At 40.1% G+C, this 540,619-nt stretch overlaps 1 protein-coding gene, 2 long non-coding RNA genes, 1 other non-coding gene and 1 pseudogene across 11 annotated transcripts; 4 read left to right on the forward strand and 1 right to left on the reverse strand.

The window, feature by feature from the left end:
- Window positions 1–15,803: 15,803 nt before the first annotated feature.
- Window positions 15,804–50,747, forward strand: LOC129049767 (uncharacterized). The gene is made up of 5 exons (XR_010136976.1): window positions 15,804–16,761; window positions 17,129–17,186; window positions 28,901–29,019; window positions 30,584–30,751; window positions 33,560–50,747. It is a non-coding gene; the product is annotated as an uncharacterized LOC129049767 (long non-coding RNA).
- A 120,705-nt stretch (window positions 50,748–171,452) lies between these two features.
- LOC100438538 (protein SET-like) lies at window positions 171,453–172,440 on the forward strand (annotated as a pseudogene).
- A 12,744-nt stretch (window positions 172,441–185,184) lies between these two features.
- LOC134760082 (uncharacterized) lies at window positions 185,185–388,079 on the reverse strand. 3 transcript variants are annotated; one of them, XR_010136978.1, is made up of 4 exons: window positions 379,277–388,079; window positions 374,467–374,909; window positions 190,294–190,494; window positions 185,185–185,499 (listed from the first exon to the last, which is right to left on the reverse strand). It is a non-coding gene; the product is annotated as an uncharacterized LOC134760082 (long non-coding RNA). The 3 variants fall into 3 exon arrangements; XR_010136977.1 differs by having other exon boundaries at window positions 185,185–190,494; XR_010136979.1 differs by lacking the exons at window positions 185,185–185,499; window positions 190,294–190,494 and adding an exon at window positions 211,929–212,026.
- Window positions 388,080–388,150: 71 nt separating this feature from the next.
- FRMD6 (FERM domain containing 6) lies at window positions 388,151–467,683 on the forward strand. 6 transcript variants are annotated; one of them, XM_002824737.5, is made up of 14 exons: window positions 388,151–388,304; window positions 426,207–426,451; window positions 434,740–434,830; window positions 437,667–437,770; window positions 439,516–439,592; window positions 441,751–441,937; window positions 445,056–445,211; window positions 448,643–448,708; window positions 449,597–449,665; window positions 452,419–452,593; window positions 457,144–457,479; window positions 458,879–459,010; window positions 462,734–462,825; window positions 464,709–467,683. In XM_002824737.5, the coding sequence occupies exons 2-14, from the start codon at window positions 426,353–426,355 to the stop codon at window positions 464,991–464,993; spliced, it is 1,869 nt and encodes a 622-aa protein (XP_002824783.3). In that variant the 5' UTR covers window positions 388,151–388,304; window positions 426,207–426,352; the 3' UTR covers window positions 464,994–467,683. The 6 variants fall into 6 exon arrangements, with proteins under 6 accessions (XP_002824783.3, XP_002824785.3, XP_063571646.1 ...); XM_002824739.5 differs by having other exon boundaries at window positions 437,667–437,746; XM_063715576.1 differs by having other exon boundaries at window positions 388,177–388,525.
- On the forward strand, window positions 461,043–461,148 carry LOC112128989 (U6 spliceosomal RNA). The gene has a single exon (XR_002911418.3). It is a non-coding gene; the product is annotated as a U6 spliceosomal RNA (small nuclear RNA).
- Window positions 467,684–540,619: the final 72,936 nt, after the last annotated feature.

Consider the following 540,619-nt stretch of genomic DNA (forward strand, 5'->3'; position numbering starts at 1 on the left):
TACACAAAAAAAGGCATAGTTCTGGGCTTAATTGTGATATAATTAAAATTATTGAGTGAACATTTTGGCTCATATTTTATGACATTGTAGTTCATCCCCATGGTCAATTTAAGGTAGAGTTCTTACAATATATTACTTTCAATATAGGTATTTTATTAATAAGAATTTATTTCAGTTGGACTTTAAATGAGTGGTTTTACTGAGTGATTGTATGATTCTATAAATAAAATTTTAATTGAACATCATTGGAGATTTAGATGTGTTGGTACTGCTTATCTAGCAACTTTTGTATTTGTGAAACCATTAAAACTAGAGTAACAATTTAAGTTGGAATTTTGGTAATATGTAAGTAGCAAGGTCAGATTATATATTTGAACCGGTATAACATATCCCCTTTTTTCTTATTTATTTATTTGTATTTTTGAGATGGAGTCTTGCTCTGTTTCCCAGGCTGGAGTGCAGTGGCATGATCTCGGCTCACTGCAACCTCCGCCTCCCGAGTTCACGCCATTCTCCTGCCTCAGCCTCCCGAGTAGCTGGGACTACAGGCACAGGGGCACACCACCGTGCTTGGCTAATTTTTTGTATTTTTACTGGAGATGGGGTTTCACCGTGTTAGCCAGGATGGTCCCGATCTCCTGACCTTGTGATCCACCCGCCTCGGCCTCCTAAAGTGCTGGGATTACAGGTGTGAGGCACTGCGCCCGGCCTTTCTCATTTATTTTTAATTGACAGGAAATAATTGGTTATATTTATAGGATACAATTTGATGTTTTCATCTGTGTATATGTAGAAAGATTTGACCAAGCTAATATATCCATCACTTCACCAGTTTACCATTTTTTTTGTGGAGAAAATGTTAAAAATCTAAGTTAGCTATTTTGAAATATACATTATTATTAACTGTGGTCACCATGCCATGCAATAGATCACTAAAATGTATTCCTGTGGTCTAACTGAAACTCAGCACTGTTTGATCAACATCTTCCCTTTCCCCATTCCTCCCTTACTTCCCAGCCTCTTGTAACCACCTTTCTATTGTTTCTGTGAGATTAACTTTTTTAGGTTCTACATATAAGTGAGATCATACAGTATTTCTTTCTCTTCCTGGCTTATTTCACTTAGCATAATGTCCTTCAATTCTGTCTATGTTACTGCAAGTGACAGAATTTCCTTCCTTTTTTTTTAAGGCTGTATAGTATTCCAGCATGTATACTACATTTTCTTTACCCATTCATTCATTGACAGAAACTTAAGTTACTTCCCTATCTTGGTTACTGTGAATAATGCTGAAATGAACATGGGAGTGCAAATATCTCTTCAACATCTGATTTCAGTTCCTTGGATACATATCCAGAATTGGGATTGCCGGGATACAGGGTAATTCTGTTTTTTTTAGTTCTTTGAGGAAACTTCATACTATTTTCCAAAATGGCTGTACTAATTTACATTCCTACCAAGAGTGTACAAGGGTTCCCTTTTCTCAAAATTCTCACTAATACTTATTTGTCTTTTTGATCATAACCATTGTTAACAGGTAATCTCTGATTGGGTTTTAATATGTGTTTCCTTGATAATTAGAGATGTTGAGCATTTCTTATATCTGTTAGCTATTTGTGTGTTTTGAGAAATATCTATCTTTTGCCCATTTAAAAAAGTTATTTTTCTTAATAAATGGAATTGATTTATTAATAAATCATTAGAAATTATTAGACATTAATAAGAAATTATTTTTAAATAAATAGAGTTTAGTTCCTTATATGTTTTAGATATTGGCTCTTTATCCGTTATATAGTTTGCAAATGTTTTCTCCCAATATATGGATTATGTCTTTTCCTGTGCAGGAGCTTTTCAGTTTGATGCAACCCCATTTGTCTGGTTTTGCTTTTGTTGCCTGTGCTTCTGGAGTTCTGTTCAAAAAATCATTGCCCAGATGAATGTTGCAGAGCTTCCAGTAACTTTATAGTTACAGGTCTTAGGTTTAAGTCTTTCATCCATTTTGAGTTGATTATGGTGTGAGATAAGAACTCCATTTCATTCCTCTGCATGTTGGTAAAAGCACTTATTCCAAACACCATTTGTTGAAGAAACTCTTTCCAATTGTGTGTTCTTGGCATCCTCTTTGGAAACCAATTGACTATAAATACTTGCGTTTATTTCTGTGCTATCTATCCTATTCCATTGGTTGATGTGACTGTTTTTATGCCATTACCATACTGTTTTGCCTTTTTGCTTTACATTTTCATGGAATATCTTTTTTCATACCTTCACTTTCAGTCTATTTATGTCCTTAGAAGTGAAGTCAGTCTCTTTTAGGCAGTATGTAGTTGGGTCTTTTTTTCTTTTTTTTTTTTTAAATCCATTCATCTGCTCTGCTTTTTGATTGGAGTGTTTAATCCATTTATATTTAAAGTAACTATTGATAGGTAAGAACTTAATATTGTCATTTTGTTAATTGTTTTCTGGTCAATATTGTGGATCAGTTGTTCCTTTCTTCTTCTATTGCTGTCTTCCTTTGTGGTTCCTTGACTTTTTATAGTGGTGTGCTTTAATGTTTACTTTTTATTTTTTGTATATCTACTAAGGATCTTTGCTTTGTGGTTACCATAAGGCTTGCATAAAACATCTTATACTAATAACGGGCTATTTTAAGCTGATTAACACCTTAATTTTGATCACTTGCACAAATTACACTTTTACTTCGTATTAGTGTTTTTGTCGACATGTTTTGTATATTTTATAGTTTGTGTTCCTTAACAAATTATTCTAGCTATAGTTGTTTTTAATAGTTTTGTCTTTTAGCCTTTGTACTAGATATGTAATTGTTTTTTATACCACCATCAGAGTATGAGTGTTCTGAATTTGATTGTATACTTTTACCGGTGAGTTTTCTATCTTGATATATTTTCATGTTGCTACTTAGCGGTATTTTTTGAAGAGTGCTTTTGGGATTTCTTGTAAGGCAGGTCTAGCGGTGATAAATCATTAGCTTTTGTTTTTCAGGTAAAGTTTTTGGAAGACAGGATTGCTGGGTATAGATAGTATCTTGGTTGGTAAGGTTTTTTCCTTTCAGCTTTTTAAATATGTCATCCTATTTCCTTCTGGTTGGCAGGGTTTCTGTTGAAAAACCCAGTGGTAGTCTTATGGGGCAGCCCCTTTGAATGTAGCGAGTCACTTTTTCCTTGCAGCTTTCAATATCTTCTCTTTGTCTTTAACTTCTGAACAGTTTGATTATAATATGTTTTGGTGTTGGTCTCTGGATTCATCCTGTTACATCATTGAACTTCCTGCACCTGGCTTTCTATTTCCTTCTCCAGACTTTGGAAATTTTCTGCCATTATTTGTTTGAATGTTTTGTCCCTTTCTCTCTTTTCCTGGCACACTGATAATGCATAAATTCTGCTTGATGATGTCCTGTATGTCCCTTAGGCTGTCTTCACTCTTTCTTATCCTTTTTTTTTTCCTCTCTTCAGATTGAATGATTTTCCAATGACCTGTCTTCAAATTTACTAATCCTTCTGCTTGATCTAATCTGTTGTTGAACCATTCTGTTTATGAGTTTTTTAGTTTAGTTATTGTATTTTTCAGCTTGATGATTTCTCTTTGGTACTTGTTAATATTTTCTATCTTCTTATTGAATTTCTCTCTTTAAGAATGGCTCTCCTTACCTTGGTGAGCATCTTCATGACTGTCCTTTTGAATTTTCTGTCAGGCAAATGACATATCTCCATTTCATTAGGGTTGGCTTCTGGAGATTTATCTTTTTTTTTTTTTTTTAACTTGGAATACATTTCCCTTTTTCTTCATTGTCCTTGATTTTTGTGTTAGTTTTTGCTCATTAGATAAAAGAATCCCCCTCCAAGTCTTGGTAGACTGGCCTCATGTACATGTTCTTCCTCAGTCAGCCCCATCAGAGATTCTAAGTGCCTCTAAACTCTTTGTGCTTGTCCAAAGAATCTTCGTTCTTAGTGGGCCCCAAGAAGTTAGAGAGCATCAAGTCATACTGTTGCCTTGTGAGAGGCAGGATAGAAGGCAGTCCTTTGGAATGCAGCTGCAGAGGTTGGAGTGTGAGATATGATTCAGTTCTTTCCTTGCAGAGAAGCTGAGAGCCAGAGTTTATCTCTGACTCTTTCTGTCTTACATCAAGGACAGGTCAGAAGCAGATCCTTAAAGTCTTGTTCAGGTTGTGCGCTTTGAACCTGGGGAGATAGCTGCTGAACGTGTACAAGTTTAAAAGTCATCTATTTGTTCTCTATGGTCCAGAAGACTCAGGAATACAGAGCTCTGTCAATTTCCAGAACTAGGTGATGTAGGTGCCAGTAAAGGCTTGAGTGAAGGCTTTACACGTTGGGGTGCTAGATGCATGTGGAAACTTTCCACAGAGTTTGCAGGTTGGATCTGTTGCTGGAACAAGCCAGAGAAGATGATGTTGGGAGTGCTCACTCTCCTGTTAGAGCAAACAGAAGTTTCACAACCTCCTAGCAGGGGGAGACTTTTCTGGAGTTGCCACTGAAGTAAGCCAGGAAGGAAGGCAGGGAGTGTCTGCTTTCCGTTTTATACATAGAGAGGTACCCCTTGCTGGTCAAGAAGGTGCAGGGGATGCTATCGCTCCCATTATTGCTGGCAGAGGTCTCCAACCTCTTTCCCTGGAGAGCTATAGCAAGTTAAGGAAGGTGACATAGGGAGTGCCATGCTTCCCGTTTAGACTTGAAGAGATTTATTTATTTATTTATTTATTTGTTTATTTATTTATATATTTTTTGAGACAGGGCCTCACTGTTGCCCAAGCTGGAGTATAGTGGCATGATCATGGTTCACTTCAGCCTCAACGTCCTTGGGCTCAGGTGATCCTCCACCTCAGCCTCCCAAGTAGCTGGGGCTACAGGTGCATGCCACCATGCCCAGCTAAATTTTTGGGGTTTTTTTTAGAGATGAGGTCTGAACTATGTTGCCTAGGCTGGTCTTGAACTCCTGGGCTCAAGCAGTCCTGCCTTGGCCTTCCAAAGTGCTGAGATTATAAGTGTGAACCACCACACCTAGCCTTATATATATATTTTTTTTTTTAGAGACAGGGTCCTGCTCTGTCACCCAGGCTTTAATGCGGTCGCAGCTTCATAACTTACTGCAGCCTCAAACTCCTGGGCTCAAGTGATCCTTCTGCCTCAGCCTCCCAAGTAGCTAGGATTACAGGCACACACCACCACGCCCAGCTAATTTTAAAATTTTAGGTAGAAACAGCGTCTTGCTATGTCGCCCAGGTTAGTCTTGAACTCCTGGTTTCATCCTCCTGCCTCAGCCTCCCAAAGTGAGGTTTATTCTTTATTTTGCTATGTAGGTTACCAGGTACAGGTTTGTTAGAAGCCAGAAACTCAGGGAGCTGCTGGAAAAGTGTGTGTTCAAACCCTTTCAGGAACAAGTTGGGAGCTGAGCTGATCCTGGGGACTGCAGCAACTGGGAGTGTTTGTTTGGTTCAAAAGCCCCCTTTGTTTTTTGTGCTTGAGGGAAATCCGATGCCATGCCCTCCTGTTTCCCAAGCAAAGTAATTTTAAGTGTCAGACTTTAAGGCAGGGACTGTAAATGTTGAGCACATGTGGTGTAAGTCCCTCACCCATCAGGAAGAAGCTAGGAGTTGGAGTTTCCTTTCTGTTTTTAAGGTGCCATGCTCACGGTAGGGTTAGTGTGCTGGTGTATCTCCACTTTTCCTACCTGTTTTGATGTAGATATTTTCTCAGTCATACGGTGTGTAGGTGTTTTTCATCTGGATTCTGGCTTTCTCTTGAGAGCTGATCCGTGTGTAGGTGTTTACTCAGTGTGTCTGTGGGATGAAGGACAGTCAGGAGCCTTCTATTCTGCCCTGTTGCTGACATCATTCCCCTCCCTCTCATTTAAAGTAATTGTTTATTTTGATTCATTAATTACAAATGGTGATAATATCAGTATTTTTGCCTGGTAATGAAATCAGCTTGTATCTTCTACCCATTTGGGTGTGACATTAATTTTAAGCCTATTTTCCTAGTGGTATTATAACTCCGACTGGTTGTGTCCAGAACATGAGAAATGAAAACACCAGAAGTAAATTGGCCAAATAGAGGTTTGACTTATCTGAAACTTCTTTTAAATGTAAATATAATTAAGAGAGTCATCGTTTTAAGTTCAGTGGAAACATACTTAATTTTTAAGAGTAACTTAAGCAATGTATTTTTTTCAAGCCTTCCTATTTTCAATGTTTTTAATAAAGCAGGTCAGAAATAAGGTTACCTAGTGGATTAGAATATATCAGTTCAAGTCCTTAGGATGATTCGGCATATTGCTACCTGGGCTTTTATTTATTTATTTATTTTTTTGAGACAGTCTTACTCTGTAGTCCAGGCTGGGGTGCAGTGGCGCAATCTCATCTCACTGCAACCTCTGCCTCTTGGGTTCAAGCGATTTTCCTGCCTCAGCCTCCTGTGTAGCTGGGACCACAGGCGTGTACCACCACACCTGGCTAATTTTTTTTTTTTTTTTTTTTTTTTTTTTGAGATAGCAGGGCATTCTTAAGAAATGTTCTCTAAACTTCAGATATCTCCTGTCTTCCACAGAATCAAATATACATTTCTTGGTTGGAAATTTTAAATGTTCTTAACTATCTGCGTACCATCCACCTCAATTAATATTCTTGAGACCACTTTAACAAATCAGCTGTTCAGTGAATGTTCCTAACATTGTCTGTTGGTTCATAAGTCAGCTGAAATCCGTTTAAAGTCCTTTCCGGCCCACAAGGGTAGGTTTTGTCATCCTCTGGCAGTTAAGCCACATTTTGTGTTGTAATGTTTCTTCTCTTGCATTTATTATACCAATTAGCTAAGTGACATTGAGCAAAGACCATACATCTCTTGTCCTCAATTTATGTGTAAAATGATTACTGAAGTTTCTTCTCTACCTTTAAGAAGACAATTATTAGATTCATACTTGCCTCCAAAACCTGATTGTCAGCTCCTTGAGGCCTGAAACTTGTTAGTTTGAAACAAACTGTAGTGACGTAGTGGGAGACTTGCGAGCATTGATGTTCACATTTGTAAAATGAAACAGGTCACTAGGAAATAATCACACCCTGAGTCTGCTTAGATGGGAGAGCCAGAAATGAAAAAGGCTGCCCTGCCCTTTACTCTCATAGACAATACTGTTGTGTTGTGTCACTGTACTAGCATCATCCCATCGTTCACTGCAAAAGTCAGATTTTAAGTCCTCCATCTGTGTCTCCCCTGCATTCATATGCTTCAGGGGCAGTTGACTCCGTCTTTGCCTGCTAGGATTGAGTTTAGATTATGAACACACATGCTAATCCAATCCAGCAATTGACATGGTCAATGGATATGTGCTCCAAATAGAGCCATTGAGATGTTGCGGTCTTCTGGCAAGGCCTCTTAAAAATGAGACTCAGAAAAGAGATAGTTCTCTCTCTTCTGGAGTTTGGCATTATCTGAATGTGATGCACAGAATTTTGAGGTCATCTCACAGCCTGAGGATGAAGCCAATAAACAGGATGGCAGAGCCAAGAGTAATACCCCTTACCTCTGGATATCTTACTTGAGATAATTTTTCTTACTACCTAACCATTTTGAGTAAGACTTTTCAGTTGAAATTATGAGCATGGCTGTTACCTCTCTGGACTTTGTGAACAATGGTATCTTGATTTAACTTAACCCAGTTCATTCCATATGTATTTCATTATCTGAGAATGCTCATTTCAAGCCTATGGTTTACTTCTCTCACTGTGACATTCCAAGGTTAGGGGGAACAAAGAGTACATGTATGTGGTCGAAAGTAATTCCTGGGCCAAATCAGACACAACAAACACTGGGTAATGAAAGGTGAAATGAGTATAGTTTTCCTTTCAGGGATCTATTTTTTATTATAGCTCATAATTCATTACACTAATGTTATGCTCTGTAAGCATTAGAGATGAAATCCTGGAAGCTAAAAATAGTGTGTATTGGGTTCAAATATAGCTGTTTAGTGTGAAAGCAGGCTTTGAACCTAAAAGAGCCTTGCTTGGCTTGTTTAATAGAGCTTTTATATTTGGATTTTATGTTTAGTGAGCAAATTCTTGTAAATCGTTTTGGACAGTTACTTTAGTTGTCTACTGAGAATGGGAACAATATAAGTTTGAAGGTGGTAGAGAGGCATTATTTTGCTATTTTGTTTCCTTTGAGGAGGAGGAAGGAAAGGATGAGAAATGTTTATGTTCTCACGAATGTTTCTTAGTCTAATGTTTATAAAGGTGGATTCCAGTTGAATAAGACTACTGCTTAATAGTCTGTAACTTGCACTATAACTGGAACCATTTTTTAAAGTATTATTTTGCAAACCTGTTAAGAATGTGATTCTTTTTTTTTTTTTTTTTTTTTTTTTGGTGTGATTTGCAAGCTCCTTGTCAGTGCATGCTTTGACACCTTATTGCTGGAGAAGCCAAACTGCTTGATAACTTTTAGTAATATATTGCATATAAACATTTTTAGTTACATTCAATGTTAACATGTAAATTCAGATTGTTAAATGGTCCCAGTTTTCAGGCTGATTTTTAGCTGAGTACATGCCAACTGCATAAAATCATCTGTTACTTATTCTCATCTTAGATATGAGTTTCCAAAGAAATAGCCCACAAAAATAGGGCATTGTGGTATATTTTTATTAATCCTTCGGGCAGTCCTTTATTCTAAGATGATTTCTTTCTACTTAGTGTTTCTAAAATGAAAAATGATAGTAATTTTTAAAAATGACCTTAGTAAAGTTAGAAGTTGACAGTTTCTTGTATCTAATATTTGGAGGAGAATGTTACTGGGCTATAACATTTTGAAGTCTGGGAACAATACGTCTAGTGGGAGATGAATAAACTGAAGTTTCCTCATTGAAGCTCATTTAAAGGCAGATAGATAGAAAGCAAGTATTAGAATCTCCTCCCAATCAGTAGATTTCTTCATCCTTCACAGAGTTTTGTTTGAGTGGAATTACTGGAAGCCATGCTATGTGATACAATTGTAAAGTTAAATGCTCTAGTCACATGGTTAAATAGAACTCATTTTTGATCAAAAATGGCTATTGACTTGAGAGATCTATCAGGTGACAGTTTGTATTATTGTGACACCCATGCCTGTAGTAATTTCATTACCCTTTGTATCTGTGTTAAGAAAAGATAGACTCACAAGGTGAGTGATTATCTTGGCATTTTAGTTACATCAGTGACACTTCCTCCTGTACATATGGGGAGATCAGATTTAATCTGATGCTTGGCACTCACTAAGGAACAAAAAGATCAGTTGGGTTACTGAGGGTTTTTGTTTTGTTTTGTTTTAGAAGCGTCATTATAAAATTTATCATAGCAAGGAGAAGTGTCCAAATTCAAATGGAATCATATTAGTGTCTTGGCACTGTCATCTTATATAAATTCTTGCTGAATATATTTTTTCATTCGGCCATTTACCACTAATCTTGAGTTAAGCCACCAAAGAAGGCCCCAATTGTGCTAGTTATCCAACTTTGCAAAAAACAACTTTTTTTTGAGACGGAGTCTCACTCTGTCACCCAGGCTGGAGTGCAGTGGCCCGATCTCGGCTCACTGCAAGCTCCGCCTCCTGGGTTCACGCCATTCTCCTGCCTCAGCCTCCCGAGTAGCTGGGACTGCAGGCGCCGGCCACCACGCCCAGCTAATTTTTTTTATTTTTAGTACAGATGGGGTTTCACCGTGTTAGCCAGGATGGTCTCCATCTCCTGACCGCGTGATCCACCCGCCTCGGCCTCCTAAAGCGCTGGGATTACAGGTAAGAGCCACTGTGTCCTGCTGCAAAAAACAACTTTTAATAGAATATTTTCCATTTTATTTCACCAATAATACTGTCTCATGATTCCCATGGATTTCCCTTATCTCTAATGTAGATATTGTAAAAACCTTTTGTTCACCGCACACACCTGTAATCCCAGCACTTTGGGAGGGTGAGGCAGGCGGATCGCTTGAGGTCAGGAGTTTGAGACTAGCGTGGCCCACGTGGTGAAACCTCTTCTCTACCAAAAATACAAAAATGAGCCGGGCATGGTGGTGTGTACCGGGCATGGTGGTGTGTCCCAGCTACTCAGGAGGTTGAGGCAGGAGAATCGCTTGAAGCCAGGAGGTGGAGGTTACAGTGAGCCAAGACCAGACAACTGTACTCCAGCCTGGGCAGCAGAGCGAAACTCCGTCTCTAAAACAAAACAAAAAAAAACCATTTTATTCATGTGTATGTTGCTTTAGAGTTTACAAAGGGCTTTCATGTTCTTTATCTCATGTGATTCTAACAACCTTTATTAGTAGACAGAGCACATATTTGTTATTATTATGAATATTACTTTACAGATAAGGAAACTGAGAGGCTAAAAGACTTGGGTGAGGTTACACCATAAGTAAGTGTTGGAATGAAGACTTGAACCTAGGATCATTGACTTTAGTAGAGTTCAATGTTTCTCAAGATATTTTCTGTAGAACACTAATCCCACAAGATATTTATGAGGACGATGCTCGTGGTCAAATGAGTTTGACATGTATGTCAATACAGTATGTTCCAGTTGGATGTTTACAGTACCTATTGCCAATAAGACCAGTTTACCTTTGTTCAACCTGGTATTAATCAAGTTTGTTTGAATGTAGAATCCCTTTTGAAAGCAACAACTTTAAATATCCTAAGAGATCAGTATTTCTTAAAGTACACTTTGGGAGAATGTTACTGTAGTAACTTCTCCTATGCAATGCTACCCTAATCTTCCATGGGACTTTTCTGTATGGCACCTTGTACTTTAAACTTCCTACTCTATTGTAAAATCCTGTCTTCCTGAAGTACACCAAAATAATCCTATTGATCACTACATTGACAGCATCTTGGTAATGTCTTAGAGGGAGAGCAAAGGCAGGATATTTTGGGTTCCTTGGGGCTCTGGCTTATGGTGGGTCTTTTCATTTGGGGGCTTATGCTTGGACAAATTTGTGGATAGGATTTGAAAGTGAATCTTGGCCAGGCACAGTAGCTCACGCCTGTAATCCCAGTGCTTTGGGAGGCCAAGGCAGGTGGATCACTTGTGGTCAGGAGTTCGAGACCAGCCTGGCCAACATGGTGAAACCCCGTCTCTACTAAAAATACAAAAATTAGCTAGATGTGATGGCACACGCCTGTAGTCCTAACTACTTGGGAGGCTAAAGGCCGGAGAATCGCTTGAACCCAAGAGGCAGAAGTTGCAGTGAGCCGAGATCGCACCACTGCACTCCAGCCTGGGCAACAAGAGTGAACTCCATCTCAAAGGTAAAATAAAATTAAGTGAATCTTGAGAAATAGACATTCAATGCTATATTCTGAGAAAGGAGTATATACTTCGATGAGGTTAAGTTCAGTAGTTTAGTGTTCAGATAAATGATTATGATATGTTCAGTAGTTGAGTGTTCAGATAAATGATTATGACTATGTCTTGAAATGAAAAAATAAAATTATTTGCAAATTTACCTTCCTGGGTAAATTTCCTGGAATATTAATGCTATGTGAATGAAGACAGTTGTTGATATTGACGGTAAACTGTGTGGGTGCAGATGGTTTTAGCTTTTAGTGTATCCCCTTGTAACGTAATGTGAAATATATATTTGGTCTTTACCCCCCAGTTCCTGACACAGAGTTCCTAAAACTCTTGCAATTTCCTTAGTGATGGGGTGATAGGAGTATCTTATTTAATCTTATTCCTTGTTCTTGACACAAGAGCTTCTCAGAAACTTGAGATGTCCGGAGTGAATGGTGAGTGTCTTTTTATATTTTCATGAAAAGACTGGTGCTAAAAGCCCCTAAATATTATAGCTTCAGGATAGGGACTGGTTACCAGAGGAATCAACCTTGTGATTAGAAGACTGAAACTTCGAACCTTTCTCCCGACCAATGATTGAATTAATCATACCTATGTAATGGAACCTCCTTAAAAACCCTTAATAAAGGGGTTCTAGGAGTTTCTGGGTTGGTGAACACATGAAGGTGCAGGGAGGGTGGTATCCTTAGAGAGCACATGGAAACTTATATCCCTTCCTACATACCTTGCTGCCCTATACCTCTCTTCTCTGGCCATTCCTGAGTTGTATCCTTTATAATAAGCCAGAAATAATAAGCATTTCCTGAGTTCAGTGAACCATTCTAGTAAGTTATTGAACCTTAGGAGGGGTTCATAGGAACCGCTGATTTATAGATGTCAGAAATATGGGCGGCTTGGACTTTTGATTGGCATTTGAAGTGGGGAAAGGGGGGCAGTCTTGTGGGAATGAGCCCTTAACCTGTGGGGTCTACACTGTCTCTATAGTCAGTGTCAGAATTAAATTGTAGGACACCTGTTGGTATCCACAGAGAACTGGAGAATTGCTTGGTGTGGAAAGCTCCCATACATTTGATGTCAGAAGTATGAATATAGAGGAAACAGTTTTTCCTTTTCACCCCCCTATTGCCATTCTTTGGCCTCAGCTGATGGATTCACTACTGGGGATGTGATCAGTCTAGATCTTCTCTGCTATATATAGTCTCTAGATCATGTATCATTTCCCAGATGGTTGTTTCAACATTCAAGTGTTAGGTTTTTCTGTTCTTTTTGTTGGATGATCATTTGTTTAATCATGTGGTAAGACAGCAGTTGGACAGCAGCATTTAAAACTTGAGCACACACCATCTGAGCCCCTGTAACTAAAATATACCAAGAGAAGGATTATGATCAGTTTGTTGTCTTCCTCTAAGCCGTGAATCAAGAGTGTCCAAATTAAGCTAGAAGAACAGATTTTATCTCCTATATAATGAGATGCAGTAATAATAATATGGGATTATTAGTCAAATCATAAAGTTAATTAATTTTATGATTTTTTGGTTAGCTTACCAGATCTTTTTAGTATTGTTAAAGATGCCAGAGACATCTGTAGGGCTATAAGGACACCATTTCTACCTAAAACAGCATGTTTTCTCTCAAGACACCAATATTACAACTAATGGGCTCTTTTTGAGTTCCATTTTCTGAACCTCTTGGGCAAAGAGTTCTATAGTTGTGGTAGCATTGTTTATTATAGTTTTCCTGCTTTTCTCTGAACCATCGCATGCCGGAGCCTCTCTACCTCTAGGCCTCTTATAAAGTGAAGAAGCTTGAAGACAGCAGAAAGCAATCCAGAATTTGAGTGATTAGGGTTTCGATTCTCAAACCAAGACCCACTTTTTCTCCTTTCATGAAGCTATCTCTTTTTCTAAGAGGGTAAATTGATGAATCAAAACAGATCTTGGATGATAACAGGGACTATCCTGAGGTTAGTTAGGAGTTTACCAAAGTAACAAGCCTCTGTCCGATTTGCAGGTAGTAGCCAGTAGGTTTTTGTGTTACAAATCCACTCACTAGTGGCCACTCAGTCGTCTGTTTTTGGTCAAAATACTCCTGTGGGTATTGTCAAATCCTTTTGCTATGCTTTGGGGCCACTTATGAAGAGTGGTCTGGCTCCAGGCAGTGAAATTTATGGTGTCAAGACTATTAATTAGGTTGTTCTAAAGTGAAAGAGAAGTAGTGTGTTTTACTTGTCAGATTGGGAAAAGTGAGATAGTCTCCAAATACGCATAATCTGTTCCCTAGTTCTCTTTCAAGCTTTCTGTCTGTGAAAGTTTGTGTACAAAAGCTAGCTCCCACAAAAGGTCCCAGAGGTCTCAAGCATAGTTTTGGTGGAGACAGGAACATTTTTTTGTTTTTTTGTTTTGTTTTGTTTTTTGATAAGCTATTTATCCTTGTATTTTACCCAGAAAATCATTTGATCTCATTACAAGGAAATGGAAACAACGGAAGCTGGGTGGCTCCTCCAAAAGGAAAATATATATAATCCCCACTCTCAGTTTGATTGTATGCTTTATTTAGCTAATTCATGAGTAAATTGTTTCTTTCAGAAGACCAAGTCTTTGGGTTTCAGGTTGTATGAAGTTTGTTTGGGAGGATTTGGGGGAAAGGCTGCTCATACCTATTGATAAGACTGGATGTTTAGCATGAGTTACTTGTAATATTTGGTCCTGTCTGCTTGCCAGTTGTGTGTGGAGTCTAGAATCAGATATAATATTCCTAGATGCCTGGGCAGGCCTGTATTTACTCATAAAGCAAGAGTTGATAGACCCCAGTGGACTCATTAAAGTTATGGGAATATCTTAGACCGTAGAACTTTGAGCGTCTCTGGGAACTTTGCAAAATTGAGATTCAGGGTTTTATTTATTCTTTACCTTTCTTGGATATTGGGGCAATATAGATAGGGAACTTTCTGATTAAGTGGAGGGGCTTTGCAAAGCTCTTTCATAATAACCCTAGAAAAATTGGGGCCCCTGCCACTAGATAGATGTTTGAATTCCACAGGTTGGCAATATGACATCAGATAATATTTTTTCTACTGTAGAGCCATAGCTCCCTAGCAAGGAAAGGCTTAGTCTATCCTGAGGATAAGCGAACAATGGACAGGACATATTAAAAACTCACTGCAGGATGCACTTGTATGAATCCATTTGGAGGTGCACAAAGAGGACCTTTGTGGTTTTGGGGTTTCATGGGTGCTAGGATCTTAGCAAAAGATGCCTGTCTTCCATAGTGACCAGCCAGAACACCTTGTTTAGTATTTGTGTTATCCCTTTTTGGGATGAGTTTCAACCTTGATAATAACAACCACCTTAGGAAGTATTAGAGCACTTAAAAGTTCTTTTAATCTGCCAATCTTAATTGGATTTCCTGCTGAGGTCAAAATCCTGTATTGTAGCCAAAAGCATTCTAAAATCATGGACTACCTGCAAAAGCATATCTGCTATAAGTGTATATATTAAGCTCCTTTATTGCTAAATAACCAACAAGCTAAGCAACAGGATTTCATAGGAGGTAAGCCCACTTGTGAGAAATGTGTGTTTCCAGCAAGCAACAAAGGTTGTATAGCATGAGACACCTTCAAGACTACCATCAGAACTGTAGACTTGGTTTTAGGGACACCGTTAAACTTGATGATGCCTCATACTATACAACTTGCAGGCTTTATACGGGCAGCAGGTTTTACCAGTAGTAAAGAGAAAGATTGTAGTAAGCCATTGGCATCTAGAAATTCATATGGGCTTGAGTCAGAACATTAAAAGCTTGTTCAGATCTTTCTTGTACAAATAGGCACAATGAATAGGCACAATGATTTATGATGAGAAAACCCAGAATATGATGTTGGTGAAGAGCACAACTTGGCTGTTTTATCACAGAAATAGCCATGACAGTATGTAAATGAATGAGTGTTGCTATATTACAATAACACTTTATTTACAAAACAGGTGGCTAGACATGGGCCTTACAATGAAATGTATTTTCTCTTCTGAAGAATTTAGTCCTTTAACATTTATTGTGGTTACTGATACATTTGCAGTCATTTCTACCGTCTTACGTTGTGCTTTGTAATTGTCCTATTATTTATATACATATTTTTTCTCTTGAATTGATGGAGAATTTTTTTTCCAATTTTTTAATTAAAACTTTTTTTAGAATTCCATTTTCCCCCTTATTGAAAATGATGCCATTTTAATTTTTTCATGGATCTCTTAAAGTTCTAACAAGCATATTAATCACTGTTTTTGCCTACCTCCTAATTTACATGCTATTGTTTTTATTTTAATTCTCTCTCTATATATAAAATATATATTTGTTTAAAATATATATTTAAATTATATATTATAATTTGTCTATATGTATTTAAATATATATATATGTACACATTTGTTTTGGTTTTGTTTTGAGATGGAGTCTTGCTCTGTCACCCAGGCTGGGGTGCAGTGGCGTGATCTTAGCTCACTGCAACCTCCGCCTCCTGGGTTCAAGTGATCCTCCTGCCTCAGCCTCCCAAGTAGCTGGGATTACAGGTGCCCAATACCACACCTGGCTAATTTTTGTGTGTGTGTATATATATATATATATATTTTTTTGGAGACAGAGTTTCACTCTTGTTGCCCAGGCTGGAGTGCTGTGTTGCTATCTCGGCTCACTGCAACCTCCACCTCCTGGGTTCAAGCGATTCTCCCACCTCAGCCTCCTGAGTAGCTGGGATTGCAGGCACCTGCCATCTCACCCCACTAAATTTTGTATTTTTAGTAGAGATGGGGTTTCACCATGTTGGCCAGGCTGGTCTCAAACTGCTGACCTCAGGTGATCCTGCTGTCTCGGCCTCCCAAAGTGCTGGGATTACAGGCATATATTTTCAGTAGAGACGGGGTATCACCATGTTGCTCAGCTGGTTCTCAAACTCCTAATGTCAAGTGATCCTCCTGCCTCAGCCTCCCAAGTGCTGGGATTACAGGCGTGAGCCACCACACCTGAGCCTAATTCTCTATATTTTAACCCTACAATTTAGGTATTACTATTGTTGGTGCCTTATGCAGTCAATATTAGTCTAGATTTCCCTACATATTTTGCATTTATTATGCTCATCATTGGTTCTTGCATCATGGACCTTCTTTTTGGGCTCATTTTACTTCTTTCTGGAGCAGACCCTCTGAAGTTTTGAAGCCATTCATTAAACTTTTTTATATGTGGTCTGTCTTTTGTTGTTCTGTAGTGTCTAGGTGTAATTTTTTTATTCGATCTTTTTAGGATTCATCAGGATTCTTGAATCTGAAGATTTTTGGCTTTCAACAGTTTTGGAAATTTTTCCACTATTATGTCTTTGAATATTGCCTCATTCCTGTATTCTCTACTAATTTCTTATTAGAGGTATGTTAAACATTCTCCCTCTGTCCCCAATATTGATTAATTTTTCTTTTATATTTTTCATCTCTTTATTACTCTTTATCCTAAACAATTTCTTTAGAACTGTCTTCAAGTTTATTATTTCTTCAACCGTGCCTAATCTTTCATCTCTTTATTGAGTTTCTAAATTCAATGATATATTTTAAATTTCTAGATGCTTTATATATGAAATCAGCCTCTTCATACTTAAAGTACTATCTTTTTATATTTAAATATATTCAATGAAATTATATTCTTTATTTCTGTATATATAGTCACGGTGAGTCTGATAGGGTTGTTGGTGTTCTACTGAGTGTCAGTCATGTTAATTTGTCTCCTCTTGTGTGTACAGGTTTTTGAGCTTATCTTGGTATGTCATCTGTATAAATTTTTGGAGACCAGACTTCAAGGTATGTTCCTCTAGGATTTGTACTTATTTCTACCAGTCACTTGGAGGTGTTTTAAATTCTCACCTTGGGGTTTTTCACACCTAAGGGTTATACAAATTTTGCCTTGGTGTGCAGGGCCAGTTTGTGGATAGAAACTCATGGAGGAAATTTTTTCTCTTTCTTTTCCAGAGCCAAGGCAAAATAGGCAGGTTTTTTTTTTTTTTTTTTTTTTTTTTTTTTTTTTTTTGCTATCTCCGTCTCTGGGGGCTATTTCCTGGTTCCAATGAGGGAGTTGCTGGTGGGTCTCATCTGACCTCTCTCTTGCTAGGCTTTTCCTCCAGTGCCTCTGTTTGTATAAAGACCAATGAACTAAAAGACCCAGTCCATCAGTGACCAGCAGAAACTCCGGGTAGCTGTTAGCTCTTAGACCTGGCTACTTCACTGGATTCAAGTTTTTGCTTCATTTTTAGCTTTGAGGAGATTCTTAAATGCCCAGCTGTGAATTTAAGGAGATTTAAAAATTTTTTATCCAGAACTTTTAGGCATCTGTCCTAGGAGTTTTTCTCAAATTATTCACTCCACTAAATTGCCTGAAACAGAAGTACTCCTCTGTTTTTTTTTTTTTTTTTTTTTTTTGAGACCGCTTCTCACTCTGTCACCCAGGCTGCAGTGGTGTAATCTTGCCTCACTGAAACCTCCGCCCCCCAGGCTCAAGCGATCCTCCCATCTCATACGAGTAGCTGGGATCTCAGGCACGCACCATCACACCTGGCTATTTTTTTGTATTTTTAGTAGAGACGGTGTCTCACTACATTTCCCAGGCTAGTCTCAAACCCCCGAGCTCAAGCGATCCATCCGCCTCGGCCTCCCAATGTGCTGGGATTACAGGCATGAGCCACTGTGTTGGGCCTACTCCTCTGTTCTTTTTGTATTGTTGGTTTATACTGCAAAAAATCTTTTCACTATGACTTTAGCGGTGTTTTGGAAAATTAAAGATTAACAAAAAGTTTTTATTATTGAAGGTCGTTCAAATATTGGGGCCCTCTTTATACTGAAGCACAGGGATGATGATGTCACAAACACAATGGAGTTTAAGGTTATAGCTGCATCCAGAAATTAAGTGTGATGCTTTTTTCCTCCCTTTTACTATCGATTATTGAGTTACTTGGGTTTGGCATCTCAGTCTGTGTGTGTTAGGGTGTGTTCTTATATCATTTCACTCATTTAAGCTATTATAACCAATAGCTTCAATTGATACATTTTACTCACTTTAGTAAAAATTTAAAACGCTATAAAATAAATATTGCAAAGTTATAAATGTTGGAACTTCTGGATATGCTTTCCATAATGTTAGTCTTAAAAGGCAAGAAGAGAGTGATCTTTTTATGGGGCAGAAGATAAATTGCAGAGAAAATGCTTGAAAGCTATCCTCTGAAGATCTTATTTAGATAAAAGTGTAAGTTGTGCAGCAGAGGACAATATAGTTTATTAAGCTGGTAAAAATAAAATTTCTTTTACCTTGAAAAGGGCACATTTGTAACGAGTTTTATACCTAATTTAGGACTGACTCAGCAACAAATTCTCAATCAGTATGGTAAAGTACAAACCTTATTTATTTGGGTTGAACAATAGAGTAGGGAGTTCTGAACCTGTGATCTGGGCTTCATAGGACCTAAGATCCCTGAAATTATGTGAAGTTTTGCAAATATATTTATATTCATGCATTTTCCTGGGACCAACCCTCCTTGGCCCTCACTCCTCCTTTGGCCGGGTACACTTGTGCATTGTTTGAATTATATGGTGCTCCTGGCCTTACTGAAGTGGGGTTTACTATTTGAGAAAACATTTTAGAAAATGTTAAGCTTGTATCTCATAGTTTGAGAAACTATAAAAGATAAATGGAAACAACATGATTTGACATATTGAGGAAAAATGCCTTATGGGTTTGGAACTTAGAAATGCAAGTCATCCTTATCAGGTGCATTAAATATGGAGGTGAAGAAAGTGAACTCATCTGAGTCAAACAGTGTTTTTATCCTTTTCATTTACACTAAAATCCTTTGTGTGTGTGTTTACCATACTTTGGAGGGGCCATTCACTCCAGGAGAAGAAGCCCTTTTGTCCAATTATTACTGGTTGAGGGTGTCCCAGTTCTTGGTATTTTGAACAAAGAATTGGACAAAATGCACAAAGCAAGGAAAGAATGAAGCAACAAAGGCAGAGATTTACTGAAAATGATACCACACTCCACAGGTTGGGAGCAGGCCTGAGCAAGCGGCTCAAGGGCCCAGTTACAGAATTTTCTGGGATTTAAATACCCTCTAGATTCTTCCATTGGTTACTTGATGTATGCCCTATGTAAATGAATAGGCTAAAGTGAAGTTACAAAGTTATTTACTCTGTGTATGCCCTATGTAAATGAAGAGGATATTTCCTGTCTTAGGTGGAGTGTTTCCATTTGATTTAGTTCTAGGAAGTCCTTAGGTTCTCTGCCTCCAGGCTCTATTCTCCTGCCTCACAATTATCCTCAAAACCTTGCCTGATTCCTTGAAGCAGATTTAAGACATATGCTTAGTGGTTGACTATTTCCAGCTGATTTTTCAGAGTAGCAAGGAACTTGGAAACTGGCTATCTGTAGTCTTACTTCATAATTCCTATTTTTTTTCCTTAAGTAGCTAATAGATTTTTTTTAAAAAAGAACAAACATCATAAAGCAAACCTGGGGAGAAAAAAAGCAACAAAAAGTTTTGTGTGCAAATTATAAAATAATGTGATTGCAATTGGTTTAAGTTGTTAGGCAGTTGTTTTGTCAAAAATTAGCAATAGGGCTGAATTTATTTTTGTTAACAAATTAGAGTTTTGCTTTGATTGTGTTTCTTTTAGGCTTCTCTGCTTTTTTGTTCCTCGCATAAATGAACCAAATATTTTCTCTCTGATATTCCACAAGATAAATCTCTCACTTAAAAAAATATATTGTAGGACTTGTCTTTCATACAAAAAAAATCTGAAATACATCTTTTTCTGTTCCAGGTCAAAATGATTTCATTTTTCATCTTTGTTGTTGACTAATGATGGACTTCTTTAGGAGCTTATATGCATAAGAAGTTTTTGAGCAGTGCTCATGAAGTCTTTTGTTAGCCTTTTTTTCCATGTGGTATAAAGTAAACCCAACCTGATTTGGTTCCTGAGCTCTCTTCATGGGCAAAGAATGCCATCTTTGCTTGTTCTATCTGGAATGATTGGCCTGTATCTGGTATAGATGGTTCACTGCATAGAATTCTCATTTGGAGACATTTTTATGAGTATTTTGTGAATTTAGTAAATTACTCCCACTGATTGGTATCTGTTCCATATTTGTCTTTGACAAGTTTGTCCTGAAACTTGTCCTTAAGGGCAAGCTTGTATCTTTTTCTTGACTTGAGTCTCTATCATCCTCTTCCCACTTCCTACAACCCCCTACCGTCCTCCAAAGCAGAACAAGTTTGCACAACTTGTGGCCTGCCGGCACCATGAGGCCCAGGGCAGCTTTGAATGTGGCCCAACACAAATTCCTAAACTTTCTTAAAACATTATGAGATTTTTAAAAATTTATTTTTATTTTTTAGCTTATCAGCTATCAGTAGTGTTAGTGTATTTTATGTGTGGCCCAAGACAATTCTTCCAAGTGGCCCAGGGAAGCCAAAAGATTGGACATCCCCTGGTCTAGAACAAAGGCTGATGAGCAAGAAGTTTACTTGGTAGTGATCCCATTGTGCTAAAGTGAGGGATCAGGGGAATTGAACAGGAGATGGCAGTGGTGGTGGGTAGGATATACTGTGATGTATTATTGAGTTGTTAAATTGGATGACTGATACTCAATCTTTATGGAATCTTCTTTTAAATGTGTCTCAGAACTGTTTGCCTGGGGAACAAAAGGAAGAAACATGTATCTATTGACATCTGTCTGCTATTGCTTAAGTCTGTCCAGGCAAGCATTAACTCCAAGGAGTGAGACCAAAAGGATTTGCACCTCTCATTTGTGGTACTTAAGAGATGTCCAATAAAATTTTGTGGACTTATTAGGACCAAGCTCAAATCTATGTGCATTCAGTGACTACTTTACTGACTTGAAAGTTATAGCTCTGAAAATAGAAAAAGCACAAGTAGTACATTATTATTTCTATTTTTCCCAAATCTGCTAAACAAATAGGTTATATTTTATGATGTTTTAAGCAAAATATTGTTCTGATTTCTTTTCTAGTGTCCAACAGTCTTCCTCCATAATTTATACATTAATATCTGTAGAACTTCAGTAACAGTAAGGTCTTACACATGGCCACTCCTTTCAGAAATGTACCACATGGCAATGTTTTCACCTTATGGAACCCCTTTTTTTTTTTTTTTTTTTGAGATGGAGTCTCACTCTGTCCCCCAGGCTGGAGTGCAGTGGCACGATCTCGGCTCACTGCAACCTCTGCCTCCCAGGTTCAAGTGATTCTCCTGCCTTAGCCTTCTGAGTAGCTGGGATTACAGGTGTGTGCCACCACGCCCAGCTAATTTTTGTATTTTTAGTAGAGATGGGGTTTCACCATGTTGGTCAAGCTGGTTTCGACCTCCTGACGTCATGATCTGCCTGCCTCAGCCTCCTAAAGTGCTGGGATTACAGGTGTGAGCTACCATGCCCGGCTGAAACCACTTTTTTTCCTTAGCTTTAAAAAAACTTTTATTTGGAAATATGTATAGACTTACAGAAAAGACTTCTAAAAATAAGGAAATTAACATTGACATCATAAACTAATCTGCAAACAATTCAAATTCTAACAATTTCCTTACTAATGTCCTTCTTCTGGTCTGGGATCTAACCAGAATTCCACTGTACATTTAGTTGTCATGTCTCTGTAGTCTCTGTAATCAGTCTTTGTCCTTCATGACCTTGAAACTTTTGGAGAGTGCTGGTCAGTTATTTTGTAGACCGTCCCTCTGTTGGGGTTTGTTTGTTGTTTCCTCATGATTAGAGTGAGATTATGCATTTTTTGCAATAATGCCACAGAAATGATGGTATGCCCTTCTCAGGGCATGATGTCAGGCGGTACATGATTTCAAATGTCTTATTACTGGTGATGTTTACTTTTTTTTGAGACAGAGTCTCACTCTGTTACCCAGGCTGGAGTGCAGTGGCAGGATCTCAGCTCACTGCAACCTCCACCTCCTGGGTTCAAGCAATTCTCTTGCCTCAGCCACCAGAAGTACAGATGTGTGCCACCATATCCAGCTAATTTTTTTTTATTTTTAGTAGAGACGGGGTTTCACCATGTTGGCCAGGCTGGTCTCGAACTCCTGATCTCAAGTGATCTGCCCACCTCAGCCTCCCAAAGTGCTGGGATTACAGGCGTGAGCCACTGTGCCCGGCTTGGGTGATGTTTACTTTGATCACTTTACTTAGATAGTGTTTGTCAGGTTTCTGCACTATAAGGTGACTATTTTTCCCTTTGTAATTAATAAGTACCTTTTAGGGAGATACTTTGACACTATGGAAATATCCTGTTTCTCATACCTTTGTCCACTAATTTTAGCATCCATCGATGGTTCCCTGCAACAGTTATTAGCTATGATATTTGCTTAGTAGTGATGATTTATTTCCATCATTTCTTCCACATTTATTAATTTGAAATGCTAATTTATTTTTTATCAATTTGGACTTATGGGCATAATCTATTACTATCATCATGTATATTATTGCTCAAAGTGTTTCCACCTTAGCCATTAAGAGCTCCCTCTAGTTAGCTCCTATATCCTTTTTTAGCTACCCCTGTCATTTTTTGAGCACTCCTTTTTGGCATCAGAAGCTGTTCCAGGCTCATCTATATTTTATGTTCTAAGCCTGAAATCAACTGTTTCTCCAAGGAGCTTTGGTTCCTTATATTATAGACTGGTATTTAGAAACCAAGATCGTAGAGCTAGGTGTGCTCACTGCTTCTCAGAAGACATTGGAAATGTATGTATGTGTATTAACCCATGTATACACACATACATAGTTCTTTTGGTTTTTCTTTTTATAATAGTCAAAATACTTATGATAGCTCTTCTATCTCACCCTCTTCATTTGTCATGTTATTCATCTGCAGTACAATTAAGTTCACTGGTTACTGTTTATTCCATTTTGGGTTGTCCCTCTCACATCCTGGTTTATTTTAATCGTTTATTTATTTTGGGGGTATGTAAAACATTATATGATTTTAAGAGTCAGAATTATTTTAAAAGGTATACTTAGAAAGATTTTACTCCTCCTTTATGACTATTACCCTGTTTCTTTTTCCTATTCCCTTCTGCCCTGTTCCCACTTACTCTTAACCAGTCTCATTAATTTATGGTTTATTCTTTTTTTTCTTTTTTTTTTTTGAGATGGAGTCTCACTGTTGTTGCCCAGGCTGAAGTGGAATGGCATGATCTTGGCTCACTGAAACCTCCGCCTCCCAGGTTCAAGTGATTCTCCTGCCTCAGCCTCCCAAGTAGCTGGAATTACAGGCACCTGCCACCATGCCTGGCTAATTTTTTGTATTTTTAAAACACAAAACATTTTTAGTGGAGATGGGGTTTCACTGTGTTGGCCAGGCTGGTCTTGAACTCCTGACCTCATGATCCGCCTGCCTCAGCCTCCCAAAGTGCTGGGATTACAGGCGTGAGCCACCGCACCTGGCCAGTTTATTCTTTTGTACAAATGAATATACATATGAAAGAAAAATATATATATATTTAGATTCCCTTCTGTTTTGCATGAAAGGTAGCATACTATAGATACTCTTTCACATTTTGCATTTTAAATTTAATGTGTCCTGGAAATCACTCAATATAAGTTCATAGGGATCTTCATTCTTCTTTATAGCTGTATATATCCCATTGTGTTGGATGCATTGTAGTTTATTCAACCACTCTTCTATGTATGAACCTTGAGCATCTAGGTCGCTTCCAATATTTTGTAATTATAATGCTGTAGTGGATAACCTTGTGCATATTAATTTTGTATTGCTGGAGGTTTAACTTCAGAGTAGATTCCTAGAAGTAGAATTGCCAGGACAAAAGCTAAATGCATCCATAATTTTACTAAGGGTTGTTAAATTACCTTCCAGGAGGGTTCTACCAATCTTCATTCTCACCAGCAATGTTCAAGAATATTCTCCCACAGCCTTGATAACAGAATATATTGTCATACTTTTTAATTTTTGCCAATCTGGTAAAGAAGAAATGGTATCTCAGTGTTGTTTTAATGTCCATTTTTCTTTTTTTTTTAATTTTTGTGACAGAGTGTTATTCTGTTGCCCAGGCTGGAGTGCAGTGGCATGATGCAGCTGTGAACTCCTGGACTCACGTGATCCCCATCTCAGCCTCCCAAATAGCGGGGACTACAGATGTGCACCACCACACTCTGCCAATTTTTAAAATTTTTTCTGTAAACGTAGGGTCTTGCTATGTTGCCCAGGCTGGTCTCAAACTCCTGGGCTCATGCAATCCTCCTCCCTCAGCCTCCCAAAAGACTGTGATTACAGGTGTGAGCTACCATGCCTGGCTGCATTTTTGTAACGATAACTTTTTTTCATGTATTTAAGGGCCATTTTGTATATTTCATTTTTGGTTCAGTTGTCTGTTGATACTGGGTTTTTGGTCCTTTCTCCCTTGATATTCAAAAGCTGTTTACATATTAGGGGTATGTCTGTTGCAAATATTTTCTCCTAGTTTGTCAGTTGTCTTTTGACTTTGTTTATGGTGATGATGGTGTTGCTGTTTTACCGTGTGTTATATTTAATTTTTGTGTGGTCAAATTATCTTTTATTGCCTCTATTTTAAGTCTTAGTCTCTGCACTGAGATCAGAGAGTAATTTACTCATGGTTTCTTCTAGTAATTGTATAATTTTATTTTTTGTACTTAGGTCTCTGGTACATTTGGAGTTTATTCTTTTGTATGGCATGAAATGCAGATCTAATTTTATTTTATTTTTTCCATCTGGCTACCCAGTTGTCCTGACACCATTTATTAAAAAGTACATCTTTGCCGCAGTGGCTTGAGATGCCACTTTCATCACATGCTAAATTGGACGGAATCACCTGTAAAGTTCCCTTTTTGCTATTTTTACTTTGTCATGGTGTGATGTGTCTTTTGCTATCTGTTCGTTGCCTGTGGTGACAAATGTTTGTTCTTCTGAAAGAATAGTTAATTATTGCAGCACTAATCTTGAAAGCTGAAGCAATTTACCGTCTGGCTGTGTGTTTATAAAACACTGTTACCCAAATTGAACCCGCAGCTCTGAGATATTACTCCTTCTGTTTTAAATGTTATCAGTGTCTGTTCTATTGTAAAATCATTAGGCTGAAATGAAGCTTTTTAAAATTAGTCTCAGTTCTACTTTGGAACCGTTGTACTGAAACCTTAGAGAATTGGCTTTATTCATGTTTATTGTCTTTGACTCCTGGACTTGTTTCCTTCATTCAGCTGCTGGATCTAGGTAGACAAATTGTACCAGACTATTGTCAGAATAGATTCATTAGAATAATAAGGTAATTTAACTTTCATGTGCACCTATATCCAGAGTACAAAGTTGCCTGGCAACAATGATGTCCTCATTAAAATTCAGAAAACCTCAAACAAAGTCCAGCCATTATTCTTCTAGAATGAGTTTACATGTGAAGGAACACCATCTTACAGAATCCTCCTGTTTTCAGAATAAATAATTAGCTCTTTAGAGAAATAGATTAATAAAAGCAATGCAATATTGTACCGTTCCTCCATCTTATAAGGCCAGTCTTAAGTATTTGATTAGTGCCATAGAGCTGACTTTGCTTGCAGAGCACCCCCATTTCTTGGGCTTCAAATGTCAGAGTATGTGGAAAGTGCCAGAGGAATTTTAATTCATTGCCTTTATTTTGTCTCTCTTTTAAAATACTTATTTCAAAGTGATGAAGAAAGGTGCAGGTAAAAATGAAGCCATGGCTTCTATTACGATTTTTTTCTTTATAGTCATGTTATTCATACCTTTGCCCTCTAGAGGGAGCAAGAAGGTTATAGTTGTTAAGTAGTCATAATTCCTGAAAAAACTCAAATCTTACCTCCGTTACCTCCCCAACCCAGATGGAAATTTGTTTCAGTAGGTGGGGCTATTTCCTTGGAAATAGTATTATTTATTTCACTCCTCAAGCTCCCCACTGTGGTCCTTTTCCTCCATTAAGGTAGAGAGACCTGTGAGTTCTTTTCTCCCGATTCCTACCAGCAACAAAAATGTTAGAGAACATGGCCAAAAAGTAAACCATAGTTTAATTTGACTAGTTAGAGAACCAACCCTCCAGGTGGCTTCTGGGCTGAAAAGTTAATGTATCCCAAGATCCTTCGTTGATAGAAAAGTCCAAGCTATTAGAAAATGCTCTTTCTCATTGGTCTCCTTCACAGGAAGCTTTCTCCATGACGACTGGTCCCGAATAAATACTTAAAACTTTCTCTGAAACAAAAGCCTGGACAATAATGATGACCTAATTTCAACGTATACATTTTCTCTCTTGTGATTATTGCTAAATTCAAGATGGGTTTGTGGCGCCTGATTCTGGATCTTAAATGTTATGCTGAATCTGAGAGCTTGGCTTGAGGGAAGTTTGGGAGTGGTTGGGTTTTTTCTTCTTTGGCCTGACATGGGCTGGCCTATGGAGGATTTCAGCCCCGGTGCCTTCCATGCACAGAATAGACCTTTCTTCATACTGTACAGTGGGCTTGACGTACCATCTGTATGCTGCTGATTCCCAAATTTTTATCCTCATCTCTGACCTCTCATCAGAGTGGCCTGTTTCATATTACTTGGATATCTCATTGGAATTTCAAATTTAATAGGTTCAAAACGGAATCCTTGACTTTTCCCACTGCACGCCAGTTTCTTCCCCAGGATTCCCCATTTCTGTAAAAAATGGACGACCAACTGTCTATTACTGACTTATGAGTTCCTCAGCTTTCTTCACCCCTACCATCTAATCCATCAGCCAATTCTGTTAGTTCTACCTCCAAAATAGTTCCTCATCTTGCCTTCTTTTACTTATCTCTCCTACTCTCTACTCCACTTCCAACAGGTATCAAGCTATGGTTATTTCTCACCCAGAACATTAGGATAGCTTCTTAGCAGATGTAATGATGGCCATGGTTTGGAACAATTTCATATGCTTTTCTCTTTTTCCTGAATATGTCTGCTTCTGAGATGAGATAGATGAATGCAAACTGAAAGGAAGAGTTAAGATTTGGCTTCTGACTTTCAAAAATGGGGTTCTGCAGAAAGACAGTAGGCTTAAAAACTAGTCTGTGTAGGGAGAGAAAAGATTTTTAAATGTTTTTATTTTTTATTTTCGTAGCAAGGAGTAGGCCTGGAAAATTAGACTGTAAATTTCTACAATAACATATATTAATAGAATGTTTATTCTATTCACCATTGATGCTCAGTAATGAGGCTGCAGTTCAGAAGATGAGGGCTATGATAATGAAGGCTGCACTTCAGCCTGAATAGATTTTTGGAGGAAGAAGACAGAGAGAAGGGGGTCAGAAAAGGTAGATGGTGAGTTCAGCACTCTGATCTTCCTTCTGGTCTCAGCCCTGGAGAGTGGGAAGTCTGTTAAATTCCTAAAGGGAAATGAGGCAGAGAGGTTCCTTCCTTGCTTCCAGCCTGGGACACTGGGAAGAGATCACCTGGAAGCTCTTTGAGGGACCTTCTTGGCAAACCTGGAGGGTGACCACATGAAATCAATTCAGAGATGTGGTCAGGGAGAGTGATGGTCTGATTTGCATCCCCAATACTTCCTCTGTTCTCCCAAGACATGAATGCAGACTTGAGAGCTGACAAGGCCTAAACAGGCCTGTTAAGATAGGGGATTTACAGAGACTTAGAGGGGTTTGTAATGCCCGTGAGAGCTGAAATGAATGAGGCTGTCATACAAGGAGTCATTGGGTCCAACTGAGCTGAGAGGGAGCATAGACCAAGATGCCTGCCAGCTGCAGCCTCAGCCATAGCCCCTAATGACACCATTGAGGGCTAATCACAGGGGAATAAGGCACATTGCTGGGGAGCCGAAAGACCCTGCATGGTTTTGAGGACTTTTACCCCCAAATCTGTAAGGTCATGTACACTTCTTTGCCCAGCACTGTCCTGGGGGCCAGGGATGTTGCTGAAATCTAGAGACTAAGTACGTTTAACCAAAGCGGCTGAGTTTTACCTAAAAGAAAGATTTAAATTATTGTATTGATCTAAATGTTATCCCCTGCTTTTTTGTTTTTCTATAGTGCATAGGAGCTAGCGAGCAAGAATAGATCAGATCTAGGCAAAGCAGAAGTGTAATTTCTCTGCACATGTGAGTTCTGGGGTGAGTGCTGCACTGATTGCTTCCTGCCTCCACCCTTACCACTACTATAGTACACACACAGCAGGCAAAGTGGTCTTTAAAAGTGAGATCTGGTTCTATGTCTTATCCCAACCTTCTAAAAAACTTCCTGTTGGGCACAGAATTAAATACCAGCACCTCACTATGGCATAAAAGGCCCCATATGATCTGGGTCCTGTCTTCTGTCTGTCACATCCTATACCTTGTCTAAGAAGCTCCAGCACAGTGGCCCCTCTACTCCTTGAACAGGCTGTGCTATTTCACATTGCAAGCTTTTGCATTTGGTGTTTATGCTGATGCCTTCCATTTGCCCTTCTAGACCTAATCTTCAGTCTTTCTCATCTTGTTCTGTGTGCCAGTAGGCTGATGGTGTGAATTGCATCGATGAACACTCTTGCTTCCTGACTTCCTGTTGGAATTGGCCAATGGGAAGCACTTGAGGAGATCAGAGAGAGTGAGGAGGAGATATTTATTCTGGGTATGTACCACCCCACCCCTGCTCCTTCCTTGCTGGCTAGTCACCTGAGGATGGTTGCATCCCTTTACCAAAGGCCACAGCTCCTATCAGGGGTCCTCTCCATCTTTTGGTAGCCACTCCTTCCTTTGTCCCTGCAGGCCAGGGGTGCACATGGTCCCCCCAACTTTTGGTAGCCCTGGGTAGCTAGTTTCATTAAGCTCTGCCTGCGCTTTTGCACATAGTCCCTTTTGAGTGTCTTCTGCTTCCTATTAGGCCTCAGCTGTCACATTGCTCCTTCTATAGACTCTGCATGCTGGTTCGTTCTTTTCCTTGAGCTCAGCTCAGATGTTACCTTCTGAGGCAGGAGTAAAGGGAGGGAAGAAAGGGCCCCCCGACTCCTCCTCATCTCCCTGCCCACTCCCATGTCCTGCTTTATGCTCTTCACTTATTTATTTATTTTATTTAACATCTTTTTCATTGTGGTAGGAATACTTAATGTGAAACCTACCCTCTTGCCAAGTTTTTAACGGTGCAATACAGCATTGTTTATAATAGGCATAATACTGTACCACAGATCTCCAGAACCTTCTTATCTCACATAACTGAAACTTTATACCTGTTGAATAGACACTCCCTATCCCATCCTTCCTTCCCCGCAGCTCCCGGGAACCACCATTCTACTCTCTGCTTCTATGTGTTTGACTATTCTAGATACCTTATATAAATAGTGGTATTACGCAGTGTTTGTCTTTCTGTGACTCTGGCCTTCATCTTTTTTTTTTTTTTTTTTTTTTTTCCCCAAGATGGAGTCTTCCTCTGTCTCCCAGGCTGGAGTGCAGTGGCATGATCTTGGCTTGCTGCAACCTCCGCCTTCCAGGTTCAAGCGATTATCCTGCCTCAGCCTCCCGAGTAGCTGGGACTACAGGTGCGTGCCACCATGCCTGGCTAATTTTTTTTTTGTATTTTTAGTAGAGACGAGGTTTCACCATATTGGCCAGGCTGGTCTCAAAATCCTGACCTTGTGATCTGCCCACCTTGGCCTCCCAAAGTGCTGGGATTACAGGCATGAGCCACCGCGCCCAGCCCCTTCACTCTTTTTAACAACATATTTTTAATTTCTTGCATTGAAATCATGAAAATTTGACACTATTTTTTGTTGTTGTTTTTTACTTGTCTCTTTTAACTGGACTGTAAGCCAACAATAGAAGGAACCTTGTGTGTTTCACTCACTACTGTGTCCCCAGTGCCTAGAACAGGGCTTGTACATAGGAAGCACGAAATAAACTTTTTTAAAAAAGAAATGAATGGGGAGCTGATTTTTCATGCCCTTGAGAAGCCAAGATCTCGAGGCAGGCATATGTGGGGGTGTGAGGAGCAGGTCAGGAGGTCGTCTCATTTCCTTGTACTTTCATTGCATCAAGGTGCCAACACTGCCTCTCAGGTACCATTTGTTAACTGAACCAACAATGCTTAGGAAGTAGAAAGGAAGAAATGAAATAATTATGTTTCAGATTGAGCCCTTTTCCTGGAAACTTGGAAGAGTGTTCCATACCATCCGTCTTTCTGTCACTTTTACCTATTTCAGGTGTGTCCAGTCTCAGCTGGGACCGGAAGATGCTTTGCATATCTTTAAAATCTTCAGGCCATAGAGTTGGGGATAGTGCAGAAAGAATACCACAGAACTTTTATGCCAGAAAATGGCAGGTGCTCCGAGGGCTATGTTGGAATGCTTGGAGTGCATAAAAATACCAAGGTGAGTGCCTAGCAGAGGGTTCTCAATATTAGACCTAAGTCATAAACTCCAAGGGTTGTTTTCAGGAATCTGTACTTTTAAAAGTTCTGAAGATGCATCTGGGGCCAGGATGAGGGCCACTGGTCTGACATAAAGAGGATGGGCTCTGCTTAGTTCCATAAATTCAGGGAGCTAATTATGTTGTTTTCAATTTCTTGAACCATTAGCACAGGGCTGATGAGCCAAACACCTTTTATATTTGAATCAATAGATGTTTCTTCCCATGTCTTTGGGAATATTTCTCAGTAGCAGTTGGGGTCTTGAAAAGTTGGCATTTGAAGGCTAGTGTTATTTTTTGTTTATAAAATAATAAATTGATCTTTGGAAAGCAATTTAGCAATCTTATTTGGCCACGGTGGCATTGAGACTACTCTCTTTCTCCCTTTAAGCCTCATTATAACTCGAGTCCATTGCATAAAGCTCTTTTTATTGTAAAATGAGACCCCCATCAGGATCCTATAGACAGTTTTATTTCCTCTTGTTGCTTTCAGTACTCCCATACCGTATTTCTGTAAAGGGCAACCTTACATTGAGTTTGGCATTGCTGGGTAGGCATTGCTGTCTTCAGGAGCCTTCTTCAGCTCATTTCTTTTTTGTTTGTTGCTCATAAGATAGCAGGCGTCTGTGTACCAAGCTGATGTATTCATTGGTCCATGTACCTTTTAGTCCTTGTATGCACATTTAGGTTGTACAGACTTACAGTAATATTACTGCTAGAATTCTATTATATATCTCTTCCATTTATATTATGCCATGAATTTTTTTTGGAGACAGGGTCTTACTTTGTTACCTAGACTAGAATGCAGTGGCATGATGATGGCTCACTGCAGCCTTGACCCTCCCAGCTCAAGCAATCCTCCCACCCCAGCCCCCCAAGTAAGCTGGAAGTACAGGTGTGTGCCACCACGCCCAGCTAATTTTTAAAAATTTTTGTAGAAACAGGGTCTCACTGTGTTGCCCAGGCTGGTATTGAACTTCTGGTCTGAAGCAGTCCTCTTATTTCATCCTCCCAAAGCGCTAGGGTTACAGGTGTGAGCCACTGCTCCTAGCCCGAGTATTTTTCAGATCAACTTTATTGAGTATAATTTACGTATAATATTAATAAACTAGTACAAATGATTGTACAAGTGGTTGAGGTTTTACTAATGTATTCGTCTTGTAACTACTACCAAAATCAAGATACCAAATACTTTTATTACCCCAGAAAGTTCCCTCGTACCCTACTATGGTTAATCTCTCCTTCCATTCTTGGCACTAGGCAACCATTGATGTGCTTTCTGTCACTACAGATTAGTTTGCATTTTCTAGAATGTCCCACAAATGACATCAGACATAGTTATGATTTTGTGTCTCAGTTTTTTTGCTCAGCATAATATTTTCACATGTAAATATTTTTCATTTTGCTCATCTTTTTTCCATACCTAATCTTTCTACCATTATCACCACTACTGCTTTTTTTTCTCTTTTTTTTTTTTTGAGACAGAGTCTTGCTCTGTCACCTAGGCTGGAGTGCAGTGACATGATCTAAGCTCACTGCAACCTCCGCTCCCCAGGTTCAAGTGATTCTCCTGCCTCAGCCTCCTGAGTAGCTGGGATTACAGGCACGTGCCAGCATTCCCAGCTGATTTTTTTGTATTTTTAGTAGAGACGAGGTTTTGCCATGTTGGCCAGGCTGGTCTTGAACTCCTGACCTCAGGCCTCCCAAAGTGCTGGGATTACACTTTGTTGCTCATAAAATAGCAACAAACGGTGCCCAGCAACCACTACTGCTTTCTTAAATCAGATAACTTAAGCTTGGTATGTATATTTCCAGCCCTCTATCAATATTCCTACAAACATATACGCACACAAGGGAGCCTAGGTGATTTGGTCTGTAAAGGTCATCCTTACAAGATACAAAATAAGATGGCAAAGGGAGGGCAGAGAAGGGATTTGAAGGGGCAAAGGGAAAATAATCAACAGAGGTAGGTAGGTATTTCTGTTTAACAGATGAGAAAACTGGGAAACTCAGAAGGATCCTACAGTTAGTCAATGGCAAACCCAGCATTCCAACACAACTCAGTTCTGACTCCAAATCTCATCTCTTATTTTCCTCCAAGAGGGCTTTTTGCTCCATAAATTTTTGAAGGCCCTGAGGGCAAAGAAATGTAGGACCTGGAGAAAAGATAATGTTAGTGAAAGATAATGTTAGTGATGAGGATAATGATAATGATGACAATGGTGCTGATGGAGGTAATGATGATGATAGTGATGATGAAGATGGTGATGATGGCAGTGATTATGATGGTGATTGTGATGGTGGTACTTTAAAGCAGCGATCCCCAACCTTTTTGGTACTAGGGACCAGTTTTGTAGAAGACAGTTTTTCCATGAACCAGAGGTGGGGATGGTTTTGGGGTGATTCAAGTGCATTACATTTATTGTGTACTTTATTTCTATTATTATTGCGTTGTAATATGTATGATCAAATAATTATACACCTCACCGTAATGTAGAATCAGTGGGAGCTCTGAGCTTGTTTCCTACCACTAGATGGTCCCATCTGGGAATGATGGGAGATAGTGACACCAAAAGTGTGTTGCTTATGTCCAGTCTACTCCATAATCTCGTTTGGGTTGCTGTCACTGCAGAAAACCCTGCTTCACAATGATAGAAAGTTGGAAATGGAAGCAGGATTTTCAGTGCTTTTATGGCAATCTCAGGACATTCCAACTTGACTTTAATCCAAAACATACGGAGATTTCAAGTTGTCTCAAATGTGCTTTTAAGGCCACCAGATGCAGTTGTACAACTGAAGGACATCAACTCACTTGCCGCTATGAAGTCTGCCACCAGATGTACTTAATTGTCACTTGCCACTCACTGATTTGGTAGGAGTCTGCAAGCAATTGATTTATTATGGTCTCTGTGCAGTCGAACGTCTCTGCCAATGTTAATCTGTATTTGCAGCCACTACACAGCGCTAGCATCACCACCTTAGGTTATCAGGCATTTGATTCTTCTAAGGAGCGTGCAACCTGGATCCCTCACATGCACAGTTGACAATAGGGTTCATGCTTCAATGAGAATCTAATATTACAGCTGATCTGACAGGAGATGGAGCTCAGGTGGTAATATGAGCAATGGAGAGTGGCTGTAAATACAGATGAAGCTTTACTGGCTTGCCCCTCATTTCCTGCTGTGTGGCCTGGTTTCCAACAGACCATGGACCAGTACTGGTCCGTGGCCTGGGAGTTGGGGACCCCTGCTTTAAAGAACACCCAGATCCAGGGAAAGCTGAACGTAACAGAAAATAAAACCTCCCTTTCCACAGTGCTTTCACCTGTTTTTTTCTCATTTCATCCTTACTACAATCCTGTGCGATGTGTATTATGATCATTCCCATTTTAGAGAACTTGAATCCAAAGCAATTTTTCAACAATCAGCAAGAGGAGCAGGTGATAAACATTTATTCTGCTTTTTATATTCCTAGTATTTGTAAAAATCAGTTCCAAGTCTTTTAATGCATGTTAGGCTTCAATAAATTTGGTAAAAATCACCAATTTTTCATGCTTAAAAGCAAATTTTGTTCATGTCAAGTTACTGCTAAACTGTTGAGAAGGAATGAATTGAAGTATATTAACTTAGGGGGATTTCAGTTTTATTGTCACTATTATCCTTAGATGGGGAGATGAAGATGCAGATAAAGGTGTATTAGTAGGTCCCATTTTGATTAAATATATGTTAAACATTCCTTCTTAAGCTATGGTGACCAGCAGGTAGGGAGAGAGAAAGAAGTCAGGGGGTTTCTTCCCCCACCTCTGCCCCCTTCCCTCCTTGCTTGGCTGGGGTTTAAGCAGATGGCCACAGATCCTGCTGGGCAGCCCCTCTCCTACAGCCATGTCCCTAATGGCCCTGACAAGCTTCCCGTAACATCATCCCTTTTTCTTGCTCCTTAGACTTAGGGGCAATAATTGCTTCCTGCTGTTCCTGGTTGCTGATTGTTTTACCATTCCCTTTACCTTGCCCATTACTAAGCTAATATTGCTTAGCTCCTCACCACCCTTTTTTATGCCCTGCTTTTTGGTACTGGGCTGTGATGTTCCAAAAGACATCCCTCTTTGTCAGCAGCTCTCTGTCAGTTCTGCCAATACAGGGTGCTGTGGGGAGCCTGCAAGACTGGAGGGAGGAGCAGGGACTTGTTCCTCCTTTTGCTTGCGCTTCCTCTTAGAGTCTCCTCAGCAGCCATCCTTCCCACAGCAGCCATCCTTCCCACAGCAGCCATCCTTCCCACAGCAGCCATCCTTCCCACAGCAGCCTTGGGATGCAGCCTCCCGTGTTTTTCTGGCACTCTCAGGGCCGTCCTTGTGCTTGCTCGCAAGGACCTGTGATAACCAGGCAGCCCCTCTTCAGAGGCCTCAGACCCACATTTGCCACCCTGCTCTGAGCTTCTGGGTGACAACACTAAGCTCTTCCCTTTGTTTCCTGGCCCGAGCGGTGCTAGCCTGTCCTTCACAGTTGCTTTTCTATGTTACTTTTATGATTCCTTTCACATATTCAGATCTCCAACCGCTTTCTTTTTTTCTTTTTATTGTGAAAAACACATAAAATTTACCATCTTAACCTTTTTAAGTGCACAGTTCAGTGGTGTTAAGTAGCTTCACATTGTTGTGCATCTAATCTCCAGAACTTTTTCATCTTACAAAACTGAAACTCTCTACCCTTGAAACAGCTCCCCATTTCCTGTCCACCAGCCCCTGATGACCACCATTCTACTCTCTGTCTCTACGAATTGACTACTTTAGATACTTCATATAAAGATCTCCAGTCCTTTCTTTATATTTAATTTACCTTATTAAAATAATTGGCACAGTTTTTGTTTTCCTGATTGGACTCTGACTGATCCATCTCTGTAAACAGTCCCTTCTTTAAACAATTTTCAATTAAACTCTTTGAATGGCTGTCTGATCCCTGCTGGGACCGCAGCTGATACACTATGGAATTACTAGGGAGGTCAGATGAAGATTAGGTTAAAATAATAATAAAGGTAAAATCCTTTTAACTAAAAAGCACTATATATTATAATTCATAGTAGTAATAATTTACGTGAGGCCACATCTGAGCTTCCCCTGCAGGGCCTTGAAACACTGACATCCAGAGAAGAAGAATAATAAGAAACAAGAAAGTGGCTGCAATGCCAGAGTTTCAACAGATCCTTTGTGGCTCTAGAACTGGAACTCTGTCTCCTTTTCTAAGAGAGGATGTGGGGAATCTGAGAAAAAGCTTCATATTTGTATTCACAAGTTAATGTGGGAAAGAAACCAGGATTTCTGTGTCCTTAAGTGATACGGAGACTCTGGCTCCACCAAGACAAGGCTCCGATCCCAGATGTCAGTCCCCAGCGATTCAGAGACACTTCAACATCCTGACTTCAAATGAAAAATCAGGTTGCTTTTCGAGAGTTGTAAAAGACTGGAAACTCCCTGACCGCTCGCCAACTCACAAATGCCAGAAACTCTGCAGCCATAGCCCTGGCCAGAGATTTTTCTGGCAGAGTGGGGTCCCCTGACCTCTTTAAGAGGAGCACTCCTTTCTGAGGGCTCAGAAGGCAATCTGAGGCTCCAGCGTCTTGGCCAGGGGCTGTGAAGAGAAGAGTGGAGCACAGGGTGGGGTATGCAGGGAGCAGGGGGTATCATGGGCGGGCCCCTCAGGGAGGGCCGTGGATTATTCAAAAGTGCCCTGGCCTTCTGTGCATTCTGGAGGATATTAACCATCAACCCTGCCAGGAAAGAAGGCCTCACAAAACACCAGGTCTGAAGGAAGGATCAAGGAATTTCTTTGACAGATGTTAATCAAGAAAACCTGAACACCAAGGGAGGCTATTGCTTCCTCCTGAAACTATTTGACTGGCTTGGTCTCTTTGTACTTGGGTGGGACTAACCATGAGAAAAAGCTCATCTGTCTGAGTTTCGTGGCTCAGTGTTATGGGGTACAGACGTGAGCTACTCCTCTAATGTCCAGGAGCTGTATCAATCCCAAGAAATGATTTGCAATATCCTGCATGTGTGTGTGTGTTGTCAGGGAGGGATCTGGAACAATTTTCTGGGGCCTGTAAATGTAAGCTGATTCACAAGATGAAGTGCCCCCTCCCTGCCTCTTCCCCCATCCTGGAATTGAGAACAGCTCTAGATTATCAGGCAGAGGAGGCTGGGGCAATGACTCTCCTCCCGGAATACCCAACAGTACCCTGCCTGGCAAGCTTTGTGTACTGTCTTTATAGGAGTGCTTACTAAATTGAACATATAGAAGCAAACTTCAACTTTTAGGAATCCACAATACTTTCCTCCCATCCAGAAGGTTAGCTTGTGATGAGAGATTCTTTTGGGGATCTCATTAACAGTTTCTTCTGTTTGTGGGATGGCTCTTCCCAAAGGGGTCTTAAAATCAGAGAACAGGCCGGGCGCGGTGGCTCATGCCTGTAATCCCCAGCACTTTGGGAGGCCGAGGTGGGCGGATCACGAGGTCAGGAGATCGAGACCATCCTGGCTAATGCAGTGAAACCCTGTCTCTACTAAAAATGCAAAAAAAGTTAGCCAGGCGTGGTGGCGGGTGCCTGTAGTCCCAGCTACTCGGGAGGCTGAGGCAGGAGAATGCCATGAACCTGGGAGGCGGAGCTTACAGTGAGCCTAGACTGTGCCACTGCACTCCAGCCTGGGTGACAGAGTGAGACTCCTTCTCAAAAAAAAAAAACAACAGAGAACAAGATACACAAGTTTGGGAGGCTAAGTGCTAGTATTGGTTTTCCTACCAACTCTTTCTTGTCCCAGTTACATCATCCACAAATTCATAGTCTCTCCCCCTCTCTACTACTCAATAAAGTTATTATGGGGAATTATGATTAAAAAATGAGAGGAAGGAAATTTATAAACTCAAAGTTGTGGTATTAGTATAGCTAGATGAAATAGGAGTTAGTTCCCCTTCCAGGTTATTAGAGGAGAAAAAGAGACAGATTGAGGGAGGAAAAAGAGATGTAGCAGGATATTGTCATTAAGATCATAGCAAACTAACATGACATACTGTTGGTGAGTAGGTAAGAAAGATAGCTCTGAGTCCTTCACTTTAAGACATGTAATGGAAAGGAGTCAGAACATTGCAGGAAGTGAAAGGACTATTCGTTTCATCATTATCCTATTCTTAGTTGGAATTCTTTTCCTTTTCATTTTAGTTATAACCACGGGTCGGCCAGAACATTAAGACAAGAGCACAGGGTTACAGTGTGGGAGCCCTATTTAATTGATTCTAGAATGCACATCTGCCACATCCCGACATCTCTGGGGATCAGCTGATGGTGTTGGTCATGCTCTGTGGAGATACAGTTGTTAATAATGCCATAGCAGTTCACACGGTCATCATGTCAATTGAATTAGATGCATTGTTGATGGTATAGGTGTTGAATTTAATTGCCATTTAGAAGATCCTCAAAAAATTATACTATGATTTGACATTAAAATGAAAAATTACCTTGTGTGCAAAAAGGTATGGAAACAGAGCAGCAGGACTTTAATTTGATATTAGTGAAGCAGATACTCATGGTTGGAGGAATGAACACAATAGTGCATAATTTTTGAAAAGTAACAACCGAACTGCTTTCTGGAGCCTAAGAGAGGAAGAGCCATCCCTCAAGTAGAAGAAACTGTTAATGAGTTTCACAGAAGGATTGGCCATCACAAGCCCAGTCGAGTGACAGCAGAAACTGCTGGCACATCTTGGATGTATGAAAGAAACGTGAAAGCAATCAGAGGCTTTCATGACTGTGGATAACTATAGTTAAAGCAGTGCATCATGTCGTCTAAAGGATGGTGTTTCTCCTGGTGACTTATAAGGTGTGTCTTAGGATCAATGGAAAATGGTACAAATGTAAGCTTATAACATTCAGGGAGCCACTACCATTTTTAAAGGAAAAGGCCAACAGGCCTAGTGCCTCTTGCTGGTGTGCTTAGTCTTTTGAGAATCAGTAGAGAGGTCGGCACATGGCTGATCAGGGACTGTGTGCCTGTGGTGCTACTTGCCCTAATGACTCAGAACAAACAGGAGATAGGTCAGGTCTCAAGAGTGTGGAGGAATAGAGCAAGTGTCCAGGACCTGTTCTCCTTCTAGACATGTGAATGTGAGATGGACAACGGATTTTTTTTTAAAGAGTACAGTTCTTTATTTAAAGAAAGAATTTGCAGTTTTGGAATGCTTCTTATACACCAGCAAAAACTAACCCTAGATTTTAAAAAAGCCTAGCAGTTTCAACACCCTACAACAAATATAAAACGTTTTAAAGTAAATTCAACTAATAAATATTTAATCATCTCCAAGATTATACCTTTAAATTTGCCAAGCATGATTATTTTATGAGTATATTAAATTCTGTATGATGAATTTTTAATGTCCCTAAAATAACAAAATTACTTCAGATTAATAAAAGCACCAGAAACAAATATTGCATATATCTATTTTATTTCTGCCAGATTTCTATTAACAATTAAGACATGAGTAAAAAGAATATTTGCAAGCTTGTGTCCTCATCCATCCCATCCCATCCCTACCTTGAATTTCCTCAGGTGTGGATAAACCGTTCTAGACATTTCAGGTTTTTAATTCTTCAACATATTTATGATCGTTCTTAGTCTGGGCCCCATTGCCAGCGTTCCATGGATAGGCTACAGGGAACACATGTACCCTTGAAATTATATAAACAATCCTGAACACTGTGTGCATTTTGGTGGTAGTGGGGAGAGGTATTCTGGTTGTTACATATTTCCTAAAAGTGCCTATATTTTAAAGAATGAAAGCATCCATTAACCACTGTTGAGCATTTTGGATTTGTTGTGACTTGGCCTTGGCCCCTCCTAGACGTAAAATGGGAACTTTAGTGAGTAAGTATTCTGCCTTAACAGGAGGCTGCGTCTAGACCCAGCAACAAGGGACAGGGAAATTCTTGAGCAACAAGACACCCGGGAAATGGCTTTGTGATTCCGTCTTGGTTTTGGGATTTGGCTGCCAATGTGTCCCTGCTCTTCCTCAAAATAAACAAAGAAAAGCCCCTGCATTCCTGTGCCACCCAGGTTCAATCTGGAACTTTGAACTTTGTTGTTTTTTTTTTTTTTTTTTTTTTTAAGTGACAGAAACCAGGTCCCAATCCTTGAGTTTTCCTCTCCCTCTGACAGAGTCAGAGATCTCCAGACTGTGATATGGATAAGATTGCGGGAGGCTGCAGGGGCAGCTATCCAGGCCATTTGCCCCTGGTGGTGACTGTTATACTCTAATTTAAAAATGCAAAAAAAAAAAAAAGGTCAGGTTGAATGGAGTCTGATTGAGTTCCACGGAATTCCTCTACCTCATGGGCCTGGCATGGCCTAAACTGATGGTCAGCCTCTGAACATCATAGGCTGGGCCGTGACTTGAGAGTCAAGACGTTTCAGAGTAGCAGGTATCAGCGTTGGAGATTAAAAAATCTCCAATCCTTGTTAAAAACAAGCATTTGTTTTTGGTGGAGAGCTCGTTAAAAACACAGATTCCTCAGATCACCCCCAGAGATTCTGATTCAGTAGGTCTAGGGTGGAATCCTGGAATTGGCATCTTTAAACCAACATCTCCAGGTGATTGTGAGAAATGGGCTGGAAAAGGTTTCAGTATTCCACGTGTTGAGAGCCTGGATGAAGAGAAGGACATCTGGGCCCTCAAACGTTCTGTGTTTCCTGTGTTAATTCTGTTGGGTCTGAGTCCTCTCCTTATCTTCTGTGAATGGCTTAAGAGGGGAGCCCTGCCCTCCTGAAAGGGCACTGCGTGCAAGATGAAACATCTCAGCTAAAACCGTGACCGAGAATTGTCTGTCGGGGCTGTGCTTTTCCAAGCCCCCGACCCCAGTAAGGCTGTGCTTTGATCTGAAGTAGAGAATGTCCAAAGATAGAAGTTTCTGTGGGCTTCAATCTTAGGGGAGGCAGAGTGATATGGTGGAAGAGCACTAACCTGGGAGTCCTAAGTCATTCATTCATTCACTCAAATACTTGGTTGCTTACCATGTGCTAAGTACTGTGTTAGGTACTGGGATTCAAGGGTGAACAAGACATAGTGCGTGCTTTCATGGAACCTTCACACTAATCAGAGTGAAAGACTTTAAAAAATGGTTCTAAAGTTCCTACAGGAGAGGGGATTGGGACTTCAGTCTGGTTTTGAGACAGAAAGGGAATGGCAAAGAGACTTGACTTCAAGGTGATCTTATATTGCAAAATGACTTGTCTCCTCTCACGTTAACTGTTTATTTGGAGTGGATGATGATGAGGAAGAGCCGATGGAGATTGTTGAGCAGTCAAAGATGCTCCCTCACTGCCGCCTCCTGCAGTCCTGCCACACACAGCGTAACACCAAGCTACCCCTTGGTGCCACCATCAGAATAGACAAATCGTTATTTAATTCATGTAATCAATCAATTGATTAGTTAATGACAGTTGAAAGTGCTAAGAGGTACACAGCATAGTGGAAGCTCATCAAAGGACACCCAGTCCAGGGCAGGGCATGAGGCAGAGATTTCTTAAACAAGTAACTTTTAAACAGAGACCAGACATAACTAATAAGAATGCGCATGGAAGGTGGTGAGAGTGTCAAGGCCTGGCCAGGGCAACATAAAGGTGAATGTCACAGTAAGTTTAGAGAGAAGCAGCATAAGATCCTACAGGGTCTTAGGGATTTTTTTCTTCCCATTTGCTGCTTTGTGATCTTGAGGAAGTTTCCTAATTCCCTCATCTGTAAAATGAGGGAGAGGGCCAGCTCAACAAGGTAGCAGCATGGATTAAAGCTGCTTTGTAGAATGTAGCTGTACAGAAACCGAATTACTGTGAGTGCTCAGTGTCTGCTAGCTCATATTTAATTCACCTGAAAATGATAGAATGATTTTGGCAGAAGCCCAGTCGAGATCCGTCTTGGCTTTTCAAAAAACCTCATGGTAAAGGGGAGGGAGGTGAGTCTGTCCTGGTCCTGATGGCTTTGCCTGTTCAGCATCTTCTCTGGGCTTAGTCAGAGGGGGCATTTCCTCCAGCAGGCTGTCCCACTTCTGGAAGGAAGCTGTTTTTTTCATTTTCTGGGTGTGCTATTTCTTTCATTTTCTTTTGTGATTTCTCTGAGTCAATGAATTCTAGCTCCTCCCCCTAGGCTTTTTTTTTTTTTTAAAGTAAGTTTGAGAATAGCAACCTTTGGTTAGACAAACATGCATTTTTTTTGTAACTCAGTAAATCTATATTAACAGAATATGCAGAGATTGATGCATCAACATGACATTTGGTGGTGTCACAGATGAGGAATTTTACCTAACATTTATTTAAATTTTATATATCAAATTCCAAGTGGTTCACAAATGGCCAGTGGAGATTCTTTGATGAAATGAAGATCTGTCTGCTCTTCACCCTCACCTCTCTTCATTGTCTCCCTTTTAAAAGTTTGGCAAACACACACATGCAGCATTTCTAAACTGAACCTGGTTATCTGCCCTAGAGATATTATTTCCAGCACTACAAGAGTTTATATAACACCTCTCTTCCCATGCACAGATGCATTCTCACATTAGCACTTCTCCTTGATTCCATATGTGTTTATAGAAATTTTTTTGAAAGATTTATCTGACTTAATGAATAAAAGAGGCATAGGAAAAATCTCTGGGGCCCTGGGACCTAACGTTGGCTTAGCCACTTGCTAGCTGTGTGACATTATGTGGGATGAATTTGGCTTCAAGTAACAGAAAACTTGACAAGTGGAGTCTTCCATAAAGAGAGATTTATTTATGTATATTCCATAACAAGAAGGCTGAAAGTAGGAAATTGCTGGCTTGATTCAGCCTCAGCTGAACGGCGTCCTCCAGGACCAGGTTCCCTGTGTCTTTCCCTTCTACAACCCTCAGCATGTAGCTGTTTTAGCCTTACTCTTGTGGCTTTATTGCCACAAGATGCCCACCTCAGCTCCAGAGCAGTGTTTCCTTTAAGACAGGACAAACAGGGAAGGTTGATGTCTCCATGCATGCCCCTCTTTACTGAGAAAGCAGATTTTTTTTTTTTTTTTTTTTTTTGGAGATGAAGTTTCACTTTTTTACCTAGGCTGGAGTGCAATGGCACGATCTTGGCTCACTGCATCCTCTGCCTCGCAGTTTCAAGTGGTTCTCCTGCCTCAGCCTCCCAAGAAAGCAGAAGATTTTTAAGAAACCCACTCAGCAGATGCCACTGGTCAGAACTGTCATGTAACCACTCCTAGCTGCAAGGGAGACTGGGAGGATATTTAGCTTTTCCATCTTGTGAAGTGAAAACTAGCATGAGAGGAGAGGTTGGAGCCTATAGGATTAGTCAATAGGCAGCATCTGCCACAGTGTCCTTGGACAATTTACATAGTGTTGGATGTCAGTGTCCTGATAAATTGGGGTGGCTTGATCAGAATCTAGATGACCTCTAGGGTTCCTTTATTTCTAAAGCAGGACTTCTTGGGCCTTAACACATGTACAGATCACCTGGAGATCTTGTTACAATGCAGATTCTGGTGGTAAGGGGTACAGAACATGCATTTCTAATAGGCTCCCAGGTGTTGGTGATGCTGCTGGACCATACTCTGATTTGCGAGGTTCTGAAGGTCTTACAAGTTGTTAGATATCTTTCTGCTTTTCTCATTAGACAAGCCAGCTTAAGACAATGCCAAACAAAGCCCTCGAATTTCCCAGTAAGACTTAGAATTCACAGAAATTTTCTGTCCATCAGCACATGTACACATTCCTATTTTTCATCATCTGAGCTATTTCTTCATCATCTGAGCCTTTGTGTTAAGGAGATTATAAGTAGTTAGGAAGTAGGGAATAGGGAATTACTTCTCTAATTCTCATAACAACCCTAGATTACTCTCATCTTACCAATAAGGAATTTGAGAATCAGAAACTCAGGGGAGTTGTTACTTTCTTAAGGTCATATAGCTGGAAGATGACAGGGTTTGGATGATAATAACTGAGGTCTCTGATTTCAAAGTCCATGTGTTTTTTCCACTTAATCATGCTGACTCTTGCAGAGGCCTGCACGTGAGACACCACAGAATGAATACAAGATAGGTCCCAACGGAGTGATGATTCTTACAAACCTGTCCATGCGAATGTAGCTTGCTACAAACCTGTCCATGCTAGCTAATGTCCCTTCACCCCTCCATATCCATTCCCCACCCTTTTCTGTGTCTCTGGGTAGGTGGGGAGGGGACTGACCTCTCCCTGGGCTCTGGCCTCCAGTTGGGTCTGGCTAATAGGAATTGCCTACAAAAGACTGTGAAGCATGGAAGAGATAGAGGCTGGGGTATTCATTCACCACTTTCCAAATGGTTTGGCAGTAGTGGTGTTTCTCTATGTCAAGTCCGCAACTTAGGAGGCCTCTCTGATGGCTCTCATTGGTGTCTAGTAGTAGGGAGTAGTTACTCCCTCTCTTTATCCCTTTAAGCCTGGGTGATAACTGCTTCCCCTGTTGCTAGTCCCTGGGTGACCCGCCATCTCTTTTTGGTTCTCTCAACCCTGCCCACTCCTGTATTAATAGTCTTTGATTATCATTTTTAGGTGCTGCCTGTTTCCTAATGAGGCCATGACTCACTCACTCATTTCCTAAAAAATGTTCAGGTAGAGGTAGATACTGTTAAACTCTATAGAAGGAGGAGGTTGGGAGGCCCCAACAGTCGGAATATGGAGAGAAGTTAGGGCTTCAGCTTGACCTTGACACGTGGGGAGGATTTGCAGAAACAACAGAAAGAGAACATGCCAGAAAAACATCAAGCAGAGCAAAAATTAAAGGGATGTGGGGATCTAACTCCACTTTGGGATCAATAATAGGTTGCCTGCAGTGAAACCAAGTAAGGGTGGGTTATAGGAATAATAATGCTAATGTTATTAAGTGCTTGAGTTAGTGTGTGCTAAGTGCTTTACTTGAACTAACTTATTCCATTTTCAACAGTCCTGTGATCTTGTTTTTGAAGAGGAGAAGGGAAGGAAGCTGAGGTAGAGAGAGGTTAAGAACTAGTCCCAGGTTACCCAGCTCTTAAGTGGCCAGGATTTGACCCTTTGTAGTATGGCTGTGAGCCTGCCCTTTGACCCACCATACTGTGCTGAAGCATAGACCTCCAGAACCCATTGACTGTTTTGGAGCAGGGATAAACTCTGAAGAAAGTGATATTTAGGAGAGGGGAGCCTGGATGTGCTGGATAGAAGGCATGCGGGGAAAAGCTGGGGGAATCTGCGGCTCTCTCTGCAGGGCATTCAGTTAGCATGCTTCACCTCCCACGAAATGCAGGGGAAAAGAGGCTCTCAGCCACATATCAATCAGATGGGATTGTCAGCTGCAGAATGATGAGGTTTATACATTTGGAAAGGAGAGCTTTATTTCTCATAAAGGGTTGCAGCCTGCAGGTGGCTATTCTGACAGGCTGGAAAACACAGCCTTTGGCTAGAAGCCAGAAACAGATACTTCAAGGGAGGGGCAAAGGGAACAGAAATTTGTGCTGAGTGGGGTGGCTGAAATACATACTTAATAAGCTGTAGGAGGAGTTATAAATATGAAAGGAAAAACATACACATGCACAATTGAACTTCATGCCTCTCCATGGGTCGTATGTTCAACAAATGGCTGTGTTAGCGTGATCTGAGCGTAGAATTTTCAGCCCTCTGGCATCAAAGGTGAAGCATTGGACGCAAAAATCCTCAGTGCACATCCTCTGTAGACTGGCCAGAACCACTCTGTGGTCAGAAGGAATGCTGGTCAGTTGTGTCAAAGGCACTAAAAGGGAGGGGCAGTCATGGGGTTGGTTGAAATCAGTGGTGGAGCAAGCCTTTCCCAAGGACTAGTTTCTGTTTAACCCTTAGGAAAGAAAAGCAAGAGAGGAGGTGTAACTAGGCCTGTCCAAACTCCCATCCAATCATGGCTTGGAACTCAGTTTTCAAGGTTTCTCTGTGGACCCCTTGGCCAAGAGGGGGCCTGTTCAGTCAGCTGCAGGGCTTAGGATTTTATTTTTATTTCTCAGGTTCATCTGCCCTCTTCTGGGTGTGACCGTGGAAGAGCTGTCTTTCCTTTTCATATGCCCTGCGTCAGAATTCATGTTCCTTTATCTGAGTGGCAGGGAAATGGAAAGGACCAGAGTCAGGATGGCTGGGAGTGACAGCTATTGCCAGGTCCAATTAACAAAAGGGCCTGGAGGAAGTGGCTGCCCCAATCCTGGCAGAGCCCATGTGTCTGCAGGGTCTGTGTTGTCCCTGGATTTTGAGATAGGCCCTTAAGTATCAACATAATTGTTTTTGTTTTTAATTGCTCCGAAATGAATTTCTTTAGCAGCCAAGTAGCTCCATTTAGCCAGTTTGTTCTCTTTCTATTTTCCATGTAGAAATGTAGGTTAGGCTGGGCACAGTGGCTCACACCGATAATCCCAGCACTTTGGGAGGCCGTGGCAGGTGGATCACCTGAGGTCAGGAGTGCGAGACCAGCCTGACCAATATGGTGAAACCTCATCTCTACTAAAAATACAAAAATTAGCTGGGTGTGGTAGCATGTGCCTGTAGTCCCAGATACATAGGAGGCTGAGACAGGAGAATTGCTTGAACCCTGGAGGTGGAGGTTGCAGTGAGCCAAGATCGCACCACTACACTCCAGCCTGGGCGACAGAGTGAGACTCTGTCTCAAAACAAACAAACAAAAATGGAAATGTAGGCTAACCTGAGTTTCCTTTTCCTCATCTCCATAGCATTGGTTGTAACCCCTATCAGACTATACTATGTGCCTTCATGTGCATTCCTGTCATGGAGATCACCCAAAATAGGTATTCACAAATACTAGTGGGAATTGCTCCCTCCTATTAATCTATCTTCCTTCCATTTAAAGTCATTATGAAATGATAAGGGTGTTGGACAGAGTCCGTCCTCCCCTCCCCTCCTTCCCCTCCCCTCCCTCCCTCCGTCCCTCCCTCCCTCCCTTCCTTCCTCCCTTCCTTCCTTCCTTCTCACTGTGAAAAATTCCAAACAGACATAAAAGTAAGATAGTGAAATATACCATCATCATCATCAAGACTTATCAATGCTCAGCAGCTTGCTGTATTTCATTTATTTTATTTTTGCTAAAATATTATAAAGCAATCCCACATATCATACATTTTATATCAAATACTTCAGTGTGCGTATCTAGAAGATAATGTTTTCTTGGCTGGGTGTGATGGCTCATGCCTGTAATCCTAGTGCTTTGGGAGGCCAAGATGGGAGGATCACTGGAACCCTGGAGTGCAGACCAGCCTGGGCAACATAGTGAGACCGTGTTTCTAAAAATAATTAAAAAATTAGCTGAGTGTGGTGGCACACTGATACGGTTTGGCTGTGTCCCCACCCAAATCTCATAAATCTCATGAATTGTAGCTCCCATAATTCCCTCATGTTGTGGGAGGGACCCAGTGGGAGATAATTGAATCATGGGGGTGGCAGTTTCCCCCATACTGTTGTCGTGGTAGTGAATAAGACTCATGAGATCTGGTGGCTTTATAAGGGGAAACCCCTTTCACTTGGCTCTGATTCTCTTCTCTCATCTGCTGCCATGGTGAGGCATCTGCAGTCACGTGGAACTGTGAGTCCATTAAACCTCTGTCTTTTGCAAATTGCCCAGTCTAGGGTACGTCTTCATCAGCAGCTTGAGAACAGACTAATACACACTTCTAGTCCTAATTACTTGGAAGACTGAGATGGGAGGATTGCTTGAGCCCAGGAGTCTGAGGATGCAGTGAGCTGTGATTATGTCACTGCACTCCAGCCTGATCAAGACCCTGTCTCCAAAAAGAAAAAAAAAAAAAAAAAAAGAAAATAATATTTTCGTAGCATAATGTCATTAATACACCTAAAAAAATTAACAGTAATTCCTTAATAGTAAGTAATACCGAGACCATAGTCACATGTATTCAATTGCCAGCACAGTCTTTTTATAGTTGATTTGTTCAAATCAAGATCTAAGCATGGTAAGTAGCATAAGAGAGAACAGCTAGCCCCGTTTACAGGGGCCCCGTTTACAGTTCTTAAGAGTGGAGTGCAGGAATTTCTTTGCCTAGTGCACAGTGAGTCAGTTTTACTGATAAAGTGCACCCTGACATTTGTGGTTTTGACTGTCTGGAAACAACTTCAAATGTACATGGCATTTAGCAGTGTCTGCTGAGGCACAAAAGTGAATCCTAGGGACTCCTGAGGCTGTGTCTGGGAGGGAGTGTTTCAGCTAGAGAGTAAACCTAGCTGAGAGCTGGCACTTGGCTCCTCAATGATGCTTTGTTCTTCTCTTTTCTTATTCTTCCCTGATTTGGGATTTCACAGATTTGAACAATTAAAAAGTAGAGTTTTACATAGAATTATTAATCTTTTATTTTGCTAAGTAAGGATATTAGAAAAAAAATCTTGGCTGGGTGCGATGGCTCACACCTGTAATCCCAGCACTTTGGGAGGCCGAGGCTGGTGGATCATCTGAGGTCAGGAGTTTGAGACCAGCCTGGCCAACTTGGTGAAACCCCGTCTCTACTAAACATACCAAAATTAGCCAGGTGTGGTGGTGCATGCCTGTAATGCCAGCTGCTTGGGAGGCTGAGGCAGGAGAATCACTTGAACCCAGGAGGCAGAGGTTTCAGTGAGCTGAGACTGCACCACTGAACTCTAGCCTGGGCGACAGAGCAAGATTCTATCTCAAAAAAAAAAAAAAAATCTATCACCATTATTTCTTAAAAGAAAGGATATTTTAATACTAAAAGGGTAGAACTGACATGATTTCAGAATAATGGAGCATCTGTCCCAGGAAGTGATTGTTGGCCACCTTATCTTGACATTATGTATGTTCTGTTGTTCTAGTTTTGTTATTTTGTCATGGATTGGTGAACAACATTTTGTCACAGTTTGGTATTTGGGAAGCATTCCTCTACCCAAGGTTGCTTAGATAGTAAAACTTGTGCTGTGATAAAAATGTCATTCTCTTTTGAAAAATAGTCGAGTGGGAGAGGAAACTTGTAGTAAAAGTTGAAAATGAAGTTAACTTGTGATGTAGAGATAGGCACAGAGATGCTACTGTTTTGATCTGTGATTTAGGGGCATAATGGGAGCAGGTACAAACATTTCCATATTCTCATATAGATCTGCGATTAGATCAAGGGATGTCAAGAATTATTCTCTTAAACTTATTAGGCTTCTGATCCAACTTCCTCTTGGCTCCCAAGAACTTTCATTGTTCTTGCTCACATTTCCAAGCCCACATCTTCGCCTTGTCCTGTACTCACAGCCTAATACCAGCATTAAGCGGATGACCCCCACATTTGCATCTTTTGCCCACTCTGCTCTGCTGAGCTTCAGACCAATGTATCCAATTGCATTCAATAACAGCTGCATTCAACAACAGGGAACCCTTACTCTGCTTCCTCATTCTGGCTCTTCCTCCTCTCTTCCCTATTGTGCAGAATGGAGACTTGCTCATGCCAGAAACCAGGAGCTCTCCCATCCATACTCACCTCTCTAAGCTTTTACTTCCAAATATATTTCAGTCTGTTTACTTCATGCCATTACTATCCCTACCACTCCAGTCTAGGTCACTGCTATCTCTTGCCTGGGCTTCTACAACAGTTCTTCTTACTCCACCATCTCTACACTAACCCTACCAGTCCATTCTTCATACAGCCAGAGTGACTTTCTTAAAATGGAAATTGTGTCACACTTTATCCCCTGTTTAAAGCTCTGAGGGCATTTGAGATAAAATGAAAAAGAAATTAAGAGAGAGTCCAAGGCCCATGTGGCCTGCCCATTACCCAACTTCAGTCTCATCTCAAGCAACTTTCCTTTTCATCTACCTTGCTTGATTGATACATGCTGGACTTTGATTTTCTTGAATACTCAAAACTCTTTTCTGATTCAGAGTAGGGAAGACATGGTGTTTCTTCTACTAGAAAGTCATTCTCCCTACCCTCTCCACTGTCTGTCTCTTCCCCCTCTGCATTGTAAGCTCCCTGAGGACAGACCCTAGACTATTGTGCTCATTAATGAATAACCAATATGTATTCATAATAGCACAGTCCTTGGCAGAGAGTAGGTGCTTGCTGAATGAGTGAATGACTATTCCAATACCAAACTTCCTTCATCCCTATAGAAGGACAGAAAGGAGAGGCTGAATATATTTTAAAAAGAAATAAGGCCGTATTTTTGCTAGGTCAGCCAAACTGATATTGGGTATTCAGGCGAATATTTATCTGTGTAGTTGTAATAACGGACCTTTCTGTGAAACAAAGTCAATCATATTTAAGTGGGTGCTATGATCAGCCCCATCTGTCTGCATTACAATAATTGCCAAGGTTTCTATAAAACTCCTGGAAAGGGTGACCCCTCTGTCTTGATAAAGTGCTAAATCTGTCCATTATAGACAAAGATCTATAATATGTCCATTAAAAAAACACTAAGTAAGTACCTTATTAGAAAAGACTAAAATCAAATACATGGAAAATGGCCCCATAACTTAAGCCCACACTTTTATTACAGTTTTTAAAGAGAAGAGTCAACATATTTGTAGAACCATTTCCTATAATACTTTTCACTAAATTATATAATTTGCACTTTTGCTTAGCAGAAATGAAATGTGTTCTGAGAATTGTAAGCCCACGTTGAGCTCCCCTTTTACTAATTCCCTTTTAATGCATCATCTCAGTGACTCACATTTAGCACCACATCTTATTGGCTAATTATCTCTACTTTTCAGTTTAGCATCCTACTTCATGCTAACTGAGTGCTTACTTGTATTTTGCGGGTATGATTTATCCCAACTATACTGTAAGCTTCTTGTAAAGAGGAGTTCATGTATTTTTCTACTTCTGCATTGTAGTTACCCTGTGTAACAATAGGCAAAGTCATAGAACAGTGAAAAAAAAAAAAAAAAAACAACATCTCAGGGGCTTTGTTTCTTACTCAACCTGCATGTCCAATATGGGTCCTCAGGGGAACTCTGACATATCCATCACCCTCATATTCACCCTACTAAGAGTTGTGTTCTCCCAGGGACCCAGGCTAATGAAGGCTTTGTCTTGACACTTCTTTCCCTGATCAAAACAACACTGAGGAGGAAACATGACAAACCCTATAGCTGGATTTTATAGCTCCTGCCAGTGTGTAATACGTATCATTCCACATGCATGTCATTGGCTAACACAAGTCACACGGCCATGCCTAACCTCAAAAGTGGTGGGCAAATGCAGCCCTATTGTGTACCAGGAAAGAAGAGAGTCAAGAATACTGGCAGCTCTGCACTCATGATTCACACTCAGTGCTGCTCAGTTCCAGCTCATGATGGGATTTCTATCATAACTTGTTTCATTGAAGTTTGGAAATGCCTGAAGGAATATATGTGGGCTCAAGGTAAAGAGAAGACAGTTACTGGTTGAAAAGAAGAAAGTGTGGCCACTGTGTGTTTGTACTCTTTCTTGTTTCAACTTCCTTTCTAAAATCTGGAAGGGAAAGCCCTAAAGAATATTTCAAAATAAAGGACCCACATGAATACCTGCCTTTATGTAGCAAATAGGTGTGCACTGACTAATCATCTGGTATTCCACTTGACCAATTCTGCCAATGATTTGCATGATTGCAACATTTCTGCCAATGATTTGCATGATTGCAGATGTTTCTGCCGTGATTTGCATTTCTGCCAACATTTCGCCAATGATTTGCATGATTGCAGATGTTGACATGCAGAAAACATTTGCATACTACATGAACCTGGAACCAAATTACTGGAATGAATAATTTGAGTGATAGAATTATGATCCAAAGCTGGGATCATGGGCTGGAATAATGGGTTCAATGTAAAGGATAAATGTGTGATATTTGGGTCTAAAGACCAATTCAATTACAAAACTACAAGATGGCAGAGGTTTGAATAATAGCATATGTAAAAAATCTTCATGATTTTATGTTGACATGAATTGTATTCTTATCTGATGGTGGGATATTGTGGACAAATGAATTAAAGGAATGTCTGTCTGCATGGGAACATGACACCCAGGCCCATGAAAGAGGGGCTCATGAAATCTGCTTAGGCATTGTGCAGAGCCTTGAGCTAAGTTTGGCCTGTCAGTGCTTGAGGAACCTTGACAGATGAGCCTGCCCAGAGGAGAGTAGTGAGGTTACCAATGGAATGAGAACACTCAAGGAGCAGATGAAGGGGCTAGGCCAGCTTATCCTAGAGAATAGAGAGGCTGGATTGGGGAAATGTGGGATGGGAAGGGCAGTCTTCACATACTCATAGAGCTACCAGGTAGAAGAGAGAATAAACTTTGTCTTGCTGTGGAAGGCAGAGCAAGGATAGATCATAGCACTGATTTTGACACAAAGGAGAATAGAACTCTGTGAAGTCCATGTCTGTGTTATTCTGTGTTCTAACAACTCTGTGAAGTCCATGTCTGTGTTATTCTGTGTTCTAACAGAACTCTGTGAAGTCTCAGTTAAGTTTCTTGTATGTTATGTCACAGAGAAGATTCATGAATCCAAAGAGTAGAGTGACCAACTTCGTTTACCCAAGACTCAGAGATTTTTCTAAGACTTAGAATCTTCAGTGCTAAAACCAGAAAAATCTCAGGCAAACCTGGAAGAATTCGTCACCCTACCAAAGAAGATTGCTTTTAATGTTATCTAATGTCTCTGCCCCCTCAGAGATTCTATGATTTCTAGGATAGATATGTTGATTTTCTCAGAAAAATTTCAGGTAAAAGCAATGATTCTTATACAGTACTTTTGGTTCTCAGTCCTATGCTAATTTAATCACGAAAGACTTTTACATGTATTTTGAACAATTATTCCACATTTGTGTTTAAGATTTGATCATTGCCAATAGATTCATGCCCTACAATTGTATCAAATAATCAGGTGAATATTTCCCTGCAAGTCCAAAGTCATTAATTACATAAGTGAACATTTTAGAAATACAGAACTGCACCTTTCTTAAGAAACCATAGTAGATAATTTGATTGTTTGAATTGCTGTTATCCTTAGATGAAGCTTTATGAAGGTGAACAGCAGAACAGGCTGTTCCATCGGAATGAAATTTCACTAGGCTTATACACAATGAAAGAGCTATTTGTGTTCAAGACATCCTAGTAGAAACTTTGTTCCTTTGTTTTAATCATTTATTGTATATGGGATTCTGGAATAAATTTATTAAATCAATCTGCAATCTTGAAGATTTGTTCATTCTTTGGGGTTCAATGTTTGTGTATTTAGGAATAAGACCTTCACAGAGAGGTTTTGTAGTTTTCCCTTGGCATTCTTCTTGGTAATATGCCACCTGGCCATTCTAACTGTTCAACTTCAATACAACCATGCAATGGTTTATTGAGGTCTGCCAACTTCCCTAAGCCATTTCCCTTATAGCACACTTGACAAAACCATGTTAATAGAGTCCTACGAGATGAGAAGAGTAACTGGTGAATGGGCTCTATTTTTTAATCTAGTTGGTGATTTATGGAGAAGAGAAAGAGACTCTTCAAGTTTCTGCCTTTCCATCTCATTTCAAGAATAGAAATACATCGAGGTAAGAGAATCATGGCAAGGCTACTGATGTGGCTTAAGGGTAGTGGCAATAAAAAGAGTTTTGACTGAGAGGAAAATAGTGGGAAACAGCTGCTCACTCAAGCCCACTCCACCACATGCTCCCTCCTACTTTGGTTTGGCTTCATGCCTTCTGGGAATTTTCCTTGGATTGTGCATCTGACTCTTCTCTCTGCTGTCACACAGAATAACTCTATTCTTGGATCTGTGTTGTTCACTGTAGTTGTTGATGATAGACTTACTATAAGGCCGGGAAAAAAAACCTTGTTGTTCATGATGAATAAAGCCCAAAATGGGTATAGTCTTGGACATTCTACTGCTTAAATTATCAACCATGCAAGAGAGGTATACAATTGTCTTAGCTTCCTGGCTGTATCCCTCTGTGTACTGTGGCTATGGTAGCTTCAGAAACTAATTGGAAACAGAAGCAGTGCAGTGTAGGATAGTGACACATCCCTGAGAAGGTCTTATGTGAAGAAGAGATGCATTTGTTACTAGAATCTGCAACCCCCTCACAATCTCATCTATCTGTTTTCACAAGTAACACTCTGGAATCTCAAACTGAGTGTGGAATTGTATACTTACCTTGTATGGCCTTTCACATTGATTTGAAAAGGAAGTCAGGACTGAGTATTTTTAGTGAAAACTGCAATTTTGATCCAGAATATCTTAACTTTTTATGAATCATTGCAATGGTAAATATTGGAAATCCATTGTTCAAGTTCAGAAAAAGGCTCACCAAAGGTAAATAGCATGTGTGCTCATCAATGATAATTGGCTTGCTTTTATTTAGCTATATTCCAGCCATGTTTAACACCTATGGGAACATGACTGCCCTTTTCTGGGATTGCATCTGAAGTTATCTACATGGATAAAGGTGGATTTCCCCCCCTTCCTTCTTGGTACTCAGTTTTCCTGGATTTGATCCTTTTCTCACACTATCCACACTGAGGAAAGGTGAATATCTCCTCAGCATTTCCCATGATTAGGATGAAGATGATACTTGATTGTAGAACAGAAACCTACCCTCAAGAGAGAAATTGGGAAAGAGGTTTTGAGAAATAATTTGCCTGTGCAGGAACAAGAACATGGAGAGACTTATGAATGTTGAGTCAGAAAACTCACTGTGATGAGAATGAAGTGTATAAAGTAACTTAGCAATGTCAGTGATGCAGGAGAAGCTGTAGAGTGGGCCAGTGGTGTTGCTCCCGGGATAGACCTTTTCATGGACCTGTCATGCTGGACTGGCACTGTGCACACTGCTGCTCTTGCTGTGCTATCCTACGCTGGATACATTGCGGTCTCAGATTTACTGTGACTGCATTTTTCAAAAAATAGTGTTTGAAATTTATGAAAATATGAAAATCTGAATGTTACTAATTGGATTTATACTGCTCATCAAGAGATTCTTCTTCACATATACTCAGGGCATTGCTGAACTGAGGTATCACCATCTTTCTGCCCAGTCACTTTCCACATTTGCTAGGTTCTCCTGTAGGCTGCCCTGTCAATATGACGCTTATTGCCCATGGCCTATGTGCCACCCTTCCTGTCACCTTCAGTTTATCCCATGCTTGAATTGCACTATCGTGTTATAAATCCATCAGAGAGTTCTTGTTTTATTCAAACTGGTATCAAAACAAAATTATCTACAGGCAGCCAAGCCAAGTTTTTCCTTTACTTGCTTTTGAAAGACTTTATAAAATAATAATGTACAGAATTTAGTTATAAATTTAATTATGCTAGGAGAAATAATCACCAAGTTACTGTTTGGTGTATAACATTTTCCCTCACGACATCAATCAGGTGCCCAAAATAAACAGCTAACAGCAGCCCACCTTTTTTTTCTTTTTTCTTTTCTTTTTTTTTTTTTTTTTGAGACAGAGTCTTGCTTTGTTGCCCAGGCTGGAGTGCAGTGGCATGATCTCAGCTCATGGCAACCTCTGCCTCCTGGGTTCAAGTGATTCTCGTGTATCAGCCTCCTGAGTAGCTGGGATTACAGGCATCTGCCACCATGCCCAGCTAATTTTGTATTTTTAATAGAGATGGGGTTTCACCATGTTGGCCAGGCTGGTCTTGAACTCCTGATCTCAGGTAATCTGCCCACCTCGGCCTCCCAAAGTGCTGGGATTACAGGCGTGAGCCACTGCGCCCGGCCTCAGCTCACCTTTTTTATTTCTTGTATGAGTTTTGTCTGTCTTTCCTATAGAATTTTCAAGCTCTTAAAACAAGTGCATGCTTCATGTGACCTTTTCATTGAGCCCACAAAAATCACTGCAAGTGCTGTTTTCTCTTAGGCTCTAAAACGTAAAATAGGGAAATGAATCTGAGGCAGTCAACACAACTGGGATGCTTCCTTTAAAAAAAAATTCTTACAGACTGCAAAAGATAGGCATCTCATCTCAGTTGTATTTAACATCATATATGATATGCATAGATATATAGATATAACTTACACAAAGATAATTCAATATACATGCTTTGAATAATCCTACCGATAGGTTGCCTTCTTGCTTAAGTAGTCACTGCAGAGACAGTAAGGTTTGCTTAACCTGCCTCTTTGGCTGTGGATGTGTGTGTGTGTGTGTGTGTACATAAAGAGAAAATACAGCTTTGGGAAGAGACCAGTTTTTCACTATAATTGTTTGGAAGGTAATGGGCTGGTATATTCCTTAACATAAAGCCGCCACTATGATGTGCTATTCTTTACCACGTCCTAAGATGGTTGTGTTGTGAACTGGGGTTATGGTATACTGACTTCATTCCTTATAGCTAAATCATTAAGGATAATAATTAGCATTCTTTCCATATGTGTGTAGATTACAAATTTAACCTGGGATGTGTTTCCCCTTCAGACAAATTGCTTTTGGGTCCACAAAAGAATTTCTTCGTTATTTATTTTTAAAAATTATCCTGCCTTTTCTTTTTAACAAGCAAATGTTTATCAGACACCTTATTTGTAAAGTCTATAATAAACAGTGGGAGAGAGGGAATCTCTCTCTTTAAGGAACTTATTATTTAGTGGAAGAACCTAAAACCCATTGGTTGTGGTGTGCTCATTAAGTTTCCACATGGGACAAAAATATACATTGCTGATTAATATGCTAAGGTGGTATATATTTAGTTAGGTTTAGGTCATATGAAAAGTTTGGTTATACATCCCCATTGGCATATACACACATACACATTTATTTAGATCAGTGGCTTTCAAGCATGTTTTCTCTCCTAAAGTGGCAGAGACTCTAGCCTAAGTGAGGGAGAGGCAGGATTCTTACTGTTGGCTCCCTTTATTCCACCTCCTCTCTTCATGCAATAGCCTTGAGCATGACCTGCAAATTCCTGAGTCAGATTGTTTGATATGCAACAGTGTGTCTTAGAACATTAATTATTACAACTGTAGTCAATTTCTACAAATATAACTCAATATACATGCTTTGAGTAATCCTACTGGTTGGTTGCCATGTTAAGTAGCCTTGTTTCTAATGGTTTTGCAGTTTTTTTCTTAATTCAGGCCTTTCACATCATTCACCCTCTTAGTCAACCATATGCAGTTTATAGCTTCACTATAGACATTTTCTATAACCAATTTGTCTCTTTGGCAATACGCATCTTATTGATTTTCTTAATAAATATCTGGGCCTTGTCACTTAGGATCTCATCACTTTTCATCTGAATTATTAGGAGAACCTCTACACTAGTTTTCTGCCTTTGTTCTTTAAATTGATAGTGAATTTATTCCCTTCCACTTTGTTACCAGAGGGGTATTCCTGAATCATGAGTCATTTTTTGTTCTTCCCTGTTTAAATTTTATTGATTTGCGTGGTCCTGGAGATAAAGTTCAAACCTCCTAACGTGGCATACCAATTTCGTCCAGTTCAGCTTATTGAATCTCTGATGAGATCCCCCAGTAATTCAGGAACCAGGTTAGAGATGGGAGTCCTTCTTCCAACCTTGTCCTCTGCCTCGTCCCTTTATGTGTGTTGAGCTGTTTTCTATTATAGCACCTCAGCACCTCATTGCCTTGGTACAAGCTGTATGTAGCCTCTGCCTGGGCACAGCCTTCTGCAAGCTTCAGTAATTCCTCTTTTTTTTTTTCCCCAAAATTCAGCTTAAGTTTCACTTATTTTAGAAACATTTCATGATTGTTTCCAGACTAAGATCTCTTCCTCTGTGTTCCCTCTCTCCACTCAAGCTATATCCCAGCATATACTTTTGTTAGAATTCTCTTGCACTGATTTGTAACAATTTTCTGTCTCCTCTCATAAGAATGTGTTTATTTGATGGCCAGGACTGCATCCTGTTCATGGTTGTATTCTCTGTATTATATCATCTATCAAGGCAACTTGCCTAAATATTTTATTTTAAAAAATGTGAATTTGAGCCCCTCTTAATATTGATCCCCTCTGTTATGGACTGAATGTTTGTGTCCCCACAATTCATACGTTGAATCCCTAACCCTCAATGTGATGATACTTGGAGATGAGGCTTTATGGAGGTAATTAGGGGTAGATGAGGTCATGAGGATAGAGTCTTCATGATGGGATTAGTACTCTTACAAGAAGAGACACCAGAACACTCTCTCCCTCTCTTTCTCTGCACATACACTGAGAAAAGGCCATGTGAGGACACAATGAGAAGGTGGCTGTCTGTAAGAAGCCAGGAAGGGAGCTCCCACAAACACCCAACCATGTTGGCACCTGATCTCAGACTTCTAGCCTCCAGCATTATGAGAAAATGAATTTCTGTTGCTTAAGCCACCCAGTCTATGGTATTTTGTTATGGCAGCCCCAGCAGAATTATAAACCTTCAGGGGAAGAACTGCTTGTTTATCATTTTGTTTACTATCTTTATGTTAGATTTCAAGCTCTGGAAAGTATTCCCTTTAGTTCTATGGTAATTCAACATTTAACAGCAGGTTTTTTAAGTTAAAAAAAGTAGTACATGCTTGATATACAAGATTTGAGATGCACACACACACACACACACACACACACACACACCTCACAATGAAAACATCACCCATAACCCAACAGAATCACTGTTAATATTTGTGTTTGTCTTCTAGTATATATAATACAGTATGTATTACACACACACACACACACACACACACACGTATTCCACAAAAATAAGATCATACTATACTCCAAAGCAGTAAATATAGTTTACATTTATATACTTATATGGATGTTTATTTTGTTTAGCGTCACAAGGTGCACATTTTGCTATGACAGTAATTACTCTTTTGCAACATTATTTTGGGTATACAATTTTCCATCCAATGAATATATAACTCTACTGTAGATGTAATTTTTGGTCTGTATTCTTCTGAGATATTTAAACATTTATTAGTTTACTGGTTCCTCCAATCCAAGTGTTTATTACTCCCTCAAAGTTTACTTAGTTTCTTATAGTTCAAATATGGCAAGTTTTCACAAGAGTATCGCAAAGAATCTTAAAAATCATTTATTCATTCATTGATTGATAAATATTTAGTAAGTACCCACTGGGTAGTAGGAACTGTGTTTGTATTTCTGGGGAAATTCATTAATATATAGCAAGAATCCAGAAAATATATGTGGTGTTTGTTCCAGTTATTGTGCTTTTAGAAATTTATTGCTAGGAAGTAATTGTATATGCACAAACAGACCTGTGTACTCAGATGTTCATTGCAGCATATAGAGCAAAGGAATGGCCATAACCTACATTTCCAACAGTGAGGAAATATCTGAAATAATTGTGGCCCATCCATATGGTAGAATGTTTTTCAGCCATTAAAAATACCCTTCTCAGAGAGTATTTAAGAATGTGGGAATTGCTTAAAATAGAATGTTAAGTGAAAAAAAAAAAAAGGTTACAAAATTATGTGTACAACATGTGATCCCTGTTTTATACAAAACAAAACAGAACAAAAACTATTTATAGAAAATAAAATACCAAAATATGATTTGTTTTCTCTAATAGCTGGATTCCTGCCTTTGTGACTAAAAAATGTTTTGGGCAATTAAACATGTTTGAGATGGTTTATTAATTTGAGAGATATGGAGCACCTTTTATTAGAATTGTTTCATTTTGGTAAAGTGAAATGCTTCAAACATCGGTTGAATTCTCACCTTCATAGTGACACCAGGAATGTTTCTGGAGTGTTTTTGATGAAAGGAAGCCCATCAAGGAAGCAGGGGAGGCATCACCAATATACCCTCAACACTTGTTCTTTAAGACTCAGCCTAGCAGTCAACTCTCCTGGGAAGTTTTCTCTGCATCTTATCCTAGCACCACAAATGCAAATCCAGTATACTGCGTTACTATTACACAGTGTTGCTATTGTTTGTTTCTTTTCTCTCCTGGATTGTGCTGGAGCCTACCAATGTACTTGGTTTATAGCATTCAGTAAAATGTTGAATGCATGAATGAGAAGTGAATGACTAATCCAATGCCAACATTGCTCAATTACCCCTGAAATCCCTATACTTGAGCAAACCAAAGCCGGTATGTTGGACTTGATGGAGTGATATCAGCCTTGCTTAATAGAGAAGCAGCTCAAGTCAGGATATAGGATGGATTGTGTCAGTACAACCTCGGTGAATGTTTTTCATGCACTCCCCTGACATTGTTCTCCCTGGCTGGCTCTTGTATGATTATATTAGCTCTCACATATCTGAGGTGAGAATTGTTAAGCAGCAAGGAGGCTGCCTGCTATGTGGTTCAGCATCCGACATTATTTGGTCCTAAGCTCTGTGATGGAGCTGATCTGTTTCTGTATACTGAACTGTCTTTTTGGGGTGGGTTGGAGGAGGCTGCTGAGTTCTCAGACCTCAAAAGCCTAATAAAAGAACAACCATACAGTAAAAGATATCAGGGAAAGAGGGCATTGTTTCTTATGTGGCAGCACAAAAAATGGGCTCTGGGCTAGAAGGAGGGGCCCTGCTAATAAAGAGCTAGCCCTGTGAGGGCTCTGGTGCTCTTCTTGTCGTATAAAAAAACTGGAATCCCTGAGCAGATGGCTGGAGCACCGGACTCTTTCTGTTAACTTCAAATTCCATTCGTATGGTGTAGGACTCATTCATAGGAGATAGGTCACATTCTGGCTCACAATGTCATGCCCATAATTCCTGCTGGAATCAGTGGGAGCCATGGGTCCACAAGCTGAAGGCAGTCTGGTTTCCTTTGATAAGGAGTGTACAGTGTGTGTGTGTGAGTGTGAGTCTGTATGTGATAGAGAAACTGTACACGTGTCAGGGGAGAGAGAGGGAATGAGAAATATTGAGAATTGGCCTTTTCCAAGAGAAAGGATTAAAGACATCCCTTTCTGTTCTGGGATGGCCCTTTCTTTACTGTTATGAATAGTTCTACTAATAGAAAGAATTAACAAGTACTCCATCTGTCATAAATCCCGTTTAATATTCATGCCCGAAATAAACTGAGTTCTTGCCCTAATCTGGCTTGCTGACTGTTCCTTCTCAGCCCCAGGGAAAGGATTATTCCAATGGGATCACTTCCAAATATTTGGAGAGAAAGGGGTGGAGGTAGAGAAAATGAAAAGGCTGATTCTGCCTTCCAAGGAGTTTAATTAATGCCACTGCCTTCTAGCCGTGAATTGTCTTGTGGCAAATGGCTCATCGAGTTATCTGAAGCATACCACCTCCTGTTAACAAAGGCCATTTAAGGTCACCATGGCTGGCTTCATTTCTGAAGTGTCTCTTCCTACCATGCCTGGGCAAATCTCAACTTCTATTTTGTTTCCTGATAAGGCTGCCTTTTCTGCATAGGATTTGGAAAGACTCTTCTATTTAATATGCAGTTTTACAGACCATTACCAAGAAGCTATTTAAATTGTCCAGACACATAACTGTACATATTTTCTGTTTTATATAGGGGCTCTTCCATGAAAGGTAGCAGAGAATTCAGTATTATGGTTTGGCAAAACCTAGTTGATGCAGATGTGTTGCCAGTACCCTTGGGCAATGCGGGACCCATAAAACTGTGTCCCAGGTGGGGCACCCCACTCCCACCTCAAGGTGAACCTTAGTGCCAAGAACTCACTCTCTTAATTGGTATAACTTTATAGCAAATATTGATATATTATAGGGCAAAAGGCTGCACCTCGTTCTTCTTTAAAATTATTTCAGATATCCTTGTTCCTTTGCTTTTTCATATTAATTTTAGAATCATACTATCAAATTTTAATCAAAATTATTTTGGGTTGGATTGCATTTACTGAATTTATAGATTAATTTGGAGAGTTGGAGTTGTCCTTTATAGAGTCTTGAGTCTTCCCATACATGGCATCTCTCTCCATTTATTTGATCTTATTTCATATCTTTCCATAAAGTTTAATAATTTTTCCCATGAATGTCCTGGACATATTATTCTAGTGCATAACTCAGTGCCTGCTATATAGTAGATAACCAATAAATTTTTACTGAATAAATATGTTTTGTTGCTAGTGTGAATGGAATAAGAGTTCAACAAATGTTTGTGTATTGATTTTTTTATCTAGGAACCTTTCTGAAGCATGTTTTTCTATTCTTTTTTTTTTTTTTTCTTTCTGAGACAGAGTTTCACCCTTGTCACCCAGGCTGGAGTGCAGTGGTGCAATCTCAGCTCACTGCAACCTCTGCCTCCCGGGTTTGAGCGACTCTTCTGCCTCAGCCTCCCTACTTGGGAGGCTGGGACTACAGGCAGGCACTGCTACGCCAGGCTAATTTTGTATTTTTAGTAGAGACTAGGTTTCACCATGTTGGCCAGGCTAGTCTCGAAATCCTGACCTCGGGTGATCAGCTCACCTCGGCCTCCCAGAGTGCTGGGATTACAGGTGTGAGCCACTGTGCCCAGCCCACATTTTTCTATTCTAATAATATGGTACATTTTCTTGGATTTTCTGTGTATATAATAATTTGCTTTGAAAAATCAGAGGTTTGTTTTTTCTTTCTAATCTTTATGCATTTAATTTTCTTTATTGGCTTATTTTATTTGATATAATCTCCAGTACAATGTTGAATAGAAATGATGATAGAAGTATCCATTTATTTTCCTGAATTTAATGGGAAATTGAAATCTCACTATAATATGTCTGCTTTCAATAGATGCCTGTTATCAAATTAAGGAAGTTCCCTTGTATTCTAAGTGTTTTCATATCTTAAAATCATGGATAGGTTTCAAATTTGATTAAATGCTTTTTAAAAATATGCTTGATTAGATGTGCTAACATTTTATTTAGTTTTTTGGCATCTGTGTTCACTTGATATTCATTCTTTGGTCATAGATGCAAATATTGGTGGAAATATAGCATAGTGGTTAATAGCACATGCTCTGAAGTGAGACTGTTCAAAGTTTGAATTCTTGTTCTATCACTTCTGACTACTAACTTGAGTAAATTATGGACATTCTTTATGACTCAGTTTCCTTATCTCCAAATGGAGTTAATAATAACACCAACCACGTAGTTTTTTTTTTTTTTTGAAGAAATTAAATGAAATAATCCAAATAAGGCTGGGCACGATGGCTCATACCTGTAATTCCAGCACTTTGGGAGGCCGAGGCAGGTGGATCACTTGAGGTCAGAAGTTCAAGACCAGCCTGGGCAACATGGTGAAACCCTGTCTCTGCTAAAAATACAAAAATTAGCCAGGCGTGATGGTGCACAACTGTAATCCCAGCTACTTAGGAGGCTGAAGCAGGAGAATCACTTGAAGCCAGGAGGCAGAGGTTTCAGTGAGCCGAGATTGCGCCACTGCACTCCAGCCTGAGTGATACAGTGAGACTTAGTCTCAAAAAAAAAAAAAAAAAAAAAAGAAAGGAATAATCCAAGTAAAACTCTAAAACAGTTCTCAGTGTCTTGTTGAACATTTAATGTATGTCAACTCCATTTTCTTCTTCCTATTATTTCTCAGACTCCCCTTGTTTAGTTTTGGTGCCAAGGTTATAATGGTACCTAAAGGAAGATTGAGAGATTTCTATTTTACTTTTCAATATAGCTTATATAAAATTAAGATTTTATGTTTATTGAAGCTTCGGTAATACTCATTAGTAGAAATCATCTGGCTTTAGGAATTTATATGGATAAAATTTGGGGATAGTCTTTAAAATTATAGACTTACTCATATTTTTATTTCTTTTTGAGTCAATATTGGCAAATTTATCGAAAAATTATACATTTATTTCTCAAAATGTAGGTTCATAGTGTTCACTTAAGATTAGTTTTGAATCCCTAGTTCATCTAAAATGCTGTTCTCTTTTCTACTGCTACCATTGTCTAACTTGTACAATCTCCTTTCCTTGATCCATCTTACCAGAAAAACATCTATTTAATTTTCCATTTCAGAAAAAGAACTTGGTTTTATTGTTCTCTTCTGTCATTTCTACCCTTGTGTTTATTATTATTATTATTATTTTGAGACAGGGTCTCGCTTTGTCATCCAGACTGGAGTGTAGTGGTACCATCTCGGCTTACTGCAACCAACCTCCACCTTCTGGGCTCAAGTGCTTGATCCTCCCACCTTAGCCTCCTGAGTAGCTGGGACCATAGGTGCATGCCACCATGCTCAACTAATTTTTTATGTTTTTGATAGAGATGGGGTTTCACCATGTTGCCCAGGCTGGTCTCGAACTCCCGAGCTCAAGCGATCTACCTGCCTCAGCCTCCCAAAGTGCCCTTATGTTTATTATATGCATCCATCTACTTTCTTCAAGTTCCATCTTTCTCTTTCTAACTTCTTGAATTGAATGCTTAGTTCACCTTATTTCTAGTTCATTGTGATACATATATATATGTATGTACTTTTTACTTTTAATGCTGCTTTAGGCGTATCATACAAGTTTTGACATGTCATGCTAATAATTTCTATCATGAGTTGTTAGCTCACAAGTTATTTGGAAATATGTTTTCTTTGTGTGGCATCGTGGAAATATGTTTGATCTTTGTCCTTGGTTTTTGACAGAGCTCCTAAATCTCTTATAATTCTCTCAGTGATGGGGTGATAGGAGCATATACATATTTTTTTTTCTTTTTTTTTTTTTTGAGATGGAGTTTCGCTGTTGTTGCCCAGGCTGGAGTGCAATGGTGTGATCTTGGCTCACTGCAACCTCCACCTTCCAGGTTCAAGCAATTCTCCTGCCTCAGCCTCCTGAGTAGCTGGGATTACAGGCATGTGCCACCACACCTGGCTAATTTTGTATTTTTAGTAGGGACGGGATTTCTCCATGTTGGTCAGGCTGGTCTCGAAATCCCGACCTCAGGTGATCTGCCTGCCTCGGCCTCCCAAAGTGCTGGGATTACAGGCATGAGCCACCACGCCAGGCTGATAGGAGCATATTTTGTTCTAATGAAGTGACTCTTGGTTGGGCCTTTAGATCACTTCAGGATGGGGACTGGTCACCAACCAGAAAACTTGATTAGAAGCCTGAAACTTTCAGCCCCACCCCTCAACCTCCAGGTAGGAAGAAGGGGCTGGAGATTGAGTTAATAATTGATCACTCCTTTGTGATTTAACTTCCATAAAAATTCCTAAACAATGGGTTTGGAGAGCTTCTGGGTTGGTGAATGCATCCATACACTGGGAGGGTGCCACATCCCAACTCCACAGGACAGAGGCTCCTGAGCTTGGGACACATCTGGACTTCACTCTACGTACCTGCTCATTTGGCTCATTTGTACCCTGTATAATAAACTAGTAAGTGCAAGTAAGGTGCTTTCCTGAATTCTGTGAGCTATTCACAACCTGAAGGAGGGGGTTATGGGATTCCACAACCTTGTAGCTAAGTCAGATGGAGGCGTCAGTAATCTGGGAACCTCATACTTGTGACTGATTCGTGGTGCTGAGTCCTTAAACCTTTGGTGTCTGATACTAACTCTGATTAGTTAGTGTCAGAATTGAACTGAATTGTAGAATACCCAGTTGGTGCCAAGGAATTGTAGAATTGGTTGTGGGTGTGGAAAATCCCCTACGCATTTGGTGTCAGAATCTGTTGATGTCAGGCGGAAAAAACACCTTTCATTTGGCATGGGTGTTCCATTATTTGAAAGTTATGTTTTTCTGCTTCATCTCAGAATCCTAAATGTCATATAGGTCAATATTGATTATTATAATTATTTGAATCTTGTATGTCTTACCAATTTTTGGTCTAGGTGACATCACTTTCTGACAAAGATGTGTTAAAATCTACCTCTGTGATTTTTTCATTTTTTCCCCTTATAATCTTGCAGCTTTTTGCTTTATATATTTTGAGACCATGTTGTTTAGCACAACAGTCAAGGTCAGTGTCTCTTCCTGAAAAAAATTTCCCTTCTCATTTAGTGTGTTTAATACTAATAACTCTGCCTTAAATTCCATTTTGTCTGATTACAATAAGGCTCTCCTAGCTTTCTTGCGCTTACTATTTGCCTGGCATATCTTTTTTCATCTGTACCTTGTAAATATCATACAGTTCAAATTTCAAAAATTCCAGTCTGAGACTATAACCAGTGGTTTTAATTTTTTTACATTTATTATTAGTATATTTGGATCTATTTCTTCCATCTAATTTTCTGTTTTTGCGTCATTCTCCTTTCTTTTTGCCCTTTGGTCCATTTGAGTTTTTTTTTTCCTCTTCTTCTTTTTCTAGTTTGGGAGTTATACTTTTTATTTCTATTGTGATAATCTTTAAATTCTAAATTTAAATTATAGTGATAATCTTTAAATTCTTGTGATTAATACTTGACTAAGTTTAAAGTTAATGTTTCCCAAGTAATGTGAGGACTTCTACTTGTCTGTTCAGCTTTATTGAGTTACACCTGACAAACAAAAATTGTATATGTTTAAGGTGTCCAATGCAGTGATTCGACATACATATCCATTGTGAAACCGTCACCAGATTCAAGTGAATTAACACAATTCGTCACCTCACAGAGTTACTTTTTTGTGTGCTGAGAACACTAAAGATCTTTTCTCTTAGCAAATTTTAAGTATACCATACAGTATTATTAACTATAATCACCATGCTGTGCATTAGATTCCCAGAACTTATCCATCCTATAATTGAAAGTTCGTACCCTTTATTTTACCATCTTCCCATTCCCTGCCCATCCAGCCCCTGGAAATCACCATCTACTGTGTGCTTCTATGAGTTCAACTTTTTAAAGATTCCACGTCTAAGTGAGGTCATATTGAGGTCATGAGTGAGTGTTTTTCTTTCTGTGTCTGGCTTATTTCACTTAGAATAATGTCCTTTGGGTTCATCCATATTGTTACAAATGGCAAAATTTCCTTCTCTTTTTATATTCGTGTGTGTGTGTATATATATATCTAAAATATTATGTATACATACATGTATATAATGATGCTATATATATGAAATTTATGTGGAATAATTTAGATATACCATTATATATATGGAATTTATATATATATGTAATTTGGTGGATTATTTCAAATTTTCTTTATTCATTCATCTGAGCTCACTTTTTAAACTCAGCTCCTTTTCCATTTCCATGTTATTAGTGACTACTATTGTCTTCTATCTAGTTCTAACTTCCTCATTAGTTGTCTGAATTATTATTATGCTTTGTTTACAGTCAATTCTGTTTCTATTTATCATCATATGTACTGATATTTGTGTTCATCATTGCATCTTGCTTTTTACTTCTTTGTTCTGGACTAAATTTCCTTAATGAAGTGTATTTTTAGTAGGTATTTCAGTGATGAATGGCAAATTCTCCTTTCCTTTTTCCATAAACATCTTTACTCTCCTCTCTCGGAGTTTTGTTGAGTTAGGTGTTGTATTCTAGGTTGACAGTTGTTTTCAAACAATAGCATGAAAATACAATGTGATTTTCCTGTGGGATATTCTGTTGCTAATGGGAAGTCTACTGGGGATCCAGCTGTCATTTTTTTGTTGGCAATTTGTTTCTTCTCTTTGTTTGCTTTGGAGATTTTCTGCTGTTTTTGCTATTCTGCAATTTTACCACAATGTGTCTAGTAGCAGATTCATTTTCATTTAGCCTCTTCAGCATTTGGGTACTTTTTCATTTTGAGGAATTACAATTCAGTTCTAGAAAAATCTTAACCATTGTCTTTTCAAATATTACCTCACCCTCATTCTCTCTTTTTTCTCTTTTTGGAGATTTATTTTGGACTTTCATACCCTAGCCTTTATATCTCTTAACTGCTTTCATATTTCCTATCTTTTTATTATTCTCAGCTGTATTCTACATAATTTCTTTAGATCTAGTTCCCATTTATGTAATATTCTCTTCAACTCTGTTTAATCTGCCACATACTTTGAGCTTCTAATTTTATTTTTTTATTATTATTATTTTTGAGACAAGGTCTCATTGTGTCACCCAGGCTGGAGTGCAGTGACATGATCTCGGCTCACTGGAACTTCAGCCTCCTGGTTCAAGTGATTCTTATGCCTCAGCCTCCCAAGTAGCTGGGATTGCAGGCATGCACCACTACGCCCAGCTAATTTTTGTATTTTTAATAGAGATAGGGTTTTGCCATGTTGGCCAGGCTGTTCTTGAATTCATAGCCTCAAGTGATACACCCACTTTGGCCTCCCAAAGTGCTGGAATTACAGGTGTGAGCCACCATGCCTGGCCTTGAGCTTCTAATTTTAAGCACTATATTTTTCATTCCTACAAATTCTGCTTTTTAAAAATCTGTCCTTTTTCATACGTTTATTATTATTTTTTAACAAAGATTTAATAATTTTAAATATACATACTTTTTAGTCTGTTTAAGTTCTCTTCTCTCCCAGTATTTGGAATGATAATTCTCTCATGTATTAATTACATCTGCTGGCATTCCATTCCCTCTTGGTCCTTTATTCTTGTGTGTGTGTGTGTGTGTGTGTGTATTGTAATACTTTATTTTTAAATAGAGTTCATTATCAGCAAGTTTTTTTTTTTTTCCTTGTGGCATTTCTGTGTTCTCAGTTGGTTTAAGTGTCCCTCCAAGAAATAGCTTACACACGGTTTCTGGAAAGTTCAATATTTCTTGCTATTGGTTACAACAAAGAGGATAGAGCTAGCAGCCACTGAGAGACAAATCCCAAGTGAGCAAGGACAAAATGAATGGAGCAAGGACCAAATGAATGGAGCAAGGACCTAGAGAAAGTGAGAAGCTAAAGGATAAGGAGCCCAGGTATAGTATAGCTTTATAAAAAGGAAGAAGAATATGTCTTTCTTTTCAATAGGAGGGAAGGTAAAACTGTGATGAAAAACACAGAAAATTTTGAGTAAACAACTTGAGAGAAGCCCCAAGAAATGATTTATTCTTCTTAGAATGGCAAGAGATGAGTTGTCTTTGCAGGTAAGGCAGTCAGATAGTTATGTGTCTGAGGAGACTAATGCTGTTAGAAGTGCTGAAGGGCAACAGGAAAAGTTAACAGAAAGGATTGTCAAGAAGGAGGGAGGGCCCAGCCAGGATTTAGAGAAAATAGACTTGTGGGATACAATCTATGTGCTTTGGTGATTTTTCCCACACTACTTGGCAGCTATGGATAGAGGGAAGATAAGTATGGGTTTGCCAGATTCGATGATTGACAATCCAGCCATAGGAGGCAGTTTGGGAGTGAGCAATTCTAAGATTCCTGCAAAAGCCCTATTTAAATCATTTCTAATGGATTCCAGGCTGGGTAAGGGGCAAAAGAAGCCAGAAAGACTCTGATGAATGAGGAGACAAGAGAAGAATCTAGAAAATGGAGACTCAGTGAAGGTGAGGACAGATCAGCAGGGATGAGAGGGCTGTGGGGTAAGAAGTATAGGAAGTGAGGTCAGGAAAGGGGATTTTCCAGCTTGAGGTCTTGGCCGTGGAATAGTTCTCAGGGCCGAGCATACCAGTAATTATCTGTGGCTCGATTATTTCCTAGATCCTTGCTATCTGGAGGAAAAGTTAGTGGCTCTGAGTTGCAGCATGGGGTCTCTCAGCTCCAACTTTCTATTGTAAAAAGTGAGAATGTCAGCCTTGCAGAACTGTTATCCTACTTAAAAAAAAGATACATATTAGGTGCTCAGCAATTTACAGCATCTTTGGGGATTGTGTCTAAAATTATCATATTCTAAAGCCGTGAGGGGGTCTATCAAGGCAAATATTTTAACATCACTTGAGGACTGTGAGCCCTATTTCTTCAAATGCTTGCCCATGATTTCTGGAACCTTTGCTTTCTGGTTGAAGTATTGGTTTAGCATGCGCAGCAAATAAAACAGAACACAGCCACTCCCTCAGAGCATCCCCACCTCCCCTCTCCTCTCCTGTGACTTACGTTTTCCTCAGTGAGCTGGCTGCCACCTCTGCAGCTGCCCTTTGAAGCATTTCTCCAGAGTGGTGACTGTCATTAGCTGTACTGCGGCTTGGCTGTTCTCCCTGCCAACTGTGGTTGTGTCTGCCCTCCCTTTCCATAGGACGTGTTGGCAGGCTTGGTGCTTTACCAAATCACAGCGGCCTTTGTGGGTCTCTGTCAGCATTTCTTTCCTTTTGCTTTCTTTGTCTATGTTGTTTCTAGAAGGGAGCAGAACTTGGTTGCTGAGTCATCACGACTGTGATGTGGGTAGTCAGAACAGTTCTTTACCTTTTGGTTATTTGTGATCTCCTCCCTCTAGAATGCTGAGAGTGTTTTGAAGGAGAAGATTCATAGGAAGAAACAAATTTAACCAGGATAATAGGTTGGGATGGGACACACTTCCAGTCCAATCTTGCTGTCCACTTGGTGGTAGGGAGGGGTCAATTCACTGTGCTGTTTCATTGGGACTTAGTTTGGCATCCTCATACTGAGTTAAGTGTAGAGAATGCAGTGATGGGATTGCATTAGCCTTCAAAAAGATGCTTACTTGTGACTGGCCTACTTAGAAAAATGGAGTGGAAAAAAAAAAGAAATGTTTTGATGCAGAAAGAAAAATAAGGTAGTAGAAGGTAGAAATAGAGAACCGCAGTGAAGGACCAAGCAGATGGGCTGTATCAGTTCTAAAATGTCCCTGGACTGTGTTCTTCCTGGCCATGTCCTGGATTTTCCATTCTTGCTGACATTTCCAAGTCATAAATCAAGGAGGAATACTCGAAGATCCTTACAATTTTGTTGAAATATGAGCAGCCAGGACATCCTCTGGGTGGAGTAGGACTTGCAGGTGCTGGAGGTGGGCGGGCAGGACATGAGTTGAACAGCAGGCAGGGATATTGGGCAGGGTGGCCATTGCCCATGGAGTCCAAAATTTCATCTTTTTATAAGAAACTTTGGGATTTTGGCCTATGAAGGACAGCCCAGTGAGTCATTTCTCCTGGGCTGGGATGGGAAATTACTAGTTTTTGGTCTTATGATTCTGAAAGTCTGCAGATGTGCAACCATAAGTCTTTTTTATTCTCCTTTACTCTGCCTTTTAAAAGTTTACAGTTAACAAAACCTTCCCTATTCTGCCCCAGGTGGATCAAATCCTTTTTCTCTCATCTGACTCCATTATAGTCTTGAGAACTAGCTAGGCACTTTTCAGATTAAGAAGCTATGTCTTGCCCAAATTCCTGTCCTCGTGATAAGTTTTCCCCAAATCTAGGACCAATTCCTGATCAACTGCTTTACATATTCAGATCAGTGATGGCTTCAGTTCTGTGCATATTCTAACACTTGACATGTACATCTATGTTAAGGGCTTTCTGGAGTCCTTTAAGGACTATTCTTTTTTTTTTTTTTGAGACTGTGTCTTCCTCTGTGGCCCAGGCTGGAGTGCAATGGCATGATCTTGGCTCACTGCAACCTCTGCCTCCCAGGTTCAAGCGATTCTCCTGTCTCAGCCTCCTGAGTAGCTGGAATTACAGGCCCCTACCACCATGCCTGGCTAATTTTTGTATTTTTAGTAGAGATGGGGTTTCACCACGTTGGTCAGGCTGGTCTCGAACTTCTGACCTCGTGATCTGCCCGCCTCGGCCTCCCAAAGTGCTGGGATTACAGGTGTGAGCCATTGCGCCTGGCCCTTTGAGGACTATTCTTAATTGCTTGATGCCGTAGGCTGTGGGTTGTGACTGTGAGATAGGTACTGTGCTAATCTTTAGACATACATGATTTTGTTTACATTTTACGCCCCTGTGAAGTAGATATTATTATTCTCATTTTATGGCATAATAAAATGAGGTTCAAAAGAGTTACATAAAGTGACAAGAAGTTGGTAGTGAGCTAGGATTTGAACCCAGATCTATCCTACCTCAAAGCCTAAGTGCCTAACCAGTCTGCTGGAGACTCAGTCTGGAGTCCATGCCCCTGTCACCCCCTAGATTCTATGTGACCTTTTGTACATGTGTTTTTCTGGGAAGAGGGGTCCTGGTCTATATCAGATTTTCAAAGGGCTACGATCCCGCAAAGCTAAGAACACTGTACTCAACTATTAGAGTTGGTGGATCAGTTAGGATGCTCTTGATTGCAAACAAAGCGGAACTGAACTCAAACTGGCTGTGTCAGTGTTCACGCACAGTTTAATCAGGATTCCTGCTCTGTTTCTCTGTAACAGTCCTGGCTTCATCCTCCTCCATGTGTAGGCTTTGTCCTCAGGCTTCCCTTATTGATAGCAAAATGCCTGCAACAGTTCCAGGTCCAATGTCTGCAAACACAGGTCCAAAAGAAGAGCCAAAAGAAGGTCCAAAAGAAGAGCATTTCTCTTCTGTCTACTGTCCAACAAAACTTGTGGGCTTCATTCTTGGCCATGGGGCCGAGTAAGATCCTGTGCCCCTGTCTTGAGCAGTCACGGGAACTGGGGGACGCCAGGCAAGGGTTGGCTGCAGCCTGTGTTCCTTGCGCATTCCTGAATCCATCACAGTCTTAACGAGGATAAGATTACATTGAGTGCCTTAGGCCACTGCAGCGGGGAGTAGGGTCATTTTTACCCCATTGACATGGCTGATTCCTAATGGTCAGGGGAGAGGTGAAGTGGATGATGGGCAGGCATCCAACAATACCCAAAATAGTTGGTATTCTTCCCCTGGCATCTCAAAGATTTTGCAACAATCTCCATATCTTAATGGGACAAGACGAAAGCAAATTCAGCTTCTAGGAGGAAGCTTTTTGGCATTTCATTGTTCTCTTTGATTTGAAGAGTTTAATATGCTGCCTTTTCCCCATCCCCAATCAGACTCTATTTAGTGAGGCAAGATGTCCCTACCAACGAAGAGATATTTCCTTTAGATACAGTTCTAATTAGAACTGCTGCTTCTGAGAAACATTTTCATGGCCTGAATTATAAACTCCTTTGGAATATTTTCCTCTTGTTTAAGAATGTATAGTCTCAGAATCCAAGGGTGGGTGGGAAGAGGAAAAGCAATTGAAAATGAGAATATGAAAGAAGACAGAAGTCTTTTTTATGAGAACTTAAGCAGAGTGATGACTGCATGTGTCTGAAAATATAATTATCCTCTTTTGTTTGCTTGATAGAGTTTTGATAGATAGAATCTTGACAGCTCTGTTATGAAATGTTAAAATGTAATTTAGATTAAAAATCTTAATTATCTTAAATTATAGTCTGAAGTCATGCTCTAGACTTTGATCCTTTTATCATGTGTGACACAGCAGAGGCTGCAGGTGCAGCTAATCCAGCTGCTGTGTTTGCATAAAAGTGAAAAAAGTGTTTGATTGGCTCACTGGACACCCCTGGAGGGGATATATGTGTGCATAGAAGGAAACCAGTGGGATTTGCTTTCTGCCCGGCAATCCCTAGATGATGCTCTTAACTTTAGATCAGAGGAGCACTGTGGATACTTAAATTCATTAGAGAATAAAGCCCGAGCTCCTTAGTGCAACATTCAGGCCCTTAAGGACATAGTCGTAAACTACCCTTTCAGGCTCAGGGAGATATATGTGCAGTGAAGAGGGTGTGGGCTTCAGAGTCAGACACTAGACTCCTACCTCCCCGCACTGACTTGCTAAGCAAACCAGGATTTGTTATTTAAGATCTCTAAGCTTCAGTTTCTTCCGTTTACCATATACACAAAGAAGACATACTGATCTTCCTTGTGGAGTTGAATCACCGCACTCCTCTGTACTCTCCAAGATATCTGCTTCCTCTCTCTTCCTCTCTCCCTTTCTTACATTGTTATTTTTCCTTCATGTGGCCTCTCTCTCTCTTTCTCTCTCTCCCCCGCCAATCAAGGAAATGGAATGTTCATTAGGGACATGGACTACATGTCCTCCCCTCCCTTTATCCCCTAGTCTTAGTACAGAGATTGGTCACATGATTAAGTGCTAGATACAACCTTGCTAAAATGAGTGCTCAACAACATCCTTCATCATCCATTTGACCTTCTTAGCAAATGTCAATTAAAAAATGAAATACCAAAGTGAGTCAGAAGGAGAGAGGGCTGGTTGAGATGAGACATAGCTTTGTATAGTGGGTGCTGGAGTTTGACCCAATGGGTTTAAGTTCTGACTAAATGATGACCTTGGGCAAGTTACCATTCTGTGCTCAGTTTCCTCTGTAAGATGGGGATGATAATAGACCCTCTTTAGAGGGTTGCTATGAGAAAAAAATGAGATAATAAAAAATATACTTAGAAGAATGAGTACTTAATTAACATGACCTATTATTTTTCCCCCAGAAGGTTAGTTCTGCCAGGTAAGAACTCGACTGTACACTCATGAAATTTGAGGCAAGTCTTATTCTTTCATGAGATGAAAACTGAGCAAGAGCAGAGAAATCCTTTTATGTCCTTCTCCTCACTTTGTCCAAGGTGGGGAACAAGATATGTAGGACTATAGGATGTTTCCTGTAGACAACCTGAGCATTACTGAGGGAGAGAGGGAGTGTGTGAATCTTGTGCCCTGGCCTGACCACACGGCTGCCTATTTCACCATGTCAGGGGGCTGCCAGCCTCTGAGGCATTGTTCCTTTTGACATCTTCAGAAGCCACCCATCATGAAGACTAAATTCTACATCTATCTTCTCTAGAAAACAGAGTCAAAAATCAACATATTTAGGCACTTATTGCATACCTATTATGACATAGACAATCTCATTTAATTCTCACAATAATCTCCTAAATTAGTTGCTATCATTATCTCAACCTCACAGAGGAGGAGACTGAAGAACAAAGCAGTCAAGTACACTGCCCAGGGTGTACTGGTTAGAAGTGGTAAAGGCAGAATTCACATCCACCCCTGGCCCTTCTGTCTCCTCTGCTCATGATATCTGTGCCCCAGGGTTCCAGATGGGACCATGCATCCACGACACCCACAAGGCTGTCCATTCCTACATGGTGCTCTTCTCTTCTGACCTCCTAGTGAATGGTGATAAAGGTTAATGACTATTTGGACTTTAATGTCTGTGGCTATTGTTTCAAAGGGAGAATCATGATTTAAAAGAGGCTTAGGAAGGCTTCATGAATTTAGTTGTCAGAAATATGACTCTCCCAAGGCTTGGGGTGAGTTGAAAGAGAACTCAACACAAGCCCATCAGCTTGATGCAATGTCCTGCTTAGGGCTTGCAAGAGTCCAGTGTAAAGGCAAATGAAAGACCCAGGTGCAAAAATGGGTGGGCAAGCGCTTCCTTTCTTCCATCAGATGGGGCATCCTTACTCCCAGTCTTTCCAGATGTTCTTCCCACTCTTCAACTGCTCCTGGCTCAGAAACCCTGCACACCTGGAAGAAAGTGAGAACCAGTTTTTCAATAAACACATTGCACAGACTTATTGTGAACCCCGGGTGGAATCAAGCATTGGAGGGAGAAGAGAACGTGGTAAGTTTTATTACTCTACAGAGCACTTGAACTCTGCCTTCTTAGAAGAAACACCAGTGGTGTTCTGGGGTATCTCTTGTGCCCAGGAAGCTCATAGGAGCATTCATTGCCTCAGTTAGGGGAAATCTCCAGAGAATATTTCTCTCATTTGAAGTAGAGATTCTAACTCATGCTTAGAGGGTCATTTATACAAGATTCTTTTGGGAGCCTGGTTGTTTAACATCTGCTTTGGGGCAGGAGTATTTTTCTAAAAAAATACTTTATTTCTTTCTTATTAACAGTTGTACCCTACAAAGTTCCCATGTGCAAACAGGATGGGTGTTAATAAGGCTGCAAAAGTTATTGTGGAAATCCATTTGGCCTCAGGCCTCTGTATATGGCATGCTAAGACACAGAGAAGAATTACTCAGCCTGGGTGCCAGCTGAGATTGTCTACCCAGCTCTGCCCTGCCTTTTTGGAAGCTTTCTCTGTTTCCTTACTTTTGACGTGTGGGGTTGTAAATTTGAGAGCTTCCTGAGATGTCAGCCATGAGAAGCCAGATCTGTGTAATGCTACCTATGTAGTCTTCCAGACTTGAAAATAATCAGACGTATAAGTATTTGAAAGGCCAAACAAGGAAAACTATGAGCCAAAGAAAGACTGAAACAAGATGTGACAAGTCTCATGTAAATTATTCATAATTCTGTTCTGATTCATAGTGGAGTTAAAATAACCTGTAAACCCAACACTGCAGCTGGTTAACAGAGCACTGGGTGTGTGTTTCCTCCAGTGAGGGTAGGCCAAGTGGAGGCCTGTGGGCGGGAGATCCCTGCAGATAAAAATGACTCTTCAAGGCCAAATGGCCTGTTGGCTGAGGGTCTCAAAGATTTGGTAATCAGAGTTGGAGTATAACCAAGGAAGAGGCTGAGGAAAATCTGGATAGACCTTTCTGGGGGTGGTGGCCCCTTCTGTGCCTTTGCCCCACCCATTGCAGATTGTCTCTGGGAAATCAAGTTCCCACAGCCCCGTTTTCTCTTCAGAGTGGGATTGACAAACTATCTACTTTAAGATTACCTAGACCACTTATTAAAATGCACACTTCAGGCCCTATTCCACGAAATCAGGAACTTTGTCCGTGCAGCTGAGAAATCTACTCTTCTAGAAAATACCCCAGATGATTCTTGGTATTAAAAGTTTGAAAACCACTGCTAAAGTCTAATAGGCAAATACTTTCTTGGACTCCAGTGTAATCTAAGTTTTTCTTTAATTCAGGGAGAGAAGGATCTGTTATGATCGAGATTGGACATAGATGGGCAAGAATTTGATGCATCCCAGTGTACTTACTCAGTGGTTCAAAAAATGAATTAGCAAGTGTTTAAGCACTTTTGTCATAGGAGAGGAGCTCAGTAATGTTTGTATTGCTTGTTAATTTGTTGTAATGTCACCAGGGAGAGACACTCAGGCCATGTGGCAGGTTCTTGCCCTCAAAGAACTTCCGCTCTGTAAAATCCTGTGAAGTAACATATAATTAAGTACTAAATTACCTGGTAGGAAAGTTAAATGTTAGGTAAAAACCAAAGCCTGGCATAATCAGGAGAAGCTTCATGGAGGAGAAGGGACGTAAGCTGGATTGTGAAGAATTGGTAGGTGTGGGGACCTTGAGAAAGAGGAGAGGAAGTTGTGGGCAAGAGGAAAATGATGTCCAGAGGCCTCAGGTGGGAGTGGGCTTGGGAGCTGGTGCTGCACCGGGAAGAGCAAGGTGGCTAGTGTAGAGGGATGATGGGAAGTGGGAAAGGTAGGCTTGATTGCAAAGGACTTTAGAAACCAGGCAGAGAAATTCAGGCAAGAAAAGGGAGCTACTGAAGCTATTGAAGGCCATGGAGTAGCAAGGATCCCATTGTTCCACAGTCCCCTCGGGGCCAGAGGAGTGCCCAATGCTGAGTGCCACTCGCTGCTAGTAGGGAAAGTGCTGAGACATCAGACACATCTGGGGAGATTCAGTGTTGGAGACGGGTGGCCAGAGACAGATGGGGCAACAGAGGGCAGGCAATTCTGGGGCTGCTGGGCCCTGGCTGGCAGGGGAAAGGGGCAGCAAGTCAGCCCGGGGTGGCTGGAGTCAGATACAGAGTTGAGTCAAGGTCACGGGCTGTGGAATCTACAGTGGAGAGGGCCAGAGCTTCATAAGCAGGGCAGGAGGCCAAAGCAGACACTGAAGCTAGCAAGTAAGGAAAGACTTGGCACTGAGGAGTCTGAGGAATTAGTCTGATTATCCGTGGTGAAACGAGGCTCATGGGATATGCTCTTTGGAAATTCCAATAAAAAATCTGTGCTGGGCATTAAAGGACCATCTCCCATTGCATGGACAAGGAGCTGTGGGTTATACTCAGGATTGATTTCCCCACATGGCAGGCTAGCCTGGCCATTCCACAGTCTGCCCAGAGCTGCAGTGTAAAGAGGCATTAGACGGTACATGTTGTTGATTTCCAGGAAGTTACACTGCCCTACTTTAAGGTGATGCTCATTAGTCTGCAAACCTGGATGCTGAAGAAATCCATGTCATGGAAGAACAGAAATCTTGTATCCTGTGCCAACTCTGATTGTTTGGTGGTGATTGCCTGGAGTGCTGGGGCTAGTCTGGGTTCTGTAGGAAATAAGGTACTGATTGGTTAATGATATGTGCCATGGATGTGTGTGTGCGTGGAGTGGGAGGAGGTAAGTGAATGAATGAATGATGGCACCAGTATCACCCATTTACTAAGTCTGATTTGATCCCAACCTCCTGATCTCACAGGTGAGGAAACGGAAGCCCATAGATATTAAAAGTGTTACAGTGGCCACAGGACTCGGGTAGATCTGGGAGAGAGGCTGAGACTCCTGGTCTAGTGTTTTTCTTCCTTTGGATCACAAAGGCTTCCAACCCTTCCACTCACCATGGGGCTGTCACACTGACTTCATTTTCCCAGTCCCACCCTTGGCTTCTGCTAGACTTTGCATTAGGAACTTGGCCACAGAACTAATTTGCACAATGGCTAAACTTGTTTCACATGTGATCAGGATTCTTGAGGGAAGGATTCTAGGAAAAGAAATTGCAGATTGACTCAGAATTCCTGAGAGCTGGAAAATGCCATTAGGTAAGGGGATGGCAAGAGTTGACTGAGAGAGAGAGGGAGGAAGATTACTGTGGAAAGGTATCATGAGGGAAGCAGCAGTAGATTGTCACTACTTTTACAGAATTGAAGATGCACAAATTGAAGCTGGAGATTGTGGCTGCACAAAGTGCAGAGTGGGCACATTGTGGGGAGGAGAGAGCCTGATGTTTATTGAACAGTGTTGGGAGAGGTAACGTGCGGTTTTGGAAGGCATATGGACAGTGGGGTCACCCAAAGCCCGGCTCTGCTGAAACAAAGTAGGCCCATAATAAATGTTAGCCAAAAAAGCCAGCTGTGATTTCAGCATTTCATCCTCCCAACTCCACCTTGAGAGTGGATATGATTAGTCCAATCTTTACCAAAATAGGAAGTGACAGGGGTCTCAGAATGGCTAACGAACTCATCCAGGTATGCAAGTGGCTGAGCACATTACAGATTCCAAATCCCATTCTCTTTTCCCTGGTAGTGAGAATGTCTCCTGAGTGTACCTACTATTTAAGAGAATGAAAAGAGTTTTCTCTTTCTGCTTATTACCTTGCTCTTGGGTGGAAAACAACCAACTTCTAGTCTATGGAACAGGAATCTAACTTTATTCTGAATTCCTAGAGTAGAAATTAGCTCTGTTTGTTGTTCTTGAGTTGTATGCATGTTTTATTGAGGAATTAACTTCATAACAAAAGAGTATGATTGAAACTTTTATAATTGCACCTGTTACTTCTGTTATTGAACTTCCCTCCCTCCTCTGTTTTATTGCTAAAAGAATCAGTGATAAATTATTTGTTTGGAGAAATGTGCAGCCTGCTGAGTCCAGACTGCCCTCATATGCTTTTGGTATCTGACACATAAAATGTTGTTATTTGAATCTGTTTAAAGGAACTTCCAGCACATGCCCAGGCATGGCCTCAGGGTGGGCAGAGCTCAGGTGGACTGCTGTCTCCAGCAGGCTAATCACAGGGCAATGTGGCTCCCATCTTACTACCAGCTTCAGAAATTAAACCTACACTTCTGGGGCCTGGTTGAAAACCACTGACTCTTCTGCCAAGCAGGAGCTGTGCCCTCAGGGATCATCTGCAGAGATAGTGTGGCCAATTATGGGCATTCAAAGCAAGCCAACTGGTTTAAACCATCTTTCGCTGCCAGTGTTGGCTGCTGGCAACAAAGCCAGAATCTGGAGGATGCTGGAGGAAGAGTCATCCCTGAGGCCTGTCTTCAGTCTCACAACTGTACTGTCTCTAATTTAATGTAGTCTGAGAGTCTCACAACCACACTATGAGCCATGGAGCATCCGTCGATCTCATTGAATACATGAGGAAACCAGGACCCAGACCTATTATGTGACCTGTCCAAGGTCTCCTTGATCCTTAACAACGAAATGGAAACCCAGCTTTTACATTTCTTTAGAAATAATTATTTAAATGAAAAATATTACGTTATTTTAATTATGGTGCTTCTTTCCGAAGAGAAGTCATTATAACACAAGTGAAAAAAAAAGAAATTTTTAATACTTCTCTGCTTCCTTTTTTGGAGGGGAAGACAGCAAAATTATGACAACCAAAAAAACTTAACTACATGACATTTCAACAGTTCCTACTGTCTTGCCTAAAAGACTTTGCAAGTGTTACATATTTTTTCTTTTAAAACACTGAATCTAAAAGTCTTTGTTGTTATGATTTTTAAAATTTTTATGTACATATTTATTGGGAAATAAGCTCATAGTAAAGAGCTTAGAAACTGCTATAAAAGTAGAAAACAAATGCCATCCTAAAGTAAAAATTCAGAAATAACTATTTACTTTCCTACACTTCTTCAGGTTTTTCTTTTCTATGCCTACATATGTTTCTTTAAACAAAATTAAGATTTTGCTGCATACAGTTTGGAGTCCTAATTTTTTTTTCCACTGGAGATTATATCATCCTATTTTTGTAATATTAAGATTCAAATGTATTATTAATTTTTTAAATTGCAAACAAAAATTGTATATATATAGTATATAACATGATGTTTAGATAGATATATATTATGGAATAATTAAATCAGATTAACATATCCATCACCTCACATACTTATTATTTTTGTGTGGTGAAAACACTTGAAATCTACTCTCTTAGCAACTTTCAGTTATACAATGCATTATTATTAATTATAGTCACTATGCTGTATCAAATACATTATTTTTAATGGCTGTGTAATATTTTCCCATTCCCTTCTTGAAACATTTTCTTCTTGGCTGCTGGGGCATTTCTCTCTTGGTTCTCCTCCTCAGAATCTTCTAAGTCTCTTTTGTAGAACCTCTTCATCTCTTCCCAGTCTCTAATAGCAGGAGGTGTCCCAGAACTCAGTCCTGAGGCCTCAGACCTCTCCTGTTCCTTCTCCATCTGCATTCACTTGCCAGGAGTGCCCATCAAGTACCATGGCCTCAAATACCGTCCACCCATCCCCAACAACTCCCAGATTCTATCTCCAGCCTCAGCTTTCCCCCGAATACTGCCTATTTGACATCTCCACTGAGATGATTAATGACATACTAAACTTACTGTGTCTTAAGCTAAACTTCTAATGAACCTGCACTCCAGGTTCCCCTTCTCAGCAAATGGCAACTTCATCCTTGACCTCAAACCTCCAGGCCTCAAACCTCGTCTAGGTCTTCTCTGACTCTTTTCTCTTACATCACACATCCAGTCCTTCACAAAACCTGCTAGTCTCACCTTTTGAATAGTTCCAGAATCAGATACGATTCCCATCTCACCTCACCTTCCCTGCAGCTGCACTGGCCCAAGCCATCTTCATCTCTTGGTTGGATGATTTCAGGAGCCCCCTGAGGGGTCTTCACCTGGATTCCATCCTGGTCCCATAACAGTTTATATTCAACAAAGTAACCAGATAATGTTATGGATCTGCTCAAACCCTCAAAGGCATTGCAATGTCACTGCCAGTAAGTGTCTCTATCTCCCACCGCTGCCTCTATCCCACACCCCTCTGGCCCTTATCCACTCTGCTCCGGCCACACAGGTGTCCAGCTTCCTCTCCCTTTGGAACTTTGCTTTGCTGTGTCCTGACCTGATATGTTCTGTCCCCAGATGCCTGCCTATCTTGTTCCCTCCTTGCTTAAGGTTCCTGTTCAAATACCATCTTACCTGTGAAACTCTCTACATAGTCTTTATAAAGGGCAATCTCTCTACCCAATACTTCTTTCCCTGCAATCTTACCTATTTTAATTTTTCTGCATCTTGCTTTTTCTGTGTGGCATGTATATTCATTTCCTAGGGCTGCCATAACCAAGTACCACAAACTGGGTGGCCTCAAACAACAGAAATTTATTCTCACCTTGTTCTGGAGGTCAGAAGTCCGGAATCAAAATGTCGGGCAGTGTTGGTTCCTTCTGAGGGTTCAGAGGGAGAATGTGTTCCACGCCTGTCTCCTAGCTTCTTATAAATGGCTGGCAAACCTTGGCATTCCATAGCTTGTGGATGTATCACTCCAGTCTCTGCTTCCATCTTCACGTGGCCATCTTCCCCCGTGTCTCCCTCTTCTTATAAGAACAGCAGCCATATTGAAGCAAGAGCCTATTCTACTCTATTATGACCAATTTAATGTAACTATTTACATCTGCAATGATCTTATTTCCAAATAAGTTTACATTCGGAGATCCTGGGGGTTGGACTTCAACACATCATTTTTGGAGGACCCAAACCCGTAACAGCATACAAAGTATTTACTGGTTGATTTCTTTAGTACCTGTCTTTACCCACAAAAACATAAGCTATTTCTGTTCACTGATGTATCCTCCATGACTAAAATACTTGGTACAGAGTAAGCATTCAGTAAATACTTTTTAAATGAATGAATAACTATGGAAATCCCATTTTCTAATCTTTTCTAAACACCTTGCTAATGTAAATACTGGTATAGTGAAAGTTTTTATGCATAATTATTCACCTACATCTTGGATTGTTTCTTTGGGATATGTTCCCAGAGATAGATTCAACTCAATCTACTACCCCTTATCCTAGTGCTGGCCTGTGCTGCATGAATAGGGAAATCCTATTCATTCAGATGTTGCTCAAATGGAATTTGTGGTGACTTGAAGGAAAGGGTGACCTGGTTCATCTTTGCTGTTTGTTAAGCAAATTAAGGGTGGAGTCAAAGTTTTAGTGGGCAGTAACTCAAATCCTAAAGATTATATGTGGTTATATAACCTTTTTTCCTATTTAAGAATTGGTTTGCCTTTTCCCCAAGATTTTGCGTAACTTCATAGTTATATTTAATGGCCAGTATTAGAAAATCTTATTTCATCATCTGTTATTATTGGGCATTTAGTTTCTTTCTGATTTGGGGGTATTATAAATAATGTTGTAACGTCTGTTTTCAAACATATATTTTTCCCCTCACATCAGTATTTTCTCTTTAGTGTAAATTCTTAAGAATCAAAGACTCTCAAAATGTCCAAGCGATTAAATATCTTTATGGTGTTTGATATATTTACTTCCTTCATTTGAATCACATGGGCTGAAGGGTATATCCATACATTTTTTAAAAGACATTTTACTTACACATTCATCTTTTAAGAAAAATGGCCCAACTCTTTTTGCCAGTATTGTTATAATCATTAGTTGGTTCATGTTCATTCTTTCTTAGGGAGTGGAGCTTCCTGTTAATTGGGTACCACCTGCAGGACCTGGGCCAGGCTCAAAGCTGAAGGCAACTCTGTGTGGGCTGGCTATAAGGAGCCAATCACCCTTGGGAGGTTGGCAGAGACTGTGCCCATTAAATCCCTCCATACCATGCAGCGCTAAATGGCCCAATCAAATCCTCTAATTAGAAGAATATATATCAGATGATTAAAGAGAAAGCTGATGACTCAGCTTTAGGCTGTTGTTTTTTCTGGAGCAATAGTAAGCAAATATCACTATTTGCTTTAGTCCGTATTCAGGGTGGAGTGTAAGAGAGTGTGTTTAAATCTCAGTTTTGCTACTTATTAGATGTACAACCATGGCAAATTACTTAACCCCTCTGAGTCTGTTACCTTTATGGTAAAATAGGAATAAAAATAATACCTATTTTAGGATGATGAAGAGGGAATGAAATGGTACACGTGAGTCACTTAGCGTGGTACCTGACACATAGTAACTTCTCAATACATGTTTTTCATTGTCATCAGAGGTTGGACATTTTAAATTCCATAATCTTAAATGTTTTTTTCATTATTTTTTTCCACGTTGCTCATGTTTTGAAGATTTTCATTTATCATATTACCTGATTTTATTTATTAAGTAATCATTCATTTTCATTTCCCCATCTATTTTTTTTCTTTTCTTTTCTTTTTTTGAGATGGAATCTCGCCTTGTCACCCAGGCTGGAGTGCAGTGGCGCAATCTTGGCTCCTGAGTATCTGAGAATACAGGCACATACCACCATGCCCAGATAAATTTTTTGTATTTTTTTAGTAGAGACAGGGTTTCACCATGTTACCCGGGCTGGTCTCGAACTCTTGACCTCAAGTGATCTGCCTGCCTTGGCCTCCCAAAGTGCTGGGATTACAGGCGTGAGCCACTACACCCAGCCCTCCCCATCTATTTCTAATTCATGACCTACATACAGCTTCTGATTAGCTTGGGGTATTCTTAATAGATTAACTATAATTAATGTAGTTTGGCTAAAAGCAGACATTTAGTGTTATAGTTAGTAGAATTTCCTTTAACTTTTGAAATATAAGAAATGAATTGTTGAACTTTGCCAGACTACCATTTGGAACCACAGTATTAGCTGATTGATGGTAAATAGGCATTGGGTGACTTTCTACAGCTAAGCAAGGCAATCATGATTTGCCTTTATATGCCAGCATATTTGCTCAGGTATTGCTGGATGGGTGAGAATGGCTGAAAAGAAAATTGTTAGTTCAAGTGAAGGAAGGAAGTGCCCAGAAAGAAAAAGAAGATAAAATATTAACATTATTTAGGTACTTAATGGCTGGGAATTAACTTATGAATCACAAAAGTTTTAGGAATTGTTGTGCAATGTCAGCATTTAAATTATGGTAAAATGAATAAATACTCTTCATTTATGTTGTGTTTATATTAAAATGCTCTTATTTTGTAATTTATTTTGTGTATAATAAAATAAGAGCATTTTAATCTAAAATTATAATATTTGAAGTATGATTGCTACTCTTTCATTAGTGCTTTATTTCCTCTTTGAATATTATCTACAATACTGCATTATGTTGTATTATTAATATCAAGGCCTAATGTATTCAGTTTCTAGATGAACACTTTTCAAGTTGATTACAGACTTGATAGGGAATTATATTTATTTAATAGAAGTCTCTTTTGTACAATCTTAGCTAAAATTCTGAGAAACAAGAAAAAGCTATGTTACAAGAAACCAGTTCATCTGCTGTAAAAGTACATTGACATTTTAAAGTGCAAAAAACCAAAATACAGCTTAAGAAGTATGTCTGAAAAGTTAATGTTAAATAAATTAGATTTTCCAGGTTATACTCTGTATACGCCCTGAAAAAGTTCTGCAATACAACACATAGAAAACATACACATAGGAAACATACACATACTCACACAACAGACACATAATACATTAAACACCCACAGTGCACACATGCAAAACACACAAATGGCAACCCCTATAAGCATATTAAGGTCTCTGAGAAGTCCTACAATAGAGACCTACTGAGTTTTGTTTAATCATGTGCTTCTCCAGTTGATCTCAGAATCCTTCCCCCACCATCACAGGTAACCCTGATTCCTGATGACTTTGTGTTCCTTGGAACACACTTTATGAATGACAGCTCTATGAGATTTTTCCCAAGGAAAACTGTTACATAGGAGAAGTATAAGATGCCCTCAACATTTATGGGTAAAAAACAGATAACCCATATATCAGAAACATTACCTCCAAATTATGTAAAGAACATTGAGAATTCTTGCAGGGACTGAAAATCTTTATTTCCTTCTAGAATCCAGGTTCTTGCTTTTGGTGTTATGTACAGATAAAGCCAGGTCTATCTGCAGGTGATCACTGTGCTGCTATTCTCTGTTCACATTGGTAGAGAGATGTCGTTGGGCAGTAAAAGATGGTCATCTTCCTGCAAAATAAGTCAGTAGCCCAAGGGTGAAAGCTGTGTCTCCCCCACAAGTTCTATCAGCATCCTTTGACTTGACAGCACAATTGGGAGCCTTATCCTTTCTGCATTCCTGACACAGAGGACCAAAGGCCACTCCTCAACAACTTGTACCGCTCTCTCTGTTTATTCAATAAAGAATGAAAAAGGAATATATTTCCACAGTTTAAGACTATATGGTGGGGCATTTGGAGGGTGCTTACTCTGATAATTAAAAGGATTTTATCTTCATAAGGAAACCAACATTTGCTGTCAGGATGCCAGACCACAATTCTATAGAAGCTTTTCTCTTTTTTTATGATTGATATGGTTTGGCTGTGTGTCTCCACCCAAATCTCATGTCAAATTGTAATCCCCATATGTGAGGGGATGCTCCTGGTGGGAGGTAATTGGATCATGGGGGTGGATTTCCTCCTTGCTGTTTTTGTGATAGTGAGTGAGTTCTCATGAGATCTGATGGTTTAAAAGTGTGTGACACTTTCCCCTTCACTCTCTCTGTCTCTCCTGCTCTGCCATGGTTAAGATGTGCTTGCTTCCTCTTCATCTTCCACCATGATTGTAAGTTTCCTGAGGCCTTCCAACCATGCTTCCTGTCCAGCATGTTTCGAGTCAAACCTCTTTTCTTCATAAATTGCCCAGTCTCAGGTAGTTCTTTATAGCAATGTGAGAACGGACTAATACAGAAAATTTGTATCAGGGAAGTGGGGCATTGCTTTAGAGATACCTGAAAATGTGGAAGCAACTTTGGAATTGGGTAACAGGCAGAGGTTGGAGTAGTTTGGAGGGTTCGGAAGAAGACAGGAAGATGTGGGAAAGCTTGGAACATCCTAGAGACTTGTTGAATGGTTTTGACCAAAATGCTGATAGTAATATAGATAATAACATCCAGTCTGAGATGGTCTCAGATGGAGATGAGGAACTTATTGGGAACTGGAGTAAAGGTCACTGTTATGCTTTAGCAAAGAGACTGGCAGCATTTTGCCCCTGCCCTAGAGATTTGTGGAACTTTGAACTAGAGGGAAATGATTTAGGGTATCTGGCAGGAGAAATTTCTAAGCAGCAAAGCATTCAAGATGTGACCTGGCTGTTTCTGCAAGTGCATGCTCATATGTGTGAACAAAGAGATTATCTGAAACTGGAACTTATATTTAAAAGGGAAACAGAGCATAGCAGTTTGGAAAATTTGCACCCTGGCTACATGGTAGAAAAGAAAGACCCAGGCTGGGCGTGGTGGCTCACACCTGTAATCTCAGTACTTTGGGAGGCTGAGGTGGGTGGATCACCTGAGGGTTGGCGTTTGAGACCGGCCTGACCAACTTGGAGAAACCCCGTCTCTACTAAAAATACAAAATTAGCCGGGTGTGGTGGCGCATACCTATAATCCCAGCTACTCGGGGGGCTGAGGCAGGAGAATTACTTGAATCCAGAAGGCAGAGGTTGCAATGAGCCAAGATCATGCCATTCTACTCCAGCCTGGGCAACAAGAGTGAAACTCCATCTCAAAAAAAAAAGAAAGAAAGAAAAAAAAGACCAATTTTCTGGGAAAGCCTTGTTGCAAAAATTTGCATAAGTAAAGAGGAGCTGAATGCTAATAATAGCCAAGGCAATGGGGAAAATGTCTTCAGGGGATTTCAGAGACCTTCAAGGCAGCCCTTCCCATTGCAGGCCTGGTAGCCTAGGAGGAAAAAATGGATTAATGGACCAGGCCCAGGACCCTGCTGCTCTGTGCAGCCTTGGGACATGGCATCCCGTTTCCCAGCTGCTCCAGCTCCAGCTGTGGCTAAAAGGGGCCAAGATGCAACTCAGGCTTTTGCTTCAGAGAGTGCAAGCCCCAAGTTTTGGCAGGTTCCACATGGTGTTGGGCCTGCAGATGTGCAGAAGGCAAGAGTTTGGGAGCCTCTACCTAAATTTCAGAGGATGTAAGGAAACACTTGGATGTCCAGGCAGAAGTCTGCTGCAGGGAAAGAGCCCTCATGGAGAACTCTACTAGAGCAGTGTGGAGGAGAAATGTGGGGTTGGAGCCCCAACAGAATCCCCACTGGGGCACTCCCTAGTGGTGCTGTGAGAAGGCAACCATCCTCCAGACCCCAAAATGGTAGATCCACTGACAGCTTGCACTATGCACCTGGAAAAGCTGCAGGCACTCAATGCCAAGCCGTAAAAGCAGCCTCAGGGGTTATACCCCAGAGCCACAGAAGTGGAGCTTCCCAAGGCCTTGGGAGCTCACTCCTTGCATCGGCATGCCCTGGATATGAGACATGGAGTCAAATGAGATTATTTTGGAATGTTAAGATTTAGTAACCACCCTGCTGGGTTTCGTACTTGCGTGGGGCTTGTAGCCCCTTTGTTTTGGCCAATTTCTCCCTTTTGGAATGGGAACATTTACCCAAGCCTGTACCCCCATTGTATCTTGGAAGTAACTAACTTGTTTTTGATTTTACAGACTCTTAGGTGGAAGGGACTTGCCTGGTCTCAGATAAGACTTTGGACTTGGACTTTTGAGTTAATGCTGGAATGAAATAAGACTTTGAGGGACTGTTGGGAAGGCATTATTGGTTTTGAAATGTGGGAAGGATATGAGATTTGGGAGGGGCCAGGGGTGAAATGATATGGTTTGGCTCTGTGTCCCCACTCAAATCTCATAGCGAATTATAATCCCCACATGTCAGGGAAAGGGCCTAGTGGGAGGTGATTGGATCATGGGAGCAGATTTCCCCCTTGCTGTTTGACATGCCTGCTTCCCCTTCACCTTCCATCATGATTTTTGTAAGTTTCCTGAGGCCTCCATCCATGCTTCCTGTACAGCTTGTGGAACTGTGAGTCAATTAAACCTCTTTCATTCATAAATTACCCAGTCTCAGGTAGTTCTTTATAGCAATGTGAGAACAGACCAATACAATGATTATCTGTTTATTATCTAAAAGATGCAGTCCTAATTAAACTTTCTGTTTATATTAACCCTAATATTTTGATCTTCATTTTTTTAACTTTGTAAACAGTAGAGTTTTATCCAAATGTGAAGTTTTATACCTTCACAGCTATCACTCCAATAAAGATATTTATTCTATTAAACATTTTAAAATGTTTTAACATACACAAATATATTTACAACATAATCTGCCAACTAAGACTCCAACAAAGTTTAAAGTACCTAAAACAGAATACAGATGCCTACAATAGTTTGCAGACTGATTTAGTTCACAGTTAAATCTATTGCTTTAAGAAATACCATTAATACAAATGCATGCTTTACAGTATTCCCATTACAGCAAGAAAAAATAGATTTATAAAGTAAGGTGTCCTTTAGGCATTTATTATGCCAAGTATGCCAAGTATTTACTTTTTTTTCTTTTTTTTGAGACAGGGTCTTGCTCTGTCCCCTAGGCTGGAGTGCAGTGGTGCAGTCTCAATTATGCCAGGTACTTAAATGATTATTTTCATTATGACATAAGAATAATGGTCTTTTAGTGATGAAAGATAAATTGTATTAGCTCAAAGACCACTGAAGAGCTTCCAGGAAGTTCCAAAGTAAAATCTGGCTATTCTTTATGTGAAATAAATAGAATAGCAGCAATCTCAGTGTATTCCTTAAACATAAACCAATGTGATTCCATTTGTGTTCATTGGGCCTTAAGTAAATGACTTGTTACAAATAAAAATCAAATTTTAGAAAATAGTTAACACCACTGGTCTAAGTTTGTTTTTTTGAGTTTTTTTTTTTTTTGATACAGAGTCTTGCTCTGTCACCCATGCTGGAGTGCAGTGGCCCGATCTCAGCTCACTGCAAGCTCATGCCGTTCTCCTGCCTCAGACTCCCAAGCAGCTGTGACTACAGGTGCCCACCACTATGCCTGGCTAATTTTTTCTATTTTTAGTAGAGGCAGTGTTTCACCATGTTAGCCAGGATGGTCTCAATTTTCCTGACCTTGTGATAGCCAGGATGGTCTTGATCTCCTGACCTCGTGATCCGCCCACCTTGGCCTCCCAAAGTGCTGGGATTACAGGCATGAGCCACTGTGCCGGGCCATAAGTTTGGTATTTAAGTGCTTACATATGTCTAAGACATTTTACCATGAAGTACATGTTAAAAATTAACAATTATTTCTAACTTATACATAAGCCAAAATGCTCACTCTTTTTTTGTAGGAAAGTTAGAGATTGTATATTATTGAAAAAGTTCATTTTCCAGGACTTCAAAATGACCAGGGGAGTCAAGAGACACTATCATGGATCAAACAATGAATTTTTGTATTAACCTATGTGTACATTGACTATTTCACATTGACTAAGTTGCCTTAGCTAGAAAAACAAGGTTCTGTCATTTCTTTCCTGATCTTTTCCTTTCCTTCCTTATTCACCAAGGAGGATGGCCCAGCAGCAGCTCAGCCTATGCTTTTTAAGTCACCTTTTCTATACCCTCTACCCGATGTCCACATCAACCAAGGATCCCTGAAGGATTCTTTAACAGCACCAATGTACTGACCATTACTCTACATTTTTCTAGATGGCTTTGAGGTCCAAGTAAAAGATAATATTTGCAACCAACTCACTGGAGTTGACTGTCAAATCTCTTCCAGGTAAGGTCTCCTTCATTATCTGAGGCAGAAATTTTTTATTGCTTTCTTTCTATTCCAATTGAATTAAGATATGACAATCTTCCCATGTACATCAAAGATGGCTTATAGAATTTCTTGGTGGGCTATATTGATATAATGTCCGTCACCAACTAAGATTTGGCCCCTGAATTCCCCCTCTGAAAACCTTGCGACTGACCCTCAGGACCCAACTGTCTCTGCCTCTTGAATAACATGCTAGGCTCCCTTACATAGAGCTGAGTCTGAGCCACTAGGCATTTTTCTCTCCAGCTAAAATTACACGGGACTCACTCCTAACTTTGCACAATTTAAGAATCGATTCCGAATTTAACTAGTGAGCATGTCTGAGTTCCAATATCATACAAAGTTAATTCATTAATACTTTAAGATTCAAACAGCATTTTCCTGTTCTTGCCCTTTTCAACTCACATAGAGATGACCCTGTTCTATTATAGTGCCATTTTATACAATTTTGGTCCATTTCTGCGCATGCTTTCCACTACACCCAATGCTGGAGAGAAGACCTATAAAACACTAACCCATGGGGTCACTTGTGTAAATACCGTAATCTATGTACATGATGCAGCTGTGAATGTTGGTAATAGTCATAATTATAATGCTCATATTTACTGAGTGCTCACTATGTGCCAGGCATTACTTTGTAGGTACTAAACCCTTTAATGCTCACACCAATCTTAAATGAGGTAGGTGCTATGATTATCCCCATTTTATAGATGATGAAATTGAGCCACACCCTCAATGGCACCATAAATAGTAGATGACCCCTGAGATTGTTCAGCTGCACTGACTGGCAGCCATTCCTGATGCTCTGCTGCTGGCCTTGGGAATTTCTCCTTCTGCTTCTATCCACAAGGGCACACAGCATGGCAATACCCTAATCCTGCCTTTGAGGATGCTACCCTGAGAAGCAGAGCCCGTGGCTCTTTGTTTCCCACCAGGGAGCAAAGCTCTTCAGTCTTAGATTTTTTTCTGGCTGATCCTCTTTTCTCAGGATGCTGCAGCTTCTGTTCTAGTGTCTAATTTGTCATCATTCCTTTTTTTCCTGCTCACCCCAACATGTGGCCCCTACTTGTTTTTGTGTTATGTTTCTGTGCCCTGTCCTTTCTCCGGAGGGTCTCAGGAAATATCCTGGTGGGCTCAGCATGCTGGGGGATGCTCTTCACCTTCTCAGCTCCTTTTTGATGTAAACTGTACTGCAAGACTGAGGGCTTTGGATAGTTGAGGCTTTTTTTTAATCCATACAAAAAATACACTGACTGACCTCTCCTGACTTGTACATAAGATTATCTTGATTCTCTTCACATATCTTTTTCCTTAACCAAAGTCCAATACTGCTCATTTCATTTAAGTATGACTTCAATGAACTTCTTAATTTGAAGAGTTGTAAGTTCTCAGTGATTCTGGTGAAATGTTTTCTTAACTTTGAGAGGACTGTCTTCTCTTCCTGTAAGTCACTGAAGAAATCTTCCTAAAGTGAAACAAGGCTTTCTGCATGTCTCTCTTCGGAGCAGACTTCAACTGGCCCTTTAACATGCCCCTCGTTTGAGCAGAGGCACACTTCTTCTCTGTGTGTCTTTGTATCCCCTTATACACCAGGAATCCATGGAGCCCATCATACCAGGTGCCCATAGCATGGTAACTAGGAAGTAGCATAAAAAATATTACCCTACAAAAAAGGAGAGCTTTTACAACCCAATTCATTAATTCCTGCTAGAATTGAAGGGTTAGGTCCTGCTAGACCTGGGTAGACGGGGCTGTCACTGTCGGGAGGCAGGTACAGGCAGGAAGGAGCTGACAGAGTAGGTCTGAGACTTCAGAGCAGAGCCCTACAGTCAGAAACAGAGGTAGTGGCTCCTGGTGGCCTCTGGCACAGACACTGAGGAAATAATGGCCAGGTTGGAACCAGGAGAGGGACGGGGGACAGAGGTAGAGAGCCAAGGGAAAAGCTGGATGTGGGTTCAAGCACAGGCTACAAGACACAGAATTATGAGGCTCAGGGACATCTACGCTGATACTTTCTCAGAGAGCAATGGCTTTTCTGAAGTGACAGGTTGACCCCCATTCTCTGAGGATTAAAGGGTCTCATTGTCCTGGAGCCAGCATGGGGGGCTCTTCATATCATAAGTGCTAGTGCTGACAGCACATTTATATTATTTTCTTTAGCAGGAGTTTAGGTGTTCCCAGAACACTGAATTGAACTAAGAGTGAGAGAAAGAGAAAGAGAGAAGTGAGTGAGATGCTGTTGAGTTGAGGTTACCTATCTGTGAAATACATATTTTAAAATGTAGCCATTTGTATAGCTGATTGTCTCCTTAACATTCCATTTAGGAAAGGAAGGGGGATCTGTCTTATGAGTCAGATATTTCAGTTTAGCCATCTCATTTGCTATTCCTCTCACAGTAGAGGAAAGCCAAGTGAGTTGCGTAAATGGAATAATTACATTTCCTATTCCTGGGCGACACATTTGCCAATTCTTTCTTAATAGCATTAGAGCCAGGCATGGTGGCTCAGGCCTGTAATCCAAGCAGTTAGGGAGGCTGAGGTGGGAGGGCTTGAGCTCAGGAATTCGAAACCAGCCTGGGCAACATGGTGAGACCTTGTCTCTACTAAAAAAATAGCTGTGCTCAGTGGCACACGCTTGTGGCCCTAGCTACTTGGGGGGCTGAGACGGAAGGACTGCTTGGGCCTGGAAGGTTGAGGCTGCAGGAGCTGTGATTGGGTCACTGCACTCCAGACTGCACGGCAGAGCGAGACCCTGCCTCAAAAAAAAAAAAAAAAAAAAAAAAAAAAAAGGCATTAGAATAGATAGATTCAGTGAAAACCCCCTGTGTATATGCAAAAGGTAGTAGTTGTTAGTATAACTTAAAGCATAGATCTCTGGACATAATGAAAAAGAAGCCACACTGGTCCACAGATTAGAAAGATATATATGTAGAGAAAATGATTTTTGAGCCTCCTTTAAAGATATTATTCCAACTTAATTCATAAACATAATGATAGCATTCCTCACTTACTTTACAGCTACTTCATCATTTTGTCCCATCTAGAGAAGACTCATCTCTGATAGGATAACTCTATCTCCTGTGTGGCTGGGACTCCCACCCATAAACCTGCATAATTAGAGGCCTACAGGAGATTCATATTCCTTCTCTTGGTTTGTCTTTTAAAAACTCTCATTTGTTCAGTTTCCCTGGCACATCATACATGTTCTTGCCTTCCTCTCCTTCTTCTCAGGCCCCCAGGGCACTACGGCACATTTTCTAGAACTTTCCTGAGATATAATGCCTTTATCCAAACACTCTGTGGCCTGAGTTCTGGTAAATAATGACAGGCATGTGTGGACTTGTGGGCAGAAGTAGGTTTTGCCTCTGTGCTTTTTCTCAGTGGGAAGCCCAGGAGGCTGGCCCTGTTTCAACCTCCAGATCTTTCTTTTTATGAAGATAATGATGATCACAGAGTCATATTATTGGCCTCCCTGCGGGCACTCAGAGGCAGCCAGCCCAACGCTCTCACGTTCCTTTGCCTTTCATTTGAAAACAACATGTAGGGGCACATAGACAGGGTCAAGATAATTTTAAAAGAAACATTTTTGAATTTAATTAGATAATACTTCGTAATAACATACTTGGTTCATTTCCACAGGGTATGGCAGCATGCAAAGGACTTCCACATGTATGATGCTATATAGTACTTGAAACATTGGGCCTGTTTTTTTAATGATTATACAAGTGTTAAAGCAAATGTCTCCCTCTGTTTCTGTTAAAAAAGTGACAGAAATGGAATATTTGCCGTGATCTCTTTTGCAGATACCATCGTATTTTCTTGCTTTTCAACACAGACTAAATTCTTCCTCAATCCAGTGCTCCTCCAAAGCCCCTTGTACTTCTTTTATATCCTAGCATTTAAGCTAAAATTAGTATTCATGGCCATATGCTTGTTAATTCCCTTTGCATGAAGGTGCGTTGTTGGCAATCTGTGCAGATCATTCTTTAGTTTGGACTTGCAGCTAGCAAACTCTTGGAGCGAGAGCCAAGCTCAGGTGGGCTGGCCTAGAGGACATTGCTTCCTCTTCTTTTCAGCAACAGTTTGCATCTCAAATAGTCCCCCAAGAGGACTATTTGATGAAGTTTTGGCATGTGTAAAATATAAATACACTTTGCAAAGTGGTATGGACAAGCAGAGATTTTTCTGAACTAATATATAATGAGAAAATAACATTGAAATGGGAGCTGAATCCCTAAACCTCCATTGAAGAATGGCTTTATTTTTTCCCTAAGCCTTCAAAATACTGAGGTGGGTTGCATGCCAGTAGCCCTCAGTGGGCTATGCTGAGGGAGACTAGGCTAGCAAAGTAAGAAACAAAATGTATCATTTTAACAAAAAAAAAAATCCCCTTTTATTGACTATGACATACATACAAAAATATATGTTATGCATAAGAGTTGTGGGAGCACGCACGTGTGTGTGTGTGTGTGTGTATTTCCTAGCTCTGTTCACTGAAAAGGTTTAGAAACCACGACCGACCCAGTAGCAATGGGCATCCCTCTTGCCCAGATGTGGCTTTGAAACACCATTTTCCACAACGGAAACTAGAGAAAGTGCTATTTCTAGGTTTGGGATGGGCAATGTACAAGATGTGTCTGGAACACCTTGCCATACCAGATAATGAAGAAGCTCTTGAAGACCACCAGGATCATGTTGAAAACACTCAGGGGTCACCTCGAAGAGGCTTCCACTGGCTGATGAGGGGGAAATTTGAGCTTCAAAAAGGATAATAAATGTAATCATTATGAAACCCATCAAATAAATTGAAATCCATGACTTCATAATGATACCTTAAAAATTGATCTCCTTCAGAGGATAATAGGGAAATAATCAATTTTTTTGTGAAAATTAGTAAATGAAAAGAAAGAATCAAACATTTATTCTACTTCTGCTAAGTGAACGTGCCACTGAGTAATCAAATAGTAGATGAGGGAAAGTATATTTTTAGAAATGTGTTCCAGTGACGAATTAATAAATGGAAAAGAAATGATAGAACTAGAATGTTACCATTTTGCAACCCCCTTTGAATGAATAGATCTTGGCATCAAGCATCAACAGCTGCTATTATCACAACAAGAGAGACAACCAGACACTGCATGTCTCATGATGAAAGAACAAATCACCACCTAGAATCTTGCCAAAAGTTCAAACCTGAGGCTGACCAAGTCTCCGGATCCAGCTCCCATTTGCAGGAAATATAGAAGACAGAGGACAATCAGTATACAATCAGCAAAGGCCAAATGATGGGAGGTCTACCAGTCAAGTACCCAGGCAAGTCGGAAAAAAAGAAAGGGATGGAGGAGAGACCCTGTAGAAATATAAGAGAATTAAAAGACACGTCAAATTTACAAATGGGTAAAGCTACACTATAGTGTTTAGGAATGCACACCTAGGTAATAAAACTACAAGAAACACAAGGAATGGTTACTTAACACTTCAGGGCAGTGGTTAGCTTTGTGAGAATGAAGCCATATTGAGCAGGATGAGACACACAAGGGACTTTGGGGGTGCCATGCAAAGTTCCATTTCTTAACCTGGACAGTGGTTTCTAAGGTGTTCACCTTTTAACAATGAATTGAGCTATGAATTCACTTTGTGTGCTTTTCTTAATCTGTGTTTTATTTTATAATGGAAAGGGTTAAGAGAGTAGAAGAAAAGAAGAAGAGCAGTTTTTAAATTTACATTTTATGAATGCCATAAAGGGCTTAACTAGTGAAGAGCAGTTGTGTCAAGACATTATCATGGAATGGTAATGAGCATGAGCTCTGAGCCACCCTGGTGGGGTCTGAATCGCAGCTTTGCCACTTACCAGCTGTGTAACCCTGGGAAAATCACTCACCCTCTCTGTTTCAGTTTTCTTATCTGTAAAGTGGATGTCATAATAGTTCCCACTTCATAGTGTCATTATAAGATTTACATGAGATGATAACATGAACATTGAGAATACTGCCAGGCATATAGTAAGGGCTCAATACAGCTATGTTGTTCCTTTTTACTTCTTGCCTTTCTCTCCCATTCATTTTCCTCAAACACTGTAGCATTATCTCTTTCTTAAAATCCTGTGGAGCAGGGTGAGGAATCCTCCACTAGTCCTAGCCTGTGTCTCCCTTGTCCTTCTGTCCTCTGCTCCTCATTCTGTATTTAAGTATCCCCAGGGAGAAATCTGAAAAGACAGGGAAGGAAAGATCCCAGCTGGGCACTCAGAATCTATTTAGAGATGAGAGAGAGAGAAAGGGACTTTTCTTGAATCCACAGCACCTAGAACAGTGCCTGATCCAGAGCAAGCATGTAGCAGACATTTGCTGAAAGGATGAATAAAAGAACCTGTAGAACGTGATTTTAAAAGCACTGCTCATGGATATCTCTTTTGGATGAAGAGTTTGAAGCAGTCCATGGCTTTATTTTTGCCTTGTCCTGCCTAGCTATTTTCTTCCCTGCTGCCCCATTTTGGTGTTCATATCTTGGTATGAGTCAAATAGTCTAAATGTAGTGTCTGTTGGCAAAACATACATATTGTGCTTGTTCTTTATTCAGAAAGCCACATGTGGACTCCAGCCCCATGCCTACCAACCATCTTGTCACTGTCACTCGGAGCTCCTTCCTGCCTAGCAGATGTGTCCACCCTCTCCTTCTTCCTCTAATGTTCTTCCTGTCATTGTTCCCATACCTGACTCCCTCCCATCCTGTGTTCCAGAAGCCTTTGTGTGCCAGCCTCTCATAGGTAAATTTCCCCATCCACTGCTTGTTTCCCTCATGTTTCCTTCAAAGCACTTACCATGTATCTACCCATGGATGAATATTTGTGGAGGAGTCCATGGCCTTGACAACAAATGACCAAACACACACTACAAGAATGGAAGCATGAATGCGAGTTGACTTGTTTCTTGTCTCCTCCATAGCTTCCATGAAGGTACTATGACTGTCGAGTTTACTAGTTTCTGGTTTTTAGTGGGTGCTCGATATATACTTTGTGAATGAATGAATAAACAAATAGATAAAATGTGAAACTTCAGGCTTGGGGTTGGGGAGGGTGGTTCTACAAGATGACCTATCAGAGTCTCATTGTGAGGTGGAGCAAGGAGATGGGGATTCCAGGACAAGGAAGTAACATTCACAACCTTGAGGAAATAGGCAGTTTTCCCTGAAAGATCTGCCTATAATGAGGGAGACCACCCCATACCTTTATTCAGAGATGGGCTGGAAGGCAGGACTCAGGAACAGGAACTGAGCCTACAGCCAAGGACAAGGGCCTACAATGGTGAGCAGGATTGCTGGGCCTATTGTGCCCAGTGGACAGTCCTTAAGATGCTGATTCCCATGGGCATTTCGAGGTTTCTGAGAGTGAATGATGACTGAGTTCCATCAGGGGACTCAGCGTGGCCTGTCACTGACAGGGTGCTTTAGGATTTGGAGTGGTCCGTAACTATAGACAGAGTACAGCTAAAAAAGCCTTGAATTTGAACCTTAGTTTTGTCACTTACTGTGTTATCCTGAGCAAGTTTTTGACTTCTCAGTGACTTGGATTCATTGTTTCTAAGATGAAGATCAAAGTATGTACTTTCTGTGGTTGTCATGACAATGAAATAAGATCTTTTCTCAGGTAAACTGCCCCATCCAGTCTTGCTCAAATCTGGTTGTGCATTAGAATGGTCCATGGAGAACTTAAACACTGCACACACACCTGGGCACAACTGCAGCAGATTCAGACTCAGTAATTCTGGGGTGGCCTCCAATCATCTGTGGTTTAAGAAAGCTTAAAGGTGACCATGCAGCTCAGGCAGAGTTGAGCAAGGTCGGATTGGTGTATATAAGGCAACAAAAGATGGAAGCTTTTCCAGCTACCTCCTCTTCTGCTGCCACTGCCTCATCTTCTTCTTTCTGATCCTTTTCTCCTTTTCTTCTTCTTTGTTATTGGGTGTGAGCATAAGTGGACAAAGTCACATGGTACCTGGAGAAACAGTGGCATTAAAAACAATTAAAGACTGATAATGTCCACATATGACATTGATTCCAGCAAATGACTAGATGAAGTCTGTGAGAATTGAGGTCTTGATGCTAATTAGTCAGTTTTGAATATCTGGAACAGTAATTGCAAAGGTGTGAAAGATGGTACTGCCAGTACTTCATTTGCATAGAATGACTCTTACACATGCCTTTCTGCTTTTCCTATATTTAAAAAAATCGGCCGGGCGCTGTGGCTCACACCTGTAATTCCAGCATTTGGGAGGCCAAGGTGGGCGGATCACAAGTCAGGAGATCGAGATCATTCTGGCTAATATGATGAAACCCTGTCTCTACTAAAAATACAAAAAATTAGGCGTGGTGGCAGGCGCCTGTAGTCCCAGCTACTTGGGAGGCTGAGGCAGGAGAATGGCATGAACCCGGGAGGCAGAGCTTGCTGTGAGCCAAGATCGCACCACTGCACTCTAGCCTGGGTGACAGAGCGAGACTCTGTCTCAAAAAAAAAAAAAGTAATTTCTACTAGACAGTTTCTGATATTCTCAAACAAAACATAACCTTTTTAAAATAAAGGTTGTAAAGTGGTTTAATTTTCTTGCATAATGAAAATTTATTGAGTACTTTCTGAGTACATAGCATTGGGCTAAGGACTATTGACGTATGATTTCATTCATTCATTTATTCAACATGTGTTTATTGAGTGCTACTGTAGGTGTTAGAATATAGTAGTGGAAAAAAAAACAGATAAAAATCCCTATGCTATTGGAGCTTACATTCTAAGGGGAAGAGACAGGCCATAAAAAAGTAAACATAGTAAGAAGTAAATCATAAAGTGTTAGAATGTGATAAAATGTTACTTAAAACTATTTTAAGTAAGATGGTTAAGGAGACTCATCGAGCAAGTGCTTGAAGAATGAGCTGGAGTTTTACTATGTGGATACTGGGAGCAAGAGCATCTTGTATGCCTCACATACAGGCAGAAGGACCAGCCAGTGCAAAGGCCCTGAAGTATACAAGATGTGTCTGAGGAACAGCAATGAGGCCAGAGTGGTCTCAGCGAAGTGAAGTTGAGGACTAGGGAATGAGGTCGAAGAGAAAATGACCTTGTAGGTCATTTTGGGACTCTGGCTTTTACATTGAGTGAGATGGAAAGCTACTGGGGTGTCAGGGGCAGAGGAGGTATAGGATTTGTATTATAACAAGATCACTCCGGCTGCAGCATTGAGAATAGATCATAGGAGGGCAAGGGTGCAAGGGAGGAGGATGCAAGAGAAGAGGCTCTAGTGGGAATCCAGGGAGAGCCCCAGTGGCTTGAACGAAGATGGTGGCAGTGGATGTGGTGACATGTGAATATATTTTAGAGAAAAATTCAGTAGGATTTCCTGATGTGTTGACATGAGGTATAAGAGAAAGTGTGGAATTAGTGACTCTAAGGCTTTTGTTGTTATTGTTTGGTTTGGTTTGGGGTTTTTGTTTGCTTTTTCATTTTTTCCTGAGCAACTGAAAGGATAGAGTTGTTTTCCAGATGGGAAGATTGTGGGTGGAAACTGTTCAGGGAGGAATATTAAAGTTTGCTTTCGGTGACTTGAGTTTGACCCCCAAGCGAAGACATCCAGGAGGCATTGGACCTGAGCATTTGGAGTTGGGAGAGTATCTGGGCTGGGGGGACATACGAGGGACCATTGGGGTACAGATGGTGTTAAAAGCCAGAGACTACATTAAATGGGTGAAGGCGGGGTGCAGATGGAGAAGTGAAAAAGTGCAAGGACCAAGCTCTACGGCACCCCAAGAGGTCTGGGGGACAAGGAGGGATCAGCAAAGGAGAGTGATGAGGAACTACAGGTGAGGTGAAAGGAAAATCAGGGCGATGTGGTGTCCTGGCAGCAAGTGTGGTGAAGAAGGTGAGGAAGAGGGCAAGGAGGCCAGTACCAAATGCTGCTAGGGGTCAAGTTAAAGGAGGACTGAGAAGTGACCATTGGATTTAGTAATGGGGAGGCCATTTGTTACCCTGACAAGAGCAGAGGGGTTAAAGCCCACTTAGATGGGTTAACAGAGAAGGAAGGGAGGAATTGGAGACAGAAGAGAGGAACAGGAAGTAGTTCATAGGAAACTGGGTCAAGAGGGTTTTTTTTGTTTTTCATTTTTTAAGTGAGAGTGATAATAGCATTTTTGTGTGAAGATGAGAATAATACAATGAGAAGAGGGATTGTTGATGCCAGAGAGATAGGAGAGCTGCTGGAGCAATGCCCTAGAGTAGGTGGGATGAGATGGGATCTATACACAGGTGGGAGGTTGGCATTAATTGGACGCACAGACAGGCCAGCTATTGTATCAGGCGGGAGGCGGCACATGTGGGTGCTGATGCTGGCAGGGGTAAGGAATGGTATGAGTCTAATGATTTTCCTGATGGCTTCAATTTTCCCTGTGAAATAGGAAACTAAGAACTGGAGAGAAGATATCAGAGGCTTAAGGAGAGTGGATAAGGTATTATGTGGATGTCTAGGCGAGTGGGAGAGTCCATAGACCAGGGAAATGAACACAGTTGCCTGGCCACACCAAGCACTCATGATATTCACTATCACAGACATAAAGTGGGATTGGTGCATGTAGTTATGTGTTTTTCGCTAGCCATGTTTGGCTGTTCGGGTGCAGACACAGTTTGCTAGATTTAAACAGGGTTGAGGTGTTGCCAAGTGAGAAAGCTACAGAGAGACAAAGAAATAGAGATTAGATGCAAGGGGGCCATCATGATAATTGCCCAGGTAATGAAAGGAAGCGGAAAAGGGAAGATAGTGAGGGTCAGCAAAAGGTGGTGGGATCAGTGGATGGGCACTCCCAGTAGGTTGAAGGTGGTGGGAGCAGTGATGGTGCTCCCAGTGAGTTGAAGGTGATGGGAGCAATGATGGCACTCCCAGTGAGTTGAAGGTGGTGGGAGAAGAGAATGGGCGTTCCCAGTGGGTTGAAGGCTTGTTGGAGTTGGGACACTGGGTGGTATGAACTGGAGAGTCAGGAGGTAAGTGATCAGATGCTGGGATGGATGAAAATGAGAATATGGATGGCAAGGTGGTTGTTCACCCCCAAACATGGCTGGAATACATTTTTTTGTTCCTTTTTGCAGTTAGATATGGCCAATGCTTAGTTCTGGCAAAGGAAATGTGGATGGAGATGATGTGCCCAGTTTCTAGGCCTGGCCCATAAAAAAATCATCTCATGCAATTCTATACCCTTTCTCTTTTCTGTCTGCCACTGAATGCAGAGAATCCAGCCAGGACTGTGAAGCCCCAGGGAATGGCTGCACTTCAAGTCAGAAGGAGCCTGGGTCCCTGAATCATCATGTGGAAGGCTCTCCACCCAACTCAATGGTGCAATGGACCACAAGCAAGAACTTAATTTAGAATGTGCTTATTTTGTTAGATTTTGTAATTAAAAAATTGATCCCACTCTGACTGAATCAGAGATGTTGAAGTCATTAATCTGGGAGGGTATGTTCCTGGGAGTGGGTGGCTGAGGTGAGATTTCAAACAAGGTTGTTGAGGAAGAGGAGTTCAAGTGACTGAGAGGACATATTGTTGGATGAATTGTGTGTGTGTGTGTGTTGAAATCACCAAGAATAGGGAAAGAAGTGTATAAGAGAGTGTGGCAGTGAGCCCAGAGCTAAAAGAAATCATGAGCAGGGAGTAATTCACGAGCAGAGAGTAGCAGCAACGAGAGGCAGTTAGTGAGAGAAGCAGCTGAGGGATTTTAGCGAGGGAGGGGGGGAGGATGGTATGGCAGCAGTATCTGGGGGCCAAGAGGACACCGCCCCATCTCCGAGCCCAGTGGTCAGGAGAATGAGGGGAAAATGTCAGCGCAGGAGAGGCTACGAGGGAGGAGGAGCAGCATCGGCAGGAGGAGCCCCAGGTGAGAGGGACATTCAGGGAAGAGGCTGCAGATTACAGGGATTTTTCTAAAGAGGGTTTCTGAATCCAGATGCACATTGGAAGGCTCTTGAGATGCGGGGGTCTTGCGATGGGAAGATGGAGACAGAATGAAGGATGTGTGGAGCCCTATGGGGAGCAGAGAATAAAGAAGTGGGGTGACCTGAGAGCCTGGGATTCTTGTGACCATGGACACAGGTATCAAAGGCATGATGCAGTTAGTCCTGGGGAACCTGAGGCAGGTGGTGGTGATGAGGGGCAGTGAGCAGTGGTGTCTGGGACTCAGTCTTGGCTCCTGTCGCTGGAGGCAGTGAGGCCTGGGACAAATGGGATTAGTCCCACTTTAAGACCCTTCTCTGAGCCCATAGGCTTCTTCTTAACCCCTGTGCATGGAAGGAAAAAGGTAGGAGTTGAGGTTGATAGATGTGATTAAGATGTGGATTCTTAATCACATCTACTAGCTTCAGCTGTCCTACTCTTGGGAGGCTCACTTTTATACATAGAGAAAATATGTGCCATTATAACTGTGCTCCAGTGGGCAAAGTAGAGCAGACTTCATTTAAAAGGCTGCTCCATGTTCATTACAGAAAACAAAGTCAATGTGCTGTTGACATTATTGCACATGACTGCACAGCTGCGCACAAGCTCCACCCACCAGGTGAGTCTTACCTCTTTCCCTAAGTCCTGGTGCCTTGCTTCTCACAGAGTGGTCCATGGGCCAGCAGCATTGGCATCACCTGGATGCTTGTTAGAAGTGCAGGATCTCAGCAAGACCCAGACATACTGCATCTGCATCTGCATTTTAACCAGATCCCCAGGTGATCCTTAGGCACGTTAAGCCTGAGGCAACACTGTGATGCATTTCTTGTTATTAGTAGGAACAAAGCAGGTGCCTCCAAGAAGAAAAAGGCAAATGAAAGAAGCAGCTCCAGGAAAGATGACATGTTACTCATCAGCCTTAAAATTCCAAGTTCAGTGCATTTTTCCCCCCCAGTCCTGGCAGTGTATTGGATTCATGTGAACTTCATTAAAAATTAAAACAAACAAGTTCTAACTTGCATGACTCCAAAAACATTTCATTGTTTCTTTAGGGAGAAATAGATGAGAACAGACAAAGTTGATTACACAGAATAAGGACAAAACAACTCTGAACTTTTAACCTGCATGAGTTGTCAGTGGAATCTCAGAATGATAGAATTCCAGAGTTTAGAGCAGTTGGCTCAACACTGGCTACACATCAGAGTCACCTGGGGAACTTTCCAAAAAGTACAAAATACTAGTGCTGAGCCCCAATCCCAGATATTCTGTCTGAGGAAAGAAACGGGCATCAGGTATTTTTCAAAAGGTCTCTGGGTGATTCTTACGTGCAGCAAGGATTGAGATTCACTGGTAGAAATAAGATGCAAGACACATATGTGATTTAAAATTATCTAGGAGCCAAATTAAGTGGGTAGAAACAAATGCAATTAATTTCAATAATGTATCTTAACCCAATATGTCCAAAATATTGTCATTTGAAATGTAATTAATATAAAAACCTAATAATGATTTTTTTCTCAGTAAGACTTTAATATCCAGTGTGTATTTTTACACATGTAGAACATCTCAATTCAGTTTAGCCACATTTCAAGGGTTCAATAGCCACATGTGGCTAATGACTGTCATAGTGGACAGTGTAGTTCCAAGTAATAACAGTAATGCTAGTCTATGAAAGATAGGTTTCCACCTCTGGAAAACAAAATGATTGCCTATTTAAAGTAGAAGAGCCAGTTCAGAAGATAATGAGATGTAATTCAGTATTATTTCTTGCTTGCAAACAGCCTCTTAAAATCATTGTGGAAGTTCAATGAAGATGTAAGATTTAGAAAGTTTGCAAAATTTCTTCCAAAAAGGGAAATGTCTGGGATTTACATGACGGAGGCAAACCCTTACCTGATACTATGTTAAGGCATGTAAATGAATACTGTGCTGAGTTTCTCAGCAACCTATGGTGTTGGGAAGGGCTGATCTTGTGATTTTGATCTAGGAAAAGATAGGAATATAGTCATTGGCTACATTTTCTTTTTCTCTCTTGGAATCAACCATTATAAAGAGCAGGCATCTTTGGGGATTTTGGTGTCTGCGCAGCTGAATCAGCATCAGAATCAGGAATGTGCGAGGATAACATTCTGCGGTTTGGCATTCCTGTCTCAATTCCTCCACTTCTTAGAAAAGAAGCGTCACTCACTGATATTCTCCCAAACCAGCTGTTGAGTATAATAAAGACCTTCCTCTTAGTATTAACATTAGATTGTATTCTTAGGATCTAATTTTTACCATGGGATTTTTCCCTAAAGAAATTAGAGAAATCACTTAGCCATTGGCATGTGTTAAACTGTAACCAGGTCATGTAGCTCTTCTGAGCCTGAGGCAAATAAACAGAAAATCTTAGTGACATGTGCTGAGAACTAGGTTAAACAAATTTCTCAGGATGGGTTGCAGAATAGTTTGCTGGTGCTGGCGATGAAGTGTAGAGGCACTTAGGAGGGATGGTTTCTCTCGCTTTTTACCAAAATGTCTTTGCTTCCCTCATAAGCCACTTTCTTCCGAAAGCCGACCATGTTTTTGTTTGTTTGTTTGTTTTTTGAGACGGAGTTTCGCTCTTGTTGCCCAGGCTGGAGTGCAACAGGGCAATCTCGGCTCACCGCAACCTCCGCCTCCCGGGTTCAAGCAATTCTACTGCCTCAGCCTCCCGAGTTACAGGCGCGCGCCACCACACCCGGCTAATTTTTTTTTTTTTTTTTTTTTTAATTTTTAGTAGAGACGGGGTTTCGTCATGTTAGCCAGGCTGCTCTCAAACTTCTGACCTCAGGCGATCCGCCCGCCTCAGCCTCCCAAAGTACTGGGATTACAAGCGTGAGCCACCGCGCCCGGCCCCGACCATGGTTTTATAAAGACAAAACATTGAAAACATAATTGGTCTTTGGTCTATCTAGTTTCTCCATTTTGTACCCTTCTTTCACCTTTGCCAGTAATACTCTTTTCTCTCGGAAGGCCCTGGAATGTTTCTCTAGTGTCAAAATTCATCCCAGCAAAGACTTGTGAACTTAACACCAAGGAGTAACCTGCTTATATCACAGTGCAAATTACACAGAACTATCACTCTTCCAGTGCTTTTGTGATAAAGAAATAAAGCACTATCAGAAGAATATCATGCATCCGCTAGGTAGTGAAGATTTTTAAAAAGTGGGCACAAAATTAGAACAAATGGAACCCTGAAACCGCACTACATAGGCAAATAGCTGAGTACAGATTGAAGTTAGAGAACCCTCGAGGGGTTAGGTATGAGTCTGCAATTATGATAGGAGGCCATCAGGGGGCACTTCAGCGCCTTGGTTGTGTGGCCAAAGGATCAGGTTTACCATAATCAGAGAATAAGGTAATTTTTACTTATTTAAAATAGAGTAGTTTAAATAAAATTATCAATTAGGGTTTAAAGATGATTCATATGAGCAAGTTCTTAAACCAAAGCCAAGGAAAAAGTGCGCTACCTGCCTCACTATGCGGTTTTCATAATTCAGGGTAGCCTTGCTTATGGCCCTAAGATGTAATAATCATGTTCCTTCTCACTCTGATTTCTTATTTGGGAACCGTATTCTTTTATTGGGTTAAGGGAGAACTTTTTTTTTTTTTTTTTTTTTTTTTTTTTTTTTTTTTTTTTTTGAGACGGAGTCTCACTCTGTTGCCAGGCTGGAGTGCTGTGGCATGATCTCAGCTCACCGCAACCTCCAACTCCCTGGTTCAAGAGATTCTCCTGCCTCAGCCTCCTAAGGGAGAACTTTTAAAGGGGATTTTCACAATTTCAATAGCCCAGCAGTATCCTCTCACTCTCTTTTCCTTTTCCACTGCTACATGGTATGGAAGGAGCTGCTCACTGTGTTAAAATGTGGAGATTATTTTGTAAATTTGAATACGAAGAATAAGTGTCTTAAGCCATTCTCTCATTTTTATAAAGAAATAACCTGAGACTGAGTAATTTATAAAGAAAAAGTTTTAATTGGCTCTCGGTTCTGCAGGCTGTACAGGAAGCATAGTGACATCTGGCCCCAAGAAGCTTACAATCATTGTGGAAGGCAAAGTGGGAGAAGGTACATCACATGGCAAAAGCAGGAACAAGAGAGTGAAGGGGGAGGTGCCACACACTTTTAATTGACCAGACCTCCCAAGAACTCACTCATTAGCTCGAGGACAGTCCCAAGGGGATGGCACTAAACCATTCATGAGCAATCCACCCCCATGATCCAGTCACCTCCCATCAGGCCCCACCTCCAACACTGGGGATTACATTTCAATGTGAGATTTGGGCAGGGACCACATCCAAGCTATAACAAATAGTTACTTTAAAAGAAATGAAGTAGTCTTAGCTGATATCTGCAAGATATTATAAGGACTTTTCAGGTCAAATTACTCTGAGTTTCTCAAGAGAGAAGTCTGACACATATAAGATAAAATGTGTGAGGTTTAATCCATCTGAAACTCTACAGTGCTCCCCTTTGCTTAAAGATTAGATATAGATTATTCTGTCTAATATGAATGAGTGTAGGACTCACATAGTGGATTAAGTTAATGCTGAGTGGTAAGGTAAAGACATAAAAATAAATCTTAACGTTTGACTCAGCAGATTGCATTTAATTTGGCAGCTAGTAGGAAACCATTGAATGTTTTTGAGTAAGAGGGGTGGCATTCATGGAGTAGTGCTTTAGTGTCAGGGGAAATAGAAAGGACAGAAAAGCTCAAAAGCTTGGTGGAAGTGGAATCCATAAAACTGGGGAGCAGATCAAATGTAGAGACTAAAGAAGAAAGATGAGTTAAAGATGACTCCGATGATGAGTAGGAGGGTGATAGTGTCCTGAAAGAATAGGGAGGCCAAAAGTTAGAAAGAAATATAAACTTGACCTTCAACATGCAGAGTTGAGAATCAGATAAAAATGTGTATGTGAAGTGCTTTGGAAGGTGCACAGGATCATTGTCATGTAATAATACCATTTAGTAAACACAAGGCAAGTATTTTATGTGTACGATCTCAGATACAGGCTGTGCCCTCATTGTCAGGAAAATGACCCATAAGTACAGGAGAAAGAACTTCAGGGCAGAGGAAGACTATGTCCTAAGCTTTTTTTTGTTTTTTTTTTTTTAATCAGTTGGGGCAATGAAAAGAGGCAATGAGAAAGTAGCAAAGAGAACATAACAAGTGAAACAACAGGCGGTCACTCTAAGTAGCCCAACGACTTGGAGATGACAAGCTTCAATGTGGTAGAAAAGACAATGGGCTTCAAGTAGGACTGGCTGAGTTCAAATTCAGACTCCACAAGTTAACTAGCTGGCTTATCGTGGGCAACTTCACCTCTGCGTGCTTCAATTTCTCTATCTATAAAATTAGGCTATTTAAAGTATCTGCTCATAGAGTTATTGTGAGGATTAAGGGAGATCATACTTGAAAGTGCTAAAAGTAGTGCCTGGAACACTGCCACAACTCAAAAACTGTTAGCTGTCAGCAGTAGTATCATGGAAGTTAAATCAGAGAAAAAAAAATTTAACTATTATTTTAGGTTCGGGGTACATGTGCAGGTTTGTTACACAGGTAAAGTTGTGTCACAGGGTTTGTTGTACAGATTATTTCATCACCCAGGTACTAAGCCTAGTACCAAATACCTATTTTTTTCCAATCTTCTCCCTCCTCCCACCCTCCATGCTCCAATAGGCCCTAGTGTCTGTTGCTCCCCTCTTTGTGTCTACGAGTTCTTATCATTTAGCTCCTACTTACAAGTGAAAACATGTAGTACTTGGTTTTCTGTTCCTGCATTAGTTTGCTAGGGATGATGGCCTCCAGCTCCATCCATGTTCCTGGAAAAGATGTGATCTCATTCTTGTTTATGGCTGCATAGGATTCCATGGTATATATGTACCACATTTTCTTTATCCAATCTACCACTGGTGGGCATTTAGATTGATTCCTTGTCTTGGCTATTGTGAGTAGTGCTGCAATTAGCATATGTGTGCATGTGTCTTTATGGTAGAAAGATTTATATTCCTTTGTATATATACCCAGTAATGGAATTGCTGGGTTGAATGGTAGTTCTACTTTAAGTTTTTTGAGGAATTGCCACACTGCTTTGCACAATGGTTGAACTAATTTATACTCCCACCAGCAGGGTATAAGCATTCTCTTTTCAAATCAGAGAAAATTTCAAGGAGGTGGTCGATGATGCCAAACTTTTCTTAGAGTGGTGATGGTGGAGGGCAAAATTTGTCTTTAAAATACGAAATTTCAATTAGAAGATTAGGGTGATTGCAATAGCAGTAACAACAGAAACAATAACTCACATTTATTTCCTTCAATGTGGCCTTCTGATTGAATTTGTTATACGTTGGGGAAATTATTTTCAGTCTTCCTCATGCACAAGAAAAAAGTCTGACAAAAAGTAACAATATGTAAAAGAGTAGGTGTTTAATATTTATAACACTAGGTAGCATGTTTGCTTTCTCTCAGAAGAAAATTTAACAGTATAATTTGCCAAGAGGAGGTAATCTAATTATCATGTCCACCCTGAATAGCATACTGCCATGCCTAGGAACTGTGCAGGTGAACATTTAAAAATATTTTCTCAATGCACATCTTCTAAACACTGTGTACCCTGCTATAATATACCCTACTATAACACTTTCCATAGGATTTACAGTAGGTATAGGTCAGTGATTTGATTACATTTTTTAAATGGATGCTATTTTTAGGATCCTCCTGAGCCTTTAAATTCTAGTTGACTATATATTGTTTAATACCGTATTAGTCGGTTCTCATGCTGCTCTAAGGATGTACACCAGACTGGATAATTTATAAAGGAAAGAAGTTTAATTGACTCACTGTTCCACGGGGCTGGGGAGGCCTCAGGAAACTTACAATCATGGTAGAAGGGGAAGCAAACATGTCCTTCTTCAAAAGGTAGCGGGAAAGAGAAGAATGAGCAAAGGGGAGAAAAGCCCCTTACAAAACCCTCATATCTCATGAGAACTCATGCACTGTCACAAGAACAGCATGAGGGTAACCGCCCCCATGATTCGATTGTCTCCCACCACGTCCCTCCCACAACACATGGGGATTCAAGATACAATTCAAGATAAGATTTGGGTGGGGACATAGCAAAATCATATCACCCACCCCTAAAACCCCTGTTTTCTTCTAGACCTATAACTATAGACTCAGGTCCCAGCAGGCCCTTAGAGGTGAGGTTCAGAGTGTGACCCATGAGGAGGTGCACTATGCTCCAGAAGAACTGCTTGAGTTTTCTAATTTATGTAAGCAGAAATCTGGAGAACAGGAATGGGAATGGATATTAATGGCGTGGGGTAATGGTGGAAGGAACATAAAGTTGGATCAGGCTGAATTTAATGATTTGGGCCCACTAAGCAGGGATTCTGCATTTAATGTTGCAGCTTGGGGAGTTAAAAAAGGTTCTAATAGTTTATTTGCTTGGTTAGCTGAAATATGGATGAAAAGATGGCCCACTATAAGTGACCTAGAAATGCCTCATCTCCCTTGGTTTAATGTAGAGGAAGGGATCCAAAGGCTTAGGGATATGGGAATACTAGAGTGGTTTAGTCACATTACACCTGCTCATCCCAGCTGGGAGAGTCCAGAAGACATATCCTTCACTAATACCTTGTAAAACAAATTTGTGAAGGAGGCATCTCCTTCCTTGAAGAGCTCTGTGATTGTTCTCTATATGCCAGATCTTACAGTGGGAACCGCCATCACAAGTACAAAACTTAAATACAATGGGAATAATTGAATCCCAAGGTAGCTGGGGCCAAGTGGCAGCACTCAACCTTCAAAGGCAAGGTGGATGTAGCTACCGTAATGGACAGCAAAGGCAAAGCAGACATCAGAATAGTCTGACTCATGTAGAGCTCTGGCATTGGCTAATTAATCATGATGTTCCTAGAAGTGAAATTGATAGGAAGCCTACTGCATTCTTACTTAATCTATATAAGCAGAAAACTTCCAGGTTGAGTGGACAAAGACTAATTTGAATTATAAAATCAGAGAATCATGGCCCCTCAATGAATTTCAAGACTTGAATCAGTTTACAGACCCAGAACCCCTTGAATGAAGGGGAGTCGGATCCCCTTGAGGAAGGACCCCACTACACCACTGATAATTTATGCTCTTAATCTTTCTCCCGTCCTTCCCAAGAGACCTCTGGCCTTTTACCAGAGTATCTGTGCACTGGGGAAAGGGGAATGATCAGACCTTTTGGGAACCACTGGGCACTGGCTCTGAGTTGATGCTGATTCCAGGGTACACAAAACGTCACTATGGTCCTCCAGTTAAAGTAAGGGCTTATTGAGGTCAGGTAATTAATGGAGTTTTAGCTCAGGTCTGACTTACAGTGGGTCCAGTGTGTCCCCAGTCCCATCCTGGGGTCATTTCTCCAGTGCCAGAATGCATAATGGGCATAGACAGTCTGTCATGCTTAGCAGCTCACAGAACCCCCACATTGGCTCCCTGACTGGTAAGGTGAGGGCTATTATGGTGGGAAAGGTCAATTGGAAGCCATTAGAGCTGCCTCTACCTAGAAAAATAGTAAATCAAAACCAGTATCGCATCCCTGGAGGGACTGCAGAGATTAGCACCACCATCAAGGACTTAAAAGATGCAGGGGTGGTGATTCTCACCACATCTCCATTCAACTCTTTTATTTGGCCTATGCAGAAGATAGATGGATCTTAGAGAATGAAAGTGTATTATTCTAAGCTTAACTAAGTGGTGACTCCAATTACAGCTGCTGTATCAGATGTGGTTTCATTTCTTGAGCAAATTCACATATCTTCTTGTACTTGGTGGGCAGCCGTTAATTTGGCAAATGCCTTTTCTCCATTCCTGTCCATAAGGCCCACCGGAAGCAATATGCCTTCAGCTGGCAAGACCAGCAATATACCTTCACTGTCCTCCCTCAAGGGTATATCAACTCTGGCTTTATGTCATAATCTTGTCTGGAGAGATCTTGATCGCTTTTCCCTTCCACAAGATATCACATTGGTCCATTACATTGATGGCATTATGGTGATTGGACCCAGTGAGCAAGAAGTAGCAAACACACTGGACTTATTGGTGAGATATTTGTGTGCCAGAGGATGAGAAATAAATCTGACTAAAATTCAGGGACCCTCTACCTCAGTAAAATTTTTAGGGGCCCAGTGATGTGCGACCTGTTGAGATATTACTTCTAAGGTGAAGGACAAGTTGTTGCATTTGGCCCCTCCTACAACCAAGAAAGAGGCACAACGAGGCCTCTTTGTGGGCCTGTTTGGATTTTGTAGGCAACATTTTCCTCATTTGGGTGTGTTACTCTGGCTTATTTATTGAGTGACCTGAAAGGCTGCCAGTTTTGAGTGGGGTCCAGAACAGGAGAAGGCTCTGCAACAGGTCCAGGCTGCTGTGCAAGTTGCTCTGCCACTTGAGCCATATGACCCACCAGATCCAATGGTGCTTGAGGTGTCAGTGGCAGATAGGGATGCTGTTTGGAGCCTTTGGTAGGCTCCCATAGGTGAATCACAGCAGAGGCCTCTAGGATTTTGGAGCCAGGCCCTGTCATCTTCTGCAGATAACTACTCTCCTTTTGAGAGACAGCTCTTGGCCTGTTTACTGGGCTTTGGTGGAAATTGAATGTTTGACTATGGATTATCAAGTCACCATGCAACCTGAACTGCCTATATGAACTGGGTGCTTTCTGACCCATCTAGCCATAAAGTGGGTCATTTACAGCAGCATTCCATCATCAAATGGAAGTGGTATATACATGATCAGACTCAAGCAGGCCCTGAAGGCACAAGTAAGTTACATGAGGAAGTGACTCAAATGCCCACGGTCTTCACTCCTGCCACTCTGCCTTCTTTCCCCCAGCTTGCACCAGTGGCCTCATGGGGAGGTCCCGATAAGCATTTGACAGAGGAAAAGAAGACTAGGGTCTCGTGCACAGATGGCTCTGCACGATATGCAGGCACCACCCGAAAGTGGACAGCTGTAGCACTATGGCCCCTTTCTAGGACATCCCTGAAGGACAGTGGCAAAGGGAAATCTTCCCAGTGAGCAGAACTTCGAGCAGTGGACCTGGTTGTACATTTGAGTCAGTGGACTGGGAGAGGCAGACCCACCCTCAATCTTGGTAGGCACCATCTAACCACCTTCCAGTGCAGCTAGAATAAAGCAGGCAGGAGAAGATAGAAGAGCAGACTAGCTGCGTCTTCAGGCCTTCGTCTTTCTCCTGTGCTGGATGCTGTCTGCCCTTGAATATTGAACTCCAAATTCTTCAGCTTTTGGACTCTTGGACTTACACCAGTGGTTTGCCAGGGGTTCTCAGGCCTTTGGCCACAGACTGAAGGCTGTGCTCTTGGCTTCCCTACTTTTGAGGTTTTGGGACTTGGACTGATCCTCCACTGGCTTCCTTGTTATTAAACTTGCAGATGGCCTATTTTGGGACTTTACCTTGTAATCGCGTGAGTCAATTCTCCTTAATAAACCCCCGTTCATATATACATCTATCCTATTATAATAGTGGGTCCCTCTAGAGAACCCTGACTAATACAGTGGGTGGTGAGGAGAATCAGCATTGCCTTGTCTGGCAACTGCCTCAGGGGAGGCCATCACTGTTGCCTCAGGCAGCTCAGGGTTTATCTCCTCAGATAAAGGTGGAAAGGCTGATGGCAGCCTGGGTGGAAGAAGGGAGGTTGCCACCACTGGGGGTGGGTAGGCTGTTTTCTCTGGCAAAAAAAGGCTCATCAGAGTTTACAAGCTCAGTGTCCCCAGCCTCATCATGGTCCTCTCACACATCCCCATTCCAAGTTGCAGGGTCCCATTCTTTTCCAGTCAATACCCTCACTTTGACAGCAGACACCTGGTGAGACAGAGTGCACCTTTCAGTGCAGGTCAGCCACTTGCATGATAAGAGCTTGTGTCTGATTTTCCACATTTTCAGTCCTTTGTCTACAGGAGATAAGACTCTCACTCAGGGCAATTCTACGATAAGCTGTCTGCAAGCTGAGGAGCAAGGAAGCCCGTGGTGGATCAGTCCAAGTTCTAAAACCTCAAAAATAGGGAAGCCTACAGTGCAGCCTTCACTGTGGCCAAAGGCCTGAGAGCCCCTGGCAAACCAATAATGTAAGTCCAAGAGTCCAAAAGCTGAAGAACTTAGAGTCTGATATTCAAGGGCAGGAAGCATCCAGCATGAGAGAAAGATGAAGGCCAGAAGACTCCGCAGGTCTGCTTTTCTGTCTTCTGCCTGCTTTATTCTAGCTGCACTGGCAGTTGATTAGATGGTGCCCACCCAGATCGAGGGTGGGTCTGCCTCTCCCAGTCCGCTGACTCAAATGTTCATCTCTTTTGGCAACACCCTCACAGACACGACCAGGAACAGTACTTTGCATCCTTCAATCCAATCAAGTTGACATTCAATATTAACCATAACAGATAACAAAATCTGGTTTCTTGGAGTATGAACATTTACTGTTACAGTTTGCTAGACTTGCTTCATTTAGAAAATGTAAAACTAGGCTGGTCATGGTGGCTCATGCCTGTGATCCCAACACTTTGGGAGGCTGAGGCAGGAGGATCACTTGAGGCCAGGAGTTTGAGACAAGCCTGAGCAACATAACCAGACCTTTATAAAAAATTGCCAGGCATGGTGGTGCCTGCCTGCCATCCTAGCTACTCAGGAGGCTGAAGCCAGAGGATCGATGGAGCCCAGGATTTCAAGTTTGCAGTGAGTTATGATTGTTTGCACCATTGCACTCCAGCATGAGTATCAGAGTGAGACTCTATCTCTTAAAAAAAAGGAATTATACTATTACCATGGAATAAATCACTGTAAGCAATTTGATATATTTTTTTCAGACTTGTTTCCATATATTTCTTTTTATATAGTTGTAATCATTCCACACATGTAATATTGGTGCTGTTCTTTAATATGAAATTATTAATAACTTTTATTTTACTACATGGTCTTCAGAACCATGGCTTTAATTATTATATAATAATTCATTATTTTGATATATATATTATATATCATATATATATCTATGATATAGATATATTATGATTTACCTCTTTATACCCTTCTAACTGGACATTAGTTTCTTACTTACTTTTTTACTATTAAAATGGCAGTATTTAGCATATTTAAGTATGTAGCTTTTTCATATTTAATATTTTTCCTTACACTTAGAAGTTTAGCTGAGGATTAAAGGGCACAGGCATTTTTATAACATTTGGTAAACAACGCCAAATTATTTCCCAAATGGACACACACACACACACACAGACACACACACACACACACACACACACGTATGTGTTTATGTGAGTGTATAATTTTGCTAAGAGAAAAAAATGCCTTGTTTTATTTTGTATTTCTCTGGTTTCTTGTAGGTTTGAATACTTTCCTAATTGCATCTCTCTGATGTTGTTCGCTTGTTCAGCTCTTTTGTGTTGGTCTGTTTCTAGGAAAATGATTCTTTTGTTTAAAGTTAGTTTAAGATGGTTACACTAAAGTTAGATTATTTATTACTTTCTGATACTCCTCTGTCCCCACCAAAATATGGACTTCAGTCTAAACATATGCTTTTGAAATGCAACATTTTATCAATGAGCTTTAAAAGGGCTTAATAATGTTTGTACTCAAACAGAATAAACCACCTGAAATACTTCCTTAAGAAAATCCCCAGAGGTCCTTAAGAAGAGAGAGATCTTCAAGAAGTAAAGCTTGAGATAATATATGAGTAGCTCAAACTACTTACAAAAAATAGTGGGGCAATTTGACAGCATTTATTTAAAATAATTTGGTATAGATAGACATGAAAATCTAAATGCAAGATTCCTTAGCATCTCATACTTACCAGTTTCTTTTCCTTCCATGAAAACTGCACTTTCTTTCAAATGAAAGCACAGAGGGAGAAAATGGAAAGTCTGGGGGAACAGCCAATGACCCGTGAGTGTGTTGAAAGTTCTAGGATTTGCTGCCTCCTGTGTTTGACTCATCCGTTACATACCTCTTGCCCTGGTGTATTAATCTGTCTGCAAGGAGCAGATACCAATTCTAGCAAAAAAGCAGGGAAAAGAGAGAAAGGAGAAGATGTGTTGGTTGAGTATGGAGTTATCTCAGGACTCCAAGTTGAGGATGAAGCTGGGCCCCAGGGGGACAGTCAGGGATGGGGGTCCTCAGGAATGCCTCTTTTCTCTCAGTCTCTGTCTCCACTCCCCTCCCAATGCCAACTTTATTCTTTTGCTTAAGATCTTTCAGTCATGGATCCAAAATTCCTAGGAAAGGAGCTAATTGGCCTAGCTTAGCAGAGGAAGCTACCCACATCCCAGTCGACTACAGCTGTGAGGTCAGGAATTCCACAGTATGGAGACATGGTATTTCCTACTACACTTATTTGGGTGGTGTGTGAGTAGGTAGAGGCAGTTTCTACAAAAAGGATGCTGAACAAAAAATTAAGCAGCATGCTTACTATGCTTGCTACCCTATTCTCCTTTGTACCAGCTACCTGCAACCTTAGCTCTGCTGGACCTCTTAAGGTGCTCTAACTTGTCCATTCCTCCAATAAGCTACATATTTGCACTTCAAAAAATATGCACATGATATGCAATCTTCTTTTTGTGTGTTTATATTCATGTACAAACAACGTATTGTAAATGCCTATGTGTTTATCGTATATGTGTATAGAGAGAAAGAAGTATTTCTTCAATTATGTTTATGAGAAGTTTCTAGGGAAAAAAGTAATGTTCTCTGGTCAGATAAGTTCTAGAAGCACTGAGCTAAACAAAGATATACAATTTCTTTATAGCATGACTTCTCAGGTTTAGTGGGCTAATGAGTACTATATATTCATGAGAGAGAGACCATTAGATTTTCCCTAAACTTATTTGAATATATGTATATATGTGAGTGTATGTATATATTTTTTTAATTTTAGGAATATTTGTAAATATATTGGTTATTATGTAGAATGCAGTTTGGGAAATGTTGGCTTGGGTTTGAAGATAAGCATAAATTTCCCTTTGAAAAAGTAAGAGACAAGTAGATTGTATGCAAAAAGAGATGAAAATGTGTTAGTATAAAAGCTCAGAGGGAGAGGCAAGAGGAAGAAATAAGCAACTTTGGAAAAAAAATTAGCCAGAGGAAGACATGGGTTTTAGCCCTTCCATCTCCCACTGACTTTTCAAGGCCTCCAGTAAGCGATGGACTCTGCTTCCTCTAGTGTAAAATGTAAGATTAAAACATTTTCTTTTTGGAACACCAACAGTATTTTTCATGGTGTTTGTATTGATTTATGAAATACTGTGCCTCAGAATTTAGCACTCTTTGCAGTATGTTTTATATAAGTTTAAGATCCAAATCTAGTTCAGAAACAGCAATAGGTCTAGTCGCTCTCTTTAACTAAAATTATTGTATCATTATAACTGGTAACTAGATTGTCAACATTTTAATTTCTCTTTTCTTTTTTTCCCTGTACCAGATTCTTCCTTCTAAATCAAAAGCAGTGTTTTTTGTTTTTTTTTTAATTAAAGCTAACATTCCATGAGGCCAGCTGACAATGATGTCTAGAACTTTTGGATATCTGTTTGTTTGTTTTTGAGACAAGAGTCTCGCTCTGTCATCCAGGCTGGAGTGCAGTGGCGCGATCTTGGCTCACTGCAAGCTCTGCCTCTCAAGTTCATGCCATTCTCCTGCCTCAGCCTCCCGAGTAGCTGGGACTACAGGTGCCCACCACCATGCCTGGCTAATTTTTTTTTGTATTTTTAGTAGAGAGGGGGTTTCACTCTGTTAGCCGGGATGGTCTCGATCTCCTGACCTTGTGATCTGCCCACCTCGGCCTCCCAAAGTGCTGAGATTACAGGTGTGAGCCACGCGCCCAGCCAGAACTTTTAGATATCTTTATCATCCCTTAAAAGAGTTTGACTAAGATTGTTTGGTGAGGACAAAACAATCATCCATCCAACCACCATTTATCATGCCCTTTCTATGAGCCTGGCTCTATTTTAGATACTCAGGCTGTGACAGTGAACAAGACAAAGCCAAGCCCTGCCCCATGGGGCTTCCATTTGAGTGTGTGTGCGTGCACATGTGAGTGTCTACGCATGCGTGTGCATGTGCATGTGCGTATGTGGACTGAGTACAATAAATATATAACATAATGTCAAATAGATAAGTGCTAAGAAGAAAAATAAAGCAGGCTAAAGGGATAAAGAGTGATTGAAGGTGCTGTGTTAGAGAGGGTGGTCAGGGAAGGTCTCTCTGTTCAGATATCTCAGCAGACACTTGGACTAAGGGAGTGCGTCATGAGGCTCTGTAAAGGAAGAGAGTTCCATCTGGAAAGGCAAGTGCTAATGCCCTGGGGTGCTCATGTGCTGGGTGTGTTGCAGGAGCAACAGGGAGGCCATAGTGGCTGGTGTCCAGTGATGAAAGGGAAGGGAGAGATGGGAGAGGAGTCAGAGCTGTAGTGGGGGTGAGAGTGTGTGTGCGTGTGTGTGAGTGTGTGTGTGTGTACACGGAGGGGGAAGGGGACCAGACAACAAAAGGCCTTGTTGGCTATAGGAATAATTTTTTATTTTATTCTAAGTGTGATGGGATAAAATAACCAGAATACAAAACAGCAGGAACAACATCATCTACGTTCTTTTATTACTCTTTCATCTCAATCATTGTAGCCAAAAAATTCTTACGTGAAAGGAAACGAACATTTGCACTATCTGGCAATGACTTTGAGAGAAGGGACACAAGGAAATAGCAGTACTGCGTGTGGGAGAGCCATGATGAATAGGCCCTTTTTAATGGGAAGGGCACCACTGCTGCTTTGGGGTTCATTTGTTGTCTATAAATATCACTGTTAATACAACCCATTAACTTGGTGACTGGGTGAAGAAAGGCAAGTAGCACCAGGTTGGAACTGCCTGCTGGTGAGTCAGAATGCTCTGTTCCTACTTGTATGCCTTAGGTGAATGGAAAGCTATTTGTAGGTAGAGGCATGCTGGCACAAGCTGGGAAGACGCATAAATCAAGTGACACTCAAGGCTTACTTGTGTCAGAAGCAGAGAGAGCTTTTACTGTACCCTCAGAAATCCACTTAAGATATAAAGAGATTAGGTCAGAGGAAGTAAACAGTCCTCTATCTTCCTTGTAATACACCTATTAGGTGGATTTCAAGCAGGTTGCTCTGGCCTGACTCCTGGGAACATCTTTTTTAATGGCATTTAGAAATGTAACAGATTTCAGGTGCCAGGGCCTGAAAAAGTGGCTCCCCAGTTGCTCTGAACTTGGTAGCTTTAAATTCTAAGTCTGGCTTTATCCCCTGAGGACTCTACGTATGAGTGAGACCTATTATTTCCTCTCTTCTTTTTCACCATCTCAGGTGTTGGAACCGGAATAAACTTGCGTTCCAGTTCTAGCTCCAGAACTTGGTTGCCATGTGTCCTAATTAGCAAGTACATGATCTTTCCGTGCCTCAGTTTCCTCATTTATAAAATAGGGACAATAACACATAGCTGTTGGGTGAGGATGTAAAGTGCCAGCGAAGAACCTGGCACTCAGAAAGCGCTTGAGAAATGCAATAGATCTTGGAGTGCAATCAAAAGGGATCTGAGCCTCCTGGAGCTATCACTTGATGATCGGTTGACTTGAGGGTCATTTTTACACATTGTTGGCATTCAAAAAATTGAAATTCAGCTATAAAATATATGTGGTCCCTATTTACGCTTCATCTAGATACTCTTCCACTCTTCCCTTTCCTACAATCCTGCCCAGTCACAGAAAGGGAGAGGAAGCAAGACTTAGTAACCACCTACTGCAGACAAGGCGTTTTACATTATCTTGTCTCACTCGATCCTCATAACATTTTTAAAACGTAAGTGTGTATTATTATCTTCACTTAATGATTAAGAAAATAGAGCTCCGAAAAGCAGAATTAAGAACCTAGCAACTGACAAAGTGGCAGAGATGGAGTATCAACCTACGTCTGCTTGAATCCCAAACCTGAATTCCTTCCAGGACCCTGGGTGATCTACTGAGAGCACACTACCATCAGCAAATAGAGTGCTGCACCAGAAGAATCTCCTGAACACAAAATAACAAGGGAAACTGGAGCCAGGTAAATGTTACCCTTCTGGCCTAGTCTCTGCATCTCACTGGACTATGTGAATAATTAATGTCCCCGAAATGGGGCCGGTCCTTTTGTGAATAGTTGAGTATAAATCTATCCTTAGGCAACATGAAGCAAAGATACTTCTGGCCTATTTTTAAAAATCAGCTCCCCTGCTTGACAACCAGTCCTAGGGTTTTATAGCCCTTATAGATGTCCTCATTTTAAGCCTCAGTCCCCATCACGGGGGGCCACCATCACTCTTATAATAGCTCTACCCAGATGTGAAGACAGATCTTCAATCCCACCATAGGCTTCTCTTTTATGGAATGACTAACCTTTAGGTTTCTCATATGGCCTATTTCCTTGGCCTTTTAATACTTTTCACAACTGTTTTCTGGACACTTTCCAAACTTTCTACTACTTGCCAAAGTTACTGAGTCAAAAAAGAGACATGAATTCTAATAGAGCTCTGAGAAAAGCTGAATTTAAAGGACTTCCCCCCGCCCCCATCTCACATGCTTGCCTCCCGCTTCCACACCCCCAGGGTGTGCTCAGTGTCTATGCTGCAGCACTAAAGGATCAAGTCATTTTCCCGTGGTGAAGAAATGCCAACTTTGAAAAAAAAAGCAAAAAACGAAAAACAATAAATTAGAAAGCCAGGGCTTCTGACAGTATCTGATAGAGCTACTGTTGCTACTATTGTAATGAACAATCCTAATATATACTCTTTTTAGTTCTAAGAAGGAACATACATAAAAATGAGTATGTTTTCCACTAGCATCAAGAGCTCACAAAGGATACCAAGGAAATGGATCAATTAAATGCCCCTTATTAATATTCTTGGCCTAAGAAAAGGAAAATCCTTAGTTAATAAACAACTGGGAAGGTACTCACATCAGGCAAGCAGATAAGATTTAAAAAAATCTTTACAGCACAAACTGTTTCAAAGTTTTAAGTACCAAGATTTGGTCTGTCTTTATAACTTTTGGGGAATTTAAAAGGAATTACTTGGAATAAAGAAAGAAGTAGCTATTGCTTTTAAAAATACTTGCTCACATATATCTAGCCACAGGAAAACATGTTCATAATTTGACATTTGAAGTTTCAGTATTTGATTTGGTTAATTATTTTGAGAGTTATCATTTCATTAAACATGTGTTTCAATTCAGTTTGAGGATTAGAAGAGCTTTCAGAATTCTTACATGTGATGTCTTTGTTGCATCTTTGATCAGTATTTTTTTTCCCTTGAAAATATATTTTCTGGTTTTAAAGAGTTAATGAAAAAAATGAATGATTCAGTTTGCAGAAATTTTGTATCTAACAAATCGATCAAAACAAACAGACAAATCTGGCTACAAATCCTGTCTCCCACACTGGCAAACAATGGTATATTGAGAAAGTGATTTAACTCTCTGTGCCTTAAGTTTCTGTGATGATTAATATATATGCAGGTCTTAATATGGGCTTGGAATGTGGTCACAGCTTAGAAAACATTTGTGTCCTACAACTTCTATTTGTTCAGTTAATTTGAATTCTAGTCCAGTCCTTCAAATTATTAGTTATCTCGCCATTTTAACAATCTCATCATTGATAAAAGCATTTAAAATGTCATTTAAATTAACAAACTTTTGAAAGTCCAACTGAAATGCTGCTTATAAAAGCAAATTATTTTCTGGGTTTTGTTTTTCTGATTTTACCTGGAAAAAGTCTTTATTATTTCTTCGTGAACCTTATTAGCTTGTAACATTTCCACTCCTTGTAACATTTAGGTGTGCCATATGTCTATGTTTTTTGTCACCCAGCATGCCATAATTTTCATCTGTGACATAAGCATTCCCCTATCACATGTGCACCCCTTGCTGCCCTGTGATTCCAGGATAGTTACAGTTGTTTTTGATAAGAACTTCTATTTTCCTGACTTTATTTACCCATAACATTTTTTTCCTCTCATAGAGCTTTTTTTCCTCCCTACAATTTTCTTTCTTTCTTTCTTTCTTTTTTTTGAGACGGAGTCTCGCTATGTCGCCCAGGCTGGAGTGCAGTGGCGTGATCTCGGCTCACTGCAAGCTCCGCCTCCCGGGTTCATGCCATTCTCCTGCCTCAGCCTCCCAAGTACCTGGGACTACAGGCGCCCGCCACCACACCCGGCTAATTTTTTTTGTATTTTTAGTAGAGACGGGGTCTCACTGTGTTAGCCAGGATGGTCTCGATCTCCTGACCTCATGATCCGCCCACCTCGTCCTCCCAAAGTGCTGGGATTACAGGCGTGAGCCACCGCGCCAGGCCCCAATTTTCTTAAGCCAACTTAAAAATTAGGAAACATTGGTATTAAGTTTCTGACTTAAAAAGTTGGGGGAGTGGGCAAATAATACCAGTTTTCAATTTTTCTCTACTAATGGGGAGAGACAAAAGTTACCACACTCTGTGGTAAACTCTTAGTTTGGTGACCCCCAATGAACCACAGCTGTTGGAGTTCTTACCCTTGTGTAGTCCCCTCCCACATGGACTCTGGGCTTGATCATGGAGCCATCTTTGGCCAATGGGACATTTAGCAAGTATGATGCAAGGGGAGGCTTGATAAGTGATTTCATATTGTGGCTTGTTTTCTTGGAATATTTGCTCTTGGGAACTTGCGGCCATCTTGTCAGAAAACCCAGACAGCCACATAGATGGATCTATGTGGAGGAGGAGAGAGGTCTCTGGCCAACAGTCCTAGTTGAGGTCCGGCTGGCAATACAAGCTTGCCAGTCTTGCAAGGAAATAATCTTGAAAGTGCATCCTCCATCCTCAGTTGAGCTGCCTCAGCTGATACTATATGGAACAGAGACAAAGTGTCCCCGCTGAACCTTGACCAAACTGCAGAACTGTGAGCAAATAAACGATTGTTGTTATTTTAAGCCACTATGTTTGAGGATGGTTTGTATGTGGCTGTAGACAATGGAAGCACAAAATCACTCTCATTCCTGACCTTAAGTGCACAATCAAGAGAAACTGGCAGCAAATTGACAGTGCTATGTTGATGCCAGATCAATATAATTCTCCCCCACCTAAGGCATAATTAGGTTGAGAACAAGGAGGGGTCTGAAGCTCAGATGAGCATCAAATGGCAATTTTCTAGTAGGAAAAGTTTTAATTATTTCATTCTTCCTTTTCTTCTTCCTCCTCCTCCTTCTCTCCCTTCTCTTTCTTCCTTTTTGACACATACTCATCAGGCACTTGCGTCAAGAAGACAAACGCTAGCTCTGACAGAGCTTGTTTATCTTCCTACCATTGTTATTCTTTACCAGATGTCATAATCTGTGATAGATTGAAGTGTGACTTCCTCTCTTGTCCATTACACAATGCTAAATTGTTGAAAAATGACCAAAAGATGGTTAGCCAAGTAAGAGGAACAACTGGGACATTAGCTCATCTTCAAAGAATGACTGATACAGATGAAAGAAAAGATGAGATTATATGTGCTACATTCATACTTACCTGGTTAATTCTTCCCAACACATATTATCTAAGAGCTCTAGAAGAGCTCTGCACCCTTTTTTTTCTTTAGTGGGTGGTATGTCTCTCAACAGGTGTCAAAACTCCAGACTTTCCTGTGGAATGTTTCCTGGCTCCCCCTTGCTGGAGGGCATGGTTCTTTTCAGCACTCATCAGATTTATGAAGCCTCCGCATGTGCTGTATCCTCCTCACTGTGTGAAAGAGACCGTAGATTTTAGAAACTGGGGCTAAGTCTGTTTCTCCCTGCTAAGGAAAAAATCAAATGGGCAGTAGGCTTCTGGTTCCTCTTATGCTGAGCAGCTGACAAGAAGACAGGTTTCAGAAATCCTGCAAAGGAAGGAAAAAGTGGAGGAGATTTGTTGTAATATACTTTGTTTACTCCAAAGCAGAGGAATCACTGGTCATTTCATCAGGCAATTGAAGATGAGATGTTTTCCTTTTTAATCTGTAGAGAGATAGTGCAATGTAATAGTTGTAAGAATAGGCACTGGGGTCAGACTGCTTTGGTTCTTAGTGATCTTCTGCATTTACTAATCCAATGACCTTAGTCAAGTTGTTTAATATCACTCAATTGTCCAGATTTATAAAATGAAGAAAATAATAGGAACCACCTTAGGAATTGTTGGAAAGAGCAAGTGTGCATAATAAATGCACAATAAATATTAACTATTAGTTTTAGCTAGTCTGTCTTCAGAAACTTAGCATTTTCCTTCCACTCATTGAATGTATTCTTAATTCTGCAAAACAGGAAGGATTATTTTAACTATTCTATGGAGAAGCTGTTTTGGGTGTATTCTATTTTAGTTTTCTCACAAGAAATGTAGCTGCAAATTTGAAACCTCTAGCTTCAGAAAAACTTTATTTAATCTAAAAATATTATAAAGCTCTATCTCATGAGCCTTTTCATTTGTAAGCATTTAAATAATCTGTGTAGATTTTAAAGTAATACATATCCCTCACAACTCATTACAGTATATAATGTAATACTGTATACAGTATATAAGTAAGATTTGTGAAGTAGCTTTAAGTCATCTCTGCCTGTGGAAAGTTTTTGATCATGTATTCTTTTTGAAAAAGACCATTCACTATGGAGAACTAGGACCACTATTATATGTTCAATCTTCAAAGAAGTTCTGTGTTAGGATTTTTATTGTCAGGTCAGCCAAGTTCATCCATATGCACACGCTTTTATTCAATAGAACTTAACAAATACTACATTTCCTTTTTCTTTCTTTTTTTTCTTGTAGTGAGAACATTGAACATGAGATCTAGCCTCCTAGCAAAGTTGTAAGTCTACAATACAGTACTGTTAACTAAAGGCACAATGTTGTACAGCAGCTCTCTAGAACATACTCATCTTGCATCACTGAAACCTTATACCCATTGAATAGCAACTCCCCATTTTCTCCTCCCTCCAATCCCTGGCAACCAACATTCTACCCTCTGCTTTTGTCAGTTTGTTTATTGTCTTAGTTCATTTTCTGTTACTTAGAATACCTGAAACTGGGTAATTCATAAAGGAAAGGAAGGTATTTCTTATAGTTATGCAGGCCAAGAAGTCCAAGGTCAAGGGGCTACATCTGGTGAGGGCCTTCTTGCTGGCAGGGACTCTTCTGCAGTGGTAGTGCAGGGTATCACATGGTGAGGGGTTGAGTGTGCTAGCTCAGGCCTCTCTTCTTATAAAGCCACCAGTCCCACCCCCATGATAACCTATTAATACATGAATGAATTAATCCATTCATAAGAGCAGGGCCCTCATGACTCAATCACCTCTTAAGGAATCAATCTCTCAATACTGCCGTATTGGGGATTAAGTTTCAACATGAGTTTTGAAGGGAACAAATATTCAGACCATAGCAGTTCTTTTAAATATCAAATATAAGTTAAATTATACAGTATTTCACTTAGCATAATGTTTCTCTAGGTTCATCTACGTTGTTGCATATTGCAGGAGTTCATTCTTTTTAAAGGCTGAATAATATTCCATTTTATATATATATATATATATATACCACATTTTCTTTATCCATTCATCTATCAATGGACACCTGTGTTGCTTCCACCTTTTGGTTACTGTAAATAATGCTGCAAGGAATGTGGAAGTACAAATATCTCTTTGAGATCCTACTTTCAATTCTTTTGGGTGTATACCCAGAGGTGGGATTGCTAAAACATATGGTAGTTTTATTTTCAATTTTTTAAGGACCCTTCTTTCTGCTTTCCATAGTGGTTGTACCATTTTACACTCCTACCAACAATGCACAAGAATTCTAGTTTCTTTACATTCTCACCAGCGTGTGTTATCTTCTTTTCTCCAATAGACATCCTAACACTGTAATGAGGTGATATCTCATTGTGGTTTTGATTTCCATATCCCTCATGATTAACGATATTGAGCATCTTTTGTTTGCTTGTCTGTTTTTTGAGACGGAGTCTTGCTTTTGTTGCCCAGGCTGGAGTGTAGTGGCACGATCTTGGCTCACTGCAACCTCCGCCTCCCAGATTCTAGTGATTCTCTTGCCTCAGCCTCCCGAGTAAATGGGACTACAGATGTCTGCCACCATGCCCGGCTAATTTTTGTATTTTTAGTAGAGATGGGGTTTCACCATGTTGGCCAGCCTGGTCTTGAACTCCTGACCTCAGGTGATCCACCCGCCTCGGCCTCCCAAAGTGCTGAGATTACAGGCGTGAGCCACTGTGCCCGGTCAAGCATCTTTTTATGTAACTGTTGACCATTTGCATGTCTTCTTTGGAGAATGTCTATTCAAGTCATTTGCCCATTTTTAGTAGGGTTATTTGTTATTATTTTATTTTATTTTTGCTATTCAATTGTAGAAATTCCTTATACACTTTGCATATTACAGTAATCCCTTATCAGATATATGGTTTGTAAATATTTTCTCCTATTCTGTAGTTTGCCTTTTCACTCTGTTTCATTTGCTATGTGAAAGCTTTCCTTGCCTTTCCTTTCCTATTCCCTCTCTTCCTTCCTTTTCTCCTTTTCCTCCTCCTCCTTTTCACTCTTTCTTTCACTATTTCTCTCTCTCTCATTGAGACTTGCATCATTTTCCTCCTGATACACTTGAGACTGCTGAGTTGGGTTTTGTGTGTGTGACCTAGAACAAGTGGCAATGAGAGACATCTAGGTGATCTATAAACTTTACCTTGTGAAATGGGAACTTGTCCCCTTCTACTCTCCATTCAAACCATGTTGTAAGGGCTGGGGTGGAACTTTCTGAGTGTCTTCCATCCCCCTTTCTTTTGGTAATTGATGTTATGGCCCATCATTGATCTGGTTTACTTGGTTAACTTAGTCGATCATAAAACTGTTTGGAAGGCCTCATGCCCATTAGAATGGCTAGCCTAAAAACATAAAATAACAAGTGTTGCCAAGGATGTGAAAAAATTGGAACCCTTGTGCACCGTTTATTGGTAGGATTGTAAAATGATGTAGCTGCTATGGAAAACACTATGGTGAGTCCTCAAAAAATTAAAGGTAGAAATACTATATGATCCACCAATTCACCTTTTGGGTATATACCCAAAAGAATTGAAAGCAGGGTCTCAAAGAGATGTTTGTACACCCATATTCATAGCAGCATTTTTTACAGTAGCCAAAACGTGGATGCAACCCAAGTGTCCATTGACAGATGAGTGAGTAAACAATATGTGGCATCTACATACAATGAAATATTATTCACCCTCAAAACGAAGGTAATTCTGACATGTGCTACAACATGGATGAAGCTTGAAGACATTATGCTTAGCAAAATAAGCCAGCCACAAAAGAACACATATTATATGATTCTCTTTATATGAAATATCGGGAGTAGTGAAATTTATAAAGACAGAAAATAGAATGGTGGTTTCCAGGGCCTGGGGAAAGACGGGACTGGGGAGTTATTGTTTAATGGAGGCAGAATTTCAGTTTGGGAAGATGAAAAGATTCTGGAGATGGATGGTAGTAGTGGCCATATAACAATAGGAATGTACTTAATACCACTGAACTGTAGGCCTAAAAATGGTTAAGATGGTAAATTTTATGCTATGTGTATTTTACCCCAATACAATTTTTAAAAAGATAAAAAATAATAAAACTGTTTGAAAGTCTAGTTTTGTTTCTTGCTGGTTGGAAAAATCCTTGTGATAATCCTAGCACACAAGTTTTGCAATATTGTTTTAGGCCCAGCTATCGAAATTGGTTTTCTTGAGCATTTTTAAGAGAGAATTAAGGTAAGGATTAGACCCACTTAATTTTATTCAAATAAGGAAGTGGAAGAGACACAGGTATCTACTTCTGGATACCAATAAAACTTTAGAATAAGTTGGCCGTAAGTACAGCTTTGTTGTGTCTCTGTCTTGGAGATATTAAAAATGAATCTAGAAAAACAAATGACACCAGATGTTGCTCTCAAATTGGTTGGTATCAAACACCATAGGTTTACCTCAGAATGTGGACTCATTCTGAGAGCTGAGAGCTAAATGTGAAGCACCTTAGGTATACATGCACACACATACACGAACACACACACGCACACACATGCATGCATGCACACACACACACACACACGAGACCCACACACTATGTAATTAGAAAACTGTGTTCCATTTTATAACCATAACCAGTCTTCATCAGTTATTTCCACATCTGAACCCACTCAGTGGAGATTTGCCTGTTCGGTGCCTGATCTTGATGTTTTCTAGTCCTAATATTTCCAGCAATGGGCCAAGTGTAGGTGCCAGATAACAGCAGAATCAGAACTTCAAATACTTGTTTTGACCAGAGATACCTAAAAGGCACAAATCCTTCTGTTTCTTCATAGGTCTGCTCAGAGGGCTGTGCCTAAGCAGTCAATGACGGTCCTGGATGTTTCTGGACGCCTCTCATGTATGTTTCCCATACATGAGAGGCGTCCTGATACTAGCAATGAACCGGAGTCCTAGAGTCTGGAAAAGCACTTTATATCCTCAGTGATCAGGTGAGAAATGGCCTCTCCCAGGCTCCGAGGCCGAGGGCCTGCTCTTTGTTGCAAGGGGAGGCAGCTGTGGTACTGGAAGGTGAAGATGTTTAATTATTTCCATGACAGTTTATATCAATATTTAACAGAAATATGCCATGGCTCATTTGATGTGAAGTACGTGGTAAAATGATGGATTGTTTTTCTTTTTGACTATCTAATGGTCTATGAACTTCCCCCCAGGAAAGAACTGTCCGGCCTAGCACTTAGCACTTAGCACAGTGTCTTGGCAGCAAGTAAGCACAAAGCTGATTGCTTGAAGGAATGCATGCTCGGTCCAAAGCCTCATCAATTATCACCTAATAAATGTAATAATTTTTCTGATGAAGACTCTTAAGTTCTGATGTTGGCAGAGAATACATTTCTAGAGTAAATCTCAGGATATTCCTTCAGAGTAAAGTGAGGTCCAACCCATCTATGCTTTTCTGCTCTCCTGGGATCCAGTGAGATATTCCCCTGGGGTGTGGAAATGTAGGTTTCCTGGATATGGGAAGGTTTGGAGGGGATGCTCCAAGGAAGATCATTGGAGAAGGGTGGACAGGGCCACTCCAGGGGCCTGAGATCATGGCTAAGGGTGGTCCTGGAAAATGCTCCTCTTATCAATCATGGTAGCTATTACAGGGATGGATATTTGGTGGAAGAAAAAGAAAGCAAGTGAAGAAACTTGTGTTTACCTCTTCTATGTGACTCAGAAGTTGATCCATAATTGACATCTGTGAAAAAGAGAAGCAAAGCACCTCCTCCTTTCAGGACCACCTTGAGAAAAAAAAAAGAGGTGTTTTTAGCTTCCTCTTTGCCTTTTGTCTTTTGTATATAGTCTAGCCTTTTCATTGTATAGATGAGGAAACTGAGGATCAGGACGGCAAAGTGACTTCCCAAAATTATCTAATCAGTGCAGGGCTGGAGCTAAAATCCAGGGCTCCCAACTCTGTAGACCACCATTGTTTTTATTACTTTCCCCTCTGTCTTCTACCTAGTCCTCTTTTCTCAGAGCCCCCTCTCCTAGCCCCTCACTATTATCATAACTACAATTTATGGAGTGCTCACTATGTCTTAGGCACTGTACACTTTCCATGTATTTTATTTAATCCTAGCAGCTTTATAAGGTCAATATTATGATAATCCCCACATCATGGATGAGCCTGTTGAGGTTTAGTAGCTTACTTGGGGTTCCATCGCTGGTGGTGATTCATGGATGAGCCTGTTGAGGTTTAGTAGCTTACTTGGGGTTCCATCACTGGTGGTGATTCCAAAGCCCATGGCCCAGCATTCCCACAGAAGACCTGATTTGTTTGTAGTCTCTATTCCTCAAGACTAGGAAAGTTACAGGGCTCATTTTTTTTTCCTACTATCAATAATTCATGTTCAAGTGTAAATAGCCTGTGAATTACTTTGCTAGGGCTGCCATAACAAGGTACCACAGACTGGGCAGCTTAAATAACAGAAATTTATTTTCTAATAATCCTGGAGGCTAGAAGTCTAAGATCAAGGAGTCCCCAGGATTGTTCTCCTCCAAGCCTCCTGTCCTTGCCTTATGGATGGCTGTCTTCTTCCAGTGTCTTCACACGGTCTTCCCTGTGAACAGGTCTGTATCCCAATTTCCTCTTATAAGGAGACCCATCGTATTGGATTAGGGCCCATCCCAGTGACCTCATTTTAACCTAATTACCTTTATAAAGACCCTGTCTCCAGATACAGTCACATTCGGAGCTACTGGGGGTTAGGACTTCCATGAATTTTAGGGGGACACAATTCAGTCTACAACAGCCTGATACGTTGCCCCTGGCAAGAGTATTTTTATTTTGAAAGAAGTTTCTTAGGTACAAAAACGAGTAAGTCCAAAGGAATAACCTACAGTAGGTGTTCCAAACACCAGACTAATGTAGTACGTACTATGTTAAAGGGAGGTGGGAAGAATACAGGTTTTACCTTCACTTTCTACAATGTTGGCCAATCCTGACTCTCAGATCATATGTGTGCATTCTCAGGTCATTTTCAGAGGCTTGGATTATAGGAAGAAAACAAACTGGTGGTGCCTATTCATCAAACCTCTGTTGACACCTCACATTTCTAATGGTCATCCCTTTTGGAAAAATCTGTAATTCTCACGATTTAATGTAATTAACAGCTATTTTCAAATTTCAGAGGTGCTTTGGGTGAATTCCCAGGCTCAATGAATGACACAGCCCCAGAGCCATTTACTGTTAGCTTGGGAGCTATTTGCTTGGCGTGCAAATAATTCCCTGGCTCCTGACTGAAGAGAGGCCAATTCCTCTTTCTCAGGAAGGCCCTCAAGTTCTGTTTATAAATCCTCTTTTGTCATAAAATCCAGACACAGAGAGCCTGCTGTTGCACTCTGGCTACTTCCTGTAGTGAAGTAAAAGCAGGGATAGGATGCAGGGACAGTTGATGCAACTGGACGTCTAAGCCCTGCCCACCTGGGACCCCCAGAATCAGGAGTCAATGAGGAAATGAGGAAGAGGTGCTGCAGGCTGCAGAGGATGGGACCTCCTGGGATCCTCCTTTCCTGAGGGATGTGGGGCTTACACAAGGGCTCTATTGTTCATAAAAGGATGAGGTGCCAGACTCCTGTCCTGAGAAAGAGGAGAAGCTTCTCCCCCTCCCTTGCTTCCTGTACTCTCCCTCTTCTCTAGTCACCTTGGCATTTGAACTTGTCGTTCAGGTCAAGCAAGTTGGTGCAGATGGCAGATTATTTTATCTGACATGTCCAACCTGTGTCAAAAAGGTGTCTGTTTGGTCACATAAATGCTGCCTGATGTTGCCCTTCCCCTCATCCCCACCTCCTACTTTTCCGAAAGCCCTGGCTTTATTTTGTCTTGAAGAATAGCTGGGTCAAAGTTATTACCTCTGATTTAAACCCATCCATAGGATGGCAAAACACTAAAATGAAATCCTCATCCTTGGTATGGAATCCTAACTCTTCTGCTAATTTGGCATGACCTGTGTGAGTAGTCTTACCTCGCTAAGCCTTAATATTCTTCCCTTTGTAAAATCATCTCCGAGTTCCCTTCTAACTCTCTATGACTCTAATAAGAAAGGAACAAAAACGTGTCACTACCGACCACCAAGCTGAAGGGCTTGTGAGAGCGAGCCACACTGTCTTTGACTCTGAGGGACACTGCTGGGCTGCTTCCTTCTACCTCTTAGGGTGGGTGAGGAGGCAGAGGCACTGCATGCCATGTGCTCCCAGCCTCCCTCCCAGAGAATCCCCTGTGGGACAAGTCTGGGCTTCACCCTGAGTGCTCCTGAAAGCAGGTCAGAGCCTGAGAGTGCAGGCGGGTGTGAGGGAGGGGAGGCTCCACACATTTGTTTTTGATCCTCAGAACACGCCAGATGGACTTAGGATAACTTGGGATCTGTAAGTGAACATTCTTGTCAGGAGGCCAAAAAGGACAGCGCCAGGCCCTTCTGGGCTAGATTGTGCCTAAGGGTGACTCTCCTTCTCCCAGGCTCCAAGGCCGAGGGCCTGCTCTTTGTTGCGAGGGGAGGCAGCTGTGGTGCAGAAAGCTACAGTGTTTGTATTTCCTACTTTTGTTTCTAGCTCTTAGGCACCTTGGCTAGCAAATAATCCATCCAATATCCCCTTCCTTCTTTCCCTTCCTTCCTGCCTTTTCTCTTTCTCTCTTCCAAAAAGGCATGTATTTTCTCTTTTCAAAACCATAACAAAAAGGGATTTATTTTCTCTTTTCAAAGCCGTAACAAAAATGTTTATTGTTGTTTCTAAATAAAAGGGTGAAACCACAGTGAAAAAATGTAGTTCCTGCTTCACATAACATCCTTTCTCCAAAACAGTGATCTGTCTCACACTCCAAGACCCAGTAACTTTTGTTAGGTCATCAACAACTGTTTAATACACATTATTCAGAAAGCCTGGGAAGATAAAGATTTTCATGTTATAGATTTTCCCGTATACTTGAGAAATACATTCCACGGCCTAGAAATTTGTTAGGCATGTATGTGCAGTCACAAATGTACTACTAGTTTGTAAATAACACGAATATTTGTTCATGGAGGTTGAAGGGATATTTCACATGATTCATAACCATCTGGTTATAGAGCAGGAAATGGAGGTGTTTGGCAAATATTCTGGGGTTTTTTTTGCCAGCGAATTATTTTTTTCCCCAGAGAAGTTAAACATGTGCTCCATGGCCTACGACCTGCAAGAGGTCTTGTACTGTTTATCGTGATAATCTGTGGGCTCCTGGTGCCTGTGCTGCTACGGAGGTGTACAGCCACGGAACACAGCTCTCTGAAGTTAATGATTCAGGAGTCACCATCTGTTCTGAGTTCTGTCTCTTTGGCACATACCACACAGACACGTCCAGAGGTGAAGGCAGTACTTACACTCACAGGTTAACATTCCTGCTCATCAGAACAACTTTCCAAGGAGAAGGCCCAGTTTTCTGAATATTAAAACTTTAGGTGAGTCATTAGAATCTCATGTTTGGGGAGTCTGTAGGCCAAATTAGTCAGCCAGACAGTGTGACAAGTTGGACACAAATATATGTAACTGGACGAGTACAGGGGCCTTACTAATCAGTTAGCCAAAACAACCTCCTTTTTTATATGTGGATCCAATTTTCCAGTTCAGTTGTGCAGAAGGGGCTATTCTGTATCCCCGTGGTTAAGGCTAAGTGTTAAGGCACACCATGCGAGGGGCAGGGATTTATCCCTTGCTATAAGTGTTCTTAACTTACCCTGTGTGAATTGTCTCCTAGAAGCGGGTAGGTTGGGGTCCTGGAGACCTGGGCAGGGAAGACCTGTTCCTCGAGTTTGGTCAGTGAGGAGCAGAGAAGGATCTCAGAGGTGGTATCTGATCTGCAAGAGGAGACTGGAACACAGATCCACGCTGCCTACCCAGTGAGCTGTCATCATAGAAGACTTGGGCAGAGAGGCTGAGTCTATATATATACATCAGGAAGGAAACTGAGGCAGAGCATTCCAAACAGAGGCCAGGACGCATGCCCAGTCTGGAGGGAGTTCTCCTTCACAGGGCACAGCTGCAAGCCCTTTACATGAGGTATTTGTGGCTTCTGCCATAGGTGGAGAAGAAAAGGTTACGATCAATAAGTTTGCTCAGACACCTTCCCTTTGACACCACAATATGGTGGGCAGGTACATACCTAGAGCTTGAGACAAGAGATGTGAAGTTTTCAGAAATTTGGAAACACTTGCAAAGTATATGTGTATGTGAGTAGCAAAGATGATTTGTGGGAGAGAAAAACAACTTTTACCTACTAATCTTTTTTGCTTTTCTTCAAAAGTTAGGGGCATAAGTGTGTTGTACTTTGTACTTGCTTTGTTAATAAATTGGTTGTGTTTGATACAAAGGTTGAACACCTCTAATCCCAAACTCCAAAATCTAAAATCCTCCAAAATCTGAATGTTTTGAGCACTAACATGGGCGCCACAAGTAGAAAATTCCACACCTCACCTCGTGTGAGGAGTTGCAGTCAAAACACAGTCAAAACTTTGTTTCGTACTTAAGATTATTTAAAATATTGTATAAAATTATCTTTAGGCAATGTTTATAAGGTGTATATGAAACATAAATGAATTTTTTGTTTAGACTTGGGTCCCATCCCTGATATATCTCAGTATATACAGTCAAATATTCGAAAACCCAAAAGTATCCAAAATCTGAAACACTTCTGGTCCCAAGCATTTCAGATAAGGGATATTCAACCTGAATTTAAAAGTGTGAAGTCCTAGAAAAAAAGTTTAGAAACATAGACAACATTTTTTTTGTCTCTAGAACCAAAAGGGGGAAATGTCTTAGGAGAAAGTTGTTATACGTATTTACTTGGATATACAAAAAAATTACAAAAGTGAAGATTTTCCCCTCAGCATTAGAGCTGGTTAAGTGCATATTTTGAAACTAGTCATTTAATGCTTTGGTCTATTTCCTTGCTTCTGACATAGAGATATTGGTACTTAGGTTTAAATTACAGGGGCCATTCTGAGAATCACTGCGCCTCCCCACCCACGATCCCCTCCCATGAACACATAGAGGAGGCTGTATTCATTTCGGTGCACATATTCCCAAGGTAGAAGTCATGGTCTTCAGACAAGGCAAAGTCAATTTTCTTTAGTTCTATTCTTGGTGGTAAAATGCTCTTAGCAATTTACTCAAGAACAATATATATGCAATTTTTCAAAGAACTTTCTCTCATCATCTATATAAGAAAAATATGTCAATGTCACAATGTTAATTAAATAGCCAATATTTATAAGCTGAGCAAATTGTGTTTTTGTGTTTTGCGTATTTCACCATCTCACTACAGATTCTTAGATTATGAAAAGTACACTAAAAAGAAATCTCTAACAACCAGGCTTCTGGAACAAAGAAATAATGATAAACCTAATTTCCTACTTTCATTCAAAAAATTACACCCTGATATGCTAATAATCCTCTCTGAAGACAGCAGGTAAACTAGAAAATTGGGAAAAAGAGTCTCAACCAGGGACAATAGATTACATAATTTTTTCACTGGTCTCCAGGTTTTCCCGACTCCAAATTATCCCATCGACCGTCACCAAAGAGAGTGCCCCAAACCTAGATCTGCTCACTCCTTGGCTCAAAACATGTCAGCAGATCACCAGTGTGTACAGAATAAAGCCCAACCTCCCTGGAATGGCCTCTAAGTTTCTCCAGGATCCGGCCCCAGCCTGATGCTCCAGTTCTGTTTCCCACACACTTACTGTCCCCACCCCACATCGGCACACCCTAAACTCAGCAAACTGCTCACTGCTCCTAGCCAAGCCCTTTTCCTATGTGTCTACCGTTGCTCATGAGCTTTCTTCTGTTGATACCCTGGCCCCAGCTCTGCTCTTGGAAACCTTACCCTTTCTTCATTCCCTGAGTCAGAATTTACCACTCCCTCTTCTGCCTTCCTTAAACATTACATTCAGCAGGTCTTCCTTCTCCTCTCCGTCTATCTTTATGCATGTCTCACACTCATCTGCCAGGCTACTGCATTAAGGGACTATTTGTAGTTAATGGTTCACCCATCACAGTTACTTGAAAATATTAAGGGCTCAATAAATATTAAGTCTACTACTTTCCTCTCTAGTAGATATTAGCCACCATCTGAATGTGCCCCATTTTTCGGTAGATACATGAGTGCCTAGTAAAACCTCAGTAATCTAGATTAAATTTGGGATATAGTCTGAGTTAGAAAAATATCTGATTATTAGAATATTGTTTCCAATATATATTACTTTTGAGTGCCTGCAGTTATGAGAATTAGGCTGAAAAGTGTTGTTCTTCATTGAATTGATCCTGAGAAGGATTTGAAATTATTATATCACAATATAATATCACACCTCCTCTGTGCTTCAAATTTACTTAAATTATTGATACATAAGTGGGTGCTTCCAAAGTGTTTCTCTATCTAAGAGAGCTGTGTTCTCAGTATTTTTATTCTGGTTATGTTTATATTATTGATTGACTGTCATAGAATAAACTTTAGACCAGCACTTGTCAAAAGTAGTGAAATCATTGAACTGACTTAAGTAGAAATAAGAAGTTTTGCTAGATAAGGCAAAATACAGGTGAATAAGAAAGTGAGAATTTTTGAATTTATTTTTTCTTTTATGCTTCAATGTGCAGAGAATGTTGTTTTTTTTTTTAGTTAGCAAATATTCCTTTTTTAAAAAAAGTTTTATTTTTAATTGGCAAAAAATAATTGTATATATTTATGGGCACAATATAATGTTTCAATACATGCATACATTGTGGAATGATCAAATCAGGCTGATAAACACAGTCATCATCTCAAATATCTATCATTTCTTTGTGGTAAGAACATTTAAAGTCCTCTCTTTTAGCTATTTTGAAATGTAAAATGTATCATTATTAACTTTAGTCACCATGCCATGCAATAAGTCACCAGAACGTATTCCTTCTGTTTCTGTCTAAGTGAAACTGGTGCCCTTTGACCAATGTCTTTCCTTCCCCATCTACCCCTCTACTCCCAGCCTCTGGGAACCGTTCTGCTCTCTACTTCTACTTTTTTTAGATTTCACATGCAAGTGAGGTCACATGGTAACTGTTTCTCCATGCCTGGCTTATTTCACTTGGCATAATGTCCTCTAGGTTCACTCATGTTCATACAAACGACAGAGTCTCCTGCATCATTACTATTTTTCTCCCCTAATATTTTACTCTTGTCCATTATCACCTAATTAATCAGTATTTTTATTTTTTGGCAACTCAACTTTATCCAGTCTTTCTAAAAATTTCAATCTAGTTTTTGGAGAAATAAAAATCTCTCTTTTGTAATTCCATTGGTGTATATACTATTTAATAAAATTATATAATTACAATAAAAAACCATAACAGCATAAACAGGTTTGGGAACAAACACACCTGATTCTTGGTGGGCATACAACTCAACTACTGGGAATAAACATGTGTGGGTTAATGAAAGACAGCCTACAGGCTGTGAGCACTCAGCATGCTGGGGCATTAGACAAAAGTTTATTATGTAAAGAATGGAGAGTTATGGCTAATCCAGAGGGCTATTTAGGTTTTAAAGAGCCCTTCTACTACACAGTAATTTATTTAGCCAATTTCCTAGGTTGAACATCTTAACAGTTTTTCTCCCACTCACTGTTAAAAGTAATGAAGCATTAAATATCTATGCAGATAATTCTTCAGCCACTTCCATAATTATTCCTAGAATTGGAACTACTGGGTAAAATTATATACATTTTGAAGACTTTAAATAGGCACTTTCAAATTTTTCTTCAGAAAGGTTTTCCTTAATTTTTAAGTATTTTAAAACACAATTTAAAATAATGAGAGACCTTTTAATAGGCAGTCTAATTAAGCAACCAACTCCATTTTTCTGCATGTGGTAGGAATTTAAGTCTGATCCCTTTATCCTAAAACAATGACTTCACCTCTTCCAAGACATGGCAGAAAAACACCTTCCTTTTGTTTTCTGTGGCAATAGCAACAGTTCCATGGATGGAATTTATTTTTCATCCAGTAATTCAACCCATTTTGTTTTAGGATGTGGCTAGGAAAAACTGAGCCAAATATGCAAGATTAAGGCAACTTGATTTTTACGCTGTGTGTACAGTTCTGCTTTGGGTTTGGCGGACACAAACAGTTTCCATGGTGTGGGAGTTTTTGTTGTAGCAACAAGTTCCTTGGGCAGCAGTCTGAAATGCAAGGTCCCTCTGCAAGGAACATTTTGAACTCTGAGAGTAAAAGGATCAGATCAGGTGATATCTTGGATGGGTTCTCTGGAATGCCCATCCTAACCCAAGCTCAGGCCAAAAGTAAAACAGTCTTCAATTTCTCTGAAGACTTTTTCCGTTGTTTGGAACTTCCCCGTAGGAGTATTCAACTTGCTAATGTCAACAGGGCTCGAATGGGATGCTGACAGAGGCACGTGACTGAGACTAATATGAAATCACTGTACTGTGATGAATTTAAAGAAACTGCTCTTCCCTGACCTCCTCCCCATGTATTTAGGAAGAATAGGGGGTGCCCAAGAGAGCCAGACTTGTTCATCCCAAGAGTGTCTGTCAGGGGAGATCATGGCACATGAGAATTGAGAATAGATATTGGAAAACAGGCCGTGGAGGGAGTGCTGAAGATGAAGTTGAAACACTTGGCCCAGCCAGGCCTCCTGTCACAAGAGCTGGACAAACAGCCAGAGCCAAGGAACTGGGCCAAAACGAGGGAATCTGAGTAACCAGGAAAGCTGGTAGGCCAGTAATATGAGGTCTGGGCAAATTCAGTGGAGACTAGATAACACTGTCCCTGGGGTTTTTGATATACTATTGGCAGATATCTGTGTGGATAAATTCTGTTCATATAAAAAGGCTAGGATAAAAAGAATCATTATGGCCTTGAAGAGAATGCCTGCAAATGGCAGTAGGAAGGTTGGGGAGTTTATTTGAACTCCAGGTTTTAAAAGAGATGTGAGAGAACAAGAAGGTCAGAGAGACTATCTCTGGCCAGGCAGCTATTTCGCAAACCTATATTATATGGTTTGGCTCTGTGTCCCCACCCAAATCTCATTCCCACGTGTTGTAGAGAGACCCAGTGGGAGATGATTGAATCATGGGGGAGGGTCTTTCCCTTGCTGTTCTCATGATAGTGAATGGGCCTCACAAGATCTGATGGTTTTAAAAACGGGAGTTTCCCCGCAAAAGCCCTCTCTTTGCCTGCTGCCATCCACGTAAGATGTAACTTGCTCCTCCTTGCCTTCTGCTATGATTGTGAGGCCTTCCCAGCCGCGTGGAACTGTAAGTCCATTAAACCTCTTTCTTTTGTAAATTGCCCAGTCTCGGGTATATCTTTTTTTCTTTTCTTTTTTTTTTTTTTTTTGAGACGGAGTCTCGCTCTGTCACCCAGGCTGGAGTGCGGTGGCACAATCTCGGCTCACTGCAAGCTCCGCCTCCTGGGTTCACGCCATTCTCCAGCCTCAGCCTCCTGAGTAGCTGGGACTACAGGTGCCCACCACTATGCCCAGCTAATTTTTTGTATTTTTAGTAGAGATGGGGTTTCACCCGTTAGCCAGGATGGTCTCGATCTCCTAACCTCATGATCCGCCCACCTCGTCCTCCCAAAGTGCTGGGATTACAGGCGTGAGCCACCACGCCCAGCTAGGGTATATCTTTATCAGCAGTGTGAATACAGACTAATACACCATAGGTAGGGGAGGCAGGAAGTTTCCCCGAATCCCTCTTCAATCTCTCTCCCAAATGCTTATAAAGGCTTGAAATTCTTCGGTAGAAATTCACTGTTTTGGAAAGTATATGATGCTTGATGGTATTTTCAAAATAAAAGATAAAAAGTAGATATATAAACATGTGTAAGATAAAACAAATAAAAATACCATCTACCTGGTTTAAGAAAAATAGTTCATCTTTTAAGTCCTCTGTAGGACTCTGTGGGCTCTTCCTCTTTCAGAGAAAATTGTTATCCTGATTTTTGTGTCAATCATTGCCTTGCCTTTCTTTAAGATTTTACCTTTTACATTTATTGACCTATAAAACATATTATTTAGTTTTACCTATATTTGAACTTTATACAAATAGAATCAGACTATATTCTGCAACTTTTATTTTATTTTATTTTATTTTATTTGAGACAGGGTCTCACTCTTTTACCTAGGCTGGAGTGCAGTGGCACGATCATGGCTCACTGCAGCCTCTACCTCCCTGGCTCAGGTGATCTTCCCACTTCAGCCTCCCTGGTAGCTAGAACTACATGCATGCACCACTGTGCACAGCTAATTTTTTGTATTTTTTGTAGAGACGAGATCTTGCTATGTTGCCCAGGCTGGTCTTGAACTCCTGGGCTCATGCAGTCTGCTCATCTCAGCCTCCCAAAGTGCTTGGATTACAGGCATGAGCCACCGTGCCCAGCCTTGCAACTTTTTAAAATCAATATTATGTATTAAGTTTCATATGTGTTTTTACAAGTACCTGTAGTTCTCATTTTATTGTTATATAAAATTGTATTGAATGAATATGCCACAAACTTAAACTCCACAATTGATGGACATTTGGATTTTTTTCAAGATTTTTGCTATAACTGAACAGTGCAGGTACAAATATTCTTGCGTGGGTCTTCTGGTACAAGTATTTCCATAGGAGATACTTGTGTGTATCTCCTACACAAGGATATGTAGGAGATTGTGAATGTGTAAATTCACAAAGATGTGAAATTATGGGACTTGTGAATCTCCAAATTTATTAGAAAGTGTCAAATTATTTTCCAAAGTGGCTGCACCCATTGGAACTTCTACCAGTGGTGTCTAAGTGTTATGTACCACATGTACATGTTATACATGTCATCACTGATTCTTGTTATTTTTAGAATTTTTAATTTTTGCTTTTCTGGTAGGCTTGAAATACTATTGCATTGTAGTTTTAATCTGCATTTTCCTTAATACTAATAAAATGGATCTTTTTACATTTATTGATGTATTTTCTCTTTTGGAATATGTTCAAGCTTTGACCATTTTTCTTTCTTGTATTTGCTGAATTTATTTTTATATATTCTGAATATTAAGCGTATGTCAGTTGTATTTGTTGCAAATATTTTCTCCCAGTTGGTGACTTGTCTTTTTACTATATTTATGATGTCTTTCAATTTGTAGTACTTAATTTTAATATAGTTAAAATTTGCCAAATTTCTCAAATTTCTGTTTTATGGGTTGAGATTTTAAGTTTCGTTTTAAAATGTTTTCCTACCTAACAGTCATAAAGATATTCTTCTATTTTTTCTCTAAAAATGTTAGTGTTGTTGGCATTCTCCCTCACGTCTTTGATTCACCTAAGAATTAATTTTTATATAAGTCATAATGTGGAAATTCAACCTGATTTGTTTTCCTTATGGATAACCAATTGTTCCAGTACCATGTTTTAAAAGTCCATCCCTTCTTTAGTATTCTGCAATGCTTTCTCTGCCACAAGCCACATGTATGCTCTCTATTCTGTTCTACCACTGACTCACACTCCATTGTTTTAGTTGATATACTATATTAATAACTCTTTTTTAAAAATTTTATTTTAGGTTTGGAAGTACATGCAGGTTTGTTATGTAGGTAAACTCGTGTCACCAGGGTATGTTGTATAGATTATTTAATCACCCGGGTATTAAGCCTAGTATCCATTAGTTATTTTTTCTGCTCCTCTCCCTCCTTCCACCCTCTCCCAACATGTAGGCCCCAGTGTCTGTTGTTCTCTTCTTTGTGTCTATGAGTTCTCATCATTTAGCTCCCACTTACAAGTGAGAACATGTGGTATTCGGTTTTCTGTCCCTGCCTTCATTTGCTAAGGATAATAGCTTCCAGCTTCATCCATGTTTCCGCAAAAGACATGATCTCATTCTTTTTTATGGTGGTATAGTATTCCATGGTATATATGTACCACATTTTCTTTATTCAATCTGTCATTGATGGGCATGTAGGTTGATTCCATATCTTTGCTATTGTGAATAGTGCTGCAATGAACACTTGTGCGCATGTGTCTTTATGGTAGAATGATTTATATTCCTCTGGGTATATTCCAAGAAATGGGATTTCTGGGTCTAATGGTAGTTTTGTTTTTCGCCCTTTGAGGAATTGCCATGCTACTTTCCACAATGGTTGAACTAATTTATACTTTCATCAACAGTGTATAAGTGTTCCCTTTTCTCTGTAAGCTCATCAGCGTCTGCTATTTTCTGACTTTTAATGATAGCCATTTTGACTGGTGTGAGATGGTATCTCACTGTGATTTTGATTTGCGTTTCTCTAATGATCAGTGACTTGAGTTTTTTTTTTCAAATGCTTGTTGACCACATGTATGTCTTCTTTTGAAATGTGTCTGTTCATGTCCTTTGCCCGCTTTTTAATAGGGTTATTTGTTTTCTCTTGTATATTTCTTTAAATTCCTTATAGATGCTGGATGTTAGACCTTTTCTAGATGCATGGTTTGCCAATATTTTCTCCCATTCTGTAGGTTGTCTGTTTACTCTGTTGATCGTTTCTTTTGCTGTGCAGAAGCTCTTTAGTTTAATTAGATCCCTCTTGTCAATTCTTGCTTTTGTTGTGATTATTTTTGGTGTCTTTGTCATAAAATCTCTGCCTGTTCCTATGACCAGGATGGTATTGCCTAGGTTGTCTTCCAGGGTTTTTATAGTTTTGGGTTTTACATTTAAGTCTTTAATCTATCTTGAGTTGCTTTTGTATATGGTGTAAGGAAGGGGGCTGGTTTCAATCTTCTGCATATGGCTAGTCAGTTATCCCAGCATCATTTATTGAATAGGGAATCCTTTCCCCATTGCTTGTTTTTGTCAAGTTTGTCAAAGAGATGGTCATAGGTGTGCAGTCTTATTTTTAGGCTATTCTGTTCCACTGGTCTATATCCCTGTTTTTGTACCAGTACCATGATGTTTTGGTTACTGTAGCCCTGTAGTATAGTTTGATGTTGGGTAATATGATACCTTCAGCTTTGTTCTTTTTGCTTAGGATTACCTTGGCTATTCATGCTCTTTTTTGGTTCCTTAAGAATTTTTAAATAGTTTTTTTTCTAGTTCTGTGAAGAATGTTATTGGTAATGATAAAAATAACATTGAACCTGTAAATTGCTTTGGGCAGTATGGCCATTTTAATGATATTGATTCTTCCTAGCCATGAGCATGGGATGTTTTTCTATTTGTTTATGTGTTTTCTGATTTCTTTGAACAGTATTTTGTAATTCTCATTGTAGAGGTTTTTCACCTCCCTGGTTAGCTGTATTCCTAGGTATTTTAGTCATTTTGTGGCATTTGTGAATGGGATTGCCATCCTGATTTGGCTCTCAGCTTGACTGTTGTTGGTATATAAAAATGCTAGTGATTTTTGTACATTGATTGTTATACCATATAATAATTCTTGAAATCTAATTAGATCCTCCACCCCAGCCTAATTATTCTTCAAGATTATCCTCACTACTTCCATATGCATTTGTAAACCAAGCTTGACCAAATATATACATAACCACACGCATACAAAAGGCAGTCTTTTAAATAATGCTTTGTCATTTTCTCTGTGAAGGCCTTGTGCATCTTGTTAGATATATTGCTTTATATTTTTAATGCTATTGTAAATAATATTGTTTAAAATCTCAATTTAGAACACCTTGTTGTTGGTGTTAAAAAATGCAAGTGATATTTTCATATAGATTTTTGTATCAGACAAACTTGATAAACTGTTACTAGTTCTAATTATTTATTCGAGCGTTCATTGAAACTTTCCACATGGATAGTTATATTAACTGCAATTCATGTGAATTTTTTTCTAAGTTTCCACATTTCCTAGGACTGACTAGAACCTCTGATAATAAGGAAAATGTATAATATAATTTACCACGTTGTATTAATTGATTTTTAAAAAATGTTAAACTAATTGTGATTGTAACATCCATTTTATTTATTATTGTATTTGATTAGCTCATATTTTGTTTGTATTTTGCAACTATGTTCAACAGTAAGATTGGCGTGTAATATCCTTTTTTCATATTGTCCTTGCAAAGTTGGATATGAAGGTAATGCTAACCTCATAAAATGAGATGGAAGGTATTCCTCTTTTTCAATATTCTGGAATAGTTTGTGTAATTAGAATTATTTTTTCTTGAGTGTTTGGTAACTTTTGTTAGTGAAGCCATCCAAATATTGGCTTCACTAACAAATATTACCAAACATCCAAAATTGGTGAAAAATAAAATTTCACCAGTTTTATTTGTGAAATTTAATTTTTTTTCATGGGTATAGAATCATTCAATTTTTCTGTTTCTTCTTGGGTCCATTTTGGTAATATACATTTAAAAAGGAATTTGTTGATTTTTTCTTTTCTCATATGAATATTTATTACTGCTTTCTATATATTGGCAAGTAGACTTAAAAAATTCCGTTTAAAATATTTTTCTAGTTTTCATTTTGATTTCTTCTTTGACCTAGAAGTAATTTAGAAGTGTTTCTTAATTTCCAAACATGAGGATGTCGTCTCATTATGATTGTATTGTTGATTTCTAACTTAATTGCCTCATTATCAGAGAACATGAGATGTGCTTTATGGTTCATTTAATTTGGGTAATTATCATAAATGCTTTATATGTGCTTTGGCAGTTTGTGTATTTCAGTGAATTTTTCTACTTTATCTAAGTTCTCAAATTTATGGGCATAAAGTCTATAGCATTCCTTTATTGTTCTTTAGATAGAAGACTATGGCTGCTTTTAATACTTTGTTTTTAATCTTTAGTGTTCTGGAATTTGACTAGGATGTCTTAATCTATGGACATTTTAAAACTTATTTTAACTGGGGTTTATAGAGCATTCTGAGTCTTCACGTTGCTGTCTTTTATTAGTATTGGAAAATTCTCAGCTATTCTTTTTTTTTTTTTTACAAATATTATATCACTCTGTTGCCCAGGCTGGAGTGCAGTGGTACAGTCATGGCCCACTGCAGCCTCTACCTCCTCCTAAGCTCAGGTGATCCTCTCACCTCAGCCCCCCAGTAGCTGGGACTACAGACATGCGCCACCACACCTGGCTAATTTTGTTAGTTCTTTAATATTGTTTTCTCCTCATTTTCTCTCAACTCCTTACTGTCCTTCAGGAATATTGCTTGAATTTATGTTAACATATACCATAGTCTATATTACATAACTCTTAACTTCTCTTTTGAAATTTCTGTGTATTTATTTCTATATGTTGTATTCTGGATAATTTCTTCTGATCTCTCTTCCAGTTTCCTAACGCTCTTTTCAGCTCTGTCAAATCAACTTTTCAGATAGGCTTAGTCATTTTTGTGGTCTCTTGCCTTTTACTCATATTGCAATCCCTTTATAGCCTCTTCTTCATAATCCTTTTAGAGTCTCCTGCTCATATTTTTAAGGTTATCTTTTATTTCTTTAAACATGTAAAGTATTTTCTATTGTGTGTCCAATAATTTTAATATCTATATATTGTATGTAAATTGCTTTGGGCAGTATGGCCATTTTAATTTTCAGTTCTTTATTTTTCTGCTTCCTTTAATGGAAGCTTGTTTTCTGGCATTTGGGGAGTTTTTAATATGAGCTCCTATTTTGAAAACTTTATCTTTGGCAATTGTTGCACAAGGATCCAAATGGTTTTCATCAGAGAGGATTTCCTCAGGTTCCTGGGCTACTACAAACTTCGAACACTTTAAAGTAAAAATTCACCTTGAGGATTTTTGGATATCCTAGGTAGCATGAAGGTATACAAAATCTATAATAGCTTTTGGCTAAGAATACTCAACAGGGAATTTTTCTCCTTCTCACCATCCCACAGTTTGAGAGAGACAGTTTTTCTCACATTTCACAGGGATGGGGGCAGGTTTATTTTTAGTCTACTCCTTAACTGAGCATGAACCTCTTGTAAGCATTCATGGGGGTCTCTTATTAGCCTTCTGACTCTCTGTGTGCAGATCTGTGCTTCTTCTTCCTCCAATCCTTTGTGATAGGAAAACTAATGCTCAGTTTCACCTGAGTTGACAAATCCCTCAGAGCAAAAGCCAGCCTAAGTGCTTGACTTACCCTTCTGGATTCTTGTTTTAAATTAAGTTTTTTGCTTTTTTTTTTGCCTCAGAGAATGTCTTGTTTTCTGGATAGCTCATCAACTATTCTAAAAAGATGCTGAAAGGTCTTTCATTCAGGATTTTTAGTTGTTTCCAGCAGTAGAATTGGTCAAGGTCTCTAGCCCACCATTGAGGAGTGGATATCATCTTTACTCCTCTAACTTCAGGCTTTAATTCTTGTTAAAATGCAAATGCCCATGCTTAAAAGCATGTTAAGGCAGTATTTCTTTTCTTTCCTTATTTATTATTATTATTTTTTGACACAGCGTGTCACTCTATCATCCAGGCTGGAGTGCAGTGGTGCAATTTTGGATCACTGTAGCCTCAACCTCCCAGACTCAATTGATCCTGCCACCTCAGTATCCTGAGTAGCTGGGACCACAGGTACACACCATCATGCCCTGCTCATTTTTGTATTTTTCTTAGAAATAGGGCTTTGCCATGTTGCCCAGGACTCCTTGGCTCAAGTGATCCATGCACACCAGGCTTCCAAAGTGCTGGGATTACAGGTGTGAGCTACCACGCCCGGCCCAAGGCAGTATGTTTCACAGTGCCATCTTAGACCATCTCCTTGAAAATCATCTGGCATGCTTGCTAAAATGCTGATCACAGGACATATCTCAATCTTCTTGAATATAAATCTTGGGATGGAAGAAGAGAGAATTATTACTCAGTGTTCCAATAGATAACTACTTTGTTATGTTGCTATCTGTCTTATGCTTTTGTACAAATTAGTTTCAGACCTTTCTCTGAAACAAATTGTCACAACAAAAAAGCTTAGGAATATTTGGTATTTGGAGGAAAAAGTCTTCCCAAAATTGGCATTAAGAAAATGGCTTTTCTCTGTAAAGAATCTAGCATTTGCTGGTGCCGTGTCCCTGACCACTACAATGTGAGTACTGCCTCATGTTTTCACCTGTATCTATAGGTTATTTAGTCTCAAAGCCAGGAGTCAACTTGTTTTACTGAATTTTCTTCAGATTGCCCAAGGAATTGTAAAGGAGGCTCCTTTTTCTGTCATACCTATAGAGACACAATGGATCCTCAAAAAATGCTTGCTTCTAGAAGGAAAAATAAACCTTTAAACTTTCATGTAAAAGTATGTTTGAACATAACTCCAATTATTCTCTTAGGAGAAGTTCTTTGAAATGGATTTACTAAGTCAAAAGCCATGCATATTTTAAGACTCCCTGTCCCTTAATAAAAATAGCTTTATTATCCTGATTATTTAAAAAAGCAGCGCATGTTCAAGGTCAGATATGTGAAAATACTTTAGAAAGATTTTAGGATAAATTAAAATTACCCCAAATCTACCACCCAAAGAAAACTATGGTCAAACATGTTCATACATTATGTGTCTTGTCAGGCCTTTTTCTCATGCATAAATATTTTTTTATGTTCCAAAAAACAGAATTATTTTGTACATGCTCTTTTGTAGTCTGATTTGTTATTAACATTCATATTGTGGCTCTTTCTATATCTGTGTGTAATGTAGTGTCTATGTGTAAATGTGAATTTTAGAAAACTGAACAGTATTTTGTTGGTGGTATACACTGTGTGCTCAGCATCTAGCAGAACATCTGATACTATTAATAGTAGGTTCTTTGTTTATTCATTTAACACATATTTCTGACCCCTCCTGCTGTGCCTGTAACTCCCCGCAGTTAGTTAACCCCTGTCTTTGTAGAAACGGCAGGCATTAGGCGTTTATGTTTTATACCATGTGTTCCCTCCTATCCTCAGTCATTGTCTGTTGGATGAAGGGTAAGAAGAGGCCTCAAAGCAGCCACTCCACAGGCTGACTAATGACCTAGTGAGTGGTCTCATAAGCAAAGGCTGAGCTAGCTAATACAATTCAATTTCTTAAGAATTTGAATTCAGAAATGCTTAAGAGGCTGTTGGCAGCAAGAGCAGAACTGAAAAGTCATGTAACAATGCAAGACCAGAGAGGTCATAAAGAACCAAATTTAGGGGAATATTCACCAAAAAAGCAGAAACTGGGAAGTAAGGACAAGACATGGAGGGGGAAGGAGATAACTGGTCGGGTGCAGAAAGAGGCAGTCGGTGGAGGGGAGCTGAGTCAGTTCATGCTTGAGCACTAGGCAAAATCCACACTCTCAGGCTGCTGGTCTCTCCCTTGGGGAACCTCCCCCTTACATTGGGGGCAGTCTACTTGTAACCATTGCTTTATTGTTAGATTTCTGCTATATTCCATTTCCCTAATACTCCACCTGTCATTACAATTGCATGCATCAATCTATGCACCCATGGTTTGATAGTTTGAATGAGTCTCTGTTCTCTGAAACCTAAAGAATATAAATAGCACAATTGTTTTGATTTAGACCCAGGAGTTACTTAAGAGGGTGGATTTTTGGTTTTAAGTTTATAATTGGCTTGTGTGCATGTGTGTGTATATATGGAAATTTTTTGTTTAAATATCTTATTTCTAATTTCATTATAATATGATTAGGAAGGGTAACCTGTACAATTTGTGCTTTTTGGAATAAGAGGTTTCCTTTGTGGCTGAGAATAGTATGCATTTTTACACATGCTAAAAGGAAAGCATGCTCAATTTGAAGGTATAACATTTTAAATTAACTTTATTAAATATGTCATTGAAATACTATAAATCTTTATTTTTGGCTTCTTAATTTCTCAGGATCTAAAAAGTAGTCTGTTAAAGCCTTCACTATTGTACTGTCTCTATCTTATTTCCTTTGCTTCCAGTTGGCACGTTATGTATTTTGATGTAATTTATTCCTTAAGTCTTTTTTCTACTTAACATCTATTGCTTTCACACTTTTGTCGGATGCTAACATGGCCACTCTGCTTTCTTTTTAAGTATATATTTTTGATATATCTTTAGTCATCCTTGTATTTTTAACTGTTCTGCATTACATTTTTTGTTCAAGTGTGTCTCTTGGTGAAAGTATAGCGATTCTGTTGATATTTTTGTTTGGATTGTCATTCAAGAAAAATGACGTGATGAATCTCATTTTAGAAGATTTATTTGCCACAAAGTTAAGGATGCGCCCAGGAGACAGGTCTATGCCTTTCTCTGAAGATGATTTTGAGAGCTCCAAATATAAAGGGGAAAGGGTGGGATATTGAGAAGTACACAATTTTCATGTAAGAGAGGGGTAGGGAAAAATAGTCATTCATGCTTTTGTCTGGCTCAGCGAATCTGCATTTTTTTACATAAGATAACATAGACAGGCCGGGCACGGTGGCTCACGCCTGTAATCCCAGCACTTTGGGAGGCCGAGGCGGGTGGATCACGAGGTCAGGAGATCAAGACCATCCTGGCTAACATGGTGCAACCCCGTCTCTAATAAAAATACAAAAAAATTAGCCAGGTGTGGTGGTGGGCATCTGTGGTCCCAGCTACTGGGGAGGCTGAGGCAGGAGAATGACATGAACCTGGGAGGTGCAGTTTGCAGTGAGCTGAGATCGCACCACTGCACTCCAGCCTGGGCGACTGAGCAAGACTCTGTCTCAAAAAAAAAAAAGATAACATAGACAAAAATGGGACAGAGTAACAATCAGATATGCATTTGTGTCTGGTGGGCTAGGGTGACTGCACCTGTAAAGATAAGCTATCGATTTACATTGCCATAGTTAATTTTTTTTTTTTTTGAGACGGAGTCTCTCTCTGTCGCCAGGCTGGAGTGCAGTGGCGTGATCTCAGCTCACTGCAACCTCTGCCTCCTGGGTTCAAGCAATTCTTCTGCCTCAGCCTCCCGAGTAGCTGGGACTACAGGCACACGCTGCCACACCCAGCTAATTTTTGTATTTTTTTATACACTTTTAAGTTCTAGGGTACATGTGCACAACGTGCAGGTTTGTTACATAGGTATACATGTGCCATGTTGGTTTGCTGCACTCATCAACTTGTCATTTACATTAGGTATTTCTCGTAATGCTATCTCTCCCCCTGCTCCCAAACCCACGACAGGCCCAAGGGTGTGATGTTCCCCACCCTGTGTCCAAGTGTTCTCATTGTTCAGTTCCCACCTATGAGTGAGAACATGCAGTGTTTGGTTTTCTGTCCTTGTGATAGTTTGCTCAGAATGATGGTTTCCAGCTTCATCTGTGTCCCTGCAAAGGACATGAACTCATCCTTTTTTATGGCTGCATAGTATTCCGTGGTATATATGTGCCACATTTTCTTAATCCAGTCTATCACTGATGGACATTTGGGTTGGTTCCAAGTCTTTGCTATGTGAATAGTGCTTCAATAAACATACGTGTGCATGTGTCTTTATAGTAGCATGATTTATAATCCTTTGTGTACATACCCAGTAATGGGATTGCTGGGTCAAATGGTACTTCTAGTTCTAGATCCTTGAGGAATCGCCACACTGTCTTCCACAATGGTTGAACTAGTTTACACTCCTACCAACAGTGTAAAAACATTCCTATTTCTCCACATCCTCTCCAGCATCTGTTGTATACCCTGACTTTTTAATGATGGCCATTCTAACTGGTGTGAGATGGTATCTCATTGTGGTTTTGATTTGCATTTCTCTGATGACCAGTAATGATGAGCATTTTTTCATGTATCTGTTGGATGCATAAATGTCTTCTTTTGAGAAGTGTCTGTTCATATCCTTTGCCCACTTTTTGATGGTTTTTGTTTTCTGGTAAATTTGTTTAAGTTCTTTGTAGATTCTGGATATTTGTCCTTTGTCAGATGGGTAGAATGCAAAAATTTTCTCCCATTCTGTAGGTTGCCTGTTCACTCTGATGGTAGTTTCTTTTGCCATGCAGAAGCTCTTTAGTTTAATTAGATCCCATCTGTCTATTTTGGCTTTTGTTGCCATTGCTTTTGGTGTTTCAGACATGAAGTCCTTGCCTATGCCTATGTCCTGAATGGTATTGCCTAGGTTTTCTTCTGGGATTTTTATGATTTTAGGTCTAACATTTAAGTCTTTAATCCGTCTTGAATTAATTTTTGTATAAGGTGTAAGGAAGGGATCCAGTTTCAGCTTTCTACATATGGCTAGCCAGTTTTCCCAGCACCATTTATTAAATAGGGAATCCTTTTCCCATTTCTTGTTTTTGTCAGGTTTGTCAAAGATCAGATGGTTGTAGATGTGTGGTGTTATTTCTGAGGCCTCTGTTCTGTTCCATTGGTCTATATCTCTGTTTTGGTACCAGTACCATGCTGTTTTGGTTACTGTAGCCTTGTAGTATAGTTTGAAGTCAGGTAGCATGATGCCTCCAACTTTGTTCTTTTTGCTTAGGATTGTCTTGGCGATGCAGGCTCTTTTTTGGTTCCATATGAACTTTAAAGTAGTTTTTTTCCAATTCTATGAAGAAAGTCATTGGTAGCTTGATGGGGATGGCATTGAATCTATAAATTACCTTGGGCAGTATGGCCAGTTTCACGATATTGATTCTTCCTATCCATGAGCATGGAATGTTCTTCCATTTGTTTGTGTCCTCTTTTATTTCGTTGAGCAGTGGTTTGTAGTTCTCCTTGAAGAGGTCCTTCACATCCCTTGTAAGTTGGATTCCTAGGTATTTTATTCTCTTTGTAGCAATTGTGAATGGGAGTTCACTCATGATTTGGCTCTCTGTCTGTTATTGGTGTGTAGGAATGCTTGTGATTTCTGCACTCTGATTTTGTATCTTGAGATTTTGCTGAAGTTGCTTATCAGCTTAAGGAGATTTTGGGCTGAGACGATGGGGTTTTCTAAATATACAATCATGTCATCTGCAAACAGGGACAATTTGACTTCCTCTTTTCCTACTTGAGTACCCTTTATTTCTTTCTCTTGCCTGATTGCCCTGACCAGAACTTCCAACACTATGTTGAATAGGAGTGGTGAGAGAGGGTATCCCTGTCTTGTGCCAGTTTTCAAAGGGAATGCTTCCAGTTTTTGCCCATTCAGTATGATATTGGCTGTGGGTTTGTAATAAATAGCTCTTATTATTTTGAGATAGGTTCCATCAATACCTATTTTATTGAGAATTTTTAGCATGAAGGCTGTTGAATTGTGTCAAAGGCCTTTTCTGCATCTATTGAGATAATTGTGGTTTTTGTCATTGGTTCTGTTTATATGATGGATTATGTTTATTGATTTGCATATGTTGAACCAGCCTTGCATCCCAGGGATGAAGCCGACTTGATTGTGGTAGATAAGCTTTTTGATGTGCTGCTAGATTCAGTTTGCCAGTACTTTATTGAGGATTTTCGCATCGATGTTCATCAGGGATATTGGTCTAAAATTCTCTTTTTTTGTTGTGTCTCTGCCAGGCTTTGGTATCAGGATGATGCTGGCCTCATAAAATGAGTTAGGGAGGATTCCCTCTTTTTCTATTGATTGGGATAGTTTCAGAAGGAACGGTACCAGCTCCTCTTTGTACCTCTGGTGGAATTCGGCTGTGAATCCATCTGGTCCTGGACATTTTTTGGTTGGTAGGCTATTAATTATTGCCTCAATTTCAGCTCCTGTTATTGGTCTATTCAGAGATTCAACTTCTTCCTGGTTTAGTCTTGGGAGAGTGTACGTGTCCAGGAATTTATCCATTTCTTCTAGATTTTCCAGTTTATTTGCATAGAGGTGTTATAGTATTCTCTGATGGTAGTTTGTATTTCTGTGGGATTGATGGTGATATCCCCTTTATCATTTTTTATTGCATCTATTTGATTCTTCTCTCTTTTCTTCTTTACTAGTCTTGCTAGTGATCTATCAATTTTGCTGATCTTTTCAAAAACCCAGCTCCTGGATTCATTGATTTTTCGAAGGGTTTTTTGTGTCTCTATCTCCTTCAGTTCTGCTCTGATCTTAGTTATTTCTTGCCTTCTGCTAGCTTTTGAATTTGTTTGCTCTTGCTTCTCTAGTTCTTTTAATTGTGATGTTAGGGTGTTAATTTTAGATCTTTCCTGCTTTCTTTTGTGGGCATTTAGTGCTATAAATTTCCCTCTACACACTGCTTTAAATGTGTCCCAGAGATTCTGGTATGTTGTGTCTTTGCTCTCATTGGTTTCAAAGAACATCTTTATTTCTGCCTTCATTTCGTTATTTACCCAGTAGTCATTTGGGAGCAGGTTGTTCAGTTTCCATGTAGTTGTGCGGTTTTGAGTGAGTTTCTTAATCCTGAGTTCTAGTTTGATTGCACTGTGGTCTGAGAGAGAGTTTATTGTGATTCCTGTTCTTTTACATTTGCTAAGGAGTGCTTTACTTCCAACTATGTGGTCAATTTTGGAATAAGTGCGATGTGGTGCTGAGAAGAATGTATATTCTGTTGATTTGGGGTGGAGATTTCTGTAGATGTCTATTAGGTCTGCTTGGTGCAGAGCTGAGTTCAAGTAATGGATATCCTTGTTAACCTTCTGTCTCGTTGATCTGTCTAATACTGACAGTGGGGTGTTAAAGTCTCCCGTGATTATTGTGTGGGAGTCTAAGTCTCTTTGTAGGTCTCTAAGGACTTGCTTTATGAATCTGGGTGCTCCTGTATTAGGTGCATATATATTTAGGATAGTTAGCTCTTCTTGTAGAATTGATCCCTTTACTATTATGTAATGGCCTTGTCTCTTTTGATCTTTGTTGGTTTAAAGTCTGTTTTATCAGAGACAAGGATTGCAACCCCTGCTTTTTTTCTGTTTTCCATTTGCCTGGTAGATCTTCCTCCATCCCTTCATTTTGAGCCTATGTGTGTCTCTGCATGTGAGATGGGTCTCCTGAATACAGCACACTGATAGGTCTTGACTGTACCCAATTTGCCAGTCTGTGTCTTTTAATTGAGGCATTTAGCCCATTTACATTTAAGGTTAATATGGTTATGTGTGAATATGATCCTGTCATTATGATGTTAGCTGGTTATTTTGCCCGTTAGTTGATGCAATTTCTTCCTAGCATCAATGGTCTTTACAATTTGGCATGTTTTTTCAGTGGCTGGTACCGGTTGTTCCTTTCCATGTTTAGTGCTTCCTCAGGAGCTCTTGTAAGACAGGCCTGGTGGTGACAAAATCTCTCATCGTTTGCTTGTCTGTAAAGGATTTTATTTCTCTTTCACTTATGAAGCTTAGTTTGGCTGGATATGAAATTCTGGGTTGAAAATTCTTTTCTTTAAGAATGTTGAATATGGGCCCCCACTCTCTTCTGGCTTGTAGAGTTTCTGCTGAGAGATCCGCTGTTAATCTGATGGGCTTCCCTTTGTGGGTAACCCGACCTTTCTCTCTGGCTGCCCTTAACATTTTTTCCTTCATTTCAACCTTGGTGAATCTGACCATTATGTGTCTTGGGGTTGTTCTTCTTGAGGAGTATCTTTGTGGTGTTCTCTGTATTTCCTGAATTAGAATGTTGGCCTGCCTTGCTAGGTAGGGAAAGTTCTCCTGCATAATATCCTGCGGAGTGTTTTCCAACTTGGTTCCATTCTCCCTGTCGCTTTCAGGTAAACCAATGAAACCTAGATTTGGTCTTTTCACATAGTCCCACATTTCTTGGAGGCTTTGTTCATTTTTTTTACTCTTTTTTCTCTAACCTTGTCTTCTCACCTTATTTCATTAATTTGATCTTCAATCACTGATACCCTTTCTTCCACTTGATCAAATCAGCTGTTGAAGCTTGTGCATGTGTCACATAGTTCTTGTGCCTTGGTTTTCAGCTCCATCAGATCATTTAAGTTTTTCTCTACACTGTTTATTCTAGTTAGCCATTCGTCTAATCTTTTTTCAAGGTTTTTAGCTTCCTTGTGATGGGTTCAAACATCCTCCTTTAGCTCGGAGAAGTTTGTTATTACCAACCTTCTGACGCCTACTCCTGTCAGCTCGTCAAAATCATTCTCCATCCAGCTTTGTTCCATTGCTGGTGAGGAGCTGCAATCCTTTGGAAGAGAAGAGGCTCTCTGGTTTTTAGAATTTTCAGCTTTTCTGCTCTGGTTTCTCCCCATCTTTGTGGTTTTATCTACCTTTGGTCTTTGATGTTGGTGACCATCATCATGGGGTTTTCATGTGGATGTCCTTTTTGCTGATGTTGATGCTGTTCCTTTCTGTTTGTTAGTTTTCCTTCTAACACTCAGGTCCCTCAGCTGCAGGTCTGTTGGAGTTTCCTGGAGGTCCACTCCAGACCCTGTTTGCCTGGGTATCACCAGTGGAGGCTGCAGAACAGCAAATATTGCAGAACAGCAAGTATTGCTGCCCGATCCTTCCTCTGGAAGCTTCATCCCAGAGGGGCACCTGCCTGTATGAGGTGTCAGTCGGCCCCTACTGGGAGGTCTCTCCCAGTTAGGCTACACAGGGATCATGGACCCACTTGAGGAGGCAGTCTGTCCATTCTCTGAGCTCAAACACCATGCTGGGAGAACCACTGCTCTCTTCAGAGCTGTCAGACAGGGACGTTTAAGACTGGAGAAGTTTCTGCTGCCTTTTGTTCAGCTATGCCCTGCTCCCTGAGGCAGAGACTACAGAGGCAGCTGGCCTTGCTGAGCTGTGGTGGGGTCCACGCAGTTTGAGCTTCCATGGCCACTTTGTTTACCTACTTAAGCCTCAGCAATGGCAGATGCCACTCCCCCTGCCAGGCTGCTGCCTTGCAGGTTGATCTCAGACTGCTGCGCTAGAAGTAAGCAAGGCTCTGTGGGCTTGGGAACCGCCAAGCCAGGCACGGGATATAATCTCCTGGTGTGCTGTTCACTAAAACCATTGGAAAAGCACAGTATTTGGGTGGGAGTGTCCTGTTTTTCCAGGTACCATCTGTCATGGCTTCCCTTGGCTAGGAAAGGGAGATGCCCCAACGCCTTACGCTTCCCGGGTGAGGTGATGCCCCGCCCTGCTTTGGATCACCCTCCGTGGGCTGCACCCACTGTCCAACCAGTCCCCATGAGATGAACCAGGTACCTCAGTTGGAAATGCACAAATCACCAGTCTTCTGCGTCAGTCACGCTGGGAGCTGCAGACCGGAGCTGTTCCTATTTGGCCATCTTGGACTAATTTTTGTATTTTTAGTAGAGATGGGGTTTCACCATCTTGGCCAGGATGGTCTCAATTTCTTGACCTCGTGATCTGCCTGCCTGTAATTCCAAAGTGCTGGGATTACAGGCATTAGCCACCATGCTCAGCTGCCACGGTCAAATTTTAACAGAAACACCTTAAGAGATCTTACAGCTCACTAGGAATTTCCTTGTGGGCAAAATATGGGGGAGGCATGTAGTTTTTCATCTTGTAACAATCTTCTTTAGGAACCAAATGAGGGAGGCAGGTTTGTGTGACCCAGTTGCCAGCTTGACTTTTCCATTTGGCTTAATGAGTTTGGGGTCCCAAGATTTAATTTCCTTTCAGAAGACCTATCTGAAAGTCTCTGAAATTAGTAGAATGAGTTCAGACACTGTCTAGCAATCTCCAAGCTTATCTGATTTTCTTTCAGAGAAAACCCACAAAGGTCTACAATCTGTTGTGTTGTTAGGTGTGGCCATGTGATTTCCTTCTCTTGTTAGGTGTAGTCATGTGACTTCCTTCCCTCCTTTGGTGTAGTCACGTGACTTCCTGCCCTTGGTAGGTATAGTCATGTGACTTCCTGCCCTTGTTAGGTAGTTATGTGACTTCCTGCTCTTGTTAGGTGTGACTGAGTTCTGGCTAATAAAATATGGTGAAAGTGAAGTACATTCACTTCCCAGGCATGTGCTCTTTGGTCTGCATGTCAAGGCCCAAGGCAAACTTTTCACAGGTAAAGTAACAGATCCTTTATCTCTCTGAGTCCCTGAATAACTGCATGGAACAAAGACTGTATATGAGAGAGAAATATACTTCTATTATGTAAAGCCACTCAACTGCTATTGTCACAGCAGCTAGTATGAACTAATGCAAGACATGGTTAAAAAATTTGGGCACTATAACAACAAAAACTAAAACATACAGTACTGTCTTCATAGTTGGAGAGCAGGCAGCCAGAAAACTGATATTGAGGGTTAGAGGGATGGAGACTTATGACTAGTAATGGCAAAACATTTGGGAAAATGTCAGTGATAACTTTTAAGTTAGACAAAATGCTTATTGGGCTTATAGTTCTAAGGAAAGAAATGGAATAAAAGAATGTTAGTACACTTGGCCCTCCATATCTGTGGGTTCCTCATCCATGGATTTAACCAACCACATATCAAAAATACTTGGAAAAAAATGGATGATTGCATTTGTACTGAACATGAACAGACTTTTTTCTTATCATTCCCTAAACAATACAGCGAAACAGCTATTTACGTAGCATTTACATTGTATTAGGTATCATAGTAATCTAGATATGATTTAAAGTATAAAGGGTGATGTGTGTAGGTTATATGCAAATACGGTACCATTTTATTTTATTTTATTATTGTTTTGAATGGAGTCTCGCTGTGTCACCCAGACTGGAGTGCAGTGGCACAATCTCCACTCACTGCAGCCTCCACCTCCTGGTTCAAGTGATTCTTCTGCCTCAGCCTCCCGATTAGCTTTGACTACAGGTGTGCCCCACCACACCTAGCTAATTTTTTTTTTGTATTTTTAGTAGAGACGGGTTTCACCATGTTGGCCAGGCTGGTCTTGAACTCCTGAGCTCAAGTGATCCACCCACTGAGCCTCCCAAAGTAATGGGATTACAGATGTGAGCCACTGTGCCGGCTGTTTTTATATTCAAGACTTGAGCATCCATAGATTTTGGCATCCATGACAGTCTTGGAATCAATCCCCTGCAGATACTGAGGGACAACTGTACTGTATAGGTGTTGACAGCAGCTACATTTTGCAAGGCTTTAGGAGAAAGCACTTAAGCAAAAACTGACCAGCTCAAAAGCAGAAATGAAAGAAAACAGGGTTCAGGAATCTGAGGATTGAGAAGTAGGAAAAGCTGACTACCACTGGATTGAAAGCAGCAGGAAAATAAGTTGAAAAAAGATATTGAGAAGTTAAAGCCCTTCAAGACTCAGTCCTAAGGCCAAGACTTCATTAAGGGTGTGGTGTTCTGTCCCAAGCCTCTGCAAATCACCACCATTGAGTTGAAAAAGAGTGGAAAAGAGTTGAGTGAGAACAAAATAAATTAGGCTTGAGAATTATGTCTAGGAAAGAAATCTGGGTGTGGTTCTGGATATAAGGAACTTCCTGGAGGCAAACCAATTAGAAGCTATTAAGAATTGTACAGCGAAAGAACCCTAAGAGCCTGAGTGCTATAGGGAACCTCCTCTCTGATCTTAAAATAGAGCACTATAATTGAAGTGACACATCTGTGTCATGATAGAGTAACCTGGGCAGAATGGCCAAAGACTAGGGCCATGGTGAACCCCAGCTGGCCTATTTCCAGGCAGTCTCTGCCCTGAGTTTGGTAAAGCTGCTGCACAAGAGACCAGGTTTTAAACATCGTTGGCCCACACATCAGGAAGAGTCCCACAGCATGAGGAAGGCAGCCCAGGCCTGCAGACTTTCCCCTTGCTCTGGTGGCACTTGGCCCCACACCATCTGTGTAAGCTTCTGGGTCATGCTGCTGATCTGCCATAGGAAGTAGGGTTCAGGGGAGCTAGCCTCATCCATCTCACAGCTGTTTCTCACCTCCAGCCCTTGGCCCTCCAAACTTGGGAGAGTTACTAAGGTTCCCTGAGGCTCACTTCCCTTTTTTATTTCTTTTCTTAAAACCTTTTTTTATAACAGCTTTATTGAGATGTAATTTATATACCATAATACAATTCACCCATTTAAAATATATATCATCATCATAAAGCTGAAATTGTTCCCTGAATTAATTCAGGGTGTATTGACATAGTTCCGATTGTTATTTCACAAAATGGCCTTTGAAAAGACTTTCCCCCTTACTTATCATTATCATCATCATCAACAGTAGCAACAGTAATGCTTTATTGAGCCCTTATTATGTAATGGGCCAAGAATGGCAAATGGTATTTAGGAAATGATATTTATGTATTTTAAGTTTTCTTTGCTATAATTAGGACAAAAATTAAACTAATATAATTAATTGAAAATTCCTTAATAAACAAGTACATGACTGATAAACAAACCAATAAATCAATACATTATTGAGTACAAATTGAATGATTACAAATTAAAAATTATATGAAGGAAATTAACAGGGTAAAGTAAAAGAGGACAAGAGGGAGAAAACTACTTAATTAAAAAGATCTGGGAATAATTATACAAGGAGAAATTTCCATTTAATCATTTATTGCAATAAAATTGATTAGTAAGGTTTTAAAAAAATTTATATTGAACTCTTTTCATATTTTGGAAACATTTCAATGATGACCTGAAGTCAAGGAGGCAAATCAATTTTCAATCCATTTGCATTCCTGGAGAAAAGACTTTTTTATGGTGAACAGGTGGGTCAACACCCTCTGGGTAAGGAGGTTGTGCCCTGGGATAGGATGAAGTTGTTAGTGCTGTTCACAAATATTGCCCTCTAGAAACATGGTAGGATTGTACTTCACTGCCCTTTCGAAGTTAGGGATGGTCACATGGCTTGCGTTGACCAATGAGATGTGAGCAGAAGTGACGTGTGTTGCTCTGGGAGGAAGCTTCAAGAGCCAGTATGCTATTCGCATCTTTCCTTTTCCACCACCACATGAATATGGAATTCTTCCCCAGCCTGGCTTCCTAAGTGGTACAGCAAGCTGACTTCTGCCAGCCTGCTTTGGACTGTAGTGTGAATGAGCTAGAAACCTTTGTTGTGCTAGGCCACTGAGATTCTGTAGTTGTGTAGCTTATTCTGTCTGTTTCAGCACGTAAGTCTCAGGATATGGTCACTTTGTAAGATCAAAATAAACCAGTCCTTTCCAGGATTCATTTCCTTCCCCACATCTCACAAGTCTCCAAGCTTCTAGTTCTCACAGCAGAGCCTCCCTGGCCATTTCCTTACATGGGGGCACCCGGCTGTCACTGTCTGAAGGATCCATGCACTGCAGCCTTCCAGGCCTGAAAGTCCGCTTGTCTTGGAAAGGGGCTTCTTCTCACCTTGTGTGTAGCTACTTTTTCATGTAGACTCTAAGTCTTAGGCTTTTTTGGATGGTGATGTTACTATGACCAGTAGCATTTGCCTCGGGACAGAAACTGAGCTCCTGAGATGGCTCACCCCTTCTTTTTTCACTGTAGAGCAACTTTCTGTCTTCTCCTTCTCACCCTTTAATGGAAACTGTCCCAGGTGGTTAAACTCCCCTGTCCCACACTCTTCTAGACAAGCTGTCCTGCTCCCATGTGCCAGGACTCTCTGGAAGGTTCTGCAGCTTGTCCCTGTCATCTCACTGAACCAGAGCGTGATTCTGACCACACTCCTATTTCTTTTGTATCAGCAGAATTTTACCAATTTCATCTATTTATCTGACATTTTTGTCCCCCCTTTTCATTCTTACTCCACACTTCTTAGGGCTTTAGTAATAAGGTTCCTTAATAATAAATTTCCTTACATCTGGAGAGCTGGGCTGTTACTGTAAGTGGATATGTATCTAGCAGTCTCCTGGGGCTTGATATAGGAAAATTTAGGAAGTAAAATGTATAATTCTTGAATACAAAATGTCTACAACCTTGAGAAAGAACTTGTGTATGTGAAATAATGTGTGAATGAAAGAGTATTGCATTTGAGCATTGTATATATAACAGTAAATTGTATGTCATATGGTTTAGGCAACTGAAAAATTGGGCAGTAATTGATTAGGCTCAAACTGCGTAGTGATCATTTTATTAGCAAGGTACATAAGCCTTGATGAGGTGTTGAAGAAAAAGACTGCTGCATTCTCTTTCTCATCCTCTCGGGTGTGAAAGAACAATAGTTAAAGGGGAAGTAGAAGGTAAAAGCCACTGATGAGATCAGCAGAAATGTGGAAATGGGACACTTTTGCTTCATTGGATGACAGAACCTGTACTGAGATGACCGCCCAAGTTCACAAGTGGATACAGACAAACCAAGCATTTACTGAAACTGTTTTCTTGAGATTCTACAAGAATTATCAAGAGCACAAGTGAAAATCATGGCAAAATCAAATCCTTTAAATTCATATCCTTGATCTTCATTGTGAAGGTAGAGAGTGCCTTTTAAAGCTACAGAGACTACAGAAATTAAAGGCTGTGAATCAGGACGCTTCCGCTGAAAGGCAAATACAACCATTTTTGTTAGCCTCCTGTGGATACCCAAATATATCCCAGAAAATGTCCTCTCCTCTAAGGAGATGTGGCTTTTGGTACATCCCCCTCTTCAGGGAGTCCCACAGCATCACTGCAGCTAAACTCCTCCCTGTGGCTTTGTTGTTGTCTGAAACAGCGTTCCAAAGAGGAATTTCTGTCTCTCATTCTTGCAGATGTAAAAAAGTTGGTGTGTATTGTATTGCTATTTAGCAACAATCAACACAGCTTATGGGAAAAGAAAAGGTCTCCAAGAAAGGGAAAGAAGTGTGATAAAAAGCAGCTGTTATCACACTTTTATCTTTTCTGAGCCATTAGTTTAGTTGTAGATTTCTCCAGATCACCTCCCTTCTCTAACTCTGCTCTAGTCACTCACAAGAGGACAAAAGGTCAGCAGTTCCTGTGAACACATGGTGCATTTTGACTCGGGCAGTACTAGCTTTCATACAGCTGAGACAGGGAATTCCGGGTCATGGTTCTTTACCACCAGGGCCATTGCATCCACTTCAGCTCGGGCAGCCTTTGCCCCCAGCCCTTTCCTCCTTTTGTCTCCCAAGGCTCCATCCTCTGCCCTCGCTGGCACCAAGCAATGCTGCCCATGCTGTTGTGCAATGGATGGGACTTTGGCTGGGCTGGATGCTGCCACCCAATCTCATTCCCTGCCCTGGTCTTGGCTCCCTCCCTGATTATCCTTGTCCTTGAGCCCCTGAAGGGCTCTTTATTCTCCACCCCTTGGTTCACAAGCTGGACCTGTGACCCCCTAAGGATTCCCAGGACTGACCCTGCACGCCCCAGGATTCTGTTTGTGTGTCCATATATCCTGTGTCTTGTGTGTCCATACATCTTCCATCCCTCTCCTTGGCAATCCCTGCCAAATGACCACCTCCATGCAGGTGATCCTCTCTTCTGAGCTTGTCAGCAACTGCTTGATATCTTCTTCTGGGCGCCCACTGGCTCCTCATCTGTAATGTGTCTCAAACTCACCTTCTCTTTTCCAGTTCTCATATTCCCTTCTATCACTTCCCCCTGTTCAGGTCTCAGGGTCTTTTCCACACAGCCTCTTCTTCCTAAAATGTGTCCGCTCTCCCTGTCTCAGCCACATTCTGTGTATGACTGCAGCCTCCTCATCCCTCTAGGATCAGCAGAATGTTGCCTGCACAGATAGCCTACCCCAGACCACCATCTCTGAGTAGGTCCCTCCTCTTGTCCCCTCCTGTCACTCTGTGAACTTCCATCATGACACTTCCAACTACATTTGTAACTGTTTCATCTTTTCTTGTCTCTAGTCTGATTTCCTGACTATCCTCTATGCTCCGCCCGGCAGGGATGAAGTCTGTTTTTTCAGCACTGAATACTCTGAGTGTGATGCCTGGCACATAGCAAAAGCATAGTGATTACGTGCTGAATGAGTGGATGGATCTTCCTGGCCACCCTGCCCTGAACTTTATGTATCTTTTTTTTTCTCTTTCATGCTCTCCAAATCCAGTCTCATAATTGTTAACAATCTTGTTCAACATAGGCTCTCATTTTTGGATTCTTGTAATGGTTTCCTAACAAGTGTCCCATTTTATTGATTCCCCCTGTTGTGTCTGTCACCATTACTGCTTGGTGACTTTTTCTTGAAGTGTTTGTCATAATCGTTAGTTATATTCAAAAACCTTCTACTTCTCTTGGAACTTAGTCTGGCAATCAAGATTTCCTGATTGTGTTTTCCATTCCATCCCCTCCAGATCCTCCACCTAGTCACGCTGTGTCTCAGCTTCACCATTTGCACTCTCTGGCTGTGCCTGCATCTGTGTGTCCTTCCCATCCACCTGCAAGCCCCACTCCCCACTAGAATTAGACCCTGCTCTCTCAGAAGTCTCTACTTTTGTCTATGTTCACTTACAATACATGACTTCTACCTTGTACTATGGTTTTTTTTTTTTTTTTTTTTTACATACCCTCTATTTTCCTAAGGGGTTGGCAAACTTCTCAACAGAGAAGACTATATATATTTCTGCACTTTATTTACTCAATGCCTAGAAAATTTGGACTTAATAAATATTTGCTGAATGAATACACAAATAATATATAACCTCGAATGCAGATAAGCTACACTAAGTAGGATAAGAGATGCCAGGTACCATGAGATGGGGGGAGTGGAACAGAGAGTCCAGAGTTTAAGACCCTTCTCGTTCTCTTCTCAGAGAGGGCTCACCTAGTGTGGAGAACTTTCTTTTGAACTCCAGGCTTCTCTGTTACCTTCCTTATTAGACCTTGAAGTGGCAGTGAGGACCCTGGCTCACAGGCTGTTGTCAGGAATGGGATGGGGTCTGACCCCTGGCTTCGCCTCCTGTTGTTTCACCCCACTGCATTAGCTTATAGCTGACAAAACAGAATTTGCCTGAGCCTAAACTGACCACAAGAAAATAGATCTGGATTGGAATTAGCCTACTGGAGAATGGAACAGTTACCAATTTTTCTTTAACTTTCTTTTCTCCCCTCCTTATCAGATATGAGAGTCTAAGTCCTATTCAAATGGTAAAGTTAAAATAATTGCTTTCTGAGACCTAGTTGGTATATTATTTTTTTTCCTTGAGGCTCAGGATCTTTTATTAGCAGAACTTATAGCAAGGTGGAAAATCGGTTTATCTCATGGGCTAGTTCCAATTGTGGGGAAGTTCCCTAGAGCACCTTTTCCTCAAATTATTTATCCTCTTGTATACAAGTGTCATGACCTGTTACTGTTGTCTGCCATGCATGCAGGAGGAGGGAGTGGAGCACATACGTTATTTTATTTGGCATATGCCAGCCACTTTGCTGATCACTGGGCATATGGGTCCAAAAGAAAGAGGAACAATTTGGCTTCACGTAGCTCAGGCATTTGAGGAAGGCAGACAATTAAATTATGAATGTATGAAGAACCTCATGGGAGGAGAAGCACATAGAACTGGGAATATGTGATTGAAAAGAAATGGCAAAACTTAACCCCTGAAGTAGTACTAGCATTGTCATCCCCATTTTACTTATGCAAACATTGAGACTTAGAAAGAAAACAAATTTGTCATGGGTCACATGTTGGCTATAAGTTGCAGAATTAGGATTTTTACCTAAGATAGACTTACTTCAAAGATGCTGTTCCTGTATTTTTCACTTCGTATAGAGATGTGAACATAAGCGAGCATACAGTGGTATACTTGTTAGCTTGTGCTGTCTTATGAAAGGTAATTGTACCTTTTCAGGAATTTTGCAAGCTTTCGGATGTTGTGCTGAACTTGAAAGCAGCCATGTTGGGAGTATCTACACCGTAGAAATTGACACCCGCTATCCATCAAAGATTTTTCTTCCCCAAAGACCTGGTTGTTGAACATCGACCAGCAAACAATGGATGTACAATACTACCACATTCTTTAAAAATTCACAAAATATAACTAAATTTTTACAAATAAGTAAATTCAGTGGATGTGAACTTTTTGTGGCATGGGAATCATTTTGGGAGGTGGGGGCTTGTTAAAAGGAGTTTGGGTTCAGTAAGTCTGGGCTGTGGGAAGAATCTACATTTTAGAAAAGATTCAAAGTGAAATGAGAACACACTTTAGGACATACTCAAACCTTTCAAGTGAGTATTTTCCTTTTTTTTTTTTAAAACAATAAAGGTGCCAGGTGAACTTCCTAGGTCAGTGATTCCAACCCTGACTATGCATTAGAATCACCTGGGGAGCCAATACAAACTATCAGTGCCCAGGCTGCCCCCCCCAGACCCAATTAAATCAGGGCTTGAATTAAGGAATTGGTGTCATGTGACCAACTATTTCAGAATTGCCATGTACAAGTGACTTCTGGGATTCCCGTTGTGCCCCTCCCACTTTTGAACTTGAGTGTCTACTGCAATGATCTCAGTGTGGTCATTACATGCTGGGCATATGGGGAAGACAACTCCAGTCTCCAGGTTACAAGTCTTCAGATGAAGAGGAACTGTATTTAAAGAAACATACCCGATAGCTTCATATGCACCAAGACATGATTTAGAAGGTGAGATCCTGGACCTCCAGTCTGAGCCTGTTGCTGTAATGAGATGAGAATCTTGGGGGTTGTGGGAGAGGGTGAGTGAACTTTGAATGTGGGGGGAATATAAATAATTAGTGGCTAGAGGATGGGCTACAGCAGATTAAAGATGGCTACAAATTCTTTGATACCTCTCCCACTAGGAGGTAGGATTTATTTTCAATCCTTGTGGGTCTGGGCTGCCTGACTGCTTTTGCCAATAGAGAACGGCAGAAGTAACACTAAGCCTGGTCTTTAAAAAGAATGCTAGTTTCTATCAGTTTCTTGAGCCCCAAGCTATCTTTGCCATATATGAAGACTATGAAGATATTCCCTGAGGCTACATGGAGAGAGAGGGGGAGAGAGAGAGAAGGGGAGAGACAGAGTGGGAGAGAGAGGGTGAGAGAGAGAGAGGGGAAAGAGGGAGAGAGAGAGGGGAAAGAGGGGGAGAGAGAGAGGGGAGAGAGGGGGAGAGAGGGGGAGAGAGAGAGGGGAGAGAGGGGGAGAGAGAGAGGGGAGAGAAGGGGAGAGAGAGAGGGGAAAGGGGGAGAGAGAGAGGGGAGAGAGGGGGAGAGAGAGAGGGGAAAGGGGGAGAGAGAGAGGGGAAAGGGGGAGAGAGAGAGGGGAGAGGGGGAGAGAGGGGAGAGAGGGGGAGAGAGAGAGGGGAGAGGGGGAGAGAGGGGGAGAGAGAGAGGGGGAGAGAGAGAGGGGAGAGAGGGGGAGAGAGAGAGAAAAGAGAAGAGGAGGAGAGGAGAGAGAAGAGAGAAGAGAAAAGAGAGAGAAGAGAACAGGTGAGCCCAGATTCCCATTTGTTCCTATCAAGGCACCAAGCATGTGAATAAAGCATGTGAGTGAAGTCATCTTTGATTCTCCAAACCAGTTCAGCTGCCAGCTAAATGCCACCGAGTAATCCCAATTGACACCACAAGGAGCAGAAGAATCACCTGGTTAAGACTTGCTCCAATTCCTGTTCCTCAAAATTGTGAGCTCTCATGAAATGGTTGTTGTTTTCAACTACTAAATTTTGTTGTTGTTTGTTATGCAGCAGTAGATAATCAGAGCTCTCCCCCAGGTGATTGTAATGTGCAGCCTAGCCATTCAAAAACAGTTTCACCTGGGTAGTCATGAAGATTTTTTTCTTGTTTGTTTGTTTGTTTGTTTCCCTCTAGCCGTTTATCCACACATTACCAAACCATTTTCTTCTCTAATTCTGCAATTCCCTCTTTGAACTTTGTCGAGCACAGGTATGATGGCTCCCTAAGTAAACTACTTTTATGTGGCTAAGGACATCTCATGCGTTTGGAGAGAATGATCCGTTTCCCCCATTTAACATTCAATTAAGTGTCGTGGGCTTTCAAAAGAGACCAAGCACTGGACAGGAGTGAGGGAAACTTGACAAAGTCCCAGCTTTGACATTACAACCTCTATGACCTTGGGCAAGTCATGTATCTTTTCCCCATCTTATTTTTAACATTTATAAAATGAGCAAGTTACATTACTTGTCTCTCAGTTCCCTTTCACTTGTGGGACTTTGAGATGTTGTAAGGATGTTGAATAGTAACTATCAATGGGGAGAAATTCTTTTCACAGAAAACACACCACTCATCAATTTCCTCTTGATTGCCCTGACTCGGTCAAGATTTATACCCACCACCTTGGGGTGAAAAGTTGTGTCTACATCACTAGTAACATCCTCAGGCACTTAACTTCCTGAGGATGTACACCCATTTTAAATGCATGAAACTCAAGAAGAAAGAAAAAGAAATAAAATTGAATTCAACATCCATTCCTTCATTCCATAAGATTCAGTAGAGGCTTTGTGTTCCATGTGATTATGCCAGGCAAAAGATGTTCAATGCCATGGGCTGTTCCGGGCAATGAGAGATAGAGTAATGAAATTCATGACATGTAAGTTTGGATTTACAAGTCAACAACAAATCCCTCTGTGAGTTTTCAGAATTTATCCACCTCAATGTTAAAAGCCGAAAGAAAGAGTTCTTTGTGTGGAAAGTGAAACCATACTCCATTCTCAGTCTTTAAATATAGTTGCTCACTTCCTTCAGCTCCAGTTAAGCACTGCTGACCTTTCCCAAAGTATTCTTTTCTGGCCTCCACTAATAGCAGAATATCTAACGCACTGCTGTTAACAATACACATTACAGGATTTTGAAAGCTGAAAGTAGTAGCTCCATGCAAATTGGAGTTGTTTCTTTAATTCCTTTATTTTAAAAGTTTAGGCATAATCTGGGGTAGAAGTTCATGTGTTCCTGGTAGTTAAAAAGTCAAGGTCAAACTCTACATGCCACAGGGAATCATAAAAAACAAACAAACAAACAAAAACCTCTGTTCTCTCCACATAAATCAGAACCAAAGAATTCTCCAGTGAGAACATATCTCTCATCTTTCACTCAGAACAAAAAGCAGCAGTACAAAACATGAACTGCATGGTGTTTGCTACCCTTGGGTGGCAGCTGCTGGCATGAGCATTGCCATTTGTATTCAAGAGATCTTTTATTCCCAGTTGCATGAGCCAAGCCACAGGGCTTGCAAGAATGCTTGGGATGCTTCTTGTGGACTTAGGACACAAAGAATCTGTGGTGTGGCTCTGAAATGGGAACCACTAAAGACAGAAGAACTGAAAGGGATGTTTATTATGTTAGTAAGGACATTGCTATTCATGTATGGAGTATGTATGTATGCAGAAGACTGTGTGTGTGTGTTTATGAGGATATGTATATGCTGACTTTTAAAGTCTCTCTCTTTTCTTAGACAATTGAGGTATTGTTTTCTATATATAACCCAGAAGAGTGTGAAAATGGCTTAATGGGCAGTGAGCCATCATACCTGTGGTTGGCCAAGTTCAACAAGGGAATTGCAGAATTAGAGAAGGGGCCTGTGTTTTTCTTATTAATGGTTAAGTCATTGCCCCAATAAGAGATTTTCAAAGTTTGCAAATAGGAAACTGGTCACCCAAGCTGGAAGTCCTTCCAAAATAGACTCCCTATTTCCGTCAGTATTGAGCAATTTTAGTATGCCAGTGGCTCTAACAGAAATTGTTTTCCATAAAACATGCAAATTGATATGTTTTCAACTCATTCTATCTCTCCTAAAAAGTCTGCAGAAAAGTCACCCACAGTACTACCTGATACAGAAAGGGAAAAGTTTGAAACATTTTTGTTTACATCAAAGTCAGGGAAACCATTTCATACTCTGAATGTTCTTGAGATGATTAATGCCTGCGTTGATAACACCTCTTTCTTAACCAAGGTTGCAGTGAAAGTGAACTTGAGTTTATAGTTCGTGGTCCATAACTGAAACATCATAGATTTAGGTATACAGAAATAGAGCTGGTAATACAAACAAGACCTTGAATTTTACCTGAAGTCGGTGATAGACTCCCCTTAGCTATTTTCCCCTTATTTATTTTTTCCAAATTATAGATGAACTTATGAGCAGTTTAGGGTAAAGGGGACCCTAAGGATAGATCAATTTTCCTTAATCCCATGTAACTAACAGATAAAGGTCATATGCAAGTAGAATAGCTTTTAGGTGTCAGGCTAAAAGAGTTCTTGATGAGATTGCTCATGTGGAAAGAAAGTATCCCTTTTAAAGTCACCCACTTTGCAAAGGTACCACTGAGCTGTGTGAGCTAAATAAGGCTTGTACAGTTACTGCGTTACTTCCCTTCCAGCCCTGGAGACTACAGGCAAAGGAAGATACTTCCTTATTTAATTTGATAATGGTGCTAAATGAAACAAATAACACATAATGACAAGCTCTTTCGAGTTAGAGAATCAAAAGACAAGATGTATTAATAGCAGAAAACATTGAATTAAGATACAGTAATGACTCTGTTGTTCAAATTGATCCAGTTCTTTATTTACAGTATTGAAAAGATAGAGAGTAGCGGAAATGCTGCCTTTGGTGACAGTTCAACCTCAGTGGATCAAATCCAGCTTCGTTTCTGGCCTAACCATATACACAGAAGTTATGCCTAATGTAAGGCTCTCCTGGCAGTACTTGTAATTTACAAGATTGATTTTTTTTTTGTCTGAAGAGCTGTTAAATGTGATTAATTCAACTGAAACTCAGGAAAATTCCCTTTTTCTTTTGCAAACAGAGGTAGAGGAATTCACAATGATCTGGAACACAGAATCATCAGTCATAAGGTCAGTCCGCTGCTTTGACCTTTGCCAAATGGTGAGTGGATTGACTTTTCCCAGTACGAAACATGAGGACCAATGCCTGAGACTCAAATGTGAAGATACCCAGGGCCCATGTTAATTGTTAACTTCGTGATTTCTACACCAAACACAGGGCTTACTTTTAAGCATCCGCAGAAAATGTTTTTTATTGTCACAGGAAACCTAAAAATAACCATAACCTTGAATACTCAGATCGTTGAGCTTGATTAAGACACCAACCAAACTGCGGTACTGAGGTCATGGACCGCCTCTGGGAGGAATAGAATTCTGTCTGCCCTGGGTGCTGGGTGTATGAATAGGGCTGAGAAAGCAGGCAAGTCTAAGGTCTCCATGGAGCTCAATCCAGGGGGCAGGGCCTATCCTGGGAGCCAGATGTGAAAGTTTCCTGTCCATTTCTGTTGCTGGCTTTGCTTTCATGAGCAGACAATTCACAACAAATGAAATAGAAATGGCCCTTAAACATGAAACTTGTTCACACTCACTCATAATTAGAGGAATACAATTAAAACAACACTGAGATACCATTTCTTGCCTGTCAGGCTGGCAAAAATTAATAAATTTTACAACACATTCTGTTACATGCAGTGCTGGTAGGATGTCAAGCTGGTACAACCTTTTAAAAGTGAAATTTGGCATTACTTTACAAAGCTACATGTGCGTTTACTGTTTGACTCAGAAATCTCATTTTAGAAATCTAGCCCAAAATTCACTTCCAATGATATGACAGTACATACATACAGGATTGTTCATTGAAGCATCATTTGTAATTGCAAAATATTGGAATCAATCTAAATGCCTACAGATAGAAGAGTGATTGAATAAAACCATGGTTCATTTATACATGGAGTACTATATATCTGTAAAAAAAATGAGGAAAGTCTCTCTGAAATAATAGGTAGTGATTTTCCAGGACATACTTTTAAGTGAAAAAAGTAAAATGCAAAGAATATGTATAGTATACTATGCTTGATATAAGGAAAAATGGAATACTAAAAGCACATACACTTATCTGCTCATTTGTGCCTAAGTATGGCATGCCTATTTACATACAGCTTCACTAACGGAATGTGTTGTAAAATTTATTAATTTTTGCTAACCCGACAGGGAATAATGTACAGAAAAAATAAGCCAGAGGTAATGAGATTGGTTACCTACAGAGGGTAGATGGAAACAGGGTGGAAAGAATGGGAAATGAGAACAGAGTGATAGGAGCAAGGTATGAGCAGCACTTTTCTGAATATGCCTTTACTATATAGCTCTGACTCTTAGAACTATGGAAATGTCCGCCTCTCCCATTATAATTAATTAAATTCAACCCAGATGCTGGGGGAACCCCAAATAGAACACAACAGTAAGAAAAGTAGCATTGGAAATAGTGTTTTGACTATATGCTATAGCACCAAAGACTACTGTACGCAAGTATTATAAAATGAACGGTATGCAAATATCTTAATCTATTTGGTAAATACTCATGGGGATATGCTTTAGCAATTCTGAAGCTACATCTCTACTAGGATTGAACAAATAAATAAAAACATTGTGAATAATGAGAGCCCCATTTCTCAAGTAGAAGAAATAAGTTAAAAATAAGGAAGGGGGAGGAAGCTAGAATAAACCCTATAGTGTTAGAATAGGAGGTATCAGCATAAACTCAGGATTTTTATTATGTACACGGATGGCATAAAGAAGTAAATATAGATGTATATATACATATGTAATATACAGACACATATTTCGTATACCTCATGACATCCCAGTAGCAAGGAGCACGTCTACCACCTATATTTTGGTTGTGAAATGCCATTCTTCAATAAAAGGAACCAGGGTTCCTTGTAGAATTGGTTGACTCCAGGATGGAGCCAGTGAAATGATAAGATTAGTCTGGAACATCCTGTGATGCCAGAAGGTAAGGAAGTACTCAAAAACTGATGGGGACATGCTGAAAGAATGTAAGAAACTTGAAGGGGTTCCTTTTGTAGTAAAAATTGGGACAATTTGAGCAACAACAATTAAAAAATTGTAATAATGGATTATACTCAAAATAAGCATCTATGGCTCTAAATTGATATAAGTAATTGAATGAATAATTAAGAGGCTGGGAAAGGACAATTCTTTCTTACAGTAGGATTCTGATTAATAAATGTAGAGGAAATTATTTAAATAAAAATTATTCTTAGGCAAATAGCAATAACTGTTCAGATAAGAACCATCACTGGGCACTAAAATTAATGAGCAAAAGTATAAGAAATAAGACTATTTGCATAGTCTTAAATTTTCTCTCCTAATTATTACAAAGGGAAAAAAATGTCTTTTTGGTAGAAAAACCTGGCATGCATCACCTTACCCAAGTCATCAAAGTTAATATCACCTAATATTGTGTATTTCTTGATATGGGACACTGAGAAGGGCCCAACATCTCCTCTATGTTATTCTTGCAAAAAAGTATAATTATGAGAAATTATCAGATCAAAATCTAGAGAGATTTTTCAAAATAACTGGCTAGTAGGCTTCAAAAGTGTCACTGTTGTGGGAGAGGGAGACAAAAAAGACTAAAGTCCTGTCACAAATTAGAGAACACTTAGGACACATGACAACCGAATACAACGTGGAATCCTGGATCATACCAGTAAAAAAGACATTAGTGGAAAAACTGGCAACATTATTTCAATAGGGTCTACAGATTAGTTAGTGGTATTGTATCAATGTTAATTTCCTGGTTTTGATCATCTTACTAAGACTATATAAGATGTGGTCAAGAAAACTGGGTAAAGGATATCAGGGATCTCTGAACTTTGCAGCTTTTCTTTAAGTCCAAAATTATTTCAAAATTTAAAAATTAGGCTGGGCATAGTGGCTCATGCCTATAATCCTAGCACTTTGGAAGGCTGATGTGGGAGGATCACTTGAGCCCAAGAGTTCGAGACCAGCCTGGGCAACATGGTGAAACCCTATCGCTATTAAAAAAAAAAAAAAAAAGAAACAAAGTGTAAACATTAAAAAGAAATAACTGGTAAAGAGGAACAAAGGGAAGTACAAGTAAACATTTGCTTTTTATTAGAAACCTTAAGAGTCCAAGTCTTGAATTTTTACTACTGAAAACAGTACAAACTACAGATGATCATGGTTACTTGAACTTAAATCATATTCAAAACTATTACTAAATAGTGCTAACTAGAACCTGGGAAGGGTAGAGGGAAAGGGAGATAAGGAAAGGTTTTTTTAACCAATACGAAATTATAGCTAGATAAGAGGAGTAAGTTCTATTGTTCTATAGCACTGTGGGGTGACTATAGTTATTATTTATTTGATATTTTAAAATGGCTACAAGAGAGAATTTTGAATGTTCTCAACACAATAATGTTTGAAGTGACACTAATTACCTTGATTTGATCATTATGCATTGTATACAGGTATTGAAATATCACACTTCATAAATATGTACAATTATAAAGTGTCAACTAAAAAAATTATTCATATTAAGAAAATGCTCTTAAAAAATGACCCTGAGTTTTTTGCCTGCTTCCTGATGAGCAAGGAGACCCGTGGTCTGCTTCTTGGACTTCCTTAGCCACATGGCCCCCAAACACCTGTCTCCACTCCTACCTCAAATGAAGAAACCAAGACCACCTCCTGTCCTAAGACCAGAGGAGACACTGACCTCTGCAGGCTTACTGAAGAAGGGAGAAGAAGAAGAGCAAGAAGCAATTGAACACATTGATAAAGTACAAAATGGAATAGACAGACTTAATGAACAAGCCAGTGAGGAGATTTTGAAAGTAGAACAGAAATATAACAAACTCCGTAAATAATTTTCTCAGAAGAAGTCAGAATTGATTGCCAAAATCCCAGATTTTTGGGTAACAACATTTGTCAACCATCCAAAGTGTCTGCACTGCTTGGGGAGGAGGATGAAGAGGCAGTGCATTATTTGACCAAAGTTGAAGTGATGGAATTTGATGACATTAAATCAAATTGCTGAATAGATTTTTATTTTGATGAAAATCCTTACTTTGGAAATAAAATTCTCTCCAAAGAATTTCATCTGAATGAGAGAGGTGATCCATCTTCAAAGTCCACTGAAATCAAATGGAAATCTGGAAAGGATTTGACAAAACATTCAAGTTAAACACAGAATAAAGCCAGCAAGAAGCAGCAGCATGTGGAACTAGAGAGCTTTTTTACCTGGTTTACTGACCATTCTGATGTAGGGGCTAATGAGTTAGGAGAGGTCATCAAAGATGGTATTTGGCCAAACCTACTACAGTACTACTTGGTTTCCAATATGGATGATGAAGAAGGAGAAGGAGAAGATGATGATGAAGAAGAGGAGGAAGGATTAGAAGGTATTGATGAAGAAGGGGATGAGGATGAAGGTGAAGAAGATGAAGATGATGATGAAGGGGAGGGAGAGGAGGATGAAGGAGAAGATGACTAATACAACACTAATGGATTCCAACCTTCTTTTTTTAATTATTATACTTTAAGTTCTAGGGTACACAACCTTCTTTTTTTAATTATTATACTTTAAGTTCTAGGGTACATGTGCTCAACGTGCAGGTTTGTTACATATGCATACATGTGCCATGTTGGTTTGCTGCACCCATCAACTCATCATTTACATTAGGTATTTCTCCTAATGCTATCCCTCCCCCTGCCCCCCACCCCCGACAGGCCCCGGTGTGTGATGTTCCCCGCCCTGTGTCCGTGTGTCCTCATTGTTCAACTCCCACCTATGAGTGAGAACATGCGGTGTTTGGTTATCTGTCCTTGTGATAGTTTGCTGAGAATGAGGGTTTCCAGCTTCATCCATATCCCTGGAAACACTCTGTCTCCTTTTGAGATGGAGTCTCACTCTGTCGCCCAGGCTGGAGTGCAGTGGCTCGATCTCGGTTCACTGCAGCCTCCGCCTCCCGGATTCAAGCGATTCTCCTGCCTCAGCCTCCCAAGTAGCTGGGACTACAGGCAAGCGCCACCACACCTGGCTAATTTTTTGTATTTTTAGTAGAGACGGGGTTTCACTGTGTTAACCAGGATGGTCTCAATCTCCTGAACTTGTGATCCGCCCGCCTTGGCCTCTCAAAGTGCTGGAATTACAGGCGTGAGCCACCACGCCCAGCCCCAACTTTCTTTTTAAAAAACTTTTCTCCAATCTCTGGGAGCAAGTTGCAGTCTTCCTTTTTCCCTTTTTTTTCCTCTTGCGCTCAGTCAGTCGCCCTGTTCTTGAGGTCCCTTTTCTCTACACCATGGTTCTCAACTTATTTTGGGAGAAATACCTTGAGCAGAATACAATGGAAAAACTGTCTTTACCCCTTTCTGTTCAAAATTCATTTTCATCCTTTCCTGTCTGAACAAAAACTGAACAGAATCAACACCATCGATCTCTGTGGGAAAAAAAGAAAAACCTGTTCCCTTTGCTCTGCTGGAAGCTGGAAGTTGCCAGGCCTCTGTGTAGCAGTGCACAGAATTCTAGCTTCTTTTCTCCTTTCTCTGTACATTGGGCTCAGAGAGTACACCATGTCTCTCTGTGAATATGCACAGTTAGCATTTCCCAACATGCATCTGTCTACTTTCTCTTGTTTAAAAAAAGACAAAAAAACTTTAAAAAATGGAGTTATAGAAGGTGCAAAGGGTGGGTTGGAGATGTTTGGGTGGGTTAAGTGGGCATTTTGACAGCATGGCTTCTCCTTTGGCATGTTCAGTTGTGATATTTGACAGACATCCTTACAGTTTAAGATGACACTTTTAAAATAAATTCTCTCCTAATGATGACTTGAGCCCTGACACTCAATGGGAGAATCAGCAGAACCTGTAGGATCTTATTTGGAATTGACATTCTCTATTGTAATTTTGTTCCTGTTTATTTTTAAATTTTCTTTTTGTTTCACTGGAAAGGAAAGATGATGCTCAGTTTTAAAGGTTAAAAGTGTACAAGTTGCTTTGTTACAATAAAACTAAATGTGTACACAAAGGATTTGATGCTTTTCTCTCAGCATAGATATGCTTACTATGACCTTACAAGTTTGACTTGTATAACATTGCTGTCAAACTTTGTCACCCTAACTTCATGTTTTTTGATACACACTTTACAGGAAAACCTCAGGGCTATGTGGATTTAGTAATGGGATTTGAATCAATCTATTACTATCTCCCCAGCTGGGAAACATGGGTACAATTCACAGTTGGTTTCTGATCATATTCACATCATTTGGGATACCAGAATGCTCAATCCTCAGTTCTCAGAACGTTGTGCCCTTGATTTTTAATCTCCAGGTGGCAGTTTTTAAAATTCGCCTTTTATCAGGATATAAAGTAATAGTGTCTGCCACCACCATCAAATAGACCTGGTGCTTTAATGCCAAGTTATATATGGGACAGTTGCTGGCATGTCTTCATTGGCTATGTAAAATGTGGCCAAGAAGATGGGCTCTCAGAGTAAGAAGTCTGTGTTAATTAGGAGTAACTGTCCCAGCTCTCTGGTATAAAGTTGTCAAATATGACTATATAAATCTGGGTGGGGTAATGGACTCAGCTGTGTCTGCTCAATGCCATTTTGCGAGAAGAAGCGTAATGCGGAAGCTTTTTAATGTTGTTAAAGTATAATAGCTGAAATTAAATGCCACTTTTTCAGAGGAGAATTAATGGACAATCTGGTGAAATTCAAAGCTTTTTGATGTATAAAACTTGATAAATGGAACTATCCCACCAACAGGCAAAAGTGTAACAACCTATCTAGATGGATAGTACGTAATTTCTGTACAGGTCTCTGTTTAGTAAATACATCACTGTATAGGGATCAGGAATCTTGCTCCAGTAAAAGAACATAAAGATTTTTGGGGGGAAAGAATGACTCTAAGAGATTGGCTCATTTTTCCTCACCTGGTGAAGCACAGCTAGAAATAAGAGATAAGCCAAAGAGATATTTTATGCATATGTCTCAAACTCTATGCACGCAAGGCTCTTTGCTTTATTCCAAGTAGGTACGTCAGTCTTTATTCAGAGCCTTTTCTTTCTTAATTCATGTAAGACTCTGTCAAGGTTGACTTTGGCTTTTTAGTTCAGAAGAGAGTAATACTGCATCAGACTATTATGAAGGCAGGTCCACAGTAAGTGACCCACTAATGTGTTCACCAGGTCACGTGGTTTTGTAAAATTTCCAAAGGTAAGATATCTTAACCACAATTGGTTCAGACTGCCTGCTGCCACTCTGACTTGCCCTCCAGCACACATCACCTCATGTCAGATGGCATTGAAGAGGCTGTAGGCATTTTTTGAGCTCTAGCTAAGTAGAAGTCAATTAGGGTTTGTTGGAATATATATGTATATTTTATAGTTACTTCTGTGTATTATTAAATTATTGCTAGCGTAACCAGAGTAGGAATGTCTTCCAGGAATATGCCCACTGTCCAATTTGTTATCTAATTTTGTATCTTTTTTTTTTTTTTTTTTAAGAGTCCCTCCTCCCAACAACCAACAATTGTCTGAGCTTCAGTTCCCTAAAATTTCGGATCCACCCTTGGCATTATGCTAATGTTTGAAGGAACAGCCAGTTAGAAATGTTAAAACAAGGAATCCAGCAGGAAAACAAACCCTTGTTAATTAGTGTAAACAAAAGATAAGAAAGCACAGTGCCCTTGATCTATTTAGCATGTGGATAAAGAGCTAACAAACTTCGGCAGATCCTGAGGCCGTCACTGTGGTAAAGCATGTGTAATAATTGATGTTAGTAGTAATGATCTTGAGTCATGAAGGAAAGCTTAAACTATTGAATATACTCGTTAAAAATACAGAAAAATATATAATTCACCTTAGGAATATTTTCTACTAATGTTTAAAATAGAAATGTTGGTGTTTACACATTCAAATTTTCAATGATCCAGAAACATACCAAGAACAATTAATTATCCAAGGGTTTAGCTGACCTGGGTTTTATTCTGGTTTGGTTATGTAAAGCTGGAATGGGGGGTTATGATCTTTATTCCAAGAATCAGAGTAGTGTGCTGGACCAATCAGTTGAATCCAACTTCCCTTGTCCTAACTGTACACGTTTAGCACATTTCTCAAAGAATCATCACCAGTGAGGTAGGCCACTCTTAGAAAGTGCTGGAGAACTGAGAATTTTGCTAAAGGTGTTTGTGAAGGCAGAATAGTGTCAAGGATGGGCTATAGGCCATAGAGCCAAGCAAATGTACTTATACTTGCTTAAAGAGAGAGACAGAAAGGGGGGGAGAGAGAGAGAAGCTATAGTTGCCAACATTTATTGAATACTTACAACGTGTCAAGCACTGTGCAAAATATTGCTTCATATAAATCATGTATCTGAATTAATCAGCTTAACGACTGTATCAAGAAGCTATTTATTAGTCCTATTCTTCAGAGGAGGACATTAAGGCTAAGAAAAGTTAAGAAATTTGTCCAAGATCAGAGAGCTTCCTAACCCTGGCACTATTAAGATTTGGGGCTGTATAATCCAAGGGAAAGTTCTGCAACTTTTAGATGTTTAGAACATCTTTGGCCTCTATGCCTTTACCCACTTGATACCTGTTGTGGCAAATAAAAATATCTTCAGATATTGCCAAATGCCTCCTTGGGATGTGGAATCATCTTTGGCTGAGAACTATGTTTACCAGCAGGCGTGGAGTCACTGCTACAAACCCAGCCTCCACTGGTGCTCCTTCTGCAGCCGGAGGGCCAGACCTCCTCTCTGTTATGTGGACACACTGTATGCTAAGTATCAGGCAGCCTTGCCAAATGCTCCACAACCTGGAACTGGACACAGGGAGGCTTTTGGGCCCTGCCCACATTTCCAGGCCCTGACACTTCCATCAAGCAATTGCTGGGCCACCCCTTTTGGAGAACTCCATATCCTTCCAGAAATCTATAGAGGCTTGTGGCTATTCTTATGCCTTTGCTCAGTTAGGTCCCACTTTCACTATGCTTAGCATTCAGTCCTCAGAAACTGAGGTTAAGAGTTGTGGCTGTGTCCTACTTTGACTAAAGAAGGTGGGATTGTAAATTTTTTTAATTTTCCATTCTTTTAAACTTTTGTATGCCTTTTGGGAAGGGAATTGAACCAAAATACTTCTATTCTGTGATCCTTACTAGGAGCCTTGGTCCAGTTTTAGTTCCTGTGTCTCAAATCTGTGAGAGAGAGGGAGAGACAGATGGACAGAGAGAATGCAGGTGTCTAAATGTAAACCCATGCGTGTAGAGTTTTAACATTGGCTGCGCTTCTTCCTAAATTGATGTTGGGATGAAGCTCTAAGAAGGTACATAGAGCTCTTCTTAGAACTATAGAATTTCAGAAAAACATTTAAAAAATCTTGTTGTGGGAATAATATAATGATGCAAAATTCCTTTGAAAATTACTGTAAATATGCAGTGACATTAAATATGCTTGAAAATTATATACTACTTAATGACATAATTAATCTTTTATATCTGTTAACCAAGATGAATACAAAAATATGCTGTTTTCTTTATTCAAACACCTGAAAAGTCAAGTTTCTTGACAAGCCTTACAGGCTTGTTATCATCTGTGTGTGTGCTCAAAACTTCATACCATCAGACAGCCCAGGGGAGTGCCAGCAGTTGTAGTGTAAGGACCATTTTCATTTAGCTTATTCTGTGAAGCACATTAAATGTTTCTCATATATTTCAAAATCTTAAAAGCATTTGTGGATAACGGTGACTTTAACAATTCTGAGAGTAGAAAGTGCTCAGTGGTTTTGAGCATTGGAGGATTCGATCTAGGTTAGGGATCCCTTCTCCCCGCTCCTCCGCTCTCTCTTGTCCTTTCTTTTCCTCCCTAATCTTCCCTCCTCCTTTCTCTTTCTCTTCTCTCCTTTCCTTTCTCTTCTCTCATTCTCTTTCTCTCTCTTTCTCTCACATATACACATGTACTCCCACCCCTCTTTTTTCAAAGGTTTTAAATTCCATCCCTTGATGAATAATTTTAGTAATTGCCCAATGATAGTGCTAATTAAATTAGACCTCCAGAGGGAAGGCTACTCTTGAGTCTAAATGGCCTTGTGAGTTTTCCTATCTCTAATTTTATTCTAGCAAACTTCTAGAAAGCCTCTGCCTTGCTTGTCTTTAGTTTTACTATCTTCTGCTTATTAAGTATTTATCTCTTACCCTCCTCCTCACATATTATAAGCTCCTCAGGGCGGAAACTCTGCCTTTTAAATGGATGCTATTCTAGTGACTACTCAGGAAATGTTTGTTGACATATTTGACATGTTGAGTCTCCCAGGTCTATGGCTGCTAATGAGACATTGCTGGTCACTTCTTCCTCCTCTTGGGAAGCCCCCTTTAGGGTAACTATATGCCAGACCTCTTTAGTATAACCATTTTGGTATAAAACATGTTGAAGCTTTATGTTCCATTCCACCTCAGAAGAACAGCAAGAAAACCAACAGAGTGATGTACCATTTTCTCAAGAAACCGTAGAGTGCAAAATAGCAGAAATCACCAGTGCCTGGCCTTATGCCTGGATGCTTTCTGAGCTTGGATTCCTGGTGCATAAATCACTGCATGACTCTGGCTTCCCCATACTTGAGGTTGTGAAGGCACCAGGATGGGGAAAAACCCTGTAGGATTTTAATCTTACGTGCATCATCCATAGGCTTCTCCCCCTTCTTGCCACTACTGGCTCAGGACACACACATAGTTCTATGAAATAAAACATATTTGTTCCCTATCTTTCAAACAGTCTTTTCCAATCTAACGTATCAAAGACATTCAAAAGTTTGAGCAAAGGCTGTTCTTTCTCTGACTTTGTTTCATCATGGGCAAGACTGCTAAGGAAAACAGCACATGCTAGCCAGAAGAACTTGAAAAAGTCCAAGATGTATAGATTTCTCATTTCTGTCCCCAAAATCTTTCTATTTATATTCTCTGAGTGTCAAAATGGATATGACTCAGCTGTGACACACCAAAAGATGAGGCAGCATGTTAATTCAACCCTCACTCTCTCTCTCAGCATATGGCAACGTTTATGGCTGCCAAAAAAATGCACAGGCTGTTGCCCCCAAATACGAATGAACAAAAAACCCTGTGCTTTATGATACCAAAGGCTGCATCTCCATCAGCTTGCACTGGATATGCAGTCTTTCTGGGCCTGACCAGGCTGAAGGTACAAATGATGCACAGGATGAGGAGCTGGTCTTTCCCATGCGGGGTTTGTGCCATACTCTTCTCTCTGAAAGCCTGCCTCGCTGCAGCCTCCATCCCCATCTTCCAAGAGAAATCGTACAAAAGATCTCTCTCCCCAAGTCCTTCTGAAGTAATCTCTCCTTTAAAAAACAACCAGGACATTGTTTCCTGAGCATTTGCCAGGAATGCCAGAACAAGGCTTAGCTCCACCAATAGAGAAATAACAAACATGATTCCTTTTCAGAAAACATTGCATGTATACATGCATATTTGGGGTGAAGGTAGGGAGAATGAATTATCCCTTTCAAGCAAGTTGTAAGTTTTTTTTTTTTTTTTTCTCTCATTGTCCAGGCTGGAGTGCAATGGTGCAATCTTGGCTCACTGCAAATTCCACCTCCCAGGTTCAAGCGATTCTTCCGCCTCAGCCTCCCAAGTAGCTGAGATTACAGGCACCTGCCACCAAGCCCAGCTAATTTTTGTATTTTTAGTTGAGACAAGGTTTTGCCATGTTGACCAGGCTGGTCTCGAATTCCTGACCTTAGGTGATCCACCCACCTTGGCCTCCCAAAGTGCTGGGATTACAGGCGTGAGCCACCACGCCCAGTAGTGGGTTTTTATCTAACAGAGTAAGTTTTTCCTGGTGAGTGCTGGCCCCACTGGCAAGAGGCTTAATGGTAATTTTGTTGCCGTCAGATGCTGAGATTAGTTCCTGAGCTTTGTCTCTTGAGGACTACCTGGGTCTGGGAGGTGAAGATGGGAACTGGCATATGGTTGCACTGAGAGTTGTTTGTACAGGGTTGCCATGATATGAAACTGGGGTTACACTGCAATTCAGTTTTTTCTCTCCTGTTTTCCCTGGACAGTCTGTAACGAATCCATTGTTAGCAATATGTGTGTTCAGTCGTTTAGTAAAATTCCAGCCTATTCTTGTGGTGCTGATGAAAACTGAGAGAGAGCAAGGGAATTTGGACTCCTGACTCATCTCTGTTAAGCACTTTGAAGGCTCTGTCTGCCTTGAATGGTGATGGCAGGTGAGGTCGAGAGCCAGCTTCCTCTTGGCTCTGGCAAGAAGTCACGGAGCCCTATAGCCTTAGAGTTTTATTCTTCGGATGTCTAAATTGTTTTTCTAAGTTGCTTTAGCGAGAAACCCTGTGCAACTGATAGGGGGCGGAGGCATCTGTGTGCTTGAGAGCTCCTTGTTGTCGATGTTGTTGTCTAGAGAACCCACATCCCAGTCCATTCCCATCTGGCCTGAGATGAAGCAGCTCCTCAGAGCTGTTCCTTTTAAGTTCTTCCCCCACCTCCTACCTAATGCACTGTACTTGAAAACTTATTCAATGATATAATACTATAATGATCATTGAAATGCCTCAGGAGCCTGGAAAAGGCTCAACTTTGATCAACTATTAATTTTTTTATTTGTTCCATGGACCCAGGAAGAAAGAGAGGGTCTGCTGCCATCCAGTTGACCACCAAAACCTCAGTGAATCTTGGCACAGATTTGCTCCCTGCCAAGAGAAGCTGGACTATTGCCTGAAGCAGCAAGAGATGAATGGTTCCTTCTGTAGATCCTGGCATGAAAACATCTCATTATTGTATCCTGGTCTGTAGGGGCTGCAGCTGGGCCCCCCTCAGAGACCTCAAGCACACCAGCCTCCAGGAGAGTCACCTGCCAACTTCCCAAGTCTGAAGAGAACATTCCTCCCTCTTTCCTGATGTCATCAAAGCCAGTGGTTGGGTCTGGTTGAGGAGTCTCGGTTTTTCCTCTTTTGTGACCTCAAAAATAAGTCCCCATGTTTCCTAGTCCATGAGAAGAAGCGTGGAAGAAAAACCCCTGAAACAGAAGTGCAATTTTTTTTTCACAAACAATCAAATCTCCATGATCATAAAGTTATACAATGTTAAAGCTAGATGATCAAGTAGCCAAACCGCCTGGCTTTGCAGTTGAGGAAACTGAGGTCCAAAAGGATTAGGAGACATGCTTAAAAATTTGATACCTGCTAACACCTCATCAGAGACACCTTACGATATCAAATGTAATAGGGAAAAAGTGAGAAAAGAATACCTTCCTAAGTGACATCATCTCCCAAGTGCTGCTCATCTTTGTGCCCTCAGCAGTTAGCACAGAGAAGGCTCTGTAAATGCTTTCAATGAGTATGAAAAAGTGAGTACCTAGCACAAGATTGTCTTATGTTGTAATTTTGCATTTACCCATAATTAGCTCAATAAATATGTATTAAATTAGTATGACAGCTAATGCTTCTTGCATATACTACATAGCATGTTACATACCAGGTATTTTGCATGTATTTTCTCAACCCTCTCAGAAGCCCTGTGTGGTAGATAACATCACTATCTCCATTTCACAAATAAGGAGGCAGAAGCATTGAGAGGTTTGGTACTTGCCACTGTCACAGAGCTGACAGTGACGGAGTTAAGATTCAAGCTCAGGGTGACTGGCTGCAGAGCCCATTCTTAGCTTCTACACTGTCTTGCAGAAATTAGTTGTATGCCTAGCACTGTGCTAGGAGTTGTAGAAGATAGTCAGTTTTCTTAAGAAGTTTACATTTTCTGGGAAAAACATGATCTACATCACAGCAGAGCTTTGAGCTGGGGCAGTGGTAGAAGGAACCAGAGGAGGGACTGCGATGGTTTTACCTGTGCTCTGGCTTCTCCTTTTCATCTTTGGGAAAATTTACCCTATGAATGCTGAGAAAGTAGAGATAAACTTGAAGATTCATAGGAGACTGCTGCTGCCCAGGAGTATATGAGGGAGCAAAGAAGGAAAATACATTGGCCCCAGAGGAGGGTAGTCCTTCTCTCTTGTGTACACACACACACACACACACACACACACACACACACACACAGAAGTTGAGGTTGCCTGTATTGGGTTCTGGATTTCATAGTTTTCTAAGTCAGTCACACGTCCAAAGAAAGATGAGTTGGATGATTTGGAAATCAGACAATATGGTTGTCGTTTTACTTATTCTTTCAGAAGTAATTTAGTGAATGTCCATCATGTAGCCACTAGTACTCCAGACCTTGTGAATAGTGGCAATGATCAACAAGAAATGGTCTTTGCCCTCAAGGTACTCTTGTGCATCACTAGTGAAGTTTACAGTGCAGTGAAATAAAACCTGTGATTGGGGTGAGTGCAGGTACTTTGCCAAATCCTGACCATATTAAAATGATTAGGATGCAGTCCTTTAAGGGAAAGACTGAAGCTCTTTTCCTTGGAGAAGACAGACATAGGAAGAAATGAGAGTTGACATCTTGGAGAGAAGATCCATCATGATGATCTAGGCTGTGAGCCTCTAGGTCCTGGTAGAGCTTTGGCAGGAGGGGGATGGGCTTTGGTCACAGATGTTGTACAGGAAGTTCCACACTGGCTGTGAGGAAGTACTGAATGACCTCAAAGGTTCTTGGAGACTTCAATACTTTATAATACTCTGTCCTGAATGAGTGGGCAAATGCAGGCAGAGATGTAGGACTCACAAGGAATCCTTTACAGCTCCTAACTCCTTGCATTTCCATGGCATGGAGTAGAAAAGCGTAAATGAGCAGAGGGCCTGCAGGGGTGCGGGGAGCAACAGCAAGGCCACTCTGGGGTGTGGGGAGATGTGGAGGGGCTTGTAAAATGGTGCTTGACCTTCTCAGGCTTAGAATTCTACTAGGTCCCTGATGCCCTTGGAAAACACATTGATTGTATTCTGGAAGAGCTTTATCAGCCTTGAAGCTCCCATTTAGCTTACCTGTGTGCTGCCTGCTCCACTCATGGGAATCAGTGTTCTTCTATACAGTCCAGTGCACAAGTCTGAACACGAGGAAGACGTCGTACTTATGGGATGCAGCTATCAGAGGCATTCTATTGCCTGAACATACCGTAGTATGTCCATATGGGCTTCTAGGCCTTTGCTCAGACTGCACCATCTGGAGCACCTCCCCTCAGGGCAGCAGATACAAATGTGCAGACTGTGCCTTATGTAAGGCCACCAAGCTGAAGAGTCTGGAAGAATTGGCATCTCACCTACAGCCTACACTCTGGGCACCTTGAGTGGAACTGTGCTGGATTTGAGGTAGAGCCTTTTCCTCATTTAAACAAGGGATCCTATCACTGGCTGCAGTCCTGTCTCCTCACTCCCCAGCTGTCTCAATCCTACTCACACCTGTTCCATTCCCCACCCCTCAACACCAGCATCCACGCATGATTAATTCTCCTCCCTTAGCTTTCTCAAAGCACCTTACTTATAACTTTAAATCCCTATCATGGCCAAAATTATTTTATTATTACTTTGAGGTCATATGATTCTAGCTTGGCAGTTATGTACTGTCTTGAAGATACTACTCCCCTGTCTTTTCTGGCTTAATGCTATCACAGAGAAGCTTGCATTGTTCTAATTGCTATTCCTTTGTAGGAAATGTGTCTTTTCTCTTTGGATACTTTTAAGATAGTCTCTTTGTCTTTGGTGTTCACAGTCTCACCATGATGAATTGTTTGCAAATTTCCTTGTACTTAATATATTTGGGATGTTTTGGAATTCCTAATGTTTGAGAAATCCTCAGTTATTATCTCTTTGAATATCATTTCTTGATCATTCTACCATCTCCTTCTAGATTTCCAATTATATAGATAGCAGACATTCTTACTGTATTCTCCATATGTCTTTAACCATTATAGCAAATATTGCCATTGCTTTATCTGTCTGGGTTACATTCTGGATAATTTATTTGCATTCATGTTCCAGTCCACTAACCTATATTTAGGTGTGCATGTGTCTAATTCCATACATTAAAGTTGTAAGCTCCTTACCGTGAGGGACTGCATCTATTTCATCTGGTTTCATGACTAGTACACAGCTAGTGATAAACAGTGTTTGCTGAAATGAATTTGTTGGCATGTCTGAGAAGCAATTGTTAAGCTGATCTTCCTGTGTAATCCAAGGTAGAAATATATGCTGAAATATAAGTTAGTTACCCATTGGCAAGGAAACAGGGACCATGGTCATTTAGTGCTTAGAGTAATGGCATATGGAACTGGTTGGCTTGTACTGCTCTGTCCGTAGTTCAAGGGCAGGTTAGGTCAGGCAGAAGCATGTGACACGTGTGTTCAAAAACCATGGCCAAGCCAGGGTCTCTCTTCTTCAAATGAAACTCCTAAATACCATCCCACTTATGCAATAAAACTTGGGGCAGGAAATGAAACTTTTGAATTGGTTACCTCCCCCAGCTTGTTGTGGGTATAATCTTGATATTCTCTCTCATTTAAAAATGCATGAAGGAAGGTTACCACCAAGGAAAAGGAGTTTGGTAAGCCTCAAAAAGCTTGTTCAGACTAGTTGTGGTACCTCATCTCAGGCACCAGGTAAATGGGACAAGGGTAGGCAAACAATGCCTGCAGTCTGCCTTTAGAAAAACCTGATGCTGCTTGTAATCATGCAGCCCATCATGTTTCATTAAAATAAAGATTCATCTCTGCTGTTATTACAGAGCAGATGTCTGCCCCTCAGTTGCTGTACCCAGCTGCTGGTGGCCACAGTCATGCACAGGCAGGGTCACAGTCCAGAAAAGATATGCATGACTTCAGAGGGAGTTTCCTGGAGTGTTTTTGGCAAGAGGGAAAGGGATAGTGGGAAGGCCAAGCTCTCCCTGTGGCAGTCAGTGTCTGGCATTTAGCCATTCTTCAGTGGGAGGTTCTTGGGGAAAAACATGAAAATCAGTCTTCAGGGTAGTTCAACAAAAGAGCATGTGGTGATTTTGAGATCCACCCAATGAGAAAGGAATCTCAGTGCACAGTGGATTTTCCCATCACAGCTTATGGGATTATCAGGCTAATCTGCACCTTTTCTTGTCTGTCAGTGCTGCTGCAGAACAGTTCCAAAGCCACAAAGAAGGAGCTGGCCCACTGTTCCAGAGAAGGCCATCTGAAACAGCAGGAGGCCCTGAAGTCCCTCTTTGGCAATTCTGAATTGAGTATGTTGGGTGGTATCTGTAGTGATCCCAAAGAGTGTCACCAAATTCTCTCAATTAAATTAATTTTAATTAACTTTATTATTAATAAAAAAATTATCAAAAAGCATATAGTAGCAGTATCTGATAGAGCCAAACATTCAAGAGTGACTGTGGAAGCCTGGAAGTCAGGAACCTTGGCTGAATTAAATCCAATAAAACACAAACCCACAGCTGATGGTTCCTGGGTCCCACAGGAACCCCCCAGCTCTTGGGTCCACATAAGGGAACAGATGGCAGCACCAGTAGGTCATACTCTGATTTCCTCTGCCTGGAAATCTGCTCCTTTATCACAGCTGGGGATTTCAGCTATTCCTGATGGCAGCGATTTCCATCTGGGCCTGTGGTGAAAAATAAACTTTTCCTGAACCATTAAAATTCATAAAGCTGTTAACAGTTAAGATGTAAAAAGCTCTTGAGACGTCTTTGTGCATGTGATTGTTGTCTGTTTACTGTGAAAACAATCATACCTGTGGCGAAAATTCAATATACTTATAAAATTGAATCTCTCATATCAAGACCCTGTGACTTACTGCCACAGAGGTAAGAATAAAATGAGATAGCAGTGAGGAAAGTGCTAGTTTGAAGATGATAATATCACTACCATCTTTTCTTAGAGCTCTTCAGGGAAGATGTCTGAAAGAAAATTTAAGATAAAATTCTTTGAGTTTCAAAAATTGAGGATAGGAATTACAGCATGAAAATTTAGATATTAGATAGAAATCTAGACGGAAAACCAGACCAGAATTTTTTGGTCAGTGTGGGTTTCTTGTTTACCCTAAACATTCTGGGACAACCAAGTTGGTCTCTAAACCATCAGTTCACTATTTCAGGATGAGCAAATGCCTAGAAGCTCCTCCAAATGAAGCTCAATCAAAAGATTCTGCCAGCAGCTCCCCGCCAGGGTCCAGGAGAGATGTAGGCTCTGAATGAGATGTGGGCTAAGATGTTAACAGGTGCTCTCTCATGAGGTCAGCTACCACACAAAATAGGAACCTAACATTTCCAGATATTTAGATTTCTCAAGAGATTCCAGAATTTGGGATTTTTGTATGAGATCTCATGATTTTTAAACATTGATATATAAAAAAATAAAAAACCATCATGTGGGCCAAAGAAACCATGACTATGGGCTGGATTTGACCTGCTGGCCACTAGCTTGCACCTCAAATAGATAGATAAATTCCACAAATGTTTGTTGAGGTGTATTTTATGCCAGGCATTGTCCTAGATGCTATGGACACAGAGGCAAGGAGAATGCTGTGTTTACTCCTATGAATTTGGCAGCCCAGAGGAAAAACTGACCTGTAAGGAGACCATCTGAGTGCACTGTGGAGGGTGATCTGGGTAACAGCTAACCCACCTGCAGAGTGGGCATGTCATGGAAGACCTCCTGCAGGTAATGACATGGAGGAGTTGAGTCTTGAACCTCAGTTGAATCTTGAGGAATTCACCAGGTGACAAAGGGAGATGAGGTAGAGATAGGACATGCCAGGAAAAGGTCACAGCAAGAGCTGAGGATAAGCAGTCTGGCCTGTGTAGATACCTACATAAAGTTCAATGCATGACACAGGTGAGGCCAGGGATAGGTGGACCATTGATATAGTTTGATTTTTGTTCCTCCAAATCTCATGTTGAAATTTGAGCCTCAGTGTTGGAGGTGAGGCCTAGTGGGAGGTATGTGGGTCGTGGGGACAGATATCTCATGAAGGGCTTTGTGCTATCCCAGCAGCAATGACTGAATTCTCACTCTATACATATATGTATATATGTATGATAGAGTCTTGGTCTGTTACCCAGGCTGGAGTGCAGTGGTGTGAAGTCAGCTCACTGCAACCTACATCTCTTGGGTTCAACTGATTCTCCTGCCTCAACCTCCCAAGCAGCTGAGATTTCAGACGTGTGCCACCATGCCCGGGTAATTTTTTTGTATATTTTTTAGTAGAGACAGGATTTCGCCATGTTGGCCAGGCTGGTCTTTAACTTCTGACCTCAAGTGATCTGCCAACCTCAGCCTCCCAAAGTGCTGGAGTTACAGGCGTGAGCCACCACACTTGGCCTCTCACTCTATTTAGTTCGCACAAGAGCTAATTGTTTAAAAGAGCTTGGCACCTCCCCCACTTCCTCTCTTGCCATGTGATGCCAGCTCCACTTTTCCTTTTGCCGTGACTGGGATCTTCCTGAGGTCTTAACCAGAAGCAGATGCTTGTGCCATTCTTCCTGTACAACCTGCAGAATGGTGAGTTAAATAAATCTCTTTTCTTTATAAACTGCCCAGCTTTGGGTATTCCTTTATAGCAATGCAAAACAGATTAAGACACCCATGGAGGACTTTGACATATCAACTTGTTTGGGCTTTATCCCAAGCAATGGGATGCCCATGGAATGCTTTAAGCAGGGCAGAGATGGGGGGAGATTGGTGTTTTAAAACTATTCTTTCAGCAGTTGAATACAGCATACATCGAAAAAAGATGAAAACGGACAGTGGAGAGAATACTCAGCAGGCTAGGGTAGCAAAACTGGCAAGAGATGATCAGGGCATGAGCGAGGGTTGGAAAGAAAAATGGGAATTTAATAACTATTTAGGAAATTAAATTAGCAGGACAGGCAGATGGAAGAAGAGGATGAAGAGGGCCGAGTCAAAGGTGACTTTAAGGTTCTAGGCCCAATGATGAGTGGATGGTGATTAGAGAGACCATCTCCATTTGCCTGGATTGTGCCAGTTTTAAGACTGAGAGTCCCACATCCTCAGAAGCCCTTCAGTCCTGGGAAAATAGGGATGGTTGGTCACTCTAGTGATGGTTTTCAAACTAACATGAGGAATAGTAGAAGAAGCTGTAAGTTTGGAATGTTGAGGAGATAATAAGTTTGATTTGGAGCATATTGACTGAGGTGCCAGTGGGCAACTAAGTTAGGATATCAAGAAGGAACTTGGAATGAGTCTATAGCTCAAGAACAGGAGGACTTTGACTTGGAAAGAGTATATTTGGGAGCCATCAGCATAAACAGAAGTGGGTTAAGTCACCCAAGTAGTAGCATAAAAAGGGAAGTGAATCAAGAATAAAACGCTGGAGAATGAAACATTGGAAACTTCCATGTTTAAGGAGCATATCTAGAAAGAAGGGCCAATGGAACAGGTTGAGACGGAACAGTCAGAGTGTAAGAAGGAAAGGCTGAAGACAGGGTGTTAGAAGGCATATGAGTAGAGTGTCTCGAAGCATGAGCGGTCATTAGGGTCAATGACAAGGAAGATGTCCAGTACTTTGAGGAGGGAAGACGATGTCTCATCATCAGTAATCTTTGCAGAAACCCTCTCAGTGGTTTGATTATGGGAGCCAGGTTGTTTCCAGGGAGAACAGAATGTGACTTGAGAAAATGGAGACAGTGAGTTCAGTCTAATCATCTGAGTAGCTTGAGGAAAAGGGAACAAGAGAGATAAAGCAACAACCAGATGACCATGTAAAGTTAAGGTGCAGTAATTTAAGATGAGTGAGAACTGAACAAGCTTATAAACTGACAGGAAAAGCTGGTTTAAAAAAAAAAAAAAAGAGAATTAAAGATGTGGTGCCCAAGAGAGGTGATTAATGCATCAGGGACCCTGGGGAGATAAAATGATATGAGATGGATTCAAAACCAGAGAGGAGGATGTTGGCTTTGAGTCGGGGGCTGGCAGGGAGGACCCAACATACTCTGAGACTGTGGGAGGGAGGACAGATTAGGGTGAGGTAGGGGAAGGAGCAATAACAGCCTGAAATGGGAAGCTGTGAAGCAAAGAGCTGTGGTTAATGTCAGGCAGAGAAGACTGAGAAATGAGGAGGTATTGATGGAAATGATGGACATGAAGACACCCTCAGCCGCTACTTTTAAGAAGAATGATAATAGTCCAAGATTCAGAGTACTTTAAGGTACAGTGGATATACAGTTTTTGGAAAACTTTAGTAAATAGATATTGTAGAAGTGACTGAATGCATGCTCTTTGATTGAGGGGATTATCAAATTATTCTCGTTAGAATTGAAGGACCTAAGTGATTAGCTTTGTCTCACACATGCATGCACACATACATACGCACATATGTGTGCACACACACACACCCCTTATATGTAAACAAGGTACAATCTGCTCAGACTCTAAAATAGGCATTAAAATACTAAAAGTATTGCTTTCAGACACAGTCACACATGCATGCACACATACATACACACACATACGTGTGCACACACACAGACACACTCACCCCTTATATGTAAACAAGGTACAACCTGCTCAGACTCCAAAATAGGCATTAAAATACTAAAAGTATTGCTTTTAGACACGGTTAGGCTTGTTTTTAGACACAGTTAGTTTTTGCTAGGTGGGAGGCTGGTGTATAAATACAGAAAGGCAACGTCAAGCAATTTTTTTCCAATTAAAGTTGTATACTCAGTTAGGTTGAGTTTAGAAATCACGGAGGAGCCATTCAAAGCCCACTGGAGACACATGCTTTAAGAGGAAATTACCAGAGGTGATGAAGCAGGGCTGTGCTCCATGCCAGTCAGTGGGTGAAGCCACAGCAGCACAATGCCTACCAGAGAGAGCCGGTGCCCCGCCAGCAGCCACCAGGGAGGCCTCTATACGCTACCTCCGTGAGTCATTCATTGATCACAGCCTAATGCCTCCCTTGGCACAGGGAAATGCCATGGCATTTCATTAGCTCTGCTTATTTTGGTCAACGACTAGGAGCGGAGCCACACACACGATGCTTTTCAGGGTATGTACTTTACCTTCTGGCTTTTAAAATTTTTTTAAACATAACTTTGCTCTGGCATAAAAGCAAAGCATGTCCTTTGTAGACATTTTGGTCAATGCAGAAAAAATAGAACAAAAACCAAATTACCACTTCAGTGTCAACCACAGTTAACATTTTGGTGCATTTCCTTCTTGCCTTTCCTATGATGGGTTTCAGGATGAAGAGGACTGAGCTCTTCCCTTCTGAGAAGAGCAGATAATTCCAGGACAGGAAAAATTTCCTGGCAGATGAGCCAAAATATCTGAGTTTGAATCCCAGCCCCACCACTGCTTAGCCTATGGGTTTGGCAGCTGCCAACCTTCCTGAGGCTGCTTCCTTGTTTATGAGATGTTGGAATCTGTTGCCAACCTCTAGTGCCTCTTCCAGCACTCTGGTGTCATAGGCCTGTAATATTCTGCCTCCTCAGAAAGATGTGCTTTTGTTCACGAATTCTTCTTGAGCAGTTACAGCTCTTAATCCAAAACCCAGAGTCTTTGGAGCTGTGACTACAGGACTGCAAAGGAAGAGTCTTGGAATGATGTGATTACTCTCCATTCCTTTTGTTAGGTCCTATAATTAAAAAAAAAAAAATGAATGCACTGAATGAGGATGCATTTCAATGAAGAGCATATGTCAGAGGATCTAATGGCACAGGATTTATGATCATCCCATGAATTGAGTAAAGACAGTAGTTTGGTTCATTCTAGCTAATAATTAAATTTAAAGAATCAGGAGTTTTAAAAAAACCTGTTAAATAAACCTGGTTCAGAATTTCCCAAACTGTGTTCTCAGGACAAATAGGTAGTCTGTTGAGAGAGAGAGAGAGAGCGAGCGAGCCAGTGAGCAGTAGTCAAGTAAATTTAGAAAAGATTAGGTTAAATCAAGTGTAACAAGTTTCTTTACTATAGGACTTCTTAGGACATTAAATATACTTAAATGCACTGGGAATCCCAAGGGGGATATAGAGTATGCCTCCTAAGCTAACCTGATTATGAAACTATTTTGTCAAGGCATACTAATTCACATCCCAAGAATTTAATTTTCCATAGAACACAGTTTGAGCAATACTGTTCTAGCTCCTTCTAGCAGTTTCCAAGGAAGTGATTTTCTTAAGGCACCATTATGGATCTTTCAATAATTATTGCTGACTGCTCTTGTCATTGTGGTGATATCTTGAGCTGAGTTTTTAAAGCCTATAAACTTCTTGACCTTGGATACTATATTTATGGGTTTTGTAAATTCTTGCATTTGTCGGGCAGTTTTTATTTCCTCAAATATATACTTGTCAGTGTTAACCTGTCCCGGACACTGTAGCAGCATTTTTAGCTCTGAGTTTTGCCATTATCAATCTGTGTGATCTTGGGTGAGTCGCTTAACTTCTTTTGGTAGAGTCAGGTGACCTGGGCTAGGGTCCAGGAGCAGGAGAACACTGGGCAGAGAACAGCTTCAAACTCAGGGTTAATAGTCATAGGATTTAGGAAATTTGGAGGAAAAGCAAACGTCTGGGAATGAGAGGAGACAGCATAGAATTCTGGTATAGGGAGGAGGTAGTAAAGGGAGAGGTAAGGGAATTGGAACTCTCCATTGCCGAGGGCAGGCCTCCCTCGAAAAGCCAGATAGATGCAAAGATGGGGGAAGGTGAAGTTCAAGGTCAGCAGAGGCCTAGTATTCAGGGGGAAGATTAAGGATTAAAATTTAGGAGAAGGTCTTGGACCTGTGCCTGATCTCCCTGTTATTTTCAGGCAGTGGGTGGGCAGAGCCTGCAGGATTGAAGGAGAGGAGCGGTTGGTTCCTTGCATCTGGACACAGATAAAGTCTTAGGAAGCACTGGGCTTGAGGGGGGCTCTGGGTGGGTGTTTGTTTCTGGCTGAATCATCATCCTGTGGGAATATTTCTTTTTCTCTTTTTTCTTTTAAATTTTTTTTATTATACTTTAAGTTCTGGGATACATTCTGCAGAACTTGCAACATTGTTACATAGGTATAGGCGTGCCATGGTGGTTTGTTGCACTCATCAACCCATCACCTACATTAGGTATTTCTCCTAATGCTATCCTTCCCCTAGCCCCTCGCCCCCTGACAGGCCCCAGTGTGTGATGTTCCCCTCCCTGTGTCCATGTGTTCTCGTTGTTCAACTCCCACTTATGAGTGAGAACATATGGTGTTTGGTTTTCTGTTCTTGTGTTAGTTTGCTGAGAATGATGGTTTCTAGCTTCATCCATGTCCCTGCAAAGGACATGAACTCATCCTTTTTTACAGCTGCATAGTATTCCATGATGTATATATGCCATATTTTCTTTATCCAGTCTATCATTGATGGGCATTTCTCTAATGACCAGTGATGATGAACTTTTTTTTCATTTGCTTGTTGGCTGCATAAATGTCTTGAGAAGTGTCTGTTCATATCCAGCAATGCTCCAAAACTGAAATCAGTATATTGTTGAGAGATCTCCACTCCTGCATTTATGCAGCACTACTCACAATAGCCAAGACATGGAATCAACTTAAGTGTCCATCAATGGAAAGTGGATAAAGAAAATGTGGCGTATATACACAATGGAGTACTACTGAGCCAGAAAAAGGATGAAATTCTGTTCTTTGCAGAAACATGGATGACCCTGGAGGACATTAAGTAAAATAAGCCAGGCATCAAAAGATAAATACTGCATGTTCACAGTGATATATGGAATCTAAAAAAGTTGATCTCATGCAAGTAGAATGGTGGTTACTAGAGGCTAGGGAGAGCAAGAGAGAGGAAAATGAGGAAAGATTGGCCGATGGGCAAAAAGTTACAGTTAGACAGGAGGAATATATTCTAGTGCACAGCAGTTAATAATATTGTATTGTGTATTTCAAAATAGCCAGAAGAGAGAATTTAGAATTTTCTCCCCACAAAGAAATAATAAATGTATGAGATGATGAATATGTTAAATCCCCTAATTTGATTATTACACAACGTAAACATGTATCAAAGCATCACAGTGTATCCCATCCGCATGTACAATTACTGAGTCAGTTAAAAACAAAATTAAAAAGAGAATTGAAAACATAGAGAGGCAATAACAAAAGCTGGAAATCATCAAGTATATGATGACTAGAAAAAAAACAACAAAACAAAAAGAAAAACGAACCAATGACAGAAGGGTAGGCGCTGTGGTTGATGAAACATTTTTATAAAAAGCAGATATGGGAAGCTACGAGTACCTGTGATTTCAGGTCCTTGCTTTGTAATCTTATTTTCCATTTGAAGCTAATGATGTGGCAAACGGTTAGAGAAATGTCCCCCATTTTTCCTGCAGATGATCCTCCTGAACATCCACCATTCCTAAATATGACACCTGAGCTGTGCTTTCTAAGATGCCCCAGTTATACAAGTGTTAGGTGTAGGCTCCAGGTATTAGAAACTGAGCAGGTCACATGGTAGCACTTTGCTATAATTGGGTGAAGGGTCTAATCAATAGGTCAAAGAATATTATTTATGGGAACTTTCAATAGTGCAAAATGATTGGCTTATAAAAAGCACATTGCATGGAGCATCTTGAGAGAGTATGTGTTAGGAGGCTGTGACGGTGTGTTTTCATCTTTGCATTCCTAGCACCTACTGCATGAATGCCTTAACATAGAATGGATGTTTACTAATGGGGAACACATGGACCAAATCATTAATATTTAGTCAATCCTGGCAGTAGAAGAGGATCTTGAGAACTCAACCTGTGCCTGCTCTGAGATCAGCTTGGGTTCTGACATGATTGTTTGTTTATTAACCTTTTTAAGGTGCCTTGGAATGTGGGCCAGATAAAGGAGGTAAAGAGCAGACTTGCATTCCATATGAATAACTTGATTCCTTTGTTTCCAAAATTCAGTGGTTCACTCTTTGACCTATCTGGCTTTGCATGTTGTCATTTTTCATGATTTTTGAAGAGTAGAAGAGAGTTGTGTTGATATGATATGAGAGATCAATACCAGTTATTAACTGTTCCTTTTTCTTGCATGGCCCCTTTCCCATCTCCTCTCACCCCTACCCCAATCTCTTATCAGTCCAGGGAAATGTTTGCCCAATGACTGATTAGATTTTCACAGTAAATTGCATTTTTGGGAGATGATCCTGATAGCATGTTCACAGCTTCCATGGAAGGTTTTGAGATTATGTATCTTATCTTCAAGCTGTTCAGTGTCTTTATGCAGCATTTTATCTCCAAGGGTTTTTGTTGTGTTTTAAATGGGTTAAGTCCTTTGAAGTTTGATAGACAGTCCTTTCTGGGTCTTCCTAAATTCAGTGAATTCCTCAATACTATCTCTACAGACCATTAGTGATGCAGTTCCAGAACCAATTGGCTGTTTGATTATTTATAACTAGGAAAACTAGAAGATAAGCAAAGTGAAAATGAAGAATTGAAAGCCACCTGGACTGTGTTCTAGTCTGCATCCTGATTATTTTGGTTGGACTGGTGTTGGGGTGAGCAAAGGGTGAATCATGGTGTCCAGTCATTTCCAGTATGACCAACTGTGGATTTTGCTTCACAAGCCATGATGTACTCTAGGTCTTAGTGATGAGATGTCTGCAGCTGCTTAAGCTGTGTAGAGGGCTGGTGATGGAAATGAAGGAGGGTACTTACTAAAACGCTCAAGCTCACTGGTACAGGAAGCAAGGCTGTGACTTAGTGGCTTGGGCTGCCAGAAAGAATGAGAGAGCTTCCTCGAATTGGCAGGGATGGCAGAGGTTGTCTGGACTAACAACCCATCCCTCCTCCATCGTATCTGTCAGAAGGGTACGGAGCACCAGAGATGCACACGGCAATGTAGTGAAGTGCTGAACGGTGCTAGCAGCTAGTTAAATAGTTCCCCCCTTATATTGACCCTTAGATCTATTTACCTATAACTGAAATCCATTGGTTTTGCTTCTGTTCTCTGTAGCAACAAAGAGCAAAAATCACTTTCTCTGACAAGGCATCATGCTCTTCAGCCATTTGCTATTTTTTCTAATTCTTCTAATCTCTCAAAGATGACCATTGGTGTCTCTGAAATTCTTGTAGGCCCTGGAATCCAATTCACATGGGCCTGGATTCTTGAGGCCACTTGAAATGACTAGGCCCTCTCTCACTAACCTCTTGCCTGTCTGGCACTGAAATTTCCTCTTTACGTGGTTTGTTCAAAACCCTCTTTAGGTTAAGCACCAGATTTTCTGTTGCTAGCACAGAGGTAAAACAGTCACTGGGGATTTCTGCTTTCTCTCTTCCCTTTCCCAAGCAATACTCTTTGCTTTTCTCCTTGTTTCAATTATACCTTAAAAAGCTAACGCTGGCTCACGCCTGTAATCCCAGCACTTTGGGAGGCCGAGGTGGGCGGATCACAAAGTCAGGAGATCGAGACCATCCTGGCTAACATGGTGAAATCCCGTCTCCACTAAAAATACAAAAAATTAGCCGGGCGTGGTGGCAGGCACCTGTAGTCCCAGCTACTCGGGAGGCTGAGGCAGGAGAATGGCGTGAACCCGGGAGGCGGAATTTGCAGTGAGCCGAGATCGTGCCACTGCACTCCAGCCTGGGTGACAGAGCAAGACTCCGTTTCAAAAAAAAAAAAAAGCTGACGTTTATAGCTGACTTAAAATTACTGACTCTCATTTTTTTTTTATTTTACAAGCTTCGGCTATGGCTAATCTTTTAGCCTTCCTGACACTATTCTGATAAGTTCTTGCTAAACAAGGTAAAACGGTACTCTTTATTTAATTACTGTTTCCGTTAATATAATCTTGCATCCCAGTTTTGTCACTTGATATCATATCATGAAATCTTTCCAAGTCATTAGAATTTATTCATATATAATGTGTTTATTCATTCAACAGATATTTATTGAACAGCTGCTATATGCCAGAAATTATAACACGTGTTGGGAATATGTTGGAGAAAACAATTAGAAACAGGGCCTTGTATTAGAAATACATTAAATAATTACACAGATGTTTATTTAGTCAAGGAAACACACATGAACCATGAGAGGGAACTGTTGGGGGAACTTGACCTTGTCTGGTATGTAAGAAAGAGGAGCTTCCCTGAGAAGCATGGAACATAATTTGCTCTACATTCTTCCCATTCAGGGATTTTGCATTGTTTCTAGTCTTTGGTTATTTTCAATAAACCTACAATTAACACTTCTGTGCATGCGTGCTTTTATTTCCATAAAGCAGATTCCTAAAAGCTTAATTACTGACTCCCTCTGTGCATAAGTAATGTTTCCTTAAGGTAGTTTCCTAAAAATATAATTACAGGGTCAAAGATGTGAACGTTTTATGGCTCTTGATACATATTTTTTAAAGCCTTCTAAAAAATCAGCAGAGTTTTAAAGCTGGAAAAGGGTCTTGGACCACCACATCTCAAACCACCTTCATAGAAACATCAGGTTGATTTCAAGAAATCGGTTAAATTATTAGTAAAAGCAAGTGATATGTTTCCTGTAAATGTTCTCAACTGGAACTAATCGAGGTGTAGTCCTCTGGAGTAGATCCTGGAGATGTTGATTAGTGGTCTGTGAAAAGTACAAAGATTGAGAACTAAATATTTTAAAACTGTGGTAATAAGATAAAGTGATTTTATGTTAAAAAATCTGGATATGTGTATTGCATGTTCCTTTTTCATTTTTCTTTCAGTAATTTATTTTTGTAAACATTAGAAGTATTGGCTTACGATGGAGTGAGAGGGAAAAACAAGTCCTTCCCTACATATAGTTTATATAAAAGGTAGTGGAAACCCTTTGGTCAGATTTGCTTTTATAGATCCAAAGAGCCACAAAGGGAAACCAATGGAATTAGCAGATTTTGACTACAGACATGTGTACTTGAGTTAAGCCACACAAGAGCTGTGTATACCTTTCCCAGAAAGATAAAGCACACCTATTACAACAAATGAGACATGTGCTATATAAAGAATTTCCGTGAGAAATTTCTCAGTCCAGGAATTACAGTTGCCCGCAGTTTTATTTTTGCTCTTAGACTACAGCAAGGTACTTGACCATTGAACTTACCTATGATCAGACAAGAAAATGATGATTAGATGCTACCACTGCCAGTTATTTCTTCCAGAGGAAGTAATAAAAGGTGCCAAAAAATTTCCACCTCTGAAACCTTCCATCAATTGTGTCCATAAAGTTTAGCTATAAGTTAAAGGCTACTTCCTTTCTGTTCCTATTCCCAATAACAGAGATCAGAACTGTTCAGACATTTGATAGGAAGAGGAAATCTCACCAGTCAAATGCTGAAACCACTATGAATAATACCTGAATGTCATTTAGCACTATACTGAATAGAAAATACAAGGAGTTACTGGTCTTTTGATGTCCTTAAAAAATAAAAAACTTAGCTCAGAGAAAGGCCTCATCCATAATATCGGTGAGGGCCCCAACAGGTGAGAACCATGTTTTCCTAAAAACTCTGCCTACCACCAATTTGCTGGTCAATGTAAGAATCAAGCAATTTTCTTTTCTCACTTTGAATAGAGATGGAAGGTAGTGATGAATTGGAGAGAGTAGATTCTGAGGTCAGACTGCCTGGGTTTAAATCCTAGAGTCTACATGTTACTAGCCAACTGGTGGGTGTTACTTCTCTCTCAGTATCTCAGTTTTCTCACCCACATATTGGAGATAACAGTAAAGAGAAAATCCATGCAAGGTGCTTAGCACACAGCAGGCACTCAATAAATGTTAGCTGTTCTTATTCTTGTAATAAAACTTATCAGAAGAAATTCCTTAGGAAGGGAGAAAGGGGAGAGGGAGAGGGAGCAGACTGGAAGGAAGGAGGAAGAGAGGAAGGAAGGAAAGAAAGAAGGAAGGAAAGAAGGAAGAAAGGAAAGAAAGAAGGAAGGAAAGAGAAGAAACATCTTTTAAAAAGCAGTGGGACTAATTCTTCCTGTGAGATGTTGGAGAAGAGTGTGGGATTGGATCCAGTGGACTCTGGCTCTGGTCCTGGCTTTGCCATTTACTAAGTGTGTGATCCAGTCATGTGACATTTCTGAGGCTGAAATCCTCTTCTCTTTTGTAAATGGGATGATGTCAATAATACCTGCCTTGGGGGGTTGTGAATACAAATGAGTTGATGTATGGGGAGATGCTGTGTACGTGGTAAGAAATTATATGGGTGTGGTTCACCTGCTCCCAACTCTTCCTTTGGTGAGACTGTGCTTCCCGCTTGTGCCTGCTTGAACTGGCTCCTGGTGTAGGCAGGCCCTTCCTGAGTTTAGGACTCGGGCTTTCCCCTTCTTCTGGGCTTCTGTGCAGCAATTATTCATTGAGACCAAATGGGTAGACCCCACCTTTCTGGTTCCTGGTAATCAAGAGGTGAGGGTTCCTGCTGGATATTAGTGTATGTGTCTCCAGAATTGCTCCATCAGAATCCTGTACCTGTAGATAAGGAAAGGCTTGGTCTTGGGCCATTCTGCATTTGTTCATAAGATTAAGCTTCTTTGGAAGTTGAATTTTGAAGATCCATAAGATCAAGTGTCAAAATAAAATAAAGAGAAGGGAGGAAGAAAATAAGGGAGGAAGAGAGAGAGAGTGAGAGAGAGAGAGAGATAAAGGAAGAGAGAGAAAGGGAGAAGGGTGACTCACAGATGAAGAAATGAACTAAAAACCCAGAGGCTGAGAGTTCTAATCCTCTCTGTGCCACAACTTGTTATGTGACATTAAGCAAGTAACTGAATCACTTGGTGGCTTCATTTCCTTGTCCGTACAATGTGGTATGACAGTACTAACCACCCTTGCTAGATTGTTATAAAAATAAAATAAGCATTTGCCATGTATAGCTATTCCAGCTGTATACTCCTTCCTTGACTCTGTGGTTTGAGGAAGGTTGAAAACATGAAAAGGACAACCTTCCCTATGGCATTCAACCAGATTCACTAGAAAAGAATATTTTGCTCTTCTTGTCATGAATTTTCACAATTTCATTCAGGTAGCCATTCACTAAGTAGCATTAATCTACTGACTGAAAGTATTTGCTTTTTCTGGCCCTAAAGGACATGCTGTTTTCAAATCAAGAATTGGTCAAGTCTGTGATATAAAGTGGCATAGTATTTGCATATTACCTATGCACATACTCCCATATGCTTTAAATCATCTCTAGATTACTTATAATACCTGTACATCACTTAATTTGTATGGATTCAGTGTAGTACTTGGTGCACAGCAAATTCAAGTTTTGCTTTTTGGAACTTTGTGGAATTTTTCCCTCAGAAAATTTTCGATTTGCAGTTGGTTAAATCCATGGATTCAGAACCCATGAATATGGAGGGCCAATTGTAAATGCCCAGAACATATCCACAGGAAAGGCCCTGGGAAGCTCTAGAGAGCACAGAACAGGAAGTAGAATTGGCAAGGCCAGAACCTCTTAGGAACTGTCTTAAAACAGGTATCAGTGAAGAGTTCCAGTGAGCACACTACATGCAGACAGGCTCCAGTGCCTCTGATACCTGGCACTCTACCAGACACATTGTAGGCCTTCATGGAAGATGTATGGAGTCCTTACCCACAACAGTTTTTTGCATGTCAATATTAAAAAACAGTTATAAATGTTTTCCTGAGTTTTTCTTTTCTGTTTTTGGGGGTGATGGAGGGGACAGGGTCTTACTCCATTGCTCAGGCTGGAGTGCAATGGCATGATCACGACTCCCTGCAGCCTTAGCCTCCTGGGCTCAGATAATTCTCCCACCTCAGTCTCTCTGGTAGGTAGGACTACAGGTGTGCACTACCATGTGTGGCTAGTTCGTTGTAGAGACGGGGTTTCGCTATGTTGCCCAGGCTGGTTTCCGATTGCTAGGCTCAAGCTATCCTCCTACCTTGGCCGCCCAAAGTGCTGGGATTACAGGTGTGAGCCACTGCACTGGTCTGAGGTTTTAAAGAGTGCAGTTATACTCATATTTATCTCTGCTCCAACCTAAAACTCAACTCTAAAGATAGTGAAGGAATAAAATATTCCAGCACAATGAGAACAGCAAAAGAAACAGCAGAGGAGGTGGTGTGGGGAGACAGATCATCAGGAAGAAGAGCTAATGGGTGCTGGGCTTAATATCTAGGTGACGGGATGATTTGTGCAGCAAACCACCATGGCACACATTTACCTATGTAAGAAACCCGCACATCCTGCACATGTACCCCTGAACTTAAAAGTTGAAGGAAAAAAAAAATAAAAAATCAGAGGAGAGGTAATAAATTTCTGGAAGACAGAAAACAAATGAAGTGGTCCCTAACTTAGAACAGAGAGAGCAGAATGTACGCTAAAGCCAACTAACTCGTGCAGGAGAACTCTCCAGTTATTTCTCCAGGCATTTCTGAAGGCAGGGATGGGATAGAGCTGAGAACAGGAGAACTGGGTTAGCAAAAACTACCCCCACTCCTGCCCTGTTACTCTGGGCAACAAGAAAACTGGCCTTCTCCATAATAGTGAAAGACGGATACCCACCACAGGAGGTGTTGTCCGAGGTGCTCAGTTCTGGGACTTCCAGACAGAATGTAGAGTAGTAGTGAGGTCAGGGGTCTGTAAATGGGAAGGAAGAGCTGCATACTCAATGGTGAGGTCTGTTACCCATCTTGGCCCCCAGAATGCTGCCAGCGAGGTATATATGCCAGAAGCAGGGGGCTGGAGGGTTGCTCTGTAGGGGAACAGACAAGCCCAAGAGAAATTGCATGCAGAAACTGAAATTTAGGAGCCCTCCAGCATTAAAAACTAGATATCTGCTAGATCAACAATTTATGAAATCATTCAAGGGAATTATGAAGCTCATTCCCTGCCACATATACAGGCTTCCAATCAGCCAAGAACCACCAGAAATTAAAAGAATGGCTCTTAATATCAAAAAAGGAACCAAAATAACAAAGAAAAGGAAAAACAGGTAATGCAAGGGACAGGTAGAAAATAGAAAGAAAAATGTAATGAACATTCTTAGAAAATTAACACAGATATTGTGTCATGAGACAAAAAATGATAATGCTATTTTTAGGTTTACTAGAATGATTGTTTCTGTTTGTGTTTAGTTTTACTAAAAGTTTACTGAAAATAATTTTATTGAGCCATAACTCATGAACAATAAACTGCATATATTTAAAATGTACCATTAGATGAGTTTTGACATTTGTATGCATGCAAGCAACCATCATAACAATCAAGGAAATGTACATTTCTATCAGTCTCAAAAGAGCCCTTCCAACCCTTCACAGCCCCTCCAACCTTCCCTCCCCCCTGCCATCTCTAGGTAACCATAGTTTGTTTTCTGCAACTACAAATTGATTTGCAATTTATAGAATTCTAAATAAGTAGAATTTAAATAAGCGTACTCATCATGCTCAGTAAAAGAAGCCAGACAAAAAAAGAGTTTTTATTATATAATTCCACTGAGCATCATCCATGGTGTTGCATGTATCAAGAGTTTGTTCCTTTTTGTTGCTGGGTAGTATTCTATTGCATGGATATACCACTATTTGTTTGTGCAGTCACATGATGATGGACATTTAGGTTGTTTCTCATTTTGGGCAAATATAAAATAAAGTTGCAATGAACATGTACAAGTCTTTGTGCAAACATGTTTTCCTTTTTTTTTTATTGGCAAATACTGTATCTAAGAATGGAATGGCTAGTTGGTCAGTAGGTGTATATTTAACTTTTCAAGAAATAATCAAACTGCTCTCCAAAGTGGTTGTACCATTTAGTCTTCTACCAGCAGTACATGAGAGTTCCAATTGCTCCATATCCTCACCAGAATTAATATAATCAGTCTTTTAAATTTTAGTTATTCTAATGGCTGTATAAAATTTCATTGTCGTTTTAATATTCATTGTCCTGATGAATAACAATCTTGAGCATCTTTCTACATGTTTATTGGGCACTTGTACATTTCATGAAGTGTTCAAATATTTTACCCAGTAAAAATGGGTCACTTTATTGCTCTATAGGAATGATTTATATATTCTGGATACAAGTCTTTTATATAGATTGCAAATATTTTCTTGCATTTGCATTTATTAATTGCATCTTTTAAAGAGCAAAAACTTAATTTTGGAAAAGTTGAGTTCATCCATTTGTTTCTTTTGTAATTTATGCTTTTTGAGTCCTGAGAATCCTTTGCATCCTCCAAGATCACAAAAGTTTTCTCCTATATATTCTTTGAAAGTTTAATAGTTTAGGTTTACCTTTAGCTTTATGATCCAGTATTTTAAGTTAGCATTTATGTATTATGTGAGATGAAAATTGATATTCATTTTTTTCTGTATGAATACCTAGTTGATCCAGTACCATTTGTTGAAAAGCCGTTTCTTTCCCCCATTGAATCATTTTGGCACTTTGTCATAAATTAATTGGTTATATATGTAAAGGTTTATTTCTGAATTCTCTATTCTATTTATTGATGTATGTATCTTTTTACCAGTACAAAATTGTTGTTAATATTACTGTAGCTTTATAAATTTTAAAAGAAAGCTAAGTACTCCAACTTTGTCCTTCTCTTCTAAAACTGCCTTATTCTAGATTCTTTGCAATTTTATGTAAATTTTATATGAAGCTTATCAATTTCTATAAAACAACTTGCTGGGATGTTGATAAGGATTGCATAGACTCTAAAAATCAATTTGGGGATAATTGCTATCATAACCATGTTGAGTCTTCCAATCCATTAATGTGGTATATCTTTCTATTTAGGCCTCCTTTAATTTTTGTTAGCCATGATTTGTAGTTTTTAGTGTAAAAGTCTCAAAAATATTCTGGCAGATTTATTCCTATTTTATATTTTTATTTGGTGCTACTAAAACTTTTTCTAAATTTATTTTAAAATTTTTGCTACTTGTATATAAAAATGTAAGTGTTGTATTTGTGTACTGTATCCTGTGACTTTGCTAAATTCACTTATTTTTTCTAATAAGCATTTTCTAGATTCATGGGAATTTTCTATGAAAATTAAAAATAAGAACAGTTTTACTTCTTTTATAATTTTCCTTTTTCTTAAAAAGTTTGACATCGTTTTTAGAACCTCCAATACAATGTTGAATAGAAGAGAAGGGAAGTATTCTTGCTTTGTTCCCAAACCCGGGGGTGGGCAGGGGGACAATTCAGTCTTTTGTCATTAAGCATGATGTTAGCTGTAGATTTTTTTGTCAATGATCTTTATCAGTTTGAGGAAATTCTCTGCTACTCTCAATTTACTCGATCTTCTTTTCACTTGCTTTCGTTTCCTTCCTTCCTTTCTTATGAATAGGTGATAAATTTTGCGAATGCTTTTTCTACATCTATTGAAACAGTCATATGGGTTTTCTTCTTTATTCTGTTAATGTGGTGAATTACGTTTGGGTTTTGTTTGTTTGTTTGTTTGTTTGAGACGGAGTTTCGCTCTGTTGCCCAGACTGGAGTGCAGTGGCGCTATCTCGGCTCACTGCAAGCTCCGCCTCCCGGGTTCACGCCATTCTCCTGCCTCAGCCTCCCAAGTAGCTGGGACTACAGGCCCCCGCCACCATGCCCGGCTAATTTTTTGTATTTTTAGTAGAGACGGGGTTTCACCGTGTTAACCAGGATGGTCTCGATTTCCTGACTTTGTGATCCACCCGCCTCGGCCTCCCAAAGTGCTGGGATTACAGGCGTGAGCCACTGCGCCCGGCCTACATTTTTTTTTTTTTTTTTTTTTTTACTGTTAAACCAATCTTGCATTTCTGGAATAAAATGTACTTTGTCATGGCTGGGCCTGGTGGCTCATGCCTGCAATCCCAGCACTTTGGGAGGCCGAGGCGGGCGGATCACGAGGTCAGCAGATCGAGACAATCCTGGCTAACACGGTGAAACCCCGTCTCTACTAAAAATACAAAAAATTAGCCGGGCGTGGTGGCGGGAGCCTGTAGTCCCAGCTACTCCGGAGGCTGAGGCAGGAGAATGGCGTGAACTCGGGAAGCGGAGCTTGCAGTGAGCCAAGATAGCGCCACTGCACTCCAGCCTGGGCGACAGAGCGAGACTCCATCTCAAAAAAAAAAAAAAAGAAAAAAAAAAAAACTACTTTGCCATGATATGTTATTTTAATATTTCTGGATTTAATTTGCCAACATTTTATTAAGAATCTTTGTCTATCATGAGAAATACTTTAATTTTTTTTCTGTGATGTCTTTGTCAGATTTTGGTATTAGGGTTATAAAATTAGTTGCACCGTGTCCTGTATTCTTTTTATATTCTGAAAATGTTTGTGTAAGATTGCTGTTATTTCTTTTATGAATGTTTGATTGACCTTTCTATGGAAATCATTTGCACCTAGAGTTTTATTTGGGGGAAGGTTTTGGATAACAAATTGACAGAGCCAGATTCTGTCTCAAAAAAAAAAGTTAATACTTACATAGACACAGGGCTATTCAGATGTTCCGTTTCTTCTTGTATCAATTAAGTTGTATTTTCCAAGAATTTTTATTTAGTCTAAAAACTTTGTTAACACAAAGTTTTTCATTTTTTAAAAATTTAAAATGCTCGTAGAATCTATAATGATAGCCCCCTTTTCATTCCTCAGTGATTTGTGTTTCTCTCTCTTTCTCTCTGTATTTCAATTAATCTAGCTAGGGGTTTGTCAATTTTTTAAATCTTTTTTAAAACTTCAGCTTTCGGGCGGGGCATGGTGGCTCACGCCTCTAATCCCAGCACTTTGCGAGGCCAAGGTGGGCAGATCACAAGGTCAAGAGTTCGAAACAAGGCTGGCCAATATGGTGAAACCCTGCCTCTACTAAAAATACAAAAATTAGCTGGGTGCAGTGGCAGCCACTTGGGAGGCTGAGGGAGGATAATTGCTTGAACCCGGGAGGCGGAGGTTGCAGTGAGCCGAGATCGTGCCACTGCAGTGCAATCTGGGCGACAGAGCAAGACTCTGTCTCAAAAAAAAACAAACAAAACAACAACAACAACAAAAAAAACAGCTTTTGGTTTTGGTAATTTTCTCTTTTATCTATCTATTGTCTGTCTATTTTGGTTATTTCTGCTCTTATCTTTATATTTTTTGCTCTTATTTTTATCATTCTCTGATTTTTAATTTTTCTATTTTTATCTTATATGCATTTTAAAGCTATTTTAGCTGAATTCCACAAATTTTGGTACATTGTATTTTCATTCAGTTCAAAACATTTCTTAGTTTCCCTTGTGATTTTTGTCTCTGATTTATGAATTAAGATGGTGTTGTTTAATTCCTAGATATTTATGGGTTTTCTAGATGCCATATTGTTATTGATTTCTCATTTAATTCCACTGTGGCCAGAAAATACACTCTGTATATTTCAATTCATTAAAATTTATTGATTTATTGACCAGCATATGGCCTATTTTTAAAAATGTATTATGTGAACTTGAATAGAATACATATTCTGCAGTTGCTGGATGTTTGTTCCATAAATGCCAGTTAGAGAGTGATCAATAATATTGCGCATACCTTCAGTATTTATGTAGATGTTTTTTCTGGTTTTTCTATGAATTGCTTACTAATGGGGTTCTACAATCACCTGATATAATTGTGGAATCTATTTGTCCCCTTAATTCTGTGAATTTTTGCTTCATGTATTTTTGGGAACTGTTATTAGATGCATATGCATTTATAATATTTATATCTTCCTGGCCAGGTACGGTGGCTCACACTTATAATCCCAGCACTTTGGGAGGCAGAGGCAGAGGCGGGTGGATCTCAAGGTCAGGAGATCGAGACCATCCTGGCTAACACAGTGAAACCCCATCTCTACTAAAAATACAAAAAAAAAAAAAAATTAGCCAGGCGTGTTGGCGGGCGCCTGTAGTCCCAGCTACTTGGGAGGCTGAGGCAGGAGAATGGCGTGAACCCGGGAGGCGGAGCTTGCAGTGAGCCGAGATAGCGCCACTGCACTCTAGCCTGGGTGACAGAGCCAGACTCTGTCTCAAAAAAAAAAAAATTTATGTCTTCCTGATGAATTATTCTTTTTATCATTATAAAATTCCCAGTGCTGTTTTTAAAGAAACATTTGGCACTCTTGGAAAATGAAGAGATGGTAACTAAAATTTAAAAATATGTACATTCAGATAAGGTTCAGATAATATAGTTGAAGAAATCTCACAGCAAATGGAACAATAACAACGAAGTAAACAATAATGATAGAAAATGGTAGATAAATGACAAGAGTCCAGGAGGATTGCTCTAGGAAGTCCAGCATTTAAGTAATAAGAGGGTTTAAAAAAAGAAGAAGAAAGAAAGAAAACAAAAAATAGGAAAAAGGAAAACAAGAGGAGAAAATTACCCAAGAAGTGATATAAGAATATTTTCCCATTTTATGCCCTTATAAAGGGTGAGAGGAGGGAATTTGTTCCGTTTGCCCTTCTGCCTCTGCCATGTGAGGACACACTGTCCATCTTTCCAGAAGACGCAGCATTCAAGGTGCCATCTTAGGGGCAGACACCAGACCCTATGAGGCAACTGGACCTGGTAATGCCTGATCTTGAACTTTCCAGCCTGTAGAACTGTTAGAAATAAATTTCTTTTCTGTATAAATTAAGAATATGCATATATTTCCCCTAAGTGAAGGACACAGTTTACCAGCTTCAAAAGACCTACATAGGACCCAGCACAATGAAGGTTAAAGAGCTACACCAAGACTCAAAAGACTCATCATTGTGAAATTTCAGAATGCTGGGTGTTCTAGGGACTTCTTTCTCTGGCTCATTTGCCAAAGGAATTATTATTATTATAATTATTATTTTTTGAGATGGAGTCTCGCTCTGTCGCCCAGGCTGGAGTGCAGTGGCGTGATCTCAGCTCACTGCAAGCTCCGTCTCCCAGGTTCACACCATTCTCCTGCTTCAGCCTCCCGAGTAGCTGGGACTACAGGCACCTGCCACCACGCCCGGCTAATTTTTTGTATTTTTAGTAGAGACAGAGTTTCACCGTGCTAGCCAGGATGGCCTCAATCTCCTGACCTCATGATCTGCCCACCTCAGCCTCTCAAAGTGCTGGGATTACAGGCGTGAGCCACTGCACCTGGCCTGCTGAAGGAATGATTTTAACTGTGAGAGAAAGACTTATTCAAGGAGAACAAACAGGGACCCTCCTTTTCAGTTCCTGAGTCTTAGCCTCAGCTCACCTGAACTTAGCCTCACAGCTGAAGCACCCTGTCAAAAATTCCAAGCAGCCCTATTCCCCTCACCCAGGTTTCTGGTTCATGTGAATCTTTGAAATGCTCCTAGTACTCAAGCACTGAGGCGCCAGGAATCTGTTTAGCCACCTTACCAAGTTAATCCCCAAGGCTGTGCTTTAAGTCTGTTACCGGATTTAATTGAGGATAATGTAGTGTATCTTTCCTTAGGAGAATATTTGTCCCTACATGTGATAAGACCTAATGGTTACCCCTTGAACACTTATTAGTTGATACCCTTGAGCAGTTTGGGAAATAATTTTCAAATGAGGTATAATGAGCTCAAGTCTTTTGGAAGTCATCCAAATGAGGGTGCCCAGGCCAACAGGAAAAGCACTGGGAACAAAGTGAGAGCTGAGATCCTGCCCCTGCGGGTCCTGCAGCTTGTGCTTCCCAAGTCAGGATAATGATTTACAGCTGGAGTTTTCTAGGGCTGTACTAGCCTTGGAGACAATCAGGATTTGGCTTTAAATTATATGTGTATGTGGTCTCAGCTACCTCCCAGTTTTGTGTTGGTTCTAATTCATGGCCTATCTTATTTTAAAAGGCCAGTAAAGGCTGATCTTGACCCAGCCACTTGTCGGTCTCTGTTGGAGTTTCTAACTAACCCCGTGTGGCCACCATCACTACAGCTCCTCTGCTGCCTCAGCTGACTCTGAACCTGGCAGACAGTGTTTCTCCAGAGGTCACAGCTTCTGACCAACCTAAAATGGCCTGGCCAGTAAGTGAGCACGACTCTGTATGCTTCCAGAAGTAGGCCGGTTCTTCCTGTTCTACACACCCTCCGTTGAGGAAATTTGAACAGGTTGAAACTAGTACACCTTTCATATGAAGGTATTACCTGGATTCTCACCAAAAACCTCTCTTGCTGATTCTGGACCTGTGCCCCAGGTTAGGGCATAGGCTTCTGGCTCTATCTCAGGGAGTTTCTGCCTTTTGAGAGCAGTACTTTCTCCGCCTACCCCTTTCTCTTATTCCCAGCCACACCCTTGAGGCAGGAGCATCTTTATCTCCCACTTATTACTAAGGACTTGTAGTCCTGGTCTTGGAGCTGATTTCGATGCTTTCTTTACTTTTTCTTTTTTTTTTTTTTTTTTAAATTCCAAGATGTATTAAAATCCTATGCAATTTCCCCTGACCTAGAGCTATCCCAGCATTCTCAAAGCTGCACGACTCAAAGGAAGACATCCCCTGGAGCTCTTCTTACTAATCATAGTTAACATTTATTGAGCACGTATCACATTATCTCATTTATCATCACAAAAACCCTATGAAATCTATATGTTACAGTTGAGAACACTTGGCTTAGAGAATCTATGTCACTTGCCCTAAGTTTATAGATAAAAATAGCTAAGCAGGGGTTTGAATCCAGATCTCTCTGTATCCAGAGCCCATGGTTTTAATCACAGCATCACTTCTAGGTCTGGATTTGAACAGTGTGGACAGATTTCCATTTCATTTCAAGTTAGGAAAATGCTGGGGTGCTTATTTGTCATCATTGCTGTGATTAGCAAAGTGAGACTAGAACCAGGAGTTAGAAATTTCCCTGCCCTTAGAACTCTGAAAGACAAAGCCGTTAAACACTACATCACAAAAGTTCATTATGCTTAGATAACAGAGAAGAGGGTGGAGTTGTAGCAAAGTCAACAGGAATTTACAATGGCAGTTTGGGACTGGCAGGAAAGATTTAGGCCTCAGAATCCCAGGCAGCGCATCTGAAATGCAGAAATCAGTGGGGCCGGTGGGGTTGGAGGAGTTTTCAGAGGGCAGAGTGGTCTTGAATTTGCCTTTGAACTAGTGAGATTTGGGTTTGTAGAAAGGAAGAGGGAGAATTCTCCCAGGTAGAAGACAGCTGGAACCACGGGAGAGAGGAGAGACTGAGTGTGGGTATTTGGGATGGCATCGGAGCGGGCCAGCCCACGCTGGGGAATGATGCAGGATAAGTTTGAGAAGGATCTTGAGAGATAGATTCAAAAGCTTGGAATTGAATGTGAAGGCAATGGGGAACCACAGAAGGCCTTTGGACGTGGGAAAGGTGGGCGAACAAAAATGATACAGAATGTTTTGTTCACAGCGTGACTCATTTTGCCCTATCAAACAGCTGTAACTGGAGTCAAGCTATTAACACTGCACTAAAGATTTAGGTTCTATTATCTGTTCAGCCATAGAGCCATGTTCTTTCTGCAGAGATATTTTTCTAAACTGAGGGAAAGCCTTAGGTGAAAAGTGAGGGTTTGCTCACTGGCTCAGGGAAAAGTGAGCTAGACAGTCTGAGTAATAGAGTCATCAGTTATGATAATCCCCACTTCCAATGCAGAGATGTACCTGCCAAGAGAGTGACAATGCTTGTTTCAGCTAGCCGAGACATGCTCTCTCTCTTAGATGGTGTCAGAATACACAAATTTGTATTCTCTGGTCCCCCTTTTCCTAGATTCCAAGCCAATTGTATTTTTCATTATTTCCTTATCCAGGAGACTATGCCATTTATTTGGGTACAAATTGATTTACATTAACAGCATTGGAACCTGAGGATATATGTGGGTCACCTAGCTCCTGATTAGATTTAAGAAATGCCTTGTTTTTCATGGTTCAATGAAGTAAACAAACTGTCCTCTTTGCCGTAGAGTTAGGAAGCACTATAATGTCAGGAGTAACTTTTGCTACGAGCTGATTTCACCCATTCCAAATTGATAATACACTCAACTTCAGAGAGTGTTCTTAGCCCCAAGTTCTAGGAGGGCTGTGGCCACCTTAGATCTTACGGCTTTCTTTTCCTCTCTACATACAGCATGAGCCATTGTGATGCTATTAGCATATTTCATGGTTTGTCTATTTGTTGAATCTATGAGCGCCATGAGGAAATCTCTATTTTCCCCCTTGTGTTGGATTCAAAACCTAACATAGATATGCTATTATGGTTTACCTGTATATTCTAGCTAGCAACATTTAAAATTCTCATTTATAAACTTTCTAGATCATCAAAGGATGAAACAGGTAATAACTGAGATGCCTTTTCCCAAACTTTTTGCCAAAGTGCTCATGAAATTACATGAAAAGCGTGAAAAAGGGAGGACAATAAGCTGTAAATTTAAGACAGAGAAAAGCCATATGCTGAGGTCCACAGAGAATGTCTACTAACGTAATTGTCAATGGAATGGATTGAGAAGCATGTAAGCATGTGCTTACATGCTGAACCAGAGAAGCCCAGCTGGTACTGAAACATAATAGAAAACAAATGTACCTTGCCCTCATCACTTGCCCCCAGCTATTTTAGGACCATGGGGCTGCCCTGGCCAGAAAAGTAAATGTTTCAACTAGGAACCATTCAACTATCTTCTGCACCAACAAAAGTCAAATCCAGAGTCATGCCTTCCACTCAAACTATCAATTTCTCTCTTTCCACATCCATTAGGAGACTATGGCTCCCAGACCACAGCTGGGCATAGAGACAAGCAGAGGTGTGTTGCATCCTAGAATGGATGCTGTGTAATAAAAAGGACTGTAACAGGAAGAGAGATGAGAAGGCAGGTGCCAATGCATGCTGGGAAGGAATGTGGTCTTTTATGTGCTGGTGTCTGAAACAGGACCGTAGATTGCCTTCCAGTCTTTCTTTTACCAGTCAGAAATCGCAGCAGTTGGAGCAGGAGAGACCCCAACCTAACGCTCAGACACCTGAACAAGCTAAATCTCTGTGGACTTTGAAAACAGATAGGAACTATCTTCACCAGTTTACCCTTTATACCTGCTTTACTTGCACTCAAGAGGAGAGTGAGGGAGTATGAAGACCCTTCACAAACACTCTGCTGGCAAGTGCCGGGCGTGAACATAGTGTTCTCTTTTCCAGTATGAATAGGTGGAGAAATGCCCAAAGGGGACCTATAAAAAGAATACTGCAAGATAAGGGAAAAGAAGCTTTTCCATTAAAACTTGAAGCAAGACTACATATCCGAAAATAAATTTCTCTAGGAAAGAGACTTTTTCAGTAGACATATTTTTGGTATCTTTAAGAAAACTGAGAAGGCATAGCCCCTATGAGATGGGAGTCAGGGGCCATCAGGAGAAAACAGATTGGGATGCAGGCAGATTTGCAAAGGTTGAAATAAGAAATGAGGGCAAATATACCAAAACTATAATAGCAGAATTAAAACTTCTATTGAAGAGAGTAACTATAGGGAAGACTGCAGAAATCAAACCAGTAAAGCAGAACACAAATTAAGGAGTGAAAGGATTAAGATGAATGTGTTCAGCGAGAAGACAGAAAACACAGATCTAATCCGGAGTTACATTTGTTCCCAATGAAGAAATTGAACAAAATACTAGAAACAATGTTCAAACATATGGCAGAGCTGTTGGGTACACCTCCCAGACGGGGTGGCCGGGCAGAGGCGCTCCTCACCTCCCAGACAGGGCGGCCGGGCAGAGGCGCTCCTCACTTCCCAGACGATGGGCGGCCGGGCAGAGGCGCTCCTCACTTCCCAGACAGGGCGGCAGGGCAGAGGCGCTCCTCACCTCCCAGACGATGGGCGGCCGGGCAGAGGCGCTCCTCACCTCCCAGACGGGGCGGCCGGGCAGAGGCGCTCCTCACCTCCCAGACGCGGCGGCCGGGCAGAGGTGCTCCTCACTTCCTCCCAGACGGGGCGGCCGGACAGAGGTGCTCCTCATCTCCCAGACGGGGCGGCCGGGCAGAGGCGCTCCTCACTTCCCAGACGGGGCGGCCGGGCAGAGGCGCTCCTCACCTCCCAGACGGGGCGGCCGGGCAGAGGCGCTCCTCACCTCCCAGACCGGGTGGCTGGGCCTAGGCGCTCCTCACATCCCAGACGGGGCGGTCGGGCAGAGACGCTCCTCATTTCCTAGACGGGGTGGCGGCAGGGCAGAGGCTGTAATCTTAGCACTTTAGGAGGCCAAGGCAGGCGGCTGGGAGGTGGAGGTTGTAGCGAGCGGAGATCACGCCACTGCACTCCAGCCTGGGCAACATTGAGCACTGAGTGAGCGAGACTCCGTCTGCAATCCCAGCACCTCGGGAGGCCGAGGCGGGCAGATCACTCCAGGCCAGGAGCTGGAGACCAGCCCGGTCAACAGGGCGAAACCCCATCTCCACCAAAAACACAAAAACCAGTCAGGTGTGGCGGCGCGCGCCTGCAATCCCAGGCACTCGGCAGGCCCAGGCAGGAGAATCACAGGAGCCGGAGGCAGGGAGGCTGCAGCGAGCTGAGATCACAGCAGTACAGTCCAGCCTCGGCAACAGAGGGAGACCGAAGAAAGAAGGAGAGGGAGACCGAAGAAGGGAGAGGGAGAGGGAGAGGGGAGAGGGAGAGGGAGACCGAAGAGGGAGAGGGGAGGTGGGAGAGGGGAGAGGGGAGAGGGGGGAGAGGGAGACCGGAGAGGGAGAAGGAGAGGGAGACCGGAGAGGGAGAGGGAGGGGGAGGGGGAGAGGGAGACCGGAGAGGGAGAGGGAGACCGGAGAGGGAGAGGGAGAGGGAGACCGGAGAGGGAGACCGGAGAGGGAGAGGGAGAGGGAGACCGGAGAGGGAGAGGGAGAGGGAGACCGGAGAGGGAGACCGGAGAGGGAGAGGGAGAGGGAGACCGGAAAGGGAGAGGGAGAGGGAGACCGGAGAGGGAGAGGGAGAGGGAGACTGGAGAGGGAGAGGGAGAGGGAGACCGGAGAGGGAGAGGGAGAGGGAGACCGGAGAGGGAGAGGGAGAGGGAGACCGGAGAGGGAGAGGGAGAGGGAGACCGGAGAGGGAGAGGGAGAGGGAGACCGGAGAGGGAGAGGGAGAGGGAGAGGGAGACCGGAGAGGGAGACCGGAGAGGGAGAGGGAGAGGGAGACCGGAGAGGGAGAGGGAGAGGGAGACCGGAGAGGGAGAGGGAGAGGGAGAGGGTCTTAATTTTCTACACACTGGGCATACAGATTCATTAAAGAAATAAGCTAAAAGAACATTGGAGAGGACACTCCTCTCTTCATATTCTTTCCCAATTCATTTGTTCTCTGCCTGGCTATAAACTGTGATCCCCGTAAATCTCAGATTTTCAGTGACTTCATCAATTATTCAGCCTGAATTGTTCAGTAAATACATATGTATGTGTATCCTGTGTTAGGCTCAGAAAATGTGGCACTAGATCCCAAAATGCAACTGTGCTGTTTTTCATTGCTCTGCTGTTTTTCCCAGGGCCTGCTGGTTCTTCCTTCTTAGCACCTTGGCTCCATCTCTTACTCTTCACTCTGCAAGCCAAGCCCTGATTATAGCTCAACTGTGATGTTGCAACTGCCTTCTCTTGGGGCCTCGCTGACTTCAGTGATCCACTCCTTCCAAACATCCTGCATCCTGCTACCAGACTTTTTTCACTGAAGTATAGACAATTAATTGCTTATAATATCAAAATCCAAACTCCTTTGCCTGACTTGTGAAGCCTTCATGATCACACCCCACCCTCTCTATTCAATTTTCTTTCCCACAAAGTCAATACACACTCACTGAGTCACTGTGAGCTTAACTGAAGAGGCAGCAACCCACATGCCTCTACAACTGCTATTTTTCTCACCTTGGATGACCTCCCAATCACTCAGGTATCCCGCTCTGTAAATTTTACCCATTGCTCAAAAGCCCAGCTCAAGTCTTAGTTCTATTATTAAACTTTCCCTACTGTTGCAGCAGCCAGCTTTCACTTCTTCCTCTTACCTCCTATTAAAAGTTAGTAATTATTTACATGACAGTAATGATGAGTGAACTTCTATTGAGCACTTACTATATACCATATCCTGTTGGGATAAATAGTTTTATTATTCCTGTTTTGCAGATGAAGAAACACAGGCACAGAAAAGAAGACAATTCTGGTTAACACCTGATTGTTTGCTAATCATTTTGTGTGAACTCTCTAACTAGCTTTCCATTTCCTTGAGAGCAGAGACTAAGCTCATATTTATCCTGTGTCTCCTACACAGCTAGCAGAGTGCTGGGTGCAGTATATGTGATTAGTTAGTATAGTTGGGTGGTCATCTATGCATGTCAATGTTACGCATCTCTACCCTACAACAGTGACCATGGAGGGTAAAATTTCTATCCTATAAGAGTTACCATGTTTGTACAATGTGTGCATAAATGTGAAACCAACACTTTAGTGCACAATGATGAATAGTTTGGGGGAGTTTATGGTCTAAAAATGGCCCTATGTGATTTTTTTTCTAAGTTACTCTCACTACATCCATCTTCTCATTCACTTGAAACATTAAAGATGGGCAATAACAGATGGGCTGTAGGTAATTAATGACATAATTAACTAGCATTTTTGGAGGGCTACGAGGTAGGGGAGGTTGTTAATTATGCCCTGGCCAAAACCTGGGTCTTCTGATTTTATTAAAAATCAGGTGGCAGCAAAATTTTCCCAAGGAACCAAATATTTGTACCACAATATTATAGGTTTTCTCCAAATTTCTTCTGGCACATTTTTTTTTCTTTTGACAACTATAGTGTGTACAGACCTAAATTCATCAAAGATAAATATTACAGTATAACTGTCAGTGTAAAGGAGGCAAAGACTATGATTTAGACTAAAGATTGCATCCCAATCTGTTTTCTCCTCATGGCCCCTGACTTCTATCTCATAGGGACTATGCCTTCTTAGTTTTCTTAAGGATACCAAAATATGTCTACTAAAATATTCTCTTTCCTGCAATAGTATTTTTTAAAGGCATAATTATTTATTCCATTCTTCATAGGCATACTTTCCAGTTTCTCTTTCCCACACCCATTCTTTGAGGAACACCACATGGAAGAACTCACGAGATTCCTCCTCCCTCCCACTTCAGATCAATGCTTTAACAAAGGCCAACACCATAGAGAAACATTTTATTTCAAAATTCTTACATTGGCTCAATTGGAATTCATGAATTCCTGAGTGAATTCTTATAAGCAATAAAATAGATACTTTTTAACCAAAACATCAAATTAGAAAACTTATCTTACCAAAGTCATTCTACTTTACTTTTCCACTGACTACTATTCATTCTCACTGATGCCAGTGCTTTTCTTCACTTGGAAAAAAAATCCATCGAGAAGGAGAAAAAATGTATATAACATATCTTGTATCTTTCTGCAGTTTCTTAAAGCCTCAACTTATTAGGATTTCCTCATTGCCAATTGAAGCCAGATACACGACCCATGTGATCCTATAATAATTTCAGTTTTACAGACATGCTGGCTTGAAAAGCATGCTGTTGGAGAAGTAATTTTCAACTAAAATCACTCAGTTACAGAAAACATTATCTCATTTTTTTTTAATTAGGGGGAAAGATATAACATGTCATATAACATGCTATAGAAAGAAACAATCCTGGCGCAGTGGCTCACACCTGAAATCCTAGCACTTTGGGAGGCCAAGGCAGGTGGATCACCTGAGGGCAGGAGTTGGAGACAAGCCTGGCCAACATGGCAAAACCCTGTCTCTACTGAAAATACAAAATTAGCCGGCATAGTGGCATGTGCCTATAATCCCAGCTACTTGGGAGGCTCAGGCACAAGAATCACTTGAACCCCAGAGACGGAGGTTGCAGTGAGCTGAGATCGTGCCATAATGTTCTCTCATTATGGAGAACATGAAATATACTGCTCTTTTCCCATTTATCAATTTTTGCTCACCCAATTTAAAGTTTATAATACTTAAATTTTTTTTGAACAGCACCTGTCAGCTTTTGCATACAGTTTTATCATCATATTCAAGGCAATTATTTATTTTATATTTTAATAGTCTCCAACACTCACTGCAAGTCATCTTCTACTTGTTTCCCCCCTTGTATCCTCATGCCAATTCACCTATTAATCAATTGGGCTGCAAATGAAAAATTTTTTTTCAAGAAGGGACTGTGTGGTATGTATTTTCTGTCTTCTTGTAAATATGAAAATGAATTCCTACAGCCTTTGCACATAAACATCACGTTGGGTGAACATGGAATTCTTGAGATACCACCTTGTCTCCTAAAATGGTGTTTTAGCCTTCAGGGTTGAGAAGTCTGATCCCATCCTAATGTTCATTTCCTTGTTAGTAACCTGTTTATTTCTCTTAATCCCTGATTCTTTCTTTAACCTGGAAAATCAAAACATATTACAAGATATGTCTCCATGTGAGTCTGGTAATTTTAATTCATCTCAGATCTCTTCTGCAGGCAGGAGCGGGCCATGAGGACGATGGCAGTTTTGTTGAAGAGAAAGGGGGAAAGTGTGGGGAAAGGAAGGAGAGATCAGATTGTTGCTGTGTCTGTGTAGAAAGAGGTGGGCATAGGAGACTCCATTTTGTTCTGACTAGGAGAAATTCTTCTGCCTTGGGATGCTGTTGATCTATGGCCTTTCCCCCAGCCCCGCGCTCTCTGAAACATGTGCTGTGTCAGCGCAGGGTTAAATGGATTAAGGGCGGTGCAAGATGTGCTTTGTTAAACAGATGCTTGAAGGCAGCATGCTCTTTAAGAGTCATCACCACTCCCTAATCTCAAGTTCCCAGGGACACAAACACTGCAGAAGGCCACAGGGACCTCTGCCTAGGAAAACCAGAGACCTTTGTTCATGTGTTTATCTCCTGACCTTCTCTCCACTATTATCCTATGACCCTGCCATATCCCCCTCTCCGAGAAACTCCCAAGAATCATCAATAAATACTTAATAAAAAAAAAAAAAAAAAGAAAACTAGTAAAGAGGAAAAGGTCCAATATTTGGAAAAACAGCAGGTTTAGAGGAAGTACATAGAATCTAAGAACAAATGATGTTTATTTTGTTAGACTCGCATGTAATTATTTTGTACTTCTCTGATTTTGTTTTATCTTTGTTAATGCTATAATTAAAAACACATTTGGGTAAAAAAATAAATAAAATAAATAAATAAAAAAAATTAAGACCTAAAACATTGTTTTAAAACATTGGTTTTAAAATTCCAGGACTGGGATTATCTATTTGCCTAAATGTATCCTCTATGCATCTCTGTGGTTCTTGAGGGTAAGAAGGCATCATGTTTATATACGATGACTACATTGATTAGGGAAGCCTTATGTCCTATCTACGTTCATATCCTGACACTGTACATCTAGCTGATGTCTCTGAGTGAGTTCCTGAGCCTCTCTATACTTTAGTTTCCTCTTGGGTAAAATGAAATAGTAATAGTATCTACCTCACAATGATATTGTGAGGCTTAAGTGAGCTACTACATGCTAGGTGCTTAGAGCAGTGCCTGGCAAATATTAGATGTTACCTAAGAGAAACCATAATAGTAGCTGTGGCAGTGGTGGCGTGTCAGGGTGTGATGGTGAGGGTAATAGCTCACTTTACCTCAGTGAACGCAAACATTGTAACCCGTTGTTCAATAAATGCTCCTCCAAAAGATATGCTGAAAGCTTAATTGTCAAAGGTAATTCCTGTGAAACCACATATAAAATACTAAGAGTAAAGAGCACATATTTGGGGGCTATCTATTAAGACCAAAATTCTAGGTTTCAGGGAGTATCACCCTTACCCATCATTCATGCAAAGATCATTTCATGAAAACAATGTGATGCAGGTTTCATACTTATAGATACAAAACTTAAAGGTAGGAGTGAAAATATGAGGTATGTATTCGTCCGTTTTCATGCCGCTGATAAAGATATACCCGAGACTGGATAATTTATTTAAAAGAAAAAAGAGGTTTAATGGACTCACAGTTCTACATGGCCGGGGAGGCCTCACAATCATGGCAGAAAGTGAAAAGCACGTCTTACATGGGGGCAGACAAAAGAGGATGAGAGCCAACTGAAAGGGGAAACCCCTTATAAAATCATCAAATCTCATGAGACTTATTCACTATCATGAGAACAACATGGGGGAACCGCCCCCATGATTCAATTATCCCCCACTGGGTCCCTTTCACAACACATGGGAATTATGGGAGCTACAGTTCAAGATGAGAGTTAGATAGAGACACAGCCAAGCCATATCAAGGTGCCTACTATTTGCAAAAGTATATGGTGTAAAGGATACAGATACCTCACCTAAGTGAATATCACTTGGGTTCCAGGTTTCCTTCAATCACCCAAGCTGGCTATTATTATCGTTCTTACACTGCAAGCAACTTATATCCCAGGCCCTGAAAAGGGGCCAGCTTGGTTGAAATATCAAGTGTGGACTGTCATAGGAATACTCTGTCACTTGACTGAAAATTAGAAAGCATGAAAGTGCTTTCTGGCACACGGGCCCCTCCAAATACTTCCTGGAGTGGCTATTTTGCCAGTAGATCAGTAACAGAGATTAGGGCATATGCAGAGCAGGCCCTGTTGTTTTTCCAGGAACTAGCCCTAATTCGTATTATGTTTTATTTTGTTTGTTCAAATTGCATTTTATAATTTATAATTATATTTCCCCCTGGGTATAGCAGAAGGCAAGCAGTATGGTTATGGAAACCTCAGCGCTTATTGTTTTTAAAAAATATTGGAAGTTTCAGGGACTGAAGAATGGGGATCATTTCATTATAGAAAAGAAAAAGATGCCTAGCAAAGGGTAACAGTCTCAACTTGATTAGTGTTTTCCATAACATAAAAGTGGTGCTGCCTCCAATATAATTATCTGGCTTTACCTGACTTTGGACTGGACTTCAGATATTCCCTAAAGCTATTTGCTGACCACCTGAAATGTTAAGACTGGGGCTTATGTCATGGCACACAAGCAGAGTGCAGGGCTTCCTGGAGCCAGCCCTCGCACATGGTGTCATGGAGACTGCAGAACCCCACTCCCGCTTTGGCTGAAGGCCCCACACAGTCTCCAGGGCCAACAAAGAGGCTTCTCAATTCATGTTTCCAGAACAAAGCTCAACCTGCAGTGGAGGAGTCTGGAAGAAGTGCTCCATGGGTGTTTCTGTAACCTGTCTTTACCAGGGAATCAGCATTGTGCCTTTTACCCCCTCTATCTCTGCTCGGAGAGAATCACTGGGAATAGTGAAATTCAGGAATGCCGCAAAAGTTCTTACAAAGTGGGAGAATCTGTCCAAGGAACAGAAGTAAGCATAATACAACTATATCTAAGAAAGAGAGAGGTGCAATTGGAGAAGGAACTTTGCAAGAACTGTATGTGTGTGTGTGTTTGGTTGTTTTGTTTGTTTGTTTTTGAGATGGAGTCTCGCACTGTCGCCTGGACTGGAGTAAAATGGCACAATCCCAGCTCATTGCAACCACCGCCTCCTGGGTTCACTCAATTCTCCTGCCTCAGCCTCCTGAGTAGCTGGGATTATAGGCGCACACCACCACACCTGGTGAATTTTTTGTATTTTTAGTAGAGATGGGGGGTTTCACTATGTTGGCCAGACTGGTCTTCATCTCCTGACCTCGTGATCTACCCGCCTCAGCCTCCCAAAGTGCTGGGATTACAAGCGTGAGCCACCACGCCCAGCCTTGGTTGGTTTTTAATGCATCCAGTGATGTTTTGTCCTGTTCCAGTTCTTAAAATTTTTTTGAAAGCTAGATATATTTTTTGCTTAGTTGTGTACTGGAATACCTCTAGTGATACCAGTAACAGTTCAATTTTATGAAGTGTTTTTCTTTAAACCATTATCTTCAGAGATTTTTGATTGAAGAATTCATTCATTCAGTAAATACGTATTGCATATCTTTTATCCAACGGGTACCTTTCTGAAAACTGGAGATGCAGTAACGAACAAGAGAGTTGAGGTCTCTCCTCAAATGATGCAAGTACTTACATTCTATCTGGGGAGACCAGCAGTACACACATATACAAGAAAGCACCAGGTGGTAACACATGTCATAGAAGATTAAAGCAGGAAGCATATGTTCGAAAATGAATGGGGGATGGTGATGGGGCATTTGTAGGGAGCCTTGCATGAACAGAAGCAGGCATGAGAAGCCCTGGAGGAAGGGCATTCCAGGCATGGGGAACAGTCAGGGCAAAGTCTCTAAGACTGGCACGAGCTTGGCAATGTGCAGGAACAAAAATGGTACCCATGGCTGAAATGTTTTACAGGAGAATTTGGAGAGTATGATGGAGGCTGGTGAAGGCCTTATAGGCTAAAGTAAGGAGTTTGAATTTTAGTCTAGGTGCCACAGAAAGCCATCGTAGGGTTTTAATCAGGGAAGCGATAAAGTTTCATTTGGAAACAATAAACCAATATTCAGTACTATTGAATATTGCTCAAACTATTTATTTAAAGTCAATATTTCATTTTTACATGTTTCAAGGAAAATGAAAGGTAATGAACACAGAGCATCTTTTATGTAGAATGTATTGTTTGTTTCATGTAACTTTTAGAACAACCCTAGAGGTAATTATTCATCATATCTATATTCATCCAGATGATAAAACTGAGGCTTGCAGAGGTTAAGTAACTCACCCAAGGCCACATAGCTGGGGCAGAGTGAGAGTTCGCTTCTTTATGAAGAGTGTGTGCTGTTTCCATTACACCATGTTGTCTTAGCATTTGAGGTCTAGAAAAGCACCTTGAACATAGATGTTCAATAAATCTGTTAAATGTATAAAAAGTAAGCTTTTCCACTAAAAAAATCTATTTTAAGTCATAAGTCAAAGAATATCTTTACAGGGAATTGAGCATGTTCAAAATTGTTGGAAAGGCTTGGGTTGGGGGATGTGAGGCTGGGATTCCAGATGATTTCAGAATGAATCGCTGATCTGACCTGCCAGGGAAGCCACCTCTGTTTCCTTCTTCTATAGCCTGGAACAGATTGTGAATCAGGAGGCCACTGATGATACTGTTAACTCCAAGAACAAATCACCTTAGCTGCACCATAACCATCAAGAAAACTTGACTACCACCACCAGAATAGCCACTCAGCAGTCACGCAGTGGAGACAGGGCCCTGGAAACTGTTAACTCCAAAAACAAATCTCCTTAGCTGCAACATAACCAACAAGAAAACTTCACTACCACCACCAGAATAGCCACTCAGCAGTCACCCAGTGGAGACAGGGCCCTGGAACCCTGCTGTAGAGAAGCTCCTGCCTCCACAAACCTGTTTGCAAATAGCAACAGGAGAAGCAGCAGGAAAGATAGTCCCTCCCTCACTTCCATCTTCCAAATCTCCCATGTGCAACTAATTTGGAGGACTGAATTGTAAATCAAACACCGGCTGGAAGACAGCCTGGGAAATGCAGTTTTTAGCTTTCCAGTCTCTGAACCATGGAGGGAAAGTGAAGTGGATGATGAGTGCCAGTTTCTCATATTCACATCTCCCCCTTCCTACCCAACTGCAATGTCCACCACTTGACAAAGCAATTTGAAACTTTGAAAGGCAGTCAATGGGGTAGAGGTTTTGGTTGACATTAGTTGAACACAGCTACTCTCTGAGTGTCAAAGGGCTGCACTAGTAGCTTCTTGGGTGAGGAGCTTCCTGGGCCTGCACTTGGCCTATGATGCTTCTGCCTCAGAGACAAATGAGCTGAGGATTAGTTTATACCCTGTGAGGTCCTCAGAAGAACACAGCGTAATTGAAGTTAAGGTGCTTTCTTCACAAGCATTTAACCAAGCTCAAAAGTATCTGTGGAAAGTTGGCTTTTAAGGCATCTGAGAACACGGTTACAGAGGGCCTCTCACCAACCACCAGCTTCTAGAGAAGCCCATGTGGGATGGGGATGCCTCCATGGCCTTTCCTGTGCTTCGCAGCTCACCTACACAAGTCTCATGTCAAGTCAACTCTGCTGGTCACGTGGGTTTCTTCCCTGTCTCTCTGTTTTTCTTCTCGTCTTAGAAGGACACTTGTCATTGGATTTAAGGCCTACCCTAATCCAATAGGACCTCATTTTTAACTAATTACATCTGCAAGACCCTATTTGCAAATATGACCACGTTCTGAGGTTCCAAGTGGACATGACCTTTGAGGGAACACTATTCAACCCACTATAGTGACCCTTTTAATGGTGCACTGTGCGGAAGATTTGTGTTTTCTTGCTAAGACAAACCCTAGATCCAGTACACCATTCCTGTTTGAGGAACAGTACCTGTGACCATCTCTTCATCCCATCTCACTCCCTAACACAATCCTGTTCAAGATTATTTGTTCCTATATTGGCTCTCTTATTCATCAATCACCTAAACATAAATTCTGGTGTGCGCTTGGATTCATCCCCTATCCTCACCCTTGATCTTCCCAATTTCCTAATGCAACCAGCCATCAATGCCTATGCATCCTCTCTCCTAAATCTGTGTTTCTTTTGTTCTTAGAAGAACATCAGTCATTGGATTTAGGGCCTATCCTAATGCAATAGGACCTCATTTTAACAAATTACATCTGCAAGACCCTATTTATAAATAAGATCACATTCTGAGGTTCGGGTAGACATGACTTTTGAGGGGACACTATTCAACCCAGTACAGTGACCCTTTCAACTGTGCATTGTGCAGGAAGATTTATGTTTTCGTGATAAGACAAGCCCTAGATCCAGTACACCATACCTGTTTGGCTAACAGTGACCTCAAACACGACCTCCCCCAGTTTCCTAATGCAACCAGTCATCAATGCCCACGCATCCTTTCTCCTAATCTAAGTTGAATCTATCCCCATCTCTTGGTCCCCACAGCCGATGTCAGCCACCAGCACTGCTCCCTTAGACACCGTGACAGCCTCAGACTTAGGGTCCCTGGCTCTGGTCTTGTTTTCCTGTTCCCAGTCTCCATGCTGCCTCCAGGATGTTCTTATAAATGAAAAGCTGGTCAGTGACTAAATCTAGTGTCTCAGCAGACTTCCACATACATGCTTCACTACTGTCACAATAAACACCTTGCAATTTCCTGAGCTTGCCATGCCTCTCCTCACCTCCATACCTTTGAATATATTGCTTACACTTTCTGGTACAATGTGCTTCACGGAGCCTGCCTGGTTCACATCTGTTCATTTTTTTCTGACTTATCACAAGCCTCATTTTTATTTTTGAAGCCATCTCTGATGCCCCACAAGCTGGGCTTGGTAAGCCCTTCATCAGTACACATCTTATTCAATTTATCTGTGCACACAGGTGGCATAATCCTAGATTTTCTTGTTTGTCTCTCATACTAGATTCCTTCACAGTATGTACCTGTCTTTTCCACATTTCATATAGCTGTATCACAGATATCAAACACAATACCAGGCAAATAGAAGGTTTATTAAATACTTGTGTAGTGAGTGAAATTAGGTCTTCTGGATGGAGTTTAAAACCAGTAATTAGCTAAATCAGCGCCAATGTGTGGCTCCTTCTTACACAAAATGTAGCTCTTAAAGATTTCTAATTTCTGCATTTGAAATTTCTGCATTTCTGTTCAATATGTGATCCTCTAGGGTATACTGTAGTCACGCCATCCTTTGTTTGGTGGTGATCACATGTGTGGTTACAGAATCATGGGCATGGCTCGGTTGAAGATTATATATGCTGGATATATGTCTTCATATTTTATTTATATGGCTGTATTTTTCTACCTAAGGGAAAAACCTTTTCAACAGGTTAACTTTCCCGAGGTGAGGAAGTCCAAGCCCAGAGCATTTTAACAACAGGTGACATTTAGCAGGCACACTGCAGTCAAGCTGAGGGATGGCCAGGGAACTGCCTCAGAATCCCAGACCTGATTCTTGCCAGACTTCCCCTTGAAGTTCCAACCATGCTTGCAAGTTTGCAAGTTAGATCACTTTCTTTTTTTTTTTTTTTTTAAATTGTTTCGAGATGGAGTCTCGCACTGTCACCCAGGCTGGAGTGCAGTGGCACGATCTTGGCTCACTGCAAGCTCCGCCTCCCAGGTTCACGTCATTCTCCTGCCTCAGCCTCCAGAGTAGCTGGGACTACAGGCGCCCGCCACCATGACCGGCTAATTTTTTGTATTTTTAGTAGAGACAGGGTTTCACCGTGTTAGCCAGGATGGTCTCCATCTACTGACCTCGTGATCCGCCTGTCTCGGCCTCCCAAAGTGCTGGGATTACAGGCGTGAGCCACCGCACCCGGCCTGCAAGTTGGATCACTTTCTTTGTGGGAGTCTGATGGACTGAGGAGGGCTATCTAACTATGAAGCACTAGCAGTATGCAGTATGGTGCAGCAGTTCTGTATCAATAATTCCTGTGTAGAGTTGTTATGTGCATTCAATGCATTGATGGTTTCATTTACTGACTTTGCAGGCATTTATGAAGTTCTTACTGTATACCTGTTATCATAACTGGCACTGAAAACATAGAAAAAATAAAAGACCAGAATAGTTCCCAAAGGAATCAAATTTCATACTTTTATCTTCATGGACACTGATACAATGCTAATCTCTTTCCTGGTCAGTCCAGAGCTTTGCTGATCTATAGACTCAATCACAAGATGCCTATTTCAAGTTGAAAGTGGATGATTCTGGTTGTGGGTATGCTTGTCCTTATGTGGAAGATGCCAGTCATTCTCCTTTTCGTCATTCAACACATGTTGTCATATCCCTAACGATCTCTGACCTTGCAGCCCTTAAAAAGAATGATGCAATGCTATATATGCTAGGCATGGAAAGATGTCCTAGATACAATATTCAGTGAAAAAAGCAAGTTTCAGGATAGTATATAGGGTATAAAACCATTTTTTTTGTTTTTGAAATACTGGAGAAATGTTGTTCTGGGACCAGCAGCATCAGCATTACCTGGGAACTTGTTGGAAATGCAAATGCTTAGGCCTCACCCCAGACCTACTGCATCAGAAACTCTGAGTATGGGTTTGGGAATCATGAACATGACCCCCAGGTGGTCCCAATGAATGCTCAAGTTGAAGACCTGCTGCTCTAGTGTGTACAGTGTCCCAGTATTGTTTGTTACTGTATATCGTATCCTAAGGTCTAGTGTGGGTTTGTCACAGCTTTATAATTGGCTTATAGTTATAGTCCCTGTAAATGAATTGCTTGCTATAAAGAATTCTGATTACATTATTTCTGGTTAATTGTATTTGTATATACATTTCCTTTACAAAATCAGTAAAATACAAAATCAACAAATTATAGGTACAAAAAAAATGCTGGTGACTATATGAAAAAAATCTCTAGATGGCTGTACATTAAGCCAGTGCTTTTCAGACTCTGATTTACATATAGATCACTTGGGGGATCTTGTGAAAATGCAAGACTGGATTAAGGCCTGAGGTCCTGCATTTCTAACCAGTTCCAGGTCAATGCTGCTGTTCCATGGGTCACATTTTGAATAGCAAGCCACTAAAATGTTATCCATAGTTATTGGTGGAAGATCAAATGATGGGGGGTTATGCTTTGTACGTTTCACCTTTGCACATTATTTTTTAAAAATATTTTTTACAAATAACTATATTCAGAGAAAGGATGAAAGAGTTTTAAAGTCTTTCACCAGAATTTGCCTTACTTTGAGATCTCTCTGCTATGCAGGCTTAGCCTTGAAACACATTTCCAAGGGTGAAGCAAAAGGAAACTCACTTATTGGCCCTAGAAATCCCCCCACTGATATTGTAGATACGAATGTTAAAAAGCAGTGGTGATAGGTATAGAGGGAAGTAGGAAGAAATTCATATTAGCTGGAATTTTTTTAGTGCAAGTATTAGAAATCTAATTGAAATGGGCTTAAGGAGATAAAGGACATTTTTAAGAAATCCGAGGGAAATGCTTGCTATAGTCATGGCTGAATGAAGTGTTTAAACGATATAGTAACAAGATCTGCTTTCTTCTGCAGTGGCTTTATCTTCAAGCAGTTCCTCTTTCCCCAGGGTGGCCACCAGCAGCCCTAGGCTCTGCTTCTATGATTAGAAACCACAGCAGAATGAGAACCTCCCTTCCCAGCAAAAATTCCAGGGACGACTCCCATTGGCAGGAGCCCATCTCTGAAACTTTTGCAGTAACTTTGATTGGCTAGACTTGGCCACAGGCCCACTTCTGAAGAAGTCTGGGGGTGGTATCAACAACATCCACGACGGCTGAGAGGAAGGGGTGATTCCCCAAAGGAAAATCAAAGTTTTGATACAAGAACAAGATGGAATAGATGTAAAAGTGAGAGATGGTGTTCTGTTATTGTGCCAGTCTTCCAGCCTAATCCTTTCATTTTACTTGTTTGGAAATCAGGTTAAGGGATTTATTCAAGGTCAACAGCAGAGCAAGACTTACCAACTTCTGCCCTATTTCTATATCCTCTCTACTGTAGTACTGCCACCTTCTTGGAAACTAGGAATGAATCAAACATGGAGCTTCTCTAATGCTTGCCTTATCTTTGAAATGTCTTCTTAAATACTGTATTTCATGGTATTGAACTTAAAGGAACTCTAATTGCACATCTATCATCTTTGTCTCTCCTACATTGACTGCCTGGAGTAAGAAAGCCACATTCTTTCTGTGATAGTAATCCCTGCTACTCCTTTCCTCTTTGGGGAAACAAGTCAAAGCTTGACAAAGTGTAGCTGCTGATCCATTTGAACGAAGTTCGATCCCTAACCAGTGATCCCATGAATGAGGTGGATGCCCTATGGATGGAGAAGCTCACACCGGCCTCTGCTTTTTTTGTGGTATATTTTATCCCGAGAGCTTGATTAATAATCTAGACTGGGTCCTCCCTTTGGGTGGGTATGTTGCCCTCCCAATTTTCCCAGGCACAGCAATATCTCTGCAGACAGGTATGGGCATGCCTCAGAAATCTGGAGGCTTGCCCAAAAAGTTATGTCTGCTGTTTGTGAAGGGGCGATGTAGCAATTACATGAGTAATGCAGTGGCAGATCTTCCATGAGAAATTAAAACTGGAGAAAGAGGGCTTTCCTCCTTGAAGGAAGGGTGTTGGGTGAACTAACACTGTTTTCTCCTGCCCTTTCCCCCAGTCTCAATCCCTTTCTCTCCAAACATTCTTGCTTGAGCACCCCACTGTGGCACTCAAAAAGCCATGGGGATGGGAAAGAAGTGGCTGGAAGTAAACAGCCTGCTTACTCACAGCAACTGAAAATTTTGTTTCGACGATTCTGGTTCCAGGGGCAGGAGCTGAAGATTAATGCCTGCAGACTGCCCCATTCTGAGAGCAGCAGTCTGGCTCCTGGTGGCTCCAGCAGCAGGTAGGAAAAAAATGTTTGTTCTTACCCTTTTTTATGAAATATAATCTGAAGACAAATTTAATGTTAAATTCCTGTACAATGGGCACAGTAGAATCATCAAAGTAAAGGTTTAAATAATTTGATTTGTCTGCAAACCAGCCCAAACTGCTGAGGGAGTTGGTTCTGCTGCTGAAGCTGATCTGTCTTATGATTTATTCTTTAGGGAAGGGGGTACCTTGGGTTGTCCAATGTAACAGCCACTGCTGTCAGGGCTAGAAAGAAACTCACATCTTCATGACTTAACAGTACCTGTGCTTTCTGTACTTTTGCTTATAGTGTGTGTGTTTATGTATGTGTCCTGTACTCCAGACACACACTTGCCTTTGTTAAGAGCACTCTCAAAAACACAGATGATAACCTGACCAGAAGACTGGTCCTTTTGGTGCACTGTTTTATTCTAAATGTTTCAAGAGCCCAACAATGACTTCTTGTAAGACACCATCATAAGTTTTTAAAAAGGAAGTTATTAAGAGTCTGGGAAACATTAAGTAGGTGTCAGTTACATTAGTATCAGTTACATGCTTACCCTCTGGGTTGGAAAAGGAGACATTTACATATTTGGGGTTCCTGCACTTCTTTTATGAGGGGTATAACTTAGCAAAACTAGACAAGAAACTGTAAAATGAATACAACGAGCTATTACAGAGTTTGTCATAACCAGATCCCAAGTGTTGTAAAAGTAAAATATGATGCATGTGTGATAGAAGGAAGTGATAAAGGGAATATGGAAAAGAACAAAGTGGAGTTTTGTGAGAATTTCTAGGTCTACTTTTTAAAAGCAAACTAAGTTTGTGAGTCAGCGACTAGGCAATCAGTTCTCAGAGAAGCTACTTATGAACTGTGTCATTACATTACTTTTAAGGTGACCAAATATTGAGGCTATCTGTTGTTTGCCATTGTGAGTGTGTGCCTGTGTTTCTGCATGTGTATTTATGACAGAGAGAGAGAGACAGACTATGAGGGAGGGAGAGAGGAGAAACTCTTACATATCGGCTTACAGACAAATGCTGGGTCATTTTAAAATGCATCTCTGTAACCACTTGTTCTGGAAGCATTCATCACCACCTTCTGTGTTTTGGGCACCGTGCTGGGTCCTGGCTGTATACGTGTATATAGTGTGTGGGGCGCAGTGCTAGGTCCTGGACTATATATGTGTGTATTGTGTGTGTGTGTGTGTGTGTATAAAATGCGAAATTTCTTCTTTAGTAACCTTTACCTACCTCTCATTAGTGTTGCCAACAAAAAGACAACCGCAGAGTTTTAGTGCAGTTACTGTAGCAGAATTCCTAAGGTGGCCCAGTTACTGAAACCGCTTGTGTACTGACCTGCTATAAAAATATATATTGTCTATACGTACTTGGGAATGACACCCTGTTGAAAATAAGTACTGTGTTCCTCTCAGTATTGGGCTCAATCTTCCTTAAAATCCAGTTCTCCAAGGCCAAGAATAGTGAGAGCACTGCTATTAGATTTGGACCCTGTTTGTGATCCCCGAGTTCCCTGGGCAAGGGCCCTGGTTCTTGACTAAGGGCAGGCTCTAAGGCAGGGACCAAATACATTCTCTGCCCTGCCCTTTCCCCAAAACCCTGGGAATGAAGTTGAATGGGGAGTGGGGTGGGTGGAGCCCCTTCTCCTTTGGAAGACACTTCCCTGGGTGTCTCCAAGGGAAACTTCTTTTCTCTTTTGCATCGATCTGAATGCCCTAGGCCCTCAACAAACATTCTTGAACTTCCTTGCATGTTAGCACGGGGCCCTCACCTGCCCTAAGAGGCTAACTCCTTAGCTGGACTGAGGCAGGCCCACAGGCAAGGTTGATAGATGTAAAGGTCACCTCATTACCAGTGCATGCGCTTCCTTTTCACTGCTTCCTTACAGCTGCTTCTTCTCTTGGTTGCTATAAATAACATCCTTCCCCACTCTGGAAAATGTCTGAGTTTGTCATTGATGGTCCCCTAGCTCCTCACATCTCCTAGTTCTGGTGAGAAATGCTACCATGGGGGAAATGACAAAGCAGAGGAAGAAATCAGCAGCAATAGCAGTAACAGCACCCAGCATTTGCTGAGCGCCAGCTATGTGCCAGGCACTGTGCTAAAGGCTTTACATACCTGATCTAATTTATTCTTTACAACAACCCTATGAGGTAAGGGCTACTGGTATCCTCATTTTACAGAAACAAACAAACAAACAAAAAAACAAAACAATGAAACAAAAATGGACGCTTAGCCTTTTCTCTGCTGCTGGGGGATTCAAATCTAAGTGCCTGACTCCAAAGCATTCGACCACAGCCTGTGATGAGAGTGAAAATCAAATTGATCTTGAAAGTTGGCCAGGAGAAGACAGGACAGCCCTGTGAGATGGGCACTTAGGCAGAATCCCTTCTGGCCCTCTTAGCTCCCCTGCTCTTCCATGGAGCCTCTGGAAAGGTCTCCTGGAGACCACCAGGGAGACCAAAGGACTTCCTCTGCTGCCTGTGAGTTCTCTCTCCAAGTGGCCTGTCGTGCCTCCCTTTGAGGTCTGGCAGCTGACATTTATCTTGGTCTTTGTTTACAAACAAGGGCTGTGCATCCTGTTCTTTCCTTGCTGTTCAGGGCTGACTTTAACTCTGCAGGAGCATATGTTTGACTTCCACTATGCTGCTGTTTCCGGAGACAGAGTCCTGCTTTAAGAGGAGTCAGGAAGTGTCCACCCTTGTTCTTTTCCTTTCCTTGACTTTCAGCTAATGTATTCCCCAGAACCTACCTAGAACCAAGAGTTCTCCTTTTGGGATGGACTCCTAGTACCTGTTTGAAACTACTCTCAGGTAGAGTTTGGGAAAGCTCTAACCTGTTTGCCTGCGGCCCCACAATTAACCAGTCTTGTGATAGCTCATTCCCGAGCTGTCACAACTGTCACAACTCTAACCTGTTCCTGTGTGTATCTATAGGCAAATCTTCTGTAATGTGGATCTTGTCTCACAAGAGTAGGGATGCCAGAGGAGGGCCAAGGTCAGCCTCCTTAGCACCAAGACCATTGGATGACTCTGGTTAACTTGAGCAGCACACTGAGACCTATCCTCTTAAACGTCTTAGAAACTATTTTTATTGTATAACTTGGTAATGAATCAGTCAAGTATCACCTTCTTTGACGTTTGGTCTTAAGTTGCTTATTTTCATTTTCAAAGAGTTTCTCTCATTTTGAATTTTTAAAAAAAGAGAATGAAAAAAATTGCAGATTTGAAACAACAAAAAGGAAGAAGACTAATGTTAATTGAACAGGTACTGTGTACCCAGTGTTTTACTATCCTCTTTACATGTGATACACCATTTAATCGTGACAGAGCCTGGCAAAGTAGAAAGACCCATTTTACAGTTGAAGACATTAAGGTTTAGTAAAAGTTCAGTACTAGGTGTAATGGAGGCGGCATGTAAATGGGGGTTGTAATTTGAAGCTCAAGTTGTTTCCCTTATTCCATGCTGCATCCACCATGGCGCCTGGATTATAAACTCCTTCCCAGTGGACAGGTTGTGCTCAGATGGTTCTTCTCATTTAATCTTCACAATCCTGGGATATAGGTACATGACACTGATTCAGCAGATGGGGAAACCGAGACTCAGAAGGTGCTGCTGGGTTTATTTAAAACCACTTCCTATTATGGCTTTAAAAATTTCCTCCTCATCTCAAAGACAGCTGACTTCCTGGGAAAATGGTGTTTACATGAAAAAATTTAATCTTCCAGATCCTAATCAACAATCATCTATTTGTATCACTTTAGATTTTTCAAAACCTTGATCTTAGCAATATGTGTTTACTACTTTGTTCTACTTTATTTCTAACATAATTTTATTTCATAGACACAGGCTGATGTGGTTTGGCGTGTCCCCACCCAAATCTTGAATTGTAGCTCCCATAATTCCCATAATACATGTCGTGGGAGGGACTCAGTGGGAGGTAATCGAATCATGAGGGTGGGTCTTTCCTGTGCTGTTCTTGTGATAGTGAATAAGTCTCATGAGATCTGATGGTTTTATAAAGGGGAGTTCCCCTGCACATGCTCTCTCTCTTCCCTGCTGCCATGCAAGATGTGATTTTGCTCTTTCTTTGCCTTCCACCATGATTGTTAGGCGTCCCCAGCCCTGCGGAACTGTGAGTCAATTAAACCTGTTTCCTTTATAAATTACCCAGTCTCAGCTACGTCTTTATTAGCAGTGTGAGAACGAATACACAAGGAAATGTCAATGAAATGACATACTTGTCATTTACTATATGAATATAGTTTTCTATCTTATTACTCAGGCCAATTCCTTATTATTGAGCATTTGAGATGGTCCAGTGAATGCAACTTTTTCACTTTTTCCTTTGGGTTTTTCTTTCAGACCTGTCAGTCTGTTCAGGCTGCTATAACAAAATACCATAAATTTGGGTGGCTTATGAACAATAGAAATTTATTTCTTACAGTTCTAGAGGCTGGAAAGTCCAAGAACAAGGTGCCAGCTGATGTGGTGTCTGGTGAGGGTCTGCTTCCTGATAGATAATCATTGTCTTACTCTAACTGGTGGAAGGTGCTAGCTAGTGGGGGTTCTTTTTAAATAAGGGCACTAATCCCAATTATGTGGATTCATAAGGATTTCAACCTATGAATTCTTGGGGTACACAAACATGCAGACAATATCATTCTGTCCCAGTCCCCCAAAATTCATGTTCTTCTTTCATGCAAAATACATTCATTGCATCCCAATAGCGCCAAGAGTCTTAACTTATTTCAGCATCAACTCAAAAGTCTAGAGTCCAAGGTCTCATCTAAATAGCCTCTAAATTAGATATGGATGAGATTTAAGATATGATTCATTCTGAGGCAAATTGCTCTCTAGCTATGAATCTATGAAACCAAACATGTTATGTGCTTCTATGATACAGTGGTAGGATAGGCATAGAATGGACATTGCCAATCCAAAAAGGAAAAATAGGGAAGAAGAAAGGAGTAACTGGTTCTGAGCAAGTCCAAAACCTTAAAACTCAAAAATAGTCTTTGGCTTGATACTGTGCCCTCCAGGCACACTGGGGCAGAGACTCTGCCTTCTGGATTCACTGGAGTGGCAGTTCTACCCTCGCAGATTTGTTGGGCAAAGCCCATGCCACAGCTGTCATGGTTTGGAGTTGTGTGCTTGTGGTTCTTTGGGGCTGAAATGCACACCTGTGGCAACATCTATCTAGGGTCATGGGGGCAGCCTCACCCCCATGGCTGCACTCTGCATTGATTTTGGTGCCCTAATGCTAGTCTTTGATAACCCTGTGCTTGATGGGGCTTTTGCACTCTGGGCCCATGATGAAGGTGGCAGCCCTAATATTTTCTGAATTTCCTTCAGAGCCATTCTTCCATTGTCTTGGACAATAGGTCCTGGTTTCTGTTTAGATAGTTGACTAATTTCCTTGTCAACTATCATTGTCATTTGGCCACACTCTTGATGTTTTCTCCCAAATATACTTTCTCATTCTTTACAATACGGATAAGGTGAGAATTTTCTAAATCTTTCAGCTCTGCTTCCATCTGGGTTAACAATTTCATCTTTACATTATTTCTCTCTTCTCACATTTTAGTATAGTCAGCCAGGAGAAGCCAAACCATACCTTCAACACTTGACTTAGAATTTTCCTCAGCCAAATATCCAATTTCACTGCTCACAAGTTTCTCCTTCCACAAAACACTAAGACAAAGACACAATTCAACTAAGTTATTTGCCACTTTGTGACAAGGATCACCTTTCTTCCATTGTTTAATAACATGTTTCTTGTTTCCCTCTGAGATCTCATCAGAATGGCCTTTCATATCCATATTTCACCAATATTCTGTTCACAACAACCACTTATATGTTTTCTAAGAATATTAAGGCATTCTCTACAGCTCTTCTCTTTTCTTTCTGAGTCCTCACCAGAATCACTTTTAAGGGTCCATTTTAGGAGGACACAAAAGTTCAGACCATAGCAAGGGAGTATGGCCTCCAAAGAAGAAATCACTGAGTCAAATAGAATGACAAATTTTATAGCTCTTCTGGCAAATTGCCAGATTGATTTCCTCAGAAACCAGCAACAAATACAAGCATTGTTTCCCTACAGTCCTAGGCTGCCCTGTTCTTTATTAAGTTGAATTCATTTATAGTTTTCCTCTCCAAAAGCCTTGGGTGCACTGATATTAGAGTATCTTTCTCCCTATCACTGAGCCTTCTAACTGAGGACTGACACTGAGCCAGCTAACAGCAGCAGTTCCTCCAGTCAGGGTAAGAAGACATTAAATGCCATGTTCCATGGCCTAAAGGAATTGGAGAGGTAGAGGAAATGCATGGGACAAATTGAGAAGGAGAGAAAACTAGGTGAAGAAGCCATGATAAACAGAGGTGTAATGGATGATAGGGGAAAATTAATCCTTTGGGGTTCTTGAAATAAAGACCAAGATGTGAACTATATTTATTTATTGGTTTAGGTGGTCACCAGCCTCCAAGATAGCCCCTAATGATGACTGCCTCCCGGTATTAGTACCCTGTGTTGTCCTTACCCACATTCTATAAGCGTTGGTCTGTGTGGCTGGACTACAAGAGAAGTGATGATATGTTACTTCTGTATTAGAATGTGGAAGATGTAGCAGCTTCCATCTTGGCCACTCATTCTCTCTCACACTCTTGGATCACTCGCTCTGGGGGAATCCAGCTGCAAGTTGAAAGTAGCACTGTGGAGAGGCCCACGTCATGAAGAGCATGGTGGTGACAGTGTTCCAACTGCAGCAGAATCCCAAACCACATCTTCACAAGAAAACCTGTACCATCTGCTCAACTAGCTCCTTGTTTAACTGAATAGATTGTATCAGTTATCTATTGCTGTGGAACAAAACACCCCAAAATATAGTGGCTGAAAACAACAATGACTTCTTGTTTCTCACACTTCTTTGGGTTAATTAAGTAGCTCTCATGCTGTCTTCTTCCTAGAATTACTCGTGTGACTGCAGTTAGCTACAGATTTAAGAGGGTGTCACTCCCATGTCTGGGGCCTCAGATAGGGATGGTTGGAATAGCTGGGACTCTAACTCCTGTGATTTTCTTATAGGCTTTAGCACAGTGCAATGTTCTCAGGGTACCAAGAGGATAACAGTAAAACCTGCGAAGCCTCTTCAGATCTGGGCTTGGAAGTTGCACAGCATTACTTCTGCCACATTCTATTGGGTAAAACAAGTAAAAAATGTTAGCTTAGATTAAGAAATGTGGGAATAAACTCTACCTCTTAATGAGAAGGTTTGCAAATAATTTTTGGTCACTTATAATCCACAAGTCTACCATCTGGAAATAATTATTTGCATTCTTCCCATATGCAAAATATACTCATCCCTCCAAGACACTTAAAGTCTCATCTAATGATTGTGTCTCATTTGAAGTCCATGATTTTTTGATCTGCCATCTTGTCCAGACATAAAATTTCTCACACGTAGTTTCTCTTCATCCAGAAATGAGATTTGCCTTCCACCATAGCATATCCTGGCCCCTGTTCGTTTCCTCTAAATTATACTTACAAGTTAAACCATACCCCCACCATACAATGTTGAAACAGGGACATGGTAACCTTAATATCCTCATTCAAAAAGGAGGGTAATGGAGGCAATAGCAGTAATTGGTCCATAGTAATTCTGACATATGTATCTGGGCACATATTTTCAGATTCCTCCACCCAAGCAGGCAGAATTCCTTGATTAGAATCTGGCTCTACTCCTGACTCAACCCTCTGGGTTCTTGATTCCATCTTCTGAAATAACTTTTTTTTTTTTTAAAGAAACGACCTATGTTTGCAGCCAAGTATCTTTCTCAGCCTGTTGCTTGCTTGTAGAAAGTTGGGGGCCCAGAGGTCTCTTATCATCTAAACTGTTATTTATATAAAACTGTTCTTCAATCTGATACAACTCCTTTAAAAACTTTATGGGTTTTCCATGTATCACATTATTATTCCCTCTATTAGACAAAATCTATACCCATAATTCTTTCTGGGACAGGACTCTCTCTACTAATGCTCTCTCCACACTAATGTTACAATAGAAATATAATGCAAGTCACATGTGTGAGTCATATATGTGTTTTTTTGAAATAAAATTGTAATATTTTATTAGATGCAGTGTATCTAAAATATTATCATTTCAACATGTAATCTGTATAAAAATTATTAAGATGTTTTAAACTTTTCCATACTACATGTTTGAAACCCAGCATGTATTTTACACTTACAATACATCTCAATTTGGACTAGCCATATTTCAAGTGCCCAGTAGCTACACATCACTAGTGGTTACCATCCTGGGCAGCCCAGCTCTATATTACCCAGAGATATTTTGGGATGAGGCTTCTACAAATCTTAGAAGCCCTTTCATCCAGTTGAGAGTCTACTCAGAACTTCCTAAAGTCCTTTAGAGGCCTTAATACAGGATTTCATAGCCACACTCTAGATTAATCTTTACCCTGAAACCATTTCTTACTTTGAGAATCCTTTGCCAGCTGGAGAAAATGGAAATGAGGAACAGTCTTACATTCTAATCCAGCAAGTCCTGGGACCTGCTCATTTCCTCTATGTTCTGCTTGCAAACTAAATGATTCCTTCTTTAATTCATCCATGTTTCTTCTATACCTTATCAGGCAGTGTTTAAAAACAAAAACAAAAACAAAACTCTATTTTAGCATTTTGTGTAGAAATAGCATTAGCCAGACCCATAAGTTTATGAGGTATGATTTTTGCCTTACAAGTTACCACAGGAAATTATTTTGCTGATTGTTTCAAAAACATGGGTTGCCCTTTTTCCAGACTCCAAAAATAATTTCTTCTCTGCTCTTCCAGCCTCTACCCACCATGTGGTCCCAAAGCCAATGCCACATATTTTAATTTTTGTTTTGTGGCAGCACTCCACTCACCAATTTATGTTTTTGTTATTCATTGCAGAGTAACAAATGATTCTGACACTTAGTGACTTAAAACAATAATTTGTTATTTCTCATGATTCCATGGGTTGCTTCTCTAGCTTAATTACTACTGGTATTACCTGGGCTTATGCATGTGGCTGCCTTCAGCTGGAAGATCAACTGGGGCCTGGGCTCAGCTGGGACAGCTGGGCCTCTCTCTGTCCATCTGATCTTTCATCCTTCAGGAGGCTAGACTTTCTCATGTGGTGGTGGCAGTGTTCTGAGAGTACAGTACAAGCTTCAACAGGCAAGCATTTATCGAGCTTCTAACCATGATCACATCTACTCATTCCATCCACGTGACCAAACCCAGCATCGCATGGGAGGAAACTACACAAGGGCATGAATCCTGGGAGGCATGGTGAGTTGGGGAATAATTAATGTAAAATCTACCACTCGATCTCATAGGTATTTTATGTATTACATAAGATATTTGTATCTAAAGCACTTTTTAGCACTGTCCTACTGCTCTGCAATTTGCCCAAGGTCCCACAAAGAATGACTGAATTCGGTTCCAATGTTGCTTTTACTTTACATTTGGAAAGATTCCACCCATGCTTGCTCAATCTAACAAGAAACAGAGTTGAGCAGATGGGACAGGTTTCCTGGCAGAGGTGTGACTTGGAATTCCACTGCAGTTTTCAATACAGTTAGTTCTCACACAGAGAGACCTCACAGGATCCCTTGCAATAGATAATGTTCAATAAACACGTGTTTCTTGATGCTCCTTTTGTTCCAGAGAGGAACCTTGCCCTCCGTTAGCAGAGATGTTGACTCTCAGCAATGACAGCTGAGCCTGTAGTTTTTCTCTGTTCACAGTTGTCACCTGGCCTCTCATTAATATACAAGAGAAAGCAGAGAAAGAGTAATTGAGGTATGAATGGCCCAATTTTCTTTTCTATATTTCATACTAAAACTTCTGTGGTTTTGATAGATTTCCAATTTAAAGGAAATTGGCTAACACTTATTCAGAACTTTTGTGTTAAGTGTGAGACATTGTATAAAAGCTTCAACTCTATTAACTTATTTAATCCTTAAAGCAGCCTGTTTTACAGAAGAGGAAATAAAGCACAGAGAAACTAGGTAACAGCCCAAGGTCACACAGCAAATAAGATGTGGAGTAGGGGCCTGACCCCAGGCAGCCCAGCTCCAAGGTCCATATTTCTAATCACTGTCCCACAGCTGTCTACATACAGGGAAAGCAAAGAGACCATGAAATCAGAGAAAAGCAAAGTGTGGGGTATAGCAGAAATCAGAGCAACAGTCTGATGCTACATATATTCTTTTCAGGTATTTGGTCCTTGGGTGATCTGTATAAACTCTTTTAGGACCCTAATTTTTTTTGGTCACTTGGTTTCCCAATTCGGCACACGGGTTGGGAGGTTTTTTTTTTTCTTAATTTGTCTCATTTGATTCTCATATCTGAACTGAGCTTGTTAAATTGAAAATATTCTCATGTGTTATGGAAATAATGGCTTGATGGCCCTGAACCCTGGCTAGAGAGTGTGCCATGTCTTGGAAGACCTCAGCAGGGCTCCTGCTAACGTGGTGGAGAACACATAGTTTAGCTCCTGCTACATCAAGACTTACGATATTGCGAAGGTGCCAAGTTCACGTGCAGGGTAACAAAAAGAAGCAGCTCACATTCACAACTGAGTCTTTTAAAATCTGCCCAAATGTTGCCGGAGCTGCATTTTAAAGCGTTTTGGCAGTTACATATTTTGGGAGATGATGGGGGAAATGTTAGAGATGTAAACGAATGTGGAAGTAGTGTAAAGATAGTGTGTATGTAGGCCGGGCGTGGTGGCTCACACCTGTAATCCCAGCACTTTGAGGGGCCAAGGCGGGCGGATCATGAGGTCGGGAGTTTGAGACCAGCTTGACCTACATGGTGAAACCCTGTCTCTACTAAAAATACACAAATTATCCAGGCGTGGTGGCACGCGTCTGTAATCCCAGCTACTCAGGAGGCTGAGGCAGGAGAATCGCTTGAACCCTGGAAGCAGAGGTGGCAGTGAGCCAAGATCATGCTCCAGCCTGGGCGACACTGCACTCCAGCCTGGGCGACAGAGCGAGACTCTGTCTCAAAAAAAAAGATAGAAAAAGATAGTGTGTATGTAAAGAGAAAGTTTTGAATGAAGCAAGATCTGTGCTACTCACTCATTTTTAGATTAGTTTTTGTATGTGTGGACACAGAAAGACCTGAATCATTAATGTGTCTTCAGTTAACAGAAAAAGATTTAGGAAGTTAAAGAACCCTGAAGGCCATAGAAGATTTTATATATATACATATATATGTGTGTGTGTGTGTGTGTGTGTGTGTATACACACATACATATAATGGGTGTGAGTCACATGTAGCTTAAGTATCTTGAGTTGGAAGGCCATACGGTGAGCAGTACAGTGAGTTGCTTCTAAATTAATTTCTATGGCAATTGCCAATGATCTCAAAAATGTTGGCCTAAATTAGGAAGCAGTTTTGATCTTTGATACTGCAGGGATTTTGCCATGAATAGTTATGGGAAACTTACCAGCTTATCAGGGTGGATTGGCATTAAGAAAGCTGGTGCTCAGACAGCTTCCCTGTTCCTCCTTCCTAGCATAAATCATTTCCTCTACTCCAAAACTCTAACAATTGGGCTTAGAATTATACTATGTACTGAATAAGAAATTGGAAACAGAAGTTCAGAATCTCTCCATGCCCTGTTTCCTCCTGCCTTGCTGCCTCGTTTGGGGTGTTACGTCATTTTCTTTTTTCTTCAACTTTTATTTTAAGTTCAGAGGTACTTGTGCAGAATGTGCAGGTTTGTTGCATAGGTATGTGTGCCATGGTGGTTTGCTCCACAGATCATCCCGTCACCTAGGTATTAAGCCCAGCATCCGTGAGCTATTCATCCTGATGCTCTCCCTCCCTCAACCACCCCCTCCCAACAGGCCCCAGTGTGTGTTATTCCCCCACCATGTGCCCATGCATTCTCATTATTCAGCTCCCACTTGTAAGTGAGAACATGCAGTGTTTGGTTATCTATTTCTGTGTTAGTTTGCTGAGGATAATGGCTTTCAGCTGCATCCAGGTCCCTGCAAAGGACATGATTCTGTTCCTTTTTATGGCTCCATAGTATTCCATGGTGTATATGTACCACATTTTCTTTATCCAGTCTATAACTGATGGGCATTTAGGTTGATTCCATGCCTTTGCTACTGTGAATAGTGCCACAGTGAACGAACCAACGCATGCATGTTTCTTTATAATAAAACTATATATATATATATATGCTTTTGGATATATACCCAGTAATGGGATTGCTGGGTCAAATGGTATTTCTGCCTCTAGGTCTTTGAGGAATCACAACACTGTCTTCCACAATGGTTGAACTAATTTCCACTTCTACCAACCGTGTAAAAGTGTTCCTTTTTATCTGCAATCTTGCCAGCATCTGTTGTTTTTTGACTGTTTAATAATAGCTGTTCTGACTGGCATGAGATGGTATTTTATTGTGGTTCTGATTTGCATTTCTCAAATGCTCAGTGATGTTGAGCTTCTATTCATATACTTGTTGGCCACATGTATGTCTTCTTTTCAGAAGTGTCTGTTCATGTCCTTTGCCCACTCTTTAATAGGGTTTTTTCTTGTAACTTTAAGTTTCTTAAAATAGCTGGATATTAGACCTTCAAAATTTTTTCCCATTCTGTAGATTGTGTGTTCACTCTGATTGTAGTTTATTTTGCTGTACAGAAGCTCTTTAGATTGATTAGATTCTATTTGTCAATTTTTGCTGCGGTTGCAATTGCTTTTGGCATTTTCGTCATGAAATCTTTGCCTGTGTCTATGTCCTGAATGGTATTGCCTAGATTTTCTTCTAGAGCTTTTATAGTTTTGGGTTTTACGTTTAAGTCTTTATTCCATCTTGAGTTAATTTTTGTATATGGTGTAAGGAAGGAGTCCAGTTTCAATTTTCTGCATATGGCTAGCCAGCTCTCCCAGCACCATTCATTAAATAGGGAGTCTTTTCCCCATTGTTTGTTTCTGTTAGGTTTGTTGAAGATCATATGATTATAGGTGTGTGGTTTTTGTTTCTGAGTTCTCTATTCTGTTCCATTGGTCTGTGTGTCTGCTCTTGTAAAAGTACCATGCTGTTTTGGTTACTGTAGTCTTGTAGTATAGTTTGAAGTTGGGTAACATGATGACTCCAGCTTTGTTCTTTTTGCTTATGATTGTCTTGGGTATTCAGGCTCTTTTTTGGTTCCATATGATTTTTAAATAGATTTTTCCAATTATGTGAAGAACGTCAATGGTAGCTTAATGGGAATAGCATTGATTATATAAATTACTTTGGGCAGTATGGCCATTTTCACAATATCGATTCTTCTATCTATGAGCATGGAATGTTTTTCCATTTGTTTGTGTCCTCTCTGATTTCTTTGAGCAGTGGTTTTAGTTCTCCTTGAAGAGGTCCTTCACATCCCTTGTTAGCTGTATTCCTAGGTATTTTATTCTCTTTGTAGCAGTTGTGAATGGGAGTTCATTCATGATTTGGCTCTCTGCTCACCTATTATTGGTATATAGGAATGCTAGTGATTTTTGCACATTGATTTTGTATCCTGAGACTTTGCTGAAGTTGCTTATCAGCTAAAGAAGCTTTTGGGCTGAGACAATGGGATTTTCTAGATATAGAATCATATCATCTACAAACAAAGATAATTTGGCTTCCTCTCTTCCTATGTGAATACTCTTTATTTCCTTTTCTTGCCTGATTGCCCTGGCCAGAACTTCCAATACTATGTTGAATAGGAGTGGTGAGAGAGGGCATTTTTGTCTTGTACTGGTTTTCAAGGGGAATGCTTCTAGCTTTTGCCCATTCAGTATGATATTGACTGTGGGTTTGTAATATATGGCTCTTATTATTTTGAGGTATGTTCCTTCAATACCTAGTTTATTGAGAGTTTTTAACATGAAGGGATGTTGAATTTTATCAAATGCCTTTTCTATTAGGTGCTTATTCTAAATAGGCATCTACTGAGATAATCATGTGCTTTTGTCTTTAGATCTGTTTATGTAACTAATCACATTTATCGATTTGCACATGTTGAACCAACCTTGCATCCCAGGGATGAAGCCAACTTGATTGTAGTGGATAAGCTTTTTAACATGCTGCTGGACTCGGTTTGCCAGTATTTTATTGAGGATTTTTGCGTTGATGTTCATCAAGGATATTGGGCTGAAGTATTTTTTATTTTGTATCTCTGCTGGGTTTTATTATCAGGATGATGCTGGCCTTATAGAATGAATTAAGGAGGAGTTTCTCCTCTTCAGTTTGTTAGAATAGTTTCAGTAGAAATGGTACCAGCTCTTCTTTGTACCTTTGGTAGGATTCAGCTGTAAATCTGTTTGGTTTTGGGCTTTTTTTGGGGGGGGTGTTGATAAGCTATTTATTACTACCTCAATTTCAGAAACCATTATTGGTCTATTCAGGGATTCAATTTCTTCCTGGTTCAATCTTGGGGGGATGTATGTGTCCAGGAATGTATCCACTTCTTCTAGATTTTCTAGTTCATGTCACAGAGGTGTTTATAGTATCTTCTAATGGTTGTTTGTATTTCTGTGGGGTCAGTGGTGATATCCCCCTTACCATTTCTGATTGTGTTTATTTTATTCTTCTTTATTAGTCTAGCTAGGTTTCCAGCTTTCTGTTTGTTATTCTTTTAACAGTCAGGCTACTTTACCATAGGGCTGCTGTAGTTTGCTGGGGTCAGCTCCAGACCCTAGTTGCCTTGGTTTTTACCATACCTGGAGATGTCACCAGTGAAGGCTGTGAAACAGCAAAGATGGTAGCCAGCCAGCTCCTTCCTCTGGAAGCTCTGTCCTGGGGCGTACTGACCTGTTTCCAGCCTGAACGTACCTGTAGGAGGTGGCTAGAGACCCCTGTTGGGAGGTCTCACCCAGTCAGGAGAAACGGGGTCAGGCATCTGCTTGAAGAAGCAGTCTGGTTGCTTTTTGGTAGAGCAGGTGTGTACTTTTTTTGTGCTTGCTGGAGATGTGAGCAAGGGACAGCTCTCAGCTTCATTTTTCAGTTGCTGACACAGCAGCTCATCTCCAGACCAGGAAATCCTTATTCCGGCCTGATTAGAAATTGCTCCTTTTCTTTTAACCCTGTCTACTTTTCTCACTGGACCTCTTCAGATCCTCTTTCTCTAGTGGGTTAAATCAGATCCTGCTACTGCTACCTGGTAACACAGCTCTGTCTGGGTGCAGAGAATCAAATGGGTACTATCAACCACACAGGCTGCTCCAGAACAACTGCATTCCATGTTGTGGCACAGCAGGCTTGAGTCTGTGATGGAGGCATCACACTCACCCAAAGAACAGAGTGGGCTACAGTTACTCAAGTTTATTTTACAGTGTTTCTGTTTAAATTTAGACAGCAGCTGCCTGTCCTTTCAGTTGAGCTCTTCCCATCATAGCAGAGAAGCCAGCCAGCCAACAGCATGGCACAGCTCCACGTTCCTATTCCTCCTCAGGTCCTAGGCTTACATCTGGCCCTTGGGAAAGGCCTCAGGTGAAGAGCTATCTTAAGGCTCACTGTCCAGTTAGGAATTGTTCCTTGGGTGGCTTACACATCTCCAATGGGGAAGCAGAATCCTCTACCCAGAGGTAGGGTTGGATGGTGCATTGTTGGTAGGATTTGAGAGAACTTAGAAAGGCTTTCTGTCCCCCGAATATTCCCCCAGAAACTTGTCACACTATTAAGGAATCATTTATTTGTGTTAACAAATACTCTTTATTTATTTTTAAACTTTTTTAGAGACAGGGTCTCCTTATGTTGCCTAGGTTGGTCTCAAACTCCTGACCTCAAGCAATCTCTCACCTCAGCCTCCCAACAAATACCCTTTTAGAAATGTTTATTATTTATATCTGAAAATAGACTGCTTGTTTATTGAATTTTTACATGGATTGTAAAACAAACTGGGTACTTCCTAGAGAAGGGAAAGTGGCTCACCTGTCAGGGACAAGGACAAAGGGGTTGTCTAGAATAACAAGGTATCATGCTTGGATGGAGGGGTGGTGGGGTAGGGGAAGAGCTTTTGGCAATCAGTATGTGGATTCTGAGTACCAGTGACTCCTACATCTGTATTCACAGTCCCAGATTCTCTCCAGAGTCCAAAATCCATATTTACAATTTCCCTTTCAATAGATCCATCTAAAGTCCAATGGGCACCTTAAATGCAGCATGTTTCTAAACCTAAATCCATCCTTTCTTCTTTTTTGCCCGTACTCACACCTTTTCTCTACTCCAAGCCTTTTTGGAATTTCCCCCCCCGACTTGATCACCCTTTCCAAAGGTTTTATCTCATACATTTCTCTGCTCTGACCCCGCACTGCAAATAGCTTCTTTCTGGCTCTCAGTTTCTTCACACAGCCAATTGCAAATGGCCTTTTTGTTGGTCTTCCTCCCTTCATCTCCCTCTTCCTACTTTATTTTCTCTTCCATATTACTGCCAAAATTAACCATCTGAACACAAATCTGATCACCATTCTCTTCCAAAAAAGGTTCCTGTAACAATCTGCCATAGCTACAGAATAAAGTCTAAACTCTGTAGTACACTAGACAGAGCCTGTCTCCAACTAGCCACTCCCTGATGTCCACCACTGGAACACAGGCTTTGGTGACATTGCTTATGCTCTTTCCTCTGCATGAAATGGCCTTTTCCTATTCTACTCCTTTCTTCACCATTCCATCAGATCTAGCCTTCTCTGCAAAGCTCTCACCATTCCATCAGATCTAGCATAAATATTGCCTACTCTGCAAAGCTCTCTTTAGCTTCCCCAGGCTTCCCTCTCAGCTCCCAGAACATTTTATACAGTACAGCTCCTATAGTTGGAGCACTAATGTTTGGCAAGTGTCTGCACACAGGAAGTGCCCAATTAATGTTTACTATTAAATGAAGAGGATACTGGTGAAAAGAGGCTCCAAGAGATTACAGAAGGTGCCAGAGGGAGAAGAGAAAACAGTCAACAAGTTAAAACAGCAAATGAGCTATGCCACACACAATCATCAGACTGGAAGAGATTAAAAAGACTCATAGTGCCCAGTGTTGAAGGTGAAGAAGGAAAATGGGTGTTTTCATTTGCTGCTGGATGCTTGGTATCCTGATTGAGACTGTGTAGGGAAATTTTGACAACATGCCCTTAAAGAAGATGACAGGATTTGACCCAGCACTTCCATTTTAAAGAATTCCCCTTAAGGGAATGATCTGAGCAGCATTTAGTGATAATTATATAAAGATCCCTGTTTGTATCAACAATAACCTAGTGACAGCTGAAACATCTAACTACAGGCAATTGACTAAATAAACCACAGCACATTTTTACCTTAGACTATTAAACAGCCATTAAAAGTGATAATATGGATCTATAATTATTAACATGGAAGGATAACCTTTGTGATGTAGAAGGAAAAAAGCTGGTTATAAAAATATGCATATGCTACGATCTCACTTAAAAATATTAGCATTAAATGATCATGAGGAATGTGTATTATAACGTTAATTGTGCTTGTTCCCAGTTGGTGGTTTCTTTACCCCGTTCTATATTTTCTGAATTTTTGAAATGATTAGAATTGGTTGTGTAGACACACACACACACACACACACACACACACTGCAATAAGGCTATTTCCACTAGGAGAAAGAGCAGGGAAAGCAGCCTTAGCTACGGTTGGCTAACCCTGACTTCTGGTTCCCATTTTCATAGCAGCTGCAGGGCATCCTGGCTGGTGTGGACACTGAAAGCAGCAGAGTCCTCACAACCCAGGGGGAGCCCAGTTGAGGACAGGCTGAGCATTGCAGTGGTGACAATGCTAAGTGAAGATCCAGCAGTGTGACAGCAACATGTGCTTCCAGATCATTCCCCAAAAGGCATGAGTCCCATGCCTTTTCTGTTAATATCCAAGCTAGCTCAGAATTCACTGGAGGATATCTGGAAGACACTAGGAGCTAAATTAGGTAGAGACCCTGAATAATTCATGGCCACAGACCTTTTCAAAATTCTACTATAGGGGAAAATCATCTTTAAAAGTCTCTGTATCAGGAATTCCAGCCTGGCTGAGCTAAATAAAACCTAGTGGGGAAGCTGGCAGTAGCTTCTGAAGCAGAGGACCTCCTCCTCTTTCCCCTCTCCCTTCTGCACCAATGTGTTTTAGTCCATAGAGTGCCTGCTGATTTCCAATTCCTTTAGAAGTACTCCAGAGTGAGTGTTTGTTGAAAACACAACCCAGGGGAGCTGAAAAGGCTTGGCTGGGCATTGCAGTGGTGACAAAGCTAAGTGAGGATTCAGCAAATGTGGCAGCAACAATTGCCTCCTGAGCATTCCCCAAACCCACAGGATGGCTTGATCACACCTCTGGGCCAGGCAGGAAGTCAGGAGACCCTATTTTCTTGGTGCTGGAGAACAGGGACACTCTGCCTTCCAAAATGCTCCGGGCGGCTTGAAATGGCATGATCCCTTACCTGAGCATGGGAGCCCCCTCATCCTTTGCTGTGCCTCCCCCTGCTACTGAGTGTGCCCACTCAGGCTCCATCGCAGACCCTGCAGCCAGCTACTCCCCTCTTCAGCCCCTCAGTCCTCCCTGCAGCTGCTAAAGTGGCCTTGGCCCGGGCAATGAGCACCCCCCAGCCTGTCCCGTGCTTGCAGCCACCTCTCCCGCTGGGTGACCCCATCCGGCCCTGCCTGTTGCTACTCTCCATGTCCTTCCCCTACCCCCGGAGTGCTCCCTCCTCTCAGCTGCCCATACTCATAAATCTAGAGGGCCCCAGAGGCCGGCACTGGCAGCAATTTAGCCAGAGTCTGTCCCCAGAGCAAATTGTCTGGGAGCTCTGCCAGCTTCTGAAGAAAATCTGCTTTGTGAACAGGGGAAGAAGCCTCTTTTATACTTTCTGCTAATCACGTTATTCACATAAGAGAGCCCCGTGTGTTTCCTTCCTTTCCCACAAGTCCTCACACTCAAGCCCCTGCTTGTCCTGGAGCCTTGAGGAGACAAGAGCAAGACGTGAACAAGTGGTCGACTATTCAAAATATGGAGGAAACGTAAAATACATGTCCTGAAAACTCGTTCAGTTTCTCAAAAGGCTAAGGCATTTTATTAAACACATTTTCTTAGTAAGGAGAAAAATAAGGCTGTAGCCCAGCTGGAAAATGTACTGCGGCCCATTCTGAGCACTCCCCTCTCTTCACAAAACAAATAGTCATATGAATTGTGTCTTAAAAAGCAAACTACAATTACAGTCTCTCGCGTATAAGCTTGATTTCTCTGTGATGTTTCTAAGCTAATTTGATGTTCTCTGCCTTGACTTGTCCTTTCACTTGTGGCCTTTCACTCTCTTCCCACCCTTTTCTTCAAACGCTGGTCTTTTCCTGTCTCTTTCCTTCCCAGACTCCCTACCTCAAAAGCCAATGGAGTCCAACAGATCAAGAATGACTATGAACGACTGAAGCTTATATGTTTTAAAAAACATGGTGAAAAAGTCAAGCTTAGGTGAGGGATATCCTTCAAGTCATGAGTTCAAGAAGTTATGCCTTAACATCACTGCTCACCATCATTCAAAATATTTATACAAGGCCTCACTTGGAATTGCCCTGAGGGGTGGTTTACAAGACACACAAGAAAAATCAATCTTGATACTTTAATTTTGTCCCCACTTGGTTACATTTCTTCTTCATCAGACTTGGCTCTAAATGACAAATCCTAAATGAAAACGAAAGTCATAGCCAGGTGCAGTGGCTCACGCCTGTAATCCCAGCACTTTGGGAGGCCAAGGCTGGCGGATCATGAGGTCAGGTGATCCAGACCATCCTGTCTAACACGGTGAAACCCCGTCTCTACTAAAAAAATACAAAAAAATTTAGCCAGGCGTAGTGGCAGATGCCTGTAGTCCCAGCTACTCGGGAGGCTGAGGCAGGAGAATGGCGTGAACCCGGGAGGCGGAGCTTGCAGTGAGCAGAGATCGCGCCACTGCACTCCAGCCTGGGCGACAGTGCGAGACTCCGTCTCAAAAAAAAAAAGAAAAGAAAACAAAAGTCACTCTAGCAGGACAAAGCTTTGCCACCAGTAACAATGCACATATATGTATATACTTTATTTATGTATTTATTTTGAGACGGAGTCTCACTCTGTCGCCCAGGCTGGAGTGCAGTGGTGCGATTTCGGCTCACTACAACCTCCACCTCCTGGGTTCAAGCGATTCTCCTGCCTCAGCCTCTTGGGTAGCTGGGATTACAGGCACCTGCCACCACGCCGGGCTCATTTTTGTATTTTTGGTAGAGATGGGGTTTTGCCATGTTGGCCAAGCTGCTGTGGAACTCCTGGCCTCAGGTGATCCACCCGCCTTGGCCTACCAAAGTGCTGGGATTTCAGGCATGAGCCACCGCCCTGCGTGTATGTGTGTATACTTTAAATAAGCCCTGAGGACAATCCCAATGGAGGCGGTCCAAGATTATTTTGTGAAAACAGTGCAATCTTCCCGTCAGGCGTAGCACCCTAGGGCAGCCATTTTGGAGGAAAACATTTCAGTTGGATGTCTAAATTCAGAAAAGTTGTATGTTGTTTATTTTTCATCCATCTTGTTGCCATGGAGGGAGGCAGTAGTGGCATGTGATGTGCACTAATATTTATGGAGTGTCTCCTACAATGAGCCCAGCTCTGAGCTGAGCATTTGGTGTGCAATAACTCATTTATTCTCCCAGCAACTCTGTGAGAAAGCAGAGGCTTTGAGAGGCAGATAACTTGAGCAAGGTTACACAAGGAGAGAGTAGCAGACCCAGGAATTAGATCCATTTTGCTGACTCTAAGGCCCTGTTTACCAACTTATCCACCTGAGTTCACCTGTTCATGCCTTCCTTGTGTGGTTCTTTCTTTTTAACTTTCAATATCCCCGTGACTTTTTTTTCTTCAGGAACTTGGTTCCCTATTTTTCCTGGATTGTTATTAATAATTTCTAAAAGAATCCAATATATTTTATTACTACAGATTTTTGTTCTAACCCATGACTTCACTTGTAGATGTTTCTCAGTTACCTCGTGAAGGAGAGCTCTGTAGAAATATTTATCATTGGTGTACCACAAGCAGTTTGTGTTATTTTCTTTGTAAACCTGATGTGAAATCTGAATAGATAAACTTATTATATCATGCGTTCACCAGAGCCATAAAAAATGCCTGGTAATTGGTCTCCACATCCAGAGCTTGGAAATCTACCTGTCCCTGGGGAATTATACCTCCAAGGCTAACACCTGAAGGGTCCATCTCTACCACCTTCTTTAGTTTTCTTTTCCCATAGGCCTTTGCAGCAACAATGTGTGTGATGTAGTTTTATCCACTTAATTGTTTCTTTCTATTATCTTCCAACTTTTGGGATGCATGCCGTGCTCTGTCTTTCTTCCTTTCCTCTCTGCTCAGGGTCCACTTGAGGCAGTGTCTGGCTCTTCTTTCTTTCGCTTCCCGCCCCCGCCAAGAGGCCTATAACCCAGAGTGAAGCTTGTAGGGCTGCTTGGTAAAGCCATTTCATTCACCTACAGCCCTGCCCCAAGTCTCTCTAAGTGGTCCCACTGCTTTCTAACCTACTCCCCAGTGGCTATTACCAGATAAAACTCACTAAATGAAAAACAGATATTCCCCACACAGAAGAGAGACAGAGACAGATTTTTAATCACTAATAATTTTTGGTCTTAACTACAGTTATTTACTTGTAACCTTGGCGGCAGTTTTTGTACCACTTTCCAAAAAAAGAAAGATGGTGACTGATTCAGATAAGATAGTATCATAGAGGCCAGTGGCCATGAACTGAAATGAAGAGGAAAGAAATTCTGATAATATGAATAACAGCTTTGATCATGAAAATTCTTCAGGGCAAAGTGATATATTAGGATAACCCGTTTCAAATTGTGGGGGTTTGCTGTAGTAACTGGGAAATACAAATACTTGTAGTTGTAGAACACATTGGTTTACAAGCCATCAATGCTCACAACAAAGGAATGTAAGACGTTGGGGAGCTCTATTATGTCACCATTTTATAGAGGGAAAAATTGAAACGAAAAGAAGTTAGGTATCTTGGAAGGGAAAAGATTGATTAAGAACATGAGAACAGAAAACCAAACATCATATGTTCTCACTCACAAGTGGGAGTTGAATAATGAGAACATATGGACGTAGGGAGGGGAATATCACACACCGGGGCCAGTTGGGGTGGTGGACTAGGGGAGGGATAGCATTAAGAGAAATACCTAATGTAGGTGATGGGTTGATGGGTGCAGCAAACCACCATGGCACGTGTATACCTATGTAACAAACCTGCATGTCCTGCACGTGTATCCCAGAACTTAAAGTATAATAATAATAATAATAAAGAAATAACAATAAAATTAAAATAAACAAGAAACAAAAGAGCTAGGGTTAATATAATAGTTATAATAATTAAATGACAAGTTCAATGGACATTTTCTCTTTTGGTAATAATACTTCATGGTGTAGGTATGCATAGGAATCATATGATTTTTTTCAATCACTTTAGACCTATTCAGTCCAGAACTAGAAATGAAGAGTGCTAACTTTTGGGTCTTGCCTCTGTGATGAGCTCAGTCACTGAAGTCTAGCCAGGCTATCCTTCAACTTCTTTATCTTTAAAGGGTTGGCATGCATCTGGGAGTGGTGGATGGATAATAGTTATGCATATGAAGGTGTTGTGGTGGTTTAATTAATATTTATAAAATACTTGAAGATCCTCAGATGAAAGTGATCAACCAAAGAAAAATTATCATAGGATCCCTCCCTGCTCCTGCTTCAGATTTTTGGGCCAAAGTAAAAGGAGTTAACCTAGTCTGGAAAATTCTGCCACTAGAATTATGATGAAGGGTGTAGATGTTAAGCTTGTCACCCTAGTGCAAAGTGATGGTTTATTTTGGGTTGCTGAAATGCTGCTGCAAATCATTGTATCCCCAGGGACAACGTCCTGTCATCCACCAAGGCTGCCACTGGGGAATTTTCTGCCTCAGCAACTCCTTGCCCTTAAAGCTAGCCCATGCAAGGAAGTCACAACCTCCTTCTGATAGCTGATGTAATGTTTCTTTCTCTTTTTTTCTTTGAGATGGATAAAAAGAACTAAAGTCTGGGACACAGCACAAATCGGTGGGTTCTAGCAGCTGTGGAGGAGAGATGGTAAGAGGAGTAGTCTGTATGTACCGGATTCTTTCCCCCAGGCTGGAACCAACTCAACTCTGGTCATGTGATCAGAATAGAGGAAAAGCAAGAATTGGGGTCTCAGTGGTGAGGCAACTGTAGAGATCTTGACGTGGAAGGGGCTCTTGTCCTCACTGCCTGGATGTTTCCTGAGATTGGCCATGGCAGCACTGAACACTGAGGCACCTCAAGGGCCTCCTCCCCAGCAGTGAAAAGTGCCTCAAGGTCACTCCTTCGCAGAAGTGGAAAGTGGTGTGCCTGGGCAAAAGTAGCCATTCAGAGGAGACAGAGAGGCTTTCCATCCGCACTCTCTCAAAATTAGGAGGCTGTAGTCTGCTTGAGCCCTGACAATAGTAGGAAGAGAGTCTCTATGCCAGACTTTCCCAGAGTGCCCCACCCCCAGGGCCATCTACATCAGAATCACCGGAGTGGCCTTCTGAACCTGGGCCTAGGACTCTGCATTCCACAAGCTCCCAGGTTTCTCTGAACTGGTACAGTCCCCTACCTCACTCCTTGTTGATCCAAGTCCTAACTGAAAAGTTGGTCCCAATGACCAAAACAGGCTGCATTTCCTGATCTCTCAAGAAGAGAGGAACCATCCCCGCAGCTGGCACATTGGGTGGCTGTTGCCTCTTTTGAGGACATATCTTATAAATTTCTAATCAGAGAATGCTGAGGAACAGATTCCTTTGCCATTCCTCTCAGCCACAGCCCACAATTCAGCCACGCCATTGACAGCTACTAAGTAAGAATACCCCGGGCCAGGCCTTTCTTCACAGTGGTTATTTTGTCTTTACAATTCAAAGTCTGGATGGCAGAGACTCAAGGCAAATGCTCTTATGCTCCCAGAGAAAATGGTACACATTTGATCAACATTCTTGGATGCTTCCTGAATCTCTACATTTTGTTTTTTAACTAAAGGAGGATTTCTGTGTTATTTAGAGCTTCTCTAATGACCTGAAGTGAGGTCTGGGTGCCAACAAGTTAAGACAGCTTAGTCTTTGACCTGAGCTCAAGCCTCTCTGAAATTCTATATGTCTCCCTGTATCTGTCCCATGCCTTCCTTGTCTCTTCATGACTGAGCCCTGGCATCTCCCCAGCTAAGGTCTATCTCTCCTCTCCAATCCCAACTAGAGGCAAGAGGCATTTAAGCTTCCCCAGCTCCCATGCCTGGGGAGCTTAGACTGATGGAGCATTGACCAACCATGGGATATCAGGGAATTACAAACATCTGTAAGCCTTGGTAACGTTATTTGTGAACATGAGAAGAATAATTCTTACCTTGCCAGGATTAAATCAGGTTATGTATGTTAAGTGTCTACACTTGTGCCTGGCACATGGAAGATGCTCAATAAGTGGTGTAATGTCACTCTTATCACCTCTGGGATCTTGTAATCTCTCCCCCACATGACTCTTCCTGCCCATTTGACCCTGGTTACAGCTAAATTGACCAACGGACTCTCAGGCAGGAGGTCGCTGGGTAGAGAGAAAGGGATAGTTCTCAAAGTTCTCTCCTACCCCAGCACATTCTTCAAAAGTGATTCTTCTCAATAATTTTTAAGATAAAATGTTAATGAAAACAAATGACACAGGGAGGGGAACATCACACACTGGGGCCTGTTGGGGGGTAGGGGGCAAGGGGAGGGAGAGCATTAGGACAAATACCTAATGCATGTGGAGCTTAAAACCTAGATGATGGGTTGATAGGTGCGGTAAACCACCATGGCACACGTATACCTATGTAACAAACCTGCATGTTCTGCACATGTATCCCAGAACTTAAAGTAAAATAAATAAATTAAAAAAGATAAAATGTTAGTAAGATCAGTTAAGACTACAATTGGGCCGGGTGCCGTGGCTCGTGCCTGTAATCCCAGCACTTTAGGAGGCCGAGGCAGGCAGATCACTTGATGTCAGGAGTTCTAGACCAGCCTGGTCAATATGGTGAAACCCCGTCTCTACTAAAAACACAAAAATTAGCTGGGCATGGTGGCGCATACCTGTAATCCCAGCTACTCGGGTGGCTGAGGCAGGAGAATTCTTTGAACCCAGCAGGTAGAGGCTGCAGTGAGCCAAAATTGCACCACTGCACTCCAGCCTGGGCAACAGAGTGAGACTCTGCCTCAAAAACAAACAAACAAACAAAAAAACTATGATGACAAGAAGAGAGAGGAAGCAATATGAGATGCAAAATAGATTGAGAAGGTGGTTGTTGGTATTGCTTTTTGTGTGTGTTTTAAACTTGTTTTCTCTTTCATCAACCAGTAGCAGAGTTTTCACATACATCCCAAGTCCCTACCCTCTTGTTCAACCATGATGGTGTCCCCACCCCCATCCTAGCACCTTGTTATGCCTCTTTTCCTAGATTGTGCTACAGGATGGAAGTAGAACCACATCACACATTCCCCTCTCATTCAGCCCTTTTCTTAAATGGTTCAGTTCTGCTAATGGACCTCCTGCTTCTTGGTTCTAAATACCAAGGCAGCTTGCCCCACTCCAGTTCCCATTATCAAGATCATAGTTCTGCCTTCATCCCTGTGTCTGAATGCTAACTCCAGGACATAACTCAGTCCCCTTCTACCACTCAGACCTGACTATCTCTAACTAGTCCCTTTGCCCAATGGCAGGACCTCTATTCTCTATCCATCACCTTTTGATGCCTACTGGCTGCCTCCCTGAACTTCAGTATATCTGCTGCTTCAATTCCCCATGGCTGGACTCTGTGTATATATTAGGCCCCCACTTCTAGTGCAACTGGTGCCCCCATTTGTTGGAATCCCATATGGAACTATCTACGCTCCCTGGACACAGTATCTTGGTGTGGCAGAAACTCCATGTCACCTGGGCCTACCTCCTACCACCTGTCTTGCCCCTTGACGATAGGTTTCCTCTTCCTGCTACATGGTCTTTATAGTGACCAGCAGTAGCCAGGACACCAATTTCTGGGAATAAACAGCTAATAGAGCTGAAAGAACATCTTCAGGAGACAGGATAACAGAGCTGCTACTGATATTTCCAAGGAGACCCATACGTTGGACTTGAATAGCTGTGTCAGGGAGAATCATTGAGGAGGTTGAGTTTTTATCATTAAATCGGAGTACAATCTTTACCTAGAGCCAAGCCAAAGAAGTTTGAATCCAAGGAAAAGCCAGCTTCCAATACAAATAGAATGTGAGACGTTTTAGAAAAGCAGGGCTTTAAGGGAGCTGAGACACTGCAAAGTAGTTACTATTGTAATGCAAAGGGGTTGAAGGCCAGAAGGAGGCACTTTCTAACATTCTGGGTGTTCTGAACCCCTGAACATCAGGGCAGTTTGGCTGCTGTGCATCTTAACTTCATCTCCAAATTCTGTGGGGAGAGGGGAAAGTGCTTACATGGTGTATGGGGGAAGCTGGAAGTTTCTCCTCCTGCCAAAGAGCTGCCCACTGGTGAACCCCTTGCCTTGAATTCTCTCTTCTAAGGACTAAACACAGCTATTATGCATCCCAAGACACACTCACAAAAAAACAAAATGTGTTCCACCTGAGTTGATAAATTCTCCATTTACAGGGACTGGTTTTTAGGTTAGCTTTTTGCTATCTAGGTAATTAGACATAAGGCGGGTCCATCCGATTAGAGACGAGTAGGAGGAAAGAGTGCAGTGATGCATTGATTAAAGCATCCACTTGGGAATATGACTCTGGAGTAGAAGACATCAGACTCAAACAGTTAGCCAGGGCAGAGAGAAGCCAACACAAACAAAATGGCATCTCCACATAACTTCAGAAAGGACCAGAGTGAGGGGGTATATGTGTGTGCACATGTGTGTATCTTTCAGAGTGAAATAGATGAAGTGAATTTCTAGCTGCCATTTGTCTATATTCACAACCCTTTAGAGCCCTGTCATCTTGAGTATGTAAAAAAATAAGTGCTTGTGCTTCCCTGAAAACAGGCAAATTCTACTGATTCTTAGTCTCAAATAAACATAAAAAGCTGTGGGCTTAAAACTCAGCTTATTTATTTATTTTGACGGCACTTAGAATAAAATGTTCCAAATTGAACGTTTAAAAGGGAACAAACAAAGTAACCCATTATGCAAATGGTATTATGGGATGTCGAGTCCCTGGGCAAAGGAAGATAAATGTATTTATAATTGTGTTTTAATCTTCCCTGCTGGAAACAGTTCCTTGCCTCTTTTAATCTGATGCCAATCTTTGAGTCAAGAAATGGTGACTTTAATCTAGAACTTCGTCAAAATGGCTGTCAATTGCCTTGGTTATAAACAGTCTTATAATTTTGCCTCCAAATTGTAATGTCATTTTCAATTCCCTTTATCATTACAAATAGATGTTCTGTTATAAAAAATTGAATGATGAGCTTTGTTGTATACTTTAAGTGTTATTTTTATGAAAAATGCCAAAAATTTGGAACTGGGAAATAATAGAAATGATTAAGGAAACAATCTGTAATTGTCATACTCCTCCCTCTAAATTACATTTTCCAATGGTTTATTTATAAAAGTTGACCAATCCGGTTTGGTTATTTCCATACATACGAGTCTGTATCTCTCCCCTGAGGAGTTTGCTGGCAGACACGCTAGGAGCAGTAATGAGTTTTCCAATCCAGACCAGCTGGAATCAAGGCTCCAAGTACTTTATTCTGTGCAAAGAATGCATCACTTGTCACATAGATATAAAAATCCTTAGTGAAGCATTAATAAAGAGAGCTGTTTACCCTTTGTGTAGCTATTATAGAAACCAATAAGAATCTAGAAATGTAGGTGTTTGAGTAAGATAAATTTAATTGCGTTTTTCTCAGTCATAACTTTCCACTGTTGGTGGGGAAGAATAGAATCTCAAGTTCTGTTAAATTACCTAGCTCTGATCCTGAAAAAAATCAGTTTTCCTTCCTTAAGACCCAATTACAAAGCCTATAATTATACCATTGTCATCCAGGCAGAGGCAAATACACTTCGTCTTCTGCAAAGCAATGGGCTGAAATGTAATTCTTCTACAAGACTAACAACAAGCCACAGTTATTTCAGAGTCATGGCCATGCTTGAAATTGAAGGCCATTCTCCAAATACAAGCTGGCTGTCTAGTATGGCCTGATGTGCTAACTCACAGATAGTACTACTAGGAAGCTTGAACGGGGGTGATGAGTAGCTCTTCAGTCCTCCCTCCCAAGTTCCTGTCTACAGCTGACAAGCCTCATTGTCCCTCCAAGCATGACCCAGCCAATGAAATTTTTGAGTAGTCTAAGCAAAGGAGTTCCTCTTGGACAAGTATAACATACAAACAATTAAGGAAATTTTGTCTAAGAGAAAAAAATTATCTTAGCATGTTCCAGTTAACTTATTTTAAATAGCGTTTGCAGAGAAAAAGGAATTTGAGCCTTCACATGGAGTCATGCTTCCAAGGCACCTATCCCCGTGGAATTGGTGAAGTATTATATCAAAACTTAATCAAAATTTGAGATTTATTTAATATGAATCAAAGTGTACCATGAAGGATATACTGTAGTAAAGACAATTTATCTCATCTCATGGCACAACAAAGGAATATTATTTAGAAATCAAAGACACAAAAGAAATGTACATTTAGATGTAGACCACCATCCATGACACCCTGTAAGCAAGGGAATTTTTCTCTAAGGGCAGCAAAAAGAATGCTGGAGTCCCAGCTAGTCCACTTTGCCGAGCTGTGAAATCTTGAGCAAGACATTTATATTCTCAGAAGCGCATTTCCAGCTCTATGTAATGGGGATAAGTGTACTAATGTTCCCTGTAACTTTCTCCCAGGGGTGTTGTAAGGAGTCAGTGAGAAAACGCATATGACACTATTTATAAACTGTACTAAATACTATTATAATGGTGGTCAGTCTTCTTTTTATTATTAATTTAACCTCTGATATAATCTAAAGAGGAAGTATTTTCCTTGTGACCTTTCTCATTTCTGAGGTCCAGTGCATTTTCTCTCATTTTGGAAAATTTTAACCACTAAAAGTCAAAATGATACAAGCCTTACTCCAAGTGTTAACTGACTTCCCACCTGGGATATTGCTGGGAGATTTGGATTATCTTGTTGCCACCATAGCATTGTTTTACCCTGAGTGACTGTGGCTATTTGATTATAGCTGTCTTATTATAGCAAATTATGCATGTAATTCTGAATAAAACAGCCAACAGCTTCAGAATTACTCAAGCAAGCCAAGCCTTTGACACTTCATTCATGCATGCATACAGTCATTAACTAAATTTAATACATAACGATTTGTCAGCACTGAGTGCAGTAGGAAATGAACAAGATAGTCTTGTCCTCAAGATGCTCACTGTTTCACTAACAATAAACTAAATGATTTAATACATGGTACCCTAGATATTTCTTGCATTTCTAACACAGTGCTTGGGATGTTGTACATTTTCCCAAATCTTTTATTTTTTCTTCCCACCCCCACCCCCTGCCACCCCAACGGAGTCTCACTCTGTCGCCCAGGCTGGAGTGCAGTGGCACAATCTTGGCTTGCTGTAACCACCTCCTCCGGGGTTCAAGTGATTTTCCTGTCTCAGCCTCCCAAGTAGCTGGGACTACAGGCAGGTGCCACCATACCCAGCTAATTTTGATGGGTTTTCACCGTGTTAGCTAGGCTGATCTCGAACTTCTAACCTCAGGTGGCCCACCCACCTCGGCCTCCCAAAGTGCTGGGATTACAGGTGTGAGCCACCATGCCTGGCCCACATTTTAGCAAATATTTTCTGAAAGAAATGAATAAGATATAGTTCATCAGTGTTCTGAGAGTTATTTTTCCTAGCAGAAAGGACAAACTCATTCAGTTCCAATTTTGAGAGCCTGGAAGAAGCTTGAGTTTTTTAACTTAGAGATTCCTATTCTTCCTGAAATCCAGAACAAACCCAACTTTTCAATTACTTGCTCCACTACAACAAGGAGGTCATGGTGACCCTTACACTGTAATGAAATAGTGTCTGTACTCATTGCTGACTCACTTTGTGCAGTGAAGAAGACTTTCTATGGAAGAGTATTGGAGAGATAAGAAAGGAATGAGGCAGAGACTCCTGGTAGCACAAAATTTGGGGGCCCTATCACCAGTAGGTCTTGTGCTAGATAAGCCCAGGGACTCTTTGCCACAGATACATTTCAGTCACTATAAAATGGGCAATACGATTTGATTTAGCACTGAATTTTAAGAGACATTCGCTCTGCTCATTAGCAAACCTTGTTTGTATATGGATGTACCCATTGTGCCCTAAGGAATGGTATTTCAAAAACTGCTCTGTGAAAGGCACCATTAAGAAAATGAAAAGGCAAACAACAAAATGGGAAAAAAATATTCACAATACATATATATGACAAAAAATTTGTGCCAGGTGTATATAAAGAACGTTTACGACTAAGTAATACAAAGACAAACAACCTAATTTAAAAATGGGCAAAAGACTTCAACAAATACTTTGCCAAAGAAGATATATGAGTGGCCAAAAAACACATGAGAAGATGTTCAACCTCATTAGTCATCGAGGAAACACAAATTATATACCACAATGAAATATCATTATACACCCACTGGAATGGCTAAAATTAGAAAAGGTGCAGAGCAACTTGCATTCTCACACACTGCTGATAGGAATGTAAAATGGTGCTACCATTCTGGAAAAGAGGGGAAGTTTCTTATCAAGTTAATCAGTATTATTCTATGATACAACAATTCCTCTCCTAGATATTTCATTCCATCTAAGTAAAAATATATGTCTATACAAAATTTGTACACAAATGTTTATAACAGCTTTATCCTTAATAGTCAAATACTAGAAACACCCAAATGTCCATCAGGAGGTGATGAATATACAAAGTGTGATATATCCATACCATGAAATTAAAAATCAGCATTTAAAACAAGTAAACTGGCGAGTGCGGTGGCTCACCTCTTCCAGCACTCTAGAAGGCTGAGGCAGGTGGATCACTTGAGCCCAGGAGTTTGAGACCAGCCTAGGCAACATGGCAAAACTCCATTTCTACAAAAAATACAAAAATTAGCCAAGCATGGTGGCACATGTTTGTGGTCCCAGCTACTAGGGAGGCTGAGGTGGGAGGATCACCTGAGCCCGAGGAGGTCGAGGCTGCAGTGAGCCATGATCATGCCCCTGCCCTCCAGCCTGGGCAATAGAGTGAGACCCTGTCTCAAAAATACGTAAATAAAAAAAATAAAATGAATGAACTATTCATCTATGAAACAACATGGATAAATCTCAGAGATATTATGCTGATCATTAAGAAAACATAGATGCAAAAGAATGTACATTTTATGATGCTGAAAAAGACAAATCTAATCTATAGTAATAGAAAGCAGATCACCAATTATCTGGGGCTGGGGGAAGTGATTATGGTATTATATAGTGATTCAAGAGAGCTTTATTGAGGTAACGAAAATGTTCTGTATCTTGACTGTGGAGATGGTCACACAGATGTATACATTTGGTGAAACTGTCCAGTAGTATAGGTGTATTTTATTATATGTAAGTTGTATTTCTGTAAGGTTAATTTTAAAAGCTGATATGAAAGAACATATATAAATACACTAAAGTAAAACTCAACATCAAAACATTTATGTTATGTACAAATTGTATTAAAGTATTTTTATTTTACTGGAATATAAATAGCTAAAATGAGATTGGAGAATATAAATTGAAAGGAGGATTACCCATATATTCTTTTAACAGTCATATAGTGATATGTCTCAGAGAATATGCAGCACAGTGTACTTAAATCTCCAGAAAACATTTACATATTTATGTCTTTTGTCTTTCAGTAGAGAACAGTAAAGAATGTATAGCTCTAAAAAAAAAAAAAGACTGGTGTCATTTTTATTTAAATTCATGGAAGAGAAGCATGCATTTTTTTGTTGATAGATGCGGGCAGGTTAAGAAACTTAAATGCAAAAACCCTATGCAAGAAGTAGGTCTTAATCCCAACCAAAAGAAGAAGGAAGGCAGGAAAAAAAAAGGCTAGCAGGGCTATATTGGGATTATAAATTTTCATGCAGGAGGCTTAATACATATTGTGGAATTCAGCTCTTATTTCATCCCTAAAATTTTGTTTCTCTTCTTTAACTCACCAAGATAAATTTGTGATGAGCAGAAGTGATATTTATGTGCCATAAATTCCTAGCTTTGAACAAATCATATTTGTGGTCACATCTGGTTTCAGGCTACATATTTATGTAACCCTTTCTTAGAGCATTGCAGAGAGCTTACTTAAAACGTAATTGAAAATGTGGATATAGAATGAATTACTTTTAAGTGTAGTAATCATTTAAAATGTACCAGGATTAAAGGTCATTTAAATGACTCATCTCTGGAAACATAAAGTGAAAAGATAGAATTCTTAATTTAGCTGTTCCTTAGATTTGTTTTTTAGCAGAATTTTAAAAGCGCCTTAAACATACCTCATACTGATTTATTCAAGACCACGCATCAAACCATAAGTGAATTCTTATATAAAATGTCTTATTTCTAAATACCAGAAAGTAATCTGGTCTTAACCTCAAAATTTTTAGGTTATGAATGACATGTAAACAATATCATTTTTAGCTGTGTATCTTACATGTGGTTATTTACATATGATGACATAAATCTGAAGAACAGAGGCACGAGCAAAATAACAAAATGATGGTCAATTTAAACTTAACCTTTGCAAATAGGCTTTCTGTTTTTCAATTAGCTTTGTTGTTTAGGTTTCTGTCTACCATATTGCTATTATAAAACCCTGTAGCACCATGTTTTGGTAGGGGCAGCAGCATAATGAAAATGCCTGTTTTCCCTTCCACTTATAAAAGAAAGTGCTCTAGGAAATGGAGCATGAATTTAAAATTCAGTCATGTGTATCTGCACCTCAGCATCATAAAAATATCATGGATTTGACAAATTTGCACAAGTATCCCTTTTTGGGGATTTGAAAAGGGAATGTTGCATTTTCTTTTGGATTGAAAATTCTTCCTATGTTGGAAATGTCTTCAGCAACTACAGCAAATTAGATTTGGCCTAGAGGAGTCAGACCTAAAAGAAATCCTACTTTGGACAAAGTTAAAATATAATACACATTGAAAATGTAACACATAATATAAACTTTTATGTACAGCACTTACTTCAGCAGCCTGTGTACTCAATTGGAACAATATGGGGAGATTAGCATGGTACCTGTGTAAAGATGGCATGCAAATTCTTTTATGCTTCACATTTTACAAAAATGTAAGTTATAGACATGATCTGCATGGGATTAAAAACTGTATGGAAATACAACAAAATGGAAACACTAATCATCTCTGGGAATTAGAACTATTATTTTTTAACCTCTCTGTAGTTTTAAATTTTCAACAATAGGGGTGTACAAATTCATAATCAGGAAAAAAAGCATTTAACCATAAAATGATGTATTTATACAAGCTGACTATTTGATTATCTGAAGATGAAAGCAGAATTTACAAAAGTGAATGAAAAATAATGTTTTTCTTTAAGTCTCAGTGCCTTGGGGAAATAGCTTCTAAGCTCTTCTGAACAGAATGATTTTGTGAAAATAAAATGTTATGCTAACTCCCAGCATGAAAAACAGGCAGAAAAAAAAGCTGCCTTGGTGGGGGCAGGATAAGAGCCGATGACCAGATGAGCCTTCCCCTCAGCCTCTGTGGTCCTGGAAGGCACGTATGCAGAACTGGGGCAATGCTGAATAGAGCTGGAAAGCAACTGTGGCCGAGGATAATGAACTCAGCTATGAACTCGAAGACAGAAACCCACACAAGTGATGCCTTGCCATCTAACCCAGTGCTCATGACATGGTTGCTCCTGTAAATGTATGTTGCTTGGCTGTCTGGCCATCTTATTTTCATGGCCCTCTGGTCTTTGTGATGTAGAGTAGGATGGTGACAAGTTCAGGGTCCTTCCCACATTGTTTGCTCTGGAACTACCCTAACACATGAAAATTCATGCATGGGTCAAGGAGGCCTCTAGCACCTAAGTCTTGCTTGTGAAATGAGCTACTGAACACATGAACATCTGCAATTTAGGGCCAATTTAAATTTCAAAGCAGATTTATTAAAGTATTCTGTATTCAGTGTTACATGTTTGGAAGTGTGCTCTATAACAATGTTGTTGACCAAATTGTGCATAGTAAAATGCCTATGGCGGAAAGCATATGGTTATTACAAATATGATTTAAATGTGTTTTGCAGATGATTTTGTGCTAGCAATATCAGGGATAAAGCCTCCAGAACAATGCAGGGATGCAGGGTATGGGAAATGGCCCAGCTGCTTAGACCATGCATGCAGTTTGCTCTTTTATAGTTGATCATTTTTGTACATACATATACAATATCTCGTATCTTATGTACAAAAATAGACAAATAGATGCATGTGATTTGCAGTTAAGAATCTGGACCCTGAATCCAGGCTTTCTAAGTTCAAATCTTTCCTCTCCCCTTTACTAGGCATGTCCTTTGGGCAAGTGGGTTTATTTTTCTGTGCCCCACCTCCTTCCTCTGTAAATTGGAGGTCAAAAGGTAACTTATAAAGATTTTAAAATAGAATATATATAAAGATCTTAGCATAGTGCCAAAACATAGTAGTTGCTCAATAAATATTATGTAATATCATTTTATCATTATATTTATTTTCTAGAAGGAATTATACATAACCTTAGTAGGTGTTTTGCGGGGAGAGGGACCTCTGCAGGCAAGGAGAGGTCCTTTCCATTCTGTACTATTCTCTACCATTGGATTTGCTGTTCTTTCATATACATTACTTTTTTATGTTTATGATAGGAGGGGTTTCTTTGTTGTTTAAAGAAAAACTTTAGACAAATTAAATGTAACAGAGTTTAACTGAACAAAGAATGATTTGCAAATTGGGCAGCCCCCTAAACAAGAATAGGTTTAGAGACTCTGGTGCTGCCACATGGTTGGAAATTTAGGGATAGAAAAGGGAAAGTGATGACATATAGAAAATGGAAGTGAGTTACAGAAACAACTGGGTTGGTTATAGCTCAGCGTTCTCCTTATTTGAACAGTTGGCCACTTGTGATTGGCCAAAACTCAGTGATTGGTGCAAGAGTAGGTTGCAGTCTATTTGTTTATCCAATTAGGTACAGTTCACTATGTTCAGAAAAGCCTTTAGGCCAAATTTACAAGGATGCAGCTTTAAGCTAAACTTAATTTAACTTTGTGCAGAAAGATTTTTACTTCTTTTTCTTTTTGTATCTCTCTATTGAAAAACACACAATCCAGGATTGTGTGTTGGGTGGGTGGGTGGATGGATGGAGAGAAAGAGAGAGAGAGACAGACAAATAGAATAGATAGATGATAGATAGATAGAGACAGATGATAGGTGGGTGGATGGATGAATGGATGGATGGATGGATTGATGGATAAAGGTTTTTAAGTACAAACAGAAGGGAAAATGAAGCTCAGACTTGTTTTTTAAAGGTCCTCATTTATTTATTTATTTATTATTTATTTATTTATTTTTATTTATTTATTTTTTTGAGTCAGAGTTTTGCTCTTGTCACCCAGGCTGGAGTGCAGTGGCGAGGTCTCTGCTTACTGCAACCTCCGCCTCCCAGGTTCAAGCGATTCCCCTGCCTCAGCCTCCCGAGTAGCTGGGACTACATGTATGCACCACCAAGCCCAGCTAATTTTTTGTATTTTAGTAGAGATGGGGTTTCACCATGTTGGCCAGGCTGGTCTTGATCTGCTGACCTTGTGATCCGCCTGCCTCAGCCTCCCAAAGTGCTGGGATTACAGGTGTGAGCCACTACACCCGGCATTTTTAAAGACTCTTCTTTCTTTACAAGATGTTATACTTTTCACTGCTTAATTTTAATCCCTAGTAAATATTCTGGTGGAACTCCCTTTCTCCTGCCTCCTCATTTTGTGCTAATTGCATCACCATAACCCCTGACCTTACTACTTTCAACTCATCTTCCATTTCTTCTGGAACACACACTTTTTTACAACTGGAAAGTTGTAAAATAGAAAAGATTCATTATTTTTACTCTTTTAAAAGAAGGTCACATGAGTCACTTGAGGGGGTCCACTGTTAGGCACAGACTCTGCCCTCAGGAAGTTGACAGTCCTTTGAAGAAGATGAATGAGTAACCACACAAGTGCAAGATGTTAAAACCACCATCAAAGGGGTGAGCTCAGAGTCCTGGCAGGGCACGGGAGGCATCCGGAAGGAGGCTAAGGAGTGACATCTATTCTGGGACACCGGAGAACAATACCAGCGAGCTGTGTCTCGTACAAGTCTGAGTAGTAAGCCATAAATTGATCTTTGCTTCTTAACCAGTCCTCGCCCAGGGCTGCCCTGCTCTTGATAGGGACTATGCTCTATAGCCTGAACTCTGAAGTTAAACAGCTGCCTAGAAACCAGAGCTGAAGGGATGCAAGAGAGAACAAAGTACTTGGCATTCACTCAATGATTTCCTTTAAAGGTGGAGCAGGTACTGTCCCCAGATCATGTCTCCTCACACTGATCACCTCGGTGTACAGGAGCTGCACCTGCCACCACCTCTTTGTTTGAAGGCTTTCTCTGGTCTCTGGAACCCACTTTGATACCCACTTGACGAGAGAGAAATACCAGGAAATTAATATTCTCAGGAGAATCCCCCAATCAATAACTGACAGGAGTTAGAATATAAACATCCCAACTCCCTTGCCCCTTGGGTGGGATGACTATGAAGTTTGTGTTTCCCCAGAAATGAGCTCCCATTGACCACAGTGATAGGTCCCTGTCCTTCCCTTTGCTGTCTCACTTTTCCTAGTCCCCTAATAATGCTCTTTTCACCTTCCAGATAAGCCTCTTACACTAAATTCTTGTCTGAGGCAACCCAACTTAAGAACCATGAGCAAACCCATTTGCAAACAAACACAACAACCTCTTTTCATATTATCCTACGTTCCCCACCACTCTCATCAGATACTGTCTCTGTTTCCACTCACGGACCTGTCACAGTGCTCAGCACACCACAGGCTTGCTGCTCTGCCTCTCTCATTGAATTGTAAGGGCTTTGAGAACATGGACTCTGTCTCTCATCTTTCTATCTTCAGCACCTCGATAAAGGCTTCCTAAATGAATTTCCTGTGGGTTCCGCAATCTTCCTCAGGGAGAATGCCTCAGTTCAAGATGTATGACCAAATACCTGGCAAGAAGGACAAGGTAGGTGAGTATGGGAATGATGTCTTAGAAGGAAGAGAGGAGAGAAGTAGCCCTGATAATGTATCCACAATCAAATGTAACCCCTGCCCATGGGTAAAGTACACACATTACTGTGCTTCAACGTCTCTGTCTCTAAAGTGGAGATTAAATAACACTTGCCATAATTTAGTGTAGGGAAAGTGCTTTGAAACTTCAGAAAGACTCTATATGATTAAAGTAGTAGCCACTGTTCCATTATTTAAATAATCTCATTGGCAAAGACCATGCATTAGTCGTCACAGCAGAGTTTTTTATATTCACTGAACATCTTTCATCTGAGGCCATCACCATGGTTTATAAACATTAACTCAACATATTCCTCAGGACAACATCCAGACCGGTCCTTTACATGAATGAATAAACTGAGGATGGGAATGGCTAAACAGCTTGTCCCCAAACATCCATAGTTGGGGCCAGGCAACAGGTTACCATTAGGCAAGTTAGTAATCAAGAGGTAGCCTCATATAAATATTTGGGTAGATGAGACAAATAAGTCAGATACGCAGACCCATAAGGAAAATAGTACTCTCTCCTCCTTTCCCTGCTTCTCACAGAAACAACATTCCCAATGGGGTCTCTAGAAAAACCTCCACCGAATAACAGGTTTCATGAATTATGAAAACCCCTGCAAAAATATGTCAGAGTTGCTTTGTGCTCAGCAGCTTCTCTCTGCATCCCATAGGAGCCCATCGAAGTGGCCCTAGATTTTTCATGCTTCTGACAATAAAACTAACTGTACCTTTCAGCCAGATAAAGAGAGAAGGCTGCTGTACCTTCATGAGAGACAGATGGGTGAGGCATACATTAACACGGCTTCCACTGCATTCAAGTATGATCCCTCTGTTTCAGCATCTGGTCGGCAAACACAGAAGGACTCCTTCAGTGAGGCTCAGTGGGGCCAGGCTGAGGTGGGAGGATCACTTAAGCCCAGGAGTTTGAGAGCAACCTGGGCAACATAGTGAGACCCCCATCTCTACAAAAACTAGAAAAATTAGCTGAGCATGGTGGCTCATGCCTGTGGTCCTAGCTACTCCAGAGGCTGAGTCCAGAGGATCATTTGAGCCCCAGAGGTGGAGGTTGCAGTGAGCTAAGATCATGCCACTGCACTCCAGCCTGGGTGACAGAGCAAGACACAGTCTCAAAAAAAAAAAAAAAAAGAACAAGAAGAAAGAAAGCAGACTCAGCTCAGTGGCAAACCCCACTGGTGGTTAGGAATTGCCGCCAATTTCCACTTTGGCCAGTGGATCATCCAGCTGAGGGGTACAGCAACTTTGATCTCTCCCCAGCTGGCACCAAAATCAGTAATACTACAATGTGAAGCACAAAGCACTAGGAGCACTAGGAACAGGCAGATTTTCCATCTGGTTGTGCCTGCTGTTGTGGCCTTGGAAAAATCACTTTTCCTTCCTGCTTTTTGGGCTCCCACAACTATAAGGTGAAGAATTTTAGCTATATCTCTAATCTTCCGTATGTATCATTAAACCCTTGCATTCCAGAATTTTGGGGAGCCCATTAGAAGGTCCCCAAAGGTAAAACACCAAGATCCCCAAACCAGCTACAACCAATGGTTTTACTTTTATCTCTGTCTTTTATATATTGGGCTTCCATGTGAGATTGCATTGGGGAAAGAGGGTAGGCTTGTGTTTGCTCAAAAAAAAAAAAAAAGTTTGAAAATCACTGGTCTCAATACCTGCTTTTTCTGACTTTGAATACAAAGAGGAAATCATTTGATAGTTCTGATATCCTATGGTTCTTTTATATCAGAGCAGAATGGAATTGAACCATGTCCATGCAGAGAAATCTTCCAGCAAAACTAGCCAGTGCATCAAAGAGCTCCCAGGAAGCTTCCTAGAATCAATAACCTCTCACCCCTTAACATCCCCCAGTTTCATCCTGCCATTAAGGCTCAGTAGAGCTTTCCCATCAAAGGGTGCTAATCGCTCTTCTTCTGTTAACCTAACTGGAAAGCATCCTCCAGTCTATGAGCCCCATATCTCCTCTCACAGGGCAGACACTTACTATAACTATCATAAGTCACGCTTTCCAAGGCATGCAAGATGAATAGTTGGTCCTGTGGGACATGCTGACAGAACAGCCCTGCAGACCTAGAAACATGGTGTTTTGTGTTTTCAGTTCATGCCTTTCCTCTAAATGGGGAAGAAAACACTTTATAGTGTCTGAAAGCATATATTATGGTGCTAGACTTCTTGGGCTTAAATCCTAGTTGTACTTCTTACTAACTTTTTGGACTTGGGCAAGTTTCTTAACTTTTCTGTGCCTATGTTGACACATCTATAAAAAGAGAATAATAATAATCATGAAAATGCCTATCTACTTTTCAGGATTGCTGTGATAATTAAATGAGCTCATACATGTGAATGCATGTAAAGTGGTTGCCGTTTAATAAGCACTACAGAAGTGTTTGCTAATTAAAAATACATACACACATATTTATCATCATACACAGAGAGAGAGAGAGAGAGAGCACAACTACTATTGTTCAGGCACTGTGCTGGCCAGGCATTTTATCAATATTGCTTTTATCTGTGTATTTCTTTTATATCCAGTAGCAATCATTTCACCCTAGTGGATCAGGAAAAAGAACTGAAATTTCTACATAAGCAAGTAGTAAATATAAAATTGGGAATTTTGTTCCCTAGTCCCAGCATCTTGCCATAGACCACCCTACCTTGAGAGACACATGTCTTAAACATCTCACCTGGCAAAAGCACCTGAGGTGATATCTCATAACAGAGAACCCACACAGCCATTTTTACCCTTTCTTCCAGTTAAAGTGAACATTTCCTGTGACTGGAAATCAGTTAGCTATGGATGAAAGAATGGCACAAACCAACAAAAGCACGTTCTGAGTATCAGTTAGTTTGTATGGCTTGTGACAAGAATCTAAGAGAGGGTTTAGTTCTCATTCCCAGCTTTGTGATAAGATGCCCTTGGTGGCCATCTGGCTACAGGCAATAATGCCTGCAATTGTGAGCTGGAGCCAGCTCCTACAAGCTCATGAGAGACAGCTGTTAAATCTCAGGATGTTTTGAGGATGTTGTTAAACACAGCCACTGTTAAAAATTATATTATGTAAATGTTCATTACATTCTAAAGAAAGGTAGTAAATACTCAGTTAATCATTTCTTAATTATTTTACTGCATTTTGCTATCACCTGTGTTCTTGAAGTTGCTCACATGGATTCTGTGTGTATGGTGGACATACTACATAGTGACGGGTTACTGTAGCTCTCTTCCCAGCTCCACTCTCCGTGGCGTCACACTGGAAGCTGAAATGGGGCCACGTTTGGAGTATTTATGCCACAGAAACTTGCAAATGCCACAAATCAGAGTTAGGTTTATTGTTTTGTTGATTATATAGTCTTAAGAAAGTAATAGGTAGCTATTAATAAGGTAGATTAAATGTAAAAGTGTGTTGCATCTACCTCAATATATTTATTTATTTGTGAGTTACTATTATTATTATTTTAATTTGAGACAGGGTCTTACTCTGTCACCCAGGCTGGAGTGCAGTGGCACAATCTTGGCTCACTGCAACCTCTGCTTCTGGGGCTCAACTGATCCTCCTGCCTCAGCCTTCCGAGTAGCTGGGACCACAGGCATGCACCACCACATCCAGCTATTTCTTTTTTTTTTTTAAATTTTAGTAGTCATGAGGTCTCACCATGTTGCCTAGGCTGGTCTTGAACTCCTGAGCTCAAGTGATTCACCTGCTTCAGCCTCCCAACGTGCTGGGATTATAGGCATGAACCACCATACCCAGCTGCAAGATATTTATTAATTAGAATAGGACGAACAGTAACTTTACAGTTCAGCGTTCTGGCAGATACCACCTTAACAAAGAGATTGTCTTGGTCCATTCTCTGCTGCTGTAACAAAATACCTGAGACTGGGTAATTTATAATGAACACAAATTTATTGGCTCATGGTTCTGGAAGCTGGTAAGTCCAATGCGCCAGCATCTGGCGAGGGTTTTCTTCCTGCGTCTTCTCATGGCGGAAGGGCAAAGAGGGTGAGGGAGAGCAAAAGAGTAAACTAGTGGCCTCAAGCCCTTTCATAACAGGCATTAATCTGTTTATAATGGTAGAGCCTTCATGACCTCACCACCTTCCTTTAGGCCCTACCTCCCAACACTGTTGCATTGGAGATTAAGTTTCCAACACATGCTTGTTAGGGGATGCATTTAAATCATAGCAGTGATTAAGGTTATCACCAGTAATAAGATATATCAACATCATGTACCCCTTGATAATGATGTGCTTAGAAAGGCACATTACTTCTGAAATATTCTTGCATAAAATGAATAACTTTAACATAATCATGAGAAAATGTCAAACAAACTAAAATTAAGGGATAGGCAACAAGATAACTGACCATTATTTTCAAAAGTATCAAGGTCCTGAAAGACTAGGACATACTGAGGTATTATTATCACAGCCACAAGGAGAAATGACAACTAAATGCAATGTGGGACCCTGATAATTTGAATAAAGTCTGCAATTTGGTTAATAGTACGGTGCCAATGTTTAATAGTTTTGATCGTTATCACTTAACTGTGGGTCTAACATATTTCAAAAGAAAAATGTGTTGTATCTACAGCCATTGCATAATGAATAGCACAAAAAATGGAGGAAATATTCTTCCCATACTCAACAACTATTATCAAGTTCAGTTTGACAAAAAATTTTCTCATGTTATTGTTGAACAGGTGAAGTTCTTTCATGGTCTTTGTTGTTTTACTTTTGCTTTACTCATTAACATAAACGAAAATACCAATCAATATTCATATCAGAAATACATTCATTTGTCAATTGCAGCCATAAGTTGGCTATGGATATGAGACTGGCAAAAATCAACAAAAGCACTCTCTGAGTATCAGTTAATTTTTATTGCTTGTATTAGCATTTGTATATGTGCTATCCATCTATTGTATCAGTAAAATTTATAATAAACATATACTTCTTTTTCAGGGAGTCAGTTGTTAAACATTTACCACCACATCACTGAATATCTGTCAAAATTATTTATCTTTTCTTCTCTGGGGCTTTTTAAAAGAAATTATTGGGGCCAGGTGCGGTGGCTCACGCCTATAATCCCAGTACTTTGGGAGGCCGAGGTGGGCTGATCACGAGGTCAGGAGATCGAGACCATCCTGGCTAACATGGTGAAAGCCCATCTCTACTAAAAATACAAAAAAATTAGCCTGGCGTGGTGGCAGGCACCTGTAGTCCCAGCTACTTGGGAGGATGAGCCAGGAGAATGGCGTGAACCCAGGAGGTGGAGCTTGCAGTGAGCTGAGATAGCGCCACTGCACTATAGCCTGGGTGACAGAGCGAGACTCCATCTCAAAAAAAAAAAAAAAGAAAGAAATTATTAAATATGCATTTTTCGTATTCTGGTCTGATCTATTGGTGATTGTGTCTAGGAATCTTCTTGTGATTTTGCTGACAACAATTATATTCATTCAGATTGAAAAAAATGAATAAAATATATTGTGCCCACACCAGGGTCCATGGCAGTTACATGTCTTTGAGCCAATTTTCCAACCAGGTGGAAGTGTTGACACAAAACATGATTTAAATTAGTAAAAATTTTGTTTTGTGTGCTTATTTCATAATTTCCTGAGTCTGAAGATGTCCTTCCTATATAAACAACCACCTACATTGACTGAAACTCTTGAGGACAGAGTTTGTACTTAGTTCTGTCATTATTTTCAGAATCATTTTTCTCTTTTTGCGTTACAAGCTTCAAATCTGGCCCACAAACTGACCTTCTCAACAGTAATAGTAGTAAGGAGACAGAGCTCAGTCCTAAGTTATCCTAAAGCTCATTCAACCCCATTTTGTAAATCTTTATCAACCCAGGGCTCAGCACATGGCCTGGCACTTAGTGGAACATCAGTGAATGTTGTCAATGTCATCCAGCCCTTTGAGGGCTGCAATACTACTATTAGCTCACTCTAAATAATGTGTCTTTAGAACAGTCCAGAAAATGTTATGTCCTACAACAAATAACAGTCTCTGCCTCCTCCATGTCTTGCCAAGTGCTTGGGTCACATACCTTTTGCAGCTCTCTTGATTTTACCTAAGTGTAGCCCAATAACAAAGAGAGGACCATTCAGAGGAATTATAATGCCAGATGAACAAAGCCAAGACCTACCTAGGTTTTTGCTGGGCTTTGAGAAGAGTCTGGGTTTTTTTCTGGGGTGGGGCAGGTTGATGGTAGGGAACTGCTCTGCTAGAGAGGCTTTGGCAATTACTCAGAGATGTTTACAAGGATTTATTTCTTAGAGTGGTTTGATTTCCAGAAAAATTGCCTTTAAAAAAAGCTGGATAAAACAGGTTCCACATTACACTTGTATGAGCTGTCCTGAATGGCATAAATTATTTTTCCTGAGGCTATTAGCTCAGAGTCTGAGCAACACACTGGTGTTTTTACAGGAGTCTAATGCATAGAGATTACGGCTGACTCTCCGTTTTGTATGATTCCTGACCTAGTACTGAGTCTCACCAAATGTTGATGATCTTCAACTCACTCAGCAACTGGGAAATAATCACAATCAGACATTTCTACCTGGCTTGTCACAGCTACTAATGCCATCCTTTAAAAAAGAAATACGCTTCTGAACCCTATCAATAAATGTCATGGTCTCAAGATGACATTGCCAGGCCCTTAGACCCAGGTTTCCTGTTTCCTCCTAGGATGCCACCCCCGTTCCACTTTCAGAGGGCATCTGTGGGTCTTGGTTGAGGTTGTGCCTAGTGAGTTCTTGTCACTGCACACTGACAATAACTCCCTTCACTTGCAGTTTTCCTGGTGGGCTACTTTCTTCAATGTGGATCCTTTTATCTCTTTCAATTATAGTAAGACCAATAGGAGGAAAGTCTTTTGGGGAACAGCAGAATTGCAGCTTCTAGGTGGGTGGGGAAAGGACCTAATTCACAGCCTTGGGTTGACTGGTTGTTGCGTGTGCCTGGGCAGCTCTGCCAGCGCCTTGCACAACCAAGGAGGCAAGTCTATGGAGGGTGGGGGTACACAGGGAACTCACCCTGCTCCTATCTGCCTGTAGGGACTTGTCCACATAGTTCAAACGGCTGTAGATCTCAATTCATTCTAAAGTCTACTAACTGGTTATGTTTTCCTGAACCAGATGCTTAAACCAACTTCTTCCACATAAGCAGCTTTTACCCATATGATATCATTATTACAGGAAGGAAGGATTTTGTCACTCTACCCACAGTACTGTGTGATGTAGTCACCAATCCTCAAAGCTTAATTACAACGGTGCTGCATGATTGGAGAGTGAGTTGTTTCTTATGATGGTTGATTTTTTTATTGGACAAGGGCTTAGAGCCTAGCTACAGGAAGTTGTTTCTTTTGGATACAATCCTAGAAGTTTTCCTTTTAAAACATTCTTTCTACCTTTCCTATTTTCAATACCTATCAGTTCTATGTAAATATCACCGTCTCTCTCTTCTTTGCCCAGACAGCTGTCACACTATTTAGCTTTTCCTTCTATAACATTCTACTTAAAGAGGTTGCCAGTGTCACTTTCCCTCCTCTAAAACTGGGGATTAAAATTCCCAGCCTTCCAGAACAGGTAAATAATTGCTTTGTCATGAGAAAAATCAATATCTGCTACCACAGGAAGTGGGGCAGGAAGCAGTTGGACAAAGGCCTGCACTTCAGCTGCGCAGCAGAGTCATTTGTGTGACCCCAAAGGTTATGCTTTCCTGCTTGTTTTACAAAAAGCTGATGAGCCAGGCAGAGGAACCAGAGTCCAGATAGGACTAGAAGTGTGTGCCAGGTACTCTCCAGTGGAGAACGCAGGGCCCCGGGGCAGCCGCTCAGTTAGATGTATTGTTGACCCAAGGTGAGATTCAAGAGGAGATAAAGACTTTCAGGGAAAGGGAAGAGCAGTGAGCAGTTCACCCACATTCCCCACCAAAAGTGAACTACTCAGATATTTTGGAGTTTTCTCTTCTAATGCTCAGGGAGCTACAAGGACATTTTGAGCCCGTTCAGTCATCTTTTGATTGAAATCAGGGAAACTCAGTACTCTCATGGCGTCCAGGGTCTTCAAACCTTTCTAGCCCCACTTAAAAAAAATAGCTTATTGAAATATAATTTACACACATAAAATTTGTCCCTTTAAAGTATATAATATAGTGGTTTTTAAAATACATTCACAGTATGTACAACCATCACACATTCAATTTTAGAACACCTTACCACCTCAAAAAGAAACCCTGTATTGTTTACCAGTCATAATCCTATTCTCCCATCACCCCATCCCTAAACAACCAATAATCTATTTTCTGCTCCATAGATTTGCCTATTCTGGACATTTCTACTTTCTATCTCCATAGATTTGCCTATTTTGGACATGGAATATGTATAGTCTTTTGAGACTGGCTTCTTTCACTTAGCAAAATGTTTTCAAGGATTATCCATGTTGTGGCATACATTAGCACTGCGTTCCTTTTTATGGCCAAATAATATTCCATGATGTGGATATACCACATTTTGTTGATCCATTCACCAGGTGATGCACATTTGGGTTGTTTCCATTGTTTGGTTACTATGAGTAATGTTGCTATAAACATTCATGCACATATCTTTGTGTGGATATATGTTTTTAATTCTCTTAGAGTGAAATTGCTGGGTCATATGTTTTGAAACACTGACAAACTTTCCCAAAGTGGCTGCTCCACCTAACAATCCCGCCAGCAAGGTATGAGGGTTCCAATTTATCCACATCCTTGTCTACACTTATTATTGTCTGATTTTTTTATTTTAAGCTTTCCTGGTGGATGTGAAGTGGGTCTGATTTGTGTTTCTTTTGTGAATAATGATGTTGATCATCTTATCGTGTTTATTGACCTTATCACTAAACACATCTTGTCATCTGTTTATTCTCCTATGGTAAAATGTCTTTTCAAATCCTTGCCCATATATATTATATTATATTGTATTATATTATATTATATTATATTATATTATATTATATTATATTATATATTTTATATATATATATATAGAGAGAGAGAGAGAGAAAGAGACAGGGTCTCACCCTGTTTTCCAAGCTAGGGTGTGTTAGTGTAATCATGAATCACTGCAGCCTCAGTCTCCTTGGCTCAAGTGATCCTCCCACCTCAGCCTCCTGAGTAGCTGGGACTACATGCCCATGCTGCCATGCCTAGCTAATTAAAAAAAAATTGTAGACACAGGGTCTCACTATGTTACCCCGGCTAGTCTTGAACTCCTGGCCCCAAATGATCATCCTGCCTCAGCCTCCCAAATTGCCAGGATCATAGGCATGAGCCACTGCAGCTGGCCTCTTGCCCATATTTTTTATTTATTTATTTATTTATTTATTTTTTTAGAGGAAGTCTCGCTCTTGTTCCCCAGGCTGGAGTGCAATGGCATGATCTTGGCTCACTGCAACCTCTGCCTCCTGGGTTCAAGCGATTCTCCTTCCTCAGCCTCCCCAGTAGCTGGGATTACAGGCGCCTGCCACCATGCCTGGCTAATTTTCATATTTTTAGTAGAGGTGGGATTTCACCATGTTGGCCAGGCTGGTCTCGAACTCCTGACCTCAAGTGATCTGCCCGCCTCGGCCTCCCAAACTGCTGGGATTACGGGCATGAGCCACTGTGCCCGGCCTCTTGCCCATATTTTTAAAAGTTTTTAGAAAACATCTTACTTTCTAGTTATAATCATTCATAAACCAGCTGAGCAGTTTTAGGGAGAACACTTTACATGGTGGAGTGATATGGATAATGGAGTTTGTTTAATATATTTGGGTGGGTTTCTTTTCAATTGGCTTTTTAAAAAGCAGCTTTAGGTTCACAGGAAAATGGAGAGGAAGGTACAGAGATATCCTGACTACCCCCTGCCTCCCCCGCCCACAGCCTCCCCAACTATCAACATTCCCCACCAGGGTGGTACATTGGTTAAGACTGATAAATCTACATGGATACATTATCATCAAAGTCCATAGTTTATATTAGAGTTCACTCTTTATGTAGTATATTTTATGGGTTTTGACAAATGTACAATGATGTGTGTCCATCATTGTAGTATCATACAGAATAGTTTTACTTTCCTCAAAACCTTTTAGTGCTTTGCCTATTCATCCTTTCTCTCAGACGTTGATCTCTCTGTACTTTTGCATTTTATAGAATGCCATCTAGTTGTAATCATACAGCATCTAACCTTTCCAGAATGGCTTCCCTCACTTAGTAATATACATTGAAGCTTCCCCCATGTCTTTTCGTGGTTCAATAGCTCATTTGCTTTTAGTGAAGAATATTTCATTGTATTGGACAGACCACAGTTTTTATTTATCCATTCACGTACTGAAGGCTACCTCGGCTGCTTCTAAGTTTTGGCAGTTATGAATAAAGCTACATAAACATCTATGTGCAGAATTTTATGTAGACTTAAGTTTTCAGTTCATTTGGGTCAATCCCATGGAGTGTGATTTCTGGATCATATGATAAGAGTGTTGTAAGTTAGTTTTGTAAGAAACAGCCAAACTGTCTTCCAAAGTGGCCATCCTATTTTGCATTCTCTGTAGCAATGAATGAGAGTTCCTGTTGCTCCACAACTTTACCAGCATTTGGTTTTGTGTTTTGGATTTTGGCCATTCTAATAGGTGTGTAATAGTACCTCACTGTTGTTTAAACTTGCAATTCCCTAATAACGTAGGATTTTGAACATCTTTTCATATGCTCACTTGTCATCTATACATCTTCTTTGGTGAGGTGTCTCTTCATCTGCTCATTTTTTCACTTGGGATGTTCGTTTTTTATTGTTGACTTTTAAGATTTCCTTATGTATTTTGAATAACAGTTCTTTATCAGATATGTCTTTTGCAAATATTTTCTCCCAGTCTGTGGCTTGTCTTTTTGTTCTCTTGACAGTATCTTTCACAGAGCAGAAGTTTTAATTTTAATGAAGTCTAGCTTATCAATTATTTCTTTCCTGGACCATGGCTTTGATCTTATATCTAAAAAGTCATCACCACACCCAAGGTCATCTAGATTTTCTCTTGTGTTTTCTTCCAGGAGTTTTATATTTTTGCATTTTACATTCAGATTTATGATCCATCTTGAGTTAATTTTTGTGAAAGTTACAAAGTCTGTGTCTGGATTCGTATTTTTGTATGTGTTAACTTTGTACATTTTAAAATTGGGTTGTCTTTTTTATTGTTTAGTTTTAAGAATGTATATTCTAGTTATAAGTCCCTCACTTGACTTATCTATGATATGAGAATATTTTGTCCCATTCTGTGGGTTTTTTACTTTTTCGATGGTGTACTTTGAAGCACAAAAGTTTTTAATTTTAATGAAGTTCTATTTGTCAATTCTTTTCTTTTGTCACATGTGAATTTGGTGTCATAGCTAAGAAATCATTGCCTTATCCAAGAACAGGAAGATTTACTCCTATGTTTTCTTCTGAAAGCTTTATAGTTTTAATGCTTGTATTTAGGTCAATTATATGTTTTGAATTAATCTTTGTATTTGGTGTGAGATATTGGTATAACATCGTTCTTTTGAATACAGATATTCAGTTGTTCTGGCACAATTTATTACAAAACTATTCTTTCCCCATAATTTTCCTAGCACCCTTGTCAAAAATCAACTAGCCACCTAAGGTAATAGGGTTTATTTCTGGACTCTTGGTGCTATCCCATTGATCTGCGTGTCTATCTTCACAGAAGTACCACAATGTCTTGATTACTACAGCTTTGTGGTAAGGTTTGAAATTGGGAAATATGTCCTCTGCTTTTTCATTTTCAAAATTGTTTTGTCTATTCTGAGTACCTTGAATTCCCATATGAATTTTAGGATCATCTTGTCTATTTCTGCAAAGGAATAATCTGGGATATTGATGGGGATTGTGTTGAATCTGTACATCAATTTGGGGAGTTTTGCATTCTTGGATGGTTCATTGCTAGTGTCTAGAAATACAATGGACTTTTATATATTGATCTTGTATGGCAAAACCTGGTTGGACTCATGTATTGGTTTTAATGGGCTTTTTCTATTTTTCATAGGTCCTGCTTCCACTTTGCACTACTCTCCTCATTTCTGAATTCCACCATTTTTAATTTTTTTTCAATTTCTCTAACACACTAAGCTCCCCCTTGTCACAGGGCCTTTGCACATGCTGTTTTCTGTCTGGATGTCACCCTTCTGAATTCTTCCACCTGGTTAACTATTTTTCACCTCTCCCTCCCTGAGCTGCCCCCACCTCAGTCCATGTCTGATCCCTTTTGGGAAGCTATCACAGTACTGTGTTTCTTCTCAACATTTACCTTAGGTTACGAGCTCATTTGTGTTATATTTTGACCAATGTCTATTTCCGCAGCAGACAATAAGCCTCTGTTTTTCACATTATTATATTTTTCAACATCTACATAGTACCTGGCACATGGTGGATGCTTAACAAGCATTTTTTGAAAGAAAAAAATGAATACATAGTTAGCATTGGGAACATGCACCTATCACAAAGAACTTTGGGCAGGTTTGTAGGGGGAGCAAATTTAAAGTTGGGCATACCATCTCTGTAACCAATTCTGGCTTCCTTCTGGGCAATTACATTCCAGAATGGAATGTGATTGTCTGGGAGAGCAGAGGCATTGGTGTGTAGCCAGTAACATGGTTCCCCCAACCCCCACCTTTCTCTCTCTACTAAAGTTTCTTGCCTTGTGGTGGGAAACCCAGAAAGAAAAATCCAGCCATCTGAGTCATTTGCAGATGACTTCTTTGTCTGCTTCTTACCTTTCCTGAGGTACAGCTGACTTATGAGGGTGGGGTGAGTAGAGGAAGGTGGGGAGTTGAAAAGATTCATTGACTTTCCTTACCAAATTAATTCACTGTAACAAAAATAGGGAAATCCCCAACCAGCTGTTCCAGTGACTAGCAAGAAAAATATTCTCTTGGAACACTCCAACAAAAGACACACTTTGTGTGCTGGTTGTCTTAAAAAGAATGCTTTAGAGCCTTCCAACTATTGCCCACCCTGAATGCTTTATAAATTTCAGTGGCAATAGTTAAAACGTGTTTTTTTTCTTAATTGAAATTCTGGTGCTTTGGTGATGGCACAGATCCCCGGAATCAGGAGAAACGTTGAGGGTGGTAGAGAACCAAGAGAAGACTAGCTCAGGGGCCAAAAAAATGGAGCCAAGATATGGTGGGGCTGCCACTTGTTGGTGTGTGACAAGCTTTCTGCCCTATTCTTGGAATCCATGTTCCAGTTGTCAGGCCGGACAGAAGGAAGATGTTTGCATACAGAGAGAGAAGGTTGGGAAGTAGATATTTTTCACTTTGATGTATATTTTAGATGTTCCTTATGCATCTGAAATGGGGTTTTGCTTCAGGTGTTTTGAGACCTTTTACCCATGGTGAAGCATTGTATTGTGAAACTGCAAGACCATCATGATAGGGGCCGCTCTGTTTTGTCTTTGGGTCTTCATTGCCTACCACAATGCCTGGCTTAGAGTAGAAGCTCAATGAAAATTGGACAGAATGTCTTAAATAAGATGATGCATGGCAAACTTACTTTGCAAAGTAAATTTTACAAGTTTATCCCGAGGCTCATCCTTTTTATCTTCTGTGCCACAAGATACAAATATTTATAGTACTTAATTTTTAGTTGTTTAGAGTAGATAATTTATTATAAATAAATTCCGTAAGCAAATAAATGAAATAATTGTTTTGCTGTCAATAAAATTTAAAGGAAAATGATTCAAAAGTGAAAAATATAGCTTACTAGTCATGGTTTTTCAATGCTTTGTCATAAGAAATTTTAAAATACTAGGAATTTATATTGAAACAAGAATGGAAAAGGAAGTTTATGAAAGCACGATACTCAAATCCATTTACTTTCTTAGACTAATATATTAAGGTAAACACCATGCAAGAACTACCCTCTCTTCTCTTTCCTCCTATTTCAGAATGCTTCTCTATTAAAAGAACAAAATTACAATTTGAGTCCCTTCTTCTGAACTCTGCAATCCCTATCAGTTATGTTGATGTGGGGTGTCTTAGAGCAGAGGTTTCTGAGTACTCATAGGCAAGTTTCCAGTTGCTTCCTAGCAATATTGCCTGGGACAAAATAGAGACAGACTTCTAAGTCGGGGTGACTTTACTTGAGTTTAAAAATTTGCAAATTGTTACAACCTAAATGGGTCAAAATCATTGAACTTGGGTTTCCTTAGATTTCCTCTACTCCCAAAGCTTTGCTTATCATGTACATGCTATTTTGGTTCCATAAATATTCATTGAGCATTGACTGAAGTACTCATCTAGATTCTGGGAAAAGGGCAATGAATAACACACAAAGCTCCTCTTCTCATGGAGTTTATATCCTGGTAGAGCTTATTATTTTCCCCATAGTAAAATGAAATAAAAACAGCATAAATCTCACAGCGCTGCTCTTAGGATTCAATGATGGGGTAGGGTAAGGAGGTGGAAGACAAAAACTGAGAGACGAAACATCCACTGGCTTTTCAAGGATCTTGGCTGTGTATGGATGTAAGAAAAGGTTAAGGGAGACCCATTGTTAGGATGCAGACATGTAGGCATGGTTTTTAGCTGGAAGGGAGGAAGCACTAGAAACAAAAATTGCTGAAAACATGAGAGAAAAGAAAAGAATGAGATCAAGAGTATAGGAGAGATTAACCTTGATCAGGGAACAGAATTGTGACTCCAGATGTCACAGGAAGAGTTCTGAGTGGAGAGACTGAAGGTGTTTTTATATAACTAGGCCCTGGAGACGTGTCATTTAAAGTTGTGAATGGTTTCCCATATTAAGAGGTAGGAACTTTGAAGGTTAATGAGTGATGTCCCTGAGGCATTTTCCTGGCTAGATTATATGGTATGAGGTTTTTATCATGGAAGTAATTTAAATATCCCTAGAAACAGTACACCAATGTTTCTCAGAGTTTGTTCCCAATACCACCTGCATCAAGTTACTGTGGTACTTATTAAAACTACACGCTCCTAGGCCCCATACCAGGTGCTTCAAAATAGAATCTCTGGAAGCTGAACTTTCAAAGTTTCATTTATTATTTTGGTAAAATACACACAACAAAATTTCCCATTTTAAAGTATAAATTCAACAATAGTATATTCACAGTGTTGTGCAACCTTAATCACAATCTGCTTTCAAAAACATTTTATCACTCCAAAAGGAAATCCTATACCCATTAAGCAGTCACTCCTCATTCTCTCCTACCCTCAGTCTGACAACTACCAATCTGCTTTCAGTATCCATGGATTTGCTCATTCTGGATATTTTCTATAAATAGAATCATATAATGTGTGACCTTGTGTGTCTGGCTGCTTTCGCTTATCGTAATGTTTTCAAGATTCATCCATTTGTATCCTAATCCAGTGCTTTCTTCCTTTTTATGGCTGAATAATATTCCATAGTATGATATACCACATTTTCCTTATTCAGTAATTTGGCAATAGACATTTGGGTGTCTCATTCTTTTGTCTATTGTGAATAGTGCTTCTATGAACATTTGTGTACAAGTTTCTGTTTTAACACTTGTTTTTCATGAGTAAATACCTAGAATTGCTGGGTAACATGGTAATTCTATGTTTACCTTATTAAAGAAATGGCAAACTGTTGTATACAGTGGTTGTACCACTTTACGTTTCCACCAGCAGCAATGTGGTTCCAATTTCTCCGTGTCTTCACCAACACTTATTATACTCCGTGTTTAAAATTATGGCCATTCTGAGTGAGTGTGAAGTCGTATATGACTATAGTTTTAACCTGCATTTTCCTAATGACTAGTGACATTGAGCATCTTTCCATATACTTCTCGGCCATTTGTATATCTTCTTTGGAGAAAATTCTATCCAGGCCCCGTGCACATTTTTTAACTGCATTGTTTGACTTTTTGTTGTTGGGGTATAGGAGTTCTTTATATAATTTGCAAATATTTTCTCCCATTCTATGAATTGTCTTTTCACTCTGTTGATAGTATCCTTTGATGAACAAAAGTTTTTACTTTTGATGAAGTCTAATTTATCTGTTTTTTATTGCTTGCAGAAAGGCACCCAAGTTGATTATGATTTTTATGACCATGATTATAGCACTAAAACAACTAATCTTGCACTGACAGTATTACCAAGATCCTATCTGTTGAGGATAGTATATTTCTGATAGCTAGATTTGCTTTAGGTGTATATATGTAAGAGTATCAAAAATTATGCCCATTTTATTTACCTGTGTCTTTTTCAATTAAAAGATACTTTTTATTAGCATGAGTATTTCACCTTTAATTTTGATTATAAATAAATTTCATGCCTTATTTAGAAGGGTTAAAGAAAAATAAAAAACAAAACTGCTAAGTAAAAATTGTTTAGCTATCATGAGTTACCTGTTATAGTTTCATTGGTCTAAACATTTACTTTTATATAATCTGTTTGTATTTCACATTTATTTTGCTCATCAAAAATTTATTGAGCATCTACCACATACTTGATAATATGCCAAGCACCAAAGATAGGAAGATGAAAAGACCTGATCTCTCTACTCATGGTTTTCACCATCTTGCAGGACACAAGAACATAGATGCTGAAAAGATTATACTACACAGGACATTTCTATAGGAGAATGAGACTAAAGTGCCGTGAGATCACAAAAGAAAGAATTGCAAACTGTATTCTTTTGGTGATAGGAACTCAAAAGAATTATTTTGGGCAAGGGAGTTCCATGAACTCATTTAATTTTTTTGAAATGTAATTCTGGCAGCAGTATAAGGGTGGACTGGACTAGAATAGACCAAAATCAGACAGTGAAGTCAGTAAGAATGGGTACTTTGGCAATGAATTCGCACCATACTCTTGTTCAGCCCTTAGAATGGTTCTAAAATGTTTCAGATATTGCTGTGACGTAGGTTTCTTGAACTTTTATTAGGGAAAGTTTCAAACATATAAAAAATTCTTTCATGTACCATCGGCACAGCTTCAACAGTTATCAAAAACATGCCCAGTCCCATTTCACTGATTGCCCCCCATTGCCCCCTTCCCAGGTATTTTGAAGCAGATCTCAGACATTATATTATTTCATCTGTGAAGATTTTTATGTAACTCCAACAGATAAGAACTCTTAAAAATATATCTCAATACTATTATCCTACCTAAATAAAGTTAATAATACTTTATTAATGGTATGAGGTTTTTAAAACTCAAGGATTTATGTAAATATTCACATATAAAATTCTATATTATTTCTTATGGAGAATTTTTTCCTTAATACCTTTGGTAAGGGATGCGGGAGTGATTGAGTTTCTTAAAAACTAAAATCATTCTTCTTCAAATACGTACAAAATATACAGTTCTCAGAGCCACATCAGTTATTAGCTCTTTTATTACATGTATATAGCAGGGAAGTTTCTACTTTGTTATACACTCATAGTTTGAAAACAATATGTATAAGTTGAGCTGTTGAGGAATTTTCCTTTGAGATTTTTTTTTTACTCAATAATAATTCCTCACGTTTGTGTCATGCCTCGAATTTTCCAAAGTGCTTTCATGTCTATTATCTAGTGAACTCTGAGAGTTCTGCTGTGCAAAGATGTCTATTATCTACTGTTTACAGTTTTTTTAATCAATTTTACTTTGTTGCGGCTTTTGGGCTTGGAATGAAATAATAAACAATATATGCAAAATCATCTACTTGCGAGCCAAGAGAGACTTTGTAGTCAAGCCTGCATGAGGATGAAAGGAAATTAGTGTAACATCTCATCAGTTATAATTTACTTAATTTTCTGTAGTATGGGAACATTTGGCATTTATACACACACACACTACACACACATGTGTATAAGGATTTTAAATCCATAATTACAACTCAGTATTTTCCATGGGCTCAAAACCCACCTATAAATTTCCCGAACCATTTGGAAAGTGTTGTATTAATAGTAAGATCAAGAAACATGGCAACACATGAATTAGGAAGGGTTTGGGGTTGAAACATTCCAAGCGATCACTCATAATTGATGCTCCATCCTTTTTATCATTCTTTAATTTTTGTTAACATGCCCAGACATGCACTAGACACAGTTATCTTCAAAACATTCTGTAGCAGAATAGCTTGGTGTCTGTTAACCAAAGACATGGTACAAGTATCATATTTAATATAGATTTTTGCTGTTCACCCATAAAATACAGAACATTGAAGCACCCTTTTAAACACAGCAAAAATCTGCCCCATGATTAAAAAGGAGGACAGAGGTTGATACTCCACTGTGTACTCCAGAGGTGTGCTCTGGAGTAGTACAAACGGTTTACAAACTGCTAGAGTTAAGGAAGCTGCATGGTCTGTCTTCCAATTTAGTTTCCTCCAGTGGTGGACTGGAGTCTATTTTACCTGATCCAAAGAGCTGATTGTTAAATATGCAAGAATTTTGCAAACTAGTATTTAAACTGTCAGTTGCTTGAAATCAGCCAGGGTGGGACTATTTACACCACAGAAATGAGTCAACTGTCCATCTGGCTTCGCTCCTCATCCCCCAGAGCCATTTTACCAGCACACCACTGCCTCCCGGGTAAATTTAAGGATAAAATGAGTTAGTTTATGTAAAGCGCTTTTCATAGAGCTCACCATAGACAAAGCGTTCAGTAAATGCTAGCTACCATTATTGTTATTATTATTTGCCATTGAAAATAAATGCAGCCAACTCTCAACTGTTTATCAAATTGATAAATCATCTATGTCCTATGTTTGTTTTTGTCCCTATTTGACAATTTTACTAGCAGTATACAAGGGAATATGTTCAGGCATAGGAAAAAAAGCAGTGAAATCCTAATCAACCCATGGTAGTGCTTATTATTAAAGCATCGTGATCTCGACAAAATATTTGCTGAGAAAGAAAGAATTAAAGTTGAAAAAAATGAAAATGGGATTATATCTAAATTTAAAATATTCACTCTATTTTTGTCTTCCTCAAAACAGCTCATCGAAATTCCATTATAAATAGAAAATGATAAAATAATAATTTTGAACACTTGTAGAAAAATATGACAAGTCTGGATTTCCGTAATAAATCATAGAATTCCTGACACACATTATCTTAGGCCAAAAAGGGAATTATTGGTTCTTGTAAATCTCAAAGGTAAAAATCAAGGGATAGGTCTGTGTTTGAACACAACTTGATTCAGGATCGCACCAGGCCATGGGTGCTCGGTTTCTCTGGTTTCTATTAGATTATTGCTGTTTCCAGTCTCCACGTGGCAGCCTCAGCAACTCCAAACTCTGCCTTTAAAGTGGAATGCTCTTCCCAAAATCATGTCTCTCAGGAAAGAGGAACTCTTTTTTTTTTTTTTTAAATAGTTCCTGTAAAATTCCTGAAGTTTATTTTGATTGATCTGGCTTTGGCCACACATCTGATGCCTTTTTGGGAGAATATCTAATGGGGTAAAGGTAATTTATTAAAAAAAAAAAAAAAAAACTGTAAGAGTATATCTAACAGGGTAAAGGTAATTTGTTCCCCCTCCCTGTCAAAAAAAAAAACCTGTGGTGTTATTACACTAAGATAAAATGGATGTCATGCAACCAAAATACAATTGTCTACTCCAAATCATCTTCGTTGTAATTGAATTCATGTTGATGGCAACTCATGTATACACATAGAGCTAGCACACTGCTTTCTCTTGGAACACAGTTCTGATAATAACTTTCTCAGATCAAGTTTCAGCCCAGGGCACTTTTGAAGCCATTAAAGACCCTAGTCATAAAGAAGCAAAAATAGAGATAGTATCACTACAGGAACTAATTTGAGAAACCCGGGTAAAAGAGTGTTTTAAAAAGCAAATGCTAGCCAAAAAATAATGTATAACACCTCCTGCCAGGCAAAGTTCAAGTTTCAGCTAATAGGAGAATATTCCTGGTATGATTTCGGTGCCTTCCTTAACCAAAAATTAGAGCCCCATGGTACAATGACCTTAGAAATTTTGAAAGCAGTAGCACCAGGAAAAGTGAGAGGTCAAAACTCTGTGTGTTCTGTAATGGACACAAACCTGTTGGCATTTAGAAATTCCACAGTGTTTTGCTGTCAAATTTGTTTTAGAATTTCATTTTAGGAAAGTAAGTTCTAACTCTAATGTTATGGAGAAGTTTAAATATTTATACCAGAAAAAATAAAAAGCACAAAACTCTCTACCCCAGAGTCTCAACCATTGACAAGTTACATAATTCTAAAGAGTGTAAAGTATCAAGCTCTGTACATCTTGCTCTCTGCTGGGAAGATGATGCTTCTGTTTCTCTTGGCTGTAAGTTTGTTTGGCCTGAGCTGGATGTCAGCCCGATTCCTAACCCTCCTCATGGAGTCACAGGCTGTAATGCATGAGTCACAGAGGTTAAAATGCAGCCTTTTCTGGTTTATATTGTATGTGGATTCTGTAATAGTCTTGGAATAGTGTTCCATGATTCATATCCTAGTCTGGTACGCCTTAGCCAAATGCATCTCCTGGTCTGGTGATGTATATTGAGAGCCCTACGATGCTTATTGAGTATGGAGTGATTTAAGGAAACCGTTTTTTCTATCCCCTGGGAACTTTCTTTCTTATAATATCCCACCCAAATGTGATTTGTTTAAAACATTGTGTTGCTCACCTTTATCTTCACCATTAAATATGTCATACTAAATAATCTTGTGGCCATACCAAGGAAACACCAAATATAAGAAGAGCATTTATTTTACAAAAAAGAGGAGTCACATCTGTAAGTATTTTGGAGGGTGAGCATATTTCCCAAAGATCTTAAGATTGGATGTTGGCACCCTGTGTGGCCCTGAAAAGAAAAAAAAAAACTATCTTGGGTCTTTTGTAATTGAACTAGAAACTGTACCAACCCAGAGTTTATAAACAGTATCATATAACATTAATTTCGAAATATACAGAAATGTTAATGAGGTGATGGCTGTGAAATCATCTTTTACTAAGAAATACAATGTGTACCCGCATCAAACAGTGGGAATAATTACCAATTTATTTTCTCCTATGAAAAAATGATACTCAAACATTAGTGGGATCTTAGAAAGGGATCCGCGTTATTTGTGGAAGTGTCATTAAGGCTAAACAACTGTGGCACCAAAGGACAGGCAGCATAATTTTCTAAAACATAGAAAAATTTAAAAGAGGCATTGCCAAAAAATAAATGAGAATGTTCATTCTCGCTAAGCTCTATGAGTAATGTAAACATATCTGGCATTTGTCCCCATTTTCTTCCTGGGACCTTTTAAATGAAAGTTTAGTAATTTATTCTTAATCACCCACAAGCTGTTAGGTACCCCGTGGCTTGTAGCCATCAGAATTAATTGCAGGTGGCTTTGCGGGTCTGCAGCATGCAGTAAACATGATCATGATGGATTCCTAACACAACTTGGCTGGCTTAGTGTAATTAGCTCTGGATCCCTTCTTCTTGTTCTGAAGTATGTTTAATTCTCAGTGGATTTCTGAAGCAATATTTTGCCTTTCTTGAAAGAAAATTGAAGAAAGTCTGTGAAATAGAAAAATAATTGGACTAAACTCTCAATTTTTGGAAGGGGAAATGTGGGGGAAATGGGGAGATAAGTTAAAGGCTGAAGCACTTCTGTGAAACTGTTTCTCTAAAGCAGAAAAAGAAGAGTGGATTTGGTGATGGTATATTTACCCTGGAATTTAAGAAGAATAACTCTTTCTGGTGTTCAGAAGTCCAGACTTACTGATGTACTATAAAACCTTGCCCTTCTAAGTGTGGTCCTGGGACCAGCAACATCAGCATCACCTGGGAGCTAATTAGAAATGGAAATCTTGGCCACTCCAGACCTGAATCAGAATCTGCATTTTAACCTGGACCCAGGCGATTGGCATTCTTATCAACATTTGAGAACCACTGATGTAATCCATGCTTAGAATATTTAATTTATTTGGAGAGCTTATCCTTCTGTCTAGAAGGCATTTATATTCCAGTTATGATTGCCAGAAAGTCCCAGAAAGAAGTAGGTGCAATGCTGTTCCCTGGGAGACCACGCTGTGAAGGCGGCAGCCATGCCTCTCTGGTCTTTGGATTCCCAGCACCTAGCTCACTGTATGAAACGTTAAGGTGGATGAATGGATAGGTGAATCGATGGATAGATGGATGGAGGGATGGATGGATGAATGAGTGGATGAAAAGCATGGTAAACCCCTAAAAAAAACGAAAGATGAAGTGAATATTTTTTAAAAGTCAATTACAAGCAGATTTTTTGTGTTATTCCATAGTATAGGCTTGCTTAATATCACAATCACAGTAGATTACATGGCAGGCTAACAAAATCTTATTTTGAAAACTGGACAGTTCTAGGCCTCCAACAGCCTATGGAGCGAGGTTTGGTTTGTGGAAGGGTGTTATTCCAGCAGAGAAGAATACCTTCCCTTCCCGGAACTCATCTGCTGCTGCATTAGTGCCCTCTATTGCTATGTTCCTTTTTTCTAGCTAGGCCCTATTTCCACAGCTGGAGTATGAACCTTTTTTTTTTTTTTTTTGAGACGGAGTCTCGCTGTCGCCCAGGCTGGAGTGCAGTGGCGCGATCTCAGCTCACTGCGGGCTCCGCCCCCCGGGTTCACGCCATTCTCCTGCCTCAGCCTCCCGAGTAGCTGGGACTACAGGCGCCCGCCACCTCGCCTGGCTAATTTTTTGTATTTTTAGTAGAGACGGGGTTTCACCGTGTTAGCCAGGATGGTCTCGATCTCCTGACCTCGTGATCCACCCGCCTCGGCCTCCCAAAGTGCTGGGATTACAGGCGTGAGCCACCGCGCCCAGGCCAGCTGGAGTATTAACCTTTTAAAGGCAGGGCTCTGCCTGCAACATTGACTCCCCTGCCCCCAGCACATGTCCGCTGACCTAAACCAATGCCTTTTTAATTTTTGCATATTTTTAAATAGTGCCTCTCCTTTGGTGCCACAGTTGTATAGCCTTAATGATACTTCTGCAAATAATGGAGATCCCTTTCTTTCTAAGATCCCGGTAATGCTGCTCATGCCACATTGGCTGATGCTGAGAGCTTATGAGAACATGAAGAAATTCACTCCAGGGAGTAACAATCTGTGTCCTCTTTTCTCATCCCTAAATCCATTTCTTTTGGAAATAGGAATGATGTATTTTTATTTTTTTAATTTTTTGTTTAAACAATTACTGGTTCTGTTGTCCAGGCTGGAGTACTTGGGTGCAATCATGGCTCACTGCAGCCTTGGCCTCCCTGGGCTCAAGTGATTCTCCCACCTCAGCCTCCTGAGTGCCTTTTTATCATTGGCTCATTTTATTGCATTTAATGAATTGTTGGAAATTAGAGCCAGCCAAAAATTGTATAAATATTGGGCTGCCTCTGCTTCTCTGACACTAGATGAAGATGACATTTGTGTCTGTGTGTCTGTGGGGTCCTCAGGAAGCTCTTCTCCTTGAGAGGCCTTGCCAGTGCCAGCCTCATCAGAGGGCAGCTTGGGAGGAGACCCCCCACCATGCTTAAAGCTTGAATGGATTCCTGAGATGATGTTTCATGGTGTAGAGGCAGAAGAAGGGTGGGATAGTGAGTGGAAGAAGCATTGGCTATGAAATCAGAAAACCTTGATTTGAACTGTAACTCTCCTACTCACTACTTGTGTGATCTTGGCAATTTTCATCATGTCTGTGAAATACATTGTACAGTGCGTGACAGGGAGTCAGCATTCACCATTTGCTAGTTTCCCTTGCCTCTCTGAGCCTGTTTCCTCATTATGATGCATAAAAATATCACATACTTTAGCACTTGTCACATAAAACGTGCATAATGAATGCTTTTAATTCCCTCCCAGTTTGCTGGTCCCGGGTACCACCCACACTGTTTGGCACTCCCTATTTCTCTGTGTTGGATCTTCTTAAAGTGTTCTATTGGATGACCTTCACTTGTCCCTTGATGCCATGGTCAGAAATCATGGTCTATCTGCCAAGTGGACTTTCTTCCAGCACCTTCAGTAGTTTCTGTCCATCCCTGACCACCCACTAGATCCTTCATTTACCCAGCACATGTTTCAAGATCCAGGATCTCCCACTACTAAGTAAAAAAACTTGTGCTATTTGCCACTGGAAACTGACTTGAAAACACCAGAATCCAGAAGGTTTATTCTTGGGGCACTTCCTCTTCAAATTCCAGTACTTTTGGCATTTTTGACGCAAATACAAATTTTATAAATTATTTCTTTAAAAATAAAGTATATAGGGTCATCGTAGAAGAAAAATTGACTTAAATATAGATAATAAAAAGGAAGAAAAAGAAGTCCAGTTGTAATCCTATTATACCCAGAGAACAATTATTTGTCACCTTGGTGGATAGCCTTTTAATTTTTATGTATCACCCAGCACAGTGGCTCAGGCCTGTAATCTTAGTACTGTGGGAAACCAAGGTGGTCAGATTGCTTGAGCTTAGGAGTTCGAGACCAGCCTGAGCAACATAGTGAAACCCTATCATCACAAAAAAATACAAAAAATTTATCCAGGCCTGATGGTTTGTGCATGAAGTCCCAGCTACTTGGGGGGCTGAGGTGGAAGGATGGCTTGAGCCCAGGAGGTCAAGGCTGCAGTGAGCAGAGATCAGGCCACTGCACTCTAGCCTGGGTGACAAAATGAGACCTCTTTAAAAAAAAAAACCTTTATATAAATGAATATATAATATATATAAATACATTTTATATAAATATACAAATAAATGCATATAATATAAAATGCATTAACATCTATTATGTAAATATATGTTAAAATATTTTTAGTATATAGGTATGTATTTGATCCATTGGCCTCTAACTATTCCATGTTTTCAGAAACACACACACAGTCTTAATGTTCTTAGAGTTTTTTGGCTTATATTTTTTCCACTTGATTATCCCCTGTGCTACTGAATATAAATTATTGTTTAAACAAATCAATGCCTAGAACATTGCTTAGCCTATAGTAGTGTACAATGAATAAATATTTTGAGAATAAATGAGAAAACATATCCTAATGTAATTTTTGTGTAAATTTTGAGCCTTCAATGTTGGATTTTCTTTTAAATGGGGTAAATCTGTTGATAAATTGTTATGAAAAGTTCACATGGAAGAAAAGCCTCATTTAAAGGGAGATTAAGATAGATCTTTACTAACATCTGTTGGTGAACCTGTCTGTCATAACTTTTCATTTTAGAACTGCACAGTGATTTAGCATTGAATCCTATTTGGACCAATTTAACCCTGCAAATCTGAAAACAACCTTTCCTTTAAAATTTGAGGGCTTTAAGTGCAATGTTTTTAGGGATTGGACAAACAGTTACAAGAGGGATGAGTGCCTTTGAATTCCCTGCCAGTAGGTACAAACCCCGATGCCCCTAGGGGCTGGCAATGATTTCACAGGTTAAGTGGTGCAGATGGGAACCCACTACAGTCACTCTGCAAAACTGGAGTGCGATGCATGACGGAGAGTCAGCATTCACCCCGTGCTAGTTTCCAAAGGGTAGCCACTACTGAGCTTTCATGTGGCAAGGTGGGGTCCAATGGCACCAGCCTGTTTTCTTTCTTCAGGAGAAGTAAAAAACTTGAAAAATTATGTGAAATTCTTGATTCTGAAATAATGGCAGCTCATTTAATTTAAAATATGAAACTATGCAAGCAAAACAAAATCCACCTGAGAACAATGAGCCTCTGGGTTAAGCTGAGGAACTGTTTAAATTGCCTAAAAGACCCCAGTTACTCAAATGCGAGGTGGAAGACTGCTTCAGAAGACTGGCTGGGTCTGCCTTCTTCAAGGGTGCGACACGTTGCTCTTGTGAGCCAGATCTAGGTTCTCAGTGGCTCCTGCAGGAAGTCATAAGTGGATGCAAGAAGTCCCAAGCTGGCAGTCTGCCAGGTGATTCCACTAGGTAATGTCAGTTCAAAGAGAGGAGACTGCCAATACCTGTGACCTGGCACAGTGAATTGGCAAGCGGATCAGAAAGAGATCTTAATACATTGTGAAGAAGTCCTGATTTCTAGAGAGATCTCCAGGGCTGAATTATTAAAACCCTCACATTTACCTTCTCTTGGAGCTCTATTGGAGTTAAAAGTCTCTACTGAATCTTAAAAAGGACGCAAATGTCAAAAAGACAAATCCCAGCCAAGTGATGGGAAATGTCATTTCAGGATAATAGCATCTGCACATTGGTCATTAAAATACATTATTTCCAATGAATGCCCTTAACTCTGCAGGATGGGAACATAGCTTTAATCAGACAGGTTCCCAGATCAGAGTACATCAAGACACGAGCAGCAGATTCTGTGCTGCCTGATCAACAGAGGAAAGAAATCCAGAACATTTTCTTTTACATTTAAAATGCTTTATGAGGGAAATGGGTAGTTATATTTATTATTGAGCATTTATAAGAATACTTGCTTATTGTTTTATTTCCTTATTATTTATTTTGAGCTGAGTTTCTGGTTATTAAGAAAGGGTCCTCTTTCTTAAAGGGTAGATACCTGATTTTGCAGCTAAAAGGAGCTAAAGGTGCATCAGAACTGAAACACCTGCCTAGAGGTAGGAAAGGGATCAGATTTTCTCTAGGGATACCTACTGATCAAGTTCCTGAAGGACTTCGTTTTTCTGGTGGCTTTTTCTAATGCTGCTTTGGTCCTGAAGGAGTTGCCGATAATGAATAGCTAAGAGAAGACGGTGGAGTTTACCGAGCGGATGAGGGGCAGGCTGTGAATTTAGTAGGAAAAGAGGAATGGGTCTGTGAAAATCTCTAGGAAGATGAGAACAAACTTGTACCTGAACATCAAAATAGCACCCTAATATCTTATTAGCAACAAGCATACCTGGTGCCCAGATGTTGATTTCCAAGACCATTCTCTAATAAAGAGAACCAGGGATTCTTGGAGACATGAATGATTCTAGGGCTGGAGCAAAAAAATATACAAGAAGAACCTGGGGCACCCTGTAGAGCCAGAAAATAAGCAAGTTCTAAAACAAAACAAAGGCCAAAACTTACAATGATGAGAGAATATTCGAAGGAACACAGGAGCCAACTGAAAGAGCCCCCAACGGCCAAAGCTGGAACAATTTGACAAATAAAATAAATAAATATTTGGATTATAATTCAAAATACAAAATAAATATCCATAAGTCCATGTTATAAATAAATGATTGAATAAATAAATAGTATAAAAGAGACAAATCTCCCAAGCAGAAAAATTCCATATTTTATGGAGATACTCTGGCCTCAAGGAGATGGAATATAACTCCCAATTCCTTAATTGAGGCTGTGTATAGTAACTTCTTTCCAAAGAGTATAGTCTGGGAAGAAGCAAAAGAGTAACTTTACAGTGGGGAAACCTTACAAACAGTACCTCAACCGGGTGCTCAAGATCACCAGCACAGTGACAAGTCATGTTGATGCTATGTTATCCTTGATATGACGTGATGAAAATGGCATCTGTGGAATCTGTGACTTTCTCTCCAAAATCCATAACCACAGTCTAGTCATGAGAAAAACATCAGACAAATCCCAATAAAGGGACATTCTACAAAATATCTGACTGGTACTCCCCAAATTGACTGTTCAGGTCATTGAAAGCAAGGAAAGCCTGATAAACTGCCACGGCCACGAGGAGTCTAAGGACACATCCAATTTCCATTTGCATCCAAAATGGAATCTGAGACAGAAAGAGGACCTTAGGTGAGAACTAAGGAAATGGGAACAAAAGTATGGACTGTAGTTAGTGACACTGCATCAATTTTGGTTCTTTAGTGCTAATAAGTATACCGCAATAATGTAAGATGTTAATAATAGGAGAACCTGGGCACATGGTAAATGGGAACTCTGTGCTATTTTCACAATTTTTCTGTAAATCTAAACTGTTCTGAGACATAAAGTTGGTTTTTAAAAGAGCCATCCTGGCCTGCACTAGGAAATACTTACCCCATACATTGTGGACCCTTCCTCCAATACAAGATGTCTCAAGTAGCTTTCTTAGTTAAAAGGGCAGTGATGGAAAAACAGGCATCATTTTACCAAAGGGCCACCAGATGGCTGTCATCTGGCAGAAGTCTACTTCCTGGGCTTTCTAGATGCATACATGACTATCACCGGGAGCATTCAACCTCCAAAGAAGAGTTCTACTAATTATGTTTGTCTAAATAATGTGATAAATTTAAGTTTCAAGTGATAGCAGTTAGTTCACATTGTAAATATACAACTCAGTTTGTCTGTACCACATTTAAAACAAATTGCCTACTGTGTCCCAGGAAATATTTCAGCCAGGTACCTTTGATTTTCACAATTGGGCTATGTAGAAATTGCTTTTGGAGCCAATTAATTGGAAGCACTTATAAGTTTGTAGCTTTAATTACATACTGGTGTAGTCTGCTCCTGGTTAAAAAGGCACCTGATAAGCTGGGCTTGGTAGCTCACGCCTGTAATCCCAGCACTTTGGGAGGCTGAGTCGGGCAGATCACCTGAGGTTGGGAGTTCGAGACCAGCCTGACCAATATGGAGAAAGTTCATCTCTACTAAAAACACAAAATTAGCCGAGCGTGGTGGCATATGTCTGTAATCCCAGCTACTAGGGAGGCTGAGGCAGGAGAATCGCTTGAACTCGGGAGGCAGAGATTGCGGTGAGCAGATTTTGCGCGATTGCACTCCAGCCCGGGCAACAAGAGCGAAACTGTCTCAAAAAAAAAAGGGCACCTGATAAATAGTAGTGATATGTTAAAGAAAAAAATACTACTGTTGAAGGTGCTGTTAATTACATGTTGGGTACTGCTTACTTCCTATGTAAGGTCCAAATTCTTTGGATGATTTGTTCAAAAGTTGGAAAAACAGATATGCAGAGGCACTTTATAATCACCTCTTGCCTTCTGAGGTAGTCATTTGTACCTACCTCAGCTACTCATAAGCTCCTTCAAAACTAGGGCTAAGTATTGATGGCCTTTGTATTTCCCATGCAACTGCCAAAGGGCCTTGCATCAACACATTTTGGTGAATTAGTTTAACAAGGTACACCTCTGCTGTTCCTATGACTTAACTGGAGGCTTAGACTGGAATCACAGAATAGTCAGAATGTGCCATCTTGATTACTGCTTCCTTTCTACCCACAGACATCAATGGTAAAATCAGACACTTTTGTTCTCTCAGATTTCTGTATTTTAATGCACTATATATTATGTATTTTAATGCACTGTATTCATTTTTCATATCAATCACTGATTAGAAGGTATTTCTTCTTAACAAGTGTCAAAACATTTCATAGCCCCAGTTTACTTTGTAGAATTTTACATTGTGAGTAGGTGAGAGCCTTAATCATCAGAGTAAAACCTTAAGTGCTAAATTCCACTCTGTGGTGACACTTACTTAATTGCTTTACAAGACTGAGGCTCAGTCAAGTTTGTCTTCCTCAGCAACTCTTCTTTTTTATCTAATTATGCATTTAGATGGAGTCCCTGGTGGTGGCAGGGGAGGGGACAGGGGTATTGGCATTAGACAAAGTTTCTGTTCCAAAGGAGATTTAGTCCGTTATTATGTCTAAACTTTCCAATTTGTAGTCCATTCTAGTTTTTAGGAGGATTAATGTACATCCTATCTGCAATATAGTAATATTAGCCTTATCCATCATTGAAGAGTGAGCTCACCACCTAGTTCTTTCCTGAGCTGCCCCTGTCTCCTTCTCTACCCCTTCCACCATACTCCATAGCTTCAACCAAAACTTCTATTCAAGTGGCTTCCAAATCCAGATCTAAATCTCTGACCTTTATTCTAAACCCAAGATGCCTGCTTTTCCAGACTCACAAATTTTACTTTCTGAGGAACCATATTATTTTTTCCTGACACTTCTCATGATGCTTTGCAGGCTATAAGAAAGTAATAAACCGGGCATGGTGGCATGTGCCTATAATCCCAGCTACTCTGAGGCTGAGCGGGGAGGATTGCTTGAGCCCTAGAATGTGAGTTTAGCCTGGGCAACATAGTGAGACCCTGCCTGAAAAGAGGAAAAGAAGAAGGAAGAAAGGAAGGAAGGAAATGAGCAAATGAAGCATTATTCACAATAGCCAAGATGTGTAATCAACCTAGGTGTCCATCAATGGATGAGAAAATGTGATATATATATATACATATATATATATATACACACATATATACACATATATACATATATACACATATATATACATATATACATATATATACACACATATATATACACACACATATATATATATATATACACACACACATACGTACATTGGAATATTATTCAGCCTTTAAAAAGGAGAAGGAAATCCTGTCACTTTCAATTACATGGATGAACCTGGAAGACATTATGCTAAGTGGTATAAGCCAGGCACAGAAAGCCAAATACGGCATGATCTCACCTCTTTGTAGAATCTAAAACAGTCAAACTCAACTAGTGGGATAGTGGTTATCAGGGGCTAGGGCAAGGCTAGGGCGGGGTGATGGTGGGCGGAGCCAGGGAGAGGGATTGGAAAATGTTCTTCAAATGATACAAAATTTCAGTTAGACAGGAAACATAAATTCAGGACATCTGTACAACATGGTTACTAGAGTTAGTAACAATGTATTGTATACTTGAAAATTGCTAAGAGAATAGATTTTAAATGTTCTCATCACAAAACAAAATAAATATGTGAGGTAATAGATATGTTAATTAGTTTGATTTAGCCATTCCCCAGTATATTCATATATCAAAATACCATGTGGGGACACAAAGAAGGGAACAACAGACACCAGGACCTACTTGAAGGTCAAGAGAGGGAGAAGGGTGAGGTTGGAAAAACTACCTTTTGGGTACTAGGCTTACTACCTAGGTGACAAAATAATTTGTACACCAAACCCCTGTGACACACAACTTACCTACATAACAAACCTGCATGTGTGTACCCCTGAACTGAAATAAAAGTTAAAAAAAAAAGACAATCGGTAAGGAAAGTACAATTATTATTTGAGGCCTTCATGAAGATACCGAAAGATATAAAGATGATTTTTTGTTAATAATTTGTTTACAATTGTATAGTTGTCTCTTATTCTCAATAAATTATTGAATTCCTTAAAAAATGTTGTAAACCATTAATATATATAAAATTTTCATTTTTTAGTAAATACCTTTTTAAAAATTAAATGAGGCCGGGCACGGTGGCTCACGCCTGTAATCCTAGCACTTTGGGAGACTAAGGTGGCAGATCACCTGAGGTCAGGAGTTTGAGACCAGCCTGGCCAACGTGGCGAAACCCTGTCTCTACTAAAAATACAAAAATTAGCCAGGCATAGTGGTGCATGCCTGTAATCCTAGCTACTCAGGAGGCTGAGGCAGGAGAATCACTTGAACCTGGGTGGTGGAGGTTGCAGTGAGCCGAGATTGCACCACTGCACTCCAGCCCAGGCGACAGAGCAAGACTCTATCTTAAAAAAAAAAAAAAAATTAAATGAGTAAATGAATAACTGAGTATATAATATGGAAAACAAAAGCCAACTCTCTTACGAGCTAAAAATTTTAGCCATTTTAAATGAGAAGTCTCCAAAAATGTCATAATATAATTATATAATTACATGCCTTCCCCAACAAAATCTACTAAATATAATTTAATCTTTTTTCTTTTTACTTAGAGACCACCCTTATGAATATCAGTTACTATATAACATGTGGTAACATAGTAGCCCTTAGGTGTTTTAACCATTTGAGAAAATTTTCCCTCCTCTAAAGGAGTTGTCTGCTTTTCATATTCTTCACTGTCAGGATGCCAGCTGTCATTTCTTGCTATCACTGGTGTCTCTACCTCCAGCATCAGCCCCACCCTTGTTCCCTGATTGTACCACTCCTTGCCAAATTTTATGACTTAACTGCTATGAGTTAGGAAACCCTATAGCTTTGTTTTTAGACATTTCTAAACAAAAAGTAAGCTCTAAGCAAGGCCTTGAGGAGCTATTTTATGAGTACAGTGTGTGGATTGGTTTCAGTCCATTTTATCCACACTGAAACATTTTGTTGCCACATTTCTTAGTTTAACTGTCCTAGATAAATGAAGTTGCTAGATGAGAGAAAGTTGCATATCAACATACCCTGGCAAATAGGCCTTCATTTGATTTGGTACCTATTCTCTGATTCTAGAGAATATACTAACTCGCACTCAGAAAAGAAATAAGATCTGTAAATGTAAATTCAATAGGAAAATATTATTTATTCCATCCATCTCCCTACTTAAAGGTCATAATTTTTGCCTTCTGCAAGACTTCAACCATCATTGTTTTCAGTGTTTCTCGAAGTGTGGTCCTTAGACCAACTGCATGAGAAACACTCAGATTGCATGTTAACAAGCAGATTCTTTGGTCCTACCCTTGGTCAATCCAATCATAATCCTCCAGTGGTGATGGTATATTCCAGGTTTCTTTTTTTTTTTTTTAAGCAAGCCCTCCTTGTGATAAATTCTCAGGCATATGAGAGTTTACATTACCAAGCTAGAATGACTCCTCTGGCATTCTTCACAATTCCCTTCCACCAACCCTTCCTCGTATCTCTATGCTTTCTTTTCCAGTTTCATACATTCTGCTTATCCAATTTTTCTTGAATTTTTCTCTTCTCCAGACCTCCAAATTCAGAACCTTCCTTTGAATATTTTATGACCATCAGTCTTTCCCTAATCAAGAACAAATAAGGTAATCATTTTTTTCCTGAACATGAAATTTCTGCAATATGCCTATCCCCTTCCCTGAGCCTGCAAGATTGATAGATGGGTTATACAAAGTGATGGAAACACTTTTTCTGGAAGTTTTTCAGAAGTGAGTATAAGCACAGTCATGTTCATAGGTAGAAAGAGAACTAGATGACTTATAAAGCCATTTCCAGGCCTGCCTAGAGTCTTTACATTGTAAATACTAACTTAATTTATTAATTTTCTGTCCTTTCCTTTTTAAGACATTTCTGCTAGTCTTTTGTCTTTATATCTTGAAGCTTTTCTATCCTGGGACTATGCTTTATAATCATGTTGTATCTCTTATAGTAGTAGACACTAGCAATCTGCAATACATTTATGGACATGAAATAAATCCATATTGATCTATACTTTGCATCCTTGTTTTCTGTATCACAATTGAGGTGTGAGAAGGCAGAGTCTCACCTAATACAATGAAATAAACATCACCCAACACAAAATTGAATTAAGTTTTATGCTTATTTAAATTTTCTCCGATGAGAAATTCTTAAAATAAAAGGTTTTATATCAGTGTCATATATTTATGTACCAAATTACACTCTGAATGGAGTAGTAATAGTAATATTCATGTAGGCCGGCAACAGTGTTTAAGAAGCTGCATGGGAGACAGACAAGCTTGGTGTAACAGCCAAGTGGGCAGGTGATCTCTGTTGACATCCCACTCCTTTGCATTGATCCTACTTTGTTTGTTTTTTGAGACCAAGTTTCACTCTTGTTGCCCAGGCTGGTGTGCAATACCGTGATCTCAGTTCACTGCAATCTCTGCCTCCTGGGTTCCAGTGATTCTCTTGCCTCAGCCTCCCAAGCGGCTGGGATTACAGGCATGTGCCACCATGCCTGGCTAATTTTTGTATTTTAGTAGAGACAGGGTTTCACCATGTTCATCAGTCTGGTCTCAAACACCTGACCTCAGGTGATCCACCTGCCTCAGACTCCCAAAGTGCTGGGATTACAGGCGTGAGTCACCACACCTGGCTGATCCCACCTTTTTTAGGTACCCAGAGTCCTCTCAAAGGTGCCCTTCCTACATCCTACCATGAACAGTTCACCCAGAACTTTCTCGAAACTCCAAAATTACTCTTGGTCTCTCTTTAATAAAAGTTTTGGTAGTAGGGAGAAAGTAATCTGATGTTTGCATTTTATTTAAAAAGTTTATTGAATAAAATTAATGTTGGATTATTGACATCGATGTGGTCCACATTCTTAAGCCCCGTTTCCTGCTGTCAGAAGACTATGAGTTAGTAACTTGCCATCCCACTTGAAAATATCTTGGTTTGGGGAAGACAGAGCTAAATTGTGAGTACAGAATATTTGCCCTTTGAATCTAGGTAACTTAAGATGAAGTCTTTCTGTAAGAGGCAGTTACACCAGCTGCCTTTCAAGGATGAATCAGGATTCAGATGAATTCAGCCTCACATGATTTCTTTATATCAATGACAACATTGATTTCTCAGACTATCAATATGGTCTTTCTCTTGTGGCCTCTAACCCTAACCCTGTAACAAAGAAGGCATTTTTAATCACTGAGGGCTAAAATATAGAATTGAATGAAGGCAAGCAATTCCATTTGGAATGTCCCATCAGCATTGGAAGGGACCTCCTTCGTACTGCAGCCTGCTGTGGCTAAGCCCTAAGAATGTATTGTGAACTACCAGTGCTCAGGGAGCAGCTGGGGAAGTATCTTCTCTAGACAACAGAGGCTGAAGCTGTGAATCACACATTTAAGTAACAGAGTTGTAGTCAAATAGCAATAGACTTGTAAGCAAAGATTATATTGAATTTGACAACAGGCTTGGGTGGTTTATTTATTTATTTATTTATTTTGATGACTTCAACCTGACATTGACCTGATGAGCTCAGAAAAATAGTCTTGAGCTGAAGAGCACTCACTTCCCAGCAGAGATTTCCATGTTAATGGATATGTCAACCTTATTCAGTGAAAAAGAAGGTCAAGGGCATCTGAATAATACATATAATCCTTTCAGGCTATTTTAATTGAGTTTTTCAGTATCATAATTCACTAAGAAGAAAAAGGGAAGAAATCATCACAGATTCATTTTGATTGTTATCCCAAATGAAAAAAAATATATGTTTAGTTTATCTTTGCTAGAAAATCTGATCTTGTAGAACAATCCTGGTGTTAAACCATTTTCTAAAACTACATTTCCAGAATTAGCCAATTCAGTTTCTTTTTCTATTCTGTAGAATTTGGCCAGAATCAAAGATTCCCACCCTGGCTTTGTTATCTGCCTTTTAGGGCCCAAGTCTGGCATCAATTGCTCCTTCAACTCCAAGATGAGTTGGGCGATGAGTATTTGAGGAAGAGCACTGCAAAGTAAATTTCCATCTTTCACCCCCACATTTCTATCCCACCCATCCCTGCATCTGCAGGCTCCATGATCAAAAATAAATATCTTGCTTTCTTAATCAGAATTTAGGTATCAACCAAAGATTGCCTGCATCCAGGGACTAATGGGAGTAGGTCACAGGAGATTAGATCTAGATCTTACCCAGGCTGACAATCTCTATCTAGGAGGTCATGCATGGTACCATTTATCAGGAAGCAGAAGATAGCATGCATATTGCTCAGGCCACATGGCACCCTGGGATCTTCAAGCTGGCCCAGGTGTATATACTGTGGAAACACAGTTTTCTAAAAACTCTGATGCCAAAGTAGTTCAGAATGAGTACGAGTGGGAAGTCAATCATGCATGGGGACTGCATGAGCCCCCTGAAGTGTTAGTCTAGATAAAGCTTCTCCAGTTTATTGCTTGGCGAAGAGCATTCCCTCACTCCAACCCAAGGGCGATTTCTATACAGTGGCTAAATATCTAAACAGGTTATCATAATGGGTTGGGAAAATATATTACCAAAAAGATTTGAATCAGTACAGCTTTCTTGCAGCATAAGACTTGATAACCTGAATTAAATTAAACATGATGGGTTGATTAAGAAACACAATTTGCATGGTAGTAATTATTAATGGCTCCAGTTACTATTGCTGCACAGGAAACCACCCCAAAACTGAGTGGCACAAAATAGACATTTATGATACTCTTGGATATAGAATTCTCTGCTGGTCAAGAATTCAGATGGGACATAGTAAGGATAGTTTGTCTCTTTGCACAACGTCTGGGACCTCAGCTAGGGAGACTCATGACCTGGGGGTGATTTGATGACTCAGGGCTGAACCCGATTTTGAGGTTTCTTTCTGCCATGTCTGGCAGTTGATGTTGACTGTAGGCAGAGAGCACAGTAGGCTGCTGACCGATGTGTAGCATCGCCAGCATGGCAGCCTCAGAAGAGCCAGACTTCTTCCATGGTGACTAGCTCCTCCCGGAGTGAGTATCCCAAGAGAACCAGGAGGAAGCTTTATGGCCTTTTCTGACCTAGCCCCATACAGCATCATTTCCATAGTAAAAGAATTATCGCTTACAAGTCCAGATTCAAGGGGCAGAGTGAAAGACCCCATCTCTCAATGTGTCAGAGAATTTTTATATAAGATTTAAATATGTTTTCAAATTGCCTCATTCAAATAAGGCATGCCATCAAGAGCTAGAGCCATGGTAGAAAAAAGCTACTGTGGCCAGGCGTGGTGGCTCATGCTTGTAATCCCAGCACTTTGGGTGGCTGAAGAGGGTGGATCACTTGAAGTCAGGAGTTTGAGACCATCCTGGCCAACATGGCATAACCCCATCTCTACTAAAAATCCAAAAATTAACTGGGCATGGTGGTGGGGGCCTGTAATCCCAGCTACTCTGGAGGCTGAGGCATGAGAATCACTTGAACCTGGGTGGCAGAGGTTGCAGTGAGCTGAGATCGTGCCACTGCACTCCAGCCTAGGCAATACAGAGAGACTCAGTCTCAAAAAAAAAAAGAATGAAGAAAAAAGCTTCTGTGGTTGCAATACAACTTTGATGTAATGCATAGCTCAGTAACAACTCAGAAGTGAAGAAAGTATACAGAAGGTCTATGATCATACTAATGGGTATGAAAAATGCTTAATATAATCAAACTTGGAAAGTCCATTTTTATTCACTGATAGTAAAGTTTCTAACTGTACACTTAGAGATATTTAGAAACAATTTTATTTTCAGAATTCCCACAAGATTAATAACTTTGCGATCGCAAGTCATAAACTTTCAAGTTCTAACCGCTTTTACCTTTTGAAAACAATTGTTTTATTACCATTTCTAAAGTTTTGTTACGGAAAATTTCTTTTTGGGTATGCAGCTAGGTACTGATTTCATTTATTACAGCTCTGGTCACTATTTCTCCTACTCCTTGTTCAATATTACTTCACACCCCCACAGATTGGCCCGATTTCCTCCATGAGCCTCCCTTGGTCATGTTCAAGTTTCACACTGCATTTGATTGAGCCTCTCTTTACACAGTACTTATATTTGTCGTTACTTTTAAACATGTAAATTCCTAAGCTTGGAGAATCTTCTTATTAGGACCAGGGAAAATGCATTCGTGTTGCTGTCTTTGATCTCTGAGGCGGTATGTGATTTAAGTTTGCCTCAGATCCTCAGTTTCCTGTCTACAATAATGAATTTGGGCAGAAACCTGTATGATCTAGTTTTAGACCAAAATCTCTTTTTTAAAGGTTTTAAATGAGATGAAAAAGAAACTGGCCTCTTTGAGAAGAGAGGAAGTAAAAATGGAGCGACCTGAAGGGACCCAGGGAGATTAAGCGGCCTCCATTTTGAGCAGGCAGCTCTGGGGTCTGAGAGAGCTAACCAAGGGCGGCTTTAACAGAGGGAGATTATGGACAACAGCAGATCAGAATAATAGGTGGTTTAAAGGATATAATTAACAATCCTCTTCTGAAAAGCAGCACAACAGCCTTAGAAAGAGAGGTCAAGGCCCCTTTTGGAAAGGCCTCAGGGCAACAACCTCTTCTAAGCAAATGTTTAAATAAGCAGTTCTCATAACAGTTAAAGGGTGACTTCACTTACATGTAGGAGCTTGTATTTGCTAAAATCAGGTACCATGTCACTCACAGAAAGTTTATCAACATGTGGGATATTTTCCTAATTAAAAATATAGGAAAAGAAATGTGTGTGCATTTTCTATGTGTATATATTTAAAGAGAATCAAAAACACAGGGACGTGATTTTTCACGACAGTAATAATGGCAGACCTGTTCATAATGTTTAACTTGCCACGGTCTATTGTCCAGCTTGCATTCATTTCTGTTTATAAAACCCATAAAAGTCTTGAGCGAAAACTTCCTTGGAAAAGTTTTTATAATTCAAAAAAGTCATCAACTCAAAACCCAGACCGGGTTTGGCTCCTTGGATGGCACTGCCTCAGGGCCTCCTCCCTTTGTTCTTCTGTGTACACAGAGAGAGGAGGTGGAGCCAAGGAGATGAAAGTTCTTGACACTAATGCCTGGCAGGACAAGTCTGGCAACTTTCAGAACAATGCAAATTGAATGGCCAAATTAGACAATTTTTCCCAAACTGAAATGACTTCTTCACAGAAAGTTGTAACACTTGGCTTACCCGTGCCAAATACTAGTGTAACCCACTTGGGGGCAGCTGTAGTTGAGCTCTATTAAGCTTCAAGGTGCTGCTAGAACAATACTAGATTATCCCACTGGGTTCAAGTACCAAGAATTGATGGTATGAGGTGAGGCATGCTCTTCCAGGCTTCTTGCCCAAAGGTAGTTTGGGTTTGTTTTTAAATATTTGAAAAGAAACAACCCTTTTCACTTTCAGTCTTGAGAAATAGAGGTTTTTGATGGGGGTGATGGTGATGGTGGTGGTGCTGGTGGTGGGGGTGGTAGTTGTTGGTTGTCCTTGTTTTGTTTAAATGAATCACCAAGAGCCAGACAATGCCATGGTAAAAATAGGCTCTGAAGATCTAGCCCAATCACCTCCATTAACAATGAAGGAAATGGGGCCTCAGGGAACAGCAGCAGTTCTAGAGGTGGCAAGGCCTTAGATGGAAGTCATGAATTGGGGCACATTGTGTTGTTAAGTTCCCTCATTTGAGGAACAAAAACCAGGAAAGTTTAATGGATCTCTCCAAGTTCACAGAGCTGTTTATTAAAAGAGTCAAGACAGTGGCCGGGCATGGTGGCTCACGCCTGTAATCCCAGCACTTTGGGAGGCCAAGGCGGGCAGATCACGAGGTCAGGAGATTGAGACCATCCTGGCTAACATGGTGAAACCCTGTCTCTACTAAAAATACAAAAAATACAAAAAATACGAAAAATACAAAATAATACAAAAAATACGAAAAAGACAAAATAATACAAAAAATACAAAAAAATACAAAAAAATTAGCCGGGTATGGTGGTGGGTGCCTGTCCCAGCTACTCAGGAGGCTGAGGCAGGAGAATGGTGTGAACCCAGAAGGTGGAGCTTGCAGTGAGCCGAGATCATGCCAGTGCACTCCAGCCTGGGTGACAGAGGGAGACTCCGTCTCAAGACGAAGCCCACTGGGCTAAAGAAATGTATGCATTTATGATAGTCAAATGAACAAATGAATGACCATTCCAGTACCAGCATGAAAACTCATTCCAAATCGAACACATGCAGCTTGCATTCACCAACCAGTTGGATGACATACATTTCCTCAGATCAAACAGTAAAGAATCGATTGTCCACAGTAAAGACCCATACAGATGTGTCTGGCTTTATAGAATACACAGTGCTACTTTTCAGGTAGATTTGACCATATTTTAAATATATATGAACAACTCTGCTTTTAAAAATTCTATGTAAAATAGGGACATTTTCTGAAAAATAGAATGAGCAACCTCAATTTATCTACTTTTCAATCCGAATTTTCCCACGTAATATTTGTTTCACCTGGGTCTTTTTAAATTCAATGAGCTGAAAGAGTTAATGAAGCTCCAACCTTCCTACACAGTAGCCAGGCAACCCACCATCCTCAAATATGCATTTTGAGTCATTATACCCAATGTATCTGGTTGGTGCAAAAGTAATTGCGGTTTTGCCATTACTTTTTACTGCAATTACTTTTGCACCAACCCAATACTTTCAAAACCAAAAGTTAAACTATTTGTATGTGTTGTCCATGATAGTTTCCTCTCTAGACTAAGAACAAAGTTTTGTAAAGTATCCTTCTGTGTATAAGTTGTTTTACCTTGCAGAAGTTGGACTGAGAGGGCAGGATCACTTGTTTTCATAGAATTGGTTGAGGTTGAGCATTTGTCACAGGCCCCCTATACAGGAGGCTCTGTTAATGCACAGCAGGGATTGAAAATGCAAATGCCCACAAGAGCCAGAGCGCTGCTACAGATGAGCAAAGCAGCAGGTTAAGTGGGAGAAGCAACAGGAAGTGGTATGGGAGGTAGGGAAGGAGTACTTAGTGCCCCATCTGAAGGGATGGGTGCTACTTAGCTCCGGTTCATGCAGAAACATAGGCCAGTTACCATGCAGAAACGTAGGCCAGGTTTTGACAGACTCTTCATTTTTTAAAAGAAAAAATGTATTTTGTTGTAAAATCTTCCGACTTGTTAATGTTGACAACTAACTCAAATTTGTTTTGAAATGAGTGAAGGTCAAATTAAAAAGTCCCTTGACCCTCTGGTTACCAGTATGAGACTTCTAGACGCTACCATGACTACCCATCTGTTTTTGGTTTTGTTTTCTTTTAGGGACAAGGTTTCACTCTGTCACCCAGACTGGAGTACAATGGAGGCATCACAGCTCACTGCAACCTCCAACTCCTGGGCTCCAGTCATCCTCCTGTCCCAGTCTCCTTAGTAGCTAGGACTACAGCCATGTGCCAACATGCCTGGCTAATCGTTTTGTAGAGACAGTATCTTGCTATGTTGCCCAGGCTGATCTCAAACTCCAGACCTCAAGCAATCCTCCTGTCTTGGCCTCCCAAAGTGGTAGGATTATAGATATGAGCCACTATGTCCTGTCCCACCCATCTTTTTGTAGAAATCATATGCATCCTTTATTTGCCTTAATCACATCCTTCTTAAAGCTATCTTCAACACTCTGACATAATACATCTGTAAGGTCTGTACTGCACAGTTAATGCTTAACTCTCTCCTTTCTTTGTTTCTAATTATTTCATATGTACAGATTTGGTATTCAGACTTGATCATAAGCACTTCCAGAACAAGACTCATATCTAATACTTCTTTTGTAGCTATCTCAAAGCTCAATAAATGTTTGCAGTTGGTATTTTTCTTAATAAAGGGAAAAGAAAATAGTCTTTGCTGACACACAAATACGTAGTTATACTAGGAATGAGTTTCATGTCTCGAAGTTCCTGAATTTCTAGCCTAGGCAAGCTAACAAGTTAACATCTGTAGGCATCTTGCCCTGACGAGCTGCAAAGCACTGGCTTGCCATAAATGTTTAAGAAGAAAGCACTTGGCAAAATAGCTATGAGTTCATTTATGTCTTTTCTAGAATAAAAATATCACAGGCTATATGTAGTCCCATGGAGGTGATGTTGTTCCTTACAAGCCTTGACTGTGAATGAGAAATTTTCTGAGCCAATTCTTGTCTGCAGGAAACCTTCCATTGATTTAGGCATTAGAAGAATGATAGGTCCAGCTAAAGAATGTCAAGCTCCTATTTTGCATTCACAAGTCAGAATTCTCTGGGCCTTCTTCTTAGAGTGTTTTGGAGGAGTAGAACGTGAGCTGTAAGCAGCCTTAATCCAGAAACAGGTGTAATGGGAGGAGAAATGGAGCAAGCGTTGAAGCTCAAGAAATGAGTGACCACTATCTTTGTCCCTATATGGAAGTGAGGAGGGGTGACTAAGAAATGGTGAACACTGCAAGAAACTTTTTGCCTTGTACTGGCTTGTTAAAGTTATCTCTTGTGGCCAACAGTAGGCCAAAAATCCAAAACAGCTGGGCATGTGTGCCAGGCTGCCCAAGGATGGTTCTGGGAGTGGTTTGAATTGTCCAGCACCATTTGTGAGTGAAGGAGAAGTATGGAAACAATGACCTCTACTGATCCCTAAGCCCAATGGGCTTGATATGATAGGGGATCAAGAGGCTGTGGTGAAGGGACCAGCTCTGGTATGAATTGATTGCCTGACCAAAGGAAAACATTGTATTTCTTCCCTTACCTGGAAATGCTAATAAAATATCCAGAAATGCTTTTACTTTTTTTTTTTTTTTTGAGATGGAGTTTTGCCCCTGTTGCCCAAACTGTAGTGCCATGGCACGGTCTTGGCTCACTGCAACCTCTGCCTCCTGGGGTCAAGCAATTCTCCTGCCTCAGCCTCCTGAGTAGCTGGGATTACAAGCATGTGCCAGCATGCCCGGCTAATTTTTGTATTTTTAGTAGAGATGGGGTTTCACCATGTTGGCCAGGCTGGTCTTGATCTCCTGACCTCAGGTGATCCCCCCCACCTCTGCCACCCAAAGTGCTGGGATTACAGGTGTAAGCCACTGTGCCCAGCCAGAAAGGCTTTTACTGAAGAAGCCCTGTCTTCATACTAGCCCTCACAAACACTACACAGATGTGCCTCTCAGACATTTCTTTATGGTTCTCAGAGTTTCCCAAATTGTTTGGTAATCAGAAAAAGAAATAAATTATCGAATAAACAGACAACAGCCTTGCATTAGGAAGCCGACTTTGGAATGCCAAAAAAAAAAAAAAAAAAAAAAAGGTAACCAAAATACTTTGGTTACTAAAAATAGTGCCTTAACTTAGGCAAACAATACCAGGGTCAGAATAAACACTAATTAACATTGTTTAGAATATTTCATTGTAACTCTGACATTATTGTCACTTTCTATTTAATAATAGAATTAATTTTCTTTTCTTTCTTCTTTTTTTCTGAATCTCACTCTGTCGCCCAGGCTGGCGTGCAGTGGTGTGAACACAACTCACTGCAGCCTTGACCTCCACCTCAGCCTTCCTGGTAGCTGGGACTATAGGCATGCCACCCTGCTCAGCTAATTTTTGTATTTTTGGGGGAGACAGGCTTTCTCCATGTTGCGCAGGCTAGTCTCAAACTCCTAGGCTCAAGTGATGTGCCCACGTCAGCCTCCCCAAAGAGCTGAGATTACAGGCATGAGCCATCATGCCCAGCCAGAATTTTCTTTCTTTTTTTTTTTTTGAGACAGAGTATCGCTCTGTTGCCTAGGCTGAAGTGCAGTGGCATGATCTCGGCTCACTGCAAGCTCTGCCTCCTGGGTTTATGCCATTCTCCTGCCTCAGCCTCCTGAGTAGCTGGGACTACAGGCACCCGCCACCACGCTCGGCTAATTTTTTGTATTTTTAGTAGAAACGGGGTTTCACTGTGTTAGCCAGGATGGTCTGGATCTCCTGACCTCGTGATCTGCCCACCTCAGCCTCCCAAAGTGCTGGGATTACAGGCGTGAGCCACCACGCCCGTCCGAGAATTTTCTTTTTAACTTGTCACATTGTTAGTCCAATTGTATTTTCTTCATCTGCAAATTTGTTAAAGTTGTTAATAAAAATGGTGGAGAAAATAAAACTGATGTATCTTTGGAATGGTGGTGTTTAATCTGTCTAAAAGTTAATGCTAATTATAAAAGTAGAAATTTATATTTCTTTTCTTGATTGTTCCTTATTTTTCTCTCAACAGCCTTCATATCTGTTTTTTTCTTATGAAGCTTCTTCTGGTTGGAAACTTGTCAAATTTCATCAGGTAAGAAGTGCTAAATGTGAACCTGAAAACCTTGTTTCAGAAAAAAAAAACAAAAAACCACCCAAGTTTGAGAAATCTAAAGACGGTGTCAGCCTTGGACAGATCTCTGGACTGTAATCTGGGAAAGGTCAAATATGATCTCCAATCATGTACAATTCCAAATACATTTGAGAGCAGTGGGTCTGAAAATGTGGTTCCTAGACCAGCAGCATCAGCACCACGAGAGAACTTGTTAAAAATGCAAATTCTCAGGCTCTCCACTGTGCTTTAATAAACTTTCCAGTTGACTCTGATGCACATAGTTTTGAGAACCAGTTTTAGATAGGTTTCATGGACCAAAGGAATAGAAAATATCTCTCTGGGTTGATTGAATTTAATGGACTTAATGTCTCTTCCTTTCTTTTCTCCATTGCCTTTTCTTCCTTCAGATTCATCCATTCCTCATTTAACAAGCTTGCTTCATAAAATCATACATTATTCCAAACATACTGTCTTTATGACAACTTAAATTCTATCTAATATGGGACTCCGTCAAAACAATGTGTTCAGTAGAAATTGTCAACTAATGAAATGATTTATATCCCTTGTTAGCTTTGAGGAGGAATATAGTCATGGAAGACACATCCATAAATGGGTGTCCAGCTACTAAGATGGCTGCCTTTTATAATTAACATAATTAACATCCATAGCACGGCTGGGCATGGTGGCTCATGACTGTAACCCCAGCACTTTGGGAGGCAGAGGCAAGAGGATCGCTTGAGGCCAAGAGTTTGGGACTAGCCCGAGCAACATCGTGAGACTTCATCTCTATAAAAAACAAAGAATAAAAACTAGCCAGGCCTGATGGCACGTGCCTGTAGTCCCAGCTACTTGGGATGCTGAGGCAGGAGGATCACTTGAGCTGAGGAGTTCGATGCTGCAGTGTGCCTCTGAAGTCATTTGCAAAGGATTGTATCGTCCTTTATGAAGGATTTATGTTGTCACACAAAATGTGATTCTGTCCTCTTGTAGTGTTTAGGGTATGCTGGAGTTCTCCACACTATCCAGTATCACCAATTCTGAAAAACAGCCTAGAGAGCTACCCAGCAGAAATTTCACCTCTGATCTGGTGTAACCCTGGGAATCCCTGTTAATTAATTATCTGCTAAACTTAAAAAGAATACATATAAAGATACTGTCGTTCTTAAATGATTGGTAAATGTGGCTCCCAAGAGTACCTTTGCTGAAGATGATGCCTCATTTGCAAAGATATGCATGATTTCTTCTCCAAATCATACATATTTCTTGACGAGTAGGTATCAGAGTCTCTTAGACTCAATTTTCTCATTTATATAATGAAGATACTAGCAGACTGTACTAGTGAGGATTGCTCTAAAAAATAATGCAGATAATCCAGGAGTACTTAGCAAATACCTGGCTTAATAAATATTAGCCATGATTAAAGATTTTATTAACAGATTTATAAATTCAAAAAGGTTACATCAAACTTTGTCTCATTAAAAACAAGCAGACAGGGGAGATATCAAGTGTCTCTCCTTTGCATGGCTCACCTACCTGTAAGTGTTCTCATCCCCACTAGACCAGCAGCAACACCACTACTATGTTTTATCTTCTATGAAGGTTTGTTATTATGTCACCTCTCTGTTCTCTGCTTTTCTAGTTCCTTTGCCACTGCTGGCCCTCCAGCATAAGGCCAGATAGAATTAGGGACATGATAAAATATGGAAAAGCATCATTCATAGCCTATCCATAGTGCTAGGAGAGTACAGAATAGTGCCTGCTATTAGCTCCTCTAATGTTCACCAGCCCTTGGAGCAAAATTTGAAAAGCCAGCTGGGTGACCCCAGTGCAGAAGATCAAAGGACCAGAAGAGGATCTTGAAAGATGATTTATTTCCCTTACCTCTATTCAATGTACAAAGCAAAACACGTCATCAGTTTGCAAATATTTCAGGAGAAGGAACTTTCCCTAATCTTTCACATAAATGCTAATATGAATGAATAACAGTTATATATGATTAGGAAATCTCATTTTAGCATAAGTTGAAATATTTCATAGCATATGCTGGAAAGGTACAGTTGCATCTATGACATATTGCCCTGTAGATGGCTTTGGTGAGAGAAGGGAGACAGAGAGAAAGGGGTTCTTAGAGGAGAGGTATGTAAAACATTAGGATTAAACAAGTGTCCAATAAACAAGAGATTTCTGAGTTTGAATTAGTGACATAGAAAAATGAGAAACATCTGGAATCTGTACTTCTTTTGCCAGTCAGAAACACAGTTTTGAGTTCCTTTGTTGAATCATTTACTTTGTAAAGACTTATTAAAAATGAATGCCTAAGGTGGTTGAAAAGGGAGCAAATTGAATTCAGAAGGCCAAGTCCTTTAAGGGAATCATTTCAAAGAGCTTTTACTTTCCATCAACTAAGCTTAATGCTGTCTCCTCAAACTAGTCCTTTTGTTCTATTTCAATACATACCTGAAGAGTCAGAGGCTTATAGACCCACTTGAAATTTAACAGTAAATTTTTGGAGAGAGAGAGAAGACTAATTTTCTTCACATTCTTAGGTTTTATCATATGATGCTTTCATAGACAACACTTTCCCCACCCTACCCCCACACACAAAAATCATCTGAGAGAAGGGGATCTATCTAGACATTGGTCCTTCAGACACAGCTGAGATATAGAAATGAGGTTGTTTTCTTTGTTCATTTTGGGGAAGACTTAGCTGCCCTTGATAGTCCTATGATAGGCTTCTAGCCAAGATAGACTATGGAGGATAAAGGGGGGTCACTTAAACCCCACTTTGTCCTCAGTCAGTGCTTTCAAATGCCCTTGCTGGGTCCCATAACTAGCCACTTACTGGAAGGAAAGCAGGGGTTATAGGCCGATAAGGTGACCTGGTGTTGGAATTCTGAGGAGACCACTGACATTTCAATGCCCGGCTGGCCCTGTTATCACCTCTTATGCCAATGTGAGACAAAGGAGCGGGAGAGAGAGGGGGGAGGAAAGACGGGTGAAAAGGGACAGAGGAAATGTCTTAAGGTGAAACAGATATTCCAGGAATACACTCCTCCCTCATCAATTTGCTACTTTCCTTTAGTACTTTACAAGAAAGTAAGTATTGTGAGGAGCCAGATCTCAGGGAAGGCATAGAAAGGAATCCTACATTAGGCTGAAGCAGTACTTATGATGCTCTGCTGGCATACTGAACTCTTAGGATGCTACTGTGGAGCCAACATCATGTTGGTCGTTTGTATTCAAGTTATGGTGATGAAGACAGTCCCCGTGTCTCAAATCTCTATGTCCAAGTTATTAAATTCAGGAGACTGGATGCTTACCTTAAATGAAGCAAGGTAGGAGGCAGGTGACTACTTACCAAGACCATCATTTGCATAAAGGAGTCAAAGAATCACTGTGTATCAGTCAGACCACAGGGTTGGTTGTCTGTCTAACCAAGTAACCTGATGCTATTAATGCAATGACAACTAGGGATATTTAGGGAAAGAAACAAGACAAGATTTCTTTCTAGGAGGCATTCCCAGAATCCCATAATAATTAGTTATTACTAAATTCATCACCCTCTTCAACCTATTTTTTTATTTTCTATGAAGCATGTCTTGGGTAACAGTTTTCATGGAATTGCTAGCCACAGGGTGACTTCATGCTTCCTTTTATTTGTGCTAAAGCCACCTTTGATTAACCCTCGGGAAGGTCTTCGTGTGCTTGCCCTGCCAGCCCTGCCCAGCCCTTATGGTTCTGTAAACATCAATCCTCTCTGCCCTTAGCCACCACCTTTTCAGAGTGAAGAGTGCAATAGGCTCTCCCTCTCATTGCTCAGCCTTTCTAGTCTCTTCTGGTTGTGCCCTGGAACTTATTGGACCATGGTTTTCCAAGCATAGATCAGGGCACATGCAAAAACAGAATCTAAATATCCACAGAGCCTTTAAAGCTACCCTGATAAGAAGTCTTCTTTTTTGAGATTTATATTCATTTTGAATTATTAAAATACAAGTGTCCATCATGAGACAAATGGATAAAGAAAATGTGGTATGTATGCACAACGGAGTACTATTGAGACATAAAAGAGAATGAGATCCTGTTATTTGCAACAACATGGACAGAACTTGAGGACATTATGTTAAGTGAAACAAGCCAGGCACAGGAAGACAAACTTCACATGTCTTCACTCATTTATGGGAGCTAAAAATTAAAACAATTGAACTCATGGGTATAGAGAGTAGAATGATGGTTACCAGAGGCTGGAAAGGGTAGTGGGTGGGGTGGGAGAAGTGGGAATGGTTAATGGGTACTAAAATATAGTTAGATAGAATGAATAAGATCTAATATTTGATAGTACAACAGGGCGATTCTGATCAACAGTGATTTATTGTACACTTTAAAATAACTAAAAGAATATAATTGGATGGTTTGTAACACAAAGAAAGTATAAATGCTTGAGGTGATGAATGCCCCATTTACCCTGGTGTGATTATTACACATTGCATGCCTGTATCAAAATATCTTATGTGCCCTATAAATATATACACATAGTATGTACCTATAAAAATTAAAAATAAAATAAGAAATTTTTAAAAGGATAATAAAGAAACACAAAGTAAATGTGTTGCTCTCATGTAAGACCAATTTGGCCTTTTTTATCACAGCATGGAGCCTATTAAAAGACCACTTTTATGCCTAGAGAGATGATGCCCCACCAGTCACTCAAAATGGCTACTAGGAACATTATCAATCCTCTTTCATTGCTGAGAATGGCTTAAATTTGAATTTTAAGATTCAATTTGTTATTTAATTTTAAAATATGGCTTACATTTTAACTTTAAGATCCAGAGGCAGTCTGAATTAAAAATTGGGGAGAAAGGAATTAAGGCAGATAAGTAATTCCAACTTGTCTATCGACATGAAATAACCTTTACAAAGATAGGCCGTGAATATAAAGAGAGCCTTGTCTGCGCTCCCTGAACATCAGGCCTTTGGATCTTGCATCAGCAGAGGGGGCCACCTGGCTCTGATTTTCTCCTGCAGATGTAGATGCTCCTTGGTTGAGGGAAGTAGAAATTCCTTTCTGGAGTCTCCCTACTTAAGGGCCATTAGAAAGTGTCAGAGGAGTGTGTGTGACTGTTTTGTGTTTTTGTGAGATATTGTAGAACTTTAAGTCTGCTGGTCATAAAATGTTTTCTTTTTGAAATCCTTAGAGATTTTTTTCTTCTTCGTCACAATGGCAGGAATACAGAGATGCCTCATGATTTCTTAATGGGATTCAGCTGCCTACGCTGCAGTGCTTTCAGCTGTATTTGAGAATGCGCTGTGTTTCTGCCTTGTTTTACATTTGCAGATGGCTGGAACTCTCCCTGTCTCTTTTTCTCTCTGTCATGACCGGCAAGAGCTCATGGGCCATGAGCTGCATCTTCATAAACATGAACCGATTAGCAGGTGTTCCCAAATGGGACAAATGCTACCTTATTGCAGACAGTTTCTAGTATAGTCCCACATTCTTTGAGAAAGTAGGTGGAGACCCCGTCAGCACCAGGCTACTGGCAGCAAATGATTGTAGCCAGGAGCCAGAATAGAGCAAGTCCAGCCTGAGCCTGTGGTCGGCAGTGGAGAAGAGAGGGTCGCAGACCTGAGGCAAAGGGCAGCCTGAACAACCAAGAACCAGAGCAGCCCTGGCACCTGACACCCAGGAGAGTGGGCCACAGGAAGAGGATCTGAGACCAGAGCCCACAGAGTCTGCAGGAACTAGAGGCACAAGGCATGAGGAATCACAAAGCAGACTTAAGTGCCGACATCAAAGAAGGCATTTTCACCCTGTTTCCTGCTTCTGGGTTTCTCCACATTCCTATAGCCTTACAGACAGTAAGCCCAGTATGATGGGAACAGGGAATTGAAGTGGAAAGCACAGGCCAGGGGATCTGATGGGTCTCTTAGATCCCCTGGGAGGGTATGACAACATAGAGAAAGAAGAGTCCTTTAAAAGCATTCAACATAACGTAGTTTGCCCAGGCAGTTCACGCTGACTGAAACCTCCTCTGTCTTCTGAACTCGGGCATGCCTATCTCATCTCTTCTTTTGAAGCAGAATGCTTTAAATTTTTATTTTTATCCTGTGAACTTCAATATGCGACCTCCTTCTGTGACAGAGCTTCTCTTTAGGTCCCGCATGAGTGGATATCACCTTGTACTCCCCTCCACCCATAAGCTCATGTTCTTCATCTTCTCTTTGACCCTCAGCATGTTATCCCTTGACCCATTCTTCAGTGTTTTCATGTCTATCATCTGCAAAATCTTTTCTGCCTCGTAGTACTTAGGAGACCAGACATACGCACTCTGGGGACAGGAACCTCCCAATATCAAATTAGCCACTTGGGCCATCTTGTCTGGCACATTGCATAAATGTTGTACGGAAGACAGGTCCTGCTCCCAATTTCGTTTTTCACTGGCCACATGATGTTAGACAAGTCTCTTTCTCTCTTTGAGCCTCTCCTGTCTGATCCAATGAGTTGTAAGAATGAGATGAAATAATAGAGGGGAGAGGATTATACATTTTAAAGCACTATGCAAATGTAAGGTGTTGTTATAATAAAATATGGATCATGGCTTATGTTGGGGTGGGGCTAAGCCTCCTTCAGTCATTCTTTCAGCTTGTTTGTGTAACCTCTGGTGAAATTTTAATAACTGTTGCAAGGCATAGGTTTCAGCACGTTCTTTGTTTCTTCTGTTGGTATTCGCAAGGCAGTCACATCTGCCATGAGCTAGTCCTTCTCAGAAGGGAGTGGGTGGGAAAACATGTAGCTAAAAAGGGTTTAGGAGCCCTGAGACATCTTAAATAGGAGTCATTTAACTACTCCAATAAAAAAAAAAAAAAAAAAGAACAGCAAAAATATTATCAAACTCATGGCTCAGCACTATGGTTCTTACCATTTGAAATTTCCATTCAACCATGTTTCATCTCCAGCCACTATTATCATCATGATCATCAAATTTAGCTGAATTACTAGTTCAGTTAAGACTCAATGTATAGTTTTGTGTATCAGATATGTGCCAAGCCCTATGCTAAGTATACAGCCTTGAGTAATTCACAGATTCTTCCATAAGAAACTCACATACAAATAAACACACACATAAAAATAAACAACGTTAATGTGATAATTGCTGTAGATCTGGATAATTGCTACATTTAAAGTACTATGACAGTACCTAGGATGGAGCAACTAACTCTGCATGGAAAGTAGGAGAGGAGGTAACATGTGACCTGGCCCTTCAAGGATGAACAGAAGTTGGTCAGAAAGTGAGTACAGAGCTATACTCACTGTGTATATAGGCTCTGGGGCCAGCCACCTAGTTCAAATCCTAGCTCTGCCATTTCTTTTTTCTTTTTTTTATACTTTAAATTCTGGGATACATGTGCAGAACATGCAGGTTTGTTACATAGGTATACACGTGCCTTTGCTATTTCTTAACTACGTAACTTGGCTGGTTACTTGATCTTTCGTTGCCTCAATTTCTTCATCTCTACAACAGGCATTATACCAATAGGGCCTACTCACAGGTTATCACGAGCAGAAATGAGTTCAGGCACATAAAACACTCCTAATAGTTCCTGTCCTATGGTTAATCACTCAATAAGCAGAAGCCATCAGTGTTGTTATTATTGTTCTTTGCCAAGTCAACAAGCAGGAAGGAAATTCCTGGAACTTTTAGAGACTTGGTCTCTGAATTTAAGAGACTGATAATAGCATCATTATCATTATGAATAACAGGAAAGCTACCATTGATGCCAGGCACTAGATTCTTGACATATGTAATTTCACTTGGTTATCATAATAATCCTGAGTGTCAAAAAACTTACACTGAAATATAAATAATGCCACAAAGAATATAAAGTAAGTGAAAAATAAGTGGCACAAAGTGGCCACTGGATGAAATACAATTACATAAGAAGAAATATTTACCAACTAAGTAATGAGGCAAAAGTCAAAAGGATTCCAAAGTGGTGGGTTTAAACCAGAAGAGGTCCGAGGCATTTTTGTTTGTGTATTTTTATTTTTGTTTCTGTGCATGTTCATTGCCTCTAAGCACAGCATGCCCTTGCCTATTTGCTCTGGTTCTCACCACTTGTGTGATACCTAGCCCTGAAAACACTTGAGTATTGAAGTTTGTGACATGCAGACAAGGATCTAGAACTTGAGTTTTGCAAGTGCTTGCATTTGTTGAATGATGTTTTTTGTGCCAGGCACTATGCTGGGTACTTTCAGACACATGATCTGTGTAACATCCTGAATAAGATATTATGATCCCCAATTTATAGATGAGGAAACAGAGGCTGGAAGAGGGCAAGACTAGAAAAAAAACAAGATCAGAGGCACCAAAGCAGGGAGGTACATATCATGTTCTGCAATCCATTTGACCAGAGAAGAGGACCTATGCATGGAGAATAGTGTGAGTTTGGGTAGAAGAAGTTAAATGACCTTGGAGGCCAGGCTTAGGAATATGAATGTGGCTATGGGAAGGTAGTAAATGATAGGTTTCCTTTTCTTCTTTACAGCTTTATGAAAACCCACCCACAGCAAACATAGAGGCTGGCACAAGGTTTGCTCTAAAGAGGAAGAGATCTAGGTGGGGCTGAAGATGTATCACTTCTCTTTGGAGAGTGCCCTGCCACAGGCAGGGACAATCTTTCATCTCTCATAAAGGAAAACATAAGGGAGGAGGCGCCTTCCAGTAAATATCCTCAGTTGTTTTCATATTATATATAATATATTCAAGGAAACAATCACCCAATTTCCCTCCCTGGATTCCAGGGCTTGAGATATAACTAATATTTAAGTTTTGCATTGCAGAGTGCCCTGATAATAAAGAACAATTTCCTTAACCTTTGATCCTAAGATGGTTTTTATAATATTGCTCCTGTTTATCTCTCTATCCTCACCTCACTTTACTCCCACAGTATACCCCAGCTGTGCTGATCCCGTGGCTGTTCCTGAAAGCACCAAATTTTCTCCAAGAAAATTTATCAGACCACATGACACCCTCTCATATCCATAATGCCTTGCACTTACTTCTAGGATATAACTTCTCACCAATAATGTGTTTATTTGTTTCCTTTAGATGATAGTTCCATGAAGGTAGGGATTCTGTCTTGTTCTTTGTTGAATACCCTGCATCTAACACATCCCAGCTCATAGTCAATGCTCAAGAACAATTTGTCAAATGAATGAGTAAATGATTTGGTGAGAGAAGAGGTGCTATGATTCTCTGGTCCTTACTCATTGTTGAATCCCGCTTTTCAACTTGCCAGTGTATTCCTCCTCTCTCACTGTTCACCTGACCCTAGACCCCTCTCCCGTTGCAACTTGATCATTGATTTCCAGGTCCCTCTCCAGATCTGACATATTCTCTGCCCCATTTACAATCTGACACATGTACACACTCACTACCACTAAAAGCAACAACAAAACTGTCTCCTCTCTCCTTCTTGGGCTCATCCTTTACCAAAAACCATTGTTATCTGCCAGGGCTCCACTGTTACCCATGAAACGTTCTGGGGACTCACATATCCCCCATTTCCCTCTCAAACCCAACAGTGATGTTTGAATGGACTAGACTGGAGAAAGAGACAGAGAGGGAAGCCCTAACAGCATCCTGATTTTGTGGCATTGTTGTTAGAAGTTTCTGAAGTATAGGGGAAGTTGTGTACACCATGTGTGTGTGTATGTTTGTGATCTGTCAACCCATAGGTGGGGATTATCTGGCTAACTCTCGTGGAATGAACAACCTGGGAGGAATGTGGACACCTGCCCTGCTCATTGAAAATGGACAGGCTCTGGATGGGCAGTCCCAGGTATAGGGGCACAGGAGGAATTCTGCCCAGCAGGCTCAACCTGGAAGTCCAGTATCAGCAATAATAATTTAGTAGCATAATTGTAAACACCTTTGAGCACTCCCTATGTCACTGTGCTAAGTGCTTTACATAGATTATCTCAATTATTTCTTACATTAACCCTATAGGGTAGGAGCTCCTATTATTCCTATTTTACAACTAAGGAAAATGAGGCACAGAGAAGTTAAATAGTTTGCACAAGATCACACATTAAGTGATGGAGCCAGAATTTGAACCCAAGAACTGCAACATCAGAATCCTACCCAATATAGAATGGTTGAAAATAGGTACCCTTTGATTTTTGAGAGTTAGAATGTGGAAGCATCGTAAAAAAGCAACACAATTTTTTCTGTAATATAACCCTCACAGACTGAGGAAAATGAAAGAATCAGGGGGTCTTCAGGACTATATTATGGGTAAAGAGGAAAGATAGTTAAAAGTATTTCTCAATGTGTTGCACTTCCAGCAATTTATCAATTTGTAAATGTATTTCATTACAAATATAGGGAGAATGAGGGAGCACAGCACTGTCATGCACTGTACTGGATCTGTAACTCTTCCTGGGAATTGTGCAGTGCACAGCCTGCTCATCTTTACATGGTAGCCCAAAAATGCAGGCTTCTTTATATCCCTAAATTAATATAGGAACTAAATGAAGACCTATTACTAGAACTTGAGCTAGTGTGGCCTTCAAAAATTAAATAAAAGAGAAAAGATGTGGAAATGATAGACTGGCTGCCACAGTACCATAGAAAGCAGATATATAAACCAATGTGGCCCCAGAGTCTTTCTGCAGCCTCTTCTGCCACCATGCCTTTCCATTCAACTACACTAATATCATGTAACCTGCCCCCATTCCCCAAACATGCATCCGCCCACACTTCCCACACTGTACAAATGCTTCTCTCTCATCCTCAGTCTCTCCCCCATCTTTCTTTATCTACTACCTCCTCTCCTTCAGGACCTAGACATGCATCCATGCCTCATTCATACATTCATTCAACAAACATTTCTGGAGTGCTTGAGGTAGATTCAGAAGTGACCAAGATGAGTAAGGCAATTCCCCACTCTCGAGTTTCTAACAATCTAGAGGGAAAATTAAACAAAGTGAGTCATCTCCAAGAAGTTTTATAATCATTCTCCTCTTTCTTCCCAAGCTAGAAGAAATTCTTATCTTTTGGAGGCATTTACAGTGCATATCCTTATCAGTCAAGTACCAATTCAAAAGACTTAAAGCAAAACAAACACATGGTAGAGAAACATAGAAAATATTTTGAAAGCTATAAATCACCAAGTTTATATGTCTTTATCTATTCTTGGTTCATTTTGTGAAGAGGCAATAAAATGCTAAGTTAAAGCTCAGTTGATTTTCTCCAGATACTTGCTGAATTCTTGGCATCACATTCTATCATGTTTCCAGGATTCAGAGTGTCTAAGCAGTGCTAGTGAAAAGTTCAGTTGAGCAAAAGAAATTTATATTTCATTCTAACCTGGAAATGCTTCCCCTACCCGCATTAAATGTATGAAGCTTGAATCAGACAGCTATACATAGGGTGAAAGTAGTGTCATCCCCAAAGAGTAGCAAATCATCATAAGGGAACCACAACAGGTGAAAGACTTTGAAAAAAAATCCTCTGTTGTGAATATTAAATCCCAGCTGTTCCATTTTGAGACAAAAAGCGCTTATCTTTTATCTTAGTAGACTGTAAGCTCCTTTAGAATAGGACCTGTCTTATTTATTTCTCTAGCCCAAGCTTCTAGCATAGGGCTCAATAAGTATTTGTGAATATGTCATACGTACTGACTAAAGTGGAAGTCTATGCTATTTTCTAATAGCTTGTCATACTCCCTAGCGTTCTACAGAAAGAGTCACTAGAGTTTGTTTCCATTTTGTTTGTTTATGTGGGGAAGGGCAGAAGGAGAATTATTTTGCTTTGTTTTTGAGATGTGTCCTAATCCAGTAGAGATCAGGATGAGAGCAATGACCTTGTCCGTCAGGATAGTCCATCGTCCCACTTAATAAGGGAAGACATTGGATGATATTATCTTCCTTGTGATCATCACTCAAGAAAATAATTGCACACTCAGCTTTAGTCCACATTACTTTGAAGTTTTGCTGTATTTTCACCTCTGGTATTGTAACCACACCATTTTATGGCTCCGGACCCACCACGGCTTCCAAAGGCTATGCAGAATCGTCAGGAAGCTACAAGCCTTCCCACTAGCCCACACTGCTGCTGCAGCATGCATTTATCTGGATCACCCATGAGATCAACTTGCAAACAGGAACTGGCTTATGAAGCCATGCTTGCTCTGAGAAACATAATGGTCATCTCACTGCCAGTGGAATGTAATATTTGATGTCATGACACTGTTACTGTCCAACTTGGCATTGGCAGTTGGTTTGACTTGGTGGTGAGAAATACAACAAAACGATGAGAAATATTCCTTCCGGAGCACTTCTTAAGGGAGCTTGGTTGCTTTATTGGAAATTCATACTGCTTAGCTTTCATGAAATGTCCCTTTGGTACATTAGTGAGAAGGTTCAAGGCAAAATAAATACATTTCATCTTGACCATATTTGGAACTCACAATATAAAGGAGTCAAAAGGTAAGCTGATGAAATAGGAATATTTTATCCTTTTATTCCGCACATAGTTTTTACTTTCTCCCCTTTCCTGCAATAACTGCCTCAACATGATGGCACTCATATGCATTTTCAAAAGATTTTCATTTTATTATGTATTGAATTATATAAAGTAGTGTCAGTAAATCCATTAGAAATTCTCATTCCCAACTCTTAGAATTCATCTACAAAGAGTCAGAAAGAAACCAAGACATTAAGGAGAAGCCAGTGGCTGCAGCTGCAGGGTCTTCATTATGTTTATTTGTGTCATAATTCTCTTTATTTGCTGAACTAAAATGGTTTAAAGTTGCAGTGCACCAGGTAAAGCTTCCCTTACTGTCTTCAGGTGTTTGTTTAGAATAGGTTTGTTTGTTTGTTTAGGAATAGCTGCTGTGATGCTTTGAATTCCCTTGCCAGGACATGAAATCATAGAAAATAGCGAAGATCCTTCCTGTTTACTTGGGGAGACATTATCTACATGCACGAAACAATTTAATTCTTAAGATTTATTTAAAATGTGTGAAATGTAGTTGCAATAATAATAATAGATGATATTTACAGAGCACTTACTATGTACCTGGAGCTCTTCCATGTGTTTTACATATATTAACACATATATTAAACCTCACAACAATCTTACCAGGTAGCCACTCTTACAATCCATTTTACACATGGTGAATCTGAGGCATAGAAAGGTTAACTAACCAGCAACTTGTAAGTAGCAGAGCTAGGATTTGACTCCAGGCGGTCTGGCTCCAGGGCCCAGGTTCTTTGGCTACCATGCGTATACACTTTCTGAAGAATTACAATGGTGCAGCCTGAAGTCACTCAGGAAAGCTGTCAATGGAAGAGTTGGTTCTGGTGCAGAACCTGAAGGATGGCCTAAGGTTTGGGCTGTGAAGAGGATGGAATTGGATTTTTTAGGAAGCAAGAATAGCAGAAAGAGAAGCTGGGGTTTAGAAATGAATAAGACATGATAGGAGGAATAGCTATCTTGTAAAATGGCGTGAGAAAACTTTTATATAGAGCCTTGAGCACCAGGTTTAAAGTTTGAAACAGAAATCCATAGGCAGGTATACAAGCAAGGAATTCATTCATTAGTGCATTCATATACTTATAACACTAGAAGGACCTTAGAGAGCATCAATGTCAACTCCTCCTTTCATATTTGTAGAATCTAAAGAGCTAGAGGGTTGAAATGACTCCCAGTGTCACTCACCTAGTGGGAGCACTAGAATACAGCTAACTCTTCTGATTCATCATTTAAGCTTTAAGGCTATTTCCAATGTTCCAGGACACTCTGAAAGATTCTCCTGGCAGAGGCATTTGGTTCAGCCTGGAAGGGAGAGGCAAGAGGCAAGGTGACCTGTGAGGCATTATTGCAAAATCCAAGTGAAGTACAAGAGGTACACTGGGCTCAGTGAAAATAGTAGAATTTTCCAGAGAGGATTGAGAAAGCATGATAGGATATCAATAATAAAGGAGCTAAGTTGCCTTCAAGCTGGCATAGCTTTGGCAGAAATAGGGGAATTGGGCAATGGTACCACTTGGGCATAGACAGCATCAGTTCAGGTTTGGTACCTGTGAGAGGAAGTTGGCTTTATTATAATTACTTCTGTGTGGTACCTTGTGTAACATGATGATCACATTCCAAGGCCCTTTGCAATTTTTCCATTAAGCAGTTGCCACCATCATCAGCATGTGAGCAAGTCCTTGTCAACACTGAGATGAAATTTAACTCAGTTTTGCTCTAATAGCCATTAGGCTCCATCCTGGTCTTTCCTTTTCTTAGTTTCTTTCACTGCCAATCAGCTTCATACGTGTTCACTTTCCTCAGAGTCTGTAAATTATAGTGGTAAAGGGTATAAGCTCTGAAGGCAAGTGGCCTAAATTTGAATTCTGGTTCTACAACGCTTCTGTGACTTGGGCAAATTTAATTCTTTTTAGAATTAATTATTTGTGGCTCAGTTTCCTCATTCATAAAAAGATATTGTGATCAGTACTTATCTTCTAGCAAGAATGTGAATATTAAATGAGTTAATACACATAAAGCCCTTGGAATGGTCCTTGCACGTAGTGAACACTCAATACACAGTAGCTGTCATTGTTGCCATCCTATCATTCCACTTTGCTGCATTATAGTTTCAGGGTGTTTTGTCGCTAGGAGAGCCTGGCAAGATGGAGTTCTTCCCTTCCACCAGGCACCCTGTTCCTGTGACTGCTATTTTAACATTAGCATGTTATTTTTGCCCCTAGAAGCTCCTCCTGTTTCTCCAGCAAAGCTATCCTAGGGCCCCAGTTCCTCACCACATCTGAGTCTCTCCCCAGTAAACCATCTTTCACCTTCATACATATCCACATATGACTTAAATTTGTCCCAGGGGAGGGAGGGAGTGACCCCTTTCTCCTTTTTTATGCAATCTCACAACCTGAAATTGTGATTAGGCTACAATTTAAGTGTTTATCCAATTTAAGTGTTTACCCAAGAAATCTCAGATTTAGCAGGTTATAAATTATCTGCTTCTGAAGCAAGACCAAGAAGGGATTAAAAGCAAAGACTTGAGAGGCAGCTGAACCTAGGTTCAAATCCAGGTTTCACATTTATGAGCTATGTGACTTTAGATCAAATAACAACTGAGTCTTGGTTTCCTCATCTATAAGATAGGAATACCTACCTTGCATGTTGTAGGGATTAAAGGTTATAAACTTTATAAAATAGGTAATTTTTAACCCCTCTCCCGATTCCCACCCTCTCACCTTTCATAGTCTCCAATATCTATTATTTCACTCTGTATGTTCATGTATACCCATTATTTACCTCCCACTTGTGAATGAGAATATGCAATATGTGACTTTCTGTTCTGAGTCATTTCACTTAGGATAACGGCTTCTAGTTCCATCCATGTTGCTGCAAAATACATTGTTTTATTCTTTTTATGGCTGAATAATATGCCATGGTATGTATGTATGTGTGTATATATATATATATAACATTTTCTTTATCAAACCTTTGTTAATGGGTACTTGGATTGATTCCATGATTTTGCTATTGTGAATAATATTGCAATAAATATACAATGCAGGTGTCTTTTTGGTATAATAATTTCTTTCCTTTTGGGTATACACCCAGTCATGGGATTGCTGGTTTAAACAGTAGGTGTATTCTAAGTTTTTGATAAATCTCCATACTGTTTTCTATAAAGGTTGTACTAATTTACATTCCCACCAACAGTGTATAATCATTCTCTTTTCTCCACAACCTCACCAACTTCTGTTGCATTTAGACTTTTTAACAATAATAATTCCGACTGGTATAAGATGATACCTCATTGTGGTTTCAATTTGCATGTCTCTGGTGATTAGTGATGTTGAACAGCTTTTCATATGTTTATTGGCCACATCTATGACTTCTTTTGAAAAATGCCTGTTGATGTCCTTTGCCCACTTTTTAAAGGGGTTGTTTTTCTTCTTGAGCTGTTTGAATTCCTTACGGATTCTGGGTACTAGCCCTTTGTTGGATCCATAGTTTGCAAATATTTTTCCCATACTGTAGTCTGTCTACTCTCTTGATTGTTCTTTTTGCTGTGCAGAAGCCTTTTAATTTAATTAACTCTCACTTGTCTATTTTTGGTTTTGTTGCATTTGCTTTTGAGGACTTGCTAAAAAATTATTTGCCTTGGGCAATGTCCAGAAGAATATTTCCTGGGTTTTCTTCTAGGATTTTTATGGTTTCATGTCTTATCTTTAGGTCTTTACTGTATCTTATTATTATTATTATTATTATCATTATTTTGGACATGGAATCTTGCTTTGTTACCTAGGCTGGAGTGCAGTGGCATGAACATGGCTCACTGCAGCCTCAACCTCCTGGACTCAAGCAATCCTCCCGCCTCCATCTCCTAAGTAGCTGGGACCACAGGCATGCACCACCACACTCAGCTAATTTTTTAAAAAAACTTTTTTAGAGACAGAGTCTCGCCATGTTGCCATGTTGCCCAGGCTGGTCTTAAACTCCTGGGCTCAAACAAACCTCCTGCCTTGGCCTCTCAAAGTGCTGGGGTTATGGCCATGAGCCATCACTCCTGGCCCAAGTTCATCTTTTTCTATGGTGAGAGGTATGGGTCCAGTTTTATTCTTCTGCATGTGGCTATGCAATTTTTCCAGCAACATTTGTTGAATAGGGTGTCATTTTCCCAGTATACATTTTTGATGACTTTGCCAAAGATCAGTTGGTTGTTAGGTACGTGGCTTTATTTCTGGGTTCCCTATTCTGTTCCATTGATCTATGTGTCTATTTTTATACCTGCAGCTAAATTTTAGTAGTAGATTGAGGTAGCTTCTCTGAAAATACAGATGAGGTAGCAGTGACACCTCTGAGTATCACCTCCTCTTAGATAGAGTTTAGCTTTATTGAGGGTAGACCTTAAACACTCTTTACACCAAGTTTTATTAGCTTGGGTTAATTGTATGGCCGCGGTGGCTGGTGTGAAATTGACCAATCCTAAACATTAGTATAGTTTAGTTAAACTTTTGTTTATTATTAAAGATTTATCACTGCTGTTTCCCGTGGGGGTGTGGTTGAGTAAGGTGTTTTGAGCTGCATTTGTGTGTGCTTGATACCTGCTGCTTTTGATCTGGGTGATTTAGAGGGCATTTTCACTGGCGTGGGGATGCTTGCATGTGTAATCTTACTAAGAGCTAATAAAAAGGCCAGGACCAAACCTATCTGTTTATGGGGTTGTGCAGACCCATCTAGACATTTTCAGTGTTTTGCTTTGAATAGTTAAGCTACATTAACTGTAAAAATACTTAAGTATAAAATTAAAATATGAAAAAGAAACAAGTGGTCCCTGTCCATGAAAGTAACCTTGAGGGTCCTTCCTACTGACGTTAGTGGCAGTGACGTTCTTATCACTGTTCTGTGCATTCAATAGAACAAGAAAAAGTTTAGGGTTACAGCATGATGGAAATGAACTCCCCTGACCCCTGAGAGTCAAGCGCCATTTGGGTTAGGATTTTAGCTATTTTCCCCCCATATTTTCTTTCATTTTCATTATGTTCTCTGGCATTACTATAGTCTGTATTACTGTGCTATTTCATATTCTCTCTTGTAATTTTGTTTGTTTTTTTTTACTGTTGAAAGTAATAAATATTTATTGCAAACTTTAAGTGATATAGACATTTAAAATGAAAGCTTCCTTTTATCCTAATACAAAAAAGCATTGCCCCCGCCTCCCAAAGCTGCAAATGACTCAATGAATATGCTGGGAGTTTTTTGTTTTGTTTTGTTTTCCATTAATCTTTGTTTTTTTTTTAATTTTATTATTATTATACTTTAAGTTTTAGGGTACATGTGCACAATGTGCAGGTTTGTTACATATGTATAGATGTGCCATGTTGGTGTGCTGCACCCATTAACTCGTTAAAAGATGAATTTTTATTGGATCCTAACAAAATTAGCATAGAGAGAAGTTTAAAAGAAAAATAGGTGTTCTGCAGGTCTCTACTTGATTATGTAAGAAAATCATAAATTATAAATACAAGGAGCAGAAATACCCTCCCCTGCTGAAATAGCTTCTCCATCTACAGGAATATGACCCAAACAAGGGAACATGGTTCTCCCATTCCCTTTGAGACAAATTTTAGTGATCAGCTTGAATGCTCACATGAGGAGAGTTTTAGATCTCCTAAAATGACTTCCATCCCAGGCTGCCCCAACCTCACACTCTGATATGCCACCATCTATGCCTAACAGTTCTCACTTGAAAGTATTCTGGCTAACTTAAACTGTAAAGCATTAAATCAAAGAACAAAGAGAGGCTCACAGACTCATGGGAAGGCCAGAGAATCAGACACAAAACCCACATAGGGGACAAAGGAAACTCATAAAGTCTCATGCCACATGAACAGTGTGGCTTGGTCACTGCCATTTCTGGGGACTATGCGCCACGGCTGATGCCGTGTCACTGAGCGGTGGCTGCACTATGACCACCATGAGCCCTAACTGTCCAGGCTTCTCTGGGTCACTCACTCTGATATTAAACACCAATGGGAACATGCAGTTGACCTTCTACCTCACAGTTGATAGTGGGAAGGGGATTCAGATGATGGAGAGCTGAAAAATGACAAATATTTACTTTCCTTCCTGTCCTTCTCTACCTGCTCACATTCTACCTTGAATTAAGTATGGAGCAAGATTTCATTCTTTTCCAAAAAGAGTTTTTAGTCCTTACAGCATTATCAATCTCATTTTACAGGTGGGAAAACCAGAGGATAAGTGACTATAGAAGGTCCTAGAGAGTATTTATCACTCCTAGATTTTTGCTCCATGTACAGGTTTTAAAACACCACCACCCACTATTGTTTTGTTTTGGTTGGGTTTTTGTTTTTGTTTTTTTGTTTGTTTGTTTTGTTTTGTTTTGTTTTGCTGATGGAATCTTTTTTATTTTTCTAATGAAATCTTGCAAGAAACTGCAACATCTAAGGCAGATCAAAGCAGATCTGCTTGGGTTGAAGAAGGGTGAGGGAGAACACAGGCCCATCTGCTTGGCCTCACACTCCTCATTTCACATACACAAAACACTCTCCACTGAGGGATGAAAATGCTACTGCCAGCCTCAGCCAGAGAGGCTGATCTTTCCTGGCTCATTTTCTGTCACTACCCCTCTGCTTCTGGAGCTGGGGACAGGAAGCAGCTCTGAGTTCAAATACAGTTAGCTGTGCATACCCAATTGTGTCCATGGCCATGGTCCAGCATTTCTTAAAACAAGTTCCATAGAACACAAGTTAGTCCAGATATCAATAAATGATCACGTAAATGAGGCTGTGCCTGGTGGCTCACGCGTGTAATCCCAGTGTTTTGGGAGGCTGAGGCGGGTGGATCACCTGAGGTCAGGGGTTCGAGACCAGCCTGGCCAACATGGCAAAACCCCGTCCTACTAAAAATACAAAAATTAGTGGGGCGTGGTGGCAGGCGCCTGTAATTCCAGCTATGCAGGAGGCTTAGGCAGGAGAATCACTTGAACCTGTGAGGCGGAGGTTGCGGTGAGCCAAGATCGTGCTACTGCACTCCAGCCTGGGCAACAAGAGTGAAACTCAAAAAAAAAAATCAGGTAAGTGAGAATTTTTTTAAAAGTTTTGTTAATGTTGGATTTCTCACCTTGTCTAAAAATATAGAAAACAATAGGTTTGTAATTCCCAATAAATTGAAAACATTTCTTACCTACAAGCAAGGACTCTCTTAGAGGGTCATGACACTCCAAAGAGGCAGAATGATGTTTAGATTTTTCCAAACGTTTGACCAGAGAACTATTTTTCAAGTTCTATTTCTCAGAGGCAGCCTCTTGGATTTTTTTGGTTTGTTTTTGTTTTTAAACGCCTACCAATATCATTTGGCTATTTTTGGAGGCAGGATTAATTGGTTTGTACCCAGCCATTTTTTTTTTTTTTTTACAAGTGTTCCTCTAAAGCTTGTAAATCCAAGAAGAAATGCTAAATTCACCCAGGAAAGTTAAACCCCTGAGTCCCTAATATCTGAAGGATCTGGTTTATGCAACAGCATTTCTCTGTCAAGTAAGAGTACAGACTGTGTGGCTTAGAACTCAGAAAAATCCTAGGCCCAGATACTCTCAGAACAGTAACAACAGTAATTACAACTCTCTAAAAGGGGTCTGTAAAGTTCAATTACAAAAGACAGTGAGGTGAAGGGATATTTGCTTTCAGACTCACTTTTTAAAAATCCTGGTGGCTGTATATTTACTCCTCAAGGGAAATGGAGATGTCTCCAAAGATCTCATCCAAATGCAGAAAGTGACCAAGGTTTTGGAGAAGAAATAATTTAACTGGTTGGAAGGTATGAAGCTGCCTAGAGCAATCTCTTCCAGGTGGACAGCTGTGACTTACTGTTTTACTCTGTGGAAGTTAATGTGTAGCCTGATTTATATATACCTTACAGTCCCCTGTTGCCTTTTTCTTCAAATGAAACCTGCTCAGCCTGGATTCTAATATCTTCCTCAACTGCATCTTTACCTCACCAATTCATTCTCAGCTTAGATAAATCACTGGCCCAATGGCAGCTGCTGTGGGGGTTTTTTGGTTCATTTTGTTTTGTTTTGTTTTAGTACAAAATTGGAGCAATCATAACTTCTCTGTCACCTCTGAGGGCTGTGGTGAGAATCCATCATGTTGATCAGGGCCAAGGCCAGTTCATACTGCGTCTTTGTGTAAATTAGGTAAAGGCAGCCCTTCTGGAAGTATGTGGTGGTGTTGAAAACACACAGAAGAAGTGATGCTGGCAAAAAAACAAAAACAAAAACAAAAACAAAAACAAAAAAACTTTACATTAAAGGAACTATAAGAGATAGTTCACCTCATTGAAAGTACAAAGGACAAAGTGCTGGAAGCTGATCCAGACTTAGAAGTATGACAATTTGCAAAAAAGATGCTTGCTCCACATTGTAAGTTGTACAATGAAAGATAGACCAGTATTATTCAAACTACTTCTGGTAAGTTTTTTACAAAGAAATAAAACACTTTAATTCTCAACATTTCTATATTTTAAATTCAGAGTACTAAAGATTAATTTTACTGTTTTTTCTTTTCTTTCTTCTTCCAAGATGGCTGGAGTGCAGTGGCGCAATCTCAGCTCACTGAAACCTCTGCCTTCTGGGTTCAAGCAATTCTCCTGCCTCAGCCTCCCAATTAGCTCAGATTACAGGTGCGTGCCACCATGCCCAGCTAACTTTTGTGTTTTTAGTAGAGACGGGGTTTCATCATGTTGGCAAGGCTGGTCTCAAACTCCTGACTTCGTGATCCACCCTCCTTGGCCTCCCAAAGTGCTGGGATTACAGGTGTGAGCCACCACATCCGGCCACTATTTTTTATTTTCTTATACATTTATAAACAACAGTAAGAGAGTTTAATGACAAAATAATTTTAAAGGTTACAGAACAATTGGATTTTCTCCACTGATTGTTAAGATCACTTTTCATGATTCTAGCTTTCGTGGTCATTTTTGCAGTCTCATACTATCATGCAAAGTGACAACTGCCCATACCTATATGTACTCCATAGGAAAAAAGTTACTATTACAAATGCACCAAAAAGTTAATATAGGAGTTGGAATTACAGCTGGTTTTAATTTTCTTTTCTGAAATTTTCATATTTTCAAATGTTCAACAATTAGCACACGTTGCTTTTGTGATCAGAGAGGAAATTGTGATTTACAAAAAAGCTTGGTTTAAAATTCAGCTCCATGGAGAGTTTTAGACCCCTCTAACTGGCTCTCTCTGTCCTCAGTTCAGAGTCCTTTGATCAAAATATGGTTAGGATGCCTTGTTGCTGAACTATAGCTCTGTAAAGGCATTTGGGTTATTATGTGTGTTTTAAAAATTATCTGAACTAAACTAAAATTTCTCGTGTATAGAAACGATGTATTTATATGTTGTCCTTCCCATCCCTGGAGCCCTGTACAATGTTTAAATAAGTAATAGGTGCTCAATAAATATTCTAACCTATCTCTCAAAAACTTGCCAGCAGTTGCTGAAAAAATTACCCAAAGAGCATCAAGGAACACATTAGATGACATTTGAACACAATGTAATAAATTTCCTGTAAAATTACTTGTGTTCTACTCATTTAATGAAAAATTTAATTTCCCTTCTTCAAACAACAAATTATTGAGAATCTAGAGGCTCCTAAATCATAATGGTTACATTTTTTGGTTTCCATAGTAACTGTAATTCAGCCTTAGAGTCTTAACACATTTCTTTAGATTACAGCAAATAGGGTTAAATTTTTAATCTGTATGTACATATCAAAGCAAAGTTCTGATTTTTATAGAAGCCATAATTTCTATTTTTAAATGTTCATTTAAAATTAACAAAATATCTTACAAATGATTTTTTAAATATATGTCCTTTATTAAAAATATATGAAGGGCAATGAAAGACAAAACCTGTGCATTCCTCATTGTAGCACCTATTTTTAAGGCTTCCCTATCTGAGTCAGCTCAGTCTTTGATGTGAGAGGAAAGGGATATAGGCAGAGCTGATGGTTATGTGATGTTATTTTGTCACTCAGTTTAGTAAACAATGCCTTTTGTAGTTTTTACCTAAACCACCTTCTTATTTTTTATGGCATCCTGACGAGCTGCATTTCATTGCAGGGCCCTCGGTGTAACTGATGGGATGTCAACATATCTGCACCTGCAGAGGGAAGTCATGTGGGTGAGGAGAGTAGGCAAGGGACTCTACAACACTGCTCTAGCGAACAGCTCCAGATTTCCCTTCTAACAAAGAGAGGGTATTTGTAAGGTAGCCTCTAATGCAGCCAAAGAAACATGCTGACTTTCTTCTTAGATTTTAGCATTCACCTTTTCCGAAGAATGTGAATAAGTGGAAGCAAAGACAAATAAATCCTAATTTCAAAATATATCTAGAATTTTCAGCTCCCCTCCCACAGCTTTTAAAATAAAAAGCTTACTTGCCAGATTACTAAATTGTACCTGTGACAACAGGCAAATGAATGTCAGCAGAGCAAGCTGTGTCAGTACCAGCAGACAGTTGGCTGCTGCACGTATATTCCTGTGTCTCTGGACGGTCTTGCTTCACATCCTCTGCCCTCAGCCTTGTGAGACTGTAGTGAGCACATGACTGTGCCAGACAGGGGTGAACTTGTGCTTTCTAATGACAAATCCAGCTGTTTTGATTCTGTTTTCTTTGCTGGAGTTCGTGGGCTTCATTCCCAAAGAGAATAATCTAGGTAAACCCTGACTCCCAATTCTGGATACCAGACTACTTTGATATAATAAGTACAAAATTGAAGATGGCAATTTGAAATATGTTATGTGTATATATATATACACACACATATATCTATATATACATACACACACACATATATATGTATATATATATGAACCACACCCCCAACTCTACAAAATTTTCATTTCTCCTTTCCAAGAATAGAATCCCCCTACTTTCTGAAGCAAAAGTAAGACCAGACGGCTTGGCATATACAGATATACTCAGAGGGACAGCAGAACAGGGTGTGTGAAATGGGAATGCCACGGTGAATTACTGATGGAACCTAGATGAACTCACGGCATTTCTTATACCCCCTCCAGAGATTTACTAAGAACAAGAAATGAGTACATGTTTTGTTTGTTTGTTTTTGAGATGAAGTCTTGCTCTGTCACCCTGACTGGAGTGCAGTGGTGCGATCTCGGCTCACTGCAACCTCCGCCTCCTGGGTTCAAGCGATTCTCCTGCCTCAGCCTCCTGAGTAACTGGGATTACAGGCGTGCACCACCACGCCCAGCTAATTTTTGTATTTTATTTTTATTTATATATATATATTTATTTATTTATTTATTATTATTTTTTTGAGATGGAGTTTCACTCTTGTTGCCCAGGCTGGAGTGAATGGCGCCATCTCAGCTCACCGCAACCTTTGCCTCCCAGGTTCAAGTGATACTCCTGCCTCAGCCTCCCAAGTAGCTGGGATTAGAGGCATGTGCCACCATGCCCGGCTAATTTTATATTTTTTGGTAGAGACGGGATTTCTCCATGTTGGTCTGGCTGGTCTCAAACTCCTGACCTCAAGTGATCCACCCGCCTCGGCCTCCCAAAGTACTGAGATTACAGGTGTGAGCCACAACGCCTGGCTAATTTTTGTATTTTAGTAGAGATGGGGTTTCACTATGTTGGCGAGGCTGGTCTAGAACTCTTGACCTTAGGCGATCCACCTGCCTTGGCCTCCCAAAGTGCTGGGATTACAGGCGTGAGCCACCACACCCGGCCATGAGTACATGTGTTAACCCTTGTCCACCCCAGGGACCCAACTCCCCACTGTGCTTGGAAATGGGAAATAAAGCAGGAAGAGTCCCTGTTATTTACCAGTGGCAAGACTCTGGCGAGAATTGTTAAGCAAGAGCAAAATTGGCTGCTTTGGATATTCGTTCCTTCCTTTGTGGAGATAGTGCCTTCAGGAAAATTATCAGAACTTGTATAGAAGAGAAATAAAGAATGATGAGCTGTTGGGTTAACCCTGGATACTCAGCCTCAACAGAAGGGGTAGGGAGTCCTGGATTGTGCTAGACACCAAAAGAGGCAGCCTGTAGTTCTCATCCCCTTCTGTGCCAGGAGATCACGTGGACCAATGAGCCAAAACTCTTGGAATAGGTGGACTAAGTAGATGCTTAAGCAATGTGATTTGAGAGTGACCCATATTGCCAAAGCTGCATCAGTCTCCTAACTCTGAGTGCCTGGAATTCTGACTTTCAGAGTGCCACTTTTAGGCTAAGGCATTATTGCCAGAAGATCCCTTTGAACTCAAATCTGTAATATGGTGTATTTTGTTATTAGATCCCATTTTCTCAGATTATTCCACAAAACACTTTAGCATTTCCTTAACAGGGTCTGGGAAACAGGATACTCTGGAATCAAGGAACATGGGACTGGTAAACTTTGATTATGTTGGAAAGGTAGAGACCAAAATCTACTTCCAGGGTAGACAGGGATATGAAAGTATTGTTAACAGTGTGAAGGCTCATCTCTGGAGTGAGTGAAGTGTCAGAAAGAAAAAGAACATCTATAGAGGAGTACATAGGGTGAACCCTGACAGCATGAAATCCAGCCACATCTGCCAAATCAAAGATGGCAAGGCGAAGCCCTTCTGTTTCATGGAAAAGCCAATTAATGAGGATGAATTGAAGATAATATTGTAGATCAATTACATGCTGTAAAATATAATGTACTAGCTTTTCCATATGGCTATAGACTATGGTTCATTAAATTTTTCAGTAAACAACAGTTTGCCTTCCTTAGAGTCTCAGGCAATAATGAGTCTTCTCCATTCTGGTTTTATTTTAAAACTAAACTATTGTCAATAATTAATTAATGGTATTCTAATGTAAACAGAATATAAGTTTCACAGTCTTGAATTTATATTTCCTCTTCTTTAGGGTATGTAGGGTTTTATATATTTTGGTTTGTGCTTATGGAAAAATGTTTTACTTCTGCTGTTGAAATCATAGACACCCGCTGTTTTCTATAGTTATGAAATATTACAAGTCTTGTCACTTGCAGAACTAATGTTCCCACTGAGATGCCTCTCTAGCCTTTTTGATTAAAAAGCAGCAACAGCAAAAGACACAGCCTGGGACTGAGTGGCCTATTATTTTTGTGTCTCATTTGGTCACAGTAATTCTCAACCCAGGCTTCACATCAGAATGAACTATGCAGTTTTTTGGAATTGTGGAATTTCCAAGAGGAGAGCCTGGTGTGTGTGTGTGTGTGTGTGTATGTGTGTGTGTATGTGGGTATGTGTGAAATTCCACAGGATATCTGATACGTAGCCAGAATCAAGCACCCTCACATTACTGATTTCAGGGAATATTGCACTGTGAACCGTGTAAGCCTGAGGTTGGGAAGTGATTTACATTCTATTATAAGATGATACTTACTATCTAAGACCCTGTCAAATGATCAGATCAAAATATTTTGTGTTCATTGCTCTCTCTGCCTGATTGTTTCTCTGATACTTACATGAAGATTAGAAAAAGTGTACTCCTTCATAAGTTTACCCATGTGGCTGAGTGTCATCAATAATGACTTTGTGTAGCTTTATATATGGGAGGAAGTGTTTTGTATCCTGAGGATGGTGGCCTGAGCTGTGGCTGAGTCTCAAGGCTCATGGTTAAGCAGTGACGCTTCTGTGGCCTGTGAATACCACTTGCAATGTGGACACATTGGTGGGTGAGAGTTACTCTGAGCAGGGCCCCACTGCCTGGTTCAAAAGTTCATGGGCCCAGAAAGGGCAATGATAGTGTAGAGACTCAAGAGAAAAGCTGTCTTTCACACAAAAGCATGCAGAGAAGCCATGCAATGACCAGCTCATCCAAGGCAGACAGCACCCCGCATGTATACGTGGGGTCCTCAGATCTGCTGCTCTGTTGTTGCAAGTTTATACATCACACAGATGCCTCCCCACTTAGGAAAAACTGCATCGCATTTAACTAACACATGTAAATATTCATTTTATAAATATGCAATTTTATAGGAGCCTGATTGCAATGTGTGAAAGAGGGCATTTGCTCATGAAGCAATGTTACCTATGATGTGCATATTCATTCACACATTTTTCATACCATGTGATAAATACAGCAACAGACGTTATCTAATGTGTGCCGCAGAATACACTAGGTGATATGGGAGCTGGGAGATCATCACACAGGCATTCTACCATAGAGAGCTTATCTTATGTTTAAACAAATGAAATATATGCATACATAACCAGAATTCAGGGCAGAATGTGGCACATGCCACACAGTACAATGGAAGTACTTTGCTGTTTCAGCATAAGGAGATTGACCCTAGCTAAAGGCAATTAGGAGAAGCTCCCTGGAGGAGACAGCATTTGTCCTTCATTTTGAAGGCTATATAGGATTTGGACAATGCAGAGTTTAGGAGAGGGACCAGATATGGAGGCTTTCCACACAAAAGGAACAGGAGTGAGCAGAGGGCTAAGATGGGGGACCTAGAGCTTACAGCACGTTTGGCTGGAATGCAGAATGTGTAACGAGGAAAGGCAGCTCTGCCACCCTGTAGAAGGCCATCCTGGTCAGTGACTCAACCTCTCTGTGCCCCAGTTTTTCATCTGTAAATGGGGATAATGGTGCCTACTTGATAGGGCTGTGTGATGAATGAATGAGCTAATATATATAAACTACTTAAAACATTCCTTGGTGCATAGTAAGTGTTCTATAAATGTTCAATCCAAGTTATTAAAGAAGGGGGTAAAGAAATTCCAAGACCAGATGATCTTTAAGATGGTTCCAATTCCAAGGTCTAGCACTCAGGGCCACTGAGAGTTCTGACTGGTCTCTGAGGGTGGAGTGCAGCGCCCAAGGCTGGCGTGCCATTAAACCTGATGACAGTTTGGAGAACAGTGTGGGAAGAGACTGAGGCCTGGAAACAAGGCTGATTCAAAACAGATGGAGACGGCTGCCCCCCAACCATCAATTTTTGCTGTTAATATGAATATGGAATTTGAAGAAAAGGGCAAGAAGCCATTTTATGCTATTCCCTGATTTCTCCCCAGTGGAAAATTCCCTATTTTGAATTGTTTTCAACTCTCTTTTGTGTTTTCATTGACAATGAAATTATTTAAAAAGAGTGAGAGAAAAACAGCTTTGCTCTAGAGAAGAGAAAACATAAAAGAAAAAAAATCTCTCCCCTTGCCCCCCAAAAAACCAAACCAGAAATTAACATTATAATCTATAGTCACAGACACAGAAAGTGGTCCCAAGAGCCAAACCTCCTCCATTCCCTTCCTGCAGAAGCACCCCAAGTGTGATTGAGAATAAATGAGGGGAGTTGTCAGGGTATGGGGTGAATATCAGTCTGGCTGCTTGTTGTTGCATGTCATTGCCTTTCTTCTTTTTGAAATAATTTTAACTTTTATTTTAGATTCATGGGGTACATGTACAAGTTTGTTAAGTGGGTATATTGTGTGATGCTAAGGTTTAAGATATGAATGATCTCATCACCCAGGTAGTGAGCATAGTACCCAATAGGTAATTTTCAGCCCTTGTCTCCTTCCCTCTCCCCCGATTCCTGTGGCCTCCAGGGTCTACTGCTGCCATCTTTATGTCCATGAGTACCCAGTGTTTGGCTCCCACTTATTAGTAAGAACATGTGGTATTTGGTTTTCTATCTCTGGGTTACTTCACTTAGGTTGCATCCATGTTTCTCAAAGAACATTATTTCATTATTCTTATGGCTGTGTAGTATTCCATGGTGTATATATAACACATTTTCTTTATCCAATCCACTGCTGATGGGCACCTAGGTTAATTCTGTCTTTTCTATTGTGAATAGTGCTGCACTGAACATACAAGTGCATGTGTCTTTTTGGTAAAATGATTTATTTTCTTTTGGATAAATACCCAGTAATGGTATTCCTGGGTCAAATGTAGCTCTGTTTTAAGTTCTTTAAGAAATCTCCAAACTGCTTTCTGCAGTGGCTGGACTAATAATTTACATTCCCACCAGCAGTGTATAAGCATTCACTTTTCTCAGCAGCCTTGCCAGTATCTGTCTTTTTTTTTTTTTTTTTTTTTTTTAGTAATAGCCATTCTGACTGGTGTGAGGTGGTATTTCATTGTGGTTTTGATTTGCATTTCTCTGATTATTATGATGTTGAGCATTTTTTCTATGTTTGTTGGCTGCTTATGTGTCATCTGATCTTCAACAAAGTTGACAAAAATAAGCAATGGGAAAAGGACTTCTTATTCAATAAATGGTGCTTGGATAGCTAGCTATCCACATGCAGAAGAATGAAACTGAACCCCTCCCTTTCACCATATACAAAAATTAACTCAAGATAGATTAAAGATTTAAACGTAAGGCCACAAAGTATAAGAATTCCAGAAGAAAACTTAGGAAACACCATTCTGGGCATTGGCCTTGGGAAAGAATTTATGACTAAGTTCTCAAAAGCAATTGCAACAAAAACAAAAATTGGCAAATAGGACCTAATTAAACTGAAGAACTTCTGCACAACAAAAAAAACAACAGAGTAAACAGACAACCTACGAAATGGGAGAAAATATTTGCAAGCTATATATCCAGCAAAGGTCTAATATCTAGAATTCATAAGAAACCTAAACAATTGAACAAGCAAAAAGCAATTAACTTCATTAAAAAGTGGGCAAAAGACACAAACAGACTTCTCATTGCCTTTCTAAGGCAGGCACAGGTTTCCTTAGTTGTTCTGGCTCTTTTTTCTTCAAGCTTTGTAGCCAGGTTCTGAATGAATACCACCTCCCAGGTAAAATTCCTTGTTAAATGCTGAAACACATACCTTTGAGACCCTCTCACTTCTCTGTGCATGGTTCTTTTTGCATCTAGTGTGGCCTCTGAGTGTACCCATGGAGGCTCCTGGGTCCTCAGAGTCTGGACGGGGAGCCAGGAGTCCTGGCCTCTATTTCAGCTCCCGATGGCCAACCTGGGCTTCAACCACAGCAGACTCCTGACTACTCCCACCCAAAAAGAGTTGTTGGAAGACTTGAAATCACAGATCTGAGAACTCCTGCACTTTGTAAATTCAAGATGACATTGTTACTGTTCTAATTTTTTTAAAATTACAGCACTCTCACTTTTTCTCCAAAAAAGGTATAAACAAGAAGATAGTTTGACTTGTTTACCTAAAGCTCTCCTTTGAGTTGCCAAGGGGAGTTAGTTACTTGAACACAGACACAGAAATACAGTTGATAGCAAAATAAGATATGCTAAGCTCAGGAGCTTAATTTTTTTTTCCTTCATTGAGTAACATTTCAGAAAAGCACCAGTAATTGGAACATAATTTATTTCTCAACAGGAATTCAGAATACTCCCTTGCAGTTGATTTTGGAAATCCATGTGACCCTAGCAGAATGCTACAACCAAGGCGAGAAAGGCTAGAAACAGACGTAGAATCACAATTACCAAAGGGAGAAGAGTTCACTGTGAATATTTAACACACACTGGCGTTTGGCCACCAAACTCTGGTTCTTCCTTCAAAGTTCCTGACATACCCATTTATAAAGGAGGTTAATAATCCCTTTGTACCTACACCCCCACAGTTACAGCTAAATAACAATTTTCATGATAAGCCTTTATTTTTCTGCAACTTAGAATTTAAGGCAGCAATTTCATCTACGATGTTTAAGCCCAGAATTTATTTTTGGCCTTTTCAAAAGAAAGTTGTACCCATTTAACTTCGCCTGGCAATATAAGAGAAAAATGTTTTTAAAAGTACAGATTTTAATTAACTAGGCAATTTGCCTTTCTCTGAACCATCAAACCCTGGCCATTGCCAAAGGCAGGAAGCCAGACTAAGCAGAACCATGGTTAGATACAGGGAGGCAATGTCAAGGGCTTGCAGCAAGCAGCAGTTGCCAATAGCCTGGGTTAGTAATATGCATATTATTTTAATATCCTATTAGCATTTGGCTTTGAAATGAAAATTGGATGATTAAAGACAAAGATAAAGATATTTGGGCAGCAATTTTTAGAACATAGAGGTAAGATGTGTTTTTCACCACTTGCTTTAAGAAGCACCCTGATGCCCAGATATTGACCTTTAAGCTACCTCTCCTAGCTCTGGGGTTTCCTGGCATTTCATGGGCAGACCTGTCCTCCAGCATCCCCTATGCTTTGGGTAGAGCTGAGCTTCAGCTTTTGAAGCCTCTGGTCAGGGTTGGATGAACGGCAAGCAAACACTGCCACAAGAGAAAACCTGCTGGCTGGCAGCCCCTAGGTCAAAGACCTCAGAGAAGGGTTTTACTGCCCCAGGGGTTTAGGGTGTGATCTTCAGGAAAAAAGACTCTTGCAATTTCAAGTCTGGGTAACTTATCTTTCTTTGCCTACCTGGTGAGAGGATACCTTTGCAGGAAATGCTGTCACATCAACCCTCCATTGCGATTTCTCTTTGCCTGTCCAAGGGTTACCTTGGAATTAGCGGTGAAACTTCCAGGTTCAGTCATATGCTAAAGGACTCATGAATGCATTTTGTTTGGAGCTTTACAAATCTCTAGAAATTTAGTAAATGGCTCAAGAACTCCCTCTAAGCTCAAGTTGTTTAAATTTTATTTTTCTTTTTATCATTTATGCACAAGTAAAACCATGAAGTAGTGACTTCGACTGGATAAAAGGCTTAAGACCCTGAGGATATTGCGAAGCCATTATCCATGAAAGGAAGAAGGCAAGGTCCTGTGTCTATCAACATGCAGACAAATGTCCCTGACTGCCTAGGCTTGGTAACATTGAGCAATTATTTTTGTCCTTATCATAATTTAGTCATTTAATTTATTTATCATTTTCTTGGCAGTTAATAGCCTCTGATTTGAATTTTTATTTTTTACTTGTACCACAATTGCTCTGCCTCCCTGATTAGATTGTAAGCACCAGTAGATAAGTCATCTTAGCCTTCTTGGCAAGCCTTATAATACCAAAATTAACTTCCTAAATGAAGAGCTGGGTATCCAGCCACCCAAAAGTATTTTCCCCAACATTCTGTTAGCCTCACTGGTACACGTTCTTTTAAATGGAAATTCTCAAAGGGAGAGTTGATCCCTACTAATCACTCTTTAATGTGAATTAATTCAGTCAGATAATCAGATGCTCCAAGAAATAGAATTAAAGAAAATAGAAGTAATTTTTGAACTTATGGAACTCTGGGAGAGGGTGGCCAGCTTACTAGGAAAGGACTTTGGGGTAATCAGGAGTATATGTCCGTGTATATGTGTGTGTAAATCCAGGAGAAGGAAGGGTTGGAAAGAGAATTCTCACAATTCTGTAACTTCGTGGCTAGAAACAGATGTAGACTTATGTCTCTAAGGATGAATGGATGATTTGGAGCAAGAAAGGACCAGTCACTTGCTTTTGTATGGCACACAGACTAAAGGTAGTTTTCACATTTCTAAATGATTAGAAAATAATCAAAAGAAGAAGACTATTTTATGACACGTGAAAATTATATGAGAATCACATTTCAGGGTCTATAAATAAAATTTTGTTGAAACACGGCCATGCTGATTCATTTATGGATTGTCTATGGCTGCTTTTGTGCTATGATGGCAGAGCTAAGTAATTTCGACAGAGACCGTATGGCCCACAAAGCCTAAAATATTTACTACCTGCCCCTTTACAAGAAAAGCCTGTCAACTACTGATTTAGAGCAAAGTGTTTGTTTCTTTTTCACTTTCATACATTTGGGTGAACAGTTTTTTAACACATATAAAATATTTCTTCCCTTTCATAAAATATTAGAATATACAGAGATAATTACAGAGATGTTTATCCCAATATTATTAACATTCAAAGAAACAAAACTTCATGCTAGCCATGTGGTACTGGTGAAATTATGGTATAGCTATACAATCGATTGCTGTGGAATAATTTATTGGTGCTATGGTCTAAATATTTGCATCGCCTCAAAATTCATGTGTTGAAATCCTAACTCCCAAGGTATTAGGAGATGGGGTTTTTAGGAAGTGATTAAGTCATGAGGGCTGAGCCCTCATGAATGAGATTAGTGCCCTTATGAAAGAGACTCCAGAGAACCGGCTAGCTCTTCCACCACATGTGGATACAGCAAGAAGCTACCATCTATGAACCAGAACTCCAGCCCTCACCAGACACTGAATATGCCAGCACCTTGATATTGGACTTCCCAGCGCCCAGAACTATAGGAAAAAAATCTCTATGGTTTATAAGCCACATAGTTTATGATACTTTGTTACAACTGCCTGAATGGACTAAGACAAGTGGCATAAAAACTATGTTTCCAGTTTTAACTCTTTATACGACATGAACCCATAAAAAATGTTTCCATCAAAAATATCATCAAAAAGCCATACCAACTTTCAGATATGTTGTATCTGAGTGGTGGATTGCAAGTGATTTTTTTTCTTCTTTTTGCTTCTCTGTATTTCTTAAATGGTTTTCAGTGAACAGATATTACTTTTATAAAAAGGAAAAATACATAATGAAAAACTTTCCTTTGATACTAGAGATGGTTAGAAAAAAATAGAACAAAATTATAATATTTTAGATGTTTTTTCATCCTTCCCTAACGTAAAAATGTTCTCCTGGGAGACAGTGGAGCAAGGGCCTTGGCATCAAACTGCTCACTGGGGTTGAGAAACCAAGACTGCCAGTCACTAGTTACGTAATCTGGACTGAAGTGCTTACTATCTCTGAACCTCAGTTTTCCAAGTTCTCAAATAAGGAAAATAACATCCTCTTAGGGCTTCTTCAAGCATTAAATAAAATCATACATAGAAAACTAACTTACATGGTGACAGGCACATAAGCACTAAAAAAATGATTAATTTTCAACATATTTTATGTAGAATATTTGCCATAAGATGTCCTGCCTTCCATGGTAATTTCTCTTGTGACACACACACACACAAAAAGTCCCTAAGATGAAATAAATGGAGTGAGGAGCAGAGGAAGGTGAGGGAGTGAGTATCAGAGCAGTGAAGAGACAGATGCCAACTATCCTGAGCATAATGGAAAATGGAGCAGTTCAGAAGAGCCACTGGCTTTGTCATTTGGTCAGGAAGCTTTCATTACTACTTGCAATAGTGAGAGACCGCTAGATTGCTGGGCGGGGGCAGAATGTCTGCATGTGTGTGATGGTGCAGGTCTGGGAGGAAAATTTTTCCAACAGTTCACAGTATAGTTCCACAGTTTTGAGCACCCATTGCATGAAAAGCACCAGAGATTCCAAGATGTGTAAGATACAGTACATTCCAGAGTGAGCTCTGGCCTTGTGGTGGGTTGGAAGGAATTGCTTTGGAGTGAGGCATTGAGCAATCATTTGGAATGCTACTTACTTGAACTGGAAACTGTGCTTTCCAGATTATTATCATTATTATTATTAGTGTGCTTTCAAGATTATTATTTGAAGGAATTCATAGCAAGAAGGAAGATTCTTACTAAAATACTATTAAAATTTTTCATGTTTTACGGAAATCATTGGATATAATTGGGCCAGAAATAAAAAGAATCACTAAAAAAATCTAATGATAAGTTGGGGGAATAGATGCTAAGAGCTTAAGAGAATGGGAAGAGGTGAAGAGAAAGTTCTATGGCCCATTGTATTTCTTCCACCAGATGCCAAGGAGCATCCCTTGGGTAGAACAACATCAACTAGAAACTCTGAAGTGTGCCATATTCTTTTCATCCTCCTTGTCTATCTTCTTGTTCTACTTGAATGTCCCTCGTAAAAATGCTGAGAGAGAATATATACCTTAAAAGGCACTTCAAGGAGGTGTCATGCCCCCATCTGCAGAAATGGCACCCAGCAGATCAAGACTATACAGGATTAGCTTTCTATTGGATCTGGAAAATGACTCTTTCTATCATTGGAAATGGTATGTGCAAATGTTGCTAACAGGATGTGGGCTATACATTTTGAGACCTGTTGAAAGAGAAGGCAACTAGAGTCACAAAATATCACTTTATTCATCTGTAAAGGGAATTCAAGTAGTCATATCAGGCAGAGCTGCACCCCCAAGTCCCAGAACTTGTGTCCTTCCTACTGCTGAGGCTGGATACACTGAACCCACTCCACTTTATTACCCAGGCTCCATGCTGTTGTCTTCAGAGGGTCAGAGAAATTGGTGTCTTAATTGAAAATTGATAATGCAGCCAGAAGTATGATGGGTTAGTTTCCAGAGGCTAGAGAATGTGTGTTCTCTCCAGGGTAAGGTAAGGATTATCCTTTGCCATGCCCGTGCATCACAGTGAGATGCCAGGAAGTTCTAGGGGGGTGGGGGTAGTCAAGAATGTGACAACAAATCTTCAAGCAGTTGGTAGCATCTCCTTGGCCTTCTGGCATGGGGAAAGAATGATCCATTCCAAACAAATATACTCACACTCACCAACTCACACACAGCCAGTAATACACATGGACAAACATTCAGAAATACAGAGGCACAGCCATACGTACAACAAGCACATATATTAATGTATATACACAGTCACACATACAAATATACACATGCACACACATATAAGCACATATATGTGAGACACATGCACATCCTCACATACACATGCACATATGTACACCCCTGCTGGGCACTCTGCAGGCCTTTTCCAAGGAACAATCTCTAGTCCCCAGCCCTCTCCCATCATCTCTGTCCTAATGATGCTCTGACCCTGGGATAATACTTAGGTGACCCTGGCTCTCCTGGGCTCAGTCCATGAATTATTTCTATCCCAATAGCTCTAGGATTGAGTGTCTGAAATGAATGCTGAAAAGCAGGGAGGTTGCATGTATTAGTCGGGGTCCTCCAGAGAGACAGAGCCAATAGGATAAATATAGGGAGAGATATGAGAGGGAATTTATTAGGGGAATTGGCTCATGCAAATGGAGGCTGGGAAGACCGTGACACACCATAAGCAAGCTGGAGACTCTGGGATGCTCAGGAATGCTGACCTAGCATGGCTCAGCCCAAGTCCTAAGGCCTCAGAACCAGGGAAGCCAAAGGTGTAATGCTCAGTCTGAGGCCAAAGGCCTGAGAACCTGAAGTGGGGAGGGGGCTGGCATAAGTTCTCCAGACCAAAGGCTGGCGAGCCTGGAACTGTTGTCCAAGGACAGGAGAGGGAGGGTGTATCCCGGTTCCAGCAGACAGGTCTGCACTTTCTTTTCTGTGTTTATTCTGTCCGGGTCCCCGGTAGATTGAATGATGCCCACCCACACTGAGGGTGGGTCTTCCCCCACTACTCCCCTGAGGCCCACATGCTAATCTCCTCCGGAAACACCCTCACAGACACAGCCAAAACAGTGCTTTACTGGGTTTCTACGTATTCCTTAATCCAGCCAAGTTGACACCTAACACTGGCCATCACGCCGCTGTGGGGGACAGTGGGAGAATGGAAGAAAGGGGTGACTACCCTTTCTTTATCCATGCATGTGCAGGATCAGACGACTTCTTCCGTGTCTTCTGACTCGCACTATGAACCTATCAATATTTGGTACCTTAGGGTGGAAAGTGTATTATTGTGTATCCAGTTTAAAACTGAGGGGGCGAACAGGGCATGTTCATGAAGACCAAAGAAAGAATTGGCCCTGTCACTGAGGTGCCAGCTCTAATGTTGACTGACAAAGAAATGACCAGGTTCAAGTTTCACATTGTTTTCTCTCTCAAATTTACTTGACCATTTTTCATCATCCAATAATACATGATTGTCATGTGAGTAATATTTCCAAAATACAGGTAAAGCCAAGGTCTCCCTCCTTCCCCCATACCACTTGCTCCTCAGGGACGATGGCTGGCAGCAGGAAGTGGATGGTCTTCCAGTCTACATGTTTTGTTGGGCTTTTTGTCCTAACACAGATGGTGCTGCACTACATGAATCATCTTAAAACTTGCCATTTCCCCTACTTAATCGTATGTCTAAATGGGCTTTTTATTAAGTGACTTTAAAATGAAACAAGTCACTGGCCTTCCGGGTGGGGCCCCTTTCCCGGTTTCTGCCGAGTGCCACGCTGTGCTTGTGGTTGCGGTTCCGTCAGGAATCCCTGATTCTGGGTTCCTGCCTTTTCCCATCTCACAGTCACAGCACTTGCTTTGCAGTGTGTCTGGGCTCCTGCCTGTCTGCTGTGGCCACGTGAAGGAAGCGGAGTCGTCTTACTGTAATTATTTGAGGCTCTGGGCAGTTTTCTGTGCATCAGATCCAGTAACACAAAACAGAAGAAAACCATTATTCCCCAAACCCAGCTATTTACTCTCCCCCACACAGCTTTTTCTGGGAAAAGGAGACTGCAGTGATCTGGGAGAGGGAGCTGTGCAATGCCCAGCTAGGAGCCTACGAGCTGTGGTCTGCAGAGTGTGCTCTGGGCACCCAGGACTGCCAACCTAGGCAAAGTGAAACAAAATATGAGAGGTTCGGCTTGGGCTCCTTTGTCAGAGAGAGTAGCCTGGTGATTAAAACAACACAGACATAATCAGACTTTTCCCTCAAATCCTGGTTCTGTGACCACCAGCTCTAAAATCTGAGGTCAAATCCTTATTGTTTGCACACCTATCCTTATCACCTGGAAAATGGCTGTAGTAGTAATTACAACTTTATAAGGTTTTGTGAAGCTTAAGTAAGAGAATGCATGGAAAGTCCTTAACACAATGCCTGGCCTGAAGTCATTCCCAAGGAAAGATGAAATCCTGAGTGACCTTCCACCTCCCCTTCCTTCTCTCAGGATTTTTCTTGGTGGTTCAACCCCTTGCATCTGCCCAGTCACTCTTTCCCTGTTCAGCCATGCTTTCAGTAGCTATGAACCTGTCTATTCCCCCTAGCCTGGATCTTCCCTAGTGTTCCCCAGGGATTTACCCTCATTCACCTTTTCCTCCAATCTCAGCAAAGCTTCCCCTCAACCCCCAGCCCAACTGAACTTTGCCTTCACTCCTTCATACACATTCGTCATTCATTCTTTCAATACACATGTACGTTAGTGCACAGGATAGGTGATGGGGAGGAAGAGACAGTCCCTGCTCCAAGGAAGCCCAGCCTATTTATTGGGAATCAGGGATCCATAAAATGGCTACTACAATGCAGGGTGACAAATAAATGCACTGGTGAGAAGGAACGTCCTACACGCTACAAGGAGGGCATGTGCACCAGCCTTGTGGGGGCGGCTTCTCTACTTTCTGGGAGATTTTTACAGCTCTATCTTCCAAACCTCCTATTAAATTTTTTATGTCATCAATTACATTTTTAATTGCAAGTATCCTTTCTTGTTCTCTGATTATTCTTTTTTCATAGTGGTTCTTAAAAGATGTGTAGGAATTAGAAATGTACATTTAAACCAGGACAGATTCTAACAACCTGAACAGGAAACCTAGTTATGAATATCCCAGTCTCTTGGGGTCAGGTTCTCTGTAAGATCCAAGAGACAATTGGCCAAGCTAATAAATGGAGTCATTCATTTCTTACTGGTTGCATCAATATTATTATTGTCTGTTATGTTCCAAGTTATGGTTTGGAGGGGTGAGGGGCATGGTCTGTGCTTTCAAGAATTCACAGACAAGTAGAAGACAGCAGCACATAAACAAACAATGACTATACCAAAGGGTGAACTCCACAGACATTGGTGCATGGATTGCTCAGGAAACGGTTGGGGAGAACACTAGGAAGGAGGGAGGGGGTCACAGAGGTGATGTTATTGCTGAGTCTTAAAGGATAAAAGCAAATTCACCAGGCAGAGAAGGGGCAGAGGAAGTGGCAAAGGAGGAGCAACATTCCTGGCAGAGAGTAAGGCATGTGTTCCATCAGAGAGAGATTAAAGAGCTTATAGCATGTTTGAGATGGGATGAGAAGTTCTGTGGCTGGAATTTAATGTTCACTGAGTAAGGGGAGATGGGGGAGAGCCGACTGGCAGGAGATGCGGCTCAAGAGAGGTTGGTTAGTCTGGATTGTGTAGGGCCTCACCTGTCATGTTAAGGATTAGGGTTTTGTGTTTGTGGTTCTTAAACACTTAACATGTACCCTTTTGAAAATGTGATGAAAATTATGGATCTTCTCATCCAAAATAGGCACATACACACAAAGTTTCAGGGCTTGAAGAATCTGAAGCCCATTCCTCTACTCTGCTCAGTCAGCAGAGAAACCTCTGAAAGTTTTTAAGCAGGAATGTCATGTTCAGATAGAGGATTGAGCTCTTCCACGTCTAGCTGTATGTGGCTGTAGAGGCATTTCTGGTGCGAGCATCACGTGCCTGCAGTCTGCCTCTAGTTTCATCTGCAGTTGTGGTGGACAGTTCTGTACAAGCGCTGACTTGTCTTTCAACTGGCAGTCCTACCTCTCTTGACCTAGGCACAGGCTCAGTCCCAGGGCAGCCCTCGACCTATGGACCCAGGGGTGGGGGAGTCAGTAAATAAACAGCGCAGCCTCCTTTCTCCAAGCCATCATTCCTCCAACCACTCCTATCTTCTAGAAAATTCTCAACTCTCTCATAAGCTGATAGCTCCCATCCTATTCTTTTTTTAATCCCTTTTTTTTTAAAAAAAAGCTGCAATCTTTGGTGACTCGCAAACAGAAAAAGAGATAAATGCTTGTATTTGGTTGGCCATCATTAGCTAAACATCTGTTTAATTTTTGTATCCTACTTAGAATAAAAAAGTTTAAAATATATTTTAAATAAAAACAAATATTAGAAACCAAAGGAAAAATTGAAGGGGTTAAAAATGGGAGAAGATTAGAACCAGGATCCCTAACATTCCTCCAACTGAGTTTAAAGGTTAAAGAATTTTAAAAATCACTTTTTATTGGTCAAGTCTAATGCCAGGTTCCTAGGGTTCCATCATAAAATTCTCTACATAAGTCAAAATATTCAGAGTATGTGGTATGGTCCTATTTTGTGTAGAAAAGGGAAATAATACTATAACTCTCAGTTTTGAAAAAGTATATTTTCCCCAGGTCCCAGGGTTAGAAATTGTTAAACATTCTGCAGGACTTGGAGAACAAAGCCTTCCAAGTTGACTCAGGTGTTTGTTTTTTCAGTGGTCAATTGATGGAAAAGAAAATTAGAAAAACAACTGATGGCTATGACTTTGACTTTTCTTTCAACCTATGGTTGTGGCATTGTGTAGACAGAGGCAGAGTTTCCAAATCCCCTGGCTTGCTTAAATACAGGCATAAGATAAATTGGATGTGGGTCTTGCAAGCAGGAGAATGTGCCAGAACAAATACAATTATTGAGAAGAAATCGAGTAATCTTTCTATTGCTTCTTGGCTCTGCGATACAGGAAAATCAGGCTTTGTGGTCTCCGAGCAGGATCTCCAGAGAGTGTCAAGCCAGGAATCTCTTTGGAGAGGGGAAAAATGGAGAAGGAGGCTAGGGAGGAGCAGAAAGGAAAACACAAATGGGAAATATAAGGAAATTTCTTAACTTAAATTTCCTTAAAAGTATTGTGGGGTCTTATTTTACCAGAACTTCCCATAGAAATTCAGAGTTCTTCCTAGTAGAAAGAATTCTGGCACTAAAGAGAGTGGCTGCATAAACATCATCTAATCAGTTTGAGGTAGGGATGCTCTTCCTTCCTCTATGGCTCTTGAACACATTGAAATAACCAGGGCTGCTTTAAAAAAGACTGATGCGTGGGTCCCACCTCTAGAGATTCTGATCTATTTAGTCTGGAGTGTAACCTGGGCATTAACATTTTGAAGATCTTCCTAAAGTACTGTTAAGATTGAGAATCACTGTTTTTTTCTCATTTCCTCTTAGACTTTACTGTGTCCACAAATCACCCAAGGATCTTACTAAGACACAGATTTGATTTCAGTAGGACTAGGGTAGGGCCCAAGAATCTGCATTTCTAACAAGCCTCCAAGTGATGCACATGCTGTTAGTCTGGGGCTTACACTTGGGTAAGCACAGGACTAGAGATCTCTAAGGTCCTTTTGAGCTATTAATGCTGTCATACTACCAACTTGCTGGATTTCATTCCTTTATAAGTCACTTTATCAAACAACTCTAAGCATTATGCTGTGAGTAGCTGATGGACTATTATGTAGCCATGAAACATTATGCTAATGAAGATTATATAGCGATAATGGGGGAATGCTTATGTCATGATGTAAAATGAAAAAAAAAACAGCGGCAGAAAAATTTTATATGATCACAAATATGTCAAACAAAAGCTGCATAGAGAAAACTGGGAATAATTATATCAAATGTTAATAATAATCTTGAGGTGCTCTTTTCCTTCTATTTATTTTTATAGTTTTCTAGTATTCCATAATGAACACCAATTATTTTCATAACAAAATATTTTCAAAAGAAATGCCTAAACATCTGCAAGTTGAAACAATATAGTGCATTTAATCCTTTCATATATCTAATTTTATGTTTATATCCATCCTTATTTTATATTAACAATAAATACAGGTAATTTAAATCTCTCCATTTAGTCAACTCTAGATGAGACTAGAGTAGCTAGTAATTCACAGAGCAAAGGATAAAACCAGCGTCATTGTCATAATTTGGTTCTTTCCATGAAAACACTCCATCTCTCTGTACAAAATATATAATCATTGCTTCTGTTGAATAACTCAGGGAATGCTGCAAATTGTAAATAGCAATGTGAGACAAGGGAAAGATGCCTAGGCCAACTATAAGAAGACCTGAATTCTAATTTTATCTTGCCAGGTAACCAGCTACATGACCTTGGGCCTAAATTGCTTACATTCACTGAGGCTTCATTTTTCACTTCTGTAAAATGGGTATTAGTAGAAATGCCTACTTCAAAGGTCATTATGAAGACGAAATGAGATAGCAGGCACTCACTAAGTGATGACTCAACCTCTGTAGGTCTTGATTTTGCTTATCATGGAATGAGAGGGTAGACTAGAAGACCTCTAAGGCACCTTCAAACTCTTACTCATAAAGTTGGAGAACTGTACTTTTGAAAGATCTGCACAAACAAGACTACTTGGAATTTCTCTGGATATTAAATAAACTCCTACCAGTTCTCAGCACTAGGCAGCAAGGACAAAAAGTCAGAGTCAAATAAATTCAGTATAACATGATAGATACATGCCATAATGGGGATAGATAAAAAGTGCTGTGAGAGTCCAAAAGTAGCTGTAGTTGAGCTAGTGATAATGTGGGGTTTGAAAGCAAAGGGGAGGAAAAGGAATTCAGGCAAAGGGACACACAGGTGCAATGGCTTGGAAGCATGAAAGAAAACCGTGGTGTGGCTGGAAAGTATATGGGAAGGAGAGTGGAGACGAAACCAGAATTGAGACAGTTTATGGAGGACCTTTTTGGCCAAAATGAGGAGTTTCTAATTTAATCTTTGAACCAGAGAGTAATATAATCATATTCATGATTTTAAAATGAACTGTAACAGCTGTGAGAAAGATAATGTGGAGAAAGAGAGGCAAGTTGGGAGGTTATGACAAAAATCTAGGTGTTGGTGACAAAGAAACACAAACAGGTGTATTCAAGAGACTGATGGGTCTTAATGATTGTTTGCATGTGTGGGTGTGGTGAGGGAATAAGGAGAGGCGGAATTCAAAGATGCCTGTGACCCAGATAGAAAATGCAAGAGATGGAGCAGTATCGGGGTAAGAGGTGCTAATATGTTCAATTTGTAGGTGAAGAATCCAAGAAGACAGATTGAGCAGATTTGTGGATATGTGTACTTCTAAATCAGAAGGGAGAGATATTATGGAGTCCCTGTGAGTGGGAAAGTAATGAATGGGTCAATGTGTATCTGAAAACACCAGCAATGTTAGAGGTTTCCAAGGCAGCACAACTCCAAATGTAATCCAAGGACAGTTTTGTCAGCATCATAGCTCCCCGGCGCTGGGCTTGATTCAAGGCCCACTGAGACAGCATATGCAGCCTGAAAGATGAGCATTTACATCTTAACAAGTCCCTCTTTGCTCTAAGAAAAAGGGCCCTTTGAAAAACTGATGGAAGCTGTAGACCCAGTACCATCCAACAGAAATACAATGTGAGCCACATATGTAATTTTAGTGGCCATATTTTTTAAAGTAAAAATATATAGATGAAATTAATATTAACAATATATTTTATTTAGCCCAATACAGATATTATTTTAATATTAATCAACACAATAATTATTAATGAGATATTTTATATACTTTTTATCACTATAGCTCAAAATCCAGTGTGAATTTCACATGTACCACACACCTCAATTGAAGCTACATATCAAACACTCAGTAGCCACATGCAGTAGTGATCATTACACAGGACAGTGCAGCTACAGGCACTTCCCACTCTTCTGCCCTGAAAAATACACATGCACACAAAATGTTCAAGAATTCTGGGGATTCTCATAGCTCATGAAGCACATCTGCGCTTGGTTAAGAACTCTTTTTTTCTAGGAACTTTGGGTTGGTTGGTTTGGTTTTATTTTTTTGCCTGATTCTGGAAATAGGTGACTTTTCTTCAATGTTGCAAGGCTTAAATATTCTAGTCACATAGAATACGGGGTAACATACACTGTAGAATGAGAATTCAATCTTACAAAAAAAAGATTATCTTTTTGTTTCATAATTCTACAGTGGACTGTTTACTCTAAAAGATAGATTCTTATATTTTCACTGGTCACAATATTGGTTGCAGACTTGGTTTATTAACTCTGTGGTTATTGTTTCTAGGCTAAACAGAAACAAAGAGTTATATGCAATATTTTCTGGGTGGATAATTTTAAACAGGATTTTCAATTCAGTGAATTTTTAATTGGTTTTTGTGGTCTCTTTTCCCCCATGTATTGGTTATATACACATTTCAGAGAAATTTCCTGAGGCACTACCACCTTCAAACTCCCATGTATGGTTCCTTTAAAGCAGCACCCTCTTAAAGAATACTTTTTTCTGGATCTCAGGCAGAATTATTTTTAGAAGCAGCATCTTGTTATAGTTGAAAGAATGACCCTTCCTGTAATTGGACTGCTGGGATGATTTGGTTGTGGTCTCACATAATTATAGACCTGTGACAACAATCTGAGGGCCATCAGCATATTTCCAATGCCTCTAAATCAAGGGTCTGTGGTTAATTGCTCACAGGTGTTTTCTTGTGCTTATGAATACATGCAGTCTATGAGTTTTACAAAACTTGGCAGAAAGAGAGGCCATAAGGTTGAGGAGTTTCTTAGATTTACTCAGCTAATTAATCAGGCAGAGTAGGGATTTGACTACTCCACTGAAGGGGCTAAGCATTTAGAGAATGACTGAGGAGTAACCTGTACTGTACTTTTAAAGGAGAGTTTAAGAGGAAAATAAAAGGAAACAAAAACTTTTAGCAGCTGCTGCCACTAAAAGCTCAGTATAGTGGCCCAGCCTTTTCTAGCTGCTCTGCAGAGGTAGGTCAGCACTGCCCAGCTGCAAAGAAATGGTGTTGGATTCCAAAATAAAGCAGACTGTGTTAGGATATGAGTTTTAATTTCTAAAACTGTATGTAAGAGACAAGCCACATTGTTGATTCTTATTTCTTCTGACTATTACTAATCATTATGGTTGGAGCAATGGCCTTAGAAAGTATGGAGATGCTAATGAGAAGATTCATGTACTAGATTTGCTTATAAATTCATCCTAAGCAAGTAAACATGACATTATTCTGTGGCATAATATAAAAACCCAAATAATGTCCCAAGAATTGCCCCAGGTAACTTCTCTAGCAGTTATCCATGGAAATAAAAGCACAGGGGCCTGCAGAAATGAAAATCACTTACAGCCAGTTAGACCACATCATTCTGCCTAAGAAACTAGGTGGAAAATTGTTTTACATTCACTTCGACAAGCATATGGTGAGCCAGGTACTGCTGTAACAAAGGTGAAAATGAGATGGTTCCTGCCCTCAAGGAGCTGATATTTGAAAGGAGAGGAGGGGAAAAACAAAGGAAGAACCTCACTTGAAAATAATGTACAGGAGAGTCATGATCCACCCAGTGAATTCTAGAAACATTTCATGGAGGATGTAGCAACTGAGTCAAGTTATAAAAGATTAGTTCAGCTAAGAAAGCCTGGTATTCCAAGGAGAATATAACCAGAGCACAAAGAATTATGTGGGAAGTAGTTACATGTGGAACTAAAGATACAGGTAGAGGTGATGAGTTCCAAAGATACCTTTCTAAAGATGCAGGAGACTTAAGCTTGCTTATAATCTGAAAGGAAAGATCTAGTTGAAAGGAAGAGATTAGATCTTGGAAGATATGGGTATAAAGGCCATAGTTTGAAGTGTTATCCTGAAATAGAAAGAGGGACATACCAACTCTAAGACTGAGGGAAGGACAGCAGGTTGGGGGTGGATGTAGAAAGGCGGATGAGAGGAGAGGAAGTTGAGATGTCTGTAGTTGACAGCCTTCCATTTTCTGATGAAGTGGGAGGTGATGTTATTAGCTTAAAGCAATGGCTCTAATCCTCAGCTGTACACTTACTGGGGTTATCTAGGGAGCTTTAAAAAAGTACTGATGCTTGGATCCAGTGCCAGTGAATACAATTTAAGTGCTCTAAGATGCAGCCTAGGCACTGGGATTTTTAACAGATCCTGGAGTGACTGTAATGGGTTGCCCAGGTTGAGAACTACTGGCTTAGACTAGATTAAAGGGTTTGGAACAGCTGTGGAGGGGAATGGACAAGGGAGCTGAGGATAAGCCACACAGCTGTGAGGCGGTCTTAAAGATCAGGTGAATCATAAATGTCTGAGAGTCCCAATCTGCAAGGGCTGCTCCTTTTTTCCTCCTCAGCAGCAGTGTTATGCTGGTGAAGGAAGCTGGTTGTCGGGCTGATCCTAAGGTGGAGTTTACTGGGCTGGGGTGGGGAAGAACACAGGCTCAAGGGAACTGAGGCATGAGAGAGGGCTCCAGCCATTTTTATGCATTCTAGGCTGAGCCTGGAAGAAAACAAGACAGGAAGCAGCCCATCCAGTTCCACCATAATCCTATATTTCTGCTAATGGAAGTTCTAATGAACAGGAATATGAGCCAAAAAACAAACAAGTAAACAAGCCACTTGGAGAAGCAAAGGAGCCAGGTATTCCACCACCTATGTAATTAGCTGAGTAACCTAGAGGTGACTTTGTGTGCATGCTTACTATGAATACGTGTGACATTACATGTCAAGAACTGCATTTTATACACTTCCCTTTTTGAAACCCACCTCATATGCCCATGAAACAAAAAGCCAGTATATGGTTTATGATGGGTATGGCTTTCCCGTTTGTCATACAAAGCTTCTATTAAAGCACCAGGAGTGCCATGTGGTAGCCCCCTTATTTTCCGTAGGGACAGGCAGTGTTGCTCTTGCTAAGGCAGTGACCTATTATTGAACTGTTTTGCATGTAACACAGTGAGTCATTGTTCTGGCAGAATTCCCTGCTCTCCACACACATTTTTACCTACCTTTGGAATGTGGGAACACTGACCTTGTGTATGATAGCCTGGCAAAAAAGTGGCTTTGTCAGAGATTTTACTACTGAACAGCAGGGAGTGGGGGAAAAAAGAAGAAAAGGGAAGAGAAGGCAGAGAGAGCAAGGGCTGGAGAGATAGAGGGAAGACAGGGAACAATGACCAAGAGGAAACAGAAACCATTCTTCCAGATGCAGTGTTGCTCATAATGGAAAACCTGATTGAGAAAAGCTCAGTATGTTAGAGCTGCTTGTCAGTGAGATGACGAACATGAATGTGGGCCTATTATGTAACATATATTTAATACGATATATTGCTGCGCATATATGTTTGAGACCTTGGGCAAGTTACCTAACTAGTTTGTACCTCCATTTCCTTATCTGTAAGCAAAGGATGGTTATAATGCTACCTACCTCGTAGGGTTGTTGAAGGCATTAAATGAGTTAATGTTATTGGAACACTCTTGCATATAATAAGAGAACAATAAATTTTAATCATTATAATTATTATTATTTTCTATGAATTAGTCAGCTCTGAACTCAAGGAACTTAAACCACCTTTCCTAACTTATTTTTCTTCTTTAAACCTGTTTCACTACCTGTAGAAGGGGGATACAATCATCTGGTCAATATGTACCTGAATTTAGGGGTATTAGAACACTCATGCACTTTAAAATAAAACATGCAATAGACAAATGCATGGCAATAATGATCCATTTACTTGCAAGTATTTAATGAAAATTTATTATATGCCTGCACAGAGCCAGAACATATGTGATATCTGCCCTCATGGAGCTTATAGTCTATGAGTGAAGTTAGGCATTATATATATGGAATTATATATCATCTATACTAATGCAGATTGTGGTGAGGGTTTTGAAAGAGAAGAACCAGGTGTTATCTGTGAGAATAAAAATTACTTTCTCTGGGTACGCTGCATTACTTGCCTTAGTCTGGGTGTAAAACTTTTTAGAAGACTGACATTTTATTAAGGCCCAAGGATGAAAAGAAACTGGTCAGTGTCTAGGGCAGGGTTCAGAGGAGGGAGAGGAAGGAAATGTTTCAGATCACTTTCAATACCAAAAGAAGTCCAAGGCAACTAGAGTATAGGGAGCCAAGGGAAAAGTGGCAAGAGATCTAGACCTATGTTAAGGAAGTTGGAGACAAGAGTACAGCTTGCTCATATTCTTTAAAAGGTCATTCTGGTTGCTTTGAGCAGAACAGACTGGAGAGAAACAAGTATGGCAGGAGCGAGACCTGTTGCGAGACTACTGATGAGTGGTCTAGCAAAGAAATGATGGTGGCTTGGGAAGCCTGGAGTAAATGGAGTTAGGAGGGAAATAGGCAGAGTCAAAATATATTTTTGAAGTGAAATAACAGGACTTGGTGACAGGTTGAATGTGAAGGCTGAGGGCTGAGAGGTATCAAGAATGACTCCCAGTTTTCCAGCCTCAGGGGTTGGGTAGATGGAGTAGCCCCTGGCTAAAATGAGGAATCTACAGGAAAAACAGGTTTGGGTGGGAAGATGATTACTTGTGATTTGCTTTCAGAATCATTCAATTGAAATGGAAATTATTTTAATCCATTGCATTCAGTAAATTATTATAATACAATTATAAATCTATTTCTATGAAGAATTGACAGTTTCATCTGATGATGAATATATTATTATATGATATATTATTTCATATATAATATGTAATTACATATATTATATATGTAATAATAAAGAAGTCCAGATGATTCTTGGTTTCCATATGTTTAAAGAATTTCAAATAATTTGTTGTAAGACAAAAAATATAATCAATCATTGGGTGATTTAGAATTCCCTTAACTGTGATTTTGGCACTACTTCAAATTACTGCTCTGCACATAACAGAAGTGTTTCGTGACATAAGTTTTATACAAAAATGTCCTGGTCTTGATTCAGTAAAGCACAAGTCTTCCTGTATTTTCATGAAAACATGAGTATACATAGTATCTATACAGAAGCTGAACAATATGAAGAAACACTTATTTTTAATACACGTACAGGAGGCCAGAGTTCAACAAGTGCCCAATGGATACAGTATCACTTTCACAAAGACTTCTGTGGATGTCTGTTTATTAAGTTAAATAGCATAGCTGGGCTTTAAGGTATGGAAGAGGAGGAGGATAAAGAAAAAAAAAAAGAGGAAAGGAAAAGAAGAAGAAAGGTCCTGGCTTTCACCTCTAATGGATCCGAGGTGAGCACGTAAACAAATAATTACCCTTTGGAAGAGTTGTCATAAATGTGACCAAGAAGATTTCTTCCCAAATAGCCCATAAAAAAAACCTTCCTACATCACCACCTCACAGAACCTTCTCTGATGACTCTGAAAGTACCAGAGACAGATGAGAAACCATAGACTACTCCACACTAAGAGCATAAAGGCTTTTTGCTAGTGGACAGTGTATTAGTGGAACCTAGGACCCAGCTCCATCCGGATGTTTAGGGAGTTTTGTGCCTTCTAGCAGCTTGTCCATGGTACCTACCAAAATGAGGTCAGCTACTTTGTATGCTTTTTGGAATATCTGACATATCTCAACAGCTGGATTCCATGTGTTTTCTTTAGGGGTATAATATTACTCCATGAGAAAAAAAAGTTAGAAGTTGAAAAGAAAAGATGAACTTGAGAATAACAGACAAGGCCTTTCCTTATGACAGCTGTGTTCAAGGTGTCGCTGAAAGCAACTGGGTAATTTCCCTGTAGTCTACAGAGCCACCCATACCTTGTTACTTTCAGAGGTGACCAGCAAATAGCTGTGAGATAGGACAAGTTAATTCACCTTTATGAGCCCCAAGTGCCTTGTCTGTAAAATGAGGTGACTAAACTAAAGGTCTACGTGAGATTTCTTCCAGGTCTGTCCTTCTACTACTTTGACTTACCACCCTGGGAATGCTGTGCTCAGGTGCCATGGGAATTGGCTTGACTTGCTCTGTGGAGGCCATCCAAACCTGATTTCCACTTAGGTTGGTCTGTGAATTCTACTTTTAAATTGGCCTGGGAACGTCTCCTCTAGAATTTACAACTGGATGAAAGAAATCCATCAAGGGCGGCTAATTAGCACAAATACAGCTGCCAGCAGTAAATCATGAAGGAAATCCTGTAGGGATGAAGGAAAAAGATTCCGCAAAACCACAAGGAAAGTTCCACTGATTTGGTGCATGGTTGGGGATTGGGCACCAGGATGAAGGGCAGAGGGGTGATGACTGAGTCCTCACTGAGAAAGGTATGATTCCACAGTGGAAAAGGATAAATGGGCCTCTGTGTCCTTTTATGTAGAACAAAGTTAGACTATACCAGTCAGACGTTTGCTTGGGCCCATTATGACAGTGCTTCCAGAGCTAGAAGCCAAAAACCATCATCTCTTGACCCCTAGGAACGTCACCTTTCCCAAGAAGTCTTGTCCACTCCACCAGCCTTTCTCTGGATGGCTATCTTTGGCTTGTTGAGCAGTGGCAGTCCAGCCCCAGCAGGACCTGGTAAGACATGGCAATGCACAGGCCCAAACCACTAACACTCCTATGGGCCTCAGCTGTTCCCAAGGGCTCTCACTGCAAGCTGCTATGGGCCAACATCCCCAAGCCCTGCTGCAGACATATCATTGGTTGCAAGCTGGCGCCAGCCTTAGAGTGCTAGGCAGTGCACCACACTTGTCTTCAAGTTCTGATGTTCCAAGAGACAGTTCTCAAGTAGGAAGTAGTAAATTCAGGGAGAAGCATCCAGGCCAGCTGATTTGCCAGAGTTTGCTGATAGAATCAACTTTGTTTGCTGCAATGGGGCTTTCACATCACCACATTCCAGGGCTGATGTATAATTACCTTAAACACAGAGTGGCATTTAACCACGCCACTGTTTATGTGCCCAAATCAGCACTCAGAGGAAGCTGCCTTTTAAACTTTAATTTTTTTTTATGATACCTTGACATTGCATGTGACTTTGGCAGGGAAAATAAGCCTGGTTGTTTGTGCTTGATGTTATAATTCAAAGGCTCAGAAGTGGTGGAGTTGGATCTAGCAGCCAACCTACAATAGAGCTGTCTTGACATCCTCACTGGTCCAGCCATGCAAACCAGCTTCTCGTGGGGGTGGAGCTTTTCTGCTTAGCTTTTCTGCCTTTCTCTTATAGTGATGAACTGACACAGTGTGACCACCAAGGGCAAGTTATTGCCCAGATATACTTCCTTAGGTCCACCATCACATTCAGATGCAATCAGCAACCCAAGGACAAGCAGCCAGAAGATCTTTTTAACTAGGGCTGCTGAATGTCCTGCTGTTCCACCTTGTAGGTTGTTTGAGAAAATGGGTGGATCTTCATGAAAGCATAACAGAGAGGACTACATTTACTGGATTAGATGGTATTACTTACAGATTCTTGCATCTCTAAATGACAGGTGCTGTACACACCAATGACTGATTTTTTTTTAAGTCTAATTTATATGATACCAACACAATACCTTTAAAGAAGATAGAAAAACACAACAGAACAGAACCTTCCTTGCAACCCACTGTAAGTAGGTCAATGTGATTACCCATACTTTAAGATTGAGAAACAGATTCTACCAGACCCAGCTGGGTCAGAAAGCCAGTGAGGGTACTAAAATTATAACTGAAACTCCCCATCTGGCCCCAGCTTGTGTGGTCACAGAGGGCACCAGCATAAATAGGTGACCATATCATTCATCGTGCAAACAAGGACTGTTTTTAGAAAGGGAATTATTAAAATGTAGACAAGAGCAACAGGCATAACCCGAGACTGTTCTGGCAAACCAGGACTTTTATCCAAGCCATCTTCCTGCAGCCTTCATCAGTGATACCACATCTGGGTGAAGGAGGAAGCTGATGGAGTCTAAGCTTCAGGTCCCTCACTCGCACAGATCCCTGTGAGTGCTGGGAGTGGCTAAGACTTGTAGAATGTTGCCTGTGCAGAACAAAAGCCAGATTACAATAAGGAAGTGTTCCTATTTAAGAACGTCTTGTAACTCAGCTAAAGATATTTTAGGAGTCCCAAATTTCCAATCCTTTGGCAACCTGTTGTGATTTCTTTCCTTGCTCTAAATAATTATTCAGTTTTATACGTAATTTTGCATATATAATTTGCACCAACAGGGTGCAAATCAGGTTATTTCTGACCCTCACTATATTTATACCAGTGAAATTAGGATAAAATGGTCACTAAAGGTAGCTCTAGAGAAGGAGCTGAGGGTCACAGATAAAAGAAGTGGGGCAGAAGCAGTCCTGACTCCTAGTCCTTGGTTATAGGAGGAACTAAAGAAGAAAAATGTTCATTGTATGTTTGTGAGCTTCAAGTTCCTTCATAGTACCAACTGGTAGAGTTATTTCCTGCCCTAGAGTGTCACTCGGAGTCAATCCCTAACCAACCCCCAACTCACATACAGAGTGCCTGCTGAAGTCAGATTCCAGAGCATTTACTCTTATTCCTAGTATCCTAAAGATTCATCCCAAACCAAGCTTTTGGGAGTCCTTCAATCTAATTCTTTCTCTGCACTGACGCATTGTGTGGCTTTGTTTTTGTTTTTTGAGACAGGGTCTTACACTGTCATCCAGGCTAGAGTGCAGTGGCACAGTCTCGGCTCACTGCAGCTTCGACCTTCAGGACTCAAGTGATCGTCCCATCTCAGCCTCCTAAATAGCTGGGACTACAGGCAGGCATCATCATGCTTGGCTAATTTTTTAAAAGATTTTTTGTAGAGATGGGGTCTTGCCATGTTTCCCAGACTGGTCTCGAACTCCTAGGCTCAAGTGATTACAGGCTTGTGCCACCATGCCCAGTCATGGCTTCATCATTTGTCATAAGATCCTCCATTTTCGTGGATGTACAATAAAAACAAATAATACTTGCTCCTCCAAAAAAAATAAGAGATCTAATTTTAAAATCAACTGGCCTCTGCACACACGTTAGAGCAACACCTTAGGTATATGGAATGTGAGAAAGGAATAGGTGTTTGTTAAAACAAAACAAAATAAAAATAATCTTGGTGGAATTCTTGATCATATGTTAAGAAATGAAATGAGATTATCGCATTGGAGAATCTCCTCCTCAATGAGTTACACATTTTGAACCAGCCTGTCATTATATTTCCTGACTGGTAATCAAAGAAGTGGCCTTTAAAATGGGATCCTGACTGCCACAGATCCAAATGATTAGATTATGAAACCTAGACCTCTGGTTGGTCACTCTGAAAGCTGTAATTCTGCAAATTACTCAGCTGTCTTCCAGCTCTGTTACCTTTCATATTTTTGAAAGGACACACAGATTTTCTCATGCTTCTCTGTGTTTGGACATGCTGTTTCTCCAAGTAGAAAGCCACTTTACATCTCAACCTGGATGGCTCCTCATCATCCTTCAAAGTTTTCCCAGATATCACAGTTTCCTGAAAGACCTTTCTAACCACTGCTTCCCGTCTCTCACCATTCACACCTTGTTCCATTAGCACTATTGGTATCACAGTATTCTACCATGTGTTAGTGAGTATTATTGGCCCGTCTCCCCCGACTAAACTATGAACAATCTGAGTATAAAGCTTGTGTTTACTATAGTTGTAGTAGACATTCAATACATGTTGAATAAATTGAACAAATGAATGAAAGCAAAAAGATGCTGTATGTCAATTATAAGGCAAGAACTGTGGTTTAGTAGCCCTGGAAATACAGTCAAAGAGTTTTCTGTGAATGTGGTACATATACATGGAATACTATGCAGCCATAAAAAGGAACAAGATCATGTCCTTTGCAGGGACGTGGATGGATCTGGAGGCCATCATCCTTAGCAAACTAAAGCAGGAACAGAAAACCAAATACCACATGTTCTCACTTACAAGTGGGAGCTAAATAATGAGAACCCATGGACACACAGAGGGGAACAACACACTGGGGCCTACCAGAGTGCAGGGGATGGGAGGAGGGAGAGGATCAGTAAAAATAACTAATGGATACTAGGCTTAATACCTGGTTGGTGGAAAAATCTGCCAAATGAACCCCCTTGACAAACGTTTACCTATGTAACAAACCTTCACATCCTGCACATGTACCCCTGAACTTAAAATAAAAGTTAAAAGTAAATAAATAAAATTGCAGAGAATTTTATCTGAAACTTACTCTTTTGTTTCCTAGCTTAGACACTGTAGCCCGTACTGGGAACATCATGTGAAAAATTCTATTCAAAAATTAGATAAAGGATGATTCCAAGGGTCTGGGCGATCCTGAGTGAAATATTAAAAGGGTAAATTGCACTCTTCAATTTCTGAATTTTCCCCTTCTTTTTTCCTGGCTTTTAATATTGCTGACTTCCTAAAAACAAGATGAATGTGTAGGGTGCATGGTATGAGCGTGTGATCTCATTGTGGAATTTCTATATCTAGCCCATTGCTATCTTTTATAAAATGGCCTCTGTAAGGCTCTGCTTAGCGAGTGGACAAGAGTATCATCTGGAGCTGCTTCATTCTAGCCCCTGAAGCTCAGAGGGATGTTTTTTACTTGCCCTTCTAAACTGCAGTGCTGAGATAGCTAAACACCAGCACCAAATTTTTTATGCTCAGCAAGTTAGTAAAACGAGTTTTCTTAAGTCCAAATCAGAGCTGAGAGAGGTTGGAAAAATGTGTCTGGAAGGCTAACTTGCCTGCTTAAAACTCACTAAAATAACTGTTCACCCCAATCTTGTACAAATTAAAAACTGTAATTAAACACCCTGGGAAAATGTCAAGTTGTCCAGATAGAGGAAAAATTGTAATGATAATGAAAGTTATATTGTATCTAGAAACCATACTTGAAGACTGCACAGTTAACACTCTGTTTCCTGTTATGCTAAAAGGTGGCAAAATTATCATAATTTCAAAACAACATAATTTACTGCCCACTTTGTCTTCAGCATAGTATGAGCCAGAAGGGAGTGAAACAGGGCAGTTTGGGGGCACCTTCATGACCTAAATCTCCATTTTGAATACTTGGCATATTACTTCCAGCAATCTGCTTATTTAGAATGGGATGAATTTGTGTGTGTGTTGGAGGTGGTAGTGGTGTTGGAGGAGGTGGTGGTTATATATTTTTCTTACTTAGCAGAAACTAATTCAGAAGAAGTCCAATAATTTCTACTGTTGCATTTTCAGAAAATAGATGACTGAAACTGAAAACAGAGCCCAGGAATAAATTCAGATTTCTAAGCCTATATTTGTCCCATGGCCCTTTTGGGATTCCCCTTATCTTTTTTTTGTTATTAATGATGGTGAAAAAAACAGACATATTTCTACCCACAGCAGGAGGCAGTACCTGGATAACTTTTCCCTGGACCCTGACTGGAACTGATTTTCGTTAGTATCACAGTGAGCTGCTGTAAGATAAATTGATAGAGCCTTCAAATCTTTCTGCTCCCGAGCACAAATCCCATCACTCTAACCAGGTCCTCATTGTTCTCTGATCCAACACGCTCATTCCAAGCTCGAGGTCTTTGTAGAATGTTCTTCCGAACTCTTCTCTGCTTATCCAAACCTTGCCTTATTTTAGGTCCACCTAGATCTCACATCATTTGAGGAAGCTTTCCCTATTCTCCTCAGCTCATGTTAACCGTGCCCCTCTCTAGATTTCCCTAGCATTTGCTGTCTGAATCATTCTTTTTAGAACTTAGTACTCCACCAGTGTTAGGGAGTTTTATTGACCTGTCTGTCTCCCCCCGACTAGACTATGAATAATCTAAGTGTAAAGCTTGTGTTTACTATAGTTGTAGTAGATGCTCAATAAATGTTGAATAAATTGAACAAATGAATGAAAGTAAGAAGATGCTGTATGTCAATTGTAAGGCAAGAACTGTGGTTTAGTGGCCTTGGAAATAGAGTCAAAGAATTTTCTATGAAGGTGGTACATACACACCATAGAATACTATGCAGCCATAAAAGGAACAAGATCATGTCCTTTGCAGGGACATGGATGGAGCTGGAGGCCATGATCCATAGCAAACTATTCTATTCTCCTTTTCTCTTTACTGAATTTTTAGATCCAGAAGAACAAGGTCCATGTCTTATTTTGGAGGGGTTGTCATTTCCTAGGTTCCAGCTAGGTATTAAATAGGCAAGATAAATATTTGTTCAAGCAGCCAAAAAGTCATCTAATTCTTGGTGGTACTCCAAGGTTTGATGAAGAGCATGATAGCATGAGGGAAAGCACGTGGATTTTGAGTCAGACAGAATTTTCTAGTTTCCCTTGGCCCCAGTTATGTTTGTTTGTTTTCTGCTGTTTTTTCTTGTAAATAGGAATAAGGATACCTACTTTGCCAAGTTATCAGGGTTAAAAATAATAAATGTGAAATGCTAAATACAGTGCCTTCTATATAGCAGGCTCTCAATAAACAGAAGTTGCTATTTAACTAAGGGTGACCATTTTTGAAGAATATTTATTATCATGAGGTCTAGTTAGACCCATGGAGTAGGGACTGAGGACACTGGGTTTGGAATCTGAAAGACCTGGGCTTGAATCCTGGTTGTGCTACTTATCAACTGCCACTTTGAACAGAGACCTCTTTATGTTTTTTCTCATCTACAGAATAGAGATAACTATTGTACCTACTTCAGAGTCATTGTGAAGATTAAATAAGGTGTCTGGGACATCACAAGTACTCAATAATTATTAGCTATAATTTGTAAAGTACAATAAGCGTCAGGAAAAAAAGAAATCTATGTAATTCTAACTCCAAATTATTCAATGGCAGATAGGCCTGAGAGAGCATTTGCAGTTTTAAGGAGGTTTTAAAACTACTTTCACTTTTAAAATGTACCATATGCCTAATTATCTGATATTTAGTTGATTCACACAATTTCTGATTTTTTTATATGCCTTTAGAACTGCAACCACCAGTATTACAAGTGTATTATATTTATCTGCATGAGATAGTGAATTCTCCCTCTTTATAATCTTACTCTGATGTACTGTGACTGGATGAAGTTGAAAGGGAGCATGATTAAAATATCAAGCCCTGCACTAGCCAAACTTCCCTATTCTTTGAGATCCTAAACCACACTTATTTTCTTCAATAACATAAATTGCAAATTGATCATCTCAACTTCTTATGTATGTTTGTGGATGAGATTAGAAAGGCATTTTATAAGTGACTGAAAAATAATGATTGAAAGATAAGGTTTTCCTTGGCTTGAAATGTTGTATATAGGGATTATGCCATGTCAGAAGAAGGTCTAGCCAGAGAGGACACCCGGGTGTACAGGTGACTGAGGGACCAAGAGATGAAGCAGCACAGCCCAGAGGAGACCAGAAATCAACACAAAACAGGAGTGGGAGAGCATTGAGCAGAGAGAGGCTACTGGGCCAAGACAGGAAATGGCAGAATGGACATATTGGGTGCTGGTTCTCGAAAGATCAAGCAAAGCAAGCACCTCCATTTCCATTTCTGATGGTCGAGAACAGAAGCAACTTCTGGCCTGTGATCGTCTCCCTGTGCTCTCTCTTTGGCTCTGCTGTTACCCGACCTGCTTCTCCCCTTCACTCACTGCTCCATGCCTCACCCAATTAGAAAGTTGGAGCTCTGGGGATGTTTACTATCAGAGTCACAGGACAGTGAATAGTCATCCCTCCATATCCTTGGGGGATTGGTTCCAGGCTCTCCCCTCCCTCCTGCAACTGCAGATCCACCGGTGCTCAAGTTCCTGACATAAAATGGTATAGCATTTACATGTAACCTACACACATCTTTCTCATATACTTTCAATCATAACTAGATTACTCATAATACTTAATAAAGCATAAATTTTATGTAAGTAGTTCTTAAACTACATTGTTTAGGAAATAATGACAAGGAAAAAAGTCTACATGTTCAGTATAGATGCAATTTTTTTTCCAAACATTTTTCATCTGTAGTTAGTTGAATCCACAGATGCAGAATCCATGCATATGGAGATCTCACTGTATTTGAGCTAAAAAAACAGATATGTGCCTATTTCTAAGAGTACAATCTATGATATTCTCCAGTCTCCGAATGCTACTTTTAAGATGAAGATCATTTTATGAATTATATAATAAATATTCTTTAACAACTTGAGGTATAATGACATACTATAAAATTTATCCATCTTACATGTATAATTTAATGACTTTTTAGTACCCTTTTAGAGTTGTGTAATGATCACCACAATCCAGTTTGAGAACATTTGCAACATTCCCAAAATAACTTTCATGCCTGTTTTCAATCAATCCCCATTCCAATCCCCAGCCAACCATTAATGTACTTTCTGTCTCTATAGATTTTAAATTTAAATGGCTTGGATGTGATGGCTCACGTCTATAATCCTGTAATCCCAGCACTTTGGGAGGCCAAGGTGGACAGATCACTTGAGGCCAGGAGTTCAAGACCAGCCAGGCCAACATGGTGAAATGCCATCTCTACTAAAAATACAAAAATTAGCTGGGCATGGTGGCATGCCCATGCTCGGGTGGCTGAGGCACCAGAATCACTTGAACCCAGGTGGCAGAGGTTGCAGTGAGCCGAGATCACGCCACTCCACTCCAGCCTGGGTGACACAGCAAGACTCTGTCTCAAACAAACAAACAAACAAAAGGCAACATACACATACATTATGTCTTTCGCATCTACCTTTTTCTTTTCTTTTTTTTTTGAGACGGAATCTCGCTCTGTTTTCCAGGCTGGAGTGCAGTGACGCAATCTCGGCTCACTGCAAGCTCCGCCTCCCGGGTCCACGCCATTCTCCTGCCTCAGCCTCCCGAGTAGCTGGGACCACAGGCGCCCGCCACGAAGCCCGGCTAATTTTTTGTATTTTTAGTAGAGACGGGGTTTCACCGTGTTAGCCAGGATGGTCTCAATTTCCTGATCTCGTGATCCGCCCGCCTTGCCCTCCCAAAGTGTTGGGATTACAAGCGTGAGCCACCGCGCCCAGCCACATCTCCCTTTTTCACTTGGCATAACAGTTTTGAAGTTCATCCACGTTGGTGCACATATCAATAGTTTGTTCCTTTTTACTGCTGAACAGTCCATGCACCAATTGATGGACATTTGTTTCCAACTGCTATTATGAATAATGCTGCTATGAACATTCACATACATGTCTTGGTGCCAATGTATGTTTCATTTCTGTTGGGTAATTCCTAAGAGCAAAATTCCTAGGTAATATTCTAGGTCTAACTTTTTAAGAAACTACCAAATTGTCTTCTAAAATAAAATATATTTTACATTCCTACCAGCAGTGTATGGGGGTTCCAGTTGTCCCACATCCTTGCCAACAGTTCTTATTGTCTGTCTCTTTAATTATACTAATTCAATGGGAACATAAGCATTCTACGGTGACTAGAGTCTACTTTTCAATTTGAAACAGGCCCTTTGACGTCTTTAGAAGCAGAAAGGGATGCATAGTTTCTTGTGTTAGTTAAATAATTATAATAAATAAAAAAGAAACCTGGCAGTTGATATGGGCAGGCACCCAGGCTCAGTGCTGACTAGCAGTTTTCTTTCAGCCAGCTGGCCAGTTGCTACTAGTTAGTGATATGTAACCTGGTAAAGCCACATAATTGCTTCAAGCCTCAGTTTTTTTCATCTATAAAATAAGAACACTGGATTAAATTATCTATATGTTTCCTTCCAGCTCTAAAACAAGGAGTCAATTCTGATTATTCTTCTCCCAGAGGCTACTGGTTGTTAAGCTGCTGTTGCTGCTTTCTTTTTTCAAATGAGACAGGGCCTTGCTATGTTGCTTAGGCTGGTCTCAAACTCCTGAGCTCAAATTCCTCCTCTGCTCCAGCATATTGAAGTAGATTCCTTTAGTTATCTAAGCCTCTCATGGCCTATGATATTATTTCGAAGAAAACAAACAAGCAAAATCAAGAAAGCCTTTATTCTTTATTTTCTTCTCAAAATGATGGGATTGGGTGGTAAGTTATATTTGCAGAGGAAAAGAGAGGAAAGCAAAGAACCCAATATTTGTTGACTGCCCATATACTAGATATGAAATAAACATTTTCATTGTTTTAATATCATGAAACTCATAATCCCTGAGATAGTTCTATAATCATCATTTTACAGGTAAAAAAGCACAGGCACAGAGTGTAGGCAAATCACATAATGTTACACAGATAGTGAGTGAAGCTGGGATTCAAGCCCATGTCATCTAGTTCCAAGTTGGATTTTATTTCATTATGCCAACTGAGAATTAAAAAAACAAAGAAGAAACATTTTAGGCTGAGTGCAGTGGCTCATGCCTGAAATGCCAGCACTTTGGGAAGCCAAAGTCAGGGGACTGCTTGAGGCCAGGCATTTGAGACCAGCCTGGGCAAAAAAGACCCTGTCTCCACAAGAAAATAAAAAAATTAGCCAGGCATGGTGGTATGCGCCTGTAGTCCCAGCTACTTGGGAGGCTGAGGTGGGAGGATCACTTGAGCCCAGGAGGTCAAGGCTGCAGTCAGCCATGACTGCATCACTGCACTCCAGCCTAGGTGCAAAACAAGATCCTGTCTCTAAAAAAATACATAAATAAATGAGCCTTAATGAGCAAGGGGAAGGAAGTGCATGTAAATGTCAACTAATGAGAAAATGTAACAATGGGATTTTACAATGGCCAATTATTACACCTAAATTATACAGCCAACAATTATCTTGTAGTACAAGGCTTCCACTCATTTCCACACTCTGCTGTCATATGTATATGCATACTTCAAACCCTGAGGACCAAGAGTCAAATTGGCAGTTTCAGGAGGAATGTAGAGGAGTGGGATTCCTGCTTATTGAAAAGGCATTTTGATTTTCTCCCACCAAGAAAGGATTGCTCATTCTGAGTACTTGCCCAGATAGTGCAGAGAAAATCCACAGAGACAGTTTTGCTACCCAAGGTGAGAAACTGAGAAGTTCCAGAATTAAACTGGTACATTTTTTGAGTAATAGTTCTGCTTCCCTTGGGTAAGACGAATCTTTACTGATGTCATTGCCACCCACCACCACCTGGTATCTCTGCATGGTGGAAGCCAGAGCAATACATGGAAGGAATGGAGCACTTACAAGAAGTTACAGGGCACTTGGAGGAATTCTCTCAAAGAAACACATTCACAGATTCCACAGTGAATGCCTCCTTAATCTCTGTCTTTAGGAACATTTGATTTATGTGTCTCACACTCCATTTTTTTTGGTAAATGTTTATATGGTCATCGAAAGAGGAAAAAGTAATACTTTTTATCTTTAGAATGTCTACTTTCATTAGTTCTGTTCCTTCTAGAATCAAGCTAAGGAAGCTAAGGTTCATGCTTAGGTAGAGAAGATGGTAAAAGGGACAGAGAATGGGAGGTGCAAATATGAGTAATATGCTGTGAAATCACTTTTTCTCTTTACCATTGTCAACACAGGTTCTGGTAATTGGGGATTATTTGAATTTTTAACAACTCAAATAAGACTCAAGTAAGATTTTAAGTCTTCAAATTTTAGCGCTTTAAATGAAATCCTAACTCTGGCAGTAGATTTTACTCAGCTTGTATCATGTATTTAATATCACTTATCTTTGAATGGGAATAAAAATACTAGTTAACACCACAGGGTCTAAGAGTGAGAGGGAAAATTAGCAAAAGTGACTACATGGTGTTTTGTCACAACAAATTTTGATTGGTGTCCCTAAGAAAAGTAGTAATAACATTAGCATAGATTGATGTTCTTCCCAAACTATGCTCCAAGTGATATGATTTGGCTGTGTCCCCACCCAAATCTCATCTTGAATTGTAGTTCCCATAATCACATGTGGAGGGAGGGACCTGGTGGGAGGAAATTGAATCACAGAGGTGGTTTCCCTCACGCTATTCTCGTGATAGTGAGTTCTCAAGAGATCTGATGGTTTTATCCCCCTTTGCTTGGTTCTCATTCTTCTCCTTTCTGCCACCCTGTGAAGAAGGATGTGTTTGCTTCCCCTTCTGCCATGATTCTAAGTTTCCTGAGGCCTCCCCAGCCATGCTGAACTGTGAGTTAATTAGACCTCTTTCCTTTATAAATTACCCAGTCTTGGGTGCATCCTTACAGCAGCGTGAGAATGAACTAATACACAAGAGATATTAATTAAGGTGATCTGCTGGGGATGGAACACAACTCCATAATAAAATACGCTTAGGAAACACGAGTAAAATTTCTTTGTGGAACTCCAAAGAGTCTTTAATACAGTATATTCAATGTGCATTATGAGCCTCCAAAAGGGAGATGCTGTGTGTTGTACCACTTGAGCTACTTGAAAAGAAAAACTTAATCTCAGAAATATTTTATAAAACATTTTGGGGAAAGATGGCCCAGAAAATGCATAGTTCCTTTAGAAGGATGGTTTCCTGGCTATCTGCAGTTCTCTCCATCTCACCCCTCTCCATCTCACACCCATCCTGTCTTTCTAAGATCTCCAAAAAGAATGTGGTCTGATAAATCCATAGAGGATAGAAATATATTGAAAGAAGAATGTCCATGGCCCTTTCTTTCTACATCTGAATTGTCTTATAGAAGCCTAGAGGGCCAGCCTGATTGAGGCACTGGTTAATGGTAGCTCCAGGTAAAAGGGGAATTCTTTAAAAAACAAAACTAACTTGCACAATAACTAAAGGGAATGCATGGAACTTGTTTGGACCTGAATTCCAACAAGCCAACTGTAAGATGACATTTTGGGGACATGGACATTTCAAATGCTAAGAAATTATTATTAAATTTGTCAGGTGTGATTATGGTATCTGGTTATATAACAAAATGGCATTTTTAAGAGGCAAACTCATGCATTTCGTGTGAAATATCAAGACGTCTAGAATTTGCTTTAAAATATCTAAAAAAATAGATGTAGCAAATAAAGCAAATGTTAATAACTTCAATCTAATGGGATATGTGAGGATTTTTTTTTAACAAGTCTTTTTATAGTTTCAAATTTTACATGATGAAAAGTTTTTTAAATACAGATTTCTTAGCCCCAAATCTACCAAATCAAACTCTCTGGAGATTGAGCCTGGGAGTTTGTTATTATTTACCTCCTCCTCTCTCTCTCTTTTTTTTTTTTTTAAAATCATATTATCAGGGTTTTTTTGGCTGGGTGCGGTAGCTCACGCCTGTAGTCCCAGCACTTTGGGAGGCCCAGGTGGGCAAATCTCTTGAGCCCAGGAGTTCAAGACCAGCCTGGGCAGCATGGTGAAACCCTGTCTCTACAAAAAATGCAAAAATTAGTTGGGCATGGTGACTCATGCCTGCGGTCCCAGCTCTTGAAAGGCTGAGAAAGGAGGATCACCTGAGCCCGGGAGGTGGAGACTGCAGTGAGCTAAGATCATTCCACTGCACTCCAGCTTTAGCAACAGAACAAGACCCTGTCAAAAAAAAAAAAAAAAAAAAAAAAAAAAAAGGAAATAATTATTTGTCATAGTTTAAGGTAACCATAAAATTGTAATAAAAAGCAGTGTTTTGTTTTAGAAACAAGATATTTTCAAGAAAACAATACAAATAATAACTCTAATCAATTTCTAACATGTATACCCAAATATAAGTTCCTTAGAGTGGAACTGTTTGTGATTACAGTAATAAAGTTACGTACAATACTTCACATACTAAATTACTATCAAATTTCAGCAGTGACAATTTGATGTATCTTTTAAATAATGCAGTGATTAACACAGAAATTCAGTACATGCAGAATCCATGCTATTAATCCATTTCTTCGGTACTTTCAAAAATCTGTTATCATCATATTTTTAAAATGTGACGGCAGAAGGTTTACAGAACATGCCTGTGCATCATGCATGTAGTTCAGACAGTCTGCAAAAAGCAGATCAACGGCATGATTAGCCATGTCCTAAGATACAACATCCACAAATATGGATTTGTGAACTATCTTTTTTCTACATTGAAATGACTATATAACTACATCTTCATACACTGAAGTGTATATAATTGTTTTTTTAAGTGCTTGTCTGTTATCACCTAAAATCATGTGGCATACAACAAGTAGTACTCTTATTACACATTGGGAGATAGTAACCTAATTTAAGACCAGCAAGAATACATCAGATTCTTTGCTAATAGGGAAGGAAGGAAAAAATTATTCCTCAAGGGAAATAACTTTGCCATAATTATATTTGTATGACCTGTACCTAGCACAGTGTCTAAAATAGGCATGCAATACATGTCTGTGTGAATTAATGAATGAATGCTTATCCTATCTCCAAATTATCTCTATCCCCTATTCCCAAAACCAATTATTTGTCAAGATGAAGGCTTTGATGAAAGCTCTTAGTCCATGAAAATTAAATTGCTGAGTCTGACCCCTTTGTAGGAAATGTAAAATCATGAAATTCAAGTACTCTTGGGAAATCCAAACAAATTTTCATTTACCAATGTCTGTAAAAAAGGCAAAAAAAAAAGATAAATTTACTAAAATACATAAATGTTAGCTTTTGACATTTTTTAAAACATTGGAAAAGGAAATTGAAAATTCCCTCTCACAAATTTGGACGCAGCTTAGTTAGTATAACTTCGAGAATGCAGTCAGAAAGGCGAATACTCTGGCCCTGCCACTAGTTAGTGATATGTACCCTGGTAAAGCCACATAACTGCTTCAAGCTTCAGTTTTTTCATCTATAAAATGAAAACATTAGATTAAATTATCTACATATTTTTTCCAGGTCTAAAATAGAGTCAATTTTCTGGTTATTCTTCTACCAGAGGCTATTGACCAGTGCTTGGTTGTTAAGCTGCTGCTTTTTTTTTTTTTTTTTTCAAATGAGACAGGGTCTCAGTATATTGCCCAGGCTGGTCCCGAACTCCTGGGCTCCAGTGGTCCTCCTGCCTCAGCCTCCCGAGTAAGGCTTCAACTTCTTTACCAGTATTAAGCAGGCAGAGACCGGGTACTGTGGTTCACACCTGTAATTCCAGCACTTTGGGAGGCTGAGGTACAGGGGTCACTTGAGGCCAGGAGTTTGAGACCAGCCTGAGAAACACAGTGAGACTCCATCTTCAATTCAATTCAAATAAATAAATAAGCAAGCAAGCTGGGCATATTAGTGTATGCCTGTGATCCCAGCCACTCTGGAGACTGAGGCAAGTGGATCGTTTGAGCCTAGGAGTTTAAGTCTGCAGTAAGCTATGATTGTGGCACTGCACTGCACTCCAGCAAGACCCTATCTTTTTAAAACAAAACAAAACAAAAAGCAGGAAGAGTCTAGCTCTGTGCTTTTCAGGGACCCAATGCCATTGTGAATTACAGGAGCCCAAGTACTGGCAAACACAATCTTCAGCATATTAGTAAAAGCCCTTGGTTATCCAATTTTTTTTAAAGTAGATTTAGAAAATAATTTTAAGTGCTCTCATTTAGTTTAATATTTTAAGTAAATTTTACCATAAGGCAGGTTATTTAGCTTTTGAGAACATATTCTCTGCAGTCACACTGGGTTGAAATCTGGCTTTAGAACTCAGGACAAAGGACTTCTGTGTGTCTCCCATTACCTCATATTTTTAAAAGTGATAATTAAAAGAAATAAATAATGCCATCTGCATCACAGATTTTTTGGGAGGTAGAATAAAAAAATACTTGCAAAGTACTCTCTTAAGTAGGAGAATACCTGACATGTAGTAATCACTCAGTAAAGCGGCTATAATTTATTTTTTCCATAGAGGCCTTATGTAGAAAAACATTCTTATTTTCCTAATAAGAACACAATAAAACAATCCCGTGGTGTACACCTAGCTCTTTACTCCGTCCTATTTATGCTCACATTTGCAGCATGAGTGAGTTCTGCAGTTGGCAGGTCTATACAAACCTACCCCCAAAGTCCGAGAAAGCAGAAGGCAAAGAAAGAGGCTGACAAATTCAGTTTCTTAGGGAGAAACATTTAATAGGGACTTAGGAGCAGAAGTTGTGTCTGTCTCTTGGGCCTCAGGTGGTGGTGAGACAAGATGGTGGATCCCCGCCCCATTACTCCCAGGAGCCAGGGTTTATATAGGGAAAGGGTATGCATGATTCAGATGGGTTGTGAAGGACAATTGAGGTTTGATAACATCAAGGTTGTTTTGACCTAAGGGCAGGATTTAAACAAATAACAAAAGATAAACTGGAAATGTTAGAGTTCTTCCCAGAAAAGGTTTAGTCATTAGTCAAAATGGCAGATTAGCATCCAATGGAGTTGCTTTAGCCTTTGTGAGAAAGGCTGGTGGAGATCACTGCCTGTTGGTCCATATTCCTGCCCTAAAGTCCTATTCCTTTCTGCCAATAACTAAATTGCGTTGGCTGGGCAGCCGGAGGAAAGGAGCCCTGTGAAATGCTGACTTGTGTTGAAGATGGCTCACGAAGTCCCTGGACTGCCTAGCCTCCTCCTGTTTTTGTGAGGCAAATGAGATAATGCCAGTGGATTAAAAACTATAAAATGCTGTCCGAGTGTTAGTTATCATACGAAAGGTAGAGGGGAAAAGGCCAGAATGTGGGATGTGACCCCTGAAAGGTCTTTGTTGTTACAAGGTAAGGTGCTTGTTTCCCCGGGGCCACAGAGTTGTTGTTTATAGGTCCCCATTAAGCACTGTGAGAGGGGTGATGTGAGGGGAGAAGCAGGGAGCCCCTTTCTCAAGAGGGCGAAGAAAGAAAAGTAAGGTGAGGCCACTGTAGAGAAAAAAGACCAGATTCATTCTGAAACATTTTCTCACATTAATAAACATTTTAAATAAATAGTAATTGTAGGCTGGGCACAGTGGCTCATGCCTGTAATCCCAGCACTTTGGGAGGTTGAGGTAGGAGGATGGCTTAAACCCAGGAGTTTGAGACCAGCCTGGGCAACATAGGGAGACCCTGTCTCTACAAATAATAATAATTAGCTGGGCATGGTGGTGTACACCTGTAGTTCGAACTACGTGGGAGGCCGAAGTGGGAGGATTGCTTGAACCTGGGAGGTCAAGGCTGCAGTGAGTTGTAATCCTGCCACTGCACTCCAGCCTGGGTGGAGACAGAGCGTGACCCTGTCTCAAACAACAGAAAAAAACTGCATATCACATTTAAAAAATAAATCTTCATTTTTCTTTAAAATAATTGGCAGAAAATTCTACCTAAGGAAAGAAGAAACATTTTAAATAAAAACCATTACGTCAAAATCCTTGAAAAATTGATTTTACTCTGTAATTGATTTATGTGCTCCCATATTTAGTATGTAAATAATGTCAAATATATGTCATTCTTTTATTTTAGGAACACACTGTTGATACACACAGGCACACACGCACACGCACACACACACATATTTGGAAGTAACAAGCATGCTACCACTGGCTAGGAATAGTTGGGGGAGGAGGTAGGAAACTGACCTACAGCAAATGGCATGTTATCAGTGCAGATACAATTAGCAACATTTTACTGTACCACACATACTTGCAATTCAGTGTATCTAAAAACAAATTTAAAGGAAATGGAGAACAAGAAAAACATTTTCCCCAGTTAATTTCTATAAGTCACAAGTAGGATTTCATTATAAAGTAGGAATTACAAACAGTGGGGGAAAAAAGTAAGGAATAAAGATTAAATTCACAAAACAAGTTGGTATCTTTACCTTTTCATGACTGTGATCCATAAATCCAACTAAATCAGTCTTTTCAAGTCCATTCCAATTTAACTCATCTTCTCCGGATCTCCCTAAAAGATTTTAATGGCTGGCTTGTCTTGAAACTCAGGGACATTTATTTGTGAGTTCTCCAAGATGCTGAGTAAGACGGCAATCTTTAAGAAATAAAGTCTGCCAAGCGTGGTGGCTCACGCCTGTAATACCAGCACTTTGGGAGGCCAAGGTAGAAGGATGGCTTCAGCCCAGGAGTTCAAGACCAGGACCAGCCTGGACAACACAGTGAACCCTTGTGTCTACAAAAATTTACAAAATTAGCTGAGTGTGGTGGCATGCGCCTGTAGTCGTCACTACTTGGAAGGCTAAGGTGGGAGGATCACGAGTCCAGGAGTTTGAGGTTGCAGACAGCTATGATCACACCACTGTATTCCAGCCTGGATGACAGAGCAAGACCTTGTCTTAAAAAAAAAAAAGTTTGCCAAATTCCTTCCCTGCGTAATAATGAGCTGAGTGAGAGTGGATAGCATAGTGCCAATCCCCAATGCCAGTGCGAACAGTAACTCTGTCCCTACTACTCCATTGAGACTGGGAGCCTCCAGATGTGGGTGGTTCCGCATTGTTCACATTCCTCCTGGAGACACTTACTGCCGGGCTACTGCTCCGGGAGCCACAGCTGACAGATGAGCCTCTTGTCCCATGCTAGATTTTACAGCCTGGCTCCCGCAATGATAGGGACTGAAGGCAAAGGTGATTCCGGGAACTGCCAGTCAGCTCCCCATTTGTGACCCGGATTGTCCAACTTTCTCCTTTATACTGAGTGTATGGCTCAAATGAAGCAATCAGAAACTTGAAGGACAAAAGCTGAGTTGCAGATGGAATGTAGAGGGGTGTAGCAACCTATCTGAGAACTTTGATCGTTCTTTCTTAGTCTGATCAATTTAAGACACAGTCGAGCTTACACTGTTGGAATGGAAGAGGTGTCATCCAACACTGCCCTATTGAGTCCTTCTTGCCAAATGACCTCACATAATTCCTTATAATTATTTTTAAATGTTCTACCCACTAGAAATGGGCTGAGAATTTTGATCCCAGTCCTTCCTGTTCCATATACATATTGAAGTTTGAATCAGTTTGAGTAGGGACATATCTTGGGTTCTTCTCCCGGTTTTCTGATACATAGTTTGCTGTCTGAAAATCAGCCACTCTCTGCTAAGAAAGTGGACACTTCAAGTGTCAGGATTTTTTTTTTTTTAATTAAAACTAGGTATTATCATTTTTTTCCAAAGGACTTTTCTTTTCCTTTGTTTTTTAAAAATTATTCACATACTTCTCTGCTGAGTTCACACACAAAAATAATTATTACATCCCAGAACTTTGGGAGGCCGAGGCAGGTGGATCACAAGGTCAGATCGAGACCATGCTGGCCAACACGGTGAAACCCCGTCTCTACTAAAAATACAAAAAATTAGCCGGGCGTCGTGGCGGGCGCCTGTAGTCCCAGCTACTCGGGAGGCTGAGGCAGAATGGCGTGAACCCGGGAGGCGGAGCTTGCAGCGAGCTGAGATTGCGCCACTGCACTCCAGCCTGGGCGACAGAGCGAGACTTCGTCTCAAAAAAAAAAAAATAAAAAAAAAAAAATAATTATTATTACAAACTCCACTATTAATAAGCTACTAACTTTGGGTAACTTGTCTGTTCTCTGGTTTCATTATTTGTAAAATAGGAATTATGATGGTACCTATTTCATGATGTGCTGTTATGACTAAATTACATAATAAACTTAAACTTGGCACAGCATCTAAAACACACAGTAAACAATACATGATCAGCTGTCATTATTTTAAATGATTATTTCAAATTCATTGCATTCCTGGAAACCACCCTTCTGAACTTGTCATTCATAGAATAAAACAGTATCTACCCATGCAACCTCGTATTTATCTGAGCCAAAGCCCTTAGCGGGTCAGTACAGTGGAGATGAAATATGTCCCTAAATATATACAAAATATAGAGATGTCTATTAGGCAGCATCAAAAGAGCAAGCTATGAATGGGAAGGAGTAGAAATTGGGATGCCTGTATATCCTGTTCAGTCTGTATTCCATTTTCTTTGAGCTGCCCTTCAGCATATTTATGGAAATGTTAATTAAGAATATGATTCATGTATACATTATTAGGTTGATGTAGAAGTTTCTGGGGACTAGATGCAATTATATTATTCACTAAGACTGGTAGGTTCCAGTGCTTTCTTTAGTTGAATGACTTCTTATTGACCAAATTAATAATTACAGTTTTAGTTATTCCATTAACATCCCAGAAAATTAAAAACAGGCAGTCCTTCCCCAATCTGAATTAGATGCACTGACGTCAATGTCCTTATTGTGACAAAAAGATTACTAATCACATTTTACCACATTCCTCCCCCTCCACGTTTTTATTCCTTGGAAAGTAGGGGTAGAGTTACAATACCTAAAGCATTTTGGGGCTTCAAATTAAACACTTCAGAAATATTTTAGATCTGGCCTCTTCATTTAAAACTTGTTTTAGTATAAGCATCAACAGGGCAACTACCTATATGTCATGAATGGGTATCAAAATCATTTGCTGATATTTTAATTGGAGATTCCTGGCCCTGTCACCAGTTCTTAAATGGTACTGATACATTGCCAAGTTTGGAAACCACTGTCTAAAAGCAATCAGCTAATAAGTCTAAGTGGAAATCAGGCAATATTTGAAAAAGGTGATTAATGATCCCCTTTTTACAACTATTCTTCTTGGGTTTTGCCTTCATGAGAATTTGAGTATATTTGAATTCATAATTACATATTCTTTATTGTAAATGCTAGTGATATGACGAACAATAGAAGTATAAAATTAAGAAAATGGCTTTAATCAATATGAATCTGATCGGTTTGATTTATACAAACAATTCTTGATAGCCCTAATAATCATTTCAATGTTTACTTCTACATATTTGGCAGTAGCTATTTGTTTAAAACACACATAGTTCCATCTATTAAATACATTTCTACTAAACCACTTAAAAATAAAATTTAGCAAATTATTTAAGTAATGATAATTTTCCATGGTAAGAGCTAATATCCACTAACTTCTGGTTAAATTTTGGAGTTTATACTTTATTAACATAACTTTCCTTTTTTTTTTCTTTTTTGACAGAGTCTTGCTCTGTCGCCTAGGCTGGAGTACACTGGCATGATCTCAGCTCACTGCAACCTCCACCTCCCGGGTTCAAGCAATTCTCATGCCTCAGCCTCCCAAGTAGCTGGGATTATAGGCGATGCCACCACACCCAGCTAATTTTTTGTATTTATTTATTTATTTAGTAGAGAGGGGGTTTCCCTATGTTGGCCAGGCTGGTCTTGAACTCCTGTCATCAAGTGATCCATTTGCCTTAGCCTCCCAAAGTGCTGGGATTGCAGGTGTGAGCCACCATGCCCTGCCTATTCTCCTCCTTTAAGACTTAATTTTTGTTCAATAAATTGATTCTTCATTGCTATTAACTTAAGTGAAAAGCTTGGGTTTCCAACTTTTTTCTTTTGGGTCTTCACTATTGTTTAATTGGGATTAAGATAAATCTTATCCTACCTCTGTTGAGAAAGAGTCTCCTATTTACCTTTCCCCTCAAAATCTCTACATACTAAAAAAGAAGGTGATCTAGGACGAGATAAAATGTGTACTGAACGTCTTGGGGCTGTGGGAAGATCCAAATAAAGTTAGGGGAAGGGTGGAGGCAGAAACTGAGTCCAAATATCTCACTCTCTAGGTCCCAAAGACATGATCCTTCACCTCCAGCAATTTTTCAATAGATGCTTGGCAGGCTCAGCCAGCATCCCCCAGATACTAACTGCCCTGACTCACAGGGCACCTCAATGTTCCAGTCAAGTTCACCCTTTCGATCAGTGGCTTTCACGTCGGGGCAGCAATTGTTTGTTGTGAGGTTCTGTCCCCTGTGTTGTAGGACGTTGAGCAGCATCCCTAGCCTCTACTTGCTAGAAGCCTACAGTAGCACTGTCCATCCTCCCCGCTTCCCCCATAAAGCTGTGACACCAGAAATACCTCCAGACATTGCCAAACGTTCTCTTAGGGGCAAAATCACCCTCTATTCAAGGACCACTAAAAGTGACAAAATATGGCTTTGAAGGTTCCCTTGTCTCACGATTATCTCCCACCTTACAGATGCCAAAATTTATTAATAAGGCCACGTACCTTTTGTTTCACAATCATAGACTAAAAGGCTTAAACTGTAGGTACTAGTTTGAGGTAATTTTGGTGGGATTTCAGTGAAAGTACAACTAGTCAGTCATTAATGGCAAAGGGTTGGTTTTCAGAACCTTTCTGGGTCTGCTCAGAAGGGAACACAGTGAGACAGAGAGGGTTTTCGACATCTGAAGTGGGCTACTTTTTAGAAAAAGGAGGCCAGAGGCTGGGTGTGCTGGCTCACGCTTGTAATCCCAGCACTTTGGGAGGCCAAGGTGGGGGCATCACCTGAGGTCAGGAGTTTGAGACCAGCTTGGCCAATATGGTGAAACCCTGTCTCTACCAATAATAGAAAAATTAGCCAGACATGGCAGAGCACACCTGTAATGCCAGCTACTTGGGAGACTGAGGCAGAATTGCTTGAACCCGGAGGTGGAGGTTGTAGTGAGCTGAGATCGCGCCATTACCCTCCATCCTGGGCGACAAGAGAGAAATTCCATCTCCTAAATAAATAAATAAATAAATAAATAAATAATAAAAAGGCTAGAGACTAAGAACAAACTTCCAAACCTTGATTACTTTACCTGGAATTATTTGTCCCTCTGTCAAACATGTTCCTGGTGCCTTGTCAGGTGTGGTGCTAGATGTAGTATGAAATATATAGTCACTTCAGCATTTCTGTAGGAGGAAGAGGGCCTAGCACATGGTGAGATGTTAAATATTTTAGAGGAATAATTTGAATGTAAAGCTCCAAGACTAGAGATTAGGTTTTGTTTACCTGTGTCCCTAAGACCTAGTACACAATAATACTTAAATAAGTATCTGCTAAATTAATCAACAAATCAATGATGGAGAAAGCCCTAAGAGAGCCAGGGGAGCAGGGGATACAGAGCTTTGGTAGGAGGGGATTAACTGAGAAGAGTCAGGAGAGAATGGCCTAGGAGAAAGACATGGAAAAATCTGTAGGTGGAAAGGACTGAAGCTCTAGGGAGAAAATGCCTGACCAAGTCTGTACCAGAAGCAAGGCAGGTTAGGGACAAAGGGCATGAGCTTAGAGTCAGATTTCCTGGGTTCAGATCCAGGCATCACTACTTATTTTCTTTAAGAACTTGGGCATCTGTAAACCAGGGATAATAATATCTTCCTCAAAGGGCTGTTGTGAAGATTCAACAAGGTAATACATATAAACCTCACAGATCAGTGACCAGCAAGAGTAAGGCTCGGTTGACCATTGAGAGTGGCAGGATTTCAGAGTGGGATGAGGAACCTGTGGAGAGCCATAAACATGTGAACAGTCACTGTGTGATGAAAAGGAAGAAAGCCAGGCGGGGATGAATAAAAAGTTGACCCAACAGCTATGAGTGTTTCACTGACCAAACTGTTGTCTTGGTGATGTGACTAATCAACTCATTTATTCAATTTTCTTTAGGCTTCTTCAGTGTCTTTAAAGCAAAATGTAAGAAAACAGATGATTGAGTTGACCTGAATTTTGGGATTGTTAAGAAAGCTGGATTAGAAGGTCAAAGGGATTGGGACATGAGACTGCTCAGGGATTAAACTGAAAAGGAAAGAAGTCAAGCCAAAAAATGGCTAATAAACTGAAAGAACAGGGAGGGGTTTGGGGACTCAAAGTCTAAGGGGAGATGGTAGACAATGGCAGATGTGGTGGACAGAGTAGTTTCCAGTCCAAAGGTTCAGAGATGGAGCAGCTCCAGGAAACACAAGGTCCAGTTAAACCTTCCATGGAGGTGGCGGAGGCTGAGCAAGTGGAGGCAAGGCCACACATTTTTCCTTGTTCAACTCAAACTATTCTGTTCCCAAGCATATCTTATCAAAATGTTTTGTGAGCAAAGAATTCAACAATAACCACTCTAGTAAAATCCTGCTAGTAAACTTCTTAATATCTTGAAAAGCTGGAGGATGTATATTTAAGTATATTTAAGTATAGTTTCTCTTTAGTTGAATGACTTATTACCAAATTAATAATTACACTTTTAGTTATTCAATCAACATCACAGAACATCAAAAATAGGTAATCCTTCCCAAATTTGAATTAGATCCACTGATATCAATGCAGGGGGAAGGCTAAAAATAGAAATAAAATATACAATAAGGAACATCAATAGAATATTAATTATACCATATATTGACACTTGAAAAAAATAAACATTACGTGAACTGAGTGATATAAGGTGTCCCATTCAAATCAACCAAGTCTTCTTAAGGGATAGATCATTTTTCATCAATACCTGAGATATCTGGCCAAGAAGCTTCTCAAAAAACGTTAATCCTTTTCTGTTCTCATCTCAGTGCATCTCAGTTTTCTCTGCCTCACCCTTCACACGCTCACAAACACACTCTCTGTCTCTCTCTCTCTCTCTCTCTCCCCCCCATCTCTACGTGTAATTTATGGGATTCATTCATTCAACAAATATGTGTCAGATACTGTTCTAGATGAATGGGGCCATAGCAGTTAGAGAGATTTTAGATCTGTGCTCACGTGAAGCTTAAATTCTAAAAGGAGAGACAGTTAACATATTCATAAATCAGATAGTAAAATGTGCTATAAAAAATAAGTGATGTGCTAATACTTCACATTGATTTATATATTGTCTGTATTGTACATAAAACTATCATATATTAATGTGTCTCCTCATTATCCTTTAAATTGGGGTATAAATGTGACAAAATGATCCAATATGGACTATTTGCAGAACAGAAAATCACTAATAATGCTGATTCTGTTTTTCTGCTCAAGAAATCACATGGAATGTATGGCTTAATTATATAGGAATAACAAATATATAAAAATGTTTTTACAAGACAGCGTATTTCCCCATCCCCAGTCTTCCTTTCGAAGCTAAATCTAGTTAAGAGTGCTATTGGCCAGTACTTTCTTTTCTCCATACATGTTAAAAGTAAACATCTGAATCTGGGGTCCTTTGAGACCAATCTTCCAATCCATAATTTCTAATTCAATCTCCATGGTCTAATTAGCAGTGTTCTTTCCTTGAAGAACTAAAGTATAAGAAGTCCGTTTAGGCTAATAGAATAATTTATTAGACTACCTTTGAAAAAGAAAAATCTAACCATTACCTTGCCTGTAGAAAACTTTCTTAAGATTTTCTGGCATTTGGTTTCATAGCCAAGCCAAACCAAAATGAATGCAGATTTTGTTTCCAACCTAGAATCAGGTGAGAGGAGAAACAGGGATCTAATGTCGGGTGTTTCAAGGTACTGTCTTCCTTTCATCCAACCAGTTAGTATAGCTAGCACATCAGCACCTTGTTTTATAAGCAAATCCCAACCACCATGGACAGGTAGGGTGTCCCTTGGAGGCTGCACCAAGTCCTTTAGCCTCAGTGAACTTCCCATGAAATTCCAGAGCTAGGAGAGCCTTTTCTTCTTCTTCTTCTTGAGACCGTGTCTTACTCTGTCACTCAGATTGAGTGCAGTGGCATGATCACAGCTCACTGCAGCCTTGACCTCCCAGGCTCAAGTGAACCTCCACCTCAAGTGAACCTCCTGAGGAGTAGCTGGGACCGTAGGTACAAGCCACTCCGCCCAGCTAATTTTTAATTTTTTTTTTTTTTAATAGAGATAGGGTTTCACTATGTTATCCAGGCTGGTCTCGAACTCCTGGGCTCAAGCGATCCACCTGCCTTGGCCTCCCAAAGTGCTGAGATTACAGGCAGGAGCCACCACATTCGGCTTAGGATATCTCATTTGTACTTTTACTCATGATTCTTTCTCAAGCAATCAAAAACAAGTTCAAAGGCACATTTGTTATGCTTATAACCTACCCAGGGTAACTAAATTAAAACAGAATGGACAGGTTTCATAAATTCTCTTTGCCAGTGGAACTTTTGTTGGTATTCTCAAGAAAGCCAGCATTGGCCAGGCTGCACATGCGTATTCTGAAAGACAGATGTTCACCCCTCCCACTGTTCCAGTTCAGTATGTCTTAGGCACACACTGATATCACAAAACACTGAAGAGAGGCCGGGTGCAGTGGCTCAAGCCTGTAATCCCAGCACTTTGGGAGGCCCAGGCAGGTGGATCATGAGGTCAGGAGATCGACACAATCCTGGCTAACACAGTGAAACCCCGTCTCTACTAAAAATACAGAAAATTTGCTGGGTGTGGTGGCACGCTCCTGTAGTCTCGGCTACTCGGGAGGCTGAGGCAGGAGAATTGCTTGAACCCAGGAGGCAGAGGTTGCAGTGAGCCGAGATCGCGCCACTGCACTCCAGCCTGGGCGACACAGCGAGACTCCATATCAAGAAAAAAAAAAAAAAAAAACCACTGAAGAGAACCTCAGTGGCCCAAGACCTCCATAATGCTATCACTAGTGTTTGAAAGGAATCCTCTGAGAATATTATCTCAGATAATCAGAGCGTGCCTGAGACATAAGTCAAAGAGTAACCAGTCTGTCACCAGATAGATTGCTGCTTCCTTTCTTCTCGCGTATCCTAATGGGAGTGGAGGGAATTGCCTCCCAACTCTGGGGTAGGCTTTTTTTCCCCCCCAGGTTTTCAGTGAGTAATCAAAGAATCAGAGCTGCAAAACTACTCTGGAACCTTTAAGACCCATTGTATAACACACAAACAGAATACATGAGTAAGTTTCATACTGTAGGGAATCCACCCTTTGTCCTGCCCTTCTGCTCGACATTTTTCTGTGCTAGAGCTCTTCTATCTTCAGTCTTCTGTATAAGGTAAAGTCTCATGCATAAGGCAGCAATCCCATGTTTATACATTATTCCTCAACTATATTTTAGTTAGTAGCAGTATCCCTTAACCTAGCACTGCCTTGCCGCTATGCCTTTCAACTCCAAGACGCCAGTGCCATACTCTACGATGGGCCCTCTCTCTACATTGTGCAACACCTTCCCAAGAGCAAGGGGCAGGGTCTGGCCCTTCCAGCCTTATCAAACCTTTCTTCTTACATCTGGAGTATTCTAGTATTCAAGCCCTCAAGGAATGGGAATGTGATGTTTGTGGTGAAACTAAAGCCACAATAGAATGGAAACAATACATCCCTGGTAAACTGTATTAAAATGAAACTCTGACCCTGGATAATCAAGTTATTCTACTTTTACGTATTTTTTTTTCAAAATTTGATGATCAGGAGAATAGAATTTAATGAATTTAATTTTTTCAACTCTGTATTTCTATAAATTGTGTAAAAGTAAATCTTACTGAGTTAGATTGCCACATAAAATTAAGCCCTGTGCTACGCTGCCTCTGAAAAATAATTAAGCGTATTCCTGGTTAGGGGCTCCTGGTATATGGTAATTAGACAGCTGGATTAAATGAATGATAATCAATTTTCCTGACTTTTCTTAAGCATTAAAGTCTCTTTGGGTACTTTATTTTACTAGCTAAGAATAATAAAAAGAGCATTTTAAATGTTAGGCAGTGAAAATCAGGACTATATCACTAAACTATTTAAGTTTCCATGTGAGATTATTTTCTTTCATTAGCTGCAGGGACATCTAAAACCTTGAAGTAGGACTTAATTAAATTAATTTTGTTTGTTTAAAGTACTTTTTGTTTTGCTTTTAAAATGAATCTCAGTAATTACCAAAAAGAAAAATGAACTTAATTTCTTTATTATGACCTTCAGCCAGAATGATGAACGGTATTTAATTCTGGAAAAGTATTCTTTAAAAGCCAGTGACTTCTCTCTTAGACTAGAATTTACATATCAGCATCAAAACATACTCTGAATCCTGGATAGCCCTGAATTATTATTATTATTGTTAATTTATTTATTTATTGAGATGGAGTTTTGCTCTTGTTGCCTTGGCTGGAGTGCAATGGTGCGATCTTAGCTCACTGCAACCTCCGCCTCCCAGGTTCAAGCGATTTTCCTGCCTCAGCCTCCTGAGTAGCTGGGATCACAGGCATGCGCCACCATGCCTGGCTAATTTTGTATTTTTAGTAGAGATGGAGTTTCTCCATGTTGGTCAGGCTGGTCTCGAACTCCTGACCTCAGGTGATCTGCCCACCTCTGCCTCCCAAAGTGCTGGGATTACAGGCATGAGCCACCGCGCCCAGCCAATAAGCCTGAATTATATAAAAGATAAAAATAATTTTTTTTTCTTCTAATATGCTAATCTTAATTGTCAACATACTATCCTGGTGTCTAGAAAATACCTGTAAAGGAATGTGAATTACAGCAGTTCTTATCTCATTTTCTATATTAGTGTGTTCTTTACACCAAAATGTACAAATACCACCAACCAAAGTTTACACCTCTCAAAATAAGGCTATGGCCATCATGCTTTAAAAGCATGGCTCTGTGTGCTTGTTCACTCTGTGTCCTCTGCCATATACCTACACTTAAAATAACCTGGGGATATTTAAAACATTCCAAAGCCCAAGCCATACCACAGACCAATTAAATTATATGCCTGAGACACAGGCATCAATAGTTTTTGAAAGTTTCTAGGTAATTCCAACGTGCTTGCAAGTTTGAGAGCACTGTCTCAACCAGCTTGTTCTCAGGCAAACTTCTGTTTATCTTTCCCTTCTCAGTTCACAGGGGATGTTTGATGCTGTCCCTCCCTAGGCCTTCTCACTATTCCTCCGCGTATCTCTACCATAGCATGCACTAACTATGTTCTGTTAACTTACATGTCTGTTCCCCTCATCTACTATAAGATTAAGGAGTATTTTTATTTTTGAATCTCTGAATCTAACCCTTTGCCTGGTGCATGGGAGAACCCAATAAATTCATAGAATGAATAACCTGTTCCTAAGAAAAACAAAAGCAGAAATGTAGAGTTGTGTTAATATTTAAATGCCATGGAAAAAGTAATTGCTTAGGATGTGTTTAGAATAATGTTTCCCTGGTGGGCAATGTCCCATATTTAGAAAAACATCTCATCATATTAGTGAAAATAAAACATCCCAACATTAAGAAGAAACATTAAATATAACTTTGAATTATTACCCACACAGTTGCATTCTTTATTGTAATAAGCACAGAAAAACGTTTTCGGTGATAAGAAATATCTAAAACACATCCTTTCTCAGCTCCCCTTCTGTCTTTACTAGATTATGTATTACTTTCCAAATCAGTCCTTTCAGAATTCGATGATGTTACAGGAGTTTACATAACTGATTTTAAGAGTTTAAAATACTTAGTTTACAAAATATTTTAACTAAGAGTCTCTGTTTAATGTGGGATTTATACTGTTAATATTATCACTATGATTCAGAAAATATTCACATAGTGAATTTTCCTACAATATAATTCTGGACAGTAAGCCCATTCTTAAACACGCTTTTTTTTTTTTTTTAAACTGTTCAAAATATTTTGCTCTTTGTTTTACCTAATTATATTTGCAGCAATGTTTCACAGTCTACCAATATGTTGTTGTTTATCTGTTAGATTTTGATTCATGAAACCTGAAAATAAATCAGATTTAGGAACTGTTTTCCAAGATAGTGATATATTATTAATTTATCTAATTTATCTTTACACATGAAATGCCGGATTATCTCAGTAGGTACCAAATTAAGACCTTTCCAAGTAGTATTCAATGCACTCATTCTGATGCATATAAAAGACAAAAATGAGAAAAAAAGTGCAATCCTCTACCTTTAAATGCCTACACTGTCCTCAACTATTGTTATCCAATTTTTAATTTTAGTACATTAAGTACAACTACTTTTTTTTTTCTTTTTCAGACAGGGTCTCACTCTGTCACCCAGGCTGGAGTCCCGTGGTGTAATCATATTTCACTGTGGCCTCAACCTCCTAGGCCCAAGCCATCCTCCCACCTCAGCCTCCTGAGTAGCTGGGGCTACAGGCATGGGCCACCATGCCCGGAAAATTTATTTATTTTTTATTTTTAGTAGAAACAAGGTCTGGCTATGATGCCCAGGCTGTCTTGAACTCCTGGCCTCAAATGATCCTGTCACCTCGGCCTCCCAAAGTGCTGGAGTACCACTAATTTAAAAGGCAGTCATTGAAACATATTTCTTGTTCTCTTTTCCATAATGGAGTTATGACTTTAAATCATAAGTACAGTATCCTTAGAAACTGCCCAGCTTTATCAGAAATAAGTTCTGAACGTATTGTCAATTGTGAAAAGACAAAAGATCACAGTTCCTAATATTCAGTTCTAATGGCATGGTTCCCAAAATGTAAAAGCTGTGTCTGAGACAATTATTTCAAGAGAGCTTCAGCTGTAAATGAACACAAAACTGAATTCCTTTGCCATGCAAACAAGAGGCATACTTTCAACCAGTAACAGCTGGCTTCATATATTCATCTTTGGTTGAAAAGAGCAGGGCAGTTTTAAAGTTGACTTCTGAGAGCATCAGATTTTGGATAGTGTCCTTTCTCAGGTCCTGTTTCCTTGTCTCCTCATCCTATTTTCAAAGCCAGACACATAAACCCCGCACTCCTTTAGCGAAGGGCTCAGTGAGGGCGTTTTTGCCACCCGTGGCCAGGGGTCATTGGGTCAGCCAAGTCAGAGGAAGCCTAGAAAGGCAGAAGCCCAGGAGGTTGACGCCCTGCGGGACTAGGGGCCAGGCGCTGGGTGTCTCTCCTTTCATGTGCGGTCCCCAGCAGCAGGTCCTGGTGGGCGCAGAATGACTGGAGAGGTGTGGCTCACCCCCTCCCCAGACCCCGAGGTGGCAATGAAACCTCCAGCTCCTGGCTTGATTCTTTGTGCTATAAAAAATCTTCCACTGGCCCTTTGCATCTCTCGCCCTCCATCCCCCAAAGCCACTATCGGGAGGGGACAAAAATAATTTCTGAGGGGCCACGGGCACTAAAACCACAGCAGACAGAGGCTGTGTCTACCTGAGGAACTGGAGAGGTAGAGTTTGCGGGGGAGGCTGGGCCTCCTCGGCGGCGCCCCCTCCATCCAGCGTGAAACCCACGGGGCGCGGCGTCTCGAGTGGCGGGCGGGCAGGTGGCTGCGGGATTCACGAAGCCTCCTCCGCCGGGGACCGCCTTCTCTCGGAGTGGCCTCCCCTCCGGCGTTCCGCTTTAGTAAGGCTACACTCAGGCCAAACAGCCGCCCCCGGCCAGCCCGACCGGGCTCTGGAGGGAGCGCCCCGAGGGAGTCCAGCCGGCGGCGGAGAGGGCCACTCGGCCAGAAGGTAGGGAGCTGCTGGCGTCCCCACGCACCTCCGTCTCCACAGCAGGGGGAAAGGCCCTGATCGCCGTGGTCCACACCACCGCGTCCACCTGAGGCTCGCCTCGCTTCCTGGGTCCCCAGAGGGGTGGCTTACTCCGCTTTCTCCTGCCCCCAAGTGGCCGCACCCCTCCGCGGGACGCTTGGTTGGGTCCAGGGCGGGGCGGGCGGGCGCTCCCCGTACTACCGCCAGCTCCGCTCGCAGCTCCCTCGGCTCGGTTGCCGCCGCGGCCAGTTGGGGCGGGTCGGGGGCGGGGTCTCAGGGGGCGGGGATTCGGGGGGCGGGTCGGGTCGGGTCGGGAGGCGTGGGCGGGGGGCGGGGCGGACGCGGAGCGCTCCTCTGGCTGGCGGGGCCAAGGGGCTGAGAGGAGCGGGGCAGGCTCGGTGCCGGCAGGAAGACTCAGAGGGCTGACCAGAGAGCCCAACGCCTGGTGCTCAAGACTTTCTCCGAGGTATGAACAAGAACCAGGCGTCTGGGCCCTTTCCGCTCGCCCCATCGCTCAGCCGCCGCGCCCCGGACGCCCGCTGTGCCCCCTGCCGGCGGGGCGGCGGCGGGACTGGGTTTCGGGAGGGTTTCTGGAAGTCGCGAGTCCCAGCGAAGGCAGTGCGCCGCTCTCCGCCTCTTTCTTCGCCTTCTTCTCGCTGCCTTAGCTCTGGGTGTCGGGCACCGGCGGTAAGGTCGCTTCTCCGTGAGTCGGAGCTCGCCCACTCCGGGACGGGCGGACGAGGCCCTAGGGCAGCCGAGCCCGGCAGCGGGGGAGGCGTGGAGCTCGGGGCCGCTTCAGCGGCGGGGGCGGGAGGCTGGTCCCGGCTGCAGACTGCGCGCCTGGGCTCCGTGCGCCGTGCCTGGTCCTCTGCATCGCGGAGGTCCCCGGATCACAGGGCTCCCTGGCGGGCCCCGGCACCAAGGTCTGTGTCGCTGTGGCTGGGCGCCGGGACTAGCACCCGAGTCCCGCGCTCCCGGGGGCTGCGCCGTGCCGCCTGTTGTGCGCGCGCAGAGGCCGGACAGCCCGGCTGCGGGAAGGGACCCGAGCGCAGGGTCTGCCCCGCGTCCCGGAAAGTGCTAGTCTGCGGAGCCGGAGGTTGAGCTGGGGCAGATCCGCGCCAGACGCGGGCCTGGGTGAGATACGAGTTGGGGGCGCGGCCTGCAGAATTTGGGTTTCTGGAGGAGCTTGCGGCGCGCTGGCGGAGCCCCAGGCGAACCAGGACCACCGGATTCGGCTCCGGGAGGGCCAGGCACTGTCAGGTATGGACAGCTGGGGTCCACCCGTGTAAGTGTAAAGTCTACAGAGATTAAAACAACACCTCGAGTCCTGGGACAGCATAACCTAATGGTGCGGACGTTTTCTTAAAGGCACGAATAGATGGGAAAATGTCAAAATAAGCATATTTTAAAGTTGAAAGCTGGCGGATTTTCAGGCCGTGCAGTTGTGTAGCTAGTGTCCAAAGAAATATTAGCTCGTTTTCCCCCTTAACACCTTTTCATTTTTATTTTTTTAAGCAAAATCTGTTTTGCCAGTATTTCCCTCAGGAGCTGTGCATTGCTCACAGCAGGGAAGGAAAACTTCAGCAAGCGTTCTCAGGTTGCTTCTGACTTCCAGACTCTGCTCTCCAGCATTTCTGAATGTGGAGAAGAAGTATCTCTTGCTGGATTTTCCGAGTATGATTCCCTTCTGTTCTTCTCTGCGACCGGGCAATGTTTGTTTATTGGTTTTATAAGCATCTATTTAAATTTAGTTTTTGCACGAAATACTCCCTCTTGCCACAGGGTGTAGTTTGGGGTTTAGAAAATGCTGTTGGAGAAAGCTGCTAGTGGCTTCATTTTCCAAGAATGTAAGTCATTTCCTTTCTGTGATTTCAGGGAGTTGATATTTCACAGCATCAAAACTTTGTGGGGAAAATTTTCCGTAATACATATGTCATTAAAAAGGTTTGTGACTTTTGGGTTTCCTTCTTAGAGCAGTGCATGAATTTAGGTTCAGCAGCGTTAAAGGATGAGAAGTTTTTTTTTAGAATTTAGAGCATTATGAGACTATTGTAGAAATTTTAACAACCAGGACCTACAAGTGGCCTGCAGGATGGAGAGTGGGGGAGGGGAGAAGACCAGAAGAGAGGCAGGAAAACAGATGCCTTTGCTGATATCCTTTGTAGTATAAAACTTAACAGCACCACAGCACCTAATCATTTTCTCAGGTGTGGCTTTGAGAAATAAACGTTTTATGTTAAAAATGAAAATACTTCACAATATGAGACAGCTGGCATTTGAATACTTTTCCCAGTATGTTTGTAAACATTTTGGATTCATATTTCATATTAAAATGGACATTTAGTAGGATTATTAGATGAAAAGGGTCCCCCAGGGGATATCTAATATCAAATTATCTGCAGGACATCTTCTCCAGAAAGCAGACTGACTGTAATATGAACTAATTTTCCCCCTTTGAGTTGCTTGCAAGAATCTCTGAGATCTGACACTGATGGGCTACAGTAATCAGCAGTTCTTGCAGTACTCAAGACATTTTAAGGGGCAGGAAATCTTTCCTATTTCCAGTATCTCCTTTCTGGGGGCAACAAGGGTAAGCTGCTAGTTTTAAGTACATAATTTGAACTTACAGATTTAAGATGCTCCTGGCTGTACAGGAAAACGCCTGAAAACAGCATGGGCCTGGATGAAGACGCTGCTTTTGAAAGCAAAATGCCAGTGTGCTAGGTAGCAGTTTTTAGTTACAAATTCTTAAAAAAAATCGTTACTCAACTAGGTTAGCTGAATTGGGGGGGTCTTTTTTCTAGTTTTTGGATTTTGTTTCCACATTTAACTATACTTATAAAGCTTTTGGCTTTCTGAACTTATGATGTAATAGACTGCGTAGCCTTTTGTGGCAGATGCTTGGAATGAAAGTTTCAAACATAATTGTTTTTGACTCAGCTGTCAGGTTCAGAGTTGAGTGTAAATGAGTCCTGTCTCACAACTAACTTTTTTGATAAAGGAAATCTTTGTAGTTTTTGATTTGGATGTTGCACATTTTGATTTCTAAAGTTGTGGGTTTTTTTTTTTTTTAAGAAAAATAAAACCTGCAAACAATTATTTTTTTACATGAAAGCCAGTACCAAGAAAAGATTAATTCAGTCCAGATGTAAAAATGTATGTGAATTTTAGATTTGGATGATCTCAACAAGTTTTCCCTTTTGTGGATGGGACTGCCTGGATCCCAGATGGCATTCACAAATTATCCCTTAGGTAGTTTTCTGAGTTGAGAACGAAATTTCTTGGGCTTTCCCTAAAATCATTTTAATATTAAGTCTTCTAAAGGATAGAAAGTTTTTTGCATTTGTACATTTTTGCATTTTTCTGTTCATTAATACAAACCTCATAAATGCCCTAGTTTGGTAGATGAAGCATATTTCTTTCATAAGTGGGAAAACAGGAGGTATTCAGTTTGTGTATCCTTGTGGGTAAAGCATAGAAACTTTGGCTTTCATTTTTGCAATTTCAACTTTCTTCTTTTAAAGTAAGAAAAAAAAGTTTTAAGTGTGTTTACAGTCCTCAATAGAATCCTACTGTAACACAGTTTGTGGATTCAGGTATAGCAACTGGTCCTTGTTTGATGATCCCTTACCTCCTCCCCACCCCCAACAAGGAACAACAAACACAGTTTATTAAAAAGTCAGTATGTTTTTAAACGTGTACTCCCAGTACTAGAGTTATAAAGGCTGTTTGTTGCACACATTAAAATTATGTATTTTTAGAAAGTCTTTGTATGATTATATCATTACACATTTTGGGAGTGTGTTTATGTCGTGATTGTGTATAAAACAATAGAGAGTTAGGAGAGTGGAATGGGAAAGATTTAGTGAAGGAGTTTTATGAGTAGTGAAATTTCAGTTATAATGTATGTTCCCCAAAACCCAAACAGGAAAAATGTTATCGTTGGTCTCTGTGGTTAAACTTTGGTACAGAGGGTAGTTGAGAGGGCTTTCTGAATTGCACATTATCCTGAGGAAGAGGCTTTGGGGGCCTTTAAAAATAAGTAGAAACAATTTAAAGGGATAATTTTAGAGGAACGAGGAAGTGGAATACTGGACATTGAATTGCAAGGAAAACTTAAAGTTAGAAGGATAAGTATTTAAAACAAGGCTGAAGTAGAGAGAACTTACTGTTTAGAAGTGTAGATTAAAGAATAAGGTATTTTTAGCTGAGAAAAAAGGATTAGAATGATTAGAATTAAGGTGCCCTATAAGGTCTGTATACAACTTGAAATAGGACTGCTAATTGATAGTTATCCTGGAAACTTTGCCTGTCTTCGTGTTGAATCACTAGTTTGGTGTTAAATAATGTGCAGGGACTGTATGCTTATAACTGTATCCCGTACACTCCAAAAGCCACTTCCCATTTCAAAGACTGGAAACATTTTTTGTTTAAGTGCTAATGATTCCACAAATATTTAATTAGTCCCCCAACATTTGAGGAAACTACTAATGTCTACTTCCCATGCTGTGGGACCAGAGGGGGCTCTACAGCAGTAATGGCTGAAGTTATTATGAAGTTTTAGGTAAAAACAAGCAATCTGTGCTTCTCATTACTTTATTCGATTTAGTGATGTAATTACTTCTGATGCAAGTCTGTGTACGATCACTTTTTATATATATCAAATGGAACAGAGCAGTCATGCAGTATATATACCATATTGATCAAAGACGAATCACAGAACACTGAGAAGGGGAAAGAAATCATTGATCTCTCAGCTGATTATATTACTTGAAGTCAAGAAGAGAAAAATGTGCTGAAACAAATTCACAGATGAACCAAATACAGTCCCAAGGAGAAGGCAGTGTTTTCCTGGAGCTTCCTTGGAGTTGTCTGTAGCATAGCATTTTCTTTTCTTTTGTTTTTTTTGAGACGGAGTCTTGCCCTGTCGCCCAGGCTGGAGTGCAATGGCCTGATCTCAGCTCACTGCAACCTCCACCTCCCGGGTTCAAATGATTCTCCTGCTTCAGCCTCCCCAGTAGCTGGGATTATAGGTGCCCGCCACCACGCCCATCTGATTTTTGTATTTTTAGTAGAGGTGGGGTTTCACCATGTTGGCCAGGCTGGTCTCAAACTCCTGACCTCGTGATCTGCCCGCCTCGGCCTCCCAAAGTGCTGAGATCACAGGCTTGAGCCACCGCGCCCGGCTAGCATGGTATTTTCTTGAATGTCTTTCCCCACCTGTATGGCCTTAACTTAGCAGAGTTAAATTGATACATCAAGAAACTAGGTAGAGATTTGGTCATTATCCAGGTCATTGCATTAATGTGCTGATAATTGGGATAATTCTGACCAAAAATATCTATTTAGACTCTCAGTATTCCAAATGGATCCTCTTGGGGGTGTTTTCAGATGTTTTCCAACAACATTACCTTTGTACATGTTTTATACAACTTTCAGCAATAATGTTTTACTGGTATATGAAGACAGAGGGAAAAACAATATTTTGAATTAATTTATAGCCACAGTTTCATGTGAGGGAGGAAATCATTTTAAAAAATTAAGCAATTTCTTGATGCATATTTTAGGAAATATAATGAAGTTTCTCACTTAGCTTTTCAGATTATTTTTCTCTCTGATTGGGCTAAATAAAATGTAATTAATTTTCTCCCCACAGGTAGTAGCACTTGTGTGTACAGTTTCAGTAGATGACTTCTTTTTTTTTGGTCCCTGTAGCTTTATTTCTTTGAACATGTTACTGAATTATACACAACCAGACAAATGCACAGATCAGGAGTGTACAGCACAAAATGATCACATCTGGGCAACTAGCATCCAAATCAAGAAACAGAACCTTACCAGCCTCTCTTTACAGTCATCATATTTGCCCCCAGGATAACCATTATGCTGACTTTTATTGTCATGGATTAGTTTTAAACTGTTCTTGGACTGCATTTAAATGCAATAAAATACACGTTTTTTTGGTCATCTTTAGCTCAGCATAATGTCATGTGATATATCCAAATTGATGTAGGTAGCAATAGGTCTTTTTTCTGTTATTTCTGTGAATGAATATGCCCAGTTTCTTTATCCATTTTGTTGGTGGATATTTGGGTAGTTTGAGGACAGTACATGGTAGGTGACCTTTTGATGGCTCTAAAAAATGTTAAGCACTTTGGGGTTGAAAGCAGAGTATGGTCTTAAGATTAAAAGAGAAAAAGTAACATTAGAGGTAAGATGTGAGAGGAAAAAAAACAATCTTAAGAAAACTTTAAAGGTTCAACTCAGCCACTGTATCCTAAGGATATAGTGTGGAATATACCAACTAGATATCACCAGATTTCAACGGAGAATTGGTAAGAGGAAGGAGGCCTTAGGTGTCATCTAGCCAGCCCCATCATTTTTCAGAGATGGAGGCACTGCGGCCTCAAGAGGTTGAATGATTCATACAAAGTCTCACAGCTGATGACAGTGCCAATAGTAGAAGCTGCTCTGTCAATCTTGTCTCCTCTAGTGCCACATGCTTGTTGGAGAGAGAGAAGGCAAGATCAGGGCTACCAGCTGTAGCTGTGCAGGTTTTGCCATACAAGGTGGGTCGGAAAACCAGCTCCCTACTATGTAGTCCAAGCAGTGAGTCCATCGGGGGGCTCACTGCCTGGAGGATGGGTGCCCTTCTCTGATTCATGCAAAGGTATTCTATGGCTCTGTTCAGATAGACTCAGATCTGCCCAGAGAAAATGGATCTGTAGCCCAGTGAGGCAGAATTTTTCTTCATTCAGCCTGCTGTACCTCTGCCCTCCATACAGAGCTCTGTTGGGGCTTGCCTTTTCCCTTTTCTCTCTCTCCCTCACTTCTAGGGCTTCCTAATGAGACTTTGGGTTATAAGTATCAAGTAGGAGATCTCTTGAGGTCCCTCTTGATTCACTCTTGTTGTTCCATAAATGATCTAGGATGGACCCTAATTTCAAAGGACTGCTTTGTCAATATTTTCAGAATAATTCATCCTTAAGAAAATGTTTCAAAAATTCATTTTTTGGACTCCTCCTGCCTTTATGCTTCTCCCTCTTTTCTGTCTTTTTGTGTCTTCCTTCCACCCCCATCCAGTTATCATTTCTTAAAGATCCCTGGAAACATCCAGTCTTTATCTACTGAGAGCAGCAGTGAAATTCTGACGCTAAAATCTGTGGCAGTCTCCAGGAAGTACTTATTGTAAAACATAAGATTATGATTTCACTGAGAGATCTAACAGATAAAACAAAGTGCTTGCAAAGGAAAACTATTCATGTATACATTTTCTTTTATGTTTCCCTAAAGAATAAAGGACAGTTTTATTATTTAAGAAAAGATTCAGAGCTTCAGCTTAAGCTCATTAAAAAGGTGAAGAGAAGGTAAAATTAGAGAATTTTATAAATATGTAGTATTTATATATCCTACCCGAATAAGATACTGCTTATCACAGCAAAAATTTAGCATATGTAATGTTAACAAATAAAAAATATGCTAACCATAGGGCCACAGCTCTGACAAGTTGCTCATGAAATTACTACAGAATAGAGTAATCCATACTGAAGACAGCATAGAAGAGGGATAGTAAAATATAATGACAGGAATGAGGTCTTTGAGATCAGTCACCTGGGGCCCAAATCCAGACTCCAGTATTCTCCGATGTGTAACCTTGGGGAAGTTACTTAACTCTCTACACCTCTTTTTCCTCATCAGTAAAGTGGGAGATAATTATAATAGCTATCCCACAGGATTGTTCTTATTTTTAAGTGAAGTGGTACGTGTAAAACAAATGGCATGGTCTTTGATATATAATAAATGTCTTACGTGATGTTAGCTATTGCTGCTTAAGACAAAAAGAAGTGATGTATAAAAGGACTTACAGTTTTATTGGAGGTTCCCAAGCCTTCATTTATAAGCATTTCATGAGATTTAACTTTGTTTTTTGATGGCATTAAGCAGGCAACAAAACCTAGTATTTCTCAGTTACAGATACTGGCAAGTCTGTGTTGCTGCAGTAGGAGCAGCTGGCCTGTCGCACTGATTACTAATTGATTGAGTTATTTTTCCTAATTCTCTTCTAATTTCCAGCCGTCTCAGTCCTTCAGCTTCTGTCTGCTAGATAATTGTTTCTTTCCATATGTCAAAAAAGCCAGCCTGCAGATTTTTAAAATTCTCCTTACGGTGACTGATGTTGTGCAAAGTTCTTTTAAAGAGTACCACTGAGTGGCCCATGTCTTTTTCTCATGTTCCCTGTATGGCTTCATGTGAGTACTTTTGAAGAAAGCCACTATTATTGATATAAAGCAGTTCTTTATTCCCACCCCCTAACCATTGGCACAGTTTATATAATGTAGGTCAGAACCATTTGTGATTTTCTGTTATGAGGGCCAGAGTTTGAGATTTTAAACCATTCATTCAGAGAAACTTAAGAAAGACACAGTTAAGCACCTTAGAAAGATACATTTTCATCTAACTAGCCTAATTACAAGCTCAGCTAAAAAAGGTACAGGATCCTCTAGAAGAATCGTGCTGTATCATTCTGATCTGTTTGTTAAAGGGCGGGCGACCTAGTCCGGATAACCCAGTTCCCCGTTTTGATTGTGCGTGTAAAATCTTGAGCTTAGTAAACTTAGCACTTTAAAAATGTTCACTAAGTCCATCAAAAACCAGGTTTTATGTCTTTATGAAGTATTCAGGACTGTGCTGAATACTTTGTGCAATTTCTGCCAATGTGTTTCATTTCTAGTTGGGGGAACAAAATACATGTGTGTGAAAAGATCTTAGATGTTTCCAGGTGAGTGTGAAGTTGAGCTTTGGTTTTAGGGTCCAAAATCAAGGATGGTCACATAGGATGTTCCCAGCCTTCCTGGGGCCACTGGATTTATACTGGATAGTGAAGTCAGGCTGAGATTTTTCTATCTTTCAAGCCCATAGAAAAGGGGCTTTTCTAGTAGCAACAGAATGTGCAAGATCTGGTAAAAATCTCAAATATTAAAAGACAACTATGAAATTAAAATTATTAAATGTTTAAATTCATGCATTCAATATAATGTATGCCTAGTATATGCCAGGCACTGGTCTAGTTCTGAGAGATGTCAGTGAATAAAATAAAGAAAAAAAAAAAAAAAAACTCTGCCTTCGTGGACCTTATATTCTATTAGGAGGCAATCAGCATAAGAAAATAAGTGTTGTAGTATTTTGGAAGGTAATAAGCCTGATGGGAAAAAGAAAAAGTAGAGCAGGCTAAGGGGACAGTAGGAGTGCTGGGGGAGGGAGGCAGGGACCTTGCGATTTGGAGGAGTATAGTCAAGGTAGGCCTCACTGAGAAGAGGGCTTGAAGGAGGAAGAGAGCCACACAGAGCTAGCTGGAGAAAAAGTGTTGCAGCAGAGGGACTAGTGAAGGCATCAGGCAGAAGCATGTCTGATGTGTTCCAGGAACAGGGAGAAGGCCACCAGTGGTGGAGCATTGAGAGCAGGGAGAGAAGGAGTAGTAGATAAGGTTAGAGATGTTTGGAGAGCACATGTTTGGCTTGTGTGGACCGTATTCAGGACTTGACTGTGAGTGGAACGGGGAGCCAGGTTTTGTGCAGAGGAGTGAGTTGATTTGATCTGCATTTTAATAGAATCACCGGTTGCTGTAGGAATCTGGAATTTAGGGAAGAGGTCTAGGTTGGAGATACAAATTTGGAAGTTGCCAACAGAATTTGGATGAGATCACTTGGGGAATATGTGTAGTCAGAGAAAGAGGCTTATGGACCAAGCCTTGGGGCATATCAGTATTTACAGTTTGTAGAGAGAAGAAGAAATCACACACATAATCCAAGAAAGTGTTTTAAGCCAAAGTAATTGTACACATTTTTCCAACATAGTGAACCCAATTAAGTGTCTCTGTTCCTTGAGTAACAATGTTATCACTAGAAGATATTGTGAACTCTATTGATCTACACAATGGAAGAATGAACTATGAGTTGTTTTTCTAATTGTGATGATGGTCTTGGGCTAAACCTGGATGCTTCATCTTTTAGAGGTTGTGTTGATAACGAGGAGTCAGTAAAAGAAAATCAAAAAGGAGCAAGCAGAGGATAGGAAGAAAATTAGAAAAATGTCCCGGTAGTCAAATAAAATATCTCCAGCAGAAGAGTGGATCAGTTAGCTCACATGTTGCTGAGAGGTCAAGCAGGGTGAAGACTGAGAGTTGCTCATTGGATTTAGCAACCTGGGGAGTCATTGGTGATGATGACAAGAGCTGTGTCACTGGAGAAGTGGGGATGAAAACCTTATTGGAGTGGGTTCAAAGATAATAAAAAATTTATGAAAGATAACTATTACTTGTAATTCAGTTTTGTATATTACAAATATTTAATATTGGATGTGGGTACGTTTTAATATGCCTGGTAGGATGTGCAGTGGGACTTTGGAAATGGGAATGTTGGAGGCCATGCGTATCTTCAGCAGGCTTTGTCAGGGTTAGGGAGCCTTTGAGCTTTTCCCTAGTTATTATTGGTAGGGTAGGGCTCTAGTATATAGATTGTAGTTTGTATATTTTGAAATAGAGAAACAGTTCTATGCAGTTTTTTAGTTCTTTGTTAAATGTCTTTGGATGATAACTATATCCTGAAAATACTCATACTTTGTTTAAAGACTTTTTCATTTCTAGTAAAGATGTGTTCTTTAATTCAACCTATTGATCCTTGTCTTAGATTGTTTTTTGATACTATAATGGAGTACCACACATAAGGTATTCTGTCCATAAAGAATGGAAGTTTACTATTGACATTCTTTACAAAACTAGAAAAAAACTGTTTAAAAATTCACATGGGACCAAAAAAAAGAGCTTGAATAGCCAAGGCAATCCTAAGCAAAAAGAACAAAGCTGGAGGCATCATGGTACCCAACTTCAAATTATTAGAGCTACAGTGACCAAAACAGCATGATACTGGTACAAAAACAGACACATAGAGCAGTGGAACAGAATAGAGAGCACAGAAATAAGGCCACACACCTTCAGCTGTCTGATTTGTGACAAACCTGACAAAACAAGCAATGGGGAAAGAATTCCCTATGCCTTGAATGGTGCTGGGATAATTGGCTAGCCATGTACAGAAGATTGAAATTGGACTGCCTTCTTATACCATATACAAAAATTAACTCAAAATGGATTAAAAGCTTAAATGTAAAGCCCCAAACTGTGAAAACCCTGGAAGACAACCTAGGCAATACCGTTCTGGACATAAAAATGGGCAAACATTTAATGATGAAGACACCAAAAGCAATTGCAACAAAGGCAAAAATGGACAAATGGGATCTAATTAAAGTAAACAGCAAAGGAAACTGTCAACAGAATGAACAGACAACCTACAGCATGGAAGAAAATATTTGCAAAATATGTATCTGACAAAGGTCTAATATGTAGCATGTATAAGGAACTTAAATTTACTAGAAAAAAATCCATTAAAATGTGGGCAAATGACGTGAACAGACACTTGAAGACTTGCACGCAGCAAATAATTATATGAAAAGCTTGTCATTGATACCGGAGAAAGCAAATCAAAACCACAGTGAGATACCATCTCACACCAGTCAGAATGGCTATTAAAATGTTAAAAAAATAACAGATGCTGGCAAGGTTGTGGAGGAAAAAGAATGCTTATACACTGTTTGTGGGAGTGTAAATTAGTTCAACCATTGTGGAAGACAGTGTGGTGATTCCTCAAAGACCTAAAAACAGAAATACAGTTAGACTCAGCAATCCCTACTGGGTATATACCCAAAGGAATATAAATCATTCTATTATAAAGACACATGCATGCGTATGTTCATTGCAGCACTATTCACAATAGCAAAGACATAGAATCAAGCTAAATGCCTATCAGTGGTAGACTGGATAAAGAAAATCTGGTACATGTATATCATGGAATACTGTGCAGCCATAAAAAAGAATGTGATCATGTCCTTTGCGGTAACATGGATGGAGCTGGAGGCCATTATCCTCAGCAAACTAATGCGGAAACAGAAGTACTGCATGTTCTCACTTCTAAGTGGGAGCTTAATGATGAGGACACATGGACACATAAAGGGGACGTACACTGGAGCTCACCAGAGGATGGAGGTTGGGAGGAGGGAGAGGATCAGGAAAAATAATTAATGGGTACTAGGCTTAATACCTGGGTGACAAAATAATCTGTACAGCAAACCCCCATGACACAAGTTTATCTATATAACAAACCTGTACTCATACCCTTGAATTTAAAATAAAAGTTAAATTTTAAAAAAAGGAAGTTCATTCAGCCTATGGTTTTGGGGGCCCTGAAGTCCAAGAGCACGGCACCAGCATCTGGCCCAGGTCATCCCATGGTGGAACGCAGAAGCAAGGGCAAGACAGAAAGCACAAGGGGCTGGACTGGTCTTTATAACAACCTGCTCTTGTGATAACTACATTAATCCACTCATGAGGACTTGACCCTCATGACTCAGTCACCTTTTGTTAGGCCCCACTTCCCAATGCTATTGTATTGGGGATTAAGTTTCCAGCACATGAACTTTTGGGGGACACATTCAAACCATAGCAGTCGTTTTTCATGAAAGGTGAGACATGTGCTTTGAGTTGGCTTCTTTTTCAGCAATGGTGATAGGTTTGATCTGAATAGGCCACACAGCATAGTGCCCCACTGGCCTGGAAGCCATCATTCACAGAGTAGATGGCTCAGGTTAGTGAATCCCAAGAGCCAGAGCAAATTGAGTAATAGAAAAATTGCCTCGTTAAAATTTTAAATACCTTGTTGATGACTTTCATCATGAAGTGTTATTTCAAAGCATGTGATTAAGCAATTTTCATAGTTCTGCATTTTATAATTATGCACCAAGAATTTTCTCTTCTGGGAACTACCTTTGAATTTTGCTGTCTGTAATACTGTCATCAAAATGAATTAACAAGTGTCTGATACTAATTATCTTTTCTTTCTCTAAGCTTATTAAAATGCTAACACATAGGCCTTTAATGCATAAGTATTGTTTTTGGATAGTTAAAAGCTTAGAGTGATTGGTAGAATGAAAACTTTGTTACATATATTTTAGTGTTTGGTAATACCAAAGTATAGTATTAGTCTTTAGAAAGTTGCTAATTTAGAAAATGCTGGAAAGGGCAAAGACTTTCGTTTGCAGTGGATTAGGGCACAAGGTTTTTGAGAAGTGGAGCTCTGGTGATTATATGTGTGTTTCTAGTGGGTTGTGGTATATGCATATAATGTCAGCATTCTCTTAGGTACTGCTTTGCCAGCACTGTTTTATTCGTATCATTTTGAATGTTTTTTTTCAGCTGAAACTTGTAAGTTACTCTACAGTTAGTTAAGTTACAGTACAGTTAGTTAGAATGTAATTGGCTTGGAACAGAAATACACAAGGCCAATGTGGAATAATTTCGCAGTGCTGAGGATTTTACATTGTAGATACTGGAGTATGCAGAGGTATAAAACTGAGCAAGTTTTGAAATAAATCTTATGTCACTTGTCAGTGACTACAGAATAAAGTCCAGATCTCTTAGGGTGGAATTCATCATGCCGGTCCAGAGTTGCAAGTCTGTGGCCCACCAACAAGTTTGGCTGCAGACATGTTTTGGCTTTTAACATAGTTATTTGCCAACTTTTAAAAATAGAGAAATTTTACATTAAAAAAATTGCATTTTATACCTTCTCTTGAAAAATTTGAAGGCCTGGCAAGGTCTGTTGTAGCAACATAACAGCTTCCCCCTTTATACGGGGTATGTGCTCTGTAGTCTCCCACAGTCCCTGGCAGAGACTCTCTTGTCCCCAACATTGGGACCAAGCCGCTGTAGGCATTTTTCATCCTGCAGGCTTCACTTCTTTGCTCCTGCCCTGGTAGGCATGTGAGTTTGCTAACCTTGTGTTTAGATACTTATTTTTTTCTCAAAGTTCCTTAAATCTAGCTAAATTGTTCTTCCCATTGTCCTGTCTAATGCATACCCACTTCGTCTACCTCATGTTTCTGCTTCTGGCTTCTCCTTCCGCTGCATCCGAGCTGCATGTTGCTTATGTCACATCATTGGAACTTAGCACATTTCTAGCTCCCCAGCTGTACTAGTTTCTTGAAGACAAAGATTATTTAATTTACTAACACCTAGCAAATTTATTTTAGATCTTCTAGCTTAACTATTTGCTATGGTTTGGCTGTGTCCCCACCCAAATCTCATCTTGAATTTAACTCCAAGAATTCCCATGTGTTGTGGGAGGAACTTAGTGGGAGGTAATTGAATCATGGCGGCGTGTCTTTCCCGTGCTGTTCTCATGATAATGAATAAGTCTCACAAGATCTAGTGGTTTTAAAAATGGGAGTTTCCCTGCACAAGCTCTCTTCTCTTGTCTGCCGCCACGTGAGTTGTGCCTTTCACCTTCTGCCATGATTGTGAGGCCTCACCAGCCACGTGGAACTGTAAGTCCAAAAAACCTCTTCCTTTTGTAAATTGCCGAGTCTCAGGTATGTCTATCAGCAGCATGAAAATGGACTAATACTCTATTGTTAGATTTAGCTTCCAGTGGGTGGTAATCTATGATTATAGTGACACCTGTAGAAGAAGTAGAACGTAATCAAAATCTTATGTGAAATCTACTTCCTCAAATAGTGCTTTCTTAATTTACTATGCCATTTCCTTTGTAGCTTTGTAGTAACATTTATATAATCGATTTGCATATGAATTCACTAAACACCTCATTTATTGCCATTTCTCTAGTTCTGTTACATAGATGGATGATGCTTGCAAATAAATGCGTCATTACTATGTGCCATTTTATTATTTTAGATATGCTTCTTCCTAATGACTAATACTGTTTTAAATGTCTTATCTTTTTATTCATTTGGTAAATAGTATGTCTACTGTGATGCCTTCCCTTTTGAAGCTTTTACTGTTTAGCTGGAAAGGCAGATTTAAATAATGGAGTACATAATAATTTAGTTTCAAAAAGTGTTACTAAGAAGTAGAGGTGCTGTGAGACTTTAGGGCAGTCTGATCTGGTCTAGGAGTGGGGACTGAAGTGGGAATTGCAACAGGACTGAATTCTGAATTCTTTAACTTTCTTATATATATTCCATGGCAGTTTGTAAAGTAATTGGAATGTAAAAGTTTAACCTTACAAACAAAATATAATTTCGTAACAAAATAATAGTTAAAAAGTTTTTTCCCTGAGAACTTAACTTGGCTGTTGTCATTGCGTTAGTGATAAACAAAATTATGATTTATAGCTCTAGAATTTATTGTTTGGTACCTGAGTTGAATTCTGTTTAAATAAGTAAACAAAGGACAAATGGGAAATTAGGCTAGAAATTTCAGATATTAGCCTGGCACAGTGGCTCACACCTGTATTCCCAACACTTCAGGAGGCTGAGGCAAGCGCATTGCTGGAGCCCCTAAGTTTGAGACCAGCTTGGGCAACATGACGAAACTCTGTCTCTACAAAAAATACAAAAGTTAGTTGGGTGTGGTGATGTGTGCCTGTGGTCCCAGCACTCTGGAGATTGAGGCGGGAGGATTGCTTGAGCCTGGAAGGTCAAGGCTGCAGTGAGCTGTGATCATGCCATTGCATTCCAGACTGTCCCGCCTGAGTGACAGAGCAAGATCCTGTCCCCCCCAAAAAAAAAAAAAAAAAATCAGATATGAATAGCTTACAAAAGCAACTTTTATTTTATGAAACTATAATTATTTCAAAGGTATTTATAATGAGGAATTTTCTCATGGCTTTTAGAAATAGGATATAAAAAATAAACTTAGTAATCCCCCAGCAGTTACTAGTGGATAGCACCTTTATTTTAATACTTGCAAGCCCATAACTGAAAAATTAATACTTTATCAGTTGGAAGAATGAAGTAATATGGTATCCTGAAAAAAACTCGGCAGTAAATTTACTGACATGTGTGACCCAAAATATGGAGTGGAATTTTGTGTGGTTGCGTGTGTTTTATCACAACAATCAGAAATGTTTTATGTATTTTCTTCCAAAGAAAATAGAATTCTATACTTAACCCATCTAAATATAGTGGTAAAGTTAATTTTTTGCATAGTTTAGTGACACACTGAAACCAAGGTCAGCTGCAGTGGTGCCATTTCTGAAATCTCTTTTGAGGAACTCACGTTACTTATAATTATAGCAGGAGATTCAGAAAAATTGACATGTTTAAGGGTTTTACTTCAAAGAAACCCAAGATTTTCAAGTGTAATATTAAGGATATTTAAGGAAATTAAAATCAGGAACAGTTTTTAATAAATGTTAACTCATCTAGAATTTAAAATAAATTCTAATTAAATCTTAAAAATCTTTTAAAACTCAAATACTCATTTTCTGAACCCTCATTCATTTTAAATCTGTGAAAGAGGATGTTGAGAGCTAATGGTTTGTAATTGACTAAATTATTTGCTTCTACAGGTGCCTAGAGAAATGTAAAGAGAAATTTTCATGAAATATAAGTTGTAGAGTAAAACCTAGCAGGGAAAACTAATTGAAGTTATTTAACTTACAAAACAACATTTCCTTTAATTACTGCCTTACATACTGAACTAGGCTCATGTTGCTGATGAGTAAATTTTCAGGAAATTTTAAATCAGTATGTTATAGATACAGGGTCTAAATTAATTCACATTATCAGTCATTTGTTCAGAGCAGCTGTTACCCTGAAAAATACTCTATTAATTTATAGAACTGGTTAGGAAAGGGAAATGAAAGTAAAGGTGTTTTGAAATGATTACATATTATACATTTAAGGGTAAGATACTAAGGATAGTTGCTTGATTTACTCTTTAGAACTTATTTATTTATTTATTGAGACAGAGTCTTACTCCTTTACCCAGGCTGGAGTGCAGTTGCATAATTTCCGCTCAGTGCAACCTCCGCCTCCTGGGTTCAAGTGATTCTCCTGTCTCAGCTTCTGAGTAGCTGGGATTACAGGCTTGCACTACCATGCTTGGCTAATTTTTGTATTTTTAGTAGAGACGGAGTTCCGTCATGATGGCCAGGCTGGTCTCGAACCCCTGGCCTCAAGTGATCTGCCTGCCTTAGCCTCCCAAAGTGCTGGGATTACAGGCATGAGCCACCGTGCCCAGCCCAGAACTTTGTAATCTTTAAATTAGAATGCATAAGGCTGTGAAGCTCGAATGAAATAATGCTGGTGTTTTTGTTGTTTTGAGACTGAGTCTCCCTCTGTCACCCAGGCTAGAGTGCAGTGCCACAATCTTGGCTCTCTGCAACCTCTGCCTCCTGGGCTCAAGTGATTCTCTTGCCTCAGCCTCCTGAGTAACTGGGACTACAGGCATGCACCATCACACCCGGCTAATTTTTGTATTTTTTAGCAGAGACGGAGTTTCACCATGTTGGCCAGGCTGGTCTCGAACTCCTGACCTCAAGTGATCCACCCACTTCAGCCTCCCAAAGTGCTGGGATTACAGGCATAAGCCACCATGCCTGCCCAAAATCAGCTTTTTAAATGTTGAATCATATGCAATAATAAAATAAACAAATTTTAAGTAGATAATTTGATGAGTTTTGACAAATGTATATATCATCACGTAACGAACACTGCGGTCAAGATACAGAACATTTTTGTCAAGCCAAAAAGTATCCTACAGCTCCTTTTTAGTCAGTCTCCTCCCCTGCCACTCTAGATGCTTTTGTATCTGGCATGTTTCACTTTAGCATGATGTATTCATCCATTTTCTTGCACATATCAGTAGTTCCTCTTTATTGTTGGATGGTATTCAGTTGTCACAATTTGTTTATTCATTTACCTGTTAGTGGATATTTGGATTGTTTCTAGTTTGGAGCTATTATGAATGAAGTTACTATAAGCATTTATGTATTATATAAGTCTTGGGGGACATAGCTTTTCATTTCTGAGTTGTATAGTAAGTGAATGTTTATAAAAAACTGTCAAATTCATTTTCAAAGTGGCTGTATCATTTAACATTCCCACCAGCCGTGTCTGAGAGTTCTAGTTGCTCTGAGAGTTCTAGCTGCTCCAGATTCTCACTAAGATTTGGTATTGTCAGTGTTTTTAACTTTAACCATTCTGGCAGGTGTGTAGTGGTATCTGACTTCGATTTTTACTTGCATTTTCCTAATGACTAATAATGTTGAGTATCATTTCAAGTGCTTATTTGCTATTTGTATGTCTTTGGTGAAGTGACTGTTTAACTTTTTTGGCCATATTTTTAAGAGTTGCATTGTTCTTGAGTTGTAATATTTATATATTTTTGGATTTAAGTCTTTAATCAGATATGGTTTTTATTTTTCCAAATATGTTTTGAAAATGTATTTTCTGTTATGATTTCTTTGTCATTTTTTAAGTGACTTTCGAAGGGCAAAATTAAAAAGCAAAATTTTTGTGGTTCATGTTTTTAATGCCCTAAGAAAACCAGGGCAACAAAGATCTTCCTCTGTAAGTTTTCTATGACTTTCAGAGTTTTAGCTTTTCAATTTGGGCCTGTAGTTCATTTCACAGTAATTTCTGTATAAGGGCTGAAGTAGATTGGAATCAGATTGTGGGTTTTTACCGAAAAAAAAAAGTCCCTGGGATTTTTAAAAACTTTATTTTGAGGTAATTTAATTTTAATTTTTTTAGAGACAAGTCTCACTCTGTTGCCAGGACTAGAGTGCAGTGGCATGATCGTGGCTCACTGCAGCCTTGACCTCCTGGGCTCAGGCAGTCCTCTGCCTCAGCCTTCCAAGTAGCTGGGACCACAGGCATGCACCACCACACATAGCTAATTTTTTATTTTTAATTTTTTTTTGTGGAGATGGGGGTCTCACTATGTTGCCCAGGCTGGCCTCAAGTGCTCCTCCCACCTTAGTCTCCCAGAGTGCTGAGATTAAAGGCATGAGCCACCGCACCTGGCCTGAAATAATTTTAGACTCACAAGAAGTTGCAAAAATAGTGTAGAGAGTCTCCCAATGATAATCAACTGCAGTCTGTTTTCGAAACCAGGAAATTTACACTGGTACAGTACTATTAACTAGCCTTGGATTTCTTCAGTTTTTATATGTACTCATGTTTAACACTAATTGAACTTTGGTTGTAGTTGCATTGAATATGTAGATTAGTTATGGGAGAATCAATATCTTAACAATATTGAGTCTTCCTATTAATGTACATTTTTATATATTTAGTTAGGTCTTTTTTTTTTTTCTTTGAGATGGAATCTCACTCTGTCACCTAGGCTGGAGTGCAGTGGTGCAATCTCAGCTCACTGCAACCTTCACTTCCTGGGTTCAAGTGATTTTCCTGCCTCAGTCTCCTGAGTAGCTGGGATTGCAGGCGCTCATCACTCCCGGCTAATCTTTTGTATTTTTAGTAGAGATGGGGTTTCGTCATGTTGGCCAGGCTGGTCTCGAATTCCTGACCTCAGGTGATCCACCTTCCTCGGCCTCCCACAATGGCGGGATTACAGGCGTGGGCCACTGTGCCTGGCGGTTTGTATGTTTTATCATGAACATATGTTAAATTTTATCAGCTGTTTTTCTGCATCTATTGAAATGATCATATAATTTCATTTTTTCATCTCTTATGGTGAGTAACATTGATTTTTGAATATCAAACCAATCTTGCGTTCCTGGGATAAAGCCAACGTGGTCATCATATGTTATCCTTTTGGTATATATTGCTGAATTCAGTATACCAAATTTTGTTAGGAATGTCTTGTCTATGTTCATGAGGGATATTGGTCATTTAAAAAATTTTCTTATAATGTCACCTAGTTTGGGAAATGATGTCTTCATAGAAAGAGTTGGGAAATATTCCCCTTTCTTTGGTTTTCTGGAAAAGCTTGTGTAGAATTGGTATTAATTTTTTATTTGAGCATTGATAGAGTTTACCAGTGATGCCATCTGAGCCTAGAATTTTCTTTGTCATAAAATTTTTAACTAAAAATTCAATTCATTTAATAACTGAGGGATCTTCAGAAAGTTCACAGAAAATGCATATTATGTATGGATTTCAGAATGGTTTTGCACCGAAATAAACTCATATTAACATGTTATAAGATACCTGAATAGGATCTAGTTTGATGCACTAAAAAGAGTAAGACAGCAGTTTGAAAAGAACCCCTCTCAGAGCAACATGAATTCTGCTGAAATTGAGGCAAGAGTAAACATCAAATTTATGGTGAAGCTTGGGTAGAAGAATGGTGAAATCATTGGTGCTTTACAAAAAGTTTATGGGGACAGTGCCCCAAAGAAATCAGCAGTTGGTGGATAACCCACTCGTTTTAAGAAGAGACTAGCAAATGTTAAAGATGAAACCTGCAGGGGCAAACCATTCACATCAATTTGTGAGGAAAAAAAATTTGTCTTGTTCATGCCCTAATTTAAGAAGACCAACAATTAACAGCAGAAACAGTAGCCAACACTTAGAATCTCAATTAATTCAGCTTACACAATTGGAACTGAAAAATTTAATTTGAGCAAACTTTGCACTAGATGGGTGGCAAAACCATTGTGCCCAAATCAGCTACAGACAAGAGCAGAACATTCATTGGAAATTTTAAAGAAATGGGATTAAGATCCTGAAGCATTTCTTCAAAGAATTGTAACAAGAGATGAAACATGGCTTTACCAGTATGATCCTGAAGACAAAGCACTTTCAAAGCGGTGGCTACCAAGAGGTGGAAGTGGTCCAGTCAAAGCAAAGGTCAGGGCAACAGTTTTTTGGGATATTCAAGGCATTTTGCTTGTTGACTATCTGGAGACCCAAAGAATTGTAGCATCTGTTTATTATGAGAGTCTTTTGAGAAAGTTAGTCAAATCTTTAGCAGAAAAATGCCTGGGAAAGCTTCTCTGGAAAGTTTTTCTCCACCACAACAATGCTCCTGCTCAATACCTCTCTTCACACAAGGACAATTTTGGGAGAGTTTTGATGGGAAATCATTAGGCATTCACCCTACAGTCCTGATTTGGCTCCTTCTGATTTCTTTTTGTTTCCTAATCTTAAAAATCTTCAAAGGACACCCATTTTTCTTCAGTTAAAAATGTAAAAAGACTGCATTGACATGGTTAAATTCCCAGGACCCTCGGTTCTTTAGGATGCACTAAGTGGCTGGTATTATTACTTATAAAAATATCTTGACCTTTTGGAGCTTATGTTGAGAAATAGAGCTTATATTCTTTATTTTTATCTTTTAATTCCATTTTTTCCGTGAACTTTTTGAAGTCCCTTCATATAGGGCTATTCAGGTTATCTATTTCATCTTGAATGAGCTTTGGAAGTTTGTCTTTTAATAGATTTGTCCATTTTATCTATGTTTTTGAATTTATTAATGTAAAATTATTCATAATAGTCTTCTTATTGGGTGCTGGATTTTGACAGTTTGGGTTTCATTCTAGAAGGATGAATGAACCCATTCATTGGGTTCCATTTTTCACGGAGGATAAGTGTAGATAAGTTACTTGGGCATTAAAGAGTTTGGACCTTATTCTAGCATGTAAGTAAGTTACTTGGGCTTTAAGAAGTCTGGACTTTATTCACCATGTAGGTAAGTTACTTGGGCCCAGTTTGATCCTTTTGAGGCTTGCTTTTAACCTTCTTTAGAGTTGGTTCAGGGCAGCCTTCAGACTGAAGCTTTACTTGGCCTACTGAGGTGATATCCTTCGCACTAACCTATCTGATGCCATAAATATTACAGGGTTTTCTCCTCTGGCTAGTGGGAATGAGAACTATGCCCAGCTCTATGTGAGCTGTAGGAATTGTTTGACCTATTGCTTGTCGAAGATTCTTTCCTCTGCCTTGTGGAGTTTTTTTTCCACGTTAGCACAGATCAGTGGTTAGCCAATGTATCAGGAGAACCTCTCTGAAGATCTTTGGACCTCTCTCTGGGTTCCCCTACTTCCTCTTTGTTATTCTGTGCTGCCCCCCAAATTCCAGCTGCCTCTGCCTCCCAAACTTTTCTCTTTATCTTCTCAATTCAGGGAATCTTCTCAGTTCTTTTTGGATTCCTTTCCTCACTGTGGACCAAAACTGCCTCCAGTCATTAAGTTTGGGGAATCATTAGGCTCACCTAGTTTGTTTTCCTTCGGTGTCTAAAAACCATTTGATGCGTTTTATCCACTTTTCTAGTTGTTTATGGCAGAGGACAATTCCTACAGCAATTAATATTTGATGGCCAAGAACTGAAAGTTCCTGGATGTAACAGGTTATTTTTCAAAACTCCCCAAAACTGGAAGAAACGCATTGAAAAATGTGGAGGGGAAAAAAGTACAGAGGCGTTTTTTGCATAATTATGTGTGGAATATGGTGCTTTTTATACTCAGATGAGGAATAGTCCTTGAAAGTAATCACTTGCCAGTGGAAGTTTGTAGATTGTCCAGAGTTTGTGGTGCATGTGACAAGTTAAGAGTCTGAAAGGAAATATTTCTTTTTTATTATCAGAATCTTTGCTTTTAATGGCTTTATTCACTAAAGTGGATAAGTTAGATCTAGCTACAGTTTTCAGTTATTATACGTGGAAGCTTAGGAAACATCGTGACTTTTACTCTTGGAGAAAATAATTTCCAAATCCTAGACAGATGACTTTCAATTGGAAGATGCTTTTGAAAGAAAGACTCATTAGAGGGAGTTTCAGGATTTTGTCTCCTGGTTATTGAAACTTGTACTGAAGGTAAAAAGCCAATAGATTTACAACTTTGCAAATCTTATATCTGAAAAAAAGAATCCAGCTTTTCCTAGAAAGCCCACTATGAGGAGCAACACCATGTTTTCTTAATTCATTCTTCCAAACGTGAAAATCATGAAGGAATATAGGCACTCCTCTCAATGAGTGCTTTTTAAATATTTGAATGATTTTGCCTGTGAATCAGAGATAAGGTGATTCCAAGGCAATTAATTGTAGGCAATATATAGTCTTTTTCTAGGGTAGGGTTGAGGGAGTAAGGCAACAGTGAGCCATTGGTGTTGAGCAGTGGTCCTGCCATGCCTGCTGACTTGGAATAGTCTGCTCCTTGGGTTTCTCCAGGATAAATGTTTATGGGTCAATCTCAGTACTTCTGCCTTTCCAGTATGATTAGAGCCATATAAAGGGCAGTGCTGAGCAGAGGTAGGGTGGTTTCTGGTTTTTGTTTGTTTGATTGATTTGGGGTTTTCTTTTTTAACTCTAACCTTCAAGGTTGAGGTATGGTTCCATTTTTCATGGAAGATTAACCCTATTTGTGTAGGGTAAGGTGTAATTCTGGTTTCCTTCCCCCACACCCTTTAAAAAGCATACTTTTAAGTCTCTCTCAAAGCATCAGAGGATGATTACTGTGAGAAGGAATGTTCTCTTTTGGTAATATGGAGGGGGACGCACACCGAACAACCAGATGATCCAGTAAATCGGTAGGTCAAATGGAGGTGACTCGACTGGGCTCTTCAGTGACTCATTCCTGGATTTTGTTGACTTCACACACCAGAGACCAGAGAGATTCACTGTTAATTGGCTTTATTTCTATTTCTTTTAGAATAGATGGATAATAATTGAATTGACCTTGGTTTGTATATTATTTCAAAACTCTAGTTTAGAAGAGTTACAGAAATAATGCCTATGAATTGGCATATGGGAATAGAATGTTGCTAGATAGGTAAGTACCACTGAAAATGAGATTCCACGTTTGGTGTAACTGGCAGATTCATGGTAGTTATCTTCTAGAAGTAAGCTAAGAGAATGAAACACTGGGTGACAGTAGAAGAGGCTGGCTTCTGATTGAAGATTCCCCTGGGAGAAGCATGAAGGATACAGCCATCCCTAGCTCCCAGTTATGTTCCCGACAGCTACCTTAGCAGTCTTGGATCCATGTTTCTCTGGAATAACAGAAGGCACCTTGGTCTCCTTAGAGCACATTGGCTAAAGATTTGATGACTCCATAGGGGAACTGTAGATCTCTGATTAATGGAAGGCTTTGTTAGGATAGAAGTGTCTTTTAATGTGTTGGAGACAGAATCTGTACATGAAAATGACAATGGTAAATATGTTGTGAAACTATAATAAAGCCATATATAAAATAAACATTTTTATCATTTCTCTTAAGGGCTTTTAAAACTGTATAATGTTTTGTCTTTTTAAGTTTATTTAACAACTTGTTTCCAGCTTGTGTAATCACTGCAAAATCCCCCAAGGGGGTGTTAAATAAGGACTTTTGTAGCAGTAGAAAGTCTTGTTCGATTTTCCAGATAAATTTTTTAATTTGAAGTCTCTAGATTGTGCTTTTGATCTTCTTTACTTTAAAGAGTACCTGGCCTTGGAGCCTCACTTTGCATCGTTCTGCACATGTACAGTGTGTGTGTGTGTGTGTGTGTGTGTGTGTGTGTGTGTCTGTGGGTGTCCCCACAGCAAATGCTGCTGCTTTGAGTGTGTCTAGGTAACAACATAATCTTAGCCCCATAATTTATGTAGGGTAAAAATTAAATCTAGAATCTCAAAAGCCCTTTTCTGGCTTCATAAAATTTTTCACATATAATGAAAGGTATCAAGGTAAAAGGCAGGTGTTATTAGCATTTGGGTATGTTTAATTAAGTAAATTATTTTAGCACGTTTCTTAACTTTCTATTTAAAAATATAAAATATGAACTTTCTGAAAAGATACTAGATTAAGCTAAATTTTTTTTTACCCATGGGAGTTTTGGAATATAATTTTGGAAGAAAAATCCTATTAAGGAAAAGCACACCAGGGTCCTACAGCTGAGTCTCATCTTGGCCGGCACATTCTCTCAAAGTGCCATTTTCTTAACTTGTAAACTTAAAAGGTTGGATGAAGTCGTCTCTAAAATCTGATACAGTGATAAATTTTTCATTTGATTGCACTTTGTTACATTTGTTTCCAGTTAGGATTAGATAGAAACTCAGAAATTATTTTATACCTGTCACTAAATTATAAAAATTACAAGAATTCATTAACAATACTAGGAGCTCTAAGGCTTTTCTTAGTTTCAGATCCCTGAAAACAAACCGTGTAGTAAGTGAAATAACATTTTTTAAGTACGTGGTACATGGTAGTTACATGGTAGTTAAACTCTGCGTGGGATCCATAATGGATTCGTCTTTTGTGAAATTTAGCAGGCAGTTATAGCAGCATTTCATACTTGTCCTGCATTATGTATCTTTTTAAAGTTTAATATCAGTATGTGATTATTCACAGCATTTTCAACCTCAGTACTTTTGATGTGCTTTACAGAATTGTGAAATATACACATAGAAGAGTGTTTGTAATGTCTGTACATTTTAAACAATAATAGTCATGAAAGAACACCATTGTATTCACTACCAAGTTATGAAAAAAATTTCTCTAGAACCTTTGAAGTTCTCTGCTGCTTTCTGAATATATGTCATCCTACCTCCAGCCTCCCCCACATTATAATTTTGAAGTTAATCATACCTTTGTCTTTCTTTACAGTCTTATCACACATATATATGTGTCCCTATAAATGAATCATTCATTAGTTTTGCTTATTTTTGAACTTTCTTTTTTTCTTTTTGAACCTGACATGTGAACATAAGAACTTTCTATTCATAATCTGTCATATGTATTCTTCTGTTACTTGCTTTTTTCCTTAATGTTGTTGTTGTTTTTTGAGATTCGCACTTGTTAATGTGTAGCTGTAGTCCATGATTTTTCACTGCTTGTTTTAATGTACCATATTTTATTTAGTCTGTTGTCAGTGGGCTTTTGCGTTTCTAGTTTGTACATTTCCTTGTTGTTAGGAGCCATGTAATGACATAGAAAATCCTTTTGCAATGTTACCAGAAAGCTAGCAACTTCTCAAATATTTAGTTCAATCTTTGTTAGGGGCATTATGCTCTCTTTGGGAAGAAGTATTTCAGGGGAAAATAAGTAAAGTTAATGTTAAGATTCATATATTGCTACTAGATAATGAGAATTTCACAGCAAAGTCATTATCTAGAAAACTGCAGTTCCTGTGTCAGAGGGAATTGAGTGCAAGTCCCATGAATGAGGGAATCAAAGATTTCATTGTGGAAATTAGAAGCAGATGCTTCTAAGTTAGAGGATTTTCCCTGAGAACAGCACTTTTTGTTGGCGATGTCATGCTAGAAATTCATCTTGGTTGAAAGGAATTTTTGTGCCTGGTTGCTAAACCTGATATGACTTTTGAATACAGATGGCTGTGAAAATAGTTTCTGTGGTTTAAAATTCATGAATTTTACCATTGCCTTTGTTCTTGTTGGTTGCCTATCTAACATCTTCTCTTATCCCCCAACTTCCCGGAGGTACCCAAATTTTGGTTTTGATGTCTGTGTACTTCAGGGGAAGTTAACACACTGCCAGATCTAGATGTGGGCCCTAGGTGGCTTAGGCTAGTTCAACTATTCCCTGCCCCTGTTCAGTGCTGAAGGACTTGTGAACTCTCCAGTCAGGGAGAGATTCAGTATTCTTGTTTCTTTCCATATTCTGGTTGATGTGGCCACTCTGAGAGATGCCAGCCTTAAGATGGAGCTGATTTCAGGGTGCCAGGAGAAGCTAGGTTCTGTATGACAATGTGAGCCACCACATCAGACCACCTGTGGGGCCACCCATTTCGCTTTAGGCTCCAAGTTACTCTATGTATAAATTTCCCTTATTTAATTTAACTAGTCCTGTTGTTTACTAATAGTTAACACTTATCTAGTGCTTACCATATGCCTTATAATACCCTATAAAGTATGCACTGTTATAATTTCCATTTTACAGATACGGAAGCTGAGATAGAGAGGTGAAGAGACTTTGTCAAAGGTCATACAGTTAGGATTAATAAATAGCTGGCTAAGAGTCAGACCCAGGCAGTTTGGCTTCAGAGTCCAGATTTGAGTTGGCTATTTTTGGTACTTGCAACTTAGTGCGTCCCAAACAGTGTGTCTCCTTATGTGTTTGCTTTCACGTAAGTTGGCTTAACCTGACACACATGGAGACTTTTGCAGAAACTATTTTGTGGACAGTGTTGGAGGATCGTATTCTCACATAATGTCCACTAAATTTGGAGACAAGAAGAAATGTACACATTTCCTCTATAACTAATATGCAGAAAATATTCAAGAAGCTCTGACCAACACTGACTTCCATTTTGGGGGAAAAGTGTGTCGTAAAGGAAGATAATTTTAATCTTAATTGCTAGGGATTCATTCACATTTCTGGTAAGTCTAAATAGTGTATTTAACAAGTCCTACTGGATACCTATACAGAGCCAGTACTACCCTGGGCATTAGTGACATAAGGATGCTGACAGCCTACCCTTGAGGAGACTCCAGTCCTCCATGGGGAGCAGGAGAAAAACCACTGAGTTGCCTGGGAACATGGAGGCATGCTTCACAGACCAACATCTTGAGTTTCCAGGGAGAATGAAGGTATTTTGTGATTTCATTATGTTCTTTTGGAGTGGGTGGGTGGGTGGGATAATATGAAAGGGATAATATTCTAGGCAGAGGGAACAGCATGGTCAAAAGCATAGAAGTATGAAAGCAAGACTTGTTCAGGGATCCATGAGGAAAAGAATTGCAGTAATTCAGAACATGAATTGGAAAATGCTCACACTGAGGAGGGATGGGACCCAATGGTGAAGGATTACTGTGCTTTAGTGTTAGGTGTTGTCCTGTGGATATGCTGAACTGTTAAAGAATGTGAGCAGTGGTGTGATATGTATGATCAGATGTGCAATTTAAGAGGTCACCCTGGCAGCATTGTGGGGGATGGCTTTAAGGAATGAGACAAGACAGAGAACTTTTAAAAATTTAGGTGAGAACACAGTGAGGTTGTATAGTAGAGAGGAAAGCTGTTAAAAAGACTAGACAAAAGGAAGGATTTTTTTTCTTACTAAGATTATATAAAAATATGCGCGCATGTATATAGATATATATATTTGCTATATATAATGCATACTATATAATATGTATGATGCATATTATATATAATATATATTATGCATATATATAATGCATATGTAGCATATATAGAGAGAGAGCAAATAATACAGAGAGAGCAAATAATTTTCCCAACCTTTCAGTCATTGAGGATCACTTTCATTTGTCATTTCCCCCACCTTCCTTAGGCCTAATGTTTGGAAAGATTGTCTGTCAAAACAAATTAAGTCATTTGTTTTCATTTTTTTTTTTTGCTTTGGCACGTAAAGCTAAGTGTGCTATCAAAATAAGTGCCTGAAAATAATACTAATATTACCTAAGTGAAAGATCTTTTAATTTCCCTTGAGATATTATTGTGGGAAAATATGCCATTTCTTTCAGGCTTTTTGAGATATTTGAAGATCCCCATCACTTCTTTTATGGGCTTCATTGTAATAGTTGATTAACAGAATTATGCTTATTACTGTTCAGTTTAGGAAGGATATACCACACCTGTGCTTTGGAGAAATATGTTTTTAATCTCTAATATAAGACAAGTGATAATTTCATTTTCCCAAGTAGTACCTATTACCATTAGCCTTTGCTTTGCCTCTGTAATCAAATAAATAGCGTGAGTATGGTGGTAGCAGAAAATAATGCCAAAGAAGAAGGGGGAAGGGTTGAGTCCGAACAGCACAGGGTGCAAAACCTCGGTTAAAGCTAGAGAAGGCGATTCATTGGTTGAGTTAACAAAGAACGAAACTTTGAAAACCGGTCCGTGGTGTAAGATGCTGTGTGCCATCTAAGCGAATCTTGTTGGAAGCCTCTCAGGGTACTGAAGAAAAAGCCTTATATTTCAGGAGAAGGCTCTGTAACCAGGCTTCTCATCTGTTCAGTCTGAGTTTGCATGGGGCAGCAGCACAGGCCCAGGCCTCTCCACTAGGGCCCTTATCTGTATTACTTCCCACCCTTGCAATTCTTTCTTCTCCCCAGAACATACATGCCGTTAACCTCCCTTCATGGAATCTTTCCTGAATGCCATGCTCCTCCCAGTTCTCAGCCTTTTCTCAAATCCCACAGCTTTCATTTTACTGCACAGTTTAGCATTTAATTTAAGATGTAGTTGTATTACTTCCTATTGTTTCTACTCTATTAATTTTGACTCTTGAAAGAGTATAAACTTTCTAAGGGCTAAAATTTAGAAATGGTGTTGAGAGACAAATATGTATGAACTACACTTTAACAAGTGCTGGAGTTCTCAAATACCAGTTGGTTTATGCTTGTTCATTGACTAACAGAATGCCTATGATCTTTTTCTTGCTTTTTTTTTTCTCTTTGATTTAGCAGCTTTCTTTATTCCTGCTAGTCCTATTCTAAAATTATATAGTGAAAGGGTAATTTTTGGCTTTAGTGGGTATTTGTGATTTAGGGGATGATGTGCTCAATAAACGTTTTTTATTATTGATGTTATTTTTTATATACTATAATTTACTAATCTGTTCCTGTGTTCTCCCTATTTAGATTTTTCTCAGTTTTTACTTTGATAAATAACACTTTAGTGAGTACTTTTGTTCAGAAATGTTGAATGCTTTGTTTGAATTATTTGTTATACATTCGCTGCAAGTGGGATTATTGGGTGAAAAGGTATGAACATCTCTATGACTCTTACTACAAACAAAGCCAAATTGGTTGCCGTGATTTATAATGCTAACCACAGCTTATGATTCGATTTCACTAATTTTTCTCTTTATTGCAATAGAAAGTTCTTTGCTGGTCTTTTTATATTCTCCCTTTTCTATAGCTGAGTACTAGCCACATAACGTTTTTCGTTAGAGTATGATGAGCATTACTTGGCACCAATGCAAGTCCACTTTAATTGGAAGGTTCTTTTTTTATTCCTAACCCCGAGGTTAAACTCATTGGTTAAATACAGAAGTTAAATAATCTGTTAGCTGCCAACAGGAGAGAAAAACACCATTTATTTAGATTTCAAGATATGATAAAATAGCATAGACAGTGACCACTACATGTTTGCAAACAACAGTGCTTCCACTTGCTTTCTATGATATGAAGCCAGTTATGTTTCTTGCTAGTAAATACAGTAACACGTATTGTATATCAAGCTCTGTTCAAAGTGCTTCACATATGAGTAACCCATTTAATAATCTTCACATGAATCTCAATTCAAAGGTTAGCAAAATTGATACAAAGAAGTACAGGGACTTGCCCAAGGGTACCCAGGTGGGAAGTATCCGAGCTTGGGTTCAAACCCAAGCTGTTTGGCTCTAGAGTCCAAGCTCTTCACAGCCTATTATACTGACTACTGCCATGCAGTATTTCCTCTTTCAAAACTTAGCCTTTCTGTTGATTCAACAACTAGCCTGCATTTCGAGTGACATACACAGCCACTTACAATTGTATAGTATAATAATGTTACAGTCAGATTACAGTTTCTTAGATTGCGTTTGGTAATTAGCTTAATGGTTTTCCCCTTACCAAATTTATAAAATATGCTTCAAATTAAAGCTATTTTTACTAAAATTGCTATGATTACACTGTTTACTGATCAATTTTCAAATTACATATCAACCATGCTTTCCAGTTATTTTGTTTGCAGTAAAAGCATTTTTTTACAGCTACTCTAATTTGTCACAAATGTACAATACAATAAAAGCATATTCAGCGTGATTCTGTAAAACACATTGTGGTCTTTAATAAGAGGACTATTCACCCACACATTAGTATTCAACATGAGTTATTCCTTTGTTGCTGAAAATTACTGTTATTAATTAATTGCCCAATATGCTTTGTTTGCCTTAAATGAATTTTGCATTATTTCCATAAATTATTTACTGTGTTAGTGATTTATTTTGAATTATTTTCTTCTTATATATTCCCTGTAAGTGGGATTATTGGGTGAAATAATAATTTACTGTTATTTTAACCCAACCACCTAAATTTTTCAGCCTCTCAGATTTTATCCCCCATCTTCTTGGTCTTCTCTGCTTATGGTGAATAGTGACTATTCTCCTTTTTTTGGATTGGAGAGAAACTTTAAAACTTAGAGCAGTTTTTTTTTTTTTTAAGTTAAGTAAATATCAATGTTGGTATAGCCAGAGATAGTAAACAGTGAATTAATGAATGAATGTATCAAGCAGTCAGTCAGCTTGTTTGGATGGTCTGTATTAGAGAGGACTTACTCCATTGCAAGTGGCAGAATTAACATAATTAGCTTAAGATAACTTGCTGGCTCACTATATGAGAATTTCTGTGGATGGTTTCTGGTTTCAGATAGCTAGATGCAGCAGTTCAAATGATGCAATCAGGATTCTTTCTGAGCTTCTCTTTCCTCTGTGATGATGTCCTTCTCAGGAGATTTCTTACCATGTGGCATCAAAGATGATTGCCAGCAACTCCAGGCTCATATTATTTTCACAAATAGCAATACAAAAAAAGAGCAGCTCTCTCCTTCCCAGCGTTTGCATCACAAATTTCATGGAGGAATTCTGGTTTTGCTTGGGTTACATGTTCAGCATTTAGACCAGGCACTGTGGTTGGAGAATGAACCCTGTTTGGCCAGCTCTGAGTTACATCCCTCTCCTACATCACCCCCATCAGCCAGGGTGGGAACAACACACTGTGATCAATAGCCCCACTGGAAAGATGATGCCAAGCAGACTAAAACAGATGTCCTCTACCTTCCATTCTTTGGTCAGCCAGCACACATTTCAACCCATACACCCATATGCACTGTCTTTCAGTACATAAAATTTCAAAGGAGTAACCACCTAATATAATGCCACTTTTCCATTTACAACCAACAATATGCTTAACTTGCCTACCCAAAAGTAGACTTCTTAAAGTTTAGCTCATTTGCTACATCTGGCTCTGAGGCCTAGATCTCTATATGAGTGTATTTTTATTAATCAGTTGTAGATATTCCTTCTCATGACCTGGCAACTGATGACTAGTTTTTATTTTTTTTATTTTTGAGACAGAGCCTTGCTCTGTTGCTCAGGCTGGAGTGCTGTGGCACAGTCATTGCTCACTGCAGCCTCAGTCTCCTGGGCTCAGGTGATCCTCCTGCCTCAGCCTCCTGAGTAGCTAGGACTACAGGCATGTGCCACCATGCTCAGCTATTTTTTTTTAAACTTTTTTTAGTAGAAATGGGGTCTCGCTGTGTTTCCCAGACTGGTCTCCAACTCCTAACCTCAAGAAATTTTCCTGCCTCAGCCTCTCAAGGTGCTGGGATTACAGATATGCGTCACTGTGCCTGGCTTTGACTCTTATTTTAATGAACGATCTTTCCCACCCGAATAACCTGATAGCTAATACTTATATCCATTATCTCATTTAACCCTTCCAATAATCTTAGGAGGCCAATACTACAGATGTTACAGATGCAGAATCAGATTTAGAGATCAGGTAACTTACCGAAGGTCACACAGCAGGTGTTGTGGAATCCAGATTAAGATCCAGATTTGACTGATTTGAGAAAGGGTTATTTAACCCTTAAATCTATCTTCTTAATCAGTAGTCTGTTTGTATCGTCTCTAAACATGAGGTTAAGCCATATCGAAGGCGATCTTAGCCTTTCCACAGTGCCTCATTTATCCACCAGAGCAATGGTTGGAAGGTAGGAAAGAGACGGCAACAAAGAATCTGATGTTCTTCCCAGAGTATTTGGCTCCAGATGGTTGATAGATATCAACTACTTTCTTTATAGGTAAAATGGTAACTGTAAAACAGGCCATGAAGCAGAGAGTGTTCAGTTTACCTCTCACCTTAAGTGAGAAAAGTAAATCTGCGGCTCCTAAATGTTTGTTTGTTTTTTTTTTAATAAATAAATGACCCTTAAAAAAACCCCTCATAGTACAGAGTATGCAGGCAAATTAAAAATTAGGTGTCAGTTGTTTCGAGGTCAGATTTTATATTTTCAGGTACTGTTATCAAAATAAAGGACTCTTCAGGAACAAGCAGGTGGGGATTATGGAAGTGTATTTATGTGAGAAGTTTGGCTGTATACTGCACTAAATATTTAAGTTTTAAGAAGTTAAACTTCAAAGCTGTTCCAAAGCCAGAGGCCACACACATTCAAGAGGTTGAAAATTGTCTTTAAAGTTCAAGCCAGATTTCTGAGTTTAGCACTCAGTTGCTGATCTTTAGTTGGGAAATATGTATTTAGTAAGAATTGTATTATTAAATAAAAAACAGCTGGATGGTAAAAAGTAGCCCATAGCGTCTCTATATGGAAACCTGTAGAGCACTGGTTCTCAACCATGGGTAATTTTGCCCCCAGAGAACATTCCGGAATGTCTGAGGGCATTTGGGATTGTTACAACTGATGGGAGAGGGGCTCCTGGCAGCTAGTGAGTAGAGGCCAGGGCTGCTGCTGAACATCCTACAATGTGCAGGACAGCCACCCACCGAAAAGAATATTTGGCCCAAAATGTCAGTAGTGGCAAGTTTAAAAAACCCTTCAGTAGAATCTTCATGTATGGTAAGCCAAACAACTAACATTTAATGAGCATGTACTATGTGCCTGTCATTGGAGATTAAGCAAAATATGTAGCTAGTGAAGTGACCCTCCTCTGAGAAGAGCTGAGTAGAGGAGACAGACAACTGAGGAGTACTTACAAGGAGTATTGCACAAGTAGATTATCCACAAGGAAAAACTTCTTACTGAGCATGAGTTAGTCACAGGGCCAGCCCAGATCCAGGGAGAGGGGAAATAGATCCCACCTCTGAATGGGAAGCATGAGAGTGATTTTGCAGGTTTCCTTAACATACCATAAGTACCTAACAGTGCCTGGAACATGGTAAGTTTGTAGTAAATGCTAGCTATCATTAGCACTATTATTTTGCCTTTTCTGAACAATAAGTGAGTCTTGGCATGGAAAACTCTTGCCTGGGATGGATGGATGGATGGATGGATGGAAGGAAGGAATACATCTCTTTCTTCATTTAGATGTTTCCTTAAATATTGACTCACTAGAGATGCTTCCCTTGAGATGGATGGATGGATGGATGGATGGATGGATGGATGGATGGATGGATGGATAGATGGATGGATGGACAGATGGAAGGAAATGACATCTCTTTCTTCATTTAGATGTTTCCTTAAATATTGACTCATTTGAGATGCTTCCCTTGATTACCCTATAAGAAATAGCATCCACGCCACAACCATATCTCCATCAACTCTATCAAGTACTCTGGGCTTATTTTTCTTCATAGTACATATCACCAACTACATCATATGCTTATTGTCTGTTTCTATTATATTAGAGCAGGGTATTTTTGTTAGTGCTGTTAGTGTACTGAGCACATACAGCAACATTTGGCAGACAGTAGGTGTTGAATGAAAGAATTAACAAAAACAGAACTCATTTTACTAAAGACATTTTGATATCACTTTTGGGATAGGATACTATACATTAAAGATGATACAGTTTATTCCAGAATGATCTTAGCTACAGTATTCATAGCACAGTATTTGTGTACTTAATACTGTTATCCATTATATCGTCCTTTGAGGTTGGCATGAGAGTTGCCCATCAGAGTATGTGTGCTCTTAGAAATCAGGGACAATATTATCGTTTTAAGCTTCTTGGCAGTGCTATGTCCTTAACCAGATGGTGAACTCATAGGTGGAGGGGGAATATCTAATGCTTTTGTATTCTGCTTTTCAGCAAATAAATATTACTGTACTGTGTGTGTAACACGAGCTATATAAATGTGTGATGATTGAATTAGAAGATAGGATTCTCTACAATCCAGTTTTCCAAGATAAATTTTTACCTGGTTTTTGTTAGGTGATGAAGATACCATATTGACTGTTGATACATGCCTACTTAGTCATGCTTCGCTTACAGTAGTAATCTTATCAAATTACCAGCTTTTTACTTTTTTAGAGACAGTCTTAGAATTGAAAATCCTCCTTTGCCTACATTCAAAATGAGACTGTATTATGTGGGTAGGAAATTTCTGGTGACCTACTTTTAATTTTAAAATTAAAAAAAAAATTTACCATAGTTTTAGATTTAGAAAACAGTTGCAAAGGTGGTATAGAGAGTTTCTGTATACCACACTGGCACCCAGTTTCTCCTGTTGCTAACATCTTACATGATTATGGTATATTTGTCACAACTAACAAATCAGTATTGATACATTATAACAAAACTGCATACTTTTAGGGGTAGTGACCCAGTTTTAAAGCTTATTTCCCACAATTTGTTAAAAATGACAATCAGTATTGAATGCCCGTGGGTGGTGGCTTCCTGTTTCTTAAAAGAAACTGAGTAATTTTGTAACCATTGGGACTTATCAGGAAATAAGGAGCTTATAATAATGTGCGCTTAAAGTTCCAGTGGGGAAATTGTATAGCTTTACCATATTGTTTTTGTAAGTTGGGTATTAATAAATAAAGAGGCTGGGTGGGGTTTGATCACTATTAAAACTGATTTTTTTTTTTATTCCCTGGAAAATATGTTACTACCACATGGTCTACCCTTCATAGATAATAGATCCTAAGATCATTGGGCAGGAAAGGGTTGCCCTGTAGTAAGAAATGTGTCCTCCTGGGACTGAGTTGAGATTTAGTTTAGGACACAAAATAAGTAGCCAATGGCTGTTGTGAGGCTGACTTCTAGAATTCAAATTGGTATAAATTTAATCTAATTCTTTTCCCCAGGACTGCCCAATTTAAGATTAAGTTTTATACTGGCGCATATTAGCGATATGGCCATTTTGCCACTTCAGTGGAGCCTTTTAATCAGCTTTAATGCTGTCTTGGGTAAAGTAAAAACTTAATCTCTCTCTTTAAGGGCTTTTCTAGTTTGCCATCCTCAAAGCAGAAAAAGCAGCAATGAAGCAGTGCTGCTTCATATAGACTCTGCTTTTATTAAATTTGCTTCAATAACCCTCTTCCAGTCATCTTTTGTGCTGCATATTTGAACCATAAAATAAGCAAAAATTGTACCCAAATGAAAATTTCAAGTTATTTTAATGAAGCTCTGGAAACATCCCACAGCTCAGAAGATATTTTTTCGTAGTTTATTTTTTAAATTCTGGAAAGTAGGTCAGTAGACATACCCTGCTTTAATTGGTTTAATTAGAAGTGAAAAATTATAGGACTAACTCAATTTGAAGTGTAGATTTAAATAAGAATTATACTGGGATGAATATTACTTAAGGGTTTTAATTTAAGATGCATTTAATCAAAGCTTATAATTTCTTCTTGAAAAGATTTATATTGCAAAAAGGAAGACTAAGTGTTGGAATATATCAATATATAGGGAAAAATTTTGCCATGAAATATAATACTTGATAAAATCATTTTAGAATTGTATCTCTAAATGGTATGCCTAAGAATATTGTTCTATAGGACCTTAATAGATATGCCTTGGGGGAAGAAAGTATTGTGTGCTCAAGTAAGTTTGAGATATACTGCATTAAATATAAGAAGTTGCCTGCAGCACTTCTCAGAGCCTTTAACACTTTCTGATTTCTAAGAGAGGACATACATAGGGTACAGTACTTTGCAAACCTATTTATCCCTGTACCACCTAGTAACATTTTTCAGGAAAATGTTTTGAGCACACGAATTTGACCTGTTTTAGGAATTCATACCTTTGACAATGTTGAGGACCTTGTTTTTTCTATTATAAAGATGATGTGATATTCACATATATTACTTTTTCCCAATTCTCTATCTTTAAGATATTTTTCCAATGTATTATATTCAACCCTTTGCTCAGTCTCTTCCTTCTGCTAGCTAAAGTGGTGGTTTCCATCTGTTGCTACACATCAGAAATACCTAGCTCTGACCCTGGAGATTGTATGAATAGAAATGCCAGACTACCTGCTCAGTATTCTGTATGCATTACAAACACCCAGGTGATTCTGATGCAGCCAACGCTGGTCCTCCAACTGATGCTTTGGAATTGTTGAAGGAAAAGCATGTGTTTTTTTTTTTTCTAGATGGATGAGTAGCTTGGGGCATAGTTTGTGGTGCTAGAACACATGAGTTAACCATCCATCCTAGTGAGAATGATAGCACAGGCCTCCGATGACCCCACGAGGTGATGTACTGACTATAACCTAACATGAGATGATGATTATTCTTTAAGAAAAGCAGAATACTTCTAAATGGGCTTTTAGCCACCTTCCTAATAATGAAGTACCGTATATATGATTACCATTTGTTTTAGTTTCAAGTAATTCCCTTGTAAATGATGTTTTATTTATTCTTTAAGAATACTAGATTATATTTTCTAAATGTGCCAAGTATCTAAGAATACATTCTTTCCCCTCCTGCTGATAAGAGTTACACATTTAACCTTAAGCAAATCGGCCAAGATTCTATTTCATTTATGCTTTGATTTATGTGAGTATTAATGTATTTTCTGTGAAAATTGTATGGCTATATATACTCTCCACCTAGTAAAACAGTTCCATGTTCCTGGAAATAGTCTTTTACATCCTACAGACGGAGCTGGAAAGGAATAATATAAATACTAATGGTCTGAGAGACAACTAGTCTTGACATGTCTTGGTTGAATAGTGTTCTATTAGCAACAATATATGAAATACTAGACACACCCATTAAAAGTAGAAAAAAACCACTACTGTTTTAAAATTATTCTGCAAGATCTCACCAATGCAATGAGACATAAAACAGAAATAATGGGTGTAATTATTGAAAATTGGAGATAAAATTTCTATTACTTGCAAACAAAATTCTGTATGTCAAAAACCTGATAAGTTAAACAATACAGTTAATATGTTTAATAGAACTAATTAGATAAGAGAGGCATCCAAAATCCATTTTTTCTATACAAACATGGTTTGATATATACAGTCTTGTTTTATCTGTGTATTAATTGGTTTATGAAATAATAAATGGAAAAATCAAGTATGCATTATTAGGTTAAAGAAGCAGGAGAGACAGAGCTATAAAAACTAAGAAGAATGTTGTAAGGAGGGCTTAACAACCAGGATAAATGTCGTAGAGAGATCCATTAAAGTGATGGCCTAGAGACCACGGGCTTCCTTTGGCAAAGCCACGTTGGTGAAGTGAAGGAAGTGGAAGCCAGACCACAATGGCTGAAGAATGAATGTAATGTAGGAGCCAAGACATTTATTTGAGTTTGATAGTAATGAACGAGAATTTTCTTATTGCTGTTGTTTTTGTCATTTCATGTTCAAAACCCTTTATCTCCCATGTGGGACTGAAAATTCCTCCAAGACAGGATCTCTGTTTCTGTGAGGCCTGTAGTGCTTAGTACATCCTTGAATGTGTGAGACTCTCATTGGTTATAAGTTTAATTCCTGACTGTGGATGAAAGCTTTAAAACTTTGTGGGCAAAATACAGAATTAATTTCAGTGAGTTTCCATGTATTAAACAGGGTGGTGCTGGCTGGAGACATGCTGTCCCTGTGCCCACAAGAGTAGTAGTGCTGTGCTCATCTTCCTGACCTGCTCTTCACAGTCTTCACCACCTTTCTTCAGGAGTCTCCCCTTTGGCTTTTTCACAGCTATGAAACCCACGTAGTCGAACACCGTGATGCTTCTCCTGCAGGGCGTGTGATGAGGAGGCGAGCTTGGCTTTGGAGTGCTGGGAACCTGAGGAATTGCCAAGGACCCAGAGCCCAGCCCTGACCACCAGAGTGCCCAAAACACAATGAACAAATTGAATTTCCATAACAACAGAGTCATGCAAGACCGCCGCAGTGTGTGCATTTTCCTTCCCAACGATGAATCTCTGAACATCATCATAAATGTGAGTAGATCCAGTTTTAGAAATGTCTAAATATTGTGTTTTCACTGTGGCCACATTCAACTTATGACTTGATTAAGGGTGAAATCTTTACAGAATTAGGGCAGTAATCATGTGGGAGAATTGGGTTGTCAAATAGTCCATACATACATTAACTTAGCTTTGTAGCTTGTGTGTAGCTGCCTTCAACATTCTCTCACCTGGGTTAGAATTAGAGGACTGTGGTTACTATATTGAAAAACAAACATTTGCTCTTTTTAAACTTTTGATCGAAATATAACTTTTATTGAAGTATTTGAATTTGTGTCTTAAATGCTTAGAGTTGTCACCCACACACATGAAATGGTAATCATCGCTATTAGGTTGGTGCAAAAGTAATTGTGGCTTTCGCCATTGAAAGTAGTATCAAAGACTACAATTACTTTTGCACCAACCTAGATAGTTTTTTTTTGTTTTTGTTTTTTTTTTTTGCTTTTTGAGACAGAGTCTCACTCTGTCACCCAGGCTGGAGTCACCTGGGCATGATCTCAGCTCACTGCAACCTCCGCCTCCTGGGTTCAAGTGATTCTCCTGCCTCAGCCTGCCAAGTAGCTGGGATTACTGGCATGCACCACCACGCCTGGCTAATTTTTTATATTTTAGTAGGGACGGGGTTTCACCATATTGGCCAGGCTGGTCTCGAACTCCTGACCTCAGGTGATCCGCTTTGGCCTCCCATAGTGTTGGAATTATAGGCGTCAGCCACCGTGCCCAGCCTTAGATAGCTTTTTAATATGCATCTTGATTTTATCTTAAGAGTAGCCGAAGTCTAGCCAATTTCCAGGACTAGGTGCGTAGGCTGAACATTTGAGCACTAAGCTGTTGCTTATGGTTTGTGAGTCATAGTCAACTTGCTTAGATAACCTGAACATTGAGGAATGTGATATTTTTTTAACTTTAAAAAATTGAGTTATAATTTACATACTGCAAAGTATAGAAACCTTATGTGTGCAGCTCAGTGAATGTTTACAATTGTATACATCCATGTAACCATCACTGTTTGAGATATAAAACATTTCCGGCACCCTAGAAAGATCCTTTGTGACTCCTCCTAGTCAACATCCTTCCCCTAAAGGGTAAAAACTATTCTGATCTCTTGTCACCAAAGTTTTGCTTGTTTCTGAACTTCATGAAGCTGAAGTTATGTGATATATTCTCTTCTGGCTTTTACTCAACATTTGGCCTGTGAAATTTATTCATGTGAATCCATGTGACAGTAATTCTTTCTTTTACATTGTTGCGTGATATTCCATTGTACGAACACACCTAATCTATTCATCTACTGTTGATGGATAGATATTGGGTTGTTTTAAGTTTTGGGCTATTGTAAAACTGTTATGAACATGTTATGTGTATGCACATGTAGAAATATTTCTCGGTTTATACTGAAGAGTAATTGTGAATCATAGGTTACACTATGTTTAGCCGTGGTAGAGACTGCCAAACAATTTTATGGTAATCAGTGTCATGCCTAACATTTTTCAACCCCTCTCTGTGTTATCATCTTTCATACTGTTTCTTTCATAGATTGTATTCTGATGGAATTAGAGGAAAAAATTTCCTTAGTGCATGACTTGAATTAGTTTCCTATATGTTACTATGTTTTTATTTATTTATTTTGATTTTGATTTTTTTTTTTTTGAGACAGAGTCTTTCTCTGCTGTCCAGGCTGCAGTGCAGTGATACAATCTTGGCTGTCTGCTGTCCAGGCTGCAGTGCAGTGATACAATCTTGGCTCACTGCAGTCTCTGCCTTCCAGGTTCAAGCGATTCTCCTGCCTCAGCCTCCTGAGTAGCTGGGACTACAGGTGCCTGCCACCACACCTGGCTAATTTTTGTAATTTTAATAGAGACGGGGTTTCACTATGTTGGCCAGGCCGGTCTTGAACTCCTGACCTCAAGTGATCCGTCCGCCTCGGCCTCCCAAAGTGCTAGGATTACAGGCGTGAGCCATTGCGCCTGGCCATGTTACTATATTTTCAATCCAATTGCTATGTAAAAGAATATTTCTAAGTATTATGCTGAAATATATATGACATTTAGATAACTTCATTAAAAAGTTTAGCTAAGAAAAGTTTCTGCTTATTGCTATAGTCATTTTGGCTTTATTCTGACAATCAACACAATTTCTTAATTTACTGCTGTATCCTCATTTTTGCCTATAGGGATTGTCTGAGGATCCAATAGGCCTGCCTATTGGATGAACTTTCTCATCTTTTGGGCAGAATTTCCAATGATTAGCTACATTGCTGCTCAGGGTAACTGAAATTGTTTTTGGATGTGTGAAGTGGTAGGCTATTATTCTGACAGCATTTGGTTTTTTAAACTGAATAAAAATCGACAATATATCTCTTTTTTCAGTGTGGGCACTAGCAAAATAAGTTATAATTGAATCCTACTTACGTATGTGAATATTTTGTTTTACTTTTTATACAGTTATATAAAAGATATCCAATAATTTTTAAAAATATACATAATCTAGGACATATAGCATAAGCACTTAAGAAACTTCTCTCACTTTCATTTGTCTTCTTACCTGGTGCAATGTGTGTGAATGTGTGTGTATGTGTGTGTGTGTACACACACAAACCCGTTGTGGAACAACACCTTACCACATTTAAGTGAAGGGAAGGCTAATCTGACTTAGTGAAGAATACTGAAAGCTGACTATAATTTTCAAAGAAATTAATTTATACTAAAATCTCAGCTGAGGAAGATAGTTATAGAGAACAGACTGGAAGATAGCCAGTTCATTTGTTCCTATGGATCAGTGGTTTTGAAACTTGAATGTACGTCAGAATTATTTGGAGCAGCTTACTAATATTCAGATTGTGTAGTCTATGGCCATACTACCCTGAATGTTGCCTGATCTCATGTGATCTCAAAAGCTAAGCAGGGTCAGGCCTGGTTAGTACTTGGATGAGAGAAATGCCATTGTAGTGAGTCTGAGGCAGGATGCAAGGATCGCATTTCATAAGATGCCCTAAATAGATGCTATAGATACTCTAAAATTTGAGCGAAACAGGCAAAGATCTATGTGCCAGCACCACCTAGTTTCTTTCACTCTCTGGAATTCTGGTTACTCGATTGTGTTTCAACTTGCCCAGTACCTGGTACCTAGTGGGTACTGAATTTGTATTAGCTTCATTTCTGTCCTCCCTCTGTAGAATAATTGAAGAGTAGTATGGAAGTGAAAGCACATGGATACACTTAAAACACACAGACCTGAATTCAAATCTCATATCTGAATGACTTTGGGAAAGTTAATTATACCTCTTCCAGCCTCAACATCTTCACCTTTAAAATGAGAATAATACTTATGCTGCAGGGTGATTGTGAGAATTTAGGATTAACACTCAGCATGATTTCTGATGCATATATAATAGCTGCCATTATCATTTTAATCCCTAGGCAGAGATAAATTGTACTTTTTCAACTCTTCTCTTTTACAGTGTTAGTATGATAATCTCTCTAAGATGGTTAGGACTATGATCATGGACTGTGAGGTCATATATCACGATTAAGGTGGGTTTTAGAGTTACTGGTACCTGGGTTGAAATCCCTACTCCACAACTTTGCAATGTAGGGCACATTTTCTAGTTGTGTTGTTTTGTTGCTTTGGTTTCCTCATTTGTGAAGTAGGGATAATTTTACCCTATGCACAGGGACATTGCAAGGATTTAAAGATGTCACATGCATGAAGTATTTAGTGATGTGCCTGGCATATGGGAATTGCTCAGTAAGTGAACCCTTGAGTATCAATTTACTTGTTTTTATTTCCTTGAACTGTTTGTTCATTTCATTAGTGTACTCTGTTGATAAACCAAGATGAAGAGTCTGAATCCCATGTAGGCCTGTAAGATTTCTTATTTCAGGGCAGGTCTAAGGTAGGACACAAGCATGTAGACTCACTATGCCCAAACTCCTCTCTAGTAAGCAGTTGGACCAAAGAAGGGACTAGGTTAAGTAGGATGGAGGCTTCCCCACTACCAGAAAAACAATTCATGGCTGCCAAGAGGCCCTCCCTTTTTACAAAGTGTTATCTTTGTGTTCAGAAAATAGCAGTCAATGTTTATAGAGTTTGAGTGTAATAAATTAACTGTAGCAAAAACGATTTTATTAACTAATTTTTTCATAATTTCTCTCTCTATATTTTTAACAATGAAAGTTTGCTCCCTGACAGGTGTGGTTGATAGAATGTCGCCTTTTTGCATATGGAATAAATTTAGTGTTTTGGTCATTCTGAATTCCCTGTGAGTTGCATTAATAGAAGCTATTTTAAATGATTTTAATCATCAGGCAAATATGGAAACTTGGGACAATTTTGGAAGTAAAACCATTGTAAATGTAGGAGCCATAAAGATTTGAGTGATGTAATTGTGGCCACGAGCTTACATGTCTTCACTAAGACTAAGCAATTCTTTTTTTCTAGAGTATATTTTAAACATTCTTGCACAATAACAAACCGTTAACATTTAGGATCACATGCTATTTTAATTTAAAAGTCCATATAAAGGCTGGGTGAGTTGGCTAACACCTGTAATCCCAGTGTTTTGGGTGGCTGAGGCAGGAGAATCATTTGAGGTTAGGAGATTGAGACCAGGCTGGGCAACATAGTGAGACCCCTGTCTCTACATAAAATTTAAAAATTAGCCAGGCATGGTGGCACTGCCTGTGGTCCTAGCTACTTGGAAGGCAGAGGTAGCAGGACCGCTTTAGCCTGAGAGGTTGAGGTTGCAATGAGCTGTGATCATGCCACTGCACTCCAGGTTGGGCAACGGAGTGAGACCTTGCCTCAAGGGGAAAAAAAAAGTCCATATAGAGTATATTTTTAGATAAAGCTTTAATTCTTATTCTTAATACCTCATACTGTATAGCACTTTTTAACATTCCCATTGCTCCTGAAGATTAAAGAACTTGAGAAATTTCACAATCAGCTAAAATGTAGCCTTAAAGACTCATAATATGCAAATATAGAAAACTCAAGCTTATTTTCACAGCAGGAAAGACTTCAGAGCCATGGTCTTATTTAATTATAGTTTTTGAATAAGAGCACTGCTTACTTGATATTTGTTAAACAGCTTTACCAGTAGGCTTCAAATACTTGATTTAAACTAGCAGAACAATAATAAATGTATGGGCTGCATGGAGGAAATATATAACGTTATATACAGTCACACAAGGTTAAAACAGTTTATTTCCTATACATTTAGTTTGTGGTTTGGAATTTTAACTTCTTATTGCATTTTATCTTGGCTGCCTTGTACCCAACGTTTTTAAATACAGTCAAACTAAGGATTAAAGGTGCTGTAAACAACATGACATTTTAAGTCACAAATTTGTAGTATATAGTTCAACTTAAAGAATTTTATATGATGTTTGATGTGTTCTCCTCTTCCTTATCATTGTTTAAGTTTATTTGTAAAGTAGAATTATGATGATAATGGAACTCAAAATCCAGAGGCCTTTTAAAGTGAATGTTGGAAATGACATAGGACTTCTATAGGACAGAAATCTAGGATGTCAGGTGATTCAAGCTAGCTGTACACAAAGAGAATGATAATGATTCCCCATTGGCAAATGTGTTCTCCAGTGGTGTTGGTGGGTGGGTTTGCATTTATACAGTTTTCCTAAAATGCTGAATGTTATATTTATAAAATGGTTTGCTCAGTAATTCAGGGAGTGGTCTTGATCTCTAGTCATGGAACAGAATGAAGGTGAGGAGGAGCCCACAGGCAATCAGATTCCTGGCTTTCATTCATCGAACATTTACTGAGTACCTACTATACATCCTGAATGTAAAATAAGACACTGTCCCTGCATGAGTTCCTGGTACTTCCAAGCAGCTCACTTGGTGCTACTTTGGTCTTAAATATCTTCTGCTCTTTCCAGTGGGTAAGATACTTTAGGTTGATTGCTATTTAATAATGAATGTGGAAAAGAGCAGTAAACCCATTCTTCTTACTACAGTCGGAATTATCACCAGTTCTGAATTGTTTGACTTTCAAATTTCAAGGGATCTTGGCATGTCTTTATTTTCCTAATCTGAGTTTCGTATTAAGATATGATAAAGTCATTAATTCAGAGTTAATTTTTAGAATTTATAATAACTTAAACTCATTGTCATTATCATTGAAAAAAAGGATTTGAAAGCAAATAGTACTAAAAAGGGGAGATGCCATATGTAATGCGTATAGGTAAAATGATAAACTGTCATGTTACAATATTTTAATATATATATTTAATAATTAAAGTATTTTAATACACAAATAAGCTGTGAGTTGCTACCTTTGCCACTATTAGTGATATGACTTTAAGCTTTCTGAGTTTTATTTTCAGAAAATAAATTGACCTGGGTGGTTTCTTAAAGTCTGTCCAAACTCTAATAAACCTTGATGATTCTGAAGTCAACAAGATAGAATCAGCAGAATTACTGTCCTTCATAATACTACTTTAAACATTTGAGAAAGCATTATTATGAGATAATAATTATTATTTGTAATAATAATACAAATATTTGTATGAATTATTATTTATAATAATAATATTGAGAAAGAAAATTGTATATTTTAAAGACTATCAGTTAACTTTTGACTTGTCAGAATAACTTATCGCCAGAGTTACAAATTAATATGGCTTTGTGATTGAATTATACTAAGACTCAGAAAAGGAATCTGGTTTAGGCACTAAAAATATATTAGACAAAATAACAGTGATTAATTAAAAGCTAGGTAGGCTGGGCATGGTGTCTCATCCCTGTAATCCCAGTACTTTGGGAGGCCAAGATGGGAGGATTGCTTGAGGTCAGGAGTTTAAGACCAGCCCAGGCAACATAGTGAGAGACCCTGTCTCTACAAAAAAAAAAAAAAAAAAAAAAAAGTTGGTTGAGACTGTCTTTGAAAAAAAGTCTAGACTAACTCATTGTACAGTAGATGAGTTTTTGGGGTAGGCTATTAGGAGGAAAGCTTTCCTTGAAAAGATACTTGCCCTGAGTAGACATCCCTCAAAAGAAGATGTACACATGACCAATAGGCTTATGAAAAAATGCTCAGCGTCACTAAATAGCAGGGAAATGTGAAATCTCACACCTGTTAGAATGGCTGTTATCAAAAAGACAAAAGGTAACAAGTGTTGACGTGGATGTGGAGAAAAGGGAACCCTTGTACACTGTTGCTGGGAATGTAAATTAGTACAGACATTATGGAAAGCAGTATGGGGGTTCCTCAAAATATTAAACATAGTAGTACCATATGATCCAGGAACCCCATTCCTGGGTATGTACCCAAAGGAGATGAAATCATTATGTCAAAGAGACATCTGCACTCCCATGTATATTGCAGTATTATTCATAACAGTCAAGGTATGGAATCAACCTAAGTGTGCACCAGTGGATAAATGGATAAAGAAAATGTGGCACAAATACACAATGGAACACAATTCAGCCTTTAAAAAGAGGGAAATCATGTCATTTGCAATAATGGATGAACCTGGAGGATGTTAGGTTTAATGAAATAAGCCAGGCACAGAAAGACAAACCCTGTATAATCTAAAGAAGTCTTACTCAGGGAAGCAGAGAATAGAATGATGGTTACCTGAGACTGAGGAGTTAGGGGGACTGGGGAGATGTTAGTAAAAAAATACAATATTTCAGTTAGGAGGAATAAGTTCAAGAGATTTATTGTACAACATGGTGACTGTAGTTAATGATGATGTATACTGGAAAATGCTAAGAATAAATGTTAAGTGTTCTCACCACAAAAAGATACATATGTGACATAATGCATATGTTAGTCTGATTTATTCATTCCACAGTATATACATATATCAAAACATTATGTTGTGTACCATAAATATATACAATTTTATCAGTCAATTAAAAAAACAAATGAATAAAAATTTTTTAAAAAAGATACTTGCCAAATAAATATTTTTAGTAATCTGAGTAGGGTATGCTGCTTACTTTCTGAAACTCATTTATCATTTATCATGCACCATGGTTTCAGAGCTTTGTCCATGTATGGTAAGATCTGTGAGTCCTGTACTTTATTACCATGTTGTAAAAACTGGTACTGTGATCATCATTACTGAAACACAACCCCAGGTTAAAGTGATTTGGATAAAGCAGCAGTTGTTTTCTACTGTCAGCTTGTCCTTTCAAGGAGTATATTTACGACGCATTAAATTGCCTGATTGTGGCTCCCTGGGTGGACTTAGTTGAATTGTTATTTTACGTCATGTCTTTTTCCCCTACAGGTTAAGATTCTGTGTCACCAGTTGCTGGTCCAGGTTTGTGACCTGCTCCGGCTAAAGGACTGCCACCTCTTTGGACTCAGTGTTATACAAAGTAAGTCTTAGAGCCCTCTCTGATGGATTTAGCCAACTATCCCTGAGGAAATGACATCTTATAGCTGTAACGTAAATTGGGCATATTGTTATAAAACTGTGATTGTCAAAATACCCATGGACTAATTTTCATTTTTAGTGTAGGTGTAGTATTTGTTTTTTAATCTCAATTTCTGTGCATTTTTTACAATATTTAGGATTTTAGGCATGTATTTATTATAGTTTGAACTTAAAAATTGATTCCTCTTTGGGAATCTAGATTCTATGTGTTTGCTCTTCCATGTTTTAATGAAGCAAGCTTGATTTTTGTTTCCTTGCATTCAGGGAGCAGCTGGAGTACTTAGGAAAGTAATTTAATTTGTTTTATAATTTTTGACATTAAACTGACTTCTCTTTTCAAGTTCTCTTGCTATTAACTATACAGTAGCACAAAGTAATTATTAATTTAATCTTATTTTCTATTTTTCTCTCTTACCCCTTCTTTTTTTTCCAGTCAGACTATATGACTTGGAAATATCAGGTCATTTTCTTCTATATTCTTTATGAGGAGAAGATTTTTAAGTAAAGGACTTCATATAAGCTTTCTTCTCTCATAACACCTTAGTTAGAGTTAAATTTCTGGGACTTCTCTAAAGCCATTTATTATAAGCTTTCTTCCTTCAAATTATATTTTTAAATTTCTCTAATTTAGTCTTCTATATATCTTTGCTCATTTTGTCAAGAAGAGTTTTTTTTGGTGCGGTGTATTTAATTCTGTCTTATTCTTGAATATGGTTTATTTTCTACTGCTGGAATTGGTTTAAAGGCTTAAGATATCTTGGAAATCTGGTCAATACAATAACATGTTTACACCTGCCAAGTTGGAAAGGATATCAGTATAAAGTTGGTCAGCTGATAAACAAGGCCCCTTTCCCCCAAAATGTAGACTGTTTTCAGTTGCCTTTTTAGGAGAGGCTAAAGAGCATGGAGCAGGGAACACATCAGGACCTTGTGAATCAGCCATTTGCTCTTCAGTTTCTTCCTGTGGTAGTCAAAACAATAAAACACAGTTGCTAAGCTCCATCCTTGTGTTAGTGCATACTTCAGTCATTCTTTCAGCGAAGAGTCTGAGAGCCATAAGAGGCTCTATAGATTCTGAGTAACTTTTAGTATTCCATGCTCAAAGTTAATTCTTCTTACTACAACTACTACTAGATCCTTATTGTTCAACAAATCAGTCCAATAAAACCAGTTTATAGCTTCCTTAGTTTTCAAAATAATTTTTAAGATGTCCTTTTTAAAAAAGAGATAGTAGTATGGTGAAAGAACATTGAAACAGGAATCGGTTGACCTGGTTCTAATTCCGGTTCCACCCCTAACTAGCAGCGTGGCTTTGGACATGCCACTTGACTTCTCTCAATGTCAGTTTTTTCACGTCAAATGGAAATTACTACTCCACTGGCTTTGCAGGAATTGATGTGTGTTGAGAATTCTTAAGGTATAAAGCTCTGGTCAAATTGTAGGTGGCAGAGGTATAGTGGCAGTTTAAAAATATATATATGTACTATTATGGTGAACAGTCTTAATTCTATTCATTATGTTGCTTCTTTAGGTGGGAACTCAAGCCAAACACAAATCAGTTTCGACAGGAAGATTGTCTGGTCTTGTCTATTTCATGTTTAATCAGTGATAGGAGAGATGGGAGATAGTGTTAGTTGACCTAATAACTGGATTTAAGTAGCATTCTTTTTCTTGTCTCTGGGATCTCTTTTCTAACCCTTTCATTAAAATTGGTTAACTTAATGTCATTTATAACCAATGAGTAACTTTACCCTTCCTATTTTCTTCTGGCATTTTTCCAGTCAAATCCCAGTATTCAGCTTGGAGTCAAAGTGTAGTAAAGTGTGCACATCTTTGGAGTAGTCAGAGAGACACACTTCCAGAACAGGTACATTTTTATGCAGAGCTTTCCGTGAAGATGTCTCCTTAGTGATAGTTAGAATAAAAGGAATTTAAAAAAGACTTAAAACTTTGTACAATATAGGAATGCCAAAGACTTCTTTTGTGAAATATCTCTCTCTTCTAAGATTATCTTTGGGAAATATGAAAATGTTTGTTTTCTACCAGCTTCCTTTCACGTGTTTAGATCACTTTAACATAGGTTTTAGCAGTCTTATTTTCTGTTCACCTTATGAGCATCATCCCCTGGAAAGGATATTTTGGCATCCATACTTGTTTTTCATAAAATGTTTCTTTTCCGTGAAATTGATCCCAAAGGCAGTGTGAGTAAGGGTTTATCATTTTGTCATGCTGTGTTTTGCTGTGTGTGGAACACAGACAAGAAATAGTCTTAAAGATTAGTCTTCACAAAATGTGGGTCAGACTTCTCACTTGGAAATGAGCTGATACCATGTTTTCTAATTTCTTACATAGCAATTAAGATGGTGTTTCTGCCCTGCTTTATTATTTTGTACGTATGAGAGAGAGCAGTCTTTTTTGAGCTGAACAAAAGCATGTTTTCCTAAGACTAACACCCACAGTGTTAGAAGTTAGACTATAAGTCATAATGACCCTAGAAACTAAGAAAAAGCCGAAGTTGGAAACTAAGATTTCTTCTAAATATTATATACTTTAATAGTATGTGTTATTGCAAAAGCAAAAGAATTCACAAGTATATCATTAATGTCTAGTTCACAGGACCTTTTATCTTCTAGTATCTCTTTGGGTTTTCTAATATGTGAATTCAGACTACATTCACAAATCTTGAGGCTTTAAAAGAAACTTGTTTCTTTCTATATTTTTTTTCTTTTAAAAATCCTTTCTTTAGCGTCTGGTCTCCTTTTTTTTTTAATGTACAGATAATGAACATGTGTATATGGAGTTGTCACAAAAGCTTTACAAATATTGTCCAAAAGAATGGAAGAAAGAGGCCAGCAAGGTACGACAATACGAAGTCACTTGGGTGAGATTACATTTATAAGCAAAATTATTTTGATTTTTTAAAAAAAATGTTTATTTTAGTTGTTATACATTAGAAGAAAACTGTAAGCAATACTTTATATACTATACTATATTTTCTACTATATCTACTAAGTTATATATAGTATATATATATAGTATATATATATACACTTTAGAACTTATAATTTTCTTTTCCCATTTTCTATATATGCTAAGTATATATATAGTAGTATATATACTTAGTATACATATAGTAGTATATATACTTAGTATACATATAGTAGTATATATACTAAGTATATATATAGTAGTATATATACTTAGTATATATATAGTAGTATATATACTTAGTATACATATAGTAGTATATATACTTAGTATATATATAGTAGTATATATACTTAGTATACATATAGTAGTATATATACTTAGTATATATATAGTAGTATATATACTTAGTATATATATAGTAGTATATATACTTAGTATATATATAGTAGTATATATACTAAGTATATATATAGTAGTATATATACTAAGTATATATATAGTAGTATATATACTTAGTATATATATAGTAGTATATATACTTAGTATATATAAAAAATGGGAAAAGAAAATTGTAAGTTCTAAAGTGTGTATATATATAGATACTATATATACACTATATATATAGATACTATATATACGCTATATATATACTTAGTATATATAGAAAATGGGAAAAGAAAATTATAAGTTCTAAAGTATATATATATATACACTATATATACTTAGTATATATAGTAGAAAATATAGTATAGTATATAAAGTATATATAGTATATATAGTATATATTCTTAGTATATATAGAAAATGGGAAAAGAAAATTATAAGTTCTAAAGTGTCACATTAATCAAGTATTAATAGCTTATAGAAAATAATAAATAGAATCTGGATTATCTGTTAAATAATGTTGGATAATAACTTTAGTAATCTTGGAATAATGCTTTTAAATGAAAAGTATGGAAAAATTATTTGCTCTTCTTTTGTGGCTATGCTAGGTGTCAAAATTTCTGTTCTAGAAGTTATTACTAATTTTCAAATCTACTTTTACTGTACTTGCATTTAATGCTTTGCCCGTTCATTATACTGGTGCTTTATTTCACAAACATTAATTTCATTTACATGAGAGAACATTAATAGGGAATTCACCTCGTGTTTCCAGAACCTCCCTAGTAAGTCAGGAATAGTAATCCTAGATCCTCTAATTTGTATTTAAGGAGTCTTGGAATAAACTAGAAGGCTACTTCAAAGCCACCTACAAAGTAAAGAACATGAATGTCTAAATAAACAAACAGCATATTAGAATTTGGTATGTGGAATGTCAGAGGAACAAGAGAACATTTGTAATAAGGAGCAAATGGTCACCACAGGGAACAGAGCTGAGCGAGGAGCTGGATCTCAGCTAGAAATTTCCACTGGCATTTATTTTTATCTTCCCTTATGTTGTCATTGGCATTACAATGAATGAAAATCAGATAGAGGGATGGTGCCCTGTTTTGTTTTATAACTTCCTAATTTTATATGAACCTGTTATCTATATAGGACAACTGTCTACCTACTACAAGCCCCTACTCATTATAAGTAAATAAAACCTATCAGTGATCAAAAAGTATCTTGCAAATAATTGTATTTTGGTTGCTTTTGAAACTCATTTTCAAAGTAACTAGAAATAGCTTGATTTTTGTGTGCTTTTGTTTTTAGGGTATCGACCAATTTGGACCTCCTATGATCATCCACTTCCGTGTGCAGTACTATGTGGAAAATGGCAGATTGATCAGGTAAGAGGACAGGGAGTGATTCTAAACGCTTTTTTCCCCCATAGCACTTTTTCTAACATACCAAATAAGTTATGTGTGTTTATTCTTTGTCTTGACCTGTTAGGATATAAACTCTGTAGGAGCAGCGTTTTTTTTGTTTTTAATATTTTGTACGCTGGTATATCCTCAGTCCCTAAAACAGAGATACAATAGGCATTCAGTAAGTATTTGTTAAATGAAAGAATGTTAGACTATTGATAAAAATATTAACAGTATCATTGGCCCACATTTTCTCCACTCCACGTCTTCATAAACAAATCAGTCTCCAAAAAGATACTTATTTCTAGAAGAAACTAGCACTTTTGTAAAGAGTGAGGAGATTGATTAAAAGATGATGTTCTTTTCCAGTGGTAAGGTGGGAGTGGGTCAGAGGCAGGAACTCTCCTATAAAAGTGGATGGGTGTTTATATAATCGGTTTTCTTTTCATGTTTGGGGTCTTGTTTATATTCTTGGCAGTAGCCTTTAAAACCAAGATTAAGCCCAGTGAAGCTATCCTATCAGAATCTTAGATGCAATTTGACAAGGGCAGGTAATCGATTCTTTTTCTGGAGGTGTGTGCATGAACAGTAGTAGGCTCAGGGTGCAAATTCAGAATTCACCGTTTCAGAAGCTCAGTCTGTATAGGAGGATTCAGTGCTAGAAAACTTTCAGAGGTGATTTCTTGGCCGATAGAAAATACTAGAAATATGAACTCTGTTTTGCTTATATATTTTTAAACTTTGAGAAGTTCCATGTGAAAGAAACAAAATACATTTGGCTAGTGAGTTATATGTAAAATTAGCTCTTGATATTTTTATCAATGCCAGATGCAAATTAAAAAGTAAAAAAATTAGCCCATAAGGATTTTTTTTAAAAGGCTAAGACACTTCATTAGTTATTCTCAGTTTACATACAGTTTTTACTTATTTTACCTGGTAAGTGTGGCATGACCTGGAAAGAAGGAATATATATATTTAACAAATAGTTAACCCCCTGGGGCTAAGTTTTAATGCATCCCTATACTTCTGCCCCTTTTCCCAGGCATGAACCAGTCCAAACCATCTGTGGTTGGCATTATAAACAAAAGTGCTCTAAAAAGTACTCTGTCCTAAGGGGGGAAAATTTACATAAATTCTTTATTTTTAAGTTCTTTCTACTTAACCATGGTCTTAGTTTAAATAAACCCATATGTGTTTATTGTTATCTGCTAATGACATCAGCTATGAATCTCAGGTAAACATTCAACCTGAAATAATGTAGAGGCAAATGAGCTCATTAAAATATGTACACACACATTTTTACTTTGATCACAAAAGCATCCTATTTGCCAGTAAATATTTTCTGGAGCTTTTACCATGTTTTCCCCAGTCAGCATTTCTTAACGTATTTAATGGTGACTGTATTTATTTCTGATCTCAAGAAATTGTAATGAGTGCTCTGTTAGTATTTCCTTTTGTGGGGAGTATAATAATTGTCGTGACATGTGCCTATGAAAACATAACAGTAACGTAACATTCACTTCAAAAAAATCCCCAAAAACAGATTTAAGGAAAGCGTTGATTTCATTTCTTCTTGGAGAAGTTTAAAAAACGGAAAAGAACACCTTTGTTAAGCAAATTTTTTTCCAGAAGAGTATATATGCAAATACTTATAAAGGGCCTTCAGAGTATTTGTAGTGTGTTCAGTTAAAAACTAATAAAAAGAACAGCAAAACACTGAAGCAGGATTGCTCCTCAGATTTTTCCTTATTTATGTCACATGTGCAGCATCATTGTAGCAAGATTGGTACAGACAACACATGTCTAGCTTCTATTCTAATACTTGTTCAGTGAAATATTTACCATTTTAGAGTGGAATGATTCAGACCTTTTTCTTCTCTGAATGAATCAAATGCTGTAAGCCTTAGGAAATGTTATTTTTATTGTCTGGATAATCTGACTTGGGGTTCTGACTCCCTGCAACCTCAGTGAGGCAGCTATCAGATATTAGCTACAACCACTTCCTTTTCAATGAGGTGGGAGGGAGGAGCAGAAACAGAAGGGCTCCTGTCACCAGATGGAGAGAAGGATTTGGGTTCTGTTTACATGTCATTGGATTGTTCCATCAAAATGTGAGTTCTGTTTTCTTTTATTTTTCTAGTGACAGAGCAGCAAGATACTATTATTACTGGCACCTGAGAAAACAAGTTCTTCATTCTCAGTGTGTGCTCCGAGAGGAGGCCTACTTCCTGCTGGCAGCCTTTGCCCTGCAGGCTGATCTTGGGAACTTCAAAAGGAATAAGCACTATGGAAAATACTTCGAGCCAGAGGCTTACTTCCCATCTTGGGTAAGCACTGTTTTCAAATTCGAAAGAGTGTTTTCTTTCGGCATTTCGTAGTGTTGCTACTCATATTCTTTAAGAAATGGGAACACAGATGTTCTGTGGCCAAATTATTTGTGATGCCCAGATATTTAATGCTTAAGAACGTGGTGCACGTCATGTCTTCACGTACTTAGTCTGCTTATGGTGAATGGGGGAGAGGATTGCCATCCATCCTGATAGTACGGTGGAGCTTAGAATTTACCATCCTCCTTTCAGCATTGACATGTCCTTGACCTTCTTGCCTACTCTTACCGAAGCAGTATTTTCTCCCTTTGAAGGCAGAAAAACATAACTCTTTAAAAAGTAAGGTTATTCCTCGCTTTCCTTTGCTGAGAGAACAAGTATGTCAACTTCTGGCTCCGGCCTGCGTGTCCTCCTCTCTGAGGGGAGGAACTAACCCCTTCTTTCAGCAAGAAAATGTGGGTTATTCCAACGTGAACTGTCTCAGCTGCCCTTTCTCCACTCTACCCTGTCTTTTTCTCTTCCCATCCTTCCTCCATGTCTATGCTGTATTTTCTGTCTCTCTTCTGTATCATTAGCCCCTCCCCAAACTAACTCTTCTCATGTTTGGTTCTCACTCACCCATCCTTGAGAAAGAAAGTGGGGAGGGAAAGAAGAGCTACTACTCTTGCCTTTCCTTCTCAGTAAAGCATCTTGAAGAGGTAGTGTGTATTTGATTTTTTCAGCTTCTTTACTTCCCACAAGTGTTCCTCAAGCCATTTCCATCTGCCTTCTTTCCCCATCAGTCTACTCATGGTGCTGCCTGTTAGGTTGCTTTATATCATATAGTAAAGAAGTAAAAAATTAAATATGCACTACTTTTGTTTTATATTGACACCAGTTGCTTTATATTGACATATCCAGTAGATTCTTTTCGCTAAATTTTGCTGCCGTACCTGACACTTAGCCACTCGCATCTTGGGAGATCTCATCCAAATTAATGCTTTTAACGATCACCTATGTGAAGGCAAGTCCCAAATCTGTTTCTCTCCCCTGTATCCATAAGGTAGCTGTTTACCCATAGTCCCTTCAAACTCAAGATGTCCTAAATCAAATTCATCTTCTTGCCACCTCATTTCTACGTATTCCTACCTCTGAGTACATGAGAATCATACGGAACTCTGCCTTATCACCATTCCTTCTCCCTGTCCTGTCCCATCAACTGCAACACCTTGTAATGTCTGTGCTTGAATACCAATCACCCAGTTTAAGAAATAAAATTCTCTTCTATTTTTGTTGCCATTAGCCTTCCTAAATGTCCATTGCCTCCTCTCCCTGTCTTAGCTCCTACTGTTTCTGGGTTTGTGTTCTCAGCAGCACTGTTGCAGAAGCTTGTCCCTGCTTCGGTCTTTACTCCACAGCTTGCAGATGAGATGATTTTGCTTTTGATTTAAACTTTCAGGGCCTCCTCTGTCACCTGTGGAGTGAAGCTCAGGCTCCCATGCATAACCTAGAAACTCTCCAGATTATAGTCCCTGCCAGCCATTCCAGCTTCCTTTCTGGTTGTCCTGCACCTTGAACTTTAGGCTCTGGCAACATCCAGCCATTGGTATGTCTTCGTACTTACTGTGGTGTTTCATGCTTCAGGTCTTTCTTCTTTGCAGTTCCTTTAGCCAGTGAAGCCCCTCTCTGTTTCACCTGGCTAACTCCTACTCATCCTCCGAGACTCAGCTCAGGTGTCGCTCCTTCTGGGCAGACCATCTAGGTGCCCAGTGCTCAAGAAGAACCTGGATATTGTGTTTTACATCTTATTTTAAAATGATTTATTTCTTGCTCCCAGTAAACTGTTTCTTAGTGTGTTCTGAAAGACGGGCATAACCTTAACCTTTTCTATTTCATCAGCTCTTCATATTGAGGTACTCAGTAATTTTTTGTTGTGTGACTTAGAGTGCTTCATTTGTTGGAGAGAAATCACAATATCTGTCAAACTATTGCTGTCTGTAGCATGTTTTCATTCTCTGGTTGTCATCAGGTGCTCATTGAATATTGATTATTGAAATCCAGTTAGTATGCCAGGGCAACCAGTGTGCTGAGATACCAGTTTCCCCCACCCTTGGGATCACCAAAGCCATCTACTTTAGTGCCCTTACAAATACTGTTTTCAGTGTGCTTTTGACCTGAAAAAAAGGTTGTTAAATAACTGATTTAACTGATTACCATGTGAAAAGAACCTGGAAAGAAAAATCTGTGTAACTTGAGTTCTTAGCAGAACTTGACAACTGACTATTAATTCATCATATTTAATTCTCTGTAAAATATTCAATAGGAAGAAACAAAATGTCAATATAAAGACATTTTAAAACAAAAAAGTCTTAATTTTTAAATTTTGATTATTTTAAGCACAACTCTTTTGCTCACATTGCATAATTCTTTCCATCTGTTATATTCCTTATGGAATCAGCTAAGACTTTAATCAACACCTTTCTCTTAGCCTGCAGCTGCTGGATACTATATATTTGACATCTGAAAGCCCAGAGTACTGTCTGATGAAAATCTAAGTCACAGTGAATCACAATGAGTGTTTGAATGAAACGGTTTTCTCATAAGTATTCCAGCAGTGTTCATATAAGCCTCTTATGCAAGAACCAAAAATGTTTTAGAGAATTTCTTCCAGTCCCCTGCCTTCTTTTGGTTAACATTTAGAACCTCCCACTCTGTGGCTGTAATTTTCTTAAGAGTTAGGTAGGATCCAGAACCTGAAGATGTGCCCTACTATAGATGTATTTCATGGTACCAAGTATAAACTTGCAAGTATAAACAATTATGTGTACAAAATTATGAAAGTTTGTGTAGTGTTTTTCTCTTGGTGACTTTAAAGCAAAGATAACTTATTTTTCCTATTTGTTGTGATTTTTCTTCTTAGGTATTCAGCAGTACAACTAAATTGACCTTATAGCTTCTAGTATTAGCTGATTCAGCCTAGTAACGTAACAGTTGGTGAAAACAGAATGAATTTTCAATGGAAACCAACCAGTTTACATGGCCTATTTTAGCTTCTCATTCTTTCATCATTTTGGGGGTGGGGGTAGAACTTACATCTCTCCAACAAATGTTGCATTGCACACCCCTTGTATCCCAACAGGTTGTTTCCAAGAGGGGGAAGGACTACATCCTGAAGCACATTCCAAACATGCACAAAGATCAGTTTGCACTAACAGCTTCCGAAGCTCATCTTAAATATATCAAAGAGGCTGTCCGACTGGACGACGTTGCTGTTCATTACTACAGATTGTATAAGGTACGAAACGGCAACTAAGTCTTCAGCTTCTGAGAAAAAAACATCTTCTCAATAGGATTGAGAAGGAAAACCTTAGGATTTCATTTCCATTAAAAATTATTTCATTTTTTACATGCTTTTAAAAGAGTTTCATTGAACTGCTTTTTGTTATTGCAGGTCAGTCTTGGAGGCCATGGTGCTTTTCCTCTGGCCTGGAAGTGGGTGGAGTATTTTTTAATGGTTCTAATAGTGAGATGACAATTGGCTATAAAATGTTAATCTGACTTTTTCAGTGATTCTGACATTGTTATTTCTCTCCTCCCCAAATCTGCTTTTCTGCTTTGGGGAATAGCATTTGCAACTTCTTTGATAAATAATTTTTAATATTCCTCAAAGTGAAGCTATACCTGCGTTGTATCCGTCAGTTACAAGAACATTACCACAACAGGTAATGTTTATGGAGTCCTGTGTTTACTGGGCAAACTTTATATGTATTTTTTTTAATCCTCATAACTTTAGATGAAAGGTACTTTAATCTTTATTTTACAGACCAGGAAACTGAGGCTTAAAGAGATTACATGAATCACCTAAGATCACAAAACTAAATGGCAAAGCCAGGATTTAGTCAAGGCCTTCTTGATAACACAGGTTGTGTGCTTAAGGCACTGTATTCCACACGTTCCTCACTCTCGGAAGTTACTCTCTTTTGTGTCCCGTGTATTTCTAGCCTCGTTTTTCCTTTCTGGGGCAGAGGTCACATACATAACACTATATGTGTTATACTGTGAGGGAATATATAACACTATATGTGTTATACTGTGAGGGAATGTTATACTGTTATACTGTGAGGGAATCACTCACAGTACTCTATATCATCTTGTCTTCTCTTCCCCTCCTCCTCCGAACCCCTTTCACTATTCCATAAGTGCCACTTTGTTGGCAAGAACTCCTGAATACCCACTTAAGTATTCAAAGTTATATTCTCAAACCAAATGGAGGAAGTGGTTAAGAGCACTGTAAGTTGAGCCTAACTGCCTAGGATTGAATCTCAGCTTGGCCTCTTACTATGTGACCTCAGGCAAGTTACTTACTTAACCTCTCTGTACTTCAGTTTCCCCATAGTTAAAGGGGACAGCAACTTACTATGTGACCTTACTATGTGACCTCAGGCAAGTTACTTACTTAACCTCTCTGTACTTCAGTTTCCCCATAGTTAAAGGGGACAGCAGCATACCTGCTTTTTAGGATTGCTGAATACTAAAGGAATTGTTGGATGAAAAACTACTTAAAACAGTGCCCAGCACATGTTAAGCATGATGTTAAGTTGGCTGCTGTTACTATTACCATTGATAGTATTATGCTTGTTATCTCTACTATGCCTTTTGTGGTAGGATTAGCATAGCTAGACCATTGGAAACTGGGCTTTAGTTTGGATGTATTGCTCAGTAATCTTCTTAGCTGGTTCAGAAAACTTAAGGGACCAACTGATGTTTTTTCTATCTCTCTTCTATGCCCAAGAGATGCATTATTAATGCCCCATCATCCTTGAAAGGCATAATTGAGTTCCATAAGATCTCTTTGGCTAAATTCCTGAAGGACTGAGTTGTAATTTTTTTTTTAGCCTGAAGAGATTTTATTTGTGACACCTCAATTGACATGAGAAGATGCAAATAAATGACAGTTTTGATCATTAGTTTATATTTTAAAATGTATTAGAAGTATGAATGATATGTTGGAAAGAGTAAGAGTGTGGCTTTGGAATCAGATGTCAATTAGAAACCCTATGTCACTACTCGCTATAGCTGGGATCCTAGGCAACTATAATCCTGAGCTGTCTATTAAGTGGGGATGATACAATATGCTTCACAAGGTTGGGAGGCTTCGGTGAGATAATGAATCTGAAATAATGAGGTGGAATACCTGGCACATTAGTGAGTGCTCAATAACCATTAATTGCTTTTTGCCTTATTTGCTGGGGAAGCTTGCTATTTTAAAGAATCCTATTAAGAAATAAGAATCTTTTATTGAAGTAGATATCCCCAATTTATTTTGTGTGTAAAACTTAATTTTCAAGTTTACTTAAAGTATGGTGCTTCTAAATTCCATAGAAAATTACTCTTATCTGCTAAAAAGATTTTTAATAAAAATGTAACATAATGAAGTGGGGGAAAAGATATTGGCTGATTCACAGTTTTTATTCTTTGGAGAAATTCAGTGGCAGCCATTAAATCTGCTTCATTTAGGGGCTGCTCATAAACGGGAAATAAGGTAGACAAAGGACGAGGGAACATTCTGGAAAAAAAAACCGTTTTGTGCCCATTTCCCACCAATATACACCTTATACTTGAAAACCAGCATTTTTATGAGCATAGCCTTATTTTGGAAAGCAGTCAGTACATCCTTGAAAGCGAAATTGACCAAAACTCATATAATGATGGATTAGTTTCTCCTCTTAAAGCTTATACTATATGTTTTTCTTGATGTAAAAATATACTAGTTGGAAAGAAACAGCCTAAATAGTAGAAATAGGCTGTGTCTTACATTTCTAATGCCAGGTGAGGACACATTTTTTAAAAATATTTCATCCTAGGTTCATGGGAAAGTTGGCACTAAGCTTAAAAAGATCTCTGCATACTCATTGTGTTTATTGGGAAATCTCATAATATTTACTTAGTAATTTCATTTCTATTTTGAACTTTATACACTATATATACTTATTACAGATGAGCACTTAAAGGATGTGGCTGAATTTTAAAGTAAATTTTTAATTGGAGTTTTTTTTTTCCCTCATGCTCGTTGTAGTTTATTTTCTACAGTTTATGGTTTAGCTGGTAGACTGTGTATCATATTGGCAAGTGATCATTGAACTTCGTAAAAATAAGTATTTCCAAACTAACTGAATACAAAGCTTGTACAGCTTTATTATCCTCATGAGAGAGCCTTAAATATTTGGTCACTTGCCCCTAATTTTGGCTTCAGAGCTGGAAGATGTGCCCCGTTTTAAACATCAAAAGTCTTATGCATCTCAGAATATAACTATTACGTTAGATTTAAGATTCTAACATCTGAGAAAAGAGTAATTATGAGATGGAAGGTTAAAAACATCAAACGATGCAAAAGCAAAAATAGCCTTGTTAACTGGAGTTTTCAGTAACAAGTATTTAGAATATTGTCAGATACAAAAGTGTATGTAATATAGTGAAAACACTAAAACTTTGAAATCTCAGGAATTTAAAAAGTAGAATATACCATTCTTGATTTAATATGTGCCCATGGTTTTCTTAATTCTTGTAGGAAACTAGGTATGTAGAAAGGCTTGAGCAAAGTTATTTTAAGTCAAAAGCTTTTCAGTCCTGAATTTCAATCCTGAAATGTTTCTTTGGTGCTAAATTGTCCACTGTAGAAAAAATATATAAAAACATTTAATTTTTTATAAAATCCTATTCCTACAGGATAAAAGGGAAATTGAAGCTTCGCTGACTCTTGGATTGACCATGAGGGGAATACAGATTTTTCAGGTTGGTAAATGAGAATTAAGTGTCAAATGCTATCGGCCATGTCTTATGTTTGCAGCATGCCTCTGTGGTCCTGCCACAGGTTCAGTAGTTCATTTTTGGCCACTGGCTGGTCATCATTTCCCATTTGTCTAGCACAGATGTGGATGATGTAGGAGGGATGAAGTGACTCAGCCTGATTGTTGACAGTAATAAGAAATAACAGAAAACAATAAGAATAAGTAATAAGAAATAACAGAAAACAATAAGCCAAAGATTAGCCCAGGTTCATCACTGACAGATCACTAACAGTTCGTTAATATCCAAACGTTTCTATGTGTCAATGATTTTAAATATTCTTTTATCCTTTGAAGCGTTTGTAAGTGGAAAGAAAAACAACATTTTAATATTGTGCCTGACCAGACGTTTTAATTTCCGTTATATTTTTCTGATAAAACTTACCCCTTAAATTAGTAGTAACTGTCACCTTTTAGCAGGTGGGACAGTGTTATCCTGCAGCCATCAAAAAGGGAGACAGATACCTCTTTCTGCAAGACACTGGAAAGTGAAAGGATGTCTTTGATGTAGGCAAAATACCCAATTATGAAAGTCTGAGCGCCTTATTGCATCTCTTGAATACCTGAGTCCTTTGGACTTTTTATTTAAATTTAGGCATACACCAGAAGGGAAAGCTTGCCTTAAAAGGGTTAGTTAATACAGTCACACAGGAACCAAAAGCCACAGAATTGTTATCATCAATCTTTTAATTACTGTCTGTATTTCTCCAAAGAGATGTGGGGGCTTTTTTCAGATTTTAATTACTGTATTTTGGTTTTCAGGGAAAGAAATTAGAGCCATTTTACAGTATCTATCATTTTTCCCATTAACTCCGTATGCATATTCTTTTCACAGAATTTAGATGAAGAGAAACAATTACTTTATGATTTCCCCTGGACGAATGTTGGAAAGTTGGTGTTTGTGGTAAGTTTAAAATAACTGGCTTAAAAGAAAAGTCTCATTAATTGCAACTTGTTTGGGTTTTTGTTATTTTTTGTTTTGTTTTTAAACAATATTGTCTCAGGCACAAAAGCTGTTATTTTTAAGAAGTTGACACTGAAGATAATTTGCTTTCTTGTATTCTAATGCATATGCTATAGATTCATTGTCACACATATCAGTAGTGAACTTAAAATCAAAGAATCTTATAGTTAAAGACTCTTATAGCAAAAGAAGTTAGTAATTTTAATTTGTGTTTGGTCCCTAGCACATGACCCTAAGTTATTCTAGTTGCAGAAGGTATTTCATGTAGAGGTTAGCCAGTTCTTTTTAAAGTTACCTCTCTTGAGCAAAGAATAAAGAATTATGTAAAAAGATGTTTCTATTAATATTTGACTATTTAAAACCCATTATTTTAAAGAGAGGTCTGCAATTCTTAACAGGAAAAATACTCTTACAATATTGAGAATGATACATTTTCTTTTGTTAGAGCAACGTCTTGATTTTTCCCAAATATTTCTCTCTTTTGCCAGCTATATCCATTTTTTGGTAGGGTTCAAAGAATTATAGTTAATAATGTGTACATTTGGTCATAAAAATTCATAGTTCTGGCCGGGCACAGTGGCTCACTGCTATAATCCCAGCACTTTTGGGAGGCCAAGGTGAGTGGATCACCTGAGGTCAGGAGTTCGAGACTAGCCTGGCCAACATGGTGAAATCCTGTCTCTACTAAAAATACAAAAATTAGTTGAGCATAGTGGTGGGCACCTGTAATCCCAGCTACTCAGGAGGCTGAGGCATGGGAATCACTTGAACCTGAGAGACAATGGTTGCCATAAGCCAAGACTGCACCATTGCACTCCAGCCTAGGTAACAAGAGTGCAACTCCATCTCAAAAAAAAAAAAAAAAAAAAATTCATAGTTCTGCTTTGTTTAGAAACTACTGAAAAAAATACATGAAGAAAGGAAGATAAGGACTTGTACACATGGGCTTCTTCCTGTAAGAAAGATGGCCTATGTAAATAAAGGGCTGTATTGCAAATAGAATGTGGGCATTGACTCCATGCTGCCCTGTAAGTCAAAAGATGTGTTTCTGACTTCACATTACTTTAATTACTTGGGCATGATTCAATTTGATTTCACTTTACTTATATATTACATGGGGCCTAACCTGTCTCCTCCTAACTGGCTCTTTTTTGTTTCAAGCTATTTGTGAAAGGATCTGAGCTGTTTGAAAATGAGAAAATTATGACGCACTTGCGCCTTTCATGCCCCAAATAAAGTTATAATAAACTACATTTATGAAATTGAGGGTTTTTTAGGGTCCTGGACTTGTTGCTTACTGAATCTGTTTGTGTATTGCCCTTATCTGAGGAGCCTTTTTTAAAGATACATATTTTTGGGCCTCATCATCCTCCTCCAGGAGGTTTTTGACTCAATGGGTCTGCAGTAGAGATGAGGAATCTATTTTGACAAGTTTCTCAGATGATGCTTCTTGAAGCCAACTCAGCTCTGCCTAGCTGTATAACCTTGAGCAAGTTACATAAACTCTGTGCCTTGGTTTAATTCTAAAATGTGGATAATTAACTCCCTCCCTGGACTTGCTTTGAGGATTAAATGAGTGGATACATGCTTAGTGCTCAATAAATGTCAGTTGTTACTATTTCAGTATTGGGATCCACTGGTAGTTCCTTTAAAATGAGGGAAAGCTCAGAGATTTAAAAAAACAAAACACTTTCACCTTATCCCTGTCTGGGCTGTACAAGCCCATACTGCTCTGTACAGACCTTAAGGTGTGTAGTTAGAATATGCCTCCGTTCTTGCTTTACCTCCACTCTGTGACTGAGAATCATTATATCTGAAATACTCCTTTTTGTATTTCAGCTGCCCTATTCATTATTAGGAAAGTTAAAAGAGTTCATAATATCCCATAACTGTAAGAAACTTTGGCAAAGCCTTGCCCTCAACTTAGGACTTTATCTTAGTGATCAGATTTGAAGAATGAGATTCCTTATATCTCTACTGATAGCTGTTATTGTTCTTTCCCATCTCATCCCTCCAACTACCAGCTCTCTCTATGTTTAGCTAGGGAAGTTTTCCATTTCTTCTAAACCCCAAATAGGTATCCTGTATTGTTCACTATATAACTCCTTATTTATTTATTTCCAAGAATTTATCATAAACTGTAATTATTTTGTGTGTTTATTTGCCATTTCTCCTGCTGGGATATATAGCTCCATGAGGATAGGAACCTTGTCTGTCGTATTCACTGGCAATTTTTTTTTTCGGTGCCTGGTAAGGTGTTTGGTACATTTTAAGCGTTCAATAAATATTTTAGAATTGGTAAATAATTTAGAATCTTTTATAATTGGTTGCCTTGTTGCTGAGTTAGGGTGTTGGGATTACATTTGATGGTTCTTTTATGATGGACCCTTCTCTTCTCCATTATACGAATAACCTGACCAGCCAGAGAAACCAAAGATATTCCTCAGCTGTTTTGGATAGTCAATGTTTACTGACATACCCTTGTGGCTAGATGCTTTCCTGAATTTCTGGTCATCCCCTGTCCTGTGACATTTTTGAATGGAAAAACAACAATTTTTATCCCACAAGGAATTTTAAATGAAACTTTATACATTTCAGAATCTATAATTTTCCTTACTAAGTAGGAAACAAAGGGGACTTTGGCAAATCAGAGATTTTTCTTCCTGAATTTGATTCATGGTTTCCTTCCAAAGGGTAAGAAATTTGAGATTTTGCCAGATGGCTTGCCTTCAGCCCGGAAGCTCATATACTATACGGGATGCCCCATGCGCTCCAGACACCTCCTGCAACTTCTGAGCAACAGTCACCGCCTCTATATGAATCTGCAGCCTGTCCTGCGCCATATCCGGAAGCTGGAGGAAAACGAAGGTATTGCAGGGTCTGGGGTGTGGAAGCAAATTGTACCTTTGCCACCCATGGCCTCTTACTCTGAATGGGGGTTTTGAGCTCCTATGGAATTGGATTTTGGGACTGGGACTCTCCAGATTGAGAGCAGCATTACTATTTACATCTCAGTATTTCCAGAAGGCAAAGGGTTAGGCTTGAGCCCCACCTACCGTAGCACTTACTCAGAATATCTGAGGTGACTCCATTTAGCTATCTCTCAAGTACAGTCTCTAAGGTTTTCCCATGCCTGACTTGAAAATCCTTGCAAAAAGCCACCCATAAAGGCACAGGGCAAGGGTTTATCTGCAACCCAGATTTTATCTGCATTTTAGAGCTTTGTATATACACTGACCCACCTTAGTGCTATTATCCACAGGTGGTCTGGAATTCTTTCCAATGTGATTATTTCTTAGGGTTAGAGTGACAATAAAGGTAGGTCACAGATGTGTCTCCAGCCTCTGATTGACAGCTGGGAGGCCCCCAAGTCTGTTCTAGCAAGAATGCCAAACAAAGGAGAGGGAAGTCAGCTGGTCCTGTGGGGCCTTTGCTGAGATGGAGATGAAATAAAACAGTCTATCTGGGGCCTCAGAGTACTGGACCCTGAAAAGGGCATCAAGTCAGGGTGGGAAAGAAGGCAGTGTTAAGGGTCTGTAACATCCGACTTCAACTTTACATTAATCTGATAGCCCTTTATCTTGAGTTGTGCCACCCTGGATTTCCTCCATTTAACACACCCCAACCCTAATCCTCAAAACTGCTACATTACATATTTGGTTTTTTTTTTTTTTAATGCTTTGGGGTTTTGTTTATGCTTTCAAAGATTTGTTTTGCAAAAATTAGTTTTACAAATTCATGTTGTAATATCTAACAGTAATTTGATTAGATTGGATTTGGTGTATTTGTGTGGATATCAGGGTGAAGATTCATATTTTAGGTTCATGTCTGAGACAAGTTTTGACACCTCAGACCTCATCTTTCCTTTAGAAACAAGACAAATACCCATCCTTTCTTAAACAAACAAAAGACCTTATAGAGGTTTGTGCTTCTGATAGATTTCTCTCAAAAATTATCTCTCAATCCAAATGAGACCTGGTTTGGCAATTCTCTTGTAATTTCGTAGCGATTAGAACATGAATCATTCCTCACTGTCTGCCACAAACTGCCTGTGTCTTCAGAGAGAATTGGTATAACTGTCAGGTGTATTGGCTTCCGCTGCTGCTAGATTGCCACTTCTTCCCCACGATGACTCATCAGTGTAACAAATATCTCTCTTCTGTGCTGACATGAATATGAAAAGGAATTCAGATGGGGACAGGAGGAGGATGAAGAAGCAGGAGAACCTGTGAGAATAGGTGACATAATTAGGTGCAGAGCCCATAATTTGCCAAGTCAGCTTCATTCCTAAACGTCTAACATGGCACCTTGAGAAGTTGATTTGTTCTATCAGCTTTCTGCCTGCAGCATTTTAGTACATTTTTTTTGTTCAGATGACCTTAAGAGATCCCTTTAGAGCCTAAAAGAATTAATGACCTTCCTCTTTAGGTTCTAAGGTAAAAATTACAAAGAATTTTGAGTTTTCAGAGAGACAGGGCGTTGTTCATTGCCAGCCATAGTACCAAGTGTATTCGGAGGCTTAAGTGAGTAGGTGTCTTAGTTTGTTTTGTGCTGCTGTAACAAAAGACCACAGACTAGGTAAGTTCTAAAGAACAGAAGTTTATTTCCTCACAGTTCTAGAGGCTGGGAAGTACAGGATTGAGGGGCCGGCATCTACCAAGGGCCTTCTTGCTACTTCATCCCATGATGGAAGGTGGAAGGGTAAAGAGAGGGCGAGAAAGAGTAAAAGGGGGCCAAACTCCGCCTCTCATAATAAACCCACTACTGCAATAATGGCACTAACCCATTCATGAAAGCAGAGCTCTCATGATCTAATCATCTCTTTAAACTCCCACGTGTTACTACTGTGATATTTGATATCATATGATTTATGATAGCAGTTAGATTTCAACCTGAGTTTAGAAGGGAACAGACATTCAAACCATAGCAGTAGAGGAATGAAGAAATGACACATACTTAGTTTCTTCTACTTAGAGGTTTTCCAGGTCTGAAAAAGGCCTGAAATTAAGTTTCTCTGGGTCAACTTTGGCCTAAATCCAATGATCTCACCCCCATTTAAGGGCTCTATCATTTTAACACGAAAAGCCCTTTTTTGGGCATTAGTTTAGCAAAAAACAGCATAAAGAGAGTCTGTGATTTTCTTAATTTTATGTAGAGTCACCTTGTCTAAAACACTATGTTAGCATTTTAGTAGAAAATGATCACAAGGATTTTTCTATAGGGTTTAGAAGAGAAGCAAAAACATGCCTTGCGTCATTAAAAAAATGTTTAAGCCTAACTTTATTCAACAGCTGGAGCTTATTCCTAGGATAAGTAGTCACATTTACTGCATTATTTTCTAAAATAGTGTATGAAAAACCTCACTGTCTCTGGGCTTTTACAACAGAGGGAGTAAAAAGAGCACAGGCATATTGATGCTCTGTACTGTTGACACCAGTGATTATTAGGGGGATGAGAGGTTGCATTTTACATTTCTTAGAAAACATTTCAGAATTATTTAATGTTTCTCTAAGTTTGTAACTGAACGGTGTGAAGCTTCTTAAATGTCTGGAAAGGGTCTGGTATAGCACTAGGGAGGGAACAGAAGCCAGCCATGTGGAACACCCAGGCCATGCTAACATGTTGACAGGAATAGGTAGAAAACAGGCTGGCAAGTACTTGTCTTCTCGTGAGTATACTAGTGAATATAGAGGAACTATACTGACCTCTGAACCTATCAGGAAGTTGGAAGTAAAAAGGCTGTATGTAAAGATACAAAAAAGCTTTTAAATGATTAGGCCCACAATTCCTAATTATTTTAGAAAAATGGAACTCCAACAACTTAGAGACTTTTACTTTTTTCTCTTCGCTTGCCACTCGTCCAGGGGCCACATAGCTATTACTGTGAAACCACAGTGAATAGAAACTGCAGTAAATTTTGCAAACTGCTTTAGCTGTCCACTTTCATCTCACACCTGCTGATTCAGAAGATGGGGATTGTTAGGCCCCAGTCTGCTCCCTGACAAGTTGTACATGGATGCATTTTTGTTGTGATGATGTGTGCGTGGAGCTCTGGTATCTGGTTTCAGCCTGCTTTCTGTGTAGCAACACATACTCACCTTTGTGTTTCAGCCAGTTCCTTAGAACGATGTGAATAGGCTGGAACCTGGAAATGTGCACATAGCCTTCTCCAAGCATTTTTTTTTGCATTTTGCATCCTAGAAGGCGCATCTTTTCTTTCTCCTGCTGCTCATTTTCTCTCTAGGGACCCTGTGATGATTATACTTCCGAGCTGGATTTAGACATCAGGCATGCAAGTCTTTTCACTTAACCAAGAAACAAGACAATTAAAATCCATTAACAGGCCCCTGAGAACCCAATTAGTCTACTAGTTTCTAAAATTAGATCAACTTAACATTCCCCAAATGCACTCTCCATTTTTAACATTGTTTTATTGTATTATTTCTCACCAGTATTAAAAAGGCAAGGAATCTAAACTTCTTCCTTACTTTACATTTCTGACCTGAAAGACAAAAATAATATTTTTGTGTCAGTTGAGTTGTAACTGGCAGCTGGGTTGTAACTTTGTGCCTTAATGGAATGGTTAGTTTAGTATGTAATAAAAGAGACTTTGCAGTGTTGTGTGTTTGACTGCATTAAAGAACAGCACTGACATGTTAAATCAAAGAACAGCTTTACCAATCAGAGTTGGAAACCATCAAACCAGTAGTGATTACTGGTATTTTCTAAGTAGATGATAAAGCCTCACTAATTCATCCTAAGTGGAGAAAATCAATCTTGTATTAATGAAAATCCAAATTTTAGAATATTCACAAGAAATTCTCAGAAGAATAGTTTTATTTTAAATTGTATTCAGCAGCTAGAGCTAAGCTAACAGTGGAACAAATTGAACAAATGAACAAATAAAATGAATGGCAATTAGCATAATTATATTTATTAAGTAGTCTTCTAGAGCAGTGCTTCTGAAATTATCTGCAGAAAAGGGCCAGATTTTTTAAATATTTAATATGCTATGGATACTTTCGCAAAATACAAAATCACATTGGTGGCTATCATGGCAATGTCACATAGCTCTGGAAGTTTCTAAATGTTCATATTGCTCACTGAACTTATTTCACTATGGACCAATAAATTTGCAGACAAGAAGTGGTCTGTAACTGCACTTTAAATACCACTCTTCTTATACTGCTTGAAGCTTTCAAAAAACTAAGTAGTTTAAATATCCCCCTCAAATCTGTTGCACTGGTTTTTATTCATTTTTCAGTCTTCTGAAGTCAAATTCCTATCTAAATTATTACTACTTTCCAATCACTAGATTCTGAATTTGAAGTTATCCTTGTTCTTGGCCTGATGAGTCACTTAAGCTCACCAGCCGTTCCTTCTGTCTTGGTTGATGAACTGTGTTCCCCACTACACAGAGAAGAAGCAGTACCGAGAATCTTACATCAGTGACAACCTGGACCTTGACATGGACCAGCTGGAAAAACGGTCACGGGCCAGCGGGAGCAGTGCGGGCAGCATGAAGCACAAGCGCCTGTCCCGTCATTCCACCACCAGCCACAGCAGTTCCCACACCTCGGGCATTGAGGCAGACACCAAGCCCCGGGACACGGGGCCAGAAGACAGCTACTCCAGCAGTGCCATCCACCGCAAGCTGAAAACCTGCAGCTCAATGACCAGTCATGGCAGCTCCCACACCTCAGGGGTGGAGAGTGGCGGCAAAGACCGGCTGGAAGAGGACTTACAGGACGATGGTAACAGTACTGTCCCCTCACTGGCTCTCTATTTAGTCTCCCAGTTTTTTCAAGCAGTGGTTCTATAGAACTGGTGTCTGGAGGGCAACTTTAGGCAGTAGTAATAGAGTGGAAGAGGTGTCTTGTTGTCTTCCCCAATGACTTGGTTGAGTTGCTTGTGTTTGACTGTGAACAAAACATCCCTCTAGTTGTGATCCTTTGCGGCCACAAGATTGGATGGTTGTAGACTGAAAGTCTTAGCCGTTTCTGTGAAGTAGATTGGAAATTAGTCCTGCTGCCCTTGTGTCTGTATTTCTGATTCCCAGATTAAATAAAACAGTGGTTAGGACAGCACAGTGGAGTGCAGTAATAGTGACAGAAACATCTTGAACTTCTGGACCCCTCCCCACCCCACAAAATAAAGATTGGAGTCCATGCCATTGAGTTACTTAGTAATGTTTTTCTGAAGCACCTCCCATGTAACCAGAACTATAGGGAGGAAAAAAGAAATATAGCACCTGGCTGATAGGAACTTACTGCATATTAAGGAGGTAAGATGAATCCTATGGCTTATCTCAGCCAAACTTAACATTTGTGTCCCTCTTTTTATTATTTTTCTGTCTCAAATAAGTGCTGTAGCATTCAGGCTTGACGGAAAAGATAGACTTTGTTAAAGAAAAGTGCAGACCATCTGTTTGGTTTCTGTAGAATTTGTGTGGATCTCAAGTCACTCAGTTCCCTTGAGAATAGGCAGCTATGGACATGGGGGGCCTTGTGAACTGTCATCTGCCTGTGTCAGTGAGCCTTGCTTTGGCATCAGGCAAAGGGCCCATCAGTTTCAGTTTGTCCTTTGTCATTGCAACAAGGTAGTATAGTTTTTCTTCTTAAAAAATACAGAATAGTTGGCAAATATAGTATTAAAAAACATAGATAATGCAGCAATACTATAAGAAAGAACAAGTAGGCCAGGCGCGGTGGCTCACACTTGTAATCCCAGCACTTTGGGAGGCCAAGGCAGGTGGATCACGAGGTCAAGAGATCGAGACCATTCTGGCCAACATGGTGAAACCTCATCTCTGCTAAAAATACAAAAATTAGGTGGGCGTGGTGGTGCGCGTCTGTAGTCCCAGCTACTCGGGAGGCTGAGGCAGGAGAATCGCTTGAACCCGGGAGGCGGAGGTTGCAGTGAGCAGATATCACACCACTCCAGCCTGGTGACAGAGTGAGACTTTGTATCAAAAAGAAAGAAAGAACAAGTAGCACCTGTTGAAAATGGTCCCTGGAGTTTCCTATTGGAGTCTCATTAGCAAATTTATTTTCAAATGTGAATAATTACATAGCCACCCTCAAAATATGGTTGTATATTATGATGGTCATTTCCCTTTTTGTCATTAACTGTCTTTTCCTTCTTCTGTGTCAGAAATAGAGATGTTGGTTGATGACCCCCGGGATCTGGAGCAGATGAATGAAGAGTGTCTGGAAGTCAGCCCAGACATGTGCATCTACATCACGGAGGACATGCTCATGTCACGGAAGCTGAACGGACACTCTGGTGAGCTCTTACGGGAAGTTATTCTTCTTTGGTAGCGGGTTATCCAGGACTGAAAAACACATGCCTCAGAAAATAGAAGGGGTGAGCTGGGGGCTCTAGACCAGAGATTGGACTGCACTAAGAGGCTCTTCAGGTCAGTGTTGTAAACTGCAGGATCCTGTGCCTTCTGTGAAAGGAAGGGAAGAGGAGAAACACCCAGGATTGGGAATTAGCATTTTGTGCTCCATGCTTTGGACAAAAGGTAGTTGTATAGTAGGGTTCTCTTTATGTTAATGCTGTGTCGGGAATCATATAATGTATCTGGAAGGCCTTGTAGACCCCTTCAGTCTGGCCTCTTTTTTACAGGTAAGTTAACCTATAGTTCAAAGAGGACAAATCCTACATGGCTAGAAACAGAAGTAGGCCTCCAGGTTTTTGGGTTTTTTTTGTTTTTTGTTTTTCCCACTGTGTTATACTGATAGAGGAGTCTGGGAGGTAAAGTGTCAAAACGGGTTGACCTGAAAAGACACTCTTAAATTCCATATTTGTATGAATTCTTCTAGAAAACATGCATTCACTATAGTTATATAATACACCATATATATTTCTGTTACATGTAAGATGCTATCTTTAAAAAATGGCAGCAGTATCAGTTTTGTTTATAGACATCAGTCACATCTAACTGCTTTTGTCACACATCATGAATCAGTCTGTTCTTTAGAGAAATATGCCTCAGGAACTAGCACTATTGAAATGGCTCCTTCCAGCTTTGATTGAATGAAGGGCCCGACTGGGGTAGCCTGTCCCTGCTCTGGCAAATCCACAGCTCCTTATGTTCATCGAACCTCTTCCTCCAGGTGCCAGGCACTGGAAATCAGAGAGGAACCAGACCGATACACAGTCACTACCATCCTGGCACTTAGTCTTCAAGAGCAGGAGGCATCTTTTATTTCAGAATTCTGTTTGCTAAGCCAACAGAACCCTGGCTTCCCACACCTGCCTGTGGCTGCAGAGAATCATCTCTCTGACCAACACTGACTCATTAGGCTGCTTACCCTAAACATGCTTAGAGTTCATATACCAAACTTTGCCCCTTTTTGCCCATGTACTTTATGATATTGAATTTTCTCCTTATAATTACATTTTAATTTAAATTAAATTCACAATTATATGCACATTATAGGTCCATGTATATAGCTCTGTGTGTATATGTTTGTGGAAAGGAAATGGTCTAAAAACTGCCACAGTACCTTGGGGAAGGGAGGTATGAGGGAAGCTGACCTGGACTTTGCATTTATATATTTCTGCATTTAATTTTTATAAGACTGTTAATTTTAAATAGAAATAAAATTAAGTAAAAAGCCGGGCTGTTTAAGAAGATTTATATATAAAAAAAGTTTGTTGAAATGTTATAAAAATAATTAAAGAATGAGTGGTAAGGCCAGGTGCAGTGGCTCACACCTATAATCCCAGCACTTTGGGAGGCCAAGGTGGGTGGATCACCTGAGGTCAGGAGTTGGAGATCAGCCTGGCCAACATGGTGAAACCCCATCTCTACTAAAAATACAAAAAAAAAATTAGCCGCAGGCCTGTAATCCCAGCTACATTGGTGGTGGTGACTGGGGCAGGAGAATCGCTTGAACCCAGGAGGCAGAGGTTGCAGTGAGCCGAGATTGCGTCACTGTACTCCATCCTGGGCAACAGAGTGAGACTCTGTCAAAAAAAAAAAAAAAAAAAAAAAAAAGAACAAGTGGTTAAATTATACCTTATTCATACAATGATATATAACCATTAAATTTGAGATTTTCAAACAATATTTAATAACATAAGAAGGATAGTTAAGGTAAACAGTAAAAATTACATAAAATGTGATCTAATTAAAAACAAGAATATTTATCTGTGTATTTAAAAAACATAAAACTGTTAATAGCCTTTTCTTTGGATGTTAGGGTTATAAATATAGATGATTTTATTTTCTTTCTTACATCATCTTGGTTTTCTAAATTCTCTATAATTTGAGCATTTAAACATTGCTTATAAAACGTTCAGCTAAGTACTCGCCTTGGCAGCACATACACTCAGTTGCAGTGATACAGAGAAGATTAGCATGGCCCCTGTGCAAGGATGACATGCAAATTTGTGAAGTGTTCCATATCTTTCAAAAAAAACAACAACACTCAGCTAAGATTGAGTAGTGATGAAGTATACCACACTGTCTTTCATTCTTACAGAGTTTGATAGGAGTTGGTTAAGTGTTTTGAGCACCAGCTCGGTGTTGACTTTTCCAATGGTGGGTCTGGGTTTGGAGAAGAGTCTTTACAGGCATGATAGCCGAGGACACATTTACGAGGAAATCGAAAAAGAACCATGACAACTTGTTTAAAGGTTTAATGCTCTTTAGAAGATAAAGATCGTTCTAGATCCTCTACTAAAGCCATTTGTACTAACCCCTAAAACATGAGTATCCCCTGAGTTTTTAAAGTGTCTACTTGTAAACCGGTAATGTCTTCATATTTCATGTTTCAGTTGAACTAATTATTGAATACTTAATATATTTATGGCATATGCTAGACACTGAGTCATTACGAGATGTTTCTAAAGAGTTAAGGGATAGAACACAAGTCATTCTGTAGACTACTAGCAGTAGTTGAATAAGAATCACATTACTTAAAGTTTGTTTTTTTTTTGTTGTTGTTGTTGTTGTTTTTTAAGAAGCCATTTGGCCTTACTGATCTAGGGCTTGACCTGTAGTACACTTGCTTCATCCATTGGCAAGAAAAATTTCAGCGGTGTTCACTTACACCTCTAGTTCTTATTGGTAATTTTACCTTCTGAGACATGTTTCTACTCAATGCTTCACTCATATGCCAGTCACATAGGGAAATGTCAGCCCTGGATTTCTGCTTCTGAAATTTTAGTGGGTTTCCACTGAGTGCTAAAGTGATTACGTTAGGTGCTCTGTTGTTCTCAAAGACCCAGTACTGAATTTTCACTGTGGCCTCCCAGTTTGTCTCCTACCAGGGGGATCTGCTGCAGGAGGTATGTGCCAAGTGTCCCATCACCCAAAAAGAGCTGCCATGAACTGAGTGTATCCATGTATAGTCCCTGTACCTCACCCTTTTATGCATTCACTGTGTAATTATCATTAAAACTAGCAGGCAGGTGCTGTTATTGGCCTGATTTTATACGAGGAGACTGAGACACTGGGAGGCTAAGTAACTGGCCAGGACACATGGCTAATTAGTTATCTGGGCCGGGATCCAGCCAGATCTGTCTGACTTCAGAGGCCAGAGCCCCCACAATTCACCACTATACATCCAAGCCAAACCAAATCTAGAAGGCGTGTGTTCAGTAAGGGTTAAGTTTAATGTTGCTGCTGAATAGAAAGGGGAGGAGGGGAAGCTTTATGAGATGCAGTAAAGAGGCTGCTTTACACCTATAGTCTTTGCTTCTTGTCTCTAACTTCATCATAAATAGTTTAATTAGAAGTTTGTTTTAGAAAATTCAGACTCTAAACATCTTCCTACACTCTAACCCTACATTGACTCATTAACCTCTATTTACTGTAAGATGAGAGAGAGTGTGTGCTGTTCTGGTTGTCTGCCACCAAAGAATCACAGTGAAACTTTTTGGTAATGGTTAATATTTGATTTTTCATTCCTGATAGCAGTATGTCAGAATATATGGCAAGAGGTGTGAATAATTTGAAGTATTTATTGTTTTTATCTCTGTGTTTTATTTCAGGGTTGATTGTGAAAGAAATTGGGTCTTCCACCTCGAGCTCTTCAGAAACAGTTGTTAAGCTTCGTGGCCAGAGTACTGATTCTCTTCCACAGGTATTAAAGGAATTGAAAAATATCAATTAGGAAACTGAAGTTATAGAAAATTTTAAGTGGTAACTTACATGTATACAAATGAGCAAAAATTAAAAACCCTAAGGAAATGATCCTTCCTAGATACGTACATTCTAGCTTTATTCTGAATTTATTTCCATCTTATTTGCTAGTTCTGCTTATCTTTGAGTTGAGTTTTACTTAGATAAAGTATAGATTTTGCTTCACATTTTATATGGTTGGGAAGCCTCTGGTCTTCAGGCTTCAGGTGAACCACGTGTGCACATGCATGTGTCTGTGTGTGTTGCTTGTCCTCAACCTGGGAGAATAATATTTTTTGTCAGTGTGTTCTGGCAGAAATGTTTCCACACTCTGGTTATTCCATTCAGATTGAATTTTCAAAGTATGCTGAGCCTAGAGCATTTGACAACCTGTGATCACTGGTTAAACTATTAAATGTCCAGCAATATAGATAAAATACTCTGAAACTCATGGTTTCAGCATTTGGATGCAATGAGTAACTGATGGCCCTAATTCCTGAGCACGTCCTCCCTCCTCCTGCCTTTCTTTCTTGGGCTCTTTTTGTGTCTTGTTTTTTTCCCTTCTGTGTGTGTTTCTCTTTTTTCATTTGCATTCTGGCTCTCCTTGTCCCCTACTTTTCTCTTCCTCTTTCCTCCCTTTTTTCTCATTTGTCTTTTCTTTCTCTTACTTGCGTTGAAGTAATCATAATGTGAAAATGATGTTTATGAAATATTTTTTGAAAACTGCAATGAGTAATCTACTCTTGAGATGTTTCTGGAGCACAGCTGATAGTCAGATTCCACACCTACACTATGGGGAGAACTTTGTGTGCCTTCCTTGAGAGTTTGTGGGGATGACCAGATGATTCTATGTGTGAAATCCCGTTGGAGCCTGGGAAGACTGCATCAGCACAAGGGATCACTCAGATGTGACACTTCCTACTAAAACGTGCTTCTGGAACTTTTGCCTCTAGCAAAAATTGTATCTTATTCTAACAGTGTTGTCCTTTGTGGTGGGAAGCAGCAAAATTTAAAGATATAATACCTGGTTTCCTTAAATAACCCATTACATATCTTCCATTCATATAATTATCAGAATCATTTTTAACCTATTTCTAATACCACCTCTTGGGATAATAAAAAAGTCTGCCCCCTGCTGTGTACAGCATTTGGCGGAACCCCCCCACCCCCGACTCGTGTTCGGGAACTTAGTCCTGGTGCCTGCCTCCCAGCCTCTTCAACACCAAGAACACCCTATATCTGATCCAGCACCAAGAACACTTTATATTCAACCCAAGAGTTCTGGCCTTTTAAAGAGAAAAACTGTGTTTCTTGATAATAATTGGTTTATTTTCCCATTTCTTAATAAAATAATAACAGACCTTGGCCTAAAAGGTCTGAATTGCCATATCCTAGTGAAAAAAAAAAAAAGGAAGCCATGTCTTTACCTATATGACCTTATTTCAAGATAATTACTTGATTTCTGAAATGCTAGGGATGGTTGGATTCCTGTTGTATTTGCACCTCTGTGCTTTGGATTATTTATCTGTAAAATGAGGAGAATGATAGTGCCTGCTTCCTAGGACTGTTAGGAAGATTAAATGAGTTAATGCATGCCGAGTATTTAGGTCAGGGCCTGGCACATAGTAATTGCTCGGTAAATGTTAGCTGCTATTATTACTGTTGGAGGTGGTGTTGATGATATATTTCCCCATATAGCCCAGAAACCACAGATTGGAAACCACTTTCTAACATGTAAGGATTACTTAAACTTTTGTGGTTCTGTAGCATCTCTCTTTACAAGGCAAATATGCTTACGTTTCACTTTAGTCTATAAAGTTGTTTCAACCTTCCCTTATCTTGCAGACTATATGTCGGAAACCAAAGACCTCCACTGATCGACACAGCTTGAGCCTCGATGACATCAGACTTTACCAGAAAGACTTCCTGCGCATTGCAGGTCTGTGTCAGGACACTGCTCAGAGTTACACCTTTGGATGTGGCCATGAACTGGATGAGGAAGGCCTCTATTGCAACAGTTGCTTGGCCCAGCAGTGCATCAACATCCAAGATGCTTTTCCAGTCAAAAGAACCAGCAAATACTTTTCTCTGGATCTCACTCATGACGAAGTTCCAGAGTTTGTTGTATAAAGTCCGTCTGTGTGCAGCTGTACAGGCAGCTTACTGTTTGCTAGAGGATGCGAAAGTCATAGGTTCTTTACGTATTACTTGTGCCATATCTTCTTCACCCTAAACATAGCTCTTTCTTTATAATATTTGTGATGATGGAAACAAAAGCCTTGGAACAATTGCACTTTAAGTATTACACAGAAGTAAAAGAACTACAGAAAATGTACAGCAAGACAAGTGCCTGGAAGTTCACTGATCCTTCAGAAGGAAATGCGCTTTACTGATTACAAAGCCTTCGGAATATTGGAGTGTGGTGTGTTTGCTCATCTGATGCTTTTTAGTTCAGTTACATGTAACATCACATTTTTTTATCACGTGAAAGATGTTAGATTTGTTTGCTTATAAATTTTTTACCACTCCCTCATAAAATGCTCATAGTTTGGGAGAGGAAAGAGGGAAGATTCTGTCTTCTTTTAACAGAGAGATGGTTGCTCTATATACCCATTGCTTCCTCCCTGAGGCTGTCCCAAAGTGAACACTGATGGAGTGGTCAAAATCATGAGGTTGTAGCAAGCCAAAGATACGTACATGACGGAAGCACATAAGCAATAAGCAGAAAACCAGAAGTGCATGCTGTGATGCCTGTGACTCCTTCATCCCGCTCAGTGCCATGTCCTCTTCTGTGATCTTCTAGAAAGCTCCAGGATTCATTTGAGTTCCACATCCAAGTAACAGATGAATTCTATTCACGTTGTAATGCATTTTGTGGAGTTTACAAAACCAGTGTCTGTTAAAACTTTGGAAAATGTCTTAGAAAACGTTGGTGCTTGGTGATGCTTTATTTGTTTAATTATCAAGAACAAATTATGGCAATGCTAGTTTCTGCTTAACCAAAATACTCTGTGTATATATTATACATATATAAATACATGGGATTGTGTATGTTTATATGTGTTTAAAGCTTACTATGTCTTCATTTTGGCTTCCATGACTATCTTTTATACATGGAATTCCTTAAGATTGAGAATATGTCACTGAGTGAATGATACCTGCAGACAATCAGTTGATATATGTAGAGTTCAGAGTGACTGTTTCCTCATGTGCCTTTGGCCATGATTCTCAACACTGACTGTATAACAGAATTTTGGGGGAGCTTTTAGAAAATAATGACTGAGTCTCCCACCAGACCAATTACATCATTCTCTTGTGGCGAGACCCAGGTAGAGTTGCCTTTTAAAGTTCTCCAGATGGAGCTAATATGCAACAGTTGAAAACCACTGATCCTGGGGGTGTCTTTTGTTAATTTTGAAGTAAAAGTGTACAGAAGACGTAGTGTATGAGAAAGGGCCATTTTTAAGACAGTTACCTGTTGTGCTGCTGTTACAATATATAATGAAACCAAGTCAGGGGAGTGAATTTATCAATCTTTTGATGTACAGTAAAAACGTTGCTCACACTTCAGGAGAGAACTTCATAGCACAATGTCTTTCTATAAGATATTTTTAATGATTTAGTATTTTACAACATTTGTTTACCATATTTTGATATACCATTTTTTTCTATCTGCCCGGTTTTATTAAAAAAACTATATATTATCTAAAGAAACAATCATATTTTTATACAAAATTATGTTTTCAGGTAACGAAATAGATTTAGGGTACAGCGGAACATAAACAGTGTTACCCGTGGCTGGGAGTCAGTATTATACAACAAATGGTGAGCTGGAACATGCCCCGCCTGTGCTGTCCCTCCTGTGCTGGGTCGCGGATGTGTAGGTAACATTGCCTCATCACGTTAGGTTCACCTGACACTTTAAAAGGAAAAAAAGTTCCATAGAGTTCTGTGGTCACAAAATTGTTTTGCTTTTATCAAATACTTTAATAGAACCAAAGTTGGAGATATTGGAATGTATGGAAGTATCTCAGTCTCTGCATAAAAGGATTAAAGTATGAAAGGATCATTTAATGACTGTTTTACTTATAAGTCATTAAGTAATCCACCATTTCTTATGGATGATGCTTAAGCCTGGTGAGATTTGTACTCTGAGGAGCCCAGATCATAATGCAGTGCATTTCCTTAGCCCTTAGAGTTTCTTGCAGACATTTAAAAAAAGACATATTTAAGAAAGAAAGATAAAGAAAAAACATATTTAATTACTGTAAACAGGTACTGCTTTATACTTTATTTTCTCGCTACTTCAACCAAAATCAGATCTTTAAGGTTTTGCTGACATTGTTGGTGGTTTTGCACACACTCTTTCTAATTGGATTTCTGAATAGTCCTATGGGTTTTCAAAGATGAATCATGCTAAGAACACTTTTGCTTTTTGATCCACTGTTTGCAGCAGAATTATATATATGTATATGAAAAATCCACTTTGAATAATCCATATTTTGTATTTGGAAATTGTTTTTAAAAATAAAAAGGAAAAGAAATATATAAAGCTGTTATTTATTCTGCATTTCTTACGTATCTGTCACTTGTCAGTGTACCCGTTTTGGTATATATTGCCTCTGCACATCTACATTTGTATATGCAACAGTGAGCTTTATATCTACATAAACTGTAAATAATCCTTTCTGTGAAAGGATCATCATATCAAGATGATACCAAAAGTATGTAAAAAGAAACCTGCATTATTTTGTAATTATTTCTTATAGACATTTCATGGTAAGATTAGCAGTCAATAAAGTTACTTTTTTGCCTTTAAATTGCCTTTTTGATTATTAGAGCTCGCAGGCAAGAAGCATTAAGGAGTGACAGTGTTTTCTTCATGTTCTTTGCTGTAATGGAGCACAGTAAAGGACAACAAGGTTCCATGTGATAGAATTCTAAGTAAAACTCCTAGTGGTGACGATGGTAATAGCTGATGCTGAGTACTACCATGTGCCAGACCCAGTTTCATGTGTATTCAGATTTCATGTGTTCAGTCATTTAATCCTCATATCCCCATAAGGCAGGTGGTACTATTATTATTCTTAGTTGCAGATGTGAAGGAATCAAGCTTCCAGGAGGTTGTGGTAGTCAGCCACTGTTGAGTTCAAATTATGGACCTGAAAAAAACTCTCCTTTAAAAAGAAATATTTTAACTAAAATAACTAACTTAAACCCTGAAAACCGTCATCATTGGACTGTTGGTTTAATTATAAAATAAACAAATGGTTGCATTTAAAAGCATGCATTCACAAAGCTGAACGTGAGGGCAGCATGGCATTAAGGAAAGAGCCCAGAGTTGAGAGTCAACAGCATTCTGAAAAGCCCCAGCTCTTTTTCTGAAGGGAAATCCATTACCTTCTCTTTGCTCCACTTCTGTTGGCCAAAAAATGGAGATAATAATTCAAAGGACTGTATGGAGAATTAGATAAGGTAATGGTTTAGTATGCCCCTGATGACTAGGTGGGAAAAAGGAGGGCTGTCAAATCTAACATTCAACTTTTGTGAAACAGAGCCAGTTGGATTCACAGTCCAAAACGAGTTTTCTAGTCGACTGTCAGGAATTTTGCAGTGTCTGATAAATTGTGAGTTGGAGTCCAGGAAAGAAAATACTTGGTACCTACTATGCATCTAGTATTACAAACACCGTGTCTAATCCTCACAACCCTTCAAGGAGTTGTCACTCTCATTTCACAGCTGAGGAAACAGTTAAACTTGCCCAGGATTCTACAGCTAGTGAGTGGTAAAGCAGAGTTTTAAACCAAAACTTTTCTCCAAAAGCCTTGCTTTTTTTTTATACTGTATACAGTATACAATTGTTACCCACTGCCCTTAAAGAAAGATCAGAGCCTAATAGGGAAGACAGACTCCAATTCTAATAGTGGAGAAATGAAATTTATTTGCTAACATGGTAATTTTTTTGAGCATCTACTGTGTGCCAAACTATATAGAAGGCTTATATAGGCATTGCTTTGGCCAAGAGGCAGTAAAGACCTGGGAGGTGGGGAATGGGAGGCAGGAAGATCAGAGAAGACTTTACTGGAAAGACAATTTTACTTGCATGGGGACTTCTGGCAGGATGGAGTAAGGGGCAAACTATCCAGGCAAAAGCTTAGAAGGTGGAGATCACAGTGGTCAGTCAAGGGACCTGCAAGAACCTCAAGGGGCCTTTTGGCTTGAGTAATCATGCTCCAATCTAGCCATGAAAGCTTTGGACACCCAGATGAGGACACTGAGTTTTTTCTGGACAGAAGGGAGCTATAAAAGGAAGAGACGTGTGTTTGGGGCTTGAGACAAATAATGGGAGCCATGCTAACAAAAGGTGGGGAGACAGTTGGAAGGTGATGAGGGTCTGAACTGAGGGTGTGAAAGCAGAGAGAAAAGGAAAAGATTCAAAAGCAGAACCAAGGGACTGTGTTACACACAAACAGAAGGTTGTCATCTAAACTAAATACTACCAGAGAAATAGGCAATCTTCCCTTACTCAGCAAAGTCCTTGGGAAAACTAGAGTTAAGTACTACTTTATAATATGAATTAAAATCCACTCGATAAATTTTGAATGTTAAAAATTGGCACAATGGCTACAACTGCTCTAGTCTATAGCAGCGGTTCTCAACCCTGACCGCATGTTAGAATGACCTAGAGGGTTTAAAACAGTATAGCCTGGGTCCCAGCCCAAAGCTTCTGATATATTTGGTCTCAGGGTGGTTCCACAAGTGATGCTAATGTGCATCAGGGTTGCAACCCATGGGTCTATAACATGAGCCCAAGCCATATAGACCAGCCAGGCTATCTGCTCCTGAACTGGTATGATCTACAGTTAGGATGGATTGGGTCTCCATAGTGTCCAAGTATATTGCATTTTGTTAGAATGACGTTTTCTTTTGCCAATAAAGCTGTCAGAGAGTGGACCAATGTTTGAGTGGGGCAGTCAACTCACCATTTCAGAAAGTCTGAGTACACCCACATTCTAGAGATCAGGGTGTTACATATGACTGTTTGGCTAAGTATGAGGGTGGGGATAATGTGAGTACAGTAAAATATTTAAAAATCTCCTCCCTATCATTCTTGTATTTGCCTTGTCATTTCTCTAGTGCTTTATACAAGCTGATCCCCACACAGAGGAATAATGAAAATAAGTAAGCTAAATTCCACCCAACCCTTAGGTTCTGAAGACATGTATTTTGAATTAATGGAGAAGCCTGACCTCTGAGAAGCCCTGCTCAGATGCTATGAGCCATTGTAGGGAATAAAGTTATATATTCTCAAGAGACTAATTGAAGGTCTATGAACATGGCACAGCTATAATTAACCAACTCATTACTTAGGATGGGTGTTTACTCATCTGGTGTCAACTGTAGTCAGCTGAGGGATCCTCAATTTATTCCTGTCATTACTGCAAGATGAATTTCATAAGAACAGATAGTTCCCAACTTAGGAAGGAAGACTCAGTTCCAAATTTGCTTCTAAATTGGTTGTTTGACATTTTAGAACACACATCCCCAGCCTCCCTAACTAGCTCATAAATGCCTGTTCAACCCAGAGATATTATTAGAGATGATTTTTTTTTCTGTGTATTAGTAATCATCTGTCAAAGAGGCAGGCCCGCAACATAAATGAGGTAGGTAGAGTGACCCCACAACCAGATAGAGATGATAGTACCCCCTGTAGACCAGTAGTTCAATCTTCCGGTTTTACTTCTCGTAGTACATTTATGCCCTACTATGGATAAGAGTAGAAGAAAGCTTCAGGCAAGCCATGCCAAGATGAAGCAGCTCTTAGCCAGTTTTCCCTTGGAGTTCCATGAGGGATGCATCCATTGTTTTCTCATCCACACCCTCTAGTCCAGAGCTGCTCAAGCTGCTCTGCTATCATGAAAGAGTAGGCTAGAACAGGCCCTTTTCTCCTGACCTGCAGAGGTGGAAGAGGATAGGTCTAGGAGCTACTCTAAGGAGCAGAGGTCCCAGGGTCTTCTTTAGACTCTACTGCTGAATTGCTAGAGTAAGAATAACATGCTTTAAGAGAGAAGGTAACGAGCTTGTATCGGGGCCTTTAAATGCAACATCAATAGGAATGTGTAAGACCGTAAAGTCCACGGGAGGATTTCAAAGAAGGCTGAAATAAATTGATATACCCTATTCCTAAAAGGAAAGAATGATGTAAGTGTCAAGTTTTCCCATCAATTCCAATCAAAATCCCAAATGAAACATTTCAGCCATGATGGAAGGATGGGGATTACTTTTACCCTCCCACCTTAAACAATTAAAAATAGAAAAAGTATGAATAAAAAAATGTTTTTTAGACATTTGACAATAGGTAGAGCAGTAGAGTAGCCCCCAGAGAAGGAAACTAAACAAGGTGAGCATGATCAATGCCTCATCTTACAGCCTGAGAGTTCCCAGGCCACAGCACAGACAGGAGGAAATTAAATGGGTCCCAGAAGTCTCCCTGAATTGAGAAGGCAGAGTTGAGAATTTAGGTAGGCCAAGGTGGCCAGAGTTCACAGGGCAGAGTACCAGAGAAAGAGCTGTGCAGAGTGAAGGGGAAGGCCCTGAAGAGCCGCAGAAGGTTCCCCTCCAGCCTTCAGCTCAGTGCTGATCTGTAAGTACCTGTGAGGAAAGCATCGAGGCAGGGAGTGAGCCGGGAGAAAAGAACAAAACCATCCCTGGAGCTCATGTAAGGCCAAGAACAGTTTCAGTCCCCACCAAGTAGAATGAAAAAGCCTTGTAATACATGGGACACCTCATAAAGGACTCAACGGTGTTGCTCTGGTCCTGCCTAACAAAGCTTAAAAAGCTACCAGCCTTTTTAAATATTGAAAGAAAAATGCTATCCACTTAAGAATTTTATACCTAGCAAAAATCTCTTTCAAAAACAAAGATGAAATAAAACCTTTCTCATGCATACAAAAGCTGAAAGAATTCAACACCAGAGCTGCACAAGGAATGTTAATGGAAGTCTTTTAGGCCAAGAAAAAAAAAAAGCCGGATGAAAAAAACTACATCTACACAAAGAATGAAGAGCCCCAGAAATGGTAACTTGTGGGCAAATACAAAAGTTTTAAAAAATATTTTAAATCTCTTTACAAAATAATAAACTATTTAAAGCAAAAATAAAAACAATGTATTGTGGGGTTTGTGACATATGTAAAAAGTAAAATGTCTCACCACAATAGCAGAAAGAAAAAAATGAAAGTATACCGTTGTAGGTTTCTTATGCTATATTTGAAATGGTATAATATTACTTAAAGATGGACTATGATAGTTTAAAGATGTATACTATAAACTCTAGAACAACCACTAGAAATAAAACAAAGAGGCAGCCGGGCGCGGTGGCTCACACCTGTAATCCCAGCACTTTGGGAGGCTGAGGTGGGAGGATCATGAGGTCAGGAGATCAAGACCATCCTGGCTAACATGGTGAAACCCTGTCTCTACTAAAAATACAAAAAAAAAAAAAAAAAAAAATTAGCCAGGTGTGGTGGCAGGCACCTGTAGTCCCAGCTACTCAGGAGGCTGAGGCAGGAGAATGGCATGAACCCGGGAGGCAGAGCTTGCAGTGAGCCAAGGCTGTGCCACTGCACTCCAGCCTGGGCGACAGAGCAAGACTCCATCTCAAATAATAATAATAATGAAATAAATAAATAAATGAAACAAAGAGGCATAAGTGATAAAGTAGAATAAAAAAATAATAAACTAAAAAGAAGGCACACAAAAAGGGGAAAAGGGTCAAAAACAAATAGGACAAGTAAAAAAATAGAAAACTGGTACATTTAAACCCAGTCATATCAATAATCAAATTAAATGTAAAATTTACCCCAAAGACATTACAAGGACTAGCCAAGAATATTTTGATATATAGACCCAATGAGGAGATATTTACCTTTCCAGATGCAAACACACTGTAGGGTTCCTGTTATTAATGATACTAACACAATAGCCATTTAGGGCAAGGACTGGCAAAGTTTTCCCATAAAGGACCAAAGAGTTAATATTTTGGACTTTGCCATCATACCGTCTCTGTTGCAACTACTTTAACACTGCCACTGCAGCCTGAAAGCGGCCATTGTCAATATGTAAACAAATGAGCACGGCTGTGTTCCAATAAAACTTTATTTACAAAAACAGGCAGCAGGCTGGATTTAGCTCACAGGCTGTGGTTTGCCAATCCCTGATTTAGAGCAATGTAACAGACAAAGTATCCAGGAACAGACTAATCTACAAATGGGAAATGAGTATATAAAACACACAGCATTTCAAATCATAGAGGGAAAGATGGATTATGCAATAGTTAATGCTGAAAAAATTAGCTTTCTTTTGAAAAATAAAATTAAATCTCAATCTTTTACCTTACACAAAAATAAATAGCTAAACACTTAAAAATTAAAACTATCAAAGTATTAGAGGGCAATAGAGAAAGTTTAGGGCGGGGAAACTTTCCTAAAGTCCACACATTACTCCCAAGTCACACAAAAAAATTTGATAAATTTGAATGCAAAAAAAGGCTGAAAAACTCTTTATACCATTACCTGAAGATAGGTCACATGGGGAAAATATCTACAACTTTTGCAAATACAAATAATTGGGTCTATAGCATATTAAGAGATTCTGCAAACTCCCAAACAACACAGTAGAAATATTAGAGGGATCTATGCATGGGCAATTCACAGGGGAAAAATTTTAAAACAGCTTATAAATGTGGGAAAAGCTGTTCAACCTTACCAGTAACAAGTTAACCAAACATTAATATACTGATTTTTTTGTCTATCAAACTGACAAGTTAAAATGATTGATAATATCTAGTGTTTGTAAGAGTGTAAAGAAATAGATACCTTCATAATTTTTTATCATAGTGTAAATTAATACTGCATTTTTGTAGGATGATTTGGTAGTTTCTACCAAAATTTTGAATAAAATTACCTTGCAACTCAACGATTTGATTTCTAAATATTTATCCTATAGAAATAAACATAAAAATTTAACAGTATTGATTTGAAAAGAGAAACATGTTATATAATCTAGGTGTCAAATAAATATTGGCACAATCTTATTATGGAGTTAAAAATAATAAAGGAGTTAAAAATAATAAATGGTTCAGATGCACAGACATTAAAATATCTTCAGCATTTGTTATGTACAAAAAGAAAGACAAGATGCAGTTCACTAGTGTAGTATGAAAAAACAGAAGATACATAATTATATGTGTATGTTTAAATGTAAGTGTCTGAAAAATGACCTTGAAAGACATCCCACAAACTAAACCATTGGTAACTCTGAAGAAGGGAGTATTAAAGAAAAGAGGGGAAAGGGAACTTTCCTTTAAAAAAAAAAAAAGAAAAAAACAGAACTCCATCTTCTCAGGAAAAAAAAAAAAGCAAAGATTATGCAGAAACTAAAAAAACTTTTGGAGAAAACAACCTCATAATAATATTGTCAGAGAGATAGAAAATATTGCACTTAGAAAATTGGAGAGGATTGCTATATAGATAGAGAGAATTATGAGCTCTTCAAAATATAATAGCCAGAATAAATGTTCCAGTGGTGGAACTGGAAGATAAAGGAAATCTCTCAGAAAGCAGAACAAAAAGACAACGAGATGGACAACAGAAAGGATAGGAAATGAGAGATTCCCAACATCTAGGGGACAAATGTTACATACATGCAGAAAAAAATAAAGGAAAAAATCTTACAAGGAAATTCCTCAGAACTGAAAGCCATGCATTTGCAAACTGGAAAAACAAACAAACAAAAACAATGCAAGCAACACCTAGAAAATGAGGAACAAAGACCAATCCAGGACACAACATCATACAATGTTAAATACTAAAGATAAAGAAAAGACCATAAAACCTTCCACAGACTTTTTAGAAAAAGAGAGAGGTTTTACAGTTCGTTGAAGAAAGTGGGAAAAGTTGCTGATGCCTACATAGAATAACTGAGCAAGCAAAAAGAGGTTATTAACTCTGAGAAAAAAATGTTGAAGAAAAACATATAATCATAGTATAATACATGGGTTAACAATGAACAAGACTTGTACAATCATAATGTAAACACTATTATAATGTCAACATATTAAAAGTTACATTATAACTTTAAAAGTTACAAGTTAAACAAATTAAAAGTTACAAATATAACATAAATATGGGAAAAGAAGGGAAATTCTATGTGGATAGTTTGAGAAGAGTAAATGTGTGTAAAAGTGCTATATTGTCATTTTCCACAGTAGGAAGCTGATAATGTCCAAATTGAAAAAGCATAAAGAAACAGTACACAAATATGACTATTACTTAGAAATATGGAGGTTAATGCGTTTCTGCTAAAAACACTTCAAGAGTTGAAAGTGTTAGTGTTTGGGGAAAGAAGGAAGAGAAAACTGCTTTTTTTTGTTGTTTGTTTGAGGCTTTGTATATATTTAACTTTTAAGTTGTGTAGACGTGTTGGATAAAAATAAAAAGTTCCTTTTTATAACAAGAAGATAAAAACTATTTTGGTCACTAGCATAGACTCCTGTTAATAACCCTGGGTTCCTGGAAGCCATAAAGAGAAAAGCACCAACAAATGGAAGGAAGTGGGGATGAGTGGGTGTTTGGTCTCTATTTTGAGGAGTGGGCTGTTAAATTTGTCTTGAATGAATAGAGGACATGGGCGCCCAGCCAGGAGATGGAATGGAAGAGGGAGGCTGATGTTCCTTTGGAGTGGGCTCTTTCTGACAACACACTCAGGCTCTTCTGGGAGATGTTAGGCTATTCACGAGAAGCTTTGGGGAGCCGTCTGGGAGCTGTTTGTAGTGAAGGCGCCAGAAGGTGCGGGCGGATCCTCTTCCTCGCTGCACACAGGGACGTGTGGGGGTGACACCCAGTGAGAGTGATCTAACTCCCGTTTCTTTGGTGAGAACAGCCAGCAGATGGGTGTCTGGTAACCCAAAGCCTTTGTTGAAATAGCCCAAGTCAATTGCTCCACCTGGCACTGGGGCTGGGGCTGACTCCAGTTTCAGCCACAGGCCTCTAGGGGCTAATGATAAAAAGTGGAGTGAAAGACCAAACCTGAGGCTGGTGTTCAGAGGGAGGGGTTGGAGACACACAGGGCAGGGAATTTTGTAGTCAGGAAGGCAGGAGAGGCTAACCAGGAGATTGTTGATCAGTCTAGCCCCTAGTTCTAGGGTTTATAAACTTAAGTGATTCTCGGAAGCTCCAGAGGAGCTTTGCTAAAGCTAAATAAATAAATAGATTTATTTCCGGGCCTTAGCCCACATCTACTGATCAGAACTTCTGAGGGTAAGGCCGAGGATTCTGATGCACCCATTCATTCTTTGACCACCCTTGGGAGCCAGCTGTGCCAGTTCCAGACCACCGTGCCCATTTCCCAAGGCAACTCTCTGCCTATTTGAGTTCTTTCTCTTCATCCCCCTTCATTAGAATTTCAGATGCAAAGAGAACTTTCTGAAACCCAGTGTCTGAGAGAATATTGTTAAAAATTTGCTTTTTGCTAGGGTGTTGACGGCATCTGTCAGTAATAAATTCATGTTAGCAGAGAAGTAGGTGCTTCCCAGGAGGGGCTGTAGCAAAGCTTCACATAGATTGTTGCCATTTTTATTCTCATCATTCATCTTCAGTGAGAACCTCTGAAGGGCAACTCAGAGGTTCAAAGACAAATATTTCTTGCTCCTCCCACAGCCTCCAAGGTGTAGAAGGTGTGTTGTGGGGAATATCAAAGGGCCAAGCTGCTGTGCTTTTGCTCAGCACCAAGAGATGCTACCAAAAATGAAGATACCTGAATGGGCTGAAAATAGAGCTTTGCTTTTAGAAGTGAATTTCTTTTCCAGAACGTAGAATACTGGGATAGCATGAGGAGAATGCTAGAGAGCTAAGGGAAAGCTTTCCCCTCCAAAACAGAGGGAAGATGGTAGATGGATTTTTAAAATTGGAGCCACTAGATGCTGTATTCAGCTGCCTGGGACCTGCATCGCTGATTTTCCTTTTGGGTTTTGGTATTTGTAGTCACAAAGCCCTCCCCACCAAAGCCACCCTAATTCAAAATCCAGAATAGATTTTTTTTTTTCTTTTCTTTTCTTTTCTTTCCTTTTTTTTTTTTCTGGATAGGGTCTCAGTCTGTGGGACCAGGCTGGAGAGCAGTGGCGCGATCTGGGCTAACTGGACTCAACCTCCCCGGCTTAGGCAATCATCCCACCTCAGCTTCCTGAGTAGCTGGGACCACAGGCATGTGTCACCATGCTCAGCTAATTTTTGCACTTTTTGTAGAGATGGGGTTTCAACATGTTGCCCAGGATGGTCTTGAACTCCTAAGCTCAAGCAATCTGCTGACATCAGTCTCCTAAAGTGCTGAGATTACAAGCATCAGCCACAGCACCTGGCCCAGAATAGATTTTCTATGATGAAGATCCAGGCCTTTAGAAATTGAGGGTCAGCAGAGTTTTAGCTTTCATGAAATAAAAAATGCACCAGGTTATAAACTTCATGAGGGCAGAAGCCATATCTCCCTCATTCTCAGCTTCATCCTGAGGAACTAGCACAATGCCACATAGAAAGGGTGCCCAATAAATGGTGACTCAAGCAGTGAGTGAGACTTCTGCACCTGTGCCAGGATGCCAGGTGTACACCCACTGCGAGATCCAGAGTAATATCAGCCTCTTTCCCGCTGGATGTTAGGAACTATATCACAGGTGTGTGTGCACCTTCTGCGATATTGGGAGTAATATCAGTCTCTACCCCGCTGCATATTAGGAACAATATATGGGGGCAAGGGGGTTACACTCCCTGCGATATTGAGAGTAATATTATTCTCTTTTCCCTGTACATTAGGAAGTATATCACGGAGGTCTGTACAACTTCTGCTATATTGGGACTAATGTTATCCTCTCCCCCCTTGAATATCAAAAACAATATCACAGAAGGGTGTACACACCCTGCGATATGGCCAGTAATATCATCGTCTCTACCTCTGGATACTAGGAACAACATCACAGAGGGTGTGTACACCCCCTGCGATATTGGGCATAATATTATCCTCTCTTCCCCTGGATATGAGGAACAATATCCCTGGTGGGGGGAGGTGGAGTACATTAAGAACAATATCTTAAGGAGGTGGGTGAACACCCCCTGCGATATTGGGTGTAGTATTATCCTCTGTTTCCTAGGATATGAAGAACAATATCACAGGAGGGGTGTACAGCCCCTGCGATATTGAGAGTAATATCATACTCTCCCCTTCTCGATATAAGGAACAATATCTCAGGGTGGGTGTACATCCCCTGCGATATTGGGCGAAATGTCATCGTCTCCCAACGTGGATATTGGGAATAATGTCACAGGGGGCTGTACATCTTCTTCGGTATTGGGAGTAGTATCATCCTCTCCCCTCGGGATTGTAGGCAAAATATCGAAAGGGTTTTACATCTCATGCGATATGGGCAGTAATATCATCCTCTCTCCACCTAGATATTAGGAACTATACCAGAGGCGGCTGTACACTTCTTGCGATATTGGGAGTAATATCATCCTCTCCCATCATGGATATTAAGAACAATATTCCAAAGGAGGTGTACACCCCTTGCGATATCGAGAGTAATATTATACTCTCCCGTTCGGGATATTAGGAACAACATCTCAGGAGGTGTGTACAAGCCCTGCGATATTGGGAGTAATATCATCTTCTCCCCATGAATATAAGAAACAATATCACAGGAGGATGTACATCCCCTGCGATATTGGGAGTAATATCATTTTCTCCCCCTCGGGATATTCGGAACAATATCACAGTGGGTGTGTACAGCCCCCGAGACATGGCCACTAGTATCTTCCTATCCCTCCCAGGATATAAGGAACAATGTCACAAGGGGGTGTACACCCCCTGTGATATTGGGGGTAATATCTTCCTCACCCCTGCTGGCTATTAGGAACAATGTCACAGAAGGGGTGTACACCCCCTGCTATATTGGGAGTGATATCATCCTCTCCATCCCTGGATATTAGGAACAATATCCCTAGGGAGTGTACACCTCCTGCAATATTGAGACTAATATCATCCTCTCACCCCCTGGATATTAGGATCAATATCACAGGGGTGTCGTACACCCCCGGCAAAATTGGAAGAAATATCATCCTCTCCACCTTTGGACGTTAGGGACAGCATCACGGGGGAGGTCTCCGCCCCCTGCGATATTGGGAGTCCTATCATCCGCTCCCACCCAGGATATTAGGAACAACATGACCGAAGGGATGTACATCCACTGCGATATTTTCAATGTCATCCTCTACCCCCTGGCTATTAGGAGTAACATCATAGAGGGGTGTACGCTTTCTGCGATATTGGGAGTAATATCCTCTCCCCCACGGATATCGGGAACAGTTCAATTAATTATTAATATTAATAAATATAACAATTAATAGTAATCATCGATATTAATAATTACAATAGAGATAGTAAAAGTTAAGACGGATTAAAAATATTAACGATTACTATTAATAATTAATAGCAATATCACTATTAATAATAAAATAATGATATCAGTAATTAATGTTACTTAAATCAATCATAAGTGATGTTGGTAATAGAACAATAATTAATATTAAGATTAATAACTAATATTATTAAAAATGACATTAATAGTAATTTTAATCATGCAGAATCATATATTTAAAATAAGCATTAATTATTAATAACGATTAATTATACTATTAGCTATACTATTAATTAATATTACCATTGATAATTATTACTAAGACTGATGCTTAATAATTAATGATATTATTACTGCTAATACCGCAGGGGGTGTACACCTACCTGTGATATTGTTCCTAATATCCAGGGATGGAGAGCATGATATTAGTTTTAATATCACAGTAGTTGTACACTCACCCTGTGACACTGATCCTAATATCCAGGGGGTAGAGTATGACATGACTCCCAACATAGCAATGAATGTACAGCCACCCGGTGATATTGCTCCTAATATTTACAGAAGAAGCGTATGATATTACTCTCAATATCGCAGGGAGTGTATACCTCTTCTGAGATATTGTTCCTAGTATCCCGAGGGAGAGAGGATGATATTAATTCCAGTATCGCAGGCTGTGTTCACTCACCCTGTGATATTGTTATTAATATCCTCAAAGGAAGAGGATGATATTACTCATAATAGATAGATATTACTCCCCGTAATAGAGCAGGAGGTGTACACCCACCCTGTGATATTGTTCCTAATATTCAGAGGCCGAGAGGTTGATATTACTCCCAATATCGCAGGAAGTGTACAACCCCGTGTGAGATGGTCCTTAATAATATTCCAAGGCGGAGGGGGTGATCTTCATATATCGCAGAAAGTGTACAACCCCCAGGGATATTGTTCCCAGGATCCTAGGGGGAAGAGGATGATATTACTTTAAATATCACAGAAGGTAGACACGCCTCCACTGATATTGTTTCTAATTTCAACGTGGGAGAGGAGGATATGACACCCAATATCGCAGGGAGTAGAAACACCCCTGTGATACTGTTCTTCATATTCAGGGAGGAAGAGGATGATATTACTCCCAATGCAGACGAGTGTACACCCGTCTGTGAAATAGTTCATAATTTCCAGAGGGAGAGATGATATTACTCACAATATCGTAAACAGGATGTGAGTCCACCGTGGATCGTAAAATCCAGGGGTGGCGAGGGAGTGGCTCTTACTCCCCACATCGCGCGGGGGGGCCTCACCCCCCTGCCATCTGGGTCGTGAGAGCCAGAGGCGGCGAGGGCGTGGCTTTTACTCCCCACATCGCGGGGGAGTGCCTCACCCCCCTGCCATGTGGGTCTTGAGAGCCAGGGGGGGCGAGGGGGTGGCTCTTACTCCCCACATCGCGGGGGTGCCTTACCTGTACTCTTCATTCTGACCTCAGCTCCACCTCCCCTCCCCAGAAAGTTCTTCCATGATCACCCATTCCAAAATTGGTTCTCCATTGTGTCTCTATCACAGAACCCTGTTTGTTTGTTAATACCAGCAATCACAACTCTGATTCACTAATTCACTTATTGATTATTCTTTGCCTGCGTCCTATACCATAATGTGGACCTGTGAAGGTGAGACCCTTGTCCATCTAGCTTAATCTAGCTTAACATATGCTAGCACTTAGGGCAGGTTCTTGGCTCAGCAGGCACTCAATGAATTGGGGTCGAATGAATACAGTAACACTGGATCATTAGAAGAGGAGAGAAAACTTCCTCAACGCTAAAATGCACTTTTTATCGATTCTGGAAGGGGGCTGCATCTTCCATTGGATGTGGATATTTAATGTCATATTTCATTCCCACTCCTCTCTGAAAAGTTCCTAGTACATCGAGGTGCTCATGTGGTAGATTGCGTCTTAGCACCAAGGAAGGACAACAAGCAAGGATTATCCTGGGAAGGGAGCTTAACTACCTCTAAATCCAGGGTGCTTTTTCTGAGCAATGAGGAGGATGGAGGCACATCAAAGGGGACAGGATAAGGAAACCAGTGCTCAGAAATGATGAGAAGGAACGTGGAGTAGGAAGGCATCCGGAGATGGCAGGGCCAGCCTGCAATGGTCTTCATCCTGCACAGAGCAGTACGAATTTTCCTTCCTTCCAGTTTGGGAGTGGATGGGGCCAGGAGTAGCTGCCTCACTTCAGGTGTTCCAGCAAGCGTGCATTCAATGGCCTACAGACCTGAGGTAGCAGGGTACGTAGGCCTAATCCCATCTGCCTGCTTGAGTCTCAGGTATTGCACAAAACTAAAGTCTGTGCTTAGCGACTGCCCCCAGGTTTGAGCAACTGCTTAAAGCATTATCTGCTCAAAGTATAGCCGTGCACCACCAACGTCAGGACCTCTCAAAGAGCTTGCATAAAACGCAGGGCATTGGGCCCAGTTCCCAAACTGCAGAACTGGCCTTCACAAACAGAGCCCAGGAATCTGCTTTTTTATTTATTTATTTTATTTATTTATTTATTTATTGAGACGGAGTCTCCCTTTGTAGCCCAGGCTGGAGTGCAGTGGCACTATCTCGGCTCACTGCAAGCTCCGCCTCCCGGGTTCACGCCATTCTCCTGCCTCAGCCTCCTGAGTAGCTGGGACTACAGGTGCCCACCACCACACCCGGCTAATTTTTTTTTTTTTTTTTTTTTGTATTTTTAGTAGAGACAGGGTTTCACCGTGTTAGCCAGGATGGTCTCGATCTCCCGACCTCGTGATCCACCCGCCTCGGCCTCCCAAAGTGCTGGGATTACAGGTGTGAGCCACTGTGCCCGGCCAAATCTGCTTTTTAATCAGCTCCCTGCTTCGCGGGATTCTTAGGTGAGTGGTTCTCAAACCTAATAAGCTGAAGTGGGGGATGACTCATTCAGGAGGCTCATTCTCCTCCGCCGCGCCTCCTCCAGCCCTCTTAGATGTTGTCTCTTCATCTTTCTTCTGCACCTTCAGTTTATCACACTCCAGGCAGCTTCTGGTGTGCCTGCCCGTGTCCATTACAGAGGAGAAAGGAATCCACAGGACCCTGCTGGGCGAACTTGGGTGAGTCTGGGGGAGCTCCAGGCGTGCCCCAGAGAGCCTGGGAGGAACTAGGCCAGAGCTCTCCTTTGGGGACCTACTGCCTGTTCCTAACTGCAGCCTGACCTCTGGTGGTCAGAAGGGAGTCGTTTGGTAGGAAGAACCCGGAAAGTTTGGCTTTTTGCAATTGGGGGCTTGTGGGAGGAGGAAATTTAATCCTTACAAACTCCATCTCTGCTTACAGAGGCTCCTTTGCTAAGCCTGGGGTTATTTGAGGAGGGGGTGGTGTGCAGTTTACGGCTATTCCAAGTTCCTTGTTTTGCCTCCGTGGCACACTGATCTTGACAGCTCCCCTGTACCTGAGCGTTTGTGGGAGCATTTTAGCTGCATTGCTGCATTTCATCTGAGGGGGCAGAGGAGGGAGAGAGAGATGGGCAAGGAAGATGTTGGGTCTTTTCATGTTTTTAAAGATGTTGGGTCTTTTCATGTTTTTAAAGGGTTTTTTTTTTTTTTTTAAAGGTGGGGTGGCCAAGGTTGAAAAGCCTAGCAAGCAGACACAGCTCTGGAAGGTGTGCCTGTGGCCTCCGTTATCCATGTCTTGACCTTCTCTCAGCAGCCAAGCACCCACTCTGCCTCTCACTTGGCTGGGGCACCTGAAACCGCTGAGGCCTGAGAGCGCTGGCTCCGTGGCTGCAGCAGCCCTTTCTCTGCCCCACCAGGCCCAGGTGTGGCTTTTCTGGCATCCAGATCCTTCACCTGGTCAATGTGGTAAAGCTCAGTCACACACAGGATGAAAATGGCCATAAAAACACTTAGAGAAGCCTCTCTGGCAATAAACCACCCACTCCTTTCCTTTTTAATTCTTAGGAATTAATTAATTATTAGCTAATTAACTTAATTAATTATTAGCTAATTAATTAGTGGTTAATTAGTCAATTAACTAGCAGAACTAGATCACCTGACTTCCATGATAAACAATAATGTGCTTTTGCATTTCCAGAACCTCAATATAGTGCCCAATTCAAGGATCTGTTACTCTTTAGGAATCACAAATAGTGTAACAATGTTGGTAAACAGAGACGTTAAGGCTGGACCAAGAAAGGTAGCGCGGTAGAATCGGAAGTGCGCAGTCTGGCAGTTGGGAGCTGGAGCTATGGTTGGGTTGACTGTGCAATTGATTTATTCAGTCATTTAACAAACTTGACTGAGAGCCCTTGATGAAGCAGGCATTGCACTGAATGCCAGGAAGACCAAGAAAAGCAAGACATATGACCCCTACCCCCAAGTTATTTTCAGTCTTGTGGGAGGCAATCAAGAGACATATAAACTGTTTAGACCACGAATCTGTCTGGCATATTTAGCTCCTCGATTTGCTGCACGGTCTTCATCATTGTCAATCTCCTTCAGAGAATGCATGGAATCTCATTTCGTTCTCACAATAATCCTATGAGGGAGGTCTTATCATCCCCTTTTATAAGGAAACTGAGTCCTTAGAAAGATCAGATAGTTTGCCCAAGTCCAAATGGCCAGTAAGTGGTGGAGCTGGCACTGCAATCTAAGAAAGCCTGACTCCAGAGCCTGTGCTGGTGGCCACCAGGCTACACGGTTCTCCAAGATCTCCCACCTCTAATCTTTTTTCTGCTGCTCTTTTGCAGAGAGTCCACTTCCTGCCCTCTCACTTAACAAAGTCATCTCTGCCCATCTACCCAGGCTGATGGTCTTCCCTCCAGTCTCAGGGAACAAGGCACACACCCTTCTGCAAAGCCCAAGCTCCTCCCCTGAGCCTCCTCCAGTCCTCTTAGGACCATGCCTCTTCATCTGTCTCCTGCACCTTCAGTTTATCACACTCTACTTGTTTCTTCCCCGCTCAGTCCCTAAATGTGTCAAGCGCCCTCCTGTTCTAAACAATCCCCAAAACACAACAAAACAAGAGCTTCCTTTTCCCCATACCCAGCTCAGCCCTGCCCAGTCCCCACCCCACTAGCTCCACTTCACCAGCCCCACCCCATCACCCACCTCTCTCCTCTTCCCATCCAGCGCCATGCAGAATGTAATCGCTGTCCCTGTCTCTACTTCCTCAGCTTTACATCCAACCAGTTGATGGGGTCTTCCTGAGTGGGCTCCTAAATGCCCCTCTGTATCTTGTCCCATATCCTGACTCTGACCCCTTTTGTCTCTTTCCTGCATTACTGCAACTGTGCCCCCATTGGTTCCCTACTTACAGGAATAGCCTTCCTAAATATCTCCTCCACCTTAAGGGTTCAGCAATCTATTTGAAATATGAACTGTCTTCATCAAACCCTTGAGTGACCATCCACCACCTAGAGCAGGAGCCCCAGCCCTTTTGTATGGCGTACAAGGCACCCTATGATCTATACTGCCTATGGCAAGAGCCTATCCATTACTGACTCTCCATGCTTTACTCTCCATGCTGTACTCACAGGACAGAGCTGCCCATGGTTGCTTGCTTGCATTTTGCTGTTTCTCACTTCCACCCCTTAGGTACTGCTCTCTAAGGAGAATGTCTTTCCTCACCCCAGCGCCCTGCCTCCACCTAAGCCTAGCTAACCCCTGCTCACTTCTTCATTAGGAATCATCACTAACCAACTCTCTCCACTCCCTCAGGAGTTTATATTCCGATTATTTGTCTATACATCTGTATCACATTTCCTCAAGACCTAATAGGAAAGATGATGATTCCCAATTTAAGCGCAGGGCTTCTAATTACTTTAGGTAATCAAAATATTCTCTTGCTTGAAACATGAGGTTTATGAAATCCCAACATTTGGGAGGCCAAGCTGGTGGATCACTTGAGGTTAGAAGTTTGAGACCAGCCTGGCCAACATGGTAAAACCTCGTCTTTACTAAAAATACAAAAATCAGCCAAGTGTGGTGGTGCACATCTGTAATCCCAGCACTTTGGGAGGCCAAGGCAGGCAGATCCCCTTAGGTCAGGAGTTCGAAACCAGCCTGGCCAACATGGCAAAACCCCATCTCTACTAAAAAAAAAATAATAAAAAATTAGCCGGACGTGGTGGTTCATGCCTGCAATACCTAGCTACTTGGGAGGCTGAGGAAGGAGAATTGCTTGAACCCAGGAGGCAGGGGTTGCAGTGAGCCAAGATCACACCACTGCACTCCAGCCTGGGTGACAGAGTGAGACTCCATCTCAAAAAAAAAAAAAAAAGCGATTTATGAGCTCCCAAGGAGGAGTTTAAAATGCTTTAGGTGCCACACTCTGCCCTTCACAGGTGTTTACATTCCAGGTGAGAAGGAAGAACTTGGAAAGAAGATGAGAACCCGTCAGCAGAGGGCTACCTGGGGCCGAGGTGCTGAGGTAGCTAGGACTACTTTAGCTCAGACCTTGGTGTATCTGAGGTGGGATAGAGATTAAAATCCACTCCATCTCCTGATACCGGCATAACCACAACAATAAATGATGTCTGAAGTGGACGTGGCAACAGAGAACATGCAGAGAAATGTAAACAACAACAACAACAACAACAACAACACCCCGTGCCCTTGATATTATGGGAAAAGAAATAAGGAATACACTCACATCTTTAAGGAAATAGAGGAATTCAGAATTTTAAAGCCTGGTCAAGGCTCAGATAGACTCGATCAAGGGCAGAGACCCCTAGGATAGTTCATTTTGGGGTTATGAGCTCTGGCAAGAATGTGAACAAAGAAGAGAGCAGCAACAAGACCTAGTGCAAACACCAAGAAGGCAAATCCTACAGCTTCCAAGCACCTCTACAGGGTCTGTCTACTCTAGTCTTCCCTTCATCCCTAATCCTCATGCTTTAGCAGTCTCCTTTTGTGTTCTTTGGCTTATGCTTACCATTTGAAGGGTGACGGAGGCAACTTCTAAAAATATATTTTCATCTTAATTGAAACGTGCCAGGTTGCAAAATTCCCCTGCTTCAGGTTTCTTTTCTGAAAGAGAGTCGTGTGCTGCCATCTTGCGGTTGAGAGCCGCCACAACAACAATTATGTACTCCCAACATCCCGCCCAGTCCAGTGCTGGGGTGGCGGAGGCGGGGGGCGCGGGTGGCGGGGGTGACGCGGTTTCCAGGTAGAAAGCTCTGGAAAGGGTTCCGCTGCAGGGACAATGGCAAACAGGGAATGACCAGTGGAGAGACAGGTGTCACACTGGAGACTGACTTGGTAGTAATTAGTAGCACTGGAATAGGGTCCAAAGGGATTTTCCCTGGTCCCTCAACCAGTATGATTCCATCTCTAGGTGCCATTTTCCCCCTAATTAATAGATTCTCATTAGTGGTGATTTTAAAAAAATGACCTTGTGCAATGGCGACAACACCAGACTGAGAGTTAAGACCCCCGGTATCTAATTGCCCCTCTGCCGCAGACTACCCAGGTAAACTAGCAACAGAGGATAATAGAAAAATTATTGACCTGGGACCGGGAGGTTTGAATTCATGTGTGATCACAATCTGGTGTGTTACCTTATGGAAGCTGTTTCACTGAGCACCATCCTGTGCCAGATGCTGTCCTAGGTATTTTATATGGTTTTGTTTGTTTGTTTATTTTTCCGGTTTCTTACTCCGGGATAGTGTTCTGCAAGTGAGAAAACTGAGGCCTAGCACGATTTGAGGGAGCTGTCCAAGGTGTCACGGAGCCAGTGAGTCAGGATCTGATTCAAGGTCTGACTCTAAAGCATATGCGATTTATTTATTTATTTATTTGAGACGAAGTCTTCACTCTGTTGCCCAAACTGGAGTGTAGAGGGGCAATCTTGGCTCACTGCAATCTCCACCTCCCAGGTTCAAGCGATTCTGGTGCCTCAGCCTCTGGAGTAGCTGGGACTACAGGCATGCACCACCATGCCCGGCTAATTTTTGTATCTTTAGTAGAGACGGGGTTTCGCTATGTTGGCCAGGCTGGTCTTGAACTCCTGACCTCGTGATCCGCCCGCCTTGGCCTCCCAAAGTGCTGGGATTACAGGCATTAGCCACCGTGCCCGGCTGTGGTTTATTTTTTTAAATTTATTTTCCTTTCATAATTGTGTATCATATGAATATGATACATATATTCATGTGTGTGTGTGCACGGGTTACACATAGGTCAGATGGCTTAAATTTATTGTGTCCTTTGATGGTAGGGCAAGCCCAATTTTCACAAGTGCTCAACAAAGCTACAGATGCTTATGCTGTTGCTTTTTAATTTCCTGTGTGTTCTCATTTTTCCCCATCTAACGTTGTTTCTAAAGGCATTTAAGAGATCTAACGACTCTAGCTTCAAAAGTCATGTTCTTTGATTTCTGAAGATAAAAGGGACGACCTAGAGAGGGAACACTGCCATTCTGCTGAGGGATCAATCGGAAAATTAAGTTCCTTACAGGGAAGACAAGACGCTCTCCATGGCGTTGATTTAGTGCTTTTTTCAGGGCTGTTGCTACAAAATCTCGCCTGGCACAGCAACCTTGTGAGGTGTGTGTTATTTTCCTCATTCGACCCTTGAGGGAATTCAGGTGCAGAGAGGTGAAAACACTTGTTTGAGATTACACGACTGTGACTTGAAGACAGGCCTTTTTCTTAAACAACTTTATTGAAGTATAATTGACATACAATAGATTGCATGCACGTATTTAAAATACAAAATTTGATCTTTGATCAGTTTGACAGTATAAACCCATGAGACCAGCACCACAATCAAGATAATGAACATATCCTTTATCCCATCCATTTCCTCATGCCCCTTTGGAATCCCCCAATCTCTACCCCACACTGCCATCCCCAGGCAACTGTTGATCTGCTGTCACTATAGTTTTCATTTTGTACAAATTTTACATAAATGGAAACATACAGTGTATATGCTTTTTTGTCTAGCTTTATTTGGCATAATTGTCATGAGATTCATTCATGTTGTTTTGTGTATTATTCCATTTTATTGTTAGGGAATATGTCTTTATATGGGTATGCCACTATTCATTCTCTTGATGATGGACATTTAGATTATTTCTACTTTGGGGCTATAATGAATAAAGCTTCTATAAACACTCATGTGAAAATATTTGCAGCAGACCTAAGTTTTCATTTCTTTGGGGTTAAAACCTAAAAATGAAATGTCTGCATTATTTGATCAGTGTATGTTTAGATTTTTCACAAACAGCTAAACTGTCTTCCCAAAGTGGTCGTACCAGCACGTATGAGAATTTCATACATGGATACTCTACATCCTTGCCAACACTTGGTATGGTTAGTCTTTTCCATTTTAGACACTGTAATAGGTAGTAACATCTCATTGTGATTTTAATTTGCATTTCCATAATGACTAATGATGTTGAACATATTTTCATGTGCCTATTAGTCATTCAAATATCTTCTTTAGTGAAGTGTCTGTTCAGGTCTTTTGCCCATTTACAAAAATTGGGTTGTTCACTGGCCTGTTATTGAGTTTTGTGAATTCCTTATATATTCATATATAAATATTTTATCGGATATGTGATTTTTTCAAATATTTCTTCTCATTCTGTAGATTTCCTTTTCATTCTCTTAATAATGTCTTTTGAGGAGTGGATGTTTCAAATTTTAATGATGTCCAATTTATCAAAAAATTTTTTTGGATCACGTTTTTAGTTCTGTATCTAACAAGTCTTTGTAACCCAAGGTCACAGGGATTTTCTCTTATATGCTCTTCTAAAGGTTTTGTAGTTTTGGCTTTGCTTTTAGGTCTATGATTTATTCTGATTAATTTTTTTATATGTTGTGAGATGTGTATTGGAGTTTTTAAATTTTTTTTTTTTTTGCAAATGGATATCTATTTTTTTTCAGCACCGCTTATTGAAAAGACTATCCTTTCTCCCCTGAATTTCCTTTGCACCGTTGTTAACTGTCAATTGACCAGATATATGTAACTCCATTATTACAATCTCTATTCTCTTCCATTGATCTATTTGTTTATTTTTATGCCAATACCATACTGATTACTATAGCATTATAATAAGTAGTTTTGAAATCAGGTAGATAAGCCCTCCAACTTTGCTGTTCTTTTTCAAAGTTGTTTTGACTATTTTTGGTCCTTTGTATTTCCATACAAATCTTGTCAATTTCTATTTAAAAATTTCTGAGATTTTACTTAGAATTGCACTGACTCTATAGATTGTAAGGCTCACCTCATTTTTTTACCATCTCTCAAGTGTCACAGAACTCTGCTTCCTATTTTCCATGTTTTGAAAAACATTCTTTCATTTTTTTACCCCTAGTTTTGTGGTTGTTTCAGGTAGGAATTTTAAATCTCATTCCTGTTATTCTATCTTGGCTGGAAATAGCAGACTAACCAAGGCCTTTAGACCCCAGATCCCATGCTCTTTCCATAAGAAGCCTCACGTGAGAAAAGAAGGGTCGAGTCTCACCTTTAAACAAAGAAAAAGATTTTATAAAAAGTTAAGTGTTACCAGCCTTCAACAAATGCTTAAAACGCTGATCCCTAACCCCTAATAAGACTGGGTTACTACACACCAATTTAAAAATTCTCAAGTTTTGATTCTCGTAGATCAAATCTTACTTTTGTTCAATTCTTTATTGTGTAAAGCCACAAAAAACCTGATCTCATGGCAAATTTACTCATTTGGAGAAGATGGACAGGGTGCTGTTTCCTCTGTAATTCTGATAGTTCCCAAGTGATTTCGTAATACGTGAATCAGAGGACATGGCTATGTCCTCTGTATTTAGATGGAAGAATTCATTTTTCTGATAAATCCCATCGTGTCCCCAAACAGAAAGTGGAATCAAAGACTATGGGATATTGGTGGTTGTAAGCAGAAACTCTAATCATCTACCATATATGCTTATCTTGACTTCATTAACTTTTTGAAAATGAACCTGCTGGGAAGACAAATCTAATGTCATCCATAAAATAAGAAAAATAAAAATTAGATCATAAAAGTGAATGTGGCTGGTGTGAGAGCAAACAAAATGAAAAATGTTTTATTACTCTTCTTTATTTCAAAGCAGCCTTTTAATTAAGATTTCCTCCAACAGCAAAACTAATTTGATAAGTTTATACAGCAAGCACGTTTCAATTTACACTTTCAGAAAGTGACTCTGTTTCATTTATAAGGAATTTATATACAATCTCCAGGAAGGAAATAGGGATAAAGGCAAAGGGGCACACCTCCAAGTGGGATGTGAAGATTCTTCCTGTCCAGGTGGAATAGAGTGAACAGTAACATTTTCCATTTCTTAGACTATATTTTATCCTGTCTGTTTTTCTCATTCCTAGCTATTAGGCTGGTGCAAATGTAATTGTGGTTTTTGCATTGTTGAAATTTGCCATTTGATATTGGAATACATTCTTAAATGTGGTTATGTTAGACATCATTTTAATGTGCATTTCTTGCTTTATGTTTTTTTCCTAATGACTTATTACTTGCTATTTATTTTAGACTATGGAAATGATGTTAGACAAAAAGTAAATTTGAGCAATTTTCTTATTCGAGTTCAAAATGGGTCATAAGGCAGTGGAGACAACTCGCAACATCAACAACATGTTTGGCCCAGGAACTGCTAATGAATGTACAGTGCAGTGGTGGGTCAAGAAATTCTGCAAAGGAAAGGAGAGCCTTGAAGATGAGGAGCATAGTGGCTGGCCATTGGGAGTTAACAACAACCAACTGAGAACAACCATCAAAGCCAATCCTCTTACAACTACATGAGAAGTTGCAGAAGGACTCAAGGCCAACCATTCTATGTTGCTCAGCATTTGAAGCAAATTAGAAAGGTGAAAAAGTTCGGTAAGCGGGTGCCCCATGAGCTGAGCAAAAATTTTTTAAAAATCATCGTTTTTAGTCATCTTCTCTTAGTCTATGCAACAACAATGAACCATTTGTCCATTGGATTTTTACATGCAATGAAAAGTGGATTTTATTCATCAACCGATGACAACCAGCTCAGTGGTTGGACCAAGAAGAGAAGCTCCAAAGCACTTCCCAAAGCCAAAGTTGCATCAAAAAAAAGTCGTGGTCACTGTTTGGTGGTCTGCTGCCAGTCTGATCCACTACAGCTTTCTGGAAAGAAAAAAAAAAAAAAAAAAAAAAAAAACTTAAATCAATGAGATGCACCAAAACCTGCCACGCCTGCAGCCAACATTGGTCAACAAAAAGGGCCCAATTCTTCTCCACGACAACGCCCGACTGCACGTCATACAACCAACGCTTCAAAAGTTGAATGAATTGGGCTGTGAACTTTTGCCTCATGCGCTGTATTCACCTGACCTCTCACCAACCAATCACCACTTCTTCAAGCATCTCAACAACTTTTTGCAGGGAAAATGTTTCCACAACCAGCAGGATGCAGAAAATGCTTTCCTAGAGTTTATCTAATCCCAAAGCAAACATTTTTATGCTACAGACATAAACTTGTTTCTCATTAGCAAAAATGTGTTGATTGTAATGGTTTCTATTTTGATTAATAGAGATGTGTTTGAGCCTACTTATAATGATTTAAATTTCATGGTCCAAAACCTCAATTACTTTTGCACCAACTTAAGAGTTTGAGAAATATTGTTGGAGGCATCAGGCTAGCTCTGGATTTTATCCCTCCTTGGAGTTGTTGATGGCAGTAGGGTTCTGAATACCAGTAGCATTTTCAGTTGCCAGTTTCCATGAAAATGGGGCAGCATGAGTTTTATAACTGCTCAAAATATCAATTCAAGCTTTATCTTGATAGCCAGTGATCACTAGAACATACAGTACTGACCCAGCTTCTCGGCTCTTAGAAGTGACTTAATTACACAGTTGAACAGCTGCTAGAATCAGCCAAAGACACAGGGGAAAGAACAGTTAAAGGAGAAACAAGGCAAGATTAATTTGTGGTCTAACTCATTGAGACCTCCTGCTGTCATGTTTTGCCAAACTACTGAGCCTTCAATTTTTTAGAAAATTATCACATACCTCCATCTACTCTTATTAGTTCTCTTGATTTTGCAGAAATCACAACAACCCCAGAAGTCATTAAAAGCACCTGGCGCATATAATTTGTTCAAAATGGGAAAAGCCTTCCCAAAGAGACAGGACTGGTCCGCAGGGCTTTTGCCCTTCTCTCTGATGGTGGTCCCAAATACCTCTTGCACTCTTTCCATTCTTCCCTCCTTCTTCTCCTACTTGCTCTTCTCTCCTCTTTCCATCTTTCTCTCTATCCTTGTCCCCCTCTGGCTGTCATGTTGAAGCTAAAGATGGGGTATCAGGGCCATAGATCTACAGTTACTTTCAATGTTCTTATTGAGCAATCTGTATCCATTATCTCACTTAATCCTTACAATAACCTTGAGACGAGATATTGCTCCCCCTTATACAGGTATAGGAATTGAAGCTTAGAGAGGCTATATAATTTACCTAAGGTCATTGTACTGGTTATTAAGCCATTTTCTTTCAGTTTCAAACCTGCCCTTTTGTACTCTGCTTTGTGATGCCTAGGTGGGGATTCTGCAAACCACATTTCTGTATGGTCAGCTGGCTGGTGTTTTGTTGGCCTGCCAGAAGGACAGTGAGGCTGGATGAGGGAGAGGAGACTTGCTCCCTCTTGTTTGCCTCCTGTTTCTGTCTGCATCATCTCAATAACGGTTTTTCACCTCAGCAACAGCCGTTTTCTTTCTAAGTTTTATTTTACGTTTGAGGGTACATGTACATGTGCAGGTTTGTTAAATAGGTAAACTCATGTTAGAAGGCTTGTTGTACAGATTATTTCATTATCCGGGTACTAAACATAGTACGCAATAGTTCCTTTATCTGCTCTTCTGCATCCTCCCACCTTCTACCCTCAAGGAAGCCCCAGTATCTGTTGTTCCCTTCTTTGTGTCCATGAGTACTCATCATTTAGCTCCCACTTATAAGGGAGAACATGTGGTATTTGGTTTTCTATTACTGCATTAGTTTTCTAAGGAAATTAATCCATCCATGTTCCTGCAAAAGATGTGATCTCATTAATTTTTAAGGCTGCATAGTATTCCATTGTGTATATGTATTACATTTTCTTTATCCAATCAGCAGTCATTTTCTACCCTCCCAGAATCAACTCCTCAGAAATACCAGCACCAGTCCACTGGCACCTACTCCCCAGAAATCCAGGTCCCAATTATGAAGGGTTTCTACTCCAAGCCTCTAGGTTCTAATAACTTCATCCTCTTCTCTTCTTTCCCCTTGCCCTTGTTGGAAACAAGTGCTTGGCACCACAAAGAAGAACCAGCACTCAGACAGAGAGTTTCTCAGCAAGGCAACTTTACTTCTGCAGAAGGGTACTGCTTACATCCATCACAATTGCAAGAGCACACCGAACAAAGGAGAGAAGGGATTTGTATCCCTAAAGCAGTTCCTGTTTCTGTGTCCTTCCCCCTATTGGCTGGGGTTGGACCGCACAATCTAAGCTGATCATGATTGGCTAAGACTTAAACTTTTCCAAACAGGGTAAATGCACAATTTGCAGGAAAAGGAGGAAAAAAAAAGGAGGCAAGAGAAGAAGAGGGTAGGGATTTACAACCTTGCAAATTATGACCAGGAAGTTGAGTCTTTGAAGAAGAACTTAGTTATCCCAACACCCTAGGGGCAGTAGCTGCTTCCTGAAGTTATGATCTCTTTGGTGGCACACTGTCCCCTTTTTGTCTCCAATACCAATTTAACCAATTCCCTCTATGAAGCTCTTTTCTGTGAAATTACTGGCTTGATTTCTGTTTTTCTGACTAATAACACACAGGAGAAGTAGGATTAAAAAATGAGTATGTCTGACTCCAAATCCAGGCCCTTAATTCCTACTCTTCCCCCATTTGCAGCCTGGCACTCAAACAACACTTTAAATCAAGTATAATTAGGAACTCAAGTTATGTTCTTTGCATGCATTCCTTGGGGAAAGCCTTAAGCATTGTCATATTGGTGACTAAACATTCTATCCACTGTCAAGTGGCTTGGAAAGACCTGACATGACAGAAGTAGCATCAGCCAAGTAAGATGAAACTCTGATTAACATATTCCTAAAAAGATCACAGAGGGTGCATGCAGGCCTGGAGCAGCAGGTGGGTGCAGGGCCAGCGTGGCTACGGGCTGTGAGGCAGCAGAAAAACAATCATGTTTGCTGTGTGGAGAGTAGATTGGAAAAGAGGAGGAAGTGGGAGTCTGCATGGAAAACTGTTGCAGAATCCCAGGATGCTTCCAAACCAGTCCCTGGGGGCCAACCAGAGCACAGACTGACCAGGTACCTGGGTGGAGACCTTAGCTGGGAGAAGGGGCACCTGGAAGGAAATTACAGAGGAAACCAACATGGAACAGAAGCCCCGGGACAGCAGGAGAGGCCTCACCTGCTGAGAGGTGCCCCTGGTGGCTGGGCTGCTGCTGGCCATGGCCCTCATGGATGAGTGGTTCTACCTCTGCCCTGACCACTTCTTCATTGCCCCTGGATGGTCCATGGCGGATGCCAGGCACTGTCCCTGTGGCCACTTCAGGATAAGACAGAGTCAAAAACCGCTCACCTGGGCTGCCCTGTGAGGAGCTGAGAACAGAAGTGAGGCAGCTGAGGTGTGTCGGGGAAGGAGCTGTGAAGAGGATGAGCCTGGGCTCACTTCTGGTCACTGTCGTGGTATTATTCCACTTAACACAGTGTCCTTCAGCTCCACCCGTGCTGCCACGAATAACAGAACTTCATTCTTTGTTATTGATAAAGAGTACCCCATTGCATCTATGTACCACATTTTCTTATCCATTCATCTGTTGATGGACACTGTGGTTGATTGTATATCTTGGCTATTGTGAATAGTGGTGCAGTAGGCATGGGGTTCAGTTTGTGGGAAGCAGCCTGTCACCCAGTGTTAGGATCCTTGTCCGCTCTGTGTTTCTATCCTTGAACTCAATAATCTCAGGTCTGGGACTTTATCCTGATAAAATAATCCAAAGGCAGGAAAGAAGCCAAATGCAAAAAGGAACGCTATAGTGATCAAAAACGAGAAACAATAACTTTAGGGGACTAGTTTATCAAATTAGGGTCCAACCACTTGATAGAATATTCTGCAGCCATTGTGTAGTTAGGAACCCATGTGGTAACATGAAGAAAACCTTATGATGATAAGTGAATAAAACAAGATACAAAATTGTATACTATACTATTTTCAACTGCAAAATTATACATTTATGTAGAAAAATACAGAAATGATAGAAATTGTGCTAGGGTGAAAGGGAAATTAAGGACGATTTTTTCCTGTTTTTAAAACTCTATGATGGTATTATACTGATTCCTTAAAAATTATCTTCAATTGACACATATTATACATATTTATGATTCTAATAATTATACACATAATAATTATACATATTTATACATACTGATGTTTCAATACATACAATGTGTAGTGATCAGATGAGGACATATCCATCATCTCAAACATTTATTGCTTCTTTCTCTTGGGAACATTCAGTACCCTCTCTACTAGCTATTTGAAAGTATATAGCCAGATGTGGTGGTTCATGCCTGTAATCCCAGCACTTTGGGGGGCCGAGGTGGGTGGATCACGAGGTCAGGAGTTCAAGACCAGCCTGGCCAAGATGCTGAAACCCTGTCTCTACTAAAAATACAAAAATTAGCCAGGTGTGGTGGCATGCACCTCTAAGCCCAGCTACTCGAGAAGGTGAGGCAGGAGAATCGCTTGAACCCAGGTGGCAGAGGTTGCAGTGAGCTGAGAGTGCACCATGGCACTCCAGCCTGGGCAACAGAGCAAGACTCCATCTCAAAAATAAAAAAAAAAAAATAAGGTATATAATACATTGTTAACTGTAGTCATCCTGCAGTGCTATAAAACACTAGAATTTGTTCCTCCTATCTAGCTGTAATTTTGTGTCCTTTAACAAATGTCTCCCTATCCTGCCTTTCCCCTACCCCTCCCAGCCTCTAGTAACCTCTGTTCCTGCTTTTTATATCTGAGTAAATTTTTAAAATTTCTACATATGAGTAAGAACATGAGGTGTCTAACTTTCCGTGCCTGGCTTATTTCACTTAACATAATGTCCTCCAGTTCCATCCGTATTGCTGTGAATGACAGGATTTCATTCTTTTTAATGGCCAAATGATATTCCATTTTGTATATATACCATATTCTCTTTTATCCATTTGTCTGTTGATGAATACTTGGGTTGATTCCATGTTTTGGCTATTGTGAACAGCACTGCAATGAACATGGGGCACACATTTTTAAAAATCACAAAATTGACATATTTGCAAGTCAGAGATGTAATGGGAACTTAGCTCTCTGCATTTCTGCTGGAAATCTAATTTCTGTAAAAGCAGAACATGCATTTTTGACCTTGTCTTACTAATAATTTTATTTTGCAGAAGGAAGAGGAAGAAACAAAAGGAACTTCTCTCTTAGATTTAATTCTGACCTACCAGGAAGAACTCGTTGTTGAAGCAGAAGTCCTGGAGTCTCTGGAGCCAGTGAGTCAGAGAACGTCTTTCACGGTGGGGATTAAAATGCCCGGTGAAAATCATTCTGGAGAGGCTCTGATGTGGGTTCTAAATGGGTACACAGTTCTCAGAAGGTCAGAGGAAATTGCAGTTTGATCCCATAATCAAATAATCTGAAAGAGAAGACAGAATAAGAGGGATGGGAGGATCTCCAAAATGAAATCCTGAGAACAAAAGAGTATGAATCTTGATAAGAAGTAAAAGAGTTTGGCTTCAAAAATACCAGTGTGACTAGCAGAGAGCAATTTAATGAGCTTAATTTGTCAAAGGACTGGGCAATAAATGGAAGAAGTTTACAGCAGATAATCTGTGAACGTCTCTTTCTTCCAGGAGCTCTCTAGAAGTGAACAACCCAAGCTGCTTATACTGTAGTGGAGGAGACAGACAAAAAACCAATAAATAAGCAACAAACCAATACATATAGGAAGTATGACAGGCAGTGGTAAGCATAATAACATTATATGTGTGTGTTGAACCAGTTGAAATTGACAATATTTACCCTTTTTTTTTACCTACAAAAATGGCAATTTCAGGCCAGGTGCCATAGTTCACGCCTGTAATCTCAGCAGTTCAGGAGGCTGAGGTGGGAGGATTGCTTAAGCCCAGGAGTTCAAGACCAGCCTGGGCAACATAGAGAGACCTCATCTCTATTTTTTTAAAAAATGGCAATTTCTTCTTTCTTTTTTCCTCTTTTTTTTTTTTTTTTTTTTTGAGATGGAGTTTCACTCTTTCTTGTCACCCAGGCTGGAGGGCAATAGTACAATCTCGGCTCACTGCAACCTCTGCCTCGTGGTTCAAATGATTCTCCTGCCTCAGCCTCCCAAGTAGCTGGGATTATAGGCACCCACCACCATGCCCAGCTAATTTCTATATTTTTAGTAGAGACGGGGTTTTACCATATTGGTCAGGCTGGTCTCGAACTCCTGACCTCAGGTGATCCACCTGCCTCGGGCTCCCAAAGTGCTGGGATTACAGGCATGAGCCACCGTGCCTGGCCTTAAATGGCAATTTCATTTGATACAACTTACTATATTGTCAGAAGGGTGAGATTTGACACAAGGAGTGAGAGACGACCTCTCAGAGAGTGGCATATGAGCAGAGACCCAAATAAAGTGAGGGAATGGAGGCACAGGCAAACTGTGGGAAGCATGATCTAGGATTAGGGGAAAGCAAGTTTCAGGAATGTGGGGTAGGAATGTGGGGTGTATGTGAGGAACATCCAGAGGACAGTAGGATGGATAAAGTATGGTATATTTATGCAATATAATATTATACAGAAATGAGAGTGAGGGATCTGCAAACTAATATGCAACTGTACAAATGAATCTCACAAATATAATGTTGGGTGCCAGAAACCAGGTGCAAATGAATACATGCTGTATGATTTCATTCTTTTAAATTAAAAAAATTAGTCACACAAAGTTTTGCTGTTAGAAGAGAATGATTTGGTCGGGAGCAGGAGTAGTAACAGGAAGGGAGTTCGAGGAGATTTCTCATTGTTAGTTATGTTCAGTGTCTCAATCTAGGTGTTAAACGGGTGCAATCAAAATTTTAGAATTCATCAATTTGCACGCTTATGACACATGCACTTTCCTGTATGTGTATTTCAATAAAATGTTTTAAAAAGTAAAATGACAAAAAGACACTACTAACAAAAATGATAGTATTATGTTAACTGTTATATTAAGGAAAATATAAAAATGAGTTCTATAACAGGGGCTCTGCAGGTCAAGCAGTCATGTTAAGAACCATATGTGCTCAAGATTCTCATGACCTTTTGGAAGGAGGTTGGGCTTTCTTTCTTTTTTCTTTTCTTTTTTTCTTTCTCTTTTCTTTTTTTCTTTCTCTCTCTTTCTCTTTCTTCTTTCTTTCACAGGGTCTCACTGTCTCCCAGGCTGGACCGCAGTGGTGCAATCACGGCTCACTGCAGCCTCAAACTTCTAGTCTCAAGTGATCCTCCTGCCTCAACCTCCCAAGTAGCTGGGACTACAGGGGTGCACCACCACGCCTGACCTTGTTTTTCTTTTCTGACAGCTGGTGCTATTCTTTGATAGTACCAACCAATATATCATAGACCTCTGCACTATTTGGATTTTATTCCAGGACACCTGAACTGAGGGTAGAGAAGGAAGGAAGAAAGAAGAAAAAAGAAAATCATGACCACCACACTCTCCTGTGAAAGTTCTACCTAATAGATATATTGTCTATAAATCATATGAATCAGCCTGTAACCTAGAATGAAGCCACCAGTGCACCACAAATGCTCTTTTATGGGGTGGGATTAATGTCTGCAGTTCTGGGCAGCATTGTAATTTGAATACAGGATTTGGTGTGATAATATGTAACAGCAAATGTCAAATTAGGTAGGGGTGTGTACACACTATTTCTCTCTATATATATCTAAGTATGTGTGAAAGAGTTGGAAACTTACCTATGTAACAAGATATTTTAAAAACAGAGAGAAGGACCCAGAGCAGGTGGTTGAAAGCATCAACATGAGCTAATGCTCCATGAAACGTGCTCCATTGCTCATAGGCACATTTCTCAACCTCATTTATCCATTTGGAGATGAATAATTCTTTGTGGTAGGGACTGTTCTGTATATTCCTCTATCCACTAGATGCCAGGCATGCAACCCCCTGTTCAGGTTATTCTAGAGTATGTGTATGAAAGGACAGCTGTTAAGGAAGGAAGTCAAATTCCACAGCTTCAGAAAGTGAATGCCTAAACCTACTGAATGGGAGTAAATTTTTGCAATCTACCCATCTGACAAAGGGCTAATATCCAGAACCTACAAAGAACAGAAACAAATTTGTAAGAAAAAAACAAACAACCCCATCAAAAAGTGGGTGAAGGATATGAACAGATACTTCTCAAAAGAAGACATTTATGCAGCCAACAGACACATGAAAAAATGCTCATCATCACTGGTCATCAGAGAAATGCAAATCAAAACCACAATGAGATACCATCTCATACCAGTTAGAATGGTGATCATTAAAAAGTCAGGAAACAACAGATGCTGGAGAGGATGTGGAGAAACAGGAACAGTTTTATACTGTTGGTGGGAGTGTAAATTGGTTCAACCATTGTGGAAGACAGTGTGGTGATTCCTCAAGGATCTAGAACTAGAATTACCATTTGACTCAGCAATCCCATTACTGGGATATATCCATTAGGTAGAATCCAAAGGATTATAAATCATGCTACTCTAAAAACACATGCACACATATGTTTATTGCGGCACTATTCACAATAGCAAAGACTTGGAACCAACCCAAATGTCCATCAGTGATAGACTGACTGGATTAAGGAAATGTGGCACATATACACCATGGAATACTATGCAGTCATAAAAAAAGGATGAATTCATGTCTTTGGCAGGACATGGATGAAGCTGGAAACCATCATTCTCAGCAAACTATCACAAGGACAGAAAACCAAACACTGCATGTTCTCACTCATAGGTGGGAATTGAACAATAAGATCACTTGGACACAGGGCAGGGAACATCACACACTGGGGCCTGTCAGGGGTGAGGAGCTGGGGGAGGGATAGCATTAGGAGAAATACCTAATGTAAATGATGAGTTGATGGGTGCAGCAAACCAACATGGCACATGTATACCTATGTATCAAACCTGCATGTTGTGCACATGTACCCTAGAACTTAAAGCATAATAATAATAATAAAAAAGAGAGTGGATACCTATTAATCAAGAACTAACTACAATTTAGCAAATTTATTTCTAGGCTGGGGGAACGAAGCCTAAGAGTTTGACACAAGAGTCAGTACTTAGCCCTAAGAACATCTCAAAACCAACCCTCCCTCACCTCCAAAAATACCTTCTAGCTTCTGTCCTCAAGAATATCCTCCATTTCTCTACTGTTGAGATAAGGGGAAAGAAGACAATACAACAAACATCTTGACAGCCTTGTGGGGCTCAGCCCAGACTCCCTAGAGAAACTCTCTTGACCAGAAGGCTGCAAGTTGCTTTCCAAAATGGGTTTTTGATGACTACAGAGTGTACTGTCACATAGTAAATGTGGATTATGTCCCTGGACAACATCCATTTGATTTTCCTTTGGGAGATTCATTCACACATTTTGGTCACATATTTTGGTTAAATGACCTAGTCTTCAGCTCTAAGGGACTGCATTAAGTCAATCAGCACCTTCCATCTTCTCTGGCCACAATGATTAGTTCAGAGATGAATGTGTTACCCAGTGCAATGAGACACAGTAAATACTAGGAATTGTTGAGAAGATGAGGATTGCTCAGAATGTGGTAGCAACCTAGGTGGTGCTGAGTGAAGTTCTGAGGTTGAGAACTGTGGCAGCCATGTTGCTGCCATGAAGGGAATGGGCCTGATGGAAAGAAAGCGCTAAGAGTTATGACCAAGACTTACCGTTTGATTCCTGGATCAAACTGTACCTGGAGTCAGGGCTCAATCTGGACTATTCAATTATATAAGTCAATCATTTTAATGTTTTCTTTTTAAAATTTAACCCCGGATAGGGTTGTAAGAAATACTATATAGGCAGATTCTCTGGGAAAACCTCTCCTGGAGGATCTGATTTGGCAGGTCTGAAGAGAACTCAAGAACCTATAGTTTTTGAAGTTCTCCAGCTGATTCCAATAACTAGCCAAATTAGGACATCTCTCTATGGCATGATTCTCAACCCTGGCTGCATGTAAGCATTGCCAGGGAAAGCGAAGATCCTCACAGAGCTTCCAAAAATAGATCCTGCCCCAGAAGAATTTCATAAGACTTCGAAGAGTAGTACCTTATCAAAGCTTTGCAGGTTAACATTTTAAAAATTGGATAATACCAACTGTTGGAGAAGTTATATGAGAGCAACTGGAACTCTCCTACATAGCTGGTAGAAATAGAAATTGATATAGACATTTTAGAAACGTTTGGCAGTATTTACTGAAGCTAAACATATGCCTTCCTTATGGCCCAGCAATTCCACTCCTAGAATTGGGTGGATATGACATGTGCAAGATTGTTCACAGCAGCTTTATTCATAATAACCAAAAAATGGGAAAATCCAAATGTCCATCAATAGTAGAATGAATAAATTGTTGTACATGCATTCAATAAAATATTACACAGTATTTATTATATATTTATATATAATATAAAAGTACAAACTACTTGTAAAAAATCCTTGTAAAATTCAACAAGCTTTACACATAAGACTAGTGCACTTTACCAGATATATGTCATATCTCAATAAAAAGTAAAAATCAAACAGGAAAAAAAAACGACATGAATGTGCAGCCAGAGTTGAAAAGCCTTGTTCTAGAGCCTCCAGCCTCAAAAGGGCATTTAACGATAGGTCACACTCTGCTTGGTTTATAGAACATACCTTGCCCTCTTATTTCCCTGAAGTCCTTCTTTCAATGGGACGCCATGAAGACTGGCCTTCCTGTGTCATTCATGCCCCCTGGCCTGAGGGCAATGGGAAGGAGTGAATTAAATGCTCTAAATATTAGACTACTTGTAAACTTCCATTTTTACTTACAAGAATTTCTTATGCAATGATACCACTGGAAAAGATAAATCCAAAATTTATCTGTGTATCTTCCTTTTGTGTGATATTTTCTAAACTGTAATATGGATGATATGTTGCTTTTTTTTCCTATTTTACAGTGAAGAAGCTCCTTGGCATCCTAGGCTGAAAGTGAAATTCATTTTAAAATATCTCTTCCTGCCTTCAAATGATGGTCACAGCTATCTGACTGGGAAGCCAATTACATTACAGCCCCCACTCCAGCACATCTTAATAGAGAGCTATACCTGAGCAGGGAACAAAAGTGCGGCTGCCACTCCTGGCCCAAGGCTGGCAGAGGCTTCTCAGCCCTGCCCAATGCCAGTATCTGAAATAAAAACAAGTAGTTAAATCTTCCCTTCAGATTGAAGATTCCCATCCAGTTCCTAGAATGAATTAAAATCCCGTTCAAGATTGAGATTATAAAATTCTTAAGATTTCCACTATTTACGGCTGGAGCCTTCTTTTTCAAGTAGTGGGTTTATCTCTAACCCTGGAAAATACCCTTCTCTTTATTTTGACAATAATCATCACAAGCTACTCTGTGCAAAGCAAGATTTCAAAGCAAGTTAAGGTCCAGCTTTTATCCTAATGAGATTTATCAGGGACGCATGACATCTGCAAAAGGAAACATACTATGGTACAAACCATATCAAGGTTTGTTTTTGTTTTTTAAGGGAGTTCAAACAACGTGGCCTGAGGGTTTAGAGTGGCTGAGATCGCTTTCAATTAGGAGGAAATAACCAGAACCCCTCCTTGCCAGTCTCTGCCCATGCCATATTTACATAAAGAGTAGTTAGAGGGCAAGAATGATGGAAAAGCAATTGAAACTCTACTGGATCCTCTGGGAGAACGTCAAAGGAAATACAAGAGATTGGCTGCAGCAAATCCCATCCTCCTCCATTTCTCTCTATCTCCCACACACTCTGGATAGAGAGTGGGAGAGGCTGCGATGACCCCAGGCTAATTAGTCTTGTCCTGTAACAGATGGCTTAGATCAGCCTCTACTGTAAACCTCTGATGTTGTTCCTCCCCCTTTCTCTCAATTCATCAAAACAATAAAAACTCTAAGATCTGGAGCTTAGAGTGTACTGATGATGTGATTAGTCCGAGTATTTTATCTTCATTTAATTTTCATCGCCACCCTCTGAGTTGGATTTAACTCATGTACAAGCTACAGATGAAGAAACCAAAGCGTAGAGGAGTCAAGTAGCTTGCCAGATTCTCACAGCTGGTATATGGTAGACCCAGAACCTTATCCTGGACTCCAAGCCCATGCTGAGATTGTTAAGTGTGAGCTCCATGGAACCTTCCTCCAGAAACAGGGCTCTAGACTACAAAGACAGCCCTCCAGACTACAAAGACAGCCCTCCAGACTGTAGCTGTCCAGGGCACTGGGGCTGAAAAAAGACTTCCATGACCACAGGAGCTCACACTTACAATCCATACTCTCACTTAGCCTCAAAGTATTTGATGGTAGTATGTTGTCTTCGATTTTTATTTATATCTATTCGTGTCTGTGTGCCTGCCATCTCCGCACCATCATAAGCTATTGAGGACAGAGACTATGACTTCCAGGACCCACTGGGAATCTGATATTGTCAGGCTGCCTTGACCAGAGTATGGGTTCGATAAACACCTGATTCCCTTTCCTATATTCCCTTTTGCTCCCAGTGCCTAGCACAGTGCTATACACATACTTGGTACTCCAAAAATATTACATGAATCCAAGACAGTAAGGACACAAATTTATTTCAGAATTTTAGGCATAAGTTCTACATACCACTTTCATTTCTGTAACTATATTTTGTATATTTCATGCTACAAAACAAATAATAAATAATGGCAGTAAGGCTTATTACAGAACTTTCAGATGAATTATGGCAGACTAATAGCAATCTTGCCCCAAAGCATCATCTGATCTAATGCATTAGTATGATTACTCTCAGCCTTTGAGTGAATTTAAATCATGCTGTTCTTTCTCTCTGTCAGTAAGAGCAATGATTAACCTGTTCATGAAACAAGACAAATGGAACTGGAAAAATAAGACTCACAAGCCACAGAATATATGACTAATGATTAGAGGGAGAGAGACCAGAAATATCTGCAGAGGTCTGCCCTCAGCTCACAATTCATTCCCTTAGCTCATCCCCACTTGCCCTCACTCGGGGAATCTGTGCTCCATCACGTGTAGCAGGAGCTGCTGGGTCTGCTGCCCAGACTCTGCTGCTGTAAATCATTGCTCCTCAGAGCTGAGTGTTGCATGCCAAGATTGGAATTGCTAGTATCCAGAATCCTGCAGACAAGCTTCTGCCATAGACTTCTCCTTTGGATCTGAAAAGTGCCCTTACTTGTAAAAAGGGAATTTCAGTATTGGGAGTCCAAGGCTTGATAAGATGAGAGTTGCAACATGACTAGGTAAATGCAACCTCAGATGACTGTGAGATTACCTTACAGGGCATGGGTTGTGGGTTTCCACCTTACAGAAACAGGGGTTCTATGATAGGAGGAGCACTTCAGAAGCTGAAGAAGCACTTAGACACCCTCCCCTGAAATATTTCTCATTAATCAATTAAATCAAGGCATTTTGGTGCAACGGTGACTCCTTAGGGATTATATATATTACTTCTCCTAATCTCCCCTGCCCTGGAGCCTAAACCCTAGGCCTCACCTGACTTCTTTGTTTCACACCAAACTGAGAGCTAGATCCACCAAATACTACTACTAATTAACGTTTATGAAGCACTTACTAAAGTCAGGCACTGTTCCAGATCTTTGTATTAGCTTATTTAATTCTCACAACAACTTTCTAAGGTAGGATTTATATTTCCCTCTAATTTATGATTGAACAAATGGAAGCACAGAGAAGTTTGGTAACTTGCTCAAGCTCAAAGAGTAGGTAAGAGTTGAGATTCAAACCTAGATAAGGGTAGCCCTGGAGCCCACTCCTTAAACTCTGTAATATGGCTATGCTAAGAAAGAACAGTAGGTAGAGATGTCAGAAGAGTCAGAGGCAGAGGTATGTAGAGGGAGAGGGAGAAGATTGCCACAGCTTCCAGTTGCCACTCCTCCCTTCCAAAGATGGAGTCCATATGGGCTGGCTCCGTGACTTGCTTTGACCAATAGAATGTGGCAGTAGTGACATTGTATATGTTAGAGGCCTAAGCTTTAAGAAGCACAATAGCTTCTGCTTTTTCCCTTTTAGAAACCAAGGATAAGAACATTTAGATTATCCTGCTGGAGAGAGAGGCCATGCAGAGGAGCCCTGGAAAATGAGACAGCTCACAGAGCAAGAGGCCATGTGGAGAAGGCCTAGAAGTAAAATGCCTCATGGAACAAGAGGCCACATGCAGAAGGCCTGGAGGATGAGACGCCCTGCGAAGTGAGAGGCCACATGGAGAAGGCCTAGAGAAGGAGAGACCTTATGGAGCAAGAGGCCACATGGAGAAGCCCCGGAGGGTTAGACACCTCGTGGAGCAAGAGGTCACACGCAGAAGTCCTGGAAGTGAGATGCCTTGTGAAGCGAGATGCCTCGTGGAGCAAGAGACCATATGGAAGAACCCTGGAACTCAGCAGCTGATAACACAAAGATCCCATGGTATGAGAGAGGCCTTCATGAACTTCCCATCCAGCCCAGCTAGAGCGAAATGGAGCCATATGTGTGACCCCAAGTGAGATCAACAAAAGAACGACCCAGTCACCCTGAGAATTGTTAGAAATTCAAGGCACTAAGTTTTGGGGTAGTTTGTTACATAGCAATAGCTAACTGATACAAATAGTTTGAATTACTTGACTTTAAAGTTCCTTCTTACCCTGAAAGTTTATGGCTCAGTAAAGTGAATTAAGCACATTTGACTGAAACAGGGAGATGGTGTAGGAAAAGACCAGAAGGTAAGAGCAGGGCAAGGTGAGGAGGGCTTTCTGTGCCACGATAAGGAATTTGAACTTTAACTGGTAGGTTCTGAAGCTGTCCCAGGAGGAAGTGACATGAGAAGATAGTTTTTTAGGAAGACCCACATTGCAGCAGCATGTAGATCAGACACATGGGCCTACAGAGCAGATGTGAGAGAGAAGGAGGCATGGAGACCTGATTGCTGAGGCAAAAAGATGCAGCTGAAAATTATGGAGCAACAAGCTACTGAATACAGCATTAAACATTCAGTCTTGAAGACACAGATGTAAGCTGCTTTCTCTGTATCAGCCTTCTCTGTATCAACTCTTCATTTTTTCCAACTATGATGTTTTTACTTTCAAAAATCCATGGAAGAATACATGGTATGTGGTTAAGAGCCTGGGATTTGAAATAAGAAAGCCTTAGCTTTAAACCCCTTCTCTCACCTTTTAGCTGTGTAACTCTGGGCAAGTTACTGAAACTTGCTGTATTGCAGCTTCTTCATTTGTAAAATGGATATAATGATATCTGTCTCACAGGAGTAATGCAAAGATAAAAAGGGATTGTGTCTGATGCATTTACTTTTACTAAATGGCTAAATGCTCAAGCAACACAAATACTCACATGATTGTTTCTCTTTTATGTAACAGTCTAGGTTGGGAGTGTCAGGTTGAGGGGTGGATCTTTTTCACATCTTCTTGAAAGAATTCATGGTAAAAGCTGTCTTCAGTTTACGCCTTCCAAGGTTATTTTGGCCATCGCCATTCCAGAAAGAAGAGGAGAAGAGAGCATGAAGGAGCCCACCTAACATGTTTTATGGTGCGGTCTCAGAAATGGCACACGCTTCTACTTGCCTTCCATTGGCAAGAACACACGGCACACCGGCTGCCCAAGGGGCTAGGGAATCCCATCTAGAATTTCATCCAATAGAAGACAGAGGGGAGAGAAGAGCAGGGTGTTGGTAAGTGTCACAGAATTGCTAAACCAACCTGATTGCACATATCTACCACCAGACCACACACCATCCCAGTTCAATCATCACCCCTTGGGATCCAGCCTGGACATCACAATTTTTAAAATCTCCTGAAGCGTCTCTAATGTGCAGCAAAGTTTAAGAACCACTGGCTTAAGCCACCATTACTTGGTTTTTCTATTGCTTGCAGCTGAAATCAATCCTAACTTGTAGGTTTTCAGGGGCAGTGCTTCTCAGCCTTGCCTGAACATTAGAATCACCTGGAAAGGCTTAAGAACATTTCAAGCCTGGGCAGCAGGGTGAAACCACATCTCAACAAAAAATTAAAAAATTAGCCTGGTGTGGTGGTGTGCCTGTAGTCCTAGCTACTTGGGAGGCCAAGGGGAGAGGATTGTCGAGACCAGGAGGTTGAGGCTTCGGTGAGCCGTGATCACGCTATGGCAATCCAGCCTGGGGTACAGAGCAAGTTCTTGCCTCAAAACAAACAAACACAAAACATTTTAGTGGCAGGCCACGCATGGTGGGCCAGTAATGTTAGTATTACTGCTGTAATCCCAGCACTTTGGGAGCCTAAGGTGGGAGGATTGGATGAGACCAAGAGTTCAAGACCAGCCTAGGGAACATAGTGAGACCCCCCCCCCATCTCTTCAAAAAAATTTTTTTTAATTAGCAGACATGATATTTGGGAGGCTGATACAGGAGGATCAGCCAGAAGGTTGAGGCTGCAGTAAGCCATGATCACACCACTGTACTCCAGCCTGGGCAACAGAGCAAGACCCAAGCCCTAAACAAACAGACAAACAAACAAACTTCAATGCCCAGGCTGTACTGCAGACCAGTCATATCAGAGTTTCTAGGGGTGGGACTCAAACATCTGTAGTTGTTAAAGCTTTCCAGGTGATTCTGATGTGCAGACAAGTTTAGGAACCACCGTGCTCAAAAAATGGTTAAGTTGTTGCGACTTACCTCCTGCACACCTCTCTGTCTTATGGGTTAAGACTGCACTTCTCAGCCTGGCACAGTGGCGCATGCCTGTAATCCCAATACTTTAGGGGACCAAGACAAGGGGATTCCTTGTGTTCCGGAGTTCAAGACTGGCCTGGACAACATAGTCAGACCTCATCTCTACAAATAATTTCAAAAATTAGCCAGGTGTGGTGGCACACACCTATAGTCCCAGCTACTCAGGAGGCTCAGGTGGGAGGATCTCTTGAGCCTGGGAGATAGAGGCTGCAGTGAGCCATGACCTCATGACAGAGCAAGACCCTGTCAAAATAAAAAAAAAAAAGAGTCTGCACTTCTCAAACTGCAATGAGTATAGGAATTTTCTGGGGTCCTTGTTAAAACACAGACTCTGATTCAGTAGGTCTAGGGTGGCACCTGAGATTCTGCATTTCTAACAAGCTCCCAGGGGAGGCTGGCCTACTAGTAAATAGTCCACACTTTAAGTAGCAAGGGGTTAAGCAACCATAAGGAGTTCTGTAACTCTAAGTTATAATTTAGCAGTTAGTTACATGAGTAAAAATGTTTGATAATCAGTGAGGAATATACTTTCTTGTTCTTTCCTTCAAGGGAACTATTATCCCATAAAAATGTAATAAATACTTGCATATTTCAAGCTGTCTAGAGGGCTGTTTCAAAGTACCCCATGAGAAATCTCAAAAAAGAAATAGTCCTCTCTCAGTACCCAAGGGGAACTGGTTCCAGGACCTCCATGATACCAAAATCCACAGATGCTCAAGTCCTGGATATAAAATGGTGTAATATTTGCATATAACCTATATACATTGTCCTGTATACTTTAAATCATCTCCAGATTACTTAAAATGCCTAATACAATGTAAGTGCTATATTAATAGTTGTTACACTGTGTTTTGTTTGTATTATTTTTTATTGTTGTGTTATTATTGTTTATTAATTTTTCCCCAGATATTTTAGATCTGCAGTTGATTGACTCCACAAATGTGAAACTGGTGGAAACAGGGCCAGCTGTTTTCGACAGATATCCTCTCTTTGAGGAAAAATGGCTTGATCTTTTGTCCAAGGAAGTTAGAAAACTGTAGGCAGAGAAAGTCTGTGTCATCATTTTTTAAAATTTTAAACGAAATTTTTTCACTTTAACAAATTTATTTGTCCTTAAACTAATAGCAAAGTGCTGACAATAACTTCCAGAAGAAAATGTAGGAATGCTTTCTTAAAGAGGAAGCAAAATGAGTACAAACCACAGAGGAAATGGATACACTTCACTGTCCTGGAATTAAAACTTCGTGCATCTAAAGCCCATCAAAACTGAAAACATAAGCAATATCAGTTTTCTCTTATCCCATACTTTCTTGAATTTCCTCCAAGCTTGAGCTTACCAAGGTCTGATGACCTGCCCTTTGAGAAACCCAGTGTTCAATGCAAGGCCTCAGCTATCTTTACTTTATTCTCCAAAAGCTGTGTTCTCTTGATTTACAGAATACTTCTCACTTGCTCTTTTATTATTACCTTTTAAAAAAGAAATACCATATGCACATACTTAAAATTGATTTGTATTTAGAGACTTATAAATGAAAAAAACCCAAAGCTCATTTTCCCCTCCTTACCTCTCCTGATGCCTGTTCCCCAATGATAACTGCTTTCCACTCTTTAGCTTTTTCTTCCAATATTTAAGTGAATAATATTCTTTTTATTTTTTGGCTGGGGTGTGGTGGCTTATGCCCATAATTCCAGCACTTTGGGAGGCCATGGCAGGAGGATCGCTTGAATCCAGGAGTTAGAGACCAGCCTGGGCCACATGGTGAAACCTCACCTCTACAAAAGATACAAAAATTAGTTGGGTGTGATGGTGCATGCCTGTAGTCCCAGCTCCTTGGTAGGCTGAGGTGCGAGGATCGATTGAGCCCGGCAGGTCGAGGCTGCAGTGAGCCTTGATCACACCACTGCACTCCAGCCTGGGTGACAGAGTAAGACCCTGCCTCAGAATAAAAAAAAAGTGTATTTTTTTATTTATCACTTTTAGACATTTGGCAAAGACAGGATCTGCCACATCTCTTCCTTGTTATAGGAAAGTCTCTTTGCAATAAATAAGTATTCTGCACAATAATATTATTTGGTCCCTCTGCAGCCTGTCACCTGTTACCTGGTAAGTAGTTTTATTCATGGCATTAATTGATCCCTTCTTGCCTTAATCAGTTATTACATTGGGGTTGCAAATGGTTATTTTTCTATCTATGTTCACATTTCTTATCCAGCATGTTTTGTTTCTTTTCTTTTTTTCTGTTATGTCAATATGTCGGCATTAGTTATACTCATTATTATTTTTGATGCTTTAATTGTTCCAAATTTGACTAATGGGAGCCCTTCAGGCTGCTTCCTCTAAACTTTTGATATGATCCCATTAGTTCTTGAGTATTTTCTTAATTTCTGGAACAACAAGATGTCAAGGTTCACCTGCACTCTACCTGCTCTAGACTTGAACCTAGCCATTTCCACCAAAAAGCCTTAATACGTTTAGTGGAGAATGCTTTTTTGGTTTTCTTATTATAAAAGTAATACAGGCTTATTGTAGAAAAATAGAAAATAAAGAAAAATATAAAGAAGAATATAAAAACCATATATTTCTCTAGCATCTAGAGCTAGCCTCTCTTAATTTAGTGTACTTATTTCCAAGCTTTTTTCTATTAAAAAAAAAATTTCTCCTCTTCTAATTCTTCCTTGCTAGGTGAGCATGGGAATGCTATTTAACTGCTCATAACTTACTTTTCTCAACTATAAGATGAGATTAATAGTAGTTTCTCCTATATAGCATTGTTTCGGCAATTAAATTAAGTAATAAAGTGTTTATTACAGAGTCTATCACATAGTAAGGGCTCAATCATACTATTAGAATTATCGTGTCAGGTCAGAATGGTGAGTAGGATTTGAGCTAACGTTAATGGGAGGGAGGATTTAGGCTTATGGTGGTGAGATAGAGGGGCATTCTGAGAGAAAGAAAAAATCATAGCACAAGGTCTATTGAGCAAACCTGTTGAACCAGAGTTATGAAGATTAAATAAAATTGCTGTCATGGTTGGGTATGGTGTCATGCCTATAATCCCAGGATTTTGGGAGGCTGAGGTGGGAGGATCACTTGAGCCCAGGAGGTCAAGGCTGCAGTGAACCATAATCACGCCACCACACTCCAGCCTGGGTGACAGAGCAAGACGTCTCAAAAAAAAAAAAAAAATTGCTCTTGGCCAGGCATGGTGGCTTACACTTGAGGCAAGGAGTTCAATACCAGACTGGCCGATATAGCAAAACCCCATTTCTACTAAAAATATAAAAATTAGCCAGGTGTGATGGCATGCGCTTATAGTCCCAGATACTCGGGAGGCTGAGGTGGGAGGATTGCATCTACGTGGTTTCAAAGTCTCCTTACTCTGTGTCTTCTTTCAGAGGTGATAAATTTAGTTTTTATTTTATGTATTGATTTATTCTTAGAAACAGGGTCCACTGTGTCTCCCAGGCTGGAGTGCAGTGGTGAGATCATAGCTCACTGCAGCCTTGACCTCCTGGAGTCAAGTGATCTTCCTGCCTCAGCCTTCCAAGTAGACTGGGACTACAGGTGTGACCCATCATGCCTGGCTAATTTTTTATTTTTTGTAGAGATGGGATCTTGCTATGTTGCCCAGGCTGGTCTCAAACTCCTGAGCTTAAGTGATCCTCCTATCTCAGCCTTCCAAAGTGCTGGAATTACAGGCATAAACCACTGTGCAGGAACCAGATCTGATAAATTTCTTAAAGGTACCCTGGGCACACTAAGATGGTTATAAAGTGTCAAGCATGTATATACGCCACTTCTAGCTGTGTGACTACAGAGAAATTACTTAACTTCCTTCATTATTTAGAATAAGAATTACAACTATATATACATATATAGTATATATATAGTATAAGGTCATTATTATATGTATTATTATTTTATATATATGTATATAGTATATATATAGTATAGGGTCATTGTAAGAATATAGTATAAGGTCATATATATATAGTATAAGGTCATTGTAAGAACAAATGCAATGTCATATATGTAGCACCTAACACCATGCCAGCCAGTCCTATATGCAGGACAAACAACAAATGGTAGTGTTTATTTATGATAATATAGTTGAGACTGAAAATCTTTCTAGTTTCAGCATTCAGACCCCCCCGCTGCCCATCATTATGTTGTTTCTTATTAAATTTCTAAGCTAGAATCTCCATCAGATACATTGCCTTAAATGTGCAGAACATACATATTAAAAAAGAATCTCCTGTCTGTTCCCACCACAGGTATCCACGCAATTCATCCATTTATTCCTCAAGCATGTGTTGAGCGTTTGGCGATGCTTCACGATGTTGGACTCTGGACATTCACAGAAGATGAACACATCTCACAAAAGGTGAAAATGTTTAAATCATCTGGGATAAAGAACATTCAGGGTTGAAAGAATACATGTTTGGTTATAATACTGCTTATTAAGCAAGTAGAAAATTAGAGTAAATATCAGCCCTTTAAGAAGACAGATCTTCCAGAGAGCCTTAAAGGCAAGGTGGGCATTTGATGGTTTTATCTGGGAACATGCACTCCAGGTTCACTGTGAGCAGGTGAGAGACATAGCTACACCTCTGAAATGCTGCAAGTTCATTTTTGAAGGATTTGTCATAGTGAAACAGGAAAAGTTCCCTTATCCCCCTTGCAGGGCGTGACAGGGGAAGTCGCTCGCTTCTTCCGTGCCCTGCAGCCTAAACCCCTAGGGAGAGCATGCAGACAGGCAGGTAGTAGAGAGCATGGGCTCCAACCGCACCGCAGCGTCTAGGGTTGAGTGTTTACAGTTTTCGAAGCCCCAGTGAGCCTGTGTTGCAGTGTGCTTTTTCAGCCTAGCCATCCACAGGCGGCTTGTATTAATCAGCTCAATTAGACCCTCTGCCTTATCGCAAGGACAGAGGGCTTTTTGTATCCTGGGTTTCTTGCCTAGTGTACTGGAAAAATCTGATCATACGTGGGCTTGGAGAATGAGTGCAAGGTTTTATTGAGTGGTGGAAGTAGCTCTTAGCAGATGGATGGGAAGCCGGAAGAGGGATGGAGTGAGAAGGGGTCTTCCCCCGGAGTCAGGCCGCTCAGTGGCTGGGCTTTCCTCTGACTGCCCTCTGCCAAATTTCCGTCAGCGTCTGCGTGGTTCCACCGTCGATGGCCTGCTAGTGTTTTTCTGCGAGTGTGTTCCTCTCGACGCCCAGCTGCTTGTGCATGTACCCACTAGGGTCTCTCGGGTTTCTATGGGCACAGTTTGGCCGGGGGTTGTGGCGGGCCAGGGTGGTTTTGGAAAATGCAACTTTTGGGCATGAAAACAGGAGTGCCTGTCCTCACTTAGGTCCGTGGGCACAGGCCTGAGGGTGGAGCCCTCGCCAGGGACCCTATCCTTCTCTACCCGGCAACTCCCTGCCCCCTCCCATATCAATAGCAATGATGAAAGACTCACGCAGCCATCTTTTCAGGAGCATGTGACAGCCTCCATGACTGGAGCCAATGGTGAATGTTTAAATTCTGTGTCCCCAAGCAATATTTTGGGAAGGGCCTTCCTCTATCCCACAGCTTCTAAAAATGTTGTGTGCTTATAGTATTGGCTCAGGTTTTGTGGATGTGTTTCTGGGATTATTCAGTGATCTCAGACAGGCTACTCCAAGTCTCCCTGAACCAGCTGGATAGTTCAGCCGTATTCAACGATGAGCACTTAGATAAGAAAAAGAGGACAATTTATTGGATATAACTGGGGAGGGAGGACAGAAGAAGAGATAGAAATGGTGCTTAGCCATTTCTAAGACAATGGGTTAAGCCACTTGCTAAGCCCCCCTCCCCCTCCCCCCTGCCACCCCCTTATCCATTAAACACATAGTTTTGAGTCCTTTTTACAGCTAAATAAACCTGCCACATCTCATTGGGACAAAGTTATTCAGAGACACAGAAATAATGGCTCCTGCCAACCACAGACCATGCACAGGGGTCTTTACCTTCATGGTCCCAGAAGGGACTGGGGGAGGGTTGGAGGGCATGGAGGATATCAGCCTATGAAATACCAACTGCAGCAGCCCCAGGTCCTATGATGAAATAATCCACTGTTCTCTCTTCCTCAAGTCTTATCGGAAGCGAGAATATTATTTTTCATTGGCTCATTTACCCTAAGATCCCATGAGAGGGAAGATAATCTGTGATTATTTGCTTGATCTCTGTACCCTACTTAGGGACACAAGTTTAATAAATCAGAGCATTTTTCTCGTTGGGCCAGATTGGCCAGGGTAAAATGAACATTTGCTTCAGGACACATTTTAGGCTAAACCATTCTCTGTATCTTCATTTTCTGTAAATATACTTTCAGGGGTGAGTAACAAAAACTTCAACTCGACCTGGATTAAAAAATAAAGAATTTGGCGGGGTGTGGTGGCTCATGCTTGTAATCCCAGCACTTTGGGAGGCCGAGGTGGGAGGACTGCTTGAGCCTAGGAGTTCGGGACCAGCCTGGGCAACATAGGGAGACCACAATCCCTGCAAAAAATTGAAAAATTATCTGTGTGTGGTGGCGCACACCTGTGATCCCAGCTACTTGGGAGGCTGAGGTGGGAGTTTCGGCTGAGCCCAAGAGGTTGACGCTGCAGTAAGCCGTGATCATACTACTACACTCCAGGCAGAGTAAGACCCTGTCTCAAAAAGAAATAAATAAAAATAAATTTACATTGTTGCAGAACAGGACATGCAGGGGCTAGACAGACATCAAGGCTGGCTGATTCCCCAGAGCAAGAATGTCAACAAGGATCCAGCTTATTTTTGCCTCTTCACCCCACCATCTTTTGTGTCAGCCTCGTCCTCCGAGAAGTAGGATGCAACAGTTCCAGCTGGACACAACAATACCCACAGGAAGATAAGAGAGACTCTTATTGCTGCTGTATCATGGGAACCTTGTCCCCGATGCCCATCAGGTTTCATCCTCCCTCCATGCTTCATTGGTTCCTTAATTCAATACTGGCAAGGAAAATGGAATTAAATTACCCTTGGCCATCAGTGCCACCCCCAACCTAGAGGATGGGGTCAGTGTCACCTGAGGCACCTAGCTGAGTGAAGAAGGCATGGAGCGCTGAACAAATTGGGGTTCTTCTAGTGTGGAAGTCAGGGGAGTGGATGCTGGCTGGGTAGCTTACATTTAGTTGCAGGAAACAGAAAACCTGACTTACAAGTGGCTTAAGCCAAAAAATTATTTCTCTCTCATAATATAAATTATTGCCCTAGCTCGCTGCTGGCACAGATTCAGTGGCTTGATGATGTCATGGTCAGCAACCTGGTGAGGCTCTTGACCTTTCCCTCATGCTTGTGACCTTGTGGTTCCAAGGTGGGCTTCAAGTTTCATACATCATGTCTGGATTCAAAGCAGGAAAAAGGGGAAAAGGGGTATGGGCTGTATACAACACTATGTAAAATGTGCTGGAATCTGAGGAGTATATGCAAAAGTGGATTTAATTTCTCTTCCTTACAAGGGTCAACTATTTACATGGGAAGGAAAAACATACCCCGCAACTACAACCCCGATGTCAGTACCAAGAGCAATATGCAAACGACTATTATGGGCGCTCAGAAGCATCACAATGGAAGGGAAGTTGCAGCTGCCTATACCCACACCCACATCTTGTCTACCTGTCTACTGCGTCACAGCCTGGCTGCATTACTGGGCTCACTTCAGCTCCAAGAAAGCTTCCAGAAATCATGGCAGGCACACCTGCAGTGAGCAGATCTGTGTCTACTTGTCCTTTAAGTGGACACCACTTTTCTGTTCAGAGCACAGATCAATGTGTCAGACAGAGCTCTTGGATGACAATATTGTCCTGGCAGGGATCCAGAGCAGCTGAGGATAGAAAGCATCAAATGGGTCTGGTGCAGAACAGTTGAGGAGTGACTGGATGTGACAGGGGACAGCACCTCTTTGACAATGACATTATGTGAGCTTGGGTGGGCTCTCGGCTCAGGTTTCAGATAGCCAGGCATCTGTTGCTGGCTGCCATTCAGTTGACATTTTACATTCTGTGACCATAAATTAACTTTAGAAGAAGTTGATAGAAAAGTAGGTCATTATTTGGGTGTTCCTGTGTTTCTCATAACATTTTAAATTCAGTCAGGGCAGAAAATACGTATGTCTTTCCTTTATACCATTACCCTAATCCCTGGCACATGGTGGGTTTCCTCTTGACTTTAGTGGAACATGCCTGGACCTTAACAATCCCAACACCCCACCGTCCCCGCAACCCTGTCTTCTTCCCCATCTCTCCAGCTGGCTTCCTGCCTTGTTTTCTCCTCACATAGATTTAATAGATGCTCTGAGCCCCGCAGTGCACTTCAGTTCTATTCTCTGAACTCGCCATGGTACTTGGCACCATTAACTGCAGCTCTGTCTGCCTTGACTTCTGTACCCCACTCTCACCTGTGTGTTTTTTCTTTGGGGGTTTCTTATCAGGCACCTCTTCTTTAAATGCTTGTTTTCCTTTGAGCCCTGTCCAAAGCTCTAGGTTCCATTTTCCACTTTCTACGTTCTATCTGGTCCTTCATTCAAATTCACAGCTCAAATCTCTGCTTTTGCCTCCAGCCCAGATCTCTCTCTCTCTCTCTCTCTCTCTCTCTCTCTGTCTTTCAAACTCTACACAACTTGAGATATCTCCACTCACATATCCTGCAGGTACACCGAACTCAACATGGTCAAAACGGGAGACAGTCTCTCACCCCAAAATGGAATTTCTCTCTTTTTAAAGGAAACCTGCATTCATAAGCCAGAAGCCAGTGAGTCATCCCAGAATCTCCCATGTATAGATTTCATGTGTCAGTCATACTGCAATTATTGTTATTATTAATTATTATTATTAGTTTGAGACAGGGTCTTGCTCTGTTGGCCAGGCTGGAATGCAGTGACACAATCATTGCAGCCACCAACTTCTAGCCTCAAGCAATCCTCCTGCCTTAGCTTCCCAAAGTGCTGGGGTTACAGGCAGGAGCCACCATGCCTGGTCTATGCTTATTTTGAATCCTGCTTTTCTACTAAGAATATCCTAATCTTTTTATATTGTTAGATATTTATTGTATTATTATGAAAAGTGTTTTTGTTCCTTCTTAAAAAACAGATGGCTATGGATGGGAGATAATTTGATAAATACAGAAAGCATAAAGAATAAATAACAACTATAATCCCACTCCTCAGAAGTACAGTTATTAATATTTTACAAGTTTATTATACTCTCTAAAATGCATTTTCCATAACCAAACTACATTTTATACTGCTGCAGATTCCTTCAGGCATTATGAAATTAGAAACATTTTCTTGTGCTATTTAAAATATTTCCCAAATAACTTGTAATAATTGCATAAAAGTCCATTTTATGGTTGTTCCGTAGTTTATTCAACTACTCCTCAAATGTTGGACTTTCAGGCTGTTTCCAATTTGTTACAAGTTGTTGTAAATAACATCCTTATATATACATGTCTGTGTTTCATAATGTAAATTTCTAGTAGTGGAATCAATCTGTCAAAGTATGTGAATATTTAAAAGGCATTTGATATATATTGTCAAAATAGATGGATGCCTTCCAGAAAGTTTCTATCAGTTTGTCCTCCCACCGAATAGAAGAAGGTATTTCTCACTGAACTCTCCCCCAACACTAGGAAGTTACTATCTGACTTACAAATCTTTAAAAAAAAAAAATTCCATCTGACCATTGCTTTAATTTTTGTTTTTCACTTAAAATGTGATTGAAGACTTCAGAATTTTTAAATTGTCATTTATAAATTGGCTTTATATAATAAATTATTTATGCCCTTTGGGATATTACTTTTTATAGAACTGTTAAGCATTTTCCATAATGATTTATATAAGTTCTCAATATTGGAACATTCACTTTTATTGATATTTTTCGCAAATACGTTTTCTTAGCTTAGTGTTTATTCTTTAATTTTCTTAATGATTATTTTTATATATAGGAGATTTTAATGTTTATGTAGTCAACCCCATATTTTCCTTTATGGTTTCTTCTATTGATTTTAACCTTAGAAAGCGCCTCGCTATCCATAAATCTCTTCTATTGATTTTAACCTTAGAAAAGGCCTCTCTATCCATAAATCATATTTAGCTACCTTACCTTCTACTATTTTTATGTTTTGTTGTACTTTTACATTTAAAGCTTTTATCCACTTGAGTTTATTTTGGCATGCCATGTGAAAAAAAGATCTAACTTGATTTTTTTTTCCTAAGAGTTGAGCAGTTGGGTGAGCATCATTTTTATAACATTATAATATTTTGCATTGAATTGCATTTCAAGACAAGATTGCTAAAAGGAATCCAGAAGAATGCTTCTGATGAAGTAAACCTTATAATGTAATTTAGAACATGAGTGAAGGCTATGGCATCCCAGGAGGTGGGGAGAGGGTGGGCCAAGTATGAGTTAGGCCTTGGTGGCAGGAATGAGTTCTATTTCTGGAAATATCTTTGGCTGGTGCAGGTGCAAATAGAAAAAGCAGGAGTGTGGTTATGGAACCTCTCAGGCCCAGGAGCATTCACACATATGAAAGACTGATTTACCAATGCCTAGATATGATGTTTCCACTTACATTTCTTTGGAGGTCTATAAATACAATGAGATGGGAATGAGAGAGAGCAGATGGGGAAGATGTGATTTTAATTTGCATCATTTCTTACCCAGACCTCAATCCTGACCCTGTGTTAAACAATGACTCATTTCTCTGCAAATTGCTAAATGTTTTAAAGAATATAAAAACTTTTTATAAATGGAATGCAAATTTGTCTGCAAAATCCTAGGCTGCCTTATTAATGTGTGCAGTTCATAAGTTTACTCAAAAGTCGGGGTGATTTTTCAATAGGAGAGGAATCACTAATGAGGCCATTTCCTTCACCGCAGGTGTAGACCAAGAGTGTCAGGACATGTGACATTTGTCTGCCCTTGGTTAACAGATCTGGATTTTGTCTGGAAACTGAAGTATAAGACCTAGCACCACTTGCCAAGGACCTCTGCTTTGCTTTGGTAGGCCAAGCTAAGCTACCGTACGCACGGTCCTGGGAAATTTACTTTGTTCCCTTTTTACTTATAATATAGTGACTTTATTTCTCATAATATCAGCATTGCCATGCAGAACCGAGGGCATATAAGAAAAAAAGAAAAGAGAGAGGGAGACAGAATATATTGCAGCTGCACACACACACACACACACACACACACACACACACACACAACTTGGCTCAGCTTTACTGATGAGATCTTGACTTAGAAATGAAACAATCTTGTAATTCATGCAATTTATGAAACAGACCAAAAAGCATCACTAAATAAGTAGTTGTCACAGAAACATAACAAATCCTTAAGTTACCCAGCCACAGTCTATGTGGCTATATAGGCTATGTAGGCTGCATCGCCTACACAAACAACCAAGATTTTTCTCCCAAAAAAGGTAGAATATTCAAGCTGGTAGCAACTCAAACCATATCGTAGTGCAACTCCTTTGTGTTACATTTTGAGGTTTTCAACTTGATTTTACAACATTTTCTTATCACTTACTAGTTGTTTCCTAATGACTATTTCTCAGCTTGTTTTTCCAGCCAGGTTACAAATTCCTTGAGCACAGAGGCTGTGTCACCTCCTCACGCCCACAAGCCTGGCTCATTGCCTTGCACATGAGAGATGCTCAGGCAGAGGATGGTGTTGGTGCTGCACACGCACCTTTCAGTACAATTCCTGACGAGAAAATACTGCAACTGCATTCATTCTGGGTTGACCGATGGCCCTTAAGGATGAATGAGGCAAGCTTGAATTGTAACACATATACTGGCAAAATGAACTGGCACTGGGCAAAAAATGAGTTAGCTGCCTTGTTTTTCAAGAATGTTGTTTTGATTTGTGGCTTGTCCAGGTCCCTGGCTTTTCTCACCTTGGGAAAAAGTGAGAACAGAGAAATGCAGACTTCTCAGTCTGGATGTTAAAGCCAGTTTCTTGTAGCAGTCTGGTCAAGCGCAGGTTGACCACTGGCATGAACTGCTCAAAACCCCCCAGAGCCTCTTCTCTCAGAGTGTTGTCTTTACCCATGTTTTTAAAATAGTGATTACAAATGGAAATTCTGTTCACTGGCGATTTAAAGAACTGTGAGCCGTTAACTTTTTAAAATAGTTTTTATTGAGGTATAAATAAAATAATCCAGCTTTAGAGCATTTCTGTCACCTCAAAATGTATCCTCATGCCTGTGTATAGTAAATCCTGGCTCCCACCCCCAGCCCTGGGCAAACACTGACCTGTTTCTGTCTCTACAAATTGCCTTTCCCGAACACTTAATGTAAGTGGAATCATACATACGATATGCTGTTTTGTATATCTGGCCTCCTTCACGTAGCACAGTGTTTTTGACGTTCACCTCTGTTGCAGTCTGAATCCGCAATTTTTTCATTTCAATTGTTGAATATTATTCTGCTGTATGGATTTACCATATTTTGTTGGTCAATTCTCCAGCTAATGGATATTTGGAAAGTTTCCAGTTTGGTCTATGATGAATCATCCTCCCATGAACATTCACATCTGTGTCTTTATGTTGTACAGGTGTTTTTTTTCTTTTGTAAAAATTCCTAGGAGTGGAATTGTTGGGTCATACAATAAGTTTGTTTAACTTTTTAAGAAACCACCAGGCCGGGTACGGTGGGTCACACCTGTAATCCCAGCACTTTGGGAGGCTGAGGCAGGCAGATCACGAGGTCAGGCGTTCAAGACCAGCCTAGCCAATATGGTGAAACCCCGTCTCTGCTAAAAATACAAAAATTAGCCAGGTGTGGTGGTGTGCACCTGTAGTCCCAGCTGCTTGGGAGGCTGAGGCAGAAGAATCACTTGAACCCAGGAGGCAGAGGTTACAGTGAGCCGAGATCATGCCATTGCACTCCAGCCTGGGTGATAGAGCAAAACTCTGTCTCAAAAAAAAAAAAAAAGAAAAAAAAAAAAGAAACCACCAAACTGTTTTTCAAAGAAGTTGTATCATTTTACATTCCTACCAGCAATGCACAAAGCATCCAGTTCCTCCATATCCTCACCAACATGTGGTATTGTCTGTCTTTTTGATTATGGCCATTCTACTGGGTGTAGAATGGCATCTCATTGTGGTTTTTGTTTGCATTATCCTAATGACTGATGATATTGAACATATTTTCATGCTCTTACTTCCATTCGTATGTCTTTTTTAATGAAATGTCTGTTCATATCTCTTGCCCACTTAAAAAATGTTTTTTTTATTATTGAGTTGTAAGAGTTCTTTATATATTCTGAATACAAGTTCTGTATCAGATTATGATTTGAAAATGTTTTCTCTCAGTCTATGGTCCATCTTTTCTTTTTGCTAATGGTGTCCTTTGAAGCACAAAAGTCTTTTAACTTTGATAAGGTCCAATTTATTATTTCCTTTATGCATCATGCTTTTGACACTGTTTATATATTATGTCAAAATAAGAAATTTTATATAAATACAATATTTAATATTATAATATGTATAATATATAATTTTATATGAATATATTTACTATTAAATATACTATGAGGAAAATTAATTCCAAAGCTTTCTCAATTATTCCTCCTGACCTACTTTGTATTTTGTTTTTGTTTTTTGAGACAGGGTCTGGCTCTGTTACCCAGGCTGGATTGCAGTGGTGCAATCTCGGCTCCTGTAACCTCCACCTCCTGGGCTCAACCCATCCTCTGGCCTCAGCCTCCTGAGGAACTGGGACTTACAGGTGTGCGCCACCACTCACAGCAATTTTTTTTTTTTTTTTTGTATTTTTGGTAGAGATGGGGTTTCCTCATGTTGATCAGGCTGGTCTCTAACTCCTAGGCTCAAGTGATCTGCCCATCTCAGCCTCCCAAAGTGCTGGGATTATAGGCGTGAGCCACCGCACCAAGCCCTACTTTGTATTTTGAATAGAAGCAACAGCAGTGATGGGATTCGTACTCCAAACCTCAGCATCACACAACATTCCCATGCAGCAAATCTGCACGTGTATCCTCTGTATCTAAAATAAAAGTTGAAATGTTTTTAGAAAGAAGCAATGGTAGCACTCTATTTTAAACTAATGTTAATGTTTTCCAAGCCGCAGTGAAAGAAATCCGCTACATATCACCTAGAACTGGAGATCTAATCCGACAGGCGGGCCACAGTACTAATAATGTGAGCACGATTCCCATACAAAATTGTATTAAACTGTATTAGTTGAGGAAACAGAAGTACACAGACACTCGTCTATCTGCCTTGTTCCTCCTTGTACTCTGTTTCCTGTTTGTGTTTTTGTCGTTTTCCTTTATGTGTGTATGTGTGATTTTCTTTCCTGCCTTTGCTGGAGTTTTCACCATGTGGACAGGAGACCCTCAAATCCCCAGACAACTGGTTTCCCAAAGGGTTGCTGGATTTGTTGCTTTTTCACTGTTCTGACAAGAGCTATGTGCCTGCCCCCTTTGTTGAGTGGTAAATACATGTTGGAAGCAAAAGCATCACTAATATAATGCTTTATGCTGCTGGGGCAACTTTCTCATTAGTGCCTAGCATACTGAGCAAAGAAGCTGGGTTCCAGAAATAAATAGAAGTGAGCTGTTGACAGCATGAGCAGAGTCCCCTTTTTACATGGCAAGAAAGAGAGAGAGAAAGATCTGAATCTGAATACCAAATTAAAAAGCCTTTAAAAGAGGCATCTGGAAGGATTTACTCCTCCTTCTGAATCAGCCATCAGTGGGCAGCAAGAACTGAGAAATGATGCTGTCGTGTATATGAGAGAGTGATAGGAAAATGGGGAGAGTTAGAGTCTAGTGAGGCTGAGGGTTGCAGGAGAGCGTGCAGAGCCAGCAAGAGCAGATGGCTGAAGGTACTGTGGCCCTTCCTATCTGCGGATTCCCAGACAGGGATCAAAAATATATATTAAATAAGTAAATGACAACAATTTTAAAAATACAAATTTTGAAAAGAAAATATAACAACTATTTACATAAGATTCACTTTGCATTAGGTATTATAAGTAATCTAGAGATTATTTAAAGTTGTTGGAGGATGTGCATAGATTATATGCAAATTTTAAGTCATTTTCCATCAGGGACTTGAGCATCTGCAAATTTTGGTATTGGTGGTTGGGAGGCAGGGGTGGTCTCCAGAACCAATTCCCCACCTCGTGAATATTGAGAACAACTGTATACATGCCATTAATCATGCTGAGTGCAGTGATGCGGGTGGCAGAATGGAGGCATTGACCTGAAACAGGGACACCTCATCCTCTGAGATGAAGGGATAAGAGGGAAGAAAGGGTGTGGCTACAGATAAACTAGTTATTTGGATGGAGTAAAATATAGAAAGAAATCACACCTGATGGGACCAATGTTACTTGCTGAAGTAGGAGATGAGGTCATCTGAAGAGTTTAAAAGGGTGAATTAGAATGGTGAAGTTTTGGAATTATCAGTGAAGGAGAGACGAGAAACCAAGGATAAGTTAAAAGACGCATAAATAAGCACAGCTGGGATTAGGCACAGAATGAGATGGCTATGAGGTTTTCTCCAGCCATGCTTGATGTCTAGCACTTAGGAGCAATGAGAAGCTAAGTTGACACAGATCTGAGGTTTCCTGGGGGAAGGAGTGAGGCTGACACAAGGTGAGAGGGGTAGTTCAGGTAATTCACTACACCCTCCAAGGTGGGCAGGTAAGGAAGGGAGGCTAGATGGTGATAGCAGCAGTTCCCAAACTTATCTGTATGTAGAATAATCTGGGGATCCTTTGAAAGTTCCAAAGCCCAAGCCACATCCCAGGTGAATTAAATCACAATCCCTAGGAGAAGGGCACGGGCACAGATGTCAATACTCTTTAAAGCCCTCCAGGTAATTCTAACATGAAGACAAGTTTGAAAAATATTGGGCACATACACTAGAACAGTGCTTCTGGAAGCGTAGTCCTCAAACTAGCAGTATCAATATCACCTGGGAACTTGTTAGAATTGCAAACTCTTGAGCTCTACTCCAGGTTTATCAAACCAGAAAGTCTGGGAGTAGGCATTCAGCAATCTGCCTTAACAAGCCTTCCAGGTGATCCTGATACCTGCTACAGTTGGACAATCACTGAATCAGGAGGAAAAGAAGGAATCCTGGTCCCGATGATCCCTCTGAGAACAGATGTAGTAAGAAAGCTATGAGTGATATTTTTTGATGTCATGCAGTTCCAGACTATAACTAGCTCAGCTTTGAGCCTTGAGGTCAAAGAATTAAAGCTTTGATTAGCGTGTTGGATGTTCATCCACATATATGTTTACGTATCCCAGAATTACACACAGTGGAAAAGCAGCACCGTGGAGCTGGGTGAATCCTGAGCCCAACCTGCGCCTCCGGTCTAGGGGCATGCAGGGGATATCGCAGCCTCCAATGGAAAGAGAAGCAAGAGATGGTGTACCTTCAGGGGAAGGTAGGCTTCAACAAATGGTGATGGAAGGATACTGCAAAGAGGATAACGTTGAAGTGTTTATTCTCTGAGGGAATGGTGGAAAGAGTAAAGAGCTTGGAGAGAGAGTCTGAGAGTGGGAGGACTCAGGAGGGAGCATAAAGCTGCGGAAGATAAGAGAATAATCCAGGATAGATGTTTGGGTTGTAGAAGGTTGGGGGAAGGCAAGCACCATATGCCTTGGGGGCAGTGGCTGTGGATTCTCGGGATGAGAGGCCTCGGTAGAACGGACTAGCTTCCTCAGCATGAGTTATTTGGTGCCACTGTGGCTGATTGTGCAGACAGTCCTGCCATCATCCCCAGGGGAGCTGAGTCACTGTGTGGTGAAAGCCACAGTCTCCAGCAAGGCTGCCTTGTGCTGGGCAGGGAAGCTGCAGGGACTGGGGAAGCCGCCTCAAGGTGAACAGGAGGTGGCAGAGCCTGGTCTGCGCTGAGCACTTTCACACAGGGGGTTTTCCTACTTCCCTGAGCTCCAGATTGTTTCCCCCAGCAGGGAGCTGTGCCTGCCTGAAAATGGTTCCAGGGCACAATTGTTATCATAAAGGAAAGCAGGACCAGAAGAACCTTGACAACTTTTTGAAATTGCTTATCCTAGCTCGGACTGATAAGGGGGCAGGAGGAAAAAAGGAGGAAGGAATAAATCAAGGAGATAATCGCAAAACAACAAGGAGATAATCACAAAAGCAGAAGAAAACATGTTGTTTTCACTGGGCTGTGGTTGGCTTATGATATCTGTCTGACTCATGGCCACACTGAAGATTCTGGAATGCATTCTACCCAGGTATGAATTAGGCATCCTAACGGCCACAAGATGTAGCTTAGTTTACAGACCCATCAAGCTGCTTGGGTTGGTCTAAGGCCGGACTGTGAAGCTGGTGAAATTTGTTTCTGACTCTGCTATTTTCAGGCCTCTTCTCCTCCCCAGAAACCCTTCTCCTTGGTTTCTCCTGCCCCTATAGCCCTTCCCTCACCCTTCAGGAACACCCCAGGGGCTCAGGGCTGGGGACGGCAGAGGCTTACCCCCCCTACCTCCCCGCTGCCTGGCAGTTTGATGTGCAGACATGACAGGCCCTCTGTCTCTTAAGATATTAACTCTCTTCCACCATCACACTCCCCAAACACTCTTGTCACCATTCTTGGGAATGCCAAGATCCACAGTGATGATACTTTGATTCTTTGTTGCTCAGGAATGATATTCACAATATTTAACAAGTGGGCAAAGGCACTGATAGGTAGAACAGACACCAGCTGTGAACACCTCAATAAGGCAGCCAGGCACATGCTGGCCAAATAAATAGCTGCATCCTCCTACCCACCTAGCCTTTCAGTCCTCCAATGACCTGGTCCTCCTGTGCCTCAGCTGTCCACTCCCAGGTGTATAGCCTAGACTTGTTACCATCCACAGCAGCCCCTTCTCAGTCATCATCTGCTGGCTTTCCAGCTTATCTCCCCAACTCCAAAAGTTCTTTAAATTCAACAGTTCTTGGACACACCTGCAAGCTATTGATCATACCACCTTTTCACTATCCCTTACAAGGCCCCCAAACCCTTACTCCCTCCTTACCTAGCTCAGATTCCAGAGCTCATCATCATTATGTCCTCATCTTACTTGTCTTTCTTTTGCTCCAGGGTACTCACGTGTCAACCCCCATCCTGGCTAAACCCAACTCATCACCTACTACCGACCTGCATTTGCATAACTGCTATTTCCTACCGCCCTTATAAATAAAAACCCTATCTTGATCCCATATTGCCCTCCACTGACCCATTCCCCTGCTCTCTTTTAGAGTAAATCCCTTAAAAACAAGTATCAGTCTACAGTCTCCAATTCCTTCCCTGTCATTCTCCATTAAACTCACTCCTGTCAGGATTTCACCTTTACCACTCCAATTCTGCTCTCATCAAGACCACCAGAGACATCCACTGCTAAACCTAATGGTCAGTTCTCAGTGTTTATCATATTTGACCTATGCTCCTAGTTGATCACTCCTTACTTCTTTTTTTTTTTTTTTTTTTTTGAAACAGAGTCTTGCTCTGTTGCCCAGGTTGGAGTGCAGTGGCACGATCTCAGCTCACTGCAACTTCCGCCTCCTGGGTTCAAACGATTCTTCTACATCAGCCTTCCTAGTAGCTGGGACAACAGGCGTGCACCACCATGCCTGGCAAATTTTTGTATTTTTAGTAAAGATGGAGTTTCACCCTATTGGCTAGGCTGGTCTTGAATTACTGACCTTGTGATCCGCCCACCTCAGCTTCCCAAAGTGTTGGGATAACAGGCGTGGGCCACCATTCCCAGCTCACTCCCTACTTCTTGAAGTGCTTGATTCTTTTGACTTCCAGGATTCCTAACTCTCCTGGGTTTCCTTCTCTACAATTAGCCACTCCTTTGTAGGGTTTTTTCTGGTTCTTTTTCATCTTACTGATTTCAAAATACTGGAGTGCTTCAGAACTCAGTCTTTGGACCTCTTCTCTATCTATACCCCCTTATTGAGCTCATCTCCTCTCATGGCTTTTAGTACCATCTTTGTCCTCATGACTCCCAAGATTGTATTTCTAGCAAAGACTCCTCACCTGGACTCCAGTCTGAAATGCCAATTGCCTATTGGACATCTCCACTGGATGGTTCATATTTAACATGTCCAAAGTGGAACTCCTGATCTCACCTTCAATCTGTTTCTCCTGCATGTCTCCTGGCTCAGCAAATAACAATGCTATATATCCTTCCAATTAAGCCAAAAAGCAGAGTCAATTCATGTCTTCTTTTCACTTGCAGACTCTACATTGAATCCATAGCAAACTTTGTTGGCTCAACTTTCAATATGTATTCAGCCGCTAATCACTTCTCATCACTACTTGACTGTGGTCCAAGCTGCCAATGTTTTTGACCTGAATTACTGAGATAGCTTCTTAATAAGCCTCCTTGCTTTCATCATTGTCCCCACTCCAGTTAACTTTTTACTGCAGCAAAAGTGCACCTTTTCTAACATGAGATTATGTAGTTCCTCCTCTAAAGTCCTCCAAAAGTTGTCCATTTCATTCGAAATTTCAGTTCAAAAGCTAAATAGTTAAAATGGCTGACAAGTCCTGACAGCACGAGCCGTTTCTCTGCCCTATTTGTCTCCGACCTTGTGTCCTGCCTCTCTCTCCTTTGCTCATGCCGCATGACGGCCTCCTTGCTAGTCCACAAATGCACCAGGCATGCTTCAGCCTCAAGTCCTTTGTATACTTGCCATGTTCTCTGCCTGAAATGCTCCTCCTCCAGATCTCTGCTTTGCTAGTTCCCCAACTCCAAAAATTATTTAACTCCAACAGTTTTAATGTCACATTCCCAGAGGCCCCTGCATTTAATATTACTGTAAACCTCCTCCTCCTTTGTGTTAGCACATTCTAGCCTCCTTCCCTTTAAAAATATTTTTTGCCAGCACCTAATTATTATCTAACATACTGTATTTGTTTATTACATGTTTCCCCCAATAGAACATAATCTGCAGGAGGATGGGACAGGAATTATTGCCTGTGTAGATCACTGCATAGTCCCCAGTACTTAGAACAATGTCTGGCACATGTACTGTGCTCAATACATATTTTTCACATGAAAGGATGATATAAATGAAAAGGACAGCAAGGGGGACAGCCTTGATCCATAAAATCTAGACTATCGGTAACAGAAACCACAAGCAATAGGGAGAGCTACGGTAATAAAAATGGGTCATGAAAGAGCTATATGTTTGAGCAACCAATTCTGAGAGAAGGAAGGGAAAATCTCATTTCTTTGTAGTAGTTAGAAATTATCTGGCACTTTTTCCTTCTCATCTCATGGTCTGTAAGGAAGTGGACTTCAAAACAAAACACATTTGATATCACTAGAGAAGCCCTACTCTAATTGAATTACTTCATGACCAACGCCAGCATAGTGTTATTTTGAAAAATAAATTGCTGTCTAACATTTAAAAAGTAATATAAAATTTTTGATGAAGTCTCATAAAGTGATACCAAAGTGAAATACATTATACAATATGCAGCATAATTCCTAAAGATTCTCTTCTCACTGTCAAAAGTATTATTTTCAAAATTTAAAAAGAGAATTCCTATACAAATACATAGTGAGCATGTGTCAAAGTTTTATTTTAACTCATTAAAATGATGGGGAGGCTGGGCATGGCAGCTTATACCTGTAATCCAAGCACTTTGAGAGGCCGAGGTGGGAGGATCACTTGAGCCCAGGAGTACGAGACCAGCTTGGACAACATGGTGAGACCCTGTCTGTACAAAGAATAAAAAAATTAGTCGGGCATGGTGGCACACACATGTGGTTTCAGCTACTCGGGGGGCTGTAGTGGGAGGATCACTTGAGCCCAGGAGTTCAAGGCTGCAGTAAGCCATGATTGTGCCACTGACACTCCAGCCTGGGCAACGGTGACACCCTGTTACAGGAAAAAAAAAAAAGAAAAAGATGGTGAAGCTATTTCAAATGATGATAAGAGAATTTAATGTATGTATGTATATAGTCAGTGAAAGCAAAAATAAATGGAGAAATATGATAATTAGACACAAAACTATTACAGGGCAATAAACTGCTATCTTTGGGGTTATCTTTTCTACTTTAGAAATAATTTGCATCACTATAGAGCAAAAATTATTCTCTCTCAGTGTCTTAGCTGGGCTTCCATAACAAAATATCATAGACTGGGTTGTTTAAACAACAGAAATTTATTCTCTCTCAGTTTTGAAGGTTGAGAGGTCCAAGATCAAGGTGCCAGCATGATCAGTTTCCATTGAGGGTTCTCTTTCTGGATTTTGGATGGCTGCCTTCTCCCTGTGTCCTCACAAGGCAGGCAGGGAAAGCAAGCTCTCTAGTGTCTCTTATTATAAGGGCACTAATTCCATTATAAGGGCTTCACCCTCATGATCTCACATAAATTAAATTACCTCTGAAAGATTCCATCTCCAGTTACCATCACATTGAAGATGAGGGCTTCAATATACAAATTAAGGGGTTTTAGACACAGAGCATAGCAATAGGCAAAAATGGTCTAAAAAATACCTGTTAGACAATTTTACACATTTCTGAATTCAATTCAGATGACTCTTAGGCCTACTAGACAGGGTCTTTGCATAACAAGGAAGGTACACAATTATCTATTTTGCCTTTCAGAGGTTGGAAAAATTTTCTCAACCTTACAACTCATTTCTCTATAGATCCAGTCAAGATTAAAGCTTATGGGGCCTGAAGCTTATACAATTTGGCAGGGGTGGGGGCGGGGGGAGGCAGGTGCTCTGAAAAGAAGAAAGATATATAATGAATATGTAAACACATTATTCAGGTCTGAGGGACTTGGAGGGAGTCAGTACCAGTGAGAATTTCATGGAAAATCTACCTCCGGTACCTCTTCATAGCAATTTTCACACCACCCCCAAATCTGTCTTCTAAACATTCTATGAAAATCTTCATCTTTAATGGGCTCTTTCCTTTTTCAACTTTTTTCCAGTCTCTTTGTCCATGAATTTCTTCTAATGTAAATCACTTTGCCGTTTCTAGGTGTCTGCTAGTTCATCTAGTTCTTGGCAACCCATTATCTTTTCAGGAGAAGGCAAACAGTCCTCCTTAGAACCTGGAATAGGGTAAGACTGTGAATACAAATATATAATAATAGCATTTGCTCCATTACACTTACTCTTTAGGAGAAGTCCAAATGCCTCTTCAAAAGGTGGAGATGCCAGATAAAGCTTAATGTGGACCATCCTAAGGAATTTTTAACAGTGCTCAAGAAGTCTTAAAGGGATTATAATTTGTGGAGTAACAGACAGATATAATAGAAGGATGTGATTACTTGAGGGTCATAGAAATGGCAATACTGATTTTTAGAAAAGCTCCTGGGAGTCCACATTCTATAGACTATCACTCACCTGTCACTATAACCAGTTCATCACAGCAGTATTGCTGTGTGCCATCTGCTGCGATGATGAATGAAATTACTTTCACATAAGAACCACCAACTATCTTTGCCACTTGCTTTCTCCTTTACAATGATATTGGTGGCCATATGAGTAGTAGGGGTCATACAGTGTTTCCATAGCTTACAGTAGGTATCTTGAGATCCATTCAACAATAGCATCAGACTGCCCTTGAGACAGCCTCATCATGCAATACCAACTGAGTTAGTAAACATGGCCCCTGCTCTCTGGACAATTTCTAGAAAAGACCAAAAAAAACAAAGGCAGACAAAATGATTGGTGGGGTGTTGCCTTCATTCAGTAACTGCCTTTGAAATATATGACACATTGAAGCTTTTGGAGATGGGGGAAGAAGGGCATTTTAAAGGCTGGCAGGAGAAGAGCTGGAATTGTTTCAGGATTCCTGTCTATTAACTAGTGCGATGCAAATGCCTCCTTATCTATATATTAAAGTTCCCCCAGAATGCCCCAAGGCATTCAGCACTTAGCCCCCGAGCTGTGGTGGCTGGATACCAGCACTATGATGGCTTCCATCCCTGCACTTGCCTGGCTTCTGCCTGCCACGGACTCCCCTGCCGAGGTCAGAGCCACTTGGAAATGAGGCCTTCCTTGGTGACAGAAAACAGAGCTTGTCGACCAGCTGGGAGACAAGTGTCAAGTGCTGGGTCCAGGTGGCAGATGAAAGGCTGGCGAGGTGCTAATGTTATTCCCTCCAGAGGGTGACAAATCAGAAGACAGCTGCCTCTGTCTTATGCTCCTGTATTCTGTGGATACCAACGCCACTGGGTCCTGGGTAAGGACAGGCACTTGCCCTCTCAATATTGAGATTGCTAAAGCCATTTTTACTTTCCAGGAGAATCCTTTCCATGAGTAAGAAGGAAAGCACTGGAGATGTCACCTAAGTGAATTTGGGAACACATCTAGCGCTATAATGCATGCAAAGTTGTTGAGTACCTGACCTGAAGTACTTGTTAATAGAATGCAAGTATTCTGGAAATAGATTTTCTTTTCCATTCCCTTCAGGGCATTCGATTTATTTGTGCTATATCCTGCTCTGAGTTAGAATACTTTATTATATACCTGGTTTAAAGATACCCTAAATGTCTACCCCGCTTCTTTATAAATGAATAAGGACAAAAATTCTGTGCTAAAAGAGCCGAGGGCTCTAAAGGTCAGCAGGGTCTTAACCAAGGTAGCAGAATGTAACTTAATAGAAGGTGAAGGATGTAGAATTAGGCTTCAGAGAGTGGCTCAGCTCCTTTCATGCCCTCTCTGAGGGACTAGCAAAAGAGGAGACAAAAGAAAGCTTCTAGGTTAACCTGATGTTTATGAATGGCCCCCAGCTCAGTTGAGGTGAAGAGTGAAGCTGAGAGTCAACAATTACTGTAAGAAGCAAGAAGCAGCAGTGAACTAATTGAATCACAGAAGAGGCATAAAGGGCCAGAAAGTAGGAGATGAAGAGAAAGACTGGGCATCTAGGCTTTTGACTCTTTTAGCATCTAAACCTGCATTCTAACTCCATTTCTTTCATCTTAAGTAGGAGAAACATTACTATTTATATTCGGACCTCAGTTCTCCCAGCTGTCTTTAGCTATAATATTTCAGAGGTCCAAGGCTATGCAGGTGAATAAGATAGCTGTTTGCAAGCTGTCCTCCCCAGTTGCCTCTTCCCACCTCTCAACTTCAGCAAAAACCCACACCACCCCCTACCTTTGATTTGAGATATGCTGACCCAGCATGTCAAAGTCTAACCTACTCCTGAATCCCATGTTCTATGTGCCTCTGCAAACACTCAAACAGATGCATCTAGAAAGCCATTTTAAGGTAAACTTACAGGATCATCCACTGCTCCCCTGACCTACAACTTCTCAATAAAGAAAAGACCCAAATTTTTGAGGCTCCCAAAGCCCAAAGTGCCTTCCTTTTAGAATTGAGAATAAATGTAAACATTTAACAAGGTAGAAAACTTTAGCAAAAACCATATTTTTCTTTTTCTCCTCCATTGTAAATATTAGTCTTATTACTAATTTTCAGGTCTTTTGCTGGGAGATGCTTTAAGGAAGCTTTAAATGTCCAGTCTTAGAAGTTTCAGGATAAGGGCTTTACAGGGAAACTTATATTATAAATAGATTTGGTAGGTGTCTTAGTTCAGGGTGCTATACAGAACACTATAGACTGGGTGACTTAAACAATAGAAATTTATTTCTCACAGTTTTGAAGGCTGAGGTATCTAGTATCATGGCACTGGCAGATCTAGTGTTTGGTCCGGATTCTTTTCCTAGTTTGCGGAAGGCTGTCTTCTCATTGTACCTTCATTTGGCGGAGGAGAGATGATCATCTCTCTGCTGTCTCTTATATGGGCATCAATCCCATTCAGGAAGGGTCCACCCTCATGACCTGATTATCTTGCAAAGACCACCTCCAAATGCCATCACACTGGGGGTTTAGGCTTCAACATATGAATTAGTGGGGGAATGAAAACACCCAATGCATAGCAGTAGCTAGGGTAGTGGTCATGCAGTATCACAGGGCAAGTACTAGATTTGGAAGTGGTCTCTGTTCTATAAAAGTCACTAATTCACTGAGTCACCTTGAACTCTTTGTGCCAGTATTCTATATGCAACATAAGAATATATTTTATGATGTTGCTTTGAGGGTTAAATAAGATAATGTATATGAAAATGCTTTTAAAAATATAAAAAGTCACATGAAGTTTTATTGTTCATTTTTAATATACCACCTGTCTCATTAGTGTCCTCTCCCCTCACCACAACTCCAGCAAGCACCAGTATGCCATTTGCCACTGGTTTTGCATAACCTAACCAAAATCTATTAAGTCTAATGTACTTCTTCCCCTACTCCATTCTCCTCTACACATCCTTAAACAAATGTGCCTGGAAAAAAATCATAAGGCAAATTTATAGGACTCTCTATTCCTGTTCTTTACAATAAAAAAAACCTTAATGCTAACCTATCACTAAAAGTTTGTTTTTATAAACAATAAAATATTTTCAATATTTTGATTTTAAGTGACTTCATCTTTTTTTTTTTTTTTTTTTGAGACAGAGTTTTCCTCTGTTGTCCAGACTGGAGTGCAGTGGCATGATCTCGGCTCATTGTAACCTCTGCCTCCCAGGTTCAAGCGATTCTCCTGCCTCAGCCTCCAAAGTAGCTGGGATTACAGGCACCTGCCACCACACCTGGCTAATTTTTGTAGTTTTTAGCAGAGACAGGGCTTCACCATGTTGGCCAGGCTGGTCTCGAACTCCTGACCTCAGGTGATCCACCCGCCTTGGCCTCCCAAAGTGCTGGGATTATAGGCATAAGCCACCGCACCCGGCTTGATCTCATCTTAACATTGATGAAATAAAAATAAACTGGAAAATCAGTTATGAAACAAACATACCTCATTTAATATTGTTTCCCATACCTAGATATAGGGAGAAAAAAAGTTGGGATGAGAATAAAAGCTAAAGTTTATCAAACACTTATTATGAGCAAAGCACTCTGTTAATTATTGCCAGATACAAAATTAAAAGTATAACTCGGCCAGGGATGGTGGCTCATGCCTGTAATCCCAGCACTTTGGGAGGCTGAGGCGGGCGGATCACCTGACGTCAGGATTTGGAGACCAGTCTTGCCAACATGGTGAAACCCTGTCTCTCTTTAAAATACAAAATATTAGCCAGGTGTGGTGTTGTATGCCTGCAGTCTCAGCTACTTGGGAGGCTGAGGCAGCAGAATCTCTTGAACCCAGGACGCAGAGGCCACAGTGAGCTGAGATTGCACCACTGCATACCAGCCTGGGTGACAGGGTGAGACTCCGTTTCAAAAAAAAAAAAAAAAAGTATGACTCATTCAAATATAAAGGGAGCACAAGTCAAAGGTTTTTTAACTGGTTAATGAGGGAACCAGCAGGCAGTTGAAACAGGAAAAACTGAAGTATTTATAGAGGCTGAAAAAGAAGAATGTTTGAATAAGATTCATAATTTAGATACAAAATTGGTTCATGTCCAGAGGGCAATAATAGTGTAACCTTGGAGTGATATTTCCAACCAAGATATTTTTATCCCTCTGCATTGCTCTTTGAAGAGAATTATTTGCATTGCTCCTGTGAGTTAACTTTTAGAGTTGTAAAATATCCTTGTCAGTAGTAAATAGGAAGTCAAACAAAAGTACCCACCTGGAGAATCAGATAATCACCCCCTCAGGTCTACACACAAGCCCCACTGACCCTGAAAAGACTTACTAATTTCCAAGTTTTGGATAATTGTTAACAGCACCTTATGCATATTGTATGGCAGAATTTAATATTCATTATTTTATGAGATCTACACAATTCTGAAAAGTGTTTATTAATGCCTGTAATCCCAGCACTTTGGGAGGCTGGGGTGGGCAGACCACCTGAGGTCAGGAGTTTGAGACTAGCCTGGCCAGCATGATGAAACCTCATCTCTACTAAAAATCCAAAAATTAGCCAGGCATGGCGGCATGCACCTGTAATCACAGCTACTCAGGAGGCTGAGGCAGGAGAATTGCTTGAACCCAGGAGGCAAAGATTGCAATGAGCCGAGATTGCACCACTGCTCTCCAGCCTGGGCAACAGAGCGAGACTCTGTCTCAAAAAAAAAAAAAAGGGGGGGTTATTAATCCCATTTACACAGATAAACTGAAAATCAAGGAGATCAAGAAATGTGTCCAAATCTGACATAACAAATGATTACCCAGATCTGTTTACTTAGGAAGTCCTTGTTCCACTTGCTACAAATTATATATTGACAAAAAGAAAAATGTTTTAAATTTTTTATTGAGATACAGCATTCATATGTTAAAGTGCAATACTCCCTAATAAACTCCCGTTTGTATATACATCTATCGTACGTCCCTCTAGAGAACTCTAGCTAATACAGACTCCATCTCTACAAAAAAATATAAAAAATTAGCCAGCTTGGTGGTGCACATCTTTAGTCCCAGGTACTCAGGAGGCTAAGGTGAGAGGATTGGTTGAGCCTGGGAGATCAAGGCTGCAGGGAGTTGTGATCGTGCTACCACTGCACTGCAGCCTGGACAACAGAGTGAGACCCCGTCTCAAAAAAAAAAAAAAATGCAAGACATTCAGCAATAAGTGACCCCGTAGTATGTACACCCCATGGATGAATCTCCATTACAGTGTGCTAAGTCAAATAACTCAAGCCCAAAAGGCTACCCATTGTAATGATTCCATGTATTTGACATTCTGGAAAAAGCAAAACTATACAGATTGCGAACCCCAAATATCTGAGACAGGTCTCAGTCAATTTAGGAAGTTTATTTTGCCTAAGTTAAGAACACACCTGTGACACAGCCTGAGGAGGCCCTGACGACATGTGCCCACGGTGGTCGGGGCATAGCTTGGCTTTATACATTTTAGGGAGACATGAGACATCAATCAACACATGTAAGATGAACATTGGTTCAGTCTGGAAAGGTGGGGCAACTTGAAGCAGGGAGGGGGCTTCCAGGTCATAGGTAGCTAAGAGACAAACAGTTGCATTCTTTTGAGTTTCTGATTAGCCTTTCCAAAATGAGCAGACGGATGACTTTGAGTTCTGTCTGTCCTTTGTCCTCGAGGAAATTCCTTGTGAGGGAGGTATCTACCTTTTTTATCTTAGTAGCTATCTTTTTTGGGAATAGAATGTGAGGTAGGTTTGCCCTACACAGTTCCCAGCTTGACTTTTCTGTTTGGCTTAGTGATTTTGGGTTCCCAAGATTTATTTTCCTTTCACAAGATAAAAACAGATCAATGGCTGTCAGATGCCAGGGGTTGGAGGAGTTAACTGCAAAGGAGTATGAGAGAATTTTAGGGGTGATGCAGCTGTTCTATATCTTGATCATGGTGGTGGTTACATGATTGTGTGTGTTTGTCAAACTCACATAACTACTTTAAAAATGGTAAATTTTGCTATATGCAAATTATGCTTTAATTTTTTTAAATGGAAAAAGAGCAAGATGTATCACAACATTTTTAATTTTTTAAACAACTTTAGTCATTCAATATAAATATGGAGTCCTGGAATATATGCAGAACCATGTCTAACTTCATGTTATTACAAATCTAGGAGTAGATCTCCAACAGTCTTGCAACTTCAGCGAGTTGTAGGATGCTCCTGGGGAATTGGTCTTTGATTAACTGTCTTGCAATAAGCATTAGAAGCGTGTTATAGTTTTGTATCAATTACTTGCATCTGGAAACCAGGGTACTGTGAAGGACTCCAGAAGGTATAAGAGTACCTGTAAGAAGGGGCAGAGGTGAGTTTCTCGTGTCTGGTGAAATCATTGCTCCACCTGGGTAGCTCCATCAGTAGCTAGATGTCATCGTAGGAGCTGGGAATATGGAAGCCTGTACCTCGGTCTGGGAGCATGACACTTTGTCTTCTCCTTTACTCCCAGAACTTTCTTCATCCCTTATTTTAATAAGCTTTATGTTCCTGTACAGTGTCTGTTGCATCTTTCTGTCAATCATGTCCCCTGTGACATCTATAAAATGTTCCACACAAAATCTACCTCCAACAGAGAATCCAAAGTAGCTCCTTGAGCCCATTTGTCTTCCTCCCTCTTTATTGGGCACAGTCTTGGTTCTCCACTCTGGATGCAGTCCCCACAGTTGCCCAGTTCCCAGTTTACTGAGAGACTTCTCTCCTCTGTAAATACCTCATTTCTGTTCTCCCTCTTCCACTGGTGCCCCAATCTCAAACTCTCTGCATCTTAAATTTTGCTTCTCAGCCTCGTGCCTGGATTGTCACTCATTCTGTTGCCTCCGAATATTTCCTGACGTAGAGTGTAAGGTGGTTTTGGACTCAGTGAATGGATAGAGAGAAAGAATGTACTTCCGTCAATCTGCCCATAGGTCAAGAAACCAAGAGAGTAGCCAGACCCCTCAGAGCCCTGTAAATGACTGCCTTTTAGCACATCTGCTATTCTTATATGCCAGAAGACAACCCCCTCCTTTCTTTTATATCAGTTAGTTACATTAGATAAGCAAATCACTGAAGCTTCTCCTACCTTACAATATTCTGAGCCCTAAAGCTAGGTTCAGTCCCTCATGTATAATGCTACAACAATGTATTACCTTTCACCACAGCAAATCTAGATTAATTGGAGCCTTCATGTATCTGATAATTTTTTTCCAAGGGCAGAAGTCACAATCATACCATGAGGAGTGACCACAAATGCATAATATGAAACCCAAGATCAATAAAATACTGTGATTGGTCAGTTTAGCAAGTAAGAAGATGGGTAGTTATTTATACATAGGTACATAACTGGCAGGCAAAGAAAACTCCAAACTTATAAATGGAGGAAAATGCAAGAGAATAGGAGGGAAAAACAAAGATAGCACCACAGGAGACCCCCACATTTTAAGTAATGGTTCCCAAATGTTACTCTGTGAATCAGCTGCAACAGGCCCCTCTCCAGACTGACTGAGTCACAATCTATGGCAGGGGGCCCAGGAATCTAGACTTTAAAATTTCTCCGCAGGTGATTCTGAATATTTGACCAGGTTTGGGAACGCTGTGTTTAGAGGCTCCACCAAAAAAAAAAAAAAAAAAAAAAAAAAAGCCTGGTACTGTTTGTTCTATATGAGTTCATATAATCCTCACTGTAATCCTCCAAGGTAGATACTATTTTTCTCTCCATTTTACAGACAAGAATCCCAGAGCATAGAAAAGTCACACAGCTAATTAAATGTTGGAGCCTGGATTTGAACCCAGGTAATCTGGCTTTGAAGTCTACAATGATATTTCAACATAACCATTAAAAGGAAAGAAAACAAGCAAGCAAAACATTAAGGCACATGAGAAGAGTAGGATGAGAGGCAGACGAGAAATATCACTTTGTAGGAAATAGGAAATTATTGTGAAATAGACATGACTTCCAGCATATAGAGGTAGGTATAGATACAAGGAAATGCTTTTCTTTGGGGCCATACAATGACAACTGTGATCTTAATGACAGTTCCAGGCAATGCAGACTCCATCAAGAAAGAAGAATAAATTGTGTCCAATAGACTATGCATGAAAATTATATTATTAATATATTTAAGAAAGATGTTTAATATAAGTTAACTGTTTACACACAGCTACCCAGAAAATCCCATCAAGGAAAACAGGCTGGTCTCTGAACATTCTGTCTAATGAAGTTTCTAAGTCACTGTATGTTATTTTCCTATTGTCAAGAGGGCCTCCTTTTTAGCTCTCCTAGATGGTTACCATGATGTCATGCTTATTTGCCCTCTCCTGACCTAAACCATAATAAAATTGAGATCCTTCAAAAATCCTCCTATTCAGAGCCAGAACACTAAAAGCTTATTCAGATATGAGACTATTGTCCTGATAATATCTAGTCTAGACATAGGGATTCATGCAAGAAGGTACAATTAGAATCTTTTAGTCTGGCATTGATGTCTTGAAATACATTTTCTAAAAATTCAATTTTAATGCATGTTATTTTGTAGAGAGAACAAGGAAGCATCTTCCCCAGGTCTTCACCAGAACAGTCCATTTGTTTCTTCTTTCTACATCCTGTAGAGCTGTCCAAGTTGTGCCCAGCAATAATGGAACCTATGACTGGCAGGCAGAATTTCTTTTGCAGCAGCCACAGGGCTCCGCACACACAAACAGAAGTGCTCAGAAGCTGGGATACCCACTGTCCCAGTGCCAGAGTAGCTTTTCCTGAGGTCCCACCCCAATGGTCACAGACCTACTCAGGGCTCAAAATTTATTTAACAAGATGGTTGGTTGGCCTATGTTACCACAAATGGCCTGTGTGTGACCCTTTTTCAGAGTACAGTTATTTGCCAGAATTTTTTTTTTTTTTTTTTTTTTTGAGACAGAGTCTCACTCTGTTGCCCAGGCTGGAGTGCAGTGGCACAATCTCAGTTCACTGCAACCTCCGCCTGCTGGATTCAAGCAATTCTCGTGCCTCAGCCTCGCCAGTAGCTGGGATTACAGGTACACACCACCACACCCATCTAATTTTTGTATTTTTAGTAGAGATAGGGTTTTGCCATGTTGTCTAGGCTGGTCTCAAACTCCTGATCCCAAGTGATCTGCCCGCCTCGGTTTCCAGAAGTGCTGGGATTACAGGCGTGAGCCATCACGCCTGGCCTATTTGCCAGAATTGAAGGAAAATTTTCTTCTCCCTCTGGAGAACTCTGCTGTTAATCTTGTTGCCACTAAGGTAGCAGGCTGAGATGTTGCAGCTAAAGACTGCAGAAGAGACTAACAACCCAATTAAGTTATAATTAGCTGAACTATTTCAGGTGTTTTTAATCAATGCTCTCCTTTCCGTAAATCATAGGAAAGGTCTTCAGGGGAGAGGGAAGAAATGATGCTTCTATATTAATGCAAATATACACTTGTTGAAGGGCTGGATGAAGGCACAAACATCTACTTGGTTGTCTTACTCTTGGAATTAATGCTGACCTCCTCTTTCTTGCTCTTCTCTTCCTGTTACCTCTTCACAGACATACCCAGACACCTGACTGCCAACTGCTATAGAAACCCCTCAAATAGAACAATGAGAACACATGGACACAGGGATGGGAGCATCACACACTGGGGCCTGTTGAGGAGTCGGGGGCGAGGGGAGGGAGAGCATTAGGACAAATACCTGATGCACATAGGGCTTAAAACCTGATGACAGGTTGATGGGTGCAGCAAACCACATGGCATATGTGTACCTTTGTAACCTGCACGATCTGCACATGCATCCCAGAACTTAAAAACTCAAATATTTTGAGTGTGTCCACTCTGCTCCTGCCCTCATCCCTACTTTCTTTCAACGCCTATTCCACACTG

This window comes from Pongo abelii, chromosome 15 (genome assembly GCF_028885655.2).
Source record: "Pongo abelii isolate AG06213 chromosome 15, NHGRI_mPonAbe1-v2.0_pri, whole genome shotgun sequence".
Classification (NCBI taxonomy): Eukaryota; Metazoa; Chordata; class Mammalia; order Primates; family Hominidae; genus Pongo; species Pongo abelii.

Coding starts and splice junctions, on each gene's coding strand:
- FRMD6 (XM_002824737.5), top strand. CDS start 426,353: ATGAACAAATTGAATTTCCATAACAACAGAGTCATGCAAGACCGCCGC. Junction 445,212..448,642: donor ATTACTACAGATTGTATAAG/GTACGAAACGGC, acceptor CTATTCCTACAG/GATAAAAGGGAAATTGAAGC. Junction 459,011..462,733: donor GAAGCTGAACGGACACTCTG/GTGAGCTCTTAC, acceptor GTTTTATTTCAG/GGTTGATTGTGAAAGAAATT.